This window comes from Rhyacophila brunnea, unplaced genomic scaffold (genome assembly GCF_057557595.1).
Source record: "Rhyacophila brunnea isolate RB1 unplaced genomic scaffold, BYU_Rbru_1.0 scaffold_8, whole genome shotgun sequence".
Lineage (NCBI taxonomy): Eukaryota > Metazoa > Arthropoda > Insecta > Trichoptera > Rhyacophilidae > Rhyacophila > Rhyacophila brunnea.
In genome coordinates this window covers 31,960,504-32,526,762 of record NW_028233350.1, presented here as the reverse complement: position 1 = coordinate 32,526,762, position 566,259 = coordinate 31,960,504, and the positions used below count along the sequence as shown (strand labels likewise).

Sequence of the window (566,259 nt, the reverse complement as noted above, 5' to 3'; positions counted from 1 at the left end):
TTTGTTTTATTAAAATTAATGGTTCATGATATGTAACAATGTACAATACAAACACGCCCTCCAAACCAAACCCACCCCGCACCACACTCGGTCGTAATCGAGCGTATCACAAGGCACTACGTTTGATTTGAAACATCTGTACAGTTGTTTACGCTGGGAGCCTACCCGAGACTGAGGTCGCGACGTTCTCAAGTGAGCTTTGACTGAGTTTACTGATTTAACTCGAATGGAAAGTGCCGGGGAGAGAAAGGGCACAAGGAAATTAACAAAAAAGAAATGAATTTAATAAATATAAAAAAAATGTAGAGTAACAATGTACAGTAAATATTTTATCCGTAAGTAATACTCTTAAAAGGTGGACTATGAAAAATGCATAATGCTAGTAGTTATCAGTGTGTGCCTTCATCATAGAAAATAGTAATCAACACGCACAGTGAATTAAAAAATGTCTTTGAATAATCGTTAATTAAATAAATTCAAAATTGTTTTTTACATTTAATCCTACCCTACCATCTCTAAAAAATAAGTTTCCTAAATATAAGGTGCATTTTATAATTAATTTGAATTGTTTTCATGCATTTTAAATCCTCGCAGAGATATACTGTACGACAACATTATTTAGGCGACAACAGGAAGTCGCCCTTGTCGCGCATAGAATATTTCTCAGTGTTGTCATTTTTTGAGAAAACAAATCGCGTGAAATTAGGTTTTTAATTTATATCAATCAGTAAGTTCTCAGTAAGTAATTAATTTAGGAGTCCAATTATTGTTTGATAAGTATCAATAGAAAAACTATTTTAAATAATTTCACCTCTTAATTATTACTATTATATTAGGATAATTAATACAGCGTAATTATTGAATTTGGAAGGAAATATATCATTGAACCCACATTAACTGATAATATTGCTGCAGGTATTTATTAATTAAATAATTAGGAGAACACAAATTATGACTAAATAAGTAGAAGTGAAAGATATAACATATTCAATATTATTTTGATGACCCAATCACATTTTTTTATAATTTACAAATGATGTCTTTTATATCGTATTTTTAGTAAAATTGTTGTCGAAACACATACCTACTGTGAAAATAATTTTCTATAAATTAAATTATATCCACCTAACATTATAAATTTTAAAACAATATGTACCTACTTATCGGTTTCAAAATACAAGGACAATTAATTAACTAACCGTACATACAAATAAAATTAAAATAATTGATAACGTCATAAGGTCATCAACACAACTTTTAAAAGTACATTTCCAAGGACACAACATTAAAAATTGATTAAACCAATCATCATGTGAGGTATTCTACACCAGACATATTGGTTTCATCATCATCATCACTCGATACTAATTCACTTTCACTACTGCTGTCAAAATCGACACTAGAAACTAAACTTTGGTCACTCATAGTCTCACAACATCTATCTTTTACCATATAATCCTCTTCCAAATGTATTGTGTGTTCACATTGTTTTTTCCAATCGTCCGGTGTTATCGTTCCAAAAGCATCTTCTGTTAGCCTCTGCGTGTCAGCTGCTCGGCAATCAACATTATTACCTGCAATTCTTCTTTTCACAAGTGACCAGATAAATTCTTTTGGGTTAAGATCACAGGTGACGATCATAGACGTGATCATGATCATGATCATGATCATAGACGAACTACTGTTGAGCCTTTTTCTTTAATCAGCTTGTCGAATAAATACTTTGGTGGTGGTTTATTTCTATGAATTATTTCTTTTAATTTAGTTTTAACCATATTTTCTTCGAATATAATATTATTGTCTTTCAGCCATTCTTGCATAACGCTTTTTTTATTGGCCATAGTTGGCGGTTTATTTATTTTAATGCTATGTTAAGGGACAATATTCATAACTATTATAGAATTTGTGGGAATGTTTCCACGCAACTATGTCGTGTCTCTCTATGATAACATTTCTTTTAAAAAGGCTTTTTTTAAATTTAAACCCTAGCTTATGTAACCATCGCCGTAAAAATTCTTTGCTTCCTTGAAAATTCATGCACTCTCCTAAGGAAACCAGTAAGTTTTGCAGCGTCGGAACTTGTTTGTGGACAGTATAAAACTCCTGCACTTTTTGACGTATGGTACACAAGTCCATACTGTCCAATGCAATCTTATTTTTTCCAGGCGTTACGATTTTTGAAGAGGAGGCACTCATCAGGTAGTCATTTCTTTCATGATTCTAGAAACTGTCTTTGGGATATTCTTGTAAATTAATGATACACTACGTATAAGTATCTAGATAATTTTAAGCATTTTTGTAAATTTTACATCTCCGTAATAATTGATTTAATGACAATAATGTTTATTCTTGAAAATATTCTTCTTGCCAATTTATTATTACACTGCCAGTGTACTTAAATGATCATTTATACTTAATTATTATACGTCAAAAATATTAATAAAATAGATTACAATACACACAACTATATAATATACAAACATAATTCCCAGTTTTTGGGCAAATATTTCTAGTACTATAACACTGAATTTTGACATACCTGACAATGACAGCAACCCGTGATATGGTATTGTATAGGCTCGCCTTTTAAATGCGACTCTTTTTCTTCTTCACAATAAATCAAAAGTTTACTAATAATAATTCGAACATGACTTCGTATTGTTTAAGACATCTTTTGAATATAAAAAGCTTCAAATTACGTAAATTGATAGATGCGTCCAATACGACTGTCAAAAATTTAATGAATAATTTGGGGGCGTTCCTTATTTGAAACCGGAAGTTCGATTGTAGTTCACAGTTTTGCCACGTAGCCAAGATGAAGTTGCCGGATAATAAATAGTTGAAAAATTAAAAATTCTCCAGAATTTTCCAAGAAGGCGGCTTTATCATAGCATGTACGAGTGTTGATTTATTATTGCGTACTAAAACTATGCATATTCGAAGTTTCCCATTTAGAAGAATTATTTCTAGATAAAACCTTCATATGAATGGACTATTATCTCGATAGTTAGATTGTCGAACTGATTGTGATAGCATTATACAATTCAAATACAGCAACTTCTCGACTTACGACCATTCGCACTTACAACGAGAAAAAATCAGGCCAGGCTACCCTCCACACTTAGGAGAGTCCCATCCAAACAAAAAATATTTATTACCTCCTAAATACTACAAGCATACTACAGCCGATGGGGAACAATTTTATGGGAACAAAACAAGATCAGACTTTGAGGAATTTCGGAAAAATTACAACATTTTTTTTATGTAATAAAGAATATATTATCCAAAGTAACGACGAAATGTATGAACCATGGCCTGAACAAAATTTACCTAATGGTTGCATTTTGACCGCTTTAAAATACTATATAACGTAAAAAAATATAAAATTATATTTTAATTCTGAGCGTATAGTGCGAGCACTTTGGGCGAACACCAGCGAAGTGGTCTATGGTCTCAAACATTTGTATACGAATGCGTTCGCTCGCCCACAAACCAAACGCACGGCACGCAGCTTCATTTAGCAATGCAATGGGTGGTGTCTAGATGTATATATAGTCTAAGGCAGTGGTCGGCAAACTCATTAGTCAACAGAGCCAAATATCAAAAGTACAACGATTGAGATTTCTTTTGAGAGCCAAATTTCTTAAACTGAAATAATATAATATTATGTACACTGTTTATTAAGTTAATAAACTTTAGGTAAAGATTTAAGTCTTAATTAAACTATAGGTACACTGAATAAAACTTGGTATCATACTTAATAACGATCTTATTTATTGATAAAAATTAAATTGTAAGTACGGTATCCATAGAATTAAGTCATGACAATGACTGGCAAACACTTAATGTGCATAATGGCCTTGCATCTCTTTGAAAAGTTTGGGTAAGTCAGGTTTGTATGTTGATATTTTTAATTTTAAGCACGATTCCAGGTTTTCATCAATAAGACGACTTTCCAATTGACTCTTGATTTTATCTCTTAGAAATCTCTTTACTAACAACAAAACATGCAATATTAACATTGTTGAAAGATTGTATTCAGTAATTAAATACAGAACTTGATTATTCCTGACTCTTCTAAAGTTCCTCAACTGCTTTCTTCCTTGCATCACCGACAGGATATTTAGTGCTAAATGACGCATGTTTAGTTGTAAACTGTCCCTCCAAATTTGACTTCGTGTTATGCGCCAATTTTTCCCGACAAATAATACAGATCGATAGGCCATTTAAGTTTTGAATAAACGTGAAAGTCTCGGTCCATTCAACTTTAAATTCACGGTTTTCGTCATCCGTTTTTCTTTGCTTCTTCTTTGTAGCGATGTCAAGTAGGGCAGAGGGCATTTGTGGCAGAGCCACACTCAAGGGGCCAAATAACCACAAGTGGCTCGCGAGCCGCGGTTTGCCGACCACTGGTCTAAGGCATGAACGGTATAGGAAACAATCTCTTTCAAAGATTTTATAATAATATGAAATTTAATAAAGAAGAGGAAATAGTCAATAACGACGATAGATTTTTTAAGATACAACGCAATATTCACCAACCTTGACTGTTATGATTTTTTTTTGTTATTTTTGTATCGACTTTGACCATTTTGATGTACGTCCATAGTTGTGAAACGGGACACCGTCGTATGTTGAGAAGTTACGAGTACTATACCTACATCATAAATTTATTTGTTATACTCGCCTTAGTCGATTGTGGCAAGCGCTAATAGTCAGTGGTGCGTGCAATATTTCTTAAAATATTTATATTCTTAGTTCCATAAAATGTTGGGACCAGTGAAAGTTAGTTTTACTATATTATTTTTTACTAATAATAAAAATAGACGCATTCTTGATATCTTGTGGACATAAAATAATGTTAAAAATAATCTATTAGATTTTTTTTTCATTCTAATAAAATTTTATGTACGTACAGTGACCATAATATTTATTTTGTAAAAATAGTAAACGTTACTCAGATTTTTGAAGTTATACTTCTTTTGGCACGTTTGGGAAATCAGACCAGAATGTATTTTTGGCGTGTGACATGTAACACATAATTTATTTTTTCACACGAAAAAAAACGCACTCGATTGGATTCGAACCACCGATTGTTCGGTTATCAGCCGAACGCACTACCTTTACGCCACAGAATAATACTGCAATCGTGACGATTATATAGTATAATATTATAGTTTAGAATTGTTCCATTGCCTAGGCAGCGAATTTATTATTGTCGGCCATTTGCAATTCCTTACGTAAACAAACGATTAAACGTCAAACTGACAGTTGGTACTTTAAAAATAAAAACAACGAGAAACCATTATATAATTTAGTAACATAAGTTAAAGTGTATAAAAATAAACCAACGGCGTTCCAATAAGCGGTCCTTTTTCTTGAGTGTGTAATTTAACAAGATAATTAAGAGAGCCAGTCAAAGAATCTAGTTTATCACAAGTTTTGTTTTTGTTTGGTTACGCCAAAGAAGTATAAGTGCTCGGCCGTAGTGATTAGGCGGGCGCGGCGTGGCGGCGTCTTGCGAAACTCAAACGTATGACCGCGCCGTACGCGCCGCCCCCGCGCGACCACTACGTTCTTGCACTAACTTCTAACGCGCGTACATAAGTACACACACCGATTTTTTCTGTCGTCGAATACGTCCATTATTTTTATTGAGCTCTGTGCAACCGATTCAACCTTTTTTCTTCGGAATCAAATTGAAGATCGTCTATTCTTAAGGCTACACTTCAGCTGAGGCATGGTCTAAAAAGATCGTGGCTAGACGATGCGCGGATTGTGCAAATGACGCGAGCCGAACGAAATATAATTTGTCATAAAAATTCAACATGCGTCCTTTTAATGTTATGTTTATTATTATATTCGTAATAATAATAGTATATTCATTGATGTTTTTTTTCAAGTACATGCGGAACGCTTTTTAGTCATCTTTACACGATTTAAGATTCCTCCGACGCCATCACAAAACAAATTGACGTGCTCAAAAAACTAGGTTTATCTAAAATCACCGTGCTAGAGTACATTTAAAATAAAGAACGTATGTTCACCGTAACCATGTGGTAAATACTGTTTATAGGTACATTCTGCGTATTTTCAGTCCGTATTGTGGATTAAATTAAAATAAAACAAGTAGATACTATATATTACTTAATTTTACTGGATTAGTGTGATTAGATCAGCTGAAAATGTTCGTCTAAGTAAGAAACCAATCCAGATAGTTATTAACATTTCTCTTACTGTGGCAATAAATTTCGTTCTGTGCTGCCATGTTACATTCTTGTTTCACGAGATGGTAGTATTTTAAACTGAAAAATCCGGTTTTGGTAAGATTTATAATATATGTAGATTTATAAATATTGCTTTCTCGTTATTCAGCATCTTTTGTTTAATCAATCATTCTAGGAATATTGAAAATGCAAAGTAGTGTAATAAGTAGTAATATAAAATAACTAAAAACTTGTTTAATGTGGCTTCACTATAAAATAAAAACAAGGTTAAATTTACGCGGACTGCTTTAAACATTGTGTTAATTTGAGAAATAATGAGAGTTGAAACTCTGTACATTCTTACGACACTAAATGATTTTTCGTTTTTAATATCTTATTAGTTAGTGATCATTGAAAATATGTGGTAGGTACTGTCACCAGACGAAAAAACCCCTGGTCCGCAGTTTCAAATCACAAATCCACAACCTAATCAAACGCCCCCAAATTAGGGTTCACCACCCCTGATTTACGAAATAACACCGTCACGGCGCATTTCGACAGCGACGAAAAGGGAAGTACCTGAGTCCAGCTACCAGGAAATGGTAACATGCCGGGAGACAAACAAAAATTTACCGTAATTTTGTTTCATCCCTTTGCCCCTCCCTCCTGTCTCATCACCCATAGATCCGTCGTAGATAATTGCTGGCAGTACAAATTTTCCCGGGAGAGTGGTAGGTGTCTAGGACCACGCGTTCGGCGTGGCCCGGCCGGCTCTCCTCAACGCGAAGCGCAAAGCCACGTTTGTCTCAATATTATAATTCAGTGAATCTCTTTCCCCCGTTATCGTGTTAATAATAATTCATATAACTACCCTCAAACGAATAGTGTGTCCGATAAAGTGTTTCGGTGTTGATGCCGGCAATGCGCCTAAACATTAACCCGCCTCAGTGGTTGCTCCGAATAAATAAAAAGTGTTGCGGCAATGGCCAGTAATAATAATGTGTCTTCCCTGTTGTAACCTACAACGCAACCACTAATGTAATGTTACCAATGTCTGTATAATTTAGTGTAAATAAATCCAGCCTGCGCCGGCTGTTAAATCAAAAAGATGTGTTTTATAAATTAACGCTTTCGCTGCTGAATAGATAATGAGATTTTAATTGCCCCCTTTAAAATGCACGTTAATTACATCGATCGGCCGCCTGGTCATTACGCACCGTGTGCGTCTTCCGCGTCCAAAGTATTAAACCTCGCGATGTCACACTCTCCCATCGAAATAATACTGGCGAAGGTTCTACCACCGACATACATGTGAGTCCCTCTTCGTATTCCTGGTATTAGTACTTATTTTTTTAGTGAAAAGACAATATTTTATATCAATTAAAACAAAATAAATACACAGCATTTAGGTACATACATCTTAAATCATAGAATTTTTAAACGATCTGGATCATAATTTGCCTGACAAAGTCATTTTAATCGGACGAAAACCATCTTAATCGTTATTAAATTATTATGTGTATTGATTCCCTAACTTATATTTAATATTAAACAAGTTTCCCATTATTTAATTTTTTTTAAACATGTCCGATCCTAATAAGATCATATTATGGGCCTCCATAGAGTGAAAGTTTGTATTAACAGATTTTTGTAATTACGAGAAATGCTACGCGAAGAGCCATTTACTCAACCTATTAGGGCCATACTCTGACTTAAAACATAAATTGAAAAACAATATTTGTGTCTATTCGAACCTGGGACCCACGACATTATAAGCCGATGCGTATGTCGCTCGGCATCGTGAGCGTATATTTTAATAATTAATTGATACAAAATGTTAAGTTTGATTGAATAATATTTAACCAGTATACGTATATGACGTTTAAAGGCGGAATCCCTCGACTAGGGATTGCAATACCGGATGAAAATGTCAATACCGGTTTTAAGTAGGATCAATAAATATAGCTATTAAAATCTTTTAAAAATGTTATTTTATAGCAAAAACCTACATACCTACATTTATTATGTTGACATTTTAAAATATGGCATAATTGACACATTGATCATAATTGTAGAACTAGTGATTTTTTACAAATAATTTGAATATATTGATAATTTTAACTAAAGCCCTCAAAAGTTCATCAAGTGCAAATAAGTCGGGCTGCAGGAAAAGCTTCATACGCGGTGCTTGCTTAGTATATTGCCTTTTACTTTTAGATGGAGTCCCGGGCTAGGCCCCCTATCTCCTTCATCTTCATACGCGGTGTTTACATTTCCGTTTATAAGTAGCTGGAATAAGTGACATGTGAGACACACGCAAAATAAGTGGTTGATACAAATATAATTACTGTTTATACTACATACACACTATAAAATATGATAATATGAGAAAGAAATTTTATTTTAAGTTATTATTATTTATACTAGAAAAATTACCAGGTGGCAGTTCCACTTGTCAATGCGCAGACAGGTGTGTGTATGTGTGCTGTATTGTGCTGCTTTACATACAGATAAATCAAGACAAATATATACAGTAATTATGTAGGTTGATGGATTTAATCTGAATGTTTATTAATATGTTTGTATATTTTAGGTGTGTTATGGAATGTTCATATAATTCCTGGAGCGAAAGAAGTTATCGCCAAACTAAAAAAGATGGGAAAGAAAATTCATTTTCTTACAAATAACAGTGGGAAATCTAAGGAAGAAACTAAATCGGATTTTAACAGCATAGGCATAGATCTGGATCCAGTAAGGCTTTATTTTTGAAATATATACATAATTAATTATTTAAATTTTCATTAGGTAGCGCAATAAAGTTAGCTTAAATTTGAGCCAGAAACCAGGTGTCTCACTTTTTTATTATAAATGAGATATAAATAATGGTCATTGTTTTAATAGAATAGTCAAATAAAAATATCATGTCATAATAGTGATTTTACAATATACAGACTCACCAAATAGTATTTCATGAATAAATGTGATCAAAATTATTAATGTTCCTCAAAATTCAGAGTTTTAACCATTTTGATAATTATGGTGATTACATACAATCCGGCGTCATCAAAATAATCAAACGAACTGAGCACGTTTGTATAAAAGCATGAACTTTTGCATAATAATATATCATATGTGTAATTTTTAAGCTGTTTCAAAATTAACCCAGGAGCCCTTAAATTCTAACATGGCGGATAAAAAAACAATTCTCTTACCGTCTACTTTTGTTGATTTTCAATTTGGACGTATTTTATGGCGTAAAAATAAATGTCTAAAACCAAATTTGAAGTTCATAAAATACCAAGATAGTGGCCAAACTTTCTATTAAAAATAATAACGGTCTATTTTGATTTATGGTGCTGAATACTAATTCAAAGTTAAAGTAGGCGGTCAAAAAAATGATTTTTTTTCAATTTATTTTGGGATTTGAATTATTATTTTTTATACAATTATATTTAGTGTACAACAAGGTTTTTTACCCTCTAAAACATATAAACTGCTAACCAAAAATGTTATCTCATCAACGGCACTCAGTTCCAAGTGCTCCAACAGATGAAGAACTATATCGACTGTTGGAAGGTAAAAGAATTTAATCCTCAGTTTTTTCAAAAAGGACACATTCATACACGACTAAATACACATTGTGTTCAAATGATATATTCTGCAAATGCTGAGATAATATTATATATCGAGCTTGATTTTTTTTAAAGAATGATGTTAAGTCAAAAAAAGACTTCTAAAAAAGAAACTACTCGTATCATCTTGTATCTGTTTGGAAAAATAAAAACACCAATTTTTTGATCATCACGCACTTCAAGTTTATGCATATTTTATGTTTTGACTTTGGCCGAAAATCATAACAAAAACATTTTTGTGTCTCCTGTAAAATTTGATTTATATGGATTAAATCCGTTTGCTTTTAATAGTCGATATCTACCTGGGAATATAGTGGAAGGAGGTACGTGACAACGCAAATTACAGAATCGAGAATATAAACATTTTGGAGTTTTTTGATGATGGCTGGTACTGATGATGAACATAACAATGTACATACATAAATGTATTATATATATACACCATCAGTCTATTCATAACAGAAACCCAAAATTATTAAAAGAATAACGCTGTAATTACATAATGTTATTTAATAATAAGTGTGTTTTTGGAAATAAGGTACCTAGTTTGGCATTTTGGTACAGATAATATGTGATATTTTAACATTTGTTATTAAGATGCGACATATATTTCAGGTTGATTTGATTTATCCATCACAGGAGATTATTAAATTTTTGAAAAATCAAAATTTTATAAAACAGGCTTACATTGTCGGGATGCCCAATTTTGTTCAGCAGTTTGATGACGCTGGAATTTCATACATTACTGAAGTAAGATATTTTTGTATAATACGTAACATGCTTATTTACCATTTCCTAGTCACTGCACTATACATAAAACGAAATAATAAAGGTAACTAAGTTCATATCGTCAATAATTTTCTTCGTTGTTGATATATTTATCATGTCAATCTATTATATGCTCAAGATTATCTACACGCCCATATGATCCTATTAGGATCGGACATGGTCAAAGAAGAAGAAGAATGCATTTATTTTTTCTTTTTGAAAGACTGCGATTTGGAATATGCAAATGACGCAGTCGTGTTTGACTCGTTGATCGAACAGTTGGAGGTAACCGTGAACAGGCTCGCCACGAACTCGAAATGTGTGGGTCTTCAACCCAAAGACCAAATCCATCTGCAGTACTGCATGCATTGACGTCGACACTCCTCTGCGGGTTTCCGGTCTGCCCGTTGAGCTGGTGACCAGGTTCAAATACTACGGTACCACAGTTTTTGATGATGGTAGTATTTCCAGTGTGCTTGGAATCCGCATGGGCATGGCGGGGTCTGCATTCAGCCAACTTGGAGTCGCATAGGGATCTTGCTGTATTCTGTGAGGACCAAATGTCGTTTGTTCAACGCGTGCGTGCTACCTGTTATCCTGTATGGCTGTAAGACATGGCATCTTATTAAGCTTCAAAGGTCTCGGCTTTTGAGTTTTGAGAATCGATGTCTCCGCCGAATATTAGTGGTACATTGGTACGACCGCGTTAAAAACACTCGAGTTCGTGAGCGGACACAGCAGCCCTCGGTGATTGAAGTATTTACGAAGAAACGCTTTACGTGACTGGGACGTAACGAGTTCCGGATGCCACCAGAGAGTGCGACACTCCGTACCCTTGTGGTGCAGCTTCAAGGGTTCCGTCGCCGTGGCCGGCCCTCCCTCACCATGCAGCGGTGCTATAAATGTAATCTACGATCTGCAGGTCTGACATGGCGGGAGGCACGAAAGTTGGAGATGGATCGAGGGAAGTGAGGGGAACTTGTGCTTGTCCTATGCCCCAAAGCTGGGGCGTGACAGGGTGAAAATTGTCACTGCATTAACACATGAGATAATGAATAATGTCAAATATTAAAAGGTCACATTCGTTTATTAATAATCTAAAATGCTCTTTATGTTTTCAAATCTACAAATAATAAAAATCTTGCGAGCAAGAAAAATAGCGTACCTACCTAAATTAGCAACAAACACTCATTCGATTATAAAATACTATATCAAATATAAAATTATGTATTATGTACATTCCTTATTTAAAAGGAAAAAGCTTTTTTCACTTGTTGATCTCTTTTTTTAATAGGTAGGTATATTTTATTTATCAACACTAAATATAATGTGATTTTGATATTTTGACGCCATGAGAGCTAAATAAACGCAAGCGCAATCCATAATTCGAGAAACATGTTGTAAAATTAAATGGCATTTGTGATAAATTTATCCTCGATAGACAATTTTAGTTTCAAATTCGACCGGCTGCCAATTTACGATGGTAGATCTATAGTATGTATCTATTTCGATAAAGCTCCGTGTAGTTTCATTAGTTAAGAAGCGTGTGAGCGAAATACTTATACGTGAGTAAGCAATTAAGTGCAGCGCGCATGAGAGGGATGCAACGTGGGTGTTACGTTTATGCGATCACGCAACAAAGACGCATACTTTTTCGTTTGAAAATTTAAGTGCATTAGAGAGAGACAGCTTATGCATTACAGACATAGTGAGAGACAGATAAGCTGAAAATTAAAGACAGATATAATATGTATTAAAAATAATTCACATGGTTCATATTATTAGATGCAAAATTATACAATAATATACCTACCAACAATTTATTTCCAGGCTCGAACAAGACATGGGGTTTGCTTCGGTGAGCGGATTTCAAACGCTGTTCGTTCTATCGGGAAGCGATTCTCTGAAAGATTTAGCTGACTCTATTAATCCAGGGCATATTCCTGACTACTATATTTATTCTCTTGGTCATCTAAAGAGTATTCTGGTCTGAACGAAGAGAGCACAGTGCTTTTTTTTACAATATAAATATAATATAATTTATTCAATTGAGCTGCTGAAGATAAAATGAGTAGGTACAAATTACATACTTAAATAAATATTAGCAAAAAAACTGTGTTTTCAGCCGTTTTCATACCATCTCACACGAATGGGTAAAACATGAATTCAAAGTGCCAACATAGTACCTACGCCTATGAAATGTTATATACACCTATGTATGAAAAGTTATAAATACATTAGATTACACACCATGAAGTTATGACGTGTCTAAAATGTTGTTCTTTTTTTCATAGACCTACGTAGGTATCTCGTTTGAACATTTTGGCATAACTTTTCAAATATCTATAGTGTAAGGTAAGTCATTTAAGTGGGTACATGCTCAGCGTAGGTCAAAATGGAGCTTTTATTCTATTTTCAAAGCATGATCCTGGACATTCCTTAAACGTTGTAGATAATCTATTTACATAATTTTGAAGCCTTATTATCCTTTATATTTATTTTAAACATTTGATGACTGCAGAAAGTATTTTTATTTCATAAAATAGTATTCTTTTAAACCTCTCGCTCTAATGTTTAAGAATATAGTCATATTTCAGTACATGCATGTGCAGTGGTGTTAAGATTTTTTACATTTATTAATTTTTAAACGCATTTGGATACATCACGAAAATGCAAAACATGTAAGGATTCGAGACAACTTTTTGGATAGCAAACGTTTAAATAATAAAACATAATAATATGAATCTTTTGAATGTAAGCTATTTCTGTGAATAGAAAAATATTTTTTTGTCTACTTATAAAATGTCCAACGTTTAAATACATTAGGTGAATTTTTGAAACTATGAGTTTTAACAAGAAATAAATGCATATTTCCTCACTAATTACTACGAAAATATAATCTAAAACCACTTCACTGCCACTTATCTGTCAAACTGAAATAAATGATTGATTTTCAATTGTTTTCTTTCGCGAACCGCCTATAACAAGTTCATTTGACGTGTTAGAATTTTTAGAATTTGCAGGAATAATCGAAAAATGTGCCATTTCTATTAGCACCCATAAATAATCAATTTCAATCAAGACATTTATTGTAAGATGAAGATAATTTTAATACTGCTATCAATAAATTGAATAATTTCAAACTTACGAGTAATATAAGAAACTACATTATATTATACATATTACGTTCTTCTCAATATTATCTCTGTTTTTACTTTTCGGTAGGTAAATAATAATAAATCATATTACGTTTAATACAAAGTAATTAAACATTAATGATGTTTAGGTATATATTTTATAATAATAATTATATATAAAATTACAGTAACATTTCTTCTTCTTTTATATCATTAGTAACTATTAATACACAATAAAAATAAAATTTTAATAATGTTTCTTTTAACAATGATATTATGGATGTTGTTTGCTATTTTATCATGTGAAATAATATTTACTTATAGTCAAATAATTAGTCGATTATGACCTTTTTACGACACAATTAGATACAATAAGTAAGTATCTGCTACTTTTCCATTTTTGTACATGATAAAATAATATTTTTTTATATCCCCACCCAGATAATTTGTTGAATAATTTTAGCATGTTAGAATTTATTCATTAATATATTAAGTACCTCAGGGTGGTAATTACGAGTATCTTAAAAGACATTATGAGAAATAGTTTTTAATTTTTTTCAATCTAATGGGATCTTCCCCATTGAATTAATAGAACGTATTGTAACGCAACAATCTAAATGTATGAAAAATTAGACTATCCTGCTGTGGCGATGGGTGGAGGTAGGGTGGATCCACCATAGACAGTACAGACTAAGCTTTGTCAGTTATACGTATTTGTTTACATTGAAATAATACTACAATTTACAGTGTTGGCTATTTTTTGAAATTCAATTAAACCATAGGAAAACCAAGCCATAATACGCATCTCTCTATAAATATAAATATTTAAATCATTTTGGATATTTATATGTTTGGTTTAGACAGGGTTTAATGAATTATAAATAACTTATTTATTCTTAATTCAACGAAAACAAATAAGTATGAATGAAAAAGTGCAATATATAAACATATTCAATTAAAATGTCAGTGGTAGCAATCGGCGATTGCCAGCTGTTCTGCTAGACCTATCAGCCTGAGGTGGTGTCAGACGATATTGTAAAGGCCAGACTCCAGAATAGACTACGCATATGACCCCAAATTTATATTGGCAGTGACGACTTGCAAATCGTAAAACTGACAAATCAGCGAAATGTCAAACTGTCTGAGGCGAATGAAAATCCATCCCGAAGGGAAAACTATGGCGCCGTCTATGCATACTTCACAATTATATTAATATCCAACACCGCCAAGCCGTCTGCAAGACCTAGCGAGACAGGCTGGCGACCGCCAGCTGGCTCTGCTAGTCTAGAAGATTAGTACAAGTTATACTGATAAAACCGATCAGGTAGTTCAGGATTCAAATCATTATATTCTGTTGTGGTTGAGTGTAAGTGCACACTTATACTTATGGACTCGGGACATTCATTTCAGTTAAAAGTTATTTAATAGTTAGTGCCACTGATGCGTTCTTAAATATATAGTGTTTTTTTTTATACTTATAATAAAATTCCAAAAGATGGAGATATACTTACTCATAAGTCCGCCTATCATAGAACTATTATAGGTGCCAAATTTCTTGATAATATAATCGATTCAAGCTATATCGCCGGTGTAAATAAATTGAAGCCAAAGTCTAAAATAGTCAACAAAATAGTGTTTACTCGTTATTCGCGTCTGTTTTTTAAAACGTTTTACGGTAAAAATATGTAAATGACAGTATTCACCATTGTAGTATCAATAATATTATTAGAACATCATTACATTATTTTTCAATATTGATAATGATTAGAAATTAATTGGCTAATATATAAAATAAATGTAGATATTGTTATATGTGTATATAATTACTTAGTTGAATATATTCACTGCCACAAGATAATTCAAGATATTATTTATCATAATGTAAAAACGTTATTTTTAACACAATATGAATTAGCATCTAATAAAATAAGATAAATGAAACAAGTAAGATATCATTATTATATTCTATCTCTGTCTTTTCCATAAATTAAATATTGTAAATTTTCCACAGTCTGTCGATTACATTTGTATAATAATTGATGACACAATACGTACAAAGAAATCATTGAGCTATAATGTTAAATTTATAATTGAAAAGATATAATCACTAGTGCAGTGATTCTCAACCACGTTCTCTGGAATTCCGGGATTTTGTAAGTCATGCCAGGAATTCCACAATATAAATATGCGTCATTGTTAAGATGACTTATTTATCCTTAGATGTGTAACAGAATGTTATATTTTCCCCCAGAGTTGTTACTTATAATTTATTAACCCTACTGTTAGTGAAGTGTCCTGTAAGTACGTTACGTAGGGTTGGAAAATTAATGAAGAAAGTAAATTTTTGGTATTATATTTAGTGCAAAAGATTAAAAAAAAATGCCTGCTGTGCCAACTGTGTGTGGGTATATCAATTTGTTAAAGATTTTTGTTGCACATATCCGTTAAAGTGACAATCTTGGCGTAATTCTTGAAGATAAGTTATTTTTATCGAAGACTCGAAGGCTAACATAGCCTATCAGAAGATGGTCAGAATTTTGAAAGAAAATTTGGGACAGGCAGACCCTTTAGGTTGCATACGTTGCAATATTTATGGAAATTTTAGGTTACTCCTCCAATGTAATAGCAACTTGGAATAAAATAATTATATCTATAGTAAGAAGCGCTTTAATTAGCAGACAGCTACTCTTGCTGATCTTGTTGACAAAAGTCTACATGACGGCTTCATCAGATGTGCGTCTTGTCTTAACAGGGGTTCTGCTCCTCGATCTGCTCGTCTATGTACGAAAATGTAATAACCTCATCTTGATATGGATCAACACGACTGGCGAGGGCGTCCTTCCGACGCCCTCGCCGAGATCTGAAGACGTTCCTTACAGATAGACGTTAGCACGTTAATCTACCTACTATTTGCACTCGATAGAAGATAACTAGTCGAAAAGGTAGGGCTCCACTAAGCAAACGTATCTATTTTTTTTAGATGTGTCTTGCAGGCTTCATATGAGACAATTAAGGCCAACACACTAGGTAAGTTAGTTCTCGACCAGCCATGATGAGTTCGCGGCTAACCTACATGGTTTTAGTTTGATATAATTGATGACTATCATGATTCTAAATACGTCTTCAGAGACTGCCCGCTGATGAGATCCGACCGAGCGGAGCTGTTTGCCAAGGTCAACGCCGGCTTGGTAATATCAATCAAGCCCAACTTTGAGGCATATGAAAAGTTTCCTACATCACAAGAAAGGTGACAGGGCTCTAGGGTCCCGGGCTCAGGGAGGGTCGGTTTGGCGGGTCGACCAGATAAATGAGACAAACACACATCTTAAATTTCCCCTAACAGTAAAAAAGTCGTTATTTTACTTCAGGGTCATTACAATTTTAAAGTATATGATTGTGCGATGCAATGTTTGGTTGTTATGTAAAAAATCGCTAAAAATACACTTAATTTAAACTCGAACACCATTTGCAAAACGTCACTGTAGAGTGGCAGACCGCCTTTAAACTTAACTATATGTAGGGGGCATAAGATATCCTGGCCTGGGGGCCGCTTCAGGATGAGGGAGCTAACTAACATCAGAAACTAACATCAGCCCATCAGGGGTTCTCCAAGATTTTACAAAACGCTTGACGCGTTTCGCCTGATAAAAAAAGTTGGGATCACTTCTTCGACCTTCTTATAAAATGAATAAATAAAAAAATAATTTTATTAAACTACTTCTTTTATTCAGAGAATAATTCACAAGATTTGAGAGTGTAACATTATATACTATATTAAACATATCTAGATAACTTGAAAACACTCACTAGAAAAAATCACATTTGAAAAAAAAATCCATATGGTTTGCAGCAACCGTTCGGCCAGTATTCAAATTTTAATATTAAAGAGCTGATGTAATTGCAAACATGATATATTTTTAATTAACTAGTTTTTTAATATTTTCTGTAAGTGAGGTTGTGTTGTAATCTTTTAGTATTTACATTATTTTAATAATAATTTTAGGCATAAAAATCAACATGGATACAAAGGTAAAGTCCTTACATAAAACATACCTTTTTTATTATTACAATATATACCTACGTATAATATATAAATAAGAAAAATTCGTTAATAATTTTTGTAAACTATACTATCTTATTACACAGTTTTACAGCTGTTATATTTATTAGTTTTGTTACTAGTATGTTTTAGCTAAAAGATATAACAGGACAATAAATTATTATTATCATGTTCATAACTATGTTATATAATATATAAACGAAGGCCGATTTCATCATACGACATTCCCGATCGATAACATTGTAAGACAAAACCGCGATTGGTTTATTATAAAATGTTAAAAAGTATTATTTCTTTAAATATTCATGATATAATTAACATTATTGTCTTTTATTTAGATTGTCATGCATTTGCAAGAATATTATACACTTAATACAAAATTAATGCAGTTTCCATTTATTTGACATTAAATAATATTTGGAAACAGTTTATGTATTAAACCTACAACCAGTGGTGGGCTTAGAGATAGGGAGGTTCGAGCAACTGACTGATTTTGAGGCACCCCACGATAAATAATAAAATAAAAACCATAAATTCTAACTACCAATGTGCATAGTAAACATATTAATGGATCTCTTTTCTAGAATCACATCATGTAACTAGACATAATTATTAATATTTTACATATCCGTGATGGCACATAATATAAATGGTTTATTTTTTGTGTATAAGTGCATATTAATTCGGGTGTTTACATTATGTTATGCGCCTGTGATGTTAGATGCAGAAATTTTGTTATTACTTTGAGTAATATCGTATACCTACTCAATTTTTGAGAAATACGCACCTTTTAAAGACTTTTTTGAACTGTGTCGAGGCCTCTTTTTAAATATTTTTACGAATTAATTCCGTCATCGGCGTCAAAGAAAATACTGTCTGTAATATACCAAATATTAGTTTACTACACTAAATCGGTCGAAACTAGATAAATCACAATATTACGTGTGGTATAAATTATCCGTGTTTTGTTTTTCAGAGGTTACCAACCGTTATGGTATTGATATTTTTAATGACGTCTGGCAGTGACGGCTCATCATCAAAGACTATAACTAGTTTGGCAACGTTGTCAGCGGCCGAGGCGAAATTATTTTTCGACTCTTTTGACACGATTGTTTCTGATTGCGATGGCAAGTTTAAATGACATATAAGTTAAAACTATAATCAAGTATAAATAATTAACTCCAGCTAATAGATGTAGGTATTTATACCAGTAGCCTGTGATTTACAATACTGCACGGCCTCCACAAAGGGGGGCTGACAGGACTCTAGCCTGGGGGCCCGGCGTGACGAGTTGACCAGATAAGTGAGATAAACACACATCACAAATTCTCTCTAATAGTAAAAAAGTCGCCTGCGAGTTTTCTTCAATAATGTTAATATTTAAAATTATGTGGGTGTAGGTACAATACAATTTTAATTGTGTATCGATACTCGACAACTCCATATATAATTCAAATGCAGTCAAAAACACTAAATTTAATATAGGTACACATTCATTTTACCGCGTACGCCATTTGGGAAACGCTCTGTAGAGTGTCACACTGTCTTTATCCTTGGCGATGGGTAGGGAGGCCGCTTCAGGATATGGGGGCCATGCAATACAGCAGTGCTCCGCAACCTTTTCTCACCCACGGCACACAAAAGGTCTTCCCAAAATTCCGCGGCACACCAAACGTAAAACAATTTACACATCAAAGCATGAACCCCAGGCCAGAATCTTCGGCGCACCCCTATCTATCGCTAAGGTTAAAGACAGTGTGATACTTTAAAATAGCGTTTTTCAAATGATGTTCGAATTAAAATAAATCGTATTGATTCTGTTTAGCGTTTTTTTTGTATTTATTAATTCATCCACTTGAACTACGGTTAGTTGTCGGTGAACAATGATTATTTGTCGAGTATTGACACAATAATAATAAATTGTATCCCACAATCGTATGTGTTAAAATATGTATGTCAGCGAAGTAAAATAGCGCCGCAGCCGACTTTTTTTGCAATTAGAGCATATCTGCTTGACCTGCCACGCCAACCCTCCTGAGATTGGGCCCCCAGGGCACCAAAATTACATTACATACCTACTTATTTAATAAATAATTAAATAAACATAACACTCGACGAAGAACCAAATGTACTTACATCATTATTCCCATGTATTGGTTATATCAATAAATAGCTTGTTTCAATGATCGTACAAGTTTTTAGCCTTACTTAGTTAGTTTGGTAGCCATGTCAGAAATACGAGGAGATTCTTTACTAACCGAAATCCATAAAATACCATATGAGGTTCTATAGAATTTTTGACATTGGTTGCAAAAGGGTTTCGAATCCAGTCGTATTGATTGTATGAAAGTAATGATGAAATTTCTTTTGAAGCAAAGTTAAATGTTTTTGAGACGGATCCAAAATTAATTGCTTGTTTTCATTGGTGGTCTGGTAGGTCCTTTGGTACATTTGTAGAGATCCTTGTCTTAAATCTTTCTAATTTATCAGATCACGTGAATATATTTTATTCTGACCTTGCATTGTTTTATTAAGTTTATGCAGGTGCTCAAATGTATTTATTACCAGCCACGTACGCAAATTTAGCTATTAAGTAAGTATTGTATAATATACAAAATTATTTGTGTTTTTTTTTTGAAGCAATGCTCCGCGGCACACCTAGCATCGTCTCGTGGCACACCAGTGTGCCGCGGTACACCGGTTGCGGAGCACTGCAATACAGTATCAAATACCATATATTCCATTATCATTCTTCAACTTAAACAAACGTAGATATCATATTTGAGCATACATAATTTGAAAATACCTCAGATATTATATACCTACTAAAAAAATCTCTTGTTGAAAAAAGTACATCGTTCCTCAACGGAGGCCCCGAATATTTTTTTAACTTTTATCTCATTCATACATCGGTCCTCCAGCCCAATAGTGGCGGCCCTTCATACGTTTGGACAATTGTGAATTTTTTTTTGAAACTAATATTTCTTATTGCGAGTGTTAATGTACTTTATCGTTTGACGGATGACCGTATACTGTGCTTCGAACAATTATGTGAATAATATTAAATTTCTGAACAATAATAATTATAATATAATGAACCATTGTGAACTTTTGTGAACTTTTGTGAACGTGAACAATATATGGACCTTTCTGATTCCGACTATGAGTTTTTATTCTGGTTACCAACCACCTGAAGACCTTGGCCCGCGACTCCCCTTGCATGGCAACCTTCCACTTCCAAACCCTTGGAACTAGCCGTGGCAGTGGAGGGCCCGTCATGTCCTATTTATCGCAAAAAGTCTTTTAATTCAACATTCACAGTGTGACTTATGTGTTATTCTCCGAATATTATGATAATTTTTTTTTTATTTCAGGTGTGCTTTGGAATCGACAACCAATACCGGGTGTACCCGAAGCAATTGCGAGATTAAAAGCGATGGGAAAGAAATTATATTTTCTCTCCAATAACAGCGCTAAAACGATGGAGTTAACAAAATCTCAGTTTAAAAACATTGGCATTGATTTGGATGAAGTAATAAACCATACTTTTATACGTAAATTATAAAAATTGTAGTGTAGAAGTTATTATCATGTGTTAAAATTAGATAATTAAACTAATAAATATCATTGTAGGTATATTATATCTTAATCATCATTTTCAGAGAGATTTGGTGCATCCAGCTATAGTTATGGTAGACTATCTAAAAAACAAAAATTTCACTAAAAAGGTTTACCTTATCGGCAAAAAACCTATCGTAGACCTATTGGCGGATGCCGGGGTTGATTGTGTTCAAGGCGTAAGTACAAACACCCCTATGTCAAAACATATATTTTTTTTATAATTAACTATTTCTTTTATTCAACGAATAATTCACAAGATTTAAGAATGTACCATTCTAATTATTGAACATACATAATTTTGAAAAACACTTTCTGAGAAAATATATTATCACCAATAGAAAAAATCTTTTTGAAAAAAGTAAGCCACCCCGGCAGGGAATCGGACCCTGCATCTCCCGGGTTTACGTCCCATCCGCGCATTAGCATTGAAGTAATAGGTCTACTTTGATTTAATAAACAAAAATCGATTACCAAAGTAGCTTGATTTAGAAGAGCGCTGATGAGAGGGTATTAAAAGTGGCCAATAGTTAATGTTTGTCACAATTAGTATGTCACTGCGTAGCATAGAGGTAATGCGCGGATCGGACGTCAAACCGGGAGATGCAGGGTTCGATTCCCTGCCAGGGTGGCTTACTTTTTTCAAAAAGAAATTTTCTATTGGTTATAATATAATATTTTCTCAGAAAGTGTTTTTCAAAATTATGTATGTTCAATATATTTTTTCTTGTTTTTTCTAAATACTGTTAGATGTATAGACATACTCGTATGATATGCAATTTTTACTTATGTTTTTTTACATAGGTATATAAAATCGCAAATAATGATGAATCTTTTTTAGATTATTGTATGTTATCAAAATAAGCTATCCTTCTATTGGATAGAAAATAAGATATTGTAAATCTTGTACGGTAGGTAATATAAATAATGTTCAGGCTTTTAAGTGCTGTGATTTATCTGGTATACATAAAATTAATAAACCATAACGAGGATGCTGAGGAAATGCAAAGTCGAAAGTATGTTTGTAATGGCGAGAAGCACCAGGAATATTTTATGACCAATGAAGGTCTATGATTTGAGTTACCCCATCTTCACCTGCCATGTATAAGTATTATGTAGCCGCGATTTATGCACGGTCGCATTCCATGACACTATGGACATGTCAGAATGAAAAGATTTTAGTGCCACGCTTCCTTGTCCCGAAACGAAGTTGCACAGGACTGATGTAGAAACCATGCACCATGGTGCTTAAAGAAAGAGTTTCGAGAAAAAAAAAAGAATCTTGACCTGCTCTGCTGTCATTTTATCTCTAATGGCATGAAATAACCTCTGTACCCGTATACTAAAACTCTGCCAAACAGAGGAGTCAGGAGTTGAGAGTGATGAATCTAGAGGAATCAGATTATTCCGTCTTCCATATTATGACGTAGCAATTTGCCCCAAAGTTGGTCTTGATTGATATCAAGTCGACCAATAAAAGACTATCAACATTTAGATTCGACGAGCGTGAATAAGATAAACTATTTTCTGTTGTGGATGTCTGACTAAATATATCGGCCAGACGACGCGAACGACATACTAACCTAGAAACTAGAAAAAATAAGATAAGCTAAAAATAGTAAAAATATTAATAATACTTGTTATAATTCTACTAACCAAACTTTATTGTCATACTAGTACATCCGACTAAATTTAAATACGAGTACATATAATAATATACGATACTTATACCTACCTGTACATTATATCTTCTTCTAATATATCGACGTAGAATGTGTTTGCCAATATGATGACAAATATGTACCAACCAATCTTTAATAAAAATAACTAACTTTTACTAAAATAAAGTGAATCCTCTGGTTATCCAAGGAAATAAAATATTTATATTTTTCACTTATGTACCTACTCAAGAAATGAAATCTTGTGCTCATTAAGAAATATTTTTTTTTTATTTGACGTAATGTTGGACCTTGCATCGTCGGCGTCCCCAGTATCTGGTTTTTATTTTATTATTGTGGTTCGATTTTTTGACAAGATACGTTTTTAGTAAACGAAATTATTTTTTTCAGGAAATAGTTTAATTTGATCTTATGATTAGCCCGGTCACACATTGAAAATCGTCTCGACTGGGATAAGGTCATCACTCAAAACTGGGCGCCATGTTGCAACTATTTTCCGTGCGCACAGGCGTAAACATGCCGGGACCGTGACGTCACGCAGTTAGCTGAAGCAAATAAAACAGCTTCTGCACATGCGCTAATGCAAAATTTCGTTATTCTGCCTGCACCCCATGTTGAGATAAATTTGTTACATGCGATAAGCATTTTTTCTACCAACAATGTCCCACCGTTATGTGTGACGGTACATTAAATAAGACTTTTTTTTGTGAATGATAACAAAATCACAAATTTATCGAGTTGAAGTCGAGATGATTTTCAATGTGCGACCTGACTAAGACTTATAAAAGCACAGTTCAGTTTTAGAAAAATAATATAACAGCGGATTTTTCTTTCCTGCACAGTTCATTGTATTATTTATTAGATTCTCTACTCTTCTCTAATTAAAATTTATTTACGCAGATCGATGACTATCCTGACAATATGGAAAATTTTGTACAAAATATCACAATGTCCGATGAAGACATCGGCGCTGTTGTTGTCAGTGTGGATTTCAAAACTAATTACTACAAAATGAGTAGAGCTATTTCTCTACTTAGAAATCCAGACATTATGTACATCATTACGGGAGAAGACAAAATCTATAAACCAATTGATGGATTGACGTTGCCAGGTAAATTTAACTACACATCTATCATTATTAAGGTTGTACACAAAGTGGTCTTTCGATGCAAACAGGTGGCCGTAAAATACAGGATTTTATATGATTTCTTAAATCTTTATAATATGACTATAATATATAAAACATCTATTGTGGATTTCTATTATTACTTTTGTACTTAAATAAATATTCAATTTTTAAATTTCTATCTCATTTTGTATGTCGCGAAATCAACATCATATCGTTTAACCTAATTTCGGTATAATCAAGTTTGAAAGATCTACACCTTCAGCCTCTACATAACATTCAGAATAGAATAAGCATTCCATATTCAGGGTTTTAAACGAGATGGACCAGAGATGTTCATCATAAAATTATGACACCAAGCACCCGTTTACATAACGCAGTGATGTGGATTTTAGAATGATTTTAGTCAAGATACCAAAACTTACTAAATAAACAAAACTACGTACCTAGAAGTACAACATGTGGATGTTATTACCAGATCTTAACACTAATTTAACCATTTCCATAATATAACATTATCTTTTGCATACAGGCGTTGGTTATTTCACCAAAATGATATCTGAAGTTTCCGGCAGAGAACCGATGTTATTTGGTAAACCATCACCATATTTGAAGCCAATTATCCTCAAGCAATTCAACATAACCGATCCTCAGCAGACTATTTTCTTTGGAGACTTGTAAGCAGTATTGATTTGATTTACATACATTTATTTTATGTTATTCATTGTAATGGTATCCAATTGGTGTGGACATCGCCTAAATATCTAAATAATTAATTAAGACAATGATATATTTAAATAAATTAATAAGTCACTGATCAATTAGTAGTACGAGGGTGGGTCAATAATTCCTTAGAAAAAAGCATTAAAACAGTTTTTATTTTTGTATTTTTTTTTATTTCTCAACATAATCTCCTTGGAGCTCAATACACTTGGTTAGACGTTTCTCAATTTTTTTTAAACCGTCAGAAAAATAAGTTTTCGGAAGGTCCTCAAAATAAGCATTTGTCCGATCGATGACTTCTTCATTTGAAAAAAAACGTTGTCCACTTAGCCATTTTTTTAAGTTTGGGAAAAGGAAAAAGTCACTGGGGGCTAAATCTGGCGAATACGGTGGGTGGTCGACCAATTCGAACTTCAATTCTTCAATTTTAGCCATTGATCGTAAACATGTGTGAACACGGGCATTGTCCTGATGAAAGAGGATTTTTTTCCTGTTTAAATGAGGCCGTTTTTCTTCAATTTTGTTTTTTAGCTGGTCCAATAAAGATGCATAATAATCCCCTGTTATTGTTTTTCCTTTTTCCAAATAGTCAACGAAAATGATTCCACGTGCATCCCAAAATACAGTAGCCATAACCTTACCAGCTGATTTTACGGTTTTCGCCTTCTTTGGACATGGTTCGCCTTTATTAGAAGATAAAAAGAAATTTTTTATATACAATTCTGTTGAACCATATAAACTTGACTTGACTAGCTTAATTATTAAACGATCAAAAAAATTTGTACTTGACATATCATATTGATTTCTATAGTAACGCACGTATATATTCTAGCAACCAATAATAGTGTCGAAATAATTTTTTATACAAGACAGAATTAACTGAAAATGAATTCAATTCTACTTAAAGATGGCTAAAAGTATTAAAAAAATGCATTGGCATCGTGTTCTGATATATTCTAAAAGTTTAAAATGTGTAGCTAGTCGGGAAGTTAGTTAAAAATCGATTGCAAGATTTGTACTGGACAAAGAACCACCGGACAAATAAGAATACGAGCTAAGAAAAACGTTGTAAAAATAAATGGATACACGCAGGACCATAACAATAAGACGGTAGTCAACAATGACGTCCCATGAAGATAGGCAAGCCATGCAGTGCTTGGGGGCAGCACATTCTAAAGGGTAGGAAATGTAAGAACGAATACGAATATTACAAGTATTGTCAGCAGATTTCGTGTAAATGAGCTATTTTGCCTACCACGCTGACACGTTTTGCATACTATTTGTTAAACGACAATATAATATGACGTGTGGGTACACACATAATATAATATATATTTAAATAATTTATTGGATTTCTCCGTACAAGATAGCATAAAAGAAAATAATAAATTATATAATCTTTTCCACAAACACGTATCTTATTCGTTGTCAATTTTGAGTTACTTGGTCAAAAAATGCAGAATATTAATACGTACCTACATATTCCACTAATACGTAGGTATCTCAAAATATACTTAAAAATATAATAAATTTAAGCTATTACAAAAAACTCGTATCACAATAAAAGATTTTTACAGATATTATAAACTAGCATCTTGAGATACGTGTTTGTGAGTACAAAGAATACAGAGCTCAGCCCAATGATTATACTAGACTCCCAAACTAGGTTCCGCAGAACACTGGTGTTATTAAATAGGTATTCTGCAAATACTAAAAGAGTACCGTAGTGTGTAAAACTAGCTATTATTGTTTTACTTCCGTTAATTACGACATATTTATGCGAAGCAGAATTTTCTTATTATGATGCAACGAAGTCAAAGTTTAGAAACAGGCTTCATGCGACACCAGATTTAAGAATTCAACTTTCTAATATTGTGCCTGATATCAAGAAGATTTGCAATTCAAGGACCTAAAATCATCGAAGTCATTGAGAACTTCAATCGTTTATATTCTTATATGTTAAAAATAATATAAATATAATTAACTATTTCTTTTATTCAACGAATAATTCGCAAGATTTAAGAATGTACCATTCTAATTATTGAACATACATAATTTTGAAAAACATATTCTGTGAGAATATATTATAACCAATAGATTTTTTTTTTTAAAAGTAAGCCCTCTTTCAGACGGGATTCCGGTGTCGAGCCACCGGCGTGGCTCGATTCCGCATTTACATATAAATAAATGGGAGCGTTCAGACGGAAGACACCCGTATCGCACTTTTTTAAGCCACCTGTGTGGCGGAGATTCCGCATTTACACATAACTAAATGGGAGCGTTCAGACGGAAGATACTCGTGTTTACGAGAATCGCACACTTTTTCTTTGCCCGCCACAATGTCAAGCCGCTCGAACTCATTATTATTTGCGAGCGCGGTTTTTATTACCTTTTTTTATTCATTGCCTCGGCCGAAACTCCGGTGATCGTAATAATAATAATAATTAATACAAAGACCGCTTTGATGCGGCGACACGTGTGCTATTATTATTATTGAAATTGAATTTATCATTGAAACATAATTAATATTAATAGGCATGTTTTTTAGCTAAATAGGAATTTCTTCAAAATAAAATGCATAAATGAAAACAGTGTTTCATACTGATCCAGATTCTGAAAAAAAAATTAATATTATTCTGTTTTCAATAAAAAAGACAATTTACAGATGGTGGTATTGGTGAGAAAATTTCTTACGATCGATTTGATGAAATTCATTATTGACAATAGTTTATAATCAAATAGATCAGTTTGGTCGAGCATCTTCAAAATACCTACTAAAGTAGGTATGTAAAGAAATAAATACTAACAAGTTTTTCTCTCAATGTATTTGCCATACTTTGTCGTGTAATTATTTTTATTGCTGAAGCCAGGTCTAATTACCTATTGTCTTTTCATTGAACTCCTTGGTGCTATTTATTTTGTAAATTTTAATTTATCATTGACGCATAATTAATATTATTAGGCATCTAAAATATCTAAAATTATGCAATTAAACCATACATAACTTTGAATATTTTAAAGATAGAATAAATTTATTTTAATCTTTTATAGTTTGGTTTAGACAAGGCTTAATGAATTAAAAAAAACAACCAACAAAATGTGTAATGATATTTATTCTTAATCCAACGGAAACAAATAAGTATGAATGAAAAGGTATGCACAATTTTGTCGTAACGCCCAAAATATACCAAAATTAGTATGGTTTGGTTTAGGCAGGGTTTAATTGATTTTAAAAATCTAACCAATAATATCTGTAAATTGTTCAATAAAAACAAATACGTATGACTAAAAAAGTTTAATGTGCACTAATTATGGCGGATCTTAACAGCCTACCTTCACCCTTCGCTCCTGTAATACCTAAATACATGATTGAATGGAACGGGCGTGTGTTCTTTTAGAAATGAACGTTAGCCTGCATTTTATCTACTTAAGGTCTTATAACTAATTTAATCACGGTAAGTGGTATAGTGTGACATTTCGGATTAGTAGATATAAAATATTCTAAATCTAAATAAATTAACGTTTAGTATATCTTAGTTAGTCATAGTATTACTTTAGGTATATATTAGTTGCAAATAAAAATTTCATATTTTGACATTCAATTTCCACTGGAAAAGTAGTCATAAATCTTCCAAGATGTTTATCTCCGTTTTTATTTTTTATTTCTATTTAAAAAATGCCTTCTTTAAGTTCTTCCATTCATTTTCACAGCTAAAACTGCTTGATTTATTTTCATTGTATCCCATGTCTCTTACAGAGTTTTACGTAGGTAATTTCGGAACATAATCTTTCAGAAACAATAAAATCATAAATCACATAATATGTCGTTTTAGCCTACCATAATGTATGCCATTTTATCCCAATCAAATGAATTTGGCAAATTCGTTAAAAAAAAATGCAGTTTACACTTCAGTAATTATGATAAATTTACATCGTACATGAACACTAATAACGGCTACTTAAGCTGGTTTATATATATATATATATATATATATATAGATTAAATAATATAAAATACATGTAATATTACCTTTTGTCGACAAGCTGCAAAAATATTCGTTTGGTTCACAAATCTTTCCACTGTATATTCTTGTACGGCTGTTTTGAGTAAACTCAATATGGCTGAATATTTAAAAGAAGGGTCATGCATTGTTCCTAAGCTAGTTGCATCATGTTAGACTGCATCATTTCGCCAGTAGAGCAAAAGTTTATTTTTCCCCACTGTGCCATTTTGAACACATTTCCCCTACTATGAATGATAGACTATTAATCCTTACAGCGCTGACAGCACAGCTGTTGTATCCTCATTTGGTGGCCATTATATGTAATTAGCATGTTATTTAAACGTGGTATTTAAATAGTAATTAAATGTTCCGCGGTGAAGCGATTAAACGTAATAATTAACTCAAATCATATAATTTTGTACTTGTGGCGGTTTAGTTGTGATGGTGCGATATGAATTCAGTGGCTACCATAGCCACTGCAGTGTAGAGTGGCTGGATTCTTCGGTGGCTCAACACCGGAATCCCGTCTGTGAGAGCTCTAAGCCACCCCGGCAGGGAATCGAACTCTGCATTTCTTGGGCATACGCTCCATCCATGCATTACCTCTATGCTACAAGGTGACGTACTAATTGCGACACATTTTAACTATTGGCCTTTCTAATTTTAATTTTATTTTTTAATTTAAATATAATGAGTGGGTCATCAGCATTCTTCTAAATCAAGCTACTTTGGCAATCGGTTTTTGTTTTATTAAATCAAAGTAGATACCTGTCACTTCAATTACTAACCGACGTCGTGGATTTCTCCAATATTTTTTATGATGTAACTTACTTGAACTTGCTAATAATTTATAATTAACTATTTATTTTATTCAACGAATAATTCACAAGATTTAAGAATGTACCATTCTAATTATTGAACATACATAATTTTGAAAAACACTTTCTGGTAGCATAGAGGTAATGCACGGACGGGGCGGGGCGTAAACCCAGGAGATGCAGGATTCGATTCCCTGATGGGTGGCTTACTTTTTTCAAAAAGATTTTTTCTATTAGTTATAATATTATATTCTCTCAGAAAGTATTTTTCAAAATTATGTATGTTCAATTACTAAATAATTAAACATTGTTTTTTTTCATTTTTCTTAAAATTGTATTTTTATTTACCTACACTACAAAATAAACAAGGTATTCCGTTAAAATTTCCGTATTTGCGAAGTATTTTATCGCAGGAAAAGTTTGGGAAATACTTAACTAAATACTAGATTGCAAGTCAAGATACGCGTTTACTGCAGTAATGTTCATCGTACAGTTGCAACGCATTATCGTATCTTTGACAACATGACTGATTTGTTAAAAGTGTGGTGCAACAGATTGAAGAAAAATAACATTTTTTCATGAAATTATGTGTAACTATACTAAATGTATATTTCATAACAGAAAACTTATTCTGAAAAAAAACCGAGAGAATAAAGTTGTTTTTGCCTTTCCTGAAAAGTTGTTTTTTGAAATAGGTACGTGGTTGTAGAAGAGTCCCGACGATATACAGGCAGAGGCGGCTTTACCTAAAGGGTTCGTAGGGACCATCCCCACATCGTTTTGTCAAAAATACACGTTCGATATTTTTTATCACTGTCACAATATACCTACTTAATTACTTGATTAAATGAACTATTTAATTTATTTTATCATACTGGGGAGCGAATAGAATGACCCCGTGGTGAGTAAAAACGCTCGCTGCATGTCGTTGTTCAAAATTGAAAAATGGTTGAAGACTTTAATAATTATTAATACGTATTACATAATTAAGTTAATATTTTTAAGCGTGCTTTTTAGATGTAGTTAAGTGACGACTCTGATAATCATATTATTTATTCTGAAAAATTACTGATTTCCTCAATAATAACATCATTATTATTATAAGTATCTTGGTATATAATGTATTATATGAGAAAATAGGTACATGGGTGTGTATATTTAATAATTAATGGCTAAACCCCACCACCTAGAAAGTCGTCGAGCCGCCACTGTATACAGGCACATAAATCTAATGATTCCTTCTTAAGTGTACATGTAATAACCACCTTGTACGAACAAGCAATACATAGTATGATTCATAATAATTTATATATATATTATATTAGCATTGTTATTAAACTAATCGATATAAAAGTCACTGTGAGTATACAACAACAATATTAAGGCTATACCTCAGTTGAGGCATGGTCTAAAAAGCGCGGATTGTGCAAATGACGTGTGCCGAACGAAATATAATTTGTCATATAAATCCAACATGCGTCCACTTAATGTTCTGTTTATTGTTATATTAGTAACAATAATAATATATTCATTGACATGTTTTCTTTTTTAAGTAAGTGGGTAACGTTTTTTAGTCATCTATACACGATTTAAGAATTAATACACCCGTCGCCATCACGAAACAAATTGACGTGTTCACAGCTCGACGTTCGCTCTCCGATTGCCAGCGAGTCCAAAATTCCGTCGCACCTATAGTTAAAAATTATTTGCCGTTTCACTGAAGTACCGTCTTAAGTAAACGCAAAGCGTGTCAGTAATTTCGATGTTTTTTAATCGATTCTTTCGATATTGTGATAGCGACCATAAATAATAATGTATTATAATGTATGGTCTGGTAGCTCTCGTAAATCTTACTACCTTGATACCAGACGGGAAAGTCTAGATTTAATCATTATATTATGATAGCTTCTAAAACAGGTTTTTTTAATTTCAGGCTAAAGCAGGACATGGGAATCGCTACAGTGTGCGGTTTTCAAAAGATGCTCGTTCTTTCTGGCAGCGATACTCTTGAAATGGCAGAAAATACAGTCGACCCTGCGTACAAACCTGACTATTGGATTAAATCTGTTGGTCATCTTAAGAGTGTTATTGATTTAGCTGAACAACAATCGTTGTGATTTCGCAGTATAAAGAACAATGCAGACAGTTTCAGACACATCAAATTGACTTGTAATAATATTGCATTTAAAAAAGAACGTAACGAAGAGATACGTTTTCAAGATAATATGGACGGTATTCTGCAACAAGGAACCAACCCTCAATAATGGTTCCCATAGAAGTAAATTCGTTCGGAAAAAAATGCTACGCGTAAGTGAACGTTACTGCCATCTATTTTTGTAAGAACCAACCAACATTCATCGGTGTACTGTTTCAATTTTGCAACAAAGAACCAATCAACATTTTTTGTTCAAAAATGCATTAATTTTCTCAAATAAAGCAAAATTTAAGTTTAATTCAATATATTTGAACTCCCAAAATATGTATTCATGAATATCACATTGTTTACCAACATATTATAATCCCGTCCATATTATGGAAAAATGACTAATTCTGATTCGTGTTCATCCTCATCGAACATAAATGGTAGTCAGCACATATAACAACATTTCACATAATTTCAACATATCACCATTTTTATTGACAATGCAAAATATTTTTTAAAGCTTATTTTGAAACAAATATATAATTCATTATATCTAATATCATAATAATATAATATATATACATATACTTACTGTGAAATTATTTGTGAGTTCTTATATAGGTACCTAACCAGTTTAACTTCATATTATGAACTTCCTTTTAGTGCACAAAATCCTTAATACAAATATTTATATCCATTTTAACAAATTATACTAAGCGACATGATATCTTTCAGAATTCGATATCTCATTTTTAATTTGTTTTGAACAATTTATAGCGAAATAGAAAAGTCTATAATTATTCTTATCGAGAATTACTTCGATTAAGAATCGATTATCGAGAATACTCTTTGTCATGATGACATTATAATAACAAATTACTATTAAACTGTCGTTAGGGACTTGAATCATTATTTGAATGGACCTAGTAAAAAATAGTTTGAAACAAAAATATAATAAATACGGAAAAATACTACAATTAAAAAATATTTAGGATTTTATTTTTATTTTTTTCAATGCCTTCAACCAGCCCACGGTGTTGATTAGTGACAGAGAGCAAATACCCAATTAATTTCGTGAATGGCAAACAACCAATAATTGTAAAATATGTTAAATTAATCTATACAACATGGACGTCCACGTGCTTCGAATAAAAGCCAACGTAGAAAAGATAATATATTATATTTTGCAACCTCTGTAGCTTAAAATATCTTGGAGATTATGTAGCTACCTACAATTATTTTTGTATTCATTTTTAATACATAAAATAAATAAAAAATATTTAAAACACACCTAGGTATTATCGGTGACATTATTATTATTATGAAATAATAAAACATGACATACATTAAATTTATAAAATTTGTAGAAATATTTTAATTGGAAACATTATTATTATAATGCGCTTATCAGTTATCACTAACCAGTAATAATAAAATTATTACATAAATATGCAGAGGTTTTCATTATTTTTATGCTATTATATAATAATATGTTATCTTGTGTTTTTTTCTTGTATGGTTTGTATGTGAAAAGCTTGAAAGTATATTCTCGAAATCACGAAAAAAAATTCTAGAGAATTCGAGATTAGTTTTATGATTTCTCGAGAATTTTCGAGATTTTATATTTTTTTTTGTCAAAAAAATACCGACAAATTTAAGCCATTGTAATCATCGGTTTAAAAGCACTATGAAGTATAATCTCTTCCTTTGTTTTGTAAATTCGTAACTTTGTGCCAATTAACTATTTTCTTACATATCCCAGTGATTCCTAATTTCCGGTTATTCTGAGATCGTTATCGTAATCGTACTTATAAAATTCAATGTACAAGGATTTCTCCTTGCTCCTTGCTTATTCAATAGCTCTATTTTTGGATACTTAGGTTTGTTTGTTTTAATTATTTTCAAGAATTGAATTAAGGCAACATTGAAATTTCACCATCAGTCGGACCACGCTATGCATAAATCTACCAACCTTTTCTCAAAAACAACTCAAAAACTGGCTATAAACTTTTTAAATACAATAATAAAATCGGAACAATGTCGCTTACTTAAAATCTCCCGAAGGAATACGGTTCTATACCATTTGGCTGTTGATTTGGTTTATTTAATTAAATGATTTATCGTTAGTTATCATTCATATAACTTATATTTCTTTTTTAATATTTCACCCAAACTAAAGATTAATCTATAAATGAGCATTTAATGCGGTCCAATTTTTGAAGTTTTTTCAAATAAATTTCAATGTCACTTGCTTAATATATTTACATATTGGACTAATCATATTACTAATGAGGTGGTTTTAAAACGAGGCAATCACTAACAGTGGCGCACCCAGGATTTAATTTTAATTTCAAGGAGGAGAAAGTAAATTAGTCCCATAGGCTCTTTTTCTTCTTCATATACTTATTTTTACATATTTTCACAATACACGGCTGCATATTTGTACAGTTTCTCCTAGTTTTTACTAAATTGGAGGCATAGTGGCGGTAACCGTTGAGCGTGTCATCAGCGACTGGCGGATTGGAAGTGACTAACAGCGACCATGATGGACATGTGCGCCTAGTATGCTAAAACATTACTCAAATAATATCGGCTGTGCTACCCGCTTGGTCTAGAGAGCTACAATAAATGTATGCCGAATTCCACTGAAAAGATGTTCTTTTGATTTACACTACCACCGACTGTAGTGGGTGTAGTCGTTCTTTTCGCCGAATGTTTATCGTCAATTTTTGGTTTTTTAATATTGAGGTTCCAAAATATTAATTGAAAATGGACAAAAAAAAGTATTATTGCATTGAACTTATACACAAACCTACGCAACACAACACAGCTTAATTTCTTTTTTATCGGTCTTTTGTCTATTGCATTCGGTGTACCATGGCCCCCACATCCTGAAACGGGCCCTCTGGCTAGGATATTTGACTGGCCCCCTACCTACCGCCAAGATTAAAGGCAGTGTGAAACACTACATTAACATTTTTCAAATTGTGTTTTAGTTCAAATTAAGGGTACTTATACAGTGAATTATTAGCGATTTTAATAAATTTACTTTAATAATGGAGCTGTCGAGTATCGACACATAATAATCAGAAAATATATTGCACAATTATATAATTTTAAATGTTCATGGCCATGAAGTATAATAGCTTTTTTTTTACTATTAAAGCCAATTTATGATGTGTGTTTATCTCACTTATCTGGTCAACCTGATACGCCGGGCTCCCAAGCTAGAGCCCTGTCAGCCCTCTACAGCCATGACCTACACCATTTTGGAATTCGGATGGACACCGAGAATTTTTTGACAGTTCCATTAGGGATTGGGTTTATTAATGTTTCGAAATTTTTGTGTTAGAAATTAAAATCTAAGAATTTTTTCTAAAATGGGTGCTGAAAAATTACAAATCATTTTTTGCCGTGCTTTTATTTGTCTAAGCCTAAGGTATAGTTTATTGGCTTTCAATTTCAATGTTTAAAATCATTCTGATATTTTTTATCTTTGGTGGGTGCCAGGGCCCCTTGCCCCCCCCCCCTGGGTGCGCCACTGATCACTAACAATAAAAGTAACTAAATAATTAATTGTTATAACTACAATAAAGGCGGAAAGGCTGCATATTTCAGACATATTTCTCACAATGAGAAGTATGATTTACTCTCTTAATCAGAATGTAGAGAAAACTAGAGAGAAACAAAGATGTGGAAGAAAATTCTCTTTTATAGGTACGTACACGTTCGATGATAGGGAGATGCATCGCAATTTGTTCACCAACCTTCAATAGAAGAATGTACCAGAAAGAAGAAGAAGGCTGTGTTAAAAAAAAACTAATATAATGGAAGGTTAAGCAGCTACGGAATAGGATACTCTAACTTACTCGTTTATCCTGGGTGATATAAACATGGCCCCCACAAGGTGGGGCTGACAGGGCTCTAATATGAGGGCCCATGTTCAGATGTGGAAAGTCGACCAGTGGGTCTATTCTATACTTATCGAACACTAAATTGATAAATAATATCAAACTTAGGGTAGGTTTGTATCAAAATATTAGCACTTATTGTAACAATTACACGAAGCTGGTTTTTATTGTTGCAATAGGTGCGATATGTTAACAGCAGCAAGATATGTGCTGTTAAAATATAGCACTTATTGCAACAATAAAAACCAACTTCGTGTAATTGTTACAATAAGTGCTAATATTTTGATAGAAACCTACCCTCAGTTTGATATTATTTATCACTTTATCACTTTAGCGGTCGATAAGCATAGAATAGACCCACAGATAAGTGTCAAATTGACTCTAAAAGTTAAAAAAAAAAGTCGCTTGCAGCGTCATTTTATTTCAATAATTATAATACTTATTTAAAAATATGTCGTTGTACGATGTATTTTTTAATTATTTGCCGTTACTCGACAACTCCATAATTCAAATGAGTTTAGGTACATATTAAAAAAAAAACAAGAAATCGCTAAAAATACACCTTAATTTTACCGCCTAAGTACACCATTTGGAAAACGCTACTGCAGAGGGTCACAATGTCTTTAGGTCCGTTTCAGACACCGGTGTCGCGCTCGATATAATATAGGAGGCCCTTGTATTCGTGCATAATTTTGCGTTATAAATGAGAACATAAAACTGGCTACGATAATGAATACAAGTGTATCGGTGGCTTGAGAATGTAGCGGCTGACGGAAACGTGTACCGGACACGCGTTGACTCATTATCTCTGGGGCGTTTATAAACATAATACAAAGGCTCCTTTATTCGAATAAAAAGGCATCCTTATTATATACGAGCGCGACACCGGTGTCCCGTCTGAAACGGGCCTTACTCTTAGTAATATGTAGAGGGGCCGCTAAACATCCTTGCCTGGGGCCCCGCTCGGGTGTGGAAGCTATGGGTATCAATTATCAATATGATAGTAAAATAACGAACACGCACTTAATAAAAGTATCTCCTAGCTTTTCTTTATCGTGAATTATATATTAAGTATATAAAGGTTTTATTGCCCGTCATTTCCATCATATTTTTTTATAATATAATATATTGATGAAACATGTGGGTATAATTTACCGGTGTTTATATATAATATGCTATACATACTGTTTCAATTGTTTCAATATTTTTCAACTGTACACACAACTGTCTAAACATACTATTATTAGTATTTCCACGTTACAAAATGTATAAAATAAAACTAAATCTTGACAAACACTGTCACCGATACGGTTTGCACCAAGGATTACAATCCCGGGCGGAATTTTTGATTCCGGGATTTCGGTGTTAGTCTCTGAATATCCACAATCCTAAACATGCCAATTTTACGATGTACATTATTCAGTATTTGCACCAAAAATAAATAGATATCTTGGCGTATCAGAAAAAATGGGTAGGTACTTATATATAAATAAAATGAAGTTATGAAAATGGAGAAAATACCTATAAGTTATGTAAATAAAATACATAGTAATGGATATTAGTTGAAAAAGTGCTCTTACGGTGAAGTAAAAACTAATTAATTGACTCTTAATATCAGTAATGAGGGTGCCAAGTGTAATCTAAATAATATATACATAAAGAAATAATGCAGATTTTAAAGAAAACACTGTAATTGAGGTAGGTAGTTAATTAACATTTATTACACGATAAAAAATATAAATCTAATCAAAATAATTTAAAAAAGAAAAAAGAAAAAAGATGATGTATTTTAAACAATTGAGACTTGTGGTCTCGGTTCGTAGCTACAGTGGATTAAAACAAATTTTAAATATACCTACGTATTTACTTATCTGAACTCATTCGTCCTTTACGAACTGACTCGCACACAAACTCGTCTCGTCTGTAACATGTCGAATACGTCGATGTGAGGTCATCGTTTCACAAAATACACGTTGCCAAATGGAGCTCCGCACAATGATGGAATACGGCTTTTTAGTTTGAAAAAAAACATCTAGTGCTGCTCGGGCGGTGAGTCGAAGCCGCCAGTATACATACTGAATACGCACACGCTACGAATTGATCATTCCGACACAGGCTCGCCGGTCGCCGCATCCCATACATATCCACGTTTCGAGAGGTTACGCGCGACTGTCGCTAGGTGCCTATGTGTGCGGTATTCAAATGCAACATCGGAGCGACGTTCCCAGACGGTTTTATTTATGGCTGTACGGCAGTCGAGACGAGTTTAGGTATGCGAACCAGCTATACTACTCGATGCTAAAAATCGGAACTGAAAGTTGAAGATGAAACCGCACAAGTGTGGATTATTGTGTCATATGCGCCATTTAATCTTTATTTTTGGTTCCATATTGGTCGAAAAAAAATTCTTTCAAATAATATTCATAGATATCTATTGAAATATATATATATATATATATATATTATCACTTCATATAAGTTATATTTATTTGGTTAACGAAACTAATCTGTGGAATCCCGGAACATCTGTATCGAGAAATCGATTAAGATCACTTGCCAACCCTAACCTTGCACTGACAGCTTGTCCAATATTCAAATTTTTATAATAAGGAACTCAAATTTTACGAAATATATTTTTAGTTGTAACACGTCATCTTCTCTAAGTGAGGTTGTGTGTTGTAATTTTTAGTATTTTAGGCATTATTTAAGACAATAGTTTATAATATAGCGTAAAAATCAACATGGAGATCAAGGTAACATCTAATAATAACATAATAACACGTGTACTAATTTTATTATGATAATAAATGCAGAAACTCATGGCTGTATATATTATAACATAATAGGAAGACACTATCTTTCTAGGAAGTTATATTCTTGTTATCACAATATGTTCATGTATTTTTATTGCACCTACCTAGATTATGTGGTTGCAACTTGCAATCATAATAATATCTACCGTAAAATTGATTTACGTCTAATATTATCATATATTTATTGAAAAAAATAGTTCGGAAATAGTTTATTAAACACATAACATATCCCAGTATTACTATTAAATATCGGTTTAAAAAACAGGTAAATATTGTAAATGTTTATACAATATTATATTGAACTTAAGTATGAAAAAAACATGATTTAAAAGTGTAACTTATTTACTGATTATAATCTGTTTTACACAGTGAAGTGGATCATTGTAAACTTAATAATCTGTGGCGTGCGATACTTGTATATTATAGATAGCAAATACTTTGCAGATGTGGATAGTGGATCTAAAATGTATTAATTATTAGTATTCTTTTGTGGTGTTAACCGTCAATATTCATGATGGAAAAGCATTGAATTAATAATTGAATAAAACTCAGTTTTTAGTAAGTACTAATAAATTCTACTAGGTATTTTATTTAAATATAAATAGAAACCGGTTTAGTCCGCTTGATAATGTCAATTTTAAAAAGGGAAAATATGTTGTAACCACTAAAAACTGCATTTTATTTAATTATTGATTAATTAATTACATTTATAATTTCAACACTTACTCCGATGAGTAATGACGACCATTATTTTAATAATGAAAGCAGCTTCTGAAGAATAATAATAGTAATTGCATTGTAAACTTATGAATTCGGATGAATATTGTTGAAAAATGTACGTTAGGTACAGTATTGTAGGAAGGGTGTATGTTAATATAAATTCACGGTCGTTTATTTAAAAAAAGCATTGGTGTACAAACGATTGTCCAGGACTCGAAATGGACCGGAAAGCACCAGAGCGCCGTTCCGGTTCTCGAAATCAGCAAAGTTATCGCTCCGTCTCGTGGAAATATTAATTTGACCGTCTGAGATAGATAAGCCACAATAACAAAATTTCTAACACACTTATTTTATAAAATATACATACAATTAGATAACTATGTTAATATTTTCGAAAAATTATGTAGCACTCGGTTCGTAAAATTTTATATTTCGAGCGCTGCGATTGTCACATAAAAACATAGTGCAATGTGTGCTTGAGAAAAATGAATTATACCTATATAAGTAAGTACATTGCAATAAGGGTGCATATGGCAAATTTACGCTCATGTCATGCGAACGTGTCCACTTTATTATTTAGAATATTGTTGAAAGCAGTGTCCGCTAGTAACTCAATGGGAAAATCACATCACCGTGAGATTTAATAGTTTTTGCATAAAACAAGACATAGTTGGAGGGGCGCCAAACGAGAGAAAGCGATGCAAGTACAATAGTCGACAATTAATAGCAGTTGTAGGCAATAATGATTAAATTAGCCCTGCCTAATTTCTGCGCATGAGAAAAAATCGTATATGCGCATATTCATAGTTAAATAGTTCCACTATCGAAGTAGGACACAACAGCGTGAAAATACTTATATATTAATAATTTTTTTACTAGGTATTTAAGTGGGTACCTACTTAATTTTTTATTTACTATAATACATATTATATACGTGATTGTGATTTGTGATAATTTTATATTTTATTTTCAGGGGTTGTTAACCGTTGTGGCGTTGTGGTTTTCAACGATTTCTGTCAGCGATGGCGCGTCTCCAAAGACTATGACTAGTTTGGCAACATTGTCGGCGGCCGAGGCGAAATTATTTTTCGACTCTTTTGATACGATTGTTTCAGATTGCGATGGTAAGCTATATTCAATAATAGTTACAAAATATAATAACGGTTTTTTGTCTGTAAATTTTTTTCGTAAAAATACATAATACTGTGCATGTATAATAAATACGTTATTCTACGTTTTCTATATATATATTTACTGATTGAATTCAATTGAATGAAAACCTAGCTATTAACGTAATATAACCAGCGCTTGAAATGGACCGGAACGCACCGGAGCGCAGCTCCTATTCGTGAAATCCTCGAAATTATCTTGTTATTAATACAATTAATTGAATTGCCTACGAAACTTGTTTGAAGTAAACTGAAAAAATGTTCTGAATAAACGAAAATGTGTATGATATTAAGTAAATCTTGATTTTTGTCTGTTGTGCCGACAATATTATGTCTTAATCTTGCATGCTATGACTTCAAAGGGCTATCCTATTTGACCATCTGAGCTTGGCAGGTATATTTTTATATAATACATAATAATAATAAATGGTTACATGTAAGTTGTACGTATGCAGTTCATCGTGGGACACTTATTCGTGCGCCGCAGTACGTGAAACATGAGTTCGTTTAACATTATATCAAATGACGAGTTCTTCGTTGAACATTTCACCGTGTAATACATTTGTACGTATCTTACATAATGCGGCGATAGTTTGCAAATAGTATTGTTCCAATTAGATTAACCCTAACCTAACCTAACCTAGTAAAGACATCTCCACATGTTGTAGCATACGTACAAATATACTCCACAGTGAAATGTTCAACGAAGAACTCGCCATTTGATTAAATGTTAGACGAACTCATGTTTCACGTACTGCGGCACACGAATAAGTGTCCTGCGGTGAATTGTTTATGTACAAATTTCCGGATGTGAATATTTTCGGAAAATTGTTGAGTGAGAAAATTGTTAAGTCTTCCATTTCGAGAGCTGAATATAACTGTATCATTGCGTAAGAAAACTATTGACCATTGTAATAATCTTATTATATAATTTAATATATTAGTAAGTTATACTCCACTCTTCATGCTTATTTCAACAATTATTATATTATGTACAAGACCGGTTTCGTACATTCATGTGGCTAATAGGTACCCCATCTCGATTTTTATCTTTCACTTATAAAGCGATTTCCTCTAGTGCAGTCGTATTAAACGTTAGATTTCACTGACTTATATTTTAATTGAATGTTTCGAAATTTCATCACTGGATGTCTAAAATAATGCATACCTATCACATTGTCCAGTGACGTCCCTAGGCAAAGTGCTGCCCTTAAACAGACTTAAAATGCTGTCCCATTTCATTTTTAGTTTCAAATTGTCTGCAAATTCATTAGGTACCTACTTACCAATCTTATTATTTATTACACACACAATTACACCAAAAAGTCTTTAGAGAATTTCCACGAAACCTACAGTCAAAAATCGATGGTTTTAGCTATGTGAAGCTCTTTTTGGCGCTGACAGGTTCGGCGGCACTCTTCTGATTTTTTTTTTGCCTGGAAGATAAATCACCATTGTATATATATGTACAATATGTAGTACTTAAGTACAATACAACAATAATTATGTTGTCAGGATTTTTTATGCTTCGATTATTTTTTAAACTAAGATGTCGATATGCACTTTATAATGAAGCGATGGCATCGTTTCCTACATGGAAAACCGCCACTGTTCTTAAAAGTAATCATATTTCACCCTTATATGCCACTCTTTATATTGTTCCACCCCGAAGCAACGCATGACCTATGTACCCCCACGGGACGTCACTGATATTGCCACTATGTAAGAGTTATTCAAAACTTTCGCCTTTGCGCCTTGGAGTACCGTGATTATTTCCAGGGTACACCACCAGATATTCAAAAAATTTCATGATTCCAAGTTATCCTACATGAATGTACCTAATAGGATTTTAGGTACCTACCTATCTGGAACCTCGAGGCATTACATGGTTTGGACGCCTCCTTCCTAAAATGATACCTATACGATAAACTAACATTGAGTGTTACAAATACAGCAACAGTTATATGTATTGTTAAAATGCTTTGATTGATTTTTACACACACATATTGTCAAAAATATTTTAAAGATCTTCATACTTTCTGATCTAGCGAATGCCTCACCTGCTTCATGGAAACCAGCTACTGCTTCAAGTCGCTGATTCAGGATCACAGTGGTAGATTCATATTCTTCGTTGGCTGTTTAACACAATTTCAACACACAATAATGCTCTTCTCATAATAGCTGTGTGTAGTTTGTTTACAAAATTCAACTAGCTACTCATAATTTTTGTTTTTTTTTTCAGGTGTATTGTGGAATCGACAACCAATACCGGATGTACCCGAAGTAATAGCAAAATTAAAAGCGATGGGAAAGAAATTTCATTTTCTTTCAAATAACAGTGCCAAATCAATGGCGTTTGCGAAATCTCAATTTAAAAACATTGGCATTGATTTAGATGAAGTAATAAAACATATTATATTATATCTTATATAAATGTATAATCCTTTTTTATGTTATATACTTACTGCGATTTTAACATCACATATACATATAATTATTATTGTTACATTATAGTTATACTTTACATATGTGAATCGTGCTACTGACTTCTGCGGCTGCTCATTTTCATTTGTCTTTATGCAATGTGTTTGGGTCCATAGCATCACGCCAATGGGCTTTTTTTTAGAACTATTAATAACCATGTCCTTGCTTTTTCGTACAAGGTGGTTGTTAGTAATTTTGAACAATCACAAACACCCAGGCTTTGAGAAAAACACATAAATATTGTGTGTTCTGACCGGGAATCGAACCCAGAAACTTTCTGGTGGAAGGCAAGCGCCTTACGCACTGCACCACGAGAGCCGCCCAAGCCAATGGGTTGAACCAGGGAACACAATAATTAATATTCTGTGGGTTGAACGAATAGCTGATAGCTATTGTTTGTAACAAGTGTGTAAATACACTACCTATCAAATGCAATCTCAAAATTACAAGTTCTAAGTGGACAGTAACAGTTGGTGGAATTTTATCTCGACCTAATAAATTTAATGTACGAGTATCACCATAATATTATTATGTATATTATAGTATCGTCATTACTTTCAGAAAGATTTGGTGCATCCAGTATTGGTCATGATTGACTATTTAAAGAACAATAATTTCAATAAGAAGGTTTACCTTATTGGTACACAACCTATTGTAGACCAATTCGAGGCTGCCGGTATTGAATGTGTTCAAGGGGTAAGTGCAAATAACCATAATATAATATTTTTTCTTGTCAATAAATGGAAAATATGCCAAGTAACTAAAAAGCTTCTAGTTTCACGGGAGTGTTTGCTACTTTACAAATTATTAAGGGCCCACATGCACCACGTAGGTCAAAATGGAGATTTTATGGTATTTTCAGAGCATATGCCTGGACATTCCTTAAGCGTTGTAGATAATCTATTTATATAATTTTAAAGCCTTATTATCCTTTATATTTATTTTAAACATTTGATGACTTCATAAAGTATTTTTATTGCATAAAATAGTATTCTTTTAAACCTCTCGATCCAATGTTTTAGAATATAGTCATATTTAAGTACATCCATGTGCAGTGGTGTTAAGTTTTTTTATATTTATTAATTTTTAAACGCATTTATAAAACCATTAGTAAAATTGTTTACTATTTAAATAATAGAAATATTTACGATAAAAATTATATCTGTGATCCCAAATTTGACAAGAATTAGGCATTTTATTATTCAAAAAATGGGCACGAATAACACATTTGAAGATAATTATAAAGACACTGATTATAAGCTATATCTTTGACCATTCAAATGTGATAAAATATCCTACGAATAATGATTGTTTTATTTTGACCTAAGAATAAGGTAGTATTTTTTTGAAATACGCCATTTATATTGGTTTTAATATATCGACTTTTGAAAGAATGATTGCAAGATAAAAAGAACTTTTTATATACAACGTTTTTTAAATTTTCTGTTGAATCATATAAATTGACTTGACTAGCTTAAACGAACAAAAAAAATTGTACTTGATAGAAAAAATACTGAAATGTCATATTGATTTCCATAGTAACGCACGTATATATTAATATCATAATTTAGTTGCTAGGAACCACTTAGCAACTCTCCGAAATAACTTTTCATACAAAACAGAATTAACTGAAAATGAAATCAAATCTACTTAAAGATGACTAAAAGTATTAAAAATGCATTGGCATCGTGTTCTGATATATTATTCTAAAAGTTTCAAATGTCTAGCTAGTCGGGAAGTTAGTTTAAAATCGATTGAAAGATTTGTACCGGACAAACAACCACCGGAAAAATATGAATACGAGCTAAGAAAAACGTTGTAAAAAAGGACGTTTCACACAAATCAAATTTTACAGGAGGCACACAAACGTTTTTGTTATGGTTTTCGGTCAAAGTAAAAATACAAAATTTGCATAACTTTGAAGTGCATGATAATTAATATTTTTGGTTTTTTTATCCCTAATCTGATATTGAGTTAATTAAAAAAACAACATGATGGTTAAGTTGTTTTTCCCACGTCAAGTCCTTCTTTTTTTAATTACTAGCTAAATTTAGATAATAAATCGGCATTTGCAGCTTACATCCTTTGGATACGTGTATGTAAACGACAATCGTGTACCTACAACATTATTGTGCAATAAAACCTATTTTGAAAAGAGGGTTACACCCTTTTTCCTTTCTACAGTACTTAACCAACGTGGCGTTGTAAGAAATAATGAGTAATATAATTTTCCCACTAACTGAATAAAAACCAAATTCATAATTTTTGGCAAGCTATTCAACATGGTTGTTTTTTTTAATAATAATAAATATTTTTTTCACACAGATCAATGACCACTCTTACAATATGGAAGACTTTGTTAAGAACGTCACCATGTCTGATGAAGATATCGGTGCTGTTGTCGTCGATGTGGACTTAAAAGTTAATTACTATAAATTGAGTAGAGCTATATCTCTTCTCAAGAATCCTGATATTATGTACATGATTACCGGAGAGGATAGAATCTTTAAACCAATTGATGAGTTGACATTACCAGGTAATCTTCATGTAATATCTAGGTGCCACTAACAATGTAATGACCCTGAAAAAATTAATTCAATTAGAAGTTTTTGATAACTGTCAATACCTAACGCTTTACTTAGGCCCTCCCTATTCAATTGCATGCATTTTGATAATAGAAGGAAGATATTGTGATGAACACAGCATTTTTAATTTAAATACTTTTGTAATGTCATGAAGCGTAAATTTGACCTACTACTTAACGAATGTATTTATTCAATTGTTTGGATACCTATTATGTTGGCACACATATATGTTTTTTTCTAAAATTCAAATGGTGAATAGAGATAACCGCATTGACTCCATTGAATTCTTGACTGGACAAGGTGGCTTCGCTGGCAGGCTCTTTGGACTTAGTCTTGTTACCCGTTCAACATGTCCATGTGGCGGAGAAATAGGTACAAGATGCAACCACATACTCTGGGAATATTCTAAAATGTGTACGGAAAGGGTAGAGCTACTCAAGTCGGTTCAACCAGCTGTTGGGCCCATCGGACCGTCCGACCTGATAGCCACAAAGTTCAATTTTGTTGCATTTTGAAAATTTACGGCGTCGTACTGCCAACGTGAAGATCGGCAGTTTTGTATTATCATTTGTTACTTACTACAATTTTTAATATTGCCTCTACATGCTTATCTCTCCCATGGGTACTCTTAACAAGACATGTAAATTCAGTCAAAGCACATCTGTGTGTAAGGCGACCTCAGTCTTGGGTAACAGCTCCTAATATATTCCCAGTCATAAAAAAATGATGATTCACATCAAAACGTAGGGTCCCGTGATATGCCCGATTAAGACCGGGTGTGGTTTGGTCAGTGACGTCCCGTGGGGGTAGGCAGATTGAGCGTCGCTTGGGTCGGCAGTTACTCGAAGAGCGGCAGATCGAAGAAAATCATTTGGAATATATAGAAATAGCTACCTTAACTTAGTACCTAATAATGAAAATATCTTTCCATTAAAAAAAAATCATCTCACTGGTTTTACCGGGTTCGCGATATCTAGTTTAATTCCGTTGCCCTTCGACGTCCTTGGTGATCAGAAACGACATGTGCAATTTGCGAATAATTAATCTAATATCTTGTTAGTAATGTATTCATACATCACATTTCTTAGGATATTGGACTCATGATTGAGCATTGACAAGCGCTGCTTCCCTTCTCCTTCCATCTGGAGTAATCTTTCGCTGATCGTGTTGCTCAGTTACCTATTGTTAATTCAGTCGCTTTTTTGATAGTATCTCTCTATATGGAAGGCCTTCGCATCCTCCTACCTTCGACGCCATCAAACATCACTCTTCTCAGGCTTCTCGGAGGAAGAATTGAAGAATGCGTCTTTTTCAGTTGGTCAAGAAGAGTTTTTGATGCCAAGGTCTTCCAGTACAGATGTATTTGTGCCAAGCCATCCTTGGAATGTGGAGCATCCTCCGCCAGCGCCACATCTTAAACGCGTTAATCCTCTTCCTATCGGATTCTCTTAACGTAACATTTTCATTTAATTACAGGTGTGGGATATTTCGTGAAAATGATAACTGAAATATCCGGCAGAGAACCGATGTTGTTTGGAAAACCTTCGCCACATTTGAAGCCAATTATATTCAAGCAGTTCAACATAACCGACCCCCAACGGACTATTTTCTTTGGAGACTTGTAAGCAACATTAAAGATTTTTATCCTTCCTATAATTCAGTGGTTAACTTTCAAAACTGGACATGTCCCATATATGCCGAAAATGAGTTATTATCGGAATATCATTCTATAACCTCATACACACTTTGTTGACTTTCAAAAATAGCCACAAAACACCAATTTCATATTGAAAAGAGGTTTCAAAAAGTAGGTTGACGTTCATATAGGGACACGTCCAACGTTGCTGACATTCGAAATGAGACATGTCACTTTCAGCTAATGGCGGGACTGTATTGAGTCACCTGACCAAGTATGTTGTCATACAATCTGACAGTTTGGTTTTTGTCGCGTGCATGTTTTCGCTCTGTGTTTTTATTTGAAAAGTTCATTTATCTCTGACGAGTGAATAGTGGACATATCCAGTTTTGAAAAATAACCACTGAATTATTTATAGTGACTAAGTCGACATTCCACCGAGGATTATTAACAGTCAATTAAAATTGTATGCAATATTACTACCTACATAAAACTAAGTGTACCTACCTACAACCAAACTAACCTAACAAACAAACAAACCCTATATACTCGTAACTTTAAATACTTATAAGCTATCAGTTTCAAAACATAAAAAGAGAATATACTTACCTATTTATAGGTACTGCGTCCTTCTTTAGAACAGCGTATTATTATATTATGTTAACTCTAACAGAATACTCATCACCATCAAGGTCACTGAGCATAGCATCTAGATTCTAGGTGTAGATTTTGGCATTGTGGATGTATTATTTTTCAACAAAATAACAATAATATTCCTGAAGTGAATGCAAAACCATGTCAGTGTTTTCATTGTCTCCTTTTCGCCATTCGTTGTCTTCACTGGAATGAAGCAATAGAAGAGATCCGGGAACTCTGGGGAATCCATCCAGTAAATTGGTAGCGTCTCATAACAACAAGAGCAGATATTGAAGTACTACCTAGGTACATGAACTGTACACCCGACTGACTGAACCAGATGGGCAAACATCTCGAATAAAATGTATACTAATTATATATGTTACGAATTGGGGTGAAATTTTAGAGCTCACTAGTCCAATGTCATTTTCTAAGAGCGCGATGCAAAACCATACTTAGGCGCGTAAGGTCTTAAGATACGCGCTTAATTTTAAGGGGCCGATTTAGACGACTTAAGTTCAGTGAGAAACACATATTATATTCTTATTAGAACGCATAAGTGGAAGAGAAAAAGAAAATGTGACGTGTTTTCCTTGTCAAAACGGCTGCTTAACGTCAACGGTTCTGCATCGCGCTCTAAGTTCAGTGAGAAAAACATAATATATTAGAACGCTTAAGCAGTGGCGTCCCGGGGTAGGCAGATTGAACATTGCTTGGGGGCGGCAATTACTCGAAGGGCGGCAAATCGAGGAGAATCATTAGGTGTATATAAAAATAGGTACCTTAACTTAGTAATAACGGGCATATATTTCTATTAAAAGATTGAGCTCACTGATTGGAAACAAAATGTATTAATTAACATAAAAGGTTTAACAGGCCTGATTTTTTTTGTCGGTTTCGCGATGTCTAGTTTACCTATTTTGTTCTTGAACGTCACATCTTTGATGACTAGCAATGACACGTACATATTTGCGAATTATATTTGAATTATAGGTATGTACATACTGACCTAATTAATTTATCCAAATATGTTTGCCAGTTATTCGCGAGTTTTGAAAGTTGTCAGGTGTATATTTAAATGTATCTGAAACCATGAACATGCAATATTGTCTGTTGAAGTAGAGATGGCATTTAAATTAGATTTAGTGGTAGGTATATATATTGTTAGTAATGTATCCATATAACACATTTCTTAGATATTGGAGTCATGAAAGGATGATAAAAAAATACTGTATAAAAAATGGTGCGGCATTTTGTCTAGGGACGTCACTGCGCTTAAGTGGAAGAGAGATAGAACATTTAACCTATTTCTTAATATTATTCATGTTAGAACTGCTACCTAACGTCGACAACTCTGCATTACGCTCTGAAATACGTTGGTACCTATTTTATGTTCCAGGCTAATACAAGACATGGGTATCGGGTCTGTGTGCGGATTTCAGAAGATGTTTGTTCTTTCTGGGAGCGATACTTTAAAGATGGCAGAGATTGTAGTCGACCCAGCGTACAAACCTGACTATTGGATTAAATCCCTCGGTCACCTCAAGGGTGTTATCGAGTTAGCCGAACAACAATCATAGTGAATTAATACTCTAGTCTAGAACAATTTTTTAAAAAATGTATACCAAATGCCATGTAACTATATAGTAATATTTATTATTTTGACTTATCAGTGAATTACATAATAATTATATCTGCCCTTTGGAGCACAAAGTAATTTGTCCAGTTTATTTCTGTAGTCCACCATTTTTACGGAAAAATTACTTTCAGATTAAATGATGAATTTCTATTTAATAAAAATCACTATATAATATAATTGCATACACAGAGATAGGCATATGAAACTGCTCTCAGGACAGGAGAATAATACAATTAATGACTTCCTTGAAAATCTTGAGATGAAAAATACTGAGATGAATGGAAAGACAGGATGACATCCTTTCATTTGAATTTGGTCTAGGCCAGTGGTCGACAAACCGCGGCTCTCGAGCCAAATGCGGCTCTTTGGCCTCTTGAATGCGGCTCTGCCACAAATGCCAAAGCAAAATGAAGCAAAGAAAAACGGATGACGAAAACCGTTAATTTAAAGTTTAATGGACCGAGACTTTCGCGTTTATTCGAAGCTTAAATGGCCTATCAACCTATATTATTTGTCGGAAAAAATTGGCGCATAACACGAAATCAAATTTGGAGCGACACTTTAACTAAACATGCGTCATTTAGCACTAAATATGCGATGCAAGGAAGAAAGCAGTTGAGGAACTTTAGAAGAGTCAAGAAAAATCAAGTTTTGTATTTAATTACAGAATACAATCTTCCAACAATGTTAACGTTGCATTTTTTTGTGGTTAGTAAAGAGATTTCTAAGAGAGGAAATCAAGAGTACCTACATTGAGAAGTCGTCTTATTGATGAGAACCTGGAACCGTGCTTAAAATTAAAAACATTAACATACAACCTGACTTACCCAAACTCTTCAAGGATATGCAAGGCCGTTATTCACATTGAGAGTCAGTTATTGTTATGATTTAATTATATGGATACCTTACTGACAATTTCATTTGTATCAATAAATAAGATCATTATTAAGTGTGATATCAAGTTTTATTCAGTGTACCTATAGTTTAATTATTAAGACTTAAATCTTTAACTAAAGTTTATTAAGTTAATAAACAGTATAAGTACATAATATATAATTTCAGTTGAATAAATTTGGCTCTCAAAAGAAATCTCGATCGTTGTATTGTTGATATTTGGCTATGTTAATGAGTTTGCCGACCGCTGGTCTAGGCCAATGATGCACATACCGCGGCCCAAAATAACAAGTAGGTACTTCATCACCAATATATAACTATTAAAATTAAAATAATAAAATGTAGGTAAGTACATATTTCTCGTCTTCCTAGTACTTATAATATTATATCATTATTTTTCGACTTTACCCACTGCGGCCCGTGATTATTTAGAAAATGGATAAGTTGGCCCGCCCTTCTTTCAAATATGTTAGGCACCACTGGTCTAGGGATTAGGGTCTCCAATAATACATACCTAGTTAATTATATTTTTCAAAATTAGGCACCCTCTCCAATTTGGCTCTTCGGGCACTATCATACGATAATATGTCTGGATCGTAAGTGCTAGCTAGAAACAGTGGTCGAGCGGGCGGCGGGGCGGCATCCCTGCACCGCGATTTCCTAACTATCGACTCGTGTGGCACCAGACGACATGACGTAATTGTGACGTCAGCCCAATACACGCTCTAGGCATGCCGCCCGCGCGCAGTGCCCACCGTAGATATTATTACGATGAAACACTTATATGTGTATGGTGACAATGAATAGCGCAGCTGTCGGAGTAGCGTTATATTCTCGAGCGCTATTATCACTCCGGTAGTACGTCACAATGACGTCATGTCGACCGGGCAGCTAGCACTCGCAAGTTCTAACATCGGGCCCCTGTGCGCAATTCAAACGTATAAACGTGTGTGGAATCTTCGTAGACAATGTCTTTTTTAGGACATTTCACACACGGTTTTACGTTTGAGTTTCACGCGCCGCTACCGCCCCGCTGCCCGCGCGTTCATTCTGTCAATTTATTGATTGCTGTAAAACTATTTGACTTATAATATTAGTGATATTAGTTAAAATGTATTTTGCTAAGACATTATTTTTTGATTATCCAGATCGTCGATTATCCAGCTTGCACTATAATAATAATATTATTAATTATTATGACGTGTAAAGAGGTGTCCCCTCACCGGTATGTGAAAAATATTCGAAATTTGCAATTCGGTTGAAAAATAGGTTTACTTACAAAGAGGAGTCCAATCTCTTTGTTTACTTACTATTTTTTAACTTAACTATCCGAATTTGTCATACCGAGTAGGTACCTAGTTTCATTACAAATTAGTCCGGATAATAATTGAGGTAAATTAGTAACTTTACGGCTAGAATACTGTTGCATGAATAAGGATAATATAGCCAGAAATCATATTTTTTAATGTCCTTACTCTCAGCTTCTAAGATTCAATAAAAAATATTTGAATATAAATTTGAAACCTTCTTGGTGTGAACATTTTAATCTATTGAATAAAAAATACTTATTTTTTGAGGAATCGTGATTTTCTCATCATAGATAATATATTTTCATATGGCAGCACTGCAATCTACTCTCTCATGTCATAACCTAGCTAGACTCAATTAGTCTATGGCTAGACTTTTAAACTGTCAAAACAAAACAAATCATCAATAAAAACAACATATTTTCTCAAGTCAATATGATCATGCCAAACACCGGCATCCATTATTCCACAGTGCAGATCTTCGTTTTGGTAATGTTATCGTTCTTCCCACTATTCTATTCTATTTTTGTAGTTTACTATAATATTATCAAAATCCTCATTTGGAGACCGGTCAACTTTTTGGTTTTCGCAGCGTAGTAGTCCCATATATCATATAATATATATGTTAGCCTTAGGGCATTCATGGAGATATAATTATATAAGTATCAAAGGTATTTAAATTATTAATAATGCAATAATTCTAAGCAATGTGACAATTACATATTGAGGTTATGTAAATAATTTTAATCTTTTGAGAGCTACTGATAATAATATGTAAGTTGTTAAATTTAATATGACGTAATATTTTTATCATTACTATGATATTATTTGTATCGATAATAAGTAAGATTATGGAATAGCTTATGATATTATGTTATTATTAGTCTTAGCTTAAAGAATTTAGTGAAGGTAAATCGATATCTAGGTAAGTAAAAATGGAGTGTACTTAACAACTAGGTATATTAAACACAGTAAAGTATACACTTAAATGGTTACAATACGGATAATAATGTATATAAATATACGATTCCACATATTGTCTAAGATATTTTATGTCTGTAAGGAGACTATGCTTGAAGCAATGGTGATTATTATCTGTCGATTATTTGTTTATAAATTTAAATTTAAACCATTGTTGTAAGTATACAACTATAGTATAATATCATACGTTTACCCTGATAAATTTCCATAGTTGAATGCATATAGTTAGCACAACTAAGGCTTCCCATAAACTAAGATGGTTAGCTGGTGGGACATGTTGCAATGGCTGGTGAGTGACCACATAACCACCGATAGTTTTAGTCGCAATCCGCATAGACTGTCTGGTATAAAGAAAGCAAGCGGTGAAAAGCAAAGATCCTGCTGCAGGAATTGACTCTTTTTTTTGTTTTAGTATTTTTGCCAAAATATTTTTTTCCATTCAAAACCAAAAGTTTCTTAAAAATTTTCAGACATTCTGCAGTGTTTGAAGTTTCATTTTACATGGTTCTAAATTTTTTTCATGTGCCAGCAATTTTTATTAACAGGTTACTTAAAAATTACGATGTGTCATACCGGCTGACCATCCAAATTTGCAGGAAGCCAATAATAAAATAAAATGAAAAATAATAATTAAATAACTAAAATTTTTAACACTTACGTTTGATTATTAATTTATTTTCAGGGACTGCCAATAGTTGTAGCAGCATTAGTATTTTTAATGATGCCCGTCAGTGAGAGCACTTCAACAAAGACCATGACGAATCTGGCAACATTGTCAGCAGCCGAGGCAAAATTATTTTTCGACTCTTTTGACACGATTGTTTCAGATTGTGATGGTAGGTTAAATAATAGTTAGAAATTTTAAAATACCGAGCTCCGGTGATTGACTAGTCTGAGTAAAATTATTAAATCTACTTAATGCTCGCATTATGTATGCAGATGGGTTAAATACATTATTCATTCTATAAATGGGTCAACTGGTCAAAGTAATCTCTTCGGAAATAAAGGATTTGTTGTCTGGCCAAGAGAACGTTTTGGAGGCGCCGACTGTTGCAAAGGGAGGCGCGAAAAGTTTAACACAAATATAGCCACAAGTTTGCAGTTTGAAAATGCATAGTTTATAAAGAGCCTGGCGGCCCGGGTATAACTGACATCACAAATTTACTCTAATAATTAAAAAAAGTCGCCCACGCGATTGCTATAGGTACTTAAATGATAAATGATGATGAATGATGAAAAAAATGATAGAATTATCATGCGATAATTTATTGAAACAAAAACCCTAGTTCAATTTTGATTGAATCGAAGTGAAGAATAATATCATACAAGTTGTAAGTAAAGTACTGTTAGTAAAGTACTGTTACCTACCATTCGTAACATCGTATGTATGCGAAACGGGATTTTCTGCATTAGCTGCAATGAAATCCAAATATCGACCCCATTTAGTAGAAAAAGAGCACTTTGTGCTAATAAACAAGCACATTCATCGCATGAAAAACAAATTAACTTAAAAATGAATATAATAAAAGTAGTAAAATCTTATAAAAAAAATTTATAATTTTGTTTTTTTCATTGTTGTTTTAAGTAGTACATTTTTGGCTATTTAAAAAGGTGTATTGTTTAATGAAATAAGGGGGTGGAGGCGCCAAGATTAGTTTTTTTTAAAAGGGAGGCGTAGTAACGTAAAGTTTGGAAACCACTGATCTAAGGTGTTTTCAAATTAAATATATTCAACAAAGAAGGTTCTCAAATATTGTGAATTATTTGTCAAATTAAAAAAACAGTATGTTCAATGGATGGAGTTTTTTTTATAAGAAATAGGTCTTGCCTACTTAAGTTATTATTTATTTCTAAATCTTGAATAAATTTCCAGGAGTGCTTTGGAATCCAGAACCAATACCGGGAGTACCTGAAGTAATTGCAAAATTAAAAGCGATGGGAAAAAAATTACGTTATCTTTCCAATAACAGTGCCAAAACGATGGCGTATACAAAATCTGAATTTAAAAACATTGGCATAGACTTGGATGAAGTAAGACATCATATTTTTATACCATATCTAATAGAATCACTATCGTTTACCAGTCGTCTTTTGTCTTGTTACATCAAGTCAATATCTCATAACTCTGGTATATTTAGTTATTACTGGCTTTTCAGGATGCCAGAATCTGTTAGGCTTGAAGAAAGGGCAGACATTGTAATCGAGCCAAGTTCAATATCACATCTTAACCTTAGATGGGATGAAAGGTTACATGGGTCACAATTATTCAGAAAAAGCCTCGCATACCCAGTATCTGTTCACGAAGCACAGTATACTATTACTCCGAATCTACATAAATTAAAAAAATTGCAGACAGTATGATTAAATTGAGTGCTTCACCAAGTAATATAATTATTAAATATTACAATGTATCAATAGCTCTCAGTAGCAAAGGGTGGAGGTAAGCTGGATCCGACATAAATAATGCACACTAAACCTTGTCAACCATTTGTTTTTGTTTTCATTGAACTAAGAGCGCGATGCTCAATTCGTACTTACCATAAAATAACAGTAAAAATTGTAAGTAGCCGAAATCCATCTGTTAACTATAGATTATAGAGATAAGGAATCCTTAACCATAGATTACTTTTGTTATGAACTCGCCCCCTTGCCCCCCTTCCGTATTGCCATTTACCACTGACAGCTGCTGTCAAAATAAATTGATGTGTCTTTAAAACGGCCAATACACTCAAATTCATTTAACAATTGATCTCAATATGGGTATTGAACAACTATTAAATATCCGTGACATTTAATACAACATATTTTCCTTTACTTTCTTGATTCTGTACATGTCTTAATTTAGTATAACCGATTATCGAATTGAAATGTCAGTGTCAATGAATTATGAATTAACTTTTCTTATTCAGATTTAGATATTTATGTAATATTAAACCAATAGATAGGTAGTTGAAATATATAAGTACTTAGTTACCTACACACCAACGTGGTAATATAAGTTTTAATCACTCTATATAATTATTCACATCATGGCATATATTTGTAATAATTGTATGACAAAATCTGACATTTCAACGGCAAGTGTTACCGTATCGGGAAAAACATGGTCAAAAAATAACATATATTATTCACTAATTGCGGAGACATTTAATCATTTTTATTAAATATTAATTGTGTATTTATAGTTATTGAATTTATTTTGTATATTTTTCATATTTTTGTCATCGTTTAACAATTTACCTAAATTATGAAAAAGAGAATTTTTATATATGGTAATATTTTCAATAGAAAAACAGAACGAAGCTATTGCAGATTTGGTGGACCATAGACAACTTGATCATAACTATGAAAGGCTTTCTGGATAGTGTTTTGTTGTAATTTTGTTGTAATTATGACAGACGATTGTGCATAGGGCTCTAAGACTACATATTGCAAATTATGTTAATTAGTTTTCAAAATTCAATTAAACCCTATGTAAACCATTGATATACTACTAGATGAGCAGTTCCCATACAAGTGTATATTTTAAAAATGTACCACAAAAGATATAACGAATATCGTCTTATAATATTTCCTTGTAGGTATAATGCGTTAAGACCGCTAACATGGATTCCCGAATTTCACCCGTATTGCCCTGGCTGTAAAACTAAATTTGCGTTCTTGGAATAGTGAACCTAAGGGTGGCTGCAACGCAAAACAGACAGAGCAAGTCGTCATGCGCTGACTATTAGTTAGAGTAAGATGCAAGCTAGACCGGGCTTACTCAGTAAGTTTTAACAAAGGCCGACTCGCTGAAAATCGGGCGTCATTTTAAGAAGCATATGATTCATCCAGTAGTATATCAATGATGTAAACCATGCCACAATAGATAACAGTCAAAAAATAGTCATTGTTTATAAAATATCCTAAATTATGTCATTCAATCATACATAGTTTAAGATATTTTATAGATATAAGAATATTTTTGATTACTATGGTTTGGTTATTTTTTGCCATGTCCGATACTAATAAGATCATTATGAGCCTCCACAGAGTGGAGGTTTGTATTAACATATTATTTTTACGAGAAATGGATGTCACACTTGCTCAACCTATTAGGTCCATAATCTGACTCAAACACAAATTGAAAAACAATGTGTGTATTTGCCAGACCCAGGAACTCGAACCGGTCGGTCATCATGGCTTATTGAAATTTAAAAAACTAACCAACGCCATCTGTAGTATGTATTTTTAATTCAACGAAAACAAATAAGTATGACAAGTTGTATCGTTGTATGCCTGACATGCTTTACCACATCTCCATGCAACTGTTAACATGAATGTCCGCTTGTGACCAAAAAAACTGATTGTCGACTTCATCAATCTATATAATATTATGTTGTATCCAAGTTTATAGAAAGCACAAGCGAAAGAACTTTAATCAATTTTAGCGGCAAGTTTTAATTATGCACGATTACTTGCCTGGTCTTTACCTCATGAAAGCCCACACTCTCTTAGATGTGCGGGAAAGCGCCTACATATAATGGCCACTAATATATAGCAGATTGTAGGTATGTATATACAGTAGGCGCTCGGTATTCCGGCGTTCACTAATCTGGCATGTCCAATAGTCCGGCATATTGCAACTCAGCTCTCCTGCCCTATAATCCGGCAGGTTTCACATTAAACTGCCGGATTACAGAGCCAATTACCAATTTTTTGTGTATGTTTACATAAACTAATAAAGATTTTTACTGTGAAAATCTGTGATAGAATTATTTCCTATAGAAATCCGGTATTTCCGACAATCCGGCGTAGGTGAAAAAATATGGCCGTGTTATCGAGCGCCTACTGTATATTATATGATTTTTTTTAACAGATCCCTACAAGTAAAAGTCCCCGTACGCCACTGACCTGTAACTATAATTATTATTTTTAGAATGATTTGGTCCATCCAGTTTCAGTCATGATCGACTATCTAAAGAGCAATAATTTCAATAAGAAGATTTACCTTATTGGTACAAAACCTATTGTAGACCAATTCGAGGCTGCCGGTATTGAATGTGTTCTAGGCGTAAGTACAAAAAATACATAACCACATTATAATATTTTGTCATTTGATTAAATGGGATTGAATTGGGATTAATTATCATAAACTCAATGCACGTTATTGGTATTATGAGCAATATATAGGATTTTAGTTTTTCAACCCATGGATACGTATGAAGACTAATTTTTGTACATTCACAGTTACAGATATAAGTAAGTATATGAAGTGTCTATTACAAAAACCTATAAGTCCACTATTCAATATTAATTGTTTTTTATTTGGTTTACACATTTTTGGGCACGTCTTGAAAAAAATAATGTCAAGTACAAAAAAGTAGTGTATTGTGACAACCTACCATGCGCACACCTATAATCAATGTAAATATGTATTGTTATCCCTCTAGGCGGCAGCACTGCTGGTTGCGCCAAATGTGTGCAATTTTAAACACTTCTGAAGTAAATTAAATTGCTTGTTCAAATATACATCAACTAACGATAAAATGCAGAACTGAATACGTGGACGCACGGAAAAATGCATTACCCAACACGATTATTTATTTTTTATATCACCCAAAATTCAATGAAAATGGTTATTTTAAGTTAACAAAGTTAACAGTATCAGTAATTGATGTATCAATAAGCCATTTTTACTACACAAAATGTATGCATCAACATGATAGTCTCTAATGGTACGTTTACATCTGACACTTATACCGTTATACTTATTTTATGTGTCTGACATAAAATTTCACTTACTGTTTACACCTGCATGGATCTGACATAAAATTCTGGTATACTTCTCGTTGAAATAAAGTCTCGACACTTTATTCAATGGCAACATTGGAATAAATATATGCGGTGTTTACATATGATATTGTAATTTATTCGGACACTTATTTTGTATACTTCTCAAAAACGTTATGTCAGTTGTCAATATGGGAATGTTAAAAAAGAAAGCAGCGAGTGCTATTATTTTAGGTCTTTTGGCAACAAAAAGGAGGAAAAAATGGTCTAGATGGGTGCGGGAATGGATTCAGCGACGAGAAGAACTAGGTGCCTTCCGTTTAATGTCAGAGTTTAAAATCGAAGATCCAACTCAATTTGTGAACTTTAGTTTGCAAGATTGGACCTTTTGCCAAAAAACAAGACACAATTTAGAAATGCCATAAGTGTAGAAGAACGATTAACAGTAACATTGCGATATCTAGCACTTGATCGTCATTGCATATTCAATATAATATTATCGTATTATGAGTGCAGGTGTGGGCCAAAATGAATTAGGTAAAGCGCATTTTTTCTTCACAGAGTGCATCAGAATTAATCGTATGTGCCGAGAACAAGCGATATTTTATTTTCGAACAAAATCCATAGAACACGGCACATCCGATTTATTTCTCACTGTCTATGATTTTTGACAGATCGCTACAGTAGGTACATTTATTAACGTAAACGTTGGGCATACATTCATGGTGTACCTATGATAATTGATTGTCCGTTGTTTTAGAAATATACCTATGCAATTCACTAGGTACCTGTCAAACTACGAATAATGTGTCAGGTACTTGATATAAAAGTAGACGGTGGTCCAACTTCGGTGATATATCGCGGCAAGTTCGGAATTGTCGAATACGCGGTGTTTACATTTGCGTATATAAGTAGATTGAATAAGTGACAGGTGAGTGTCGACACACGCAAAATAAGTGGCTGGTACAAATATAATTAATGTTTACACTTGGTGAATATGGTGTCATACATAAATATGACAATATAAATGTCAAATGTAAACGTACCATAATAGTACATAGTTTTTTATTCATACACCAATAAATTAAATGTTAAATTAAAATTAGTCTCAGGTTTCAATAACAATATTACCTATAGAGAACTGTGAGAAAAAGTAAGAGAAAGTTTAGTGGCACCATTGAATTCAATTTTTTTTCAAGTTTTATCATTTCCTTATACAGATAAATGATTACCTGGATGACATGGGAGAATTTGTGAAAAACATGTCCAAGAGTGATGATGGCATCAGCGCTGTTATCGTCGATGTGGACTTACAGGTTAATTACTACAAACTGAGCAGAGCTGTATCTCTGCTTAAGAATCCAGATATTATGTATTTTATCACCGGAGAAGATAGAATCTTTAAACCAATTGCGGAGTTAACATTACCGGGTAATTTTCATTGAATACCTATGATTAAACTTAAATTAAATGTAAGTAAATAAGTCTGAAAGATGTAAAATAACTAATGGTTAAAATATTTTTACATTTTGGCTGGTTAATCAACCCTTAATCGAAGCATCTAAAAAGAAAGGATTGAAACTTGGCTACACGTCACACATCACTCATGTCGCAACAGCTCTGGGTGAGCTCTGTCCTCTTCAAGTCATCGTTTCCAGTCCGGTTTATCCTCTGCAATCTCACTCCGATCCGGAATACCGATCGCTCACGCATCCTAAGCCACGCCATCCAATCACTGCAATTTTCGACTTCCGACACTTTCCAGAATGTTCGGCAGAAGTCTATTTGTTGAACATGACTGGCCCATTTTAGTTGCGAAATTTTGATAGTTTGGTAGGTTCTCCAAATTCCTCATCGACTTTGTGATTGTGACGTATCCACCACACTCCATCTTCATTCTTGGTTCCAAATATTGCTGCTGTCAGTATCTCACTTTCGAATATCAGACTTGTTACTAATGACAGATCCAGCGCATCTATTCTATACACAAGGCTGCTATCGGTAGATATAGGCGCCTATCCAGGGTAGTTTATCATATTTTATGTATTGAGGTATTATAATTACTACAATAAGTTAGCCGAATAAACTGTCAAAACTGTCTTATCTCGCTCTAAAAGTTAACACAGCCAAGAGAGGTGCTGTTAAAACATAGCACTTATTGTAACAGTAATAATTATAATACCTCAATACATAAATATGATTAACTAACCTCGACAGCCGCCGATAGCAGCCTTGTGTATAGAATAAATGCACTGATGTAAGAACTGACCTCATCAGTAAACTGAAACTTGGGTAAAATAACTCATAATAGTAATTAAAAACATGATAATACAAAATTTGTCAGGGTGTGAACCAAGTACCTACCTTACGAATGTACTACATATCTCTTAATAATGACTTCCCACAGAATGAACAACACTTGCCATTAGTATCTAACAATTTATTTTCAATGCAGGGCTTTACTATTTCACCAGAATGATTACTGAAATATCTGGCAGAGAACCGATGTTGTTTGGAAAACCTTCACCATATTTGAAGCCAATTATCTTCAAGCAATTTGATATAACCGAACCGCAACGGGCAATTTTCTTTGGAGACTTGTAAGTTATATTGCTCTTTAAATATTTTGCCTCATGTATTTAATACTTAATATTCACCACATATCAAAAATATTTTACCACATATGTTTCACTCACACATTAGCTTTTTCAAGTATAAGTAAGTAACAAAATTTACATTTGAATTTATGTACTTATGTAATATTATGATTTTTGTCAATACTTTAGTGGGGGTGGAAAAAGAACTATGCAATGCCGGAAAAAAACAGTTCAAACAAAAATCAAACATTATATCGAGGGTATACTGACAGAAAGCATTAAGTCATTAAAACAAGTTCTGAGATAATCGCAAAAAGGACTTTAATTTTTTTTTCAAAGCATTCTCCCACATAGATTTTTTTATGATTTAAAAACATTTTTTCTACATTATAAAGACTAACCTTTATGGCAAACACAATATACGACATGTTACAAGTCCTGTATTTTGTATACGCAGAACGCATTAGATCATTATCATGCTTTCTATCAGAATAAAAAAATAACAATATGATTTAATAATGTTTCTATTTTCTCACCATTATATCCTATGCCTTTGTGCGTTTTACCAGGACATAGAGCGTAAAATTGTATACATTTTGGCATTTAAAACAGCAAAAACTGAGATAATGCATTCTGTCAGTATACCCTCGATATTGAGGTGGTGGGAATTTTCAATAAGGAAATCATGAGAAGTGGGAAGCGATTTGGGTTTAAAATGTTTTTAATGTCTCTATTAATATTTATTTAGAGGAATTCTATACTATTCATTTGACCACTTTATTCCTATTTAAACTATGAACAATTATTTTAAAATCACCATCTGAAAATACCTACACAAGTTTTAAGATTATAGGATTTTTTATTCTAGAAGAAATATGATGTGAGTCCCACGATTCAACTGTTTTTCTAGGAATGTTTTTGATGTTTTTCAAATTTTATTTTATTCTATAATAAAGAATCCAGCATTGTGTGTTTTCAGTATTGAATTAAAATAAAAAATAATTGAGTTATTTTTATTTTTGATTAGGCAGTACTAGATTCTGAAAAATTATTATTTATTAGACGTCTAACTTGTTTTTTAACCGTAATACTAGAGGACTGATGGGTCTTTCCGATGTAGACCCGATCACAGTCATTGCATTTTAACTCATACATGTTGCTGTTATCCGAAGGTTTTATTTTTCCCTTGGCTATTTGGACATAATAATTAAAGTATAAAGTAAAAAGTTGTAGCAATTAGCAATTAGCAATCAGTATTACAGGTGTGACACACTTCGGTGTTAATGTTTTGTTTTCAAAACAAATCGGTGTAGCGATGGGCAGTTGTCAGTAGATTTCTCAATCATAACCTAGACTATCAATGACTATTATGATTTATTAAATTACAACATGGAGAAATGATGACTCTTGTAACGTACTAAATATTCAGTTGTATATATAGTGAAGGACGATGATGGAAACAGTCACTTGGCACTCGATCATCACATCTCGGTACATCGCAGTCCCTTCGATATAGTTAGTAATACCAGTATACCAGTACCCTTCCTCATAACTTTGTCCCTGCCATTTTAACCATTGTATTCTTTTATTATTGTGTCGGTAAATATATTCTTTCCTTGATTCATCCGAGGAACTCCGAACAGACTTTCTCTCTACACTCATCATCTCCTCAGGTCTTAGAAATAAACATTGCCAATTTCTAATTAAAATTACTTTGAATTAATTATGACTATTATTTTAGTGTGTGCTTATCGGGGTCTGTGTATATTATGTAATATTAAGTAACGTTGCTAATACAGTACACTTTGGTAACAGCGTGTAAATCTCTTCTCTGTTTCAGACTTGTACAAGATATGGGAATAGCAACAGTCTGTGGCTTTCAAAAGATGTTCGTTCTTTCTGGGAGTGATACTCTAGAGAAGGCGGAGAAAATGGTCAACCCTGCTTACAAACCTGACTATTGGATTAAATCTGTAGGTCATCTCAAGAGTGTTATTGAATTAGCTGAGCAACAGCCCTAGCGAATCAATATATTTGAACAAATTTTAAAATTGACTGGCTGAAATTTGTATAAAATCAAGAATCGAAACATATTGATTTGAATAATACAAATAAAGAAACTTTCTTTATAGAATACTATATATAAGCTATACCAAGTCGTTGCTGACATGAATGAAAAAAAAAATGTTTATAAACTTAAAACTGTATGTGTGCCACAAGCGCGTTTACGCACTCTACAAATCCATGCATGCAAGGCCGGCAATAGAAAATGAGCCTGTATACATGCTGTACTTTACACTCACTACACTAGCGCCAGTCGGTTGTTTTAAATAAATTAATATATTAATATAATAATAATAAATAAATATAATAATAATACACTATACTGCCGTCTCTTGCAATCATGGTGACATTCTTAACCGATATATTATGTACTAGTCTTTATGATACACTTTTAATATATTTCTAAATAATGATGTTTCTAAGGTTTTATTTTTCACAGAAATTTGTGGCCCAATGGGTATCACCATTCTAATACCTCCCGGCATCTAAAGGGTAAACGCGTACCTACCTAATTAGGTAATAAGATTTATATATCAATATATAACAACACAGATGAGACGGGTTTATTTTGGAAACCTCTCCTTCGTAAAACGTATGTTCATCGCGAAGAATAACTTACTTAGCCAAATGTCACATATGAAAAGGATTGGGAGAAGGTGGGTATTGAAGGTGGGTAGGAAGGGAATTGGATGGGAAGTATGTATGTAGGCAGGTGCGCCTGAGTATGGAGCGTGGAGATGAGATAGGAGTGCGGCAGAACATGAGACTGGGGGAATGCAGGGCCATGGGTGGTTTGACAATACCTCTAAAACCTCAGTTACCCGTCCGGTTACTTTACTCACTCGTATCTCTGTAATAATAAAATACATATAAATGCAATTATAAATATCTCGGTTTTGAGCGCCACTCTATGAAATGCATAGAGACAATAGTGATAAAAGGTAAGTAATATACCAGGGAGGAAAATGCCCAAGGACCGCATCACATTTATGACGTGCTCCAATGCAACAGGACACAAACTAAAGCTTTTGCTTATAGAGAAAGCCAGGAATCCTAAGTCATTCAAGAATATCTGCCTCACTGAACAATTGGTTGTATCAAGTGATTCACTGTTAAATATTTATTTAATAAACTTAGTTTATAAATATGTATAATTTAGTAATTTTTATTATAAATAAAACCGTAATTTGCTAGTACTTCTCAAAAAAACTATTTTTACGAAATACCTGTTTTAATTTTTACCATATTTTGTATGTATGCACTATTACCGCCAGTTTCACTAATTGGACACTTGTCTGGTTTTTGGGGTGGCGGATTACGGAGAGAGTACTGTATTACAATGTTTGATAATCGCTACTTTCTTCAATATTGATTCCTCTTGGCCTTTCATTTCAATTGATGATTATTTGTGTAAAAATTTGATAATAAACATTTCTAACAGTTTAAAAAATCATATCTAGGTAATTATTTTACATGCTTGTGCCTTCCCAATACGAAGTATTTTATTTTTAGATTTTTAGTCATTGAATATAAAAAAAAATGTGATATTTGTATTTATCAGCAGTGATAAAATATGTTAAAATAACATAAGTGTTTCTCAAATGATATGTAAATACCTATATATTTTCTTAATTAAAACCACCTTAAAATAAAATTCAATGTGTTATTATTTTTAAATTATGTAGGTATCTAGATCAGTAGTTCTCACGTGAAATTCAACTGTGGCCGTACAATTGACGTTGACAATTCTATGGAAACGTCTGGTGGCCGCACCAAATTTCACTTTTGTTGTGATTGAAAAAATTAAAGCTAAATTTTATTTACTAAAAAAAATTTAAAGGAAGTGTGGCACTAAAAACTTTTCATTCTGACACGTTTGTAGCATCATGGAAGGTGGCTGTGCACAAACCACGGCTGCATATACATGGTGGGTGGAGATGGGGCAACTCAAATCAAATCCATTTCCATGTCCACGGTTTCTATTGTTTACTTTTTTTTAGTTGTTTATTTATCGAACTAATTCGTGGCAAAAAATCTTTTAGGAATAAAGTTGACCCTTTTATATAATCACTTTGAAGTTTTTCACTTAAATATTATTCTGTACAGCGCTGGTGGCTGCAGCAAAATGGTGGCCGCACATGAAAATCACTGATCTAGATATATCTTTAATCTTCTTACATATCCTTACATAAAACTATTGTCTTTTATAAAAGCCACAAGCACTGTGCTTCGTCATATTTACATAGTTCTATATGATGTGCCCCGTATACATACTTCACAAAAAAGTGGCATCACCGTTCAAAGCTCAGGCATATGCCGGCGTTTGTGGCAATATAAAAAGACTTACGTACAAATCAATAGACAACAAACAAACAAAATCAACAGACACGATTGAGTCACAGTTATTTCAATAATTTATATTGGACACAACAGAAGCATAAAATCATATTATATTCTTAACATTCTCAGACAATTTTAATTTCAAGTTTTTGAAAATGGCAGCATTGCATAATGAATTGCCGAACATTTTGTGTAAGGGGTTAATACGCTTTTTAAGTTTGAACACCACTGCCAAAAATTGGAAATAAAAATAATAACCAGATTATTATAAAATATCAAATTTCTTGGCCAATTCAATCAATTAAAAGAGAATTATTTAAAAACAAAAAGAGAATTAGTTACATCTCTGCCTGCATAAATGTGGTTGTGTATTTTGTGTTATGCATAAAAACAAAATTATGACAATAAAGGTACCTAGTTTAATACATAATATTATTTTATTTTTACAGTAGGTACTAAAACACACATTAGCCACATCATAAACAATTATTACAAGATAAAAAGAACTTTTTATATAAGTCATTTTTTAATTTTCTGTTTAAAAAAAATATGATGGAAATAATACTGAAATGTCATTTTGACACTCATTGATTTCCATAGTAACACACGTATATATTAATAATTTAGTTGTTAGGACCCTAGCAACCAATAATAGTGGATTGGATTACGGATTTCTTCCGAAATAACTTTTCATACAAAACAGAGTTAACTGGAAATGAATTTAATTCTATTTAAAAATGCCTAAAAGTGCATTGGCATCGTGTTCTGATATATTCTAAAAGTTTCAAATGTCTAGCTAGTCGGGAAGTTAGTTAAAAATCGATTGCAAGATTTGTACCGGACAAATGTGATACAGATGAATCTGTGAAGTTTCGAGGGGTGTATTATTTTCTGCTTAATAATTTCACTAGGAAGTGTTTCTTTACAAAGTTGTTCATGTTCGTTAATCAAAGGATTCAGAGCTCGGGCTAATGCACTACATTTCTTACCAATGAGTGACAAGTTCAAATCTCGTTGAATGGTGGTATCTATTATCTATACTTATTAATAAATTTTTCCTTTTTGCGACTGATTTTAGGCAGTTCCTTTTCAGGGGTTAACATTGGTGGGACGGGACTATTATTAAGTTTTTTTCCCAGGAGCCCGAAAAATAAATTGACTAAATTCGTGAGCTACCCAGGTACCTAGTGAATGAGTTTATGCAATGTTATGAGTTAATTCAAGAGGATATCGAACTGTCAAATTTAATATTGCGCAAATGTGAGAACTTCTATAAGTACCTAACCAAACGTTGAAATCATTTTGAGAATTTTTCTATGTATATTATCATCAAACAATATTATCATGGTTGTGGTCCAGATTGTTACAAATTATTTGTGTCTTGCTAATTCAATATGCAACATATGTACATTTCCTGACATTTAGTTGGATCATCCTGGGTCCTAGGACATAGACCCTAATAATTTTGTCCAGCGCACTTCCAAGATCGACGTAGTAGACCATTATTTTGGTTTTATAATGAATTTATATTATTTACAGGAGATTCAGATATCCGTGGCGCTAATATGTTTAATGACAGCAGGAATCTGTTATGCTTCACCAAGCGCCATCACTGATCTGTCAATATTGTCATCGGACGAGGCAAAGATATTTTTGGATTCCTTTGATACAATTGTTTCAGATTGTGACGGTAAGCCTAGCATTTTTTTCTTGCAGTCGCCATGTATTTTTCCTTTGCCTTAAGTCTCATGCACGTCGTAAAGGTAACTTACATGAGAACTCGGTGTAGTCTAATCTTAGATGTATGAGTACGAACGCCGCCCTAAGAAATGTGTGTGTCGCAAAAAGAAATATTTAGCTGACAGAAAACGCTGCTCAAAGTAATGAAAAAGTGTGACCAGAGATGCCAAGTCGAACATTGGATTTTCAGAAGAGAAGCACATGAAACCATGATATCTTCAAACATAGCCCACCATCTACATTAATATTGTTGGGGTTCTGTTATTTATATATTTATAATTTTACCAAGACTTTGACTGCGACACACTTTCTCTTCTCCTTGCGCCTCTTCTCCTCTAACTGAGGATCCATTATTCAGACTTTCTCTCCAATTCTCTTAAATAATATATAATCTTACTAAGCTCTACGATCTTCCCCAATGCCATGGTTCGTTTATGCTCTTCGGTATTCTTACGTAGGTACATCTGCATGTCGCCGCTCTACTATGTGTCGTTCAAATTAAGGGGATTGTAATTGTAACACTATACCTCCTGAACACCACATTCATCGCTGTGTTGTGAATAGCTTATCCCCAGGAGGGCATCAAATCTCTTACCGATGGTGTGGCGTGAACTTAATCTCAAAATCAGCTTGAGTTCAATTGATACCTTTAGTAAGCATCGAAAACCCTTTATCATCAAAACAGTAATTTCTCAATAACTCAAAGTGTTTGAAGTCACTGAATTGTAGGTATAATGTTTTTCCCACTTGGTAAGGGTAGGTTTCAGCATAGCATATTTTCATATAAATTAAATATTTATGCTAAACTTATTAGATAGGTATATATCACATAAGTGTTTCAAAAAATTTTAATTAAATTTAATAATGTTGCCACATGTAAATAAATGTATTCGAAAATTTTTTTAATAATCGTATATTTTTGTAATAATTACATTTTATTGTAAATTCAAAAAATAGTATTGGGGTCCATTTCGAAAAAATTACCTATAATAATTTAATATTGATTTTTAAGGGGGTTAGTGTCCGTTTTGTCTTGTCTTTTAGACATGCTGTGTCAGAATACTAAGGGAAACATTGTATGTCCCAAATGATTGCATCAATTCTCATGGTCTTTCACTGACACAGGCCTTGTGCGTCGTAGAATACCGAGAGGAGTGGGGCCAACCGTTTAAAAAGTTCAAATCATTCGGGTCACGATCCGAAATCATGAGGTCCTGGCGAAGAAGATGAAATATTCCATTCACTTAAATTTGTTAACTCCTGGGGGGGGTCCGGACCCGAAACGCCCCCTTCCCAACTTAGTGGAAGTCTCCACATATAATATCTACAATATAATATTCGTGAGATTAGAATTATTTTGATTTTCCATTAAGTCGAAAAGTAGTTTTGATATTTTTCAGGAGTACTTTGGTCATTGCAGAATCATCAACCAATACCTGGCATAAGAGAAGTGGTAACAACATTAAAATCAATTGGAAAAAAGCTACATTTTCTCACCAACTCGAGTGCAAAAACAAAGAAATATACTAGACAACAATTTACAGACATCGGCATTGACTTGGATCCAGTAAGAAAATGATTATTAAAAATATTAGTACCTCATAATATATAAATATATGAGCATACATAAGTGAAACGGCAAATAATTTTCACCGATAGGTGGGACGAAAGTTCACATCGTCGCCAATCGCCGAGCGGCATTCGAGGTGGGAGCACGTCGATTTTTTTGTGATGGCGTCGTAAGAATATATTCTTATATTGTGTAAAGATGACTAAAAACGTTATTCCTGTACTCGAAAAAGCAAAAATGTCAATGAATAGGTATATAATTTTTATGACAAATTATGTTCCGTTCGGCACGCGTCATTAGCACAATCCGGGCGTCAAATAGTTACGATCTTTTTAGACCATGCCTCAGCTAAGGTATAGCCTTAACGTAATAGCCATATATAAAGGAAATCATGGTGGAGAAAACAACTGGACCCTAAATACCTGAGCAGATCTCGCAAATATGGATACGTTGCAGCTGTTTAGAAAGTCCATGGAGCTAGGCAATATGTACCTAAAACTGGCCGACCGTTGAAAATATATGTGGCAGCAAAGATGGCAACACCGGCGACAGGCGGAAAATAGGAGAAGAAACCATAGCAACCAAAACAATAGAACACGAAGGAAAAATACCGGCATTTTTCGCCAGATATTTTACCCATTATTACTTAATTAAGTACAGTATAATTGATAAGTAAAACGTTAAATTATTATTCTAAAGATAATAGACTATAAAAACATTAACATTTAAAGAAACCAACACGTCAGAAAATTCGAAAAGTAATAATTAATCATTCATTGCTCATTGAATCCATAAAAATGATTAAGATCAGATAATTTGTTTGATAAAAAATAGGGTAGGTACTTATATTCAAAATGTAAACCCATCACTAATACGTCGTCGTCATATTATTATCTTTTCTTTACGCATTACATCAATGTATATTTATTTTAGTCTAACAACTATGATGTTATACCCAACATTATATTATTCAAATAATATTCTTGAATAAATAGTTAGTCCTGTAATACAGAGTTCGATAGGGTCCGTCTTTATGAGTCCAAATTATTGAGAAGAACGATAATTTATTTGGATAAGTACCTAATCTATATAGATAAAAGAAAGAAACCAAAGAAAGAAATGAGGAAACAACGAGTCCTATCTAAGAAAATGACGTCTAGAATTTATTTTGCAGTCGATAAATGAGTTTGAAAGGAAAATGCAGCTTAGCAAAACGCGTAAAAATGAGTATACGTTGATTTATGAAGACATACAAATTAATATGATTCTGGACGCCATTTATTAAAATTCACATCTGTGAAAAAACCTTGGCATGCCACCCATTGTTACAAATATACATATTACAGATACTCCTAAGGTAGGACAATGCCCAAAGATGTTAAAGAAAACCTTCAACTTTCCTTTTCTTTTGATGACACTACATTTTATTTCAAGTTCTGGCCTCTTCCACAGCCTTCTTCCTTACCAACCACCTTCTAAGTAGTCAAAATTCTTTTGTCATTGTCATTCGCTGGATGAAGACTAATCTTCAATGTTGTCTATTACATTATTAAATTGTTTTATTTTACAGAAAAATTTGATTCATCCAATTTTGACCATAATTGACTATCTGAAAAGCATTAATTTCACAAAAAAGATTTTTCTTATTGGATCTGATACAGTTCGAACCCAATTTGAGGCTGCTGGAATCCAATGTGTCAAAGGTGTAAGTAGTCTAAATTATTATAATAATACATACCTAGGTGCTTACTTTTTTAAGTATCTACCTACCCATTATCTAATATATACAAAAAATACATATTTCGGGTATTTTAATACACAATGCGTTTGATTAGTAGGTGCTAATTATTGACACTTTTTATTAGGCACGGTGAAATAGTAATGTAGCATCTGTCTCTAAAGTAGTGTACACACATAGCAATGGTTAATTATCATTCCTGTATACCTAGAGTTGGGTATTTCCCGAGAAAATCTCGAGAATTCTCGAGATATCGGGAGATTAAAAAAAACCTCTAAAAGTCCTAAAATCAGTGTAAAAACAGACAAATTCCAAAAAAATATGATTTTTTTATTAATGTAAGAAGACAAACAAAATAGAAGTAGGGAACAAAAATAATTGAAACATTACTTATTAAAATAGAATTTCAAAAAATTTTCAATCGCTGCGTCTGACAATTGCGTACGCTTTTGAGACACAAAATTCCCTGATGTTGTAAAAATTGCGCTCGTTTTGAGTCGACGTTGGATTAATTGTGTTAAATGCCCCGATCAGTCTTTGAACGTTTTGTGTTTTATGTCCACTTCTTTCATATAGAAAATCGTTTTTCAATTAATATTAAATTTGATAATAAATAAATGTTAAAAATTTCAATTCTCGAGATTCTGGATGGGAAATCTCGAAAATTTCTCGAGAATTCCCATCGGAAAATTCCCGAAACCCAACTCTATGTATACCTGTCCTGATCCAGATTTCCTTCTGATTAGCGACGGACAAAACATCGAGAGCATCGACAGTTTCAAGTACCCGGGGTTACACACCACGGGAGATGACATTTAGTAGAAAGAGCTCGCTATCCGAAAGGGCATGGCTGGAACAACATTCAACACAATGCGGAGTGCCTGGGACTCACGATTGTACTCTGTCAAAACCAAATGCCGCCTATTCGACCCTTGCATTCTGACGGTGCTGCTTTACGGTAGCGAATCATGGCACCTTACGAAGACTCAGAGCAACCGTATACTTCGAAAACAGATGTTTGCGACGGATACAACACTGTCATTCACTCTCATCACGCTGAGAGTGAATGACAGTGTTGACACATTAAAGTATTACTTAGTGGTTTTTTTTTGTGTAAAAATACGTACCTATCTGTTTAAATGGTTATCTTTTAGATCCTATTTACGTTAGAGGGATTTCGTTAAGCTTTTGTTACGCAATTTGTGACAAATACGCATATTTTCAAGATTTAATTATATGACTAGTTTGAGCTGTGTAGAGGCCCCTTTATAAATGTCATTAAGAATCGATTGTGCTATCTGTAAAGAATTAATTGTATGAACAGACCTGAATGTACGTGAGCAGGATCGTTTACTTTTATTATTTATAGGCTCAATGACTGTAAGACATAATTTTTTTTATTTAAAACATATTAAATTTTTTGAAAACATATGTGCATTGATTTGATTTACAGATAAATGATTACCCAGATGATATGGATGAGTTTGTTGAAAATGTAACCAATACTGCTGATGATGTTGGTGGTGTTGTGTTGGACATGGATACGACGATCAACTATTTCAAAATAAGCAAAGCCATAGCACTCCTTAGGAATCCTGATATTTTATATATGACATGTAACAAAGAAAAACATTACAAACTACCTAACAATTTGACGATACCTGGTAAGATTTAAAATTATCGCCATTTTCAATCGGCAATAATTGATCGTATAAAGCCGGGTACTGAGTAAGCGACCCGTAACTGTGACCGTCCCAGATAGTAGTAGAAGTAGAGAGAGAGTCTACGAACCTACGTGATAGTCAACATTACCTTCGATCAGTCACAGAAAGTCACAATCGCGCTTTAATGTGATTAAGAAATTCACCAATAGAATTATATCATGCCAGAGAAGCAAAGCGAGGCCTTTTCGATATGATATAGGTACATAATGTCCAAATCTATCATGATATTACCTTGTATTACAAAAATAAATCTTATACCTCAAATTGGACACCTTTTATTTTGATCAAATATTGGTTGTGTGTTATATAGGATTGAGTTTGCCTTCGGCCATATTGTTCCCTCGAGTCGCCTAGGAGTCATAACTCACATTTTTCAATTTTGTCATTTTATAGTGAAATACACCAAGTGATTCTAAAGGCATTAATCTATATAAAGAAAAATAGTTGGCTATCAAAAGTCACTTTAAACCATGTGTAAATCGTTGACAAAGTTGACTGTTCGTGTCATAACTCACATTATTAATTTACTACATCATTATGTACTATCATTTACACTAAAGCCTTTCTAATCAATCAGGGAGTTCTATTTCTCATAGTGTGCTCTGTGCCGGTAGCGTTAGGAGTATTATATACATGGCCCTCACACGTGAGATAAAATCACATTAAATATTTGCTCTAACATTTAAAAAAGTATCGATACACGACAACTCCATAATTCAAGTAAGTACATAGATGTTTTCAAAAATACAAAAAAATGCTAAAATTACACTTAATAGGTACCTATAATATTTGACCTCGAACACCATTTGGAAAAATGCTTGTATAGCGTCATATTCCGTTTAACCTTAGCAATAGGTAGGGGGCCAAAGATTTTAGCCTGGGGGCCCGTTTCAGGATGTGGGGGCCATGATTATATATATATATTTAAATACTTAATGTAAATCGACCCACTCACTCATTTATATTCAAGGGAGTTCAATACTGTTCTTCCAATTACAAAATACAGTGCTCTAGTGGTTTTTTGCGATTATTTCAAAACTCGATTTTTTGAATACCTATGTGAGTTATGACTCTAGGCAACTCGTTTATTCGAAGTTCTCTAATAATAAGTCTGTATTTTAAAGGTACTGGATACTTTGTTACGACGATATCTGAATTGTCTGGAAGAGAACCCATGTTGTTTGGAAAACCATCCACATATTTGAAGCAAATCATATTCAAGCAATTTAATATAACCGATCCACGGCGGACAATTTTTTTTGGAGACACGTAAGTGCGATTTAAAAATCTTTTTAGTGGTAAAGGTAAGCATTCTGAAGAGCAGTATCCACAAGAATGCAGAACTAGACTGCGGCTCTATAATATAGAAGAAAAATATATAATATAAAAGGGCGTAACCCTCATAGAACAAATTTTACAGGAGTACCAAAAAAGGTTTTTTGAATGATTTTGGTTCAATATTAAAAAAAATAAGCACGTACATTGGGTGCATGATGATTGATGATTTGGTGTAATATCTTTTCGATCTAACAATAATTAAAGAATTTATTACATAAAAATCATTAAAATTGAGGGTAAATGCTTTTTTCTTTAAAATAAAACTTAATATAAGCTCAATTAAAACCTAAATTTAGATAGTAATTTAGCATTTGCGCTTTATTTCCTTTTTACAGAACGTGTATTTAGTTGTATAGATTATTAATATCTAATAAAAGCACTTTTCGAAAAATCGAGGGTTACACCGTTTTTTTCCTAAACACAGTCGATATCGAGACATACCTACATGTCACCGCGGTCTTTTTTGGAAACAGTTGCAATACCGCCAGCATGCAAAAAGCGCGTGGCGTAATACTGTAATCACATACAGTGCCATGACGAAGTCAATATTTATTATATAAGCACACAGTAAGTATATCTTTCGACTGTCTGACGTTTAGTATTTTGCAAACTGGTTTATATTTTGAATATTTGGTAATAAATCACTGTTGCAATACAATTACAATTAATAAATTTCGCAATGGCAGTAAATCGATGCATCAAGTTAGATTTGGTAACAAAATTATCATTTTTGTTCAAAAGCCAGTGGAGGTTATCCTTATCTTTACAGTTGTGTTATTGGAATATTAATTGTTATCTTTAAGCTAAATGCGTCGCCTAGAGTCATAACTAGAGTTGGTTTTCGGGAATTTCCCGACGGGAATTTTCGAGATTTTCAATCCCGAATCTCAAGAATTGAAATTTTTAACATTTCGGAAAATCCCGGATCTCGAGAATCGGGATTTCTTTATTATCAAATATTAATTGAAAAAACGATTTTTCTATATGAAAAAAGTAGGCAGAAAACATAAAACGTTCAAAGACTGATCGGGGCATTTCACACAACTAAGCCAACTTCGACTCAAAATGAGCGCAATTTTTGAACATCAAGGAATTTTGTGTCTCAAAAACGTATGCGATTGTCAGACGCAGTGTTTTTTGAAATTCTAGTTGTTTGTTTTCTTACATAAATAAAAAAAGACGTATTTTTTTGGAATTTGTCTGTTTTTACATTGATTTTAGGATTTTTTTACTGATTTCTATTAAATTTCCCGATATCTCGAGAATTCTCGAGATTTTTTTCTGGAAATCCCGAATCTCGAGAATTCAAAATTTCGTCATTTCGGGAAATCCCGAATCTCGAGATTGAGATTTTCTCGGGAAATACCCACCTCTAGTAATAACTCACATTTTGCAATTTGGTCATTATTTTTTAGTTAAACAGACCGAGTGATTTTAAAGGCATTAATCTATATAAAGAAAAATAGTTGGGTATGAAAAATCATTTTAAACCATCTGAAAATCGTTGACAAAGTTGACTGTTGGTGTCATAACTCACATTTTTCAATGAATAATGTGAGTTCTGTCACCAAGGCCTCTAACCAATCAGGGAGCTCTATTTCTTATAGTGTTCTGTGTGTAAATATAAAACGACTCACTCACTCATTAATATTCAAGGGAGTTCAATACCTTTCTTCTTTTCAGGCTTGAGTCGGATATGGGAATGGCATCAGTGTGTGGTTTCCAGAAGATGTTTGTCCTTTCTGGAGTCGATTCTCTGAAAGCGGCGGAAAATACAGTGAATCCTGCATACAGGCCTGATTATTGGATTGAATCCATTGGGCATCTGAAACACGTTATCGACAAGTCTAGACAACAATCTTAGACTAATCTCGTCAATGAACGACTAATGTGCTCAACCGGAAACTACGAATAACAAATTAATTTAAAACGATATTTTACAAATATTTTTTTAATTAATTTTATTTAAAAAAAATTATGCGTTGAATATTTTATATATTATATACTGATACCAATTAACGTAATAAATGCCTAAACCCACATTCAAAAGTCCCGTAATCGACAGAACTATTAGGGAGATAAGTAAGGGAGGTATTTAACTAGTAATAATATTTTTTAAATAATTCTAGCAGCCAATCGCGCGACCAGACCAAATATGTGTGCAGCTTACCACACCTTCGAAGATATTCTATGTACAAGGCGGCTATCGACGGTAGTCAATAATATTTATGTATTGAGGCGGCTAATTGTTACAATAAATTAACTGTCAAAAAGTGCTATGTTTTAACTGCCCTTCTCTTGGCTGTGTTAACTTTTAGAGCGAGATAGACAGTTTTGACAGCTTAGACGGTTAACTTATTGTAACAATAATTAACCCCTCAATACATAAATATTTATCACTTTAGCCGTCGATAGCCGCCTTGCGTATACAATAGCTTGGCTGGTTGCCTTGTGATCAATTTAGTCGTGGCGGCCAGTGAAATCGCGCTCTTGCGTTCGGTCTGGTTGCACGATCACTCTGGTCGGGCGATTGGTTGCGATGAATGAAAATATATAGCTATGTATTAATTGAGCACCGCCACACTCAGAGACCAGTCACCGGCAGCCGCATTTCGGAGAGAACGCGTAGTTTAAGAATCTTCTCTAGTCATTATAGAACGTGATAAACACTCCATACAGAAAGCAAGCTGCGACGAAAGGTACATATACTTTTTTCTTCTTCTTTTCTAAAAATCTTTTACGCCACAAATATAGCATGAGTAGAACCTCTTAGACGTCCATTTTGAAAGTGAGCAGATTCTTGGGTGTCTGGAAGCACGATGCTTGTTTCAAAAATTGGGCTCCTGGTTGCCTTCAACTCACCCGAAAGACCACGGTCGCACAACCACTGGCTGCGCGATCGGAGTTGCCCGGTGTGGTCTGGCTCTAAACCAGTGTTTCCCAACCTTATTTGTGCTATGTCCCACTTCAAAGCATCAAAAATCTCCATGCCCCCTCTTAAAATATCATGGTTAACTAACAAATTCTGTAAAAATGAATTGTTTCGAATAAAAAAATGCACATAAGCAATACTATTTTTAACATAATTATCACAAGAAAGTACCTATGTATATTATATTAGATGTACAATTATTCGAAGAAAATTAATGCGATCCTTATGCTTGATTTGAGCAGCAAAGGGTTTTTATGAGGTACTAATTTGGTCAATTTTAATCTTAAATCTCCACAGTTTGTCAACAGTGATTTTCTCAGTAAGTCATCGTTGCAATGTTTCGAAAATGCGTTTTTAACAAAAAAAAAATTACCAAATATTAAGGCCATGCATTAGTTGAGGCACGGTCTAAAAAGATCGTCGCTAGGCGATGCGCGGATTGCGGGTGGCGGGTGAAAATGACGCCTGTCAAACGAAATATTAATTGTCATATAAATCCAACATACGTCCATTTTATGTTCTGTTTATTGTTCTATTAGTAACAATAATAATATATTCATTGACATGTTTTCTTTTTAAAGTAAATGGGTAACGTTTTTAGTCATCTTTACACGATTTTAGAATTAATTGACCCGTCGCCATCACGCAGCAAAGTGACGTGTGCCCGGGTCAACATTCTCTCAGTGAATGGCAGCGAGTCCAAAATTTCGTCGCGCGTACAGTTGAAAATTATTTGGCGTTTCACTGATGCGTCACCTTAATGATTTGCACATTGCCCCCCTTGCCCATTGGTGGGGTATACGTCCCACGTTGGGAAACACTGCTCTAATCCTAAATACACCACCTTTCAGTAAAGTACGCGTAGGTACCCACCAATATTATAATAATATTTTTTAACCCAGACGTCACTTAAAATCAGTGCATAAAGTAAATAAATAGTGTTTTACCAGCAAAAGTGTCATCTTGACAATAATTATTACACATATTTTCACATATGTACGTTTTTGTTACTTCCATAAACATTATAATATCCTATACTTACTTAATATTGAATTGCCTTGAAACCGTGATTTTAATGTTACACCTCTCCTGTTGGCTCTGTTAGCCTACTTATTTGAAAACCTGAATACAATATTTATTTTGGTTTTAGTCAAATTAAATTTATTTATTATTCCCATATCATGGGATTACAAAATAATTAGTAATATACGAGTAAGTTATCGAATTAAGAAATTGTGAAACAACTCCATCCAAATTAACGATAATGTAAATCAAAACCGCTTTCGTGTGCTTAGTCGATAATTATCATGTTTATAATCGACGAAGAAAACAATCAATTCCCAACTATATATTTTTAAGTTAACCCGAGTTTTGAATTTAAAAATTCTCATCTACCTAACCGGTTATTGAAAATGTATGTATTTACATTGTAGTTACCGTCAACTTAAGATTATATATTTAAGTAAACATTGTTTTTACTCGTAAATAACCATACGTAAACATAATAATTATTGACGGTCGTGCAAAAATCACTACCAGCATAAATAGAAGTTTTAAATTAATTATGCAAATTACTTCTGAAAATATACGGACAAAGGTTACATACTGATCGGGACAAAATATAAAATACCAATAAAGATTTTTTTTTAAAACTTTTTTACATTTTAAAGTGCATGAAAACAATAAAAAAAACATTACAAGACAATTTTAAATGCCTAGGTACCTTAATCGGTAACAAAATCGATAATATTGGTAGTAATTGCTTTAATGCCTAATGGATGTATTAACCATGACAACAGTCGAACTATTAAATAGAAAAAATACTTACACACATAATATATTGTATATCTTTCAGGCAGAGTAACAAATATTTTAGAACTTAATAGTAGTTTCAGCGAAATAATGTTATGCGTGAAAAATGGGATTTTTTTTTTAATTTGTAAAATAGGAACCGTTTTTTTGGATATTACATATTATATACTTTTATTTAAAATAAGTATACAAATAAACTCATCTAAGTATAGGGTTTTAAAAATACAGTGGCTAATGATAATATAATATATTTGTTTTAACAATGCTTGGAAACGTTTGGAAATGAAAATGTTAGATTTATAAAAATCAAAATAAAATTGGTATTTTTTTTCAAATGGAGCACAAAACTATATTATATATAATATTATGAGATAGCAAAATAATCTAATATTATTACATTGATAGCGACCAATGACCATGTTATTTATAATGACGTGTTATCAATGTTTTATTTTTCTACGCCATTGAACTCTGTCCGCACCTTGGTTGAAGAAACTCTTTTTGTTGTTAAATCTAAAATCCGCGAAGGAGTTGTTTTTATTTCCGAGAGATAAAAATGTGCACGAAAAGGTCAACCAATGCATTAAATACACACGATAAATTTAATCATATTATAAAAAATGCTTATATATATATATTTTTTTTAAATGCGAAATCAAGTGAAAATATGTCCAAGAAACAACAGATTCCCTATCTTTTTTATCTTTTGATGATTACTATATGAAGAAATTCATGAGGTTTGTTAATTTTTTTAGTATATTATAAATGCATGAGTAGCCTGATGCTGAGTACCTCCGCTACACAGAAGTACATTGGAACATGTATATGTCTGAATAACTTTTTACATCTTTACATCATCGAACTTATTTCAATAAATTATCAAAATATTGATTAAAAATTACAAGCTAAAAAGAACTTTTTATATACCTACCACGTTTTTAAATTCTGTTGAATCATATAAACTTGTCAATTCTATGTATTAAAAATGAAGTAAAAAACTTCTAACTAATTCTTTTTTCAAAATCGTCGAACGCCGTTACGCAGAAGTGCAAGCATTGAATTCGATCGAAGCGCCACCTTGCGGATTTTTTCCGAACTAACTTTCCATACAAAACAGAATTAACTGAAAATGAATTCAATTCTGCTTAAAGATGGCTAAAAGTATTAAAATAATGCATTAGCATCGTGTTCTGATATATTCTAAAAGTTTCAAATGTCTAGCTAGTCGGGAAGTTAGTTAAAAATCGATTGCAAGATTTGTACCGGACAAACAAGAATATGAGCTAATAAAAATGTGGTAAAATACGTAACAATAATATGAAACTTTCTTGTTTTTACCTACGAATTGAATGGTTAAAATACTGTTTAATTTAAATATTTTGTATATCGTATTAAATTCCTTGTTTCGAAGATCCGTCACTATTTATACTAGCTCTAGCTGCCAGCACTATACTCCACCTTAATATCACACATTCATAGGAAAGATTTTTTTTTAATAAACCATATTAAAAAAAAAAACAGTGAGGGATCGTGCCCCAGTGTTTAACAAGCACAGCGCTGCACGGTTGCTTGTTTTGTATTCAAGTAATATTATACATAATATGAATCCACAAATATTTTTCAGTAATCAAGTGGTTTCAGCTCGGCATCGAATAGTATTTATTGTCTTGTCAGCAGTGTGTGTTTAAGTGAAATCAGATAAGAGCAATATGGACTCCAAGGTAAAGAGTTTCATAATATTTCATCTTAATAGTTTTTAGAGCACTTGTCATTAATCCTTCCGTATACCTATCACACGATCAGAACTTGTAAATTATAGTTTCCGCTTCATAACTTTGCACTCCGGCTGTAGGATGACAATTATGCAATATACTCTAAAAATATTTTTTTTTACATATTATATTATATCCATTGATTTATTTATTACTAGATACATAATATATTAATACAAGTGAATATCATTTTGATCTAATTGTATGCGAGGTAATCAGGCAAAGAGGTGTATCAGTGTAGTAAAAAGTGCAAAGCTATAAAATATACTCTACTTATTTTTCGCATACATATACAACTTTTTCTCAATTAAAAACTCGCATTCACTATATTATATTCAATTGATACATGGAAATTTTATCAGTTGTCACTTTTTCACATTACTCACTTTCTATCCCCACCTCATCTGTATGTTATGTATAGGACTCTTAGGCAGACTTTCATTTTTAGTCTCAAATTATATGCAAATTTGTCAGGTAGGTATCTACCGAATTATTTTTGAAATTTGCTTTTGGCTATCTTAAACAAACCAGTACTTACATCAAAGGCCTTTAAAAATACATAAGTAGGTACACACCATCATCTACCTACTGATGAAAATGAAAATACTCTCAAACAGCTATGCTTTAAGGTACTTTGATGTCTGAGACACTGAAGGGTTTGGCGGCCCCCTTGTGAAAGTATTACAATACAAAATAGTATAGATTGCCAAAATTTTGTATGCTTCCATTATTCTTTTCTAATATTTCGGCACCTTTTTACGAAGCGACCGTAACATTTGCTTCGTGGAAAACAACCGCTGCTCTCAAAAGTTGTAATGTTCGTATTCGCTACTCCATTTGCCGCCCTTTATAATCTGCCACCCCTAAACAACGCATCACTTGTCTACCCTCACGGGACGTCACTGAATATTATCCTTCAGTTTTTACCAAACATATATCTAATAATTGCGCTTATTTGTGGCTGACTATTTTTTTAATTTTTTTTATTAATTAGTTATTAGTGATATAAAATAATAATATTACACTAATAATATTACCTATTCTTTACGGTTGGTTACCAATTGAATGTTAATTACAATTATTTATTATTTATTTATTTATTTAAAAAACACATTGAACTCATAACAAATTATTAATTCAAGACGCTCACAACATGACATTTAGAATAAAAGGTTCAAGTAAATCAACTAGAGAAAAAAAATATATCAAAAAATAATTTTACAGAAAAGAAAAGAAATAAAATAAAAAAAAACCAAAAATTATTTTTTAAAAAAAATACAAATTAAACAATAAAATAGAATTTAAAAAACAGAATACATAATGCATCGCTAAAAATGTCAACATCTCTAGGGAGTGCATTGATGACCAGGCGTACAGCCCTCGCTATTGGTGCCTGGTGAGCCTGACATGAGGAAACAGCTTTCACCCAAAATATGTCATAGCTGCTGCGACCACGCATGTAATTAACGGGTGCATAAAAATTCAAATTTTCCAGAATATCGGGATTGAAAACTGTACCACGTGAGAGCAGGGAAAATGCTTTAAGAGCAGAAGTGACCTACGAGCTTCAAGACAATGAAAGGCGATGATGCCTTGAAGAAATTTAGTTAGTTGGAAAATACGGTCATGTGAATTTTTAAAATGTATTTTCTGTCTACTCTTGATAAAATTATTCAGTTTTTCCAAGCTCAGTTATATCTAAGAATTATTATCGAAATTGCAAGTGGAGTCGACAAGGTAAACTAGCTGGTTAAAATAATTTCAAATACACTACAGCAGCATATTAATATGCAATTATATCGAAGTGATTGGACATACCTGCTGTCATGACGTGATGGTAGTAATGGTTCAGCAAATTACTGATATCAGAATTTTTAAAATGTATTTTCTCTGTCAATTTATGATTCATTTTTATTCAGTTGTTTCGCCAAGAATTGCATCTGGGGGAAGCTATACGTCGTCTCTGTTCTGGCAGAACACACTAACTGGAGAATACTAGTTTTGAGTATTTTGACTTTGATGTTGTTAAAATGTTTGAAATGGTCTTCTATCATGTGAGTTTATTAAGTAATCGTAAAAAGGATGACTTTAAAATAAAGACTGTTTATTTATTAAGAAGGTTTTCAGACGGTAAAGTTTGAAATATGGAACATTTTGGTATGACTAACTCAATGTGTCATTTTTTCGAATTAGTGTCTTCTGCCAGAACAGTGACGACGTTATTAACATAAATAAAAATTATTTTGTAAAGTATATCTATATATTATTTCTCTTTTATGTAATATTAAAACCAAACTTGAAATTTTCACTATTACAATCTTATTTTTCATTAGCAAATTGCAAATCTCACACCACATCGCATTTGCTTTCCATTTAAACGGTTTACTTTACATTTTACATCCACTTTCTACTTTCCAGATATTGCCAATAGTGGCCGGACTATGTATACTAATGTTGTTCATAGATGACTCCGGTTCATCAAATACTATCACAAATTTGGAAACATTGTCACCGGCCGAGGCAAAGAGTTTTTTCGATTCTTTTGATACAATCGTATCCGATTGCGACGGTTAGTGTGATTTTGTCTAAAATAAGATACAAATTTAATAACATATCCGGCGTTTATAGTATAGTATTTATTTTATATATTTTTTCAGGAGTGTTGTGGAATCGTGAACCAATACCCGGAATAAAAGAAGTTGTTACAAAATTAAAATCGATGGGGAAAAAACTACATTTCTTGACTAATTTCAGTGGAAAATCAACGGAATTAATAAAATCTAAATTTGATGAAGTCGGCATTGATTTAGATCAAGTAAGAAATTATTAGCAGATAAATAAATAGTAAATGTTTATATAAACATTAAAAAAAAAACAGGTGGCAGTAGGTACTAATTGTCAACATTCTTGGATGCGGCTCGAACTCGTCATTTCATCATTCCATCAAGCGGTAACGCTTAGCTGACGGTTCTTTCTCATTTATAATGTTTCTATTTTTTTTGATGGATTATAATATATTGGAAAACATACTATTTTATTATATAAACGCCAATTGTTGATTTTTTAACATTTTCACTTCGGTTTATCGACTCCCGAAAAATCTTTAATTTAAATCGTGTATATTCATGTAGAAATTTACATTTTCAGAGATATACAATTTTAAAAATCATATTTCTTTTCCGAAACCATACTTCTTTATATTCTTTCGCCAATCTGTCACAAATGAATTGTAATGTCATTTAATACTACTTTATATATACTTGATAGTATTGCACTATAATCATCTGTCAAACTATTATGAGAGTATCATATATTTTGTTTTCTTTCACGATACGATTAAAAAACGATTCCTTTATTTTTGAGTGTCATTTTATTTTACAACGTTTTTATTAGCTCGTATTCTTGTTTGTCCGGTGGTTGTTTGTCCAGTACAAATCTTGCAATCGATTTTTAACTAACTTCCCAACTAGCTAGACATTTGAAACTTTTATAATATATCAGAACACGATGCCAATGCATTATTTTAATACTTTTAGCCATCTTTAAGCAGAATTGAATTCACTTTCAGTTAATTCTGTTTTTTTATGGAAAGTTATTTCAAAAATATCCGTAAAAAGTAAAATACTATTATGGGTGGTCCTAGCAACTAAATTATTAATATATACGTGTGGAAACTATGGAAATCAAAATGATATGTCAAAATGACATTTCAGTATTCTATATTTGTTTGTTTGTTTATTTACTTCATATCAAGTACAAGTTTGAGCATAATAATTCAACAGAAAATTTGAAAACGTTGTATATAAAAAGTTCTTTTTATCTTATAATAATTTCAAATTTAGTTTTACGGCATGTTTTTTTGGTATGATATTTCACTTTACTTATAGTAAATAAAGTATTATATTTTTTTCTTTCAGAAAGATTTCATTTATCCAGTTTTGGTCATAATCGACTATCTGAAAAGTAGTAACTTCACAAAAAAGATTTTTCTTATTGGGTCAGATTCTGTTGAAGCCATGTTCAGGGCTGCTGGATTTGAATGTATTCAGGGTGTAAGTATAACAACATAATACCTATTGACCCACCTCTTTTCAATTAAGCAGTTATAATGGTTTTGAATATATATATATATTTTTAAATTCAGACTATATTTGAGTTAGCTAGTATTTATATTGAATGCTGAACAACATGATCGTAAAACAACTGACTTACAATTGTTGTGTATCGCTTCATTATAAATAATAATATGTTAATTTTTCTTCACAGATTAATGATTATCCAGACGATATAGACGAGTTAATAAAAAATATAACCAAGACTGATGATGATATTGGCGCTGTAGTTGTTGATTTAGATATTAAAATAAATTACCACAAAGTAAATAGAGCTATTATTCTCCTTCGTGATCCGAAAGTTTTGTTCCTGGCAACTGCATTAGAAAAACTGTATAAACCACTGATCGATTTGACTTTGGCGGGTAAGACGTGCCATATAATAAATTAATAATTACATGCATTATATATTACATATATATATTCTTTTTTAATACTGTAACAGGCCACGTGATTCAATGAATTTACCTACTGTAGTAATAAAACTGAAACCATCACAATCACACGAACGTTTGAGAAAACATCACATAAATTCATACCTAGGTATGTACCAGAGCCGTGCGGTGACTTTTAGATTTAGGAATCCTATTGAAAAAATACATATTATATACCCACTACGATATAACCATTATAATAATTATAGTTAAGCCAAATTAAGTTGTAGAAATGCATAATAAATATACAATATTATTGCACAGCATTTTGTCTATTATTCTTCATCATTTACAACATCTATGGATCGCACGCCACTGGTAGGCAAATATGATTGATTTAGGTATCGAATTAATCTAAATGTCTGCTTCTGATGCCGGGGGACGCAATTGGATAAAGACCTGCATTTTGGAAAATTCACACGTTATTTTTTCAATCTTCAAGCAAGGCTGCCCAAATAGCCAACATACTATTTTGGTAGAAAAGAAGATCCACACTGGAGTGTAGAACTAATTTAAAAAAGACATCAATTTGTTACTTACTTCATACTGATTGAATTAAATTCTAATTTATTTGACTTAAGTACATATCCATGAAGATCGGTTGATGAAAATACCTATTATACAACATGTTTTCGTGTTTTCCCGATCAGATTGGAACGGGTGGCCTATCAAAATACAATGATAACATTACTAATCTTATCTAATGTCACTCTTTATTAATTAAAGGCGCCGGATTCTTGGCCACTGCACCGATTTCTGAAGTAACTGGAAGAGAACCGATGGTTTTTGGAAAACCTTCTCCCATTTTGAAACCATTCATATTCAAGCAATTCAACATAACCAATCCACAGAGGACCATTTTCTTCGGAGATACGTAAATAGCTCATTAAATTGTATTCATAGTTTTAATGATTATGTTTAAATGTATGGTTTTTGCCTACAAGTAATGGTAAGCTGGAATTTAAGAATAAAGTGTCTATTATATTTTAATAAGGTGGATAATTTGTGACAGTGTTTAAAAAAAACAGTTTGGGACATTGTTGATATTAAAAAATGATTATCAGACTGTCGTCCACTGTTGAATGTTCAATCAAAAAATCAACATCGTTCACATTAATATCAACTGTTGTTGGAATATACCTAGCATGGCCACCGCATGGAGGGGGCTAACAGGGCTCTGGGGGGGGGGGGGCGGCGTGGCGGGTTGACCAGATAACCGAGATAAACACACATCACAAATTTGCTTTGATAGAAAAAAAGTCGATTTAAAATTATATATTTATTGAACGATGCAATTTTTGATTATTGTGTGTCGATACTCGACAACTCCATGATTAAAGTAGATGTATTAAAAAAATTAAAAAAAGTTAATAATACACTGAATAGGTACCCTTAATTTGACCTGAAACACAATTTGAAAAATGTTAATGTAGTGTGTCACACTACCTTTAACCTTAGCGATAGATAGGGGGCCCGCCTTATGATGTGGGGGCCGTGTTACCTGGTACTATTTTTATTATCTAAAATAAAAGACACTATATAGTACATTATCTACATAATTTAATAAATACAGATAGATATTGTGAAAATTTGGGAGCTCGCACATGATATTTATAAAATGTTCTGGATTAAAACAGTTAATTTGTCTAGTGGGAAAAATTAATTAAAGTTTGCTGAATAAAGGAATAAAATGTTTGTTAAACGTTTTTGTTTTTTTTAGTCTAATTCCAGACATGGGAATAGGATCAGTGTGCGGCTTTCAGAAGATGTTTGTCCTTTCCGGTACTGATACTCTAGAAACAGCAGAAAACATAGTCGACCCAGCACACTCGCCTGACTATTGGATCACATCACTTGGGCATCTTAAAGGCGTCATTGAGAAATCTGAACAGACAGTTCAAACCACTGAAGCTAATTAATAATTTGCCGTTTTACTTATTTAAGTCATTGGCGCATGCTAAATGATATTTATTTACTTATTTATAAAAATATGAAGACTGTACGTATGCATCGAGAATTGTTCATTTTACGTCGATTACAATATATTATACGTCAAGAAAGGCTCTCAGCGTTCAATCATGGCGCCGCAATCAGTAGATTATTAAGTGACAATAAAATAATAAATAATGTTATATAACACGAGCGATCACTGACATCAACCATCGTCGTTCACGATCACGCGATCGGCGATCAGTCGTGTAATTTCGCCATTACCAAATCAATACATTAGAAATAAATAAAACACTTTCATTACTTCGAAGTTTTTTTTAATAATGCATTTTGATAGACTTATATATATGTATATGTATATAAAGAAGAGAGAGTGTAGAACATGCTTTAATGTTATTAATAAGAATATAATAAATAGCAGCTCTCACACAGTTTGATTTTTATTAGATATACTATTCTACTTTACACAGTAAAGGAGAAGTAATCTCATACGAATATGCATTGTAATAATTTTATTATAATAAAAATAGTTTTTTTTAAATTAAAATGTTTATTTTTATTATAAAAAATGCACGACAGGTTTACAAGGAAAAAAAGAGATAAGTAGATGAATACAATTAATGTCTACTTGCTTTACATTATTCATAATAACAATTAACATAAAAAGAAACTAAAAATACCACATCAAATAAACCAAATTATTATTAATGTATGGAACAACCAGCTATTCTGCTAGGACTTGCATGTAGTGTGTATAAAATTCTATAGATATGTAATAATATTAGATTTAATGTTAGCTGATATCCGTAGATTGGATAAAGAGTTGTATATTATGTTTATTGAAGAATTATTGTCAAAATCGTGGCTAAGCATTAGTAAATTAAAAAGGCTTCTGCATACTTCACTTCGTTTAAAAAAAACTTGACAATTTGGTCATGTCTTTAGAAATCTCGCGCGTATAGGAAAGCATTTTATATAATTATACCGTCTCCATTATCTTCAGTCGTTCCTAAAAATAGTATTAATTTTATTATTTACATATAAAAATATTTACAAATTATTTATATTATGATTGAAGTAAAAATACGAAATAACATGCTTTTCGTTTTAATACTAATTAATGGTGTTAATTATAAAATAAGTATAATTACATCTAATTGACAATTTAATACCACTATAGTTATGTATTAATACAAAGGGGTTTTAGATCTTACTATTCGTAAAACTATTGGGAAGGTTACGCGTATATTAGGTACCAAAACAATTAGAAATTAAAACTGTGACATAGATTTTATGTTAATTCACAAAGTTATCAGAACATGCCAAATGGTTAGTAATATATGGATCCGAGGGGTTAATTTAAATATTTCGGTACTGTGATGGCAGACGGTTATAACTGCAGTTTTTTTCACTTTGTAAGTTTTCTTCCATAATATGTTCCAAATTGTACCATTCTCTGATGTACAAAAATATTAGAGCTGCAAATTTATTGATCACTCCGTACTTTTAAAAGATATCTGCATCTGACCAAATTTGAAAAAAAAAATAATACGGCAAAAATATACCTACATCTGTTTAAAATGCAAGATAAAAATAAAACTTTTTTAAAGAAATTATTAAAATTTTGTGTTGGGATGCTAATTCTGCTTATTGTGATATAAAATACTTTAAACTATCTTATAAACTAAATTATCAAGACTGATTTCAAAAATTTGTTTTTGCTCTAATGTAAAATTGTGTAAACATCCATCACAGTACCGATTTTTTAGTCGAGTCAAAAACGAAATTATCTTCAGAAAGAAACGTAACAAATTACTACATAAACGGATGGTAAATGAAAACAATAAGACAATATTGTTTTTTGCATCGACTTATAAAATACGTTTTTTTTTATATAACTCACTTTACATTGTTATTCCAGTAATATAATTCAAGTAGGTACGTACGATTTATGTACATGCGACACCATCTTTTACAATAATTGTACATGCTTGTATATAAAATAAATTAATACAAAAAAATAATTATTTCATCACGAAATGTAGTAAGTATCGAAGATAAAGAATATTTTCATAATTATTTCACAACCCATGCACTTCAGTATTTACCAGACTCATTTTTCAAAAAAATTGACACTAGGTGACAATTTAATAATACCAAATTAAATAAGTATTATGGGATAACTCCAACGATGGTTTAACATGCAATGCAGATATAGTTTTGTAATATTATGGTTGCCACATTATCAACAATCAACCTTCATTCTGAAATCAAGATAGTTTTTTTAAGTACATTGACTAGTGATTAATTAATAATACTAACAAATTTTAATACTTAGTAATGTTGTTATAATATTTCGAAACTGTTGAATGTGGTTAGACTATGACATGCACCACACGAACCAAATTTTACAGAAATTATTATCGACCACAAATAATTCACTGATATGTTCCTATACAATTCAACTGACGTTAAGCTAACACCTGTATTTGTGCACAAAGAAGAATATAATATGCTGATCACAATATTTGCTGAAAACTGACTGCATTTTGGGATCGATACTGACCAGAGAAATACGAATGTGTATTTTGAAATATATATGTATTGTATAATATGGTAGTCTGCAGCAGCACTCGTGTGTTTTTGACTGTATAAAGTATTAACATCTTTACGCAACTGATGTGTCTAAAACTTTATGCCGACTATATTCAGACCGTGGCACAGAATTGCGAATTACGCTGATAGTGCTAGTTATTGATCATCTTCGAATGCAATGCGGTAACCTGTTCGCAATAAATGAAGATTTTAAATTGCACATTTCGTTCAAAGTATCACCATTTATTTCATAATCATTTTCTACGAATAAACATTGACCCCTCCAAACGCACCTGCCTTGCACAACACTCAGTCTTAATTGAGCGTATCACGTTTGGATGTGAAGCATAAGCAATTTTTTACGCCTGAGAGTGATTCAGGAGCAGATATACAAGTCGCCATGCACTTAAGTGTGCTTTGATTTAGTTTACAGAGACTTTCTAATACAAAGTGCCCACGGGAGAGAGCAACACGGTGAACTAAAATCAATAAATGATTCTAATTAATTAATGATACATAGTACAAAAACAAATCTAAAATAATACGGGCATACAAAAATATATGACGAGAATTTCACGTTTACAATAGGATGCCACATTTTTTTAACGCAACAAAATTAGCCTTTGTGGCGACCAGGTCGGACGGCCCAAACATCTGATTGGACTGATTTGAGTATCTTCCCTTGTGGAACACATTCTTGGATATTCCCAGTGAAACAGTTTACCATATTGCATTTGAAGTATAAGTAATAACTAGCACTACCATCGAAGTTTACAGTTCCGTATCACTGCCGTTTTATCAACTTAGTTTACTTTGTTCGTGTGCCCATTTTTAAAGACTATCGTGTGTAGGTGTTTAATAAGACACAATTTTGATTAACGGCAGTAAAGAAGTTTAGTTTTTTTTTTCATTAATTACCTATGCTTTCAGCTCTAACTTCCTCTTCCTTTAAATATGTCTTTATCTTCAAACTGCTCAACTCGTCTTGCTACACTAACTTCAGATGCCATCGCAGCATCTCTAGTTCTGCTCCGACGTCTCTCTTGTCTATGACCTGTCGAAAAGGTCCTAAACAAAATCCCTGGCCCATCCCTAGAGAAAGACGCCGTGGTAAATGCCCTATGATAACAATAATTTCTACGCAGTGTGGCAACCGCTACAATCAAGATGGCGACAATGAAAACGACACATAACACCACGAATGATATAATGGCAGAATGCGAAAAAGAATCAAATATACTTTTGATAGTAACGTCATCCTGCCAGTTGGTCCACAAGTTGTTGTGTTTAGTAGGATTTGCCGCTTGATCGATTGGCACATTACTTGGTGGAATGATTGATTCTTCATACTTAGCAACCATTTTTTCCATACTTGCCAAGATAATTGGTCTTACAACTGCAAGGTTGACAGTTTCACAGGGATCGTCTTTCATATTGAAAAGACATGGAGATTCTAATGGATTACATGGAAGCTTAGCTCCATCATTTGTTACATTATTAGGATTGCAATTAATTTTAGCTTCTTGGCGTAAATTATCAATCATATTTGTTGACAATGTTTTTAATGTATAATTTATAGCTGTTCCGTTACTGTTTCTTTTTTCCTTCATCTGTTTTTCAGCAGTATATCCTGCTAATACTGATCCCGCTTTTGAGAGCATAACAGATTTTAAATCATAATCAATTGAATTTTCTCCAGATTCTCCTATATTACCATCAAATCTTCCTTGACTTGTGGTGCCGTTGACATATTTCCATTCACCATGCCTGATGGATACGTATGGTACTAAACTATCCATGTTGTAAACCAAACCGACTCGTGGTGAAGGCTTATTATCTTTAAGTGCATCCCACATACTTATACCATCTATGTTTCCTAGATCTTTAGGGTCACGACCTGCAATACAAAAAGACAGTATTCGATATAAATAATATTTATTTACCAGTCTTTTTTAAAAAAAAATCCATTCTTGATTTCTGAGAACAACAACTAAAATTATGACTCACTTACAGTATGAAAGGGTCGAAAAAAGTCAAATATGTTTAAACCAGGGAACACAAAAATAATAGTGTATCCATAGAAAGTACATTGACCCTGCAAGCTTTTTTTGACCATGTCCGATCCTAATAAAATCGTATGGGCCTTAACAGAGTAGAGATTTGAATTAATAGATTTTTATTTTTACGAGAAATGGATGTTAGCCACTAATTGCTCAACCTCTTAGGTCCATACTCTGACTCCAAACACAAATTAAAAATCAATATATTGTGTATTTGCCAGACCCAGGATTCAAACCCGGGACCCACGATATTATAAACCGACGTATTGGCCGCTCGGCAATCGTTCACGTAAACGAAACGCGCATTCAATATTGATAATATTTGAGGATACTTGGAGCGCTTGGTGTTTCTTATGTTCTATGGCATGTCCTTCATAAACTAATAAACTGAACCTAGCTTCAATACATTGATTCATGGCGACTGGTTTTCATATTTATATTTTGTTAATCTATTCTGTAGTTTATACACTCGTATTAGGCCCGAAATTCTGGTAACATGTAAATAATTGTACGTAAAACATTTCACCGTGGCACAGTTTACTGTGTGCTTGCTTATCGGAAAGAGATGACCATATATTATATCGTCACTGTTCTGGCAGAAGACACTAATTCGAAAAAAATGACATATTGAGTTAGTTATACCAAAATGTTCCTTATTTCGAACTTTACCGTCTGGAAACCTGCTTAATAAATAAACAGTCTTTATTTCAAAGTCATCCTTTTTACGATTACTTAATAAACTCACATGATAAACCATTTCAAACATTTTAAAAGCTTCAAAGTCAAATTACTCAAAACTAGTATTCTCCAGTTAGTGTGTTCTGCCAGAACAGAGACGATATAGTCTCTAATTTTATTAGATTCGATATGAACATTAATTCAATTTACATATCTGATTTTGGCAAACTTCATGAATACAAGAATGAAAACCTAACCAAACCTTACCTAACCTAACAAATTAACCAGTATATCGGCTATTTTCAAAATTTGTTTGCTGCTGGCTTCCTGTAAAGTGTAAACCGACAAGAACCGTGTTTTATTTAGACATAAATTTTATGTCAGTACTATACGACCCAAAGACGTAGGACGGTCTTTAATATACGGCCATATATTATTTCCGATACGATATTTCACGGTGAAGTGTTATACGGCGAACTGCATATGTACAAGTTTCCGGACACAGAAATTCTAGAATCTCGAATCCCGTGAACATAGGAGCTACAAAAAATATACTTGGTAACTCAGTACCGCAATTTCTGAGTGGTGTGTCTTGGCCCTTAGATGTAAATATGTCGAAAAATTTGAGATTTTACCTGCGGCACTCCAGAAGGTTGGTAGCCAATCGGTCACATGCATAAGTTGATTAGACACTCGGTTCAGATTGTTGAATAATGGACTCCATATTGCAGCCACGCCACGGCATCCACCATCCCATGGCGAATCTTTTTGCTGAAAATTTCGGTTCGAGAATTATTATTATCTACACAAACGACACTACAATAATCGTGATATAGTGAAAAAAATAAAAGTTATTTAACAAAATATCTGGAAAATGTTCAATATTATTGATTTGATAATTTAAATTGCCATATTATATTATTATCTCCCAGCGGCGAAAGGTGGAGGTAGGTTGTTTAGATGTGCCATAAATAGTGCACATTAATCTTTGTCAGTCATACTTCATTTTTCATTGAAATAATACTACAATTTACAGACGGTGTTGGTTAAAATTTAAAATTCAATTAAACCTTGCGAAAACCAAGCGATTAGAAAATAGTAAAAAAATACTCGTATATCAATAAAATATCTTAAATTATGCAATTAAATCATACATAACTTTTGATATTTTATAGATAGAATAATATATTATAGTTTGGTTTAGGCAGGGCTTAATGACTTTAAAAAAATGAACCAACAATATGTGTAATAATATGTATTCCTAACTCAACTAAAACAAAAAGGTATGAATGAAAAAGTATGTACAATTTTGTCGGATCGCCTAAAGTATACCAAAACTATTATGATTTGGTTTAGGTAGGGTTTAATTGATTTTTAAAAACTAACCAACACCATCTATAAATTGTAGTCTTAGTTCAATGCAAACAAATACGTATGACTAATAAAGTTTAACGTGCACTATTTATGTCAGATCTTAACAGCCTACCTCTACCCTTCGCCACTGTTATCTACTAATCTAAAGGTCGGTTCGGATTATTCGAGTAGTTTAGTCGAGTGGCGAGTGATTTAGTGACTGATAAGTGTCCGAACACAGTACCCAGGGAACTCAGTATGTCTATTCTATACACAAGGCTGATTATCGACCGCTAAATGATTTATAACTTTATCATATTTATGTATTGAGGTATTATAATTATTACAATAAGTTAGCCGTCTAAACAGCCAAAACTGTCTATCTAAAGCTCTATCGTTCTAAAGTTAACACAGCCAAAAGAATTGCTATGTTAAAACATAGCATTTATTGTAACAATTACTTGTAACTAATTTATTGCACTTGTTACAATAAGTGTTAATAAAACCTACCCTAGATAGCTGCCGCAGGGGCCATAGAATAGACGCGCAGGGATCTTTTCTGTGACAGTAGGTACGTTAGTGAGTGGCGTGTTAAAATGAACAGAGCACAACGTAGCAAAGCAAAAAAAAATAATTAACTTATTTTTATTCAACGAATAATTCAAAAGATTTAAGAATTTAACATTCTTTTTATTGAATATACATAATTTAAAAACACCTCTGAGAAATATATAACCAATAGAGAAAAAAATCTTAAAAATACGACACCCAGCAGGTTTGAATCTGCGTGATGAACCTGATTCGAAGTGTTTTCAAATTACGTATGTACAAAAAATAAATACGTTAATAATTTCATTTATAATGGCTATATTAGAAGATTGAAGGAAGAAATTCTACGACAATCAATGAACTCGACTAAAGATCACGTGTTCAGACTTGTCTCGTGGCTTGTTTAGTATTTAGTGAGATGTGATGGGGGTTGCTACTCGACCGAAAAATTAGAACAAAATGGATTGACTCGACTAAATGATTTTACTAAATTACTCGACTAAATTTGTCTGTTCGTACACGTTTAGTTACTAAATTACTCGCAACTCGACTAAATGTCTCGACTAAACCGAATCGGCATAAAGCGTAAGTAATTTTCCTAACTCACTATAATAATATTCTTGCTAAAGATCAAATAATTAACTATGAAAAAACAACATAACAATATTATGATTTCCAAACCAGCATATTATTACACAGCTTCAAATACGTGCGCTCTGCCACTATTGCACTGTAATACTGCCGTACTAAGCACAGAGGCCGTATCTGCATTTTAGGCAAGTGGGAGATCTGAGCTCCCATATTATTTTACTTTTCCTGCTAATAATACTGGGAAACTTTTTGTTTATTTTATTTGCCTATAATACCTACTTAATTTTGGTTTAAAATTTGTGTACATACATTGAAAATTTGATTTATGTTATTTTTCGTACAAAAAATGTACTTACGGCTTCCTCCATACAAAGCTTTTCTTAGACCGTACTAAGGTAATTTGGGCGTATCTATATTTTTTTTCTTTAACACCAATTATCTCTTTTTCGAATACAAATTGAGAATTAAATGATATTTAGAATTTGTTTATCTATGTCAGATACGGCTAATATCCTTTAGTAAATGATAGTTACAACCGAATCGCTTAGTATTTATCGAGGTTTTTTCTCAAACTCCGTAGATACAGCTATTAAAAACCTTGATTTCTCCGTAACTACAACAGTTACGGCTTGGATTTATTTACTGATCTTATACAAAAAATCTGCAGAATCCAAATATTATCTAAAAACATGAAAATACCTAAATATGACAGTTACGGCCACTGTGCTTAGTACGGCAGAATAATCAGTTTGTGAATCAATAATATTAAACATTTTTCTTAGTTTTTTAAAAAAATAATCTAACAGCATTAAATAAGTATTAAAAATAATATATTATATTTATATGAAAGGATATTTTTCAGTAGAGAATAAATTAAGTTGTTCAAATATAATAAATTTATACTCAGATAATTATGCATGGCCTCAAACCATCGATTTGTGAATTTTTCTTTATACACCTTTAACTAATTGTCAAGGCAAAAGGTTAGGAATCATGGTGAAAGACTGTCACAATTATTAACACCATTGAACAACATCGATTAAGTTAATTTATTCTATGGCAATAAACACTGAAATGATAATGTTTTTTTTTCGACCATGTTCGATCTTAACAAGATCATATGGGCCTCCACAAAGTGGAGGTTTTTATTAAGAGATTTTGTTTTTATGAGAAATGGATGTCAGCCATTTGCTCAACCTATTAGGGCCATACCCTGACTCAAACAGAAATTGAAAAACACTATGAGACCCAGAATTCGAACCTAGGACCCACGACGCTATAGGCCGACGCCCAAGGTCATTTGAAGTATAAATCTGGCCTTGTGTGTGAATGGCTGTACCAGTAATGGAGTAGATTAGTTTACTAAACTCCTACATCTAAATCCATCCTGCAACTGGATCATATTCCCATCCCCATATTTCTTCAATAAATATTGAATGAAAATATTACTTGTTTTGCTCTAGACTAGCAATAACCAAAGGACTCTGCCAAATAGCTAATATGCTTTTCATCGATAATAATATGTATATTTATACACCTCCATAAGATTTTGTTACAATATCAACATCGACATGTACTACAAATGAGGAAAATGGAAATTGGAATACTATACAGTTTAGATAAAACATAAAAGTAAATATTTTTTATATTACCCCTTTGAGCGGATAGTTAGAGCCTCTGTTTGAATGGACACCAGTTGTCGGAGCTCCATTGTCACTCATGAAGAGGATGATGGAGTTATCCAGCATTCCTTTCATCCTTAGAGCTTTCATCACGTGTCCAACACTCTGGTCCAAAACGGACACCATAGCTGAAATTAATCGAATTAATAATATATTATTATCATCTATAGCACCGGCGAAGACTCCATACTAGGTGATTATTTAAAGCCCACCTTTTTAAGATAAATATTTTTTAATTGCATATTGACGTACTTATTTAAATAATCACTTATATTCTATAAAAATAATTTAATTTGCCAACGACATCTGTCGTACATGTAGGAATGTTTTATAAATAAATACAACACCACCTGTTCAAAAAGGTTTAAAAAAATATATGCCACAGTGCGCCATCTGTCTTTAACGTATTTATCGATAGGCTCTGAGGCGTAAGACTTGTCTGATTGCAGCTTTGTCCAAAATAATTAATAATAAGATAATTTAAGCAAATAATGTATATGATATTCAATCACATACTTATAAATAATTGATAAAGATTGTTTTTAAAAATAAAAAAATATTTTATCTAATGATTTTTGATATTGTGTATACATATTTAGGAAAATACATAATTTATACTTATCGCTCAATTTTATGTAGTCAGTGAGCTGTTGAAATTTCATCGAATTAGTGTGTCGTTATCATTAGTGTGTACCTATTAATAATTCGTCAGTAGTAATATTGTATTATCTTCTTATTTCCCGTAATTATACCTGAAAAGAGTGTTCTTTTTCTCTGATCATCACAGTCTACCTCATTCTAAAAGTTACCCTTCGCCACTGACTTATAGATATGTATGCCTTAGTACCTTTGGACCCGGGAACTCCCCCGATTGTGTGCACGCTTGCTAACATCAGAATCATACACAGAGATTTTTTATTTTTTGCCCAATTTCGAAGGTGGATAGATAAAAGATGGCTTACATTTAATGTTAACGGCGTAAATGAAGTTGTTTAATACAATGTTATACACCATTATATTATAAATGATTAGTTTGTAAGTAACGAAGCAAAGACGAACGTTAACAAGCAGCCTGCTTTAATTATGATAGGTACTTACTTAAGTTGCCGACATAGTAAAAAGTCTTCATTTACTAGGTACCGAATATTACATTAAAATTTCACACAGAAGGAAGACATAAATGCAGATGCAGGTCAACAAAACATAACTAAAAGCAGTTCACCGTATTTAAGAGTATAAAAAATAAAATAAAAAGTAGAATAGCTACCAGCATAAACTCTTCTGTCTGGGTCAGCTATGTAGTCAAACTTGGCAATCTCTTCATCGGGAGCCTGGAAAGGGTTCGGAATGTTCCCAGTGTGCGGTGCAAGATGCGAGAGAAACAAGAAGAGTGGCTTGGAAATATTGTGACCAGATATTATGGAGACGGCTTCATCAGAGAACAGTTCCGTGGAATATTTTCCTTTGGCACTGTAGTCAACATCCATGTTTCGACGCATATCGTATCCATCCATGTCGGGTTGGAACTGAAATAAATTGTTAATATCAGGTAATTCCCGATATGTATATATATGATATGCCTGACAGCAATTAATTATTTAGAAATTTAAAATAGTATGTCAGATGCGATTAATTGGATATACTAAAATCAATAGCTAGATTGTTAGCCTCATACTCGTACCTTAGTCAACTTTTAATTCATATATTATTTATATTCAAAATATTGATTTGTCTGTAAATTTTTTCCCATTTTTCCTCCACGCTTCCTTTTGAGATTTAAGTTAATTATCATTTAAAAAAAATCTATCAATTTATTGAGCCAATTATTTTTATGCTTTGCTAAACTATTTCTCTATAGTAAATTTGTTTTTTTTTTTATAAAATGTATATGGTTTGATACTCCTAACTTCTCTTATATCAACCAAATATTCGAGTTTTATATTTTGAATCCGTTGGATGTTTCTGTATTATTTATCATCGGTTTTGTCATAACTATATTCATTTTTGACCTTCAACACACAGTATTTTTTTGTAAAAATCATGTTTTAATAATATATTCTATAGTTATTTTTAAATTTACTGCCCTAGTTGTGACAACGATATTTTTAATAACAATTATCATTAACGGCCCACGTGCGCCATGTAGTTGGCATACAATAACGTTTTTTTCGGTTAGGTACATGTTTAAACACGCGCGTTAACATGATCTTACACCATACTTCAGTTATCGTTTGTCAATTTATGGCTACGACTGTATGTTGTAGCTTAACCACTGGGATATGCCAATAGAAATGGCGTATTTCAATAAAAATCTACCTTATTTTTAGGTTCGTAGGAAGTTTTATCACATTTGAATGGTCAAAGACATAGCTTATAATCAATATCTTTAGTATTATCTTCAGATGTGTTAATCGTGCCCAATTTTTGAATAATAAAATGACTAATTCTTGTCAAATTTGGGATCACAGAGATTATAAATATAATTTCTTATCGTAAATATTTCACTATATAATGTTAACAACAATTTTACTAATGGTTTTATAAATACTTTTAAAAAATAATAAATCTAAAAAATCTTAACACCACTGCACATGGATGTACTGAAATATTACTATATTCTAAAACATTAGACCGAGAGGTTTAAAAGAATACCTACTATTTTATGCAATAAAAATACTTTATGGAGTCATCAAATGTTTAAAATAATTATAAAGGATAATAAGGCTTCAAAATTATATAAATAGATACAACGTTTAAGGAATGCCCAGGCTTATGCTCTGATAATACAATAAAAACTCCATTTTGACCTACGTGACGCATGTGGGCCCTTAAGCCGAATTTGTTTTTTCAGTTGTCTCTATGAAATATATTTATTAATTTCAACTTTCGCAGGGGAGATGACAATATTATCGATGAAGAAGTATCCTACATATATCTACAATCTACATAATGAAATTCTACAATAAAAATTTTGTGAAAGTTCATAAATCCCGACGAAACCAACAATAATTATTATAAACAATATAATATACAAATTTTACCGTTGCGATGACATTATGTTGATAGTAATCCTGCAATCCATTCCAGTAGCCGTAATGAGAATCGAATCCTCGGCGTGTTGGAGTGTATTCACTTCGATAATATCCTAAGTGCCACTTTCCCACAATGTGTGTGTCGTAGCCAGCTTTCTTCAAATGTTCAGGCAGAAGGGTTTCATTCAAGGGTAGACCTCGGGGTTCCGGTTCCAATAGTACAATATGCTGCATACCTAGAAATATTTTCAAAATTTGAACGTATTCGCTTCGGGCGTAATTCTAATTTGGAATGCCATAGACCATAGGGCATAGATAACATACTCGTGGCTAGGAATTAAAATACCGGTATTTAAAAGCCGGGATTCCAGTATTTATCGATACCGGTTTTAATTATCGAAAAATAACTATATTTTCTGTATTAAAAAAGCAGACACGTTTACTTTTTCAAAAATAAATTTAACGTTATTTTTTTAATTAGTTTCTACCTTATTGCCAGACCCAGGATTCGAACCTGGGACCCACGACGCTTCGGGTCCAACGCTTAAACCGCGCGGCCATCGTGGGTGTATTGTATTAGTATAAGTATAGCGTGGTGTGCTATTTCCAAATACTTCATATGACAACCAATGGGAGGCGTTTATCCAGTAGTGGATTGGCCTCGGCTCATGCTTAATATTAAAATACTAACTGTACCTACTCACCCGTATGTATTGGATACTTTCCCGTAAGGAAAGCGGCTCTTGATGGAGTACATAGTGGTTGTACATAGTGATTGTTCAATATTATTCCATTATAGGCTAAAGCGTCAATGTTGGGCGTCGGTATTTGATTGGATCCATGAAAGCTCACATCGTTCCACCCCTGAAAGTTAACAAAGAATAATGTCACTAAAATAAATTATCATTTCGATTTAAAAAAAAAAAAAAAAAAACTATAATTCTAGTTAAGCCAATGGTGACATCACTGACGGCTTTGTTATTCGAAAATTAGGTTCGTTCAAAATATATGGATTTATTCTTACAAGGATACAATATGGTGTTAGTATAATATATTATGATTTCTACATATTATTTCAATGCTTGCAAACTGTGGCTAGTTCTGCCCTAAACCTGCGGACATTGTCGAGGATCTGGATTAGTGTAGGTAGCTGGATGTGTTGGCATAATCACTAATTAATTTATTGAATGAAACTCGTTTGATGATAATGTCTGTACATACACGCGCAATGCTCACAAAAACTTATCAAATAACGCGACAGATTACAGCAGACAACCGCAGGTATCCACAGTTTGCTGCAAGAGAATTCTCGAGAAATAATCAGAAAAGGCCAATATCGAGAAATTCATTTTCCGAAATTTTGAGAATTCTCATTTTGATAATTTTAATATTTTTTGGTAATTTCGTAATAATGAAGTTTTCTCAAGAATTCTCGAACAACCGAATTCTTGAGAAAATAAATATTCCTGATGTCGAGTATGCTCGAATTTTGAGGACCGAAAAATGTCTCTCAATCACAAGCTATTACGAGGTATCGGTGGACCAATATCTATAGTCTGGTGAATGACACAAGAAGAATAAAAGAAAGCCATAAAGACACACCATCCGTTCACTCGTATTATACATAATAAGATTATATTATAATATACAAAACTGTAGTTATTTCTCAATTTCTTCTTTCATATAAATATCGCAATATACATAAGTTATGATTTGAATTACATAAAACGTTCTCACCAAATCATCAGCCAGCATAACAATTATGTGGGGTGGAGTCGTTTCCACATTGCTTCCGTTTGAAGAATATAAACCAATGATCAGGATGCATAGCGTCACAAATTTATTCATCTCTGTAGAAACGTTGCATTTAGATGCAAGCAAGTTTTTCCTGAAACAGATGTGCATTATTATAGAAGAATCGAGGTCAATATTGCAGTTAAATGCAGTTATTAAATTAATACACAATATAACTTATATCGAATTAAATTATTTGTAGTAAAATTATCCATGGTGTCATTAAAACTTGTATCATTATAATATCAATAAAATTGCAATAATTCAAAGCGTAATAATTAACAAAATTTTAATAAACCTATGCAATACCAGTGTTGACATGAGTTTCTTATTTGTGTCTATAAACGCACTTAGGTTACATAAGTAGATAAGCATATCAAATAAACCAACACTAGTAAGTAGGTATAGTCGAGGTCGTAATGAACATATCAACGATCTACATACGCGAGTATTTGTTTTGCTTTATGGAACACTATATTACCATACAATTTGTGAGCGTGCTGGCAGATGCTAAATTTCGTGCTAACAGCGACTGCTAAGGGCTACTGGAATGATAGAATAGATCTCACGTGATCTACCGTGAACGGTAACTGTTAATTTTAGAAAGATTTATTTGATTTTAAGTTGTAATAAAATCTTTTATAATATCATATTTACGTATATTTAATACTGTTTTAATAACATTTATGTGTTGTTTCACAGCATGTTGTGAACGTCTTGAATTTGTAATTTGTACATTTCAAAACTTTGCGGTTAATTTTACTGTATTTGGTTTTGTGGCTCTCATTCTTTCCTCGGAGTTTTAGGCCCGTTTCAGACGGGACACCAGAGTCGCACTCCTATATAATAAGGAGTCCTTTGTATTCGAATGAAGGGGCCTTTGTATTATGTTTATGAACGCCCCAGAGCTAATGAGTTTACGCATAATTTCGCGTTATAAATTAAAATATAAAACTGGCTGCGGTAATAAAAACAAATGTACCGGCGGCTTGAGAATGTAGCGGCCGACGGAAAAGTGCACAGGATACGCGTTGACTCATTAGTTCTAGGCGTTCATAAACATAATACAAGGGCCCATTTATTCGAATATAATGGCCTCCTTTATTAATACGAGCGCGATACCGGTGTCCCGTCTGAAACGGGCCTTAGGATCGTTGCAGAGGCGATTCTGAATAAAAAGAGAGATATTTATTATAATTATTCTCTTAAGAATGGCCTCTACAACGAGCTCGAAACGTTGAGGAAAGGAAAAGAAGGATGACATTCCCAGCGCTCAAAATGGAAAATTTTACGAACTGGAGCGCTCAACAGTTTTCTGAAGATACTTACATAGTTATCACATTTTATGTGTATTTCATAAAAAAATAAGTGTGTTAATCGATGGGACGGAGCGATATTTTACCGATTTCACGAACAGGAACAGCGCTCCTGTCCATTTCGATCCCTGAACATTCCAAAAACCAAATACTAAAATAATATATTGTTTTCCGCGACATTTGTGCCTACCTTATGCTACCCGCGACCAATTTGACAATTATTGATAAACTAGCCACTTTGGATAAAAGGTTGTCTATCACTGACTACAGAAGTGTACTTAAAAAGTGTAATATGGCGTTTTGAGATTTTTATATTATACGCATTAGCGATCATCATTGAATGAGCTATTTACAAAAATGTAAATTGAAGTAAAAGTACTGTTGTAAAAATACGTTTCGAAAATTTTCGTGATCACCGAGACCGTACGGTTGGTTGTAAACAAACTACGCTAAAAGTATCGTAGCGGACAATTCACAGTAAATTCATTCAATGATTACTTGCTCTACTTTCGAAGATTAAAATAGATAAATCGTATCTAAAAATCACAGTTACTCTTTTTATTGCATTTCAAATGAGCCTAAAATAGCTTCTTTGGCTTTGAACTATGTTATAAAATAAATTTAACAATCATTGGAATACAAAGAAAACCTCGAGTTCAATAATCGGTCAAGTATAAAAAGCCAAATTTAGTGCTAGTTTATTTATATCAAATTATTTATTATTATTAATCAAACTGGCAAAACTCTATTATAATTCTAAAATTATGTTTTAGGCGCGCTTTGATTTTAGCGATGAACGCTTAGCTTGCAGATATAAGTAAGCTGGCTCACATTCGAGTTATTGCGACTTGTCGCATCCACAAGTGGTTATTATTATTAGAATCTTCAGTGTCCGTTTGTATCGTCCGCGCTGTTTTGTCTTGTGGACATGCCGTGTCAAAATATTAAAGCAAACGTTGGATGCACCAGATGGTTGTATGAATTATTCATGAATGCCACGGACCTTGCGTGTCGTATATTGCGCAAATGAGTGAGGCCAACCATTGAGAAGGCAATTTAACAGCCAAATAACCCCGGTCTCGATCCTCAGTTTTTAACCTCCTAACTTAACTAAGAAGAAGAAGAAAATAATTTATATTTATTCTTTCCTGGGGGATCATAATGCGAATCCCCCCCTTCCCACTTACGTGTGCGTGCCTGATAAGGACGTTATAACAAAATGGTAATATTATTATGTTGACAACAGTTGATTCTTCCTGTTCTCTTTATCATTTAGAATTGAAAATATATACTCGTAATACAAAGAAAAATATTTTCTTTGTAGGTACAATCCAACTGCAGATACAGAATTGCTACATATAAAATGATTGAGATTTTTTCGTAGTGATACAACAGATGTTATTAGAGTCAGCTGTTTATAAATAAAAAACAACGTAACCACTGACTTTAACCCATTCTGATAACTCGTTAAATTTAAAATTAAGACGTTGCGTTGGAGTCTATATTTTGATATAAATCACTGTCTACGACACTAATTAATTAGTATGCATGCACTCATACAAATATATTATCATGAAATCAAAATATACCTTGTTGATATTATAAAAAAGTATGTCAAATATGTTATTTGAATTTCTGATTAGCGAACTTGACCGCTATAACTTTTTATTATGTTTTCATCTTCATAACAATGTCAAATCCAAATCCAGTTCCTATGCAAATGTAATCACGTAATCAGGTTTATGAAAATGTTTGTTTAGACTTTTTTTATCGTGCGATTTATAAATTAAAAAATATTTCTTTTTTTTTTATAGACTATGATGATAATATAAAACCTATAGTATTTATGTATGACTTATATGTTATTTGGGCAAACTAATTGATATCTGGCATGTGAACATGTTTATTCTTTAGATTACAATATAGTTTATATTATATGTAATTCTATACGATTACATAATAATATTATAACGAATGAATATAAAATTGGTCTGACAATCGATAACTTCAAAAAGTGGAAATATATATTTTAATAGTAATTTGAATTTCAAGCATTTTTTTTATTATTTTAAAAATAACCTCCGTTATGAATTATTTATAAATAAATATTTTCAATACCGGAATTTCGTAATAAAGAAATAGAGTGAGATTCGGAATCCTGGTATTGCAAGCCGTAATTATTTATTGTAATTCATCCCATATATGAGTACCTTGGTATCAAAGTGGGACAAACGCCATCTCCCACTAAATTCATGTTTTAATTGATTATGGTAGTGCAAGTGATGCTCTTTTCAAAAAATCCACCAAAAGTATTAAAAACAGTAGTTTTCATAGAGATTTTTGAGTTTAAAGTTGGTATGTTATATGAAAAACAGACACTTTTCACACGTCATGTTTGCGAGTCTCCTGTAAAATTTTGTAAATGGCTTATGTCCCACTTTGATACCAAGGTACTCATATGTATGTGTTTTTTTAAATATCAACAATGTACAACAGGTACTAAATATCTAACAACATTTAAAAAGACGATCATATTATTGTGACAGTATAAAATACTTTGGTGTCAAATCAATTATAGATTATTTGTGTTGTCTGGGTAACTAGATAATACCTAATAGATTTCATCAGTTTTGATTGAGTATTGCAAATGAGATTAATTATGTTTATTTTATCCTCAATTATATCATTATAATAATACGTTTTGTGAGTAAAATGAGTTTTTTTTACACAAATTATTATTAAAATGTTATTTTATTCTAGATATTTTAAATACCTTCATTTTTATTTCAGTTGACAATGCCCTTTTGGGCAAAAAAAAACATGTTTTAATCGTTTTTAACAAAGTATTATATTATTTTATTTTAATAAAATAATATTGACTTCTGTGAAAATGGCAAGCAATAATAACAAATTAAATTTAAATATTAGTTTGTTAATTTAAAATTATCGTGTCAATAAAATATATTATGATGTTTTAACACACACGTCACTTATACACGAAACAATCACTGTATCTTTATAAATAAAAATAATAATTCTATTTATATAGTTGTTATGTATCTGAACGATAGCATATCACTAATATCACCAACTAATAAAATATATATCACTAAGAGTATTCTCCAAATATTTCTAAAATACAACAAAACGTATGTACTAACCGTACGTATCTGTGATACGGAATGGAATACTTTCACTGAAAAATTGAACTCACCGAATTTCACTGTATTTTTTCTAATTTCAATTTCTGCTAATAACCATAAACAAACAACACTAAATAATTGTATTCGTATCTGCCGTACGAAACGCTTGATTTCAACTGACCAATGTTATCTAAAGAAGTACCTCGATTGTAAATATAATGCAGTGATCAGAAACCATTTTGTATAATTAATCGTATAACCATTATAAATTAAGTTCTGCTATGTAGGTACCTACTCAAAGATTTCTAATAAATATTTGGCACGATTGTTTTAACCCATGTTGTATCCTTTTTTCCGTGTTTAATACCAATATATAAATTCTGACAACTTTAATCATGCGACAAAAACTTATTGATATCTTCATACGGGAACTCAGAAATAATGGGAACTGAAATACGTAACTTATGTGAAGTAGCAGGCAGCCAATCTTGAGTGTGGAAGAATATGGATCTTAAACACGTGTAAAGAATTTGCTTGTCCTTCATTCTGACAACGGTTTATGCACTGACGCTCATTCAATTTGAAGGTTGCAACACACACCATTGCACGTCTATAATGTGTGGTTCATTTTCGTAGAACATTCACATTCAAAACACTGCGTCAAAATGTAGTGTATTGGGGGGTATAGCCTATTGGAATTCTATTTATTAATCTGTTCTGTGCTTCATAATTTTTTTTAAGTTATAAATTATAGTCATGCATGATGTCTTATTCTAAGAACACACATTTTGTAAAGTATATCAGCTATACAAACTGGTGATGATTATATGTCATGAGATTAGTATATCTGTTGTGTTCCATTGCACTGTATTATATTGTATACCACTACGAAATATTACGGAGAATTGAGGCTTTCAAGATCCAGCTCTATATACTTAACTCACTGGTTCTTAACCTGGTTCGATCGAACCCCAGGGGTTCGGTGAGTCAGTCTCAGGGGTTCGGCGGAGGTCAAGGCACACACCTTTGAACACAGTGATGTTGATGCACGGTTCATTTTGTGCACCAGTAAAATATATACCTATGTTTTGAATTTGAAAAAAATCATATTTTATTTTTCCAATTAAGAAGGGTTCTGTGAATGCGCATATGAAACTGGTGGTAGTCAGTACCTCCAACAAGGTTAAGAACCACTGCTAAAATAATTTGTTTTATTAGTGTAGTATATTATTATTACTTGAAATTATGCGAAAACCACTGAACCTATTTTGGTCTTTGATTGCTTGAATGAAATATTAAAAAAAAACTATATAATAAATGTGAAAATAAAATCTATTACAACAGTAAAAAAAACTAACAGCGTAGCGAATAATTAATGTCAATATAGGGGTCAAAATAGTGATTTTACTGTGTGAGCCAATGGTTGGTTACCCATCACTATAATAGCAAGAATATAGTGGGGATAAATGGTTGAAATGTTTTGCATTTACTGTTTTTTGTTTTGTTTTACAGCTTTCCAGTTAGGAAGTAATTTTCAAATAAATAAATTGTGTCATTTATGAAAACTTTTAATTACTAAATAGTTATTTTTATCCAATATTTTAGTGACAATAAGGAAATATTGGTAATAAAATTCAACATTTGCAAGCATTTTTCTTTGTATCTACTTGGGACAAAAATCTTCGGATGGACCTGGTGCTCACCATCAGACAGAAGAGTGAAAATGCAGCGTTCATCGTACTAACAACTCTATTCAGGTCCATGGTGCTGTCTAAAAAAAACAAAATTCCTGATAAAACGTCAGATTTCGACACCGTGGTCATACTACTGAATGAACTGTAGAGCCAGCTGAAGTAAGTAAGGAAATGAAACGTGTAATTATACCTCAACTATAATCGAATAAGCAAGACATACTTACTAAAATATGTCACCAAAAATTTACTGCACCCGACAATTAAGCACAGATAAACTAAATAAAATTTTAGACTCGAATGACAAATTGACTGTAAAGTTACTATACTTGACATCTATTACTAAATACACTACTATTATTAAACATCTAGGCCTGTTGTAGTGTTAAAAATAATATATATTTATATACTTATATATTTAAATTATAAAATTATAAAGGTGTATTCGAATCTAGGTCCGCACGGGTAGCACACTGGCGATAGCCTCCGGGCTGCAGTGTGGGACTAAATTATAAATATAATACCGTATTTATTGTTCTGAAAGTATTCGTAAACCACTGAAATAAATTCACTCTTCGATTGAAAATTTAAGTACCTGTTACAAAAAAAAAACTGAAGGCCAAAATAGTACCCCTAGATTGAGGCCATTATTCCAACAGGCCACTAGTTAAAAATAAATAATTGATACCTATTGTAAACATGTCAGTAGTTGCGGATTTAACCCGTAATCCTTGAAAAATAAATTACCTGAAGTATCATAAGAGTGATTTTAATTAAAAAGTAAATAACATAATACCGCCAAGAATTCGCTTGTCATTGTTACAATAATTTAGTTCTGTCATAACATAATAATAAACAAGAAACCTGTTATACCTAGACTTATGTACTTAAACAATTTTAATAATCATATTCACCATAGGTACAATATACCTACGTATTTGAAACACAAGTACATTTATCTCCGAATTGCATTTACCTGTGTATAATTCTGTACCCAAAGGGTAAGATGAGTTAATCGTAAAATGCAACTGTTTTAATTTTTCTTTATTATTGGCGAATATTGGTGTATACTTAATCTGTTATGGCATAGTATGTTAGGATAGTAATTGAAATCGCGTGCGTTTAAAACAAAATAATATCCTTTTTTAGCTTCGAGTGAAAATACGTTTTTCGATTATCACACCTCTAAAATACATAATTTATATCTAGATACCTACTTACATTAGAGTTATCACGCCAAAAAAATATTCGAAGGTTTCCCTTAAATAAATTTGTTACTTAAATCATGTTTATGTCATGTGACAAAAATCAAATCATGTGACAGGTTTTGGCGTTATTTACAGTATGGCGACGTTAAAAGTCACTCGCCAAAATATGCAGCAGTCCAGCCGCGAAAACTCAGGTTCCTTGACAGATAAATATATATTGGCAATATGCATCCGAAATAATATATTTAAAAATGTACGAGATTATTATAACAAGTAACAATTTCGACAATTCAAAACACCTAATACACCTAATATAATTTTAATTTAGTGTAGGTATCCACTTCGAGACTGTTCGTAAATATAATAAAAATAAAATGAAAAACTTGATTGTGTATAAAAAATAAACCAGTTTCTTCGAATCAAACGAACAAACTTATATTATAAGTAGGTATATAAATACGTCTTCTCCATTACTTCTCAAACTGGGGGGTGCGACTCTCTAGGGGGCTCTGGAGCTCCTGCCAGGGAGCCGCGAATAGTTCAGTATTTGAAAAATAAATCATAAAAATATTACTGGACGATACCTGATACAAATCAGTCAAAATCTCGAGGTCGAATTTTCACACGATCACAATAATTATTTATCCGATATGGATAAATAATCTATTTCATATGTATAAATTATTTAGATTTTTTAGTTTAAAAATATTATACAAACTTTATAATTATAGACGTGATAAATTTGAAGATATTTTTTTTTTAAATTTTAGCTCTACAAGCAAGTAAATGAAATGCTCTATATTTTTTTTAATAAAAAGTACCTATAATAATAATTAATGGTAAATAAAGTACTGTTGGCCACTAAAGTTAAAATTATTGGGGAGGGGAGAGCATTGGATTTTTCTGATTTCGGGGACCGTGGTATGAAAAAGTTTGAGAAGCACTGCTTTACATTGTAATTATATTGTAAGTTTTTGTTTGGATATTGATTGGAATATTATTATTCGATGATATTTCGTATAAAGGATAGGCGACTGAATATACCTAATGCATGAAATATAATAATCCAAAAAAAATATTGTGTAGTTAAAACGAAAAACGAATTAAGTATTATTAAATAATAAAAATATAATAGCTATAAAAAATATTAATTGAAAAAGGTGAGTTAGCTATAGTTGCTAGATAGGTATCTAAAATATAGTGAATTGATTCAGGAACATTAAACTGATTTACTTAAATCAATCAGAATAGAGAGATAATAAGTAAGCTGATAATTATAATGATAAGTGAAATGATTGGACTAAATAACAGAACTCAGGATATACCTTGTATATTTTGCACTAAGTATTTTGCACTAAGCTAATTTTATTAATAAATATTTTTTTTTGTTAAATGAATAAGATTTGTGAATGTAAAAATAATTCGTAATCACCCCAGATACAATATACATACTAGAAAAATCTTTTTAAGAAATACGACCCCTGACGGGATTCGAACCCGTATCTACTGGTTTTGCGTCAATGAGCTTTACCAATTGAGGCACGTGCGCCCTATCTAATTACGACAAAATTTAGTAGTTTTTATTATTGATTAATTTAATAAAACGCATATTTTTTAGTACTTATTCCACTTTTATTATCTAATAAATTTGGACCGGTTTTGTCCGCCTCAAAGGGACATTTTTAACCGAATAATATTCATAAAACAGGTATTTACCAAAACAAAATCATAAAGACGATACAAATATTCTACCAATACATAGAATTATCCGTCCAATGGTACTTTTTCACTAACAATTAAATTAAAATTAATCAGATTGGATATGAAATTTTTATTAATTAATTTATTCATTCAAACCTTTATTTATTCAACAAATAATTCACAAGATTTGAAAATGTGACATTATTTATTGAACATACATAATATATAAACACCTTATACTTACTATAAAAAAATCTTTTAAAAAATACGACGCCTTACGGAACTCATACACTTGTCCACTCACTGGATATAATGCGATACGTCGCGAGCGCACGTGAACAGCTCAATGAGGACACCTGTATCTCGACCGCGTGCGAGAAGTGACACGCGGCATCGTGCAATATGGACAAGCCTTAAGAATAAAGGGATTTACTTGATGTTATTAACACTTATTTTATGTCATGTCGTGAACGCTTTGAATTTATAATTTGTTATGTTCATTATATGTAAAATAAATAAATTTGAATTTGATTTGAAAATTTGATGTTTGTATATTTCGCTTTAACTTTTTGATTTGTTTCTCTGTGGAAAGCGCCAACCTTTGGCAGTAAGTAACGTACATATGTATTTCATAATAATATATATCATCTTATGATTAATGTTGTGTAATTTAATAAAATATATTCTTACTAAAATCATTCAAAATATATTAAAATTATTAGTAAATCCTGCCGCCCGGATGTTTCACAACCTCAACACCCCCGTTTGGCGTGTCTCTGATCATCACATATGTTTCTTGTATGACGTATTATCATCTGTAGTCGGCTTTAGGCTGAGATAGATGGATAATTTAAATATAAATGCACGTTTAATTATTGAAATATAACCTAAAAATATATTAATATAAAAGATACTAGGTACAGAGTATATTTTCAAAGGCTAACACGGATGACGTCATCATCCCTCCAACTGGCCCAAACATCGCCGAAGTACTTTGGATGTGCCAATGGGTCTATTCCAGTATTACTTGGTGTTGTGCTGGATTCTTCGTATTGTCTTGATAACTCCTGCATACTTTCCAACACAGTTAAATTTACAGTTGCTAAGTTAATATATTCACAAGGATCTTCTTCCATATTAAAAAGACACGGCGCTTCTAATGGTTTGCATAAAAAGCCTTCAGTAATTGTTTTATGGTTGCAGTTAAGTGTCGCTTGGTCGCGTAGTTTCAAAACATTATCCACTGTCATTTTGTCAGGAACGTCTTTGAATATGTGTGAATTAATTTTTTTTTGATCACCGTAAAATTCTTCAAATGCTTTTGCAGTTGATGATGATAATACGTTCGATATATTATATGAAATAGAACTGTCGTCTGGTTTGGGAAAGTGGAAATCATATTTTCCATCTGAAGTAGTTCCATTGATTAACTTCCATTCTCCCCGCCGAATTGCCAAATATGGAGTCAGTGGATCAATATTTACAACAAATTCAGTTCTATTCGACGGTAGATTATCTTTCAATGTATTCCACAGATTTATACCGTCAATTTGTCCTAATTCACTAATGTTTCCACCTGAAAATATAGATACAAAATACAATAATGTTTACATTTTCAATGTCACTATCTTTCCTTAATTCCTTTATTCTCTCATAGCAAAATTCTCGTTTGTAAATTTTTTATCGACAACGATACTCAAACCTTGACCTCTTATGTGTAACGTGGCCTTCATCCAACCAGACTGTCGATACAAAATTCAAATAGACATTGTAATATCGATCTACCAGATTTGTTTCAGCAAGCATTATGTATAGTCTTTTAATACATGCGCAATGTGCATTTCTGTTTTGAATATACATTATGATATACCTACTGCAAGTCAAATACAAACTAAACCATATTATAATACAATAAAACCTCGAGTATCCGAATTTTCAATTATCCGGATTATGTTCGAATTTGATATAATCGATGCTTTAAAACGCGGTGACTCGGGACGTTATCTATCTAATAAATATGGTGTCGGAACGTCAACTATCTCGGATATAAACAACAAAGTGAAACTATTATGAAGTTTACTAATTGTTTAATGTGAGAAGATGGAAGCTCAGAGCGGAAAGTTATGAAAAAATCAGGAAATAAAGAAGTTGAAGAGTGTATTTTTATGTGGTTCATACAAAGACGAAAGGGTCACATCGGTGATACAACCGATGGATCACGGTGTAATAGAACCATTCAAAAGTTTATATAGAAAATATATGCTTCGACGATTATTGCTAGCAGACGAAAATAATAAAAAAACAGTTATCAGCTTCTACAAGAAAATAAATTTAAAAGATTGTTGCTACATGGCAGCAGATAGTTGGAATTCTTTAGATGTGTCAACTTTGAAAAAATCATGGAACAAAATTTTGAAAAGACAATTATTAAGTTCCAGTAACGCGGTAAACCTGCTTTAAGCAAAAATCGATAACTGATTTTTTTATTAAAAAATAATTTATTATACATACATGTATGTATATGTAAATCTAGACAAATAAAATTTTCACTGTCAATTATGATTTTTTTTCGATTATCCTGATTTTTCCTTATCCGGACTATCTTCATCACAATTAGTCCGGATAATCGAGGTTCTACTGTACTTGTATGAAACTGTCAAATATCGACTATTATATTCTTGAGAGACTAAAAACTGGTTTCAATTTACTAAGAATGTTCCGACAATCAAAGTAACAGGTAATTATGTAGTGTGGGTATCTATAACTAAAAGCAATGGTGCTGTATCAATGATATGATATTAAATCAATACTTTATAGATGCTTGGAATAAAAAAATAGTCGCCCACAATGTGTATTCTACAATCTACATGACCTGAGAAGAGACTAGACGGCTAGACAATTGGCAAGCGACAAAGATCATTGAAATCACCGCGCCGTGTTTTATGCTCACCTATGTATAAAATGTATATATTCACCTGCCGCACTCCAAAATGTAGGGAGCCAATCAGTTATATGGATGAGCTCATTAGAGACATAGTTCAATTTACTGAACAGTGGACTCCATATTACAGCAACCCCTCGAGAACCTCCCTCCCATGGAGAACTCTTTTGCTAAAATCATAATCATTTTTTTTAATACAACAATATCTTGTATAGGTATTTTAATCGCAATGCACACTGTTTAAAGTAGATATTTTTATTCATGGTTTTGTAATTTTATTGGGTTTTCTAGTTGAATTCTCTGAGAAAAATATACAACTTTTCATTTATCCATTAAAAGCTGGATTTTAAATTGGCTTCTTCACAAAGGATGGAACTAAGAAAGAATATTTTTTTTTTATTTACCCCTCTTAATGGATAATTGGAGCCGTGGTTGGGATAGAGACCGTCTTCGGGTGCACCATTGTCAGACATAAATAGAATTATGGAGTTCTCCATCATTCCTTGACTCTTTAAAGCTGCCATAACTTCTCCCACACCTTTATCCAAAATAGAAACCATAGCTGAAAAAATATTCATTAAGTTCAGTATTAGATTGTCGCGTGTTCGTATACTGTGTATAAAGTATTCCCCAATTTTTTTTGTCCTCTAGAAACCACTGTCTCTAAAGTATTAAAGTATTTAAGTTCTTTTATTATAGTCGGAAACAATAACTATATCCGGTAACGGATATGGCACTCAAGTTATACTCGGATTGATCAATATAAACTCAGTTTCTTAGGATCACAGGGAACTAACTACAAAAATGCATGTTTCTAGTTAGCCCCGGTTTCGATTATACAGTAACCATATTTAATGGTGACACAAAGCCTTATGTCGTATATAATATATCCGTTTACACGATATACATACCTACGTACTTTTGCAAAGTGAGCTTTATTTAAAGAATTTCGTAGTAGCAAAATCTTTATTAATTGCGTTGTCTCAAATCTTAAAACTGTGTTACTGTGGGCCCATGTGATCCTAAATCTTTGAAACTATCGCTATATGCCAAAAGTAATACTAAATTTAAAATAGAAAAAAGATAAATTACTACAATATAAGAAATTAAAGATAGGTAGTTTTCTGGGCTATTCTCGTACACTTCCATCACTAATAATTGTACAAGTGTAGTGTTTGTATAAATATTTCAAATATTATGATTTATTTAGCTATGGTGATAAAATATCTGATGTCCAATTTACCTGCATAAATTTTTCTCTTCGGTTCAGCAATGTAAGAAAATTTGGCAATTTCTTCATCGGGTGCCTGCCACATATCTCTGACGTTAGCAGTGTGCACAGCCAGGTGTGCCAAGTGAAGATACATAGGTGTGGAAGCATTATGTGCCGATATTATATCCACAGCTTCTTTTGTGAAAAGTTCAGTTGAGTATTTACCGGCTGCGCTGCGATCCACGTCAAAGTTTCTGCGCATGTCGTATCCAATCATTCCAGGAAACGTCTATAATAGTTACAATTTTAAATTTCCCACGTTTTACAATACGCGTATTCATATATGCCGGAACTATGTTCGTAAAGCTTTTACCTTATTTATCGGTCAACCTTTAGCATTATACTCGTATTATAATATATAAATAAAAAAAAATATATAAGTAATAAATAAAAAAAATAAAAATATAATAAATAAAATTTGAAAATACGAGTACCTAATAAAAAATTTTAACCGCTCGAAAAAATCTTTTTGAAAAAAATATGACACCCATCGGGATTTGAACCTGCACCCTTTCGAATTCGCGCCCACGTACTTCAACCATGTGGTAAGTAGTCGATGTGAGTATGTATCAAGACCTAACCAAGGCAGTGACATGACACTTTGATTATTGCATATTGAAATAAATGGTAATAATTTGAATCAATCGAAAATCTTCATTCACTGTGAAAAGGTTACCGCATTTCATTCGAAGGTAATCAATAACCAGCACGACCATCGTAATTCGCAATTCAGTACTACGGCCTGAATATAGTCGGCTTTGAGAATCAAGTACAATGATGCGTTGTGGGTACCGCATGCAATAAGACACGAAACCCCCCACTTTATTAACAAATTTATCAGAAATTATAGTACATTTCTTGTTCCATACCACTGCTGAAACGGTGTGGTCAAAATAGTCTTGAAAACCATTCCAGTACCCGAAGTGAGAATCAAAACCTCGTCGAGTCGGCGTGTACTCGCTCCGGAAGAATCCTAAATGCCATTTTCCAACAATGTGAGTGCTATATCCAAGCTTTTTGAGGTGCTGAGGAAGCAACGTTTCGTTTAATGGAAGACCGCGAGGTTCCGGTTGTCTTAATCCACTATGCTGCATTCCTATAAAAGATTTTAAATAATATTGTGTAGTCTAATATAGTTACTTATCATTAATTTTCTTACAAACGTTATCCCCTTTCTCGTGAAGTGGTACACCATTACCTGACGTTCACAATCACATTAGTGATGTATTCTCCATACTTCTTGAATAATGTTTTAGTGATTTCCTGCAGCCTCATAAAGGTATATTTATCTATTTTTAACCATCTGGTCTTCGGTTGCTTTACAATGGACGACAGAAAATACGGGTCGGGATTTCATCTCGGGGAGTGGTGTGGTAATTGATAACTGGTATTTCATTGACGGTTGGGATCCCATCGGACGTATTTACTTTTATATTAATTTGAATAGGCACATGTATATAGGTATATTATAATTAATATATGTACGAGGTTATTTGAGTCGCTTAGAATCATAACTCACATATTCCAAAAATCAAGTTTTGAGATAATCGCTAAAAACCAACAGAGCACTATTTTTTGTAATTAGAAGAACAGTATTGAACTCCCTAGAATATTAATGAGTGAGAGAGTCGAATAACTTTTTTTTTTTTTAAATATATATACCTAATACTCCTAACGTTGCAGACATACAGCATACTATGAGAAATAGAGCTCCCCGATTGGTTAGGAAGGCGTTGGTGACAAAACTCTATTCTTTGAAATATACGACATATTACACCAACAATAAACTTTGTCAACGATTTTCACATGGTTTAAATTGACTTTTAATACTCAACTATTTTTCGGTATATAGATTAATTCATTTAGAATCACTTGGCATATTTAACTAAAAAACGACAAAATTGCAATATGTGAGTTATGATTCTAAGCGACTCATTTATGTAATTGATTTTTAAGTTATCTGAAAGGGCTCGAGAGTACAACACGTCCTCCCTTGCCCCACAAAATAAAAAATATGTTTACTAACACAATTGTATAGGTTAGCTATAGCTAACAAGTAAAAAAATGATAATGCTTCACATTGGTATAATGTGCATACAGCTTCTTTTGATCAGAGGCAACATAAAATGCACCAAATATTAAGGTTATAAAAAATAATCGGGCAAGTTTAGGACAAAATATTATTATAATGGTAACACTATTAACTATATTTTATTATACTGTTTTGTAAATAAATATAACGGTTGCAGATATCAGGTATCCAATATTTACCCATGTGATAAGGATATTTTCCTGTGAGGAAGGCAGCTCTGGATGGAGTGCATAGTGGCTGGGCGTAATGATTATTTAAAATTATACCATTGTATGCCAATGCGTCTATATTTGGAGTTGGTATCTGATTAGAACCATGGTAGCTTACATCATTCCAACCCTAGAAAAAAATCATTGTTAATTATTGTAGAACATGTTTGATAAAATATTTTTTATTTGACAATCCTTGGTTTATCTTTACTATCTGTCAATTTTCCACACACACTCTTTCGGACATTTGTCGTCACCAAAGTTGTACAAAGAATACAAAGAGAATTTTAAATAATAGGTACGTACCTGTCTAAACAAGGTTAAAAATAAAAATAAAATTTAATTCAAAGATACCACTACAATTAAAAAAAACGAAATGAGCGTTCATTTAAAATCTGACTTACTATATTAGCACCAAGGTAAATCTGTTAAGATTATTTTTATTATTAAAATATAGTTTGATTAGTATATACTTCTATTTTAGTTATGTCGAATCAATCTTCAGTATTGTGACCACACTGATATCAATGTTTTTTTTTTTTAAATTAAATATAAAATACATTAAAACTATGATTTATTCAAAATTTTTAAAGAACTTTTAAAACTATATTGAATGATAAAATTATAATATTTTATGAGTATTATAATTTAAGGTTACTTATCTTTGAATTTAAAAAAATATTTATTTTTGTTTTCAATGTATTAATATGCATTTTTATTAAATTGGATATTGTGTAGAATAGCAGTAGCGAAGGGTGGAGGTAGGCTGAGAAGATCCGCTATAAATAGTGCACATTAAACTTTGTTAGTCATACGTATTTGTTTTTATTGAAATAAGACTACAATTTAGAGATGGTGTTGATTAGTTTTTAAAAATCAACTAAACCCTGCCTAAACCAAAACATGCTAGTTTTGGTATATTTTGGGCGATTCAACAAAATTGTGCATACTTTTTTTATTCATACTTATTTGTTTTCGTTGGATTAAGAACACATAATACACATATTGTTGGTTCATTTTTTTTAAATTCATTAAGCCCTGCCTAAACCAAACGATAATGGATATAAAATATTTTTCTATCTATGAAATATCCAAAGATATGTATGATATAATTGCATAATTTTAGATATTTTATAGATAGACGAGTATTTTTTTACTATTATCTATTGTGGCTTGGTTTTAGCAGGGTTTAATTGAATTTTAAAAACTAACCAACACCGTCTGTAAATTGTAGTCTTATTTCAATGAAAACAAATACGTATGACTGACAAAGTTTAGTGTGCACTATTTATGGCAGATCTTAACAGCCTACCTCCACCCTTCGCCACTGATACCTAGTTACCTACTTACCAAGTCATCCGCTATTATCACGATTATATGAGGAGGCTGCCTTTCATCACTTGCGTTCGTCAATAAAAACATAAAGAAAACTGTGTAAGTAAAACACCACATATCAATTTTCGTGTTTGCAATTTAATATAACATAAGAGACTATGTATTGTGATTTCACTTGAAAGCGATCAATCAACTATTAACGACACGTCTTGTTCACCTAACAAATGAAAAATACTTTGAAATTGCTGTTATTTGATTGTACTCTATGTTATTTTACGAATTAAGTATACTAATGACTTTACATTTGCTTTCTAATAAATTTAAATATAGCGATTTCATGCAAATACATTTTGTAACACAATCATAATATTGATAATTATCTCTGTGTGATAACTTGAAGACTAATTTAATATTGCGACCGCAATATTCATATCGTATAAGTAGTATAAAAGGTCAACTTATTAATATTATTTATTGTAAAGAGGTTGAACTACTAACTGTCAACCATACGACCGTTTATTTTACAACATATTTTGATAGCGATACCATTTTTTTTTGAAAACTGTAGAAAAAAAAATACTGCACAATTTCATACTTGGATAAAAATGTAAGTAACTATGAGTATGTAGTTATACATACATACATTATAATATTTTTAATGTTTGTTATTTTCATTAATTTGTACCTACGTAATATTAAAAAACATATAACTATTGAACCATAGATGCCACTGGCGCATACATTATTACATTATGTATTATATTTTTATTCCGTGTGTATAGGAAAATGGTTTGCAACCGTGCTATAAATTTGTGCATCGTTATCGAGAGTTTTCATTCTTTTTTCTACCACGGGTTAGTTAGTGCAAATCAAGCTCATTCCGTTAGCAAAATTGGGTTTACACCCTCTAGTTAATTACAAAGTTTTTAACAACAGCAAAAATTTCGTTTTGTAATAATTAGAATTTCTATGTATAAATAGTTTTATGATAATACTACTTAGAAGTGTCATTAAATGTTATGAACATACAAAATTAATATGAATATTATGTTTAAACTTTCTCTCACATTTTCGATTATTATAAAATAAAAACTATATTTAAAAAACTGACATTTACACCGCTTTTCCTAGAGGTTGTGATCAAAAATAGTTCTCAAATAATTTCAATTCGTGTTTTAATATAAATATTATGAAATTTCTATATTTTTATCCTTCTGAGGCGTATAAAACCGGTCCAGATATTAATTTAAAAGTGGAATAAGTACAATAAAATTTTGCGTTTTATTAAATTAAAATAATGCATTTCCACCATGAATTGACACAATAAAATTACATTTAGATGACGAATATTAATGTTTATTTTGTGTTTGTAAAGAACTTACCTCATTTCCTCCAATTTAAAATATCTTCGAATATACATCATGACTGCAGACTGTGACCCAGTGAATTTAACCATTGGTTAGGATTTTTCACATCTCGAGAGAAACCTTGACTTTCTTGATTTGATCAATTATATACCAAGAGTCTTTCTAGGATGCAACATCCCCCCTTGTAGTATGTGTTCCCAAAGGCCAGAAATCGCTGCTCAAGTAAACCTAGAAGAGTTTATCAAAAAACTCTAGTTTTCTGATTGTAAACAAATACAAAAACCATGTGGCCGTAGTACAATTCAATAATAGATGATATGACACGGATATGAAGCGCCTAGATTCAAAAGCCCCTAAAACGATTTTAGGTAGTTCTGGAAAAAATACTCATAGGTATATATTAAATCTCTGAACTTTATGTATTTATTTTTTAATTCGTACATTCTATAGAGTATTTTGGCTTATCCATTTTAGGGGTATTTCAAAACCATACCCAAAATTTTTGCGGGTTTTGAAATTTATCCCAAATTTTGATCATACGTATTGACGGTTTTTTTGGCGTTTTTTAAAGTTCAATCTTTGGCCACCATATACCTAGATAACAAATATATCTATCAAAATACATATTAACTAACTCAAAAACTTTCAAAAACCATCAGGGGGTTTTGAAACTAGGCGCTTCATATATGAGTGATTCACAAGCATAGTTAACCAAGTCCATTCTGGTTATTTTTGGGTAAGCTATGTTCAAACATAATATTTGAGTATTTCTAATTCTGTAAGGGTATGATTGCAATTCTGAAGTGTTACTTTGAGTACGTTTAAGTTATTATGTAAGGGAAATCATACCCTTATAGAATAATAAATACTCAAATATTATGTTTGAACCTAGCTTACTCAAAAATAACCAGAATGGACTTGGTTCACTATGCTTGTGAACTCTAGACAGATTTTAAATAAGTCATAAAACTACAAACCGCTTCTCAACAGATGGTTTTTTTAGTTCAATACGTCATCTAATGATATTCACCGGCAAACAGAATTTACCATAAATATAATGGCTTCCGGTATATCAACAAAAATCACGATCTTTAATGCTACAAAAAATAACAGCTAATTAGATGAACTTTGACAATGTATATCAGTTTGATGGATTGATGGTTGAAAAAATGATACAATTCTTTCAAAAACTGTATGTCATTCCGCCACTTAGGTAATTTTCGACCTTGAGACGTCGGAAGACCTTTAATTGGAATTCACAAGTCCAAATTTAATTGTTATTACACATTGATTGTTATAAAATATTTTTTATGAAACAATACTCATTTTTGAGATTCAGATACCGCTGTCCTTAGTAAATTGTATTTTTTTCATTCCGATACTACAATTACATTAACCATTAATTATGCAAACAATTTTACAACAATTAATACTCTGTAGATATGTAGCCTGCAATTTTATTGTGTCTGTTAACTGATGCTCTGAGAAATAAGTAACAAGAGGCTACCCATGATCAGTGTTGCCAACTGTCATTCACAAAAATATGCCAGATAGAGTAAGAAAATAAGCTAGGATGGCAGAATAAAATGCTGAATTTTTCAAAATTGAAAAATTCTTTGGAAACTAGCATTTCAAAATAATGTGCCACAATATTACAAACATCGTTTTAACAAAAGCAAATATCGAAAAAGAATTTAGTATTTTACAACTAATAGAATAAGTATATGTAACATTTAGTGTATAAATTATAATATATACATTATTCACGTACCTATATCTGTCTTCGAATTGAACATACTGAATGCATTTAGCGCATTGACATGAATCTTGACAGGTGGCACTGCCGCCTGGTATTTTTTCCTAGTAAGATATAATGTGCGTAAGACCAGCATGTTGATTTTAAAGAAAATCTGGTATACTATTTTAGCTTTATTATGGTAAGTTTTAAGCTGTTTGCAAAGTCTAAAAACGCTAGATTTAACGCCGTACGCCAGATTGAAAATTTGCAAGCTTGATGCATATTGAAAAATGCTAGATCTGGCGACGCTAATATGGCAACGCTGCCTATGACATCAGATATCAGCGGTGAATACTCGCTACTAAATAATTATTTCACGTTTGTGTTGATTTTGAAAATAAAACGAGAATTTTCTTAATGTAATCACCACAAAAACATTATTATATTAAATCGGAACTGATGAAATTAGAACGTGGGAATCCATAAATGTATGAAATTATTGGGTTGTTATCCTAAAAATAGTATGGTTATCATTAGCGCCGCTCTTTGGTAGTATAAAAAAGTTTCCATAAAAAAATAATACTTACGTATTTTAAAAAAATCGTTTCATCTAAATAAATAATCAAATTTCTCGTACTTGTTAATATCGACCATATTATATGTATATATACTACGTCGATCAGGTATTGTATGTGTTTTGTTTTATTTCAAATGTTAACATTTTATTATTTACCTTAGGGGGCCCGTACGCCAATAGTCAGTCTTCGTTACTCTATGATGACAGTGGTAGGTAAATCACAATTTTTCTCTAGACCACTGCTCATATGGACACCTAAAACAAAAAAGACTTCACAATGTTTGGTTGATAGCTCGATAGGTTGGCTAAAAATTCTATCAATCCTTCAATAGAGTTTTAAAAATATATCATTATGCCTACAATGTATCTGCATTTGTATGTCCATCGCCTAATTTCATTTTTTATATCAAATCGAGCTAAAAAATTGGGACCATACCTAAATTAGATTTCATATAAATAAAAAGGATTTCAAGTTATACACATTTATATTTTTATGAAAATCGATGTTTTTTAAAATGAATATAAAAAATATTAAAACGATGAATTAGTCAAAAATCTACACGAGAAAAATCAGAAAACTTGATAAACTAAATTTTATTAATAAATATGACCATAAAAATAATGTAATAATAACGTAACTTAAGACATAAATATGTAACAAGTTCACATTTTTTTTATCTTTGACTTAAAAAAAATCTTTTAAATGTTTTCAGATACATATTTATTAATTAATACAGTTGAAATTGTAAATTAGTATCAAAAAAAAAATCTCAAATTCCAAGCTTCGTATTTTCCACTAGGTTCTCTGTTGGCATAAGGATCCCCCTTAAAATAATATTAAAACAAAATCTCTCTAATATATTAGTAGAATTGTCGCTATGAATTGAACGTAGTTATGCAGAATGTAGCCAGTCCACAATAATGTCGAGATAATGGCACTTTAGCAACAACATGATTGATCGATGATTAAAAATGTATGTAAAATGTAAAATTGTAAATAGTATTTAATTTCAAGAATAATTTGTTTGTGGCTTGGCTATTTTCAGCAGAACGTAGAGAAAACCTTCTCGCATCTGATCTATAGCATATCTCATTTTTTTATTTTTTGTGGACTGGCTACTTTCTGCATAACTATGTCCAATTAACATAATTATTTCGAAGACGAAAACATTCGTTGCAAATATTTCCAATTATTCTATAACTATTGATCCAACGTTGATAGTACATCCAAAAAATGTTAAATTTGAGAGAGATTTTCCTGTACTTATAGTATTTGTTAAAATTGGCAGTTCAAAAATATTATGATCTACCTTATCTATACATAATAAGTCAACATAATAAATGTAGATGTGTATTTTAGGTTGCTATAAAATAGTATTTGAAATGAATTTTAATAGTTATATTCATTAATGGATACTTCTTTTTTCTATAATATGTTTTGACGAATACCAGTATTCAATAAGAAAAATCGAAATACCGGTATTGATATATTCATTCGGTATTGCAATCCTTAGCTAAACTGCTTGTGCATATTGTAGACTGTAGAGAGACCACATCTATACATATTAAATTTGTGATAACAAGAACAATTTTAAAAGTAGATTTTTCTTTACATAGAAATAGAAACTGGATGACAACTGATATTAAATATTTTATTGGGGTAGAAAAATCACTTGCAAGAAAAAATAAAATATATACCAGAGGTGTCGAACTTCTTTGTACGATCGCCCTTTTACAGAAATTATTCGCAATCTACCTATTAGCTTTGCGATATTTAATACATTAAAACACGTTTAAAAAGGTTAAATGCCCAATTACGTTAAGATTATTAATGTGTATGAGCGAAATTTACTTCGCTAAATAAGATTGGTAAAATAATAATTATACACACATTTTAATACACTACATTAAATCTGCTAGCAATCGTTTATAGTGGGTGTATGCCGACAAGGATAATCTTAAGAGCGTACTTCAGTGAAACGCCAAATAATTTTCAACAGTAGGTGCAACGAAATTTCTCATTCGTCGCCAATCGGAGACCGATAGTCGAGGTGTGCACATGACGATTTGTTTTGTCATATAAATATAATATGAAAATATTCTTAAATCATGTAAAGATGACTAAAAAACTTAACGTATGTACTCAAAAAAGAAAACATGTCACTGAATATACTATTATTATTAGTAATATAACAATAAACATAACATTAAATGGACGCATGTTGGATTTTTATGACAAATTATATTTCATTCGGCACGCGTCATTTGCACAATCCGCGCATCGCCTAGCCATATTTTTAGACCATGCCTCAACTGAAGTATAGCCTTAATGAATCTTCAGTACACATTGGAATCAGTGAGCATGGAATGATGACGTGTCTCGTTAATTAAATAAGAAAAACCTCCTTCGCATAAGTATGTGGATCCAAAACTAGAATAAATATTAGTATATTATTGATTAAAAAACACATTTATTTCTTTTCCTGACCAACTTATCAGTACATAATATAATATTATGTCTTAAGGCGAAATCTCCATATACCATATAGCAGGAATATAAGAAGCTTGAAATTGGAGACATTTTTTGATAAATTGTATTTTAAAGTGTTTTAAATTAATAAATACGTACATTATATCTAAAAACATTAAAAAGAAAGGTATTTTTTATTTAAGATTTTTTATTCAAGCTTCACTATTGTGATCACACATTAGATTTGATATAATAAAAAGTATTTCAAGTAAGATATAAAAATCGATATTTTTTTTTAAATAAATATAAAAAAAACCCTAAAATTATAAGTTTATCAAAAATATTTTCTTTAAGTTAGAGAAAATTTAATAACTTAAGGTCCGTTTCAAACGGGACACCAGTGTCGCGCTCGTATATAATATAGGAGGCCTTTGTATTCGAATAAAGGGGCCTTTGTATTATGTGTATGAACGCCCCAGAGCTAATGAGTAAACGCGTGACCTGTACACTTTTCCGTCAGCTGCTACATTCTCAAGCCGCTGATACACTTGTTTTTATTACCGCAGCTAGTTTGATGTTCTAATTTATAACGCGAAATTATGCTAAGCTCTGGGGCGTTCATAAACGTAATACAAAGGCCCCTTTATTCGAATACAAAGGCTCCCTATATTGTATACGAGCACGATACCGGTGTCCCATCTGAAACGGCTCTAAGTTTTAATAATAAGCATGACCACAAAATAATATGTAATAACAACACATGATTCTTTAATGAATTCACATTTTGTAACGTTTTTGACACTAAATAAAAAATATTTTTATTTTTAATATTTTTAGATACATACGTAATTATTAATCAACACACTTTAAAATGTAAATTTTCAAAAATAGTCTCAAATTGCAAGATTTTTATTTTCCGCTGGTCCTATTCTTCTTTGAAATTCAGCGATCGGCCTAAAATTGCTTCGCCATTTATCTGTTAGGCATACCTGATAATACATCCTACCAAACCTTATATTTTAAATTTACAAAGTAATATAAAATAATAATTAATAATGTAATACAAATTAACAATAGGTACTACGATAGCTATTATCACATTATTATACGACACGTATAATTAGGTCGTGAACGGTTAAAAGCGTGAGGTGAGCTGCGTTTGTTTTTTTATATCTACTCCTCGACGGAACTTACGCAGTGTACTATTTCGATAATCAGGAAGAAGCTTACTAATATAAATAATTACAAGATAAAAAGAACTTTGTATATACCACGTTTTTAAATTTCCTGTTGAATCATATAAACTTGACAATCCTATGTATTAATAAAAACTTTTTATTGTAGGTACTTGATAGAAATACTGAATAAATATTATATAATACAGAAATGTCATTTTGACATTTCATATTGATTTATATAGTAACGCACGTATATATTAACAATTTAGTTGCTAGGACCCACATAGCAACCAATAATAGTGAGTAGTACATATTACTACGAATTTTTTCCGAAACATACAAAACAGAATTAACTGAAAATGAATTCAATTCTGCTTAAAGATAGCCAAAAGTATTAAAACAATGCATTGTCGTCGTGTTCTGATATATTCTAAAAGTTTCAAATGTCTAGCTAGTCGGGAAGTTAGTTAAAAATCTATTGCAAGATTTATACTGGATAAACAACCACCGGACAAACAAGAATACGAGCTAAGAAAAACGTGGTAAAAAATAAATGCTTCCTTTATTCAGATGTTTTAAAGTCATGTCAAATGAAATATCAAAATTATGCATCGACATATTTAAAAAAAAATATAGGTATGTTGCTAATATAAAACAATAATTTAAGGGTACAGAGTAGAGCCCCAACTTGTAAATGTCTGCGAAGGAACATCGAGATACTGAAATAATCAATGGCAATGGGAAGGGCGGAAGAGCTTGAAAGAATTTTAAGTTTAAATTAGTACATTAGGAATCTTCAGAGAAAATTTAACAACAAATCGAAGTCAGAGATTCGGTAATATAATGTATATAAAATAAATTAAGTGTTACAAAAACGTACCGGCCAAAATTACAAATTATCATGTTTATATAGAACTTCCTGTTATACATATTCTCTTTCTCAAAAGTCGTTTAAATCAATAATCCTGACATTTTAAAACGTTATGGAAGAGTGTATATTTTTTTTTTGTAAAACTCATTATGATAACAGTAGAGAAATTTGAAAATAGAATGACGTGAAAAATGATTAGACTTAATTAAAATTTTATTATGTAGGTATATATATTGTCAAGTGATATATTATTTAATGTTTTTATGTTTGAATTTCTTAGGACACTACCAAACAGTATTTAGATATTTACAGTAAATAAGAAACTATTTTACTGCGATTAGGCATACAAATATAATATTATTTTTTCCTGAATTAGGAATATATTTTCGAATGTCAATATTTGATTATAATTCCGCTTGAAAGCCAAACATGTTAAAAATGTTGGGTAATATTCTTTGATTATATACTCAGGGAACACAAAATTAATGGGAAATGACTCACTCTACTGGGTGTGGTATAGCAGGCTAGAGATCTTTTGTGTAGAAAAATATGGGATAAACAACACGTGCTAAAGAATATGCTATTTTCAATAGTTACATCAGTATCATAATAATATGCATTTCAGTTTGTCACGTTATTGTAACGTGCTTTCAATATTTGGGAACAGTCGACGCGGTTTTTTTTTTTTTAACTTGTAACCATAAACTACTCTGATTCAGAACTTTGGTTCATGCCGATGGCTTTTACATTTATATTTATTGATCTGTTATGTGCGTATACCTAAGAGAAAAAAAATACTAAAACAGCGTTCGCCCTACATAACTCGCGTTTTTTTATGATGGGGTAGTCGTACTTGGGTTTTTTCTCGAGACTTGTTGAAAGATGCCGCAATTAGCAGATCCGTGTGAAATGTGACCCCACCTTAAGGAAAAATGTGCACACAGTTCCGATTGTACTTATGTCGAATATAATTAACTTTAGCGAACCTCATTTTTAAGACACGGTACTACCATATTTCAATTAATTGACCCCGCCAAATATCTTTAGAGGACATTATAATAAAATTAAATTTCTTGTCATACTATTTATATTCACACCATGTAACGAAAACTACACAATTAAAAATATTCTTAAAACCTAGACAATAATTATTATTATTATTGTATTTTTTTTTAGAAAGCAATAATGAATGCATAAAGTGATGGTGTTAAGTACGTTGACAGGTTTAGAAGCATCTTTGTGAAAATATTGCAAATAAACTGAAATCGTGTGATATAATAATAGTTACTTGGTAACGTTGCCAATGGTGCATGGAGATAACCAGATTGACTCCAGACGAATGGACTTCTCAGTTCTTAGCCGAACACGGTGGGTTTTGCCTCTAAGCTCTGTCAGGTTGGGTCTAATAGAATCTCCGTCATGCTTATGTGGCGAATTGCAGGATGAGGATACGGATCACATCCTCTGAAAGTGTCCCCATAAGTCGGTTGAATGGAAAGATCTTCTCAAGTCGGCTCGATCTTCAGTTTGACCGATCGGCCATTGCAATAGATTTTCACATTTTAAAAAGTTTGCGGCATTTTACGGCGAGCGAGATAGTTTTTTTCATCGAGAATTGACCGTTATATATTATATCGACGTTGCTCCACAACTTTTAAGAGCGCCTAACGTGCGTTACGGCACGGTATACGCCTGCATAACGGGTGCGGAGACATGGCGGGAGGTGGAGGGAAAAACAAGTAATATTGCCAAGATGATTTTACATTGTTTTTTTTTATTTTTTTAGATTTAATTTGTGAAAAATCTTTTTTAGATTTTCATCATTTCTAACAAAGCAGCCACCATGCCTTCATGCAAAACCTTCAATGATGGCGTAAGAAAGTGGCCAATTATCATAAATTAAGACTATTAATAATAGTGACAGCCTTGCAGCAATTACCTATCTGCTACTAATCAGTAATATTTTTCTTTAAAAAATCTAATCAACTTTTTGTCACTTTCGTGACTCCGTAATATTATCATATTACATCACAATAGTTATTATTATAAAGTTATATCACGTAATTTCTATGTAAACAATTATGCATGACTTGTTATTACGTAGATACTAACTATATTATGTATATTAACTTCACTTATATATCACCATTTATCTGCCAATGGCATTTTCATAATATGTTTCTCATTCCCAAAGACGTGACAATCGATACTAAAGTGCGAATAGGTACGATGTAAATGCATTATTTTAACATTATAGTATATCGACATGGATGAAGAGTTTTCTTTACTTATTAAATCAGTGTGGACTATATCAAGAATTGAATATTAAAAGATAATCTAAAATCTGATGTGCGTTTGCGTCAAATTTTTCCGATAGGTCAGCGCCATCTTTAGATTAATAAAGCCTGAGCGTATCTTTTTGCACAATCAATGAGTGGTCCACTGTTCAGCTGTCAATATCAGATCCCAGATTGCTTGACATATTGATTCGCCCTTTCTCGTTTCAATTTGAATTATAAAGAATTCTCAAATCAAATATATTAACTATCAGTGTTATTTATAAATAATATACATTCCTGCTATTCATCAGCTGTCAAATTTAGATAAGTCCTTCACACAAAGACCGGTGGTAATATCGATTTCCAAAAAATATGTAGCATTGATCTATGCATTACATTTGTAGAAGGTGTGTTAATGCTAGTGTATTATTTATCATGTAACTCATCTATCCAAATCAAACCATTCCCTGTGTGAACACGACAGACGCGTCAGTGTGAGCACTGTATAGAACAATGACAGGTCATCTATAGACAACAACGGGAGAAGCGGAAAATTAGGACCAGTCTTTGTGAATGTATCGGCTTTCTACTTGAGTCGGCAATGGTTAGGTACGTTTTTCTGACCCACGCAAAAACCTTTTTACCCCTTTACCGTGAACGCGATGACATATTTTTTTTAATTCAGAGAGATGTTCACTACTCCAAACATAATACCTCCATACAAAGCTCTTTAAACCAATCTAAATTTTTGATATATGATCTTATCAATTTGAAACATACACTAATAGATTACTCGTGTAGGATATCCAAATATATAAAAACAAAATTGGTATCGTCGATACTCAACAACCAACCATTCATAATAATATACCTATATAAACCTATTATTATTCTTTATAACACAATAACAGACCATAAAGGCTCAATGACAGTAGTGTAGTGAAACAGTAGTATAATGTTTAGTAATATAAATGAAACAATCACAAACACATAAGGCTTTGAGAAATTCACACACATATAATATTGTGACCTCATCGAGAATCGAGTTCGGACCCTCCCGGTAAAACACCAGCGTCTTAGGCATTTAAAACAAATGAAACATATAATATTCTTCACTATATTTAATCTAAATCTTGGTTATAAGACTGCCAGTTGCTATTTCAGACAAAATCCTCGAAGGATGGTGAATATAGTAAGTATCAGTAGGTCAATCTGTAAATTTATAAATTCTATACAAAAATAAATTATTAATATTGTTATTAGTTGATTGGTTTGATTTTGACTATAGGGAGCATCAAAATCAGTCAGCACCTGAGCCTATCGCCACCGGAACTTAGAAATACTAGAATCGCATCATTTGTACCCAGTCTTAAGTCCCCAAGACACTGATTCAAATTATAATACATATATTTCAAATACTTCTCAGTTAGACAAACACATTGATATAAATTTTTCAAATTGTTTTAAAATCTTACTGTATCAAAACATTAAGGTAGGTGCTTAACATTTACATCAAGGTACCAGTAATACAACTAAACACAATATTTTATTTAAATACCTACCGTTGATATAAATTATTAAATACAGAAATAATTTTAATTTATTATATAATGCAAGTAATATAGGTACCTACTCAAGTTTTTTTCAGAGTTGCGTCAACAGATATGGTAATTATTGACATTTATTAATACTGACAATTAAATTAGAATTGTTCTTTAAAATAGAAACCATTTCAAGTTTAAAATATTTTTTTCCATTTAAAAATGTATGATGTTTAATCAAAAACTATATAATATATAATATTAATTAATAGCTATTTTAAATTGAGGTTCACTATTAGTATAGATACAACTTATTAAACTAAATGCATAATAATATTATCAAATAACTATTCAACGAATGCCAATTTTATAACATTTTTTAAATACTTATAAGTTTACTTCTAAATTTTAAAAATATATAAATATTAATTATCATTATTAAATAGGTACTAATATATTGATTAATAAAAACAATTTTAACAGTTCTTTCAATAAATCTTATTTAGTCTCGTAATTCCGTGGCTAGATGACACTAATACAGCACTACATAGTACTACACTCCCCCTTAAGGGGGAGAGGCATGCCAGCAGATAACCTAGCGGAAAAATATGAAGCTTGCAATTTTAGATTTTTTTTTGATAATTTACAATTTCAACTGTATTAATAAATAAACATTTAAAAGATTTTTTTTAAAAATTCAAAGATAAACTTACAATTGTAAAAAAATGTAATAAAATGTAAATTCGTTGCAGGGTCATATCTTATTATTACATTATTATATTATGGTCATATTTATTATTAAAATTTAGTTTATTAAGTTTTCAATTTTTGACTGTTTAGATTTTTGACTAATTCATTGTTTTAATATTTTTTATTTTATTTATTTAAAAAAAAACGTCAATTTTTATAAAAAATATAAATGTGTATAACTTGAAATCCTTTTTATTTCTATTTTTATTTAATTCATTCTATTTCTATTTTATTTTATTTCTAATAAACTTCAAAAATAATATGTTCACACATGTCTACAACAAGCTGGACAAGTCGTTATCCATAAAAGTAGATATCTACGCACAATATAATCTTATTCAATTGCGTGACTTCAAAGTAACGAGGTTTTTTTAAGCTATTCAGAATATAACTGCCAGATTAACTAGATTAGTGTTAAGTACATACTTGATATCTAATCTAACAATCAGATCCAGTGACGGATTAGCTCGCAGGCACGGGTTATTACAAATACAATAACCGTTTTCACAAATTGAGACACTTTATAAACACAAATAATCTTTCTGTTAATTAATTTTGTTTACTGGTACAATATTTATTTAAATTCGTGTAGAAATACTTATATTTTAAACCAAACTCAAAAAATGTGGCTTGCATTGCAATTACATTTCATGGTATCTATATGTTAAATTGGGTTGGAAAACTTTGTCATTAATGACGTGATGATTCCAAGAAAATGTACGCCTCGAAAAGCGACGCTCTACTGGCCGGTCCGTTCGTTAACTTCCAGGTGTCATCTCAGTAGAATGGGCTGACGTCGTATCACAATGAGTATTTTCCAATATTTATATGTAACCCCTTCCGTTTTTGTTATTCCATTTTTTAAATTCATTATTCGGAAAATCTGATAATCATTTTACGCAAGATTAAAAAAAAACAAATGAACGTGATATCTAATGTCATTCCATACTATCTATGTTTCTATAACAGTTCTCGGTTATAAAATGTTAGGAGTTAAAAATAAATGCATTTTAGCGATATTTATCAAACGATCTTTGTATTTTCATTCACCTCCTGATATTAGATTTAACTACAATGCGAGTTTCTTTTGCAGGCATGTGTTATTTTTGAATAATAAAATACCAACCAACCAATAATAAACCACTGCCAACGACAAAAAAGAACTGCTCATAAAAAGGACTTTTTATATACCACGTTTTTAAATTTTTTGTTGAATCATATAAACTTGACAATTCTATGTATTAATAAATACTTTTTTGTACTTGATAGAAATACTGAATAAATATAGAATACTGAAATGTCATTTTAACATTTCATATTGATTTCCATAGTAACGCACGTATATATTAATAATTTAGTTGCTAGGACCCCCTTAGCAACCAATAATAGTGTCTTACTGTTTACGATTTTTTTCCGAAATAACTTTCCATACAAAGAATGCATTGTCATCGTGTTCTGATATATTCTAAAAGTGTCAAATGTCTAGCTAGTCGGGAAGTTAGTTAAAAATCGATTATTGCAAGATTTGTATTGGACAAACAAGAATACGAGCTAATAAAAACGTGGTAATAAAAATAATGGAACGTAGGTACGTTACGTCGAAAATTCTAGGCCGAAGAAGTTAACTTCTAATATATAAAACAATTATAAGGCCAGTGGTCACTTATGGCTGTGAGACTTGGTGCTTAACTCAAAACGAGGAAAATTAAATTATCTGTCTTCGAGCGCAAAATACTCCGAAAAATCTTTGGACCCACGTTGGAAAATGGGAACTACAGAATAAAAATGAATCACGAGTTTGAAGAACTGATTGAACAACAAGCAATCTATATACTGTAAGTCCCAAAGACTAAGATGGGCGGGACATGTGGAGAGAATGCCTGAAGTTAGAGCGCCAAGGATCATGACGAAGTGGCTAACCCAACGGAAGAGACCCAGAGGCCGACCAAAAAGGAGATGGGCTGACGCCGTAGAAGAGGACTGGCTTCATATATGAAGACCCGGTAACTGGAGAAGTGTGGCGAGAGACCGGAGTGAGTGAAGAGCATTTGTGGAGAAGGCCAAATCCCACCCCGGGGTGTAGCGCCGTGGAAGAAGAAGTAGGTAGTTACCTTCTGGGGCTAGTTGTAAGAAATTACGATTTTCGAGTGTAGGGAAATATTTAATAAACACGTGTAAAAGAATAATATGTTGTTATTTACAATATTTGCATCGTCTTATTATCAAAAAATACGCATTAAAGTTTATCGTAATATAGGTACAACATAAACACATTGCGTATTAAAAATCGAAAATTAATATCATTTTGCTTCAAACATGCTTACGTCAGGTGTGGACAGTTTTAATCAATCTTAGTTTTATACTATTCCATTTGAATCATTTTTACCGGCTCGGGATTCCCCTTTTCGCTTCTTTGGGCACTTTATGCAATAATTGCAATTATGATTGCACGATACTATGGCTTCATAGTCAACTTACGGGTGGATTTACAGTTACTATATTCCCTGCATTGATTGTATGTATAAGTTTGCAGTTTGAGACTTTTTTTAGAATTTTCATTTTAAAGTGTTTTAATAAATAAAAAAACGTATATAAAACATTAAAAAGAAACATATTTTCTATTTAAAGTTAAAGATAACCTTAACAATCAAAAAAAACTTTACAAAAAGTAAATTCGTTAAACGATCCCATCTTAATATTATATATTATTCTGTGGTCATGTTTATTATTAAAATTTAGTTTTCTTTAACGTGCAGAAAAGTATTTTGATAAATACATAGTTTTAAGGTTTTTTGTATTTTATAAAAAAAATTAAATATCTATAACTTGAAATCCTTTTTATTTATATCAAATCTATAAAGTGATATAACCACAATATTGAAGTCCACTTTAAATGAGTCAATTTCCAGGAATATATTGCGGTCGTAAAACGAAGAAGACACAAATTAGTGTATATTATAATAGTATGTAAAGTAAATTGGTGTATCCACAATTTTATTAAGGGCGTAAGACCTAATTAAATTTGCACAAAGTATAAATTTATGTAGTTATTTATTGATTACCTATTGAAAATCTATCCGATACTAACTGCTGAATTATGCTACTGCTGTCAAATTATAAATCAGTTAAGCATCGTTCATGATGTAGTTAGTATGTATGACGTGTAAACTATCAAAGAAAGTTAAACATAACCGGTATGATAAGTAGTAAAAAATCGAAAGATCGTTTCTTATAAACAAATATAAATAACCTTTCAAAAATTTAACCAATGATGAATGCTAGTATGTTATATCATGGTAGCGGCACTCGAAATTGAAAATTTTACAAACCGGAGCGCCCGATATTTTTCCAACATATTCACCTATCTAATTTTATGTATATTTTATAACAATAAGTGTGTTAATTTTTTTCTTATAAATATGGCCTATCTAGCTCTGATGGTCAAATTATTTTTTTTCGAGACTATGCGATAGTCTCGGTGCTTCCATGAACCGAAGCTGCGTTCCGGTCCATTTCGAGGGCCGGCATGGTAGAGATTTTGTGGATACCACTTGTAGTTTATATTAATATATTTTTTTGATCATGTCCGATCCTAATACGATCATATGGGCCTCCACGGAGTGGAGGTTTGTATTAACAGATTTTCTTTTTACGAGAAATGGATGTCAGCCACTTACTCAACCTATTAGCTCCATACTCTGACTCATACATAAATTGAAAAAAAATATGTGTATTTTTCAGACTCAGGATTTGAATCTGGGACCCACGACGCTACAGGCCGACGCTTAAGCCGCGCGGCCATCGTGGGTTAAACAATATTATTTTTAATTAAGTATTATTTCATTTTAATCAGCGTAGCAATCTGGCATTCGATTCGTATGCTAAATCGCTGTAGTTGCGGTAACCGAGCGATGCTTTCGGCCAACGCAAATTTTATTCCACCTTACGGTGGGTGTTGGATGACCCTTATAAATTCTTTTAGAGCGCAATGCAGAACCATACTTCGGCGCGTAAGTCCATAAGATACGCGCCTAGATAACTTTAAGAGGTCGATTTTGACGACCTAAGTTCAGTGAGAAAAACATATATTATTATTCCTAATAATATTAGAATGCCTAAGTGGAAGATTGAAAAAGCATGCGACGTGATATTCTTGTTAGAGCGGCCCTTAACACATTGACTGCTGACTAGATAATTACTTTTTAATTACCAAATTTAAATAGCATGCTAATCATATCGAATGGCCACTTAATCGTTACGCGCTAGGTGCGTCTTTAGCGTCCAATATATTAACACCGACAACTCTGCATTACGCTCTTAATGCTCAAAAATCTAATGAATTCGTTCAACATGTTCTATATTTATAACAGATTACTGTGCACATATTAATGTAAAGTCTTTAAAATTATCATAAAATAATAGTAGGTATTTACCTAAATCGATTATTAATGTAGCAGAAAGAATAAAAAACGTCACAAACATTAGTTGAATTTTGATCTTATTTCGGGGTTAATAACTAGTTTTACATAGCAATCAATAAAAATAACCGGTATAATTTGAAATTTAATGCCGTATTAATTACCGGTTCATCGGTGTTGATAAGCAATACATAGCATGGTTCCCCAACGACGGTTTTTATTTTCTACTTAAATACCTATTAACGAAAAAACTTTTTATATAGGTAATAAAATATAATATTTAACTAATATATTATATAGGTATTTAAGTTGCATTATTTTATTTAGTCCACGCGGGCAGAAAATTACTTATTAAACATACATCATTTGAAAACATCTCATGCATATACCTGCGAGAATCAAGCCTCAATATTGGGACCATACATAAATAAAATTTGATATAAATAAAAAGGATTTCAAATTATACACATTTATATTTTTTTATAAAAATCGATGTTTTTTAAAATAGATATAAAAAATATTAAAACTATGAATTAGTCAAAAATCTCTTAAGCGATGCTTAGAAAACTTAATAAACTAAATTTTAATAATAAATATGACCATAAAATATAATATGTAATAATAAGGTGCGGTCCGATTCAACAAATTCACATTGTATTACATTTTTTACAATTGTAAGTTTATCTTTGACTTTTTAATGTTTTCAGATACATATTTATTAATTAATACAGTTGAAATTGTAAATTATCAAAAAAAATCTCAAATTGCAAGCTTCGTATTTTTCCGCTAGGTGCCTCTTTAAAAAGGCTCAGTAAAGGCTTCACCTTAAGTAGTTCATTTAAAATTTTTGGAGTGGGTACAAAATGAAATTTCTTGTATTGAATTTTCTTCTGAATTTTCTTGAATTTTCGTAAAAATGTCATTCTATTTTCACCGAAATATGGCAAATTCTGAAATATACCCTAATTTTCTCTAACATCTAACACGTCACCTCTCTTTCTTTCACAGGCCTGTGAAATTTTCATGGCTGAAAAACATATATTAATTATTGTTTTTTGTTTTAAAAATTATTGAAGTTTCGTTGCAATAATAATATATGCGTACCAATTTATGCATCATCATAAATTTTCTCCCGAACAATAAACATTTAGAAACTTCTGGATAACAAGCATAATCTTGTGGAGAAGTCGATAAAATAAAATATTTTATATCAGTATAGTGTTTTTTTTATTCATTTATTTTTGAAATGCGACAAAATAAACCAGATCATGGACGTGTTGTGTTTGTTTAGCTGTAACAAGAACTATCTGCCACTGCCAAATATTACAAAGTAAGTTGGTCTTATATTATTCATAAAATGGTTAATTTTGCTTTATTGTTAATTATTCTAACACAGTAACGCACTCAGTGGTCGTAAAGATAGCAGAATTAATAAAAATATACGTTCTTTAATTGCAACAATGCTTTATAATACGTGTGAGAACCAATACAATTCTTAGTACTCGGTTTGGCTGCCCTCGGCGAGAACAAAACAAAGGTCCTCGCAATAAATCATTCTCAAATTGTCCATTGTTGACTATGAATGACGTTTGCCGCACGCTACTGATAATGCTCCTTGCTATCAATGAAGATGGTAGCATGAGGTATGGTGGGAGAATACACGTATATATAAATATTTTGCCATTATTGTGTGAGTAACAGTGCAATTTTTAATATCACACGAGAACTTAGTATGCGGCGTGCTCGTATTTGAATAGTATATGTCGCCATTTCGGAAACGCACGTCAATGGATATTATTTGAAAAAGGAATACTACCAAAATAAGTGTTTCTCTAATGCGCAGTGTATTCTTTATTCTAAATTCAATTTTTTAAAGTAGTTCTACAAAATAGTTCAGTTGTTGTTCTTATTTAACAAAGTGTTTACCGATTAAAAAAATATATATACTATTTCGATAATATCTGTGGTAGTCAACTTATTAAAAAAATGTTTGTTTACATTACCAAAAGTTTTAAAAAGTGACAAAACTGTTTGATAACAATAATAAAAGTGTTATTTTTGGTTATAAGGACAATATATTTAACAAAGGAAATAAATATGATTCCACGGTAAGGATAATTTTATATTTTAATTTAATAAATTATGAAAAGGTTACATAAGTTTAGTATTTTACAATTATTTCATAGAAAGTAAAATGAAGTGTTTTAAAAGTACAAACGAAAGAATGTCAAATAACATTTTGTAGCTGTTTATTTTTGCATTTGTATCGTATACACATCTATCAAAAACTGACATTTATCATAATTTAATTAGCAAAAAAATATTTTATTGGGTTGTTGCTAACTAATAATAGTTGTGTTTGTTTTGCTATATTCAGAGATTTTTAATGTGCAAGTCGAACCGTGTCCCCAATATTTTTAATGTTTCTAACTGAATTGCATACAAACAGTTTTTAAATACACTCACTGACTTAGGTACTACACAACATAATATATTATTTACGTATTTTGTCATAGTTTCGGTGAATATAGATACCATGTATTTAAATAATTTATTAAATAGGTACTACGATTTTTAAAAATATTCGATCGTTCGTCGTTTAAAAAAAGAAGATTAATTTAATTCGAACTATAATGATATAATGAGAAGGTATCTACTTTAATAACAGATATTTTATGGAAAACATCTCACATTATGGTAATGCAATACATAATGAATTCTACATTGACGTGTAAAATGTTGAAATTTATAGTAATTAATAACACCATTTACTCTGATAACATCAGTTTACATAGTCGTGTATAAAAATGCATGCAATACCTAATTGTCAATATTTGAGCATAATATAAATTATTCAACCTGCATGCACTCATTTTAATAAGGTAAAAAAGAGGTCACAGTCGACAAGCGATATGTTGCAATTCCACTTTGACTGAAAAAATGGCCTCCTATATTATTTTTTTCTCTCGGTTATGAAATACGGCAATGTTTTTACGCCGGTTTTTTGCCATTTTTTTAAATTTAAAAGAATTTTTAAATTGTGCTGTGAAATCAATCGTACTTATGAAAGCTCTAGAAACAAAAACGGCAGTTTCCATTTTTGAAAAGTCAATAAAAATGTCTTTTTCTTTTCTTTTATGTCTAATTTGTGAAAGAAATACTTTTAAATTTTATTGCTTATTATAATACAAAAAATCGTTTAATATTATAATATACAACCTATATTTTACGAAAATGGAGGCTGCTGTTTTAGTTTCCAAATCCCGCAAGTGTTTCAAAAAAATTTCAATCCTTTCCCTCTCATACATTTTAGACTTTTTTTAACACTGATACAGTATAATAGTGAAGATAATAATATGTTCTCTGATTCAGAGCACGGACCTAAAAGTTTAAACGACTAGCTAACAACCGTTTCTCTAAAAACAACTCCATCGCTACGCGGCCAAGGTCCTGATCTGATCTGATCTGATCTGATGACTGCCGATAAATAAACCTAAAAATGTATGTTGTGTGCAGTCAGATAACCTTTTTATAATCATTTCTTCCAATAAAACGATGGCTTCTTTACAAGATTTTTTCCGCCCACAACCAATATCGATATTTGGTGTCTGGTTTCTTACTAAAAACAATATGATCGTGCATCAGCACATTGAATTACAATTGTTTTCTTTTAACAGTCTGCGTTATTTATAGAGGTTGCCGCGGTCCATATTCTTAATACCACTTTGCTAACCGGTCAAATGCATTTTCAACACGATGCTATATTACTATATGCCAGTATAATTTACAATTCAATCAATTTTTCCCATATACATTATTAAAAACACAGTATAAAAAAAATTTGCACAGTCAAAAAATATAAAAGAAATTAATAAGGTATTAATTGTAATAGGCGAGTACTTAATAATAAATATATATATTTATGAAATAAATAAAAATACCTACATGTTATGTATATAAGTAATTATTTGGAATACTTTATAAAAGTATTTCACACGGGACACAGTTGTCTCGAGAGGCTGTATTTACACATAAATGAATAAGCGCGTTCACGTGCGTCGCGTTTATTTATATTATGTATATGCAGTGTCCAGAGATGCCAGACACCAGTGTCTCGTGTGAAACGGCTCTAAGTAAATAAAAAAAAATCCGACACTTAAAATATGTGGATAATTAATAAATAAAAAAAGTAAATTACCACGCTCGCTTCTAATCGGATCATATTATGTTCCTCCACAATGAGGACATTAAGTAATTAACAGACTGTTTTACGAATAACAGTTTCGAATCTCAATCTGATTGGCATGAAGAAATTGTTAACCATTCCCACAACAATTGAAATAAAATCCACGTTTAAAAAACAACACGCATTTTTTGAACAGCCACAGTTTTAAAGCCACCACCCACGGCTATGTATTTACACAGAGACAGCCGCTCTACGAATTAGGCTAATATGGTTGCAATTAATAAATGTAATGATAGTTCAATGATTGTATTTAATTATATAATAATGTTAGATCATTTATTTGAAAAACAAGTTATTTCTTATGCACTGTTATAAAAAAAAGCACTTTCTCTAACATTTCTGACATATTATGTGTTGTCAATCTACAGTAAAAAAATCCTTTCTCTATACCTACTTTGTAAATAAAAAATTGTCTTTTAATAATTATCATAATTAGTTTTTTTTAAATAGTGTTACTTAATAAATATTTCCATCGAGTCAATGAACCATAATAAAAATCTCGGCTCATTCTGATAACGTTCATATATTATTTAACTAGAAAATATTCATAATTTAAATATTTATGCATTTCATTAAACAACATGGCAATAGTTGTGTATTACTTAGATATGTATCTTGACATCATTGACTTACTAACGGACGCAGCATGTGAAGAATAAAGTAAATTAAAGTACCATGTTCGCTTCTAAGCGGAGCATATTCGCCCATTGGGTCCTAGAACAGTTTTTATGACACCAAATGCTGTGAAGTTAGCCTTTGTGATAATCAGGTTGGATTGAACCCGACATACAATACAATAAAGATATGTTTATAATTAATCTGAATTTATGTCTTTACAACGAAATTGTACTTCTATACTATCAGCATCTTTTATCTACATTGTAATATAGACGGTAATTGCAAATTTTCATTAATGTCATTGGCATATTACGTTAATATTGATACATCAATTGTTTTTAACACAAAATTGCATATAATATAGTGCTGCATATATATACCGTTTGTTTGTATTGTAAATACTGCCACAAAAGGTGCTACAATGGCCTTAAATATCCATACAAATGGCGCAAGGTGATTAATTAAAAACTCCTCAATGGACGAATCAATACTCCGCCATTGTATATAAAATTAATTTGAATATTCAATGGCAGTTGGCATTCATAACTCAAATTTTCTTGGAAACTCCCTTGATCAGTGCATTCACATTATTGTTTATTATAACAAAATGTAAAATTAACCTGCCACCGGTGGTCACACCAAACGAGAAGACAATGTCTATGATCAACTAAATAAATTAATTTGGATATTGATATATTACACTTACATGAAATTGAGTTTTTATATTTAGTGAGTTGTCTTTTAAATAATGTTTAATCAATTCGGTAGTAGACGAAATTTATTATATCATAATATTATATAATTATGAAAAATTTACATTAATAGTTGTCCAGAAGTATGTAATACAGTGGAAGCAATTGAGTTGAAATATATTTATATTCTGTCTTAGTGTCACTTGACTAATATTAAAATCATTACCTTTATCATCACTCTCATTAAAAATAGTTTCAAAACTACTTTTTTGTTTTATACGATATCTTTTATCTTAAGTTGTTTCATGTTGGTGATAATAATATGTTCGTATAACGCACTGTGACTCAGAACAAGGATAACATTCAAATATGCTATTTTTTTTAAATTTCATACTCTTGAATATTAATGCGTTTATTGGCTCATCTGTTTTTTTAAATCAGAATTTTTTAAATTTATTTATATGGTTACGGTTAGAATACTTGTGTTTCCAACGTTTTTTTGTAACTTGTTTGAACTCTTATGGATGGTCATTAACATCTTATATCGACATCGTAATAAAAGTCAGTAATAATTAATCTTTAATTTACTGACCAATATTTTTTTAACATTATGATTTTTCATTATATGCTTGTTATAAATGAAAGATTTCATATTCTATCTATATAGTGGTTATATGTGCGATTACCTCATATCAATCTAAAAAATTGGGAGTATTAGTTATTATTTTATTAACCATGGTGTAAAACAAAATTACCATTGGTGATGCCAATTAGGAAAACGATTAATTTGTATAACCAAATCTCTTCGTATATCGATATATTCCATGCCCGTGATGTGAGGTTAGATGGACGTCGACTTATAAACTCTTATAATCGGGTATATTTAGCTCACACATTGTATTTTCTTGTACTTATAAAATATATTAAAAATTGTTCAAAATTTCTTTAACACACTGTTTTCTGTATGATTTTATTTATTCATTTTATCTCATTGTATTTTAATGATGTCACTGTGTTGTCTTATAAATTGTATTATGAAATTTTTGCTTATATTAATAAATCAGTTTGATTTTTAATAGTATAATAAAGTACCTACTTAGTTTATAACGTAAGTCAGAATATATATATATATTTACATTTGCATGAGTTTGTACGGTATTTGTTTTAATAATAATGCCATGATAATCTAAGTGTGCATTATAATATTATTTAATTAATACTTTTATCTTGAAGTTTTAATAAAGGTAAATGACATCTAGTAAGTATTAGCCGAGGTAGACCCATTATCCAATGAAAAGTGTTCTGACGATGTTTTTTCGTGATATCCTGGTTTAATTTCTCAGCAATCTCACTTACGGACCTAATATTTTTTTAATTGGTAGCACAGTGCCAAAGGCTGTAGTCTCCAAATCCGGATCTAGCCGAGGTCGAAACTGGTTTCTGGGGATTCCTTTTCTCACAGGCTTTTTAATGGGTACATGGCGTTTACAATAATTGTTATTATATTAACTATGAATATTCATCAAAAGTTGCGTTCACATATAATTAAGACAATGGCAATCTCTATAGTCTTATAATATTAAATGACAGGCATAATAAAATTGTTATTAACACGAAATTTGTATTATTTAATATATGATCAAATGTCACGTTTAATTTATAGGCAATAAAACTATCTGCAATCATAAACTGTCATAAATCAAGATAGAGTTTTTTAAATACTCCAATTGTAATTTGTACATATACGTATAATGGAATGAAGGCAATTAAAAATTATGTATGATAGGTATGATTGGTTACGAAGGTAATAAAACGCATCCCATGATACAAATATACGGCTTAAAGTTTAGGTTTAAATACAAGATATATTTTCTATTATAGTCGGATTTTACTTTATGCGATGGACGCATAAACAAAAACACCACTTTATTTTATACAATTGAAATGTAAATCCGTTCGAGCTACGCAATAAACATCTGCAAATTTTATTTAAATTATTTAACTTTGAACTAACGTTCTATTTATTGAATTTTCAAAACGGAAACAGTACAACAAAGTACAATTATTACACAGAAAAACCCAGGCATAAAAAAAGTATTATATTTTATGTATTATGCACCTGTGTATCTATTCTATACACAAGACTGCTTTCGGCCGCTATCTAATGTAGGAAAGTATCCAAGTATTAGCACTTATTGTAACAATTACAATAAGTTAGTTGTGATAATTGTTACAATAAGTGCTATGTTTTAACAGCATCTTTGGCTCTATTCTATACTTATCGACCACTAAAGTGATAAAGTGATAAATAGTATCAAACTTAGGGTAGGTTTGTATCAAAGTATTAGCCTTTCAAAGTATTAGTTTTTAACAGCAGCCAGATAGGTGCTGTTAAAATATAGCAATTATTGCAACAATAAAAACCAAATTATTGTGATTGTTACAATAAGTGCTAATAATTTGATACAAACCTACCTTAAGTATGATAATATTTATCACTTTGGCGGTCGATAAGTATAGAATAGACCCACTTAACAGCTCTTGGCTGTGATAAATTTTATAGTGAGATAGACAGTTTTGACACTTCAGACGGCTAACTTATTGTAATTGTTACAATAAGTGTTAATATTTCGATACTTTCCTATCCAATTTAGCTGCCATAAAGGACATAAGCAGTCTTGTGTATAGAATATATGCGCTGGAATCGAATCCGAAACTTCTAAAAACTTCGGAAAAGTACATAATCCATTGGTAAATGAATCGATGAAATCAAAATATTTTTATTACGCATAATTATGGACAGGTCTAAAAATGCGGTACCTATCTAATCTTACAGTATTTTTTTATGAAACTATTTCAATATTTTTTCATTGCTCTATTAACGGATTTAGTACTAAATATTATGACAGCATGTATACTTCACAATCACTCTGTATCATCATGCCTAGTAGTACGTATTACTAATCAATACCCACTGGGATAAAGATCTAGAGTTTTTATGATTATTTTAACCAAAAATTATACGAAATCCTAACAAAATCATCATACGAGGTAGATATATAAATATTCTTAATTACAGTTTTATACGATTTTTTTTTATATTGCAACCGCAATATCACTATTTATCTTATATCTAGGTTAGACCAACATACATTGTGACATCTTGATAATACATGTAGAATTTTATCTCAAATCGTTTGTATTCGTACCACAATATAAGTATTTAATAATTGTAATAAACTATTTTTGTTATATTCAACGAATAATTCACAAGATTTAATAATGTATCATTCTTCCATTGAACATACCTACATAATTTGAAAATACTTCTGAGAAATAGAATATATCCACTATAAAACCCAGCAATCAAACCTGCGCCCTCCAGAACTCGCGTCTAAGTGCTCTGATCACTGCGTCATACCTACGTGTAATATCTATGAATTACACGACAAAGTTAACTAGTATTGTTAGTAGCAATTTTTGCTAAAAAAAAGATTTCTCAGAAGGGTTTTCAAAGTATGTAAGTATATAAAGTATTGTTGAAGTTATACTTCATTTGGCGCGTTTGGGAAATCAGATCAGAGTGTATTTTTGGCGTGTGACATGTAACACATAATTTATTTTTTCACACGAAAAAAAACGCACTCGATTCGATTCGATTCGAACTACCGTTTGTTCAGTTATCAGCCGAACGCACTACCTTTACGCCACAGTATGATACTGCAATCGTGACGATTATACAGTATAATATTATAGTTTAGAATTGTTCCGTTGCCTAGGCAGCGAATTTATTATTGTCAGCCATTTGCAATTCATTACGTAAACAAACTATTAAACGTCATGTGGCAGTTGTTACTTTAAAAATAAAAACAACGATAAATAATTATGTAATTTAGTAATATAAGTTAAAATTTATAGATGTAAACCAACGGCGCTTCAATAAGCGGCCCGTTTTCTTACGTGTCTAATTTAACAAGATACTCAAGAGCTAGTCGAAGAATCTAGATTATCACAAGTTTTGTTTTTGTTTTGTTACGCCAAAGAAGTATTGCTTCTAACGCGCATATAGTATAAGTATAAGTATACACTCCGATTTTTTGTTTTTTTTTGTTTTAATTATTATTTCATTTCTTCTCTGACTGCGACTTTTATTGCTGTCTCAATAACTTTTGAAAATCCGTTTTGCATAAAAATAGTCACGGTCACTCCTAAATGAAGGCCTCTGCTTGCTGGCTGTATCCACTCGTTCACTTTCTTAATCTCATGTTTCTCCATGCCTAACATAGCTATCCTATTGACTCACCTGGCTCTTGGTCGTCGTTCATGTATTTTAATATCTCTTGGTTACCACAGGATGATTCGGTTTGTCTTCTCATTCCCGGCCATCAGAACTTTGTGATAATAGCATTACTATTTTTTTTTTTAATATTACCCTTTGTCACCTTGTGTAAAATATATAATAACTGCCTGGTGAACACACTATAATAAATTATTTTGTTTAATCGTTGTCAGTTGTATACCCCTATAAATTTCCAACTGTCTTAGTTGATTGGTTTATTAAATTGATACGGGTAAATTGGTTGTCATGACAACTGAAAGCGAATGCCATCGATAATACCAAAGATAAGTAGTTGTATACCAACACGGTTCATCAGATGCAATCTTCCTTGTTCTTGGATTGTCAAATATCAGTTTATAGTTTATGGGTAGAATAGAATAGTTTTAAGCTATTTCATAAACAACATTTTCTTAAATCAAATTTATAATAAACATAAAAATTATTGGTTACAGGTAAATTATTGTATGTATATATTACAATTCACCGTAGCACAGTTTATCGTGGGCTGTCTTACTCGAAAGATATGGCCATATAGCATTGATATCAAAAAATAATGCGCTGTTATTAATGCATTGCAAACAGTAATGTACAAATTTTAATAAATTCAATATTAATTTTATATTAATTAGTATCAAATATCTGAAAATAACACCGCCATTATTATCATATATTTGATTAGTACGGCTTGATACTTAACACCTACCATAATTTTATATAAATATATACGATGTGATTGTATTTATTATGTTTTGCCCTTGTGTTCCGGTGGTTACATACAATGACTCACAGTGAACTGTGATACGGCCAACTGCATACGTACGAATTTCAGAACATGCTCTCAAGCATGTCGACATCTCAGGCCGATGCGTAAACTAAAACCTCCAGTGATCTTTTGTGAATAGGGTACCTTATGTATTTAATTTCATAATATAATGGAGACAATAAAATATGAATATGAGCAGATGCGCATGAATTAGACAGGGGTAATCTGATTGCTTTTACAGTTGCAATTGCAGATTTTTTTATACAAAGCTTATAGCAACGCTTTCTCTTGCTCAATGTCCCTCCATGTATATATTGTTTCGGGCGAAAACTATCAAAAATCACGCTAATGTGTTATGTTTATAATGCTCAGCATTCGCAAACTCTTCTATAGAAATTTGACGTACATTATTATGATAGTTTTTCAAATTTTATTTTCAATCAACACACTTATAATAATGTCCTCCATTGGCCTTGCTACATTGTTATAGACGTAATATTATAATACATCAGTAAGTAGTAGGTACATGTATTTGATTAATTAAAAAATACCGCATGTCAATAATGTCAATAGGCGCTAAAAACTCTTATTTAATCATGCTGTCTGTGTTCAGATTTTGTGAATATTGTTAATTTGATAGTTTTGACAGCAGAGCCTCTTCAACTTTCTCCATACGCGAGAATACTCAAAAAATTGACATTTATGACATTTCGAGTAGGTAATTTATTTATAGTTATGTAAAACTTACTGCAGCATGCATTATGTATTATCTATCATTATTATAAAGATTACGAAGAAAAAAGTATATGAAGATATAACAACGTACCAACCTAAATTAATAAAGAGCATACTTCAGTGAAACGGCAAATAATTTTCAACTACAGGTGCGACGAAATTTTGTACTCGCTGGCAATCAGAAATCGAAAGTCGAACTGTGAACACGTCGATTTGTTTCGTGATGGCGATTGGGGTATTATTTTTTAAATCGTGTAAAGATGACTAAACAACGTTACCCATTTATTTGAAAAAGAAAACAATGTCAATGAATATGTTATTATTGTTACTAATAGAACAATAAACTGAACATTAAATGGACGCATGTTGGATTTATATGACAAATTATATTTCGTTCGGCACGCGTCATTTGCACAATCCGCGCATCGCCTAGCCACGATCTTTTTAGACCATGCCTCAACTGAGGTACAGCCTTAAATGAAAACAAAGATAATTATCAAAATTAAGTTGAAAAGGTTATGTTAACGATTAAAATAGCAACAAATCTTTCTTGCATTTACACGTATATTTTGATTTATATTATATTCGTTATAGTCACAATAAAAACGTCGTCACAAGAGTTTATTTTATATAGGTACAAAAAAGAACCATGATTATTTAGATGAAAATTCATGTAAAATCGCTAATGTAAGTAAACAAACCAAAGTTTCACCATTGGCCACCATTTTCTTTTCATACATTGTTGCTAACTCACAAGTTACTATATTTCTTTACTTATACTTATTGGTGAAAAAACATATCATTTGAAAGAAATAACACAATTATTAACATATTTATGTGTTCTACCATACCGGGTTTGTATAGACGATATTTGCAATAGAATGTATAAAATCTATCTAAATCACTTACGTCTCAAGCAATAAAATCGTCAAAAACTCTCACATAAATGTCTTATTCTAAGTTTTCATCAAATTTTTGGTGAAAGTGTGAAAATTGATGACTCACCGTCTTAATGCATTTCGCGGTTTTTTATCGGCTCTAATTCAATTTATAACATGTGGTCCCAGTCATATCTGAGGGATTTGGTTATATTTTGTTATTGTTTCCATAAGATAACAGTTTAATTTTATTTACCACTTCATTGATATATCAATACTTACCTGCTTCAGTATCAAAAAGTGTATATTATTGACAGTAAATAATTATTATAGCTAAAAAAATAATACCTAAAGTTAAGTACCTAGTAATTAATTAACAATATAACAATGACCACGACAAGTACCTACTTTATATTATGTTCATATTTAATTATATAAGTACATTATTCTTTTTTCCCTCCAAAATTTGACAACACTTATTCCCGCAATGCGTCGATCATAAGCGTCTCTGAATTCGGAATGCGTTTTATAATCGATGGCGTATTAAAATAAATATAACATGGAGTTGATACTCCACCAGGAAATGCTGTATCACTACCCTTGGTGCAAATTAATTAATTAATTAATTTAAGAAAACAAAACATTGTGGACATAACAAATCTAAATTCAAGACGTACACAACATGATATTTACATTATAACAAATATTACCTTCACAAGAAAGAAGAAGAGAATATAACATACTATACAATTTTATACAGAAAAATAAAATTTCGAATACAAAATACATAGCATGTCACCGAAAATATCTACGTCTTTGGGGAGTGCATTGACTAGTTTTGCACCCCTCGCTAAAGAAGTTTCAGATTTTGGTGAAATTGTGATGTGATTTTGGTGACGAAATGACATCTAAATAATTTACTGTTTTATATTGACATTGTAAGGCCTTTATCATCGTAAAGTGTCTGTATTAATTTATTTTCATTTTATTAATGGTAGGTACCTATTTAAAATAGGAATGTGTCTTGTAATTGGGGTCATATTTTTTTAAATAATAATTATGAATAATTTAAGATCAAGACCTTATTTACACAATATTGACAACAGTTATTAGTTTAGAATTTATAAACGTTCGATTAACTGAATTTATACACATGCTCTATTTGGGGGGAAATCATTAAGAAAAATGAGTTTGATTGTCTAATCCAGTGGTCGGCAAACCGCGGCTCGCGAGCCACATGTGGCTGTTTGGGTATTATTGGCGTGCGGCTCTTTTTTGCCAAACTCCGAATTCACAATTTTTATAAAAACTTTTGCAAAATTCACAATTTTTTATTTTTTGCCATTGATGTGTATACTTATTATATTTATTATATAATGACATTATCGCGATCCTAATTATTCCTCCGTGATGTTTGATGCAAAAAGGTATGATTGTTTGTTTACTTTGTGTCGTTTCTTGGAATGCAAAAGGGTCACGTACAACACATACAGTGCAAAACATTCCTAAACAATATAAATTTTTTATAAACAAACAAAACAGAAAAATATAAATAGAGTTTGAAAATACTCTTAATACTCGATAATAATAATGCCTTTATTAGCACTGATTTTTTTATTTTTTTATTTTAGGACAGATATATTAAATATGAGGGAATATATTATTATTATGCAGAGATTCCAACAATTTATAAATAGTAAACAAACCCTAGGATTTGTTTTAAATCAGCCAATTGCAAAAGTCGATAAATTAAATTTTTCTCCATTTGATATTGACAAGAGCACTTTTGAAATACAATTGTATTGGTGGATATAACGAGCAAAGAGTTATGGAGTTCTAAATGTGTAGGTCTTGCCACCAAAATTGAAGATTCGGATAGAGAAAATGCTATTTAATTTTACAACACAATTGGTGCGCTCTAAAAGATCTACATAAGATAGATACTGTGATTTTTTAATACATGGAATAACTTTTCGAACTCATATGACCAGTTGAAACAAATTTATTGCATTATTTGCTATTTTTACTATATTCGAGTCTACATAGTATGTATGTGAATAATCATTTTCAAACATGAACAATATAAATAATATTTAGAGAAACCAAATAACCGATGAGAATTTGGAGTCGCGCCTGAAATAAAAACTACAAGTTACAAACATACCAAACATACAGAAACTCTCAAAAGAAATGCAAGGAAGGTCATTGTTCACATTAGTTTTAAAGAATGCGTGAAAATTGTTTGTAATTCATATTCTGTAAAAATTATATTTATAATTTCATCAATAAAAAACATATTTATTTAAGTATGTTAGTTTTTTTTGGAAAATCTTCTTCACTTAAAAAATAAACAATTATAAAATGTAATTAATTCATTTAAATAAATTATATTTTTAAAAATATACGTATGGCTCTCGATTTTTTTTTAACTGTTGTGCTACTCATATTTGGCTCTTTTGGTTCAAGAGTTTGCCGACCCCTGGTCTAATCCAATGATTTTTTTATTATTCTCAGGTACGAAATGAAGCTGCAAGTTTTTGTAGGGAGTGTCATCATTGCCGCATTGACTGCAACTCTTGGCGATGCGATACCGACACTGACCGGCCAGCCGCACATAGTTCTCATCATGGCAGATGACATGGTAAGAACAGCATATTATGTAGCTATTCAATTTATTTATCGTTTTTATTAATTTATGTGGAACGTGGTATACAGTGGCAACCACCTCTAGGCACGTTTTAGGATGAGTGTTATAACTTAACTTAATATTTTATATCCGGAATGGTTTGACAGAGCGAAGCAACGATGAATATATACACATTTATAACATGAAAAATGCGTGATTTATGTAATTGAGTCACCTAGAGTCATAACTTACATTTTGCATTTATGTTATTTTTCTGTTAAATATACCAAGTGATTCTAAAGGCATTAATCTATGTAAAGAAAAATAGTTGGCTATCAAAAATCACTTTAAACTTTAAACCATGTGAAAGTCGTTGACAAATACACATTTTTTAATGAATAATGTGAGTTCTGTCATCGAGGCCTTTCTAAGCAATCAGGGAGCTTTATTTCTCATAGTGTGCTGTATGCCTGCAGCCTTAGGAGTAGGTTTTATATATATATATTTTTTAAATAATGTAAATCGACTCACTCACTCATAAATATTCAAGGGAGCTCAATACTTTTCTTCTAATTACAAAAAATAGTGCTCTAATGATTTTTTGCGATTATCTCAAAACTCGATTTTTAAAACATGTAAGTTATGACTCTATGCAACTAAATTTATCTTGTTAATCTAATAGCTAAACTAGTTAAAATAATGCGTAGATAAACAATCTCCACATAATATTTCGATGGTGCATTCATTATTGGCACATTAATCATCGGCTTGTGCATACTTAAACTGTCAATTGAATCAAATAATTGTATTCATTAAATGACCCAAAAATAAAGAATTTCACACTCTTAGTCCCTTCATAAAACTTGTCTTTAGTATGTGTCTGATTTCATGGCAGTAATCAGTCAAAAAATCAACTATTAAGATAGGTTATTGCAGAAAATTTATGCAAAAAATATATTTATATTTGAACGATTATTTTTTGACAAAATTTTTTTTATTCTTATGACAATACAAAAACAGCTTAAAAATTATTGAAGGTGGTTTCAATGCATGACCACGTTTTGTATGAATTTCCATTTTTAAGTAAAAAATATTATTTTGGGCACATACATTTTTATTGCCCTCTAAATTAATCTGTCGTAACAATTGATGTGTTTCCGCAGTTTTTTCATACTGACACCCATCTCAGTGAAGTTATGCAATGCTAATTTAATATGACTTAGCGCCTCTCTACACAAGAATAAATTTACTTGCTGTTTACAGAGGGCACATAGGTCATTGTATCTCAATAACGAAAATTAGTATCAAGCTCGGGTTCCGTATGATTAATTGAAAAGTAAAAGTAAAAAGAAATTAAGTAACAGTCGTTTTCCGAGGTTTTATTTTTAAGTCAAGAAAAAAGTTAAATACTGACCATATTTGGTTATATATCTGCTCGTCCAATATTTTGACAGTTAAAATGAAAATTTGACCGCCGGTGATTTTTTGGCATCGTGGACAATAGAAAACGGATAATGGTGGAATACGTTTAGGTATTCTAATCTACTGATAATTTATATTATCATATTGTATAAAAACATTCACACACTGAAGCTTGATTCCATATAAATATATAATATTACAAATCACCCGTATTTTAATTTTCTAAAAAAAAAATTGTAATTATATAAATATAAAATACATTAAAACATATTATAAACCATTCAAAAATCTGTTTTACACATACGAAAGAATTATACAATTACAATTTAATAATAAACATAAAATATTATTTAATAATATGAGAAGACCATTAATAAACATTATAATAGTAACATGTTTGTTTATTATACGTTTATTTTTTAACTAAACTAAAAGAATATTTATTATTCTTTTTAATATTTTAGATAAATATTTCTTTAATTAAAACACTTGCAAAATGCAAACCACCAGTAAATTAAATTAAACTGAATACTTTGTATTCTGTTACCCTAGTAAAATTGTCGTAACACAATCCATCTACATCTTAAAATATGCAGTTATAAATTTTTAGGAAACTATTGCGTTGGTACTTTGTCGGTATATGTTTTTGCCACTCTAGCAATACAATACTATATCATTCTTAAATTTAATTGCAGTACATTAATAATATGCTAATTGATTTAAATCTGTGATGAATTGTGCAATTGTTTTATATGAATTATAATCAAGTATTTATATATCAGACAATCATTCATCAGTTTGTAACTTCTGAATAATTCGGCGCGTTGAAAAAAAATGCATTCATTTTCAATACAATCTGAGCGAGGAATGTTTCTATGGCCATATTACAGACAGATCATAATTAAGTATTACAATAGGTATCCGTAAATTGTTATTCAGTCAGTCTGGGCTGGTCTAGTCGATATGAACACGAATCCCAACTAAAAACAAATGCCGCTAATTACATCAGCCGGAAATATTTCATTCATTTTTTTAACCTCGAGCAGAAAAATGCCAATGACTGTTTCGTTAATATCCGCTAAGATTATGTACAATCGGTATGGAGATGAGATATACATTTGATACATACCTACACTACGGTTCAAAACTATTTACATAATATGAAACAAAATATATAAAATATAATAGTAAAATAAACAAATATTACAGTCATGTACAATTTATACAACAACTGCAAAATACAATTTAAAGTTAAATTTTAAATAAAATAGAATAACATAAAATCAGAATATCAAATTATTGATTTGAAGTAGAAATTGAGTAAGTAGACACCAGAAAAAAATATTCAATGCTTAGAAGAACTACTATTAGAAAGTGAATAAACATTGGTATTGAAGAATAAACAGATAAACCAACGTGAAAATGGGTCGGAATTTTTTGGGATACGAAACTTGATCATACTCAACAGTTCGATGCAGTTGAAAGTTAAATAATTTACGGTTTTAAATATAACCAAAACGTCAGCTATTACCATCTCGATTGTGGTGTGGACATACTAGTTATCTCTAACTAATTACTATTCAGCTGGGATACCAAGTCCAAATTTAATAAAACGCAGAAAGTTACAGTAAACACAAAACAATGATTCGGTTGGTCGATGGTGTGCATGCGGATTTTTACCCCTACTATTGCTTCTAATTACCTGGCAGCCAATGTACTCTTAGCACTGACGACGGTATACGTATCGTAGTAGGAGGCAGAGGCAGAAGGCCATTATCAAGAAATGATATATAACATAACATATCATCTCTTGATAATGGCCTCTGCAACGAGCCCGAAACGTCGAGTAAAGAAGGAAGAAGGACACATGGTGGAAACCCAAAAATCTACTACGATAAAAAACAAAACCGTGAAAGCCTCAAATATTATATAACGGTATACGTATTCATACGCATACAATCCACGAACCGAATCATTGTTTTGTTTTTACAAGCATATTATCCAAAATCCTTTGGAGTCTGGGAATTCATACCATTGCGGATGAATTTCATCTAAAGGTAAGTGCACGAATCGACACCCTGAGAAAGTGTCCATCTGAGCTATCCTTAAATAGAATTATGTGATTTTCTAATTATATAATGAGTAAAAGTTCTTTTCTTTACATTGGCATTTTGGATGTAAACTATATAATAGGGGGATCATATTATAGAAATGTATTCAAGAAGTGGGCGTATAAAAAATATATAAGAATCTAATATGTTATTAAACTCACTCGTGATAAAACCAAGCATTTTATAAGCTTTTGAAGAAGTAAAATTAATGTGTAATTATTTAAAAGATAGCTTATGATCGAAAAACATATCTACGTCACAAGCTTCAGTAACTAATGCTAGACGGATATCATTTACCTTTATGATATCACTAAAATAATTATTGAATATACTTCGAAGTAAATTATTCGGTGCCATCTTAGTTTTACTATAATATTATTATATTTTAATGCAGTTTATTTATATATATATATATATATATATATATATATATCTTGAATCACTTGTAATATAATTTTATCTATAGTATTTATATACTTACTTTCTAAAATAGTATACATTACTGAATTTGCAATACAAAGTATTGATGTTTATTAATTAATAACAACTGATTGCATGCTTACAATTATTATTATTATCCTATCAACTTTCTCTATTTTCTAAATTTGTCAACCATTAAATCAAAATCGTTTAACCAAGATTATTAAAATAAGAAACAATTTAATTATCTAGAAACATACAATTAACTACATATTTTGGATTTGTATACATTATTTTGGAACAGACGCTAGTATGATTGGCTTCTGTGGTCCCGTTTCCTGCAAATCAGTTTTTTTTCATTCAATATTATATCGTAAGTTGCACGAATGTCTAAGCACCGATCGATATATATATATATATATCGACAGTGGAAGTCAATATTTTTCTATAAGGATATTTTTCTAATAATTATTGTTTTGTATTTTTTTTGTACTTGTGGATGAAATATATTTAGCGATACGTCAAAAAATATTTATTAAGTAAATATATTTTTTTTATTTGAATATATTTAATTCAATACTGAATACTTCATTGTAAATACTTACATACATTGAAAATTCCTCATAATAGACATATTAGACTTTAATAGTTATTTACATATTGACATTAAAAAACACTTATTTTAAGTAATAGTTATTTCTTTTGAGCCCCACAGTGGAATAGTTGGTAGAGTGCCTGTTTCCCCGAATCCGCGCCTGTCAAAAAATATGTGGTATTTTTTTGCAATAATCCAAAGAAAACACACAATGAGTTGGGAGAGTCTTCTATTAGGACGGAAAATGGTATTACGAAGAATGGAAAACTTCACGTCTATTGTATCAAACAATTATAACAAAAGCATCCAGGGTCGACTATATTCAGGCCATGGTACTGAATTACGAATTACGGTGGTAGTGTTAGTTCAATTCAATTAATACAATACAGTAACTTGATATCTGAATATTTCATTTAAATTATTACCATTTATTTCAATAAGTAAAAATCATTAATTTCTACAAACAGTCCACAATATTACTGTGATTTTTGCCTATAACTATCACTATCATCGTTGTTTACAGTTTCGTATCACAGCCTGACTATAATGGACCTTGAAAAGCATCTAACTATGCAATTTATAACGAATATTATTTTTAAATCACCGTTTTTTAGCAAATTTAGCGTAGTTCTATTGTTACAGCGATGGAAGAATTTCTATACAACTGTCCAAAGCAAGAGTGCCCTGCAATTATTACACGACTTTATTTCTATTTTGTTTGCATTGGCTCGCATAATCCCATCCCTTGTATTGTTTGGTCGTTGATTTCTTATACGAAATATACGGTTTAATTGTATAATTAACAATTGCTACGCCATTGCCATGGGATCATAATCGGACTTAAAATACTGTCTACAAGGCTGTTTATCATTTTAGCCATTGCTTAGGTTACACTTACTTATGTAGACATGGTTTTCAACTAGAGTCAATTATTTTATTTCATTGTTTATTTATTTATACAACCAATTTAATAATCGTCATCGACAGCTTGGGGGAATCTACTGCTTAATGAAGGCCTCCCCTAGTTCCTAGCACCCTTACAATAGATACCTTAGTTCTTCGCTACCACGTACTAACGTCAAACTTGATAAGTTCGTTGGTCCGCTGGATAAATACAGTCATTTTAATGTAGGTATATTTTATATATTTAAATTCAAATAGGTTTGATTTTTCACATTTAAAAAAATGCTGGGACCTATATATACATGTATTATGTAAGGTAACGCACTAAAAAACCGTGATATTAGTAATAAAAAATAATAATATTCCAAAATATCTTTATATTACTTCCTAATTCCGATTTAATGATAATTTCATTCAATATTAACATCACTAATCTACAATAAGCTAGAACCTTTATAGATTATGTGTCATTTTTCACATATTTTCCATTTCATTACAAACTCACTATTGTTCATTTAAATTTATAAGTAGTGAAAGTCTTCATAATGGTGTGACCATTTAAATAACTGTCGACTAAAATACCAATTTATATAATTTAATATATGTAGTAATACTTTATAAAATATATTGTACCTAATCCTCATTTTAATAATAATGAAGGCCGGTTTCTTTGGCTTAGAGACACATTGTTTACTGATATCATTGGTAGCCAGTGAACCCTTTAATCGGATGATACATGTCCTGATCGCTAATAAAAGTATGTAGATTTATTATAAAATATTTTGTTTTATTTGAATATTAAGGCCATGCATTAGTTGAGGCACGGTCTAAAAAGATCGTTGCTAGGCGATGTGCGGATTGCGGGTCGCGGGTGAAAATGACGCCTGTCAAACGAAATATTATTTCTCATATAAATCCAACATACGTCCATTTTATGTTCTGTTTATTATTCTATTAGTATCAATAATAATATATTCATTGACATGTTTGCTTTTTAAAGTAAATGGGTAAAGTTTTTAGTCATCTTTACACGATTTTAGAATTAATTGGCCCGTCGCCATCACGCAGCAAAGTGACGTGCGTCCGACTCCACGTTTTCTCAATGAATGCGAAGCAAGTACAAATTTTCGTCGCGCGTACAGTTGAACATTATTTGGCGTTTCACTGATGCGTCACCTTAATACAATCATAATGCCTTTTATAAACGAAAAACTATTTTTTATTAAAGACAGAATAGATAACCAATAATTACATTTTATATATTAACAGATTAACAATAATTATATTTTATAACAATATATTATATATATACACGCCCACTGTGGCCGCGCGGCATAAGCGTTGGACTACAAAGCCGTGGGTCCCAGGTTCGAATCCTGGGTCTGGCAAGTACACATATTGTTTTTCAATTTGTGTGTGTCAGGGTATGGACCTAATAGGTTGAGCAAGTGGCTGACATCCATTTCTCGTAAAAAAAACAAAATCTGTCAATACAAACCTCCACTCTGTGGAGGCCCATATGATCCTATCAGGATCGGACATGGTCAAAAAAAAAAAAACAATATTATATTGACCTATTATCAACCCACGATGCCCGCGCGATTTAAGCGTCGTGGCTTCTGGGTTCAAATCCTGGGCTGGCGAACACTCATATTGTTTTTCAATTTGTGTTTGAGTCAGGGGGTATGGACCTAATAGGTTGAGCTGACATCCATTTCTCGTAAAAAAAACTGTTAATACAAATCTACATTCTGTGGAGACTCATATTATTTTATTAGGATCGGACATGGTCGAATATTCAATAATTTTAATATACTTCGCCATCAATTATTATATTTTTTCACTACCAACTGATTCTTTTCGTCAAACGTCAGTTCAAACAAATTACGTCTTATCAACGCAATTCACCGCCTGGAGATGTAGTTATATCCAATGATACATTTTGTTTTTGATCACAAAATATTTTTGGTTGTATAATTACTGCATTATGACATTATGCTGCATACTATAAAGTTACTAGCTGACCAGGCAAACGTTGTTCTGCCATATAAATTATTTCTAGTGAATATTTTGGTTGTTAAATAAAAGGTAACGAATGTATCGTAAGTGTGTGGGGATGGGATCTATGACAGAAAGAGGAATAGAGCACTGTAGACGATGACCGCCGATAAAAACAAAAAAACATCAACCATTCATTTTCTCAATTCAAAATGAGTAATGATGTTCATAATGAATGAATTACCTGTGACAGGATCTCGTTGTTTAATGTTTATGCAATATCCGTCTTGTCCCTTCCAGAAAATTAGCGGATATTGGAGAGCATCGTATGAACGGTGTGTGTCAGCGATGAACTCCAGATTATTGTTTCTTCTTCGAATCACGATTTCTCGCGTCGATGTGCGGTCGCCAACCATGATTCTAGCAATGTCGTCAACAACAGTCGCATTGAATCGACATACGTGCTCTCCAGCTGGTGTTTTATCAGGATTGATGACAATAGCGTGATTGTCACTTTGCGATTCGTGCATGTGTGCTTTGAAGAATTTCAATAATTCATTGTGCTCATTCAACAGGGCGTCCAGTTCGCCGACGATGCGCCTGGCATTAAGCGAATTGAGGCTATTGTAGCCGCGAAGTAGATTTGTAAAAATGTATGTGGTTCGTTTGGCATTAGCAGCAATGAGCCTACTTTGTGGTATAGTTGACCTTTGATTTTGAACGTAGAATGGAATTGTTGACCATTTGCCGCAGTATTGTGAACTATTTCCGTTGCTCCGGACGAAGTCATTTGGAAGCATGAATTGAATGTGCGAATGGACTTCAGGAACAGGTTTGAATCTGGAACCGTGCCAATGAGCAAGCTGTTCAATGGTTCTGGTGGTATCTCAATTTCTGGTAGTTGCACTTTTCCTGATGCGCAACACATCCCGGCTGACTCATGTTTGAATTTGAGCGCATGAAAATGGGGACATTCTTTGTCCATAGCACCAATCAGCACTTTCGGATGAGCGGAATATTCAGTATCTGGCTCGTACTCGAATGCGAGACGAAGGAACGAAGCGGATGTAAATGTTCGATGTACTTGTTGGCGTTGTCGGTCATTTGCTCTGCGTGTGTTAACTACGAACCGGCGCGCTTGGCTCCGTTCCAATTGTCGTTGTTGATTTCGTTCTGCTCGTGCCTCTTGTGATTGAGATGCACGCAATTGCAACATGCTTACACGCACGTTTTTGTTATCTTGTTGGATTTGTTCGTCTGTTCTTTCTACTCTACTATTTCGCATGTTTGTTGCTTTATTCGTTCGACGGCCCAAATGCCCCCCCTTGCGTCTTGCTGTCATTGTGCACTGTAATACACGCACATTAAAAAAGATAAATTAAAATAAATCGTACAAAATTTTGCACGCACTGCGTTGTGATTTGCTGAATGAAATGTCAAAATGACGCGACGCTTCTCTTGAATTCTTCTCGGACGTAGTGCCATCTGTCATTCAACAACATAAATAATTTCGTTCTGTTTGAAATACGAACGACGGTTAAATTTGTTCATACAAAAATAATATAATCGCGATTAAAAAATGGGAGGATGGGGGTAGAAAAGTAAAAATTTGAGGTTATAGGTATTTTTTTATGCCAAATAATAAAAAAAATACTTACAAAAAAAAATTGTCAAAAAAATAAAAGAAAATTTTTTCTGGATAGAGATACCCTAATCACCTAGCGGTATGAAATATACTTGTTGACCTATTCTCATACCTAACAAATATACATAAAAAAAAATCATAAAAATCGGTCGAGCCATTTCGGAGGAGTTCGACCACAAACATCGTGACACGAGATTTTTATATATATAGAGATATATTATAACCTAATATATATTTTTAGAATAAAGAAAATTGAATTGAATAATTATAAAAAAAGCCTGTAGAATATCTCTATTTACATTAAATTATTTCGTATTGTTTAAGTTGTGTGAATCATTTCGTTATACCATAAGTTATTAGTCAATCAATTAATGATTCTTATATGTATTGAAAATTCGTTCATTATTTTACATTTAAAAAAACGTTGTTGCCAAAAAAAATACACCAATACAATATCTCACATTTCGTTCAAATTAATATTTATGTCATTGGTATTTTTATTTTAATTAATTACCTATGTATGAAAATGAGTTTCAGTAAAATAATACAATGAAATAAAATATCATTGAATGCGTATTGATTTATTATTGTTTAATTACGTTTGATGTTTCGGCAACCCTGAAACTTCCGTTTGCGATTATGACCCTATGTAAGATTATGATTTGATTTCTACGGACAATAGAAATTATGATCGTATCACTTGATAATAATCAAGACCTGTTTGAATATTTAAAATCACAACAATTTACTGTGGTCTCTACTTATTTATTGTTGGTGCTCGCATCTCGGCTTCTGGGTTTAACCTTAAATGGCGAATTATTACTTGCCTTGACTCATTCGGAAGTCTTTTTCTTTGTTTTAAATATGATCGAGGACTCTTCATTCATATTTAATAAAAGGGGTAATAAAATACTAATTAAACAATAAGAACACAGATATAATTAATTGACTTGTTAATTAGTGAAATTATTGTTATTTTTTAATATAAATACTGTAATTTTTTATTAATCAGTTATAAAATAATTAATATTATTAATTATCTTTCAATTTGTGACATAAACGTGTTTATATTATTTATAATAAATATTTACACTTATATAATACAGTGGCGAAGGGTCTTAAGAGGCTCTTAAGATCCGACATAAACAGTGCACATTACGCTTTATCAGTCAAACGTATTATTTTTATTAAACTAAGACAATTATGTAGATAGTATTTGTTAGTTTTTTTAAATTCAATTAAAGCCTGCCTAATCCAAGCCATAGTGTAGATAATAGTAAAAAATATTCGTTTATTTATAAAATATCCCAAATTATGTCACGAAATCAAACATCGTTTTAGGTATTTTATAGATAGAAGAATATTTTTTATGAATTATGATTTGGGTAGCCAGGGCTTAATGTTTATTATTTAAAATGTAAATTATATTCTTAGTTCAATGACAACAACTAAGCGTGACTGATAAAGTTTAGTGTGCACTCTTTATATCGTATCTTAACAACCTACCTCCATCCCAGTTTTTAAAATCAAATAAACCCTGCCTCAACCAAACTATAATAGATTAGTAAGCTATGAGCGATTCGACAAAAATAGTGAACACTTTTTCAGACATACTTATTTGTTTTCTTTGAATTAAGAACGCTTATTACGGATGATGTTGATTAGCTATTTTAAAATTCATTAGACATGCCTAACCAAACCATAATATATAATAGTCAAAAAAACTTTTAATATATATAAATTACCTAAAAATATGTAAGTTTTAATGTCACAATTTTTGATATTTTATAGATAGACGAATATTTTTTGAATATTATCAGTTATGGCTTGGTTTACGCAGGGTTTGATTGGGTTTTAAAATCTAACCAGAACTGTCTACAATTTGTAGAGCTAGTTAGTTCATTAAAAAAATACGTTGAGAATTAATGAGAATAGCCTCTGCAACGAGCCCTAAACGTCGAGGAAAGAAGGAAGAAGTTCACACGGTGAAAATCCAGAAATCTATAAATATGATAACAAAAACCGTAAAAGTCTCAAACATTATTTATAACGCTACAGTCTGTTGTCTAATTTGTTTGTGTCTAATTTTTCATATTAGTCACTCACTCGTAAGTATTTGATATTACTATTTTGTTGTTTATTCTAAACGCTCATTAATTTATTGTTGTGTATTACAGGGATGGAACGACGTCGGTTTCCACGGCTCCAGTCAAATACCGACGCCGAACATCGACGCCCTCTGCTACAATGGCGTCATCTTAAACAATTATTATACCCAGCCTATTTGCACGCCATCTCGCGCTGCACTTATGACGGGGAAATATCCTATAAAAACAGGTAAACGACAAATTTATTATTTTTTACTACATCTTCTACTACATTCTAACTAAACTAATAATGATTATCATTGTTTTAATCTCCGCCGTATTCATTGCGTTTTTGTACTTTGGTAGAACTTCTTCACTTCAAGATATACGTTTTATTCATAATTGTATTTTGTGACTTATTTTCACCAGTGGCGGGTTTAGGCTCTCGGAGGCCTGACTGATTTTGAGTTACCCAAGATAAAAAATAAAATAATAATAAATTCCAACTATCAACTATGACACCTGTACTCGTTTGATCATCGGTACCTCGTTTGTCACTTTAGACAATGTTTTTAAATAATTGTTTATAACACTCTTTGTATATATACTTATAGCTTATAAAACAATATCTCTTAAACAAGTCATATTATTATGCTTAAATAATTCTATACGAACTTACTTAATTGCTGTTATCATTTAAATAGGTATCAAGTAACAATCCTACTGTGTAATATGTAGATTTTCAAATATATATGACGAATAAAAATGTTTATATCTTTCCTCGTATTATAATATGTTAGTTTGCTTTATTCCGCATAACTATAATTATATTCTAGTATCAAAAAATGTTCAATTATCATATTATTTTACATCTGGCAATCCTTCCTGATCTTAATTAAGCATTCTCGAAACTAATATCGTTAGTGTTAAGAGCTGTTTATGTTTATAACAAAATAGCCGTATAATAGCATTGTTAATTATTACATTATTGTAAATCATAAAAATTCCCCATTCTGGATTTTAGTGGAATGCTATTGTTTAAAAAAAATACTAGTAATATTATTCTTTTACAGTCAAGATTTCAGTTTTTTCAACGTATATTTGTTTAAACTAATTCCGACAATGGTATTAAAGAAAATCTTCTCTAGAACACAATTATTATTCCTAAATATAATATGAAAAAAGCTGAAACAACGACTATTAAAACTTATAATTAAATTGGCAGCTTTACAGTGTAGATTCATTTATATCAAATTTCACACTAGTATCGTCCGCATCTGTCAAAAATCGTAACCATTTCAACACAATTTTAAATCACGCAAACTAGATGTGCAGATGTTAGCTACTAAGATAATCTCTGAAATTTAGTTTTGTTATAATTTGGGCGTCTAAATAGTATCTTCAAAAGTGAGCTCGCATTGTATGTTAAGCGTAAACCGATGGGTGCCACAATGCTCATGTATGCATGTAAAACATGGACCCTTAATGTAAGAAAAATTCAAAAGTTTTGAATGGCGCAATATGACATGGAAAAGTGCATGTTAGGTATAACGCGGAAAGACCACATAAAAACCAACGGATAGTGAGGCAGACTATACGATGTGATATAAGTCATCAATTAGATGAACTACATGTTCGACTCATTGCTGAATGAGCCGGATAAGTTGCTCGGCGAGCAGACAACCGCTGGCTAAATATAATGGTACCTAATGGGCACTAAGTGACCTCAGAGATAACCTGAAACCCGCTGGATCGATGTCGTCATTAAGTTTAGTGCTTTGGAATTTATATTCTTTTTAAAACTACACAGACCATGAGGCCCAATGATAGTAATATAATTAAACAGTAGTGTAGTCACCAATAAAAGGGAATCAATCACAAACACCCAGTTTTCCAGACGAGAAAATCACATAAATATATTGTGACTTCACTGGGTATCAAACCTAGAGACCCTGGATGAAAGGCCAGCGCCTCACACACTGGACTATAATATTATGACTGGAAGAACGTAGAGTAGGCTTTCATTTGAGGGAATGACCCCGGCTGAATGTGATAATTATTTTGTTAGTAAAATACTCATCAGTACTCAGTACTAAATGCTTCGACCATGAACTTAATATGATCGACTTGTACCAAAACAAAACATTCACATTATTTTACAACGTTTTTATTAGGTCGTATTCTTATTTGTCTGGTGGTTGTTTGTCCGGTACAAATCTTGCAATAGATTTTTAATTAACTTCCCGATTAGCTAGACATTTGAAACTTTTAAATATATATCAGAACACGATGCCAATGCATTTTTTTAATACTTTTAGCCATCTTTAAGTAGAATTAAATTCATTTTCAGTTAATTCTATTTTGTATGAAAAGTTATTTCGGAAGAAATCCGTAATCCAATCCACTATTAAATGTTGCTAGGAAATTATTAATATATACGTGCGTTACTATGGAAATCAATATGAGTGTCTAAATAACATTTCAGTAGTATTTCTATCAAATACAATTTTTTTTGATCGTTTAAGCTAGTCAAGTCAAGTTTATATGATTCAACAGAAATTTTCAAAACGTTATATATAAAAAGTTCTTTTTATCTTGTAATTATTTTTATAATATTTACAGAACAATTACAAAAATCGAAAATTTTAACCATACTATTTATTACTGAAACAATTTCCAAAGATAGAAGACAAAAAAATAGACTGTAACCGATGTGTTTCAATGACCAAAATACATAATTTCGAATACCTCATAAACATAACTACCTGCTATAAAAAATATTTTTGAAAAATACTCGCACTAAGCGAAACTTGAACATGCATTTTATCGGACTCCCAAATCTGTACAATACTGATCACGATGACATTCTATATGCTAAACAACTATTATTGTGTCCAAAGTATTATCTCAAATTTTGTTCATATTATATTGACAACGATCTTTTGTGATTTTCAATTAACGTATAACCTTGTTTCCACATTAACTTAACGTGTTTCCTAATGCATTTAACGTACCTATGCACTTTATAATATTATTCGATTAAAATATTTTTATTCAATGATTAGTACAAAAGATTTAAGAATGTACGTTGTCTAATCGGTCCGTAGATCAAATGGTACCGGGCCGCCCAAGGAACATTAAATTACTTCCATAGTTTTGGATATCAGTGGAAGATGAATATCCAGCTTTAATCTGTAAAGCTATAAATCTATTAATGTAAAGCAAAGATGCAACAGCAGGTTTCGCATTAGTTTGTTGAAAAAAACCCATTTTTTTTATTAAATTTTAATTTTATCAGACTTTTATATGTATATTTGTTAGTTATAGTTATGCCCATCCGTCACAATATAAGATCAAAAAATTATTACGTAAAAAAATATTTTTATTTCAGTATTAGTGGTCCGCGAAAACTTTTCCTTTTTTTACCGGTCCGCAAGTATAAAAAGGTTGGGGAGCACTGATTAGTAATCAACATGTTTCTAACTTGGTCCAAATGATGTATATTGGATAACGAATTTTATATTTGTATTAAATTTTCTATGGTTACCAATTCAACACGACAAAGCTCTGCCATTCCGTTGTAATAAGTACTAAAAGGTAATGAGACTTCTTATAGTCCAAACACTTTGATTGAACAAGTCAATAAAACAAAATGATTGATTACTTATTTTACTTGCACATCAAACCATTATTAATAATTTCATATTGTGCTGTCATTTGGAATTAAGGACAATAGGGTGATAAAAGTTGGAGACATATGTCGTAGTAATAAACATACTTTGTTAGTAAAAGATCTCGTAACGTTACTCGTTATTATTTCTCGTATAAAAGAAAATTGTGATGTTGCAATTTTTATAATATAACTAGTTAATAAAGTAAAAAAAAATATCATATTATCATCATATAAACGCGATAACCCCCATTTTTGACACGAAGTACACTAGCAAATGAAGTTAATAATAATATAATATAATGAAAACAAAAGTTTCAATATTTACACAAGTAAATAACTATTTAAACATAAATTTTCCGCGTCAAGTATAATTCCAGTAAATATATATATATATATGTCTTAAATGCATTAAATCGACTTAATTGGCATCATTTTGACTGTTTGTTCAAAGTATTTTTTTTATATTTTTGTAAACACATTAAGTATATCTCAAATCTAAATCTATCTAGTCTCAAATCAGCCTATTCAATTTTTTCGAGTGAGTTAAATGAATCGCGTGTATTTCCAAGGAGAGAAAAATTAAGAAACAGATTGAAGGCTCTCTTCCACCTAAACATAGTAAAAAAAAATACATACACAAATAAACACGCATCTGCCAGTTGGGCAAGGCGGAAAAACGGTCGACGTAAAAGTAATTTGAATATGCTAATATTGAAAATACGAACCGGTTATACCGATAGAGATGCTACCTGCATAAAAATTGAATTATGTGAATCTGTTTTATATTTTGTAACTGCATTGAATTGCATTTGTAACTCATGAACTGTGTCATGAGAAGAATATTTGGGGTAGTTAAAGAAAATGATTTTTTTAGATTATTAGGACGCCTCATACATATTATTATAATAGCGGAATAGATACAAATAATACATCCTTTGAAACCAAAAGAAGTCCAGCGATTCTATTCTAACATCACTTAACATCCAAAGAGCTAAATGTGATAAAAAATATAATATCACATTTACCACTTTATGTATCCAGGCAGTTAACTACTAAGTTAACTGTCTGAACTGTCAAAAAAGTGGTATCTTTTAATAGCGCCTCTCTTAGCTGTGTTAAGTTTTAGAGCGAGATAGTGTTCATCATTATATTGAGAATTTAGATGCAAGATGATGCTACTTCAAAAAATAATTACGTCACGGCCGCCGCCTTAATTTATAGATCCCCGCGAGCTGTCAAATATCGAACGACAAGTAGTAACATAATATTTGTTTTATTACATTCTACAATGACATGTGCAAATGAAACGTGCTAAAGTACTAACTGTTAAGAATAACTGCGCTGGACGACAAAGAATTTGATTTGAAGACAGTTGAATTTCCTTACAAAAAATTCCCAGGCAAAATAAAGAAAATGTGGTGGCGCTGAATTGACTGATATGTAGAAAGATTATAGGAGAGACACCAAAGATTATATAGTAATAATGATATTATGAATGAAGTATTGACACTGTATAAAAGTGTAGGTATATAATATAATATAATGATAGAATAATAGAGTAATAAAAGAAATAATGAGCTTTTTTACTCAATAGTATATGGCGTATTAGTTTTGTATCGTAAATTGCTATTTTAAATGTAAACTAAAGGCACAGCATATGCGCATTTTATACAACATTTTAACTTTGCTAACTTATTTTTATAAAGAGGTTACACCACGGTCGACACAAAGTTATCTTGCTACATAATATTATATTATTTTATTTATATATTAAAACACATATGAATAATAACTATCGGTGTAATATAATTACGCCAGTATTATAGAGTCAAATTCAACCAGATCGATTTTGTATTTAGTCTCTCTCAGAACTGATTGCCCGAAATTCAACCATACATAATATTATCATTTTATATTATAACTTTTTCCATAAATATAACGATAGCATTATACTTTTGAAAAACCTTAGAAACATATCATTTAATCTAGATAAAATATAGGGTCCTTTTGGGTCCAATCTATACTTTTCTAATATTTACGAATCTTTTAAAAAGTATTTATCGGCATTGTAAGAAAGTATTGCTATCAGTATACCGATATGAACTTTAGAACGCACCCCTAGTCGTGCAGATAGATTCCTGCAAGCCCGTGGAAAATAAATATGGCGTCGCTCATGTCTCTCTTTTGGACTCATTTCAGTTCGTACTTTTAATTATTAGCACACATGTCACGTAACCAATCTGGATGTATAAGCCACTGCAAACATAACGTATGAATATTCTTCACTGGAGAACACAATAATAATAATATGATAATAATTATTATTGACATGGCACAGAATAATGAAGTCTTGTAACTTGAAAATATTATACTTTTTTTTATTAAAAACCTTCGTGTCTTCGACTTATATTTTAATATAATAAATATAATATGTGATGCGCGCGGCTTAAGCATCGGCCTATCACGTCGTGGGTCCCAAGTTCGAATCATGGGTCTGGCAAATACACGTCATATTGTTTTTCAATTCGTGTATGAGTCAGAGTATGGACCTAATAGGTTGAGCAAGTGGCTGACATCCATTTCTCGTAAAAACAACATATTATGCTAATACAAACTTCCACTCTATGGAGGCCCATATTATCTTATTAGGATCAAATATGGTCGAGATATAGGTACCAGTGTACCTATATTATAGTGGTACCACACGCTAGCTTAACTAGATGATAGGGCGCTTGTCTTTGAAGGCGTGTGTTGCAAATTCGGTCCCACTGCTGGAAATAAATGCATGCTGTTTTATTTGTGTATGTTTAATCCAGTACAAGGACTCAATGAGTTGGGCAAATGACTATTTTATGTTAATACATCTATATACCAATAATATTAATAGTACCCACCCTTATATAATATAATAAGGTATAATAAGTTGTTTCATAATAAGGAGTAGGTATCGTGTTGTTCTCATTTTTTTTCTTCTGAAATAATATATTTATCTTTAATTATCTCAGAAAGTAGATCAAGAGCACGTATATAATATATTTTCATCACTAACAAACTACTTTTTGAATATACGGAAATAGGCGAAAAAATCATTGTCAGTTATAGTACAAATAATATAAGAAAATATATTAGTACCTATGTACTATGTATGCACATAGACCATTAATGAAGTTAATTTTAAGTTACTCTTAGTAAAAGTTAACTATTACAAACATCATACTATCTAAGGTTAATAGGTTAGCAAAATTAGGATAATTATGTTTCACAAATAATTATAAAATAAGTTTACTGTATAATTAATGATTTATATCATAATATTATATTAATCGATGCATGATAATTAATCAGAAATCAAAAACAAGTCAATTATTTTCTATCAAATATTTGTGAAATCGTTCCAAATTTTATTTTTGGTATACGTTACTTGTAAATATTTTTTATTATAATTATTTAATTATGGGATGGATTTCGGAATCGGACCCCTCCCCCCAAAAATGGAAATATTAACAATTATTTATTTAAATGGCATATTAGTTGTTCTTCTTCGTCGTTAGAACCTCATGACTGACCTGGGTGATTTTGATGTCAAATAGCCTTCTCAACGAGTTGGGTAATACGCAAGGTCTGTGGCCACTGGTAGACCCGTGGTACCTACTCATAAATTGATGCAATGATCGTAATAATTGTGACGCTAGGTTACGTGCATTCGATAACCACTTGAGGATGATAGGTCACAGTAACTCATAGGTAAACAATCTTAGTTATACCCGCAGCTCAGGTATTCATCGCCAAAATCACAGCGTGGAATGTCTGGGTATGGAGAATATACCCGTAAACATACGTTATTCCGCGGTTGGCGCGATGAGAAACTATAAGTAGTAGGCAGAGTAAATGTAGAAACCCGTTGCACATGCATTTTTTTTACCCCGACCCTTAAAATAATATGTATATTTTTCAAAATGGACCCCCCCCAAAACTGTTTTTCTGTGTGCTCGCTTGCTAAAAATATATCAATAAAATAAAGTAGTCAAATATTACAATGCCCTCATAAGGAAAAAGGCAGCTTTTCTACAAACATCACAAATTGAGTTAGTGTACAGATAATGCTCTACGTGAAATTCTGAACCATTTGACATAAAGTCAAAAGCGGTATAAAATTTATTTCAGTATAATATCGACATATTGTTTTTCGTTTCTTTTTACGAAAACGGTAGTTATTCTAAACAAAAATATATTATAACGAGTTTCATAAGCAAAAACACAGCATCGATTGAACATATAATATATACTGGTTTTTGCTTATACCATAATATATCAAATGATTCCTCCACATTATTTAAAAAGAAATATTAAGAAAAGTTGCCTTAAAATGTGACTTTGGCAAATAGCTGCCTTTTTGCTTATGGGGGCAGTATATTATAACATGTTCAATAAAATCTTCTTTATGATTTAAATGAAAATTTTAAGTTAAAAATGGACAAAACGTCGTTATAATAAAATTGTTGTATAGTAATAATATGTAGTTAATATTATATTATAAAAATACTTAGTTAGCTTTTTATTTAGTTTCTTATCGTTTTTAAGAAATTGAAACATTTTTTTGGTACTTACGTAGGTATCTGTATTTATCTTAATATTATATTATTATGTAGAGTTTAAAACTTTTTAAATGTCTATTGTTTCCCATTAAAAATAATAGTGTTTTTAATTTTTCTTGAATTAATAAATGCAAGATACTATCAAGCATTTACTTAAATTTAGTATAAATTTCTACAACATTCTGGTAGCATCGCGTTATGTTTGTATATAATATATATGCAAAAGCTAACTAACGGGCGTTATAACATTACAATGATAAATTTTAAAAAAAAGAGATTCAACTTCAAAGCATATCCTTGTGTAAGAAAAAATCTTCTTAATAACTAATTTTCAACCATTCATCATCTCTTACATAATCTCCAGACATTGACATTGTATCTGTACGTATTCGGTAAGTTCATACCGTTGTATTAGTTCATTCATTGTTGTATTGGTAATCTAATTTTATTACTCATTGTCGTTAAATAATCTCACGGATTTAAGGTATTTCTTAATTTTTAATTTACCAAAGTTCACGGATATGAAACATCGTATCAAAGATTTCATAACACAGAGTACCTAAGTTTTAATTTACCTTGTTCTTTGTTCGAATGTTACGTTTATTCGTCTATCCATAGGATTGTGCCCAAATCAGAAAATTATCTAAAAAAGTAAATTATGTGAAATTTGAACATTTTATGTCAGATTAAAAAGTTATGATAGTTCTTTTCAAGACCTTAATTACTTAAAAATTGACTCCATACACGGATGTCTGTGCAGGGTTATTTATGAGAACCTTTTTATTTTTCATACACTTCGTCCATTAGTAAGTCAAGTAAGTCAATGTTTATATCGTTCTATCGTTAAGATATTGTTTTGATTGAGATTGAAGAATGTAACATCAATATTGTAAACACAGCATTTTGAAATAACTAGAAAAAAAGTAAACAGAGAAGTGTTGCCAATACTGTTGTTAATAAAAATATGCCAGACGGGATAAAAAAAAACAAACTATTTGGCAGATAAAACCCTAGATTTTGTGAAAATAAAATTGCAAGTAAATTTACTTATTCTAGTAAGAACGAAGTCATTACCTTTCCTTCGGCGTATCAAAAAAATGTCTATACGTGTAAAAATACATATTTTAACAGAAATATGCCTATATTGTGTTAACGGCGTATGTTGTTTTATTTCGCACGCTACAAAAATAGGTACCGATCTACCTGCATTAAGTAGGTATCTGATAGTCAGATATTTGATGCGTTTTTTGCAAGCTAGATGCCTATCGAAAAATGCTAGATCTGACAAGGAAAACGCTAAATTGGCAACGCTGATAAACAGTTTTTAATTTTTCCATTGGGTGTTTTCCAATGTGATCCAAATATTTTTCTTGCGTATAATTAATTCCCAATAAACGCCAATTTACGTATTATATGATTTAATAGAGTATGGCATATACGAGTAAATATTTGATACCGAACGTTATTTGATACACAAAAATAGTAAAGAGTGAGAAAATATGTATTGTCGATCAAAAGTCATCATATATTTATATTTAATGTTAGTTTTAATTTAATCATACGAGGTCTATAATGCGATAAACAAAAAATAGAAGGAAAAAATATTATACTTTGACAATCTTTGAGTACAATTATTATATTACAAATTTGATAAATCTCAGGTATCTTACACGACGTGGTTTTAATGAAAAATGTTTGTTCCGGAAGCTACCTGTATCCTGTCATTTCTCGAGAGGCGGGATATTAAAATCGCGTCTAGAAAAATGCACTTCAAAGCACAAAGGAAAGGCGAATTTTCAAAAGCTTTATAAAAATTCAATTGGAGATGCTTATCCGAATACCTACAACGAGAACATTCGGAAAACTTTGTTTATTTTAGCATAAAATATGATAATTCTTGTATTGTATTGTCTTTATGTTTTAAGTTTGTCATCAAATATGTATTGTTAATTTGAATATTTATTTGAATAATGCTGAAAAAACTGCCTTTTAAAGTTATTTATAAATTAATGAGATGTTAAGAAATATAAAGACAAGGAAATGCATGACATTATATTAATAATAGGATATAAGTATACTAAAATCAAAATTGGAAGCTATCAAAGGAGTAGTATTTACGCTCCAGTGACATATTATATTAATGAAAATATGAGACGTACAATTAAGTACAATTTGATGAAAAGTATTTGTCCAGTCATTCGAGAAATATATCTTACATATCGCTAAACAAATGCAATCACTCGGTGGTATCTAAGAGGTTGAAACATCCAAAACATGTAATTGACGATATAATTGATCGGAAACGATAGAAATAGCTTCTAAATACTCTCATTTAGCAGTGTTCAAACTGACAATGATTGAAAAATTACTATTTACCATCGAGTACCCTCTGTCGATAGTATTAACACTTTTTTAATGTTTTAATTAATCAATACGTATATAATATACTGTAGCAATGCAATATCAAATTAAATTAAATTAACCATTAAGGTGATGTCTTTACTCATCCTTTCTACCAGAGGCACCTAGCGGAGAAATATGAAGCTTGCAATTTGAGACATTCTTTTGATAATTTACAATGTCAACTGTATTAATTAATCTCTGTCTAATTAATCTAAGTCTGAAAACATTAAAAAGATATTTGTTTTATTTTAAGTCAAAGATAAACCTACGATTTTAGAAAAATGTTATAAAATGTGAATTTTGTTAACGTCCCCATCTTATAATAACATATATTGGTCATATCTATTATTAAAATTTAGTTTATTAAGATTTCTAAGCATCGTCTAAGAGATTTTTGACTAACTTATAGTTTTAATATTTTTTATAATAATTTTAAAAAACATCGATTTTTATAAGAAATATAAATTTGAATAACTTAAAATTCTTATTATTTATATCAAATCTTATTTAGGTATGGTTACAATATGGTGTGCGTAGGTACTGCACATACGAGAAGTCGACTACTATTACCAGTATTGATCTATGTAAGTCAATACTCAACAAATACCTCAAGAATGATTCCCATATATTTGGAAACATTTGGAAATTGATATAGGTATTCCCATTTTATGACAGTGAGTTTGAATGATCTTTTATAAATTCATTTAAAAATGCTTGTTTGCACATTCTGAAGAAATAGTTGTATTATACATTTTTCAATTGACTATATCATATTTTTTCAGGGATGCAAGGTTACCCCTTGAATAACATAGAGGCGAGAGGGCTACCCCTGTCAGAGAAGATATTACCGGAGTACATGAGAGAGTTAGGATACTCAACACACGCCGTGGGCAAGTGGCACTTGGGGATGGCGAGGACAGTGCAGACTCCAACTCTTCGAGGGTTTGACTCCCACTACGGGTACCGGGGAGGCTTTCACGGATATTACGATTATATCCTTCAGCAACATGTAAGAATCTATTCCTTTCAACACTGTTTTAATGGTTTATGTTTATTAATATAGATAGAGTTAACCCCTGACTGCTTATTTTCTTATTACTGCATTAAATAAAGTGAGATAATTTGGTGATGCCATTGGTATGACAGAACAGTTCGATAATAGCCAACTTGGTGCCGGTAAATATTAATGAAATGCGTGAACAAATATGAGATGCTTCCTTCATTACATATCTCCAGGGATTTGTGACCGAATAACTGGATAAGTCTCGGAATATATATTTTTAAATGACGGTTCTTCACCTTTATTTTTTCTAATACGGAAACATTGTTTGTCTTTTTTACCGTTCAATCAATTTTGAATGTATTGTGCCTCCAGCATCATCACCGATATTATTTGAGAAATCATTTTCTTTGCCTCAATATAATATAATTTCGAATCGATTTTTTACAATTATTTAATCGATTTTCTGTGAAAATTAACAATATCAGCTTGATGTAAGCAATCGTTTTTTTAATATCTCTTACAGAGCCTTTTTAGAATTTTCCCAAATGGTGATAATTTTCATTATTGTTTTCGACAAGTTTAATATTCAAAATTAGTAAATTATTTTTATTGAAAAATCTTTTTTGTAAATTTGCACACAATTATTATGTAGGTACCCATATTATCTGAATAAATGTGCTTTGTCATAAAAGTTTAAGACTCTATTTTTTCTTTACTTACTGATAACCTATATCTAATATAATAGGTACGTTTAATTCAATGAAACTCATTGAACCTATAAATTCAATGACAACCTTCCTTTTCTTACAATTGGTTGTTTATTTTAATAATAAATGAAATAATTCATTCACAGACAATGTCGAACTACAGTGCGTTAAACACTCAAAATTTATTTCAATGTGAATTCAATTAGCATCATCTCAGAATGATAGTGATTGCTACTCGCTATGTGAAGTAGTTTTAGGTCAGATGTTGTTACACAATATACTATATAATATGTAATAAACAAAATATTTCACACATATATTGTATAGCACCACAACAATTCTAATATGTCGTAAACGTTTTATTGATTTTGGATTAAATAAGTTTGAACAATTCATGTACTTAAATTGTGCTTTACTAGACAATTATAATTCCGGGTAACAAAATCTTGAGCCGATTGATAAAAATGATATCGTAATGCCTACTGAAGAGAGACTAAAACTACATACATTTCTAATAATTAAGGCAATTCAAAAAAGTTATCAGTATGCTAGTAATAAACAGGTAACAACATAAGCAATCAGCGAATCTATTCTATACACAAGGCTACTATAGGCGGATATTGAAGGTAGGTATTTTATCAAATTTAGGTTTTGAGGCGGTTAATTGTTACAATAAATTAACCGTCTGAACTGTCAAAAATTGCTATGTTTTAACATCACCTCTCTTGGCTGTGCTAACTTTTAGAGCAAGATAGACAGTTTTGACAGTTTAGACGTATTGTAAAAATTATAATACGTCAATACATAAATATAATAAACTACCCTCAATGGCGGCCTATAGAAGCCTTGTGTATATAATAGATGCGCAGAGCGTTGTATCAAGAAACATTGAGAGAATTAGCTGTAATGCTAAACGTCCTCTATTCATAGAATTAGTAATATAAATAGTAGTTAAATATAGTAGGTAGGTATTAAGATTTTTGTTTTTTACGTATTTTCTACTATATTGTCTTGCGAACTAACAATCAAATACAGTCATTCTCGCTAAGTTGGTTGCAACGTCGGTAACATTCATCAATCAATATAAATAAATTACTAACCTTATTATATTAAATAAATTAGTATATCAATTAACCAACAGAAAATTTTGGAATTTTAAGAAACATTAACGCTATACCTCAGTTGAGGCATGGTCTAAAAATATCGTGGCTAGGCGTTGCGCGGATTGTGCAAATGACGCGTGCCGAACGAAATATAATTTGTCATATAAATCCAACATGCGTCTATTTAATGTTATATTTACTGTTCATTAGTAACAATAATAATATATTCATTGACATGTTTTCTTTTTCAAGTAAATGGGTAACGTTTTTAGTCATCTTTACACGATTTAAGAATTAATACCCCCGTCGCCATCACGAAACAAATTGACGTGTTCACACCTCGACGTTTGCTCTCCGATTGCCAGCGAGTCCAAAATTTCGTCGCACCTATGGTTGAAAATTATTTGCCGTTTCACTGAAGTATCGTCTTAATTTGTTTTAGGTCATTCTATTTCGCTATATTCATTTATGATTATTTAAAAATAATACGCTTGTCTAAAAGTATATTAATATTACTCTAATTGAAATCGATAGTAGTATTGTGTCACCCAGTTGATTTGTGAATATCTCAGAATAAAAGTTTATTGTAGTACCTAAGTATCAATAAGTAAATATGCATAATGCACTTTCCTTTATATGTTTAATGTAGTTCACCGATATAATAATCAAATGATTCTAATTCCAGATGAAGGACGAGTTTCTATTTGGGTTCGACCTCTACAGAAACCTCACCCCTTCGTGGGATGACGTAGGAACTTACGCCACCGACCTCTATACCAGGGAAGCTGTGAATGGTAAGATTTATTTTAATCTAAATTATTCTCAAAAAAAGTGTTCTGCTGTGAGTGTCTGTAAAATTCTCGATGTCTTCTTCTTCTTCTCAATGGATCCATATGCCGCTAGTCATGGCCCCCACATTCCCCAGGCCAGGATCTTTGGTGCTGCTCCTCCTCCCTCCTCCCTTACCGATCGCTAATATTAAAGAGAGTATGACGCTCTACTGTAGAGTTCTCCAAATGATGCACGAGGAAAAATTAAGGGTATTCAGTGAATTTTCAGAGATATTTTGTATTTCTTAATAGGTACATCACTTGAATTATGGACTTGTCGAGTATCGACACATAATAATGACATATTGAATCACACAACCATATATTTTTTAATGTTAGTATCCATGAGGTAAAATAGCGCGGCAGGCGACTTTAAATATTAGAGCAAAATTGTGATGTGTTTATCTCACTTATCTGGTCAATCCACTCCACTCTTCTAAGCCTGGACCTTCAGGCTAGAGCCCTACCAGCCCCCCTTTGTGGGAACCATGCCGCTAATGGTTAAAATAAAAATAGTATCAACATTTTGAAACGCATTTTTTTAAAACTATATTGCGCCTCTCTTCTACTCATAACACGTAGGTACACTTTTCCTTGGTTTATGTACACCTTTTGATGATTCTTTTATCGTGTAATAACATGTATTATTCATTTTTAATGAGATATATTTCAAATAATACATACCGTAATGTCAGATAATGTAACCACAAACTTTGCGATAAGCCGATCGTCGTGCGGATCAAATCCGGCGCACTCATCAATTACGTCGTAGAAAGGATATGTGAATTTTTCAATAGATCGATTGCGTGGAAACATTGAACAAACCCTAAATGGTCTACCTATATCATGCAGAAGCCCTCTTTAATGCGCCTTTTCACGCTGGTGGTCTGTCGTTGCATATGTAAACGTATGTTACTTAATTATTATGCTATGTTATTGACTCCTCAAGAAGTTATGGGCTATCCTTAGAAATGTTCTGAAAATTCATTATTCTTTATTGATAGATTTATTTTTTTGAAAATTAAACGAGGCGTAAAATAACTTGACATTACCCAAACAATCCCACATTTACTAATTGTGATTATATCATAATTACACCAGAATCTTAATTGTCATCAAAAAAATAATTACATTACATCACCATGTTCAACTCTAAGAGGATCATATCCTCCACAGCGTACCAGTCTTTGGTTTTACGAGAAATATATGTCAGCCACTTACTCAACCTATCAAGTTTATACACTAAACCACACATTGAAAAACATGTAACTTTTCCAGAACCGAGACCCACAACGTTACAAGCCAATACGTTACTGCTGGGCTATCATTACCTATGATTGACTTAACCCGATACTAAATAAATAAATTCTCAATCTGGAGATATGTAATTTTTATACTACGAGTATTTAACACAGCGTAAAATTAAAATCTCTTTGATATTATAATATATTATACCTTTTTTCAGTCATCAACCAATACGACATTATAAAAATCAATTTTTTCTTCCTTACACATGAACTGTAGGTACACCAGTTGTGAAGGGCATATATTGAATGTTGGTAGTCTGAAAGAAAATCCTAGCCGCGATTTGTGCATGTGTCAGAATGAAAAGATTTTAGAGTAACATTTTCGGTAACATGTAAGTTGCACGTATGCAGTTCATCGAGGGACACTTATTCGTGCGCCACAGTACGTGAAACATGAGTTCGTATAACATTTTATCAAATGACGAGTTCTTTGTTGAACATTTCACCGTGAAATACGTACGTATCTTACAAAATGCGGCGATAGTTTGCAAATAGTACTGTTCCAATTAGATTAACCTTAACCTAACGTAACCTAACCTAGTAAAGACATCTCAGAAAATTTGCGACATGTTGTGGCATACGTAAAAATATACTCCACGGTGAAATGTTCAACGAAGAACTCGTCATTTGATTAAATGTTTCACGTACTGCGGCGCACGAATAAGTGTCCTGCGGTGAACTGTTTACGTACAAATTTCCGGATACGCACATTTTCTTGTCCCGAAACGAAGCTGTACGGGACTATTGTAGCAATCATGCACCTTGGTGCTTAAAGAAAGAGCTTAGAAAATAAAATAGAGTCTTAACCTACTCTGCCATCATTTATCTTTAATGACATGAAGTGTCTTCTGTACCCGTGTACTGAAACTGAAAAACGTCACTGGAAATAAAAGAAACGTTTTGCGGACCACTAACACAGAATTAACATAAATGAACGCGGTTGATTTCGTCACGTAAAACCATTAATCTAGTTTAAGAACAAAAATACTTGCATGTGTAATTGCACGGGTTTTGAAGATGTCTGCCGATCACCAGTTGAGAAACACTGCTTTAGAGGATGCCAACCACTTCGACTTCCATGTACACGGGCAATATTTACATCTAACCATGACTAGTACTAAATAATATTAGATATCTTTGAGAATTTTCTTATTTACTTAGCCATTGGGCCGCAATAAGCGGCATGGCGGGTTAAAGGCTCATTTTTTTTAGTTCTTAAAGGTTTTAATGATGATAGTATTATTTAATGAAACGTGATAAAGATTAAAATAAATTCCCATTCATAAAAAAATGTAATACGTTTTTTTTAATATAATTAGAATTATTGCATTTTTCCGCGATCGACAATAAAACTGTGAGTATTCTTCGAAAATAATTCATGCAGATAATGTGCAAGGTTTATTCATCAGACCAAGACCTCTAAACTCGATCATTAAAAATAGCTTACAACCGAATCATGGCAGATCACTAAAAACAAACATGAATAATAATGAGACTCAGTTCATTATGATTTGAATGGGCGAAGTAAGTAGCTTTAATTTATTTGGTCGATGAATTATCTCGTGATTGAAAATTGCACGCTCGCTGTGAGATTATTTTATTCTCTCCTTCACGTGTAAATTCACCACAACAATCAATAACAGAGAGGAATTGGGCAAAATAAATTATCAAAAAAGAGGTTTAAATAAAATTAGAACATTCTGCTGTGAATCAACGTGAATATCATTCGAGTTTCAATACTTCATATAAAATAAGTTCGTATTGTTGTTTTTATTTAATAAAACGCAATTTTTTTTGTAGTACTTATTCCACTTTTAATCAATAGATTAGGACCGGTTTCGTTCGCCTCAGAGGGACATTTTCAACTATTGAAATCAGTCAGTCCGGTCAACCGATCCTTATCTATAGATTAAAATTGGAATAAGTAATTTAATTTAATTTAATTAGGTAAATGTTTTAAATTATCAATTCAACAAATATGAGCGCTTGTAAGTCAAACATTCATTCATAAAGAAAGATATACAAATAATATAGTGATGTATTTTAATACAATAAATGAAGCCGAGTTTTTTCGCAGTACCAACAACCATTGTTAAGTCAAACAGTAATAATTTATTGTTTAATTAACATTAATCCAAGCCAAATAATATATATATTTTATGGAGGACATACTTTCGTATTCAAATTTAGTTATCTAGCCCTCCCCTCCATACATTCATTATTCTGTATTATTAATTGATATTCCGGAATCGCCCGGTGGTTCGTTGGCTTGGTCCGCTCCTGACCTCAGGCAGCTCCACAGGTGGGCATAATTACCTGAACTTTTCGCAGCCTTGGCGTCAGCTCACCTCACCTGAGTCGAAGCCATTGTAGACTCAGATTAGAACAGGTGATAATGAGATCTCACCGGAGAGAACAAAAGATCAAGAGGGGCGTTCGTTGTATTGATAACCCCGTGAGGTATTAACGATGAATTTTATTAAGAAACTAAAAGTATTACACTGCTAATTATAATTTTAATAATATACTCAACATGTATTTATTGCTAAACTAATACGTAGAAATATAAACAGACACGCCTCGTAGTCAATCTGTTTGTTTCTTTATTGTTTAATGCTAGGATCTTAGTAGGTCATTATCTTTCTTTGTTTGATTTGATTATTTTTAACGTATTCTGTTATTTATACAAAAACACTTGCCAGGTAACAATATATCGAAACCATCATACCAATATACAAAAAACTTGATAAAATGTGCATTCATTAAACGATCATATCTTATTATAACATTTTATTTTATGGACATGTGTATCAATAAAATTTAGTTTATTAAGTTTTCTCTAATATAGCGAAGATACTTTTGAATATTTTTTAGTTTTAGTGTATTTTATAATTAATTTATAAAACTTGGATTTTTCAAGTTGATAACTAATCATTTTTTATATTAATAATGATAACAACATTGAAGCTTCATTTTGTACCAACAGTTCACAGTTTTTTTTTCAATCACAAGTAAATTATCATTATATAATATATTATATAGATAGATTGTACAACATTGCAAGCTTCTTATTCTGCCGATATGTATCTCTAGTAAACGGAGCATTCGCCTCGATTGAAATGTTTAAACACGTCTTTCACATCCCTAACTATATTTCACACTTTTGTTCTCTTCTAACCAGCTCAGTTGAAATCATGATTTAAATTTGAGCACACTGTATATATTATTCTCACCTCGTGGAAACATAAATACACATTTTTTTTCATAAAAAAACATGAAATTGACTGATGTATATATATAATTTTAAATATCTACATATTATTATTGTTAACGTAAATTATGTTCCTTCGTCGTAAATTTATATTTTTTTTATTGAATTGAATCTTCGAAATTAATACATTGCCTGTCATAATATTTTTTATATACATATTTTCTTTTTATATGTGTAAAATAATAAAAGAAAAACACTATACGTCATACGCATTGTTGACAAATTGTGTTTTCCATTAGATCTATGAAAACTTTGACAGTTTATTCAAACATTATAATAATATAACATATATTATTTTCCCTTCTACCTTATAAGTGAGAATACCCATCTTGACAAATTGGTGTTAAATAATGAGAAATTTCGAGACTCTCGTTCTTGATACCTATGTCATCAATGAGAATTTCCGGAAAACCTAAAAAAGCTCACGTTGACAGATTTTGTTCTAAAGGAATTCATTAAATAAATTTCTCTGTAATAGGTACTTTAATTTTTTCTCGAGAACTCTTGAGATCTCGAGAAAGCAATAAACCATTCTCGAGTTGTTGAGAATTAAATATTCTTGAATTCTCTAAATTCCGTAAACTCTAGTTTCCATATACTTGAAGGTATTTAATTAGCTAATTAATGATATGAATATTGCGTGTCCTGGCTGAGATATATCGATTCATAAAGAGATGCACATGTTATATTATTACTATTCAAAATTTGTATTGAAACTATTTCAAAGCATTTCTATACAAAGAATTACATACCTATATGTATATATTATTCTGACACAAATGTCTATAATACATTGCTATATTCCGACGAGGAGAGAAAACATTTTTATAAGCTGGATTGATCTGCTCATAATCATGATTGGTCTAGACTAGGCTATGGCCGCGCGGCTTATCCGTCGGCCTATAGCGTCGTGGGTCCCAGGTTCGAATCCTGGGTCTGACAAGTACACATATTGTTTTTCAATTTGTGTATGAGTCAGAGTATGGACCTAATAGGTTGAGCAAGTGGCTGAAATCCATTTCTCGTAAAAACAAAATCTGTTAATACAAACCTCTTCTCTTGAGGCCCATACGATCTTATTAGGGTTAGACATGGTTGGAAAAAAGGCTTTACGGACAATTGCATGTCCTAACAAATTTAAAACTTATAAAAAAATATTATGTACTTACTCAGGGGTATTGAAAGAATTTAATAATCACGTTATAAAACAATAATTATTGTGCATTGGCCACTTTTTTCCACCACTTAATATATCGTTTAATAATACAATACAGATTGAAAGGCCTCCTTAATAATTCTGAATAAAATAATTAAAAATTATTCTTTCTCTCCATCCATGAATAAATACAGTAAACATAAAAAATTGGCGAAAATTAAAATATTCCTTAGACTTTGTCCGTGAGTTGAATAATTTAATTAAAAAAATGCTTTAAATAAACCGATCAAATTACTTTTTCTCTTCAGACATCTTACTAACATGGTTAAAACTTTATTTAATACGCCTCATAATACATAAATTGCGAATTGTAATTTGTCTTCCGCCGAGATCTTCAATTTACGATTAACAACTCTATGACGAGATATTCACACCGTTTATGTTATCAAATAAGGGAAATCCCTTTTGTTACATGCGTCATTTTATTACACAATTATCTACAGATTAATTCCTACTTATAAGTATAGTGCCAAAGACAATAAACTGCATATAATCATAACTAAATTATTGCGAATTTCTTTGCATTAATTATTGGACCTTATATAATAATATAAACAGCTTTTTACTGGACATCAGACATGAAAAAACTGATATAAATAAATTTAAAAAATAGTTTCTAATTAATTCCTGATCCTAATAATAAATAAGTTTACATTTATTGCCAATCACTAGTAAAGTGCTAAATAAAAAAAGTTCCGATTCGGTGTTTTTAAAAATCCTGATCATTTTTCTAAAGCACATTTATCAATATTTCGAATAAATACGTACCGTAAATTTTTTAACACCAATGATAAAGAGCTGCATTTAAAAAAACATTTTCACTTCGGAACTGAACTGACTAATCGCTTATTTCGTATTTTTACGCCCAGTTAGCTGGGTATAATCATTTATATTCTCGATTTTTTCTAAGTTAAAAAAATTATAACGATATATTTTTCAATAGGATCATCAATATGATTAAAAATTATTGCTTGTTACATAATATTGATGATAATTTTCTGGAGAAGTATCGGAGCACGCTCGTCTTGGAATAATAGTCTCGTGTCACCAACCCAGCACGCTCCGGCCCACTCCACCACTGCTGCAAATTTTATATTTTTCATTCAACATTCAATTCAATATGTTTATGTTTTCAGTGATCAACTACCATGATTCAAGGAGTCCGCTCTTTTTATACTTATCCCATTTGGCACCTCACGCTGGAAATGAGGGACGGCTCCTTGAAGCGCCGATAGAAGCTGTAAATAGAATGAACCACATCGTTGATATCAACAGACGAACATACGCAGGTAATTTTATAGCTTAATTGAAATGTTATTCTTGTCAATTCTAATGTAAGCATCTCAGTTGACTCATATGACCACCCTGGGTAGCCTCCCAGGCCATGCTAGCATGGCGTAGCTCAGCCGCATACCTCCCAGGATACTAGGATCCGCTTGGCTTCAAAAAAGAGCAGGTCAAATCAATACTGTCTTGAAGCATCCTTGGCATGTCGCATTTTCACCATTGATGTAACAAGAGGCTGCATGGTCAAGTTTACTAATTTTTCTTTACTCCTAAAGTCATACCCACAGGCAAGGATTTGTTTTTACGGATTGACGCCCTCTCGGGGAACACTTTTGCATCCACAAGATGCGCCTCTTCATTGCCACACCTGTCAGACGTGTCAACTCATTAACTATATTACGTACTGTACCAGTTTACTCACAATATTCGTAGAAGACATTGTCGGAAATGTTTTGTACGAAGTAAATGGATTTCATACCTATTCGCTCTTTGTCAACAACGCCTGTGATGAGTAAACCTTAGTGGCAGAACACACTGTAAGCAGCCGGGGGATGCGTGCATGGTACGTGTTTTTTGTGCCTCAGAAGCCACGCGCGCACCGCCCAGCTTCCTTGTGTATGTTTGACCCTTAGAGCTAAAGCACACTGGAAACGGCGCGCGTGGCGTGGGTTTTCGGTAGCCGGTATGCATATACCGCTGTGATTGTGGATGGCAGTAATTACACTTATTCTTTTACATAGAAATGAGATTGTTAGTGTCAAATGCATGATACCTATTCGATATTTTGCTATTTTAAAATAATCTCAAAAACCCAGCAAACGCATTTGGGACTGCAAATATAATATTTTCTTTTTGGAAACATATTATTAACCAATTATAAAAATCGCTTAGCAAAATAAAATGTACTTAACGCCATTAAAAGTAATACAAAAAATCATGTTTAAAGTTAGTCGTAAAATATACAAAATGATGACAGATGAATATAAACGACTTTGCAATCAACCTTCGATTTAATTATTATATTTATCTAACAAGCTGGGCATATTTGATATTTTAACAATATACATAATTTGATTGAAGAGTACGAACAGAATCAGAATCAATAAAAATATCAAACGAAGAAAAATGGTGGTTACCGGCTTTGAAACTAATAGCCTCAAATAATAATAATAAAATTATATTTCTACCTAGGTACTCATAGTAAGCGACATGATAAAATAAGTGTTATTTTCAAAAAATATTCATTTCGTTACAGCCATGGTGTCAAAGCTGGATGACAGTGTTGGTGAAGTCGTCAGAACCCTCAAAGAGAACAGCATGCTCGATAGTTCCATCATCGTATTCTTGTCCGACAATGGAGCTCCATCCGTAGGAGAATATAAGAATTGGGGATCTAATTGGCCACTAAGAGGGGTAAGTCATAGCCTGTATTATCTAAATAATAAATACAAATCTGCCCAGGACCAAATGAAAAAGAAGCGCTCAAGAGTTGTTGTATATACTCTGTCGTGTTGTGTTCCTGGCAAGAAAGATGAACATCCTCTTCCAAGGCCAAAAAAGTATATTTGCATTTTCTGAAATATAAAATAATGCCTAGAGATAACCGGATTAACTCCAGACCACTGAAGCTCTCAGTTATTCAACGAACACGGTGGTTTTGCCTCCAATCTCTACCAGCTTGGTGTAATAGATTCTCCGGTTTGCTTATATGGCGAATTGCATGATGCCGATCACATCCTCTGGAAGCGTCCCCTCCCCGTAAGTCGTTTGAACAATAAAATTATACGGTGAATATAATGATACAACAATTAAAAACCCTGTTTATTTTTATTATGTGTATCACAGTCAACCTGTAGTCAAAATTAAAAGTGTTTCATTACCTAGCTATATGATTAAGGGTGGGAATTGATCACACATTACGCAAGTTAAAATTCGTAGCAATAAAGATATTTTGAGATTAAGAAAACAGTTTTCATATAAACTAACTTAATAATACCAAATGAATAAAAATATAAGAAAACTTAATTTTAACAGTTATTAGTGACATTGGTAAAACCGTTCTCAGTTATTAAAAATATTTTGCATCATAGAAATGGGACTATAGTCACAGAGTCCTTAGTCTGCAACCAACGCCACGTTATTACGCTAGATGTAGTAATATTTAATATCTGTCAAATGAACTATGACAATAATGCAGAAATTGTCTTTTAATATCCTCATATCAATAAAAATCTACTCCTTATAAGACAATATGAATTAACAATAACAATCATTAAATCTTATTTCCTCATTTGACATTATTTATATATAAAAATTATATAAGTGATGTCATCCATTATAATGTTTTATATCCATAATAACTTCACCTGAATTATCATATCAGAATATGACAAATGTACATACATTACTATTATGCTCATGTTAAAAAAATATTTTAATTAATTTAACGCTAACAGGGAAAAAATTTCTTTCCTTCAACAGCTGCACATAGGGATTTCAGTACCGGTATTCACGTAGGTATTTATTGATAGGAAAATACCGGTTTCAAAAATTCAAAAATACCGGTATTTTCGGTACAAAGAAAGCATACAATGTTATTTTTTCATTACTACTATATTGTATATTAAATTTATTGTATAAGTTTTATGATGCCAAAATGCAAATATATTGTCTAAATCTAAAACGAACGACAATTAAATAATAATAAATAAAATCCCTCAAATATAGCTGTCAAAATATTCGTGGCAAATATTTCCAATTATTCTATAACTATTAATCCACGTTGATAGTACATCCAACAAGAATTGAATTTGAGAGAGATTTTCTTGCACTCGAATTGTTAAATTTAGTGGTAGTAATAGTATTTGTAAAAACCATCAGATCTACAATATTATGAATATACATCATATTTATAAAGGTTAACATAATAAATCTAGTTAGGTACTTAAGGTTGCTATAAAATAATGTTTTAAATAGATTTTAATAGCTATATTTATTGTTAGGTACTTCATTTTTCTATATGTTTTAACGAATACCGGTATTGAATAAGAAATACCGAATTACCGGTATTGATATATTCATTTGGTATTGCAATCCCTAGCTATACATATTCGTGGTCGAGTGTTATGGGTAATTAGTTAAAATAATCTATTGACAAATTAGAACTATTTCTTTCTATAATGAAAATCTACAATTCGACTCCTTAATCAGACAAACTAGTTAACTCCACTTTTGACCAAAAATGAGATTTTAACGGTATTTTGTTATAAAGCATGTTTTCTATGCTCACACAGAATTTCAAACTCCTAAACTTATAAATAAATGCGTTATCGTCTTTCACACAAAACAGCCATATGCAGGTGCCAAATTTCCAATATCGTAAATGGAACAACTCCGCACTTTATATATTTTTTCTTTATATATAATAGGGAAGCTAAAATAGTGCATAAATTTGTAGTGCAGCTTATTTGTAAAAAAAAATCTAAGTGTAATTTTGGAATTATTAAATTCCACTCAACAGTTAAAATTTAAAATTTTTGTTGGAGTTAGCCGGTTTGCAGATTAAGATGTCGCATTGTGTTTATTTATTTAGTCAAGTTTATTATGCGAATATAATTAATATTTTCATCCGAAAAATTGCAATTTTATAAGGGGTAGCGCGGTAAACTAATTTGAATTTAGACCGCATGTTTTTAAATTCAAGATGATCCAATATTGCCCACTTAAGTTTCTTTAACATTTTTCAATTTACCCTTTTTGCGCGTTAACCCTCGCTAATGGAACAAGGAGCGAGATATTCTCATCACAAAATCTTCTTAGATAGACGAGAGAGAGGAAAAAAACTCAAGTTTGCGTTACAATTTTTTTTCTTTTTTTTTCTCCACTACGCAGTGGATTCGATGCCCTTCGTAATGAGGTTACTTCGTTTAGAAATGTTTATAAAATGCTGACATTTTAAAATATTCAGATTATAATAATAATAAAGTCTTTTTTACGTCTCAAGAATCAGCTTGAGACTTCTGCTTTTTAATTTATTTAATCTTTTTAAAACAGTTTTTTTATTCAAAATTATATCGAACATCAAACTTCTACAAATTCTATTTTTTCTTGTGGGGTAGATTAGGAATGGTCTCACAGGAAAATCTTTCGATATAATATACAGCAGTCTGCAATTTAGAAGAGATCTTTATTTGGCTACGTATTTTTTTGACTTATACGATGTATAAATGAGAACTCTGCCATTCCGGGCAGTGTTGACCTGTGTGTCCTTGATAACTATCTTAGAAAATAGAGAGCATCAGTTGTTTATTCTCCCAAGGTGCAGAACCAACCTGCCACTGGTAATGCCAATTGGAAGGGCGATAACTATGTTCAACCAAATTGCTTCGAGTGTTGATATATTCCACTTTCGTGAGGTTTAGGTGGACGCTATTTCATAAATTCTTAAAATAGGGTCTTATTAGCACACTTGGTGTTATTTCTTTGAACTTCTATAGATGTATAATAATTATTGTATTGGCTCTGCTTTTGCATTTTTATATTATGCTCTCTTTTTATATTTTAATTTTTATCGCTTTTATTACTTTTTTTCCTCTTTTTAATAAGGTTTCATGTAATGTTGTTAAACTTATAATTTGTAATGTCTACAATATGTTTAAAAAAATAATTGAATTAAATTGAAAATTCCCTCTATCAATTAATCCAAATATCGATATTTTCTTCCGATAAGTACCAGTAGGTATCAATATATCGATTCGATATTGATACCACGTATCAATTTTTTTTTTTTGGCAAGACTCTGATATCGAGTATTAATATTTTCATTTCAATATGACTATAAAAAGTCGCACCATCAAATTCTCTCACTACAATACTGGCAGGATTTTTTTTCCATTCGATAACAAATCCTTTTATGATAAATGACATCCCTCATATTACATAAATATGAAAACTCTCGGTATCAAACAATGCACATACGTACTTATAGCTACAGCAGTTTCAAACAAATATAGGTATTTGCCTACAAATGCTTTTCAATGTAATATACCTAAATACAATAATACGAAGCATCCAATATCGTTCTCAATAAATACTCTGAACAAATAATAAAGTCAGTTATCTCCACAAACTTTTGTTTCAAACTATTCACAAAATATTGACTGTCACAAAAGATAGAAATTATAATATTTTTATTTAAACATATTATTATCAATACGTTACTAAACAATTGGGAAATGTAAATAATGAAATATAATGACCATTTCGCATGTTTTGATATTGATCCAATATAATATATTAATATCGGATGATAGACATTACCGAATTTACAACTAAAATATATATTTTAATAAACCATTTATTTTATTCAACGAATAATTCTCAAGATTTGAGAAACTAACATTCTATATTTTGAACATACATAACTTGAAAACATTTGAAAAAATTCGATGCCCTACGGCATTTGAATCCGTATATCCACTGGTACCGCGCCAATAAGTGAGTCAAAAATATCGCAATTTCCGGTTAACTGCCGAAAGCGCGTTTACACGCCGTAATTACACCAATTCTTACGCTAATACTGCCAATTAACTAATTGCGGCATAGCTAGTTTAAATTATCGTAATTAAGTAGGAGGCCCGTAGCTTAATTGGTTTAAAGTATATTGGCGCGATACCAGTGGATATATAGAATGTAACATTCTCAAATCTTGTGAATTATTCGTTGAATAAAAGTAATGATTTATTAAAAATTGTTAGCAAATTCAAGTAGACGTTATAACAACTAAAATATATGTTAGAAATAAATAATAATTATTAATGAAATAAAAAATTAGGGAAAACTAAGTTTGCTATTAATACCCTAAGTAATTAATTTTCATACTTTTTCGTTATATACCTTTTTTAGACGATCGCCGTATTATGAGTATAAGAAATCGTGGAGCAGTAGTTATCATCGCGGATAGTTCATCGTGGTTAGCATATTTAACTTCTGAAAATATTACGGGTTAGATTCGACAAGTGTTGGTTAAACTCAGATACTTTTCTTTATTACACTATGTGTGTTTGGATATAAATATGACATTACCGCAGCTGTTATATTGAAAGAATGAGTGGTAAGTAGTCTCTGTAAAAGAGATAGATAAATTTATATTCGCTTCTCTATATGGAGGTATCTCCTCAGATCTAAAGATTAATGTGAATGGAACGGAAGTGGCAATTTACCTGTCTACTAAATAATTATTGGTCATATTGCCTCTTCCGGATATTTCGAAATATAACTACCGATTCAAGGTTAAATATTTATCATCATCAAGCTCCACTTAAATTTCCGAGAAAGAAATACCATTAATGTGCAAGTCATTCTGCAATTAATCGGTCCAACAATTTCGCTTTATTGTAATCACTTACAAATCGTCCAGTTAGCTGCTCGATCAAGTGTAACTTGGACTATATTTTGATAAAATTTAAATTTTAAACAATGTTCTAAAGCTTCTAAGTAAAAAAAAATATTAATCGACTTTACGGTCAGTCTTTTCAATTAACTGTATTATTTATTATTTAAAATATGATTCTAGAATGTATGTATTATGAACTTATTTCCTAGAAAAAACAATATTTTAAAGGCTTTGCATGAATTTTTACCTTTCTTACTCTTTGCGGAATCATGCAATTCATATACTTGATACGAAGGAGTTTCAGACATACAACAAGTTGAACCGAAGAAGATTGCGTGAATTGATACTTTTACCGGTTCCGCTGTGAATTGTTACATGACTAGTTTTGTGATTTTATTTTTCTGATCTTCACCCATTTCTATCTTACTATTTATACTTACTATAATTCAGTGGCGAATGATGGACTTGGGCTGTTAATATCAAATTAATCCAAACCATAGTAGATAATAGTAAAAAAATATTTGTTTATCTATAAAATATCTAAAATTATGCCATTAAACTTCTTTTAGATATTTTATATATAGAAGAATATTTATTTTACGATTGTGGTTTGGTTTAGGCAGGGCTTAATGAATATAACAGACCAAACCAACACCATATGTAATATATGTATTCTTAATTCAATGAAAATAAATAATTATTTTCATCGGATCGCCCATATCATACCAAAACTATTATGATATGGCTATGGCAGAGTTTAATTGATATTTAAAACTAACTAGCATCGTCAGCAATTTGTTTTCATAGTTCAATGAAATCAAATAAAAATGACTGATAAAGTTTAGTGTGCACTATTTATGTCAGATATTTACAGCCTCCCTCCATCTTTCGAGACTGGTATAATTATAGTACAATATATACCCTTCTTCTAAATAATCTAAATCAGTGTTCCCCAACCTTTTTACACCTGCGGACCGGTAAAAAAAGGAAAAAATTTTCGCGGACCACTAATACTGAAATAAAAATGGTTTTTTACGTAATATTTTTTAATCTTATATAGTGACAGATGAACATAACTATAATTAACAAATATAAATATTATAACAGTCTGATATAATTAAAATTTAACAAAAACAATGGGTTTTTTTCAACAAACTAATGCGAAACCTGCTGTTGCATCTTTGCTTTACATTAATAGATTTATAACTCTACAGATTAAAGATGGATATTCATCTTCCACTGATATCCAAAACTATGGAAATAATTTAATGTTCCTTAGGAGGCCCGGTACAATTTGATCCGTAGACCGGGGGTTGGGGACCACTGATCTAAATCATAGAATGTAAGTTAAAATGTAAATTACCAATTTCGCTCTTAGGTGATTGAGTGGTTATTATATAAACAGACTTTGTACGAGGAATAGTCGTTTTTTTTTAATTCGAATTTACCATTAGCATTAGATCCCTGCTCTTTATGATACACACATTATAAAAAAAAAAAAAATGTGTGAATTTTTTCCACACGCTTATATTCGAATAAGAAGTGACCATTGGCTTCAGAAGCGGAAACTTTGTCACATGTCAACCGTTGGAATCACTCCTAATTATTTTATTTCATTATTTACATTTTGGTTTATACATAAATAATTTTTAATTTTCTTATATGTTGCAAATAACAAAATCGATATTAACATAGTCACCTCAATACTACGACTAGATAACTTGATTTTCACTGTTTTTGAGATAGCTATTGAATTTGATTCTACATAACTCCTTCTCTACAAAATGATAAAACTAGGTAAGTCAGAAGTTAATGAGATCTGTATTCATTTTGTGTTTGAAAATATTAGGTGCGTAACTTTAAAACCATATGCATTAAATAAATAAAATACTATATCTACAATATGTTTTCATACAATTAAACATTATTTAATTGTTCCATTTAAGCACAATTTCCAAATCATAATAATTATAGCCTAGATTTATGTTAATCAAATAAAGTTTTAATTTCATTTTCCCAACAATGACCAAATCAGCGTTATCCAGTTGAAGTATTGAGGTGACGATATGGAGAAAATCGCTTTGACTCCAGATCATTACACCAGTCAATTCTCGACTGGACATGGTGGCTTCGCTGGTAGGCTCTTTGAGCTTGGTCTTGTTACCCGTTTAACATGTCTATGTGGCGGAGAAAATATGATGCAAACCACATCATCTGGGAATGTCCTAAAATGTGTACGGAAAGGGAAGATCTGCTCAAGTCGGTTCAACGAGCTGTTGGGCCCATCTGATCGTCCGACCTGGTCGCCACAAAGGCCAATGTAATGCATTTAGAAAATTTGCGGCGTCGTACTGCCAACGTGAAGATCTCTTCACTTAGAATGTTCGGGAGATTTGTATTAGCTTTAATTTGTTACTTACTACAATTTTTAATATTGCCTCTACGTGCTTATGTCTTCCACGGGTATCTTAACCTAGTCATGTAAATTCAGTCAAGGCACATTTGAGTGCATGGCGACTTTAGTCTTAGGTAACTGCTCCTGAGACATTCCCAGTCATAAAAATAAAAATCATCCTTTACACCAAACGTAGGATTCCGTGATACGCCCGATTAAGCATTGGACTATAACGCCGTGGGTCCCAGGCTCGAATCCTGGGTCTGGCAAGAACACATATTGTTCTTCAATTTGTGTGTGTCAGGGTATGGACCTAATAGGTTGAGCAAGTGGCTGACATCCATTTCTCGTAAAAAACAAAATTTGTCAACACAAACCTCTACTCTGTGGAGGCTCATATGATCCTATTAGGATCGGATATGGTCGAAAGAAGAAGACCGGGCGTGGTGTGGGGCAGGTGTGATTTGGTGGGGCCATTAACTTCGATGACAATATTAATAAAAGTAAATTTCTATCTCGGAAAAATATTGATATTTTACGTCAAAAATTATGTAAAATCATGTTTAAACTATGTTGCAAATACTAATAATAAGTATTACTGTATCTCTTTATCTTTCCCCATTCATCTTAGTTACACGCATAATTTTTACTTACGGTTTATCATAATTAATGAATCTAAAAGTGTTTGTTTTTAACTCTTTGTTTAATATTATATCTAATTTAATTGTTCATAATTGTCCGCGTGGTGCGTTGTGCATAATTTCAGATTGCGACTCGTTTAACATTGACCAACTTTTCATGATGTTAAATTCACTTTTGTTCCGAATGACCTGCCGCAACGATATTATTGTTTTCTCATGCTTTTCAAAATATTGTTTTTTTTCTTTACAATTATATTAATAATCATTACGAGGTAATTACATTCAACTTCGATGAGATTCATTCACAGATGTGATTCTGAATGAAAAAAATATGTTGCTGTAATCCGTGTTTTTGTGTTTTACTTGTTCACCGAGAATTATTCCCACAACCGATAACGTTACGTTGCAACGACGTCATAACGACTATATAAAAGTTTTATATTATTTATTGATTTGATACATAGTTTTTTTTTAATTGTCTCTACAATTCGATGTGATCCAAGGCTTTGAAGTCAATTTTGGTTAATTATTTAATGACGACATGGCTATAAAGCGCAAGAAATAAAACGTCCAATGAGTGTCCTCAGATATTACCAATATTGAATGCGCATTTCATTAACATGACAAATTCTAATGCATATAATGTTACTGATATAACTATTGAAAACAGCATGACGCTCTGTAATACTAGTGTATTTAGTTTATCCTATATTTCCACATATTGGGAAATTATACTTTTCACCCATTTTCCTTTGTTTGTTGTCTTTTAAAATGTATATGCAACCAATTATGATCATAAACTGTACGTCATATTGATTAAACGCGCAATGTTTACTCTTAGTTTACATGTTCTGATGTTTTGGTATCTTTTTACAACGTTTTTTCTTAGCTCGTATACTTATTTGTCCTGTGGTTCTTTGTCCGGTACAAATCTTGCAATCAATTTTTAACTAACTTCATGACTAGCTAGACATTTGAAACTTTTAGAATATATCAGAACACGATGCCAATGCATTTTTTAATACTTTTAGCCATCTTTAAGTAGAATTGAATTCATTTTCAGTTAATTCTGTTTTGTATGAAAAGTTATTTCGACACCATTATTGGTTGCTTGGGTATAGGGTCCTAGCAATTAAATTATAATATATACGTGCGTTACTATGGAAATCAATATGACATGTCAAGTACAATTTTTTTTGATCGTTTAAGCTAGTCAAGTCAAGTTTATATGGTTCAACAGAATTTATCTTGTATTTATTATAAGGTTAGTTATTCTGAATATTGGACGAAACTTGTTTTTGTTCCAATATTAAATTCTAGATTTTATGATTCATGGTTTTTATTACTGTATGTGTCAGTAAAGTTGTGGAAAATCCGTGAATTCCTTTTTTAATTGAATCCTGTTCGCTCTAAAAATGCAATGCCATCGCATCCGGCTACCGTTGTATAACATATTTAATTATTTTTTTATAATTGCTAAATCTCGTAATCTCTATTTATTTATTCTTGTCATAAAACGTTGTGATTACTAACTAGTATCCATAAATGAAATTGGCCCACGGTGGCGTAGTTGGTAGGTATAACACTTGTCTACGAAGCCGCAGCCGGGGTCAATCCGCATCTGGATTTATGTTTCATTGTGTGTTGAACATATAACCTTCACGCTGTGGAGGTCAATACACCTGGGAGTGAAAATAGTAATTAAAAAATATACTCCCATAGGTGTGTATCATAAGAGAATCTGTCCTAGTTTATAACAAGTGCATATTCTTCTAGATTGTGTACTATTCATATGAATCAGTTTTAGCGTCCCGGGATTTATTTTTCTGTATCACAAGATTCTAAAAACAAAACTCGGTTCGTTAAAACCGGTGTAAAAACCGATTTTGATTTCTAAGCGCCGAGCTTCAATTGATGGGTGTTTTGAATTCTTCCATAAATTTTATTTCAAATTAAATCAAGTACCCTCAGTGAGTTGATGGTATTAATTTTAGCAAAAAAAAGCATTTTCTTTTTACGAGTAGTCTGTTTTTGATGGTGCGAGCATAGCTAAATAAAATTAAGCTTAATCTATTCATTCATCAGTGATATAAAGATATTGTATTAATTAAAAAAAAAACGGTATAAAACATAATAACTGATCAGTCGAGTCCGAAACAAAACCAGTCCTCATCTTATGATAAATATAACGTATTATTTTATAGTCAGTTCAATTTTGACTTATTAATAAATACCATTACTTTTAATTAGGTTTTAAAAATATTATAGAGATTATTCGCTTTCATTAAAATAATATAAACGGTAGCTAAAATATAGTCTTAAAAGATCGACAAATAGAAATCTTTACAATGCGAATTTTAAGTATTTGAATAGAAAATATATTATAAGTATAATAATATACCTAACCACTAATTAATATTTAACCTGTTAAATCATAGTAGAAACATTTCAATAAATGTGAAGTATATATTTATATTTTGTTTTCACAGTTAAATAATTTAAATTCAAGTTAAAAATAGTTACTGTTTTTACTGTACGGTACTGTACTTACCTATTTTATTAGCTCGTATTCTTGTTTGTCCGGTGGTTGTTTTTCCAGTACAAATCTTGCAATCGATTTTTAACTAACTTCCCGACTAGATAGACATTTTAAACTTTTAGAATATTTCAGAACACGATGCCAATGCATTCTTTTAATACTTTTAGCCATCTTTAAGCAGAATTGAATTCATTTTCAGTTAATTCTGTTTTGTATGGAAAGTTATTTCAGAAAAATCCGTAACAGGTAAAAGACTATTATGGTTGCTAAGGGAGTGGTCCTTGCAACTAAATTATTAATATATACGTGCGTTACTATGGAAATCAAAATGAAATGTCAAAATGACATTTCAGTATTCTAAATTTGTTTGTTTTTTATTTACTTCATATCAAGTACAAGTTTAAGCATATTGAGCATAAAAATTCAACAGAAAATTTAAAAAAAATCTTTTTATCTTGTAATTATTTTTACAAAATTTCATATTTTACTCATCCGTAAATATTATGTTTCTGTTTTTTTATATATAAGTGAAGATGTTATAGCATGGGGAAGATGGGTTTCTTCTACTCACTTATTGACTGTCATAATTTTAAGGAGTGATACGTAGTTTTAAACATAAAAAAAAATAGTTGTCACTAAGCATTGTAAAGACTTAACTATAAAAATTGAATAAATTAAACTGACGTTTACATGGCAGCCATATTAACAACTGTAAGTCACATATATCATATATATACGAAAATATTTGTCAACTTAGTCTCATGGAGAAAAAAATACTCAAAGATTCTAGTGATCATTTAATTAATGTAAATATTAAACTAGTTTACAGTCCTCTATTAAAACTGTCTAATACTTTTAAGTCCGTAAAATAAAACTTTTCGGTATCGCAAACCATTGTAACGTTTCTATACCTCTGGTAAAGTGTGTGTAGCTTATCATAAGTGCTTCTAGTAAAGATATGAAAGTAGTAATTAGTCACATATTTCTATTAAAATTAGGTTATATTATCTACACCAGTTTGGCAATATTATGAATATGCCAGCTATTTGGTAGTAAATAATTTACTTATTATTTTCTATATTAATATTTCATCATACTGTCATATTTCACATAAAACATTCGTTCCAAATTTAGCGTTTATGAATATATAATATTATTAAATAGGTAATATTCGAGGTTAATTATGATCAAATCAATTAAAATTATCAAAAAGTGACGAGGTCAATAAATTTGGTGTACAAATAGAAAATATTGGGTAAATTTTCGAGAGATAATTTCGGCATTATTACTTTGTTCATGACCACTTACTGCATTATATTATCTTCAATAAATATTTCAACAATCTTTATCAAACACTAAGAAAATTATTATTTGCCCGTTCGTGAGAATCAACAGTAGGTACATAGTAAATAATCACTCAGAAATAGCCTCTTGAAAATCAAAATAACTGACATTATAAAATTGGTTATCATTATTATACAAATACTGCTATTAAGGTGAGCTTTTTCAAAAATAAACAAGAACCGAAATTTATATTTGAGTTGAGCAAAATACGTACTGTAAAAACAACATGTATATGTGGTGAATACCAAGTGATAACCCAGTTTGTAAATGATCATGAATTTCCACCGACTAATCTCTGAATTTCTTGGAAATATTAACTGTTTTTTAATATTCACTGTGCACATTATTTCCATTGCATGAATATTCGTAAAAAAGGTGTTTAGTAAAAATCTTACAACTACACAAATCCTGTTACGTTATAATTATGTATTTACACTTTGGAGGCCTAAGCCAGGTTGAGACTTTCTTGAGGCATGCTTTCGATGTGAAGAGATGCTGCATGATCCGACGTCATATTTTCGCGTTTCTGATAAAATCCATTCACTGTCTGCAGCAATTGTTTATTATCTAAGATCAGCATATCATTGCTCTGATACCTAATAATATGGCACCATCCCTCGTTACTATCATAATGAAAGCGTTAAACATGTAGAATTATGCAGAGCATAACTGTGATTTAGTTCATTTAAAATATTTAAAATAAAACGCTTTAGCATACAAATTGTTCCAAAATATTTACAAATATGTATATGTTTTCGTTTGCAGGTCAAAGAGACTTTATGGGAAGGTGGTATAAGGGCACCAGCTTGTATTTACAGCCAGTCACTGAGAGACACTCCTCGCGTCTCCAACGAGATGATGCATATTACAGATTGGCTCCCGACTTTCATTTCTGCAGCTGGTGAGTGATATAAAAAATAAGATTCTTGATACGTATGATGAAAATGAAAATCAAGGTGACCTTTCGTGGAGAAAACAGAATATTCATAATAATTGTAGACAAAGTTATATGGAAAAAAACTGTGGCCCATGGGTTTAAATCCCACGTCTTAAAAAATCATTTATTGTTTTTTCGGTGTGGTTTTTTTTATCTAGAATCTAATAGATCAGACGAATCGGTAGAAAATAATCGTCGTAAAAAATAAGATAAGATAGTCTCTACTTTGGAGTAAAAATTGTATTTTTCTGTTGATATATACTCGTATATCCATATCCCGTATATTATAGGTACGTACTATATCGTGTTGCATTTTCTAAATCAAATTAATTCTTTTAATCACTGTAAACTTCAAATATCTTTTAATGCTAGGTGGATTCCCGTCAACTCTTCCCTACAACAACGACGGCCTTGACCAGTGGCTCTCAATCTTAGACAACAGACGCTCGCCGCGCGTCGAAATGCTCCATAACATCGACGAGCTGGGAAGAGTGGCTGCGTATCGCCGAGGGAATTGGAAGTTGGTCCTTGGCCAATACAGAGGAGGGCGATACGATTCGTATTATGGTGAGGAGGGGGTGCGGAATACGAGGTTCACACCTTACGACGTGAACGCAATCCTGAACAGTGACGCTTCCAGGTCGCTGGAGACAGTAACGAGGGTCAGTTCACCGACTGAGATAAACTTGCTTAGGGACCAGGCGACGGTCAACTGCCCAGCTTGGAGGAATTCTTCGACGTGTGTTTCAAAAGCAGGTAATAATTTCAAACTTTCCATTAATACACTGGGCTTACTGTTATGACTTGGTTAAAGAAAGTGAGATGATTTATAATCCACATGTATTTTTTATGTCATGATGTGTTTCTTTAAAAATGTGATGAAGGCTCGCAGGTTATTTGGCTATAATAAAATGGGGTCGCAACTCTACAAAGTTTAAGAACCTTTACTAGTGAACAAGGCTTATTTAAACGTTTTGATACATTTTATTTCAAAGTAATATTCAAAAAAATCTTATAAATGTCGTCAGGACGTCCAGGGTTGCTATTATTTTTTTTAATAAACGAAAAAATCATAAAAGCTTAGTAGACAGATAGATTTTATTAATTTTCGAACGAAAAACGAAAGCTTCGTTTCAAGTAAAATATTACTTTGACTGTAAAAAAATGATTGAATGTTTCTTTATCACGTGACATATTTAAAAAAAAATTTTGAAATATCTGGAAATATTGGATATTATAAAATTACTATTTCTTCTTTAATTTTACTAGACATCATCTCTTCATTATTTGCCGACTGCCATCTTCTATCTATACGAACATATACTAATATTCTCTTTATGAATTTCGGATCTGAAAAACCCCTGACACATATCCTTTAATCAATAAATCTATATTTTGCCCTTTATCATCCCCTGTATGATTAACTGTGCATATTTTACTTTTCTTTTCCTTACAATCAATAATATTCCCGGCCTATTAAATTTCAGAGTACTCCATCGTTATGACGTAACAATTCTTTGTTTACATTATCAAAAAGATTTTTTAATAAATCAACTTATTGAAACCATTTAGGTACTGACGTATTACTAAACTTAGAATCAATGACTTCAAAAGCGAATACATAGAGAAACCTAAAAACTTCAACCTACTAATTCTTCCCTATTCAATCCGGCATCTTTTATCCGTGTTTGGTTTCAGTTTACATTAAATATTATGCAATCCAATTACCAAACTCTACGTTTATACTTTATGTCTATAGTATCACATTAACAGAAGATTGACCTCATGACCTCAATAATTGAGAGTAAATGTTTAACCGGAGTCTTTTCGTGATTATTAATAATTTTAATTCACATAAAACTGATCAATTGTTTTTATTTTAATGAGTAAAATGTTATCGTGCGACTTTGGGCAAACAATAAATGGATGACGTCAGACAATCATTATTTTTACGGCAATGTCAGGTAAGCAATGTCAGCTTCCGACTACGCAACTATACACTCGCGGTTAATTTGAAGGATTGATCCCCTACAATTAATACGATAAACTGAATATGTTTAACATACATAATTTTGAAAACACTCTTGAGAAAATATATTATAACCAATAGAAAAAATCTTATTGATAAAAGTAACACACCCGGCGAGAAACGAACCTATATATATATCTTGGGTTTACGCCCCATCCGCGCATAATCCACTATGCTACGATGTGACATACTAATTACGACAAATTTTAACTATTTGTCTTTTAATACCTGTTCATCAGCGCTCTTCCAAACCAAGCTACTATTGGCATAAACCCAAGAGATGCAGGTCCGATTCCTGCCGGGTGTCTTCCTATTTTCAAAAAGAATTTTTCTATTGGTTAAATATATTTTCTCAGAAGTGTTTTTCAAAATTATGTATGTTCAATAATTAGAATGGTACATTCTTAAATCTTATGAATTATTCGTTGAATAAAAGAAGTAGTTAATGAATATGTTTAGTTAATTTAAATATTTTTTGGTATGGAAACTAATCTTGCTTATTATATTTCTCGGTATTGATCAAAAATAATCCTTGTCCGAGAGGGATTTATTTCTGAAAAAAATCGAAACCGATATCGGTGTCTATATTATATAGATCGTTTTTTACACACCTCCACAGAGTGGAGGCTGTATTAGCCGATGTATGTTTTTACGAGTAATGGATGTCAGCCACTTGCTCAAGCTATTAGATCCATACTCTGGGTCCTAACACACATTGAAAAACAACATGTGAATTTTTTAGACCCAGGATTCAAACCTAGGACCCATCACACTATGAGCCGACGCCATGGTCGCTCGTGCCATCGTGGGTAATAACTCTGTTACTCTACTATCTTTTAAAACGCATTTTATTACGAGCATATGTCTAAACCATTTAGTCTTCCTGCATATGATGATAATAATTATCAGTCCGTTTGATCTGTTTGCTTGCTCTATCACCTTAGCATTTGGTGACAAGTTATTTGGATATATTTGAAGTGTTTTAATTTAATCAAATTTTGATACGGTCATTGGATGCTTGATTGGATAATGTGATCCACAATCAATTCATTGATGCTCGATACTAATGGAACTTAATACTAATTGTACTACCGAACTGAACCCAATATAAGTATAATGTAATGTCACCGTATTATCATGGCCATGGGAATATTTTCTAATATAAGGTGACAACCCTTTTGACAGTTTAAATACACACATAATATACATTTAGATCACGGGTATTAAAACAACGATTGTGAATATATCACCCACGATGAATAAATAGTGGTATCGGATTTTAATCCCAGGTCTTGCATTCACACACTGCTTTTTTAAAACAATATCATGCTTGAACCTAGAGAATTGACCTAATAGGTTGAACAAGTAGCGAACATCTATATCTAGTTTTAAAAAATCTGTTAAGAAACCTGTTTATTAGGCGGCCAAGATATATCGGATTGTAGAACCAATTAAAGAAATAAAATAAATGTGCACATATTTTCTTACTAATAAAGAAATATTAGTGTTCAAAGTTTTATTCTGGAAGATCGCTCGAATGCTTGTGTGGATGGCACCACCATTAAAAACGATGAGAGTGTGTGCAGATTTTTCGGTAGGAATACTCCAGGTTCCTTAGAGCGTGAAAGCCGACTTCAGAGAAGTGGAACGACCAAGATCGCGGATTGGCCGTCCTCGCATTGTGAGACTAAATTAATAATAATATTACATTTCAATAGTGTGACGTAACGAGTCCTTTCGACTTACTGCCACGTTTCTGCTCCCTTGAATGAATTAGTCAGCTTTGAAGCAGGGTAAATCTACGACAGGTAGGATATTTAAAACACCAGTTTTGGTCTCTATTGCTCATGACGTCATGAGGGCTAATACTGTGACTGATTACATTATGATGCACGTCGCGTACTGTCACAGTAAGCTGGAAAAATGTTTAATATCGTTTTTGTCGGTGTTTTAAATGTTATCAACCTGATGCTCCCATCCCGTAGCACATTTTGAACTTTGTCAGTTAGCAAAATCTGCCGAAATCACCAGAACAACAATGAGGTCGCCGCACGTACCGCACTGCATCGACACCCGCATGACTCAATGAACGTTTTTTTATCATTTTTACATGCCTACATATTTTCGACGCATGTCAAAATCGCATGTTTTTTGGTTTTAGCGGTTGGCACTATGTATTTTCCATAAGATCGTTTATTATCTATGGTCTGCAGATTAGGTTTGCAAGTAATTTTAACGTACGTACACGTAGAAATTATTAAAAAGAATTGAAATTGGCATGAATAATAATTCAAAATACTAATACATTAAAGTTGGCACTCTCCATCATTGAATTTATATAGATAGCGATCGTTCAAATATTCTGCAGAATGACAAAACCATTGACTAAATTTGTCACCGTGACAGCATGACAGTACGCGACGTGCATCATAATGTATTTGAACCTTAACTGTGACATGACTATGTCCTGCTAGTGATGTCATGGTAGGTACCTAAATCGTCTATCAATTTGTAATAATCTTAGCGGTTTACTACTTGTAGCAGATAGAACCCTTAGCTCTAAAGAGTTTTTAGTATGTGTTGCATCTTGTCATAATTATACCTTCAAATACTACATTGTTTCATTTTATTGAAGGTTGTTTTATATTATTGATACTTTACCGATATTTGTAAGTATAATTAATCAAAATCATTAGGTACATGAACATTGCAAAATACAAGTCCGATAAATTCATAAGTAATAAGTTCAATAAGTTCTTGAGGAAGGTCAACATTACTCAATTGCAAGTTTTATGCAGAAACCGCAATTTAAGCAGGTACTATATTTTAATGTAACATTCATAATGAAAAGAACTTTCTCAGAATGAATGTTTTTTTTTTTAATCAAACGATTTCAATATAAATAGTTTATTCGACTTATTAATGAGAAAACATTGTAAAACGTAACAAAATACTGTGTAACTAGTGAATCCAATCCCGAGCCAAATTCTTGATCCCGGGATTTCGGGATTACGATTTGACGATTCCGGGATCCCGGGACTGGTCCCGGGATTGATATTTTTTTCAATAGTTAATATAAAATTTCTATATATACAAATAACGTTGATAAAATCGGTGAAAAATAAATTTAGTATAAGTTATACTATTTAAGACATTTATTGTTAATATTGTGTACTTTCAATCTTGGAAATACATAGGTTTAATGGAGTAAATAATATTGTTATATGTATAAATAATAATGTGGAAGTAAAACAGTTTTATTTATTTATGAAAAGATAACAATACAAGTTCAATTAAAATTTAAAAAATGACAAATGCGTTAAAAAAAACATGGTGGAATCACTTTGTTAAAAGTGGTAAGCATTGTTTTTTCCAATCTTTCTCATTTTTATTAATTTATATGAAAAAATAAAATGAATTGGCAACACATGGGTAATAGGTATTTTTTCTGTTATATATTCGTTTTTATTTTATTTTCCATAAAAATTGGTAAAAAAAACTCAATCCCGAAAATTTCGGGATTATGTTTACCAATCCCGGGATTCATAGGTATCGAAAATAGTTCGGGATTCCGGGATTGGAATCCTTATGTGTAACTTAACTGGATACATTATAGGAAAATATGAAATGATATTATGAAGTCTTTCGAAGATATCTCAAAAACAACGTGTCACCTGCAGCAATTTAAATTTACATTTTGAATGTGATATATTGCTCCTTCCTGTTACCTTTAACCCGACCAGCCTCTTGTTATAAAGAATGCATTAAGTAGGGATAACGAATAATTTAGTTCAATTTGTCAGTATCTATTTACTATAGAGAAAAGGATCGTTGAGACTTTTATACGTAAAAAATTTTGCTATCACATTCATCGGTTTTATCCACGAAAACAATTCAAATGTGCAATTTAATCCAGTATCTGTGAATAAGTATGCGAATCACTAGTTAGTGCATACTGCAGACGCTTCTTCAAACAAATTCAAAACTGTTGTCAGAAGTGCTTAAGACAGTAGAGTACTTCTCTGCATCATGTTCTAAGTGTTTTCCATCACTTGATTATCAATTAATGTATGAGCGGGTCAATAATCTTTCCACAAGATATGACATTATACATTTGACATTAATAGTGGAAGAAAATTGAATAAACTTGAAAAATGACAATGTGCACATAACCTCATTTTCTGAATGAGAGTTGTCAGCATGGCACCCACATCCTGAAGCGGGCCCCCAGGTTAGGATCTATGGTGGGTCCCCTACCTATCGCTAAGGATAATGGCAGTGTGACGCTCCACAGTAGCGTTTTCCAAATGGTGTACTAAATTAATATTATTAATATTATATTAAATTAATATTATTAGTACTAATGAATATGTGTATATTTTTTGTGTTTTTTTTTATATTTTAATATAACCATTTGAATGGAATTATCGAGTAATCGATACACAAATAAAAATTGTATTGTACAAACACATACTTTTAAATAATAACATTATCTATTGAAGGAAAATTGCCCCGCAGGCGACTTATTTTACTATTAGAGAGAATTTGTGATGTGTATTTATATCACTTATCTGGTCGGTTCGTCACGCCGGGCCCTTCCTGAGCCCGGGCCCCCAGGCTAGAGCCCTGTCAGCCCCCCTTTTGTGGGGGCCATGGTTGTCAGTATTTTGGTTTTCGGTTTGCAGTCAATATTCTTGTTTACCCACTACTAAAACTTGTCGTTGGGATCGTTGTATCTTTGTGAATTAGGTTTCTCTAAAGGCGCCCATGGAAATTAAATTAAAAATAGAACGATTTCAGATGGTAAATGAGAGGTGACGAGCTTATTTATCTAATTTAGAGCCTAACTCTACATGATGCTTTCACATAATAAATTGCATCCTTCTCAAAAATAAAATTATTGGGTAGGTATCTATATTTTGATTTTTATTTTTGTGCCAAGTAACTAATTATCTTTACTTGTGTCTTGTCAGGTAAAAAAGTTTGGCAGACACTGCTTTAACCAGTTGCTCTATCATGACCAAGCTTGGGCGCAGGTTGTCTGAATCCCTAACATCAGTTACCGTAGACAGTTCTAAAGATGAGCTTATCATCTCAAATACCTATTGTAGAATTCAATATCTATCAAAAGAACATTTTTTTTATCCAGTAGTGTTCAAACTGAACTAAATGACTCAACTATAATTTTATTTTCGTTTCTATTTTCAGGCAGGGCATGTTTGTTCGACATCACCAGCGACCCCTGCGAACAGCGAGACCTCTCGGCCATCTACCCCCACATCGTGAGGCAGCTCAAGCAGACCCTGGTCTACTACAAGAACTTCCTCATTCCTCAACCGCCCATCATCAGCGACCCAAGAGCCGATCCAGCTAGGTTCAACTTCACATTCACCCCTTGGTTGGATGGCTGTATAGTGGACTGTGAATTGTAGGGTTAATTGGCATAATATAATGTAGGACGTAAGTGTATCACGCTTTTGTTGAGATACCAGACTAATGATTATCTTTACGCGGTGTCATATTTGATCCAATAAATAAACATAATACCATTTAGTTCAGACATATTAAGTGAACATAACCCCCTATCTTTAAAATATTCCCCTAAAGGTAAGACTTTGCATCTGCATAGTACCGGTGCCCACTTAGTAATAACATGAAAATCAATATTTGTAGATATTCTTGTGCTACGGTCGCTATCTTGAAAAAAGGCAGACGAATTTTTTTTAAGCAATATCCCATCAAAGCCCGAAAATATCGATTATATTAAATTACATTATTAAAAAAATTTAAAACAAAAGAAATACATATTTTATCACGTTTTTCTTAGCTCGTATTCTTGTTCGTCCGGTGGTTGTTTATATAGTACAAATCTTTCAATCGATTTTTAACTAACTTCCCGACTAGCTAGACATTTGAAACTTTTAGAATATATCAAAACACGATGCCAATGCATTCTTTTAATACTTTTAGCCATCTTAAAATAGAATTGAATTCATTTTCAGTTAATTCTGTTTTGTATGAAAAGTTATTTCGGAAGAAATCCGTAATCCAATCCACTATTATTAGGGTGGTCCTAGCAACTAAATTATTAAATATACGTGAGTTACTATGGAAATCAAAATGACATTTCTGTATTCTATATTTGTTTGTTGCAAAATAGCAAAAAAAAGATTTGTTGACAATTGCCTTATTTGTCCTATCCTACCTACTTATTTGTACCTACCTACTTATTATAAAAATCAACATTTCACAAAACTTTATTTTTAATAAAAACAAAAAAAATCCTAGAAATACAACGGATAAAATTTACATTCAATCAGTCATAGAGTTTACCATCTTCCAAGATAGCGACCATAGCATAACACGTAGATAAAGATAAATCATTCTACAGGGGCACCATAGGTGTTTCGCAGTGTAGTATTTGCAATATTTGCTAGAATGTTTATTTCAATGCTGGACAACAATACCACTACAACTGCAGAATGCTTTTACGGTATCCACGCAGGGGTTAATTCAATTTTAAAAACATCATCTGTAAATAAACTGTAGTCTTATTTTGATGAAAACAAATACGTATGATTGACAAAGCCACTATTTATGTCGGATCTTTACAGCATACCTCCACCCTCCGTTACTGGATGCCACTGTACAATAATTTACTTATACGAAGTTGATTTTAGGTATGTTATTACTGGATACTAGTCCTATGCATAGTATGCATGTTGCGTATTATATAAAGCCTCCTCTTAAAGAAAATTATTCTCATGTAAAATCCCAATATGACTGGACTAATTATTATTCAAGTACATTGAATTGTTCGCCATATTTACAGTGACGCGTTTCTTTGACTAACTTACACTACCAATTCGTCATACAATTTAACCCTTTACTGTATGACTTTTTTTGTGTCAAAATGCTTTGTAAATGAAGGAAAAATAATAAAAAAAAAAATCGAATATTCCGTTAAATTTTGTATGTTACTGCGTGGTGTCGCAGATTTACGACATTAGGAAATCTTACATTTTAGTATGACAAAATACAAAACCAAATGATAACAATTATAAAAAACTGATGTACATACCTTATTTGATGAGTAGATATTTTTATTCAACCAATTTCAATCTTCTGTACATTTTTTTTTTATTTATTTACAATTGCGGATTTTTGCGTACATACGAATTCGTCAACTGTCAAAGCAGAAATGCATAGACTATAATGCAGAAATGCTTTATTTCTTGAAATATCCAGATTAAATCCGTAAAGTAGGATGTTTAAGGTAAAACAGTTTTCTATGCATCGAAAGAGGATATTATTTGATAATTTACACAGATGGCATTGGCTATATCGAAATTGTTTGAAATGTCGCAAATTTGCGACACTATGCAGTAAAGGGTTAAAAGAGGGCCTCCGAAGAGTAAACCAGGCACGCAGTTATTAAAACTGGGCATCTACGTCACTAAATGCGTCACTGTATATTTAGAAAAGTATCATTGCGTAAAAACAATCGTCAGTCTGGCCACTCTTTACATTGTCTGTCCACCAACTAAGTGCGCACACTTGCAGTGCATCGGGTCATCCATATATAACATTCGGTATATATCTAAATGTATTGTGTTAATAAACATTTCAATTATTAGTCGATATTCCTTCAACATTATAAAACAATGATTTCAATCGAGAAGACCTTTTTATAAGACTTACACCTAAGTAGGTACTCTTAATACCTAACCTAAAATAATAATAATACATAAAGAAGTGTGCGCACTTGGGAGATAGGTTGTGTTATTGTGACACGAAATCTAATAAGCCTACATAACTTTGATTGACCCGCTAGATTTCGTTCATCTCATTATAGTGCACTGGACCGTACTAGTGCATGAACATAATATCGTTTTGTACACAGCCAATGTACGAGGTTCATATAACTGGCTGAGGCTTTCATCAGACATCCATCACAAGTTCATGTAATTTCTAATAATGTTCCTCATCATGTTTCAAATATTTTAAATTATTTTTGGGACTTAAATGGTTTTCAATCACTATTACTATGATATAGTGATGTGAATGTCATCCTTAATATTGTAATTATTTATAACTGCCAATAAATTGATCTATGTACCTACCCGCATATAGATACTTGTGTGTAATATTATTTTTTTTTTGACTGGCATTGCAGATATAAATTACAAACTATATAATATATCAAAAATATAATTTAAAATGCTGACAACTGTGAATCGTGTTGTTTATTAACAAATCAAAATATCAGAAAACATAAAAAATATTGAATAATTTTCTAGTAAAATAAAGTCAAATACGAAATAAATATACATCCAAAAATATTGATCTGTCTGCTTTAACTCGCCAAAGCATGTATGTCGCGTCAGGCCACGGACGAATTAACTCGCGGGTACTTGTAAACGTCATAACTTCTGAATGAACTGTTTGTGTATATTTTCTAAACAATATTTATCATTTTCATTCACTCACGATAAACTCGATAAACATGTTGATTTGGTAAATTTTCACAAATATTTAGCATTGTGTTCCTATTTCATATTTTTTAAGGGATTTATTTTATTCCAAAAAGGATTCCCTGGCCTACAAGACCTAGTAAAAATTACCTGGCAGTGATAAGGTTAAATTCCATTATCCCATTGCTTACATATATGTACGTCGGTAAGTACATACAATTTTAGAAATACATACATACCTTTATTCAAATTAATGATCTCATTGGACGTCTGTTTATTACATGAAAATACACAATTTTTTCCCTAAGTATATATAATGTAAAGTTCTAATGAAAATCTTATATTCTTGGGTGCCTCATTTTTAATCAGTGAGTTTTTTCTGAACAGCCAATTCAATGCTCCGTACTCTATGACGTTTTCAGAAGTAATAATTTCAGACTACACTTTTTTCTGGATAAGTTTTTCGAAATGCAGTTGTCAGTTATTTTAAAACCCCGCGTAACTTTTAAAAGTCTTCCCATAAATTAATATTTTTTAGTCATGTTTTTCACTCTTCACATATTTTTGTAATCTTAAAAATGCAATTGTAGAAAAAAAAATCTAATAAATTGCCTTATAAATAAAATGCGTATATTAAAAATAATTTAACACACACGAGTACATTATTTCCGTAATTAATATACTATAATAGACAAAGAAAAATATATTTTGATCTTTCTCTAATCGATATTATATAATACCTATTATATAAGTGAGAGCGAGAGAAAAAATAAATACAATGTCTGCTATGAAAAAGAAGCTATTAAAACTATATAAAAATCATTCGTATAATTCATATAATACAAAGAAACCTACCAAAGAAACTTTTTATAAAGTGTTCATAAAAAAATAAACCATTTCCTCTAAAACTAGTGTAACCAACGAGCTATTAACTATATGGATACCGTATTTTTGTTTGAGTAAGACACATCTCTCAGACTATACCTACGGACTCCTGTGTGTACCTAGCTCAACATAACTTTGTAAAATATTTTTAAGAGAACTATTTAATTTAAAAAATATAAATATACATATATATATATTACTAAATTGTGTCTTTTTTAATATTAAAGAAACTAATATTCTTTTTTTCTGTAACTAATAAATTGTATTTTTGTTCAACTGATATTTTTAAGTGTACCTATGTACGTTCAATGTCATATTATTAATATAATAAAATTGTAAAAATAAATAAATTTTTAAATAGTTCATTGATTTATTTACAATAATCTACAGCAGAAAAGACAATATTATGCGGAAATGATGCACTATTGCATTCAGACAGTATCAACGTCTAATATACACCATGATAGTTGGATAGGGTATGTCACTAAAAGTTGGATAATCCTCGAATAACCCTAATTTTATTATCAGGTATTTTAATGAATTAGACCTAATTATGTAGGTACTTTGCTTATTAGTTTGTAAACTATATTGGCGAAAACATAATGTCATTGGCGAAAACCGATAAAACGCGTATCTTGGAATAAACGAATAGCGCCTATACACGTCCATGGATTTATTGGCACCATTATGCGTCAATTACATTGAGCTACTTTACAAGCTGTTTGTTGGCGAATTTAAAAGCGGGCGATTCAGCTACTCCGATTATGATGATGACACACAAAACTTTCCAATCGCTGAGAAGCCAACAAGCTAGAGACTATTTTGACAGAACGTAGTTCGTTTTTACCGGGAGGTCGGTACTACGCTAGACGCCGGCGTGTAGCGTGTAAAGTTCACGCGGCTTTCAACTTTTCTCGGTAGATTGTTTACAATCTGCTTGTTAGCTTGTTCGATTATGACACTGAGCGACTTTACAGGCAGATTGTAAATTCGCCAACAAGCAGCTCGTAAAGTAGCTCAATGTCATTGACGCATTAGTGTGTAAATTCAACTATCACGATAATAACTGTTTACACGTACCAACCTTAAAAAATGCTAAGACTGTCTCGCCAATCTCATTCTTCAAGCGTAAGCGAGATGCGTTGATGTAATTTTTGGTGCTATTTGACTGATTGTGAAAAATTGTAAACGTCAAAATGCTTTTCGAGGTGTAGTTCGCATTTTTTCCGACAGATTCGCCACTACCGTTTGCGCAGGAGCAAATATCGCAAAAAATCGCAAAAAAACTGAACACAGAAGCTTGTGATTTTTTTAACCCATGCATGCAATCTTGCAACTTGCACAATAATTTGTGTTTACACGTCATGTTCGAGTTATGGCCGCGATAATACGTACTGTCAGAAATAAATCCATGCACGTGTGAACGGGGTAATATGTTAAATCATAATAATCCAAGAATCAATTTGTTTGTCTTGACTACAAACAAGAGAGAGAGAAAAATCACCAAACTAATAAAATGTGTGATAGTTTATTATCCAATAAATTGATTTAATGATTTGATGAGATAAGTTGACGACTTTTCTGTTGCCAACTCTTCCAACTCCACTGGAATAAATGGCAATGAATTCATTTGTATATTTTTTTCAACAGTGAACCATGTTTCTAATTGTATTATTTCGTCAATATTGCCAATCTAATGATATTACCAGTATTGATTCCCCAGTCAGGCCACTAATTTAGATCTCAGGTTGAGAATATTATAATGTTGCCATAAGTAGGCACCATTACAAAAATATGCGAAAGAAAATATTTGCAGAGAAGACAAGCGCAGAAGTAATCTGTTAAAAAAATATCTCCACTAAATTTGAAAAAGGCTTGAAATATAAAGGTTTGTTTATATTGGCGTTATAATAGACTTATCCCAAAACAAGAGAGCGCACCATATCCTCTGTACAAATCCAACGTTATGCGAGATTAATAAAAAGCAATTTCGGTTTTATAATAATATATTGTTTTGAGGCCGGATTAAGTGTCTACTTCGTGAATGTTATTGTAGAATTTGCATACAGTAAGCATTGCAGCGACATATTTGTTATATAACGTGGCATTCGGTTGGTAGAATTTCATTATAACTAACGACCACATAACAAATTAATAAATATAATTCCGAAAGGCTACACCCCAATACACTACATTTTGAAGCAGGGTTTTGAATGTGTGAGTGTCGTACAAAAATTTAACAAACATTATAGACGTGCAATAGTGTGTTCTGCAATCTTCAAATACACCAAAATTAAATGAGCGTCAGTGCATAAACCGAGAGCAGTTGTCAGAACGAAGGACAAGCCTATAGTGACGTATTCTTCTATATTCTATCGCATATTCTTTCACACCCGAAATCGGCTGCCTGTTACTCCACACCCATTAGGTATTTCAGTTCCTATGAATTATGTGTTCCCTGATAACAAGTTCACCGAGGCGTTACAAAAATTGTAGATTTCAAAATAAACATCATATTATGAATATAACAAAATATTATTCATTCAAAAGATAGATAAGTAGGATGTTTATTTTTGTATATAATTATGCTAATTTATTCAAACTTCATAAATTATTTTATCACCCACTGCAAACAAAATATTAAAATTTTACCTCAAAATATCAAAGAAATAAAAGCGAAAAACGTGTAGTTTTTTTTTATATTGTAATGTTATTTAACTATTCTAAAGTAGGCTATTTTTTATTCGCTTTCAAAATATTGCATTATTCTCATTCTATAAACGTGGAATCGGGGTAGCCCCTCCAATTTTCGGCCTTTCGGCAGCGGCGTGTTTCTTTAACTCATTCGTCAAAAATTTTAAAAGAGTGCCTCCGAAGAGTTAAAACCAGTCACAAAAAGTCATTAAATTATCTGTATTTAAATTTAAAAAAAAAAAGTGTATTTCTCACAAAGTAAGTGTATTTATTATTTGAAAAAAATACATTTGACAATGTATGACTTATAAGGAAATGACTTATGTATCGTGTGTATATTCGGGCTACGACGTTCGACAGGGCATAAGCTGCGGCTTCAAATGCACCAAATTATTCTACCCGTTTAATTTTAATTGTAAAAATAATATCTCAAAAACATGACATAAATTCTATCCTCGGAATTGAAACAGATACCATTCTAAAAAATATTCTCCCAGCACGAAAATAATGAACAAAATATTGATAACTTTAAATGTATTACACAAAAATTAACATTTAATGGTACTGTTGTGTACACTAATAAGACATCACACCTATTTCATTTACAATGCTATTTGATTATAGCATCATACAAACTTTAAGCTTTTAAAGTAAACAATATAATATAACATAAACATTTATGCACCCACTTGACTGTGTCAACTTAAGAAATGTTCAAAGGGATCTCACAGCATTCAAGTCACCATCTAAAAGCAGTAAATTAACTAAAATAACGTCTTGAACCAAAATGCACACCTGCAGTAATAAATAAGATGATATATGTATCTTTTTATACAAATAGCACTTTACCCTCTTTTAAAATACTGACACGAGTTAAGAAATACATTTAAGTGATAATTAATAATATTATTTACGAGCTCGTGCAATCTGTTCTCACCCTTTTGGAGTGAACACCTGCACGTCATATCCTGCACTTAACTATGTTGATTTAAACAAATGCATCATTATGAAATTGCTCTCACGCTTTTGCAAGCGTAGAAATAAACCAGAAAAAGCACTTAACTGGTAAACATCAATATTATTTACGAGCTTATGTTTTATACTCGAAGTAGAGCAATCCGTTATCTACATTAATTGCACAAATGTGCATCCTTTTTGGATTAGTTTAGACACTTATGAACACTTGCATAGTCAAATAATGTTATAAATGTTATTCCTTGTTAATGTAAAGCATATATCATAACGAACACGTGCAGTCTGTTCAAGTCAAAAACCCATTAAAGAGAATAGTATAAAACCTCAGGGAATGTCACTCCTGTTGTCTTTAGTCTCCAACCATTGTACTGTACGTAACTTATGTCTGTCAAACACTTTGTACTAAAATTATTACTAAAATAAATAGTAATGTTTTACTTTACGTAAAACACTATTTGCTCCGCTGTGTTCACAATCAATTACAAACGCCCACCGCTCAAGCATCCTAGAAGGTAAATCTCCTGACAAATTACCTTCAAAGACGTACAGTCTATAAATGTACAAGAAAACTGTGAAGAATTATATCAAGGAGTTTCACAGAGTGTCCCAATTCTGGTAAGAACTTAAGGAAGGTTAATACCATCAAACCATATAGGTTACCTGCCAACCCAGATCTCCTACTTCCTCAAGCTACTCATCACTAGGACATAACAGTACGTTTACATTTGACACTTATATCGTCATATTTATGTATGACACCATATTCACTAAGTGTAAACAGTAATAATTATATGTGTACCAGCCACTTATTTCGCGTGTGTCGACACTCACCTGTCACTTATTCAATCTACTTATATATGCAAATGTAAACACCGCGTATACGACAAGTCAGAACTTCCAGCGACATATCACCGAAGTTGAGCCACCGTCTACTTTTATGTCAAGTACCTGACACATTATTCGTAGTTTGACAGGTAGTGAAGTGCATAGGTATATTTCGAAAACAACGGATAATAATTAATTATCATACATCATGAATGTTAAAAAAGAGTGGTTGAAAGCGGATATATTCGACTTAATTGACCAGTACCAGACCAAACCCAGAATTATGGGATGTGAACACGAAGGAATATAAGAATAGAACAAAGAAAAGTGATGCGATATTAGAACTAGCAAACAAATTTGATACAACAATAGTGGATATAAACCGAAAATTACACAACTTACGGAATCAATTCAATAATGAACAAAAAAAATAAACGGAAGGCACCTAGTTCTTCTCGTCGCTGAATCCATTCCCGCACCCATTTAGACCGTTTTTTCCTCCTCTTTGTTGCCAAAAGACTTAAAATAATAACACTAGCTGCTATTTTCTTTTTTTTTGACATTTCCATATTGACAACTGATAACTGACATAACGTTTTTGAGAAGTATACGAAATAAGTGTCCGAATAAGTTACAATGCCATATGTAAATACCGCATATTTATTCCAAATGTTTCCATTGAATAAAGTGAAGAAAGTTTATTTCAACGAGAAGTATACGAGAATTTTATGTCAGATCCATACAAGAGTAAACAGTAAGTGAAATTGTATGTCAGACACATAAAATAACTATAACGGTATAAGTGCCAGATGTAAACGTACCATAAGAAGCCATAGAATTAAATTGTGCATTTGGTGGCAATCTATTTAGTCACTTCAGAGGAATTCTGAAAATTTCGCCACTATAGCATAGTCTTAATATATATTTATAATTAAATATTTCCTGATACGTGTACCAACTAATCCATTCTTTAAAAGCTTAAGATAGCAGAATATTTTATTGTATACCTACACGAAAGCTCTCGACCATCTCCAGTTCTTTGGCCATGCAGCACGGAGAAGCATGATTTGCAGTGACGTCCCGTGAGGGTAGGCATATTGAGCGTCGCTTGGGGGCGGCAGCTACTCGAAGGGCGGTAAACCGAGGAGAATCATTGGGTATATGTAGAAATAACTACCTAAACTTAGTAATAACAAAAATATCTTTCAATTAAAAAATCAGCTCACTGGTTGGAAACAAAATGTATTAATTAACATAAAAGGTTTAACAGGACTGTATTTTTTTTGTCGGGTTCGCAATATCTAGTTTATTTCCGTTGCATATCGGCATCCTTGGTGACACGTGCAGATTTGCGAATAATTACAGTCTGTAGTGATAGGTTTATAATATGTTGTTTTGCTAGTAATGTATCCATACAATTTTTTTCTTAGTTATTGGAGTCATGAAAGGATGATAAAAATACTATATAAAAAAAATGGGCTGGCATTTTGGCGCTGCCTAGGGGCGGCAATTTGTCTAGGGACGTCACTGATGATTTGAATTAATGGACGAAGAAAAAAAACACCAGCACACTGGATTAATCAAATAAAAATATATCTTCACTGTTATCGACAATCTGTTCAGCCAAGTCTAAGGACAGCAGAAAGAGAATCACGTATAGAATTTGGAACTGATTATGACAACCTTTATCATCAGTAAAGAGGCAGGCAGAATTAATTACAAATGTAAATAGGTATAAATGCTTCGTTTATCTATATACTTTTGCATTCCGCAACTTTTAAGTCTGAAAATATGCCCACGGGTCTTCTTTCACAGTTCCAATTTCAAACACATTATTTCGAAGTCAAATGTTATCGATTAAATTATACTTGAACGTTATATTATTTTGTGGTAAAACTTTTTTATTTAAGGGGGGACATGCTCAGCGTAGGTCAAAATAGAGCTTTTGTTATATTTTCAAAGCATGATCCTGGACATACCTTTAACGTTTCAGATAATCTATTTATATAATGTTGAAGCCTTATTATTTTTTATATTTATTTTAAGCATTTGATGACTGCATAAAGTATTTTTATTACATAAAATAGTATTCTTTTAAACCATATTTCAGTACATAAATGTGCAGTGGTGTTAAGTTTTTTTACATTTATTAATTTTTAAACGCATTTATAAAACCATCAGTATAATTTATATTGACATTATTGTAGTGAAATATTTACGATAAAAAATTATATTGATAATCTCTGTGATCCCAAATTTGACAAGAATTGGGCATTTTATTATTCAAAAAATGGGCAAGATTAACACATTTGAAGATAATTCTAAAGATACTCATTATAAGCTATATCTTTGACCATTCAAGTGTGATAAACATCCTACGAATAATGATTGCTTTATAATAATTATTGACCTGAAATCTGACAAAAAAAAATATATTCTTCTTGGCGCTACAACCCTGTGTAGGTCTTGGCCTCCTGCAGTATCCAGGTTTGTCCAAAGCCGCTTTTCTCCAGTTAACGACGCCTATGGTCTTTAAATCCAATCCGACACTACCCCTATAACCTATACGAGGTCGACCAGGTTTTTCAAATGTATTTTTTTGTCATGCGTGACTCAAAGCGTACAGCTCATAATTGTATATTCGTCTCTATCCTAACTGTGTCTGCTCAAATGAGCCCAACACTCTTTCCATGTTTTTGGTTATACAACAGATCTCTGATCATTTATGACAACTGGTTCAAATACCAACAACGTTAAACCAAAACCAACCGATTTGCAAAAGTAAAAATATTACAAAAGGGACTACTAAGGTTTCTATATTTCCAATGTGTATTATGTCTCTGAGACTAGGGCGATGAGGGCAAGAGAAAGACACAAACGAGACACATATTGTGATGTAAGGTGCTGCTGATAAATGAGTCCATAATCATATAGCGCGTAGGGATAATGACAACCGCGAAAAACTTATGTTTGGTCATATTGAAGATCAGAGAAAACGATGAAGAGCTCCTCGTAGATGAATGGACTAAACAAAAAGTAAACTGATTCTTTCACTTACATAATATATTCCACAAATCTATGACTGATAAGAGAGATCTGGAGCCTAATCATGAAGTAGACAGCTACCCTACAACCACAAAATTATTTGGGTAACGATCTTAATTTTGACCCGAAAAATAATAAAACATATGAAGCTATTATTGTTTTACTCAACTCTGCTTTAATTGTAACGTTAATGCACAAAGCGGATTCAATCCAAAATTACTTCACTATTGTATTAGAAAACGATTTAAAAGTTTAGCAATGTAAGATGTGGATTTCAAAAATTAGACGCAAGCTTTATAATCGAATTTCCTCGACAAGACAGTGAGTGTCCTAAACGTCATTTCTTCCGCTAATCCCAAGGCTTTATTGTACGGTGGGCGTATTTCACGTCAACGCAATTACGGAAAGCTCGCCCTGTAGCTCACGAGCTTTATGTATGAGCTTAGCCTTGCATGAGCCAGAACCGGTTGCACACCTTTATTCATTGCTTTCATTTAAAATGTAAAGGTATATATTATATACTATAGTTTACGTCATTCACTAGCGAACACAAGAATTATCTACGCCCTTTCGCACAAAGAAACTCGCCAGGATAGTAATCACGTTTAATTTGTCAAGGTGATTTTCTTGTCATTCACAAAACACATGTAACTTAATGTACTGCTGCAGATACCATCGTGCATTATTTTTGGTAGAAAAAACATTCGCATGTAACAAATTTCATTTGACATAGGCCTCAGGTACAATAGCAAAATGTGTATGTCCGATCCTGATAGGATCATATGGGCCTCCACAGAGTGGAGGTTTGTATTGACAGATTTTGTTTTTTACGAGAAATGGATGTCAGCCACTTGCTCAACATATTAGGTCCATACCCTGACACACACAAATTGAAAAACAATATGTGTACTTGCCAGACCCAGGATTCGAACCTGGGACCCACGGCTTTATAGTCCAACGCTTATGCCGCGCGGCCACCGTGGGCGTTAAAATGTGTATAAGCTGTTTTTTTTTCATTTGTTTCGGCTAGCCCAGTGGTCGGCAAACACCGGCTCGCGAGCCACGTGTGGCTCTTTGGTCCCTTGTGTGCGGCTCTGCCACAAATGCCCTCTGCTCGATTTGACATGGCTACGGAAGACGAAAACCGTGAATTTAAAGTTGAATGGACCGAGACTTTCGTGTTTTTTCAAAACTTAAATGGCCTACCGACCTGTATTATTTGTCGGGAAAAATTGGCGTATAACAAGAAGTCAAATTTGGAGAGATACTTTACAACTTAACATGCCCTATCGCGTCATTTAGCACTAAACATCCTGTCGGTGTCAACTTTAGAATAGTCAAGAAAAATCAAGTTCTGTATTTAATTACTGAATACGACCTTCCAACAATGTTAATATTGAAAGTTTTGTGGTTAGTAAAGAGTTTTTTAAGAGAGGATATAAAGGGTAAATTGAGACGTCGTCTTATTGATGAGAACCTGGAATCGTGCTTAAAATTAAAAACAACAACATACAAACCTGACGTCCACAAATTTTCTAAGGATATGCAAAGCTATTATTTACATTGAGTGTTTGTCATTCATTATTATGATTTAAATTTAATTTTTATCAATAAATAAGATCATTATTACGTATGATATCAAGTTTTATTCAGTGTACCTATAGTTTAATGAAGACAAAACTTTAACTAAAGTTTATTAACTTAATAAACAGTGTATGTACCTACGTTTAGTATGTACCAAAGTTTAGTTTAAGACATTTGGCTCTCAAAAGGAATCTCAATCGTTGTGCTGTTGATATTTGGCTCTGTTGACAAACGAGTTTGCCGACCACTGGGCTAGCCGCATGCACTTTCCACTGTCTAGGTATGGTCTAGTCATGGTGCGGAAAAGAGTTGCAACATTGCCGGCTATTTATGTATGACCATGTTCTAATCAAGACGAATTTCTACGTGCGACCGGGATACAGTCAACACAACCCACAAATCTATTTTAATTCATTCTACTCGTTTATAAATTTAAAAAAAATAGTAAACGAATTAATAAAATAATAAAATTGTAGTTAAGAATGAAATTAAACACTATTTGATTTTATAGTCCTTTATAATATTGACTACAATAAACTTTGGATACCCCACATATCACATGAACAACCCACAAATCTATTTTAATGTAATCTACTCATTTAAAAATTAAAAAAAAATAGTAAACGAATTATTTTTAAACATCTACAGTTAAAATGGTAGTTAAGAATGAAATAAAACACCATATGATTTTATAGTCCTTTATAATATTGACCATAATAAACTTTGGATACCCCACATATAACATGAACGACCCACAAATCTATTTTAATGCAATCTAGTCATTTACAAATTTAAAAAAAAAAATAGTAAACGAATTATTTAAAAAAAATCTACAGTTAAAATTGTAGTTAAGAATGAAATAAAACACAATATGATTATATAGTCCTTTATAATATTGACCACAATAAACTTTGGATACCCCACATATCACATGAAATTATTGTTTTAATCTTAGGCAATCTATCTGTAGGCAATACCTACGCATTAATTTACGTAGTAAAATTTTATAGTCAAGTATCTATATATAAGATAATAATTAGTAAATCAAGTGTTTACAAGAAGGAGGGTCGTATTCAATTAATTGTACCGTTAATAATTTAATTAGAATTCAGTAATTTGATGTATACGGTTGGTTTATCCATATACTTAATACAGATTCTAACATTGATAGTATTTGTAGATTACGCCCAATTCTCTATTATTATAGATTGCTATTTAATAGTCTCTTAATTGTCAATGTTATTACGCCGACCCTGAAAAGCTATTACGAATATCTTCTTAGTTCGTCACTGTATTTCATCACAAGTCTGCACGTTAGTAGATTAAAGCTAAGGGTCTTACATGCATCTAATAAGGCTTAACAAAAATCGTACTCGTTATAATTTGTAATGCATACTTAAATAAATAAATATTATTTTAATATTAATACTATCGAATGAAGGTACTTTATGGAATCTGAATTTAAATTCTAATGGATTTAAGTTTTGTACTATTCCATTTGAGTCGTGTTTGTGACCCGGGTAGATATTGTTATATTTAAAAAAAAAAGAGAAAAGTGTAATGTAGTATTATCGTTAGAATGATAATAGAAATGAGTTTAACAATTATAATGAACAATTGTTAAACATGAAGTGCCAACTAATTCAATCGATAAAACATAAAATATTTAGTACTATTAATCTCAAGCATATAAGTTCGGCTTTATGTTAACTTAAATAATGTTTTATACCTTTATCTACCTCGAATAAAATGTAATTTGTAAACTCGTTTGAAATATGAAATTATAATTTTTGGGCGCCTTGAAGGTGTGTATTTTACAAATTAAATATAACAATATAAAAATAAGAACACAGCTTAATTTGTTAAAAGTGTTATTTAATTACACAAAATCAATTTCGTACGACAAGCGTACTACATTGAAATTTAAAATTGATACAAAAAAACAAATATAAATTTTAATACAAATTCGAGATGCGTTCGTTTGGTATGGGTCATAGAGCATTTTTAAATGGTTTTGATTACTTAGCTTTTATATTTTAAATGATGGCTGCTATTTCAGCTTGGCTGGAACTGTATATCTTCCAGTCCGAAAGGGAGCACAAATGGCGTTGAAACTGTTTTTATATGTTAACCGGTGACGTCCGAACTGCACTGAATCTAATCCCGGAGTGAGATCTTGTGGGCGGAAATGAGTTGTTTGTTTACATCATGCTTTCAAAAAAGCGGGAAGAATCCTCATTGGTTCATTTTTTAACGGTCATTGTTTTAGAAACAAGGTTGACACACACTGTTAACAAGGTTGTGCCAAATTTTGTTGTTAATTAATTAACATTATTTATTTAAGTCTGCGTTTGAAATGTAGACATGTCACGTGAAATGTAACATGACAATATATCTTATTAGTTGTCAACTCCATTAATTTCCAATACGTTACCATTATTCCCAGAATAGACGTTTTTACACCTATTGAGTGTCGTATTTTTATTGTTTATGATTGTATTACTAATGATCTATTATTCCGTTTTGACGATTTATATACGCTTATCGAGTGTATTATTATTGATCAGGAAGGGGGTGTTTTACAAACACTTCAACTATTAATAATTTGTTTGTTATATTATATTTGTATTGTGACCCTTGACGTCATAGGTAGGTGATAAAGTTTTTATCTACTTTATTGTATTGATTTGTTAAATAAGTTAGATTTAATTATTATTGTATTCGTTGTCAATGAGTAAGTACTTGCCTTTTGGTGAGTGTACATAGTGCCTAAAGATACCGAAAGGTGAAACCCGGGTCGCAAAAAACGACTCAAATGGAATAGTATAAAACTTAAATTCATTAAAATTTAAATATTATTTTATTATATTTTTTGTGTAATTAACAATATAAACGTAATTGTAAAACATTAAATTATTTTTAATTCAAGTGTCCGATTGAAAATACTTATTTCAAAGTAGATATTACGAAACAATAAGTATTTTCCTATTAATTATAATACTTTTATTGTATGTAATAACATCCTAAATAAATAATAAAACAATAATAATAACTTATCACAGACCAAAAATAATCAAGAACATATATTATAAATTAGTTACGATCAAGTAACTTAACTTTTTCAGCCCAAGGGTTAATTTTATTTCAAGTCAAAAATAAACATTTTATAGCGACAATTTCTGCTATGAGCTTATTATGGCGGAAAACTTTTCAAACTTTTACAATTCAATTTCCCGTTTCCAAAAACTTTCAACAGATGGCATTAGCACTCATTTCTTTTTTTATATGTAGATACTAAGCTAATCTGTAATAATTATATATATATAATGAATTATTTTTCTTGTGCCTACCTATCTATATAGATTGAAAATTCATATACTTTTGAATTCTTATATTATATCATATATTATACTGGGGGGCAAAAGGTTTTCTTGAAAATCATTTGAAGACGAAGCATAGCACAAGTATCGCACTAATTTTCTTCCGAATTGTATATGTAACGTAATATACATATTTACTTACGAAAGTTAAATTAAAAATAGTATAACCTAATATATGTGCATTTTTTATAGGTATATAGAGGTAACTATAAAATTTTGTTAGGGAGGGCATGGAGATTTTTGAAGCGTTTAAGTGGGGCTTGGCAGAAATAAGGTTGGGAAACACTGCAGGTAGATATCAACTGCATACCAATGGCGAAGGGTAGAGGTAGGCTGTTAAGATCCGACATAAATTGTGCACAACAAACTTTATCATTCAAACGTATTTGTTTTCATTGAAGTAAGACTACAATGATGTGTAGATAACGTGTTAAAATTCAATTAAACGATTCAAATTAATCCAAACCATAGCAGATATTAATCAAAAATTATCGTTTATCTGTAAAATATCTTTATAGTTAATATATAGTTAATTCAACGAAAAAAATAAGTATTATCTACTAATTCCTCCTTCTCTTTTTCTTTTTTCATATCTTTTAAATTGGTGTTAAGAGGATGGCTAACAATACTTCTTTTCAAAAATGTGCGATATAAGCCAAGTAGCAAATGGATCAAACTTATACTGGAGTAAGACCACGTAAAAACAAAAAAGCTTTGAATTCATAGACAAATAAGATAAATAGCCGGCATCAGTTGTTTTGTGTATAAATTATATTCCACACTGATGACAGCAGGATACGACAGGAAGGAGTCGGCGAGACAAGCAAGGGGAGGTTTATTTCCTGCGGTGAACGAAAGACTAAGCTTAAATTATACTGATGATGATATTTGATAGAGTAAAATAGTGCTTCCCAAACAGTAGTATGCGGTTGATTTTTTTCACATCGAATAATAATTGACGCGCAGAACCCATTTCCAATTGAAGACTACAAAAAGCTCTGCACTAACGTAAGATGATTGCAATGAGTTTTATTTATCTCTGTCGCTAAACATTTTTATTTATATTCTTTATTTAAAAGAAGTGATATTACTGTGTATCAATTACATCCCACTAGAGTATATGCTTCATAACTTTGCACACCGGCTCTAGGATGAAAATGACGTAATATATTCTAAAAATATTTATTTACATATTATATCATCTGTCGATTAATTTAGTACTACATAACATATTCTTTCTTTTCTTTCGAACGTGTCTGATCCTAATAGGATCATATGGGCCTCCACAGAGTGGAGGTTTGTATTAACAGATTTTGTTTTTACGAGAAATGGATGTCAGCCACTTGCTCAACCTATTAGGTCCATACTATGGCTCATACACAAATTGAAAAAACATTGTGTGTACTTGCCAGACATAGGATTCAAACCAGGGACCCACGACGCTGATCTAATAATTTTATACGAGATAATCAGGTAAAGAGGCGTATTAGTATTATAGTAGAGTCCAAAAAAGTGCAAAAAACGTGCAAACTTATAAAACATATACTCTAACAACCTTCATACATAATGTAATATCGTCTTTGTTCTGGTAGAACACACTAACTGGAGAATACTAGTTTTCTGTAATTTGACTTTGAAGTTGTTAAAATGTTTGAAATGGTATATCGTGTGAGTTTATTAAGTAATCGTAAAAAGGATGACTTTAAAATAAAGACTGTTTATTTATTAAGAAGGTTTACAGACGGTAAAGTTTGAAATAAGGAACATTTTGGTATAACTAACTCAATATGTCATTTTTTTTGAATTAGTGTCTCCTGCCAGAACAGTGACGATATATTATCCACAATTATTTTTATTATAAGTGAGAAACGCCGGTAAATATCTAGTCTAGACTCTAGAGTTTAGAGAGCGTACTATACAGCAGTGCTCTGCGAACGGTGGTCCGCGGACCTAAGAGGTTCTGTAGACTTTGCCTAGGGGCCAGCAAGTCGCCTAGTCAAATTATACAAATGTGGAATAAAAACGGTTGAAATAAATATTTTTTTAATCATACATATACAAAGAAATTCAATCAATGTATTTTTGTTATTGTTCCTACAAGGAATTCTCACAATTTCGCAACAATTGCTACGAAGCCTGACTCATGTTTTTCAAAGAACAAATGTTTACCATTGAAATCAATGTAGGTAAGTATATCACCCCGCATCAGTTGAAACATGACCTTATGGTGGAGCGAGCTCAAAAGAAATTTTTGAGACTCCTTTATTTGAGGTTATATGGATACTATCCGTGGCTTTATGCAACTGACTTTCTCTTGGGTATGCTCATATACTGTAGTTTAAATATTAGAAGATATCAATATTTGGCCACGTATTTTTTTCGACTTATACGTGGCGTAAATGAGAACTATTCTTGGTAGTATTGACTTGTGTCTCCCTGATAACTATCTTAGAAATCGGGAAGCGTCAGTTGTTTGTTCTCCCGAGAAGCAGAACTAAACTGCCATCGGTGATGCCAATTGGGAGAGCAATAACTCTGTTCAACCAAATCGCTTCGGATGTTGATATATTCCACCTACATGAGGATGAGTATAGGTGAACGTTGTTTAATAAATTCTTAAAATAAGGTCCACTTAGCTCATTCGGTGTGCTTTATAATTTATATATATTTTTTTATATTTTTTTACCTTTACTATACTGATACAATTGATACTTCACGATACTGCACATATTTACTTCTTCTTTACACTGTTTCTTCCTTTTTAAATGGCATGTTGTGAACAGCTTAAATTTATAATTTTTAATGTTCACGGTATGTAAAAAAAAAAAATTTAAAAACAAATTTGAATGCCCATGGGACTGTGAATTTAAAAAAAACGTTTAAAAAGGTGTGTTTCTCTGTTACCCAGTGTGCGACAAGTAATCTGCAACATTATTTTTTTTATTTACTTAAATACTTAAATAATTTATAACAATATGCGCGTAAATTGTTCGGCAGACGGTTTATTATCGGAGCCAAATATTTTTTATATTTTATATTATAACCCGAGATTTGAAAAGTTATTAGTTTGTTATTATTTGGTGATATAATTTTTAATTAAAATATTTTAAATTCCTCATTGTATATAGTGGTGGTAAATTAAAAATTATTCGAGTTAAAAATGTCCCTTTTATAAATTTCGATTTTTAATATTTACATATTTTTATTACACGGCATGCAACCAATGAAGTATTGTCCCATTAGTAAGAAGCGGCTTGTAGCCAGTGTAGTGTAAATGTATTTAAATTACCTGTATATCCGATAGTATGATATGGAGAAAACTGAAAAATAAAAATAATTCAAACAATCTTATTATGCATTGCAAGTTTACTTCATTCCTTTGCAGTATTTTGATTCTGAAATAAATGCACCATTATAGATTTGAGATAAAACGAAAATGTCGTTTGTCGTCGAACTTTTCTTTAGTGTTAAGTTTAATAATATAATTAAAAGTTTCACCTCTCTGCTCGATCACGTAACAATAGATTAATCTTTAAAGTTTAAATTGGTAGGATCGCAGAAACATTTCACAGCCTCTCAGGACATGGTGCAAGATAACCGAGAGTCTTATCGATACTTCACTTTCATCTTAAGACAAGAAAATCGCGCCTATTCGATATTATTTTGATTAACAGTGAACAAATATTTGATCAGCGTTCTATACTAGATATTTGTATTCAAAATAATCAACGTTATGTTTCCAAGCAATAGCTCGTGAGCGTGAACTCTCGCTAAAATAATATGAAGAAACGCTCACAGAAATGTTTAAATTTATGGTAGTTTATTATGATTGTAAATTCAGAATCTCTCGTGGCTTCTTGGAGACATTATGTAGTAGTCATACAATTCCATTTGACAAATTAGATGGAGAGAAAAAAGTGAAGATTTCTCTCATTTTAGAAACAAATTGATACATGAGCTAATTATAAATGATTTGTTCAAAATCAACAAACAGAACGATTTAATATTAGTATCTGTATAAATTTAGCACATTATAATTAGTAATGTTCAATAGTTTTGAGGCAAGGGATGGTGTGATGAGGGGTAGGTAATGAATAGAATCAGAAGGTTTTGATGCGTATTAAAGTAGCCCCAAATTTATTATCCCTTAACACAAATTACAAATTCAAATTACAGTTTGTTACAATGCGAAGTTTATAAAATAAATTATACTGATTGTAAAATATCTATATTGTTGTAATTTTTAGGTTTGCAATGCACTTTACGATTATTTATTAAGATGTACTTATTTCTAGGTTTTCTTGACTGTAACTTAACCACTATTGACACATTGCACTTGTCTGCGGACTTCCTTCCACCCTCAGTTTGAACGGGTAAAAATAATGATAAATAGGAGGTGGCTGATCGAGACAAAGCGGTGTAAATACTGTCAGTGATAGCAACCAACAATATAAAAATTATTCCCGCCTACTTCTTGTGCACGAAAAGAAATGGTATTTCGTTTTTTTGCTTCTTTGTCTTCTATGCAAGCTGGAGGTCACGAGCTCCACTAACTATAGATATCCTACCCATCTCATCGGATCTAGACTATCGTAAACAACCTGTATCCTTCAGTTTTATGACTAATATATGGTTAGACTCAGGATTTTTTATTTTCTCTTCATCATTTTCTTCAACGGTTTTGGTGATCACCAGTATCCAATGTCTTACTCACTGTACTACGAGGGCCTCCTCAATTATCTATCATCGCCTACTATGGTATTGCGGATCTTTAAATGTCTATCAACATTATCGAACTTTTGACAATTATGACCTATATAAGATCTTCGTCAGACTAATCTCGTCAGATTTATCAAACCCCAATGCCAGCAATGGGCTGGCCACGTGATGGTCACATATATGATTAAGCACTGATAAAGCGACTTACGTTTAGTGAACCATAATAAAGCTCAAATTACACCAGCAGTCAATCGTTTACCCCGATTGTGCCGCCAATTGTCTGCACCGATTGCTCCCGATATGAAATATCATTCTGCATCACTCCCCAGAATCATTCGCAGACTAGAATAATTCTTATTTTTGCGCATAACTTGAGCAGTAGCAGTTGGATCTACGATTACCGAGATCGACCCAACTGTCACCAACCTGTGATAGAGTCGGGAGTAAAAAATAGGAAATATTGTACTTTGACCACGAACCCAGTTAACAATTCAAGGTGACATTTCATTATCGGAGACTGATGATAATAATGATCGTGGCAGACGATCGGCGAGAGAATCTTGCAATGTAATTTGCGCCATATAATAACTTCGGTGGTTTGTGTTTATGCCACACAAAAAGACTTGGACCACCGGGAAGAGTATAAGAGTCTGTTTGATGTGCCAACTTCCACTCCGATATAGATCGTTAAAAAGAAAATACAGGAAAGATAGTGTATTTATACAAGTGTTTTAGTAGTAATTTTAATCCAGATAATTTGGCCATTCGACAGTTTTCCACCACTCGGTTCAATACCTCTCAGTATTCAGCGGTACGCAGAGCTTGTGTCCATGGGAAACCCATGATTTTTTAATTTGTTCCGTCTTTCCAGATTTTCATCATTTGGATTTCTATGATTATATTATTATAGTTGGTTTTTAGCCATTAACGAGACTCTCAGCATCGGCCTCTAGCATCAACCCTCTGCCTAACCTATATATTTATATACATAACAAACTATTTGAAACCATTAGTTTTATTTTTATTATATTCTTTTATGTGACATTTGATTAATTAATTACACTGTAAAATAGTGCATCTGAGTCTACGAAATTTAATAATTTACGATGGGCGGGTTATCTAGCAAGAATGGATAAAACCCAACCGCAGAGAGGCATCTTGGATATCAGACCTGACGGTCGGAGATCGACTGGCCGGCCCAGACTCTGTTGTTATATACACTATGACTTACTCAGACCCACTAACTGGAGAATACTAGTTTTGAGTAATTTGAATTTGAAGTTGTTAAAAAGATTGAAATGGTCTATCATGTGAGTTTATTAAGTAATCGTAAAAAGGATGACTTTAAAATAAAGACTGTTTATTAATTAAGAAAGTTTCCAGACGGTAAAGTTTGAAATAATGAAAATTTTGGTATAACTAACTCAATATGTCATTTTTTCGAATTAGTGTCTTCTGCCAGAATAGTGACGATATATAAGTATCCAATTTTGTTGAAAGACAACTATTATAAAAATATTATCTTACAATCTTTTTATTGTTAAAAAATCGTCCACTTTAACGAATCTTCAGATATTTGAAGGAAAAACAGTCAGTAAGACGTACAGATTGTCAAATGATAATTTTATTTGTCTGTGACGTTTATTAGATTTTCCTCTTTCAAAAAAAATGAACCCTGAAATAACTGTCGCTGGAATGTTATCATTATTGAATTCAGTGACCCAATAAAATTCCTGCCTATAAACAATATTGAGAATAAATATAACAGACTCACCTGTTCTCATCCTTGCGAGTATTATTTTTCAAGTGCATAAAAAATATTCAAGTCTCTAACCTTATTTACATTTTGTAAAAGGTAATATAACGGAAAGCACTTTAAGTTGTTAGTGAAAACACAATTATAAGAAAAGATGAAAAGGCTTTGAAAAAAGCTGCAGACCGATTTTGGAAAGCATCCTCTGAGACAGGTTTATCTACTGTAAAAATATTTTTGAATTTAATATAGTTTTTTCGCCAGAAATAATATGTCATAATGTCAACAGACGTCATTTTCAATCTATAGAATACAAGACGCTGTGTATAGAAGAAAATATTTTTATTATTAAAAACATTGCTTTGAATATTTTCTATTGTAATCATAAAATAGCGGTAAATACAAATTTTATATTGAAAATATAATGTAACTCGAAAAGGCCTTATAAACATAACTATTATACAATAATTCTTGGAAAATGTCTTGCGCTGAGTGAAATTCGAATACAATATTATGCATTTCAATTGAAGGGCGAGATTTTTGATCATATACCGCTATTCCAACAAATAGTACCTAATAACTGTACATGATTAATATATCATTATTCCAGGTTAAAACAGACAATAAATAAAACATAAACGTTGTGTAGGCCCATTTGCTTCACTTAAAGCGAATCATCTACCTAGCAGAAGCACTTAGCGGAAAAATACGAAGCATGCAATTTGAAAATATTTTTCTTTCTAATGTTTTCAGATACATATTAAATTAATTAATACAGTTTAAATTGTAAATTATCAAAAAAAGTCTCAAATTGTAAGCTTCATATTTTTCCGCTAGGTACCTCTGGTCATGGCCCCCGCATCCTGAAGCGGGCCCTCAGGAGGCTAGGATCTTCGGCGGGCCCATTACCTATCGCTAAGGTTAAAAGCAGCGTGACGCACTACATTAACGTTTTTCAAATTGTGTTTTAGGTGAAATTAAGGGTACTTATACAGTTATTATTAGCGATTTTTAATACATCTACTTTAATTATGGAGTTGTCGAATATCGATACACAATAATCAAAAATTACATCGCACAATCGTATCATTTAAAATGTTAATAGTCATGAAGAATAACCGTCTTTTTTAACTATTAAAACTAATTTATGATGGGTGTTTATTTCATGTATCTGGTCAACCTCCCACTCCGGGCCCCTTGTGGGGGCGATGCCACTGGTAGGTAGAGGATTCGCCTTAATAATGAAAATAGTAATTTATAAAATCAAGTAAATCTCAATAATCATAGACACAAAGGGTTTAAAGGTTCCTTTTACTTGTATTATTTTCAGTGTACTGGTATTCATTTATATTAATGGTGATATTGACTCTCATCACAATATTTATTAAATGGACATTGAGAGTAAGCGAAAACACAATATTTCTCTCATTTCTAATAAATATTATATAGCAGGGGTGGCGAAACTATGGCACGCGAGATGATTTTGCATGCCACGCGTTTGAAGAGAAAAAATACCTATAATAATAATAAATGACAGATCACATTGTATAAAAAAGAGCAGGAAAATACTCTTCAAGAATTAGCATTAGGTATAATGTAAATATATAGTTGCTTAGTTCAGTCCTTAGACTTTGTGCGACACATATCATTATCACACAGACCTCATCAGGCGGCGGAGGATGCCGCGCCGCGAACCTCTAATTTTGATCGATTTACGATGCTTGAGATCACTGTAGCAAGAGAATGACTCATCTAATCGGAGCAATTCTCATGCCAATTTATGCGATAAGAACCAAACTAATTGATACATAAACAAACAATTTCCCACAAAAAATTACTGCACCAAATAAGAAACAAAAACTTGGTGAAGCTAGGTAGTAGTAATTTTGGCAGACGGTTTCAAAATTGGTGGACCGAAAAGTACGGCGTAATTCAAAAAAATGGTAAAGCTATTACTTGTGCTATATTCTGTGAGTGGTATCTAGAACACCATCAATTTTTTAATAGATTTTTTTTAAATATTTTTTCCTTATGAAAAACTGCTCGGCACGTCAGACAGTTACATAAAAAGGTTCGCCAACCCTTTCAAAGTTTTTTTTTTATATTTCTTCTGTAACTTTGATCCTATGGGTCATTTTCAGTACCTCATTTTGGAAATAGTATTATACCTTTTTAACAGTATCCATGGCTGCGATACATCCAACAAAATTTTGGATTTGGGGTTTAAATTTGACCGGGCAAACTTTGCTTTAAAATATTTATAATAGAGTAAAATATTATATATTACAGCCGAACATAATTATAATTTAAATTTAAATAATATAATAAACAGTAAAATATCTAAAAACAAAGCAATAAAATTATAATATACCTACGCTATAAAATATTTTGTAATATAAACATCAAAATATGATCCTATGCACACAGCGCGAAAAAGGTTTGTTATTATTTTCCTGCAAATAAATATAAAATTTATTATACAAGTTAGCTCTAAAAGAATATAGTCAAAACACTTTCTACACGATATATTATGGAATAAAGATATAACATTATAATATAATGGATATATTATGTATTATAACTGAGGTAAGTTATGTACCTAATAAATAACGGTAATTACAAAACATCTAAATCTCAATTCCGAAGATAATTTATAATTAATTATATGGGAACAGATACTGAATGTTACTCCAGGCGGAGACTTCTGTAGTTTCCTTATAAAAATAGCACATGCAAATTTCAGTTTGACCTAAGTGCCATTATTGTATGCAAAAACTATAAAAGTTGGTATCTCATTTGAGTGTTTGTATGAAAAGTTCCAGTGCTCTTGTTTTGCCTCATTTTAATATGTTTAGGTTCCATCATCTCTATAGAAGAAGATTTTTCACACATCTTTTATTACGACAGACTTATAGGGTAGTAAATAAAATTTGTTGTAAGAAAAATTTAATGCACCAGTAAGTCTTCTTTACAATATAATATTATATTATTTGCCTTAAAAATGGCTTTGCAGTAGAAAAATGTTCTATCAACTGAAATAAATCAAACAATTAAAATAAAAACAAAATATATATTACATACTCCACATTATTTAATAGAGACTAGAACCGGTTTCAACAACTTAACTATCACAACTATTTATTTAATATAATATGAAAACTAACTATTTAATTATTGTAGGTATTTACAATATTCACAATATTTACAAGAAAACTGTTTGATAAAAAATACCTCAATTACTCGTAAATTTACCTCGCTTTGCAAAATAATATAATATTAATGAAATAGGTAGCTACTTCACTATACAATAAATGCCGATAGCTAAACCTAAAAATAGTGTTATACCACTAAATACACTCAAATCTTATGAGAACATAAGCATTGAAGATTTATAGTTTTCCGAATTAACGTAAAAAATCTGGCATTTTTTGAAAATTTTGCTATATTATTTTTTGATTATAATATAAGTAAAAACGTCGTACATTCTCTCTATTACTGTTTAATCTCTCTCAAATTTTATAAATTATCACTTGTCTTAAAACTGGGAAACGAACACTGCAAGCAGATTGGCGTAGAGTGCAAAGGTAAAGCCAAGGCTTGATGCATTGCACGAGGGTGGAAAGGGCCGTCGACAGCCGAGGGATGGCCGCCGCAGCCTCCGCGATGGAAGAGGCTCTTTTTTGGCACAGTTTGTCGCCAACCGTGACTGCGATCGCAGCTCGCCAGATAGCGTGATATTAACGCGCGAAAAGTTTGCGATAACCACGTAAAATATTCTTAAAATAACTTCTCTTTTATCACAACACAAAATCTATCATTTTATTTTCATTAATAAACACTTTTTTCACCGGAGAAATTCTTTTTTTTAAATTTTGATATCTACTTATTTAAAACTTCTGTCATCAATCACGAAAAATTTTAAGGAAACTTTTTTGAAGTAGATTATTATTTATCTTTATAAACTCTGTTTCCTTTTTTACGCTGATTTAGATAAATTACTTTCACTATCGAAAAAATAACAATTTCACTACGATACCTATATTTCTTTACATTATATTATAGTTATGTACCTATAAACATTAAAAATAATACATATTGTTTAGACATCACCATTTTTTTAACTTTATACAACCTATTTAATAAATTGTTTCATTTGAAATAAGTACCTACATTATATATCTTATTATAAAATTAATACATGTACAAATATTACAACAAATAGAATACCTATGTATTTAGAATATATTTTTACAACAAATTTTTACAATAAAAGTTTTTCATAATCACATTACATTAATTACATATTTCATAATATAATCATTTCGGTATTACTAATTATTTCAATTTAACCTGCATCCTCAATATTTTTAGACTTTTTGAAGAGCAGTACCTAATCATTAATTACGTTGTTTATTTATTTTTATATTTAAAAAATAGATTATTCGCCTAAAAGTTTGGCGGAAGTTTTTATTTGAACTAAGTTACTTAAAGTTTTGTAATGGTTAAACGCTGAAATCTCCGATCGCGGCGTCTTCAGGTGAGTAAGTTATTTTATTAAATAACTTTTTTAAATTCTACACGTTGCTTTACAAGCTCTACGTCGCAGTGAAGAAACTTTTTAGTTCTGTAAGCATTCTTTCGCCAGCTTAATTTTGAATTAAATTCGCAGGTTTAATGGCACTTGGTCAAATCTTCCAAAGTGCTGTACAGAGCTTTTTATGACCCAACAAAAGTTATTTTATCGCTTTTAATATTGAAAGTTCGTGACTCTTAGCCGTCACTCTGAAGGACAAGATATTGCTAAAATTAATACAGATACTCTATTTTATGATTGGTGGTACCGTAAATGCTGGGTTAATTAACATAGTTTTATATTAATTTAGTAATAAAGATAATGCCTTTCTTTACACAATTTCAGATAAAATTACTAGTAGACTAAACCTAAGTTTTATATTAATTTATTAATACAAACTAAATTCTTTCAATCCATAATCTAATTTTTATTAACGATTAACCAACTTCAAATAAAAAAGAAAATTTAACAATGTTTTAATCTATCAATCTGTAATTGGTAATATAAAAAAAACTTTTTAAAATGACAACCATTTGAATCATGTACACAACCATATTACCAGATATACAAATATTGAAAACCCAAATCACATAAATTATAATCCTAACATTTTTTTCTAAACAGTGGTGCATTTAGTGACGTAGGAAATTAAAATTTTCAAACATGCTTTAATTGCATTTAATTAAAATTATTCGTTTAAGAAGATTTTTTTAATCACAATACATACATAATATATCACTATACCTAAAAATTTGGTATTATTTTGCAAATGCCTTATACTAAATTTATATTTAAAAACGAATAGTGGATGATTTTCAATAATAAAGGCACATTAAAAATCCACGTCTACGGAATCTATGTAGTACTCGTACTATAGTATATAATGTTGGCAATTTATGCTTTTATTAAATGTCTCTAAGCAACGCATGACTTGCTTACTACCATCACTGACATCATCACCGGATTTTAACATTGTTGAAAAATTATTTACAATGTTTTGTTCTGTAAAATCCAAATCGATATTACTGGAAGAAAAAAACTAATTGCAGGGTTACTAGGTAAAATCAAAAAAATAATTACTTACCTACCTATGTTTACTTGTAATGAGTGCTGTTTAAACCCCTTTATGAAGAAAAAATCAACTTTTTTTTAAATTGTTATATAATTTTAAAACGTTCTGTAATATTTGCTATTTAAGGGATCTCTTTTAAATTTTCTAACGAATATGTTGCGTCATTTCGGTCAAAGAAAATCGCCGCTGGTTGAAAATTTTTAGCTTAGCTTTTATAATCAACCAAAATAAAAATATGCCTTCAAAAAACTAACATTATAGAACATATTATAAACTTTGCAAAAATAAAAACGTTACAAAAAGCTTTCCTCTTTGTATTAATAGCTACAATTTATTCGTGAAGGTACTTACAGAGAAAAAAGTTCTCTCACACGGTTGAGAGTACTGTGACTGACAATATTATTCATTTTTTAATTGAAGACTGAAAAATATGAAGAAAATGTCTTAATTACCTACTTTTAATTGTTAAACTATTTTTTTTTTTAAATATTTTATTAATATTTATAGTCATGGCCCTCACATCCAGAAGAGGGCCCCCAAGCTAAGATCTTTGGCAGGCCCGCCTACCTATCGCCAAGGTTAATTAAATGCAGTGTGACGATATACAGTTGCTTATTCGAAATGATGTTCGAGATAATCAAGGGTATTCAGTGTAATTTTTAGCGATTCTCTTTTGTATTTTTGAATGCACCCACTTGAATAATTATGGAGTTAAAATAGCGCTGCAGGCGACATTTTTTTTGCTATCAGTGCAATTTTTGATTATTGTGTGTCAATACTACGTCATTCAAGTGGATGTATTAGAATATACAAAAAGATGCTAAAAATACACTAAATACCCTTAAACCTCGAACACCGCAGCAGTATATCTTCAATATGTTGTTTCATACTGCGATTACCCGTCCCATTATGACATTTATGACATATGCTGCCCCCCTCTGGGGCGGGGCTATGCTAATCCTACAAAACATTTTAAAACGCTACAGACTATACAAAACAAATCTCTTAGAACAATCACAGATGCCCCATGGTTTGTACGCAATACCACTTTTCATAGTGACTTTCTAAAAAACTTTAGAGCTCCATGACAGTAGACTTCCCGAATCAGTCGATCAAAGATCTAAACAATTACGATCAAGCCATCCCCACTGAATTTTGGAGACCGCGATCAATACTGCTCTTAAAATCTTCTTAGTTAATTTTTTTCCGTACAATAGGAGACAAAAAAGAGGTTCCCTCTCCATCTCTACAGATGTAAAAAATTTAATATTTCGCAGTGTTGACTCCGTCAATTCAAAGGAGAAACCACTGTATAACCCCTATTTTCCCAGTTCTTTTTCCATCAGACCCACGACGAAGGGCCATGCGCTCTTCGTTAATAGGTATACAAACGAGGGTACTATTATAGGTATAGATGACTAACATAAATGGCCGTTTGGCCTTTTGCCTCGTATTATATCTATATATAATTGAATTGAATTGATACGTTATTTCTTAAGAGCATACTTCAGTGAAACGGCAAATAATTTTCAACTATAAGTGCGACGAAATTTTGGACTCACTGGCAATCGGAGAACGAACGTGGAGCTGTGAACACGTCAATTTGTTTCGTGATGGCGACGGGGGTATTTATTCTTAAATCCTCTAAAGATGACTAAAAAACGTTACCCATTTACTTGAAAAAGAAAACATGTCAATGAATATATTATTATAGTTACTAATAAAACAATAAACAGAACATTAAATGGACGCATGTTGGATTTATATGACAAATTATGTTTTGTTCTGCACGCGTCGTTTGCACATTCTTTGCGTCGCGCAGTCACGATCGTTTTAGACCATGCCCCAGCTGAAGTATAGCCTTAATAATGACCTCCACAGTGAGCTCAAAACGTCGAGGAAAGACGGAAGAAATACACACGAGGTGACAACACAACATTATAAAAAATAATGTAATCATAAATTTCAACTATTGTTAATATTATTTTGTGAGTTATTATTATATTAATATGTATGTCTGTTTTTGACTGTTTCCAAACAAGAGTGACAAATTGCGCGGGATACAAAGATTTTGCGGTGAATCCCCGCAAAGACGAAGACAAAATATTGTTTTGCGATAGAACCCTTATAGCGTTACTTGTCATTCGTGTGGGAATCGTATTCGGATTGTTTCCTTTGTAAACGTTTGATTGATAAGACGTATTTTAACCATTTATATAATAAATTAACTATACTATACGTACGCATGTTCCCAATGATGTAGACGCGCATACAGAAAAAAATGTATCGTGAGAGCATTACTTTCAAAAAAATATGCGTTGTAAACATACCTATTAGAAAAAAATATTTTGAACTAAGCATCCATCGTATACTGCGAAATAAGCTTAAGTAAAAGGTGCAATATCAATCAAGTTAATATTTTCCAACAATAATTGTCCGAAATATTATTATCTCAAAAATTATTTTGTACAAAATTATATATTTTCAATAACGAATGCATGATTTCTAAATCTTGCATATTATTCATTAAATAAGAAATAATAATTTATTAAGTTCATATTATATTTTTCATGAGGGTGTCATTATTTAATTTTGATTATAACATGATTTTAATATAAATAAATGCCCACGATGGCTGAGTGTTAGCATGTCGGCTTATATAGACGTGTGTCCCGGGTTGAAATCCCGGGTCTGTCAAATCCAACGTGTGTTTGGACCCAGAGTATGGACCTATTGCTTTAAGCAAGTATCCAACATTCATTTAGCCTTCAAAAAAATCTGTTAAAATATCCTCCACTCTGTGCAGGCCCATATTATGATATAACATCGTGACGTATTGTAATGTAATAAATAAGTAATAAAGTGATGTTTAATTTAATTGTACATACTTATCATTAAATATGTACACTTATTAATATGCAATCCATTTGGGTCCTTTTCTGGATCAAAAATACAATGAAAACCAACATTTGATTTTTTCCAGACGACGGATTTGAACCCGCACGAAAGAAAGACTCTAGAACTAGGGATTCCAATCCCGGGATCCCGAGCTATTTTTGATACCTATGAATCCCGGGATTGATAAACATAATCCCGGGATTTCGGGATTGATTTTTTTATCAATTTTTATGGAAAATAAAATAAAAGCGAAAATAAAACAGAAAAAATACTTTTAATAAAAAATAACTACATTAGAAATAAACTGAGTTTGAATGAAGTTTGATTTATACCCATGTCTAGGTTGCCGATTCATTTTATTTTTTTCACATGAATTATTAATCTAAATGAGAAATATTGGAAAAAAACAATGCTTCGCACTTTTAACAAAGTAATTCTACCATGATATCATACGTTTTACAGTTACGTTTTGCAGTTTCATATTTGGCTGACTAATTATTAGATTTATGAAGTAGAAAGGCCATAAGTACGCCATGATTAGTTGCTTTTCCATTTTAAATCTCGCTAATCCATTCATTATGTCCTTACTATCAGAAACAACAATCTCATATTAAATTCACATTATTATTTATATTAAAATATTATTTACTCCATTAAACTTGTGTATTTCCAAGATTGAACGTATACAATATTAACAATAAATGTCTTAAATAGTATAAATTATACTAGATTTATTTTTGACCGATTTTATCAATGTTATTATTTGTAAATATAAAATTTTTATATTAACAATGGACAAAAAATGCCAATCCCGGGATTGTCAAATTGTATTCCCGAAATCCCGGGATCAGAATTTTGGCTCGGGATTGGTTTCCCTATCTAGAACTACACCACCGTGAGAATTTAAAAAAATAAAACAATATTAAAAATTATAGCACCTACTCTTCCCAGAATATGACCGGTTTCGTCGTAAAGATATCGTCAGCTGTTAGTTATGTATATTATGCTTCTTAGATATATTCCTACATACTACATAATATTCTGTTGTATTATATATTATTTATCTAATTGTCCACCAAATAAATTTATAGATTGGTGGCTCTCGTGGTGCAGTGCGTAAGAAGGCGCTGACCTTCCACTCGAGAGTTCTGGGTTTGATTCCCGGTGAGGACACAATAATATTGTGTGTTTTTCTCAAAGCCTGGGTGTTTGTGATTGTTCAAAATTACTAACAGCCACCTTGTACGAAAAAGCAAGAACATGGTCATTAATAATTTAAAAAAAATATATAGATTTATTTTAACATGAACCATGTAATAATCTATTTCTTTTATTCAACCAATAATTCACAAGCTTTGACAATATAACATTCTTTATATTGAATATACATAGTTTTAAAAGACGTACGCCCGTATCTTAATTGATAAAGCACATTAGCGTTAGTGCTTACGGGTTCAAGTCCCGTCGGACGTCGTATTTTTCAAAAAAGTTTTTTTTCTAGTAGGTAAATAATATATATCTGAGGTGTTTTCAAATTCTGTATATGTAAGTATGTATTAAAGGGCATTGTAAATGAAAGTTCTAATACTTTCGTTAAATTCGTATCTATCCTCATCAAACAATGAAATTACTAATCAAATTAGGAATTACCATATCTTTAAAATAATTTCTTATAACTTTGATTTAAATAATATTTTTCGGCGTATTATGGATGTTACAAATAATAAATTCAATTTATTTAGTCTTATGAAAATAGTAAGATAAATTAATTGTCTAATATATTTCAAAAAATACCCTGATATAGTGGGTATTTAGTAGAACAACAAAGAAATCCACTGAGTGAGTGGCACACACCCTTAAAAGCTATGTCATGAAATGCTAAGCTAAGCTATTTATTAGAATGGTGTAACACAAGAGAAAATGACGCGCTGGCAACACTGTTTAATATTTAGCGTCAGTACCAACCTACTAATATGATTGTTTATCACTGTATATTATAATTCAATTATATTCAAGTTAGTAAGTGTATTAGCATGAGCGAATAAAACAAATTACAAGGCTATTAATAATACTTTCACAACGTGATATAAAAAGTATAAATTATACTTAGCATTAATAAAATACATACTTTATAAAAATAAACACCAAGTGAGTTAAATTGATCATAATATTATCTTAAAAATCCATAATACTACCTCCAACTAAACTCATCTCACGTAAGTGGAATATATCGATATCCGAAGCAATTTAGTTTTACAGTGTGATACTGGCTTGTGGTCATTTAAAGGGAATGAATTTATTCACGATTCGAGGGGTAGGTATACGGCAATGGGCACTTTTCTTGCAGTAGGGTTTGACCAAACACGTTTGCTTTGATACAAGTTTACATAATCATACAGAATATGACATTGATTTTTTTTAACTTATTGGTCGAGATCGCGACATGCTCTCTCGTGAAGATAATATATTTTACCACGTTTTTCTTAGCTCGTAATCTTGTTTGTCCGGTGGTTGTTTATCCAGTACAAATCTTGCAATCGATTTTTAACTAACTTCCCGACTAGATAAACATTTGAAACTTTTATAATATATCATAACACGATGTCAATACATTCTTTTAATACTTTTTGCCATCTTTAAGTAGAATTGAATTCATTTTCAGTTAATTCTGTTTTGTATGAAAAAATATTTCGGAAGAAATCCGTAATCCAATCCACTATTATTGGTTGCTAAAGGGGTGGTCCTAGCAACTAAAATATTAATATATACGTGCGTTACTATGAAAATCAAAATGACATTTCAGTTTTCTATATTTGTTTGTTTGTTGCAAAATAGCAAAAAAATGATTTGTTGACAATTGCCTTATTTATCCTAAATTATTAATACATAGAATTGTCAAGTTTATATGATTCAACAGAAAATTTAAAAACGTGGTATATAAAAAGTTCTTTTTATCTTGTAATTATTTAAATCAAGTACATGTCAATACAGGCGAATGGCTGGTAACTAATCTTTTTTCAGATGCCGAAGTCGAAGCGTTTATGTTAGGTACAGCTATCGCAAGAAGAAAGCGCAACTTGCTAAAAAAGACGCCAATTTCAAATAAAACCAAACTGGGTCTACTTTGGTCAATCACTCACAATTACAATAATCGACCGATATTATTATTACGATGCAAAAAACGGTTATTTCCCTCCCAATTGGCAGGTTGGTGTGTATGCCATTCATGAGATTCTCAGTATCCGCCTCCTCCGTCTTCTACACTACATTTCAAAAGTGTCTAGCATCTACCTTTCTTTGTGCACACTGTGCAAGTCTCAGATGCATATACACAAATTGAGAAGACAAGAAATATTACTATTTGCGTTTTAGTCGTTTTCGTATTGCCTTTACTCTTTCAAATCGGTTTCAGTATCAACACAACACTTTTTTCAATTACTATTTCTCAATGTCATTCAACAACAGACTGAATAACGGTATAATATTATTACGATCTATGACCATCAATTTCATCTTGGATATGTTTATCTTTAGGCCCATTGATAAAATAAAGGTGAGTCTAGTTGTGTCTCAGATATTTTCGACTAAGGGTCCACTGAAATGGCATTGGCCCCATTGTCATTATAATAATATGTACTGTTACACCCCCGAATGGTCCCCATTTGGGGATGTCTCTGTGTATCTGGAGATGCCCGAGTCGGTATCAAATCCAACAAATAGTAAGGGCTGATTACGAAAATAAATAATAATAGAGCCGGCAATGCCGTAAATTACGAACGTTGAAAAATATTTACAACGTCGCCGTTTTTCGACAACGCTCTCATTGAAAGCGAAACACAAGATGGCGGGTAATACGCTGCAAACAGCCAAACAGTAAACACGCACATTTCGTCCTCCGTAAAATAATTTATTAAAAATGTAACTAGTATATAATATTAACTTAAATAAACCTCGCCGCTTCCATCACAATTCCGGTGTGTTAATTTGTCCACCTCCACATCCCGAACCCAGACGAAAAACTAAACAAAAATAAAAGTGACAGCGTGCCTTTCACTTTCGAAAATGGAGGGAAATGACAGTACGTACATGTTTTTTTGATAATTTTCAAAATTTAAAATTCTCATATTGATATGTACAGCTGATTTTAATTATAAGCGGCCTTGCAGTCAATGAACAGGTGATATACACTAATATTTATTAGTCCGTCTCCTCAAGAATTTGCCTAAGTGGGAATATTTGTGTGACATATGATGTTAGAACTGTCTAGTAATGAATAATAATACAGTATTGTGACTATGCGCACCGATTAATATGACGTATATCACTATCTTTTCATACTGTCTCACTAATAATAATAGATTAACTTGGAAAATTAGTATATATTTTAACGATAGCTCGCACGAATTAGTGCTGTACGATACACAGGGTTTATATTAACATTTAATAGCAGTGACGTCCCTAGACAAAATGCCGCCCCTAGGCAGCGCCAGAATACCACCTTCTTTTGCTATACAGTATTTTTTATCATCCTTTCATGACTCCAATATCTGAGAAAGGTGTTGTATGGATACATTTGAGCTGAATTTTAGCTAAGCTTAGGTACCTACCAAGGCCTGAACAAAAACGATGCATGAGTGCGAGTGAGAAAGTATTCGGCACCCTTATAATCTCTGCGACACGCGCTAGAGTAAGATAAAAGGTCTACATATTTGTGAGTTAGTTTCCAAAAGTATCGCCGGCAAATCGTGGTGAATCGCTTCACGTAGCGTCGATAACCTGCGAGTTCGTGTTGCTAAAATTGCTATTTTTTTGTGTTAAACATAAAGTCAGTGGTAAATATTTTTAGTTAATTAAGTAGGAAAGGTAGTTCAAAGTGTTGTATTAAAATATGGTAGCCATACTGATAAGCAACAAGATGGTATTACGTTTCATAGGTAAGTTGATACATGTTCGTGACAATTTATTTGTATATTATTATATATTTTAATATCAGTGACCTAGTGTTTCTTTAAAATAACTTAAATTATGGATATCTTTACCTAATGGTTGCATTTTGACCGCTTAAAAATACTATATAACGTAAAAAAATAAAAATTATATTTTAATTCTGAGCGTCTAGTGCGAGCACTTTGGGCGAGCACTAGCGAAATGGACTATGGTCTCGAACATTTGTAGACGAATGCGTTCGCTCGCCCACAAACCAAACGCACGTTACGCAGCTTCATTTAGCAATGCAACGGGTGACGTCTAGATGTATCTATAGTCTATGGTACCTACCTATTTCTATATATACCTAATGAATCTCCTCGATTTTCCGCCTTTCGAGTAACTGCCGCCCCCAAGCAACGCTCATTCTGCCTATCCCCACGGGACGTCACTGAGCACAGATCGCGACGCTCGTTTGTGATAGCCAAGTAACATGCGACCCTTCGCCATATTAGATAAATAATCATTTTTATTAAGAAACACACAAAATATAATCGGTGTGTACTTATGTACGCACGTTAGAAGTTATACTTCTTTGGCGTAACAAAAACAAAACTTGTGATAAACTAGATTCTTTGACTAGCTCTTAATTATCTTGTAAATTTACACACTCAAGAAAAATGACCGCTTCTTGGAACGCCGTTGGTTTATTTCTATACACTTTAACTTATATTACTAAATTATTTAATGGTTTCCCGTTGTTTTTATTTTAGTACCAACTGTCACTCTGACGTTTAATAGTTTGTTTACGTAAGGAATTGCAAATGGCCGACAATAATAATTTCGCTGCCTAGGCAACGGGTCACTTCGGTACGGTTCGCTGATAACCGAACAATCGGTGGTTCGAATCCAATCGAGTACGCTTTTTTTTTCGTGTGAAAAAATAAATTATCTGTTACATGTCACACGCCAAAAAATACACTCTGATCTAATTTCCCAAACGCGCCTAAAGAAGTATAACATCAAAAACAACTTTATTCCTTTATTCGGGCTTACAGAACTTTAGCAAGATAATGCAATGTTTAATGCAACCACGATCAAACGATGTATTTGGAGATATATTATTGGATTATATTGTATTGTAGTTGAAAGCCATGCAGTCGATGTGATCTGAATTTCACTTGGCACTCACGAGCAATATCTATAATATTGGGATATGAAAACCATTAAAGAAAGTTTTTAAATTAAAATTTTTAATATTATTCCTCGACCAAAGAGTTGCAAATATGATATTGAAATCTCCCCATAGTTATTTGAAAATGGAAAACGATTTTGACAGCCGCTCCGAGAAAAATCGAAAACAAAAGACATTCTATGAAAAAAAATGGTCGCCCAAAAAATTCGCGCATGAGCATTTCCTCACTATAAAATATCGTAGGGGTATAAACCCCCCCCCCTCGCCAGCGGATCCGGCTCATTTAAATTTGCACGTCGAAGTCACCGGAACTCTGACAACTGTTTTGATTTTCTTTTGAAATAATTTGCTAGAAAAGTAGAATTTCCCTCACAATACGTACAGTATAGTAACTATTATTTGGGTATTTTTTTACTCAAAAAAAAATTTTTCCTCGATAATTACAGCATTTCGTTCACGTACCTTTAATATCTTAGTATTCCGTAACAAAATTTATAAAAAGCAATAATAAAATTACTACTTCTCTTATAGGCGGAGCATATAGGCACAACAATAAGCATAGTTTTTCCACAACGAATAATTTTCTTATATATTAGATAGAATTGACGTTTTAATAGCCCCATATCAATAAAAACTAGAATAAAGGAGGGCCGCTTATTGGAATGCCAGTGGTTTATTCTAGACACTTTAACTTATATCACTATCTCGTTGTTTTTATTTTATTTTGGCCAACAATAATAAATTCGTTTCTTAGGCAACGGAACAATTCTTCGTACATGTAATAATAAATTCGTAAATACTCGTAATTAATGTAAAAGTGGGGATTTGGTTATTCTTATATGTCATTTTTGAAATACATTAATTTACTCTGTCTTGAGGAATTAAGGGCGATCCTTGTCGCTGTTGGTCTTAAACTTGGAAACATTTGTAATGATATTAGTTTTTAGCCTGAGATAGCAAAGGTTTAAGATATAATAGCGGGGCGACACTTCGATATAGACTCAAATCGTTGACATCTTTAGTTTTGAGGGCCAACGGAACTTTCATGCGCCATGGTTAATTAGTCAGACTGTAATTATTCGCAAATCTGTTCGTGTCGTTTCTGGACGTCGAAGGGCAACGGAAGTAAACTAGACATTGCGAACCCGACAAAAAACCACAGTCACATTAAACCTTTTGTGTTAATAAATAAATTTTGTTTCCAACCAGTGAGCTGATTTTTTTAATGGGTAGATATTTTCGTTTTTACTAAGTTTGGTAGCTATTTCTATATAATATACCAAATGATTCTCTTTGATTCTACCTGCCCCCACGGGACGTCACTGTTTAATAGTGCTCTGAGCTAATACAGAAAACCGCTAATTAAAACGACATTTTTAATATTTCTCTTACTGTTTTAAAATATGATGTTGCAAGTCTTTCAATCACAAATATTTTATTTAGATGCGTAAAAAAATAATAGTATTTGTGGGTCGAAACGTCTGAAAGGGTTGATTTTGACACAATTTTGTACATAATAAACATTTCTTCTGGTGGCATAGTGGTGGACCATATGCTATATCCCTTTAACTTTGTCGTAAATACGGCCCTGCTTATGAAACTGAATAATCAACGTAAATTACCCCATTAAGGTAGAATTAACAAAAATAATTTTGTAAACTATGTTACTATGAGTTAAACAGTGATTTTAGTATCACAACAAACATGAAAAATATACCACCAATTTCTTCAACAAAAATAAACAAGAAAATAAGAAAGAAAAAAAGATTGCCTTTTTCTTACCTACTGTGAAGTAAAATCATTTCGAAAAAACTAGCGATTAACATCTTTTGTAAATAACCACCTTCAAATAATTAATGAATAAATTCGGCTCGAAAACCACGTAGATATCTAGTTTTTATATTTTCTGTGGGAGGTGGTGGACGATAAATAAACCGCCCCCTTTTTACTCCACTGCTGATTACTAACCTTGCTTTTACAGTGAAAACCTATTTATTTCACCAGCCAGTATCATTTACGGGTGAAGTGACTAAAAAATCTGACTATCTTATAAAGAGGAATAGAGTCGAAAAAATATAAGCATACGCTAGGCGATCCGCACATAGACAATCAACGCAAGCTCAACCTAATCTGGACTCAGAAAAGACAAGAAAGTTTATTTCTCCATTTCGCATATATTTAGATACGTTGGTTCATGGCAGGGAACACAGAATTAATGTAAACTGAAATACGTAACGGATATGAAATAACAGGCAACCAATCTCGGATGTGGAAGAATATGGGATAAACTTAAACACGTGTCAATAATACGTCATTCTAAGCTTGTCCTTCATTCTGATAACTGCTCTCGGTTTAAGGACTGACGCTCATTCAATATTTGTGTATTTGAAGGTCGCAATGCACACTATTGCACGTCTATAGTGTGTGTTTCATTTTCGTAGGACACTCACAAATTCAAAACCCTGCTTAAAAATATAGTGTATGGGGTCACATAGTCTATCGGAATTCTAATTAATAACCTGTTATGTAGTTCATAGAGTCATAACGTAAACTAATAATTATTAAGAGTCAACTATAAAATACTCAAACCAACTTAATCTAATTAAACAAAATTTAATCTTACGAGGAAACAGTGATATTCTGGTAATTCTAATAAATTATAAGACGTTTGTAATTGGTATTCCACAGAACAGGTTAATAATATAGAAATTTGAATTCCAGTCGCTATGGATGAAGGTTTTGAAGCCGGGTTATCTTTATTATTTTTTTGCGACCAAGTAATAAAACGCAAGAAACACAAACCACGCCGACTGTATTTTTGTAAATTTTGAATGTCCGTTTTGTTTACTTGAGAAACTTTAATGCATATTATGCATATATACGAACGTAACTATTAAAAATAACATATTCTTTAACATCTGTTTAAGCTTAGCCCATATTTTTTCACCACGCTCGCGATCTGTACCCTGTTCTACCACCATTGATTTCGGCATATTCTTACTATTAAAATTTAAAGTGTGTTACTATTTATATTCTTAATTAGCTTGTCTCAAAAAGACATTGTTTATAAATAAGGGTAGGTATCACTCAATCCCGGATTACAAAAACCGATTCCTTTTTAGTTATAAAATAAATATAATTCTATAAACTATTCAATTCTAATTATCGAATTGCGACTTTTTCTATAAACATCACCCTCCGTCTTAATGGTGCAGAATTCCTATCAAACTGAATTTAAATTAAAGTGTGTTCCTATGTGTACTGTCTATGATGAGTAAATTACATGAATGAAGTTGACGAATTGCGCTTGGGTCGAGTGTGTGTGAGCCCGCTTAGATAAAATTAAGGTAAAAACAAGTACTTCAAAAATAATTATTAAAGTTTCCCTGTGTCCTTTTATTTTGCAAACGAACACCTTAATTTAATATGCATAGTATTAGACATCTTTGTTTTTTGTAAAAATCTAATCTTTATGTAAGTAATGAGTGGGCGAAAAATTAAATTCTCGGCACGTAGCGACCCAACGAGACTATTCTAGTCTTTCACTTGTTTAAATAAAGCATACTAATTTTGCAGCCATTTAAATATTATCATAAAAGAGCTATTTTAATAAAGCACACAATGACTGCTTTATAAGGTACAAAATTTTAATTCACATTAATAGATTCATTTAAAAATGTTTTTATTTATATTATTTTCTGTTTATTATTATCAGTCTCGTTATTCCGTCCCCTCAACGATGTCCTTAAGTAAGTCTTTGAAAAAATTGCACGAATATTAGATATTTTCACAGGGTATATGTTACTTTTAAATAATTACAAGATAAAAAGAACTTTTTATGTACAACGTTTTTAAATTTCCTGTTGAATTATTATGCTCAATATGCTGAAACTTGTACTTGATAATATGAAGTAAATAAAAAACAAACAAAACAAATATAGAATACTGAAATGTCATTTTGACATTTCATTTTAATTTCCATAGTACCTAACGCACGTATATATCAATAATTTAGTTGCTAGGACCACCCCCTTAGCAACCAATAATAGTCTTTTACTTTTTACGGACTTTTCTGAAATAACTTTCCATACAAAACAGAATTAACTGAAAATGAATTCAATTCTGCTTAAAGATAGCTAAAAGTATTAAAAGAATGTATTGACATCGTGTTCTGGTATATTATAAAAGTTTTAAATGTCTTGCTAGTCAGGAAGTTAGTTAAAAATCGATTGCAAGATTTATACTGGACAAATAACCACCGGACAAACAAGAATTTGAGCTAATAAAAACGTTGTAAAATATTACACACCGTAATAATATTATCCCAAAGCATTTGGACTATCACTAGAAGAATCATAATAGCGCCTGTGCATGGATTTACTTGCACCAAAAACCCACGATGGCCGTGCGGCTTAAGCGTCGGCTTATAATGTCGTGGGTTACAGGTTCGAATCTTCGTCAACTACACATATTGTTTCTCAATTTGTGTATGAGTGGGAGTATGGACCCAATAGGTTGAGCAAGTGACTGACATCCATTTCTCGTAAAAACATATGATCTTATTAGGATCGGACATGGTCGAATATAATATAATAGTAAATATTTTAAACTATTGCGATAATAACTACTGTAAGAGATTTTTGGGTTTCCACCGCATGTACTTCTTCCTTCTTTCCTCGATAATAACTGTTTACACATAATAGTGCTGACTGTCTCACAAATCTCATTCATCAAGAGTAAGCGGGACGCGATGTTGTAATATTATGGTACTATTTAACAGGTCGTTAAAATCTGTTAACCTCAAAATGAGTCTATGCGTGGTGTAGTTTATTTTTTTACCGGCAAGTTCGCAATCATCATTCTACTGCGCAGGCGCAGATATTCCACAGTCCAATTGTCGCGTGTAAATTTAGAAGATCCTGAACTTTTTTGGTACAAGCATGCAATCATTTTGCACGATAATACGTGATTACACGTGCATTTTTTTGTTATGGCCACGATAATATGTACTGTCAGCAGTAAATCTATGCATGTGTAAAAGTATATTATATTAACAACGCTCAGTTACCGCTTTGATTTCCTCACACAACTGCCAACCTCTAATTTCTTTGAGATTACTTACTCAAGTGCATTTATAAACGGTTTTCCACAAGAATTACATTATTTTTCAACTAAATAATAAAGCCTATACATAGTCTTATTGGCTACCCATTTACTTATCTACTAATTTACTTTTAACGCCCCGTACAAATTGGAAAATAATTTTCACAACAGTAGTATGATGTTCTCTATAAATCAACTTGTAATACAAAGTAGCCATTCCTACCCAATCCATACAGATCATTTAAATTATAACCAAAAGATATACCCGAATACCGTAAAAGTATTCTCATAGTATCATACCAATATAAACAGAAACATGTAAAACTACCGTAATGCATTTATATTAAAAAGATTTTTTTAAATTAAAATGAAAGGTAGAAAAAATATATACCTACTATCAAGGCATATTCCTAATTCCAATTCTGAATAGACTCTTGAAGTAGCGATAATGGGTGCGACCTTGCTAATAACGAATCGGCTTATCTCACAAACTAAACTGACGAGCTCTGACAAGCAAAAGTTCCCCTTCGCCCCATTCAAAACGGCCCATTCAATTTGAAAAGGTCTTTCCCGCCGGAAATCGTTTATCCGCCGTGTTTAGAAAAAACAATCAACCATCAAATGCACGAAATGGACCATACGTTTTATCTGATGTGATAACATAACCCTCCTCCCCATTCACCAAGTTTCACAATAAGCTCCGTAGGTATCAAGAAATCCCATTTTGGCAGATTCATAACAATATAATAATCAACAACCTATCAACGAGAAAAATTGGATATCTTGAAAAGTTTTTTTACTTTCTATTTGAGGCATAAATTGAGCGTGTTTATGCAGAAAGCAACCAGTCCACAATTTGTGCTAAAAATAATAAAACATAATTTTAACATAATCACAACTGACATCAGTTTGACTAGACTGTTTCTTGTTCATTTTAATATAATGTTTTTGGAACAAATAAATCTTCAAATATATTTTTTAATTATGTTATGTCCGTTTTATATGTAGGTATTCTAGGCATATCTCTGAAAAATCATAGTAAAATCCAAGGGCGTACCAAGTGGGGGTGTATTGGAGATGCGAAACGCCCAGGCGGTATATTTCATGGAACGGTAAAAATCCTAAAAACACATTTTTAAATGAATTAATTAAAAATATATGTTTATTCAATTACTTCATCACGCGAAAGGACCGTAAGAGAAACGAATGGGTTAGGAAGCAGACAAGAGTACGCGATGTAATAGACGTTGCCAAACAGCTGAAATGGAGATGGGCGGGGCACATTGCTCGCCGAAAGGACGGCCGCTGGACAAATGCCGTCATCCAATGGTACCCAAGGGGTACGAAACGGCCACAGGGTCGCCCTAAAAGCCGCTGGATTGACGAACTGGTAAAGTTCGGCGGAAATACGTGGCAGCGAACGACACAGGGCCGAGAGAGTTGGAGAAAGCTTGGGGAGGCCTTCATCCAGCAGTGGATTGACCCCGGCTGATGATGATTCAATTACTTACATAATAATAATCTTATGATAAGATATATGAAGTACCTACGTACATCGCGTACTATCAAATGGCACTCACCACAGAGCGGTGAATCAGATATATCAAGCGAAATTATATATTATACAATTATACATAATATATAATTAGTAATTATTACATTATTTTGAGTATATAATCACTGGCCTATAACAAATGCATCACAATTATATGCAAAAATACTGAAAACCATTATTTTAAAGTTTTTTTTGTGATTTTACCGAGGCTTTATAATATGTTCCAATATCGTAGCATAATAAATAAAACGTATCTGCAAACATATAATAATTATTTGTACGACAAAGGGCGCCAGAAAATGAAGTGAGTAATAAAGATTCAATATCTTAAGAGTATTGGGAGGAGGTGTGTGTGAGGATGAGGTAGGTAGATGGACTTCAATGGATCGAAGGTAGATGCGTGTTTGAGTAAATATCAGTTTATTCTCCTCAACAATACTTGAACAATTCTTACAGACGATATATTTAGAATTAAGGGGGGACATGCTCGTCGAAGGTCAAAATTGAGTTTTTATTGTATTTTCAAACCATGATCCTGGACACTGCTTAAACGTTGTAGATAATCTATTTATATAATTTTGAAGCCTTATTATCCTGTATAGTTATTTTAAACATTTCATGACTGCATAAAGTATTTTTGTTACATAAAATAGTATTCTTTTAAACCTCTCGCTCTAATGTTTTAGAATATAGTCATATTTCGGTACAGAACTGTGCAGTGGCGTTAAGATTTTTTACATTTATTAATTTTTAAACGCATTTATAAAACCATTAGTATAATTTATTACGAGATAATTTTTGTAAAATATTCACGATAAAAAATTATTTTGATAATCTCTGTGATCCCAAATTTGACAAGAATTAGGCATTTTATTATTCAAAAAATCGGCAAGATTAACACATTTGAAGATGATTCTAAAGATATTTATTATAAGCTATGTTTTTGACCATTCAAGTGTGATAAACATCTTATGAATAATGATTGCTTTATAATAATTATTGACCTAAGAAGAAGGTAGTGTTTTTTTGAAATACGCCATTTCTTTTGTCATTCCCTAGTGGTTAAGCTACAACATACGGCCGTAGCCATAAAATGACAAACTATAATTAAAGTAGGGAGTAAAATTATGTTAACGCGCGTGTTTGAACATGTATCTAACCGAATTTTTTTTTATTTTTTTTTAAACGGTACATGTTCAAACACGCGCGTCAATATCATTTTACTCCCTACTTTAATTATAGTTTGTCAATTTATGGCTACGGCCGTATGTTGTAGCTTAACTACTGGGGAATGACAAAAGAAATGGCGTATTTCAAAAAAACACTACCTTATTCTTAGGTCAATAATTATTATAAAGCAATCATTATTCATAAGATGTTTATCACACTTAAATGGTCAAAGACATAGCTTATAAAAAATATCTTTAGAATCATCTTGAAATGTGTTAATCTTGCCGATTTTTTGAATAATAAAATGCCTAATTCTTGTCAAATTTGGGATCACAGAGATTATCAATATAATTTTTTATCGTGAATATTTTACAAAAATTATCTCGTAATAAATTATGCTAATGGTTTTATAAATGCGTTTAAAAATTAATAAATGTAAAAAATCTTAACACCACTGCACAGTTATGTACCGAAATATGACTATATTCTAAAACATTAGAGCGAGAGGTTTAAAAGAATACTATTTTATGTAACAAAAATACTTCATGCAGTCATTAAATGTTTAAAATAACTATAAAGGATAATAAGGCTTTAAAATTATATAAATAGATCATCTACAACGTTTAAGGAGTGTCCAGGATCATGGTTTGAATATACAATAAAAACTCAATTTTGACCTTCGACGAGCATGTCCCCCCTTAAAGTTAAATTGATAAGGTTAAATTATAAAGGCGTGTTGCTATGAGAAAAGTTGAACCGAATGCGACGAGCAGAGATTCGACTATGTGTTTCAAAGATTTGACGACGTATGTTATCAGATTCGCCCTGCTTTGAGCTTTTATAGAAATTATAACAAAGAAAGGTTATCTGAGGTCAGGACGTTGACCGGTGACCACATGTCACTTGTTTACTGTGAGTTTACTAAGTGCGAGCAAATCTGATAAGTTGGCACATTTCCTGATTACCTTATAAGGCCACGGAAATGCTGCTAACGCATACTTGTTACAATGTTGCTCAATAATTATTATGAATAATTATAATTTATCAAGAAAGCAAATGTGTTTATGATGAAATTTGATGTCTTGCAAATTGCTGCGAAAGTTGGTTGACCTGACAGCGTGTGCCGTCAGTCAGATTATGAATCATGCCAACACGCCTTTCTTATCAACTAGTTTACATAGTAACAAATATTATTAGATACTTAAATATATTATGATAATTTATATGTAATGGTGAGTTTCCATGCTAGTCCCGACAAGAGAAAGCAATATTTTGTCTTGAAATGAGTTTGTTTCACATTAAATATTTGTTTATAAATTATGCTCGGTTCGACTATTTCTAATCGTTTCACGATATAATTTAGATTGTTATATTATATTATATAGGTAAAATATGACATATTTTTCCACTAAAAATAGGCACCTGGGTGGCAGTCACCCTTGGCACGACCTGGTGAAATTTCTCGACTCTTTTTAGGAGGGCCATTATCACCACTATATAAGATATATTATATCTTTGTGATTTTGTAATATTTACTTTTACAAAGTCCACACCTAGATTGGAGCGGATGACAACCGCGTGGCGTCTCCAAAAACCTTTATAGGGCACCAAATATTTTTTCGTATTATTTTTTTTTAATTTTCATTAAGACAGCTATCGGATAGATAACTGAGTATTTATCAGGCAAAGATTTGGCATATCGTTCCGAAACAATGTTTTTGTGTCGATTTTTAAATACCATCATCCCGCCTTCAAGTGATAACTTCTATCATTAATTGTCTTTATTTTACGACAGAAAGGATGCCTAATAATTAATTGTTTTTGGGGCGAAATAAAAGAAAAATACTTCAATAGATAATCCACAGTAATTTACTCCAATCCGTACGATGGTTCGATAACTTGGCGCATACACAACTGTATTACGTAATATAACCGGTAAATCCTGAACTGAACACAAACTTTGTTAATATAATTACAAGATAAAAAGAACTTTTTATATACCACGTTTTTAAATTTTCTGTTGAACCATATAAACTTGACAATTCTATGTATTAATAATTTAGGACAAATAAAGCAATTGTCAACAAATCATTATTTTGCAACAAACAAACAAATATAGAATACTGAAATGTCATTTTGACATTTCATTTTGATTTCCATAGTAACGCACGTATATATTAATAATTTAGTTGCTAGGACCACCCCCTTAGCTTTTTAGGTTAGGATTTTTCTGAAATAACTTTCCATACAAAACAGAATTAACTGAAAATGAATTCAATTCTACTTAAAGATGGCTAAAAGTATTAAAAGAATGCATTGGCATCGTGTTCTGATATATTCTAAAAGTTTCAAATGTCTAGCTAGTCGGGAAGTTAGTTAAAAATCGATTGCAAGATTTGTACCGGACAAAGAACCACCGGACAAATAAGAATACGAGCTAAGAAAAACGTTGTAAAATGTTGGAAATCCTTCATCATCATCAAAACCTTGTCATGTCAAAATATTTTTCATATATATATTGTGGTCAATATTTATTTTTTTATACATATAAATAAGTAAATTTATGCTGTCAAACGTTTCATCTAGTTCAGGAACCCATTCGGCCATATATTATGAGTACATTATCTTTGCCATATAAATTCACAGAAACGTGTCCTTTTCAAAACGCATTTTGCTAAATTTAATGGCGATGCTCCTTACACGCTTTTTGTTCACAAATGGATTTTTCGTGTTTAACAAACAGTTTTCCGATATCACGAGACGGAAACGATTCTATTAAACGCTCGACAATATCTTTTGTGTCAATGCGGTTGCATAAAAAATGTCAAAAATGTAAAAGCTAATCCCCCGAATACCTCGCCCATAAACTGAAGTGTTCTTCAGGGAACCCGAACGCTAACGTATAATTGAGGCTATAAAGTAGAAATCACCTGTTTCCATAACAACTCAATCGATGTTTTGTTTGGACAAATGAAAACAACCCATTAATTTATTAAGGTATTTCACCCATGTCAACACGTGATACACCCTAGTAAACAAAATCTCGACTTTAAAATCAACACATTTTGCTAAGTCATCTGAAAAAAATCTATCCAAATTAACCCACTCAACCCATCGGGTCCTTGCACTAGATCATGGGTGGCCAACCTTTTCAGCAGCCGGGCCAGATTCTAAAAATGAGACTCCTTACCGGGCCGCACAACCGATTTTTTTTATTATACAAAACAAAAAAGAAATATATAATATATATTATTAAAAAAAACACAATAATATAAAATAAATATAAAAATAAAATAAAAATATTATAAAAATAATAAATTTTAGTGAGAAGTTTGATTTTCTGTGGCAGAACTAAGTGCATCAATATCGATATCGAGTGAGGTTGTTCATACAGGCAAACAGTTTTCCAATTTCACATCAGTGATTCATGTTCTTACTCGGGATTTGATATGCTTCATTCGACTAAAAAGCTGTTCGCACGTGTAGGTGTTTCCAAATAGCGAAGTCATCATTAGAGCATGTTTGTAAAATGCAGGATATTTCTCCTTGTCGAAATATGTTTTGTAAAACTCTTCCAAAACAACCTGATGGAATTTCTCCTTCAGCTGTTCATCGCAACATATTTCACAATGCTCCATTTGTAAATTCCCGGTAATAAATTCACGTCTACGAAGAATGGCGTTGCAAATGCACCAAAAAGCACATGGTGCTTTTTAAAATCTTGAGCCAATATCGAATCTCAATTTGCAAAATTAGCACATAGCATTTGATATTATTTTTATTTTCTCATTGCTCCACGGGCCACAAGTTGACACCCAGTGGGCCGCATGCGGCCCGCGGACCGCGGGTTGGCCACCCATGCACTAGATCAAATACACATTAAAAAATTACATGATTTTTTGACCAGTGTATACAGAGACGGCCACTCCACCAACTAGGCTAACTAAATAGTGGGACATCTCATAGACCACGTGGAAATTACAGATGTAAATATAAAGTTTGGAGTAAAATATCTTTGCACAAAGATTGAATTTAGATAGATTTCATTTTAGCTACATATCATAATTTATGTATTTTTACAATAAAAACTTTAACTAGTTTCACCTATACTTATCTCTGTAAAGTCGCGGTACGTGGTGGGGGGGGGAGAAATAATTATGTATTATGTACAATGTAGTTATATTAAGGACAAGATTAACCCTTTTCACAAAAATTGAAATTTAATATATTTTACTGATAATTATCATTTTAAGCAATCAATATTTTTATTGTTAAAAAAATATATTATATAAAATATGCGTATTTTATAAATATTTTTATCATTAAAATGTAGTTTAGTAAGTTTTTTAGAAGATTGAATAACGATTTTTGAAAAATTAAAACACTATGTTAATCTATTAATAAAATTAATGTGTACATATATCTTTATTTAATGGCCCTTTTGCCTGATTTTAAAATAATATACTGTATTCTTGGTGATAATTGTATCGTCTTTTTCCAGAGTTGTAACACTATCATATCTGCTAAAAGAAAAGCGTTCTGAAAATTCCTCTAAAAACAGCTCCATGTATGGCTTTCTATTAGAAAATTCGTAAAACGATCGAATCGCAGGAACAAAAGCCTCTAAATAGGCCGTCTTAGTTAACTGCTATTCTTATTATGAACGATTCACAAAAGAAACTGTTTTATGTAATATTTTCCTGTCGTGTCTAAACAATGAACTCAGTAATCAACTGTATAAAATATATCCCAAATGACACTGTTTTAACATTAGTTACGCTGTCAACTTTGCAGTCGTTTCTTGACGCTATCCTAGCTTGAATCGCTAGAACATTGACTTACTAGTGGATACAACATGTGAAAAATAAAAGGGCCTTCGTAAAAATCCCCTGCTCATCTGTGGCAGTCAATGACATTAATATGGACGAAGCATCTGGGAAAAAAAATGACACTCACTTTTTTTTGTCGGGTCTGCCGAATGGCATAATCTGTTCTAACGCCATTACAATAAAGGTGATATTGCTATAAATTCCCGATGCTTTTCGTCGGGTCTGCCGAATAGTGCGGTTCGAACGGATTCGCTCAAATGAACATTGACACTATAAACACTGTTCTAACGCCATTACAATAAAGGTGATATTGCTATAAAGTCACTATGCGCGAATTTACTTGCTAGCTACTGTATCGAGTGCGTTGTCCATTAATAATGTCATTGGTGGCAGTTTTCCATGAAACAGATAATACAGTGACTCCATAATTTATATTTAAAAAAATCCATACACAAAACAATGAATATATAATATTGTATTTACTTTTTGATTTGCTGTATGTGTAACACTAATATGCAAAATTATTGAAAGAGGACCTCCAAACCTATAAATGTATCGGGCCTCTATGTACCTTAAACTGCTACGACTACTTATTAACATCTAAGGTTACTCATTGAAATTTCACTATTTCATCAACATATGAATAAGTACCTATACATATAGATCAGAGTATTGCCAATAACAGAGTGGTTCCACGTATGCTACGAAAGAAAAAAAAATATCATTAAAATTACAGCAAATTTAATTTTTTCACCGATTATTTAGAATTGTGTACCATAACAGTTAAAAATTCTCAGCTTGATTGCTTCTCAGGCTTAAACGCTAGAAGTGCGTAAGATGGTAGAAAACCTCACTGCAGCATTTTTTAAAGTATTTTCCATCGCTTAATTAACAAATGTACTAGTGGGTCATCAATCCTTTCTCAAGATATGACGGTACATATTTCACTTTAATAGTGGAAGAAAATTTCAATACCCTCAATTGGCTACTACAGTCAAAATCTTTTTTAACGTTTGAATAGTCATATCTTTGCTAATAAGTTTTCTCAACTCTCATGAAAATGAAATTTTAAAAAACGAAAACGATTACAAATGGTTGATGAGGAATTACTTGTTAATTCTTTCTCAAAATCAAGTGCACCTTTCTCACTAATACAATTACGAGTATTATCTATATTAACAACGTATGTAAATATATAGCTATATGCTGATAAAATAATAATAATTATGGAGTTTTATTTGGAGTACCTTTAACCAAATTACCCTTCCCCGGTGCGTCGTCAAGTAAATCTTGGTAGGTCACTGATGAAGTCGTATAGTATATGGTGTTGCAAATTGGTAGCTCTAAATATTTTAAAAATATTACATAATTTTAATAAATATAATTTTATTAATTATATCTAGGGATGGAGCTTTTAACTATACCACTAATATGTTAACTGAATTAGCATGTACGTAGTAGAACTCTCTGAAAGGAAGCTTTGTAAAATTATGAAAAATTAATAAAAACTTTGCTTCAAATCCGATACACGTATTTTACATTATAGAAACATATCCAATAAATAATATCTTCAGACACTTATTATGAAATATGGAACTTTCATTATTCCTATAAATAATATTTAGCTTTTGTATATAACTGAGAAACATCATATATTATCAAAACAAACAAAATCCACTACACGCAATAAAAACAATAATAACGACAATGGCGAAACATTGTTCCATTATTGTATTACTTCTACACTATTGGCAGCTAGTCCATTGTGTCTCTCGCATCGAATTATTTTCATTTATCTTTCTAGTTACTATTCTCGTGTTTTGTTATGACATCATATAAAATATCAATGTATAATATAATATGTCTACATACATTATATACCGTAATAAAAAATAAATGAGCTATAACTACGACGTATTTCTATTCAATGAAAAATATTCTGACGCTATCACTACTGCGCCACATTAGTAATTAAAAAATATTAAACAAAAATTAGTCGTAAAAACAACTCTTATGCTGGGAGTAAAATCAGAAAGAGAAGAAACTATTATGCTGAAATAATTCTGATAATTGTTGCCTATTGAAGCGATATGTATGATTTAAAAGAGGTAGTTAAAAACGTATAAACAAGTATATCACTGTACAACTTGAATGCTAGAGTCACGGATCTGAGTGGACCAGAGCGCATCAAAAACAAAAAAATATAACGTTCCGGTTCGTGAAATATCAAGAAAATAATGATATTTATTTATTTTGCGTATTTTTTCTTTTGTCGGACGTATGATAAAAAATATATTTAATAAGAAAGTTTTGCCAAAAAAAAAATAAGCTATTTCAGTTTCAATTCAATTTCAGCCATTAACGCGCACTGACTTTGATTTTTATAATGTTTATAATAAGCCTTGTATGCTAACTAAAGCGTTTGCCAAATTTTGACTATATTTAGCATACTTTTCAGTTGCGGCTCTGAAAGCCGTTGCCTATCCAAATTTTTGGTAGGTTTTCGTGTTAAGTATTTAAAGACAGTTACTGTGTTTTACCATTCAAAGTATATATATAACGAACAAATTAATCACACTTTAATATTTAACTATCGAGCTCTCCGGTTTGTAAAATTCTCTATTTTGAGCGCTGGCTTGTGGACATATTAAACATTTTTTCTAGATGAACTATTAGAGAGAATTTTTACTGGTCAAAATTCATGGATATCAAAATTTTATTTAATTGATATTATAACAGCCGTAGCTCTATTTTTGTATTTAAGGTTTTATTATCGTAGTCATTACGTTCGATAAACAGAGAAAGCTTACTGATTAAAGAATACTCCAAAGAGCTTTACAGGAGTCTGTAACGCGATATATTCACGAAATTAAAATAAAAACAATCGTGTATTCGTATTTATTACAAGACACGATAGAATATCAGTGTTTATTCCAATGAAAATACTTGAGATATTTTATTACTTCACGTCTGAAGGTTACAAGCTTCGAATATATTCAATATTATTCACAACATCGAGGATGCTAATCCAAAAGAACGTATGAAATAAAAAAATATTTATTTATTTATTTAAAAATAATTTTGTGCATGTGGTAATGATAAAATAAAATTAAAATATATATAAATACTTATATATAAAAAAGCTTAGCATGTAAGTACGTATGTATGGTGTTAAATGTTCCAAAAATGTGCCAGCAAGAAATAATTCATGACAAAGATAAAATTTTTGATGGAAGAGTAGTTATTGAATTTTTAACAGAATGCTCTCATGTAAAGTTTCAATTTGTCACTTCATTGGTACACTGTTTTTGCATAGCAAATTGAATATTATTGAAGAGCATATTATCGACTGTGAACTTCGAATATCGCCTAACTTTACAGAAGTACATTTTACAGGAGGAAGAACATCTTCTCGCTTTGTGTTTTGAAATATTTTCAATATCGTTTTTTTGTATTTATATTAGCGATAGATTTAAGCTTGTCTTTCAGCGTATCATGCACATATTTCATCAACAGCTTTCTTGGAATCAAATTTCGTAATACGGAATCCAAATCCTTTTATTACATACATTCCAATAAACTCTACAAAAATTACATTGCAAATTCGCTTTCATGATTTAACCAATTCTACGAACTTTTCCAGTTTAACATTGATATTCTACATGTAAGGGTACATGATATAGAATCATAAAACAAAATAATAAACAACACAAAGGTTTCATCTGCAACTAAAGGGCCATTGAATATTTTAATAAAATAAACTGACACTCTACTTTGTACTTTGTATAATTTTTGAAAACTTACTTTAAGCTTTTCATGGTATTTGAACTTTTCTTATTATAAGCGGTAACATAACAATGGTATATTATTTAGAGATTAGACCCTACCATAACAATAGCAATAAAATCTAAACCGTCGCATAAAAGCTGATGAAATATTTTAGAATTCCCAGAGTTTAATAATTCAGGACAGTTGTTCAACATAAATTATGATATCTGTCAAATGACTCATATTCTTGAATAATTCTCAACAAGAAACAGGTGCAATATTGAATATTATCTGATATAACAGATTGACAATAATTGACGATTTTATTGCCATATTTATTTTACAATAGTAAAATGAAAATATTAACTGAGTCTCTAGAGATGATAAAAGCTTGCTTATTTTCTATACGAAAGCCTACTCTCATTTAAAATAAAAATTTGGTGAAAAGCAGTCACTTTTTTGTTAGACACTGAAAATATACACACAGTGTAATCGGTGAATATCAATATTATTCACACAGGATATATAGATTGAAAATGCTGTCTGTGAGATAAATAATTTTGTAATAAACATAGAGAAACGAAGTGATTAAAATAAATAACACTGGAATATTGATTAATTAAGATTTCTTGTATTGACAATACACAATTTTGAAAAACCTCAGAAACACGCATATCCTATAATATCCCATAACCCATGAAAGATAAGTTGAACCAACCGGTATTCTCAACTCACATCGTTCACTATCCGAGTGAGTGTACTTATTTACTAAATTATCGTTTTATATATAATCCATGGTAATTATTGCTAATAACTACGATATGTAAGATATTTCAAATTCTGCCAAAGAAAGGCTATCTACTAACCTTGTAATCGAGTAACATGGCCGATAGCATTATTAGATGAAACTACAATTATACTTTAATAATTATTACATATTATTGATGAATTATTTACTGAATACAATTAGTATTTAGATATTTGAATCCTATGTCACGAATAAAAAAGTAAATACATATAATATGCTAAAACAAAAACTTTGATATAAGCATTCGTATTATAAAATTTATACGAGTAGTGTACTCTTCAGCGCATTGTTATTGCAGGGGGAAAATTTCACTAGAAATACTATTCCTATTCTTCTCATAATCGAGCAAGTATTGCAAATTTAATTGATTTCCATTAAAACAACTCTTCATCTAAAGGAATAGAATATATTATTAGATTATGAAGAAACTTAAAAGTTATACATTTTTATCACTCAGCTCAGCTCAAAGATATTGCATTTAATTTTCAATGTCTTTATTAAACGGTACTAGAAACTAAAGTAAACTTTATTAGTGAATAATTTTATTATACCAATTAAACCACTATTCATTGCTTGCTCTATATTCATATTTCAGAAACGCGTATCTCACTGTATATTTTATAACGTAGATACAATATGGCAATTGGTATAGTTTCTAGTATTAAAACTGTATGTTAATTTCTTAACTTTAAAATTATACTTTCGATAACTAGCAGAAATTTTAAAACTTTTACTAGAGAAACAAGACAGGAATATGAAATTGCCGCTTTACTATTTGAAACTTGAGTAGCTTTAAGAAAATTGTACGTTATGATTGAAGTATTGAAATAAACTTGTTTTATTTCGGTCACAATTTCTTTACATAATTTTCAGATCTTTATATATTTGAATAATTCTATTGTAAAATTCTTCCTGTTAATTATCACAAGTGTGTATATTTTGAGTATTTCTTCACGAGGTAAGTATTGTCATATTTTATCAACTTCGCCTTTGCTACCCAGAATTGCTACTTTGTCTATCTTATGGATTTTACCTCCAAACTAGATTAACTCCAAACAAATAAATCGCTCTAACAATTAAAACTGGAGTAATGAAGTTTTCAAATACTATAATTGAAAACTCATTAATGAACAGACAAATGTAATTATTAAGAATTTCACAACTTAGCATACACAGGAATATGTATCACGCGCAAAGACGAAAAATTAATCGAATGGTTAAAGACTAAATAAGAGTATGTGACATAAATAAATTTGCAAAAACCTTTAAATCAAGATAGGCCGGATATATAAAATAATTCAGTGTTACTCGAAGAATATAGGTAAGATGGCGGAAAGGCCGACCCAGTGTACGTTAGATTGACGAAATATTCAGCGTTCGGCGGAATTGCGTAGCACCAAAGTGCAAGGAACCGAGAAGTCTGATGAGAGCTTGAAGAATACCGCATCCAGCAGTGAATTAAAACATGCTGATTACGATATGAGGGTATATCTGACATAATCGGACCTCGATGAAGTTGATATTTTTAAAGGTGACCCATTATATCCCAAGCGTAAACTGCTATTATAAAAAATATACCACATAATCGTGAAGATATTTAATTTTGACAGAACATATGACGTAGTTAGACCGACACCGAGCAAAAGATTACGACACGGTTTCATGAAAGAGTTAGCAGTCGTAAATAATAATAGTAACGATAATTGAATTTACCCAATATAATTCGTGCGCAGTAGAAGAAATCGCAATCTATATAATTTCATTGTTAAGTTGTTCCATTATAGTACTGGAATGGGCATTGAAAATAGTGGAAAAAAATACTTGGGGAGATCTTAATGTTGATGCTTCGTTATTAAGAATGCAGACACATTTACTCTTCGGAAAACAAATTTAATGTTTGCAATGTTTTTGTAAAAATCAACAGTACCGACTATAATTTATCCCATGTACATATTTACAAACTTCAACAGAATATTATGAAGGTAGGTACTCGGATATATTTCCTCTATATCTAATATCAATGCTTTAAAGAATTTTTATAGCTGTATTTATTGATAGATATTTCCATTTATTCTATATGTTTTAAAGAATACCGATACTCAATAAGAAATACCGGTATTGATCTTTTCATTCCGTATTGAAACCGATCCCTACTTATCATTATATATTTTTTTCTTTTTAGAATTATTCATAACCATGCCCTTGCTTTTTCGTACAAGGTGGTAATTTCGAACAATCACAATCACCCAGGCTTTGAGAAAATCACATAAATATTGTGTCCTCACTGGGAATCGAACCCAGAACTCTCGGGTGGAAAGCCAGCGTCTTACGCACTGCACCACAAGAGCCGCCTACCATAAATATTATAATCTTTTAGATTTTTAATTCAAAAAAAGGTTTTATTAACATTTTTTATATGAAATATGTATTTAATTAAATCAAATAATTATAAACCACGCATGATTGACAGATTACCTATTGAATTTTTGAGTATCAATATAGAGTTTTTAATTTATGTTATGTTGTATGCTTTGGTGAAAGTATATAATATGTATATATCACTTTCAACTGGTATAAACCCCCATTGGAATATAACATAAATAATAATAACATGTAATATTTTTTTACAAAACTCTACATACAAATTCAGAAACACAAATGAGTTAGGTTTGGACACAATAGCACTAATCTATTGACGTAGCTTCTAACCTGATAGATAAACAGATAGCTGGATCGGGACAGACCTTGTTATTAATCCATAATTGATTCGATAGTGCCCTAATAGTAATATTATCTCATAATATTATAATGAGATTCGTGATTATGCAATATAGATTAAGGTCGTTAAGATGTTGGACTATGTTGTAATCAATCAGCATAATAATGCAAACCTATATTAGAGTACATGGATACAATACGATAAGATTAGGGTTTAATCCCGGGATTAAAGGGGTTTTAGCATGGTTTTTATATGATATTTGACAAAAAAGTAGTGTGTCTGATTACTAACGAAGTATGGATAGTTTAAAGATAAAAAACGTTTCAACGGCTTAATAAACTGTTTGATTATTGTAATGTTTTTTATTGAGTATGAATAGTTTACAAAACGTTCAAATCGGTTAAGATCTCACGGAGTTTTTCTCATAAAATGGCCGTCGGAAAACAGTTATCGAGATTTATTTTTCCCCATTTTTTTCTTGAGAGTTGTCATACAGACAGATTGAAACTTAATAATTTGATGTCCTCGTGGGAAAAAGCGATTCGCAGCTCTGCGATGAATATGATGTTTTGGAGGGTATTGTACATATATCAAATGCCCTAAATATTAACGACACAGAGTACAGCTGCGAATTGCGGATATCTTTGAGAATTTCGACGAGTTGAAAGATGCCCTAGCGGTGGGAAAAACGGAAGAGCTTGGCAAAATTGTAAAGTTCTTTCACAGAATTGGAGTGAGGACCTGGTCGGCGTATCCCCTTCTAGAAGAGAAGAGGTGATATGACAGTCACAGTCAAAGCCTCGGTAAAATCAAAAAAAAATATAAACTTTTGAGTGAGTCAATCGTGTCACTAAATATGAGAGTTAGATTAGGTGTATGTTTTGTGTAAACATAAAATCATATCATTATGTTGGTACAAGACAGTAAACTTATCCCCGGGTTCCGAAATCCCGAGATTAAAAATATTAATTCCGTAATACCGGGATATAAAAATCTTCAAGGGGCTGTATGCCTTATAAAATATAGGGGGAAATTACAGCTGTTGTAAACATAAACTATTATGTACAAGTATGAAGATTCAAAAAATATGTAATACCTAATAGAGATTACTTCTTACTGCGATACATGTTATTAAAATATCAGCTATTATACATTTGCTTAAATAATTATACATACATATAGAGTAACTGCAACGTATTAATAATATTTATTATACATTATTTTAATCCTTCACATTTATAGCGGCAGGGTGACCATAATTACAGTTAACGATATTACGGTAAAAAAATATCTACAACCAAAAAGCGTTTATTAGCGTTATTGAACCGATTGCATACATATGTATTTGATAAAACGGCAAAAAATTTACTAAACTTAAACTAAAACTCAACTTAAACTCTAAAAATATCGCACTATGGCCTAGCAGTTTCTGCGTCGGTTTATCTTTCGTGGGTTTCGGGTTTGAATCTTTCTCATGCGCGCTGTACTTAATCGCTTAGTCTCGTATTTGCATTTTGCTCACATTTATTTATTAACGTTTATTAACGCTTTTAGACATGAAAGTGATGTAAATTTCACCGGCTTTATCGAAATAGATACCTTTCAATGTATATTTGTACTCAAATCGTTATCTAGCTATGGATGTTGTTATAATCCACGATGGCCGAGCGCCCATGGCGTCGGCTTATAGTGTCGTGCGTCCCGGGATCGAATCTCAAGTCGTCAAGGCAAATTCATATGTTGTTTTTTCTATGTGTGTTTCGACCAGAGTATGGATCTAATGGGTTGATCTAATGGCTAACATCCATTATCGTAAAAACAAACATCTGTCAATACAACCACCACCCTGTGGAGAACCATTTGTTCTTCTTAAGATTGGACATGGTAAAATAATTACAGTATAACCCCTATTTTACGTTTTTTAATGGACTGGAAAAAAAAATAATTGGAGGGAAAATGTAAAAGGGGGGTATTGAAAAAAAGAACATTAAAATTTTATGTTTCTAAAAAAATAACGTTTTATTAAAAAACAATATTCAATTTAAATTTTTATTGAAAAAATCATGTACATATGTATATTAGTTTGTAGCATTTTTGTTTTTTTGTTATGTAATTCTCTTTCAAGACTATATAAACATTTAAAAGTGTCATCTTGGATATCAGCAAAGTTTGTAAAGTGGGTTTTTAAACGCTCGATGAACCTCATTGCTTCTTCTTTTGTTGGAATATCAACCTCGTCTTCATCAGACAGTTCTTCAGAAGCGCGCGTAACATGTATATTTTGAATATTTTCCGACGTAAATCGCGGGAAAGAAAAACGTAAATGCGGGTATTAAATGTACTGAAATACATCGGGACCGAAAAAATTACACGCAATTGCCGGGAAAACGTGAATACCGGGCACGTAAAAACGAGGTTATACTGTATATCGAATAAAATAAGTACTTTATTTTATTTTGCAACCATCTTAGGACCCATCAAAAGCTTTCATAAGGTTTAGTAATTTTCGAATAATTTCAAGCACAACACTTGTATATCTATATTATATTTGATACCTACAAATGTATAATATAATATATTGTTTAAATTAAAATACATTCACGAAAAACAATCCTTCTTGTAAAACTGTCACAATTTACGAAAATAAATTATTTTCTTAACCGCATTGTGTTTAATATAAAAGCGTTTGCAGCTTTAATGTTAAAACCCTGTCGTTTTGTTGCAATAAAATATTTTGTTTATCGATAAAGTTCTAAAATACATTAATTTCGTTTCAAAGTAACCACAGCTACGGAATTGAAAAGTTCGCGTGCATTCTATGCCTTTTATCAAACAGTAACATATAAGCAAATATTAACTTAAATAGATACATAATATAACAACCAAAGCACGCCCATATATAGGCGATGGGTCACGTGTTTTTTTAATATTTGTGTTTACACCCAGAACACAGTTCTAATAAATTGAGCAAGTGTACAACATCAATTTTTTTTATATACTCGTATTTTCGTTAATCGTATTTCTACCAATAACACTCAAAACTCTGCAGTCTTTATACTCGTACTACCCCATCGCAAGGTAGATGAGGTATTTCATGATGCTGTGTATCGTGCAAATAACCTATTTGGTGGTGCCAAAATGGTTGATATTATATATTATTTGAAGGATTTGTGGACGGGTTAAATAGGTTAAACTTATTGTTGGGCCAATTATGGTCGCCTTCATCCCAATATTTCCCTCCTACCTATAATCTAAGTTACTGTCGCAAGTACATGCGCTCAATGCAATCACGGATCATCAGTCAATAGTGATTGATAAAGTCAGTTATTCATAAACCTGGGACCTGCTCCAGCTAGACAGCCGAACAACATCTAGGTCAGTGCCTGGATCGACTCCCATTTAAACCGCCCTCCCCCAGCATCCACATCCACAATCATCCCAAATTACAGTCCACTATAAAAATCGCCGCCAATTAATAATGGTGTTATTATTATTTTACTTTCATATTACATAAAAACGTACTTCTTCTTTCTTGATTTATATTTGTTGTTATCAGTTTTATAATTAGGTGTTTTTTATTATTTACTTTATGGCTACTGTTTATAATTGTATATCTACTTTGAATTATATATTATAGTGCATTGACCAATAGTTGTAATGCCATTATACTTCTATATCTTATCTAAAGCCTCAATTACATTGAGCTTCTTTACGAGCTGTTTATTGGCGAATTTACAACCTGCCTCTAAAGTCGCCCAGTGTAATCATCGAATAAGCTAATAAGCAGGTTGTAAACACTCTACCGAGAAAATTGAAAGCCGGTCAACTTTACACGATACACGCCGGCGTGTGGGCCTACTGCGTCTGCGCAGTAGAGCGCAGTACCAACCTCCCGGTAAAAAAAACGAACTTCGTTTTGTCAAAATAGTCGCTGGCTTGTGGCTTCTCAGCGAATGGAAAGTTTTGTGTGTAATCATCAAATCACAGTAGCTGATTCGCCCGCTTTTAAATTCGCCAATAAACAGCTCGTAAAGAAGCTCAATGTAATAATTGAGGCTTAACAAATAATACGTTATTATAAATAACATTAATTACACATATCACAAACATTTCAATCACATATAGTGGCACGAACATGGTATAGATTAAAGTATGACAGCACTAAAAATATTTAATTGAAAGATGTCGACAATAGTTTAATATGCCAAAGAAGCCATAATAATGTATTGATTGACATTGTTTTCTCTAGAAATGCAATCGTGGAAATAACACAGCAGTTAAACTTGTTTACCACTATGGGATAAATTTAATTATTCGCACAGGAAATTCTATGAAGACATTTTAAGTTCCTATTCAGAACGTGATCTACAACCCACTATTGCACTACTAAAACCATACATTTACCTATAATACAACAGTGACAATGACTACTGACAGTATTATAGAAAATACAAAATTTTATAGACACACTGTTAATTCGACATTATTGTAAATGGACAAATCATGGATAGCTATATTACAATTAACTAAAATAAAACAATAATTATTTTTTCAACATGACTAGTCACGTTTGCTTTAATAGGACAATCTCGATTAATAAAAAATAAACAAATATCTTGCAGCTTATACATACAAATTTAAAAACAAATATCCCGATGATAGGTACACTATTATTTCATGTAGGTAATACATCCCTTCAACGCTCAATTTTAAATGGGTGGAATTTATATTATTACTGTAAAAGCTATATTTAAACTATATAATTCAACTCCACTTTTTGGTAAAATAAAATTGTAGTAACCATTTTTTATTCAACGAATAATGCACAAGATTAAAGATTGTAACATTCTTTTTATTGAACAAACATAATTTTGAAAACACTTTTGAGAAAATATAATGTAACCAATAAAAAAATCTTTTTTGAAAAAAATACGACATCCAGCAAGAATCGAACCTGCGTCTCTCGGGATTCGCGCCCTCGCACATCGACCGCAATGCTATATGTACCCTACCTAATTGGGACACATCTTAACTAATGGCCGTTAAAATACTCTCAGAAGCGCTTTCCAAATTGAGTTACTATTGACAATCGGCTTTTGTATTTTTAAATCAAAGTAAGTATTAATTAATTTAATTACTTACTATGTGTATATAGTTACTAGTAATTAAATCCTGAGAGACGCAGGTTCGATTCCTGCTGGGAGTCCTATTTTAAAAAAAAAGATGTTTTCTATTGGTTAAATATTTTCTCAGAAGTGTTTTCAAAATTATATACGTTCAATAAAATTTTATTTTATTAATTAAATTGTCGGTTATATTCATCAGTTTCCATTTTATATTTCTAGAATCTAGATCAACTGAAAACATGGTTTATTTTAATAATTTCCAATTGTCTTATTTATGTCATTTTATTTTGCTATTCGCTTTTATAATTATTTACTAATATGTTTGCAAAAAAAGCAATATTCTATTTGCAATTCTAAACGTACTTGATGGTGTTTTCTGATTATCTAAAAATGACGAAATATAAAGGTAACCAACTTTAAATTTAATAACTTTAATAATTTTCAATGAACAATATTAAACTGAATAATTTATTGTGAAGACATAATGGTTGAGCTTTAGAATAATGTACACATGCGCGTATATATTAAGCTTTTATTAACCACGATTTAAATGTCGTTCTAATTCATCATAATCTACTCAGATGTTACCTGTGCGAATCTTTCTTCTATAAATATCGCATTCACGACTGATAAGAAAGGACAGTATCGGTTGACTGCGTCGTTGTGAATGGTATTGTGTAATATCAAGGTGCCATACTCGTACCCACGTACCTTTTTATCCTAATTTCCGCTGTGTCATCTTCTACTATCATTGAGTGACATACTTCAGAACTCGCATTGACAGCGTCATTGAAAAAAACAATCGTCACGAGTTTCCTTGATACAAGATAACGAACTGATTATTCTACTGTTTTTCATAGCACCTAATTTCCACGAGAAATTATATAAATAAAACACAATATGTAGTAGATATTTACGGGGAATAATAGTGGCACAAGTCCAAATTTGTCATTTTTGAGTTAAGTATGCAGAAATGTTCCATGATATCATTTCTATCCGTACAAATAGCGGCATAATTCTTAAAAATATTCTGGTCGGCTTAAAAGCATTTTTGTCATTATCATATTATAACATTTTACTTGAATTCAAGCAGAAATAGTGGCACAGTGATCATTGTGCCATTGTTATTGCGGATAACATTCAAAATGAGATGACTCAAGTGTGCCAACTTCGCGCTATTATAAAGTAAATTAAAAAAACTGATTTAACACACCAAAATAAAATATTCTTAAAAATATAGCTTAATAATGACCAAGATCAGTTTCATCTGATTAAAAAGACATTGTCAACAGCTAGAGGTGGCTCTACCTTAAGGGTTCGTAGGGACCGTCCCTACTTCGTTATCATGTCAAAAATAAACGTCCCATATTTTTATCACTGTCAGCATGTATTTGGCAGTTTTGTATTAGCTTTAATTTGTTACTTACCACAACTTGTAATATTGCCTCTACGTGCTCATCTCTCCCATGGGTACCTTGACTTAAAGTCATGTAAATTCAGTCAAAGCATATTTGAGTGCATGGCGACCTTAGTCTTGGGTAACTGCTTCTGAGATATTCTCAGACATAAAAAAAGATGCTTCACAACCAAACATACAGTCCCGTGAAACGCCCGACTAAGACCGGGTGTGGTTGGTGGGGCCATTAATTTCAATGTCATAATATACCTACTTAATTACATGATTTGAATGAACTATTTAATTTATTTTATCCATCTAAACCCGTCACAATTTTATAGAGATATGTATTATTAGTACACAAATAAATAAAGTATTAATTGTAAATCATTTAACATAATTATGTGTACTTTAAATACGCCCTATTTCATGGTGACACATATATACAAATTAAGTATGGCGTCTATTTTTCGCTGACCGGGGTCACTCAGTCCCATCCCGTTGCCGCGGTAGATACCTCGTTCTACAAAGTATGTAAATTCATGAGCGTTAGTATGCGCATGAGGAGCGAATCAAATGACCCCTAGGTGACTAAAAACACTCGCTGTTTGTCGTTGTTCAATACTGATAATGGTAAGTCTATAATAATTATTATTATTAATTATATTTATATTTTTAAGCACGTTTTTTAGGTGTGATTAAGAAACGATTCAGATAATCATAATACTTATTCTGAAAAAATACTAATTTCTCCATTAATAAAAATCATAATATTATAGCTTGATACATAATGTATGAGAAAGTAGGTAGGTATGTGTATTTAATAATTAATGGCTAAACCCCACCACTTAGAAAGTCATCGAGCCACCACTTTCAACAGCTGTGTAAAAACATGTTTAGTATTCATATTAAAATACAATGAAAACCAACAACTACGAAATTTTTACATAATTATGAGTCAATGCTTATTGTTTTTTTTGAGACCAATTTGGTTATTAATATATGTTTGTATATATTGACAATAATTAATTAAATAAGGCCTTCAAAAATATTTATAGTAATTAGTCGTCATTGTGTAAGCTCAGTAGCTAATAGTAAAATTGTCTTCAAGTGTGAATACGGTCGGCTACGCCGCTACAGCGTAGCAAATGTGCTACGGTAAACGGGCGTATAACTATAAACTGAGACCGTAACAGTTCGAAGCCGTAATCTCATACTTACATTTCAATACTATCGTGTTCGTCACCATTTTCTTTCATTATAGTATTCCCAATATCAAGTCTGACGAGCCTAAAGGATATACATGACAACTTGCAACTTTACAGGAGAGCAAATTAAAAATAAAATGGTTTTGTCACATTATCGTTGTAACTTTGTTATAGAATAACTCTTATTGGCGAACTTTCGAAACACATACTATGATATTCTAATCAATCCGTAAACTATGATATTACAAACCACATATGCTGCGGACATACCCGATATTCGTATAAAATTTATATGTAGGGATTAAACCCCTCTCATTTCTGTGAATGCAAATAAATCCAAACCACTGAGCATATTGTCAATACCAGCCCACTGTATGCCTTCCCTGAAGGACCCTCTGCTATTCAAGCTGATGTGAACTTTACTGGTGCCTCTGTAGCTATGTTACTTTATAATTACAATAATAAAAATACGCAAAAGTTTGTACATCTCAAAAGTAGTTAAATATTTGTAAATATCTCTTTGAAGCACCATGTATTAAGAAACAAGGGCTTGGTTCGTAATAAATTGTTTTTTTCAACAATAACCGTCTCAATATGTCACTTGATATGGCCAATGTATAGCACATTCCATCATCATAATAACAATGTATTTAAGATTTTTAAAAAAAGCGAAAATTACATTTCGGTAAAAATTAATTATTATCGATAAGATTAAATTGTTTAGAATGTCATTTTTAGCTCCCCAAAAGCGCGTGTGCAACAATTATTTCATGAAGTTAGAAACATTTTTTGTAGGTTATTTAATGAGAATTTTTTTTAAATAAAATCAATAAAAAATTTTTTAAGTATTACTCTTAAGGCGATACCTCTACCTACCAGTGGCGAAGAGTGGAGGTAGGCTGTCAATATCCGCCATAAATAGTGCACATTAACCTTTTTCAGTCAAATGTATATGTTTTTATTGAAATAAGACCACAATTTACAGATGGTATTCGCTGGGTTTTAAAAATCAATTAAACTCTGTCTCAACCAAACCATAATAGTATTGGTATATTTTAGGCGATATGACAAAATTGTGCACATTTTTTCATTCTTACTTATTTGTTTTCGTTAGATTAAGAATACGTATTACACATATAGTTAGTTCATTCTTTTAATTCATCAAGCTATGCCTAAACCAAACTATAATAGATAAAAATTATTATTCTATCTATAAAATATCCAAATTTACGTATGATTTAATTGCATAATTTTAGATATTTTATAGATATACGAGTATTTTTTGACTATTATCTATTATGGCTTGGTTTTCGCAGGGTTTGATTGAATTTTAAAAACTAACCAACGCCATCTGTAAAATCTAGCCTTATTTAAATGAAAACAAGTATGTATGACTGACAAAGTTTAGTGTGCAATATTTATGGCAGATCTTAACAGCCTACCTCCACCCTTCGCCACTGCTACCTACCAGAGGCACCTAAATAAAAAGGATTTCAAGTTATATACATTTTTATTTTTATAAAAATTGATAGTCTTTAAAATAAATAAAAATAATAATATAGTCACAAATCTCTTAGATACAACACAGAAAACTTAATAAACTAAATTTTAATAATAAATATGACCATAAAATGACATGTAATAATAAGATGGGATAATTTAACAAATTCATATTTTATAACATTTTTTTTACTTTAATTGTAAGTTTATCTTTGACTTAAAATAATAAAATATTTTTATTTTTAATGTTTTCAGATACATCGCACCCCCAGACCTACACTGACGTAAGTCTAAATTTTTCTGTTTTGAGTTATGAATGCAGTTCAATTACATTCATGTTTCTCTATTTCAGGAGAACACTGGCGTATCTCTACAAAATATTTAACGAGTACCCCAGTGTTATTTTAAATAAATTGAGTCAAATATCGAGAAGAACACTCCTGTAACGATATTCTTAAATGAATGCCTTTAGAAAGATATATTTTTTCCCAATTCTACAAAAAAAATGGACATTATAAAGCCATTAGCCATTAAATCAAGTACCATAAGCATGGTTCAAAAAAGATCGGCTCTCCTGGAAAATGACTGATTTTGACTTATGTCAGTTTAGGTCTGGGGGTGCGACATATTTATTAATTAATACAGTTTAAATTTAATTATCAAAAAAATGTCTCAAATTGCAAGCTTCGTATCGTCCCGCTGGGTGTCTCTGGTAGGTAGAGGTATCGCCTTAAGTATGTCAAATAATTGCAAATTGCCATTTAAGACTTTTTATCTTAATATTCCTGATATTTCCGAAATCGTTAAAAATATTAAAACTAAGTAGCCATACGATTAATGGTGACGTTTAAAAAATCATACATAATATCACTTTAATTAAATATTTCCGACAAGCAATCTGTCATGTATTCAAGAAAGGTGTAAGGCGTATGTTTTAAATAAGGGCACTGATTGTGGCTCGACATGTTCACGACTTTATGTATAGACCTTCCTAATTGGGTTAAATTTACCTGCAAACCCGTTGTTAGAAAATTGGATTGACACCACTATCTGTTACATAATTTGTCTCCAATTACTATGTCATAATAATTATATTGTGTAACATAATACTCTTATAAAATTCCTTATTTTACATTACATTACACACGCACTTCCGTACTTGTTATGGCCTTCGTCCGCTACAACGTATAGCCGTCGCATTTGATCCAGTCACAGTCCGCACATAAAAAATTATGGAAGTCAGTCGGGGGTGGAAGTCTTCCCGAGTTATAGAGGGAAAAAAAATACTACGTATTGTGATTATGTCAATAAGTAACTTAGTAGCGTAGTAGTGAAACCCTCATTTATATTTTATTTTTAAATTTTCCTATGACAATTTATTAATGTTTAATAAACTTGCTATTCCCTCCACCACCCGCCATCTCTACACACCCGTTATGCAAGCGTATAAAGTGGCGTAACGAACGTTAGGCGCTCTTCGAATTTGTGCCGAAAGTATCGCAAGAGCACCTTCCCAAGAAATTTATAATGAAGTACTACAGATATATGATTAGGTACAGGGCTCGAAATGGACAGGAACCCACCGGAGCGCCGTCGCGGTTCATGAAATCCACAAAATTAACGCTCCGTCTCGTGGAAAAAATAATTTGATCATTTGAGCTGGATAGACCGTATAACAAAAAATGTAACACATTTATTTTTATAAAATATTCATAAAGTTATTATATTAATATTTTCTGTAAATTATTGAGCGCTCCGGTTCGTAAAATTTTCCATCTCGAGTTCTGAATAGGTACTAGCTAATTTCATGGTAATTAGGTAGGACGCAGATAGCTAAATTATTGTTAAATCACATTGGCCAGAATCCAACGGTGTTTTAAAATTAGGATGTACAAAACCAGACCGGTTTGATAACATAGATACTTTTTGCAAACAAAAATGGCACATGTCGAGCTGGAACTTGCTTCAACGATTGTTATGTGGAAACTACAAAATATTTCATCTGGATAACTGCTGTGTAAACAAATTTAAAATGTCTTTTTTTAATACAATGAATCCTATAATTTCTCTCTGCACCTTCCATCTCTCCATAACCTGTTGTGCGTACAAGATACCGTAATGGACGAAAAACTAATTTAAAAGTTGTGCTGAGTGTCCCGGAAAAAGCTTCCTAAGAACATGGTAGTGAATGGCGTGCACTAGAGCTGTAGCATTTCTAGTTTGAATAATATCATTATTTCAAATATTTACATCACTATGTGAGTTCAAAACATCAAAGCATGCTGCCATGTTGTTTGTTTACAAGCAATGACTAACAGCGTAATGTTGCCAATAGAAAAAAAAATGTTTTGATATACCACCATACATACGTCAATGAATTTAATATCCATTGCTATTTTAGTGTTGTAATCCTCTCTAAAATTATTTTCCAGTATTTATTGAAATTACGCTGCCTACAATGAATTCGGATATGCATGTTTTGAATGGACTTATCCATATTTAAACATAATGCGATTCGACAAAGTTATATCGTTTCAATAAACAGTATTGTCTCCCATTGAAAACAGTTTTATTCATCATAACCATCATTCCAATCAGTTACTCATGTAACTTAATTTCATGTTCAGTAAATAAATACATTTGCCTTTTATACGTACAGAGGAAATAATAAAGTTTTATTATATTGTATCGTAAAACTTTAAAAATTGTTATCTTCAACTAATTGATTTTGAACCTATTATTTTCTTTCAGTCAATGCATACACGAATCATCTGCAATATTGCTAGAAATCGCTTCCTCAATTTCAAGTTCGGAGTTTTATTGCACAAGTGTCCAATTTATTTTGATCCACTTGCAAGAACCGAGATTGAAAATTACAAGACAGTGAAAATAATATTGCGTTAAAAATGTTTAAATTTTTCCTTGAAGTTATAGACGTACTTCTTTGTTTATTTTTATTTTTTCATATAACCTCAGGGTTCTGCAAAACATTAATTATTAAACGTTGATATATTATGCCATAAACAAGTATTAATAATAATAATATTGTATAACATCATAATATAGACCAGTATGTAGTCAGAAACCGGCGACCCACGGGTGACATGCGGTTGACCTTACTAACAACGTGCAACCCATGCGTTGAATCATTTCGATTTATTACATTTATAAAAATTCTCTTAAAAATATTCCATAAAATATAATTATTTTATTTTATTTTAAATTGTAATAACAATAAAATATACGTAGGTATACAAATAGAAACTGACACATACTACAATGCAGGTAGAATTCATCTGTATTTATCGATTCAATAATAAATAGAAAAATATATGGAACAACTCTTATATGGCAGACTAGAAAATTGTAGTCATTTAATTTTGTACACACATCGTGCATATATGTCAATGATTTTCGGTCACGAGTTTTTGAAAGTACAAATTTCATCCGATAATAATCTGCATATTTCAATTCGAATTTATACCTCAGGTTTTATGGGAAAACTCAAGAAAAACATCCAAAATAGTCACATTTAACAGGAAGACTGGCAGTGACGCATAAACTGTATTAAGTAAATTTTTAATCTAATATTTTATCGTTATGTTTGGTATTTATAATGTCGTACATAAAATATTTCCGTTATTTTTTAGATTTAAATAACAAAATTTCGTTTTTTACATCTCATAAGTTTTAAAATGTTGTTATGTTGTCATAAGTTTGAAGTGGTTTTACATGTTCACCACAAAACAATATTAGACAGTAAAATCCATTGAAAACAGATTTAAAAATTGTATAATGATAACTAGGCTTAGGATTCTTAGGTATTTAAACATTTTTTTTGAGCGGCCCCACAACCAAATATCAAAAATATCTATCTGTTTCAGACAATTTTGAAACATTTCAGCCTTATTTGTTAGCACCTATTTTTAAATATTTTTGGATAATTACATATTTTTACATATTCTAAGTTTAAGCACATATTTTCAAATAAACACATTCCTGGACCAATTAAATAGTGTTTTAAATAAAATGAAAAATACTGGACTTCAAACGCTGCAGAATATTAAAGCTGTTTTGGAGATTCCTCAGATGTTTAAATTTTTTCTACTTCAGAAAAAGTTTCATTTACATACGCAATAATAACATTTGTAGAAGTAGAAAGAAGTTTTTCTGTGTATAAAAATTTGCTAAGATCAAATCCTCAAAGATTCACTTTCGAAAATTTGAAGCATTATTTTATTATTTATTGTAATAAAGCGTTTTCTGTTTGTGAATAAATAATAAATTAAACTGTTGAATTATATATTATGATTTATTGTAATAGGTACTTATTAAAATTTTTAGCACCTATTTTTGTTTTTTAGCACATATTTATGACATTTTAATAAGATATTTTCCACTTATATCTACATATCTTAGGTACCTATTATTCATTTTTAGCACCTAAAAATCTTAAGCCTAGTGATAACTAATTAATTAGTCAACCATTAGCTAATACTCCGTACCTCTCTAGTATGGCGTATGCATTGAATGTCCGAAATATTCCTTGATTTGTGGACAGATTACCGAGTCAGTGAATCTATTGTGGATTGTGGTCGTGCCTGACAATGTTTGGCTTCTCTATGGTTTGGTCGGTTTATCAAAGCCGACCCCAACATCGTACATACATCGACATCACGACTTGGTATCATATTCGCATGCACATCTAACAAAACCTATCGGATACAATCCATACACATGCACATATTAAACAATATCATTTATAGATTTCAGAGTGTTTTATAATAAAATAATATAATAATTGTAGAATGACACAATATACCTAATTTAAGCGGTGAAGAGAAAATTATCCAAGTGCATAGTTAATTACATCGACTTCGTCAAAGACATAGCTTATAATCAGTAGCTTTAGAATTATCTTCGAATGTGTTAATCGTGCCCATTTTTTGAATAATAAGATGCCTTGTCAAATTTAGGATCACAGAGATTATAAATATATTTTTTTATTGTAAATATTTAAGTATATTATAATGTTAACATTGATTTTACTAATGGTTTTATAAATGCGTTTAAAAATTAATAAATCTAAAAAATCTTAACACCACTGCACATGGATGTACTGAAATATGACTATATTCTAAAACATTAGATCGAGAGGTTTACAAAAATACTATTTATGTAATAAAAATACTTTGCAATCATCAAATGTTTGAAATAAATATAAAGCATAATAAGGCTATAAAATCATATAAATAGATTATCTACAACGTTTAAGGAATGTTCAGGTGAATGCTTTTAAAATACCACAAAAACTCCATGTTGACCAACGCTGGGCATGTGGGCCGTTAAAATGCAATATCATCATTCGTAACGCAACAGCCAGAGGTTGTCACTCAACTGGTCTCCATTCCTGTCAATTCATCGCCATCAGATTGAATCTATGCACTGCAGAATAAAGGCCTCTCCAAGATGATTCCACTTCAGTTCTATGTGTTACGTTGCCACGTACTTATGCAGAACTTAACCATTGCATCGATCCAGCGGCCTCTGGGTTTACTCTGCGGACGTTTTTTACCTCGTTGGTACCACTGGATGACTAGATTTGTCCAGCGTTTGTCCGTTCTTCGAGCTATGTGTCCAGCCCATTTCCATTTGAGGTTTTTAGCGAACTCTATTACATCGCAAACTCTCGTCTGTTTCTTTATCCAATCATTCCGCTTTTTTCCTTTCGAGTTATGCCCAACATGCACATCTCCATACCACGCTGTGCTACTCTAAGTTTCTGGATCTCTCTTTAACTTAGCGTCCATGTTTCACATGCATATGTGATTACGGGAATCACACACTGTTTGAAAAGTTTTCGCTTTGGGCACAGTGGGAGGTCATTTTTGAAGACATTATTCAGGCGGCCAAAAGCACTCCCGTCCAGCTTTACTCTGCGAACTATATCATTAAATATATATCCATCTATAGACACTTTTTGTCCCAGATAGATGTAGTATTCACTTGTTCGAGGTGAGTGCAATTGATGAGGATCTTTTTTGACCCGCAACAGACACGTTTTGACACGTTGAACAGTTATATTTATTTTCGATCCTACTTTGTTTCTTACTTCAGTGGGTTCCTGCATTCTACTAGGAAGTCTTCCGAGTCTTTTTTTTTAATTTTCTCCACAAGACTTCTGTCAATTATCCGTTATTATACTTCTCTAATTTGAGATACTACCACACCATATCCACCCACTCACTGCAACATGGGTGCTTCATCAATTCTTCCTTTCTAATTCTCCAATAATCTTTAAAAGTTTGACCACAAATTCGTCATGTGAAAAACGAAATTCGGGTCTCTGAATCATTATAGAAAAAGACTTTGATAGAATACAAAATAATTGCCATAAATTTTATAATGCGATTAACAAAAAAATCTTTAGTTCTATGTTTTATTACAATATCCATGCAACGTGATCAGCGAGGAATATTTTTTTTATTTTTGCTAACAAAGGCAGTTTTTTCTCCTTGACACTTGATTGTCAACGGACACTTCCCTTCTGATCTTCGTTATAACAAGCTCTTTTTGAAACGTTGTCTCAAATCTCAGCTAGGGTCAGTTACGTCATATTTCTTAAAACGCCACGTAATTTTGTTTTTCAAGAAAATTAATTATTGTTATGTCGCTTATTTCAAATCTCTTTGAATTTTTTGTGTTGATAGGCTATTTCCTTTACATTGAAATCTATTTCTAAAGTTGTGTAAAGATGTCACAAAATTTAAATTAAAACCTACAATTCGTAATCAAGTCGATAATTTCTATTCAAACCAGTTTAATATATCTATTTATTTATCACTCCGTGTAGTTTGTCGGGTGATTATTGAGTGAGGGCTATAAATAGTTCCTACCCAATACTTTAGTCAGTAGTAAAAAGTGTCTGTTAGAAAAAAGTAAACAATTATAACAAAATATGCAAAGACTATAACAATACACACAGTGAGCAATATTTTTTAATATACCGACAGTTTTTAACAGATAAAGCCACGCAATGTTCGGTTTAACCCAAAAAATTTGAATAAGTGGAATATATTAATTATCTTTGGTAATGTTGTAGTAAGTATAGACACTTTTGAATTAATCTTATTTCTCGACAGTCCGGATCTAGTTATTTTTATGGAAATTTTACTTACGACTGCAGGCTAATTAGTACCTACATAATTTCATACTATGTGTATATTGCTAGTTGCTTACGTTGGAATTTCATTACTTAGCAATGGCATAAATTTGTGGAAATTACATTAGGTTTTTAATATTCATAATATTCCTGTAATTAAAATATTTATTATATGGAATGCATGGTAACAATGGTTAATTGAAACATTGCAAATTCTTCTCCATTGACATCATGGCTGTGAGGTTACACTAAAACCGTGCTGCCAACAGTAGTATAATAAAATTATAATTGTGATACCACGAAAAATCTAAAGTATTACATTTTTACACTAAATAATATGCCTAATGCATGTATATAATATATATCTTTTTCAGAAATAATATAGTTTTACACCTTTGCACTGCATAGAAAAAATGGCGGTACTGCACAAAAATGATACCTATTCCTAATATTAAAAAATTTACATAACTTTTGAGAGGAATAATTTGCAATCAAACAAACATTGCCAACATAATATGATTACTGAATTGAAAATTAATATTATTGACATATTATAGGAATGTCAGGCGATAAAATGTAGTAATAATTTAGTGGAATGGAAGAAACTTAAAACCCCGAAATCGTCTACCTACGGAATGGCTTATTTTCAAGAATATATTGCATATGGATGATAGCGTCACTTGACCGGTAAGAGTGGATGAGACAAGGGGAAGCATATACTGTTTTGCAGTGAATGAAAACTAGCGTGACATAATGAAGATGACTTATAAATGCATACATCGGTCTGGTCTCGGCGACTGGTCTCGAGACCAGAGTCGCCCGGTGTGGCTCGGCTCTATAGCTTCCACAATCTTGCTAAATTTTGTATTAACCTGTGTGATATAAATACAATGCGTTACATACTGAAAGTCATTTGTCTACATATTATATAATATTATTATTTATATTGAAACTAATAACTAAGATTTACTGCTAAATTACAGATAATAAATTTAAAATTGCCAACACAGTGCTATATTGGTTTTGTTTTACGTTTTTTAAATTAATTGAATTTAGTAAGTACTTACGGAAGTATGAAGTGCTACTAAAGACGTCGAGTACCAAACGTAGTACGAGTCACATTCAATTCAACATAATTGAAAAATAAATGAATAATATATATCATTAAAACTATTTCAATTAATCATTGCGGTGTCTAAATAATATATTATTGTATTTATTTTTCAATATATTGGTATATCTAATTCGAGTAATGATTAATTTTAAAATCCTCCCACAACTTCTTTTGTGTTTTTAAATAATTAAGTACTTACGCAATGAAAGCACTTGTTAAGGTAAATATTTACTAAGTTAAGTGTACATAAATAATTGCACAATATCTCACCACTCAGTTAATACACATCTCTAAGAGCATTACGCTATTCTATTGTGTCTTTTTTTACTCGGAGTTTTTATTTGATTTAATATTATTACATTACCACAAAAAATATTAAATTAGCATACAAATATACCCACATAAGAATTCTACACAATATTATATAATACTGAATTCTTTTTTTTTAATCAAAGTTATACACTGACAGCAATAACATAAAAAATGTCCAGTTTCCACCCACTGGCGTATTCAGAAGTTTTCAACTATTGACACCCTGGGATCCGCAAGATATCTGAAAGTAAAAATAGTTTCGAGCACTCGGTAAAAATGGTATACATGTATTTATATAAAAATTGTTTTTAAAATGCGTCTGTCTCAGTTTTGTAACTAGTTTCAAAAATACTTCATAAAATATAATTTAGAAATGGATTCAAGATATATTCAGGGCTCAATATCCATATAATACTACGACGGCGAAGGAAGACAGCCTGATTGAGCTATCTTGCTAAAGGCACGATCTACCTCTGTGATGATTTAGTTTTTCATTTACATATAATGTTGTTTTATTTCAATATTTGTGAGACTATATTATAGTAAAGAAGATGATATAATTTATATGGCATGTTAATGTTTGTAAGCCACTGACGTATTTTATTCCGTTTTTTTTATATATCATATGGTGAAGTGAAATGTAATAAATATTATATTATGATCGTGTATATTATATAAAATTACAAGATAAAAAGAACTTTTTATATACCACGTTTTTAAATTTTCTGTTGAATCATATAACCTTGACAATTCTGTGTATTAATAATTTAGGACAAATAAGGCAATTGTCAACAAATCATTTTTTGCTATTTTGCAACAAACAAATAAACAAACAAACAAACAAACAAACAAACAAACAAACAAACAAACAAACAAACAAATATAGAATAGAGAAATGTCATTTTGATTTCCATAGTAACGCACGTATATATTAATAATTTAGTTGCTAGGACCATCCGCTTAGCAACCAATAATGGTGTCGAAATAACTTTTCATACAAAACAGAATTAACTGAAAATGAATTCAATTCTACTTAAAGATGGCTAAAAGTATTAAAAGAATGCATTGGCATCGTGTTCTGATATATTCTAAAAGTTTTAAATGTCTAGCTAGTTGGGAAGTTAGATAAAAATCGATTGCAAGATTTGTACTGGATAAACAACCACCGGAAAAACAAGAATAAGAGCTAAGAAAAACGTGGTAATAAAAATAAAAAATAAATCTACTTAAGCCCGCATTATTAACGGTTAAATAGAAACTTTTTTCGAAAATAAAATCTATAAGCAGGCAAGTGAAGCTCGGGGAAAATGTCGGACTTGAGAGGAGATAGTGAACATCGTGGAAGACTTCTCGGAATTTCATGTCAGAGATATGTATGGAAATTTTGCAAGACATCATTGATAAAATTGTCGATGTAAAAATATAAACAGAGATTTATAGAGAGTAAGTATAAAGTATTTAATAAGACTACGCTACATAAGTGAAATGTTACAATACAACGCAGTTCTAGGCGGTATAAAATCATGCTAAGTATATACTTTATATTATAATATAGAATTATAATATAGTGGATTTACTATTTTTATCCCGTCCCAGATAAAAATAAACGACATATTATAGATGGGTGCCTATTTACAAAATAAGCCATTTCTATTTTCAATATAAGCTAAATTAATCAATTTATTCAGAATAATTGTTACTACTAAATAAAAAAAACACCGTAAATTATACATTATAACTAGATACCATGATAACAATTAATTTGTATAATTGGCTATGATTTTCATTCAATTTTATTAAATTTCATTTTATCAGCTAACTATTTCAGGGCTTGAAATGGACCAGACCGCTCCGGAGCCTAGCTCCAGTTCGAGAAATCTCCGAAATTATTTCCGTCTCGTGAAAAAATTAAATACTGCGTTTCGATTTGATAAAATTAAAAAGTAATAAAATTCATTTACTTTATGTATTATTCATTAATTTAATAAAACGCAATTTTTTTGTACTTATTCCAATTTTATTATTTAATGAATCCGGACAGGTTTCGCCCACTTCAGAGGGACATTTTCAACGAGACGGACGAAACCGGTCCAGATGTATTAAATAATAAAAGTGGAATAAGTAGGTGCTTACTAAAATAATAATTAAAATAATTACATAAAATTATATAAATATATTGATATTTTCGTAAAATTTTCGAGCGCTCCGGTTGATAAAATTGTTCATTTCGAGTGCTGCTTTACATATTTTTGATTTTAGTGATTATTTTGGTAATTTTATTAATTTAGTCTTATTGTATGCTAAATCTTTATATGTAATAATATGTAAGAACTTTAATTATTCTGATTTAGAAAATAATGTCTACCTAGATGACAAAGTGAATGTAGATATCGGATTATGACTGTTATCTAAGTATGTCATTCACGCTCACTATAGTAGATACATTCTGTCAGATTAGAGTAAGTTTACACCATAATTCAGTGCATAATGCGCGATATTGAACGAAACCACTGTAGTGCCTGTATAGACTAACCTTTACGATCCTTTTACGTGACATTCTTTTGCATGCGGTCTTATCGCACCAATACCCGGCAAACGATGATGACCCAGCTACATCTTGTATGAATATAATATGGTGCATGACGGCTTTATCATTTTATTAACAACTCATCCATCCGTTTACTCTCCTTCTGGAGAAAGAGCAAGATTGATGCATTGTATTCAAAACATTGTCGTGGCATTTATCAAAATTATTTATCTTTTTTTTTACAATTTTCTAGTTTTCAGAACATTTTTATCGTTGCTAAATGTATATAACTTACTAAAAAACAATAAATCAAGAATGGTTTATAAAAAAAGACTGCGCACCATAGAAGTCTGCGAAGTTGTTATGATGCAAACATGAACAGTTTTATAATTTTTAACTCCTAAGGTGTTTTATTCTTTATACAAATCAAATCAAATTTATTTATAATGAACATAACAAATTATAAATTCAAAGCGTTCACGACATGACATAAAATAAGTGTTGATATTTTTTTTAAATAAAAATACAGAGAAATGTGAGTTAATAATACAATAAGTAATAAAATAAGAAATAAAATAAACTAACAAAAATAAAAGGAGATGGAAGCACACAGAGTGATCTTTGATATACCCTATCTTAAAAACTTATAAAACAACGTCCACCTAAATTTACCCTCACGTAAGTGAAATAGGTATATCAATATCCGAAGTGATTTCATTAAACATGATTATTGCCCTCCCAATTGGCATTACTAATGGCAGGTTAGTTCTGCACCTTGGGAGAACAAATAACGGATGCCCTCAATTCCAAAGGTAATTATCAGAGACACACAAGCCAACACCACCAAGAATGGCAGAGTTCACATTTACGCCGCGTATAAGTCTGAAAAAATATGTAGCTAAATAAAGATCCCTCATTCAAAGTATCCTTATACATTCCGATAAAATACTATCTGTATAAGAACTCTTGATATTTTTTACCACATTACTAAGGATGGTGACGACTGAAATCACAGGCGATGCCAACAATCTTCTTCCATCCGAAGCGATCCTGCTCTTATACGGTTACTTCTCTCTTCTTCTCTTCTTGTTTATTCTCTCACAGCTGAGAATTGTGACCATCTTTGAATTTTGACGTGAGGAACCTTTTTTGTGCAGGGGGATCAAAATTGACTTTTTCTAGTCCTTTGGCTATACACCGCTTTTCCAGATCATGTTGCATAAATGATGTATGGTTTTTTGTTACGTCATCAACACGATTTTTAAGGCTTCTAAAATATATGTCAGGTTCTTGCTCATTGCTACGTATGTCAACCACATCATCGTCCTCTTCTGTATCCTTGTATAGGGCTTTACAATATACTTTCCATATTCCCGTAACCCTATTCAACTCCATAAGAAGTGTGCCGTCCTTATCCTCGACACCCAGTTGATTTTCTTGAAATCTCCTGTGATTTCCTTCATTTTTACGGCTGCTTCAGTCATTATTAATGCCGTCGTTGGTGTCGCTCCATATCATTGTCTCCTCCCTTCAACGCTACCATTAATCATACTCTACATCCAGCTCGAATTTTTTCTAACTATGTGACAGAATAATTGGATAACACGTCTCTAGCGCATAAGAAAATTTTTAGTCAATTGCCATATATCGGAAAAAGTTACATTACTTACTATAAGTAGTTAAAATCGTACTATAATACTATTCATTTATAAAGCTTTGAAAAAATAAAATAGCTAATAGGTATCAGTTTGCTTCAATAATGCTTTTAAAAATGCATATTTTTACCTTCCGCCGATAGCATTCTCTATAAACAAGTCAAATTCTCACCAATATACTGTTCTAACATGGGGAAAATCCAACGAGTATCACGTAAAATAAAAAGAAATAATAATAATTACAAGATAAAAAGATTTTTTTATATACAACGTTTTTAAATTTTCTGTTGAATCATATAAACTGACTAAAACTGACTAGTTTAAACGATCAAAAAAATTTGTACTTGACATAAATTCTGAATAATGAAATGTCATATTGATTTCCATAGAAACGCACATATATTATATTATTTAATAATTTAGTTGCTGGGACCCCCTAACAACCAATAATGGTATCGAAATAACTTTTCATACAAAACAGAATTAACTGAAAATGAATTCAATTTTACTTAAAGATGGCAAAAAGTATTAAAATAATGCATTGGTATCGTGTTCTGATATATTCTAAAAGTTTAAAATGTCTAGCTAGTCGGGAAATCAGTTAAAAATCGATTGCAAGATTTGCACCGGACAAACAACCACCGGACAAATAAGAATACGACCTAAGAAAAACGTTGTTAAATATAAACCCGCCATGCCAATTAATTTTTTTATTAACCAATAAATAGATACATAAGTGATATTTATATTAAATAAAATGTACACATTTATTTTATTTACCTACGTGAAATACCAAGGTTTTTTATTTATTTTATTAAATGAATACTGACATAAATATGTATGCCAAGCATGATGGTAATCCATCGATACGAAACGTTTAGGTAACAAAATCTTACAGTATGTACATAAAATATAATATTAGAATGCTTTCCATATTATGATTCTTACACGGACTACCAAACTTCATTATTTATAGGCCAATCGAAGTCTTCGCGATACTAATTAAATTAATTACGTTTAAACGATATTTATCTTCTAATATATAAAAATCAATATTTGTTTGTTTGTTTGTTCGTATTTTATGCACTGCCATACCGTTCATCCGATTGCGATAAAACTTTGTCAACTTATTGCTTGCACTTGCGCGAAGGTTATAGGCTATAATATTATCTTATATATAAAAATGAATGTCTGTCTGTCTGTCCCGGATGCGTTCCCATACCATTCATCCGATTGCGATGAAAATTTGGTGAGTTGTTGTTGTGTGCACACCCGCGAAGGTTTCTGAATTAGAAAAACCATCTTCTTCTTCTTCTTCAATGTATATTATTTTATTCGTATGGTTCCTATACCATTCATCCGATTGCAATAAAACTTTCGTCAGTAATTGTGCCAACTGCCACGAAGGTTTCTGAATTAGTATAACCACCTTCTTCTTCTTCTTCTATTTTATATTCTTCTATTGGAATGCATTCTTATACCATTCATCCGATTGCGATGAAACTTTTGTCAGTTATTGTGCGCACGCCTGCGAAGGTTTTTAAATTAGTATTATATAAAATACAAAGTTTGTTGTTTGTTTGTTTCATCCAATTATGATTTTTTTTACTACATATTAATACTATTAATAACGTTTGCGTATTTTGGATTTGATTTTAATTTAGTGTTCTTTTGTTTGACCTTTACTCCTATTGGAAATACTTTTATATTGCCATATTGTATAACACAGATATTTTAATATTAAAAAGATAATTACTTATTATTATTTTTTTAAATATCTAAGATAAATGTATCCACGAAGTGACCCTGTGCGAAGCCGGGTACTTCAGCTTGTTATTAATAAAAAATACTTATTAAAGTTTATATTTTCTTAATCTATAGGTAGGTATATTATAAATGTACTGTAACCTTTCGAGTACCGGTTACTTTCCAATGGACGCCAGAAAGACACGTCTTGATTTCATTTCGAGGAATGATGCAGTAATGAAGAAATGATAAGATGTAATTTATTCATACTCAGTCGAGATTCCGCCGATCGCATGTATTTAATCAAGATTTACATTTACACCATACATAATTATATACTGGGATTGAGCAAATGGTTATATAGCTGTTCTCCTAGCCCACAAAAAACCGGACATGTTTAAAGTCAAATGACTCCTGAAAACAATACATTGCCTTACACGCCTTGACGATACACTATTATGTCGGTAACAGTTCGTACCTAAACAGCGTCATGGGTCTACATTCTTACTCGATTTATTTATAGGTTTATAATATATTCAAAAGCATATTGCAAAATATATAACGGCCACTTTCCTAAACTTTAAAATTTAATTATATGATACTATAATGCTAAAACTATCTCTGTATACTATATTAATATAATATTTATGTGGAGAAGATAAAGAAAGAAAATTACCACTTTTCTTGCGACCCAAAAAAAATTGTACAAGTTTTTATTTATTTATTTAAGAAAACAAAACATTGTAAACATAGCAAATCTAAATTCAAGACGTTCACAACATGAGATTTACTTTATAAAAAGATGACCCTCACAAGAGAGAAGAAAATATATACAAAAAAAACATAGGTACATTTTTATAGAGAAAAATAAAAATTTTAAAACAAAAAACATAGAATTTTATATCGCGACATGGAATTTAGTAATTTAGTGACATTAATTCGAGTCACCCATTTGTTATAGACGCATATCAACAATTTAGCATATTTATCTCATTTTTGATTTTTTTTGAGTAGGTAATGTTTTTATTTTGTTTGGCACACAAATTTGTTTTTTACATCCCCATTTTGTTCGGTGCATAACGCAGTCCAATGCGACTAACCTTAAATAATTACAAGATAAAAAGAACTTTTTATATACAACGTTTTTAAATTTTCTGTGTTGAATCATATAAACTTGACTTGACTAGCTTAAACGATCAAAAAAATTTGTACTTGATAGAAATAATACTGAAATGACATTTTGACATGTCATATTGATTTCCATAGTAACGCACGTATATATTAATAATTTAGTTGCTATTACCCAAGACCCCTAGCGACCAATAATGGTGTCGAAATAACTTTTCATACAAAACAGAATTAACTGAAAATGAATTCAATTCTACTTAAAGATGGCTAAAAATATTAAAAAATGCCTTGTTATCGTTTTCTAATATATTTTAAATGTTTCAAATGTCTAGCTAGTCGGAAAGTTAGTTAAAAATGAATTGCAAGATTTGTACCAGACGAATAACCACCGGACAAATAAGAATACGAGCTAAGAAAAACGTTGTAAAATACTGAATATCGTACTATTAATTCCAAACATCATAATTCTCAAATGTAATCTATAAAATCAAAATAAATTTAAATATACTAGAATGTCAATACCAGTCACGTAAGCATGTGATCCGACGTCATTTTTGATCCTACCTGGCCGACGTCTGACTTCCAATATCCGCCATTATAATTCCACCCTTCTACCCACGCTTCATCACAGCACCATTGGCGTACGAATAAAATTTTATTCTAACGCGTAGGCACCTATTAAAGTCTTATACTCGATGCCATACAGTTAGACTCCGTGTTTGAAATTACAGAAAATTTTAGAATTATAAATAAGAACAAGTGAAAAGAGATATCATATTCAAAATTGATAAATTTATGTAAACGTTCTTAAAATTTTGACTATTCTGAAAAGTCGTATTACTCGTATATTCATACCCCGTTAACACGTGTATGGATCTACTGGTAACGTACTATCGCGGCTATAACAAGAAAATGCACGTGTTATCGTGCAAGTTGCAAGATTGCATGCATATATCAAAAAAGTTCAGAAGCTTCTGAATTTTCACGCAATAATTGGTACTTGCATGACGGTGCGTATGCCCAGTAGAATGATAGTGGTGAACTTGGCGGAAGAAATACGAAATACACCACACGCGTCAACCGATTATCGAAGTCAAATAGCACCAATACTATGACAACATCGCGTCTCACTTATAGCGCAAGTACATATGCATGGATTTACTGGCAGCAATAGTGAGTATTTTAAACTATCGTAACAATAACTGTTTACACGTAAAAGTGATGACTGTCTCTAAAATTCATTCTTTAAGAGTGAGCGAGACGCGATGTTGTCATTTTATGGTACTATTTCGTACTATGTGACAGATAGTGAAAATCGGTCAACCTGAAAATTCGTTTGTAGTTTGTTTTTTTGCCGGCAGGTTCGCCACTATCATTCTACTGCGCAGGCGCAGACCCGAAAATTCCTACTGTCGCATGAAAATTCAGAAGCTTTTAGAAGAAGGACTGATGGTCAGTCTTTAAATGGTTCTTCGTTATTTTTAACTTCAGAAACAAATCGATAAAATAAATACGTAATCCATTTTTTTAGTGATTATGGGAAATATTATTATATAGTTTCTAATCCTTCAAGCTCTTTGAACTCTTGCTACTCAATTTGATAATTCACACCAATATTACATTGATGCACTGACCATATGGCTAACATCTGACTAACTTCGTTCTAAAATCATTCTTAAACACAACATTTTAAGAACATTTTTTACATAACATATTATAATTAATCAACGCTCCAGGACTTTTTGGCTAGCATTACATTAGCATTGTTTATACTTGGATTCAAAATTAAAAGAAGGCTGTCAATATTAAAGAATTTGCGATAATACTTTGTACGCATAGTTGTTAGTAAACTTTGGCGTCATTAGTATTGTACAGATTGTTTGATTTATCGAATAATGCACATTGGATAAACTCCGATGGATACTTTTCATTTTCAGATATTTTTCAAGTATGTTTTTTGTATGATGCATTACTTTACTTACATTAACAAACATATTTTGATATACATAACATTGCAATTTAATCAGCAGTGGATATATATTATATGGCATTTACAGGCTGACAGATAAGCCATGTTTGGTTTTCTTTCACTGGTCAAAATATTTGTCGGAGAACTTTGTTTTCAAATACTTAAATGAACTTGTTTTTTCCGTAAGCTTCCGTATCTCGTATCCAAATATAACTATTGGTTTTACAATCACAGTATAAATACATACAAAAATTATGATATACTTAGATTAACTAAAATCTTGGCAAATCTATATCTACACAAAAATATTTAACATATATAACATAATGTATCCACTTTGATTTAATAAAACAAAAACCGATTGCCAATGTAGCTTGATTTAGAAGAACGCTGATGACTAGGTATTAAAAAGGCCAATAGTTAAAATGTGTCGCAATTAGTACGTCGCCTTGTAGCATAGAGGTAAATGCGACGGACGGGGCGTACACCCATGCAGGGTTCGATTCCCTGCCGGGGTGGCTTACTTTTTTCAAAAAGATTTTTTCTCTTGGTTATAATATATTTTCTCAGAAAGTATTTTTCAAAATTATGTATGTTCAATAATCAGAATGGTACATTCTTAAATCTTTGAGAATTAAATTGTGAATTATTCGTTGAATGAAAGAAATATTTATTTTTCATTTAGTTTTACACATAACAGTGTGTACCAAAACCCCTCTACGTAAATTTATGTTTTATGAGTCTTACCTTCTAACTTTTTTACGATTTATCTTATTGAGTTTTTAACTTCGTTGTTGGTTTGCAAAATGTGTAATCAGCAAAAGTTTTTTCCTGAGAATATCCCCCTCCTAACATGTCACTCAATGTGGAAATTTAATCTGTAAGAGATGCGCCTTATCGACATTTCTTAAAACTCCATTAAAAATCAAATAAAGTTGTACCTTTGAACTTAATTTAAACGTCGGTAACACGAGCGGATGGAAAAACCAAATCAAATGTAATACTCAGAATTTTAATCCTTATCCATATTATTACAACACTGTTCGTGACGCAGAAGTTGACACTCTCACCTTTTATACCACGTGCCGAGAGCTAAAATCCAATTGCTGGATCAAAATACTCAAGTCGTTACGTTATAATTTGAACATATCGGTTACAAATTTTATAACCTCCAGCATTGTTATTAAATTTAAAAAATAAGTACTTATATTTAATACATTAACTACCAAATTTATTTTCCTCTCGATAATTTTTCACATGTGTATTTTCCGACTATTTGTCTTCAAGGCATGCTCGTTTTTCACTCTCTTGGAGTTCGTAGGTTACTTCTGCTATTTCATTTACCCATTCTCTCATTTACTCTTCTGCAACATCCTCTTGGCTACGCTTCTAGGCGCTGTTGTCTACTAAATGGGAGGAGCTTGTTAGTTTATAATGGAAGTGCGGTTAAAAATAGGCGGAGCATGTTAGTTCACAGTTTTAACACGTAGCCAATAAGATGTTGTTGATGAGTAATATGGTACCCAATCTTGAAATTTTTCAATTTATGTGCACACCCATCAATTACCGACTTCGTCTGAATCGAACCTAGTGTCGGGCTCATCAGGCACTAATAGCGAGATCTGGTGAATGCACTTTCTTGAGTCGTAAACATTTTAGTGTGTTTTCTTTTATATTTCATATTATCGTTTATATTTTTCTAGGATTATATTATTTCATTATTTATTATTATTCTAAAATATGTGAACATCTCGAATTAATAATTTTGTTACTGTGGAATTAATAGCTGTTTATACTCGATATGCTATTAAATTATTTGATCCACAGCAAATTATAGTTTTCTACTTACTTATGCCACGTTATATGAAGGGCCTAGCCCTAGTGCATTACCAAAGACATGGTAAAAGATCTGGCACCATTTTATCAGAACGTTGTGCGTGGTATCTTCAGAACCTTTAATTAAAACGTTTGTAACCAAACAATTACCATAATTTGATTAAAAATGCAGCATTATTTATCAGCTGATGGTTTACTGACTCCAACTCCGAGTTGGCGATGGACCGAGGGAAGTGGCGCCAACTTGTGCTTGCCCTATGCCCCAATGTTGGGACGTGACAGGGTGAAAGAAAGAAGAAGAAGGTTTACTGACACGACTTTTCAGTAGGCCATAAAGTTTGTGGCGTTTGATTTTAAAGATTATAGTTATATTACACTGTGTTAATTGAAAAACGCGACATTTGAACCTGAATAAGAAAGCTTTCAAATGAACATTTTGTAATATAACAGCATGAAAACAGTAATTTGCTTAGATTTATTAGATAAAATATATTATTTAATACAATATAATAATAGCTTGCGTTCTTAGATTCATAGATTTGTATCGTCGCGGCGGGAAATTGTAGATCATTTCGTTTAAAACGGCTTTTATACATAATATGAAATATGAACAAAATATTCATCAATTTGACAATAAATAAGAACGAATTGAAATCCCCATGCAAGGGCGTGCGACAAGAATCAAAATACTTGTCACCTAATCAATTGAATAGAAAAAATAATAATCAATAGTTATACTTAGGGATTACAATATCGATATTTCAAAACCGGTATTCAATTATTTATCGATACTTACCGAAATACCGGTTTTAAAAATCCGAAATACCGGTATTTTCGATATTAAGAAAGCATACACGTTTATGTTTTCGAAAATGAATCAATGTTATTTTTTCATTATTTACTACTATATTGTAAAATGCAAATATGTTGACTGAAACCACCAAAAGTTACATAATATTAAAACAAAATCTATCAAATATACTTATAGAATTGTCGCAATGAATTAACATATTTCGAAAAAGTAGATATTCGTGAAAAATGTCTCCAATTATTCTATAACTATTGATGCAACGTTGATAGTGTATCCAACAAACGTTGTATTTCAGAGAGATTTTCCTGTACCCGGACTAGTATTTTAAAAATTAACATTTCTAAAATATTATCATCTATACATATTTATAAAGGTCAACATAATAAATGCAGGGAGATTGCAAAAAATAGTATTTTAAATAGATTGTAATAGTTATATTTATTGATAGGTACCTACTTCTTTTTTTCTAGAATAAGTTTTGACGAATACCGGTATTAATACCGGTATTCAATAAGAAATACCGGTAATGATACATTCATTCGGTATTGCAATCCCTAGTTATACTATTTACGCTATTTATTAGATTTTTGGGTACTGTTCGGTTAAAGCGGATACAGCGGAAAACGCATTTTGAAAATAGCCGATAAACTGGATTATTTGTTAGTTTGGGTTAGTTTAGGTTAGGTAAGGTTGGGTTAGATTAGGTTAGGTTAGGTTTGGTTAGGTTAACCTAACAAATAATCCAGTTTATCGGCTATTTTCAAAATGCGTTTTCCGCTGTATCCGCTTTAACCGAACAGTACCGATTTTTCTCTTTTATAGATTTAGTTCTGTAAAATTAACAAATTATCAAATTAACTTCTCCACTTAAAAATATCATATTTAGAAAAATCATCTGCGACGCTTGATATCTTTAGGTATTAGGTTATATTAGGTTACTGAAATTATTTGACAAAATATTCCTTTGATATTAATTTGCATTGAAATCTTAGGTATCATATTAACAAAAAATAAATATTTTAAAAGCTTTTCTGCCGTATTTAGATTCTGAATAAACTGTAGGGATCAGTCTTATTAAATTATAGTCACTAAAAGCTTGCTATATCATTTAGTTTCGAAATGATGTCATTAAAGATTCAATGACATTTATCTGACTTAGTTTTTCGTGGATCAAAGAAAATTGAATTTTGCTCAAACGAAAAAACAAAAGAAAGAATTTTTAATACTTGATAAAATAGTCATTACGTAGTATAACTGTATATTTATCACTCATCTTTCAAGCGACTGTTTAAATATTGTATTGCCAATTAGGAAACATTCAAATATGAATTACGTCTTCTCAACGTAACTGTCAGATGTATTTTTTTTTAATATTAAAATAATGAAAATATAATTAATATTAAATTCTACAGGTTTTTTTTTAAAAGGTTTGTCGATAGCTATTTCGGTTGTAACACCATTAAATCTTGAAAACCTGTAGAATTTAATATTAATTATATTTTAATTTATTTTAAAATGGAATTCTACCAAGTAAATGCTAACTCAATTAATTAAAATAATCTTTTTCCATCTCCGATTTTGATCGGAAGCATATGTATACCAAGCGGTGCCTCCAAGAATCCTTGTCGGTCAGTCTTCCCAGATCATGCCAGCATCCTATAAGTAGGTACCTGCTATATACAGTACCTAAGTAGGTGTATATTATTTAGTGGCTCTCACATCCATCATTTAGCCATCACATCTTTTGACCATTTCCCAGTAAGTTTTTTTATCCAGCCGTCTATTTTTTTGTTCTGTTATAACTTTATAACCTAAAAAATACTTGACCAATTGATGAATTTTGCGCAACTTATAGAATCAGTTTAGTAGATATCCATCTCAATTTCTGAAAAGGTTACAAGATAAAAGTTATCGATATCGCACTTGTAACAATTCATCACGAGTCTGTAAAGTAGTCAGATAGTAGCGATGGAGTGGTGAGGTAGAGGATCAAACCGTTCTCTATAATTTATGTGTGGATAAACTACATTCAAATTGAATCAGTATATTTAATCATAATTGTATATCTCAGTGTCAAATGGTGAAGGAAGGCTGTGGAGATCCACCATAAATAGTGTACACTAAACTTTGACAGTCAGATCTAGCCGAACAAACTATGATGTTACGAGGGTGGGTCAATAATTCCTTAGAAAAAAGCATTAAAACAGTTTTTATTTTTGTATTTTTTTTTTATTTCTCAACATAATCTCCTTGGAGCTCAATACACTTGGTTAGACGTTTCTCAATTTTTTTTAAACCGTCAGAAAAATAAATTTTCGGAAGGTCCTCAAAATAAGCATTTGTCCGATCGATGACTTCTTCATTTGAAAAAAAACGTTGTCCACTTAGCCATTTTTTTAAGTTTGGGAAAAGGAAAAAGTCACTGGGGGGGCTAAATCTGGCGAATACGGTGGGTGGTCGACCAATTCGAACTTCAATTCTTCAATTTTAGCCATTGATCGTAAACATGTGTGAACACGGGCATTGTCCTGATGAAAGAGGATTTTTTTCCTGTTTAAATGAGGCCGTTTTTCTTCAATTTTGTTTTTTAGCTGGTCCAATAAAGATGCATAATAATCCCCTGTTATTGTTTTTCCTTTTTCCAAATAGTCAACGAAAATAATTTCACGTGCATCCCAAAATACAGTAGCCATAACCTTACCAGCTGATTTTACGGTTTTCGCCTTCTTTGGACATGGTTTGCCTTCGCAATCCACTGCTTTGACTGTTCTTTCGTCTCGGGAGTATAGTGGTGTATCCATGTTTCATCTACAGTCACAAAGCGATGAAAAAATTCATCCGGATTGCGTTGCATGAGCGACAACAGGGCTTTAGAGACCACCACCCTATTGCGTTTATTGTCGACTGTGAGCAAACGCGGCACCCATCTTGCAGAAATATTTTTCATGCCCAATTTGTCATGTAAAATAGAAATGACGCTACCTTTTGAGATCCCTGTAACCTCAATTATCTCACTCAACTTTAATCTTCGGTCACTTAACACCATATCGTGGATTTTATTGATCATTTCTGGTGTAGTCACCTCTACAGGACGTCCTGAGCGTGGTTCATCCTTTGTTGATGTACGACCACGTTTAAATTCATTTAACCAGTTATAAATAGTTGCAAGTGAAGGAGCAGATATGCCGTGAACTAAATCCAACTCATTTTTTATTTCCTTTGCTGTTAACCCTTTTATATTAAAATGTTTAATAACAGCTCTAAACTCAATTTTCTCCATTTTCCATTTTTCCATTTTCCACAAGCAAATTTTTTTTTAAATGTACGAGAAACACACAACAACCCGACCAATCTGATTGAAACTTCGCAGCATACTGAATCGGTAGTGCCGCTGCATGAAAACAAACCGCTTACAGTACTAGTCGCGCCACCTGTCGGCTTTTCTAAGGACTTATTGACCCACCCTCGTATCCATTTCGCCAGTTTCATTCTCAGACGGAGCGCATAGGCCTCCTTAGTATAAAGGAATTTCTTCAGATATTTTATGAAAATTTAACTTTCGATCAGCCTATCGATCTTGGGTCCGTATCATATACATATTGGCAGTGAAAAATAAAAAGGGTGTCGAATACTCGACTCACCGATCAAGATCCGAGCAATCTAACCTTTGTTCCGCTAAGGGCGTTTCACGAAGTGAAGAGCAAATTTAATACATTTCTGAATCGTAATGACATCATTATTTTTGACAGACTCTGATGAAACAAAATTAAAAGTTATTGATTGTTTTCAAGATGCTGTGAAATAAATAAATTGAAAAAGTTAAGTGAGGGAAATAAAGTATTATTATAAAAAATATTTTTGTTGAACTTGAAACCAGAAGTCTATAATTTTCTGAATAGTTACTTCGTTTTTTTTTGTACTGTTTAATAAAAAAAACTACCCATATCTATAAAATATTGTAATATTATATATTTATCTACTACTCAGCTATGTCCGCCCCTTAGCTGAAGCATATGGACACCACACGGCGCCTCTAAGGATACTTGTCGTTCGCCAATGTTCTAGTATCAGTGTATTCCAGGTCACACCAGCATCCCGCAGTTACGCCGTATACATTATGTAGATCGTAGATAGTATATAGCGGCCATGGCCTCCACATCCTGAAGCGGGCCCCCGGGCCAGGATGCTTGACGCCTCCCCTACCTATCGATAAGGTTAAGGGCGGTGTGATGCTGTACAGTAGTTTTCCCTAAATGGTATTAAACGGAACCCCAATGGGCTTTCAGTGTATTCTTAGTTTTTTTTTGTATTACAAAATAAATCCACTCGAATTCTTATTCAGTCATCGGCACTGATCACGGCACGCCATATTTGATAAATAGCAGTCGGCAAACACATTGAAATAATTAAAAATAAAACTCTACATATTGTGAATTATCAATTAATTATATTAATCATCATACATATCATATCGAATCCCATCACACAGCTAAATAATGTAAAATGTTGAAATAAAATAGGGCCGCAGACGACTTTTTTTACTATTAGAGCAAATTATTTGTAGTGTGTGTTTATCTTACTTAACTGGTCGACCAACCACACCAGACCCCGCCTAATCCAGGCCCCCCCAGTCTAGAGTCCTGTCTGCCCCCCCCCCCCTTGCTTAAAGAACAAGCAAGCCAGGTTGTTCTCTTCAGGCCTCCGTACCATGTGGCAGAGCCAGGTCCAATGACGATATATGTTCAATAAATAATGCTACATTCTTAAATCCTGTGTGTTATTCAATGAATAAATAAAGTATATTAAAAAAATATATTATAATCATTTAGGAATCAATTGTTGTAATACAAAAAATCATATTATGTTATGTAGTTATAGTAAAATCTTGTTGGTGTTTTGTATACTCAATAGTCAAAACTCATACATATTATCAATAATTTACGATGATCATAATTTATAATAAAACAATAATGTGATAATTTTTGGAATTTAAATATTATAGGAATTAAACAATTTAATCTCACATTTACATTTTAACAGCAATTTTATAATTATTTCGTTGTATTTGACAAATTATTCCACTACTCTTTTGATGTTATAATTTATCTAAATTGGTATAACAATGCAATTATAAAGCGGCCATTAAATTTCCGATCACCGATAATGAACGCGGCGTAGATTTGCATACGAAATTGTATCATAGGAATGCACGCTGACTGTAATCGAATTTCACGTATCAAATTTTCACCAGCAAATCATGTTTTGCCATTAATAATATACATATTGGTAAGGTTCTTTGGGAATAAATAATATAGAAAAATCAATATATTATTTAAAACTACTCACTAGCTGTGACTATTCCCCAATTAATTATCCATATAAATATCAACGGTAAACGAAGCAGAGAATGAAATCGCATTTTGTGAAGGACCTCCGTAAATAGGGCCAAGTGTAGCTCCACCAAACTATTCTAAGTAGAGAATGATAAAACAAAGATTCCTCTGATGACGGCCAACCTCCAATACGGGACGGTACAAGAAGAAGAAGCTGCAAATACTGCAGCTAAAGAATTACATGCATAATCGATACATTAAATTTAAGTTTTCGTCCAAATAATTCGTAAACTTTGAACGATAAATACACATTTTTTTTTAATCGATACTAAATATACATAAGGTTTAAAAATGGTATATTCTTTATTATATAAAAGATACAATCTTGAAAAACCTCGGAAATGAACATATTAGAAAATAAGTTAGATCTAGTTTTACTCGAACCACATTTTTTACTTTCGGTGAGTGATTTCGCCTTAGAAAGAGCTTAGAGGCTATATATAAAATTAAAAAGTAAATGAACTTTTTATTTCGCATTATATACACGTGAATTTTATACTTTACCGAAATATACGTTTAGTATAAAAAGGGAAAAGTGTCAGTGTAACCTCCCTTATGCATTAAATGTTATGAAGTTTGTACGATTTGATAAATTATTATATAATTCATAATCTTTAAGAATATAAAGCTAAAATATATTGTATAAAACATGAATCTTTGTGCATTAGTATTCATTTAAAATTTAATTATTCTTTAGCAACAACAAAAAACTTAGAATATTATATTCACTTAGATTGTTTTAATCATAATTGATCGAATTTCTTAGTCGATAGTATTAATTTTCTAAAAAAACGTGTTTGTTTAAAAAGCTTAGATGGTTAATATTTATATAATATTGCGTTTTGTTTAATTTAATACAAATCATTTCCACTAATAAATTACTAAAATTTATTATTTGATATTATACTATGGATATTCTGTTATTTTAATGAACGCTTTAATAATGGCTTATCACGCATACTTATAAGCCAACTCGATAGCCCGTTAAATTCGCCTTCGTCTGTCACCAATCTCCCCCAGTCCATCGATAGCACGGCCATTAGCGCAACTAAAAATGTGCTTGATCACGTAAAACCGTGAGCATTTCACGTCAACTCGTCGCTGACCCGATAAAGCTCATATTAGCTTTCGAGCTTTTAGCGTAGACTTTTGCGTTGATATCATTAGCATCTTCTCATTTTAAATATTACAATTTTCTGTTATCTTTATCACGATAAATGTTTTACTCACTGTCATAAATTTGTCAATACGGATTCTTTTATAGAATTCACAATGATTTTTTTTACTATCTGTCTTTAGGTAAAACTGCGTAAGTCATCGCCAATTTTTAAGTGGTTAAAAAACAATACTTCATTATTTATTTTGTTACTCATTTCTTCAATTAACTAAATTAAACAATAGCTAGTTCAAAATAGCCTTTAAATAACCGATGTGGATGTTTTAAAATAGTGTTATTTGTGTACGATTACACGTAACAATAACTCATAATAGGCCATTTCTTTTATTCAACGAATAACTCACAAGATTTTGAGAATGTAACATTCCATATATTGAACATACATAACTTGAAAACACCTCATCGTATTTCTTTCAAATATGATGTTTTCTAGTGGGTATACCTGAGGTGTTTTCAAATTATGTATGTTCAATAACTCATAAGTTTTGATTTTTGACATACGTGGTTTCACCAACATACCACACTCTGTATTATTCTAATACATACAAATGGGGAAAATCCACTATTTTTGTTCGCAATTATATTAAATATATATATTTCCTGTATACATTCTCTTTGGTGCTTTTTGCCATCTACCAAACTCACTAAAACGCACCGATATACATATTATGTAGACTATACCGATGTTTTTCTACTTATAATAGTAATTGTTACAACGTGATTATGTGCCAGCGCTTATAATTTTTTTTCTGTGCTTAACTATTTGTTATATTTTACACCGTGTTACAATACAAAATGATCAAAAAATATAAATACTTTGGTATTTAATTATATTATCAAAATAGTATCTGTAATTTACTATCAAGCAACCTTTACACTGGCCATACGTATTGGTAAATACATTTGGGTCATATTGTCTCATGAAATTTTATTTTATACACATACAAAGCAATACATATATGAATGTGTGCTGGCATGTCATGATTTTTGCGGAAGGAAATCGATACTACGAGGCCCCACATTATCTTTAAAAATGCGCGATTCACTGACTCAGAAGACAGACAATGCTGGCAAAAGCTCGCGAGTTGAACATAAAATTTGTTTTAAAAAACTGCAACGTGTGTTTGAAAATGACTCGACCTTCGTCCAGTATTGCCATACTGTGGATTTTCTTTTTGCAAATCTCTTTAATAAAAATATTAAACCTACAATAATAATGATGAATATTTCTAGTGTAGTTTATATTCAATTATTAGTAATAATTTCTTCTTCTTCGAATGATGATACATCCTAAATCAAGCCTCCTATATTCTCATAGGTGTACATCAGTATTAGACGTATAGGCACTTAACGCTAAGGAGCTCAACGTATCCCTTTTCACTATATCAATCCAGCGGTTGCGTTCCAGCGATGTATCTATAGTCTAAGGTTCCGCCAGATTTTTTTTTCAATATCAATAGGTGTTAATTTGGAACACGTGTATTTGTCATAATATGATGGTTTTGTCCTGGAGATTTGAGTCACAACAAAATCCTGGGTCACTCAGGATATTGATAGTTAGTATAAATTACCGCAAGTTATAGCAGGTTACATGATACTGTTTTAGTAGAAATAGGTATAACGTATTTTGGGTCTAGGACGATTTGGCGCCGGGAAAATTGAAAATAAATAGACGTTAGGTACTTATACGTACCTTTAAAAAATATATTTAATATTATTATGTATATATAAAGTATTATATTATGATTTAATAGTAGGTGAGAATTTAAATATGCACTCTTAAATAATGATTTAATCGTCCATATGTTTAAGTTCCAACGAAAAAAGAGTTTTTATTTTTATATAAAGCCTTAGGCATGGTAATTCTCAATCCGCAATAAAAAAAACATTATGTTAATAGTAAATTGAATTAAAACTACGAAGTAGTAGATAGAAACTGATTAAAACTCATCGTCTACGTTCTGTTTACGTGTCTACGACAATGCGGCGTCCAATTTTCCTGGCGTCCAGTTGTCCCAGTCCCCTTATTTTAAGCTATTTTGATGATTTTAAAATTTAAAATGATATGGTTACTTCTATAGTTGTCGGATTAGCGTTGCCAGCTTTGAGTTTTTCTTACAAGATCTAGCATTTTTGCACTAAAATGGACATTAAAAAAATGCCCAACCGTTTTAACCGTAATTCGAACTCGAGGTATAAAATTGTGCTATCACGAGAGTCGCACGCTCGGTCCTCGAAACTACGAGACGAATGTAGAACGCCAAAACGAATATATACATATACAAAACTAAGGGTATGTTAGGTTTTATATGAAAAGCTTCAGGTTACGTGATGAGGCATGACACTGGTTTTGACAGTAAGTATGTGTTTGTTACAATACGTGTATAATAAATACCATCTAACGCGGTAAAATATCAAAATAAATATGGAAAACTCGTAATAATTACTATTTCTGGCAACACTGCGAATAGTAAGTTCACATCCGAGCAGGCAAGTATCGCGGATGCATCTGAGTGTGGTCTAATGGCGCCTTTCAGCGGATGAACTACTGAAATGTGGAGTGAAAATTTATGCACGGGCTATTTATTATGGCACTGATGAACAATCTTAATTATTTATAGTTTTTTCATAATCAAAGTTTTCAATCGTGCCATTGATACGACGAAAGCAATTAGAATAAGCAGTAGGCACAATTATTATACCTATATAAAAAAATATTTTATGTTTTTTAAAAAATGTGTGCGCAGCAGAACATATAGGATTTTCCGGAGAGATTTTTAGTATCAATGGTTGTACGCCGTTCCCCCAATCAGTGCATTTCTACTCTAGATCCAAAAAAAAAAACATGATTTTTGCCCGACAACCTCAAAGGCAGATACTTTTTACTATGGCTACGTAGGTTATTTTTACGTATATTGTAATTCATGAGTGTTTCTTGACACAATAAGATAATATATTTTATATTGTTATTGTGCGCTATGATTTTAGAGCAGCATGCACAATCTAAGATTTCCTTCCTAAGGATCAGTCGCCGAAAAGCATGACTTGACTATAGACAATCCTGAGTATAGAGTTAAGGAATCCTTAACCATAGACTACTTTTGTTATGAACACGCCCCCTTCTGTATTACCATTTACCACTGACAGCTGCTGTCAAAATAAATTCGCATGTCTATAAAACAGTCCATACACTCAAATTCATTTAACATATAGGGTCTGCTTAACTCATCCGGTGTATTTCCATGTACCTATATAATTAATATTTTTGTATGTACATATTTCTACTGTTTAATAACATATTATCTATCTCTTTTTTATGTCATGTTGTGAACGTCTTAAACTTATAATTTGTAATGTCCACAATATGTAAAAATAAATAAATTGAAATTGAAATTGAAATAAATTGAACAATGTATCTCAATATGGATATTGATAGTGTTAATTCGTTTGGCATGTACTTGCAGAATATTATTTTACTTTTATACGCCAGCCCGCAGAAATACAAAATGTCAGGTGAAGAATGACACTTGACGCTAATGTTACCATGTTAAAAAAATATCTTGCGGTGCCTGTGGAATCACGTATAATGACTTATAACGGAAACATAAGAGTATTATAATTAAATATTAATATGTATTTATAGTTATTGCATTTATAAAATGCAGTTGTCATATTTTTGTCATCATTTAACAATTATAAAATAATTTACCTAAACTATAGGAAAGAGAATTTTTAAATATGGTATTATTTTCAATATAAATGATCTTAACTAAGGACAATGTTTCTGCATAGTGTTTTCTGCTAAGGAAATTTTAGTTATGACAAATGTTTCTGCATTCCGCTCTTAGACTAAACAAGGTTTCAATATTATGAGAATAACAGGATACAGGCGTGCACTTAAGAGGTGGGGGATTTCAGGTCTGTACCCCCCCCCCCCCCCGAGAAAAACTACAAATGAATTGGGTAAGTGACCCGGTTAGATCGAACAGCGTATAAACGTGTTGGTACCACACCTCTCGACATTTTACGACATGCAAGACCTGTGACCACTGGAAGATTCGTGGTCCTGATAAATTGTTCCAACTATCCAAAATTTATTTTAATATTCTGATGCGGTATGTTTAAAAGACAACACAAATGGACATTAACAATCCTAATAATTCGATAACCACGTGTGAATGTTACAGCTTGCAATAACTCGTAGGTGAACATCCATAGTTATACATACAGGCCATGTGTTTATCGCTATACTCAAAATACTGAGTGTCTGGTTATGGGGAATGTATCTGCAAGAGTGCGGTATTCTGCGGTTGAAGCAACGAGAAGCTATACGTAGTAAGCGGAGTAAATGTGGAAGTCAGCGGATTTCCTTAAGAGCGTACATAAGTGAAACGGCAAATAATTTTCAACAGTATGTGAAACGAAATTTCGCAGTCTGATAGTCGAGGTGTGAGCACGTCAATTTGTTTTGTGATGGCGTCGGAGGAATATATTCTTAAATCGTGTAAAGATGACTAAAACACTTTCCGCATGTACTTGAAAAAGAAAACATGTCAATGAATATACTATTATTATTACGAATATAATAATAAACATAACATTAAGAGGACGCATGTTGAATTTTTATGACAAATTATATTTCGTTCGGCTCGCGTCATTTGCACAATCCGCGCATCGCCTAGTCACGATCTTTTTAGACCATGCCTCAGCTGAAGTTTAGCCTTAACCTAAATAAAAAAAATCTGTACAAAATTAATTGTAATACTCGTACGTGTATATAATGTCCAAAAAAACTCATCTATTTACAAAAGACAAGCGCATCAGATCCATGGTATCTCAAAAAAAACTTTTTTTAAGTTGTCTATGGGAAAGATTTCACCGTACACCTGTTTGTTTCTCAGCATATCCATTTAAAATTCAAATTTATTACTTCAAACATAATTAAAACACTCTGAAACCTGAAAACTCTGCATCGCCGCGTCTTTTGAGCTAGCCATTACATTTATTCCTTTTTGCCTTTAACATTTTAAGTAACTACCTATCTCCCTACCTCTTCTGTTATCAACAACACCTCAATGTTTTGCATATTTGCTATTTTTATAATGTTCACCTCGTAAGATTTATATTTTCGAGCAAGATCGCCAATAAATTTACATGTGCCTGCCAATTACCTACGTGGTCGCAGCCATGATTTATTCTGGATCGGAACCGTTTCCTCGTGTCAAGCCTATCAGGCACCATTAGATAGGGGTGCAAGATTAGTAAATGCGCTCCCTTAAGATATAGACATTTTCAGTGATGGACTTTGCAATTTGTTTTTGAAACTTTATTAAATAAATATATTAAATTGTATGTTTTTTGTTTTCAAAATTTTATGTTTCTGTATTAAATTGTACTTAAGTATGTTTTGATTTGATTTAATTTGTTTTTTTGTGTCATTATTATTATTATTTTCTATATTGTAATATTTGTTATAATGTAAATCTCATGTTGTGGACGTCTTGAATTTAGATTTGTTATGTCCACAATGTTTTGTATTCTTAAATAAATAAATACTAAATTCGCTACTATATACTATCATTACATACACGTATGTTAAGAAAGAAAAACACCTCTAAAACCTTAATATTAATTGAACATAAATAACTTGAAAACACCTTATATATATACAATAGAAAAAATCATGTTTGAAAAATATACGATGCTCGACGAGATTTCAACCTGTATAAACACCGGTATCGCACCAACTGTGCATTAACCAATTTTGCTATGACCCTCCTATCTAATTACGACAAATTTTTGTTTAATGCACAGTTGGCGTGCTACCAGTGGTTATACGGGTTCAAATCCCGTCGAGCATCGTATTTTTTTCTAGCGTGTATATATCTGAGGTGTTTTTCAGTTATAAGTTTAATAAATGGAATATTACATTCTCAAAATCTTGTGAATTATTCGTTGAATAAAAGAAATGGTTTATTAATAATAATTATTTTCATTAAACCTGTTAATATTTAATACTTTGAATAATTCCACCAAATCTCCAAAAGTCAACCCAAAGTCCAAGTGGTCCAAAGGAATACTTTAGCAATGACATTGTATGTATAATAATAATATATTTTTGATAGTAAAAATATTTTCATTTGTATTCATATAGAAACACCATGCATTAACAAACAGATAATATTGTTATATACCTAAGTATATTTTTTCGCTTTTTTTTTCAGAAAATATACCATGAATCGAAATCTAATAAATGGGGATTCAAATTGTGATATGTGATACATCAGGCTTTGCTTATCAATTTGTAATTTACTCTTAAGAAGACCAATCAATAGATTTTAACTGATGATTATATACGAAAAACAATAACCAAGTATTTTTCTATCCAAAAATATATGAACTTATTGACAAACGGCAGTTAGAATTAAATATATCGTAATACATATATTAATCCTATAAGTACATAATATATAACTAAGTTTGGTGGATATAGAATATGGCAGCGAAGAACTAGGGATCGATAAGAGTAGAGGAAGCTAGCGGACCACCTGATGATGATAAATTATCAATCATTAACTGCATGCATTTTAATGCTTCCGAACCTAACCAAATTTTTTTTTAAACGATACATGTTTAAATACGCGCGTTACCAAGATCTTACTCCCTACTTCATTTATCGTTTGTCAATTTATGGCTACGGCCGTATGTTGTAGCTTAGCCACTGAGAAATGCCAATAGAAAAGGCGAATTTCAAAAAAATACTACCTTATTCTTAGGTCAATAATTATTATAATCACATTCGAATGGTCAAAGACATAGCTTATAATCAGTATCTTTAAAAGTATCTTTAAAATGTGTAAATTTTGCCCATTTTTTGAATAATAAAATGCCTAATTCTTGTCAAATTTGAGATGACAGAAATTATCAATATATTTTTTTATTGTAAATATTTGACTATAATAATGTCGACATAAATTTTACTAATAGTTTTATAAATGCTTTTAAAAATTAATAAATATAAAAAATCTTAACACCACTTCACATGGACGTAGGTACTGAAATATGACTATATTCTAAAACATTAGAGCGAAAGGTTTAAAATAATACTATTTTATGTAATAAAAATACATTATGTAGTCGTCAAATGTTTCAAATAATCATAAAGGATAATAAAGCTGCAAGAGTATGTGTAAATAGATTATCTACAACGTTTAAGTAATGTCCAGGATCATGCTTTGAAAATAGCATAAAAGCTCACATTTGACGTACGCTGACCATGTTCCCTTTTAAGACTTTCATTCAAAGTTCTGTATATACTTGTGGATAATATATTATTACTACAAAATAACGACGAATCAAAAAACGTCAAGAGCATAGAGAAAAATAAACAGCTTGTGACCTCTTGTAGATTCAGTCACACGTGTAAGCTATACAGATTACACATAGGGATGCAACAATCAGCCATGAAAGGTTATTGTCTATGATAATATCATAAATATTTATGACGAGTTTATTTTTATTGTTCTGTTGCTTGAAGTTACCTATGCGATTAATGTTGTTTTAAATAAATAATGTACTATGCTTTCGGTGACCCATAAAGCTGATGTATAATAATGAACTTGGCCAGTACCGTATGGCCAATATTTACAGTGACCTGTTTTAAGATAAAGGTGTCACAGCATTTACAATCAATTTACGTTCAAGAGCGTCAAGCAAACAGCTACAGCGTGTACCGTAATACATACTGTGGGAGCTTTAAGCTTCAGCTCAAACAAAAACTGGAGCGTTTTGTCTTACGTGCTACACGTTGAAATACACCGTTAAACTAAACAACGTATTTTATCTAAGCGTTTACGTTTAAAATGTGTAAAGAAATAGATAAAAATAGCACATTTTGAAACTTCTTACAACTTAATATGCAATACGACGCATCATCAGCTGTCATAAATCTATTAATAAACAAACCTACCCCTAAGCTTGTATACGAATCATACTTGTGTGTATTTTTTCACCAATTCAATAGTTTGGATTTTTTGGTACTGTTCGGTTATACGGAATACAGCGGAAAACGCATTTTGAAAATAGCCGATAAACTGGATTATTTGTTAGTTTAGGTTAGGTTAGGTTTGGTTAGGTTAACCTAACAAATAATCCAGTTTATCGGCTATTTTCAAAATGCGTGTTCCGCTGTATTCCGTATAACCGAACAGAACCGATTTTTTTTTGTTTACCAAATTTTCAAAACTATTTTGGACTATCTACTGTTTCATTCTAGAGCCCCACGTCAAAAATAAGACACTGGAATTTAATATTTCTAATAGAAATCAAGCAAATGTGAAAATCTATGATGCCGTTAATACAATCAATGCAAACGGAATTCCTCACTTCTTAAAAATACATAAAATGACACATACTGGAGAAAAAATCATTTGAATGCGATGTTTGTTACTTTACATGCAAAAAGACGTGTATCTTCAAACTACATAGAATGATTGATGCATATATTAATTTATATTTTTATCCCTTTTGAGAAGTGATAATATTGATTTTTATCGTTTTTAAAGGGAGCGTAATGTGCTTAAAAATCCAGCAAGGTTAACAGAATTTTCAGTACCTAGCTTAACTCTCCATTTATTGAAGAGTAAATGGGTTGTTTTACCATTTAGCATATGGTTTTTAATCACTCAATTTGGTAACCAATGAATGATGAATTTAAAAGTTATTTAAAAAAGTAGCACTGCAAATTTCTATGACGAATAATTATTCATATTAGACCGATATAATACTGTCACACTTTTACTTATTGTGATAAGAGCCTATGCCTTCCTATTTTTTTTTTCATAGAAGTACGTATTTCTTATTTACGGTGACTAGAAGAATGCTTGTTTGGATTTTCAAAATTCTTATACAAATTTACTTACGTAAAATGACGTTATAGACTATTCATATCCATGACTCACTGCACAACTGTAATCCAGGTATCACTATGTCGAATAATCTACCTCTAGTCGGTTCCATTCCTGACGCTGTCCAGTCTAGATGCCGAGTACCAATAATTGACGTTCTTTCATACACCTTCAGGTCTATTAAATACACAAGTCTGCCTGTCCGCTACGGTAGCTAAATAGGGTAGGAACTGTCAAAACTGTCTATCTCGGTCTAAAATTTATCACAAGGAAAAGAGGTGCTGTTAAAATATAGCACTTATTGTAACAATTATAACTAAATTATTGTAATTGTTACAATAAGTGTTAATAATTCGATACTTTCCTACCCTATTTAACTGCCGTAGCTGACCGAAAGCAGCATTGTGTATAGAATAGACCCGCTTATGGAGAGCTCTAGATCCATCGAACAACTAACAACAAAGACCGGCCCCTCAGGGTCTTCACATCCTCAAAATATTAAAAACAATGAGCTTAAATTCATCGCAGGCCTGATTCTTGGTTTCCTTTAATCCTTTAAGATATTATAATTGAGGGATAGCCTTTTCTTATTTTTTGTAAGGCTCCAAGTATCAACATGCTCCTATAGACGGGTTAAGATTCTTAAATGTCATAAAAAATTAGAAGCCTAATAAACTAAATAAAATTCAATTACAAATTAGCTAAAAAAAATATATATTTTGTTTAATATTAATTTACGTAGTATTCCCTACAGGTTTTTTTTAATACAAGCTTTTTCGATAATAATTTAACGAGGAGTTATTAGAATCCATTAGCTTATCTGAATAATATACCCACATACATTTTATTATCTGAAGTATTTTCGCCGTAAAATTTATCAAGAATGTGAAAATATTTAAAGGTCATAAAATTTATCAGTACCTACCGCAGAAATTATTTTTGACTCAAGAATTTATGACACAAAACTCGTCACTTTTTCGTGAGATACATATATACTTTCATTTTCTAGTTCGATTATAATATGCCAATTAGGCATATAAGAAAATTGGATTATGTTCGAATATCTACGCTTTTAAAACGTTATTTACAAATCTATCAAGAATTCCATCACACAGATGCAACGAGAAAAAGTACAACCCTCATCTACGACGATTATGTACTTACGTATAGGAGAAGTATCGGTTTCCCTCGCGATGAACTTGAGGCAGAGCGCTGTTCGGAATAAATGCTGCATCTGGCAAAGATTGATTTTTTAATACATGCTTAATCCAGAGCAAAGACTTACTATGTTAGACCAGTGAATAACAACCATGCCTCGCTTAAAAATTTGTTAAAACTCTTTCACTGCTAAAGACACGCCTGGCGTGTGGCCATTATATACATATACTTTCACTGCTGACCAGTTAATTACCACATTTAATTATCATGTAATTGCTACACGCCAGACGTATTTTTAGCAGTGACCGAGTTGTGGTAATTAACTGGTCAGTAGTACTGGTACCAGTGACGTCCCTAGATAAAATGCCGCCCCTAGGCAGCGCCGAAATGCCGCCTCATTTTTTTATACATTATTTTTATGATCATTTTATGAGTCCAATATCGAATAAATGGGTTGTATGGATACATTACTAACAAAATATCAGACTAATTATTCGCGAATCTGCACGTGTCGTTTCTGGTCACCAAGGATGTCGAAGGGCAACGGAAGTAAACTAGATATCGCGAACCCGACAAAACCAGTGAGCTGATTTTTTTAATGGAAAGATATTTTCGTTATTACTAAGTTTAGGTAGCTATTTCTATATATTATACCAAATGATTTTTTTCGACTTGCGGCCCTTCGAGTAACTGCCGCTCCCAAGCGATGCTCAATCTGCCTACCCCCACGGGACGTCACTAGTTAATACGATATCCACTCTTTGGAGACCCATAAGTTTTGCTTGTAAATTATTTTTTTATTTACTTTAGCTTACATTCAAAATGTTAAACTTATTTAAGGACAGTTTCTCCCATATAAACCTAATTTAGTTGCTATAAGTAGGATTTTGAAATCCTTTTTTTTAATTTCATATCATACGTAAATAAAAAGGTGTTACTCGTAACCTAATGGTTTCAAACATAGTTTTCCAGGGTTTCAGGATTCGATTCTCTATGAGATCGCAATATCTATGTGTATTTCTGTGATTTGTTTCACTGTAGTAATTAGTTTGGTGGTATATTATTATACTTTCAAAAAGATACCCTTACAATGTTGCAAATAAAATATATTTTTTTAAATGTGTTAATAGAAATAAATGAAATGATTTTCCCACGGAAAATTTAACATGTGACGTGAGTCAACAAATTCAATGCAAACACAGGATGGTGTGTATTTATATTTACAATAGGAATAAAAGGTTTCGCTCATTCGCGGTTTCCGCTTTTGGAATTGGACATCGTTAACCATAAACTCAATTGAAAAATATACAGCGAACTGTTCGCGCATACCATCTACCTACGCTACTGGCAGTAATGGCGCATCTACATATGGGTATTCGATTACGTTAGCGATCAATGTAATCCAATTTCATAATAAAACGTCCAGAAATTTACAAAGATTTAGATTACACTTGCGACGTTTTAACCCTTAGTGCAGGTATTCAACTAAAAATTTCTTCCTGCATTCCAGACATGAGTTAATCTGAATGTGTGCAGTATTATAACGTCTTTAGCAATGATGACATCATTTTTGACGTATTATAGATATGTCACAAGAAAAATTTTAACATGTCGTTTTTTTTCAAACTTAATGAATTAATTGAAGAAAACGTGTCAACAAAATTGGCATTGATGTACGAGTTTTTCTAAACCTCTTAGCATACCAATTGGAGTAAATTGTTACTAGAGACAAACTATTAGAAATAAACATATCTATCTGTTTGGTAAAATATATCCCTCCCCCCCCCCCCCCCCCCCAGCTGGTATTTGATTGTGATTTCTTTAGAAATAAACTGACGGGTTTAACAAGGACACAATATTGCGGTTTCATAATAATCGTCGTATATTGAATAAAATAGGATTTAGCTAGTAATAAGTAAAGATAGTTGTATGTTGTTTTAAATAATATAAGAGCACAGAAATTTACGATTGCTCATAAATAAAATTATCTCACATTTAAAGTGATCAACTACATAGGTTCACACCACCATCCGTCATGTACGTACAGCCGTAGATATGCACGGCCGCCTTCCATGACGCTATAAACGTATCTAAATGAAGTGATTTTAAGAGTTCATTCCGTCCCGAGACAGAGCAGCACGGGACTAATGCTGCAACCATGCACCGTAGTGCTTAAAGAAGGAAGTTAAGAAAGAAAAGCAAAATTGGACTGGCTCTGCTGTCCGCTGACGTTAAGCGCCATGTGTATCCGCATATTGTCACGAGTTGAAATGGATGAGTCTACAGAGGAGTCAGGACTATCCCGTTCTGATGCTGAAATGTGTAATTGGTGGAGGTTTGTACTATTCAATTTGAGTCATTAGTAAGTACATGTAAGTAAGTGCCCGAAGACGCTGAAAGACGAAACCCAGATCGCAAAAAACGACTCAAATGGAATAGTATAAACCTCAAATAAAACCACCGAGTACCCTCGATCATAAGTATTGATTTAATGCAAGAAAATGTTTCAGCGTTGACCACTCAATTCACACACATAACAATAGTAAGGACTTACGTATTTCTTGTATTTAACGTAATTTGTTTTTGTTCATTATAATTACAAGCATGCAAGAAGCATAGTACAAAAAGCGAAAGCCTCATATACACGGTATCGCTCTAATCAGATATACTTAGAATCAGAGCGTTGGAGCGGAGCTCGGAGCAGGAGCACGGAGCAGTGGAGCAATGGGTTTTACCCGAAGCAGGAGCAGAGCCGGAGCACAGAAAATTTGTACTGCTCCTGATGTTTTTTTTTTAATATATTTTCGTCCTATAATCAGTATAATCCGATGAAAATATTATATTTGACACTTTGCAACACTGGAATTGTTTTAAATATGGCAACACTGCCGAGTGATAAATAACCTCACTTTTTAACAGAAGATGCAGATAATGAAAGACGATTTGCTGGCGGAAATTTTGTTTGATAGAATGAATAATGAAAAGTACGAATAATAAGCCTTATTTCACAACTACTTATTTTTTTTAAATTAGCATATGTATACATATAACACTTTAAACTTTTAACCCGGAGCGTAGCAGACCCTGGAGCAGAGCTGGAGCAATTATTAGGTCCCGGAACGGAGCTGGAGCCGGAGCAACTCAAAAAAGGGTCAGCTCCAACGCTCTGCTTAGAATATTAAAAATAACGTTCACAATCCCGTACAATATATTTGCAAAACATCGTTTTATATATTGGGCGAACCTACAATGGTCATTTTTTTTCAAGTTTTGTAGATCTAATAAATACACGCCAATTTTAACCAGCCAATATATTTATATAATACACGCGTAGATGCATCTTTATGTTTGTATTATGAACGTTAGTATGTAGCGGCTTGAGGTGAAAATTGGCCCGAAATTTGTTAAATGAATGTTTCCCTTTCTAAGCAAGTTTGAGGCGGTTTTAAAACCTTTCATTACATTCCTTTTGATCTCGATTGGATTTCGTTGTTAGCAATCCCGCTAATGTGTAAGATACAAGGTAATCTTTCTGATAAAATTCAGTACTAATGAGAGAAATATTAATATATACTTTGGTATATATTATGTGAGTAGTGTGAGTACTTACCCACGTGTGAAAACAGGAATCCGATTCAATGATTTAACTAAACTTAGCTAACTTCTATAATATATCTAATACAAATTGATTAATTAATTATTTGTTACATCATTCGCTGATTCAACACTTAGTGTTTTACTAGTCTAGTAAAATTACAGTGGCGAATGGTAGAGGTAGGCTGTTAAGATCCGCCATAAATAGTACACATTAAACTTTTTCAGACATACATATTTGTTTTCATTGAAATAAGACTACAATTTACAGATAGTGTTGGTTAGTTTTTTAAATACAATTAAACCCTGAGAAATCAAGCCATAATAGGTAATAGTCAAAAATACATGTCTATCTATAAAATATCTAATATTATGCAATTAAATTATAAATAACTTTGAATATTTTATAGATAGAATAATATTTTTTATTCATTATAGTGTGGTTTAGGCAGGGCTTAATAAATTTAAATGAACCAACAATATGTGTAATATGTATTTTTAATCCAACGAAAACAAATAACTACGAATGAAAAAGTGTGTACAATTTTATCGTATCGCCCAAATTAGACCAAAACTTTTATGGTTTCGTATAGGCAGGGTTTAATAGATTTTTAAAAACTAACTAACACCATCTGTAAATTGTAGCATTAGTTCAATAAAAATAAATACATATGACTAACAAAGTTTAGTGTGCACTATTTATAGCGAATCTTAATAGCCTACCTCCACCCTTCGCCACTGGTAAAATATGTCAATATGCGAACCAACACTGCGTAGGAACAGCTATCTTCTTTTGACTTCGTGTAAGAGTTTTTATTCTGTGACCTACGTACGTTTTTTTCAAAACCCCAGTTGAGAATTATTGTGCATTGTTTGAAATCAAAAAAGCAAACACCTTTCTTTTCTAGAAATTTTAAAATTGGAATCTGCGTTTGAATATGGAATAATTAAAAGTTTGCCATGTTACTGACAAAGCCATATTTCAGATTCGCTAACACGATAAAAACGTGGTAATTTTATATTTTTTATTAGTAGCATTTAAAAGTTGAAATAAATTTTAATTGAACTTAGTTTTTTATGCTGTTTATATTTTTTTACACTTACGTTTAATAATTACAAGTGTTATATATCCTGGTCAGAATAATTACCAATTCGTTATTAGTACGATCCAAGAACAGAATCCCGAAAACATTGTTTGAACGTATTTAAAGTGTATATAACATTAATTATTTGTCATGTTATTTAGAGATATTTTTAAAATATGATTGAATAGGGAATGAGTTTTATAGTAAAAGATCCTGATTTCTTAATCGGGAGAAAATAAATACATAGGCACTATGCTTGATTCAAGACGAGTAACTGAAAATCTTCTAACTGTAATCCATTGTAGTACATTACCAGGTCGGTACCATTATATTATTTATGTCTGTCAAATTTTACATAAAGAAAAAAACAATGTTTTTTATACTGAAAACTCGTATCTTGAATTATAATAACTTCGGCGATATTTTCCATACATATTAAAAAATAATAACTTTAATTTGAATTTCTAAATAACTATACGTATTAAATTTTTAAAATAACAAATTATATTATTTACGTATATAACAGAGTTTTCTTTAGAATTATTAATAACCATGTACTTGCTTTTTCGTACAATGTGGTTGTTAGTAATTTAGAACGAGCACAAACACCCAGGCTTTGAGAAAATCGCATAAATATTGTGTCCTCACCGGGAATCGAACCCAGAACTCTCGGACGCCTCGGGCGCGTTACGCACTGCACCACGAGAGCCGCCATTAAATAACATAGACCGTCAATTTGACAATTAAAAAATGTTTTTTTTTCTTATTTTCAATTCATTTATCTCAATCTATGTAACAACACAATTAAGATATAATTAATTATTATTGAAACCTCGATTTAACATGTTGTATTTTAATAAAACTGTAATACATCCAACTTACGTAGTACGTATCTAATCATATCGAAGCTTTTACAAATGCTTAGTGATGACTAACCTTTATTACGTGTTATTTAGTCAAGTTGTTCACAGAATTAAGTCTACTTTCATGTCTGTGCTTAAAGAGAATGTTTTTTTATATCTCCTTTAAAATTTCAATTACTAAATCACATCGGGCATCAACTATTTTTCACGATATGAAAATTTCACATTATTTACTGTTACATAAGAAAAATATTTTTTTTTAAATTGTAACTACATTTTATATATTTTTCTCGTTTCTCTTTCCTCATATCATGATAACCTATATGCATGTGTATTTTTTTGCATTATATATACTTAATAAAACATTTTATTTAATTTTTTAAATTAATAATTTATTCATTGGTATGTACTAAAATTATAAATAATAAACAAAACAAACTGTTATTACTAAAAGCTTTTAACATAATATTATTATCCTTATTGAACAGAAAGTGTTGAGATCGTACGGGAAATAACGTACTCCTATGACATTTTTTTTTCAAATTGAACTGAATGAAGGGATGCCAATTTTTAAATTTTCATCGAGGCAAGGATTTACATAGCCACACAGTTTTCTTTTTATCGAATCCCGTATTTTTTCATATGGAAAATATAATGTTTTTATATAAATACAAAAAATATGAATGCTCTTTATATACGAGTATCATTTTGTTACTACTGTTACATAAATAGGTTTTATTTATATAATAAGAAATTAAATTATACCCACATATTTTAAAGACCTGATAACTATACCTTTTAACTCTACACGATATAAAAATACATAGTTTCTAAGATAGCGTGAAGGTAATAATTAAACAATTATATTACTGTTCACCTCCAATTAAAATTATAGATTTACAGAACTCAGTACAATGACGAGTGAAAGCGAGTAATGGGAAATGGCATCGAAAACGTTATCGGTCTTATAATATTAGGTACATCTCTATAATCGTGGCGGTATATTCAAAATCTTTACTTCAACGATGGCACAGGTAGTACACACCAGTGACGTCCCGTGGGGGTAGGCAGATTGAGCGTCGCTTGGGGGCGGCAGATACTCGAAGGGCGGCAAATCGAGTAGAATTATTTGGTATTATATAGAAATAGCTACCTATATTAGTTATATTATAACCAGAGCGTTGGAGATGTTTTTTTCCGGATGTTTTTTTTATCCAGTACTTACTATATTTTAGTATGATGTCACCACGCTTCGCGAGGAATTTTTGTTTTATTTTTGACTGCTCGGTTTCGTATACAAATGACAATAAAAAATATTTTTACTACTCTTGCTACGTAGACACATTATAAATGATAAATGTAAAACACCAAAAAACCATAATAAATCAGTCATAATACTCATAAATAATATAATAATATAATGTCATTTGCTCAGATTAAAGAGTTCCTTTCATAACAGTGATATTATGTAGGTATACGCGCAAAAGCCGTCGCGCCATAGCTGGCGCCGAACAAGCGACGTAGGTAGGTATTGAAACAAAATAATACTACCTATATAGATTTCAACGTTGGTGACGAAACAAGGAACATTATGGTAGAGATTTATAGGTAGGTACATACCTCCGTATTTTTTAATTTATCCAAATAATTTTGCTAGTCACTCCCGAGATTTAAAAGTTGCTGAATGTCTATTGCAAAATAGATATTCATAATGATTATTAATCCATTGACATTTGTCATAACAAGTCATAAGTCATAATCAATTAGTATTCGTGCATACTATATTAAGTACCAGCTAATTGTAATAAAAATGTACACTAGTAGGTACCTATCTAGATTATATCGTATTTATCGTGCTGTGAATAACAATATCTTCTTTAAGTCATTTTTTGTAAACATATTTTGTGTTGATAATAGTGTGGATTTGGGTATTTTATTTCAATCATCAACGGTTGAGTGTTGAGACTATTAATTAATAGTATATTTATGATTAAAATTAGGTTTATATTAAAAAAATAACGAGGAAAATTATTGTGTTTACATATTGTAGGGTACAATAATGGCATAGAAAAAATGGTGTAAAAATATTACGTCTGCGTAGGTATTACTAAATGGTACAGACCAAATGTGTCAGACATAGGTATCAACCAAATGGCATCTCAGACTCTGATGATTTGGGTAAGTGTTTAACTAATATTATATTTATTTGATAATTTATTTATTGATATCTAAGTTTAATTTTTTATGATTCAGCTTAGTGGTAGGTATATATTTTGTTAGTAATGTATCCATCCATACCATGCCCCCCACAAGAGGGGGCTGACAGGGCTCTAGCCTGGGTCCCGGGCTCGATAAGTGAAATAAACACATATCTCAAATTCGCTCTAATAGCAAAAAATTCGCCTGCGGCGCTATTTTCTTCAATGTTATTAATATTTATAATTATGTGGTTGTACGATACAATTTAAAATTGTGTAGCGATACTTAAAAACTCCATAATTCAAATGGGTGTATTAAAATATACAAAAAACACTAAATATACACATCAATTTTAACGCGTACACCATTTGGAAAACATTACTGTAGAGCGTCACACTGCCTTTATCCTTAGCGATAGGTAGGGGGGCTGCCAAAGATCCTAGCCTGGGGGCCCGCTTCAGGATACGGGAGCCATGCTTCATACAACACATTTCTTAGATATTGGAGTAATGAAAGGATGATAAAAAAAAATGGGGCGGCATTTTGACGCTGCCTAGGGGCGGCATTTTGTCTAGGGACGTCACTGGTACACACTCATTGAACAAGCGTCATTTTATCAAAATTTCAAACTCGTCAGATAGATTACCATCAGTAACTGTGGCATTTAAGACTTTTTCCAGATGGCGTGTCCCACCACGCTTTACACTTGATTACCAAAAATGTACTGCGCCCATATAGCGCATTTCATTTAGGAGTGAACAAGCTAGGCGACGTTATTCATTTTTGAATCGTCATAAAAAACAAACGCGAGTAGGAGAAGAAAGGCCAACAATTCAATCATGGCACACGGTTCCTTAAATGTGGCGATAACTGGCAACATGTATTCTTGCCATTGTAGAACGTAGATGACGTAATTTATTTTGAAAAGCTTGAAGCGATCGTGATTCATTTTGGAATGGCCATAAAAACGCCACGTTGTCGAGAGTCCGGCGATCACTTGCGCTTGTCGTGAGATAGACGTCACGCTTCGTGTATATATGGAAGGCTCAATGAGGTCACATATACCTGTAATGCGCGCGAGTTTTTACATGCGTGCCGCAAATCGCGCCATCTGGACAAGGCCTTAGTATTTATTTTAAACTTATACTGCTCCATACTAATATTTTAAAGGTTTAACGCCGTTCATGATGTCGAGAGTTTCAACTTATTAACTAATGTAAAAGTAATGAATTTCATAACGACTATCTCAACTGCAACAAGCCTGACTTAAGAGCTTTCACCCCCGAACTACAAAATTATTGGTACACATGCAATATATGTTTTTGAAACAGTTTGTGCTTTTCATCCGCACGTAAAAGTCTGTTTACGATTAGCTTGTAGGTTAAAAGTGTCATCTCAATGTTTATTGCTTTTAATTTACTAAACACACTCGAATTGAGACCCTATATTAATTAGTTAATTACAAGCAACGACGAATAAACAAGGAGATAATTGCTAGATTGGATTTTGCGCCTACCTAATTACAATCTCAAGTGCCAGTTGATTAAGGGCAGAAAAGCTCTGAATTTCGACACACATTATTATTTTCCATAGAAATGATACAACGCGCATTAATTATTTTATCTCACAATGCTCAGTAGTTAATTCGTAATTATGCCACATGATGGCTCTGCAAACAATGACGTCACGCATCAATGTATTCCATATTTGAAAATAATAAATACTCTGAAAATTTTCAATATAATTATATTATTATATCTAACGAATTTAGTCATTTGAACCGTAGATTATTTTAATATAGTGTAGTGGGCAATTATAATACTGAGAATAAATTAGATATAGGTACAACTTGAGATCAATAATATTTTTTTAAATAGCATTGAATTTATTAGAAATGATATTAATTCGCTTCGGTCTCGTGTCTCGAGTTAACGATCGTGACTAATTTTAAATCTCTTAAGTTATGATGCTTCAGCAATCCCTGCATTCTACCGTTCACTTAAATCATAGATCAGGGATGGCGAACCTATGGCACGCAAGATAATTTTGCATGGCACGCGAATGTTTTATGTTGAAGAGAAAAAAATAGATATAACTTAAAAATTATTTTTTATTACAAAAAAGTTTTACAAATACCTAAATAAATATATTATCAAAAATGCGTATTTTCTTCGGTTTTTAATAATATTTATCAATCGATGCGCAATCGGAAACGACAAAATTCGTGTATAAATGACAGATCGCATTGTATAAAAAAATAACATGCAGATACTCTTCTAAATTGCATAGATCGGTCTTTAGGTTTTATGCGTCACATATAATAATATTATAGCACTGACCTCATCAGGTGGCGGCGGAAGCCGCATCGCGGAGAGGATGCCTCATCTGATCCGAGTAATATTGGCGTCAATTTGTGCGTAAAGAACCTAACTAAGTAGGTATTCTATTAATACGCAAGAACTCAATTACTTATATTTTTTAACTTTTTTAATAGAATTCTAATAACTATTTTTTCATTTTTTTCCCGCTCGAACTACTCGAAAAACTGCTCGGCACGTCAGACAGTCAAAAAATAATATTTGGGAAATTTTGGCACGCATACGTAAAAAGGTTCGCCAACCCTGTCATAGTGAAAGAACAGAGGTATTAAGAGGCGTTCCTAAGTTAGCACAGTGTCTCCAACCTTTTTAGAGTTTACCCTTGTTTCTGATGTTGAGATATTAGTTCTTTTTTCCGTCCATTGAATGAATCCTTGACAAGAAAATTCTAAAGTACACATTTTTATCAACAAAATTTGTAGTTCTAAGATTTAATTTAAAAAAAGAATAGATGAATTATTTATCCATAAAATGTGGTTTGTAATGAATAATACCAAAACATTGCGGCTTCCACATTTTCCCCAACACACGGGGTTAATGCGACTACATAATATAGATATATAATTTTATATTTATAAAACGCTATAAATAATCTAGTTTTTCACTACATACTTATAATCAATAAATCAATATTCTACTATGATTTATTTTATAGTTAAAATGCGTGTAGTTTGTTTACGATTCATATAATTTACGAAATTATATGTCGCTTTTGCTCGATCGTGCTTCACTATTTTGGAATCAAGTTGATCAAAGTGCTTATCCAAAACATGTGCACTTCGTAAATGGATCTTTACTTGTAACCATCGTATTCACGAAGCATGAAGATTCCAAATATACGATGCTCAATTAGCAATCAGTACAATATAGTGTTGGTAAAATACTTTCAGGTGAATACACACATTAAATCCGGTATTGACATAAAAATATTGAGGCGATCAAGACACTGTGCCCTATAAATGAAATTGTTAAAAATCTGTTGGACTATAGCTATACGAACTTAGATTACACCCAATAGAAGCAACCCAACCACATACCCAATAAATTCATCTAAAATTAACCAACAGGTAAAAACGTGATCACAATGATATGGTCAAACTGGTAAGTACCAAAGATACAAAACATTCCTGGAGATGTCTCAAGACAGTTCATTGTACAGACAGACGGTGATGACTGATGATGATTCAAATACGTATTTTTATTTTCTGTTCAAAACAAAACACTTAACAGGTCTGTATTATTACATTCTTGTTGTAAGTAGGGATGTCATATCGAATTAAAAAGTATCTTTACTAATAAATTTATACGTGTAGATGTCAAATCGATATATGAAGAAAAGTATTTATACTGGTATCAATATTGAGAAATAAGTATCAGTGTCGACAACAATAAATGATTACCTACTTAAATCTATTTGAAAAAAAATACGAAATAAAAGTCTCGACATCATATAATTATTACATTGTATAATAAAATATCACAAGAGACACAAACAAATAGGTGGCATTGGTATCGTATCGAAAGAAAAGTATCGACAGGTACCTACTCACATCCCTAGTTGTAGATAAGTGTTAATTAAAATTTACGACGATACATCTGATATAGAATTAGATTAAATAAAAAGAAAATAATTTAAATTTGAACTGTTTTTATCAGATTACACTTTGATTTCACTTTGACACTACTGCATGAGTATTGAGAAAGAAAGTTGTTTATTTTTATGTTATACTCGAATAATTTATTATGTTTATTTGTGAAAATGGATAGGTAAATCTTTAAAATGTACCTCACGTACTGGCGAATTCTATATATTTCTATTGCCTATGGGTTCCATACAGTCTATACACCATATACAAAGTTGGGAGCGGGTTCAGTTCTATAGAATTAGACGATGCCTCAATTTGCATGGCAATACTCACTCACATTGCGAAAAGTGACTTACAACTAGTGAGCGATAAAAAATTCGAATTAGTTTTAACTTCATTTTAAGCTTTATCCACCATTCAATCAAAGCGCTGACGAGCATCATTCTGCAGAATATAACGCCTTCTGAATGATACGCTTGCGAGCTTTCATTCTCGTATGCATACGAAGAAAAAATGTTAAATATCTCTAAACCACAATTAATATTACATCATTATCTAATTGACTTTTGTTCGGCACTATTGTATATTGTAAACAAAAAGCAATGAAAGTTAAATTTTCTCGCCAAAAGCTTTTGAAGCGTCGTTTCACGTCGTAATCACGTCGGTATGAAATAATACTTTAATCAAGATCTGGGGCCCTATGTTAGAACTTGCGAGTCCAAGCCGCCCGGTCGACATGACGTCATATGACATCATTGTGACGTACTACCGGAGTGATAATAGCATTCGAGAAAATAACGCTAGTCAAACAGTGGCGTTATTCATTGTCACCATACACAAATAGGTGTTTCATCATAATAATATCTATGGTGAGCACTGTGTGTTGGGCGGCATGCCTCGAGCGTGTATTGGCTGACGTCACAATTACGTCATGTCGTCGGGTGACACACGAGTCGATAGTTAGGAAATCGCGGTGCTGAACGTAGAAATAAATATCGCGAATAATGTTGCACTGGTGAGATCGATATGTTCAAGAGATTACTATGTCGAGTAAAGGACTCGTGAAAATCGTAGTACCTACGTCTCATGACGGTCTCGATGAGTTGAGTGAGGATTCATAGATTGTCCTTCTTATTTATATATCATGCAGTACATATATTGCAATAGATATTGTCATAATTACCAACAAAACAAACACTATTGATCTAGTTATGATTGAGGAAACACTGACAAGTATTATTGCTATTAATGTTTTGTTTTAGCAACAAAACCTTCATATTAAAGTGTGTCACTAATTTAATGCTGAGTAGTATGATTGCTACAAGCTTATGCAAAGTTTTTTAACTTTCTGATATTTTTATTTGAATAGACATGATATGCAGGCACGAGTGAACTACAACAACTTGAACTACTCTCATTAAACGTGAGTATGTTTAAGTTGATATGATTGCACAATATTTGGACCACACGGGCCTGTCCAGTGGCGCACCCAGGATTTAATATTGGGGGGGGGCCCAAGGAGGAGAATGTAAATTAGTCCTACAGTCTCTTTTTCTTTTTCACATCCTAATTTCTCGTTTATCGGTCGTTTGTCTATTGCACTCGGTGTACCTACACCATGGTCCCCACATCCTGAAACGGGCCCTCAGGCTAGGATATTTGGCGGGCCCCTACCTACCGCTTAGATTAAAGGCAGTGTGAAACACTACATTAACGTTTTTCAAATTGTGTTTTAGTTCAAATTAAGGGTATTTATACAGTGAATTATTGGCGATTTTTAATACATCTACTTTAATAATGGAGCTGTCGACAGATAATAATCGACAGAGAGTAATCGACACATAATAATCAAAAAATATATTACACAATTATATAAGTAAGTAATTGAAAATGTTCATGGCCATGAAGTATAATAGCGCCGCAGGCGACTTTTTTACTATTAAAGCTAATTTATGATGTGTGTTTATCTAACTTATCTGGTCAACCCGAAACGCCGGGCCCCCCACAGCCCGGGCCCCCACCAGGCTAGAGCCCTGTCAGCCCTCCCCAGCCATGACCTACACTACTCCGGAATTCGGGTGGACACCGAGAATTTTTTGATAGTTCCATTAGGGATTGGGTTTCTAAAAAAAACTTATTGTTTCGAAATTTTTGTGTTAGAAATTAAAGATTTTTTTCTAAAAAGGGTGCTGGAGAATTATTACAAATCATTTTTTTGCCGTGTTTTTATTTGTCTAAGCCCAAAGGTATAGTTTATTGGCTTTCAATTTTAATGTTTAAAATCATTCTGTAATTTTCATTTTTGGGGGGTGCCAAGGCCCTGGGTGCGCCACTGGGCCTGTCAATGCCTACTGAATGCAGGGAATTTAAAAGTAGTCACAATCCTGAACATAAATATATTTTTATATTTAGGTGCTGACAATAAATCAAAAATACTTACAGACATTATTGAAATTATTTATTAATGGCCAATTTCTTTATCTACGGTATCAAAAGCTTTATCAATAATTTATTAACCAAAAAGTTTTGTATTAGTCTTCCGTCGTTCAGCTGCCTGAGCTTTTCAGCTGCAACATAAGTGAATGAAGTATAATTTAGTTTATCAGTTGAAATGCGCGCAATAGAAGTGTGGAAACGCCAGTGGAACAGCTGTTTAAAATATCTACTCTACTATCTAGGTTAACTTTATTTTATATTCACCGTACGCATACTAAATATTGCAACATTGAAAATCAACAGAACTCAATTATCATATTAATTATTGATGCCATGATTAAATGTATAGTGGCCTTGTCACAGAAGTTGCGCTCGTGGTGGAGGGATGGTAGGTACAGTATATTGCATTTACTGTTTATTAATTTAAATGTTGTTTATTGTGTGTGTTTGGATACCTATCATAAAAAAATAAGTTAAACAAATGACTTAACATCCATGACTAGTATTTTTTTTAAAACTTCTTCGGAAGGAGGCCAAGATCCACATCGCGTTGTAGAGATAAAAATAAATTGTGGCGTCACCGGCAGTCTACTGTGGATCTCGGCACCGTCCATACGTATACCTACTTACAAAGTTGACATATAGCGTAACTCGTACATTAATTAATTACTATCTAATTAAAAATATCAAGTATCTACACGTAGGGATTTCACTGGTGACAAATACGACACCACAAAGTCACGTAGAGTTAATCTGGATTACAGAAAATATTAATAAGATAAAAATTGCAAAAGCCAATCACTATAATTATAGACCAAAATATTGGCTGCAGTTTTGGTTTGTGATAAGCCATTAAATGCAAGAAACACAGAAATCCCTTAATGTCATATCACACCATACTACTACATCGCCTTAGATTGTTACATCAATACCGAATAGCTTTGTTTCGGGACAAGGAAGTGTGGCACTACTGTCGAGAACAAGAAGTCGCTGTAGTCGCGTATAGAAGACTTCTCAGTGACGTACCTGTCATGGCGGCAACGCGTGCTAGAGGCGTGTTTAAATAATACATCGGATATCTTTTTAGATGCGACTCCTTTTCTTCTTTGCAATAAACCAAAAATTTATTAATAATAATTTTAACATCACTCCTGATCGTTTTAAACATATTTTTATTATAAAAGACTTCAAATTACTTAAATTGATAGATCCGTACACCACGGGAGCGAAAAATGAAATGATAAATTTGAGGGCGTTCCTCATTTGAAAACAGAAATCCGATTAGCTTTACTGGAGACGATTGTTAGTTCACAGTTTTAACACGTGGATAAGAAGTTCTTGTTAGACAGCAAATTCATTCTGCCTCGTTTATAGTGTTATGGAAGGCGGCCGTGCACATATCGCGGCTGCATATACATGATGGGTGGAGATGGGGATTTCATATCATGTTACAAAACCCCAACCAGATAATATGTATCAAATAGCAAGAAGGTAAATATGTTTTATTTCAACGACACCCCTACAAGAGAAAACACCGTAAAGAACATACCCAAAAATTTAAGTCAAGATTTGAATTAATTTGAATCTGCCGCGTATATATATATATATATATATCTAGTGCAATACGTCCATTAAGTTAGTGACAGTAGAGTGTATCCGATAGTTTTTGCCACACCAAAAACATTTCAGCTCGATTTTAAATCAAAATAGTCAAATTGCTTAAGAAGTTCCGCAAGTCGTGCGTCATGTAATTCAATTAATTAGTTGAAACTTTCAGTTTAAACGCGTTTGAAGGCGGCTTGCATAAAAAGTTTATCAGTTTCAAATAGTTTAAGCCAAAGGCAATTAATAACTATTATCGACACTGGCAAAGTAAGATGCAACCGAATAATTTCATCGAATTGCTTTTACGTAACTTCCTGAGAAAATTTGATGTCATATTCTGTAAAATTTTAATGGAAATGAATAATATTTTTTTGATAATAATAAAATTGTGATCAATAATAATAATTCGTATCATAATCAATGATGTTAAAGAGAACTTTCTTCTATTATGGTGCCTAAATATATTAAAATATGAACATTGTAGTCTAATACTCAAGGTACTGACTTCTTATATCAAGAGTTTCATTTTTGATTCCCAATGAAATCAAACTGAATTTATGATATAATAAACAACTGCCCTGCAGGTACCTCTATATTTAAGCGTGTTTACTAACGCGTTATTGCGAGCTGTCGCATCCACAAGTGGTTATCGAATGCGCGTGGCTTTAAGCTAGTAATTATTAGAATCGTTAGTATCCATTTGTATTGCCCACGTTGTCTTGTCTTTTTAACTCATGATGAACACTTTAATACAATATAATAATATGTAGGTGTAATGGTGTCAGATTCTCGTGGCAGTGAAGGCGACTTATTTAGGTGATGGTATCGTTACTTTCAAATGATATTAGCACCGTTCCAGTCGTGGCCTCAACACCAGAAGAATCTGTCCTTCCTCCATATTATATTTTTCGAACATCATCTCTTTCAATAGTTTTACCGACAGATCCGGTATTCAGTTATTCTTTGCAAAAAATATCACCCGACCAATATCACGTCTTATATGTGAATAAAAATCTCCGGTTCGGTAATGACAATTAAAAAATTAGTTTCATTGTCGATCTTTAAAAATTTAATTCAAATAATTTAAAAATAAAATGCTTTTATTATATACCTACTACAATCAGTTTAGACAAAATGATAAATATTATTAGTAACATCTTTCTCATATGCCACTTGATTTTTTTGGGAGGAAGCTAGGACCCAAAATATAGCCCAGGGGGGGGCAAACTGCGGCCCGCCATCATTATTAATTGTACTTCTGATTACGAATAACTTCTTTATATATTTTTTATAAAAATATTGATAATATATTAAAATTTGAAGAATTTGTTGTTTCGTAAATGTATTATCTCAGTACGTCTTCCTAGCGTCTCGTCTCACACTATGTAACCACTATTTTCTACGTTGAACATCGTGACACATTTAAATACTTTTAACTCCGCGTTGCAAGGCAAAAAAATATATGCCCATGATATGGTAAAAAGTTTGAATGGATTTCAATTAAAACTCAAGTTATTCCTTCAACAAATATCGAATAACAACGTGGACCAGTTTGCAACTTTGAAGTTGCTGAATATATCAGAATATAAATTTGAAGAATATGGTAAAATTATTAAATTATGACGACTTTTCACAAAAATTTGGTGACTTCTGAAAAATTGAGACTAGTTTAGCAATAGTACGCGATCCATTTTCAATAGATATTGATAGTGTACCGACAGAGCTACAACTTGAGATTATTGATCTGCAGTGTGACACTGATTTAAGAGAATTGCATCGTCGTGAAGAAATCTCCAAATTTATAATGCCCTTAATTCAGACAAATTCGACCGACTTAAAGATTATGCACGAAAAATGTTCATTATTTTTGGATCAACCTATATATGTAAACAAACATTTTCGATCATGAACCTCAATAAAAATTCTTTACGATCAAATATCTCCGATCCCCATTTACAAGCAGTTTTGAGAATATCAACTACAACATTAACACCTGAATTTAAAAAAATGTACAACAGTTTCATTCTTCTCATTCATTTTTGATTTTGATAATAAATAGTGTATATCTAAAAATGGTATTTTACTTGCGGCCCGCCGCTCATTTTGAATTCTTGAATTTGGCCCTCCATCCAAAAAGTTTGCCCTCCCCTGATATAGCCCGAAAGTGCTGCAATTTTCACTATTTTCAAAGATTCAAGTATAAAATACTTCTTTAAGCTGTGTAAAAGTTACTTTTTATATAAGAAACTGTGTATAATTGCTTATCGACACATAGTGCATAAACTTCCTAGTGCAGTGTTGCACTACTTCGTAAATTATAAGGATGTTGCCATGTGCAAGGTAAACTTTGCGACTATTCGATTAAAAGCCTCCCGTTAGTGCCTCCGCCAAAGTGTCAAGATACTTGCCGTCACCGCTAGATTACTGCCGCCACCGATTTGCCATCACTGTCATCTTATAAAAGTGCAGCGAGGCTCGAATAAATCCCTGAAGGTTCCAATGCTACATAATATATAGACAGGAAAATAGTTGGAGAAATGACGTCATATTATCGACGATACTCTGATTGCTAGTATGTGGGTCTATTATATTCTATTCTATGTGGGCGGCTATCGGTGACTATTGACGGTAGTTTATCATATTTATGTAGGTATAATAATTGTTACAAGAAGTTAGCCGTCTAAACTGTCAAAACTATCTATATTACTCTAAAAGTTAACACAGCTAAGAGATGGGCTGTTAAAACATAGCACTTTTTGACAGGTTGGCGGTTAATTTATTGTAATAATTAATCGTCTCAATACATAAATACGATAAACTATCATCGATAGCCGCCTTGTATATAGAATAGACCCACTGATTCAAACTATCGCATACTTTATAATCCACTATAATTATGTACTTGTACCAATAACTCATCGCATGAATAGTTTTGATGCAGTTATAGATTAATATTTAAGTCTACTTGCCTTTATATATTTTAATTTCATGTTAAACATTTTTTTATGGACCTCTTCTTTTATTCAACGAATAATTCATAATATTTGAGAATGTAACATTCTGTATATTGAACATATATACCTAATTTTAAAACATATCATGCATATAACGACTAGAAAATATCCATTTTAGAAAATAAATATAGAATGTTAATAAAAGAAGCGGTTTATTAAATTATTGGCAAGTGCAAGTACGTATAAAAACTGAATACTTACAGTAATCCGTGACATCGGTTAGTAATTAAGGCATGTAATAATTTATTGAGACATACTTTGATTTAATATACACAAACCGATAGCCAATATTATTAACACAATTTGATAACCATTTCATGTAAGAAGGTCACAAGTTCATGTCTTGTCGAGCGTCGTCTTTTTTTCAAAAAATATTTTTTTCCAGTGGTTATTATAATTTAAAATGAAACTTGTTCAAGTAAATGCTCAATTAATATAGTATGCTAACTTTGGCACGCGTAAGATAGTCAGTTAATGAGGTGATGGGTTCCCAAACTAACCTAACGTGACATAACCGATATTTTAATTGTTGGGTTTTATTCAGTTTTTTTCTTCGGGAGAAATTATTATTGAAAGTTGCAATATAAATATATATCTTAAATTATAATAAAAGTTAACGTTAATAATCAATAGGCAGAAAATCTTCCTTAATAATCTATGGACTTCAGAACTTTTTATTAGTTCATAATGATTGTGAAATTTATTTAAGATTCGATAAAGGAGTATTAAAATAGAGAGTACTTTTAAAACTGTCTTATTTTTAAGATATGCATCTTAATTCGATATCCAAAATTCTTGCTCGTTGAATTACAGTAGAACTTGTACATATAAAACGAACAATCTCAAAAGTTTTTGTGCCTATAACTTCTAAAATAAATTATTTTCAAATAAAACTCTTTTTAATAATAATATTAATTAGCTTATTTAGTTAATATGAATTAAATATTTGGCGACTGGTTTTATAAATATTGTAATATTTTGCCCATGCCCAGGTTAAAGTAATCTAGTATGCGACACTTGTTATAAAATAGCAATCAATGCTCTATTGACTGTTTTCATAACAATTAGGTGGAGTTCCACGTGTGCCAATTATGGAGATTACTGATCCAAGAAATGAGCCGCCTTCTTTTCCATATTTACAGTCGTTCTTTCTTTTAAGATATAATATAGAGAATGCTATATTAGCATGGATACATGCTTTTGTCTTGACCTCCCGGGCCGATTCGTTACGAAAAATCTCACAGTCGTAACGAAAAATAAAGTCACAAAAGTAGCGCGGCTGCGAGAGAATGCAGTCGGCCGCGAACGGCGCTTTGGGAATGACGTGTAAACCCTCGCCCAGAAATTTATTAATTTCCTTTCAAATTTGGACAACCAGCATCAGAGAATCAGTAGGCAAAGCATGTACCATAGTTAATAATTTTAGCCGTCAGAGTTTAAGTATTTTTTCGTGAAGACCTAATTTTTTTATCCTCTCATTATGTGACAGAGATACAATAATTTTCTAGTTATAATATTATACAGAACTTCTTGATTCTTTCGGTCCAATGGATTTTAAGCTGGTATACGTACAGACCATTCTCTGGAGACCCATATGGTCACCTTTGGAGCAAACAAAGTAATTTCCTATTTTGCATTCTTCTATAAGTGTATATCCATATTTCAAACGCCTCAACTCACCGTGATATTTCCTAATTAAGTATTTTCATTTGACATTTCTATGCCATAGAAAATAATCTCTTATAACTGTGAAATATGATTTAATTTCTGAAGACAGGTACCATTATCATTGATCGACGCCATTTTACGTATTATACAACGAACATTTTGCTTATTAGACGACGTTAATAATTAAGGTTATTTGTTTTAATCCAGGATTCATGATGAAGAGATGCGAAAGCCGCGCTGCTGCGTGGGCAGCGGTTGCAGTCCTAACGGGGGCCGCCGCTCTCCCTGCCCCTCTTCCACTGCCGTATCCATCAAAGGTCTTCACGCAAATGAACGACCACAAGAACATCTCGTTGTTGCTCAACGGACTGCTTCGAGGATATGATAACAGTGTACGGCCTGATTATGGAGGTTAGTCTAATCATTAAATACTTGCACATTGTATAAATTAGGATTTAATATAGGTAGGTATCTTAAATGGTGATTTTTTTGTCATACCAGTCCATAGTATGATTTGATACATAATTCTGGCAGATTTTATAGATGTCAAGTTTTATAAATTATAGAACAGTATGTAAATAACAAAATATGTAAATAGGTATATAAAAATATAACACAACAGAGGTATATAATGGTGGACATAGCACAAAAAAATAAAAGGCAAATAATTGGATAAGGGAACAAACAAGTTTGCTAAAAACCTCAATTTGAGTAAGGCTGAATATTTAGGTTGAATAAGGGACAATTGCTGGATCAATCTAGTCATCTAGTAGCACATAGACTTGAAATACACTCAATAAATTTGTAAAATAATTAAGTTAAATAAACTATGTGGCAACGCAATGCATATAACCGAAAATTCTCGTAATCTTCGAAATGAGCATGGATAAGTGGATACATTCCGGCTGATGTTTATGATCCTGACATAAGTATATAAATGTTTGAAGTTTCAAAATTATATATTTTCTATAATAAAGAATCTAGTATAGGTACAAATGTACAAGTGTACCTATTCGGGATTGAGTAAAAAAATCCTTTTCCGAAAGTACTAAAACGTACCGCTAGGTGTCAATTACAATTATTTTAGTAATGTCATTTACCTACCTTAATTAATTACAAAGCCGATCGACTTTCGATTAACGGAATTAGATAAAACGTAGTTATTAGAAATAACTCGCATTAATCTAAGACGGATCAATAGCTTAAATAATAATTAAAGAATATGTAAAGGTATGTGTCTGAGGCTTTTTTTTAATTATGTAATTGTTTATAACAAAAAAATTACATTCTTAAATCTTGTGTTTATTCAGTACCAATAATAAAAAAATACTAAGAAGTAATACAAATTTAATAAATCATTGAATCCTCTTACGAGGCTAAAATTGCGAAAAAGGCGATATTTTCTCGATACTGGCGTTGCTTTTTATGAGCAAAGGGAGTTCATTGAAAAACGAGTAGGTAATTTGAGTAGGTTACCGAACCGCCTAAATTAAATTAAATAGATCTCCACTTTGATTGAAATCTGAGGAAATTCGGATTTGGGGTTCCTTTAATCTACGCATTGATATCATCTTCATATGGACGCAACTGCGTTTTCAATTTGCCAATGAATCTAGACGTCAATGACATATATTTACGTACATGGAAATACATTATAAGCTAAGAGTATTCATATGTCATGACGTAATAAGTATCGCCGTAATCCGCTTTTATAAATTCAATATAATATGAAAACATATCGATACCAGCTACTCCTTATTTTTCCTAATCTTTTTTATGTTTACCTTGTTTTTGAAACAAATTTAATTACGATAATTTGTTTAACAAAATATTTGTACCCGAAAGCCAGTGTCGACTCTAGAAAGGAAAAATTATGTTTTAAAAATAAATAAAATACATTGTACACGACTAAATACACGTTGTGTCCAAAGGATGTATGCTACAAATGCCGATTTATTATCTAAATTTAGCTGACAAAAAAGGAAGTGAAGTCGGAAAAAAGGCTTTACCATCATTTTTGTTGGTTTTTCTTTAATTAACTCTATAATTAATATCAGATAGTGAATATTAAAACTAACTTAATAATTAATATGCACTTCACGGTTAAGTGTATTTTGTATTTTGACTTACCGAACCTTACTAACCGAAAACCACAAAAAAAAACGTTTTAGTGCATCCTGTAAAATTCGATGTATGTAGATTACGTCCTTTTTCCTTTTTATAGTCGATATGTTAACATCATTAATATGAATGGTCAATGGACTATAAATCAAGTTTCTGTTATGTTCTGTTACAAACAGTGATATTATAATTTAGGTACAAAATATGTAAATAATTACTTTTTGGAACCTTTTAGGTACAGAAAATAAATAGGCCACGAATAGTGCAAATTGGTGTATTCTTACATCCGTAGAGGTGTATTGAAAAAATGTAACAATATAGTGAATACATACCTAGTGACATAAATTTATACTAGTGTAATAGTGATATTAGTGACGAATTTATAAAACTATTCTCTAGGAATTCTAGTTCATAAATGTATGAAAACGACTAATGCCTCAATTTGATAATAAGATAATAATAATTTATTATGAGTATATACTCATCGTATCAGGTACTCTTTTCAACTATATTATAAAATACGTAAATTTAATTCATCACTTTTTAAAAATACTGAATTTTCCTAGTGGAAAACTAACTTGCTGTCAATTTGCAAACAACTGATGAAAAGCTTACCAAACGGCTTAAAAACATCCGTTTCCTTCTATAAAAACAAACAAATTTTCAATACTCACAGTTTCTACTTATACATTTTACAATAAAATACAAATAATCCAAAGTACATTTTGGCAATACCTGCGCGTACTTTATCTTTCGGCTCGCAATGCTTTAAGTTTGAAAAGATTTAGGTAAGTACCTACTTGAAAGCTTTCGATGAGACCATATGAGTTCCGGCGTCTTCGTAAAATTCATAAACGGAAATATCTCTAGTATAGTATATTGAGTAATAATTTATTTTATTGCTATTCAGTGGATTCTTCTTCGTTGTACGGTGCTGTCCTTTATCAAAAAAATGGCGAAATCTAATATGTCTTTCTGCCCTGTCCCAATCACATTAAATCACCAACACAGTGACGTCCCTAGACAAAATGCCGCCCCTAGGCAACGTCAAAATGCCGCCCCATTTTTTTATCATCCTTTCATTACTCCAATATCTAAGAAATGTGTTGTATGAAGCATGGCCCCCTCATCCTGAAGCAGGCCTCATGTTAGGATCTTTGGCGCCCCCCTACCTATCGCTAAGAATAAAAGCAATGTGACGCTCTACAATAATGTTTTCTAAATGGTGTACGCGTTAAAATTGATGTGTATATTTAGTGTTTTTTTGTATATTTTAATACATACACTTGAATTATGGAGGTTTTGAGTATCGCTACACAATTATAAAAGTTGTATTGTGTAACCACATAATTTTAAATAATATCATTATTGAAGGAAAATAGCGCCGCAGGCGAATTTTTTGCTATTAGAGCACAATTGTGATATGTGTTTATCTCACTTATCGAGCCCGGGCCCCAGGCTAGAGCCCTGTCAGCCAGTGGCGCACCCAGGATTTAATATTGGGAGGGGCCCAAGGAGGAGAATGTAAATTAGTCCCATAGGCTCTTTTTCTTCTTCACAGCTTAATTTCTCTTTTATCTGTCATTTGTCTATTGCACTCGGTGTACCTATACCATGGTCCCTACATCCTGAAACGGGCCCTCAGGCTAGGATATTTGGCGGGCCCCCTACCTACCGCTAACTGCTACTGAAACACTACATTAACGTTTTTCAAATTGTGTTTTAGTTCAAATTAAGGGTACTTATACAGTGAATTATTGGCGATTTTTAATACATCTACTTTAATAATGGAGCTGTCGAGTATCGATACGTAATAATCAAAAAATATATTGCACAATTATACAAGTAATTAATTGAAAATGTTCATGCCCATGAAGTGTAATAGCGCCGCAGGCGACTTTTTTACTATTAAAGCTAATTTATGATATGTGTTTATCTCACTTATCTGGTCAACCCGAAACGTCGGGCCCCCCACAGCCCGGGCCCCAGGCTAGAGCCCTGTCAGCCCTCCCCAGCCATGACCTACACCACTCCAGAATTCGGGTGGACTTTGACAGTTCCCTTAGGTATTGGGTTTCTAAAAAAACCTGACATAAGTGTTTCGAAATTTTTGTGTTAGAAATTAAAATCTAAGAAATTTTTCTAAAAAAGGTGCGGGAGAATTATTACAAATCATTTTTTGGCCGTGTTTTTATTTGTCTAAGCTCAAAGGTATAGTTTATTGGCTTTCAATGTCAATGTTTAAAATCATTCTGATAATTTTCATGTTTAGGGGTGCCAGGGCTCCTTGCCCCCTCTCCCCCCTGGCTGCGCCACTGGTGTACACCACTCCGGAATTCGGGTGAACACCGAGAATTTTTTGATATTTCCATTAGATATTGAGTTTCAAAAAAAACCCGACATTAGTTTTTCGAAATGTTTGTGTTGAAAGAGGGTGCAGGAGAATTTCAAATCATTTTTTCCGTGTTGTTATTTGTCTAATCTATTGGCTTTCAATTTCAATGTTTTGGGTGCGCCACTGCTGTCAGCCCCCCCTTGTGGGGGCCATGGTATGGATACATTACTAACAAAATATACACCTACCACTAAGCTGAAACATACAAAATTAAATTTAGATATCAATAAATAAATAAGCGAATAAATATAATATTAGTTAGACACTAACCCAAATCACCAGAGTCTGAGATGCCATTTGGTTGATATGTCTGACACATTAGGTTTGTATCATTTAGTAATACCTACGCAGATGTATTATTTTCACACCATTTTTCTATGCTATTATTGTACCCTAAAACATGTAAACAAAATAATTTTCCTCATTATTTTTTTAATATAAACCTAAATTTAATCATAAATACACTATTAATTATAGTCTCAACATTCAACCGTTGATGATTGAAGTAAACTACAAATCCACACTATTATCAGCAAAAAATATGTTTACAAAAAAAAAACGACTTAAAAGAAGTTATTGCACAGTATTGTATTCACAGCACGATAAATATGATATAATCTAGGTAGCTACATACTAGTGTACATTTTTATTACAATTAGCTGGTACTTAACGTAAACACCTATTATATGCACGAATACTAATTGATTATTTCAAATGTCAATGAGGATTAATAAGCATTATGAATAGGTATATATTTGCAATAGGTACATCCGGCAACTTTTAAATCTCGCTAGTGACTGGCAAAAATATTTGGATAAATTTAAAAATACGGTATGTACCTACCTATAAATCTCTACCATAAATTCTCCTTGTTTCGTTACCAACGTTGATATATATAATATTATTTTCTTTTAATAACCATGGCGCGACATAAATTGGCTTTTGCGCAGTATACCTACCACTGTTATGAAAGGAACTCTTAAATCCGAGTAAATGGCATTATATTATTATGACTGATTTATTATTCGTTTGTGGTGTTTAACATTTATAAAAATATCTAGGCGCCAAGTTTATTAGCATTTGTATACGAAACTGAGCAGTCAAAAATAAAATAAAAAAATCACTAGTCGAGCGTGGTGACATCATACTAAAATCGCTGCGAGTACCTACTGGGTAATAATAAAAAAAAGCATCCGGAACAAAACATCTCCAACGCTCTGGTTATAATATAACTAAGTTTAGGTAGCTCTTTCTATATAATACCAAATGATTCTCCTCGATTTGCCGCCCTTCGAGTATCTGCCGCCCCCAAGCGACGCTCAATCTGCCTACCCCCACGGGACGTCACTGCACCAACATCATCAGATTTCCTAGCCATATTGATATATATAGCCATAGCCATATAGATAGCCATATATCCTTTCTCCACATGACGAGTTATCAAAGATAATATTTTTTTATTGCAGTAGATATGTTTAAAATCAAACGATACATATTTATATTTAATATTCTTTGCAACTATTCATTAGTGACATTATGCAAAATCTCAACAGCATCCAGTATCTGATGGTACATTGTTTATGTTCTTTTCTTATATTATTATAAAGCTTCAATCCTAATTTATTAAGCTGATGAGTATCCTCGTTCAGATTATACGAATCGATCCACGAACCATCTGGCTAATCTAAGGTATTTAATATATTTTTATTGTCCTCAAAGGCTTTATCAAAATACACTCTCTTACACAGTACAGTCTCTTACACAGTAACAGGTCACTGCAAAACAGTGGCGCACCCAGGGGGGGCCAAGGGGCCCTGGCACCCCCCAAAAATGAAAATTATCAGAATGATTTTAAACATTCAAATTGAAAGCTAATAAACTATACCTTTGGGCTTAGACAAATAAAAACACGGCAAAAAAATGATTTGTAATAATTCTCCGGCACCCTTTTTAGAAAAATTTCTTAGATTTTAATTTCTAACACAAAAATTTTGAATGACTAATCTCAGGTTTTTTTAGAAACCCAATTCCTAATGGAACTGTCAAAAAATTCTTGGTGTCCACCCGAATTCCGGAGTGGTGTAGGTCATGGCTGGGGAGGGCTGACAGGGCTCTAGCCTGGGCGCCCGGGCTGTGGGGGCCCGGCGTGTCGGGTTGACCAGATAAGTGAGATAAACACACATTATAAATTAGCTTTAATAGTAAAAAAAGTCGCCTGCGGCGCTATTATACGTCATGGCGATGACCATTTTCAATTACTTATATAATTGTGCAATATTTTTTTTGATTATTATGTGTCGATACTCGACAGCTCCATTATTAAAGTAGACGTATTAAAAATCGCCAATAATTCACTGTATAAGTACCCTTAATTTGAACTAAAACACAGTTTGAAAAACGTTAATGTAGTGTTTCACACTGCCTTTAATCTTAGCGGTAGGTAGGGGGGCCGCCAAATATCCTAGCCTGAGGGCCCGTTTCAGGATGTAGGGACCATGGTGTAGGTACACCGAGTGCAATAGACAGAAGATTGATAAACAAGAAATTAGGCTGTGAAGAAGAAAAAGAGCCTATAGGACTAATTTACATTCTCCTCCTTGCCCCCCCCCCCCCCAATATTAAATCCTGGGTGCGCCACTGCTGCAAAACATTCCCAATATAATCGTAATAATACGTTCCACCAACTTGATTTAATGTCTGCGTTTCAAGCAAATATATCTGGTATGTCATGTCATTCGGATGTATGGTGGATATTCCGCATTTTTATGCCATGATTTCCGAACGGATATATTGCTCTATCCGGAATGTGAGACTCGATCCCTGGGGATTCCCTGTGTTTCTCGTTTCACCGTTGCATGCCGTATGGACTTTTTTTTATTTCGCACCTCGCACTTTCCTCTTCACTGCATCGCATTTCCGATGGAAACTATTTCCGATATTATATGACTTTTTATTAAACTCTGAACTCGAAAAAAATTTGTGATATTTAATATAAAGTACTACGACATGTTACGTAATATATCTTTTGTTATAAAAACATCAAATAAAACTTACTTCTATTTTAAATTTAGATCATAAGTAAAAGTATATTAATCTGTCAATTGTGTAGTAGTTTCAATTAATCCTTTTACATAATAATAATACTAGTTGAACATTAAAGCTTATTAAGTTAATAATACCAATTTATTGGGAATTTAACAATTATGTACCTACCTACCACTCTGCCACACTCCAGCCTCGGAGAATATACAAGCAGGAAGGCGCGCTATAATTATCGCCACAGCGCTAAGTTTTTTTACCATGCCCGATCCTAATAATATCATATGGGTTTTCACAAAGTAGAGGTTGTGGTTGTATTAACAGATTTTTTGTTGTTATGATAAATTGTGTTCGCCGATTGCTCAACCCATTAGGTCCATACTCTGGGGTCCAAACACACATTGAAAAATAATATGTGAATCTTTTTTTGCTAGATCCGGAATTCGATTCCGGGACCCATAACATTATAAGTCGACACATTACCCACTCAGTCATCGTAGGCATACTGTCAGTTTTTCTCTTATAGCAACATCGATGCAAAATATGGGGGCTTCTCCTACAACAGAATCCGGGGATGAGATCGGAGTGACGCACTTTCAAGCGGCATTCCGAGCACATGTTTCAGCCATGTGGAGCACCGTCAATAAATAACGTGACATGATTTTCAGCACCTATATACACTGAAACTGTTAATTCATTTTTGAAAAAGCAGTCAAAAAAACTTATTAAACTATATTTTAACAATAAAAATAACCATTAAATAATTTGTTACAATACGATGAATACTTTCAACGAACACGCATTTTTTTAACTCTAACAGCTTTTATTCTATTTTCGTTTCCTAGAGGCATTATGCTTACAAGTAACATACCTACATTATACTGTTATGCTTACCTTGTAAATTTCTTTCTAGGTCCACCTGCTGTAGTAGAAGTTGACATTGTGGTGAGAAGCATGGGGCCTATATCAGAGGTAGATATGGTAAGAAATGAGAATACCCTTATATTAATTATATTTCTTCAAAGTCATGTTAAAATAGCTGTTACTAGTAAGTATATACTTAGGTATAGATATACTTATTTATTTTATTATAATATTTTCAACTATTCTTTACATGGCCGATTTTATGCGTCATTTCCTCAGAAAAAAAGTTTCTTTTTTTCAGGCGATGCGATAAGTGTGTGCTTCAAAATATTTTCCGTCACTCCATATTTGAAAATTGTATTAGGACAAATTTAAAAACCTCACGTTCGGCTTTACATAATAGCGCGCAAACACTTCAGTCTCACCATTTTTTGTGCTCGCAACACCATTCCATCTGTCCTAAAGTTCCTTAAATCGTTTTTATGTTTGTCAACGTGGTGTTCGAAATTTAAATGCAAATTCAAACGTGATTTTCGCCTGAGGTAAATTCAACACTGGAACATATTAATATGTGAAGCTACTTTTAACATAGTCTTAAAATCGTAGCATAAAATTTTCTGAAAGCATAAATTCTGTTAGCACTTCATTACGTAAGAGGTACAGAGATAGGTTTTTTTTTCAATCACGTTCTCGTTACAGAATCAAAAGACTACGGCGTCTTTAGGTGCATGAAAATTCATAATATACAGCCGGTATCGCAGATAAATAAAACTCGTTTACATTCCATAAATCGATGTTTATTACGATTACAATAAAACACTATTTTAAATTAAGTATTAGTTCTTTAGACTGAGAATGGTTGATGGTAATGATAGTACATACTAATTATACAGAAAGCAGTAGGTACACCTCCATATGAGTTGCCTAGAGTCATAACTCGCATACTCCAAAAATCGAGTTTTGAGATAATCGTAAAAAACCATCAGTTTTTGTGAGTTATGGCCAGAGCGTTGGAGCGGAGCTCAAAGCAAGAGCACGGAGCAGTAGAGCAATGGGGTTTTAGCTGGAGCAGGAGTGGAGCCGGAAATTTCTAGTGCTCCACTGCACCAGATGTTTTTTTTATTATTATTAAATTTTCATCCTAAAATTCAATGAAAATATTTTACTTGACACGAATACGAATTCAAGCGGCATGTCGAGTCGTATCCAGTTGCCCACTACCCAAGCGAGTGTCGAGACGATATTTTCAACACTAAAATTAATTTTAAGTGTGAAGAGGCAGATAATAAAAGACGGTTTGCTGCCGGTGATTTTGTTAAATAGAAATAATAATTAGAGTACTTATTTTATTATTTTTTAACATTTGTATACATGTAATACGGAAGCAGAACAGGAGCAGAACCTGGAGCGGAGATGGAGCAAGTATTAGGTCCCGAAGCGGAGCTGGAGCGAAGCAACTCAAAAAAGGGTCCGCTCCTACCCTCTGGTTATGACAAATTTGTCAACGATTTTCACATAGTTTAAAATGACTTTTGATGCCCACCTATTTTTCTTTTTAATAATATATAATGCCTATAGGTATAACACTTGGTATATTTAACTCAAAAATGACAAAATTGTAAATGTATGACTCCAGAGTCTATGCGACTCGTATAGATTATACGACGGTTTGTGATTTTATTCTGAAATTACTTGTAAGTATGTCTGCAAATGCCGAAAGACGAATCTGGCACTCTATATTACAAAAAAGTAATGATTTCAAAGAAGTTTATAAATAATATAATATGTACGTATAAGTAAATGTAAACAAATATAATAGGATAATAAGATTTTACGGTAAAACAACATGTTTTTTGAACAAAAGGTACGTACATCTCTTTGATTTACCACTTTCGTGTTATTTAAATTTTAAATGACTGATATTCCAGCCGTATTCGAGTGCACATATTGCTTGACTATTTTGAAAGCAAACATCGGTATTCGAGTCGCTTTAAATCGAAATAAAAATACCACCCAGCTTTGGAAAATGTCAAAATTGCCAAGATTAATTTTATTGCTGCCTCCGTATCGAAAATGAGTTGCCGATTCCGCCAATAGAGTATATCTCGATCAAATGTGAAATTCTAATTTGTGCATTTCCGTTTGCTTCAAATTCAACGGTAAGCGCACTGCTAACATGTTGCCTTCTGCTAACATGTTAATCGTTCAGGATAAACTCCAAGCATTTTCATGTGTATTTAATAATTTTATCGATAAAATACACGCGAAAACGAACTCTCATGGTAGAAAAGTAAATATTCTAAAAATATAAATAGCTAAGTTTATAATTAACTAAGTTTTCTGTTAAGCGTTGAGTAGGTACCTCATTAATTTCTTCTACTTTTTAATCGATTATTATTAGACACATAAATAAACAGGTAGGTACTTAGATACTGACACGTAAGTACATAATATGCATTTATTGAATATTATTCGTACAAAATTTGAAAATATCTCAGATATATTTGAAAATAATTACAAGATAAAAAGAACTTTTTATATACCACGTTGTTAAATTTTCTGTTGAACAATTCTGTGTATTAATAAATACTTTTTTTGTACTTGATAGAAATACTGGATAAATATAGAATACTGAAATGTCATTTTGACATTTCATATTGATTTCCATAGTGACGCACGTATATATATTAATAATTTAGTTGCTAGGACCCCCTTAGCAACCAATAATAGTGTTTTACTTTTTACGAATATTTTCCGAAATAATTTTCCATACAAAACAGAATTAACTGAAAATGAATTCAATTCTGCTTAAAGATGGCTAAAAGTTTTAAAAGAATGCATTGTCATCGTGTTCTGATATATTCTAAGAGTTTCAAATGTCTAACTAGTCGGGAAGTTAAGTAAAAATCGATTATTGCAAGATTTGTATTGGACAAACAAGAAAAAAATTGTACTGGACAAACAAGAATACGAGCTAATAAAAACGTGGTAAAATACGATGCTCGACGGGATTATTTTTTCTAGTGGGTATATATCTGAGGTGTTTTCAAGTTATGTATGTTCAATAGGTATATGGAATGTTACATTCTCAAAATCTTGTGAATTATTCGGTGAATAAAAAAAATGGTTTATTGCATATTATTCAATTCATTCTTTCGGAGTGCTCATAAACTTTTCACAAATGGCACAAGACAATAATATGAAAATGTTAATTTAATTAAGTAATTAAGAATATATTATAGTAATATTTATACAACTAGGTAATTAATTATGATAAAATTATTTATAATTATAACTAAACTTACATAATATAAGCATAACTTCCTTTATTTTACCAAGTTATAATGTTTTCAAGAAACAAATTGTAGATGATTCCATAAAATTATTAATACCTAGTTATAATTAAGTGTATTTCATGAAAATTGATTTTAATGCTTACATTTACATACCTACAAATACAAACAAAAGTACATAAAAAATGAAGATAAATTTAAGTTATGCAGGAATTATAATTCGATATATTATTTTCACTATACGAGAATGGTTTTGATCCACTGACGCAGTGTGTTTGACAGCTATAAATACAAAACATATCCACGGTGAAAACTAAATCTCGCCAAAGGCCCATATCAAACTCAAATTCAACTATACATGTATCATTAAAAGCAGACAATTCCATATATCAAAAACATTCGAAAACTTTTTGGTGGGCCGTTCGAATTTCGTATATCTAGACAACCTCCTGTCGACACATTCAGAGAAATATCACTTTCGACATAAATACACTTTGATTGATGTTATACAAGTTTATTCGATTGACAATATAATAACTGTGAATAAATTCTTGCCAACTCTTTCTGTATTTGTTTTTTAATTTAATTCAATAGTTTATTCTTTTAAACATACGTGACTTAGTGACACAGGTACATACAGGCAAATACAGATCCCAAAATGTGACAATTTCTCCAAAACTCCAATGAAAATTTTAAATAATATATATTTTTTTAAACCATGTCCGATCCTAAGAAAGTTATAATATGGACCTTCACAGGGTGGGAATTGAATCAATAGATTTTTATTTTTACGAAAAATGGATATTAGCCAATTGCTTAATCTAATAGTTCCATACTCTTTAGTCCAAACACACATTGAAAAACATCGAAAGAAAATAGAATGTAAGATAATAATTAAATTAAACGTATAAACGTTCTATAACCACGAACATCTCATATTATACCTACAACAATATGGCTTTATGACGATATTTATAAAAATACTATTAAGGTAGGTACCGTTGATTTCTAATATGAAAAAAATAGGGTAGCATAATGACCAGTGAACATAAAAATGCTTACTTAATTATTATGTTACGTGATAATGACATAGGTATTAGCACATACAAAAATAGTCAACACAGTCTATAGATTATTCAAGCTTAGCTCTAAAAAATACTCAAAATTATTCAATTTCAACCTTTATACTATACGAAGGCTCTTAAACACTTTTTTATGAATGTTTATTGTGAAACAATAAAAATTAAGTGAAGTAAGGTTTTTAGTCAACGATTTTAATTTTTTTTTCAGAATAAAATAAAATCCAACATTTCTTTAAATACATTTATAAATAACTATTAGCAGAAGCAGTCGGTCTGAAATGTTCATTTAATTTCCCATTATCATTTAAGTCACCACGTCTCATCTTGTTCTCTGAGATATTCATTTAATCTGGTCAGATTTTAATTTGCATACTAATGAAACTCTCGTGCTTCCATTTGCCTAGTTTTCATTTATTCATTGGTCAAAAATAATAAAACTATAGTGAAAACGTTATAGCATATCGCAAATAAAATGAGATGAACACTCCGAACATTTTATATATTTTTCAAGCCTTGTCACAAGATCATTTCACACAATGACGAAGTGGCAAGGCTTGTAGTTGATTATATATTAAATAAAAGACGATTAACTATTATAAATGTTCCAATAGTTATATCTTGTTTATTAAATTTAATATGTGATTAATACTGGTCATATTGAGACTATTAAGCCAAAAGAGTGTAAGTGACAAAAATTTACAAATTTACAAGAGAGCAATATGACATGGGAGGAATTTCGTCACAGAACAACTCTGGCCGATGTATTTTTGGGCCATTCTTAACAATCTAGCCCGATAAATAACTGTTTTCGACAAGACTTCTTTAACGTTCTTTTGGGTTAGTTAGTACCCTCGAATATAAAATCCTGATTCAAAACACGGTCATCATTTATAAATATCAATATGTATAGATTATGGTAGCCATATGCCCCGATCGGGGGATTTTGGTGGTCATTCTGCATTTTAGTGCAAGAATATGTGCCATACTTCCTTTAGGGTGTTGAATGAAACAAAATCCAGTGTCACTTGAAAGGTACGAATAATAAATAAGTAATAAATAATAAAAACCAATGTCCAATGCGCCACCAAAATCGTTAATGACTAAGAAAATTAAAATATAAACCGAACAAGAGTATTATGAATAAAACAATTTAAAACCTAACAGCGTAACTATGTGAGTGTGAAAATGGCGATACGATCGAGTCTTGTAATCGCTTTCCCAAAAGAATGAAAAAATAAGGATTCATAAACTTAAAACTCTATAATATGTATTGCATCGATTTCATCTTTTGGCACTTAGTGCTTTATATTAGTGATAGTCTATTCATTTAAAATATTTTTACAGAGCGATTGTAGCGAAATCTATTTTTTTCTATTTTACTATTATTGTATTAGATTAATTTTCCACATTTAAAAAATCCTGTTGCCTGTTGTAGTCTCAAAAATAATATTAAGAAATTTCGTTTTCCAACAATATAATATTATGTAACTAGTAAATAATAATACTTAATTTGATATTACTGTAACTATTTTTCAGACGTATTCGATGGACTGCTACTTCCGTCAATCCTGGATCGATAGACGCCTCGCCTTCCAAGCGGACACCAATGAGACCCTCGCCCTGAGCATTTCCATGCTGAAGAAGATCTGGAAGCCAGATACATACTTCTACAATGGAAAACAGAGCTACCTTCATACCATTACTACGCCCAATAAATTCGTCAGACTCTATCAAAATGGGAAAGTGCTCTACTCGTCGCGGTAAGTGCCTGCGAGCACCGACAATTCGATTATAATTTGACGTATTTCACATGGGAAGATTAGACGCTTGTTAAGTTTAGTGTAATGAACTAAAGTCGCGGTTTTTTAATATATCTTATAAGATAAACAAAATGCGATAAATTTGAAGGTGATATTATATAATAAATCATTATATACCTACATCGCATCTATTGTTCTCACAAAATTATAATTACGAGTATTTAGATGATTATGTAGGTTCGCAATATAATACTATTTTATAGATGAGAATTTACATAACAGTGTATTAATAAGTATTTAAAAATAGATGTACTTAGTTAATTTTGGAATGAATATTATATCTCTGGTATTTGATCGAATTATGAGTTCATTAAGTGTAAATATAGCAATTTCGAGATAGGTATACGGTTCTACTAAGTTTTCTTATATTTTCCATCTGGCTCATCGAAAATCAGTTAAATAAATGCTCGTGAGGGACGAGTGGTAACGTATCCATTTATAAAATCATGGGTCTTCCATTATTCCACATTCCCTTCCAAAAATGATGGCATTTGATGAAATACCAAAAATACAAGGTTTTGATTGAAATAAGAATAACATTACCAATCTTCTTAATAAACTATTCAATGAATAATTCACAAGCTTTAAGAATGTATCATTCTTTTATTGAACGTAGGTACATAATTTGAAAATACTTCTGAGAAATATATAACCACTGGAAAAAAATCAGCTACGGAGAGTGGGTATTGTAAAAACACTAATTAACTTCGTTGCAATTAGATAGGACATGTATAGCTTCGTAGCCGAAACACATAGACGCGAATCTCTGCATCTGAATCCTGCTGGGTGTCGTATTTTTTCTAATGGTTATATATTTCTCAGATGTATTTTTAAATTGTGCTTGATCTTCTTTTTGTTATAATAAGATTAAGTCAAATTGTTACGTGTCTGTTTGAGAATATATTTTACATTTCCAAGCCACCTAGAAAACTGAACTTCAGCAAACTGATGTCTTGAGGTTTTTAGAATATAACAGAAAATGACACGAACTTGGAATAATAAAACGAGATACTGAATAACTCTGCTCTGATACTCTGGATAGTGACAAGTAGAGAGGGTTGGAGGAAGTCAGAATTCAACTTGGGTTGTCGAGCTCCTGATAATAAAAACATGGCACAGAAATACTTAAAACAAAACATGATATTTCATTATTACATTGCTTAAAACTAAATTTATATAAGTAACACAAAAAATGGGTGATTTATTTGAATTTATACATTTGGCATTACATAGTTAACCGAAGTCAACCTTGTGAAAAACGGGTAGGTATAACCGGTTCATTATTAAAATATAAAAGTGTGAATTATTGGGACACTTTGAAAAGTCCAATCTGTTCACCCCAATACCCATTCACACATAACAATTATGTTGCAATGAATAGGGAAACGTTCATCGATCAAGCATCGGACGTTGTTAGTAATTTGTAAGACACAGATTTGTGTCGCTAAATTTCAAAACCCCTGTAACTTTCTTTTGAAACAATTAAGATATAATTATATCGTTAGATTAATTATTAAAATCTCTACATGAAAATTTTATCGCCTCTTTCAAAATCCACTACGATTAACTGTCATTTATGAAACAAAATCAATGCGTCTATCAATTCCCGCTATAATACTACTGAAACATTCAAAAACCTTTTTAGTTCAAAAAGTTTTTATTGATTTTCTCAGCATAATGAAAAGTGTTATAGCGGGTTTTGAAACTTAGCGACACATTTATATTCGATTTGTACTGCCGGGATCTCATTCAATTTATTGGAAAATATTGAAATTCCAGAATTTTGTAATTAGTTTTTATATGATTTTATGATAAAATCAATATTTTACTTTGGAAAACAATCCATAAAAATAGGACATAATGCTGCCTCATTACAAGGGTACACTATTTGACAAAATGACAGTTTTTACTTATGAATTACAAAATATGGAGAAACATTTAAGGTTTCTGGGCAAGGTTGCACTATTTTTGTAGAAATTTATTTCACCATAATATTTCAGATAAATTTGTATGACATCTACATGCAATGGATTATAATTGTTTTAGTGCAATAAAACACTTAATTACATTTTTTAAATTTAAATATGGGAGAGATTTTAAGGTGGTAATAGATAAAATTTTAATTTTTTAGGATATTTACATAATTATAATAATATATTATTATTACTCTCTTATTGGTATTCAAAAACTTTGAGTCATTTTCTCCTAACAGGTTATTGTCAAATAGTACCCTTGTACTGAGGCAGCGATAATATGTTACCGATTAAAAAAACATATTTAAAATAAAATGCGTTTTTTTAGAAGTCAATGTCGGTCGATTTCTAACGACTTCAGAGTCGGCTTCGTTAAAATCATCATAAATGAGAAGATTTTGTTAAACACCAAAAAAAAAATATTTCTCTAATAAATATAATCTCTAAAATTCATTGGATTACGCCCCGGATTGTGGGATCAGGAAAAAAAACAAAAATATTTTCTAAATAATTCCTAAATTATCAACAAAGAAAATCTGAAGTACTTAATAATATAAAGTATAAAATTCTAATAAAGTATAAAATTAATATAAAGTAAAAAATAAGTATAAAATTTCTTATATATTTTTGTTAGTGCAAATTTATATAGTGTATGTTGGTAATAAAATTAATTTCAAAGCTTTTTATCTAAATAGAGATTTCCCGGGATAAAATAATAATTATTATCCGGATCGTAATCCCGAATTAACCCCTCTTCAAGAAAAGGGGGATTATCGCGAAAACGCTCTTTTCCACGATAAATCAGTCTAAATTACGCGCCATGCATTTATCTACATACCAATCAAAGACTATTATTAATTGATATCGACATGAAATGACGCTCAGCTGGTTTTTGGACCGATTCATCGTGCTTAAACTTTTTTTTTTCTCAAAACAAAGATTTCAAGATAACGCTACTTCATTATCACGGCTTAATCATTATCTCTCCTATATCATTTTCTTGAAACAAATTACTAGATATTATATTAAATGTATTAATGGAATTTTTCACCACTAATGGTCTTAATTACTATTATATTAATAATTCTGATAATACCTTCACCAACCCACTAAAAATACAATAACATTAGACCTGAATAGCGCTACCTGCCAATATGTATGTGTATATTTACAGAACCGCTCCGACAAAATCTACTTACAGATTAATCTCTCAATATTTCAAACAAATGAAAACCGATTCAACGACTCCACTCCTAAAGTTATTGAATCGTAAACAACCCACTAATGATTTCCCGAAGATATTATTTTTTCAATAGAAACGAATCCACTGTTTGGAGAATCAAGAGATATAAATAAGAACACTGAACGGTTCCGATATAAATTTTAAAACACCGTCTATCAATATCTAATCCTTCAACCCCTTGAGGAAGAATTAAGCGCGAGGCTGTTGAAAAAATCTCGAGCGATGTTTCGAGTCAGCAATACGGAACAACCCCCATTGCCGCCTACCTAGTCTCATACCGCTAAGAATATATTGCCCGAGGAAATAATAACAGAGGCGGTTCGAAAAAGATTTTATGGGATGCAGTAATATTTAATTTTATTATCATATACCGATCAATCCACTACCGGATTAACGCCTTTGCAGGCTAATTCCATTCTTTTCGCTTCAATGCATGGCGTTCCACCTTTTCGAAAAACTTAAATATTTCGTCAATTCAGCGGTATCTAAGTCTTTTAAACGTTTTGTACACCTTAAGTACCTACCACTGAATAACCGAGTAAAAAAATAGTGAAATGTATATGTAATATGAATATATATATATATATTCTTTTTAACACCACATCAGGCTATGACAGTGGTCGGCAAACCGCGGCTCGCGAGCCACATGTGGCTCTTTAGCCCCTTGAGTGCGGCTCTGCTACAAACGCTCTCTGCCCTATTTGACATGGCTACAAAGAAGAGGCAAAGAAAACCGGAAGACTAACACCATGAATTTAAAGTTGAAGGACCGAGACTTTCGCGTTTATTCAAAACTTAAATGGCCTATCGACCTGTATTATTTGTCGGGGAAAATTGGCGCATAACAATAAGTCAAATTTGGAGAGACACTTTACAACTAAATACGCCCTGTCACAACATTTAGCAGTAAATATCATGTCGGTGATGTAATGAAGAAAGCGGTTGAGGAACTTTAGAAGAGTCAAGAAAAATCAAGTTTTGTATTTAATTACTGAATACAATCTTCCAACAATTTTAATATTGCAAGTTTTGCATTTGCGAACATTTAAAAATGTGTAATAATTTAATTAAAAGTCACATCTACACAACAAAAATAAATTTTAAAAAAGCTCATTGCTGTCTATTTTAACATCGCCCAGTAGTTCACTGATAAGTCTTAAAGCGATTCCAGCTGACGTTTAAATGCGACGATGCTCAAACTTGTACTTGATATGAAGTAAATAAAAAACAAACAAACAAATATAGAATACTGAAATTTCATTTTGATTTCCATAGTAACGCACGTATATATTAATAATTTAGTTGCTAGGACCACCCACATAGCAACCAATAATAGTGGATTGGATTACAGATTTCTTCCGAAATAACTTTTCATACAAAACAGAATTAACTGAAAATGAATTCAATTCTACTTAAAGATGGCTAAAAGTATTAAAAGAATGCATTGGCATCGTTTTCTGATATATTTTAAAAGTTTCAAATGTCTAGCTAGTCGGAAAAATTAGTTAAAAATCGATTGCAAGATTTGTACCGGACAAATAAGAATATGAGCTAATAAAAACATTGTAAAAAATAGTTCAATCTCCCCATGAGATCTGAAAGTAGCTCGTATCAAACTTAAATGCTCTAAACTCGAGAGTCAATATTGAACGTAGAGAACAACTGTATTTTAAATGACTTGTCTGATGATAAATTTTGAGGTTACTGCTAAAAGCTTACTTGAACATATATCTATAGAAATTATTTACTAGTGATAAGACAAGTTCTTTGTGATCCCACCCGTTGATTAAACATTGGATCTGCTTACGGCACATAGTCTTTTCCACATGGTTTATTGATATTTATATTTTTGTACCTCATTTTTGGTCACTCTTACTCTTTAGATACGTACAACTTTAATCAATTTCTTACATGTCCCCCCCCCCCCCGTTAGAAGCGTAGGGACATGAATTAGTGGAGTTTGGGTTACCACATTTTCGAACTAATAAATGATGTCCCCTTTAACTAAATTTTGAATATCCTACTAAACTAAAAGGGCTAAACTATAATATACACAAAAAAATAACTAAATATTCTGATTCGTTCAAAAAAAAAAATACTATCGCAATTAGTACGGAAGATATAAAAAATCGAATCACTTTATTAAAATGAAAAAAATTGAATTAGCTACTCGGAACAAATAAAAATATTACCTCATAAGAAAAATACTCATAAGAAAAATACTATTTTTTGTACCTGGTAACCCTATGGAAAGAAATATGCGGACTTTTCTTTAAGACCTTGATTTTTGACATGATCATAAACTTTACGCTAAAAATAGTATTAAATAATTTTATTTTAATTTGAAAAATGAAAGATTTGCGTAGGCAATAGGATAGGTATCTTCCACTTTTCCTTAATTATAGCTTAACCTTTGCTACTTTCATAATTTATTTTCGAGATTTTTTTATCGGTTAAAGAAAGATTAATCACATTTCTGAAAAAAAAATGTTCTCTGTGCTCACTTCCAAGAAATATACGTATCGGATGACTACACATCATAATATTAATAAAGCGGAAAAAATAATGAATAGATTATTATGTAGCAAATTTCTCAGTAAAGTCAGAGTAAAGAAATTTATGGATTCACCTTTTTTACAATGCATGTTTAATCATCCGGTAACCAATCATCAATCAACAAGTAAACGTACATCGCTACGTTAAAAAGGGTATGGCTTTATTGAAACCTTTTGTGTTTTATAGAAAATATATCGTTTGAAAAGTGTTGAGTCATTTTTAATAATACAATGAAAACAACTCAATTCACGTATACACCTGTGTGCGAAAGGAAACATTTATATACTCACCTTTATGCCTAGTCCAAACCAAGATACATCTTTTCGCGAATAATATTTTCTAACCGTGGTGGAATACAAGGATATGAAAAAAGGGGGAATGGGACAACTGAGCGCCAGGACAATTGGGCGCCGCACTGTCGAATTAAATAAATAGTCGTACGTTACATTGTTTCATACATTTATATTATTATTTTATACAGAAAGTAGACGAGGAATTTTAATCAGTTTCTATCTAGGTACTATTCAGTAACTTTAATTTTTCTCTTAGCATAACGTTTTTTTATTGTAGATTAAGAATTATCATGCCTGATATAAAAATAAAAGAACTCTCTTCTCGTTGGAACTTAAACATATGCACAATGCAATCATTATTTACGTGTGGATATTAATAAATTCTCAACAAGTATTAAACAACAATATAATAATTTTAATATAAATAATAATATTAAATACTTATATATTTTAAAAGTACCTATAATTCACGAACGTCTATTTATTTTCGAATTTCATTTGATTGCGTGGCGCCCAGTTGTACCGGCACCTAATCGTCCTAGAACAACAAAAAAAATCTTATGTTATCATAATTTTGTGAACAGTTTTCATACAAGATTCAATTATTATTCAAGCCCATGCCTATGTATTTTGGACTGGACTTTATCTGTACATAATAATTATATTCTTATTCGTATTGACATATTTATAGTACCATTATGATAATGCCAAATCCCTTTTTGATATATATAAATGTTTGTCAATTGAAAAAAAAAATATTTTATATGTATGTTTATATACGTATGTTACTTTAATTAGATAATAAAATAATTAAAACTATGAATTATTCAAAAATCTTAACTACAAATTCGAAGTAACTTATTAAACTACGATTTAATGAAAAAAATAGGTACGAAATAATGCATCGTAAGGCATTTCATAGAAAGAGAGCCGCTCGGAATCCGAACGGGATCCATTTTTTGGCGGTTGACTAACAGATTGCTGTTTCGCGCGGATCAGCCCGCACGGTTTGCATCCGCCGTGTCTGAACCGAGCTTAAGTCAGCACATCAAGATTCGATAAGTGCCTGTTTTCCACAACATTTTCACATAAAAAACTCGTAGAATTTTCTTTGCCCAACTTGGAAGAAAATACCGTTTTATAGCGTATGACTTCGGACATCTTTCAATCATGCTTCCCGCGATTTTTGACTTCCGAAAATACTTGTCACGCTACTGGCGATAAACAAGGGAGGGTCAAGTGAATGAAGAGACACTATATCAGGGGTGGGGGCTGGTTTCGAGTGTCAGGGAAGCCGCTGACAATTTTTTGACGCGAAAATTGCATTCTTTATGGTACTGTCTCGTAATTGGAGCGTAAAATACTTCTTAAAAAAATCGCAGTCTTAAGAAATATTGGGGGCTGTAATTAACCAAATTGTATAATGTACCTAATAATTTTCAAAAAAATAAATGCACGAATATTTTAGTACTTCAAAATACCAATAATTTTTAAGAAAAATATTAGAAAATAGGTACTTACATATAAATGGATATTTATCCAATATGGCAAGAGGTCGCATGTTACTTGGTTACCACAAAAGTGCTTCGTATGATGTCGAATGCCAACTAAATAGTTCATTAAAAATTATTAGCAATTACGAGTAAGTTACATCATAAAATATTGGAGAAATCAGTGACGTCGGTTAGTAATTGAAGTAGTAGGTACCTACTTTGATTTAATAAACAAAAACCGATTGCCAATCGTAGTTTGATTTGGAAGAACGCTGATGGGCAGGTATTAAATAGTTAAAGTTTGTCATCATTAGTATGTCACCTCGTAGCATAATGGATAATGCGCGAATTGGGGCGTAAACCCAGGAGATGCAGGTTCGATCCTGCCGGGTGTTCACTTTTTTCAAAGATTTTTTCTATTGGTTATAATATATTTTCTCAGCAGTGGTTTTCAAAATTATATATGTTCATTTTTGTTTTATTTTTTAACAAGTCCATATATTATAACTATATTTAGTTGAAAATTGAACTCAATCGCAATCAAATTACAATAACTCTAACTCTACCTAATTTCCTTATAAAGAACGCTCAGGGAAATTTTATATTAATGTGTCACTTTCATAATAGTATAAAAGCTTTGTACGTGAGAGACTATTATGGTATTAATTATTAATCAAGGGTTTCTGATAATGTTTAAATTTAAATTAATACTCTCAAATTATTATAGATATTATATTCTTCATATTTCGCCTTTCAGCCAAAAATATATAGTGGAAACTATGTGCCTACTTCCAATTATTACAGCCTTTGACATTAGTTACTATTTCCACGAAATGTAATCATTAAATAACATAATATTATATGACATTGATGGCAGTAAATATAGTTTCTTGTTATATATATTTGACTCGTTATAATAACAAAATGTTTTGCGGAAACTGTCAGGCTTTTTTTTCAGTACACCCCCTTATTATTATGTTTCGTTTGAAATATTTTGGATCGGTGCCCATATCACAGAGTATTAATATCTACTAGACACAGCAATTATTTCGTTTTTCAGTTCATTTAGTTACTTGTTTAATGACTCGATTATATTATACATTATTACTGTCATATTAAAATTATATTAAAGGATTTCTACTGAACTGTATTCAATATTTCAATCCGTCTTACAATTAATGGTCGATAAAATATTATAAATGCGTTGTATTTACGCACCCACACACCTTAATCATGGTCTAGGGTCGGAACATAGTGCAAGCACTGGGTCTCTCCATTTTCCATGATCTAGCGTAGTAAATGACCGAATTTGGATCCTAGAATGAGTATACCTATAGGCCTCTATAGGTATATTGACAGCAGTTGCGAAGTGTGGAGGTAGACTGCTAAGATCCGACATAAATAGTACACACTAAACTTTTTCGGACAAACGTGTTTGTTTTCACTGAACTGAGACTACAGTATGTAGATAGTTTTTGTTATTTTTTTTAACCTAACCGAAAAAAAAATCTTTTTTTTTAAACGGTACATGTTCAAACATGCGCGTCAACATAATTTTACTCCCTACTTTAATTATAGTTTGTCAATTTATGGCTACGGCCGTATGTTGTAGCTTAACCACTGGGGAATGCCAAAAGAAATGGCGTATTTAAAAAAAACACTACCTTATTCTTAGGTCAATAATTATTATAAAGCAATCATTATTCGTTAGATGTTTATCACACTTGAATGGTCAAAGACATAGCGTATAATGAGTATCTTTAGAATTATCATCAAATGTGTTAATCTTGCTCATTTTTTGAATAATAAAATGCCTAATTCTTGTCAAATTTTGGATTACAGAGATTATCAATATAATTTTTATCGTAAATATTTTACTAAAATTGTCTCGTCATAAATTATACTAATGGTTTTATAAATGCGTTTAAAAATTAATAAATGTAAAAAAATCCTAACACCACTGCACAGTTATGTACCGAAATATGACTATATTCTAAAACATTAGAGCGAGAGGTTTAAAAGAATACTATTTTATGTAATAAAAATACTTTATGCAGTCATCAAATGTTTAAAATAAATATAAAGGATAAAAAGGCTTCAAAATTATACAAATAAATTATCTACAACGTTTAAGGTATGTCCAGGATAATGCTTTGAAAATAGAAAAAAGCTCCATTTTGACACACGCTTAGCACGTCCGCCCTTAACCCAAGCCTTAGTAGATAAAAAAATCGTTTACCTTAAAATATCACAAATTATGCCATTATACATTTATACATAATTTTAAATATTTTATAGATAGGACATCGATTATGGTTTGGTTTAGACAGGGCTTAATGAATTTAAATAAACTAACCAACACCATCTGTAATACTCGTATGTATTCTTAGTTCAGCGAAAGCAAATAAGTATGACTGAAAAAGTGTGCACTCTTTTCTCGGATCGCCCATAGCATTCCTAAACTATTGTGGCTTGGTTTAATTGAATTTTAAAAACTAACCAGCACCATCTGCAAATTATATTTTTACTTCAATAAAAACAAATAATTATGACCGACAAAGTTTAGTTTGCACTATTTATGTCGAACCTTAAGATTCATTTCCCCAACTCATTAAGTTCTTACTTACTTCTATACACATTGGAAAAAACAAAATGTAATTTTTGCCTAACGCGGGAGTCAAACCCTCGGATCAGAGACGGTTTAATATACTTAAACCAACCAAGTAAATTATATCTCAAATTTCAGATAAATCTTTTATTCAAGAAACTTTAAATAATATGTGAGACGCATCGATTTATTATCAATTCAATATTTGTGGTAAGTAAATGACGTTTTTATATTTCACAGCTAAATGGCTGGTTAACGTTGCTTTCTTTTTTGCATCGAATTTTATTTTCAAATTTCAATAATAAACTTTCTTATCAAATGGTCGACACTTAATTACTGTAAATGTTAGCAAAATAAAATTAGGCAAATCGCACATTTTCAACCGGTTCTATTAAGACTATACTTCAGTTGGGGCACGGCCTAAAACGATCGTGACTACGCGATGCAAAGATTGTGCAAACGATGCGTGCAGAACAAAAGATAATTTGTCAAAAAAATTCAACATACGTCCATTTAATGTTATGTTTATTGTTCTATTAATAATATTAATAATATATTCATTGACATGTTTTCTTTTTCAAGTAAATGGGTAACGTTTTTAGTCATCTTTACACAATTTAAGAATTAATTCCCCCATCGCCATCACAAAACAAAATGACGTGTTCACACCTCGACTTTCGCTCTCCGATTACCAGCGAGTCCGAAATTTCGTTGCACCTATAGTTGAAAATTATTTGCCGTTTCACTGAAGTATGCTCTTAACGTCTAACTATTCTAACTAACTATAAACATAAAATGTAGGCATTTTTGTATACATACAACCATCTCAGTAAACTAAAAGCACACTTGTAAAGCCTGTGCCCATTTACACCTCGGAAACCTTCACATTAACTAAAAAAAAAATAATGACCACTAAACAATTACGAAAGAAAAATCTTCTGCCATATTTATTGGCCAATCCGTGACGGCAATGCTGAGCTCTATGAAGATAGCAATTTAGTTTACTCAATTAAGATTGTGAGACTGCGCTAGCAAAATCATGAACACTGTATGTGCTAAAAGTAAAGCTATTGATATCTACGAATCCAATACGGCGCCGGGAAAGAGGAAGGTCAAACATTAGCCGGATAGAGGAACTATCGATGATTTCCGACTATGCTTTGAGTAGGTAGCGAATTGTAAAACGGCCGCTTTGGATAGCGACAAGATGAAGAGAGAATTTCTGATGGAGGCCAGGACCTACACTGGGTTGTCGCGCTTCTAATGATGATGATAAAAAAAAAATTTTGAATATACTTTTATTATTATTTATCGGCGATAAATATTTGGCAACACTATCAGTTATAGTCAGCAAGACACAGTGCAATAAAAATAAACACAACACATTTGCCAAAAGCGTTTATGGTTCTAATATTAGATTGTGCTTTATAATATGAAAGAATATAGAGTTTACGACATTATTTCTAATAAATTTAATACTTTCGCTGTATCGAAAAAATGCTCAAGAAGCACTTGTGATTTTCGATAGACTTGTCTTATTTACATAAAACTTATGTTGCCGATTTCAAGTGCGGCTCGAGGCTTCGTCATAGTACCTACCTATGTGTAGACACTCAAGTACTGTTTTATATTTTTGAAGTTTTACCATTTAATAATAATACCTACGTTTTATATTTTCCAATAAGTAACCGATGTCAAATCTGTTCGTACGGCTTGGACATTTTTTCGTTTCATTAACAGAATTTTCGTTTCGAAAAGTGACAAAAAATGTATTGAATAAATACGAGAAAGATGGCTAAACCAAGTCTTCATAATATTACGGAAGTTGGTGTAATTTTCTCGGCAGACCTAATTATTTTTTTAACCGTAATAATTAATGGATTCATGACAACTGACCCAATATTTATATTTGTAGCTGTATAAAAAAAGGCTAAAAAGAATTACTGTACCTACTGGAAATAATACAAACGTTTATTCAGTAGCAGTTTAGTGGAGTTCCGGGGCGCTGACAGGTTTGGAGCTCCCCTTGCGATTGCTTCGCTTGTACTATAAACCACCATTGATCGCTGAAAATAAAGTACCTAACAGTTATTTTTCCAGAATTTATACAAGTTAATTCTTTACACTCAGATTATGAAAAACGTACCTTTTAAAGATCGTGGCACTTTTTGACGAAGCGACCGTCTTATCTTTTTCATGGAAACCCTCTACTCGGTTTAATACCTAGTCAAAAAATTTAAAATTGCCGACATTATATTTCAACGCATTCTTTGTCAACGAAAAAGAAAATTGCAGCTTCATGTTGAGGTTTTGCTTTTGTTACTTGGCAAGCCATTTTAGATTTTATTTGATGGTTCATCTAAATAATGACGAATCATTGTAAACGAAATGAGAAATTGTCTTGTAACACTTAGCACGCCGTTTTTATCTCAATGCAGATCTGTCAAATAAGTCGCTTGTTATATTTCTACATATTCATAATTCAAAATCTATGTATAAAAGGTGCAAATGGATTTATTCTTTTATTACTGGCAAATTATAGTACTGTTGTGTTACTTACAGGTTTTTGATAATAAAAGATATTATTATATTCTTCTGTATTATAATATAATCCACTGTTAATTATTAACATAATAATAATGTACTTAATACTGATTTATAATTAATAAGTTATGTAGAATAGGTATTATAATTTAACATCGTAGTTGTTATTTGTTCGGAGTCCAACAAAAGAGTGTCGATTTACACGTAAAATTTTCCATGAAACAAAATAAAATCCGTTGCGTTGGGCAAATTCGAATTTGACAAAAAGTAAAACAAATGAATTATATTTTCAATAAGGTGTGACCCGCTCAAGACTGAATTGAAAATAGACAACAATGCAATGGTAACACATCGACTGTATGACTACATGATCATCTCTGGCGCCGCACTGCGATAAAAATAAGAACAATTCAGAAATGTAGGTATATAGTTAGGTACGTAGAATAAACGGAACTTTTTACGTTTTTCTGACATTTCAATAATTATTGTCGATGCTGTGCTTAAGAATAATACCCCGTTTACAAGTGCATGAATTTACTGCTGACAGTACGTATTATTGCGGCCTATAATGGCGTATAATGGCGGCTCTCGTGGTGCAGTGCGTAAAGTGCTGGCCTTCCATCCGGGAGCTCCGGATTCGATTCGCAGTGAGGTCAAAATATATTGACATAATCTAATATGTAAATTCCTCAAGCCTGGGTGTTTTGCCGCTGTTATTGGGCTTCACGGCGTGTTGTGGTGTTTAACAAAGAAACAAATAAAAAAATTTAAAAAAAACACGTATTGTCATGCAAGTTACAAGATTGCATGCATGAATCAAAAAAGTTCGGAAGCTTCTGAATTGTCATGCGACAGTTGGGATTTTTTCGATCTGCGCCTGCGTAGTAGAACGATAGTGGCGAACCTGCCGGCAAAAAAAAACTACACCGCGTAGAGATTCATTTTGAGGTTAAGCGATTTTTATGACTTGTCAAATAGTACCATAAAATGACAACATTGCGTCTCGCTTACTCTTGAAGAATAATATTGGAGAGACAGTCAGCATTTTTACGTGTAAACAGTTATTGTCACGATAGTTTAACTCACTATTGCCTTCGTCACTGATTTTTATTTAGGTGATAACGTCTGGCAAAAACATTTTTTTTGCAATATGTGCTTGTACTAATAAGTTGCGCTAGTGGCAACATGCATTTTTCGTAAATCTGTTAGGAAAAATCTTCGTTAAGCGGCCAAGATGCATACCTGACAGTAGAACCGATTAAAAAAGTAAGAAGAAAGGAAATGGACTTTTTCTTGAGACAAAATCTGTTTTCTTAGCAAAAAGGGCCAGACAGATTTTTTCTTGATTTGGAAGAGAACTAAAAAAAATTTCGACCTGAATGTTGGATAATTTTTTTCGTATTATAGATTTTTTTAACGGAATGAAATATGGGAAAGCTGGTCGTATTTTTTTTTTAGAGAATACTATTATTGAGGTACAAATGAAATAACGAGTTTTTTTGGTAAAAAAGCTAAGAAAGTAAAAAGTTTAAATTCAAATTTCACATATTTCCACCAACTAAATAATGTAATACCTAACCGTAAATATTCCACTAGTTTTATGTGTCCATTTTTCATCTGATTTCATAATAACAAATGTACATTAACCATATTAATAATATTTTATAAACGCCCCAAGAGAAATTCACTTAACTTAATATACCCTATCGAGGTCAAAAGGTTGGACACCTATGCGTTTAAGCCTTTGATTTCAGTCATATATAATACAAGAATAGCCCAGCTGCTATAACACGTACCTATCATCTGAACACATTACCTACCACTTTAACACAATAACAATACATTATATCTTCTGTCAGAAATAAAAAAGAAATAGTTTCACATCTATTCTACAATGATACATAACTCTTAAAGCCGTAACACAGAAATATTACACCATTAGCTTCAATAATCGTAACCCAGATGTGAACCACCCTATACCTACCGTTTTTAAAGTTCAACATTACCAAATGTACCTATTCAGAAATTTTAATATTACGATAAAGGCTTGTATAAAGTACTTTTTTTATAAAAAAGACATATGAAAGTTGTAAAAATGGTAATAACTAATACCCTTGAGAATTGTAAAGCTTTTCTCAGCGACAGTTTATAATATAATATTACACACCGTGGCCATGCGTACGTTTAATATTTTTAGTAGGTACTTAATAACCCTGTTTTAGTTTCACGATTGTTTTACTACCATTCTTTGATAATTGACCCTGCAATGAATACATGGCCTTCACAAGGGGGGCTAACAGGACTCTAGCCTGGGGGTCTGGCGTGGCGGCTCGAGAAGCTAAGTGAGATAAACACATAAGTATCACGTAATTGCACTAATAATAAAAAAGTTTCCTGTGGAGATTTTTTTACTTCATAGATATTACAATTTTAAAGTATATGGTTGTGTGTAAGAGCATGATGTGATATTATGATGATTGATATAATTAAATATTAATTCACGGGTACAATTTTAATACATAATTATTTGAATTGTGTTTTCTAACTAATAAAAATGGCTAGGTATTTATTCAACATGGCGAGAGGTCGCATGTTACTTGGCTACCACTAGGGATTCTAATCCCGGGATCCCGAGCTATTTTCGATACCTATGAATCCCGGGATTGATAAACATAATCCCGAAACTTTCGGGATTCATTTTTTTTATCAATTTTCATGGAAAATAAAATAAAAACGAAAATATAACAAAAAAAATACTTTTAATAACAAATAACTACATTAGAAATAAACTGAGTTTGAATGAAGTTTGATTTATACCCATGTGTAAGTTGCCAATTCATTTTATTTTTTCACATAAATTAATAAAAATGAGAAAGATTGGGAAAAAAAACAATACTTCGCACTTTTAACAAAGTAATTCCACCATGATCTCATACGTTTTACGGCAGTTTCATATTTGGCTGACTAATTAGAAAGGCCATAAGTACACCATGATTATTTGCTTTACTATTTTAAATCTCGCTAACCCATTCATTAAGTCTTTACTATCAGAAACAGAAATCTCATATTAAATTCACATTATTATTTATATAACAGTATTATTTACTCCATTAAACTTAAGTATTTCCAAGATTGAACGTAGATATACAATATTAACAATAAATGTCTTAAATAGTATAAATTATACTCGATTTATTTTTGACCGATTTTATCAATGTTATTTGTAAATATAAATTTTTTATATTAACAATGGAAAAAAATGCCAATCCCGGGGTTGTCAAATTGTAATCCCGCGATCAGAATTTTGGCTCGGGATTGGATTCCCTAGCTACCACAAAAGGTGGTCGCGTTCGCTGCTTCATAATATGATGCTGAGTGCCGAGAATTTAATGAATTAACTGGATGTTTTTTTTAAACGCGGAATGCCCTTAAGTTCCGCATAAAACCGTTTGAGAAACGCTGCTATAGAGCATCACATTGTCCTTAACCTTAATGATAGGTAGAGATGCCCACCAAAGATCGTGGCCTGGGAGCCTGCTTCAGGATGTGGGGGGCATGTTAATGTGACCCCGAGAATAATGGCGAAAAAGACTTATTTCGAGACCAGCGTGCAGTAAATCCATAACAATTTAGAGGTATGTAACCCACGATGGCCGCGTGGCTTAAATGCCGGCCTATAGAGTCGAGGGTCCCAGGTTCGAATCCTGGGTCTGGCAAGTACACATATTGTTTTTCAATTTGTGTATGAGTCAGAGTATGGACCTAATAGGTTGAGCAAGTGGCTGACATCCATTTCTCGTAAAAATAAAATCTGTTAATACAAACCTCCACCCTGTGGAGGCCCATATGATCCTATTAAGATCGGACATGGTCGAATATAATAATAATAACCAATACAGAATTGTGAATACCCAAGATAATGTATATTATTTTATTCCATTTAATTACAATTACAAAACAATCAGTGTACGTTGTTACATACACAGATAATTAAATAAATTCCTCTTCTTTTGGCGTTACAACCCTATAATGTAAAATTTACCCACTAATAAAAGAATATATCAATAATTTGTACTATTATTTGTGGTATTCGGCACAGTAGCTTACAGGTCTTGGGCGATTTGTCATTTCGATAAAAATCAATGAGGGTCACAAAAAATAAGCAGCAAAGAAAAGTTTTGAATTTAAACAATAGTTTGATTGTAAATAATGAAAAAGCCAGCCAACTTAATCAGTGGAATCATAGAATTCTTGGTAAAATTGAACTCCAATTTGATATTCAAAAACGGTAATTAAGTGACGTCTTGTTACACTGAAAGCACTAAACTAAAAAAGGGTTTCTTATTTGGTCAACAGCATGTCAACATAATAATAATATTATCAACTGAGAATAAAATAAATTCATTTGATGAAAAAATAAATTAAGCAACAACGCTGCCTGTCTCCATCAAAAATAAAGAAACGAGGATTACACGTGGACAACTCAATTTCGAATGCAAAGTGTTGTACATCAGAAGGCATAATGAATTCAGAAAGGGGATTTCCAGCGGCTATTTTGATTGAAGGACATTCCGGAAAATTCCGACGCAGGATTAGCGTCCGAGATTCAGGCGTTTGCCCCCCTTCAGCTGTTCTGTGATCCTATTTGGGCTTGAGCGATCACGTCCGACGCGGAATGACCACTCTAACTGTTTCACATTATGCCGAGAAATTGCTAGTTTTCTAGTTTTAGCGCAAATATGAATTCAGGCCCATTGAGAGAATTGTACAAACTAAAAATGTTGGACTACTCCAATAGTGTGTAGTAATAGAAACTATTTCAGTTCAATCATTGGCACCGATTCCATAAATAGAGGTATCTGATAGTGGTCGCCAAGCATATCGACCATAGAAAGGAAAAATGGCGTAACCCTCAGTTTTTTCAAAATAGGTTTTATTGTATAATAACGTTGTACCTAAACGACTAAATACACGTTGTATCCAAATAGTCCAGTCAATCTGTACTTTTTGGTTGCAAAAGGTGGGGTAGAAGATTTTTTCCTACTTGTCTATAATGATAATGAGTACGAAAAAAAACGATTTTCCCAATTTGGATGACTTCGGCACAACTTTTGGCGGGCAAAAAACCGCAAATTTCTGGGATTTTTTTTGGTTTTTCGCTTATATCTCAAAAATGGTAGGTCGTAGCAAAAATATAGTTATACAAATTTTAAATCTTATTAAATTCCCTAAAGTTGTTGTATTTACATTTTTTTCTATCTCTGACCGTTTATGAGATATTTGCTGTTTTTACGATACGCAAATACGCATTTTGCGATACGTAACGTATCGTAAAATATCCTCTGCTAGTGAACTCTTCAAATTCAGCAGCGTCCATTTCTCTTTCAGTTGTTGCATATCCTGAAGATACAAATGAGTACTTTTGGCGTAAAGAAAATGGCCTGCTGCATGAAAGAATGGAAACATTTTTTCAATACTTTTCAAATGAAGTTCCAATCACCAGTTCGTTCGGCCTGAATAAAGTGTTTGATGAGCATTGTCCTGTAACCATAGTTTTGCAGTAGGACCATTATTTTCTAGCGAACACATGGCTTTTTCAAATTTATTTATGACCATTTTGAGGACATTATCATTGGAACGAGCGAACTTCGTTCGATCAATACTACTAGTAAGGTGATGGAGTGCACCTACTTCTTCGGTAAGTTCAATTATTGTATCCCAACACAATACACATGTAAAGAATAAACATAACTGCGCGCGCGATGGAGACTAAACTAAAGCAAAAGTGGTACTGATTCGTATCGTGGCACCAGCGGTACTGGTGGGGAGTATTGGAATATGGCCCTTTCTACCACTCCCACTACCCTCCCCCCACCCCCACGCACCATCTGGAACATTGGGCCCATTGACCATAAAGTCTAGTTTGTAACCCCAAACTGTTTATTTGTAAGATCTTAAGTTTAAAATGGTATTTCTTCTCATTAAAGTTTGATTTTTACTAAAATGCGTGTTTTCGAATTCATATATACTGTTTTCAACAGCAAATATCTCATAAACGGTCAGAGATAGAAAAAAACGTATGATATAAAAATTTTAGGAAATTTAATAAGCTTTAAAATTATATATATAACAATATTTTGCTACGATCGACCGTTTTTGAGATATAAGCGAAAAACCAACAAAAATTCCAAAATTTTACGGTTTTTTGCCCGCCAAAAGTTGTGCCGAAGTCATTCGAATTGGCAAAATCGTTTTTTTCGTACGCATTATCATTATATACAAGTAGGGGAAAAAATCTTCTACCCCACCTTTTGCAACCATAACATATTTTTCAGTCTAATTTGACTGGACTAAAAGGATGTAAGCTGCAAATGCCGAATTGTTATCTAAATTTAGCTAGCAATTAAAAAGAAGAAGGAAGTGACGCGGGAAAAACGACTTAACCATAATTTTTGTTGTTGTTTTTTTTTAATTAACTCAATAATTAATATCAGATTAAAGATATAAAAACCAAATTAATAATCATCATGCACTTGAAGGTTATGTCTATTTTGTATTTTAATTTTGACCAAAAACATAACAAAAACGTTTTTGTGCCTCCTGTAAAATTTGATTTGTGTGGATTACGCCCTTTTTTACTTTCCACAGTCGTTAAAGTTCCCACCACCACCCGTCATATATGCACAGCCGCTTTCTATGACGCTTTCCACAGTCGATATGAAATGTCAGTGGGCAGGAATGTCGCTCGGCAAGTGGAAAACCTCTGGACAAATCTTGTCATACAATAGTACCAACCGGGCGCTAAAACCCCCGCTGTATAATTAAAACGAAGAATTATAGACCGAGAAGAGTAGAAGAAACTAGGTGCCCTTCATCCAGCAGTGGACCGATCCTGGCTGATGATGATGATACGATGGAGTTACAAAATGCTGACATGACGTGGGGAATACTGGAAAAGCAACAAGTATTCTTGGATGTGTTGCATGGTGCTTATATTCTCCACCCAGGAAGCGGACGGAAAAAGGATTTTATTTTGAAGACGTTCTGTTTATACGTGAACTTTTAACCTTTCAATTGTTTATATTGATCTGTCCTCGTCTCAATTATTTTATTTTGTAAAAAATAATATGAAGGACCAACTTGATAATTTTGTTTTTTTTTTATATTTATTTAATTATAAATAATTTATACAACAGTTGGTCGATAGCCCCAAAGCTATTAATAAATAATTAACGGAAATTCCACAATGAGGTCAAGAGCGTGAGGTTATCGTAATAATTTAATTATGTGTAATTTGATTGATCCGAGTTATCTTTATTTTTAAATCACCTTTTCCTTATAATCTATATTATGATAGTGTCATGTAATTTATAATAATTATAGATTTTGGCTGTATTGGAAAATACGTCGAAGTTTCCCTATCTTTACGGAAAATATCAAACAAGCAATAACTACAAAATTAATATTACACAGCATAATGATATTAACACATTTAATAAGTTTATTAGCTACCCGATACTGCTACCGATGTGAGAAAATATGGTATGGTATGAGACATTTGAAAGTGAATTTAATATCACATAAAAGTGGATTATTATTATATTATACTAAAAGGAACGCACATCCAGGGATGTTCGAAAAATATTCCAATTCTTGTTAAGGGGGGACATGCTCGTCGTAGGTCAAAATTGAGTTTTTATTGTATTTTCAAACCATGATCCTGGACACTTCTTAAACGTTGTAGATAATCTATTTATATAATTTTGAAGCCTTATTATCCTTTATAGTTATTTTAAACATTTGATGACTGCATAAAGTATTTTTGTTACATAAAATAGTATTCTTTTAAACCTCTCGCTCTAATGTTTTAGAATATAGTCATATTTCGGTACATAACTGTGCAGTGGTGTTAAGATTTCTTACGTTTATTAATTTTTAAACGCATTTATGAAACCATTAGTATAATTTATTACGAGTTAATTTTTGTAAAATATTTACGATAAAAAATTATATTGATAATCTCTGTGATCCCAAATTTTACAAGAATTAGGCATTTTATTATTCAAAAAATCGGCAAGATTAACACATTTGAAGATGATTCTAAAGATACTTATTATAAGCTATGTCTTTAACCATTCAAGTGTGATAAACATCTTATGAATAATGATTGCTTTATAATAATTATTGACCTAAGAATAAGGTAGTGTTTTTTTGAAATACGCCATTTCTTTTGGCATTCCCCAGTGGTTAAGCTACAACATACGGCCGTAGCCATAAATTGAAAAACTATAATTGAGGACAAAACAGAACATGACAAAACAGAGCAGTGACAAAACAGAACAGCTAAGAGAAAAATAAAACATTCATTTTTGTGGAATCTATTTATTAATTAACGAAATATATATAAATATTTCATAGTTTAAAAATTTTCAATTTTAAGTGAAGTCATCAACTGTTTATTAGGTATACATAATATACATTTTTTTCAAAACATATAAATTAATAGAAAAAGATTGTCGAAAGTTGGCAACTTTCTATCGTCGTTTTTTTTATCACTGCCTAGGATATGTAATGCAAAGGATTGCGTATGAAAAAGTAATTTTTTGACAATAATTATTAATACGTAATCAATTCATTCATATTTATGTGGCCTTGTATTCACCGCCGCGCCAGCTTCTGGTTCGATGAGTCCAGGGTTCGAATTTTGCGACTGGGTCGCGTGTATTTAAAATAAATTGTATATATTTTTTATGTTTTGAAAAACTTTGATGCCCAAATTAACCTCCTCGAAGGAGAACTTACTGATAGATATTGTAGATCCGGATAACCACAATAATATGTACATATAGACATGAGATACAATGTAATACCAAATCATGCCCCCCATATCCTGAAGCGGGCCCTCAGGCCATGATCTTTGGCGAACCCCCTCCCCCTTACCCATCGCTAGGCTTAAAGGTAATGTGATGCTCTACAGATGCGTTTTCTTAATGGTGTTTCAGGTAAAATTAAAGCTGTTTTTTAGCGATTATTTTGTATTGAATAAATTCACTAAAGTTTTGTCAAATATCAACATACCTACAATAATCAAAAATTGTATCACATTATGTTAAAATGTGAAAACTTTTCAGGTAGCGCCGCAGGCCACTTTTTTCCCATTAGAATAAATTTGTGATGAGTGTTTACCTCACTTATAAGGACGACCTGCCACACCGGACCCCCAGGCTAGAGCCCTGTCAGCCCCCCCTTGTGAGTGCCATGTACCAAATACCCACAAGTATAGAATTGCTCGGTGTAAATCTAGCAGTAATAAAATATATTATATATAATAATATATTATATTACATTATAACAGTATCAGACTAACAGAGGCATCGATACGTAATGCTTACAGATGCGTTGGATGATACATTTACCATCAATACTCATGCGTTCAAAAACTGTAATAATCCGTACGTAAATGTTTTTGTATACAATATCGTGACATCTTGACAGATCGAAAAATTGCACTGAAGTTGAAGACTTGTCGTTAACAGCTTTCTATCAAATAATTAAAAATTAGATTAAGTATATATTATATATTAACTAAATAAATAAACTCACTATCGTCGTCTATTTTGTTATTTCTACGATTTGTACTAACATCAGTAGTAATATATTTGTTATTATCTTCACAAGCCCCCTATGCACTATGATCCCTACAGCCTATATTAAGAACTTTTGAAACTGCAATAATAATATCGACGTATATTATTTATTATTTTAAAACGACTAAATACAAATGCTAACTAAGAAGTGAAGGAGTGAAAATTGAAAATATTCGCGTCGTGACGTCATTGAAAAAATCTGGGGAAAAAACGAACAATCGCTCGCTCACGGCGGGGAAGCGAAAGGGAAAATGAAAAAGAATAATGGTGGAAATTTTAATTAATGCACTGCCACCTAGCGTAGAAATCAAGAGTTTTGAACAGTAGGGGAGGGGGTAGGTAAGGTGAGAAGCTGGATAATTAGGTTTTAAACAAAACATAATGAAGGCAGTGACGGGTAAATGAATGATCAAACTAAATCATAAATAATAATGGCATTCGTACGAACATATTTTTATATACCTAATATAAATATGGTATTTGGCTAAATAATATCGTACATATAACAGTGTTGCCATCTTTTTCTATGCTGATTATAGTACAAAGGCGTAAAAATTATAGTATTTCATAATTTAATTTCAAATTTATAATATTTCATAATTATAGTATTTCATTACAGGAACATTTTTCGTCTTGAATCTTTTAAAATTATAGTATTTTTGTATATTTGGCGTAAAATTATAGTATTTTACATTTCTCTCGGATAGTATTGTACTATAATTATAGTACGGTTGGCATCACTGTACATATTCCCACCTCATAAAGCGTAATAACGCCTGTAAACGTGCATGGATTTACTGGCACGAATAGTGTACCTTCAGGTCTTGCGCTTGGTGCGCTCGAAAAGTTATTGTACCTACGCGACCTGGCGAAATGACACCGCTCTGCGTGCATGGCAAGGGCGATGGACCACCACTTCCAAGGGCAGACAAACCCATTTGTTTTTTCCTAATATAAATTGGTATATAGAGATAACCAGATTTACTCCAGACCATTGGACTTCTCAGTTCTAAACCGGACACGGTGGTTTTGCCTCCAAGCTATGTCTGCTTAGCCTAATAGAATCTCCGACTTGCTTATGTGGCGAATTGCAGGATGCCGATCACATCGTCTGGGAGTATGCCCATATGTCGGTTGAAAGGGAAAAGCTTCTCAAGTCGGTCCGACCCTCGGTTGGACTGGTCGGCCATTGCGGCTTGGTATCTACGATGGAAAATTTCTCAGCTTTTAAAAAGTTTGCGGCATTTTACGGCGAGCAAGGTCTTTTTTCTTCGCGAATAGACCTTCATACATTATATCGAAGTAGGAATAACGCACACTCTAGTGCACGCCAACCAAGGTTTTGAGAAGTTGGTTGAAGAAGGTTTTTTTTTTCAAATAAACCGTAAAAGTCGAGTTTCTGAAGAATCCAAAGGAAACCACGATTAAAGGACTTCCCTCTAACATGAAATACTAATGGTTACCGTATCGATATACTAGGTATTGCAAAACCGGTATCCCAGTATTTTTCGATGCCGAAATACCGGTTTAAAAAAATCAGACAATACCGCTATATTCGGTATTAAAAATTGAAACAATATGTTTTAATTAACATAAAAGGCTTAACAGGACTGTAAATTTTTCTCGGGTTACGCGATGTCTGGTTTACTTCCGTGGCTCTTCATCATTCTTGGTGACGAGCAATGACACGTGCTATAAAATATTAATATTTTAAAAAGATTTTTACATAGGTACCTATATACGTATTTATTGGTAGATACTTATGTTTTTTTTTCAATTATTTTACGAATAGGTACCGGTATTCAAAAGGAAATATCGAAATACTGGTATTGCAATCCCTACAATATACAAAGTTTTATCATTGTGCATATTTTTTCCGATCTCGTAATGGTATTTTCTAATGTGTCTAGAAACTAGCCGTTTTCTTTAAATAATGTTCATGTCATTGCATTTACTAGAACTAGACGAAAGCATTTTTTTGAATTCATAACTGGTGTCAAAAACGAACGAGATTTCGGGATTTAAGCCCCTAGTAAATAGGTACCCATTATGAACTAGTACTACTTGCGGATAGCACCGAATACAATTAGTTGATTTTCAACATAATAATTAATTACAATAAAAAAAATATTTATAAAACAATATAAATACAAATATGTAGACATACACATACAATAATTTTCTTATTTAGCAAAATAATTTATTTTTTAATTTAATAATTTTATTAATTTATGTATATACCACTGAATATAAGGGTTGTAATTATATTATAGGGTGACGATGCACACATTGCATAAACCAATTAACTTCAACAAACTTCAAAGTTTTAAGAAACCAAAATACCTATAACTTTTAATTGAAATACCTACGTAAGTAACCAACTAAAACTGTTTCGAAACTTCTTTATAAGTTAGGTAGTTAAGGATGGTATGAAAACTATGTCGGAAAGTTAAGTGCGAATATTTTTAATTAAACCATTTTTCTACATAGTAGATATTTTTAATTTTCAGGTTAACAATCAAAGCAGGGTGCCCCATGAATCTTGAAGACTTCCCTATGGATACTCAAAGATGTCCATTGAAATTTGGGTCATGTAAGTTATAACGTATGCTACTCAGAACGTCATCATATTAATTAAATTTTGTTAATATAATTTATTTATTACATAGTAACCACCTCACAAAACAGGTATTAAACACATTTCGATCACACAATACGCTATATTCAGAGGTGTTTGTTATCCACTATATTATTAAATACTTGATAGTGTTGACTATATGAACAAAACACGTGCCGTATTCAATAACTTTAATATCCAGTGGTTTTAGATGCATGGAGGCTCGAGTCACTGACAAGTTGGAAGGCCCTCCATAAGATACTGACGGATTTAAATATCATATAGCAAAAATATTGCATACTTGTTAAAGTTGAAATACATGAATAGTTATGTTGACAGGATTTGTTATGCTTTCATTGATCTTTTACACTCAAATTTTGATTGTTAGTTCGATGATTTGAATTTCCTTGCAGTCGGATACACGTCAATGGATGTGATCTATCGCTGGAACAAGAAATATCAAGTGGCTATCGCTGAAGATATGAAACTTTCCCAGTTCGACCTGATAGCCACCCCCGCAGCCAACCACACCAACACTGTCCTGAAATCGTATCCAAAAGACGAAAGGGATCCTTCAATCATCTGTAAGTTATCTTATAATAGTAAATATTCTCCGTAACAAAACAATAATTATTATTGTGCATACAAATATTATATTCTCTACTTTATTCAACAATCATTATTTCATTGCAAACAATAAAATATTTTTAATTAACTATTTCTTTTATTCAACGAATTCACAAGATTTATAAATGTAAATTCTATATTATTGAACACACATAATTCTGAAAACACTCATGAGAAAATATAGCCAATAGAAAAAATCTTTTTCGAAAAAAGTAAGTAAGACACGCGACAGGAAACAAACCTGCGTCTCTTGGGTATCGCGCCCTGTGCATTACCACTATGCTACGACTGCCATGCTTAATTGCGACAAACTTTAACTATTGGCTTTTATTAATAACTGCTCATTAGTGCTCTCCAAATTGAGTTACGGTAAGCCGGGTAAGCGATCGATTTTTGTATTTTAAATTAAAGTATTTATTACTAAATTAAAGTATTTATTACTTTAATTACTAACCGACGTCACGGATCTCTCCAATATTTTCTGTTGCAACTTACTTGAACTGAAGAATGTTAATTCCAATTATTGAACATAAACAATTCTGAAAACACTCGGGTGTTTTTGAAAAAAATTTCTATTGTCTATACCTATTTTCTCACGAGTGTTTTCAGAATTATGTATGTTCAACAAAGTATTTGCATATTGACGACTACTTCGTTTCATACAGATTGGAGTGTGCTCTTTAGAAGTATGATTTCCTAATTGGAGTTTACATACAGCAATTTAATGAATTACGTCTTTTTCTTATAATCAATTTCTGGGCAATGCAGCAACTATTCTCAAATAAATTCTAAAAAATATGGACTTAACACAATATTATTATACTTACCTAGTTTGGGCTTTTGTTTCCGCTCAATTATAAATTGCCAGAAGCAAACATTTTTCCGTAAACTAATGGTGTCTTATGCCGCGTGTCTTTAGGCATAAAGTCCACTAAAGCGGGCTTGCGGGGCGCTCGCGCATATTCTATGTGAATCATCGAAAATACAACGTAATCAAATACGCCAGCGGACACTGGATTTGACGACGCATTGTGCTCGACCGCCCCATGAGTCATCGTTGTGTGGCTTCTCAGCGGCACGAATTAACGAAAATACAACGTAGTCCATTCATTGAACACGGCAAACAAAATCACGCTCCTGGAAGCGTCGTCGATAGACGGGCGAGAAGGCATTATTTAATAACAGTGAACTCTTTGTTTAGTTATTGCGTGTCCGATATTTCGCTGGTAGAATGATGTCATCGTGAATATTAATTACAAGCCCCGAGAAATTTAATAATATTTTTATTGCTTTGTTATGAGAGACGCTGATAATAATAATTATTTTGTGCTCCTTGAGCCCCTTATTACATAGGTGAAGGGTAATGCGCGGGTGGGAGGGGGCCTACTTCGTAGAGAGCGCACCGAGCGCCGCTTTGGTGGACTTTATGCCTTAAAGACACATATAGCTAAGACTTATTTTTCGGAAAACATAAACAACGCCTATATGTTGTGCTGATAAATAAATAATACGATCTTTATTATCTGTAAACATCAATACTATTATACTACTTATTATTTAAACAGGTGTAAAATATTTGTCAAATACCGACTAATCCTTTAAGTTTTTCATCCTCAAAAGAGACTAAGCACTGTTCTGACCAAATCATCATTCGATTTCTATACAGGTGAGTACTCAATGCTGCTGGTGAGTTTCCATCTTCAACGTCACATGGGAAACTTCCTAATCCAAGTATATGGCCCATGCATCCTGTTGGTCGTACTGTCATGGGTATCCTTCTGGCTGAATAGAGAGGCCACAGCAGACAGGGTATCCCTCGGAATCACCACTGTTTTAACTATGACATTCCTGGGCTTGGAAGCGAGGACAGACCTACCGAAGGTGTCTTACCCGACAGCCTTAGACTTTTTTGTCTTTTTATCATTCGGGTTTATATTTGCTACCATCATACAGGTGAGAGGATCAGCTTATAAAAATAATTGCATTATGTTTTATTGATTTTTGTCTACCTAATGCCTAAATTAGCGAAAGAGCGTCGGCCTTCGAATTCAACTCGCAATCAATCCAAATCCATTCATTATATCAATAAATTTATCAATACTAGCAATCGAGCCAAAACATCAATTAATTCTTCATTAAATCTACTCAATATTACGTATTCATTCATAGAATACTATGAATCCATTCTTATCAATAATTTATAATATTATTAAATACACGATTTCTACCGATTTGGGGAATAAACGTTTCGGGGCATTGCCTACATTAATTAGGAATATCCGGTTCCAAAATAATATATACATTATTTACACACATTATACCTACATTCATAATTATTAATGTTAATTTTAATAATGAATATTCTGGTTAATTGTTTCGATAAACTTACACTACCTATTATAGTGTTAAAACGAGATATGTTTATCCTAAACAAACTATAAAAACGAAGACCATTTGGAAAATTATCGAGAGATCCGCTTCGTGAATTTTTCTATGTCTAACACTACTATGTACCTCTATATTCATAATATTATGTTTTTGTGGAAAGTTTGCAGTTGTACATTACTTTACAAAGTACGGCTCGGGAGAGTGTTACTTCAGTGCTGATCTAAGTTCAGATTCCAGTAGTGATGAGGACGAAATAAAGAACCAAAGACAAAATTGCAGACTACACATGGACAGGCCATCTTGTGAAGCGAGAACTTCTAGAAAGAATAGTGTCATCGAAAGCAGCTCCGATGGCCATAGCTGTGCGGATAAGAAGAATGGGAGAGATGTTTTCTTATTAGAAGTAAGGATCCAATAGAGTTTTATCAATGTATTCAATTATTACATGTACAATTTTTAAATTATGTATCAATCAGTGACGTCCCGTGGGGGTAGGCAGATTGAGCGTCGCTTGGGGGCGGCAGTTACTCGAAGGGCGGCAAATCGAGGAGAATCATTTGGTATATATAGAAATAGCTAAAAATATTTTGTTTACGTATTCTACAATAATAACATTGTAAAAATAGTGTGAAAACAATAAATCTGTGTATTGTTAGGTCAATGGTACAAACCAAATGTGTCAGAAATATTAACCAAATAAGATTTCAGCTCTCGTGATTTGGGTACCCAAATAATTAATATCTATATACATATTAACATAATTGTTTATTCGCTTTTTATATTTTTTCATTTTGTATGTTTTAGTGGTAAATATTTTGTTAGAAATGTATCCATACAACACATTTCTTAGAATTCTGATATTGGAGTCATGAAATGATGAGATAAAACATACTGTAAAATAAATGGGGCGGCATTTTGTCTAGGGACGTCACTGGTATCAATTATTGTCTTACGGCATATTTGCATTCGCAAATTGAGTTCTAGTGACTAACCTATGGAAGTGAGTCATGGACGCTAACTGTGAAAGATGCTAGACTTTGATAGAAAAGCTCTGCAGCGGATAAACGGACTCGTGAGTAGGGAATCCAATCCCGAGCTAAAATTCTGATCCCGGGATTTCGGGATTACAATTTGACAATCCCGGGATCCCGGGACTGGTCCCGGGATTGGGATTTTTTTCCATTGTTAATATAAAATTTTTATATTTACAAATAACATTGATAAAATCGGTCAAAAATAAATCTAGTATAATTTATACTATTTAAGACATTTATTGTTAATATTGTATACGTTAAATCTTGGAAATACACAAGTTTAATTGAGTAAATAATATTGTAATATAAATATAATGTGAATTTAATATGAGATTGCTATTTCTGATAGTAAAGACATAATGAATAGATCAGCGAGATTTAAAATAGTAAAGCAAATAATCATGGCGTACTTATGGCCTTTCCGCTTCATAAATCTAATTAGTCAGCCAAATATGAAACTGCCGTAAAACGTATGATATCATGGTGGAATTACTTTGTTAAAAGTGCGAAGCATTGTTTTTTTACCAATCTTTCTCATTTTTAATAATCTATGTGAAAAAATAAAATGAATCGGCAACCTACATATCAAACTTCATTCAAACTCAGTTTATTTCTAATGTAGTTATTTTGAATTAAAAGTATTTTTTCTGTTATATTTTCCATAAAAATTGATAAAAAAATCAATCCCGAAATCCCGGGATTATGTTTATCAATCCCGGGATTCATAGGTATCGAAAATAGCTCGGGATCCCGGGATCCCGGGATTCGGGATCCCGGGATTGGATTCCCTACTCGTGAGTGAGGGTGGGGTACAAAGATTTAAAGCTCTCCACGTTTATAAAACTTCTCTGACATGCCCACTCCTTAATTTGAGCATATGGATACCAGACGGCACCGTCAAGAATCCCTGTCATTCGTTAGTCTTCTGGTGTCTTCTGCTTACCTAGTATTCATAAAACCACTGATGCTGGACCGCGGGTAGGTATCAAAAATATTCCTCGTTTAGTGGAAGAAGAAAGATTGAAAAAATATGAATGATTTCGCTTTCAGGTAATCCCATTGAGGGAATGTACAATGCCGTCACCTTCGAACCGAAGGTCGTCCCTGTCGTGGGCTGGACTTCCTTGTCTTGGAAGACAGCAACCTTCGCCAGATCTGTACGCTCCCAATGTAGCTCCAACCACAGGTATCTGTATAATAATTATTATCTATTGTTAGATCCATTTTCGAGTAATCAAGGATTAATATTAGATAGATTTAAATGAAATCAGCTTGAATTAAGCAGCGTAATCTAATCATTTCTAGAATTGATAGTCTAGTATCTAGTATAGGAATGGTAAATAGGTAGGTATCGATACTTCGCTACGTTGGTATCCATAATTTTGTCCTGATAAAACCTAATAAAAGTTTTGCGTACAAATTCTTTCGACACCTTTCAATAGGATAATTATTGCAAGTACTCGCACGAGTAAGGGGAAAAAGCTATACTTTTTAAGGAGAGCACCAAACTTGACACACAGTGTCCACACCTTAGACTATAGATACATCTAGACCCCATCCGTTGCATTGCTAAATAAAGCTGCGTGCCGTGCGTTTGGTTTGTGGGCGAGCGAACGCATTCGTACACAAACGTTTGAGACCATAGACCATTTCGCTAGTGCTCGCCCAAAGTACTCGCACTAGACGCTCAGAATTAAAATATAATTTTCTATTTTTTTTACGAAATGCAACCATTAGGTAAAGATATCCATAATTTAAGTTATTTTAAAGAAACACTAGGTCACTGATATTAAAATATATAATAATATGCAAATAAATTATCACGAACATGTATCAACTTACCTATGAAACATAATACCATCTTCTTGCTTATCAGTACGGCTACCATATTTTAATACAACACACAGAACCATCTTTTCTACTTAATTAACTAAAAATATTTACCACTGACTTTATGTTTAGTACAAAAAATAGCAATTTTAGCAACACGGTTATCGACGCTTAGTTAAGCAATAAGCTAAGATTTGTCGGCTACACCGTAGCAAACCATCTCCCACATCTGTAAACCTTTTATCAGCGCGTGTCGCAGAGATTATAAGGGTGCCGAATACTTTCTCACTCGCAATTATGCATCGTTTTTGTTCAGGCTTTCACACCCATCGTGGGGGAGCCCCCTGAAATTTATCCCCCAACAAAATGGCAGCCATGGTTTCCAAATCGCCCCCCATTCACTTTAAATTACTTTAATATTAGTGTTAAAATATATGTTTTTGGAGATGCAGAATTAAAAAAGGGCTCTTAAATGTAGTTGAAAGCCCATAGGACGAGATATTCAAAATGGTGACCAAAATGGTTGCCGTGTACAAATTATAATGAAATAGTGTTTTTATTATTTTTCGGCTACATAGTTTACGACAATCATGCAATCTTTTTTCGTATTTTGTACTTAAGTGTAAGGATGTTATAAACCATGATTCGGTCGATATGTATGAATAAAATCATGGATTTTTTAATATTATCAAGGCACTAAAATAGCACGGGTAGAGAAATTACTATTTTTTTTCCACATTATTTACATTATTTTTAGAACATGCTTATATTCATTCAAAAAAATTTCATGGTACCTGCCTACATTGAAGTTGATGGTACCATCAAACCTGTTGTAAATGAGATGGCAGCCATTTTTAAAGAAACGCTACATTTTTTTTAATGGTCATTTAAAGAATTAATAATATAATCAAAATAGCTTTAGTAATCCTTTTTTCCTCTCCACTTTCATGTATAGAAGGTTATTTTTCAACATCTTTAACTAATATTTATTATCTCATTTCATCAGCCTGAATCTATCCACTACTAGATAAAGCCCTCTCCAAACTCCTGCCATAGACTTTGACAGACCTTAACTATTTCGTCGAACCAGTGGCCTCTAGATCTCTTGGTATTACCAACCGTACTATAATCATAGTACACTGCAAAAATACTATAATTCTGAAGGATTCGAAACGAAAAATGTTCCTATACTATAGTTTATTCAAAAATACTATAGATTTTACACTTTTGTACTATAATTGGCGTAGAAAAAGATGGCAACACTACTAGGGCACCACTAAAATGTGCAGCTCATTTATATTTATTAAAGTTTTTAGCACACATCATGTTACCGAATCCAATCATCCCGTTTTTTTCCATTCACAGTATGCTTTGTGTAATTAACGATAAAATTTATTTTATCACTTATGTTTGTTTTACAGGTCACAGACTATCATTTCAAAGTTGTACAAATACAAAGAAGAAGAAGAAAAGAACACCGCGATATAATTCAGTTTCCAAAATAGACCGAGCGTCCAGAGTGGTTTTTCCATTATTGTTTTTAACAATTAATGTCTTTTATTGGTATTCTTATCTTTCTAGAAGCCAAAGAATCAAGTCCACTTATAAATCATAAAAACATTAATTATTATGACTATATAACGTAGTCTAACTAATTTAATAGTGAAACAAATCTGTTACATAGGTATCTATACTTATTTATTTTCCATAGAATATCAAAAGTAAAGAATGGCTAAAATTACCGTAGTTTTATGACACTTCTGAAGCCAGCTAATTTGTATTAACTTATTTACCAATTAGTATAATTAATAATAATATTTGACTTTTATGTAATATTAAATTCACCACCAAATAGACCCACATTTACTTCCATAGGGGGCAGTACCGAACAGCTAGAATAATATATAAGACAAGTAGAATCTCATAACCACCATCCTTATACAGTACATACTGTGGAATTGCTTCACAACCACATCCAACAATAAAATTATTGCCATTCTACTCTTTTGTCATTTTATGGTATGAATAATTTCAATGTAATTAAACAATATCCTCAAATGTTCATGATTTATACCCTGTTTACACGTGCATGGATTTACTGCTGACAGTACATATTATCACGGCCATAACAAAAAAAAATGGCACGTGTAAACACATATTGTCGTGCATATTGCAAGATTGCATGCATGTATCAAAAAAGTTCAGAAACTTCTGAATGTTCATGCAAAAATTGGTACCTACTTGCATGGCGGTGCGCGTGCACAGTAGAACGATAATGGCGAACCTGTCAGAGGAAATATGAACTACAGCACACAGAATATTTCGATGTCTACCTATTAACTACAAACTTGTCCGAACCTGTCTGAATCTGCCAAATAGCGCCATACAATGACAACATAGCGTCTCACGCTTGAAGAATGAGATTGGAGAGACAGTCAGCACTTGTACATGTAAACAGTTATCACGATAGTTTACAATACACACTATCGGTGCAAGTAAATCCATGCACGTGCACAGGCGCGATTATTTTATTATAAAGGTGATTTTACAAATAGTGAAAACTTTGGCAGTGGAAGACCATTAATGATATTGTAGTCTTCATTAGCCACTTAATGACATGTAGAAAAAGATGTTGAATATTTGAAGGGGTTATTGCAAGACAATGATATGCTACAGAAACATAGTTTGGAGATATGAGCAATTTAATGTTCTTGTTCGTTCACTATTGTAACGGGAAAAATTACTATCCTCATTAAAATGTTCAATATATCTCACATCTAATTATTCTGTTTGGAGCAGAAGGCGTGGATGACTGACCAATATCAATTTTGACTGGCATGGCATATCATATTGTTGTTATAATCATGTTATCCCTTCATTTGTAATATTTTGAGTATTTATTCATTATTAATTTCATTGATTTGCTAGTGGGATTATATAAAAAAAAAACAGTACTCTCACTTTAATATCCAGAATTAAAAATTCTTGGGTTTTTTCGAAAATTACATATTTATTTTTAAAACTGTAAATTTAAAAATATGCTTGTAGAATGAATATCTAATTATTGTATGTTATAAAAAATCGAAAACGATTCAAACTCAAAGAGCTTTTAAATATAAGGCATAGAAAAGACAGGATCAAATTATGAGAAATAAAAAATATATATTTAGAAAAAAACTGAAATTCTTTATTGACTATAAGAAATTTTATAAAATATCCATCCACTAAAACCTCACCAGCTTTAATAAACCTTATAATCACAGAAAGTATTATGCTATATTACACTCAGAGTAAAATTCTTAAAGCTCTTCATAGATTGTTAAGTATTTAGTGTAATATGAATTAGAGACATCTGATGACATAATTACAAAACATGTAATTAAATAAAATTTAACTTTAACCTTTCAGCTGCCCGGCCGATATACAGAGTTTATACTACCAGGGCCCAAGAATTATATATTTCAATAAAATAAAAAATTCTACATAAAAATAAAAAAATATAGCGCTCACATTGATATGATGTCGTGACAAACTCCAAAAACAAATTATTCATACGAAATCTCATAAATCTGTCATCACATTTGCACAAGAATTAAGGTTGCCACAAATTGTTTCACTTTAAAAAAAATTGTTTCACGAATAAAAAAACTTCACCAAACAGACAACGATGAATATTTACAATAAAGAAATTTTATAAATATATTTACTACACTATATTTTTACTATATTTAAACACATAAAAAAAAAAAACACTAAAAATTTTCTTCCCTATGGAAAATTTCAAAACAAGGCTCGAAACATAGAGCAATGTCACATTGTTTAAGTAAATATCTAGTTTCTTTACGTTTTTTATCAGTCTTAGAATTGAAACACACATAACATCGTCGAATAGCAATGGTTTCTTTTGTTGTCGGCGGAATTTTACCCAAAAAGTGGCGTTCAGTAAGCCTAGCTGGCAATGGAGCCTTTCGTTTCAAATTCTGCCGTGGTTCAGTCTTATGATCTTCGATCAACTGTTCCAGGACATGTATTTGAAAATCTCCCAAGGGTTGCATCTTGCCAGTTTTTTCTTGGTGGATGACGTGGGCATTCAGTAGACACAAATCAATAAGGTGAAAAAATACCTTTTTGTACCACTTGATCGTTTTTCTGGCACATGTGACGGAAGAAATGACCATGTCACCATGATCCACTGCACCCATGTTTTTGTTATACTCTACTATGCACTCGGGTTTCACAATCAGTTCTTTCAATTTGTAATCGACTTTTCCTGTCGGCTTAGTAACATTGGTATGCAGAGTGGTCAACATTGTCACATCTTTTTTATCTTTCCAAGAAAGAGCCATCATATCGTCCATGTGGAACGATTCGGTTTCACCTTTTTTTAATTTGGTGGTGAAATTTGGCATCCCGAATCTATTCCGCCTTACTGTTCCGCAAGCATTTGTGCCATTTGCATGCAAATATTTGAACAGTGTTGGACTACTATACCAGTTATCGATATATAACGTGTGGCCCATGTTCAAATAAGCCTTCAGTAAAGTGGCCACAACATTTCCAGATATGCCAATATAGTTTCGGCTGTCGATTTCCGTTTGTTTTCCCGTATATATAATTATATCTAAAACAAATCCAGTATGGCAATCGGCCATTACAAATATTTTTATCCCAAATCGACTAGCCTTTGTTATTAACCTTTGAATAAAAGAAGACTTTTGTCAATACATATATTTTGATAAGGGTACAATAGATTTTGAAAAGTATTTTTCAATGAAGTTAAAACCTGTTGAATTTTAAATAAACAATCTCCTGAAACCTGTGCTTCGTTATCGCAAAAGTGGAGCATACGAAGCAACATTTCAAAACGATTTCTTGACATAGACTCCGAAAAATATGGTGAAAAGAAGCATCTTTTTGTTGACCAGTGTTCTGTTATTTTATTTCGAGAATTCCACGACATCAATAAACAAATTCCCAAAAAGGTATAAAAATCATCGGTGGTACAGTCTACCCATCGCTTCAAACGGTCACTCAGTACACGCATGTTTTTGGTGGCAAACACAAATTGTCTATTTGTTTCACAAACTATCATCTCCACAAATGATACACTAACAAATAATTTGAAATAATCCGATTCACGAGCATTAGCAGGCAAATCTGATTTGCCTCCCGAAATATTTGTATCAAATGAAAAGATACGAGGATCAAATGGGTCCTATTGCCATGAAAACGATGGTCTTTCGATACCATTTAAAATGTCTGCAGGAATATTGTCATCATAATCTTCAATATCGTTTTCGTCGTCACTCGGTTCGTCTTCAGATTTGATTGTTTCCACAAGCACTTCAATCAAATCATCATCCGAATGCTGCATCAAATGCTCATCCATTTTGATTACAAATCGTCAAAAAACATGTGTAAAATAACTTGAAATCACAAAAACACTAAGAATACACTAATATTCAATGAAATGTTGTATATTTATAACAAACCTAAATACACCGAAGCAATCACACAAAGTTCTACTAAAATATCACGTAAAAAACTTCGTTACACATTAAAATAACACTAAAGTATATAATAACTGTCAGATTTTTTGATAAAACGTGGTTATAGAACTTGTATGTTGAAAACATAATTAAAATAACCGAAAAATGATCATTTGCAAGTGAAATAATACACAACAATGAAATGTTTCGAGCGCGCGCGTTCAACGCTAAAAATATGGGCAGAAATGGCGGCCGATAGTTTGGGATCTCTGTTTTACCCAAGATTTGAATCAATTTTCGTTTCGAATTATTTTAATAGATGTCACTAGCAACACCAAAATTGAGAAAGTCAATTTGACATTTAAAAAGGCGCGAAAATATGAAAACTTATTTCGTACGTCACGGGCGTGTGTCGCGCGATCTACTATGACGCAAGTCGTACGTCACGGGCCGCTATAAGGTTAAATAAATTAACCAAAACACTAGATGTCTCTAGTAAGTATACACTAACCCTTAAATAAATAACATATATATTCTACTCATTGTTTAACATAGATAATAATATAAAACAAGAAGTAAAAAATTTTATAAAACATAAATATAAATTGTCACATAAATTACAATAAAATTATAAAGAAAATATTTTATATTTGATTGTGCTATATTGGCTTAAATTAAACAAGATACGGCAGTAAATCTCCAATACTTTGAGTATAGACATCGGGTATGAGCTGCTTTTCTTCATCTGTACCGGATTGCTGCCATTTTCTGACATCCTCTAACGTTGTGACACCGGATAAAACAAGAAGTGTTTGAAACCCACAACGGGTTCCTAATAAAATGTCAGTGTTGCACCTAAAAATTAAAATATTATAAGAAATTTAAACTTTGCGCCGTTATACAAATCATACTTAACAATAAGACTGTTATAAATTCTAATAGATTTAAGCAAAATATAGATTTTAGCCCGTGATATGGTCTATAATATTCATGACATTGTCAATAAATCGGATTGTCAACCATGATAATTTATAATAAATTAAATATTTGAAATAAAAACTGAATTGAAATCATATCTTATCACTGTTCGCACAAACTAAATGTTTATTCTAATTGATAAGTTTCGCACTATTTATTCCTCAGCGAAAGTAAATACACAATCAACTGCATGACAATATACCTAAGTCTTGATTAAATTGTACCTGAGAGATTCCCAGGTCTAAAACCAGGTGACATCTTTCATCGCCAATAATTACACCTTGTAATAAAACCAATTATTACCAGTACAGTAAAACCTCAATTCGAAATTCGCCGTAATTCGAAATTTTCGGAAAAAAAAGTCCCTTGAACATTATTTTCATATAAAACCATACCTATAATTCGAATTTCGTAATTATTTCAGTGTCCTGGGATATAAAAATATTTAATAAATCATAATAATGTACACTATTTCATGAGCCAGTCATTGAAAATTGTGACAGACTTTTTTTAAAACATCATAAATTGCTTATTTTATGAAGGTAATAAAAATAATTCTGACATTTTATGACCCAATTTGGTAGGCACATCTATGATCGGAAACAAAATTAATGAAAATCAAAAAAAAAAAATATATATTTTTCTCCCATACATTTTATAATTCGTAATTCGAATTTTTTTTGATTTTCGGTCCCATGAAATTCGTATTAACGAGGTTTTACTGTAGTATTATTTATATTGTTCCATAAAGATTGATTTTAGCAACCTAGATTCAGCATTTTGGCATACGTTAATATAGTGACAAAAATTATTCTTTCTCAGATGTGTACATACTTTGGGGCTCGATGATGGAGAGGTCGAAGATGCATGCAGGAGCGAATTTTATTAGACGTAACGGTTGGTACAATAATATGTTACAGCAGTTATGTTACAATACTAAACTTATGATAGGTACGGATCTGATGAGGTCCGCATCTCGGTACAATCAGATGTTGGGTGAAGCGATATAGAGACTGCGATGGTAACAGACTGGAAACGTATATTCGAGTGACATTTTGATAAATCAGTATTCGTAATTTATACAGTCGAAAATAATACCTAAACATTACATTCTAGTACAAAATTAAATACGAGTAGCTGTGAATTTTATTTATTATTACAGTCATAATATAATATGATACTATGGGAATGGATATCAGACTAATTTTCCATTGCGATACCGTATTTAATATCGCTAATCAATCTGCTGACACAGGTAAACAGTTGTTTACCGGTATATGAGTCGCTGGAAATTTATTATTGCGGTCGAATAATTTGATACATTAAAAATAGATATTTGATCAATAATATACTGACAGCTACAATACCATAGGACACAGGTAGATAGATATAATTAAAGCATGAAGCCGATATACAAATCAGGGCTGCTAAAACCGATCTCTATGGAATAGTATGAAACTCTTAACACTTAGAAATTAAATTAAATTTCCATCAAAAAAAACCCTCAGTCGAATTAACTAGAAATGATAAAAAGTAAATTACTATTTTCGTTTTTAAGCTGTGCATATGACGTGCCTCTATAGAGTAAGGGTGATTTTAACAGACCTTTTTTATTATGATCGTTAGCCATTTGTTTAGCTAATCAAACCAAAATGTACACTGTGGAAGATGCAGGATTGGAACTTATGACCCACGGCATCAGAGAAAGACACTCTGGCACTACTCTAACGCAAGCACAGAATATACCTACCTTTATACATAAGAATAAAAAATAGAATAATTTACCTATCGCCTATCATCAACGTTCTCTTAGGCTCGACTTTAAACTTTTGACCGATCGCTTCAGAGATATATTTATCAGGCTTTCCCATGATCACAGCTTTTCTCTCCGCGCATGTCTCCACAGCTCGAACCATGGTCCCAGTACCGGGCACTACGTAACCAGACTTCATGGGAAACCTCTCATCGGTGTTTGTGCCAATGAAGATACACTCAGGATCACTTAAGTATGTCGCTGCCTTAAATAATTTTGGGTAGCTTATGTGCTCATCAAATCCGACTATCACGGCGCCAACATCTTTCTCCAAATTTAAATCCCCCTTAATGAATGTGGCCACGTTCGTGTCAAGTATGTCAGGCTGAAATAAAATGATATAGGTAATAAGAAATATTATTTATAATAAAAAAAGCTTTGTTTTGGTTTTCACAAGTTTTAACTTGGCATATGTAAGATATTATATTCTCCCATGAAACGATTATCTTCTTAGTCTATCTTTAGTAAACATATGTACCTTTAGTACTATGACGAAAATATGAAAACGTATTTTGTACGTCATGGGCGTGTATCGCGCGATCTACTATGACGCGAATCGTACGTCACGGGCCGCTGTAAGGTTAAAGACATTATAAGTTACTGCTATTTATCATCTGATAGTGCACATAAAATGAAATTTGAACATGGTAATAACTCAATTTTACCGTAATTTACTTCTCTCATACAGATATATGAAAATCCATGACACCACCTACTGGACAATTATCAAAGGAAATCTATAGAAACTGCAAGCGGAATTCACCAAGTAGCTCTTGGTTGTCATTGAAAAACCGAATAAATAATTAGGTACAAACTCGATTGTCCATACAAAAGTATATTATCATATTATTATCTATGAAACAAAAACAGTGACGCCATTGTCATTGATGTGTACCTATTCATCAATACTAATATATTGTCATTTATAACAGATTCTATCAAGTATAACTGTCCAGCAATGCACTAGTCATATTATATACGGCCCTGGTACTTGTCTTTCTTTTGTAAAACTGATTATATCCAACAATGAAGTCATTATGGTTTCATTCCGTGTATTTGATTGAAAGCTATAGAAAATACTCACCCCAATTCCAAAATGTCTGATTCCAACATTATCCAGTTCCTTTGTTATGCCTGTAGACCCAATAACATAAACTTTCTTTTTGAAACCCAGTTTTTTTAAATAATTTGCAGCCAGATACGCAGTAGACAGTATATCATCCTACAATAAATTGAGATTAATATTATTAAACATAATGATAATAGTGTTTATATCGAAAGGCGCAATATAATTTATTTTATTAGACGATCGATAGGAATAAACAAACGACAGATGTTTGAAAACATCAAACTATTTATTTATTATGTCAAGACAGGTGACAGGCACAAAATGAGACCATTATACCTGCAGATTTTGTATGAAACATTATACGTAAGGGCCCACGTAGGTCAAAATGTTATAAAGCAAACATTATTCGTAGGATATTTATCACATTTGAATGGTCAAAGACATAGCTTATAATCAGTATCTTTAGAATTATCTTCAAATGTGTTAATTGTGCCCATTTTTTGAACAATAAAATACCTAATTCTCGTCTAATTTGGTATCACAGAAATTATAAAATATAATTTTTTATCGTAAATATTTCACTATATAATGTTAACATTAATTTTACTAATGGTTTTATAAATGCGTTTAAAAATTAATAAAACTAAAAAACCCCACTACACATGGATGTACTGAAATATGTCTAGGTATATTCTAAAACATTAGATCGAGAGGTTTAAAAGAATACTATTTTTTGTAAAAAAAATACTTTATGCAGTCATCAAATGTTAAAATAAATATAAAGGATAATAAGGCTTCAAAATTATATAAATAGATTATCTACAACGTTTAAGGAATGTCCAGGATCACTTTGACCTACGTGGCGCATGTGGACCGTTAAGCGTAGCCGTTACTGGTCATGTGGAAGAGGTTTCTTAACAGATTTGTGTTTAACGACAAATGGGTGTTAGCCACTTACTCAATTTATTTACTCCATGCTCTGGGTCTGTTGAACATTGAAAAATAACATGTAATTTTGCCAGATCCAGGATTCGAACATGAGACCGAAGACTTATAAGCCGACACGTTACCGCTCAGCCATTGCAGACGGTATTGTGTCGGCTAAATAAAAAGGATTTCAATTTATACACAAATATTTTTTTTAGAAAAATCTATATTTTTAGTCGGTAAACTTAACAAACTAAATTTGAATCATAAATATAACCATCATAAAATAATATGTATTAATAAGATGGGATCCTTTAACGAATTCACATTTTTTAATTATAAATAATTTATCCTCGACTTTAATAAAAAGTTTTATTCATTTCAATGTGTCAATAGATTGTCTCCAATTGCAAGCTTCGTATTTTTCTGCTATGTGCATATTAATTTAAACATTATAAATAATATGCCCTTGAGGCCAAAAATAATATTTATCTTATAAATGGCAATATGTCGATATAAAAATTAATGCTATTCCAAAACTATTAACATTAATAAAACCTAAAACAGATAAATCGCAACACATTTCTATGCCAATCAAAATAAAGACAGCTGTCAGATAAAATTTTAGACAACATGATTGGTGATAAAATTATATTTATCATTATACGAGGGTGGGTCAATAATTCCTTAGAAAAAAGCATTAAAACAGTTTTTATTTTTGTACTTTTTTTTTATTTCTCAACATAATCTCCTTGGAGCTCAATACACTTGGTTAGACGTTTCTTAATTTTTTTTAAACCGTCAGAAAAATAAGTTTTCGGAAGGTCCTCAAAATAAGCATTTGTCCGATCGATGACTTCTTCATTTGAAAAAAAACGTTGTCCACTTAGCCATTTTTTTAAGTTTGGGAAAAGGAAAAAGTCACTGGGGGCTAAATCTGGCGAATACGGTGGGTTGTCGACCAATTCGAACTTCAATTCTTCAATTTTAGCCATTGATCGTAAACATGTGTGAACACGGGCATTGTCCTGATGAAAGAGGATTTTTTTCCTGTTTAAATGAGGCCGTTTTTCTTAAATTTTGTTTTTTAGCTTGTCCAATAAAGATGCATAATAATCCCCTGTTATTGTTTTTCCTTTTTCCAAATAGTCAACGAAAATAATTCCACGTGCATCCCAAAATACAGTAGCCATAACCTTACCAGCTGATTTTACGGTTTTCGCCTTCTTTGGACATGGTTTGCCTTTCGCAATCCACTGCTTTGACTGTTCTTTCGTCTCGGGAGTATAGTGGTGTATCCATGTTTCATCTACAGTCACAAAGCGACGAAAAAATTCATCCGGATTGCGTTGCATGAGCGACAACAGGGCTTTAGAGGCCACCACCCTATTGCGTTTATTGTCGACTGTGAGCAAACGCGGCACCCATCTTGCAGAAATTTTTTTCATGCCCAATTTGTTATGTAAAATAGAAATGACGCTACTTTTTGAGATCCCTGTAACCTCAATTATCTCACTCAACTTTAATCTTCGGTCACATAACACCATATAGTGGATTTTATTGATCATTTCTGGTGTAGTCACCTCTACAGGACGTCCTGAGCGTGGTTCATCCTTTGTTGATGTACGACCACATTTAAATTCATTTAACCAGTTATAAATAGTTGCAAGTGAAGGAGCAGATGTGCCGTGAACTAAATCCAACTCATTTTTTATTTCCTTTGCTGTTAACCCTTTTATATTAAAATGTTTAATAACAGCTCTAAACTCAATTTTCTCCATTTTTTGTAAACAAGCAAATTTTTTTTTTAAATGTACGAGAAACACACAACAACCCGACCAATCTGATTGAAACTTCGCAGCATACTTAATCGGTAGTGCCGCTGCATGAAAACAAACCGCTTACAGTACTAGTCGCGCCACCTGTCGGCTTTTCTAAGGACTTATTGACCCACCCTCGTAACATAAATATAATATAATTAATTGAGGAAATTATTGCTTACAGTTGTGGCAATGAAACCCATACTATTGGCCTTGAGGACAAAGTCTTCTCTGACTTTCGTCGAGTTATTTGTGATAAAGAAAACTTTCTTCCCTAATGCACGAAATGCGTTAAACACTTTCGACGCACCTGAAATTTCTACATTGTCCATCCACAAAACACCTGAAAATATAACAATATGTATTTATTATTACATAGTTCATGGAAAATTAATTAAATACAATGTTTGAATATTCCTATTTTCAAAAAAATTCACAAATTATAAATGAAGACGTTCACAACGTGACATAAGGAAAGAACAAAGAAATGTGTAACAGTATTAACAATATTTATACAAAAAACAGAGTACTTAATTTTAAAAAAAACAACATAAAAAAGTACATGGCAGTACTACACCAAAGCTAATAGACCCTATTTTAAAAAAATTATAAAATATCGTCCACCTAAACTCATCCTAGGTGTAACATATTAATATACGAAGCCATTTGGTTGAACATAGTTATTGCCCTCCCAATTGGCATTAAGGATAGTTCTTGAGATATCCAGGGTTCCAGCGGCTAGCTCAGGTGTCCATCGAACCCCGGATTCACAAAAAAAGGAAAGGAGATATTTATGTTTGTTAAATTCAATAAAACACTAAGTCTTTCTTGTGCGGGTCTTAGCATTATATATTTTAATATTTAGTTGGACAACGTTATTTTGTAGTCTTTCATATATTTTGTTTTTACAATAAGTTTCACAGGTCCGTACATAGTTTACAAGGGACGCTTACTGACTTTTTTTCTTCTTTTCCAATTCCTCGTACCCACGCCGACCAGTAAAAAGGACTCTCGTGTTTGGCCAAATCTGATCGCATGACCCTTTTTGATTTGACGAATCACGAGGACCACCTCGGCGCAGGCGCGCGGAGATTTTAACATTGCGCAATGCGCGGCAAAATTTATTAGATTTAAATACTTATATTTTATACATTATATTTAGTCTTAAAATTATCTCTTTCATCCATCATCATTTATACTTTAAAATCTATCTTAATTACACCTCCGCCCAATAAGTGATTTTCACACACCGAACGAAGGCCTTTACTCATAAATAAAATATTAACGTAGTTGAGCAGGGAACCAGATCAGGTGTTTTATTCAATTGTTTATAGAGATCAGGGTTGCGGTTCGGCCCGTTTTTTATTTACTATTTACGGAAACCAACAAAAGCCTGTTGACAACAGGTATGTGTCATTCTGCACCTTGAGAGAACAAACAACTGATGCCAGAGCTCTCACTTACAATGCGTATAAGTTGGAAAAAATACATGGCCAAATAAGATATCTTCTTGCGGTTAGACTACAGCAGTGATGCACAACCTGCGGCCTGTGGACCGCAAGCGGCCCAAAATCGGTATTCGATATGTAAGTGTAGTATAATATATAATTATTTTTCAAAACTTGCACCCACTGCGGCCCTTCTGTCAAATAGGTTGTGTACGACTGGACTACAGTATACAAGCACACCTAAGAAAAAATCAGTTAGATAAAGCCATGTATAGTATCCATACAGCCTCATGTAAAAAAGTCTCAAAAAACTCAAAACCATTTTTATTTTTATTTATCTGTTGATTACGAAATAATAAAATTTGTCCAAGCAGATTCTGGTGGATTAAAATGTATGCAGATTAGATTGTTGGCATTTTATTTTTCACATACTTAACGGCCCACGGCCACGTGCCCACGTAGGTCAAAATGGAGGTTTTATGGTATTTTCAAAGCATGATCCTGGATATTCCTTAAACTTTGTAGATAACCTATTTATATAATTTTGAAGCCTTATTATCCTTTATATTTATTTTAAGCATTTGATGACTGCATAAAGTATTTTTATTACATAAAATAGTATTCTTTTAAACCACTCGATCTAATGTTTTAGAATATAGTCATATTTCAGTACATCCATGTGCAGTGGTGTTAAGATTTTTTAGATTTATTAATTTTTAAATGCATTTATAAAACCATTAGTAAAATTTATGTTGACATTATTACAGTGAAATATTTACGATAAAAAATTATATTGATAATCTCTGTGATCCCAAATTTGACAAGAATTAGGAATTTTATTATTCAAAAGATGGGCAAGATTAACACATTTGAAGATAATTCTAAAGACACTGTTTATAAGCTATGTCTTTGACCATTCAAGTGTGATAAACATCCGACGAATAATGATTATTTTATAATAATTATTAAACTAAGAATAAGGTAATATTTTTTTGAAATACGCCATTTCTTTTGGCATTTCTCAATGGTTAAGCTACAACATACGGCTGTAGCCATAAATTGACAAACTATAACTGAAGTTGGGAGTAAAATCATGCTAACGCGCGTGTTTGAACATGTACCTAACCGAAAAAAAATCTTTTTTTTTAAACAGTGGTAACGGTAGTAACAATAGTAACTACTTGTCATTTTTAAACTACTCTGATGTCAAATTAGGTTTTCACATATGCACTAGAACATAATATAATAATATAGTATGTCGATGGATAATATCTTTGAGTTGAATCTTTAGAGTTTTTAAATAAAATAGCATATGGAGGCCAAGGTACAATGAGAGAGAAAATGCAGACTGCACCGGAGCAGTTACCAGCAAGGCATGCTATGTACACATCTCGAAATGGTAAGAGAAGATCTGCACAACCAAAACTGATATGGCAGGATTGCACCAATTTAATGATGCTCGACCTAGCAGCTGGAAACAGGCGCCACTAAATCATGCAGGATGATGAAAGTGTTATTGTGCCAGCCCATGTGATTTTTTGACGATTGAGGGGTAACATTTCGGGAATTCGCTCGAGAGCCGCAGTCCCTTGGGGTGGGTCTGATAATTTTATAATTAATAATGATTTCAGTTCAATTGAAAAAATAATAACTTACCATCACAATCCGTGAGGACTGTGTCAAATGAATCGAGAAACGTTTTCACCACATCGTTGGAACAAGCTGTTATCTGAGTGGCAGAGGAATGGAACATCTTCTGAAATATTTACGATTTTCTTAGCGTAAGTTTTAACTTTCGAATCAATATTCAAGCTACTTATGAAAAATGTCGGACCGCTTCTAGAGATATTCGCCGAACAAAGTTACAAACTCTACCAACAGACATAGTATTATGTCAAATAGTCAGCTCTGCAGACACTTTTATATTAATTTTCGTCCCCGAAGGCCGAAAGTTTGAATGTCAAAATCATAGATAATATACGTCAAATCAGTGTTGCCAAGTCAAAATATAAAATTTCAGTAGAATGTGACAAAAAAAATCAGTAGATTTGACAAAATATCAGTAGATTTCAGATTCTGAATACCTACTCATTGAATGACCAATTCTTTTCTGCATTTTCAAAAAATTACACGTAAAGTGATTAACGTCTCGTTTTTTAGAGTAAAATACCGCGTAAAGTAATTAACGTCTCGTTTTTTTTAGAAAAAATTCAGAAAGTTCAAAAATAATTAGCGAGGGCTTTTTGAAGAAATATTCTATTGCAAACTTATTTTCCAAATTTTCATTGCATTTCATTTCATTTCAGTGCATTAATCATGTCAAGTTTACTATTAACATAATCATGAATTTGCTCACAAATATTATGGAAAACACAAATATTAGTAGATTTTAGAAAATGCAATAAGTATATCAGATAGCTATGATTTAAAAATAAGGAAAGAACTCACCTTGTGCAGATAACAAATGACCTTGATGCACTTTAGAATAATATGGTCTTGTAATAATAATTATGAAATAAAATAACAATAATAAAACTATTCATCACCATCTATTTATTGTTTTATTTATTGTTTGTTTTCGTTATTGTTTTCGACACAAAATAATGTTAGTTAAATAATACGATTTAACACTAAACTTAAGTAGGCACCTAGTTATTTTTATATCACTGGTTTCACGATTACTACTAAGAACAATTTAAAATGTTTTCTGAATAACAAACGAATCAGGAAAAATATTTTAAGAAGTTCAAAAATAATAGGTATCAATATTAACGAACTTGTATTAATAATTTTAATATCGCTATAACTGCTGCTATCGGAGAATGTTAGAATAAAACTGATGAAAATTAAGGGCACAGTAGAAACCATTTTTGACTGTCTAAACTCTAAACAATCTGATGAAAACAAAACTATAAAAAGTAGGTACTAGGTAGGTACCCAGTTGTTCCTTGTTCGAGTTTCCAGATCCCATTGTTTGGTGTAATTAAAATAATACTTGATTATAGAAAGGAAATCTCTCCATTCGCGATGTTTTATTCAGTTTTATTTTCATTATAAATAATGAGAAAGTTTAAGTTATAGATATGCCACCATAAATTGTCCGGTTTTCGAATTTAGTACTAAGCTCACGACAGTATAAAAAATATTGAATGATATATCAAAATCAGCATGTGGCGCTCTCACTAATCGGAAGACTTATAAATTGTTATATCATATAATTATGTACATTCACCTTTACTTGCTGAAAGGTTCTTGAGACACCTGACCTAAAATTTAGAATTGCTATTCAGTAATCAATACCTAACCAAAATAAATGTTCAAATTTACTTTATGTATCGTGAGCCGGATCCAAAAAGTATCATTCATTCGAACTTACGTGCATAAGAAAAATATTTGAAACCAGAAGAAAAGAGTTTTTTTGCGTTCTAAAAAAAATATTTGTGGACAAAAACCCTTTGTACTAATAGTGATTGAAATGTTTGAATAATGTCTCTTGTTCTTCGGTTTCCTTCTTATCAGCTTATCACTTAACAATGATGCAATTGTTCATCCCCGTTAAATTTTATTTTTGCTGGTCACACATAGCATAGCATTAAAATATAATGATTATTGAGTCATGTTATGTACGTTATGGTGTGATGTTTAAGGTAATAAATAATAATAGGTAGGTATTATTTTTTATTTTCTAAGCAATGATGATGTCAGTAGGTTAAAATGCCGGTATTGGGTAGGGTAACAATGCGTCCTTTGTTAATTTAGAAGCGTGTATCCAAATCAACAAAGGCGTGCGTAAATCTTTTCAACTTTATTAATAAATTCACCATCAGTTGACTTAAAAATATGGGAAATAGCCAAATATCAGTAGATTTCATGAATTTCGAAAAAAAATCAAAAATTCAGTATACTGGCAAAAAATATCAGTAGATCTACTGAAATTTCAGTAGACATGGCAACGCTGCGTCAAATGTCAAGACGTCAAATATTAAATGTTACCAGTTACAAAAATAAATCCAAACTGTCATAAAAAAGTCACCTAGGTACCTACTTCATGAAATATTAAAACGATAAAAAAAAACGACGAAAATAAATAGGAAAAAACAACCCTTCAGAATACTTAAATAAAAGAGATATGTGGAGCATTAAACTATTCAATTGAATTTTGATGCACATATTATAAATAAAATTAGGTATGAATTTATAAAATAGGTAGGTATATATTAATAATATTAATATTGGATAGGTATAGATTGGAGACGCCCCTTTAAAAATGTTTTGAACCTACATAAACCACTTGTTTTATTTTAATAAATAATAAGCATTCAACGAGATTGAATCCAATCTCTTTGACTGCACCACAAGTGTATTTGTGAGAAAAATGAGGTCTCAGCGATTTATAAATAATTTTGCAACCAATTTAACTTAGGTACCTACTTTAAAAACCATACCTGTCTGTTATGGCCACCATGCGACTCCTCAATGAATCTTTGTTGCTCGCCAGGCTCGCTAGTTTTCATTTGTCTTCCCAGCATCCCGTAGCTTCGTCATATTGTCACTGTTCTGGCAGAAGACACTAATTCGAAAAAATGTCATATTGAGTTAGTTATACCAAAATCTTCCTTATTTCAAACTTTACCGTTTGGAAACCTTCTTAATAAATAAACAGTCTTTATTTTAAAGTCATCCTTTTTACGATTACTTAATAAACTCACATGGTAGACCATTTCAAACATTTTAACAACTTCAAAGTCAAATTACTCAAAACTAGTATTCTCCAGTTAGTGTGTTCTGCCAGAACAGAGACGATGTACACCCTGTGGTGTGGATGGTATTTGAAGGGTACCTACACGGCAAAGACAAGCTCATCGCATTTTTTTCATTTTTGAGATTTAAATGCCAATTTGTTCAACAAAGGAAGTGCTCAAGAATGTATCATTAAAACTACCAAAATCAATTACATTGCTTTATAAATGAAGTGAGAAGAAAGTGTAGACAAGGCAAAAATCACCTCATTGTGTATAAAACTGCACAAAAACGTAGGATATTTTATGTTTTATTACTCTGTTTCACTTTTATTATATTTCAAAATAAATGAGAAATCAATACAATAAGATCTTTTACTTAAGGGCCCACATGCTCAGCGTAGGTCAAAATGGAACTTTTACAGTATTTTCAGAGCATAACCCTGGACATTCCTTAAACGTTGTAAGTAGATAATCTATTTATATAATTTTGAAGCCATATTATCATTTATATTTATTTTAAACATTTGACGACTGCATTAAGTATTTTTATTGCATAAAATAGTATTCTTTTAAACCTCCCGCTCTAATGTTTTAGAATATACATAGTCATATTTCAGTACATCCATGTGCAGTGGTGTTAAGATTTTTTAGTTTTATTAATTTTTAAACGCATTTACAAAACTATTAGTAAAATTAATGTTAACATTATATAGTGACATATTTACGATAAAAAATTATATTTTATAATCTTTGTGATCCCAAATTTGACAAGAATTAGGCATTTTATTATTCAAAAAATGGGCACGATTAACACATTTGAAGATAATTCTAAAGATACTGATTATAAGCTATGCTTTTGACCATTCAAATGTGATAAATATCCTACGAATAATGTTTGCTTTATAATAATTATTTATCTATGAATAAGGTAGTATTTTTTTGAAATACGCCATTTCTACTGGCATTTCCTAGTGGTTAAGCTACAATTTACAGCCGTAGCCATAAATTGACAAACGATAAATGAAGTAGGGAGTAATATCATGTTAACGCGCGTGTTTGAACATGTAGGTACCATTTAAAAAAAAAAAAAACAGTTAGGTGATGCTCCCATCCCGTAGCACATTTTGAACCTTTAAACGAACATTGTCATTTGGCAAAATCTTTCGAAATAACTAAAACAACAACGAGGTCACCTCACGTTGAACTGCCTTGCATCGACACCTGCATGACATTTTGAACGTTTTTATCATATTCCACATGCCTACACTTTTCGAATGTCATGTCAAAATCACGTTTTTTTGTTTTTAGCGGTTGGCACTATGTATTTTCGATAAGAATGTTGTCTATTATCTATGGTCTGCAGGTTGGGTTCTGTTCAAAATATTATCTATATTATGGATGTCATGTTGCAAGTAATTTTAACGTACGCACATGTAGAAACTGTTAAAATTAATTGAAATTAGCATGAATAATAATTCAAATTACTAAATACGTTATAGTAGGCACTCTTCATCGAATTTACAGAGATGGTGATGGTTCAAAATATTCTGCAAAATGACGAAACCATAGACTAAATTTGTCGCCGTGACAGTAGGCGACAGGCAACTCAATTTGATTCGCGCTTTTCTGACTTGCCATTTGAAAACTGCCATGTCTGAAACAAGCAAACAAGATCGCTTTGGTCCAGATTATTAACAAGCAAAAGTTACCAAACGCACTTTTTGGCCGCCTTGCCTCCTTCAAAACCTTCCAGGTATTAATTAGCATCAAAAAGTAAAAGTAACCTAAAGAATTTATTAATAAGACATGAGAAAATTATGTATGTAGATAAAACTTTAATAACATTAAATTCAGATTTTTCCTTGATCTCAAAACTTTCAAACTGCGATATGTCAAAATGATGTTTTTTGGGTCGGTTTATCGCCCTTTTCCTTTCGCTCACAGAATTAATAGGCAGTAGTTGTTATGAGATTCGTCTTGTTAGACAGAAACCACAAACTGACAGATCAATAGTCTCTTCGTTCCGATTCGGAGAAATCACTGAAACTCCCCAGCGAATCTCTTCTCTCTCAGCTACTGATTAACTTTTGGCAAATAGGTGATTATGCGATATGAGGATGAGGATGAAAATAAATAAAACAAAATTATTTTGATGCATTGCTAATATAATTTTTGAGATTCCAACATATTATTTAAAATAAGTGTTTCAAACAACAAATTTTACGCGATGCATTCAATCGATACAAAAATATTTTTCAATCTTTAGTTTTCCAACAATATACTTTCTTATCTTGCCAATAGTACAAAGGCATAAACTTTTACAAATAGGTATATATAAAATATCATTATAATAACATATAGTTTAAATTTATAAGGATGATAGACAAACATTGTTCATAGTGAATTATTAAAATATCACCATATTAAGATTATGTTCAAATTTGCAGAGAATAAAACCATTGGCAAAAATTGTTTATAGTGTATTAATTTATTCTTAATATTATAGCCGTTCCAATTTGAATCATGATAGTGAAATACTTGTATTGATACTTGCAGAAATAGAACAGATTTGTTCTAGTCATGCATTACAAAGTAATCAGATCACGATGAAAATTAAGTATATTTGCGATATTCACAGTGACCACTGACAAAAAAGGCTGTTTTTTGGACAGGAAATATTTGTTGTGTATTATACAAATCAACAAGTATTTATTATATTATGATGTAAAGACTCAACACCAATGAAGTTTTCATAATAAATTTGTACACCGTCCTGATCAGTGCCAAACTATCTAAAATAAGCTAAGCTGGTAAGAAGGCAAACATTGTTCATATCAAATTAAAATATCACCATAATTATGATTGTGTTCAAATTTGTAGAGAAAAAACCATTGACAAAAATTGTTCATAGTGTATTCTTATATAGCCGTCCATATCTGTATCGTGATAGCGAAATGCCTGTGTCAACGCCTGCAAAGATATCACACATTTGTTATATAATAATATAGTACAAAATAATTTGGTCACAATGGAGATGAAAAATTCACAAGAACCACTGACAGAAGGAAGAACGGACTGTTTCTGGACATAAAATACTGTGTATTATGAAAATCAACCACTTCATAAAATATATTCATTATATTTTAAGACTGAAAACCATGCCGAGGAATTGTTCGTAATGAATTGTTATTACACCGTCCTGATCGGTGTCGAACTGTCTAAAAGAAGCTGTTAAGGTCTGAAAAATAAAAAAAAAACATATATGCACAAAATATTTACATTATAATGTTAATTATTAACACAAGAGAAAATAGTGCATGCAAAGTATTGTAGCAACATTAGAAAATCATTGACATGCAATTTACATTTACAACGGTTTGGATTTATTTTAAACAGCATAGATATTCTTCCGGGTATAACTCATGACGAGAAATTTTAATCACTGTAAACAATCACCATTTCAACTCCCTACTGTGTAGGGAGATATCTGAACGGCCTTCTTACGAAAACTACTGGTTAGTTATTTTCTTAGCCTGTTGGCTTGGGTTGACGCTCTGGATTCAAAATCACACATCAATTGAAAAAATAACACGTGAAGTTGACTCAGCAACCAAAGGGTTCGAACATGTATCAGTACCTTTATCCCATTGCACCACCGCCTATGGAATGTATTGCGCCGAGATTGACAAATTGTTATTACCTTGGTTACTCTAGACCAGGGATTCCCAACCCACGAAATCATTTGTGCATTATTTTCAACAATGAGCATAATAAAATCTAAATACAGTTCGCAGCTCACTGATGCGAATTTAAATGACTTGTTAAGAATAGGAATATCCACATACATTCCTAACTATGAAAAATTGATTGAACAAATCCAATTCCAAAGATCCCACTAATTAAAATGTCATTCTGTTTTCTTACGTATTCTTTACATACAATGTTCATAATATATTATGTATATTTTATTAATAAAAACATAATATTTATAAATAATCGGTTCCGTTATAGTTAACGTTTTTATATCATAATTAAAACTTTATTAATACTGGCTTATTGACTGTCAAATTATTCTCTGTTTAACGGCCCACATGCCCAATATAGGTCAAAATGGAGATTTTATGGTATTTTCAGAGCATAAGCCTGGACATTCCTTAAACGTTGTAGATAATCTATTTATATAATTTTGAAGCTTATTATCCTTTATATTTATTTTAAACATTTGATGACTGCATAAAGTTTATTTTTATTAAATTATTAATAAAAATATATTTGAACGTTGTATGCAAAATATATTGATCAACAAAGAATGAAAATTGAATTATTATAAGCATTTCACATAAGTGTGAAGTTCGATAGTTTTGACAGAAAATATTACGTAGTTGGAGTGATACCGAGTGAAAGAAAACGATACAATAGGTTTCATGTAAGAGCAGTCAAAAATAGCACCCGTAACTGTGTAATTCGAGCACACTAGAAGAAATCGCATTAAATTGATCCTCTATAGGTCAAGAGCATTGGATTTGTTTGCTCAATTTTTTGGAGTTAGAAATGTATATGGATATTACTATTCTTAAACATTCATTTAGATTCGCACCATTGAGTCACAATCTATATTTGACAAATGAGTCCATGAACACACGCAAAAGTAGGCATAAGTGCGCCCTCAGGCACAGGGTTGGGAATCTTTAAGCCCTAGCTAGAGTAACCAATAATTTTATAATCATACATTCCACTCGCGGTGGGTACATTGGAATAAAGGCGCTGGGGGCAGCAAGCTGACCTCATTTATATGGTGGGGGTAAAGGACTGAATGTGAAAGACAACATCAGTTTATAACAATCATGAAAAACTCAACATAAAAACACTGATTCATATAATAGAAAAAATAGTGCGATAATATAAAAAAATTAATGATAATAATAATTGGTGGAACATTTTAATGGAATTCCATAGTTTTGGCTTAGTTTTGAAAAATCATTAAGACATTTGAAATAAAAATTAGTTAGTTTAAACATTCACAATGATAAAAATTTCCAGTCTTGATTAAACTTCAAGATATTTGAATTAGGTCATAAATAAGATTATTACAAAAGTAAACATACATAATTGCATTCAGTATACTTACATAAAGAATAATGCAGCATTGTATGAAGTCATCAAAAAGAATTGTGCCTTTTCCATATCTATCAAACTTCCTGACCAAAAGATGTACAATGTTATCTGACAAGCGATAACCGAAAGCTACCAGTGCATTTTTGAGCTCCTCTTTGTCTATATTTCCAGAGTTGTCTCTGTCGAATGAGCGAAAGCAGCTTTGCCAATCTGTGACGTATTTCCATAGTGCACCAAAGTCCTCAAAATTCACAGCTCCTCTATTTTGTTTGTCAAACATTCCTGGAATTAAAGGTATGATTGATAAAATTAGCAATCTACAGTATATAGAGCAGACCATATTGAATGAAAAATTTTGGGCAATCAGTTTCACCAAATGAGTCGCCTAGAGTCATAACTCACATTTTGCAATTTTGTCATTTTTGAATTAAATATACCAAGTGATTCTAAAGGCATTAATACATATAAATAAAAATAGTTGGCTATCAAAAGTCACTTTAAACCATGTGAAAATCGTTGACAAATTTGACTGTTGGTGTCATAACTCAAATTTTTCAATGAATAATGTGAGTTCTGTCATCAAGGCCTTTCTAACCAATCAGGGAGCTCTATTTTTCTTAGTGTGTTGTGTCTGCAGCCTTAGGAATATTATATATATTTTTAAAAAATAATGTAAATCAACTCACTCTCTCATTAATATTCAAGGGAGTTCAACACTTTTCTTCTAATTACAAAAAAACAGTACTCTGGTGGTTTTTACGATTATCTCAAAATTCGATTTTTGGAATATGTAAGCTATGGACTAAGGTTGCCAACTGTCCCGGATTGGTCGGGATTGTCCCGGAATTGGAATAGCTGTCCCGAGTCCCGGATGAATCGGAGTTTACCATGGAGAAAAATAACTATTTTCTGAATTATAAAATCTCACTTAAGGGTGACCCCGCAATGAATCTGTGAGTGTATTTGAAAACTTCAATTTAATACATGTTATTGATGATTTTCATTCAAATAATCATGGCTTCCAAAGAATGCATATTTTATACAGTTTTTTTATTAATTAGTAGGTTAATTTTTTTAACTAAAGAAAGTTTCTAGATGCATATTGATTATTTGTATGTATCAAATTGCAGGTTTAGCTAAAAATGTTACTCTCCACATTTAGTTCCAAAAGTCACTTATTATTTCATGACAGAAAAATATAATATTTTGTAGACATGACAAATTTCTGTAGATATATAGCTAATGGCTTAATAAATTAAGAATGGTATTCTTTAAGCACATTGCATTAATTTCATCAATAAGTATAAGTTGTACCTACATTCCGAGATACTCTTTGTTTGTTTAGCAAAGCATTATCAAAGTCTTTGACAATGTCAATTTGATAAAAGTAAGCCGCAATTATTATTGCTTAAGCATATATATGCAGCATTATTTCCCTGCATTACTTAGAAATAGCTCTCACCTATCATTAATCGGACTGTCTCCGGATTGAAAGGGTTCCATGTGCCGTTCGACAATGCTGTTTGTAGTTCGTCAGCCGAAATATATCCACTCCTATCCTTGTCCACTCTGAAAATATAAATTTAACATAAATTTTAGATATCTATATACAGTATAACCCCTATTTTACGTTTTTTAAGGGACTGAAAAAAAAAACCCAATTGGAGGGAAAATGTAAAAGGGGGGTATTGAAAAAAAGAACATTTAAATTATATGTTTCTAAAAAAATAACATTTTATTAAAAAACAACATTCAATTTAAATTTTTTTATTTTTTATTGAAAAAATCATGTATATTCGTTTGTTGCATTTTTGTTATGTAATTCTCTTTCAAGACTATATAAACATTTAAAAGTGTCATCTTAAATATCAGCAAAGCATGTAAAGTAGGTTTTTAAACTCTCGATGAACCTCATTGCTTCTTCTTTTCGCTACCTTAGTATTGGTTTGTGACACAGACCACTTTTATCAAAAAAAACTTTTTTACGTAAAACGATCATTGAGTATTGCTATGTTACATATCCAGTGACAAAAGACCGAAAAATATTGAAATAAACTAGTTTTAAGTATATTTTTGTTCCAAATCCATAAAAATAATACAAAAGATTGGATTGGTTTGTTCCATATCCGGATATAGAACAAACCAATAGTATTAATTCGCTACGCTATATTATAAGTTGTATTGGTTTGTTCCATATCCTTTTCAACCAATGGCATTGCGCATTTTATCTGGAAGAATGTGGACAAAGAACAAAACAATACGTAATTTAGTGAGTTTTTTTAGTCATAGTTACATTTAGTTACGTCATGCATAACGTTTGACTGGCTTTAATTTGTTTGTGATTCGTCTTGTATTGTTATAAATAGATATTTTATTATTATATTATAAGTAAATAATGGATTTTACTCCATCTCCCCGTAGAATTTCTGATAACATTTGATTTGGAAAATGTTTTTTTCTCTTCCGAAGGCAAACGTATAATTTTTTTTATAAGTCTTAACTACAGCTTATTGCAATATAAATAAAATTGTATACGATTGTATTTGGCACGAATTTCTGAATGGCAGATCTGGAAATATTTTGAAAATACTGCCGCAGATCATTCGTGACATTCCAATCGTAAATCATATAGGTACTTAATAATTTTGTGGCCGGATAAAAATGTGTAGGTACCTCAAAATAAAAATTTCGTTATGTCAACTGCTCTCCTTGATATAGATTTTCTAATATTAACGTAATTGAACAAAAGTTTTCTGAACCTGGGCATGGAACATTACAAGAGGTATATACTGCTCATAGCATAATTGAACGTTTCCTAAGAAATTGGGAGGTTTATTCTCCATTTTCATTGATTCGGTAGGTACTAAGGTATATTGAAAATATTATCGAAAAAAAATGTTTTTTTTTTAATTTTACAGATGTTAGAGGCTGATTTTTTCGACTACCTCCCAAGCCATTGCAGCCTCTTATGCTTTTACCAATATGCAATTCACAAAATTAAAGCATTTAAAATACGAAAAACAATCTATTCTGTCAAATGTGAAATGGAAGATGGATTTCAATGATGACTTGTCGATTGATTGATTGATTTGTCATAATATAATTATCCCTCCCAGTAGCTCTAGAAAAAAATGGGTTCCTCTTCCTATACAAAATAGTAATTGCAATATTTTACCTCAAATTCCTATTTTTAAAAAATATGTTCCAACAGAAAACAAGAAAATCGTTGACATTGATTAGTCACAAAATGATAAGGATTTCTTCAAAGCATTATACCTATGCAATAAAAATTAAATTAATTTTTTTTTCTGGAAACGTTCAATTGCCTTATTTCCCTTTATATTTCTTATTTTTTCAATGATATTGTATTATAATTTACATTATGTCCTTTTTCAATCACTTACGAAGATTAAGTATTTTAATATTCTTATTGTAACAATTTTTCTTATCGCAATTAATGATAAATATAATGACCTATAATGTGTCTATTATTATTGACGAAAACACAGTAACAATGAAATATTACGCGCATAGGAAAAAATATTATCTTGGTTTGTTCCATATCCATAATTTGTGCCATATCCACAAAAACGAAAAACATTTTGCATTTTGTGGATATGGAACATAACAAAAACGTAAAATAAAGCATTACGGTGTATAAGTGCCATGTAAAATCACTATTTATAAGATATATAGCAGAATATAATAATATCCCAACAGAAAGTTTGTTTCTAAACCAAACGCAATCGTAGTAGTAAGCATGTGTACATGTAGTGCTCGTTTCTCGCTGATTATTGAAGTTATTTGAATTGGTCTGTGTCACAAACCAATAGTAGGCTAGCGTTTTGTTGGAATATCAACCTCTTCTTCATCAGACAGTTCTTCAGCAGACAAGTCTGCTGGTGTTAAATGACTGTCAACAATGTCATCAACTTCCACCAAGTCTGATGTCATAACATTGGAGTCAAGGTTTACATAATCCTCCAGGGGTTGGTCTGAAATCCTTTCCCAGCCTTCTATAACATCACACTTCTATAACAAACACCTTACGCCGTTCGAATGTCACGAACCAATCATTGTCAAGCGCGCGTAACTCGCATATTTTGAATATTTCTGACGTAAATCGCGGGAAAGAAAAACGTAAATGCGGGTATTAAATGTACTGAAATACATTGGGACTGAAAAAATTACACACAATTGCCGGGAAAACGTGAATTCCGGGCACGTAAAAACGAGGTTATACTGTATTTCAGAACTCAGTGTAAGTCCGATAGTAATCCTGGTATATTAATGTGGTATGGGGTACCGACATAGTCGTTAGCACACAAACAGTGCATAAGGTTTGTGCATAATCTGTACCACATCTATACTATGAAATATATCCGTTGAGACTTTTACAAACGGTTGTTACAATTTTGTTATCATTCTTACCTCGATGTTTCCCATTATACATAAAAAGGCTACCGAAGCCATAGTGAGAATACTGAGGAAGCACAAAGTTGAAATTGGTTTTTTGAGATCAAGTGTTGCAGGTGGTTGAAGAAGTATATTGGCCAGAGCTTGTGGACAATTAAAAAGCATGTGAGTGAACACGAGAAGGCATATCGGTTAAAACATTACACAATGTCAGCGATTGCCAAACACTCCACGGATACAGGCCACAAAGTTGACTTCAAGACGAAGATACTCGGGCGGAAAAAGAGACATTTTCGTGCTTGGTAAAGAAAACAATCAAAATGCATTAAGTTACTTTTAAAAATATCATGACTTCCTCTCTATCAGCAAAATCTAATATTCAATCAAGCATTCGTAGTCACAACTAACACAGTAAATTCTCACCACTTTTATACTACATACTTTATGACACATTTAGAGCAGTGTTTGCATTCATATACATAACAGTACAATTTACTATGTTATCTCTTGAAAGTGGCCTCTGCAGCAAGCCCAGAATACCCATATAAAACACTGTTGAGACCATTAATGTGAAAAAACTCTGCTGCTTTCGAAAAAGAAATCATTATAATCAACAGTTATCCCAAAACCAAATTCACGATAAAAAAATATTTTTATTTTAGATATACTTACTAACTACAACAATAATGAATGGTGTAACTGTAAATAATGATTATTTGAAACACCTTTTGCTTTAAATCTATTAAGTACTTAAGTTCCTGTGCCAACTCTTCACGTTGGGCCAAGCATCATAAAAGTTGGCACCCTTTGATACGTGTAGAAACACCGACAGGGCATCTTAGTATGGCCAAAACTTTCCAGTTATGGGTTACACAACATGTATGTTACTCTCTACAGTCTACACCAGGGGTAGTCAACCATTTTATACCTACCGCCCACTTTTGCATCTCTGTTAGTGGTAAAATTTTCTAACTGCCCACCGGTTCCACAGTAATGGTGATTTATAAAGTAGGGAAGTAACTTTAGTTTATAAAATTTATAAAGCAAGTTAAAGCATAATATAATAATAATTACTTACCAAATACTTTATGTCAGACTTTCGTTAAGTTTGGCAGAATAAATCTTTATAACGACAACTTACTGTAGTTAAATCTTAAATCTATCGTTTTATTTATACTTTGCATACATAGAAGCATGAAGTGTGATGAAATTTAATTTAATTAATCAAATTATTGTGTGGTATTTAATGTTTTTAAAACCCCGGGCGGTAGGGACCAGGTTGACTACCCCTGGTCTACACGATAGTGACCGTGTACCTTCGCCTTACATGGGCCATTGTGATGGGGAGAATAACAGTTGTGTATTTTACAACTAAGACTACAATGTAGTCTTATGCTTTTTGTAACAATAATATATTTTTATGTCCCAGTATTTCAATGTCTAATGCTGCCCTTCACAATGGCCAAAATAAGGTGACGGTATATGGTCTCGTGGCAATGACATTAATATGGACGAAGCATCTAGAAAATAAAATGACACTCACTTTGTGTCGGGTCTGCCGGATGGCGAAATTCATATTTTAATATCGGTATCCTACGCTCAAATGAACATTCTGCTTGCAAGCGGTCTGGCGACACCGCTGGGTCTGCCGATACAAAATTTCTGACTGTCAGGTTTCGACTCCACCGTTATTATTGTGTTACAAAATGACAATGTGCCTAGTTAAAAATTGTAAAAAAATCTACTAAACACTCCAAGAAAGATGGGATATCACTTTGCATGTGTTAGTATTATTTATTATTTATAAAATACCATTTTAAGATATTGATGAATGTTTATTCAATGCAATTGAATGACAGGAACCATTGGACAGTCAGTCGCCTGTGATTCGCTGGGATCACTTGCGTCTAATCTCCGAGAAGTCGTAAGTAACCGAGAATCTGTTTCTAACGCAATGAGTCATGACACTAATACGCCATTACAATAAAGGTTATATTACTATAAATTCTCGAAGCTTGTATCGCATAATGGAAACGGATATGTCAATGGTCACGTGACATCTACCTATACATCTGTGAATGACTTTCATGCACAATTTCTCGTGCGCGCCGGGTATGAAGTGAGTCGTCCATTTAATATGTCATTGTCTCGTGGTGGTCACCGTTGTTAAGAGGACGACATACGTGTTGGGTGTCCCATGGCCTGCAAGTTGTTGCTGTCTATCAACACAGTGTCGGTGTTTCAAGACACATCAAGGGTTATTATGAAGGGAGCATTATACTACACATTATGATATCATATTGTTTTCCTACACATTTTTGACCCTAAAATATGCACTATTATCAAATATATTATGTTTATTTTTTTCTGAATTAACAACCGACATATGGAAAATTTGTCAGATAGTAAAGTTATCATTGTGCAATAAAGCAAAGATAAATAGTGAATCATACATACCTAGTGCATAAATCTATAGTTAACTGACGTGGTTTATTGACAACCGGTTTGTTAAAACTTTTATTATCGTGCTATAATATTATCGATAGTTTATATTATGATATCCTAAATGAGAACAATGATTACTCTCGTATTATAGTATTATGTCGATCTAACTTACCGTTGAAAAACATCCCACAAAAACTCACGGCTAGGCATAGGTGAAGTAAACTGAGACATTATTTACACAGTAATTCACCAACAAATTGAAGGTCGAAATATGGCTGCGGTGTAATTACACTCAAATACAGAATTACGGTTTGACTTATGTTATGTGAAATAACCAACGATCGACCACTCCCAGAAACGTTTATTATGAATGGAAAGTATAACAGAACAGGTAAATTTGACGTTTATCACGTTTACGATTAGTCTATGCGTGAATGCGTCTATGGTTGCGTGTTGCGTGTCAAGCAGGCAACAGAAAATTATTTATGAAGACCGATAAAACCAGTCCGATAAAATGTTAAAAATACTCTATGCTCCAGATTTTTACTCACCTCAGTGCTATCATCTTTTTTCATATAGTTATAGTACATTTAGAAAAGGATGATAAAAACTAAAGAGATTGGACTGGGCGAATATCTTTGATGTTATAAAATGATCCACACAAGATCATAATCTCAATCCGAACACCCCGCTAAAGGATGAACTTTATGTTTGTTGGACCCATAAGGACAATATTCGGAAGAGGGTTTTTCTTAACTGTTTTCCCTCGAAAGAATATTCAACAGCTCAATACTTAGCCAGATTACATGCGGGAAAGGGCATTAATGTACTCACAAGACCCAACCCTAGAAATAATAGTCAGGAAACCGAGGTCTGCTCCTCAGACCTCACAAGGTCTCAGTTAAAAGCAGCGCTCGAAATGGACCAGAACGCACCGGAGCCCAGCTCCGGTTCGTGGATTCTTCAAAGACACCGTTCCGGCTCGTTGAATCCTTGAGGATACCGTTCCTTCTCGTGGAATCCTCGAGGACAGCGTGCCTTCTAAAATTCTCGAACCTTATCAGAATATTTAATATGGCATTCCGGTTCAGATTGTGTTGAAATTGAGGAATATGAATTGGTATATTAAAATATTAAAAAAAAAAATCAAAAAAAAAATAAATAAAAGTTTAAACAACAATTTTACAGATTGAGGATCCCTGCATTTTTGAATGGGCCATACACAATAATATGTTGATACAAATACGTGCAAGGCAAGTTTGTTCTTAGAAATGCATCTAGGTATATTTTTTCCATCAATGCATTTCTATTGTTTTTTTTTTAAAGAAAGCACCCTTTAGAAGGTTAGATTTATGGCTCTATTCGGTCTTCTGAATAAAACAATATTACATAATAGCATTTTATTGTATTCCCTAAGACAGTCTAACTAAGATAATAGTGTCTCTGCTGTTCAACACGGTTTTTTTTACTTGCAGAAAAAATCACAAAAGAATTCATTTATGAAGGGTACTTTAAATAACGTACAATAATCCATACTGTCAGGATTGCTTTTTCAATTAAAGCACATGTAATAATATGTAATTACATTGACATACTGTAAAAAATAATTCATTTGTTTGTTATACAAAAATAGTAAAATATGAATAGTATTATAATATAAGTGAATACTTAATTTACCTACGTATAGGTATCTACCAAGGTTTGGAATCACGACTCTTTGGTGTCAATCATATAACTCAGCTGACTTGCGTAGGAGTGTAAATCGGGGGATCCCAACCAGTTTTGATCTTGAGCACACTTGTAATCAATACGTGATGGAAAGTGGTCACAATATTTTTTTGAATGAAATGAGAGAAATTAATGAGACAGACAAATCCATAACTATCCGATTAACTTAGCATAAATTAATATAGGATAGCTTTTTATCAGATAAATTTACATAGGTAGGCTTGACGTGTTCATAGTTTTGACTTTAGGTATATTAGAAAATCGAGGCCACTCATTGGTCAACCTTATTTCGTTATTAGGTGGTATGCAAAAAATAACGTTTCGCCCCATTGGTATGGAGTGGTATGCATACAAGGAGGTTTATAATCGTGTAGTGCAAGTAAATTAAAATATCAATGGCCTCTGTACGATTTTTTCGTATATCGTCGCTTAAGAAACAACACCGCGGAAGTCAATTAATTAAAATTTTCAGGGGCAAACAAAAACCGTCTCAAAAAATTGAAAATTGATAGGTACCTTTTAACTTATTTTCAATTTTTTGAGACGGTTTTTGTTTGCCCCTGAAAATTTTAATTAATTGACTTCCGCGGTGTTGTTTCTTAAGCGACGATATGGGCGTCTTCTTTAGAGACATCGAGCAAATTTTAACTTCAATAGTGTCACTCATATCAAGCTGAGCTACTCTTATTTTTTTATTTTGCTTTCATTACATATGAATTGATTGGCGGAAATACTTTGCAGTGAAAAAATAAGTAGGTACTTAGGTACCTAAATTTGAGAGGGATGGAAGGAACCAAGAGAGACCTTTATCCAGCACTTGTTATTGATAATGTATTAATATTTTTAAATTGTCGAAAAATCAATGACACCTTGTCAATACCATTAACCGGTGTTTTGCTAACATCTTCTCGTGTTCCGTGACGGAGATTACAGGTATATTTCTCATAATATTCTCTATTAATTGCATTTCATACAATCTCATAAAATATATATCTAGGTACCTATCCATATATTATTACATTGAGCAAATAATACATTGCAAAACTTCATGCTAGAAATGTTGACGAAATAAAAATAGGTATATAGGTACATGGAAAAAAATTAAATAAAATCAATGAAGAATTCAAATAACAATTTCAACATCAGAAACCTATTAGAATAAGTTATCTCACATGCCCACATGGTGTAAATATTTTTTTCTAATATGTATCTACACTTCTGAGATTGTTTAAATTCATGCATATTTAATAAATAATGCTACATTCGTAAATCTTGAGTATAACCAACTTTTCTAAAATTAATTTATTACAAAACATGCCCTTGCTTTTACACGTGCTTGTACACGATGGATTTTGATTTGATTAAAAAATAGTTTAATTAACCAAAATTTTCCAATTTACGAAAAATCAGAGCTTTGAATAAAACAGCATGTACCGAAGGTATCACGACTCGTGTTTTCATCTACACTTAGTTACATTGACGAAACTAATGAGAAATTGCATTGGTTTGTCCATTACTTATATATTTTTATGTTTTCTACTCCAATTAGATTCATATAGGTATTTATATTAAATTTGTATAATTATTAATGTTAATATGAATAGTTTATATTTTAGTAAATGACTTCGTAAACTTTACCACTGATTGTTATAGATATAGCCGATAGCGTATTGGGCGAAGATGATGATGAAATTGTTTTATAAAGTAGGTAGATTATGTAAAACTAAGAGATATTTTTTATATTACAGATAATTTAACAGTACACATTTTTTTAATTATCGAGCGTTCCTGTTCGTGAAATTTTCTATTTCGAGCACTGGTTAAAAGAATATGTAGGAAAAAAACGATGCACTAGTGTTGGTATATTTTACGTTATAACATTGTAGGTACCTAGTACAATTAACTTTCAATCTCAAAATCACTGTCTTTATCTTCCGTTCATAAGTTACCAAAATTTATTTAATCCATTTGAATATTGTGATGGTACCTAGGTTCCTAGGTATAAAAACAAATTGTTGCCGTTTGCTTCCGATCTCACAAGGTGTGTTTTTTATTGATAAGTACGGTCGGTACGAACACCAACACTATTTAAATCATTCACGCAATACCTACCTTTTATCTCCATGATTGAAATACATTTGGTGCTTTTGACTGGTCCTCCGCCGTCTTTATCTGTCAGTCGCCATTTTGGAATTCAGCTATCTTTTTGTCATAGAATTATAGTACGCGGTCCAAGAAATGATAGTATTTCGGCAAAAATTATAGGACGTGTTGAAAATGTAAGTTTATGTTTGTCATATAAACATAACGGAGAATTCGAGAAATTCCGATGCCTTGGTTTATTTAAACACCTCCTACGACCGAAAAATGCTAATCGGCGAATTCAATTAAATCCATTTTTCAAAATTGTGGTATTTTTGACTTACTATACTTTTTAATAATATGCGGACGAAAATGTTACTTTTTAAATAGTACGCGGACCAAAATGTACTATAATTATAGTTTGGTTGGCAACACTGCGCTCACTGACAGATGGCAGTGAGCGATGGCGGAGAACCAGTCACTAGACGCGTACATTTTTTTAAATACCTACCACAATTAAAATAAGATTGTAAAATTTCAGTATTTTAGTTTTATTTCCCGATTCTACTTTATTAAAAAATGAAAGGAGTTTTACCTACCAATAAAACTCTTATTATTCATGTTGACTTTGAAGTCCTTGAGAGAGGGTTTGCTCTTTCTTCTCCGCGTGAGGTTATATTCTACTAATTTATTTTCCTTTTTCTTGTCGTTGGTCATTCCTCCGTTTTTATTTACTGGTCATACCCGCGCGTCCATTTTTTATGTATGGAGTTTGGGACCCCTTTGTCTTCATTATGATATGGCTCAAGGAACCAGGTAGAAGTTACCTGGAGTTCAAAGTCAACATGAATAATAAGAGTTTTATTGGTAGGTAAAACTCCTTTCATTATTCGAATTTGACTTTGAAGTCCTTGAGATATCTGTTTGTTATCACCTGGTGTTGGGTATGCCAAATTCCTGTATGTGACAATGATTCATTGACGAGGTATAGACCATCGTGACTTTCAATGTATATGGTTGAATAGAGAAGTTAATGGGTTCTTTTCCCCTTCTGATGGTGGTGTATTTATCGTTCTCTGATAGTTGTCGTGACATGTCGACTCACTACGCCAGTTACCTCTCTTTAAGATATCATCTATTGGGTATATTTACAGTTTAAGGAAGCCACCACTGAGCGGATACTGCCTGGTGGATCTTATACTCCTGCTTCCAACAGTACTGACCTTATCCAATACCCTATAACTGTCCTGGTGGCTGGTTTTGGTGGTCCTCTTGAAGATATAAATAATTCCGAAATATCCCCACCTTCCTCTCTCCTTGGGTTTGACATGCAGACGAGTTTCCGTAACCAGAATACTGGGTCGATGTTTTGACACGTGGAAGCGCTTAGCTTCCATTCCGATTGACGATGCTTGGCGGTACCTGTATTTGCGCCAAACATTGGCCATACAATTATGTGGTCACTTTTATCCACTAATCCATTGTCTACTATTACTGAGTAGTGTGAGGTCATGAACCCTCATCAACCCGATGCGAGAAGCAGCTGTGTAGGTAGCTGTCCTGCGAGACGTTTCGAATAGGTGTTGTTTTCCTAAGATGATCTACTACTCGTCCTGGATCCCACACCGGTGGTTTGACGGGTTTCGTTTTATGTACCGAAATTGACTGTAACATATTGTGTTGTACTACCACGTTGATGCTGATATCTACAATGATAATCGGTTTGCAAAATGTGGCTATGGCTGACTTATGCACCAGGATGGTGTTGTACGACAAACCCTCCATGTTGTGCAAGTAGCCTAGGTATCTGGCCAATTCCATTAGTTGAGGGCTATTATGATCCATTAAGTTCATGCTTACACCATGTCATTGTCTTCCATTTGTTCCAAGCTGGTTTGTAAGTTTTTAGAGTCGAAGGCCGCCATCTGGAAGTAAGGAGTGCCCTTTTTTCCACCATTCAATTTGATGTTATTTCACCCCACCCGAAATTATCCATAGTTAAAGGGACAGGTCCTGGGTCCTTGGAGGTGGACGGTTGGTCTCCATACCTACTAGTGTCGTATGTAGGTGAGGCATTGTATAAGGAGGTACTATCGCCGTTTTTCGTAAGTCCACTCCCAAAAAGCATTGTTTCCAGCTCAGTGCCATTAGTAATTACTTCCCTTTTGCCGAGTTCAGGTGCGCTAGGACTCGTGAAAGTATGTTTGGTGGGGGAAATATCCACACCAGTCTGAAGTCCTACACTCGGCTGAAGGTGTCGTGAAACAGCGCGCCACTGTCTGTAACGTCTCGTGACACATACGTTGCAATGACTTGTGCTGTTTCGCTTGCGAATAAATCGACCTCGGGAACACCCCATCTTTGAAACAGGGGGGTGGTTGCGGTGTTGATGAGGTGCCATTCGGGAATGAGTTGTCTGCGGGAGAGATGATCTGCCACGCAGTTGTAATTTCTGCTGAAGTATTGTGCAGTAAACGTGATGTTGGCTCGACTGGTAAATACTAGTATCTGTCGGCATAGGTTTAGGAGGGTGACAGATTTTGTGCCGCCCTCGTTGTTGATGTATGCCACCACTGTTTTGTTGTCTGTCTGCAGAAGCAGATCTGATCCTATGATTGATTGTACCCGAGATTGAATTGCAAACATTTCCTTCCTGTTGGAATGCCATGCCATGCTAACTGGTCTTGTTCCCACGTACCTGATAGGTGGTGTTCATTCAGTTGGGCTCCCTAGCCTGTGTCGGCTGCGTCTGTCGTCAGGAAGTGATTGAATGTCGTTCTGTGTGTCAACTCTGAGGAGCCTATCACATGGAGCCACCACATGATGTCCTGTTAGGCTTGTGGTGGGATTGTCGCCTATTGGCGAGAATGGGACCTCGACAATATTGATGACTGGAGCTTTGTAGCCGTCGGCAATGCAACCTTCCTCGTGGAGGTAGGATGCGAAGTTAAGTCGCCCCAGAAGGGATTGAACATGTGCCTGCCTGAGGGACCAACTGCTTTTTTGTTCCTGCGTTGTGTCAAATCTGAGGATCCTATCGCCTAGGGCCACCACATGATGTCCTGTTGGGCCTGTGGTGGGATTGTCATCAATTAGCGAGGATGGTACCTCGGCCATATTGATGACTGGAGCGTTGTAGCCGTCGGCAATACAACCTTCCTCGTGGAGGTAGGCTGCGAAGTTAAGTCGCCCCAGAAGGGATTGAACATGTGCCTGCCTGAGGGACCGACTGCCTTTTTGTTCCTGTGTTGTGTCAAATCTGAGGATCCTATCGCCTAGGGCCACCACATGATGTCCTGTTGGGCCTGTGGTGGGATTGTCATCAATTAGCGAGGATGGTACCTCGGCCATATTCATGACTGGAGCGTTGTAGCCGTCGGCAATACAACCTTCCTCGTGGAGGTAGGATGTGAAGTTGAGTCGCCCCAGAAGGGATTGGATATGTGCCTGTCTGAGGGACCAACTGCCTTTTTGTACCTGCATTAGCAGATAGTGACGGAGTGCTACACACTTCTCCGGCGACAGAAACCTCCGCTTGTTGTGTGTGTCACACGTGATGTCCAGGAACCCTCATTGTTGGCTTGGGTTCAGACAGGATCTTTTAATATTTATTAACCACCCTAAAGACTGTAGGAAGGTTATCCTGTATTCCACCTGAACCGATACTGTTTCTCGGATTGGTTGGCTACTAAGAAGTCGTCTAGGTAAGTGAATATTCTCAGCCATTCTTTCGTAGGCGTTCGGCGATCCAATTGGTCAGGGATGCCAACATAATCGGAGTGGCTGACAGCACGAACGGGAGACACGTGAATTGTAGGAGCTCTCCTTGGTAGGCTAGTCGAACGAATCGGTGATGTTGAGAAGCCATGGGTACCTGGAGGTACGCCTGGCATAGATCTATTATCAATAGCAAGTCTTCTGTTTGTAAGACGGCTGGAACCTCGTAATGGTGAATTAGTTTGAATGGCTTTGGGTGTAGGAACGCATTCAAACGCTTTCGGTTGAAAACAGGGCATAGAGTCCCGTCTTCTTTCTTGATCAGAAACAGGGTTGAGAGAAAACTGGAGGTTGGACCCGCTTCTTCTAGAACCCCTGAGTTCTTTAAGTCTTACGCGGGGTCTTAAAGACTTACGCGGGCTACGGCTATTATTTTTACCAATGTTGGAGGGGGAGGGGTACACTACGCCAACCAGACTCCCCGAAAGTCTCTAAGGCGGCCCCCAATGTTGTTGGTTGTCCAGATGCGGTCACCTCCGCTTAGAGTACGGATCCCTGGTGGAGCCCGTACCTCCGATGGAGAACTTCCTTCCCACAAGATGTCGCCCCTTGGGAGTACCCCGGCCATAATGTGAGTGTTCCGGGACTCTCAGCTCGGAGGAATCTTTGATAGTGCCTCCCGAGTGATTTTATCCTTCCGGTAAGGATCTGAGTCATGTTCTCGCAAATTTTATAATGCCTTGTCCCCAAAACCCTCTTCGATTTTTTGGTACAGGCTCATCGCTGTTATGATGTTTTGAGGATTGGTTGCCCAATCCACTAACCCTTACATACCCTTCCAGAAGCTGTCCCGGTGGGAAAACATCGCATTCTGGAGGGCCGCGATGGTCCGTCAGATGGTTAGCTGATGACGTGTGGTCGCACCGACGCAACTTGTCATTTAGACCTAACTCTGTGACCATAGGGGCCGTCAAGAATTGTTTTTTGGGCGTTGTGCCACTCCTTGCCGGTCCTCCTGCTGAAATAAGGTACGTAACCTCAAACATCAGCATCTTAATCGACGCTCGTACGTTGAACTTTTTTCCTGTAGCAGTTCTGCTTCGCCGTTTGGTGTCCGTTGCTTTTATGCCAGCGCTCCATTGGCGAGCCAAAAGTCCGAGGACAATAAATCGTCCGATTTGTCTATGCTCTGCTACTGATCAACGAACGAATAAAAAAGTCGAGCTGTCAAAAGTGAAAAGTTATGATTCTCGTAATGTCTTCCGATAATCCTATAATTTTGTGTTATTTATATGTAGACTTGCATAAAATAATATAGCAGTGAAAACAACACAAGTTTTACGATTTATTTTATGAATTTCATAAATACAAATAAAAAAATTAATTGTAAATCTCTCATTTTATAATGTGTAAATTAACAAATTAATCAATGAAAATGTTTAAAACAATTACAGATTTTTTTCCGGTCCGAATGATTGCGTATTAATGACAAATCGAATTCGCATAGTGATCGACTGACGAAGTCTGGCAAAAATATCAAACATGTTTGAAATCCAGCGAGCCTGGTCTGCGGATTAAAAAGTCTGCAGATCTGGGGTGCTCCACGCGAAAAAAAAGTCCGAAGACTGTAAATCGTCTGACTTGCGTGCCAATGGAGCGCTGGCATTAGAATATCCTCCTCACGGTCATTCAGATGTTGCGCCATAATCACTTATCACTTAACGTTCGTCCAAGATAATTTTTTTGATAATTAGAATGAACTGTCAAACGCAACATGTAAACAATAAGAAAGCCAAATCCAGAATGAAGACAAAGGGGTCCCAAACTCCATACATAAAAAATGGACGCGCGGGTATGACCAGTAAATAAAAACGGAGGAATGACCAACGACAAGAAAAAGGAAAATAAATTAGTAGAATATAACCTCACGCGGAGAAGAAAGAGCAAACCCTCTCTCAAGGACTTCAAAGTCAAATTCGAATAATATATAATAAACAAAGAGAATCTAGGTTGTCAACCACTGTTTCTAAATGAATTATTTTTTCGTAAAGTAACACAAATGCATTTTTTATTATGGCAATATTGCATGTCTCGAGCGGCAAACTGTCAAATTGACATTTCATAACTTAAATATTAAAATATAATATACAAAATACAAAATACAGATAACAAATAAAAGCAATGGAAGAACTAAATAATATCGACTGGTAAGAACTACCCCAAAATTACTTAAACCAAAATAATTATCAAATATAATATTCCTATGTCACCGTGTGCTTATTCTCTACCTCGATAATATTATTATCTTGAGAATGAAAAAGTCGAGGAAAAAAAGAAACACATGCTGACGACCCAAAAACCAAATTTTTTATAGTTATTCATACATCATAATAATATGAACATGCTACCTACATGGTAGGAACATTTTCCTATTTCAAGAGAGTGTATGGGGCTTATACATATTATTATTTAAAGTATAATATAACACCCACGATGGCCGCGTGGTTTAAGTATAACGACGTGAATCGTGGGTTCGGATCCCGGGTTTGGCAAGTACACATATTGTTTTCAATTTGTGTATGAGTCAGAGTATGGACCTGATGGGTTGAGCATGTGGTTGACATCAATTTTTTGTAAACACAAAATCTGTTAATACAAACCTCCACTCTATGGAGGCCCATATGATCTTATTAGGATCGGACATGGTAGGGATACCATCTTATTGAATATCATTTACTATAAGTAGTTAGGTATCATTTTACCCATCTTACACTACTGTCTTTATTTTGTTCAGGACCTATGATATACCGGACAACAAATATTTTATCAACGATGAATCAAATTTTGAAAAATCTGCAACATTTCGAATAATTAAAGGCACTTTCCGAAATCCATTTCTAAGTTCCGATTCAGAGGAAGAAAGTGTTCCAAAAGCATTTTCAATGACATTTATGAAGAAGAAAAACAAAACGAAACACGTTCCCGTAAGCTCTAATTTTTTTACTAAACTTCTGCTCTACTCTGACTAAAACAAAGGTAACTTCATTATCTTTCGTCAATTTTAAAATTACATTTATCTGTTCATAGAATTCTTCTATAACGTCGTCATCTTTATCGGCAGTTGGAGCGTACACCTGTATTATATTAAGGCTAAACCTCAGTTGAGGAACGGACTAAAAGGATCGTGGCTAGGCGATGCGCGGATTGCGGGTCGCGGGTGCAAATGACGCATGCCGACCGAAATATAATTTGTCATATAAATCCAACATGCGTCCATTTAATGTTCTGTTTATTGTTCTATTAGTAACAATAATAATATATTCATTGACATGTTTTCTTTTTCAAGTAAATGGGTAACGTTTTTAGTCATTTTTACATGATTTAAGAATTAATACCCCCGTCGCCATCGCGAAACAAATTGATTTTTTTCCAACTCGACGTTCTCCCTCCGAATGCCAGCGAGTCCAAAATTTCGTCGCGCCTATAGTTGAAAATTATTTGCCGTTTCACTGATGTATCGCCTTAACATTACCCATCTACAATTTTAGTTGTAATAACATTACTATGTCAGAGTAGGGAACAAAACTATTGACTGATCTGTTAATTTTATCGGTCACTATGATACCCTCTCCATTTCGATGGTGATTATCATCATTTCCCGAGTAATACAAGGCGCCGTTGTCAGTTTTAAATCTGCCGTTTCCTTTCCACTTCACTTCGCTGATGTCAAGGATATCTAATTTTAACCTATTCATTTCCATAATGACCTTTTGCAATTTTCCACTTTTAAACATTGATCGCACATTCCAGGTCGCAATCTTTATAGCCGGCCCGGGGATCCTTAGCACCCTCTGACCATTTAAGGCCTGCCGGGGCTAAGGGCCATACAATTTGATTTTCCAGCCATGATGATTACTAGGGACATAGTTAACGTGGTAGTTTCCCGTTGCTTTCCACATTGCGGTGTCAAAGCCATTAAAGCCGTTGCGACCATGCCTTCAGTTATCTAAGTGTAAGCTGTAGCGAAAGTCTATCCTCTCCACCTTACATCAGTACTGGTAATTGCTGCTGCCCAATACCAGGGATATTTATTGACTTTCCAGTCTAGATTCGCTGTGTTCTGCGATACCAGGGTCACCTCTAGGAGGATGTGGTGCTGGCACCATACACAAATGGTCTCGGTAAGGGAGAGGCTAATGATCTGTTTTAATATTAATAAAGAACCGTGATTAATAAAATTCTAATTATTATTATTACAATATTCTATATCATGTTCAATATTCTGCGCTTTGGAAAACACTTGAGATGGTTTTATCTAGTATAGTTTAAGTTTGATATAATAAATGAATGAATATAATAATTAATCTTTATTGATTTTCTCCTTTTCAGAAGTATACCCTCCAAGAGTATATACCAGGCCTAAAAAAGCTTCCGTTATATCCCCAAGTCTCGAAACTCACACCGGAACAACATAAAATATGCATCAACGTCTTACGGTTCTTCAACACCAACTGCTTTTCTATGCCCAGAACGGAAGTCAATCAAAGTGAATTGAAAATCTTTAATGTATGTACGACCTAGCCATGTCCTAGTTCAGTGATTTTCAAACTTTTTCACTCATTTCACTCAACTCATTTCACGGTGCCCATAGTGTATAAACGTCTTTCATGTCGCCAAAACACATGTACTTAATGTTCTGTTAATTTTCTGTCAGAATCAGATTCAAGACTGTAACTTTTTGGAACTGCCAATCGAGAGTGTCCCTATCATATTTTTCAAACAGTCACTTTGGATAGCCACTGCCCTAGTTCAATACAAAAACAAGTCAAAAAAACTTATTCCATGATAATAGCACCAGAGCACTACTTTCAATTGAAAAACTTTGATTTTTTATGGTTAGTTCGATATAGAATTAAGTGATGCAATGGTACATACAATTTAGAAATGCCTCAGAAACATACCTGTTAGAAAATATCTTGAAATATTATGTAGTGCCGGACAGTATTCGAACCTACATCCATCCGAGTGAGGCCAATGTGCTTTACAGATTTAGCCACCTGCACCGTACCTAATTATGATGAAATTAACTAATAGTCATGCAACTGAAGCGCTTCTCAAATTTCGTTAATATTGGTTATCAGCTTTTGTGGTTTGAATCAAGGTACTAACAATAGGTACCTACCTTAATTCCTACCCAACATCTACAAATTTTAGTCTTCATGTACTTGCACTTAATAAAGCACTTTTTTTATTCGACAAATGATTCACAAGATTTGAAAATGCAACAGTTTTTATTGATCATACATAATTTGGAAAGGCCTCAGAAACATATCTATTCTGACGCCATATTTTTTTTGTGTTATTCTAAGGTGTTTCCAAATTATATATGTTCAATAAAGACTGTTGCACTTTTAAATTTTGTTATTTATTTTATTCATTGAATATAAAAAGTAAGTTATTTATCAATACTATTAAATTTTATGGTTCTATAAGGAAACAACACAAAAATGTAGAACTAAAACTGGGATTAATGCCAGAAAGAGTCAACAATTTTTAATTTACGAGGTCTGTTCAAAAATAATCCGACATTTGTTTTTTTTTTCCATGGAAACAAATGAAGCACTGGAAGTTTCCTCCGTTGAAGAGATGGGGTGATTTAGACAGGGTTTAATTTAATTTTAAAAACTAACCACCACCATTTTCAAATTGTTCAATGAAAACAAATACGTTTGACTGACAAAGTTTAGTGTACACTATTTATGTTAGATCTTAAAAACCTACCTCCACCCTTCGGCAATGGAACAAGTACTATCTGGAAGGCATCCATTACCTTCAGATGCCAGAGACTGGATCTTGTGGTGTCAGGCTCCCTACTATACCGACTTGGCTCCTAGTGATTTTTGCTGTCCGCTAAGCTGAAAATGCCATTGAAAAGGACCCAATTTGTGGCACAAAAAACATTATGGAGAACACGATGATCTAATTATACTCCATTCTTAATCCAGAAATGCCTCCAACGATGACGGGACTACTTGGAGAAATGTTTTGATGCCATTAGGGTTTCAAACCTCCTTGTGAGTAATTGTATTTTTCCCGGCCAAAGGTCAAATAATTTTTGAACAGACCTCGTACATGTTTATTAAATAAAATTGGCACAAAGTACTTTATCTATACTTTCTCCTATAAAATAATTTATTTGCATATAAAGTACCTACTTTACGTAGGTCGTGTCGAGATATTTGTGTGAATAAAGTATACACTGCATGTAAAATAATAATCTCATTCTTTTCGTAGGAACTAAAGCCAACTATACAATCAGAACAGAAACTCTTCAGTGATCATGTCAAAGATTGCTGGACAACAAAAATTTGTGGGCGACACTTGCAAATGGTTTTATCACATGAGAAGTTCATCGAGTCGGTGTGGCAAGATCGTTTAACGAGAGTAAAGAAATATCCACAGTTCTATCAGATGGCTGCCATGTTACCGCTTGTCTATACTAATGAAAACCCAATCGGAATATCGCTATTAGATTCTCTAAAAAATGAGGTAATTTATTTTGGCATATCTATTATCTTAATCTGACCGTATCATACATTAACACCTCGCTATAAATATACTTTATTTTTATTAAATTTTATCACTAAAAAATATCTGTCCAAAACTGAGTGGTTTTTTTAAGCTGTTCCTGCCAGAAAACAATTTTTCATCCGAATTGAACATTCCATGCAGAATTCAAGTCAAGTTTTAGACCTTTATTGAAAATTTTGCTTCCGAAAACATATATAATGTATCATAATATGCTATTTATTATCTCAAAAATTGTTGAAAATATTCCACGACACAATACATATGCCAAACGACCTATTTTTTTTTATCACGATACGTTATAAAAACTCCTGCCTTAAAACTAGTTTTTTACGTAATATTGGCTTTTTTTTACCATGTTTGATCCTTAAAAAACCATATGGGAGTGGAGGTTGTATCAACAAGTTTTTATTTATTTTCCGAGAAATGGATGTTTGGCAGTTGCTCAATCTATTAGGTCCATTCTCTGGGTCCAAATACACATTAATAAACAGGATGTGAATTTTCCAGACCGAGAGCCCACGACATTAAACCAACGCGGTAACCATCATGGGTGTCTTTGGTATATTAGCTTAGTAAAGTATATTTAACATAAATTAATATAATTTTATATTTTAGGGTAACCCGCCTCTTTTTGATTTGCCAGTATTAAATAATGGAGCAATATATTTAACAAAATCACAAGATGACATAAACTCAAGCCTAGCAACGATTAAAGACTCTTCAAATAAACATGTCTCTGGTAAGTAATTTGTTTCTCAATAATCAAAAATTTAAATCAATTCTTAGGGGCCAACTCCAGACGATTTATAGATTTGTACAAATATCCAATGAGTCTGAGCTGACGAACGTAACGGGAATATAGTCTGCATAGTATTGACTGCATTAAAGGGACGCTCTACAGAATCGGCCTTGAGAATTGAAAATATGATTTTTTTACATGTGGTCCATAATAACTGGTCTACTAGTTAATATAAAAAGGTTGCCGCCAATGTTTGTCTCAATAAACTCCCTCCAAGTGAAGCTTGTGAAGTGAAGCTATGGGGTGACCAAAAAATAGTACTTTCTAATAAATGTTACTAAATTCAATATGTTTATCAGTTCTTTGGTGGGAAGTATTGCAACTGATATGATGGATATGATAACTTTTTTGATCATGTGTTAGCCACAATATAAACTTAATAATATATTAATAACTTTTTAACCTGAAATTGTCCGAGAACTAAACATACGAAGGATGTTGAAATACATATCTACCTACATTTTTATTTCATGTGCTATCCAAAAAACATTACTAATGAATAGTGTTTATTTGTAATGTTTAGGACCTACGTATTAAAAATAATAGGTATTGTTTAATTCTAATGCATATTTTTTTAAACGTAGAATTTAGTGTCTGCCTATTATAAAAAGAAAGTGACTTTTTGTTGCCTGCGCAACTTCACTTTTATACTAGTGAAACAAGTGGTAGGTAGTACCATTATTATATGTAAAGCCAATGGGCTCAATAATTTATATCATGAGTGCCTAAAAATAATTATTAACATACAGTCACCATACACATTATTTTTTTATTTGCCCATCCGACTGGCGGGCAAATAAAAAATGACACCAGGGCTGTCGACGCAATTAATTATTTTGTACTTTTTAAATTTTATTTATAATATATTTTATTTAAGTTTTGTGCATCTAATGCTGGGTCCACACTGGCAACATGTCGCGCAACAACCTCAATAAATTTTACGATAATTATCATACTTATCGTAAAATTTAACGAGGTTGCCGGTGACATGTTGCCAATGTGGACCCGGCATAATATCCACTGTGGTTCACGTAGTGGAATGGACCTGTTGTTTCTGGGGTCAACTAATTCAAGAAGTAAACACCCATGATAGAATTTTTCCAGCTTTAGTTGCATTATATTCCAAAACTCATTTCCGATTTTATAAATGGAAATTTCTTGGTGTACATAGTAAACAAACCTACGAATAAAAAAAGACAGGAAAGAACATAAAAACTGGCAACCAAATTCGCCATTTTGGAAAGTGATGACTTTGCGTAAACAAATATCGTGTGGTCTGCACGTGTGCGGTAAACTTAAATAGGTAATTTTGTGTATTTTATGTTTGTGTATCATGCATTGTTGGCCATATTTTCCGGCCTTTCTTGATTGCCGTGACACAATAATATGTTCCTTCCAGTCTTTTTTATATATAGAAAAAAACAGTATGTTCTATTAGTTATATAATGTATTATGATTCTGTAATAAAATAATACACAATTAAAATATTTTCAAATGGAAATAAAAACACATTTTCCAAGCTTTGAGCCGTGCTCACTCATGGATGTCATTCTTCATTTAGGTAAGTATATACAAATTTTGATGTTATCTTGCAAATTAAACAGGTATTTGACCTTTTCACTATATTATACATGTACCTACATGCAAATGTAATGTTTTCAAATAATTGATATGGATTATATACCATTGTATTATTTTCTCGAAATCATAAACATACTATAATAGTATTTGAGTATCAACCTATGCTCAATTTAAATTAGGTAATAATAATAAAATACCCGTAAATATATCAATAGTATGTTTGCTACGATATCCACCCAAGTTATCAGTATGTACTTGCACGGGTTTGATTAAAAACTATGATGAAATTAACATTTTAAAAATATTAATTCAAGTATTATTTTGACAGCCCTGTTTTCTGATCGGCGAACACTTGCAGGTGTTTATCAAATAATAATTTGTAATATGGCCGACAATACCAATAACAATTTTTTTTTTTTTAAATAAAATCTCCGATGATTAGTGATTTTTGCGAAAATATCGATTTAAATTAATGTCCTAACGATGCCGATGTCCTTTTTATACTAAATTATATTTCAATCTCCTTCTCTTGAGCCCCCTCTTAAAAGCCATAAATATTCATTTCCACGAAACAGTGTCTGAAGTTGTATAATAATTTCTTTTATCATTTGGCTATTACATATTATGACTAATTAATATATATTCCATCAAGGAATGGCAAGTCGTGAGTCGAGAACTAGCAGGTTCTAAGTGTTTGTCCTTGGCGAAACAAAAGTAACAATGAGGCAGCATAGAATAGTACTTCATTGTTGGGTTTGTTTTCTCAAGGACGAACACTTAGAACCTTGTAGTAGTAGGCTCGCGAAGTGTTAAAAATTATAAATGGAAAGTAGCAATAATACTTACCATTCAATGTAAATACTTGCCGTGCCATATTTACAGCATATCCATAGACTCAGTAGAAGCAATTCAAAGATTGCTCACAGGATTTCAAACATTCTGTCATACAACAAATATATCCTTCCAAGTGTCATTATATCAGTATTGGCAGTTGGCTAATTGATACATCTCAATGTAATTATTGATTATTTTCAGTGTGTGATGATGAAAAGTGTGAACAATTGGCAATCCAGCACAGAGCCAATATAGTCATATCTTCGAGCGGTTTAAAAACACTCGCTGACAATCACGCACCATTCGGGAGATCATGGGATTTACCGGTGTTGATAAAGGACTATAAATTAACTGGTAAATAAAAAAATATTAAATATATGAAAGTTTAAATGTATGAAAGTGAAGCTGAGAAAAAGACTTCTAATACTAATGATTAAATCCGCTTAAAGTCATTCCGCATACATCTCTAGCTATCTTCACAGTACATATTATTGCTCGCGTCTGTCAAAAACCACAAGCATTTCAACCCAATTTAGAATACAAGGCCCGATTGGTCCAATCACTCTAAGACTGGGCCTGGGCATCAAGTATTATAATACTTAAAGGTGATAAGACTCGCTACAGTCAGTCAGTAGTCAAACTCCAAATCTTTGAAACAGATCTCATAATGAAATATTTTTTAATGATTTGTTAAAATAAAATCTGTTGTATCTGCAGATGCTCATGGTAAATTGACCACCCACACGGTGGCTTATGTGGACCGCTCACTGCCACCTCGCCACCTCACCGGTCAGCAGAAGTCTGCGTGGTGTAGTAAACTTTTGTTGAAATCTGCACTCTTACAAAATGATAAAAAGGATACCAACAATGAGAGTATCTGGTAAGTGTTGTGTATTTATTTTCATTTTAAAACTAACTTTTACGGGGTAGTTAGAAAAGTTTGTTAAAGTTCTATGAAATGACGCCACAGTTAATAAAGTAAAATCACTGGTGGCAAATATCATTTTTCAAAGGACGTCTCAAATTTTCAGTCAGATCCGACGCATTGACAGTTATTCAAAATAATTTTAAATATTCTAACTACTAAATTTCTATATTATATTATTTTATTTTAGTGAGGTCCCAAAGATAGAATACTGCGCGAATTGCAGGCAGTACGCCATATCCATCAGTGCCAAAAGTATCACGAGTGAAATTGAGGTTTCGGGAAAAGATGAAGCCTGTGACATATCGAGTGACAGTGAATCAGAGGACTTGGTCATTGATGCTCCCAACATTCCAGTACGAAGTACGTAATACAATATAGTACAATATACATTCAGATCCATTGCAGTACAAAAGATTCATTCATCATACACGCGTCTTACGAGCGGAGTGTGACCCGGTTGGCAGAGTGGCCGATAATGAAGCCATGGGTCGCAGGCTCGATCCGCGACTACATAAATACAGATGCATGTTGACTTTTTTAGTTTAGAAAAGTAAAATACATTCGATTCTGCTTAATTGAGACACATCGGGACTAGGGCATTTTCCACATGAAATTAAACAATGAACATTTTTCTTTTAAAAAAATTTGAAATGTCTCTTTGCAATAGCTAGGAGCATAGTAAATTCTAAAATAAAATAATAAGTAGGTACCTACACACAAGTTAATTCTGCAAAAATGCATCAAGTGTAATCTGTCTTTTGTTTTTGTAAGTTTGCACTTCTACAAAAGCAGCAATTTAATTTTAATATTTGCATTTTTTGAATGGGAAAGAATGGACCTTCAGGTAATGGGTGATGATAATTATATAAAACTGTCATAAAATATAAATACATATGTGTCAGTAGCGAAGGCTCTATATTAGGCGATTATTTAAAGCCTACCTACTAAGAAAAATAGATCTTCAAGCAAATAATTTAAATTAAAAAAAATAAATACACTGAAAAATCCAAGATAATTGATAATCATCTATCGTCAAAATTCAGAAGTACATAGCTTTATTTTATAAATTAGTAAGGTTTATAACCATAACTACTGCCGCATGGATTCAACTATGTTATGAAATATTCGATGGGAATTTAAGATGTGGTTTGTATGCGTTTTTAGTCACGTGACGCCACTGACACCAGTCTCTGTCTGGCTTTTTATTCCGAAATCATAGGCTGTTTAGTTAGCGCTTACATCCACACATTTATTCAAAATAATTAATAAGAAGATGATTTAAAAAATAATTTCTATGGGATTCAATCACATATAAATATTGATTGTTGTTAAAAATATAAAATAATTTATCTCGCCATTTTTATTTATCAGTTATTTATACCTAAGTCTGTCTTTTAAATATAGAAGTATTTTAAAATGTCTAGTTTTACAGGTTAAAATATAAATTGTTATGGAACATATTATACACAACAACGGATATTTTCAAAGATGATAGATAATATATTTTGAGCATATGTTACGTTTATACGAAAATACATAATTCAATCTAATTGCTTATTTATAAAATAATTATATCAAACTAATTGAGATTTTGAAATTTCATCGATTTAGTGTACCTATTCATCAGTAGTAATATAGGGTTATCTTCTTATTTCCTGTAAATATATCTGACCAACTCGGTTACTCCACAGCCTACCTCTTTCCAAAAGTCACCCTTCGCCACTGATATGGAACAAGGCAAATATGGAACTATAAATATTATATTAGCTCCAAAATTATGAGTCGATTTTCTAGTCGAAACTCCATTGAATAATTTACTGAATATATTTGACTATACAGGCGGCCCTCGACTTTCAAACGTTCTACTTTCGCACAATTCGCTATTTCGTACATTTCTTAAAATTTTAATTTATGTTGATGATGCAAATACTGTGCGCTTTAATGCAGTCGCTCCTCTCTTCTCCGCTTCCCGTCACCTTTTCAAATACGTAAAAGGGTGTTATTCAACTATCTCTTATTACAAATTTATAAAGTAAACACCTGATTGCTAATAAACCTCGTTAACTTTATTATACCCATAAATAAATATTTTCAACACTTTTTTACACTTTTTGATGTTTTTTTTTACATCCCTCTATTTTCGATTTTCAGGAACCAATTACGTGCGAAAATCGAGGGCCGTCTGTGTTATTTAATCTGTTAAATTTTAAGATATAATGCTATACATAATTTGAAAAAGTACTATGGCCACAGACATCTTATGTACCATTTATATGGCTTTATTCTCAATTGATGAAACATGACGATGTTTACAACAATACTCTTTTATGGTATTAATATATTTCATATATGGTCATTAAATATTAATTTCTAAAATTAGAAATGACGATGTATCATAATGCCATGTTTACAAATTATCTAGGCTAATAGCACCGTACACGTGCATGGATTTACTGGCAGCAATAGTGCGTATTTTACACTATCGTAAGAATAACTGTTTAAACGTAAAAGTGCTGACTGTCTCTCTAATCTCTTTTTTCAAGAGTAAGCGAAACACGATGTTGTCATTTTATGTCCCTACTTGACAGGTCGTAAAATTCGGTTAACCTCAAAATGAGTCTCTCCGCAGTGTAGTTGGTTTTTTTGCCGGCAGGTTCGCCACTATCATTCGAATGCGCAGGCGCAGATCAAAAAAATCCCAACTGTCGCATGAAAATTCAGAAGTAAATCCGTGCACATGTAAACGGGGTATAAGCTCGGATTGATATCCCAAATTCTCCATTCTCAACTTTACACAGCACTCCGGCCTTAATGAGATATGGATGAAAGTATTTTTGTCTTTCTATAAAATAAATATGAATATTATATGTGCATTATTGTAGGGATGACAACAAGAGGAATGGCACGAAAGTGTGTCAAACCGAACGATATCCCTGAGTCACCGCTTCAAGATATTGCAGACACAGAGCAACCATTAGGAAGTCCAACTGAAGATAATAAAAATGAAGAGTGTCTATGTGGCACCAATGTGAAACAGAAATCTGTAAATGAGGATGTTTCGAAAATTATTTCTGATATATTGAATCCTAAAGCTGAATTCGAACTACAACATCAGAGTAAGTAATTATACAATTTCTTTTAGTCAAAAGTTCATGAGACTTGAAATGTGTTTGATAAGCAATGACATATTAAATGGACAACTCACTTCATACCCGGCGCGCACGAGAAATTGTACATGAAAGTCATTCACAGATGTATAGGTAGATGTCACGTGACCATATGACGTATCCGTTTCCATTATGCGATACAAGCTTCGAGAATTTATAGTAATATAACCTTTATTGTAATGGCGTATTAGTGTCATGACTCATTGCGTTAGAAACAGATTCTCGGTTACTTACGACTTCTCGGAGATTAGACGCAAGTGAGCTCAGCGAATCACAGGCGACTGACTGTCCAATGGTTCCTGTCATTCAATTGCATTGAATAAACATTCATCAATATCTTAAAATGGCATTTTATAAATAATAAATAATACTAACACATGAAAAGTGATATCCCATCTTTCTTGGAGTGTTTAGTAGATTTTTTTACAATTTTTAACTAGGCACATTGGCATTTTGTAACACAATAATAACGGTAGAGTCGAAACCTGACAGTCAGAAATTTTGTATGGGCAGACCCAGCGGTGTCGCTAGACCGCTTACAACCAGAATGCTCATTTGAGTGTAGGATACCGATATTAAAATATGAATTTCGCCATCCGGCAGACCCTACACAAAGTGAGTGTCATTTTATTTTCTAGATGCTTCGTCCATATTAATGTCATTGTTGATAAGACAGTTTCGTACTATTATGTATCCATAAGTCCCCTGTATATCTCTCCAATGACAATAAATTGTCTTTTGTTTAATTCATCGACACCCCAAGTAACTAATTAATTAGGTACCTATTTTTATGAATATTTGATTGGTGTGATTTCGACTATTGCGATGTACCTACTCAATATTAAGGTATTGATCAACCCCAATTTATCCACACTATCTAGCTGTGTTACTACACACATACAGTAAAACCTCGTTAATACAAATTCCACGGGACTGAAAATCCAAAAAAAATTTGAATTACAAATTATGAAATGTATGGGGGGGAAATATTAAAATTATTTTTTATTTATTTTAATCAATATTGTTTACGATTATAGATGTGCCTACCAAATTTCCGGTTCCGTGTGTGTTAATGGGTCATAAAATGTCAGGATTATTTTTATTACTTTCTTAAAATAAGTAATTTATGATGTTTTAAGAAAAGTCTGTTACAATAATTGTCAATGACTGGCTCATGAAATAGTGTACATTTTACGATTTATTCAATATTTTTATATGCCAGGACTCTAAAATAATTTCGAATTACAAAATTCGAATTAAAGGTATGGTTTTATATGAAAATAATGTTGAAGGGATTTTTTTTTCACGAAAATTTCGAATTATGGCGAATTTTGAATTATCCGTGTTCTTATTAAAGAGGTTCTACTGTATAAACTTTTGTACATGGACTAAGTAGAGTCACTAATATTACTTACATGCTTTTTCATTACATTACATTGTAAATGATTCTAATGTACCATTCAACTCGGACCATTGAACTTAACTTAACTTAACTGAAGATCGAATTCTCCTGAGTTCTTTCCTTTTTATATACACCATGTAACTATATTTAATACTAATTGACGAATAAACAACACTGAAGATTAACATCCACCGAGTGCTGTAACCGACATACACCTTCCACTGGACCACGTTTACGATCAGGGCTCGTTGGTAAGGATTTCTGTTGCCGAACACGACAATACATATTATTCATTCTTGTACTGATTATATCTAATTCTTAATAATACGACTTCTCTACTTTATTGTTATAGATAATTCAAAATCAGATGGTAAAAATGTCACTTATAAACTGTGGAAGATCGGACCATCACAACAAGAGAGTCAACTTTTGAAAACGCTCGAGAAAGATATAATTGTTTTGGTGAGATGCAAATTAGATGGATCACAGGTAAACTACCATGTTTTTTTGTTCAGAATAAAATAATTCAATACTATACAATTAACCTCAAAAGCGGACAGTGATTTTTCTAGTCATATAAATGTTATAAAGTAAGTTAAGTACCATTTTCACCGCATGGTGTATGCCGGCTCTCACATCAAAACTCGTCTCGTTTGCCGCACAGCCATAAATCAAACCTTCCAAGAACGTCAATCCGGTGTCGCATACGAAGACCGCACAGATCTACCTAGCGACAGTCGCACATAACCTTCGAAACAGTCGCACATGCAACATGGCTATAAATAAAAGCTGCCAGCAATGTGGTAACTATCTATCTGCGCGCACAGCCAGAAAAATGACAGTGACTGAATTCCTATGGGTCTATCATGATCAACGTATTTGACATGCTTGCACAGGTGTATTGCTCTGAACTCACATTCTAAAAACATACAAATTTAATTCGACGGTAGGATTTGAAACCATGAACAGATCTGCCCTGCTAAGTAAAAAGACAGTGTTTTTTGTCTTGTTGAAATGAGAACCCAAGTTTTAAACTCTACCTATTCTCTTATATTATGTAAAATTGTTGGATTGTTTTGACATAATCTCTAAATAGACAGTGTATATAAGAGAAAAGATAGTTTAAAACATGGGTTCTCATTTCACTAAAACCAAAAACACTCGTTTTGCTCAACAGGGTAGAGATTTAGATGCCGGCTTTCAGGGCGTGCAATCACAATCATTTATAATTATATCGATTGCCTAATGTTAATACCCGGTATCTGACCTATATGACGAAAATGACTTTGATGTAGGTAATAACAAAAATATTGCCGATCGGCTGTGAAATTCCAAACAATAAAATACAGCCATAATAGTAATTTCCCATATCTAGCCAGTGTAGTAAACAGTTTAGCATGTTGCGATGTAGCAAATTCAAATTGTCACTTTCAAATTATTTAAAATAGAAAAACAGCAAGTATAATGACAATACAAATTTATTCAGTTTTTTTGGCTTCCTGTACAATTCATAAAAAGTCGCTTATGCGATATTAACATTAGGCAATCGATGTATTGATTATTTGATTCTTTATAACACTTCCATCCAAATCCGAAATTTAATGTAGGTACTCACCATATAATTTTCATCTCGTGATGGCGTACATCAGGGATTAATGACTTGCTTTTCACTAATTTTGTAGATGGATAATGACGGAAATATGCAAGCCTTAATGGTGGCACCGAAACTGGAGTATCAAATAGAATTTGGTGCGGAATGTGTCACTCGTGCAGAGACTGCACGTAACTGGACTTCACTACAATTTAGACCTGATTCCAAACTCCTGAGAGGTAAGTGATACTGATTGACACCAAACATTATCATTCAATATTAAAGTGGCACCATTCTATTCCCACTGCTAGTTTGCTTCCTATTTATTATCATAATAAAGTAATAATTCCCAGTGTTACAAATTTGTTGTGATTGTATTTCTGATAGACTGCAGAACTATGTATGAATCATCATAGTGATCAACTGTTTTGTTCTCTTGCCTCTTTCAAAATAAGTTACTTCAAAGTTACATAGATATTTAAATTATTATATACTTAACACGTTGATCGCCATGGGGGTTACCGGTGACCGGCATTGGATTAGTTTAAGGGGGCCATGGTGGTCTCCGGTGACCGGCAAAGACGACCTACCTTAGAGTTGTTCTACAGTGAATTTTTTGATACGCGGTGACCGGCATGGCCCTTCTGTATATTACTGCCACTTGGCCTGAAAATATTTCTTCCCAGTCACAAAATATAGGCTCACTAATGTAAAGAATGTACATAATGAAAAAAAAAGTTTTCCTTTTAAATTGTAAATGTATTTGTAAATAATAAAAAAATAGAATTACAAAAATGATTATAATGTATGTATACGTATATTTCCAGTTTATGTGTATCCAGGTATTATACTACTGAGATCCCCGGGGTTCCAGCGGCTAGCTCAAGAGTCCATCGAACCCCGGATTCACAAAAAAAATAAATTTCAACGGTCGGAGTATAAATAAAACTCGGTCTTTCGTGCTCGTAACGTGGTCTTCTTATATTTTCTTAATTTTTTGGTTCTACAAATTATATTTGGGATTTTTACAGTTGTAGTCGTCAGGTCCGTACCTATCGGAAAGGGGACGCTTACTGCCTTTTCTTTTCTTTTTTCAAATCTCGCGTACCTACGCCGTCCAACAAAAAGGACTCTCGTGATTGGCCAAATTTTATCGCCTGATTTTGATTTGACGAATCACGAGGACCACCTCGGCGCAGGCGCGCAGGGATTTTTATGTTGCCGGCAAGCGCGGCAAAATTTATTATATTTAAATACTTATATTTAGTCTTAAAATTATCTCTTTCATACATCATCATTTATACATTTTAAATTAAAAAAATTACTTACGTGGTTGAGCAAGGAATCAGATTAGATGTTTTATGAAGCCGTTTCTAGAGGTCAGGGTTACGTTTCGACTTAAGCTACTAAATGATTATTTTACACCGGGAGAAGCCCGCCTGTAACAGGGGTGTATCATTCGCCCCATCTGGATTAAAGTCGAAAGGTACGCCCTGATCTCATCGGCCACCCATCCAATTCCTTGTTCATCCGTTAAGTACATGGCATGATAAACAGTTTATAAAAGAATTCAACTACAATCTAACTATTCTAACATAAAACTCTATACTTTAGCTCTATTTTTATTATTTTCTATATTTATTTTGGATTATTATTTTCAGCTCAAAGCAATGCTTTCGCGATACTTTTGAATAGGTCAGAGTTTGATTTAATTTCAGTGTAGTACATTTATTTTGTGTTACTTTGTTTTAATTAGGTTTTCTTGTTATTTTATTCGTTTTTATTAGTCAGCGGAGGGGTCGCGAAGCTGCAGTCTTTGACTCTCGCGCTTTCCAATCTTTCTTTTGTATTCCTAGGGGCTACATTTGTAGACGTTTGGCCCTCGTTCGGAATTATTATTTCGTGTTATGTTTTTCTTCTTCTGGTGCAATAGGAGCGTACCTCGTTTGGCGTCGTCTGCCTTTGCAACCAGGGCGTGGTAGTGGCGTTACTATTGAGCCAGGCTCGTTCCGAGCAGCGGATATCTTCCTGTGGAAAGTTTTCCACTGATCTGCTGGTCTCTGGAGTATCACCTCATAGATGGACACTGTGCTTGCATTCATTCCTACCGCTGTGGGCAAAGCGTCATTTAGCGGTACAACGGCCAGGCTCGTTGACGGCATGGCTTTCCCACCGGTAGTAGGATGGTTTTTAGCCGCAAGTATTCTCTTCCACTTCCTCTCCTTGGATGGCAACACTTCGAGAGTACCTCCCGTTGTGCCACGACTTCTTTCAGGCGTCACGTCCCTAGCCTCCTCATGAACCTGCGACGAGAAAGGAGAGTGCGCACTCTCCACACCATCAAGCTCTGGTATCATAAGTTGCCCGGTTACGCTGCCTTCAGATTCGCTCACTTCGAGAGGAGACCCCCTTAGTGCTTCCAAATTATCTTCCTCGTCATCTCCTATATCGTCTTCCGCTTCCGTCTCAGCGGGAGGGTAATGTTTACGGATTTGATCTACATGAAATTTATAAGGTCGGCCACGCCGAGCTACGTAATACGTCACTTTGCCAACTTTCCAGATAATTTTATGAGGTCCTGTCCATCTAGGTTCAAGTCCCGCACTTGCTCCTGGTCTTGTTTTGGGATATTCCTTCGTGTATACCGATTCCCCAACTTGGTAAGCCGGTGGTTCAGCCACACGATCTTGTCTTCGACGTTGGAAATACCTTTCTTGATTTGCAAAGACAGCCTCATTCATACCTTCACGGTTCCGCTCAACTCCATTACTCTCTCTCGACCTTAGCGGGTTGGACCAATATCCAGGCCTACACATTTTCGCTCCCCAAAGTACTTCAGCAGGGGTGAATCCCGTGGCTGCATTGCGCCGGCATCGTAAATCACCCAGTACGTCTGTGAGATGGGCATCCCACGTACTTTGGTCCAAGCCTGCTAAACGAATACGCAACCCTTTCTTAATCTCCTGGTTACGGCGTTCAGTCGGATTCTGTCTGGGATTGTAGATGGCAGTTGTCCATTGTAAACAATCCCATTCTTCCAAGGCTGCGAGCCATGCCGGGTGACTAAATTGCGTTCCGTTATCCGTTAAAAGCGCCCGTGGACTTCCATAACGCAGGATGATCTGATCGCGAACTAACTGGATGATATTTGATACAACCGCTGATCGCAACGGAAAGGCTTCAACCCACCGTGAAAACAAGTCGGTGATTACCAGAATGAATCTATTTTTTAAGCGTGTGGTAGTATAAGGTCCCATCAGGTCTAATGCCAGGATCTCCCATGGCCGCTTAGCTTCCATATGAGAAGTTTCCGCTGCCCTAAGCTGCAACGCACCACGCTTCCGGGTGGCACATATGCCACAGGCCCGTACGTAAGCTTCCACTTCGCGTCTACGCCTGCGCCACACGAACTCATCGCGGATAGCGTAGTCCGTTTCCAACGATCCTGGGTGACCATTTTCGTCGTGAAAAACTTTCATCACCTCCTTCCTTAATGAGGCCGGCACTACTATTTGTGGTGTCTGACTTCCACTCAACCGTACCAGCAACCCGTTTTTCACAATCAAGCCGGCGGGTTCTCTACTCGGTCCAGCATTCGAATTTATGCGCCGTATTAATCCTTGTATCGTAGTATCCGTTCGTTGTTTATCCATAATCTTCTGTCGTAATGTGACCGTTGTTAGTAACATAGCGGTATGGGGCTCAGGTTTTCGCGCGGGCGCTTCCATCCGCTTGTTTATCTCCTCAGCATCCTTAGCGTTGGTCGCGTGTTCTTGAGGGAACCTTGAAAGGTGATCGGCCAGGTGGTTTTCAATACCGGGGCAATGTTCCGTATCAAAACGAAACTCGCTCAAGAGCATCGCCCACCTTGCCAATTTACCCTTCTGATTTTTCGCTGTATTTAGCCACGTGAGTGCCCGGTTATCGGTAATCAGCGTGAACTTTCGATCCTCAAGGTAACCTCGGTATTTTGTAATACCGAAGACTGCCGCCAGGGTTTCAAGTTCATTACTGTGATACCTACTCTCAACTTCATTCACGCGTCTACTTGCATAGGCTATGACATCGCGTCCACCGTCTTGTTTACGTTGAAACAGCACGGCCGCAATTCCATGTCCTGAAGCATCGGTTTGTAAGCAGAAGGGCCTTTCGAAATCCGGTCTGGCCAGCTTTAAAGGTTGTTTCATAGCTTCTTTTATTTGTCTGAAAGCATTTGTAGCTTCATTGGTCCAGTGAAATTTTACAGTGGTTCGAAGTAATTTCGTCAGAGGTATTGCTATTTCTGCAAACCTAGGTATATACTCCCGTAACCAATTGCATAAACCTAAGAAGCTACGCACATCTTTCCTGGTCGTTGGTTGAGCGGCCGCTTCTACCTCTCGCAGATGGTGTAACTGCGGCTCGTTTCCAGTAGCCGTAATGCGGTGTCCAAGGTAGTCGACCTCTCTGAGACCAATTTGACACTTATTTGGTGCCACTCTCAGTTCATGGTATTGTAGTCTTTCAAATACCATTCGTAAATGGTTCACGTGGTCCTCCCACGACCGACTATATACAATAATGTCGTCCAAATAGACTAAGCATATATTGTTTATGAGTCCGACCAGCACCTCTTGGCTCATGAGCCTCTGAAATGCGCCGCAGGCGCCTTGCAAACCAAATGGTAAAACGTTGAAGTGATAGCAGCTACCATCAGCCGTAGCGAAAGCCGTCAGTGGTCGAGTATTTTTATCAAGTTTTACTTGCCAGTAACCGCTACGCAAATCTAGGCTGCTAAAAATAGTGGCAGTGCCTAGGTCCTTGAGTGTCTCTAAAATAAGAGGCAGGGTAGTAGCCTCCTCTTTAGTGAGGGCGTTAAGTTTTCGGTAATCCACACAAAACCGGGTGGTACCATCGCGTTTGGGTACTAAGTGTACAGGAGAGCAGTACGGAGAGTTGCTAGGCTCTATTACACCGTCCGCAAGCATCTGCTGCACGCTTTCTTGAATTTGTCTTCGCTTATTTTCGGATTGTCTAAAAGGTCCCAACCTGAAGGGTGTAGTATCCTTTAAATGAATCCGAAATTCCGTGGTTCTACTCGGTGGTCCGTGTTCGGCAAACCGGTCGCTAAAGTCCGTCATAACTTTAGTTAAAGCAACGCGCGCCCTTTCAGGGATGTCAGGTGACAGTTCTGCCAAGGTAATTTGTTCGCTAGGCAATGGCGGTCTCGTCGTTTGACAGTGAACAGTTTGTCGTATGTGGTTTCCAAAGTGTACACAGCGACGCTTCATGTCAATGACCGCTTCTTGTTTGTCCAGCCAATCCATGCCGATGAGAAGATCTACCTGCAAATTGTTCAAGGCGAGAGCATCGAATTCCACGGGGCTGTCACGTAAATATCCGCTGAGTAAAACGTCCCCGCTTGTGCTCAAAGCTTCGCCACTCGCGGTAACGAGCATTTGAGGAGCGCCCTTAACTTTGTATGGCGGGCATACCAATGCCTTCCGTACGAGAGTTCTCGTGGCTCCAGTATCGACGACGGCCTCGTAACGTCCGGTTACTCCGTGGATGCTCAAAGGCAGTTTGAGAAGGGGCGCACCTCCGTTATATGAGCTGACCCCATACCCAGACACACATACCCCAGCAGCGGCTACGTCGTCTTGTACCCCGTATTTTAAATTATTTACACTATTAAAACTATTTCTACGCAGTGTATTTAAATATATTTTATCACTATTGTCATTATCCACACTCTTATTACTATTATCAGTATGTGATTGAACACTATTACCGTTCACTTTTTTATTTAACACTAAATTTTCGTAATCATATTTCACACTTTTATCCAGTAAACCTTTATTTAAAACATCTAATTTATCAGCTACAACATTATTATTATTCACTAAGGCGTCACTAAAACTATTGGCAATAGCGACCTTCTTTGGTAGTACGTTTTCGCACGCCATAATGTAAGTTGACCCGGTACTGCCAATTTCATTATTATTAAATTTCTTATCAAGACTTTCCTTATAACTAACATTTTTATTATTACTTATTTTACGTTTCTTATTATTTATCTTATTTATTACAGCTAGAATATTTATTCCCCCTCGATTGGATGAAGACATTCGTTTATTTAGTTTCTCGCGAGCATCGTCTGACGTTTGCGGCGACGCGAGTTTGCTAGCTGATCCTGACCTAGGCAATCTGCGGTAGGTCATGGTTTCGCTGAACGTTTTCGTGCTCACTACTTTATTTTTAGAACTCCCGTGCGAGTTTTGTATCGATTTATTCCCGATAATATTATTCGTTGCGTTTGAAACGTTTATACACCTAATATCGTCTTGAGCCGACGTAGTTTTTGCAAATACATCTTTATATGTATCAGATTCGATTCGCATACAATTAAAAGGGCCAGTGGCGGCATATTTAAGATTAAATTTATTATCAATATTTTCAGTGTTTTTCAAAGTCAAATTATTTATTCGTAATTTACCGATGTTGTTTTTGTCAACATTTACAGATTCGAATGTTGAGTTTACGGTTAATGTTGGCGCGTCACGCATTCTTTGTTCATCCGTCATCTTTCTTACCTTTTTAATCCTAGTACAGTTTGTATCTTCGACGAGCAACACCAGCTGATTTTCATTCTCTCTTTGCGGAATATCGTTAAGGCCAGGATTCAAATTAATTGCTCCGCTATCGTACGGCGTACTATTAAATCCTATGCCATCAACTTTATTTTTAGAGCGAAATACTCTCGTTTTATGGTTAACCGGAAAGTTTACTTCGGAAAATTGTCCTGAATGAAAATCGGTGTTGCTTGACGACACATTTTTACAATTATTATCTAACTTAACACTAGCAACAATAGGCTTTATAAGAAAGTCACTATCTATAAACTTATCACTAGATTTAACGGGCACTTTAAGAGGGTCCCGATTAAAGCACTTGTCACTATTTTCTTCATTTTTTCGTATGCCATTGTAGGTGGCATCCGCAGGATCACGAGGTCTCCTCGAGAGCCCAAGTCGACTTCTCGGTTCTGCGGCGCCCCATCAATGTCCCTGCTCCGTTTCCAGTGGACTCCATTCTTGGTTGCGTCTCCATGCAGGGTAGTTCGGGCATGTATGGTTCTGGTGGTAACCGAACTCGCAGTACTGACACTTGCGAACGCCGTTTGCGTCATAAAGTGGCGTACGGTTTCCGCCATGGAAAGCACCTCTGCGTTGTTGGCCTCCTCGAGCCAGAAAGGCTCCGTTTGGGGTTCTGGCCTGATTATTATTTGTCGATTCCCACGGTTGCGGAGGCGGTTCAGGGCGTGTCTCAGCCTTAAATATTTGTTGACGTGGTTTCGGGCGTGCGCTCGACTGTTCTAAATTTTGATTACAGTCGCATAGGCAGCCGCATTCTTTTCGTCCCGATCGTTGCGTGGCTATCGCTACGGGAGGTCTAATCGTAGTTGGTATAAGGCGTTGAGCCACCACCAGTAGTTCGTCCAGGTTGGACCAGCCTGCTTGGCCCACTCGCAGTTGATCCCTTTCACTTAGCAGGTCGAAAAATAACTCGCCAAGTTCTTTCCCGGGGATATATGGTAGCAATATGGTCGCCAGATCCTTCTTATTCAACAGAAACCCGAAGACATCTTCATCCGGTCGTTGTACCAAGTTTTGTAGTTCCGTCCGTTGTTGGCGACGTTTGAGGGACGATTCGAATTGCTGGCGCAGCAGGTGAATAAATGACTGCCAGCAGGTATTCGAAGATATCGTCTTCCCCCATATTTTTGCCTCATCTCTTAATCTATTTAGTGCGAGTCCTGTCCAACTTTCGGGCGGGCTCTTAGCTGCGGCGAAGTACGCCTCACACCCTTTGATAAAATCTGACACCTGATATAGTGGGTGTCCCGTGTAGAAGACTTCAAGCTCCGGCTTCAAGCCCCAAGGTTGATACAATTGTGGTATGACCGGCACTGCTTCTGACGTAGGCTTCAGGGCTGTTGATGACGCTACAGTCGGCAAATTCACGTCCTCGTGCGGCCTCATTTCGAACACCAGAGGAGGGCTCTCCCGGTTTGATGTTGGAGACAGCACTTCTTCTTCGATGAGGGTCACGTCGGAATCCGTTTTTTCGTTAGCCATTTCTTGGTTGTTCCGGCTCCTGGATCTCGTTAACATTTAATACACAGTATGTGATCTCAAACTTTTATTTAGCGTTCGCGGGTTCGGAAGAATTAATGCGATTCTTCACGCCTCATGTTGCTTGGGCGCCATTGAGATCCCCGGGGTTCCAGCGGCTAGCTCAAGAGTCCATCGAACCCCGGATTCACAAAAAAAATAAATTTCAACGGTCGGAGTATAAATAAAACTCGGTCTTTCGTGCTCGTAACGTGGTCTTCTTATATTTTCTTAATTTTTTGGTTCTACAAATTATATTTGGGATTTTTACAGTTGTAGTCGTCAGGTCCGTACCTATCGGAAAGGGGACGCTTACTGCCTTTTCTTTTCTTTTTTCAAATCTCGCGTACCTACGCCGTCCAACAAAAAGGACTCTCGTGATTGGCCAAATTTTATCGCCTGATTTTGATTTGACGAATCACGAGGACCACCTCGGCGCAGGCGCGCAGGGATTTTTATGTTGCCGGCAAGCGCGGCAAAATTTATTATATTTAAATACTTATATTTAGTCTTAAAATTATCTCTTTCATACATCATCATTTATACATTTTAAATTAAAAAAATTACTTACGTGGTTGAGCAAAAGGAATCAGATTAGATGTTTTATGAAGCCGTTTCTAGAGGTCAGGGTTACGTTTCGACTTAAGCTACTAAATGATTATTTTACACCGGGAGAAGCCCGCCTGTAACAGGGGTGTATCACTACCCAATTTGAAAACTTTTATTCCGTATTTGTGCCTTTTTTTTTATTTTTTTTTGTTATACTATCTAAATATAATTCAACCTCGAAATGGCTACATGCTCTCGTCAACACATATGGACAGGTGACCGGCGAAATGGCCGGCCCGGCGCAATATAATAAATTAACTTATTGGCGCCGCGACGGACACATGAGGCCGACACATCATAAATACCAATATTTATATAAAAAATTCATCAAAATGAAAAATAACATATTCTTTCATAACCTATCAAATAATACCTTAGAAACAAATAATCATTTTTTAACTATTTTATGTAACACTACTTGGCGATCAATGTGTTAGAGTATTGTTAATTGTATTATTTTTTGTAAGCATTTTTAATTTCTACCTCTAATATAATTATTCTTAATAACTGTAACTCTTTAGCAACAGCTCCCGCCATTGTGGCGTCCTGTCTCAGCCAAACGCAAAGCACCGTGTGTTGTTTTAGAGACGTGTAAACTTTGCCATACAAAATAAATTCAATATGCGATTTTAACCTTAAAAAATTTATCAACAGATGGTTGAACATACACTCGAAATATGAATACACTATAAATTAATTACATGTTTCGTATTCGCATAAATTTCATACACACACATACATATTTTTATTAGTCGCAGACACACAGAGCAGTGTTTATGTCATATTTTTTAGTACAGTCGTAGTCATTTCTTCCATGAATAAGCTGAGTTTTGAAATCTTTTGATGTTTTTCTTTTAACTCATTTAGTGCTGACACAGCGACTGGCGCGTTTGCGTTACCTGGCCATTCGATATAATTAGCATGCTATTTAAATGTGGTAATTAAAAATTAATTAAGAGCTCAGCAGTGATTGTGTTAATGTCCTGCCTATATACGCGGGACGGGTGTGAATGCAACTTTGTTGGCCATTTCTGAATTCAGATTACATCGGTATAGAATCAAAATGTCTGTGTGCAAGGCCGCCTTATACATATTGTTTTCTTATTAAATTCACATACTACTTTCTCATTTATTTTACAGTTCGACTAATTCCTCAAACTGGAGAAATCATTATGTTGGAAAAGCTTACTCTGCCTTCGTTATCGGTTGAAGCGTTGAAGCACAATTCGTGGAAACCTCAAATAGCTTTGGGATGTTTTTTCAATATATTTACATCTCTGTCTCACCTGAATCCCGCACAGTATTTACTGAGACACGAACCGACACACCACTCGTTCGCAATGATTTGCATATCAACGCCATCTAGGTATAAACTTTATAATCAATATTATTTTACTGGTAAATTATTGAAGTAGACAACATGAAAGTCATCAATGTATTTTATTGTTTTGTTTAGATCTGAAAACGGTATCGATCTGCACACAAGTTATGACTTGGACCCGACCAATATTCAGGTGAACCAAACAGCTCAGTGGAATCCAATAGATCCTGCACTGGTTACGCCCAATCTGGCTCGACATTGCATAGTGCCTTGTATGTTTACTCCCGGATCATGTAAAACATTGAAAAAGCAAAAGGTTGCCATTCCCAAGAAAAGTAAGTACAGGATTGGATATCTTAAAAAATAAATACAGTATAAATATTTTTTTATTCTTTTATTTATAGCCTTTTAAATATTAAAGCGTTTGTATTTTAATACTATATAATTAGTATTTATCATTACACTTTCAAAATAAATCTCTTTATACACTGGACTTTGAAATTTTTAGATAATTGAATTCATTTAGGTCATTGAAAAATTTAGATTTTCTTTTTTTATATTAATAATCACAGATTTTATTTTGCAATATTTTGTTTCTATTAATTTGACTACAAATAACCTTTTAAACCTTTATTCTTTGTTTTAATGTTTTATATCCCTTTTATTGTTTCAGATTTTAAATCAAAAGGAAAAAAAAAACATTGCAAAAATAAACGTGAAAATAAAGGCAATACTGGTATCTAATGTGACTTATTTCATTAAATTTGATTATAAAACGATATAATATATTTTTTTTAAATACCTACCTACTAAATAATTTCTTATCATTTACTTGATAAATGACCTATGCGGCTACATCAAAGAATCTATCCAACAAAGCCGCCACCTGTGCAGAATTGTATTTGACATATTTTTCAGGATTTTTAGAAAAAGGTACCGTTGCGTAGGTTTCATAGAAGAAATTATACTTGGGCAAAAGCGCCTCTTTGTTGTCCCTTTTGAGAGATTCTCGAAGTTCCAAATCGGGAATCGAATAACTTCTTTGTACTTTTGCCGACTCCTCCATCTCTTTGTTGAAGCCCTGAAAAGTTATAACAGTAACATTAAAAACAGACATTTATTTACTTGTCGTAAATCATCGAACTCTTAATCAAATTTTGAGTTTTAAGAATCCCGTCCCTGCACAAAAATATTTTGCTTCGAAGTTAACATCTATCGTGGTAATGAACCTATAGCACGCAAAATAATTGTAGCAATATGCATATAAGACAATAGTGAAGGGTGGAGGTAAGCTGTTAAGATCCAACATAAATAGTGCATACTACACTTTGTCAGTCAAACGTATTTGTTTTCATTGATCTAAGACTGCAATATGTAGAGAGTGTTTAGTAGTTTTTTTTTTTTTATTAGTATTATTTCTACTGCGATAACTAGATTGCTACATTCTCTAAGTACATATTATACAACTTAGTTACTAAAGAATATATTGATTGATTCAGTTGTCTATTTTATTGTTTCAAAAATTTCTACAAAATATTAAACTTTGAGTGCCTTCTCTCCAATCACTGTCCACAAGCAATACTTTTCAGTTTCAAATCAAATCTTCGGCCATATCCGCCCCTTAGTCGGAGCATATGGACACCACTAGGCACCTCCAAGAATCCCTGCCGCTCGCAAGTCTTCTTGCATCGTTTCATGTCAAACCAGCATCCTGTAGTTCCGCCGTATACACTCTATAGATAGTATTTAGCGGCCTTCCAGGACGCCGGAATCTGGTTAGCTTGAAGAACAGGCAAGCCAGGTTAAAACTCTTCTGGCATCCGCAGCACGTGGCCGAACCAGGTTAAACGTCGCCTCTTCACTCTCAGCGTGATGAGAGGCTGCTTGGTGCGCTCTCTTATCTTATCTCCTCGTTGCTCCTAAAGTCATACCACCCGCACACCCAAATCAAATACTTACTGAAAACTTTTCCTTGATTGCTGCTCTGTCTTTATCTTTTAACTTTGAAGTTGATATCTCTTCATCTCCGATCGCTATAAAAGACAATAACTTGCTCCAACTGAGAAAGAAGACAAATACCAATTTAAATAGAGAAAAATAATATAGAATCTGACAAAAAATAACATAATATTAGAAAAGGAAAAGAGAAAATCATTGAATTACCTTTGCAAATAGCTGGCTCTGTGTTCTTGGATCATCTCTCTGTAGTTTTGTTCGCAGTTTGGCTCCGATAAGCTCAACACCTCTAACAGTTGAGTTCTTTGGAGACCCTTTAAATACAATATTTAAATTTCAGATTAATATTGCCGGCATTGTGAATTTAATGTTTTTAAGCCAAACTGTATGCTTATGTTACCAATTTATTTTGTTTGTTTAATTGTTTCATAAATTTTACATACAAATAGAGGAATTCGAAATTACCATGACTATTTATTTATGCTAAGGAAAATATACTGTTTACTCCAAACTTACCATTAGTAGATAATGATTATTATTGAGTCGAAACAGAGCTTTGAGTGCGGAATCTCCATACTGTTCACTTTTACTTCTTAGAGTTAAATTCAACTGGACTAAAACCTTTCCTAAACAACAATAATGTAATGTTAATATCATTCAATATTTACTAGATATATCATAATTTAAACGAGACCAAGTCGGATTCAGATGCACAATAAATCTTAAACAGTCTTGTCAGGGAAGTTATAGAATGACATCAAGAATATAGACTACCATTCTACTTGTAGTACTAATTCTACTAATTGTAGACGCCTTGTACAACCAAGGAATCTTTCTCTTCTCTTCTTGGTCGTGACTCCATCCTTCTCGATCTTCCGCTTTTCTCAGGGCAGAATGGATGGTGCCCCCAGTCAGCTCTTTCACTTGGTCACTCCATCGCGGAGACGCTCTTCCTCTGCTTCGCTTTCCCTGGAGGCTACCCAAGACTACCAGTCTCTCCAGGTTGTCCTTCTTTTTTGTCCAATCTTTAAGTGCTATATAAACATCCTGAATGACATATACACTTATGCAACAGCCACTGTAAAGTTTCATTAGCCGTCTTGCAGGTTTCCTATTAGCAAGGGTGCCCGACATGGTGACACGATCTCACCCAAATTATTCACCGCTACTCTGGAAGATCTATTCAGGCTACTTGACAGGGGAACACTGGAATCGCCATAAACAGCAATTACCTCAGTCACCTGAGCTTTGCAGACGACATTTTCGTCTTTGCGAACGATCCAGAAGACCTTCAGAACAAGATGCAGGAGCTTGCAAATGAAAGCTGCAAAGTACATTTACAGATAAATGTCTCGATGACAAAGATAATGATAAACTATATTGTTGAACCAAAAGCGATCCTTATTCATGACACTCAAATTGAGTGGGTCAACAACTACGTCTATCTCAGACAACAAATGCCTACCAAATGTACTACCAACATTCACATATGCGTGTGAAATGTGGTCTCTTAATCTAAAAGAAATCCAAAAATTACGAGTAGCATAGCAGTAAATATAGCATAATGCGGAAAGATCACAGAATAAACCAATAGATAAGGAATTAGACAAAAGTATGCGATGTGATAGAGGTTGCTAAGCAGATGAAATGGCAATGAGCTAGACATGTCGCTTGATGAGTGTACAACCGCTAGACAAATGCCGTCATACAGTAGAACCCAAGGAGCATTAAACGTCCACAAGGATGCTCTAAAACTCGCTGGATAGACAAACTCATAAAGTTTGGTGGATATACGTGGCAGCAAAGAACTAGGGACCGAGAAGAGTGGAGGGAGCTACGGGAGGCCTTCATCCAGCAGTGGATCAACCCCAGCTGATGATTATAATTTATAACCTGCAGATACTTTAAAGATAACTTCATTAATGCCTTTGTATTATTCCAATTAACCAATAGGTATATAAATACTTCGTTCAATTATGAAACCTCCAAAAAATGTAGCTCGACAATTATACTGCGGAATAATTAAAGTCCGCAGATCCGATTTCTTCTCATGTAGAGGATGAAAGCAGGGTTATTGTGTTTATTGTCTATGGTCGCCATCACCATATTGTCTGTTGTACTGTCTTATCTCTCTATGCGCTCCTCCCACTCTTTCTTGTTTCTTGACAAAACTATCGAATCCTACTTGTAATGTGTTACATTTTTAACTATACTATAACTTACTAGCGTATATTGCGAGCAGAGCTCTGGCTTTCGCCTCTTTGTTGGCTGCTATCTGTGTATAGCATGGCAATAACGCCAAACTGTTGACATAAACATTTTCTTGTGACAATACTCCACCTGTAAAAGAACAAAACATTTGTCTTCAATATATTTCAGAACACTACTAATGGGAATCTCATATTTGAGACAATATAAGATTACAATGTTTAAATTATTATTATTCTCTTCTGGCAGACATTACGTGCGGAGTCCAAGTCAGGTATGACTTCCAAATATCCAATCAATATTGTCTTAATCGGACATATTATGGGACCCTACGTTTAATATGAAGCATCAAGAACTTTTTATGACTGGGAATATCTCGTGAGCAGTTACCCAAGACTGTAATAGAAACGTAATCTAGTGGACTTTACCTGAAAGTATTTAGTATTTAAGTTGTAGTACCCATGGGAGATATGAGCATGTAGAAAAAAAAATAAAAAATTGTAATAAGTAACAAAAGCTAATACAAAACTGCCGAATAATCTTATTATGTGAAGAGTTAATTAACGATAAAATTAGCCAATCGTCAATAAAAAATCTTGAATGTTATTTTGAATTTTCAATATCTTTTATTAAGGCGCCATGGAATGAAAAGGTTTCAAAACCACTAGCGTATAGTAGAAATACGATATTATACATTTATAATGTAGGTATCATTGCGTGAAATTTATAGTGAGCTGATTTTATGTGATGACTTCACACCTCTGCTCTAATCACAAATGTATCAAATTAATCTAATAGTTACCAATTGTATCAGCGTAATCCGTTAGCTGTTCGAGGAAAACAATGACGTTTGTGGTCAACTCATGAACAGTTCCATCCACTGGCAACACCCCACTGTCAGATTTGACACCCTCTATAAAATCCTCTAGTGCTTTGACACCCTATAAATAAACAATTAAGTTAAAAATACTTTTTTACGCTTGAAAATATAACGGATGCCAGGTTAGTTCTGGGAGAAGAATGAAGTGATAATAAGTTGAATATAAATAAAGGGGCGGTGGAAACAAAATGAAAGATTTTGGAAAACTATTTAAACATGATGCATGGGTGTTGTATGACATATACTAAATTCATACTGATTAATATATTTTCAAAATAAACACACAAAATGCAAATGATACCGATATGCGCCTGTGTCCGCCGACAGGTCTTATGGTACGTTTACATCTGACACTTATACCGTTATACTTATTTTATGTGTCGGACATAAAATTTCATTTACTGTTTACACCTGCATGGATCTGACATAAAATTCTGGTATACTTCTCGTTGAAATAAAGTCTCGACACTTTATTCAATGGCAACATTGGAATAAATATATGCGGTGTTTACATATGATATTGTAATTTATTCGGACACTTATTTTGTATACTTCTCAAAAACGGTATGTCAGTTGTCAATATGGGAATGTTAAAAAAGAAAGCAGCGAGTGTTATTATTTTAAGTCTTTTGGCAACAAAAAGGAGGAAAAAATGGTCTAGATGGGTGCGGGAATGGATTCAGCGACGAGAAGAACTAGGTGCCTTCCGTTTAATGTCAGAGTTTAAAATCGAAGATCCAACTCAATTTGTGAACTTTAGTTTGCAAGATTGGACCTTTTGCCAAAAAACAAGACACACAATTCAGAAATGCGTAGAAGAACGATTAACAGTAACATTGCGATATCTAGCACTTGATCGTCATTGCATATTCAATATAATATTATCGTACCTAATACGAGTGCAGGTGTGGGCCAAAATGAATTAGGTAATACCATTTGAAGCGCATTTTTTCTTCATAGAGTGCATCAGAATTAATCGTATGTGCCGAGAACAAGCGATATTTTATTTTCGAACAAAATCCATACAACACGGCACATCCGATTTATTTCTCATTGTCTATGATTTTTGACAGATCGCTACAGTACATTTATTAACGTAAACGTTGGGCATACATTCATGGTTTACCTATGATTATTGATTGTCCGTTGTTTTAGAAATATACATATGCAATTCACTAGGTACCTGTCAAACTACGAATATTGTGTCAGGTACTTGATATAAAAGTAGACGGTGGTCCAACTTCGGTGATATATCGCTCCAAGTTCGAACTTGTCGAATACGCGGTGTTTACATTTGCGTATATAAGTAGATTGAATAAGTGGTAGGTGAGAGTCGACACACGCAAAATAAGTGGCAGATACAAATATACTTACTGTTTACACTTAAGTGAATATGGTGTCATACATAAATATGACGATATTAGTGTCAAATATAAACGTACCATTAGTGTTAAAGACAAGCAAGTGTTGGAAAGCAAACGTATCAGCAGAGATTATGTGGTGCTGACAAAAATAGAACCCAACATTAATAAATTGGTAGCAGAGAACATATGCACCAGGTTCATAATTTAAGTATCACGGTACATTATTTACAGATAGGTACATTTTTCTTTACTATGTTCCAAAGAAATAAGGATTTATAAAATAGTGCAAATTTGTCATTGCATCTTTATGTTTGTTCATGTAAAAAAGTGGATTTCAAGGAGCATTGAATATTATTTTTTCCGAAAAGAGGCAGTGGTCTAAATATGTTTGGGAAGGTAAGGGAAGTCGGCAAGTTGGATCCGTAACTTCGGGATAAGGATTGGCTCTGAGGGCCGTGGCGGTCCGGGCCTGATCCCCCTAGGATCGTCCTTGCTGCGTGGTGTCGGTGTGTTCGAGAGCGCTCGGTCGCCTGTACGACCGATAAGTGGTGCACATCTTATTTCAAAGAATGGCTAATTAATCCATTTTCTAATTTTTCACAGGCCGCAGTGGGTAAAAGTGTTGAAAAATAATGATATATAAATTAATAGTTACATATTGGTGATGAAGCACTTGTTAGTTTGGACCGCAACAGATGCCATTTTGGGCCGCGGTTTGTGCATCACTGGCTTAGATTAACCAAACGAAAAAGCTCACAAAACTTAGTACTACGTATACTGTCTAGAATTTTTAAATTTGGCACTTTTTGCATAAAAATTAACTAGAAGTCACAGACTATGTCAGAATGTAACCAAATCTAATTATTTATTGAAAAAATAAACCACATGTAATAATTTATCATCATAATTTCTTTTGTGACTCACAGTTGTATGTAATGTTGTCAGAATTGATGTGAACTTCGACTTTACATTAATATCACAATGCTCCACTGTGCGTTCAAACTCAGGCTTCAGAGCAAGCAGCTGTTTGAGTATGGTGAATACAATTAGAACCGATCCAAACTCATGACGGCTCATGCATTTCTTCGCTCTGGATGCTATATTCTGAAACCAAGAAATGTGATTGACTTATAGACTAATTTAGCCTTCTTTGATGGAAACCAGTGATCCAATGATGAAACCAATGATGATGAACAGGCCAGAATATCTGTTAATGCCTACATTGAAAATTTCACTCCAGTGTATTTAAACTTGCAAAATAGGATATGGTTATAACGTCATGAATATTATGTGTTGATAATGTAAAGTACACCCGCAATGTATTAGTGGCAGTGTCCGCTTCTAAAGTCGTGGGTTACCGGTTCTAATCTTGCATCTAGAAAAAATCATATGGTATTTTTTTTTCAATGTGAGTCTCATCCAAAGGACCCATCAGGTTTGAAGAATGGCTAACAATCACTCTCCATCAAGAAGTCTGTTAATATAACATCCACCCTGCGAAGAGTCATATATGCAAGATTCGCTTATTTTTTAATAATAAAACTTTTCTTTTGATGCTGTCTTCTATCGAAGGTTGATGATCAAATCGCACTACATCTCCCTATTCAGGGCCAGTCATATCATATCACCAACACATTATATATTGAGTCACTTACTTATTCATTAGGTAGGTTGAAACACAGCTTAAAAAACCCCAGAAATATACTGTTTTATAGACAGTAGACATCTGTTGACAGAATTTTGCATTTTTTTTAGTACCTACCTAATTAAATCATTGCTTCTGAAATTTTATTCCAATGGAAATACTTTGCACTCATATACAGGATTTTATATAGAATATTATTCTATACACTAAATAATTCAAAATTTAGCACACTATTTGAATTCTGGATTTCGCCTTTTGGCATCTTTGAAACCCAAGTAACAGCAACAAACGATCATGCGCATCTATATATCAAAGTAGCTAAGTTCATACCTCTCCATCCTGGACAACCAAATCCAGAGCTTCTCGCACGATACTCTCGAATACAGTATGCTGCTGGGCCAATGGCACCAATCCGACCAGAAGCATCTGTTCGGCCTTCATCAGTCGATGTAGACCCATTACCACTTCTAGATATTGCTCCATATCTTGTTCCGCTCCCCCGGTCCAGTCGTCTCCTTCTGCACACCAGATTTCAACAAACATTATAAGCCGCCTATATTCAAGGCATTGAACTATAAAGTAGATTAACAAATAATGTTCAAGATAAATCTTCTATATATTATATAAGATGGACTCTCTATAATATATGAAAATGAAGTTAATTAGGTTACTAAGGCTAATGATTGTCTTCTTTTTCGATTTCTTTTTATCTTAGTGCAACTGCTCAAAAGTAAATCTATTTATGTACCTACGGTTTTTACAATTTCACATTCATCTAAAAAATAACGGTTCAGCATTCATTCATAATTGATGGAATTGAATGTTAAAATTATGTTTAAATGCTTGGGGTTTTTGACGGATGCACCAACAGTGTGAAGTTTGGTATCAATCATTAGCCTCAGTAGCCTTTTCTTCTGCTTCACTTTCACATATTTAGAATATGTTTACATATCGTCACTGTTCTGGCAGAAGACACTAATTCGAAAAAATGACATATTGAGTTATTACCAAAATTTTCCTTATTTCAAACTTTACCGTGTGGAAACCTTCTTAATAAATGAACAGTCTTTATTTTAAAGTCATCCTTTTTACGATTACTCAATAAACTCATGTGATAGACCATTATTTCAAACTTTTTAACTTCAAAGTCAAACTACTCAAAACTAGTATTCTCCAGTTAGTGTGTTCTGCCAGAACAGAGATGATATTATGTAGAGCAGGTTTCCTTCAACGGTTTTGTATTACATTATTAAGGAGTCATGGAAATTACCTGTGTGTGATGTACTTCTACGAGGTCCCAGCGAAAGACCTGTAGAATGCTCTAAGGTCTGCGACGCCTTCAAAAACATTTTGTTTGCTCGCTTTTCCAGTCTAAAAATACCAAATGTAGATAAAGTAAACAAAATGTAGATAACGTGACAACAAACAATGGTAATTTTCATAAATATCAAAAAGAGATCTTACGCTTTATGAATTCGACTAGATGTCTTTCGCGCGGTACTTTCGGTTCTATGAATCAATTTGGTTTTCTGAAAAAAAATCAATAAAATATTACTATATTATTTTTACTTCGATGATCTGTTGAAACCTCTGATGCGATAAAATTTAAATTTTACTGGAGAAACAAAAAACTGCTTGGATAAAAACGAAGGTAGACTTTCAATTCAAGTCTGAGTAACTTGATGTATCTAAATACATAACAAGCTGTTAAGGACTAATCATCATTGTTTGTAATAAACAGCTCTGATTTGATGACTGGATTCGAGGAATAATTACGGTCTTTGACTTATGGTTCTTAAAACATACGTAACTTGACATACAACCTTTTATGTACTAACCTATCGATATATTGATTCCGCAATCAAATAATGCCGAGAGTTGATTGCAAGGATCATCAACTGTGTAACTGTAAGTTGCCAAATCTGTGCAGGTTCAAATGGCACACGAGGATACATTGCCAACTTTACTAAGTATTATGTCATTCATCAGAACGTTAATTAATCAGACTCACAGTATGCTGATAAACCTATACAGTGAATACTCGACTTACGTGATTAATTTGTTCCAAAAATCTTCGTGTAAGTCGAATAAAATTTAAAATCATGCAATTTTTTAAAATAATGTTTTAGTTTCAAAGGATAAGTGAAAATAAAGTGGCTGACATCCATTTCTCGTAAAAAACAAAATCTGTTAATACAAACCTCCACTTCGTGGAGGCCCATATGATCCTATTAGGATCGGACATGGTCGAAGAAGAAGACATACATTTAAGAAAACATTATTGATTGATGAAGTTTGATTTTGCATGTTTGATTTTGGAATCCCCAGCAGCATTTCCATCAAGTAAAAGGGTTAGCCTATCTTTAGACACATTGAAACCTGGCATAGATTTTTCTAGTTGGGATATAATATTATCTGTCAGATCTGGCATTTTTTTCCAATAAGCCCAGTTTCGTCCACATTAAAAATTTGTTGTCGCAAGTAATCCTCATTTTTATGATTTCTGCTAGACTCTTGATGAAATTCATAGCTTCCTCTGTATCTGCACAACTCGGCAGCCTCACCTGTTATTTTGATGTTGTGTAGCTTTTAAATTTTTGAAACCATCCGTGGCTTGCAGTGAATGTATTAGTATTAACACTATCATCATTTTTACACTTTGTCTTCAAAACGACTCAAGGCTTTATCCTGTATGAATATAAGGCTTATTGGAATTGGTTGTCGATGTATATCTTCCACCCATATAACCAATATTTCCATTTCTTCTATTAATATTCCTCTTCTCTTGGTAATTATCGTAGATTTCATTACTACTAATTTTTTTAAATGATCCATAATATATAACATAATATTCTATATAAATACAAGCGCAGAGAAACGACTGCAGCAAAAAAGGCATATTTAAAAAAATCGTTTAAGTACGAATTCACGTAAGTCGAGGACTTTCTATAATGTTGTATATCCAATGTCAGGTGGGATTGAAGAGATATATGATGAGAAAGATGTGAAATGATTGGGTGAGTAATCGAATATTTTTGCAATATGAAATCGAATTGTAATTATTCACGTATCTGGCAGAAAAGTTATATTTAATCTTACCGGCATAGGAGAATGAGCCAAATATGTTCTCTGCATACTGCTTCCGCTGCTGGTCCTCTGGTGTTCTTTTAACGCCATGAGAGATTTATAGACGACCGCACCCCGCACTGATCCCAACAGTGAAGTGTAAGTATTTCTATTAGCATTATTCAGCCACTGACACATTGATCGTAAATCCTCTAATGCGGCAATCGGCATTCCCAAGCTTGGCGGAGCACTCTCAATGCTAGAATCTGCATCAGAAAATCGTCAAATATTGATAGGTTTTCAATAAAGTAATAGTTCTGCAAAGACTCAGAGCAACCGTATACTGGGCTTCTAGAACAGATGTTTGCGACGGGTACTGACAAATTTAGGAGTAACGAGGAGATAAGAGAGCGAACCGAGCAACCTCTTATCATGAGTGAAGAGGCGATGTTGGTACTCATTCGGCCACGTGCTGCGAATGTCGAAAGAGAACTTCAACCTAACTTGCGTGTTCTTCAAGCCAACCGGAATCCGGCGTCCTGAAAGGCCACTAAACGCTATCTATAGAGTATATACGGTAGAGCTACGGGATGCTGGTATGACCTGGAATAATGCAAAAAGACTGGCGAGCGACAGGGATTCTTGGAGGCGTAATGTAGTGTCCATATGCTCCAGCTAATGGGCAGACGTGGCCGAAGAAGAATAGTTCTGCATTCTAATCATGAAATACATTTTTTAATGGAGTTACATTGGTGGCACATTTTATGTGTTGTTAAATTGTTCCAGCTATCAATAACAGATCAAAGACAACTTTGTTTCATGAAAGAAAGAAAAATCTTGAATGAATGAGTGCTTCTCTGCGGAAATGATTACAATTAGGTTTATGTATGGTACTCATTAAAATATAATAAAAAAAATATTAGACACACCTTCTTCAATTGCAATGAGATCGAGTAAAATAATCGGTAAAACAGGCTTGCTGTGCTTAATCAAAAGGTCTTTTAGTTCTCCCTCTAATTTTGAGGCACCGGTAAAATATAGTGTATTCTGGAAGTAAATTTATTTATGTAAAATAGTTGATTATTGATAACCAAATTAATGAAATATTATTTGAAATAAATCTCAAATATTCAAATCGAGTGCCTATCAATACTTACAACATTTTCGAGTTCTACACTTTGGGGATTATTTTTATTGAAATAGATCTGTGCTTCAGAGAGTTTATTCATTGCCTGAAAATATAAAAAATTTGGTAAAAAAAAGTCAAAGATATTGTTTTAACAATTACTATAATGTTTGGCTGTCTATAATTATTATAGGTTTTATTTTATTGGTGGAAATTTACAAGTACCTGCAAAAAATTGGCCAGCCCTTCTCCAGAAGGTCCTGCATTTACAATATCCGATACTTCGTGAGCTACAAAATAATAACTGATTACGTGATCCAATGATTGTAAGGTACGCTCCATATCTGATATCTATAGCTAAGGAATGCATATTCATTATAATACTACTGACCACTGAGTATTTAATAACAGAGTATCTAATATGCTAAGCCAAAAGAACGTCAGTGACAATTTCCAACTTCAGAATTTGCTAAAAATTAATGTGGTGACTCCTCACATACTTATGTGTATTACTGTCCGGCGACACTGTCAGATGGCGCTTCTGTATTTTCAATAGATTTTAACTATTACAAAAACCAAATTGCGAGATGATCCAAAGTGCCGCCTAACTAATATAACACTGATATTTGATGAGCGTTGTAAAAATATGCAAACCCAATGTTGTTATCAATATAAGTATGTACTTTCTAGATTTTATATCTTTGTAAAATATTAAATTTATTTAATTGTTATTTGGATGTAATATTACCCCAACCATTAGGTACACTAATCAAGATTGCGACTGTAAAATATTAAGAAACCCAGATCTAACCATATATGTAATAACTCATTTTCGCTATAAAGTCCCTAACATCCTTTTGGTCTACCACTTTCGATATACCAGTATTTACTTCATATTAGTATGCCTTTTCTCAGAAATCTTACATACCCTAATTCAAATCGTGTCCGGAAATTTGTACATATGCAGTTCGCCGTATCACACTTTACCGTGAAATGTTGTATAGGAAATAATGGTTCTATATTAACCGGATAGCTGCCAATGACATCTTAAGATGAGAAATTTTCCATGAACGGAACGCCGCCCATACAAAAATGACGTCTTTGGACGTCCCACTTTAAACGGGATTTTACTAACGTAAATCAATTATTTTAAACTTACAAATATGTTGAACACACAATGAATATCGTCACATACTGAATTGAAACAGAATTCGTTTTTACCACTTGAAACGTAAAATGATTTTATTTTTTTATTTTTGCAATAAAATTTGCGGCGTGCAAGGTACCGCCATACATACACCTACCAGCTGTAAAAAGGTTAAGACCGTCCAACCTCTTTGGTTCGTATAGTGCCGAGATAAAATTCATGTCTAAAGGAAACACGGTTCTTGTCAGTTTATAGGAAGCCCGTGGCAAACAAATTTTGAAAATAGCCGATATACAGGATTATTTGTTAGGTTAGGTTTTCATACTTGAATTCATGAATTTTGCCAAAATCGGCTAAGAAAATTGAATTAATGTTCATATTGAATCTGATAAAATTGGATACCGTATAGTATACGGTCGTCTCTTTCCGATAGAAAGCTCACGGCAAACTGTGCTACAGTGAAATGTTTTACGTACAATGTACATGTAAACAATTAAAACAACTATCAATTATTGAAATGAAGAATCGGTTACATAAAATAAATCAACGCAAAAAGGATACTCTGTTGTTTCCTCTGCAAGTGGGCTGTGTCATTGTAGACGGGGAGAATCGTTTGCTCCAATTTAGCAAGCCGGTGTTCAAATGAATCCAAGATTCCAACAATTGCGCCTGTCAATTGCGAACTCTTGTTGACGCGTTCTTTATGGAGATTTATGTTTGCTATTTCCTAAAATAAAGTTATTGGTTGGTTAAATAAATTAAATGGTAAGTACTTTAGGATATAAATCACAGGAGATAGAGTTATCAAATCGAGACATGCAGGCTTGAGCTATACAAAGTTTATTCTCCCAGTATATCTTACACCATTTACATAATTATATCAAATAAGTTAATTAAGTGGACATGGAAATTATCCAGCACATTGTAGGTAATAAAAACTAAATGAAGAACAAAACCAGACCGTCTGAGCTAACGATATGCAATCTAAGCATTGTTTTGTTGCTGCCACTAGAAAAAGGGATGACTTGACGGAAAATATTATTTCCCAACATGCCACAGTACTTTCAGCTTGATGCAGCGGAGAAGATTCAGTACTAAGTGGTTATTTACTTGACTCGTAATAAATAATTTAAACACAAGAATCTGCTAAGTACAATAAATATAATACAATTACCACAAATATGTAGTTTGAATTGATTGATATATTCAGAAGAAGATAAAATAGTGAAATAATGAACAAGATACAATTCTCAGTTAAATCGCCTATAATATTAGCCTATATTGGAGGACATAAGATGAGATGATTCGACTTTTGTCACACAGGAAAGGCAGACGTGGAGAGATATCCCGGACGGAGAATCGATTTATTAATAACTCCATAAGTAATGAAAGTACAATGTGGGAAACTAGCAATGCCTGAAGACTAAAAAATTATTGTTCTGTAATCATAACTAATATTTGAATGAACATAACTAGCGCCGTACTTAAGGAGAAATAATGAAGATTCAGAAGTTTCTGTAAAACAAGAATATTAAAAATACCAAACTATTCTATATTATAGTAGGTACATATATATTTATGATATTGCTCAATTTTCTGACACTATAGCATGCCTACCAGCAGAACAAGACCAAAGTATCTAGCTAACTAAGAATGCAAGCGAGCTTCATTGATGAAAAAACGCATTACATACATACCTAGATCATTTAAAATTAACAAAGTACATCATATACAGAATTATCCAATACCAACTTAGGTAGAAACGCCTATCAAAGTTCAAAGTTAATTCAGCTCTGTATCACACCTACAAACACATTCTCAAAACTAAAATGATTAAATCTATTGTACAAATATATACTATTATTTGACCACAAACCTTTTCGAGTCTTGCTTCTAATTCGGATTTACTCTCCATAGTGATAAATCTAATACATTTAATTCGAGGGAAATGTTTGACAACAACCCGAGAGTTTCTTACAGCGTCGAATGTCAAATTGACATTTCTGTTCTTCTGGGTTCAGTGTTGCCATCTTTTTCTATGCTGATTATAGTACAAAGGCGTAAAAATTATAGTATTTCTAAAAAATATATAGTACAGGAACATTTTTCATCTTGAATCCTTTAAAATTATAGTATTTTGGTATATTTGGCGTAAAATCATTGTATTTTACATTTTTTGCGGAATTAAAATTATAGTATTGTACTATAATTATAGTACGGTTGGCATCACTGTCTGGGTTACGTATATTATCTATGGTTCTGGGTATTTTTACTCGAACTTTTTTTATGCTATTCAATTATTGTAACTTTATAGTCTCTCATAAACAAAGATTTCAGAAAAAAATTAAGATTTAAAATTTGTTTAGAAACAACATTATGGGGACAATTATTTTGTAAATAATGAAAGGAGTTTTACCTACCAATAAAACTCTTATTATTTATGTTGACTTTGAAGTCCTTGAGATAGGGTCTGCTCTTTCTTCTTCGCGTGAGGTTATATTCTACTAATTTATTTTCCTTTTTCTTTTCGTTGGTCATTCCTCCCTTTTTATTAACTGGTCATACCCGCGCGCCTTTTTTTTATGTAGAGAGTTTGGCATTCCTTTGTTTTCATTATGATATGGCTCAAAGAACCAGGAGAAGTTACCTGGACTTCAAAGTCAACATGAATAATAAGAGTTTTATTGGTAGGTAAAACTCCTTTCATTATTCGAATTTGACTTTGAAGTCCTTGAGATATCTGTTTGTTATCACATGGTGTTGGGTATGCCAAATTCCTGTATGTGACTGTTCCTGTAAAGACCATCGTGACTTTCAATGTATATGGTTGAATAGAGAAGTTAATGGGTTCTTTTCCCCTTCTGATAGTGGTGTGTCCATCGTTCTCTGGTAGTTGTCGTGAAATGTCGACTCACTACGCCAGTTACCTCTCTTTAAGATATCATCTATTGGGTATATTTACAGTTTAAGGAAGCCACCACTGAGCGGACACTGCCTGGTGGTTCTTGTACGCCTGCTTCCAACAGTACTGACCTTATCCAATTCCCTATAACTGTCCTGGTGGCTGGTTTTGGTGGTCCTCTTGAAGATATAAATAATTCCGAAATATCCCCACCTTCCTCTCTCCTTGGGATTTGACATGCAGACGAGTTTCCGTAACCAGAATACTGGGTCGATGTTTTGACACGTGGAAGCGCTTAGCTTCCATTCCGATTGACGATGCTTGGCGGTATCTGTATTTGCGCAAAACATTGGCCATACAATTATGTGGTCACCTTTATCCACTAATCCATTGTCTACTATTACTGAGTAGTGTGAGGTCATGAACCCTTCGTTCCGATGCGAGAAGCAGCCGAGTAGGTAGCGGTCCTACGAGACGTTTCGAATAGGTTGTACTCCACCGGTGTTGTTTTCCTAAGATGATCTACCACTCGTCCTGGATGCTAAACTGTACTACCACGTCGATGCTGATATCTACAATGATAATCGGTTTGCAAAATGAGGCTATGTCTGACTTATGCACCAGGATGGTGTTGTACGACAAACCCTCCATGATGTGCAAGTAGCCTAGGTATCTGGTCAATTCCATTGGTTGAGGGCTATTATGATCCATTAGGTTCATGTTACACCATGTCATTGTCTTCCATTTGTTCCAAGCTGGTTGTAAGTTGTTAGAGTCGAATGCCGCCATTTGGAAGTAAGGAGTGCCCTTTCTTCCACCATTCAATTTGATGTTATTTCACCCCACCCGAAATTAACCATAGTTAAAGGGACAGGTCCTGGGTCCTTGGAGGTCGATGGTTGGTCTCCATACCTACTAGTGTCGTATGTAGGTGAGGCATTGTATAAGGAGGTACTACCCTTTTTTCACTTCCCAAAAGCATTGTTTCCAGCTCTGTGTCACTAGTAAGTACTTCCCTTTTGCTGAGTTCAGGTGCGCTAGGACTCGTGAAAGTAAGTTTGGTGGGGGAAATATCCACGCAAGTCCTATACTCGGCTGAAGGCGTAGTGAAACAGCGCGCCACTGTCTGTAACATCTCGTGACATATACGTTGCAACGACATGTGCTGTTTCGGATTTTCTTCATTCTGGATTTGGCTTTCTTATTGTTTACATGTTGCGTTTGACAGTTCATTCTAACTATCAATCTTGGACGAACGTTAAGTGTAAGTGAACGTTAAGTGATCAGTGATTATGGCGCAACATCTGAATGGCCGTGAGGAGGATATTCTAAAAGCAACGGACACCAAACGGCGGAGCAGAACTGCTACAGGAAGAAAAGTTCAACGTACGAGCGTCGATTAAGATGCTGATGTTTGAGGTTACGTACCTCATTTCAGCAGGAGGACCGGCAAGAAGTGGCACAACGCCCAAAAAACAATTCTTGGCGGCCCCTACGGTCGTAGAGTTAGGTCTAAATGACAACTTGCGTCGGTACGACCACTCGTCATCAGCTAACCATCTGACGGACCATCGCGGCCCTCCAGAATGCGATGTTTTCCCAACGGGACAGCTTCTGGAAGGGTATGCAAGGGTTAGTGGATTGGGAAACCAATCCTCAAAACATCATAACAGCGATGAGCCTGTACCAAAAAATCGAAGAGGGTTTTGGGGACAAGGCATAATAAAATTTGCGAGAACATGACTCAGATCCTTACCGGAAGGATACCTTCACTCGGGAGGCTTTATCAAGGATTCCTCCGAGCTGAGAGTCCCGGAACACTCACATTATGGCTGAGGTACTCCCAAGGGGCGACGTCTTGTGGGAAGGAAGTTCTCCATCGGAGATACGGACTCCACCAGGGATCCGTACTCTAAGCGGAGGTGACCGCATCTGGACAACCAACAACATTGGGGGCCGCCTAAGAGTCTTTCGGGGAGTCTGGATGGCGTAGTGTCCCCCCCCCCCAACATTGGTAAAAATAATAGCCGTAGCCCTTCTTTACTTTTACGGAAAGAATTTCAAACGCAACAATCAGCAGAGGTCACTCTCGTGATCGTGGACTTAAAGAACTCAGGGGTTCTAGAAGAAGCGGGTCCAACCTCCAGTTTTCTCTCAACCCTGTTTCTGATCAAGAAAGAAGACGGGACCCTATGCCCTGTTTTCAACCGAAAGCGTTTGAATGCGTTCCTACAGCCAAAGCCATTCAAACTAATTCACCATTACGAGGTTCCAGCTGTCTTACAAACAGAAGACTGGCTAGTAATAATAGATCTAAGCCAGGCGTACCTCCAGGTACCCATGGCTTCTCAACATCGTCGATTCGTTCGACTAGCCTACCAAGGAGAGCTCCTACAATTCACGTGTCTCCCGTTCGTGCTGTCAGCCACTCCGATTATGTTGGCATCCCTGACCAATTGGGTCGCCGAACGCCTACGAAAGAATGGCTGAGAATATTCACTTACCTAGACGACTTCTTAGTAGCCAACCAATCCGAGAAATAGTCTCGGTTATAGTGGAATACAAGATAACCTTCCTACAGTCTTTAGGGTGATTAATAAATATTAAAAGATCCTGTCTGAACCCAAGCCAACAATGAGGGTTCCTGGACATCACGTGGGACACACACAACAAGCGGAGGTTTCTGTCGCCGGAGAAGTGTGTAGCACTCCGTCACTATCTGCTAATGCAGGTACAAAAAGGCAGTTGGTCCCTCAGACAGGCACATATCCAATCCCTTCCGGGGCGACTCAACTTCACATCCTACCTACACGAGGAAGGTTGCATTGCCGACGGCTACAACGCTCCAGTCATCAATATGGCCGTGGTCACATCCTCGCCAATTGATGACAATCCCACCACAGGCCCAACAGGACATCATGTGGTGGCTCTAGGCGATAGGATCCTCAGAGTTGACACAACGCAGGTACAAAAAGGCAGTTGGTCCCTCAGACAGGCACACATCCAATCCCTTCTGGGGCGACTCAATTTCACATCCTACCTCTACGAGGAAAGTTGTATTGCCGACGGCTACAACGCTCCAGTCATCAATATGGCCGAGGTACCATCCTCGCTAATTGGTGACAATCCCACCACAGGCCCAACAGGACATCACGTGGTGGCCTTAGGCGATAGGATCCTCAGATTTGACACAACGCAGGAACAAAAAGGCAGTTGGTCCCTCAGGCAGGCACATATTCAATCCCTTCTGGGGCGATTTAACTTCGCATCCTACCTCCACGAGGAAGGTTGCATTGCCGACGGCTACAAAGCTCCAGTCATCAATATTGTCGAGGTCCCATTCTCGCTAATGGGCGACAATCCCACCACAGGCCTAACAGGACATCATGTGGTGGCTCCAGGTGATAGGCTTCTCAGAGTTGACACACAGAACGACATTCAATCATTTCCTGACGACAGACGCAGCCGACACAGGCTAGGGAGCCCAACTGAATGAACACCACCTATCAGGTACGTGGGAACAAGACCAGTTAGCATGGCATGGCATTCCAACAGGAAGGAAATGTTTGCAATTCAATCTCGAGTACAATCAATCATAGGATCAGATCTGCGTCTGCAGACAAACAACAAAACAGTGGTGGCAGACATAAACAACGAGGGCGGCACAAAATCTGTCAACCTCCTAAACCTATGCCGACAGATACTAGTATTTACCAGTCGAGCCAACATCACGTTTACTGCACAATACTTCAGCAGAAATTACAACTGCGTGGCAGATCATCTCTCCCGCAGACAACTCATTCCCGAATGGCACCTCATCAATACCACAACCACCCCCCTGTTTCAAAGATGGGGTGTTCCCGAGGTCGATTTATTTGCTAGCGAAACAGCACATGTCATTGCAACGTGTGTGTCACGAGACGTTACAGACAGTGGCGCGCTGTTTCACGACGCCTTCAGCCGAGTGTAGGACTTCAGACTGGCGTGGATATTTCCCCCACCAAACATACTTTCATGAGTCCTAACGCACCTGAACTCAGCAAAAGGGAAGTACTTACTAGTGGCACCGAGCTGGGAACAATGCTTTTTGAGAGTGGACTTACGAAAAAAGGCAATAGTACCTCCCTATACAATGCCTCACCTACATACGACACTAGTAGGTATGGAGGCCAACCGTCCACCTCCAAGGACCCAGGACCTGTCCCTTTAACTATGGATAATTTCGGGTGGGGTGAAATAACATCAAATTGAATGGTGGAAAAAAGGGCACTCCTTACTTCCAGATGGCAGCCTTCGACTCTAAAAACTTACAAACCAGCTTGGAACAAATGGAAAACAATGACATGGTGTAAGCATGAACCTAATGGATCATAATAGCCCTTAACCAATGGAATTGGCCAGATACCTAGGCTACTTGCACAACATGGAAGGTTTGTCGTACAACACCATCCTGGTGCATAAGTCAGCCATAGCCACATTTTGCAAACCGATTATCATTGTAGATATCAGCATCAACGTGGTAGTACAACACAATATGTTACAGGCAATTTCGGTACATAAAACGAAACCCGTCAAACCACCGGTTTGGGATCCAGGACGAGTGGTAGATCATCTTAGGAAAACAACACCTATTCGAAACGTCTCGCAGGACAGCTACCTACTCAGCTGCTTCTCGCATCGGGACGAAGGGTTCATGACCTTACACTACTCAGTAATAGTAGACAATGGATTAGTGGATAAAAGTGACCACATAATTGTATGGCCAATGTTTGGCGCAAATACAGATACCGCCAAGCATCGTCAATCGGAATGGAAGCTAAGCGCTTCCACGTGTCAAAACATCGACCCAGTATTCTGGTTACGGAAACTCGTCTGCATGTCAAATCCCAAGGAGAGAGGAAGGTGGGGATATTTCGGAATTATTTATATCTTCAAGAGGACCACCAAAACCAGCCACCAGGACAGTTATAGGGAATTGGATAAGGTCAGTACTGTTGGAAGCAGGTGTACAAGAACCACCAGGCAGTGTCCGCTCAGTGGTGGCTTCCTTAAACTGTAAATATACCCAATAGATGATATCTTAAAGAGAGGTAACTGGCGTAGTGAGTCGACATTTCACGACAACTATCAGAGAACGATGAACACACCACCACCAGAAGGGGAAAAGAACCCATTAACTTCTCTATTCAACCATATACATTGAAAGTCACGATGGTCTATACCTCGTCAATGAATCATTGTCACATACAGGAATTTGGCATACCCAACACCAGGTGATAACAAACAGATATCTCAAGGAATTCAAAGTAAAATTCGAATAATGAAAGGAGTTTTACCTACCAATAAAACTCTTATTATTCATGTTGACTTTGAAGTCCAGGTAACTTCTACCTGGTTCCTTGAGCCATATCATAATGAAGACAAAGGGGTCCCAAACTCCATACATAAAAAATGGACGCGCGGGTATGACCAGTAAATAAAAACGGAGGAATGATCAATGACAAGAAAAAGGAAAATAAATTAGTAGAATATAACCTCACGCGGAGAAGAAAGAGCAAACCCTCTCTCAAGGACTTCAAAGTCAACATGAATAATAAGAGTTTTATTGGTAGGTAAAACTCCTTTCATTTTTTCGCTTTAATTTGGAGGTAGTGCAAAAAGAGATTACACCGTCCGTAGTGCATTATTTGCCAAACCGCTTTCGTTCGTTATCTACTCTGTAAACACTGTCTATATTATCTATGGTATATATGTGTCAAAGTCAACCCAAAAGTCAAAATAATTCAAAATGCATTCAATTTGATTGTATTTTTCTTTACCGAGGATGTCTCGGATTTGTGTAAAATTATGTTAAAATAAACTTTCTAAAATATATATTTACATGTATTCAAATCTTCACATATGGATATTACTGTTTTATAATAATCACAAATAATCATAATTTTGTTTTTGCGAGAGAGAAAGTAATTTAGAAAGTTGACAAAATTCTTTCTTTATTTACCATTCTGTTAATTATTCAACTGTGTTCTTAGTAGTGTGAAACATCGAAGTGGAAACAATGTGGCCTTTACTGAATGTCCTGTTTTTAAACATGGCATTTTCAATGCTACTTGTTGGATTTCTTATGAATTTTTTCGAAAAATATCTCCCGTTATTTATTAGACAAAACTTTCGGTATGGAAAATTCGCATACAGTGGCTCATCGGACAGTATTTTAAAATTGTTTGCATTACCCAAATCGTACTTCAGACATTTTTATTTGGTGTCTACCATACTCTCTGTGCTGACTTTATTCACTGTTATAAACACTTATTTAGTTTCTTTCTCTGCTCCCTCATGGATTATCGCATACTTGGATTTTTTCTGCGGCGAAGACCGTGTACCGACAAGTAAGAATACAATTATTATACCTACTACTTTGGGAGAAAATTATTTCAATAAATCCACTCAGGATAGTATCCATACAGACTGAAATAGAGACAAATTCTTGTGCACCCTCCACCATAAGACCGTACTTCACTGATACAGTGTCCAAAAACCAACCCACTCCCAAATCTGCTTCAAACTAATGAATTATTACTGAATTGTGTTTGATCTACTTTATTTCAGGTAGTCCTGCATCTACTATAATCGCAGTCGCTTTGATAACCATTCAATGTTTCAGACGGTTTTATGAAACATTTTTTGTACAAGTATTCGCCAGCACAAGCAAAATCAACATCAGCCATTACATAGTAGGACATCTTCATTATTTTGGATGCATAACAGCAATCTTAGCACAATCTGTTGGATTTACGGATACAACTGGTGAGAAAATGCATTGGCAACCATATCAATACTTAAAGCGGACTCATTTTCCAAAGTTAATCAATATTTTCTCTGGTACCCTATAAGCATTATCAAAAAAACTTAAAAACACCCCGATATTCACATTTTTATATGTAGAAAACAAAATAAATGTATGTCTGACAAATTTATGTATTTAATCTAATACAATTTAAAATTGTGTTTCATTACTTACCAATAATAAACACAACTCAAATCGGCATATCGATTATAATAGATGCCATTACTTTTCAGTTTGTAAACTTAAAAACAAACCAAACCTACTTATTCCTTTGTTACAGTAGATTGAGTCAGGTTTTAGCTTGTTTTTAAGTCTCAAAAGACTACCACAAATATCAAGCCACTATTATGGAAGTTCCACTTTATAAACCCATCTTTAAAATAATATAATGATGACATAATCAACGGTTGTTATCGATAACTTGAAAATTCTAGAAATAAAATGTTTCCCAACGATTGATTCTACATGATAAACAATCGATATTTTACGTGTCCTTTGTTAGATGTTTTATTAACTAATGATAAATAAATTTTGAATTACAATCAAGTAGATGCTAGATCACTTGAAAAGAAAACATTCCTTATTCCAATTCAATGAATTAGCTTGATAAGTTGTAGTATACCTACAAAATTATGGAATGTTTTTATTAGCACACCTGTGTTACCATATTAAATTATTAATTATGACTGTCGATGACCTCTAAGACACCTGTATTACGTAATAGTGAGTACATAAACTTACTGTAAATTTTAAATATATAATAAAATTATGTCAATTAATTTTTTTTTTATTTCAGAGAATATTTCAAATGTACCGTTTGTGGACAACTTCACAATGTTAATGACTCTTCCAACGCTGTCCCTTTTTGCGTTTGCGTGGTTCAATCAATATCACACTAACATCATCCTCGCGGATCTCAGGAAAGATGAAGAGTCAAACGAATGTTTTTATTAGCACACCTGTGTTACCATATTAAATTATTAATTATGACTGTCGATGACCTCTAAGACACATGTATTACGTAATAGTGGGTACATAAACTTACTGTAAATTTTAAATATATAATAAAATTATGTCAATTAATTTTTTTTTATTTCAGAGAATATTTCAAATGTACCGTTTGTGGACAACTTCACAATGTTAATGACTCTTCCAACGCTGTCCCTTTTTGCGTTTGCGTGGTTCAATCAATATCACACTAACATCATCCTCGCGGATCTCAGGAAAGATGAAGAGTCAAACGAAGTCGTATCGCAGAAATATTTCCTTCCCAAAAGAGGCTGGTTCCAATATGTATCCAGTCCACACTTATTGTGTGAAATATTGATCTATCTTTCACTCACAATACTATTGTTCAATAACTCATATTGGCTCTGCATAGTGGCGTGGGTTTTGAGCAATCAGGTATGTTGACTCTATCATAATAATTTTATTTAAATAATTTGATGTGACAGTCTCATTATGGTGTTTAAATATCGCAATTATTATACATGATCAATAAATCTCTACAAAGGTGATGCACAATCAGGGAACTCAGAAATAATGGGAACTGAAATACACAACGGGTAAGGCGATAGCAGGTAACCGACTCGAGTAAGGAAGAATCCGGGTGAAACTTACACACGTGTTAAGAATACGTTTTACGTCGATACTAAAAACTGCTCCCGGTTTATGCATTTACGCTCATTTAATGTTTTGGGGAGGCCTTCATCCAGCAGTGGATTGACCCCGGCTGATGATGATGAATGTTGGTGTATTACACACACTATTGCACTTGCATAATGCGTGCTTCATTTTCGTAGGACACTCACATATTCAAAAGCCTGCTTCACCATGCGGCGTATTGAATATTGCCTATCGGTATTCTATTTATTATCTGTTCTGTGTGCACAACCTTTTCATCGGTAGGGAGAATTTATCCATTTTCTAATTATATTTTGTTCACAGACTGCATAGGTTACAGGTATGAAGGATAATGATGTTATTATTATCCCCTGTGTCTAGACATAATATTATTATTAATTAAATACCAGAATTTAGCATATCAGGTCAATCAGTGCCAGTAAAATTGTTGACACATCATACAGGCAGCAAGCGTGTAGAAGTTAGGTTCAATGTTTATGGTATGTAACTGATGTTATCATTGGGGCGGTCCTTATAGTCCATTGCATAAGATAAGGCAATGGCTTCCAGTGGTGAAGGGTGGAGGTAGGCTGTTAAGATCTGCCATAAATAATGCGCACTAAACTTTGTCAGTCCTATGTATTTGTTTTCATTAAAATAAGACTACAATTTACAGCTGATGGTGTTAGTTAGTTTTTAAAAATTAATTAAACCCTGTGAAACCAAGCCATAATAAATAATAGTCAAAAATACTTGTCTATCTATAAAATATTTATAATTATTTAATTACAATAAGAACAAACAAGTATGAATGAAAAAGTGTGCACAATTTTGTACTATCGCCCAAAATATACCAAAACTATTATGGTTTGGGTAGACAGGGATTGATTGATTTTTTTAAAACTAACCAAAACTGTATTGAGACTTGTTTAATTTCATTAGCCTGCTTGCAAATTAAGTACCCCCGAAAAGACTTGCAAACAACGCAGGTCAGGAAACTACTCTTCCAGAAGATCTTTTATAGATATAGATACTACGATCTCAAATGGTTGTTCTAATCGATCAATTTCATAAAATTATTGGTCCATAATAACCGGCATAGCGGGTTGTGCATCACTGCTCCATACTGATAAGTCGAGGTGATGTCTTGTCGAAAATAAACCACACTGGCTTGAACAATGTTACAATAACCTGTCAGTTGTGGTTATCTCTTGCTAATGTATCCTGTTAACCAAATCATTTTTGCTGAAATGAGGTTGGTAGTGTCATAAGATTGGCATCTGATAGGTAGAGATTCCTAAATACAAACTTGTCTCATCAATAAGAGTGTGTATGTTGCCATTAGACGTGTTAATGATAGCCTACCCTCTCTCTTAAGCTAGCCATTCTAACTCGGCAACGGACACATAAACATGATTGTATAAAGACGTAGTGTCGCGTTCCAACAGATGATCTGTCGCCAGGTTAAAATGGCTAGTTTTATCCATCTTTGGAGATATGTAATTGAATGATGAATAATATTCCTGGATTACTCTTTATCTTAAAATGATTCAAAAATACGGTGTAAAAAAAATAATGATAATACGAGGGTGGGTCAATAATTCCTTAGAAAAAAGCATTAAAACAGGTTTTATTTTTGTATTTTTTTTTTATTTCTCAACATAATTTCCTTGGAGCTCAATACACTTGGTTAGACGTTTCTCAATTTTTTTTAAACCGTCAGAAAAATAAGTTTTCGGAAGGTCCTCAAAATAAGCATTTGTCCGATCGATGACTTCTTCATTTGAAAAAAACGTTGTCCACTTAGCCATTTTTTTAAGTTTGGGAAAAGGAAAAAGTCACTGGGGGCTAAATCTGGCGAATACGGTGGGTGGTCGACCAATTCAAACTTCAATTCTTCAATTTTAGCCATTGATCGTAAACATGTGTGAACACGGGCATTGTCCTGATGAAAGAGGATTTTTTTCCTGTTTAAATGAGGCCGTTTTTCTTCAATTTTGTTTTTTAGCTGGTCCAATAAAGATGCATAATAATCCCCTGTTATTGTTTTTCCTTTTTCCAAATAGTCAACGAAAATAATTTCACGTGCATCCCAAAATACAGTAGCCATAACCTTACCAGCTGATTTTACGGTTTTCGCCTTCTTTGGACATGGTTTGCCTTCGCAATCTACTGCTTTGACTGTTCTTTCGTCTCGGGAGTATAGTGGTGTATCCATGTTTCATCTACAGTCACAAAGCGACGAAAAAATTCATCCGGATTGCGTTGCATGAGCGACAACAGGGCTTTAGAGGCCACCACCCTACTGCGTTTATTGTCGACTGTGAGCAAACGCGGCACCCATCTTGCAGAAATATTTTTCATGCCCAATTTGTCATGTAAAATAGAAATGACGCTACCTTTTGAGATCCCTGTAACCTCAATTATCTCACTCAACTTTAATCTTCGGTCACTTAACACCATATCGTGGATTTTATTGATCATTTCTGGTGTAGTCACCTCTACAGGACGTCCTGAGCGTGGTTCATCCTTTATTGATGTACGACCACGTTTAAATTCATTTAACCAGTTATAAATAGTTGCAAGTGAAGGAGCAGATATGCCGTGAACTAAATCCAACTCATTTTTTATTTCCTTTGCTGTTAACCCTTTTATATTAAAATGTTTAATAACAACTCTAAACTCAATTTTCTCCATTTTCCATTTTCCACAAGCAAATTTTTTTTTTAAATGTACGAGAAACACACAACAACCCGACCAATCTGATTGAAACTTCGCAGCATACTGAATCGGTAGTGCCGCTGCATGAAAACAAACCGCTTGCAGTACTAGTCGCGCCACCTGTCGGCTTTTCTAAGGACTTATTGACCCACCCTCGTAATTTGCATTGAAACTATTACTATTTTATTAGATTATAACTTTTCCTTAGATTTTAGAATTAAAATTTCATCAAGTAGGTACCTTCAGTCGATAGTATTAATTTATTTTTCATATTTCAGATTGAAACAGCTCTTCTTTCACATTGGTGGTACAAAAAGACGTTTCCCAATTATCCGAAGAGAAGAAAAGCTTTAATTCCTTACATGTTTTAATGAATATACACGAACGGAAGGAAACCCAGAATATTTATAAATAATTTGTTATTTAGTCATAAGCTATTTAAGTAGTACTAATCATGTATAAGCCGTGTTAGATATTTGTAAAATAAAGAATATTTAATTTATGTTAACACTTTATTGCATTTATAGTACAAACATTTACAACACGTGCATTTTTTTTTTCAAAACATCCCTTTTCACTATAAACACCAGCACACACAAAAGATGTCATCTTCATTTTTGGACGCAGCATCACTCTATTTAGTCTATTTGAATAGGAAACTGCAATAGAGAAAAAGGAATACATGAAAATACATTTATAATTTATAATGGTTTCGCAGCAGATAAATGAATGACAATGCTGCATAAATTACCCAATTAATTTAATCACGTTGAATAGTACACATGAACTTTACCTGTATGGATATCCTTGAGCCTTTGCTCTGAAGACTGAGAGAAGCAGGGAGAAGAATACGCACACCAGAACTAATCCAATAACAGCAAGCAAACGCTTTTTACGAATATCGTTATTGCCATTTGATCTATCTCTTGAGTTATCTGTTTTCCCATCGACGTGGAAACCACCTCCGGATTCCGCCAACAGTATCATACCGGCGACAATTGCTGCATCTAAATATTATCTTAAGGAATATATTGTAACAGAGGGCTATGTATATTGTGGATGCATTATAGTTGGATAAAGCGTTCCATAAAAAAGCAATGGAAAACCTGTAATAATTACTCATGAAACGCGAATACAGCCCAAATTTTGTGTGAAAAATTCATTAGTACTGCTTGAACTGGTATTAACGTGTAGAATTCCATTACTTTAATGATTTTGATATAAAATATGTTGTTAATTCTACAAGGTTATGAAGTGAAGTTGACCGCTGTTTTTGGGTTACAAACTTGCGGAGCAAAAATGTAAATATACAGTTGAGTTTCCATATACCAGGGTAGGTGGAAAGATGTCATTCGTAAAAATATAATAATAATATTGAATCACTTGGTTATAGTTCTTCCACTATCTAATTCTTCCAAGTTCCAAGAAAATGATAATTAAGATGATGAAAGATTATGTCACAGTTATTTTGTTGCCCAGTTAATACGACCCTGATAAATTGAGATTCAACTGCCATGTTATGAAATGAATGAATGTGAAAAATATATGAAGGAAATCAATATATGAAGCGCCTAGTTTCAAATCCCCCTAAAACGGTTTTTGAAAATTTTTGAGTTAGATGGATATTTTTGTTACCTATATGATGGCCAAAGATTGAACTTTAAAAACCGTCAATACGTATGATCAAAAAATAGGGTAAATTTCAAAACCCGCTAAAATGCTTGGGTGTGCTTTTCAAATACCCCTAAAATGGAAAGCCAAAATACACAACTTAGAATGTAACGAATTAAAAAATAAATACATAAAGTTCACAGATTTAATAGAAATGAGTTTTTCTCATTTTCTCAAAACTACCTAAAATCATTTTTCTCAGAACTACCTAAAATCATTTTAGGGGCCTTTGAAACTAGGCGTTTCAAACAATGGTTGCAAATTTGATCTGGAGGGTGGGAGGGAAGGTCATCAAACATTATTTTTAAGAATTCCAAATATACTTTGTCATACTTTTGTTTTGGCAGCATTGCAATTAAATAAACCTGTGATGTGTAATCAAAAAAATATATCTGGTTATCCAGTACCAGTGTTCAATAGAATATGATGTGTAAAACATGGGGTAAGTGGTAATTATTCAACTATCTTGTATTGCAACATTTTAAATAAAAACATACCCCCATCAAATCATGATAATAAACATTAAAAAAGGATACTCAGTCCTAGGATGATGTAGGTTTCCAGAACAAATTGGCCTTGAGAAGAGCCATGAATATATGAGACTCCTCCATTCTGTCCTCTATGGACGAAGGGAGGTCCTCGAATCTGGTTCCACATCTGTCCCGAAACCATAGTAAAGCAGAAGAATACTGCACCGACCGCCCACATTTGTTTGTTGTACAAGAAGTCCAGATTATTACGTCTCACATAGAGGAATCCACCACACAATAATATTAACATCACAATTGCTACTGTTCCAGAATAGTTTGGAGGACGGAATACTCGAATCTGAAAAAGATGTTTGATTTCAAAATGCATGATTATTTAACGGTAATCAGTTACTTGGGGGTTTATTTTAAAGTTAAAACAAATGTCCTTATGTTACGGGAAGACATATTTCCTATACAAAGTTATACTGCTGTTTCTTTTTTTGGTCAGCAAATGAGACATGCTTACATACCAAGAGATATTCCTAATTTAAGGTTAATTGTAAAGATGTAAATTTTTGACAGCCTCACCAACTGAAAATGATAATTCATACCTAAAGTTATCTGTCAAAATATTTTTACTACACACTTATAGATGTATTAACAAGAGTTGAGGCGAAGCAATACTCACGCAGACGCATTGTTTACAAACAGGTGTTTAAAATTTTTAAATCGACATCAACATGTACGCATGTTGTCCTCTTTTCGCAATAAGTAGGCGTAAGTAAGACAAACGGCTATTTCTCGTAGACATTGTGCAATGCCCGTTGCTTGCCTCAGAATTACACCAATACACACAATCTTTCGTATCTGTGTTCGTCTCAACTTCCATTGCGCAACCTATACCATCACGCATTACTCCAATTAATTTGAATCCTACTTTCCCTCCACTGTTATTTCACTTAATTACCTACCTAGATAGGTACATATAATTCTTTCACTTTATGACTCCACTCCGCTAAGCAGGATGTGCAGTAGCAAAACTCCATGGAAATATCATTTATAATATTGCTCTATTATGTATTTGGTAAAAAATTGTATCATAATAAAATTTCACATTATGATTATTGTAGGTACATTAAAATAATGCTTATTAACCTGTATATCAGTTCTCTCCTGAATCCATTTGGCAATAGCTTCTGCTGAAATGCCAACTCTCTGGAAGTCGATCGTGTCAGCGGGTTTTGGTTTGCCCTTTGAAGGGAAATGCATAATCACAGGGGCAGTGTTTAGACGAAGCTAAAAGAAATTATTATGAAAATTATGTATATTTTTTAAATGACTAAATTTGAATACATTAAGAGTAAATTAATACACGGTCAGACTATTTTGACATTATTAATAATCTGTTAATACAAACCTCCACTCTGTGGAGGCCCATAATATGATCCCATTAGGATCGGACATGGTCAAAAGAACAAAGAAGGAAAACTAATGGAGTCAAAATGTTATTTTTCATAATAGAGGTAGTGTTCCACAGCATAATCGATGATTTATTAAATTCCAATGAATCCTAATTCAATGCACGATCGCAATGACATAATATTCTAGTTAATCTGTGGCTGTTTTCTTCAGACGATTTATGAGACACAAAATTTCAACTCGGCATACAGCTGTTCCCTTATCAGGGATAATAATAAAATACAGTCGAAAATGTGTATGACTGTCTGTCTGCCAATTTTCCAATCACAGATGGACATGTTTCACTACTCCAACTCAGAAAACAATGGTATTTTGAAATAACACTACCATTGAATTTTTTTAGAGCTCCATACTAAGGAGGCTGTAGAATGATAAAAACCACTGACAGTCGAATTTTACTTGTTCTATTATTATAGCATTTACATTTGTAAATGCACAACAAACAAACTTCACATATCGATGGTGCAGATCACAAACCTTCTTAGTCAAAAAATACGATTTTACAGGGGAAGGTTAAAACTGATTTATTTGCAGCATTATACAATGAATATGACATAGGAGTTTTAATTAAAAGATCAATAAACTCGGCTTTTTTTCTCTTTGACATAGGAGGTAAAGTTTAACAGATCCGTTAATTTTTTGTTGATTTTTTGATACCATAAAGTCAAAATCATATAATTTGACATAGAAGGTTTGTGATCTGCATCATCGATATAAAGATAATGAAGAAATCTTGACTTTTTTGATGTTCCATTTCAGAGAACACTGCTATAGATAGTGTCTGTCATACTTAGTTGACATTCTAAAAATATTTGGAATTCTTTTCAAATACCCTATCTTCTAACCACTACAACAGTACACGTCCCATTTAACTATATTGTGGATTCTATTCACTTCACTGATGAAGAAATAACTGTTTGCAGAGTAGGTAGATTTACTAAAATTGTGATGAATCAAACGCTTCTCTCAATTCGCTTACACAGCTGCACGAGATGTTTTCCTGTTTTCGGCAGCATAAATAAGTAATAATACAACCATAGTGAAACAATTAAACCATGAATATGGGCAGACATAGTGCCCAGAAATTAGGCAGGGTAATATGATTATTCTAATGGTTGCTGATGCTGGCTGTACTACCAATATTGCATCATACAATTACATCATGGCTGCGGACGCTTAACAATGATCGGTGGAACTACAAAGTCCCCGCTCTTTCACCTATATACAGCACTATTATTAGCACAGAACAGATAATAAATAGAATACCAATAGGCTATATTCAATACGCTGCATGGTGAAGCAGGCTTTTGAATGTGTGAGTGTCCTACGAAAATGAAGCACGCATTATGTATGTGCAATAGTGTATGTAATACACCGACATTAAAGGAGCGTAAATGCATAAACAGAGAGCAGTTTTAAGTATTCGACGTTAAACGTATTCTAGACACGTGTGTAAGTTTAACCCGGATTCATCCTTACTCGAGTCGGTTACCTGCTATCGCCTTACCCGTTGTGTATTTCAGTTCCCATTATTTCTGAGTTCCCTGATTATTAGTCATAGAATAGATGCATGCATTTTCCTAGATTCATCATGTTCAATTTATAACTTACCATTTGGAAGACATCGGTACCTTCATCGAAATCAACCATAGCAAAGAATATTTGGTTGGAATATGATTGGGAATACCGGAATGAATTTGCCACAATGCTAAATTCGTCGTGGACATGCCGACAGATAGAGCACTGCCTGGATGGAGCCATCGCAGTGAAAATTACAACTACTGAATAATTCCTCGGAACTGATTTAACGTAGTCACGGAATTTGTTCCCATTGAACCGCAGAATCGGTTTCTTGTTGGCCATCTCAGTCAATTGCTGCACTTTGACTTCCATGTTGGTTGCCTGCAAAATGAAATTAAAAATATAGTACATAAAATAGACTGTGCTTGTGCATGTACGTAGCTCAAAAATAGTATAATCATTTGGGTTTAATTCATAAGAAGTGTGTATCGCGACCCCATCATCAAAATCATAGGAATCAAATGAAATACTGACCACTTTGGCTCTGGCTTGGCCGTGAGATTCATTGCAATAAAGAAGTGCAATGAAAATTATAAATAAACTAAATGTGCATTTCATGATTGAACTCTTTGGTATTTCCTATGGTGGTGGGTGTTGTTTTCAATTCAATGGATTTTTGTTGAAACCCACGATCTGTCAAGAGTGTCAAGAAAAGTGACGTTCCACGCACGCAGAGACAACACCGGCAATTTCTGCAGCGATCTCAAACATTTTGTCTTCGTAGTTTGTTTCGGTGCTTATACAAGAACAACATGCATGTTTAATTAAATAAATTATTGTACATAACAAATAAAATAAAATTACTTAATTTACAGATCCTGACGTAAAATTTTTCTCTAATCCTCGTTGTCTTTATATGGTTGGTGCCACAATTTCGTTGTGTATTAGGTAGGGATGTATTTCAAATTGATTTCTAATATTTATGAATTTTACAAGATTGTATTTTATTACAAAAATTCTATACTATAAATTTATACGAATTACGCCATCGCCGTATCGCCACGGTGGCTGCGCGGCATAAGCGTTGGACTATCATGCCGTGGGTCCCAGGTTCGAATCCTGTCTGGCAAGTACACATATTGTTTTTCAATATGTGTGTGGGTCAGGGTATGGACCTAATAGGTTGAGCAAATGGCTGACATCCATTTATCGTAAAAACAAAATCTGTTAATACAAACCCCTACTCTGTGGAGGCCCATATGATCCTATTAGGATCGGACATGGTCGAAGAAGTTATCGTTAATTAATTATAAATTGTGTAAATGTGAATTTGAGTTTATTGTAAGGAAATATATTTTTATTTTACTAGCAATCTTTCAGTTGTGCAAGTATCCGTATGTAATAAAAAATGAATTTTTACTGCCATAAAATTGTCAAACGAATAAAAGTGTAACGGGCAACGGCTGCATTTTCAAATTTGCATAACCGTTGAAACTTGAAAGTTGCAAGTCGCAATTGCGGCAATTGCATTGCGCGAATCGTCGACGTCGTAGGAATAGGAATAATCGGGTTAGGGTAGCTTTGTAGGGAAATTAAAATTAAGTAGGGTGATTATTAATTTATTATATTAGGAACATAAGTAACTTAATAACAAAATGTTTGCGAAATCTAAAAGATTTGAAGACAAACCAGGTGTGTGTTTTGTAATTGTTTAAGTTCTTTGCTAGAATCTTGCCATCAATAATTGCGACTAATAGTATTTATATTTTTAGTGGGCTGCGGGGCTGATGCAGCTTATGACCCAAAAGATGGAACTAAGCTAATCGGCGGTGTGATACCAACAGTTGATCGCTTCATAGAATTGAAGTCTCCGAGTTCTGTGAAATCAGACACCGAGTCTATACACAGTGAGAAATCGTCTCAAGTCTTTCGTACTGTAAGTATTAACTAACTACTCGCTTCAAATTCCAACTGCAATTCTTTGTGTGTAACTTTCCATAAATAAAGTATAATATTATAGGCAATTGTGCCGCAGAGGTGGACACGAGCTTTTATATTTTTTTTTACGAAAACAGTTTATTCCATGTACTTTGACAATTATAATAAATACCTTTTTCTGTCGGCGCATCGGCTTTTCGATCCAATAATCGTTAATTGAAAATTTGAAATTTTCATACATTTTGATACACCATTATCACAAACTAAGATTATGTGAGGTAATATTAGGTTGGGGTAGGTTAGGTTAGATTTAGGTTTTGGTTTGGTCTAAAACGAAAGTTTTCAAATCTCATGTCCACCGCTGCGGCACATTTACCTTATTATAATAATATGTACCTATTATCGCCGATGTCTTGAGACCAAAAACCTAACACAACCTACTCATTTTGGGGGGTAGGTTATGGTTGTATCATGCTATGGTTTGGTTTTTGCCCTCATAAGACCTCAATCACAAAAACTATATGGAGTACTTATAATAGCTTCACCAAATAAAGATGTGCTTTCAATTATATTATAACCCTTGGTTGTCTTTCATTTATGAGGACATTTACCAATCATGATTGTGCATTATAATTAATTGATATATTTTGACTCATGAGTCAAATAACTTGTTGCACGTTATAGTGCTGACTGTCTCGACAATCTCATTCTTCAAGCGTAAGCTAGAAACGTTGTCATTGTATGGTGCTATTTGATAGCTTGTGATAATTGGTAAACGTCAAAATGTGCTGTGCGGTGTAATACGTGTTTTTTCTGGCAGGTTCACCACTATCATTCTACTGCACATACATCATGCAAGTTCCAACTATCATGTGAAAATTCAGAAGCTTCTGAATTTTTTTGATCAATGCATGCAATCTTCCAACTTGCACGATAATATGATTATATGTACTTTCAGCAGTAAATCCATGCATGTGTAAACGGGTATTATGTAGTCATGGTTGATGATCCACTATAAATAAAATTTCTTTGTAAAGTATCAATCATTGGATTATTTTTGATAATTCATAATTATATTTTATTATCTAGCCGAAAGCAGTGAGACGTTTTCCCATCACATCAAAGAATGCAACTGATTCCAAACCCGGCATTAGAAATAGATCGCAGTCTTCTGATTCCTTCATGAAAGAGTTGCTAGAAGCGAAATGCGTCGAGCTAAGGTGTGCTTATTATTAATAATTGATTCTATTTAAGTTGGTACATTTTCAGATGGATGCCATACAATAATTAATATAATCATAATTTCATTTAAAATAATATTAGCCCTCTAATTGTTCTTGTCATTTATTATGTATGATAATACTGAACTTAAAGACATAAAATTTGTATATTTTTTCAAATAATTCATATTATATTGAACAGATACTTTTATTTATTTCTTAGACACAAAGATGCCACAATCGCTGAGTATGAAACACAAATCCAGCAAATGAAAAAGCAATTAATCAGTTTGGAGGATGATGTCGTCCACTTTAGGCAGCTCACCTTTATCCATGAAACAGCAAAAGACTCTCACGCTGATAGTCCAGCAACAAATGCATGCAATCACACCGACTGCCTGGCAACTGAAGAAATTAACAAACTCAATGAAAGTATTAGCATTCTAAAGAAAGACAATGAAGCCCTCTTGAAACAGGTTGAATCCCTTAAAAGTGCTGGAGACATTGAATTTTTACGCAAGCAGTTAATTGATCTCAACCGTGAAAAGGAATCCGTGAAAACAATGCTATTTGACTTCAACGCAGAAATCAATAAAGAAAATTGTGATGAAGAAATTACCGACAGTAATCTGCCTGATGTTTTACTTGCTTTTATCGATGCGTATCATTTTGAAGTTAACACCATAACCACTCTTCAATCCGCTCTGTCTACTTCTGAGAAAGAAATTTCCAATTTAAAACAAGCCAACGCCGAACAGTTTGAACAGTTATCGAGTGAGAATGAATTAAAGGAAAAGATAGCGCAATTAGAAATTCGCATAGCAGAGTTAAACGACTATGATGAGAAGAGGAGTTTGGATATTCTAGGAATGTCTGATATCATCAATACCAAAGATATACTATGCAATAATCTCCTCGAGCAGTTGAGTGATGGCGGTGCTCAAATTATTGAGCTCAAAGAAAATTTGGCACTTGTGAAAGGGCATCATTCATTGGCGCTGGAAGCTAATGAAAGCATCCGGCACGAGTATAAAGTGGAAACCGACGCACTCAAGTCTAAACACGAAGAAGAACTCATCTCTCTTCACGAGCGTTACAATAATCAAATTGAACTATCTAAGCGGCAGTATTTCGATGAGTTCGATAAGACACAAACAGAATGTTCTCAAAAAATCAAATCTATTGAGGAGAATTTTAACGCACAGTACAGGCAACTCGAAGAAAATTCATTGGAAAAATTGCGCATTTGCGAAATACAGTATGAAGAACGTTATCAGGATTTGCAGAACTATGCCGAATCTCGCATCGATCAGGAAAAAAATGTTTGGCAGAGTAATCTTCAAGAGTGCCAAAAAATAGCAGAAAATGAAATCGTCTCGTCAGAATTGCAAATTATTCAACTTAAAGGTCTTTTAGAAAACAGTGACAGCACAAATGAAGCTCTTCAACGAAATATTGCAACGGTAAAAAGTGAAACTGACGAATTAAAAGTGACATTGCAGGCCGTTTGCGAAGAAAATCATAAATATTCGACAGAAATCGCCAATCTTAATACTGAAATTGAATGTATCAATAATGAGAAAAGGAGATTTATGGTGACCCTGGAGACCACACGACAGACTGTCGAAGCACTGGGTTCGCGGTTGAGAAATTCCGATGAGGATGTGGAGAAATTAAAAATATCTCTTGAAGAAATTACGCTGGCAAAATTAGCGACAGAAAATAGTCTCAAGAAAACTGAAGAAGATATGCATAAACTACAAAGTGAATATAATCAGGTTCTAATTCAAATTATCGACTCCAAAGCAGCATTAGATCAAAGTCACATCGATATCCTCGGGAAAAATGCTCAGCTCATTAATTCTGTAACTGAAATAGAAACTGAATCCACGTCTGCAATAAACAACCTGAAATCCACCCTTCTCAATGATATTGACACATTTAAACAGCTGTGTGCCCAACGCATAGAGGAACTCGTCAATAAACTTTCGTATGAACATAAATTGTGTAAAGACATGAAATCGCAGTGCGATGACGCCTATCGGATGATTCACGATTGTCAAAATACCCTCTTCCAAGTGGAGTGCCAGCTGGAAACCAAAGACCAAGAATTGAACGAATTAGCCACAGAAAATGATAAACTCACCGGAACATTGGCGGCCGTCGATCAGGAAAAGAATGAACTGCAACTTCTCTTGACTGAATTTAGAAAGATGGCTTGCGAGAAAGATCGCCGACTCCACGATCTGGCCAGACAGTTGGACGATAAGGATCAAGAAGTGTTTGAATTTGAAAACCGTATCAAAAAAATGTCAGAATTCCTGGAAGCGACCGAGTTCATAATCAAAGAAAAAGATACTGAAATTTCCAAACTCAGAGATGCCATAAATGATTTTAACGGTAATGAATGCCTCGTCAGTTCCTTGCATGAAGAAATCAACAAATACATTGCCCAAAACCAGCTCATTGAATTTGAAAAGAATCAAATTTTGGAAAATTACAACGAATTGGAATTGAAATTGAAATTTGATAAAATGGTAGAAGAAGAGAACATACTTAAAGACCAAAAGATTATGGAGTACATTGAAAAGAATTCAATTCTAGAAAGAGATGTGAGTAGACTGCTTAATTTTATGTGTCTTCATATGTATATATATATTTCCAATAATGTTCAAATATGTAATATCATTTAAAATTAATTTCAATATAATAAAATTGTAAGAAACATGTTTATAAAACGCAAAACTAATTTAATGTAGGTTCATAGTGTTATTTTGTAATCCATTTACTGTCATTTTTATTTCAGATATTAGATGCTAATTTGCACATGACATCTTGCCAAGAAGATCTTCTCAAGTTGCAGTGCTCCAATTTGGAAAGGGATTTAGAAGAAATGACCACCAAGTACACTAATTTGCTCAGCCACCAGAACAATAAGCAGAAAATTAAACACGTCATCGATTTGAAGGCATTAAATAATAATTTGAAAGAGGTAAACAAATCATGCTATTCAACGATAGACAACATGAGGCTTTAACAAAAATGCAGCCACATATATGGAATTTTCTATATTATATAAATACTGTAGCATATTTTTATTATCCAAACCAAACAGGGATGAAGATTGTCAGGATATTCGTGAGGAACTGGAATCTGGAACTTACTGACGGAACCCTTTCAAAAATTTGTTTTATGATTTTTTTCAGTTTGATACACTCCAGATAATCAATGTTATACTGTAATACAAAATACTTTTAATAGTTACTGCTTTCATTTTTTACATCTACAGCTCCAAACGTACATATATTTTTGTTATTTTATTTGACAGAATATCAATAATGAAAATGTATCAAATCTTATACATAAGATGATGAATTTTTTTTTTCATCTTTTATATCCATATTCCCAAATATCGTAATAGGAGATAGTAAATATCTTACATAATCCAATGTACAGCAGGTTTTGTTTGTATTGTCAGTGAAAGTTTCTTTGTCGTTAAAAACATTCATTTTGGCTAAATATCAGACATTCACAGCTAGATTTCGTCACCGGTCCGAAAGCAATATTGATTTTTCATTTGTTTTAGGATAACGACAAATTGACCCACACAATTCACAAGCAAGCAGCTGTAATTGAAAAGATGCGAAAAGATTTTGCCGAGTCAAACAAAATGAAGTCTCCGCTTACGGCGAGGAAGCAGATGTTCTGCCTGTCCACTCCCATGGGAAAAGAAAACACCACCAGCCCGCTAGGAAAATCCCCGAAAACCTTGGCCGGAAGCCCAAAACTCAACGAAAGACCTCTCACTCCGCTCAGAGAGTCCAATCGTTAATAAATTATACTTTCAAATATTATAAATAGATTAATTTATTTATTGTGAGTTTTGCATCCCAAGAACTACTTACACCTCTAATTATCTCCATGTACGGTCCACTTAATTTTTTTACTGTTGTAATCGATTAATGTATTCAACAAAAACTTTGAAATTACAAAGTCATCGATGAAGACTTCATGATTACGTATTGTCCACTAATTCCAAATAGTTTGGTACATAGTTATTAACTGCCAATCTTGCACCCTCTGTGAGACAGGAACGGTATTTTGACATATTACGGTGCATTGCCTATTGTAAATCAACCCTCCAAAAACAACTACAAAGTACACTTATGAGGCATACATTTGAGACCAGTGTTAATTTTTGTTAGTGCCAAATTTATTCAAGGTAGCAAGAATGAGCCATAACAAATTGAACTATAGCTTAATCACTAAAAAACTACTAAACTGACTGATAATAAATAGCCCGGGGCTGTTGTATGTAGATTTCGTTAATAATCGGTTGCTATTTACGTATTTATTTTGAACACATTTAGCTAAGTTGAATTTAGATATTAATTAGAATAGTGTATTTATCTCACGAAGCCTCACTCCCACTATGCTGGTTACATGTAAATTGTATCTATTACATTTCACGGTAGCACAGTTCACCGTGAGCTATCTTATCAGAAAGATTTTGGCAAAATTCACGAATGTAAACCGAACCTAACAAATAACCCAGTATATCGGCTATTTTCAAAATTTATTTGCTGCTGGCGTCCTATAAACCGACAAGAACTGTCTTTTATTTAGGCGTGATTTTATCTCAGTACTCTACGACCGAAAGAGGTTAGACGATCTTTAACATACGACCGATCATATATTTCTGATACAACATTTTACGGTGAAGTATGATATGGTGAACTGCGTATGTACAAATTTCCGGACCCACAGCAGCACAATTCAAATGAAAGTCTTGTCTGCACTCGCGTGGGGATGCGCTTTCGTGATATAACTATACTATAAATACACATGTGCTGTCATCGATTAGTTTAAATGTATCTGTAACTGTACTTACTGTTTGTGTGTTAATTGGATTATTATTGTTTTATGTTATTTAATTAGCTTAGTTAGGTCATGTGTCTTATTTTATATTTAATGTTAAAACCCATTTCGAAATATTTATTACTGGTCCCGTATTTATTCTGCATATTACGCATTCGTAATTTTATTAAACAGTATTGAATTAGTGATTAATATTTTTTTTAAAGATTCAGCATATGCTCAGTAGTAAAATGAATCTTATAAGACAATATTCACTACTCTGTTATATTATAACTACATATTCCCAATTACGGTACAAATTTTTATCCATTTACAAATTTATGATTGTTTACTTTTACCTGATTATTATATTTATATTAGTTTTTACATCGATAAGTATTTGTTGTAGGTTTTTTTTATCATAGTTGACTTTCAACCAGTATTCCTTGTGATTAATAATTTATTGAATGTTGGTTTCCTGTAATAAGTAATTCTAATAAAACAGGAATTAAAGAAAAAAATCTGTTATATTATTAACCTAACTCTGAAATATTCCCTCCCATTATGTTGTGCATAACAAGGTGAAGCATACCACCTGTCTCTGAAGCTGTGAGTGTGGGTTCAAATCCCACAACAAAAATGACATGTTTCTTGATCCACAGAATGGATTAATAAAATGAAAATGTGCAAGCATGTTTCGTTCACATAACAAACTTTAGATACAGATGTAACTGTAGATTTAAACCAAGGCCTGAACAAAAACGAACCAGAAGTGCGAGTGAGTAAGCATTCGGCACGCTTATATCTCCACTATATGCGTTAGAGTAAGATAGAATTTCTACGGCTGAATTTGAAAACGTCGCTGGAAAAAATTGATTTGGCTGATTACATGCATTTGAAAACTACAAGCACGTGTTGCTGAAGTTTATTGTCAGGGAACTGAAATACGCAACGGGTAAGGCGATAGCAGGTAACCGACTCGAGTAAGGATGAATCCGGGTTAAACTTATACACGTGTCTAGAATACGTTTAACGTCGAATACTGAAAACTGCTCTCGGTTTATGCATTTACGCTCCTTTAATGTTGGTGTATTACACACACTATTGCACGTGCATAATGCGTGCTTCATTTTCATAGGACACTCACACATTCAAAAGCCTGCTTCACCATGCGGCGTATTTCTGAATATAGCCTATTGGTATTCTATTTATTATCTGTTCTGTGTTTATTGTTTTTGTGTTAAATATGAAGTTAGTGGTAATTATTTTAAATATTAATATGGTTGACTATGTTGTATTTAAATTTGGTAGTCGTACTGAGAAGCAACACGATGGTATGACATTTCTTAGTCAAGTTGATAATAATAAAATCATTGTTCTACTGTGCGTTATACGCCAGAAAAACGGCTTCATTTTGCCGAAAAATAGGCATTCTATATATCATTAGTCTGAGATTTAATCATTGTTACAGCCTCACCTAGAAGGCAACCAATTTTGCTATTTCTGTGTTCCCTGATCCAGACCAAGTTTTGAGTAAATGGTTAACAACCGTTCCTGTGTTTCTACAACTTCCACTCTGTGGAAATTCATATATTATGTACCTTTGACGGGTCTAGTCCTCCAGAAACTTTCTCCGCCCTAGCTTCTAGTGCTGCCGGCATCCTTCCAATTCTTCTGACTGAGCATCTTCAGATTTCCTGTGGCGCCGTCCAGGTCTTCTTTCCTCCTCAAGAGAATGCATAACTTATTTTATACCCAAATTATTTTTGTCAAAAAAACCATGATAATAATAATGTAATGTTTAGTTTTAAATAACAGTATCGCCGCATTCCTCTATGAAAGCTGGTTCAAATACATTTGTTGTTTTTCAATCCAGTGCATGGATCCAATAGGCCACGAGACGGAAAATCGTGGCTCGTGAGACATGTGGCTCTTTGGGACACTTGCAGGGATGTTCAGATATTTTTTTTTACCATGCCCAAGATCATATGGGCCTCCACGAAGTGAACAGATATTAGTCTGTATGAGAAATGGATGTTAGCCATTTCGTCAACCAATTAGGGCGGACACAATGAAAAACATGTGAATTTTTTCCAGACCCACGACATTATAAGCTGACACAAAACCGCTCGACGACCATGGAATATATTTTCAGAAATGCTGGATGTGAAAATAAAACGACCATGTTATTTTAGGTTCGAGGGAATCTTTTTATTAAGAATTCATGAAAAGTGAAGTGATCCTAGCTTTTGTTATAAACTGTCAGTTATCAGTCAATAGCCAATTATTTTTTTCCATTTGATAGACGCTATTGAAATGTTATCTCTGCTCCAAATTTGCAAGTCTTCATGCCGAATATGAAAATCTGGACATACAAAAATGCAATCCAATTGAACATGCTTTTTAGCTAATAAAACATCTGCAGAATGCATATTATGCAATTTCAATATGCGGATGCCCTTTCTACCGTTTATGCTGGCCAGTCTCTCGAAGCTGTCACGAATCTATATTGATGTGCTACTTATATTAAATTTGGTAGTTCTGTCTAGTTTTCCGACCCTTGCAATAGACAAGCAAATGAATAATAAATCCTAAAAAGTCTAGAGAAACCATTATACTTCCAAAACGCTGTTTTTAAACTAAACTTAAATCAATTCTATCAACACAGAAATGCTGATTTTCTTATTGTAAGAACCAAAATACTGTAAAACCTCGTTAATACGAATTCCATGGGACCGAAAGTCGAAAAAAAATTCGAATTACGAAATATATGAAGGAAAAATATTAAAATTTTGATTTTCATTAATTTCATTTCTGATCATAGATGAGTCTACCAAATTTCCGAAACAATTCTTTCAAATTAGAATTTGTGCAAATACCACGTATCATTAATTCATAACTTGAAGTTACCAAGTAGCTAGAATTATTATAGAAATATACAAAATATTTTTTATTTTTCCATTTGTCAACACAATTGTTTGGCATTGGTTCTCTAGTAAAACTATGTGAAAATCCAATAAACAAATACCTACAGCCCTGAAACATGAGTTATTGTTTTTCCTTTGAGTGGAATGCAGCTGTCCCTCTGATTATTTTTTATTACTTTCATAAAATAAGTAATTTTTGGTGTTTTAAGAAAAATCTGTCACAATTTTCAATGACTGGCTCATGAAATAGTGTACTTTATTACAATTTATTGAATATTTTTATATGCCAGGACTCTGCAATCATTTGGAATTACGAAATTCGAATTAAAGGTATGGTTTTATATGAAAATGATGTTCAAGGGACTTTTCGCGAAAACTTCGAATTATCAGTGTTCTTACTAACGAGGTTGTACTGTATTACACCAAACAGATTAAAATAGAAACAAATCAGCAAAAGCTACATCAAATGACTGCAAACTTCTACATAGGCTACATATTTCGTTAAACCCAGATTCAATAAGTTGTTGAATAAAATTTTCTTCTAGAAATGGAACCTAGAATTATTTTATTCTCATACAAATAAAAACTCCTCATTTTCTGTTCTACGAATGTACATAAAATTGGAACTTGATTCTGCGAATTTTAAGGTTGCTTCAGCAGTTAGCCCAACCATGGCTCAACCCACTGAAGCCTTGCTTTGGACCAAATACACATACCAAAAATCCCCTGTCTTCAGATATTGACACTATCCTAACTTCAACAACATTATTAGATTTGAAATATTACCAATTTTCTCCAAAATACCCTGTTTAAAATGCAAATATCGCAATATATTTTATATTATAGAGGATCTTTCCAATATAATTAAATAACTAATTTGGACTATTTTTCATATTATTCAAAGTACGCAGTAAATAATAAAAGTTTCAGTGTTTGTCTTAGCTTAGTTGCACATTCAGTAATCTCGATCTTGATTCAGAGCGATTGGGTTGCTTGCGTGTATAGTAGTGTGAAGTTTGCTACTAATGAATCAATGCGAAATGACTTACAGCTTATTTAAATGTTAGTGTATTAGTCGTTTTTTCAGCGTCACTTCCATATTACTTTATGCTCCGTCTAGTAGAGAAAGTTTTCTTCAACATTCGATTGGACAAGTGTTTAATATGGAACTGAGAGCTTATTTTAACAGGCACATCTACCGGTAATTATAAAAGTACCACTTTAATAGGAAATAAAACTGTTAAGACTAAACTACTTGGTATTTGGGATGGGCCAATAAAAGACAATGTTACACGATTGAATATTTATTACAAACAGATTTTAAAAGAGCAGGGGAAAAAACTTCCCTTAGGTTGTACAAGCTGTGGAACAATGGATGTTTTACAAGTATTCGGTGTGGGTTTAAATGGATAACCCTATGTGTGAACGAATGTACTTATTATACAAAAAATGAACACATCGATTATAAGATATAAATTCAGTTATACGCAGTACATAAACATTCCCTTTATCAAATATTCGTTTTATAAAAAATTGTTTCACGAAAGAAGATTTACGGCGTTGTAAAAAATAGTATCAAATTGTTTACGTACAAAATACTATTTGATATCAATAAATAAAATTTACGTACTAAATATCACTTTTAAATCTCTATTCGGCAATATTGACATTCAAAGATACACTTCCTGAGATCTGATGTAACCCCGACCCTATTCAATATTTAATACGCATACACATTAAACTTATGTAAGCATTTGGCCTTAAAACGAGTCTAGCAATCTATACCGTCATCATTGCAAAAATATCATATAGGTATACGGACAAAACTAATAAAATAATTCTTAATCCTGCTTTTTGGTAAAAATAAAATATAATAGAATATATATTAAAAAAGAATCCTTACAAACAGTAACACAGCAAAACATTTCAATGTAAATTCCCTCACTAATAAAATTTTTATATACAATCCTCTGACACACATTTAGTGGATAATATGTAATCGACACATACTGCATTATCTTTACACATTTACTGTTTGAATGAACATTATATTTCCCAGTCAGCTTATAAATGATTTGTATATTATTTATTAGTAAGAGGGTTACCGTGTATATCCTCGTATTCGATTTACGAGTTATAAAGAATGTTAAAAGTCTTAAAAAGGGGGATGAGTCTAGTAAAAATAAGAAAAATCAGTCTTAGAATCAGATTTGGTATGCTATTCAATAAAATAATATACTTCACATGAAGGCATGCTGTTTTTGTCCTCTTTTGATTAGTTGCAATTTTCTGATTAAGATGTTACGTAAATATTATATGACATGCAACCTACTCTATTTATTTATAGGATTCACACTGTGTACATACGATAAGGATAATAGTTATAATTATATTTTTCATTTCCACGTTGGCAACGCAAGCTAAAATTCAACCACCTTCAAAAGTCAACGACAATATTCGTGTAAATTGGACTAACCTTTCAAAGCGAACGTTCGCAAGGTACAATTCTTAATAATCATTATGGAAACGCGCGGCATTAATATATATTTACGGGGGATAAAAGAATTTGTACTAACTTTACATAAAAAACAAAACATTGATACAAATACAATATGATTTGAGAATAATTAATCCTGCCTGGCATACCGCGGCACCACGTCCTTGGATATCCAGAAATCGCAGTTTGGATACTCACGTTCAGGTAGCACGTCCTGCCCCACCGTCAGCACTGAGAAGTTGTGCTTCATATCAGCCTGCGGCACTTCACCGTGCCACACATAGTGGTAGAACAACTGTTGCATGGCAGCCACATACCTTCTCTGCTCGGGAGTTTTAGGTTCATACCTTCCTAAAATGGCCGATATATCGGAATCAACATCGGCGATATTGTGTTCGTTATTCGGTTGTGTGACTATGTAAAATGGAATAGAGGGTCTCAGCCTTGCGAGAGTCAACAGGGGGCAGACTGTTCTGATATCAGAAATCATGGCGGCCAATCCTTGGTATGTCGCGTTGTATCTGTTAAGAGCTTCCTCTGCCAGGCCCAGCTGGCCTATTTTGCTCTCTTTGACATGTTTGGCGACCAGTTCGGGGGTCCAGGTGGTGTGCTTCAGGAACAGCTTCTCGGAAGCACTCTCATGAGCTGTGGTACCGATGACTATAGGAATTGGCGTATCGGCAGAAATCCGGGAAGCAGAGAGAGCCTCGACCAGGTGAGTATTAAGAATGGCACCGTCCAATACCATCCAACTGTGCCTCTGGTCAGGCTCTTCTGAGACGGAAGGCAAATCAGGAGAATCACCTCTCCACGTGTCGGGAACGGAACGGACTACATCTTCGACTTTAGCCTCGCGCAGGCATTTGGCGTCCTCGCAATTCACCGCTTCCAAATATGGCTCATTGATTTTTTGACTGTCCTCCAGAGGTTTACCTGGGTACAGCGCGGACCCTGAAGAAACCCAAACTCTCGCGAACAGATTTTTGGCTTTCTTGTGAGCGGCAAGTGCCGTGACAAGTGTCGCTCCGGCCCTGTGCCCGAATAGTGTCACCGATTTAGGATCACCACCGAAGTTTTTGATGTTCAGCTGGACCCAATTGAGTGCGGCGATTATATCTGAGAGGCCGTAGTTGCCCGATGTGGGGGGGTGAGTTGTCTTGGAGAGCGAGTTCAGCGCCAGAAATCCTAAGGCACCGACTCGAAAATTGGGTCTTACAAAGAGGACGTCTTTGGATCTGGCGTACCGGGTAGATGGCCTCATTTTTCCCGGAGATCCTCCGGTAAGTGATTCACTTCCGATGAGAACAATGACGGGCAGCGGAGTGTCGTAACGGACATGAGGCGTGACCACATCCAGAGTGAGGCAATCTTCGATTCCATCCTGCCTCCCGTCGGCGTATATTTGCCAGCATTCGGGCGTGGCATTGTGCGCTTTCAGAGTCCCGTTCCAGCATTGATCGATCTTGTTCAACGGTTGAGCTGGACGCCATCGGTTGTCACCGATCGCCGGATTAGCGTAAGGAATTCCCCTGAATGCGAAAGCCCCATCTTCCAACACCCTATGATAAAAAATCATACATGAAATATCAACTAATACAAGCATAAAAAGATTACTGTAAAGAAGTAAATGTACCACATTGTAAGTAAAGTTTGTTAGTTTGAGTGGATAACAAGAAAAATCAATTCAACAGAAGCGAAATAATCACCATCAGTGATAGTGACCATAGACAAATATCAAATAGCCCCGCCCCGCCCAATTATTGTGATGGACTTCGATGGTGTCAAATCACCAAAAAAAATCAACCAAGTACTCTTCCCCAATTCAGAATACAGCTTGAAATCTTTTATTTAGCCTTTTTAGCATTTTTTTAGATGTTTAAGGTCTCTTGCTGGATAAAAAAATCCCTAAAGAATTAATGTCGAAAGTTTTCCTTTTTCAGCAAAAATAAATATGCATCCAAAATCCTACATGGTTTTTTCACTTTTGTAAAGTGCTACGTATCGCCATTGTGATATGCCATTGCGTATCCCGGAAAATTTCAACATCTCATTTGAGGTTCTAGAATTCCTTTATGTGGAAACTGAATTTTCAAATGTAGCACATGTGCCTTAGATTCTCCACTGCTGGACTATCAATTGAGTATGTATACAAGTTTTTTTTAATTTTACGATAGATTATTGAAATTATCATTTAGTTTAGATATAGATTACATTGAATAGATCGGCATGACATTACTAAAACATTCAATGTCTGAAATAAGTAGCTGTTATCATGTATCGCCAATGAAGGTAACTAAGAATTAAGAACTGTGGAGATAGATTGCCAATCATATCATTCCAACCCTGATCATCACCAAATAGTGTCAAGGACGATACTCAGAAGAAGATGGAAGATTACTATCAATTCAATATTTTAGAGTTATTACCCGTTTCCTTTGGCACGCAGTATTCTACTATGATTAACATTATAATTACCCTTCAACATATCCGCATGAGGTGACAGCATCAACAAATCGTCCGTCTTTTATTGGCGCCGCAACCAGTCCGCTGCCAGATGTGGTCACCACAATAATAATAATCACCAGAATAATGAACACAAATATTCCACCAGCAATAGCCAGATCGTCTGAAAATAATTGTAATAAACCAATTAATCACGAGAATAGATTGTCTAATTATGAACCCAGAAGAAATTCACAATATGTCTAATAGGTCGTATAAATACAATGCAGTGACACCGCCTGCCGAGTTTGACAGATAAAAATAGGTATTCGGAAGTAAAACCGAATTCTAAAATCTATGAAAAAAATGCGAAACATATCTCTTGATAAATCTTCAAAGCAAATATCGCATATTGAATTTATTTTGAATGACAAAGTTGCAAGTGTCTAAAAATGTTATGCTACTGTGGTGTGTGCGATTGACATTAAAATAATAAGAATTGCTAATTATATTGCACTTGTTTACGCTGCACTCTAGTAAAAATGGCACAAATGTATAGAATAAAAAGTTGCATTTCAAATAAATTAAATAAAACATACCAATAATAAATTTATGTTGCCGAATTCGTTCCCTCCAATTGAGCTTCTCCTTATCTGCTGGAGCATCAACCTTATCCTAAAAAAAAAAAATAAGACTGATGAATATTTGGGTCAATGTTACAAGACTTAAAATGTATGTATCAGTGGCGAAGGGTGGAGGTAGGCTGTTAAGATCCGCCATAAACAGTGCACATTAAACTTTTTCAGACATGCATATTTGTTTTCATTGAAATAAGACTACATTTTACAGATAGTGTTGGTTAGTTTTTAAAATTTAATTAAACCCTGAGAAACCAAGCCATAATAGATAATAGTCAAAAAATACATGTCTATCTATAAAATATCTAACATTATACAATTAAATCATACATAACTTTGAATATTTTATAAATAGAATATTTTTTATTTATTATAGTTTAGTTTAGGCAGGGCTTAATGAATTAAAAAAAATAACCAACAATATGTGTAATATGTATTTTTAATCCAACGAAAACAAATAACTATGAATGAAAAAGTGTGCACAATTTTGTCTTATTGCCCAAATTAGACCAAACTATTATGGTTTCGTTTATGCATGGTTTAATTGATTTTTAAAAACTAACTAACACCGTCTGTAAATTGTAGTCTTAGTTCAATAAAAACAAATACATATGACTAAAAAAGTTTAGTGTGCACTTTTTATAGCGAATCTTAACAGCCTACCTCCACCCTTCGCCACTGGTATGTATGTACTGGTAAACTAATGCTGCGAATAAAATATTATTATGATCACGTCATGCTGGCACAGTGACAAATTTAGTCTATGGCTTCATCATTCTGCACAATATTTTGAATGATCACTGTCTCTATAAATTCAATGATAGAGAGTGCCAACTCTAATGTATTAGTATTTTGAATTATTATTCATTATTCATGCTAATTTCAATTAATTTTAACAGTTTCAACGTGTGTGTACGTTAAAATTACTTGCGATATTGCATCCATAGATAATATTTTGAACAGACCAAACCAGCAGACATAGATAATAATTTATAGAAAATCCAGATAAAACCACTAAAAACAAAAAACACGCGATTTTGATGTGAGCCGAAAATGTGTAGGCCTGCGGTAAATATTAAAAAACATTAACTGACTAGTGCGGTTCATGATGTAGCGCGATACGCATGAGGTGACCTCATTGTTGTTCTGACGATTTCGGCAGATTTTGCTAACTGAGAATGTTCAAAATGTGTTACAGGATGGGAGCATCAGTCTGGTAACATTTTAAATTTAAATACCAAGAAAAACAACATTACACACTTTTTTCCCGTAGCGGCAGCTTGCTCTGACAGCATGTGACAGCACATAACATGATAATAATATTTGAGGCATAAGGCTACTTGATGGTATAGCAGTCAATACCGGTCATAGTGATTTAAGATAAATCCTACAAAATTTTGTTTTGAATATAATCAGAAACACACTCTGTATGTAATTTTAACAAATGCTAAGAAAATGTTTGTATAATATGTAGGTACTTATGGTTTGATGTGAGTAGACAGATTTGTATTGGTAGGTAACAGATATTCATAGCTAAAATCATATTAAAATGTAAAATGGACTTACAATAATAATATATCAATATTCCTTCCGACATTTACTTACCTCTATATCTAATTTAACATTTTCCATGCCGTCTTCATTTTTGATATCAACCTTTTCGGCGTCCTTGTTATCATCAAGCGTCTCCATGGAGGCGAGCTCTGCAGTCTTGGCATTGTCCAGACCGGCTTCAGTATCCGTAGTGCCACCGCTGTGGCTTCTCAGCTTGCGAGGAATCATGTTTACCAATGGCAGACGGATGGCATTCAAAAGACCTTTTTTCTGTGGGGGTGCCTCAGTGTTTGCTGCATCTGTAGGAAAAAATCAGATGTTCAATCTCAGTCGACTACTATTAAATATTATTACATAGGTATTCAGTTATTTTTTTCTCCCTATACCCCTGATATATTGACACAGAAACCCACAGTATTTTGAGATCGTTAGTATTTTTTGATCACCTCGAGTTTGCAGTATAAAATCTCAATGAGCTGAGTTTGTTTCAAACATGTCTGATATTTTACTCGCCGAACCGTAAACATTTATTCATAAACCGATACCGCTTGAACTAATGTTGTCATTGAAACCAAAAAGACGTGCACGTGCAACACTTCTAGAATATTTGGGGTTGATTATTTTACAAATTAAAAAATGGGAGTTTAAATATCTCTAAAAATCTCTTAATCGGCTTTATAAATAAACCTGCTGAAGAAATAATTTAAGTTCATGTCAAAATAACATAAAATTTCAGAGAAAACACATTATATAAATGTTCAAGAACGATAACTGTTCTCCTAAAAACTCAACTATTTGTTCGTTGATCATTGTCGGTCAGGAACAAAAACAAATCTGTCAACAAACCTCCTCGGGAAGTGGCCAAATCAATTAATACAAACTCCCATGTGTGCACAAACAATTTCATTAACACATTAGTCATAATTATCATTACATTAACATTTGAGGGTACTTGACACATATTAAATTTAAATTCTAATTGAATCCAAACGATTCTGAATCTGACTTCCATATTACGATGGATTTTTTCTCGATATCGTCATGACTCACAGTATACTCCATTCCTAACGGTTTAGTGCTTTTTTAAGAGTATTGTTCCAAGCACTGTAGTGTGATTTACAGATTTGATAGTGGTTACCAATAATTCAATATTTTATCCAGAGAATAGTGTGAAATTTTTTTTAAATTACAGTATGACAAAAAGATTGTCACATCAAACATGACATGTGATTTTATATTCAGTGTCATAGTATTCTTTCACCAGTGTTTCTGTTTTTATCTCCAATGACAAACTATCATACGTGAATACACAATTTAAATTGGGTGAATATGTATAAAAGAGTGCAATATTTGAAGTAACAGTTAACAGAACACAGATGTATGCCACTACGCCACAGCACATTTTTAGTGCTGCTTAACTGTGGGTGGTAGTATTGCTACTAGTATGGCGAAAGATCTTCAAACTCCCCCATGTAATTGCCTGTAATCGTAATATCAATGTCCCATGTTTATAAACTATTTGTAGAGAAGACTGTGATTGAATTTAAAAAATGGAAAGAATACCACTTATGCATACCTGGCTCTTTGATAATGTCGTCGCCAACTTCAGTAGGTTTGGGTTTCTTGGCAAACGGGTTAGTGATTTTTATGGAAGACAGCCTACTCTTCAGCGATGGCTGTTCAGCGGCCACCTTCTCTTCAACATTCTCTTTGGCATCCTTGGCAGCGTCCTCTGCAGGCTTTTCTAACAACTCTCCTTGAGCACCATCATCCGTATCCTGTAGAAACAATTTTACGTAAATCAAATATATTTTTTGTCAATATGGAACTATTATGAATTGCATTTCAAACTTCAAAAACAAAAGTGCGCTTGCCACAATTCCAGTAGACATGCAAAACTGTCAGGCTAAGTTATTCCTCGACCATGTCCGATCCTAGTTATATTTATATAAGTTATATTTGGTAATTAATTTGGAATTAATTATACATAATTTGAAAACATTATTAAATTAAATTAATTCGGTTTGCCATAGACATCAACGGCCGACTTTGATAATTATCTGCTAGGTGGGTCATGAATTTTCATACAAGCTTTAAAAATTCAATTACAGCACGATTATCTCATACAATCGACAGAAACATCGTATCAGCTGATTAGCGACATTGATAATATAATATTAATGTTATTGTGGTGATTTAAGACACATAATATAAAACACAATTTTCTTCTCCTTCCTGGTATTAGAACCTAATGTGGGTCTTGGCCTCCTCCATTTGTTAAGTATTCCCTCTTATTGTTAAGTAATCCTTTTTAGGTATACTTGAGCAATCTCAAGTTGATTGTTCCATTAAATCGCTTCCAATATTCAAAAGAACAAAAGAAAGTCCATAAATGTCAAATATTGAGCTTCATGCAGTTAATTAAATTCCACACAAAAAAGGGGAAAAGTGTGGAAACCAAACCATCCAAGATGAAATGAAATTGATTTATGGTACTCTTTGTTGTGGTAAACCATGATTTACAAATGGTCACATTTATTTAAACAAGGTAGAGAGCCATTAGAAGATGCATGAAATGGTATTAAAAATCGAAGATGCGGAAAATGGTCGGCTAAAACTAACCGAAATCGCAGGTTCGCAAGGTTCAATCTATCCAGAACAACAAATTCCAGAATTATAAACAAAAATCTTGGTATGTCTAAGGTAAGCGCAAGACGGGTGCCACAAACGCTTATGCCACATCAAAAAAGTTACCGTGTGGAATGTTCTAAGCAGTTTTTAAAGCAGTCTGGCGTCAATCAAGAGGAACTTATCAAAAAAATTGTTACAGGAGATGAAAAGTGGGTTCATCGTTATGACCCTGACTCAAAACAGGAGTCCATGCAGTGGTATAAAAAGGGTGATTCAGCCACCAAGAAGTTCAAGGTCGTACCATTAGCTGGGAAGGTGATGGCAACAGTATTCACAAGTAATCCTGTTAATAGATTATAATCCAAAAAGCACCAACATCATAGGACAGTACTATACTAATGTTCTAAGTCGCTTAAAAGAATCTATTAAAGTAAAAAGGAGGGGCAAATTCACTAAAGGCGTGTTCTTACTCCATGACAATGCACCTGTTCACAAGGCTCAAATTGCAATGGCTGCTATGAGAAAATGCGGCTTCCAGGAATTGCCTCATCCACATAACAGGCCTGATCTGGCACCTAGTGATTATTACTTGTTTCCAAATTTGATGAAAGACTTACGTGGGAAACATTTATATAATGATGAGTCCCTACAGGTAGCCGTAAACGAACATTTTGAAGGCAAATCGGAAAATTATTTTTATGAAGGTTGAGAAAAATAAAATTAATCGATAGATCTAAGAAGTGTATTAATGTCGGAGGAGACTTTTATTTAAGAAAAAAAAGCATTGTGGACATAACAAATCTAAATTCAAAACGTACACAACATGAGATTTACATTATAACAAATATTACCCTCACATGAGAGAAGAAGAGAATATATAAAATAATAATAAATAAATAAAAATTTTAAAACAAAAAATATACAATTATTATTACATTGACATATTATCAGTGGCGAAGGGTGGAGGTAGGCTGTTAAGATCCGCCATAAACGGTGCACATTTAACTTTTTCAGACATACGTATTTGTTTTCATTGAAATAATACTACAATTTACAGATAGTGTTGGTTAGTTTTTTTTAAATTCAATTAAACCATGAGAAACCAAGCCATAATAGATAATAGTCAAAATAAACATGTCTATCTTTAAAATATCTAAAATTATGCAATTAAATCATACATAACTTTGAATATTTTATAAATAGAATAATATTTATTATTTATTATAGTTTGGTTTAGGCAGGGCTTAATGAATTAAAAAATTAACTAACAATGTGTGTAATATGTATTTTTAATCCAACGAAAACACATAACGATGAATGAAAAAGTGTGCACAATTTTGTCGTATTGCCCAAATTAGACCAAAACTATTATGGTTTCGTTTAGGCAGGGTTTAATTGATTTTTAAAAACTAACTAACACCATCTGTAAATTGTAGTCTTAGTTCAATAAAAACAAAAAAATATGACTAAAAAAGTTTAGTGTGCACTATTTATAGCGAATCTTAACAGCCTACCTCCACCCTTCGCCACTGCATATTATCAAATGTCTACGTCTTTGGGGAGCGCATTGACTAGTCTTGCACCCCTCGCTAATGGTGCCTGATAGGCTTGATACGAGGAAACGGTTCCGATCCAGATCCGATCCATGGCTGCGACCACGAAGGTAATTGACATTATATTGAAGAATAAAAATTTAAAACATATATATTATATTCTTTTCTTTCTGTCCCATTCTGTGAACTTATGGAACTCCCCTCGTATGCAAATGTAAGCTGTTTGTAAAATGATGATTATTTAATATGGAATAAAATAATATTAAGTTAATTATTATGAATGAAAATCTTTACCACGTTTCTTTCGAAGTTAAACAATAACAAGCACTACCATCGGAAATGGTAGGTAATTTAGTACTGCGGCATAAGTGACATCGATATCTGATTATAAATATCAATAAATTTAATCAACGAAAGAAGGCAGTGATAACCTTTTAGTCATACAATAAAATATTATCAAGTAAATTTACTTTGCACTTTTCCTTGGACTTGCTCCGTGTGAAGAACCCGGGCATTTTGATACCACCGATAGGTATATACTTGGGTTTGACTTCTCTCCCTTCCTCTGTGACAGCTTCGATGGTGGGCTTGATGATGTCGCCCATGTCGGAGTCAACCTTGTGGACCTCGTCGATGGTTTTGTTTTCGGCGTTCAGCATCTTCTCGCGCTCTTCGTCCTCGATTTCCTTCTTGTCTAAACTTTTTGTCTCATCTTGAACAATGATCGTGTCATTCTCACTCATTTTATTTCAGCTGATGTTTTCGCCTGCAACAAAATAAAAGAGTATTTTAATTTGAATTTATCACGCAGAGGATGCAAATTAATTTCATATAATTATAGCCTAAGGATGCGTTTCATCAATATGGCTGCGTAACCTGGCGAACAATGGGTGAGGGAGGCAAAGGCAAAAAGAGATCATCTTAGCTACGCTCCATTCATATGTGGCTCAATGACAAAGGTGTTAACGATTAAAGTGTTGCAATTTGTTCGCCAACCTTTGACAGAAGACGGCGCTGAGACAAGAACTTGGGAGTAGAGGATACAGGGAATGGTTGAATTTATGTTCTATTATTGAATCTATGTTCTGAATAAATACAAATTGAAAAATCTGTCAATCTGATTCGCTACCAATTTAGATGAGGGCTTTTCTCCACTACTCCACTGCCCACACTCAATGCGGAGGGTGGACACCAGTGGCGAAGGGTGGAGGTAGGTTGTTAAGATCCAACCTAAATAGTGCACACTAAACTCTTGTCAGTCATACGTATTTTTTGTTTAATTTAATTTTAAAAACTAACCAACACCAACTACAATTCGAATTCTTTGAAAACGAATAAGTATGAATGACAAAGTTTAGTGTCCAGTCCCACAAGCTTATCTGAAGAATGGACAAAAATTTAACTACTGTGACGCCATATTTAATAAGTCATTCCACTATCAGATTCTGTCCAGTTGCAAGTCTTGATTGGGTAGTTTATGACTGTGGCTCCCCTATCAATTCTTCAGATAAATTTGTGTTCATATCCGATCTTGACTGCCGACCTCCAACCCCTCTCGCCACTGGTGGACACAAAAACACTGGAGCTCCATTTCTAGAGAGAATACAATATTGTTTTCCAAGTTAACAGAAGGAATAATCAAGTACCAGGCGCCATGGATAAGAAAATTATTTATAATATTCGTACTACAGCAATAATCGTTATGGCTCATCGATTTTTCACCACACCTTGTTAAAGTATAATAATATATTTTATGCCTACTGATGAATGTAGTTCCACAAATACTTCGAAAACCTTTGAATATTGGCTGTTATCAAGTAGGTACCCCCACCCCCAAGAGTGATGAATATATCAACCATAAATGATGGGTGTGGTCGAAAAACTAGATAACCCACAGCATGTGATATTTGAGTTAATTACTTTATCAACTAAAGTAGATTTTTCTTTAAATATTTCAATCATTTTAGTTAAAAAATATACATATTAAAGATCTACCATCGTAAGTTGGCAGCCGGTCGAATTTGAAACTAAAATTGTCTATCGAGGATAAATTTGTTACAAATGCCATTTAATTTTACAACATGTTTCTCGAATTATGGATTGCATAATATTTGTACAGAAATCTACTACCAATAAAAAATTATAAATTACCATTTTTTTGTTAGTTATGGTAATATTCTCAATGTCATACTAGCGCCCTCGCTGAAATGCCAATTTATGATGGTAGATCTATAGTAAATGGCAGAATCAAAAAAAAGACATTTCACATTTACCCACATTACCGTTGAAAAACAAGATAAACCAGAATAAGATGGCCGCTGTTAAAGATTCTTAAGAGCATCACAAGAATACAAACTTCAATATTGTAGAAATCCAAGTGATTTTTGTAGAGGAAATAGTGACAATCCAATCTGGTGAACTTCAAGCTTATGTTGAACCTATTGATCAATATGAAAATAACGTCCTATTGTAGGGTTGGCGAACCTTTTTTACGTACGCTTGCCAAAATTTCCCAAATAATATTTTTCGACTGTCTGACGTGTCAAGCAGGTTTTCATAGCGAAATTTTTTTTTTAAAGTTTTCTAAAAAAATATATTTCAATAATTCTATTAAAATAGCTTAAAAAATACAATTGAGTTCTTGATATTCTATCTTTCATTGTATTTATAGCCGAAGGCATATCTTTTATTATTTAAATATTTTGTTCCTTGTTTTCAAAATTCTCAAAGAGATCGTGGAAGCATTTAAACCACTCTTCTTTAATATTATATTCTCCATCACTGAACGGTTTTCCATTTTTAGAGATTATGTTTGAGACAAAATAACAAGCAGTTATTGTATTTGAATGACTGCCGATGCAATGCGCTTTGTCATTGATGTATGAATTTCGTAGTTTCCGTTTGCGCATCGATTTGTAAACATAATATAAAAAAAACGAAGAAAATACGCATGGCTGTCATCATTATTTTTTAATATTATATATATCGTCACCGTTTTAGCAAAACCATCTATGTGCACTTTCTCAAATTGTGCAGGAGAAGGATAAAACTGAATAAAAAAATAATGTTACATTTAAACATTAAAATTATGAAGAATGCTTTATTATAATCAGAAAATGGTCTAAGATTATTATTTTGTTTACAAAAATCTTTTATTTTTAATACAAAAATAATAAAAATACAGTTTGTGATGTCACATAAGTTGTTTTGACCGTTTTGTAAATACACATAGTTTAATTTATTCATCAAAATGTGAATAATAATAAATTCATGAAAAACTGTTACATAAATAATAGGTGAAATATACATAGTGCGTTAGTGATAAATTGCAATATCATTTTATTAATTATTAATGCAATAGTGAGATGATATTATATTTATAAGTTCGTTTACTTTCTATTAGCAGGTTTAAATGTTAGGTTATCGTAGAAATAGTGGTGATCTTTCTCTATTACACTTTTTAATTCCTGAAGATGTATGTATTTCGACTGCGATATTGGCAATGATTCATTATATATTATATATTACAAAGGCAGTCAAACGGTTGCACTGATAAAGTTGAGTTTGTAAAAGATTGTTCCATCTGGTAGATACTGTAACATTTTAATATCATATACAACAGGATCTCCGATTCGTTTTCCTGGTCTGATTGAACTTAATCCAGATTTAATCTTATCCATAATTCTTAAAAATTTAAAATCAATGACATTAATTTTATAAGGTTGTTTTGGTCTTGCTAGCCGCATACGTGCTATATAATCAGATGGTGAATATATTGGAGGCTTAAAATACTTTTCTTAGGTGGCATGTGCACTATCGGCCTCTATCATGGTGTGGCCTTTTCCAGAAAAAGCTGTTGAATCTCGATGTTTTTTCTCTCTAAAGATATAACTTAGAGCAGTAGCGAATAATTTATTTCGGTTTTGATATCCACACCCATCCGATATTAGAATTATTTCATTGTATTGTCCTGCTTTCGATGAGATGAGACAAATTCATTAGAAGATACATTATGAAGAATGTATATGGAGAAATTGTGTAGTTGCAGCTTTTGTTTATAATACATTTGTGCCTGTGTTTTGGACATAGCAGCACACTTTGGAGATCCATTGTGATTACTAACCGTCCAGTAATACTTCTGGTACTCTCTTTCATTTCATTTTTGGTCTTCTAGCATCTTTTTTTTTTTTTTTTTAATAATGTGGCTATTGTATTTCATTTCTGAAACATTCTTCATTTTATAACTACAGCAGATGGCAGTGATGGCACACTGATCTTTACGTGGTTGGTGGATACTGATTTTTTTGTGGTAAATATACTGGAGTATATTCTGCTGCTTTATGACCATTTTCCAGAGACCATTTTTTATATTCATCATGCATTTGTATTTTGGATCGGAAACACGATTCCAAATACACCCTGGAGGTATTTTCTCTGCAATAATGGCTGGGAACTTTGGAATTAGATCCAACCATAATGTAACATTTTTCCACAAATCTCTCCGTTTTGATTTTTGGTTGCACTACCAATTATTTATCTTCAGTCAGATTCTTATTACCTGTCATTGTTGCTTTCAATTGGCCACTGTCATCGAGACGTTTGTAATTGTTTATCCAACTTTTAAATTAATTCTCGCCTATACCCTATTGACCATGTAGGCATCTTCCAGAAATTATTGAATATTTCCTGTCTCTCTTTTTGAGAAAGCATCTTTCAAACCGTCGTGCAAGACCATAATGCATAGCATATAACATAGAAACAAACTATGTGTAGCCAAACTGTAAAAAAACATAACACTCTCGATATCAAAATACCATCTATATGTTACTATAATATACACATAGTTGTTTTTGTGAACCGTGGTTTTTGAACCTTACACATAGCTGTTTTTTATTTTTTGAAATAACTTCGGAGCGAGTTTACCCAACACATAGATCATTTTACTGGCCTATAGAGAAAAAAATAAGGAATGACTTGGTATTTAAAAGTCATTTTTGATAAAAGTGACACATAGATGGTTTTGCTAAAACGGTGACGATATTATGTATGTACTCATATATTTATTTGTAAAACTTTTTAAATATTAAAATAGTAATTTCTTTTTCCTTCAAAATGAAACATTCGCGTGCCATGCAAAACCATCTCGCGTGCGACTAGTGGCACGCGTGCCATAGGTTCGCCATCCCTGTCCTATTGGATAAATACACTGATGAAGCAAGTAGTCCCTTGAACTTTTATGTTGATTATCCAGTTTTCACTTTTAGGTATGCTTGATTTTTGATGCGAATTTTTAAAAGCCGAAAACTTTCAAAAAAATTACACCACTCAATGAATTTTAGATGATACTATTGATCACTGAGCATAAATAAATTATGCAAAACCACCCTGCGTAAAGTGTAAAATAATAATATTGCAATACTATCTCAATCCAAACATTTTCATAAACGTATTGAAAACTGGTCAAGCCACATTTCTCTAATTTTCTGTAATTTGTAATAAAAATGTACAAACATTTAATAGAAAGTGTGTTATGTATATAAAAACCCCATACACCTTTGATTGTAGCAAAATTTTACAATTTTTTCAAACTTTGATGATATCTCCATCATGGCCTCCGCAAGGGGGGCTGACAGGGCTTTAGCTTGGGGACCCGAGCATAGAAGGGGCCTGGCGTGGCGTGGCGTGTCGACCAGCTAAGTGAGATTAACACACATCACAAATTTACTCTTATAGTACTAAAAAATAGTCGCCTGCGGCATATTTTAAATATGTGGCTGTGTGTTGCAATTCGATATGATTTGATAATTGATATATTTGGGAAACACTACTGTAGACCAGTGATGCCAACCGTACTATAATTATAGTACAATACGATAATTTTAATTCTGCGAAAAATGTAAAATACTATAATTTTACGCCAAATATACCAAAATACTATAATTTTAAAGGATTCAAAACGAAAAATGTTCCTGTACTATATATTTTTCAGAAATACTATAATTTTTACGCCTTTGTACTATAATCAGCATAAAAAAAGATGGCAACACTGCGTGTAGACCATCACACTGCCCTTAACTTTCGCGATAGGTAGGTGGACCCGCCAAAGATCCTGGCCTGGGGGGCCGAATCAAGATGTCGGTGCCATGATCTCCATAACATAACACACTTTTGTGGATTATCAAGTTTTTCGACCACACCCCTCAAATCTCAAAGTAATGACTAATGATGTATAAAATAACAATGACCATATCATGATAACTGATAACTGAACTTTAATCTCGCCCAGACATCCTGTGATAATTTGATTCCAATGAATAATAAATTAATTCAACTTATAAATCAGAATATAAAAGATTTGTGCTTTGTGCTGCTCCGTCACATCCCATTGTCAGAGTTAGAATACGGGTGAAATAATTTTAAAACAGGGGACGATGTTGTGGTGCGATCAAAGAGAATTGAATGATGACTGCAAAAAATATATGCAGTTAAAGTAAAAGTGACACCGATATGCTTGAGTTTGACGAACCTAACCCAAATAATAATGAATTCTGGTTTATTTAAGGCTATACTATACCTCAGTTGAGGCATAGTCTAAAAAGATCGTGGCTAGGCGATGCGCGGATTGCGGGTCGCGGGTGCAAATGACGCATGCTGAACGAAATATAATTTGTCATATAAATCCAACATGCGTCCATTTACTGTTCTATAAGTAAACATTTTCTTTCTTAACTTTCTTCTTTAAGCACTACGGTGCATGGTTGCAGCATCAGTCCCGTGCGGCTCCGTCTCGGGACGGAATGAGCACTTAAAATCACTTCTTTCAGACACGTTTAAAGCGTCATAGAAAGCGGCCGTGCATATCCACGGTTGTGCATATCCACGGTTGTGCATATATGACGGGTGGTGGTAGGCACTTTAACGTATGTTCTATTAGTAACACTAATAATATACTCATTGACATGTTTTCTTTTTCAAGTAAATGGGTAACGTTTTTAGTCATCTTTACACGATTTAAGAATTAATACCCCCGTTGCCATCACTTAACAAATTGACGTATTCACACCTCTACGTTCGCTCTCGGAATGCCAGCGAGTCTAAAATTTTGTCGCGACTATAGTTGAAAATTATTTGCCGTTTCACTGATGTATCGTCTTAAGTTTTGTTCTATTCCATTTGAGTCCATATTACCTTAATTTCATAGTACAAAATTTAAATCGATTAGAAGTGCCCACGGTTCATAGTATTAATTTTCTAAATACGTTTATTGTGGAATTTTATGAAAATATTTTGTTATGCAGGTACCTAGAACAGCGATGGGCAACATTTTCCGATAAGTGTATCAAAATAGACCACACCTTTTTCAAAGTTATCTTGCTAATTATTAATACCAGCTAATTTTAAAAATCTTTTTGAAATTTAGTATTTAGTAATATTTAGTTGCCTTCTATTAATTAGGAATACATTTTATAAAAGTATCATTGTCGTTGTGTTAATAATTATAATATGTCATGATGACATATTTTTCCAATAGATTTCCAATCTAGAAAATATCCAACTATAGCAGGCAGGTAAATCAAATTTTAAAAGCACCTATAAGTAGGTATGGTTGAATCAATTTTATTTTTTCATGAAATGAATGAATGTATTGTTTATTGCAATTATAAAATGTGTAGATACAACAAGGTTTCGCCGCATGCAATTATTTTTGCGTAAAAAACTTTAACTTGCGCAATTAAAAATGTTGATTTTTAAACATTTCCAACTTTGCCTGCATATATACAAAAAAAATCAACAGCGTGTTATAAGGTCCACCAAGGGTTCACCATCTTTTGCTTTTGAAGCATGCCATAATATAGTATCAACATTTCGAAGCAAACTGAAAAATCATCTTAATCATATTTACTTTTTAATCAACAAAATGACAATAGATATTAATAAAGTCAACATCCTTGACCCGAAAGATAGCAAAATAAAACTGTAATACAGAAAAATCGCTCGACTTCCGCGAGTTACAGTGTAAAATCGCATGCTAACATGAAAGCTGCTTACAAAGTTTGCCGAGTGAAAATACTACATAATCATGATTTCGTATCACAGCAAGAAAATATTTATTTTGTATAAAACCCAACCCCACGTCCACACCTTTTCTTAATTGACTAATTGGTTGAAAAGTCAATAAACCTACACTATGAAAACTTCACTCTAATCAGATTTAATTTACAAAGGTAGGTAAGTATTATCAATTTACCATATAGGTTAGGTCTTTAGAATTCACATAGATTTGATGCGTACATAATTTTTGGAACTTCGTAAAGCATTCGAGGCCATTCAATGGTAGGCGTATATAACGTTTTACAGTCTATAAAATGTTATATTATTATGACGCAGTTGGCCAAACTGGAGGTGGGGAATGTACGATCTTATTTTATAAGGGTGTCTCCGTGAGCGTAGCGAAAAAATTAAACCTCATCGGTAAGTAGGTACCTACTTAAATAAATCACGTAAAACAAAAGGTTAGATAAATATTTTTCAAAGCTGACTGACCAAGCCCCGCCCTATTTGTCATCTTTCACAAAACAGGGGAATTTTAATACATACATATATGTAATTTTTTTAAATGCGTATACTTTCGACGTTGTATATTAATAATATATACACCCACGATGGCCGAGTGGTTACGCGTCAACCTTATAATGTGTGTCCCGTATTGTTTTACAGCGTTTGTGTACCTAGATTGAGCAAGAGACTGACATCGATTTCTCGTAAAAACAACAATCTGGAAACCTCATCGTGAGGCAGCCCAGTTCCACATAGGATTGTAGAACCAGTTAAATCTATATACCTATACATATACAAAATAATATGCATATCCATCGGAGCTTTGTGTTAATTATTAGGTTTTACAAATTTACCTTTCAGAAAAAAAATATGGATATATTATTATGAGTTAAGGTGATACATCAGTGAAACGGCAAATAATTTTCAACCATAGGCGCGACGAAATTTTGCACTCGCTCCCATTCGGAGAGAGAATGTAGAGCTGGAAACACGTCATTTTGCTTCGTGATGGCGACGGCCGTAATAATTCTTAAATCGTGTAAAGATGACTTAAAACGTTACCCATTTACTTTAAAAAGAAAACATGTCAATGAATATATTATTATTGTTACTGATAAAACAATAAACAGAACATTAAATGGACGCATGTTGGATTTATAAGACAATTTATATTTGGTTTGACATGCCTCATTTGCACCCGCGACCCGCAATCCGCGCATCGCCTAGCGACGATCTTCTTAGACCGTGTCTCAACCGAGGTATGGCCTTAACCAAGAAGTACAATATTACATTCAGTACGTAACTATAATATGGCAAATTACTACTTTTGATAATATTTAAATTGGAACAATAACATTAATATTTAGATTGTATCAAATTATTTAGACATTCAATGGCGTTGGTTTTATGAATATAAGTATCAACAAAACATAGCAAAAGATTACCAGCGGAAACATACATACTCGTACCAATGATAAATAGGCACATATTATTTTTACGCTTGGCCGAGAAAATTTTGTAGGTAACGAAAATAAACATTACTTGTAATGAAATGCACAACAAAATAATATTTACAGTAAATACATGATATTATTATGTACCCTTAATATAAATAAAACTAAATCGATTGAATTGTGTACGTAGAAAGGAACCAAACCACACACTGTCTCAATGAGTGAAATAATGCAGAAAGTTTTTAAAAAATATACCCAAATAGTATATTATTATGAATGGAAAATGGGTTAAATTTTTAAACGACTTAATATCTCTATGTTCCTTTCGCATACAGAAATATCACTGCATGTTTCGTGTCTCAATACGAATGATTCCATCACGTAGGTAATCAATATTACGGAGGAACACATTCCACAAATTGTATAAAATACAACATGATTGGTTTTGACATGCATGATTGTTGAAAAAAGAGATCACATCCACGTACAAATCGAAAGAGGTCACCGACCGAGATTTCACATTATATGAACATCTAAACATGACTTGTGGATCTTACCACAGCTTCACAATGTTGCGGTAAAGAGAATAATATGCGTCTGCTGCTCATCATCAAAGTCTAATCTCGTAGTTTTTACTAAGAACTGCCCAGATACTGCAGGAAATAATATATTATGAATAGTACTAATATAGAAATTAACATAATAATAATATGAGTGCCGCTATATAATAATAATAAATGTGGGCGAAAGGAAATTGAAAGATAAAAACATTTAAAAAATTAGTTGCATATCAACTGTTTAATCTGCAAACCAGCTAACTGCAATTTTGATCAAAAATTAGATTTTGATTGCATTTTGTTATAATATAAAGCATGTTTTCTATGCTCACACTAAAGTTATACTTCTACACTAAACTTCTAAACCTATAAATAAATGCGTTATCGTTCTTTACACAAAATCGCATAATTTATATTAATTTTCTTTATATTATAAAATGGAAGCTAAAATAGTGTGTTAATTAATTCATAGTGCAGATTATTTATAAAAAAATCTAAGACAATGTATTTTTGGAATCGTTTAATTCTGCTCGATAGTTAAATTATTATTAAGTTTTCTTCCCTCCCTGAATAATTTTCCCAAATGGAGTTAGCCGGTTTGCAGATTAGGCAGTCGATATGCTAAATTTATCATAACATAAATAGATTAGGCAGTCGATATGCTAAATTTATCATAACATAAATGCGTACAAGACGACTAAATTTATAAAAAGGATGAGTCGAATCGAAGCCAGTGAATTGGTGAATTTCACACAAAAATATTGATGTTAAAGTTACCCGAAAATCTCTCCTGGGAATAATGAGCTTTGATCACAGAACAGATTAATAAATATAAAGTAAAATCCATTGCCTTGGACGAATGTTCTGAAGCAGGATAGTTTATGGCCTGACCGCCATAAAATTTAAGTAAAGAAAACCGCGTCGACTGTTCCCAAAGATTGAAAGCACGTTACAAACGCGACAAACTAGAATACCTACATATCGACACCTCCTACGTATAATATTGTAACTAACAAAATGACGTTTTTCACTTTTTTTCATTTTTCGTATCCATAGTATGTATTACATATGATGCCATTTACAGAATTTCAAAATTCGTATTATAAGTGCGATTTTCAAGCATTGCATATTATTGTATCTCAAATTTCTTGAAATTATTCCGACGTGAAGTATGGTAACGTATTTAGCAATACTATACGCGGGAAACGCGTGGAGATCTTGCCGCGCGGGTGTATTGTTACTGCTAATTACGATACTTTACTTCGGACGGGAGGTGACACACCGCTACCACTGTGAACTTTCGGTTATATTGTATTTTTGTATGGTTTGGTAAATATTAAATACCATAATGAAGAGATCTAGACAATGTCAATTATGATTGCGCAATATACCCGCCCCTACTGGACTTTAGTGACAAGAATACAACAATTGATAGAAAATCTATGCGTGCACAAAAATGTGTAATTAGGCCAGATGGGACAATTAATAATACAGCGTATAATATTATAGAAACGGATAATAATAGTATAACAACAATGGACGAAATAAATTCTACCCAGGGAAACTGTGACTTTAGGATTCAAGGTAAGTTAATATTTTTAATCTTTTTCTCGTACGACAACAAAAAGTATCGTAAGTTATACTTACCATTGTCTACGTCGTTTCTTTGCATGTAACTATTATTGTATGTAATATTTACCATATTTTACGTCGGAAAAAACTGAAAAAAAATATTGTATCTATCACTTATGGTAATTTACGTCGTGCTTATTTTAGTAAAATAAATTGTATGTAGTACTTATCATATTATACGGCGACATACCATTTTAGTTGCAACATTATACGCGTGATAACTTTTATAGATACATGTTTATTTTGTTGTTTTGCTTTTTATAGAGTCATCAGTGCCTCCAGGTGCTGATTAAAATATGATAATGGAGCTTTTAGACATTATTTGTGACGATGATGAGACTAGTGCCAGCGTTGCTGATACAAACAGACTACATTCTCTCGAAAAGATTAACAGTAAAAGTAATTGGATATATTATAAAATATAGAGCTATTTTTGTAAAAAATCATCTCAAGAGGTACTGTTATCATAAGCTATGAGATTTATAATGCTTTATAATCATTTTTTTTTTAAAAACCTCAATTATAATGGTTAAGGTTTCGGGTGATCGAAATAAAAGTGGTAATATGTTGCTAAATTAGCGATATCATCTGACGAAATATCAAAATGAAAATAACATGGAGCTGGTTAAGGTCTGCAAAAAAAGTGTCTAGCTACATTCTCTATTTGTGACCAATTCGTATTCACAGCTTTGGACACGGTGGATAATGAAACTGGCGTTTTAACACCTGATCAATGAAATCGACACAACAATTACAATTATGTATTAACTGATAATATGAATACCAGTATTTCCGACCATGTTAAGTCCATCCAACCGGTCGAATCAAATTATGTTCGACAGCGATCAAGCAAACTTTACATAGATGGCGACCTGGATTTTACCCATTTATTTAAACTATATAATGAATGGTATAAACCCATAATATACACACATAAAGCTCAAACAGAAAGGCAGTATCAATTATTATGTATAATCAATGAAAATTTTAAATTGTGTTGTGTCACTATGTCCCTAAAAAGGACCAGTGTGACCAATGTCACATTTTCAAAAACTTACAAGTACAAGTAGCATCCACGGAGCAACTTCCAGTCAAGGCAAGAACCTTGCTCATTAGTTAAGATTATTTGATAAACATGATGTTCAATCATTACACGGCAAAATTGTATTTGCGAATTTTGACTTCCAAAAAATTTTGAATGCCCTTCACGGAAATTTGAGTAAGTATATTTTATTATAAACGTAAATTATCAGTTTGCAATTTCACAGTTTTTCAATTTACACAAAAGGTAGCTACATGATACATATAGCAGGAAGCTGAAGGCAAACGAGGTGCAAATGAGGACTCAAGTTGCTTACTTATTGTGGTTTATAAGCAAAAGAATTCAGGTTTTGCTCTAACAATATAGGCCAGAACAGAAATCGCATTTTTTATGACTTTAACATGACTGTATTTGGTCCATAAATACAATGTTAATGTAAAGCACACATTTTTGGAAAGGGGACATACGCAAAATGAAGAGGACTGTGTTCAAACCCTGATTGAAAAATGTTCGAAAAACAAACAAATTTTTGCACTTCCAGAATGGTACTGTTTAGTTGGATGGACAAAACAAGAAGGAGAAAACCTGATAATGTAGTAGAGATCAATCACGTAGACATGTTTGATTTCAGAGCTCTATTAAATTATCATATGTGGACTAATACAAATTAATATAAATCACAATGGTCCGTTTAAGATTAATTACAATTGCGACTTGTCCAGCACTGTCTACTCGACCATGGTCGTGAAAAGTAACACATAGCACACGCAACGAGAAACTTCATTTTCGGTAAAGGTTCTTTATTCACAAATATTGCCAATTCCAAAAGCTAAGACAGATGATTTACTGCATGTGCAACAATGGAATCATTCCTGAGCGTTATCTTGAGTTTTTCGGTAATTTTATACCTGTTAATACCTACCACTGAAATTCCACCAGCAGTTTCTGAGGGAGATTGATTTTATTATTTGTAAATACGAACACCTATAGCAAATTGTGTTTTTGTAGGATGAAAATAAAATCAGCTTAATAATTAATATGTCAGGGTAAAAAATCTCTTTTCGGTTGTATGTTTTAAATTGTGCATGTTTCTTTTTTCGCATCATATAATTGAAAATTAATTCCAAACTAAAAATATAGTTGCAGAATGATTTCTTTTTCAGTTTCACTTATATTTTAACCTGAAGTGCACCCTTTCACTTAATCACCCATTGTTATTCTCTTGTCTGATTTTCCTTTGATATTTGATATATTATTTAACCGAAAACGTTAGTTTGAAGTGATTGTAATTTTTCTTTTTTGCTTTTATTTTTATTTCAATATTTACATACTTCCTTGAATTGGATTTTTGATTGAAATTATTTCTTCTCTATTGTTTTCTGTATGTTTAACTTTTATCATGTCATGAAAGTCTTAAATTTATTTAATGTTTTATTAAATGACAATAAAAGCAATTTTATATAGAGTATTTTTTCCAACCTACCTATCTGACGACCCATACCATAACTTTTAATTATTGTTATTACCGAATTATGATTTTAAATACGCAAAAATTCCTAGGTGAAGGATTGTATCTAACATATACAATATATTTCACCAAAACCATGACGACGTAAATTATAATAAGTATCACATACAACTAAATGCATGTAAGAGGTTCCGCCGTAAACTATTGTATGTGCTTTATACAATATTTTGAACAAATTCTTTTCCGCACTATAATGTTGTAACTGCATTTTCTGATTAACCACAGAAAATATTAGATATCCTTTAATGCAAAACAAATCTATTTATATTTTACAATTGACATCCCAAATTTGGTGCAAAACATTCAAAAGGTCGACTTACACCAAGCTTTTATATCTTTAAACCGTTCTCCTGTAAAGTTGCGATTTTGAAGTTACAATACTCTACGTAGGAGGTGTAGATATGATTAACTATGTATTTAAAATAATTAATACGTGTTTAAGTTTATCCCTTCCACACTCGAGATATTTATTTAGCCCGCCCATACAATACCACATCCAGTAAGGTAAGCTAGTTCCCATTAATTTTGTGTTCCCTGGCTTATACAGATTTCCATTTTCCCTTTGCACATAGATATCTTACAATCTTACATTATAAAAAAATAGAAACCAACCATAGACTATAGATACAAACGACATATAGATATAACCAACCCAATAAAGAAAAAACATTAATCCTGTTCGACAAATCCGAGACGCACGATGGGCTGGCTATTAAGATGGGTAAGTAGGTTTAGTTTACTGCTCGTTTCAGTTAATGGTTGGTTAATTTTCTTTCTTTTAAGACACTATCCAGTTCTATGATATTGATAATAATTAATTTTCCCAAAAAAGTTTTCTCGGCGATACGATAAACACGACATTTCAGGGAAAACGCAAAAGAAAGCACTAAAGCGGCATGGGGTTTTTTAGTGACTCGCGTCATAAAATGTACAATTTCCTTTTTATTCGCGTGCCAACAAATAGCTACGTGCCGTATACTACAATATTTTACTGCTATTGGATTTTTTAGTGGAAATATAGATACGATATTGAAAAGGCATGTTTTTTATTAATTTTTTTTCAAATCTTTTACACATTCAAATGCCTGGTCTAAATTTCTAATTAACACGATCACACTTCAGAGACGAATTTTAGCCAATCATTTATATTTTAATAAATTTTATTATGACTAGGTATTTCAGGCGAATCCTCTACCTACCAGAGGCAGAGTTTTTTGATAATTTAATATTTAAACTGTTAATTATTAATACATAAATTATGTTATGTATCTGAAAATATTATTAAAAAGAAAAATGTTTTTTTTATTTTAAGTTAAAGATAAACTTACCAATTAAAAAAACGTATATTTAATATTAAAATTTAGTTTATTAAGTTGTATATAATGTCATGAAGAGATTTTTGACTAATTCATAATCTTTATATTTATTTTCAAAAACATCGATTTTTATAAAAAAAAAAATGTGTACAACTTGAAATCTTTTTTATTTATATCAAATCGAACTTCAATATTGGGACCACGCCTAAATAAGATTTGATACAAATAAATTATAAATTACTGGTATTAGCTCCCCAAACATACACAATTATATTTTAATTATTTCGAATGACATATAATATGTAAAAGTTATAATATGGTGTTTATTTAATTCGATATACATTCGTTTTGACAACTGCTCTCGGTTTATGCACTGACGCTCATTCAATATTGGTGTATTTGAAGGTTGCAACACACACTATTGCACGTCTATAATGTGTGGGTTATTTTCGTAGGACACTCACACATTCAAAACCCTGCGTCAAAATGTAATATATTGGGGTATAGCCTATCAGAATATATTTATTGACAGACAGTGGACACACAAGAACGCTGAACTTGAAGCTATTGAAATGTGGATGTACAAACGCATGCTTCGTATAAGCTGAAAAGACAACGTTACGAATGACGAGGATGTCGATGATCAAAAAGACCAAAAATATAAGAAGAGATAAGTCAAACTTAGAAAGTTGACATACTAGATTACGTTGGCCCCATCATTCGGCATTCTGAGAGATATCAACTGCTGCATCTTAGCATTCGAATGTAGGATTATCCTGTAAGAAGAATGACAGAAGGAGAATGTCCTTGCTCAAAACTGGCAGACACTGGAATTAATGAGCGTAATAGCGCCTGTACACATGTATGGAATTACTGTCGGCAATTATGCTTATTTTAAACTGTCATGACAATAACTGTTTACACGTAAAAGTGCCGACTGTCTCCAATCTTATTCTTCAAGAGTAAGCGAGACGCGAGGTTGTCATTTTATACTACTACCTGACAGATCGTCAGATATCAGGTATCTCCCTATCGCTCTACTGCGCAGGCGCAGATCGAAAATAATCTTACTGTCGCTTTGAATTTGGAATCTTCCAAACTTGTTTGATTTCAGCACGCAATCTTGCCAACTGCAGAATAATACATGTTTCCCCATACATTTCATTACTGTGCACAGTAGATCTATGCACGTGTAAACGGGGTATAACACTCCACCACTACTCAGAGTAGCGACAAACGGGGAAAAGCTCGATGACGTCCAATAATGGATAAAGTACAAAAAGAAGAAGGGAGAGGAAATGAATAATAATATTATGTACTTACTAATAGAACAGTTAAGCATTTCGTACAACAAATTTGAAATTTGTTAGATCTACTAATATTTCACTAAAATAATACAAAAAACACCACAATATCCATAACACCTAAATAGATTTGAAAACCTTTTAAATTCTACAACATTATTTTTAAGCGGCATCGATTTTCTATTAGCCACAAGTAAGTGATAAGCTGCCTATTCACTTACTACGTCATTTCATTAGGGGTGTGACTGACATTAATATATTATTATTTGCAAATGAATAAACATCCATTAGCACATTAGCATAATCTGTCGATGTGAGTCGAACGAAAGAAAAATCCATATCGCGCACCACTTTGCAAATTGGTTGGCGGAATTACAGCGGAAATACTACGTGTTGTCAGCTAAGTGCATCGGTTTTCGTCACAGACGTAGGTATAGCCCAGGGATGGCGAACCTATGGCACGCGAGATGATTGTTCATGGCACACGAATGTTTCATGTTGAAGAGATAACAAATTAGATAAGTACATACAATAATTTTTAAAATATTGTTTTTTACAAAATACAGTTTTACAATTAATAAATACATAATTATTATATAATATTAAAAAATAATGACAACATAGCCATGGGTATTTTCTTCGGTTTTTAATAATATTTTTACCAATAATATTTACGAATCGATGCGCAAACGGAAACAACGAAATTCGTGCATAAATAACAGATCGCATTGTATAAAAAATAGCAGGCGGATAGACTTCAAAGAAGCATAAGCATTTCGTTTAATTTAAATTGAACGGGTCGATCCTTTGGTTTTATGTGTCACAGATAATATTATCGCATTGACCTCACCAGGCGGCGTCGGATGCCACGCCGCCAACCTCTGATTTTGATCGATTTACAATCATTTTACAATGCTTGAGACCACTGTAGCGAGAGAATGTCAATTGAAGCTGTCAGCTGTCAATGTCAGCTGAATGCAGACTATTCTAACTCACAATTGAAATATTTGTGTTTTTGGAAACATCATATTTAAGTTATTTCTTATTTATATATACACATTATGCATCATTATTTTCGTCAATGGTCCTACTAAAATATGATCTATACAATTATATATACAAGTAATAAATAATTGAAGTAGGTTGTTTCAAAGAACTCCCTTCTAAAATAATATGTCAATGTGAGTTAGAATAGTTCTGCATTCAGCTGACGGTCTGATCTTATCGGAGCAATTCTCAATTTGTGCGTACAGAACCAAACTGAGTAATACAGAAATACTTATGAACTCTATTATAGTTTTTGAACTTTTTAAATAGAATTCTTATAACTATTTTTCCCAATGAAAAACTGTTCAAAAAAATATATACTTATGGAAAATTTTGGTACGCATACGTAAAAAGGTTCAACAACCCTGGTATAGCCAATTACACGAGTAGAGTCGCAAACTCAACGACAGCCACTGACCGTCTGGCCTCGTCGAGATAATATCACTTTGAATCTTTTCGTCGAGTAAAGAACGAAATAGAAGCATGCTGTATCTATAGCAGTAGCGCACCCAGGGGGGGGCCAGGGGGCCTTGGCCCCCCCCAAAATATGAAAATCATCAGAATGATTTTACATATTGAAATCGAAAGCCAATAAACTATACCTTGGGCTTAGACAAACAACACGGCAAAAAATGATTTGTAATTCTCCAGTACCCTTTTTAGTAATATTTCTTAGATTTTAATTTCTAATACAAAAATTTCGAAACACTAATGTCAGGTTTTTTTAGAAACCCGTTCCCTAATGAAATTCTCGGTGTCCACCCGAATTCCGGAGTGGTATAGGTCATGGCTGGGGAGGGTTGACAGGTCTAGCCTGGGGGCCCGGGCTGTGGGGGGCCCGGCGTGTCGGGTTGACCAGATAAGTGAGATAAGCACATATCATAAATTAGCTTTAATAGTAAAAAAAGTCGCCTGCGGCGCTATTATACTTCATGACTATCAACATTTTAATTTATATAAATGTCCAATATATTTTCTGATTATTATGTGTCGACAGCTCCATTATTAAAGTATATGACGTACTGAAAATCGCCAATAATTCACTGTATAAGTACCCTCAATTTGAACTAAAACACAATTCGAAAAACGTTAATGTAGTGTTTCCCACTGCCTTTAATCTAAGCGGTGGATAGGGGGCCCGTCAAATACCCTAGCCCAGTGGTCGGCAAACTCATTAGTCAATAGAGCCAAATATCAACAGTACAACGATTGAGATTTCTTTTGAGAGCCAAATTTCTTAAACTTAAATTATATACGTAGGTAGTTTAGTTAAAGTCCTAATTAAATTATAGGTAGGTACACTGAATAAAACTGAATATCATACGTAATAATGATCTTATTTATTAATAAAAATTAAATTGTAAGTAAGGTATCCATACAATTGAATCATGACAATGACTGACAATTTCAATGTGAATAATGGCCTTGCATCTCCTTGTAAAGTTTGGGTAAGTCAGGTTCGTATGTTGTTGATTTAATTTTAAGCACGATTCCAGGTTCTCATCAATAAATCGATTTCTCAATTTACTCTTGATTTCCTCTCTTGGAAATCTTTTTACTAACCACAAAACTTGCAATATTAACATTGTTGAAAGATTTTATTCAGTACCTAATTAAATACAGAACTTTATTTTTCTTGACTCTTCTCCTCAGCTGCTTTCTTCTTTGCATCATCGACAGAATATTTAGCGCAAAATTACTAGTTTTTAGTTGTAGTATCTCTCTAAATTTGAATGCGTCAATTTTTCCCGACACATAAATACAGGTCGGGAAGCCATTTAAGTTTTGAATAAACGCGAAGTCTCGGTCTACTCAACATTACATTTACGGTTATCCTCTTCCATTTTCTTTGCTTCTTCTTTGTAGTCATGTCAAATATGACAGAGAGCATCTGTGGCAGAGTCGCACTCAAAGGGCCAAAGAGCCGCAGTTTGCCGACCACTGCCCTAGCCTGAGGGCCCGTTTCAGGATGTGGGGGCCATGGTGTAGGTACACCGAGTGCAATAGACAAAAGACCGATAAACGAGATATAAGGCTGTGTTGTATTGAGTAGGTTGTGTATAATTTAAAGGCAATAATACTTTTTTTGTCCATTTTCAATTAATATGTTGGATATACTGGTGAATACTAAAGATAGATTAGATAAACTTAACCAAAGTGGAATTTATCTATTAAGTTGTGACTCTTGTGATGCCAAATATGTTGGACAAACGGGACGATCCTTTAATACTAGGATCAAAGAACATTTAGCCTGTGCCAAAAATGGTAATGAATCTTCAGCTTTTGGAAATCATTTAAGTTTAAATAATCACTCTTTTAATATCAGTAAAAATTTTAAAATCCTGCATTTGAATGAGAAATCTATAAAATTGGATAAACAGGAAATCCTAGAAATTAATAGGTATAAATTTTTGCCAAATTCTAATTTGTTAAATGATCAATTATATTTTGTGTCTTCTCCATTATTGTACCATATTTAATATTTGGGATTGTCATAACATAACTTTATATATTGTACATTATTTATTATTTTTATTGAATTCTGACTCATATTTTGGTTGTATTTGTTTTTTATTTCATCTCACTTCAATTGATAATTTTATTTAATTTTTTATATAAAAAAAAAATTTATTGCTAATTTTGACTAATTAGAATTATTTGTTGATATTAATTTTATTGTAAGTGTAGATTGTTTCATATTTTGTGGTTTGTTAATATTTAAAATAATTTGTTTAATGCCTCTGACGTAGTATGAAATATTAATGTCCAACCTCATTAGTTTTAAATTAGTCTGTTATTGGGAAGGTACGAGTATTATTGGACGGATAATTATTATGTACCTATTGTTATATTATTTCTATCGCTTTGAATTTTGTTTGATAAATATTGTTTTAAAATAAAAAAAAAATGTATTCAGTTGAAAATGTCCCACTGAGGCGGACGAAACCGGTCCTAGTATATTAATTAAAAGTGGAATAAGTACTATAAAAAATTGCGTTTTATTAACTAAACCTAAATATTAAAATACCAAAAATCTGCAACATTCTGCGAAAAGAACGACTACACCCACTACGGTGGTGGTGTAAATCAAAAGAACATTTTTTTCGGTGGAATTCGGAATAAATATTGTATTGTTGTTTTAATTTAATAAAACGTAATTTTTTTTAGTACTTATTCCACTTTTATTAAATAGATTAGGACCGGTTTCGTCCGCCTCAGAGGGACATTTTCAACTAGTTGAAAATGTCCCTATGTATATCGCCATGTATTGTGAAAATATGTAAAAATATTTATATGAAGAAGAAAAAGAGCCTATGGGACTAATTTACATTCTCCTTCTTGGGCCCCCCCCAATAATAATTCCTGGGTGCGCCACTGATCTATAGTCTATGAAGCATTTATAGATTCGCTTGAAGACGGGAGGTTGCCCAACCGGTAACAATCTCCAATAATGTGTGGTGAAATTGAAAAGAAGAATGGAAACAACGAGGTTTGGTTTTTTTCGCTGTGCTCGTGGAGACGCCTGTACAAACGAACATTATTATACATTGCCCACCTTCAATTTGGGCCGACTTCTGAAACCGCCCCATACTAATCATTCGATACCTCATTAGGTGTATAGGTACCGTTAAATACCAATACGCCGACCAATGAACCAGCACTGAATGCTTTACGACGTATCAGAAATTGTGTAAGCATGAAATCTATGAGGATATAACTTAAGCCTATCCTATTTAGCAAATCAATGAACGGAAGACTGTTTAGCCACCAAGTTAACCAATGTCATATTGTTTGTTATTTACTTATAATTTGTAATGTTAGGTAGGTACGAGGGTGGGTCAATAATTCCTTAGAAAAAAGCATTAAAACAGTTTTTTTTTTTTTTTTTTTTCTCTCAACATAATCTCCTTGGAGCTCAATACACTTGGTTAGACGTTTCTCATTTTTTTTAAACCGTCAGAAAAATAAGTTTTCGGAAGGTCCTCAAAATAAGCATTTGTCCGATCGATGACTTCTTCATTTGAAAAAAAACGTTGTCCACTTAGCCATTTTTTTAAGTTTGGGAAAAGGAAAAAGTCACTGGGGGCTAAATCTGGCGAATACGGTGGGTGGTCGACCAATTCGAACTTCAATTCTTCAATTTTAGCCATTGATCGTAAACATGTGTGAACACGGGCATTGTCCTGATGAAAGAGGATTTTTTTCCTGTTTAAATGAGGCCGTTTTTCTTCAATTTTGTTTTTTAGCTGGTCCAATAAAGATGCATAATAATCCCCTGTTATTGTTTTTCCTTTTTCCAAATAGTCAACGAAAATAATTCCACGTGCATCCCAAAATACAGTAGCCATAACCTTACCAGCTGATTTTACGGTTTTCGCCTTCTTTGGACATGGTTCGCCTTTCGCAATCCACTGCTTTGACTGTTCTTTCGTCTCGGGAGTATAGTGGTGTATCCATGTTTCATCTACAGTCACAAAGCGACGAAAAAATTCATCCGGATTGCGTTGCATGAGCGACAACAGGGCTTTAGAGGCCACCACCCTATTGCGTTTATTGTCGACTGTGAGCAAACGCGGCACCCATCTTGCAGAAATTTTTTTCATGCCCAATTTGTCATGTAAAATAAAAATGACGCTACCTTTTGAGATCCCTGTAACCTCAATTATCTCACTCAACTTTAATCTTCGGTCACTTAACACCATATCGTGGATTTTATTGATCATTTCTGGTGTAGTCACCTCTACAGGACGTCCTGAGCGTGGTTCATCCTTTGTTGATGTACGACCACGTTTAAATTCATTTAACCAGTTATAAATAGTTGCAAGTGAAGGAGCAGATGTGCCGTGAACTAAATCCAACTCATTTTTTATTTCCTTTGCTGTTAACCCTTTTATATTAAAATGTTTAATAACAGCTCTAAACTCAATTTTCTCCATTTTTTGTAAACAAGCAATTTTTTTTTAAATGTACGAGAAACACAACAACCCGACCAATCTGATTGAAACTTCGCAGCATACTGAATCGGTAGTGCCGCTGCATGAAAACAAACCGCTTACAGTACTAGTCGCGCCACCTGTCGGCTTTTCTAAGGACTTATTGACCCACCCTCGTATATTACGAACCAATAAAAACAAGCGTTGAAACAATCGAATAGGTACCTGAATCATCGGGTGTTATAATTATTATAAGGCAAACATTTTGCTCACGACGATCGTCGTAAGTGGTCAAGTCTGCTCTTGTAAAAGAGCATTACAAAATCAATGATCACGATCGTGGTCTGTTGACCATCGCTGAGCGATTTTCTGTTGATTGAACTGAAAAATCGAATGGAACAAACAATAACATTTTGACCCGACATAATATTTTTCAAAACATCTACAATCTACCTACATCATCACCAACCGCCTGTTTCAAACCACTGCAGGATAAAGAGCGCCTCAAGCTATATCCACTGTTCTCGGTCCCTTGTTATTCGCTGCTAAATAATGCCGCCGAACGCTGATATTTCATTAGTCCAGCGTACCTTCGGGAGGGGGGGGGGGCTATCATTCGTTATATAATAATCATTCGTCCAGCAGCCGTCCTGTTTACGACCTGTGTCCAGCTCATCTCCATTTACTCTGGCAATAATGATATCGTATATTCTCGTATGTTATTTAGAGTTACCTGGACTTCATAATAATATTATCTATTATTATCGTTGTCATATAAAAGAAAATTAACAACTAGCATTTGATGAAAATAGGATAAATGACTAGTTGGCACGAGAGATGATCTCCAATTGATTTTCCGTTCAAAATTTGTACTTGAATTAATGCAACAATTTTTACCAACCAAAATTAACAAATACCCATGGCCACTTCATATCAATGGTCTGAGTGTGATACATTCATCTCAAAATATAAGTAGGTATATACAAGACAATGTGACCAACTCCAAAATTGTAAATGTTCAGTGGAACTATTTGTATGTTTGTAATACCTACCTAATTGATCCGATATTGTTTATACCTACAATATATTAGTATGTGTTATTTTAATTGTATGTGTAAATAAATTGGAATAAAAATAGTTTCATATTAATCATTAAAACCCGTGATGTACGTGTAGATACGCTTATGAAGTCGTAGGTCTGGAAAATCTCATGATTTTCAATGCGTGTTTGAACCCATATGCACGTCCGTAAAAGTTGAGTAAGTAGCTAATATCCATTTCTCATAGAAACCTCTTCGTAAGACGGTCAATCAGATTGTAGAGCCAATTAAAAAGAGAACTACCAAACTTTAAACTTACTTAAATTAACTTAAACACGTGTAATGAATACGCTTGTCTTTAGTTCTGACAATAGGTAGGTACTGCTCCCGTTTTATGCACTGACGCACATTCAATATTGGTGTATTTGAAAGTTGCAACACACACTATTTGACGTCTATAATGTGTGGTTTATTTTCTTAGGACACTCACACATTCAAAACCCTGCGTCAAAATGTAGTGTATTGGGGAATAGCCTATCGGAATTATATTTATTAATATGTTCTGTGGCACCGATCATGAATGAATATACTTATAGATTGCGTGTAGATTTATATTATAACATAGATAAGTCATAATTATACATTATAAGCGAATGATAAAATGTGACAAAATTGTAGTTTGTATGTACCTAACTACTACATAATAAATAATAATATAGACCTGTATGACTAAAATTATAATTTCATTGTCACTGGCGTTATGGAATTCACAACATACTGTGGCTAACCTCCGCTACTAAGTACCTGCTGCTACTTCTTCTGTTTGACTGTTTATTGTGTGGTTTGGTGGCCAGCGCATTTTCTGGTAATGGCCACTCCGTCCGCCAGTCCGTTACGCACAGTTAAACGCCGATAGGGACATGCGTTTTTTTTTCAACGTCAACTAAAGCACCACCAGACTTAATTAAATCCGAAAACGTATAAGGGCATTTTCGCCAAAGTTTGTACATGTTTGAAATTTGGGTAATATTATTTTTTCACTCAAATTAACCATTTTTATATAGCTAGCAGATTCCTTGTTCTATTGCTGAATTGGTGATAGCAATTTTTCAGCAAAATATTGATTAATACAATATTTATATCATTTTTATTATGAAATTGGGCATAATAAGTTTCCGTTCCGTGACTACGAAACTTAGCTTTTAAAACATGAATGAAACACTTTTTATCACTTAAAAGAGCTCTATTAGATTAAAAAAACCATACACTTCAAAATAAAACTACAAATAGTCAAAAAATATTATTGAATTTTAATTCTTGGGCACATTTCGTTCCCCTCCGTTACCCTATGTCTATAATGGCAGAGCATTTTTCCTTTAGTATTTGAAAAAACCAATCAATGTTCGTTCTGCTATTTTTTTAAAGACAATAATCACTTTTACTAAATTTTATTGGAAAAATAAATAAGTTTCGTTATTTAATAATCAAATGAAAAATAGTTAACGTTCAACTTTTTTGGGGACATTTTCGGAATGGAACGAAATGGTAACGGAGTGTAATTTGTAAAGCTTAAGTTACATGTTACCATAAAAACAAATTTTTGTTTTATGAAATTTATTTGAATTTTTTGATAGACAGATAAATATTCAACGTGCGTCAAAATAACAAAACAAATCAAACTTAATCACTAAAATAGACATATTTTATAATAAATTTCACAATACTTGTAAAATAAGGTAGGTAATAATTTTGACACACTATACATTACCATAACTTTATTTGGCATTTATATTATTTGTAACTCAGATAAAAAATATTTTTAAGCAAATTAACAATATATGAAAAAAAAAATCAGCAAGGGATTCAGACGCGAGTTCCTAGCGCGGCACGGAGTATATAACTTTTACGAAAATAATTATAGTCAAACTCGGTTATTACGATCTCTGACATAGCGAGATCTCGGATGTAATAACGAAACATTTGTTGACAATTGGTTTATGATTTTCGCCATACATTTAATTCTTTCACTGTTATAACGAGCAACTTATCGGATATACCGAGCTAAAATACTGTTAATGTGTCGACCGTTTTAAAACATTTCGACCCTAAGCAATAAAATCCGATTGGACAGGATGCCGCCGGGGTCGGATTACGTTTATGACACTAGTAAAGTGTCTAAGTACCTACCTTATTGGTGTTTCACCGACAATAATAAAAAAGTATCCACGCATATGGTTGAAAAATCCAAGGTTTGTGAAGTCCGTAGGTACCTACCAGCGTTAATTACAATAAACAACTTCTTTTGTAGTTTATGAATGCCATGCTCGTTTCGGGGATTTTTACGATGGTTTCCAAATTTTTTATTTTCGGCTTTTTGTGTAATGTGACATGCTCATTTAAAAATACCTATTCTCTGATATAACGAGTAACGCTTATAACAAGCAAATTCAGTCGGTCCCATCTTCCTCGTAATAACCAAGTTCGACTTTATGTTGTCTTGAAATTTAATTGTATTCATCAACATAAAATGTAGCTATACAGGTTGATTGTAATCAAGACGTACTTTTCTGACATTTCGTGAATACCTACAGTTCTAGGTATTAAATCTAATCGAGTACACATTTCTGTTAAACGTGACAAAAAAATACTTTTTCATACATTTTTATAAATTTCTATGCCTAAAATGTATGGAGAAGTTTTAAAATTTTGGTGGCGTATAACAGAAAGAGTATGACAGAGCCAGTGCCTGTCTCGCAATTATTTCAGTCTGGTGTTTTTTCTTTTCCTTCTGTTGTTTTTTTTTATCTCCATACTTTTATGTGCGCTATTTTTGCGTATTCAGACATATCACATACTTTTTTAATCTTTATTATATTATTATATTATAGTCAGGTTATTTTTTATATTTTTTAATGAAAATATTTTTGTTTTTCATACGAACAGACAAAATAATTTTTTTTATAATCTATGAAGAACTAAACACACACTGTAAACCCAACTTTATGCATGCCATTTCGTTACTTTTACATTCCACATATACGTTACCACCAATATAGTTTCGGAGTGGAAGTAACGGATTCTGTTTCAGAAGTGTTTGAAGCCAAAATTTAGCTTAGTTTTATTGTTAAACCTGCGATATGTTTTATTATATCTGTAGTATGAAAGATAAGCTCCATATGTGTAGTATGTGAAATAGAAATATGTGTTTTCTTACCTTATAAATCGTGGTAACAGTAGTGGAACTTCTTAAATGACCAACCCAGAAAGCAACCTGTTCCGATAGCGATACCGACACACACCAACAATTTAAAGTGTACATGGCGATCAGTGTTATACAAAAATGTTGCTACATTAAAAAAAAGCATATTTATAGTGAAAATTTTTCGCCTTCATGCTAAAATCGTGGTAACGGAATGTGGAGTTCCACTTTTTCAAATATCCTGGGACACACTTTAAACGTGATTTTTTTTCAATATTGGTACAAATTTACGAAAAAACTATATATTTTCCAAAAATATATAATGTAAGCTGTTGAAAACACTACGAATTTAATTTTACACACTCAAAATTAATGACGAAATCAGACTTTGTTTATTTGAATTTATGGGTGGGACATGGTAAAAACGCACTACCTTTCGATCTAAATAATCAATTAAAAATATATACAGGTCAGATAGTTGTATTTAACTGATTGAATAGAGTAAATTAATAAATTTGCATGTTAAAAGTACATAACTTTCCAACATTTTATAATATAATAACTATGAAAAAATCAATCAAAGTCATGGGACATGCCAAAAACGCAATGTACAAACTTTGGCGAAAATGCCCATAACACTCCGACCTTATTATTGTGAGACATTATTTATGGATCCAATACACAATTTATTATTGTTTGCAGTGGCATGGTTCCCGTAATTTTTCTTCATTGTCACAGGTTAGTTACGTTAGTAGGTACTTAATAGTGTTCTTAATAAGCTCGTGAATATGACCGTGTGGACAATAAAATTATCGTGCGAATATGCCGAAAAATTGAAATGTACATAGGTAAGCGTTTTTAAACCACCAAGCTGCGCATCTATTCTTTACATAAGACTACTATCGAGGGTAGTTTATCATATTATATCTTGAGGTTGTTAATTGTTACAATAAGTTAACCGTCTGAACTGTCAAAAAAGTGCTATGTTTTAACAGCAACTCTCTTGGCTGTGTTAACTTTTAGAGCGAGATAGACAGTTTTGACAGATGTAACATAGATCAGCGTTACCAATTTAGCGTTTTTCTTGACAGATCTAGCATTTTTCGATAGGCGTTTTTACTAACATTTTTTGATGTCTTCAGCAACTTCTAAGGCGTAAAACCCACTTAACGCAGCGAGTGGGGCACTCGCGCAAAATTTCACAAGTGGCGCGTAAATCATCGAAAATACAACGTAATCAAATACGCCAGCGCACACTGGATTTGACGACGCATTGTGCCCGCCCGCCCCATGATTCACCGTTGTGTGGCTTCTCAGCGGCACGAATTAACGAAAATACAATGTAGTCCATTCATTGAACACGGCAAGCAAAATCACGCTTCTGGAAGCGTCGTCGATAGACGGGCGAGAAGGCATTATTTAATAACAGTGAACTCATTGTTTAGTTATTGCGTGTCCGATATTTCGCTGGTAGAATGAATCGTGAATATTAATTACAAGCCCCGAGAAATTTAATAATATTTTTATTGCTTTGTTATGAGAGACGCTGATAATGATAATTATTTTGTGCTTCTTGTGCCCCTTATTACATTGGTGAAGGGTAATGCGCGGGTGGGAGGGGGCCTACTTCGTAGTGAGCGCACCGAGCGCCGCTTTGGTGGGCTTTATGCCTAAGTGTGCTGAAAATACGCTAGATATTTAGTTCATTGATGTCCATGCGCATCACATTTCTAAGTATCATATACCCACTTAATGCAGGTAAGTCGCTAACTATTATAGTATGTAGCGTGAGAAATAAAACAACACATTAACACTTGAAACAATACGAGCATTCATAGCCTTATAGTGAAATGGAATCCTATAATTTGATGTGCGCTTAGGTATGTGACATCCACATCAGTTTGACGATTATCGGAATGACATGAAACGAAACACGCCGTTGACACAATATAGACATTTGTTGTCAATTTTGAAATATATTTCTGTCAAAATGTGTGATTATTACCCTATAGACATTTTTTTCAATTATTGCACTTTTTTTCGATACGCGAAAGGAAGACAAGTATTTACTTCGTTCTTAGTAGAATAAGTCATTATCACAAAATCAAGCGCTTTTTCTGCCAAGTGGCTTGTTTTCGTACCCCGTCTGGCATGTTTTTGTCAACGACGGCAACACTGCCCACGATAGCCGCCGATAGCAGTCTTGTGTATAGAATAGATGCGCTGGATTCCATAATTATATTACATAATATAATTTATATAGTACCTACATTGGCGCATCCCTTGATTTTAAGATATCGTCTATATTGTAATGTAATTTAATAACCATTTATCTATTAATAACAAACGTTCCGATGTACCTACTGTGAAATGAAAACATTACAAATGAATAACAAGATTTCATACAATATAAGTACATCTTGTTAAGTTAAACGTTAAACAATTGTTTGATAGTGTGTCCAGTGTCCACGAAGAGGTTAACAAATTACATATAATGAGGATTATGAACTATAGAATAGCTTGTATTATAATTTATAAATAATTATTATAGTATATAATGACGTAATATCCGTTGATCCGTTTTTCAACTGGACATTGTTTGCGTGCCTTATATATATAATAGTATACAATATAACAAGTATAATATTTTTTTTAAATAATCTCAAAATTAGTAATCTAAAATGTTCACACCATTCGCATCTAGGTACATGTTTTATAAACAATAATGATTATTTTATTAATTAATCCTTCAATATCGATTTCATGATAATATCAACGAATGAGTGTTGTCAACAATAATAAATGACTTCTTCATATTCTTCCTGGCGCAACAACATATGTGGGTATTGGCCTACTCCAGCATCTGCCTCCATCCAGGTCTGTCCAGAGCCTCTTCCCTCCAGTTTAGGACGCCCGGTCTTTAAATCCAACTCGACACCATCTTCTGCATATATTACTATTACTACAACTAAAAACTGCACTAATATCATTCGAATTCAATATATTTTGTTAATTAACCATAAGTAGCTACATCAGTGTTGCCATCTTATAAAAGTGGAATTATAGTACAGAGCCTCCAAAATTATAGTATTTAGGGTAAAAGTATAGTACGCGTTGTCATCTGTTGAAAATGCATAGGTTTTTTGTTTCTCAGAAAAAAAATAGCGGAGAATTTGAGAAACTCCGAGACCCCTTTTTATTTAGGTACCTTTTCCGACCAGAAATGCTTACCGAAGAATTCAAGAAATTTCATTTTAAACCAAAGTCAAGGGATTTTTTTACGTTTTTTCGAGCATTTTTTTTCTAAGTTCTCCAAATCTTCTTATATTGCGGAATTATAGTACTTTCCACCAATTTATCGAATGAAACTATCGAAATTTTAGTACTTTTTACATATTTTTCCGATATTCAAAATTATAGTATTTTGGGCGTACTATACCTGTTTTACATCGTACATAGTACGCGGACCAAAATTATAGTACAAATACTATAATTATAGTACGGTTGGCAACACTGAGCTACATACTAAAAAAAATGTGTAGTAAACGCAAACAGGTTGGTATACTTTACCAAAGGATTACGTAAAAAAATATCAAAACGATTCGGGTCAAACATGTGTGTCAAAAGTTGGAAACCATTTATTTTACGGTGAAGTTTAGAAATAATGTTGGTAAACAAATCGATTATGGTCTGACTGCGAGTAAGGTACGGAAAATTGCTTTCCAACTTGTGGAGTCGGAAAATATCCCCAATCCCTTCAATAAAACGAATCGTTCAGCTGGAAAACCAATTTGACCATGCGAACACCAGAAAATCCCTAGATACAGAGAGTTTGTACGGCAAACAGGGAGCAACTCAACGACTTTTATGAAAAGCTTCAGCACTTGGTTAAAAAGTGCAAAATATCGGAAAATCCAGAGCAATTTTGGAATGTGGATGAGACTGATCTCACCTATGTATTGAAGGCAGGAAAAGTGGTTTCCAGACTAGGGTCGAAATATGTCTATAAACAAGCATAACATGGAGAAAGAGGTGTGACAACTACCATGTTGGGTTGCATTTTCGCAAATGGATTGAGCATTCCACCGATGGTAATTTTTAAGAGAAAGCGATTGACCGATCACTTTAAAGAATCTCCATACCCCGGCTCTTATTAAATTATCCCCTAAGGCAGGGTTTCCCAAACTATGTTCCGTAGAACGTGAATAGGTGTTCCGCGGAAACCTGGAATGGTTTTATAAGCTACAACGGCTGCAACAAATTCAAACATGTTTGAGTTCATTTTGGCAGGTGAAGCAAGATTTTTTTTAATATGCTGCAACGAAGTGAAAGTCCAGGAACGGGTTCGATGCCACACCAAATATTTAATATAAGAATAATTCAACTTTCTAATACTGTACCTGATATCAAGAAGATTTGCAATTCAAGGACTCAAAATCATCGAAGTCATTAAAAACTTCATTCAATTATATTTGTATGCATGGCCCCCAAAAGCCTGGGGACCTGGGCTTAGTAGAGACCCGGCGTGACAGGTCGATCAGTTAAGTGAAATAAACACACACACAACAAACTTACTCTAATAGTAAAAAAACGCCTGCGGCGCTATTTTACAAATAGAATTTTAGTTTAGTGTCAATCATTTTAGTGTCTTTTCCGACTAATAAAAATGACTATTTATTTTATCCAATATGGCGAAGGGTCGCATGTTACTTGACTATCACAAACGGGGGTCGCGATCAGTGCTTAATAATATGATTCCGAGTGCCGACAATTCTAGTGGGTTTATTTAAAAATACTTTAAATCACTAATAAAATCACAGGATATTCATTATTTAGCACGGAACCCTGGAGTTTCACGGAATACCATTTGGGGAACACTATTGTAGAACATTACACTGCCATTAACTTTACCGATGTTGGGGGCCCGCCAAACATCGTGACCTGGGGGCCCGCTTCAAGGTGTGGGGTCCATGTTTGTATGTGTTAACTTTTAAAAATAATTACTAAATAAATAATTAATATTATTTTTTCTCATTATTTAAAATCCAATTGATTATGTACCTACTATTTACTTACTTTACAAAATAAACAAGGTGTTCCGTTAAAATTTCAGAATTTGGAAAGTGTTCCATCGCAGCAAAAGTTTGGGAAAGCCTGCCCTAAGGCCTAAAGGATAGATAAATAATGAATTATTTTTAGAATGGTTCAAACGCTTCATAAATAACATCCCACCAGCCCGGCCAATCATATTGTTGTTGGACTCGCATTATAGCCATATTACCTACACCCCAAATTCTCTATCTTGCTGAAACCAATAAAATCAATCAAATGACTTTCTTGCCCATATGACACATCGTTTACAACCGTTGGATGTCGGCGATTATAAGCCGTTAAAAGATGCTCGGCGGAAAGAATTAAATAAATTTTTAAACATGAATCCTGGAGAAAAGCCTGACCGCTGTGCCTTCACTTCCTTTTTAGCAGGAGCCTTTCGCTCAGCTTTTCAACCGTCTATTATAACACCAAGTTTTTCGAAATGCGGAATTTTCCCATTAAACAAAAATGCTATCACTGATGATGCCATACCTCCCATCTACAGTTTTGAGTCATCCGGCACCACATTTTCGGAATCCTCCCCTGTACCTTCGACGCCATCTTCTCATACCACTCGGGAAATATTGACTATATCGCATTCAAACAAAAGGAAGACCCCAAGAGCTGATTCTTCAGCAAACGTGTTGGCATCGAAAAAGTGCGCAAAAAATGTGTGAAAAAAGTTTTTAAAAAAAAGTGGTTCAAGTTCGAAGTGTAATTCCATAGAGGTATTATTATAGAGGTGTAATTCCAACATATGTGGACAGTGTAAGGGTTCGTTTCAGGAAGATTATTTTGAAAAAGAATATGGCAGAATGGATACAATGTCCATTTTGTAAAATTTGGTAGGTATCATATAAATTGCCAAAATGTTGTAAATAGAGTCTGTCTTCTATAAGCTGGCGTGCGGTTTCCGCCCGCTTCAGTATCTTAACACTGCATTCCCTCTCGTTCCTTCACATTGAAAACTTGCAACAGTCGAACGCGATGACACAATGCTTTCAATGCTTTCCACGAGTGAACGCCAGCTTATAGAAGACAGACTCTAGTCATTAGTGACTAGTCATAGTTAAGTTCAGTCACTGTGAAGAATCAGATTGATTTTTTTCTTGTGTAACCTGTTTTTTGTAAATTCATTTTATTTTATCAATATAATTAAGTACTAATGTGACAAGTTATATTTTTTTTGTGCCATATTTTTGCTGATTTTGTATTGAAATAAATATTCAATATAAACTTTATCACGGAGTAAAGGTCATGGTATCAAGGAGTAAACTCGAAATCAATAACTATTTTTAATTTCTAATTAAGTACTTATCTCTCAAATGGTTAATTTTAATAATTTTGCTTTTTCTGTATTGTAAATCAATCAAATTGTAATAAAAAATTGAATAATTTAGGCGTCTAATTAAAAAAAGCGACAAGTCCACAATTCAATATTTTCGGGAAACAAGTTTTTATGTTTCAAGCTTCAATTATTTGTTTTAATGTGAGATTATTTTTCCGTTGTACTTTATGTCGAAATTAGAACCAAATGGCAATTTGTTTCAGCCGATAAACTCTTAAATGTAATAAATATAGGCAAAATAAAATTGGACGTAGCGCTATTTGTAGCTCACTTTTTAATTTACTCCGCATAAGGCACATATTTCCGTGGCACTATCATGAGTTTACCAGATGCTACAGCATGGGAGACGCCCTTGTCAATATTGAACGTTCCCTTATTGGTTGACTTAAACACGCGCGAAATCAACCAAGCTTTAAATAATATGAAACACGGACTTTTTTTGTAATAAATCGAGACTTAAAATATTTTTTTTCGTAGAGTTATGTCACGTTTTGGAATATATAAATCAATACATATTGTGTAAAATTATACAAAAAATACATGCGTATTTTTTTCTCGATTTTGACCAAATGTGGACTTATCGCTTTTTGGAATTAGACGCCTCAATCATCCGTTTTTTGCTTGCACGGAATAAGTACCTACCCCTAGCTATCGTTAGGTTACTGTTACTACCACCGCACTGGCGTCATTCAAAAAAACATGTTTCGCTGAATTGCAGGCATTTAATAATAAGGGTGTTTGACACGAAAATGGGCTTAGGCACAATGGGTAAGTGAACTGTACTTCTAGCAGGTATAATAGTGTAAAACCGGGGGGATTCGCGGCAGTCAAATGTAAAGCAACAATGGGGGGGCGAGTTACGCTCCACTCGGCATGGCTTATAGCCCCCCTTGTGATCGCTGAATAATGAAATGCATTGGTCGCGAACATAATAATATTGAAAATAATAACTAGCATGGCGATGTGGGATAATCTCAAATATATCTTATATAATGTATTTTCATCACTGTACTATATCACTGTATATATTAATTGTATGTACAATTTGACTGTACAATAATTGTTATTCGGCAAAAATCAAATGAATACTAGCAGCCGGCAATTATCATATCTAGTCTAGCTAGACCAAAACAATAGTGCGTTAATAAAAAGTACAACATGTTCTGTAAATATCTGTCCCAACACTAATGTCCATTGTACAGTCCACTGGTTGAAAGTTATGCGAATCAACGCACGTCCATATCTGCTAATATTTCTATCAAATTAAATGTAGTTTGGACAGTTTACGAAGTACAAATTGCATAGCAATATTAGAGACAACGGATCGCTACTTCTGATAAAACACTACAAAAGATGTAGGACTTGTACGTAAACATTTGGTTTGAAACTTCGGTGTAATTATTTAAAATTCAAAATTAATCTAGAAGGTACCGAAATAAATATGCCTAATTAAAACAATTAAATTGTAATTATGTAACATAAACATAGTGTAAATAACATATGTAACATAACAAATGTCTCAAAGACAAAAGTGATGAGGAACTGTATTTCGGACCCTGCGATTATCTGTATTTCTGGCACCCAACTCGAGCAAGTCAGCAGCTACGTCTATCTCGGACAGCAGGTGTCCATAGACGGAAGCATGCACGATGAAATTGCTCGAAGAACAAAGCTCGGATGGAGTGCTTTCGGACGTCTGAATATTATCTTCAAGAGTGACCTACCATTATGTCTTAAGCGTAAGGTGTTCAACTAATGTGTGCTACCCGTGCTCACGTATGGCTGCGAGACGTGGACCCTCAACACGAGAGATGTCCAAATGCTAAGAGTCACACAGCGAGGCATGGAGAGGTGCATGTTGGGCATCACGCGAAAGGACCGTAAGAGGAACGAATGGGTTAGGAAGCAGACAAGAGTACGCGATGTAATAGACGTTGCCAAACAGCTGAAATGGAGATGGGCGGGACACATTGCTCGCCTAAAGGACGGCCGCTGGACAAATGCCGTCATCCAGTGGTACCCAAAGGGTACGAAACGGCCACAGGGTCGCCCTAAAAGCCGCTGGATTGACGAACTGGTAAAGTTCGGCGGAAATACGTGGCAGCGAACGACACAGGACCGAGAGAGTTGGAGAAAGCTTGGGGAGGCCTTCATCCAGCAGTGGATTGACCCCGGCTGATGATGATGATGATGAAATAAAAATACTACATTTTACATTAATGTATTGATATGTTAATTAGTAAAATACAGAAAACAAAACAAAATTCAACTTCAAGTCACTGACGTATGACTTTTATAATAGATGCTCTTTGTCAGTTACCCATCGCTTACTTCCCTCCAGCTAGTATTAATTCTTTGCCACTGCTATGTATTATAAAATTATAATATATTCTTTATGGTTGTGAACACCAATACTCGTACTGAGTGGTGACGTTTATACGCAAATGAGGGCTTATGTAGGTTAGGAAAAGTACACCGTTAGGACACGGGTACGTATCCACGTCAATTATTATAAAGTAACTATAAAAACAAAAATTAAATTTTAATCTTTTACGTCAAAATAATTGATTCACTAATAAAAATGCAGGTACCTAAAGCGGCGCTTTTCTTTGACGTAGATGACGCGATCGATTCGTCAAAAGATTTAAAAGGGGGCCTCGAAACAGTTCAACCCAGTCATATAATGATTATAAAAATATTACCAAAAGCATAACAACATCCCTGCAATTAACTCCAAAGGGGCCGATAACAAAAAGTTTAAAGTAAAAAGATTAGTAGGTAGTAGGTACTTACACAAAAACAGACTACTCATTTTAATATGTCTCATCAGTGATAAGATAAGTGTGATCACTGATCAGTGATCAGTCATCACATCACTGTCGTATTAAATGATAATTATATTGCGTTAAGAGGGCATGATTATAGGAAAGAGATTGGTACATTGATATTTGTATGAGATTTTAGTTTAAAAAAACATCTAGTGCTGCTATCAACAAATCACATGCATCTCGAGTAGCGAGTCGAAGACGCCAGAACGCATGTGCGACTGTCGCTAGGTAGATGTGCACGTCTTCATATGCAACATCGGATCGACGTTCCTAGAAGGTTTGATTTATGGCTGTACGGCAGACGAGGGGAGTTTAGATGTGACAGCCGGTTTAGCCCGTCTACAACTTATATTATAGAGTGTAGTAGACTACCGAGAGGAAATAGACTAACCCGTTTAGAGGCTGTTCGACAGTCAAATCATCCGTATCACGACCTTCAGTTATGAAGTCCTGACGAAGAAGAAGTAATATTCCATTCCTGGGGGGGGCGCGCCTGGTAGTTACACGAATTTCTGTTCTGTTAACAATGTTCAACATACGATAGTTTTCAAAACAACATTGTTTTACCAGTTGTTCAAAACAGTGCCCATGTTCTGTCAGTCTATTCTTACACCAAAACATTAAACAAAAATGTCTGTTCTTTATTTGTACTTTTAGTTTGTACGATGTAACGATTCCATGTTTGTTTTATTAATGAAACTCGTGCACGCGAGGAATATATTTGAAAATCACACCTCTGTATTATTAATCACTTGGATGCCTGCCTTGCGTAGGTACTAAGTACACAGCGAACTGACGGGCAGAGTAAATTGGTAATGATAGTAAACACACGCATCTACATTCTACTGCTACTATTCTACTAGCAGATGAAATCAAAATAAATAGCTGATTTGAGGACACAATTACTCGAGGTGACCTAAGACGAAGAGTTGCGAGTTATTTATTGGTCGTCTGAATATATCGCGTAAAAACTAGCGGAGCTGTGTGTCCTAGCGACGAGGAGCATGTATTATTATAATAGAAAGCACATGCGAGACCAAATTTGGATCGGTACATGATAACTCCCTCATAGCAAACAATCCCTCTTCATATCCTTTGTATCATTACTGAAAACGATGACCATTCAAAATAATTATTTATACAAGTCGCGATCATTGTTAATTGAGTCGATTTTTAGATTATAGACCTCCTCCGTTCGACACCAATAGTGATCAACACCCTACCTCTCCAGGCTGTTCGAATCTCTTCAAACAATGTGCCCAAAGAATTAAATAGTTTGTCTCCTGAAGGAGGCCGAGAGACATTCTTTGGTGCCAAGCTCTTCCAGTAATGTATATAGACCAGTGGTTCTCATGTGCGGGCCTGATGGCCGAATGCGGCCGACAGCGCTTTACAGAATAATAATTCAAATAAATATTTATAAAATTGGTTGAATACACATGACTTGTCGTAAATTTCTTTCCACGCTCAAGTGATCCATGTGTTCTTGTGATGAGACCATGTGTGAAATAGTCCGTTTCTGACTTAACTAAATTAACGGCCACCAGACATTTCCATAGAACTGTCAATGTCAATTGTGCGGCCACAGTTAAATTTCACGTGAGAACCACTGATATGGACACATGAGCTCATAGATTCATATAATGCGGAGACTCTTCCGTCAAAACCTCGGACGCGTTGATTATCTAGAAGTCGACGTTTCAACAACGTATATGAAGATCGAAAATATAAGCTTTTTTGTGGGTCTGTGATGCTGCATACTCAACCGCCGAAATTTCGATTGGGTTAAATAGGCAGCCCAGCATGTCTATTCTTAACGGTTATCACTTTGGCTTAGCACGTTTCCATTATTTTCATTGGTCCAAATTAACACGGAAGGTGTTCTCTAATTCATAATACAGCGAAAATTTAGATTGGTAGACAAGTTCGTCAAATTCGGATATGTTCGTGCTGCCGAACCCAAGCGGATACGATCGAAGACAGGTGGATAAAGCTGAACCAGCGCCATCTACTGTTCGACAAGAAGATCTAGGCGATAACCGGAAGTCGCTGTAGTCGAAGTGCGATTAACTAAATAGGAGGGGCAGTTTTAACACGTGGACAACTCGTCGATAACCGGAAGTCGTTGCAGACCTTTTGTCAGTTCAGCCGGTTAACTTTTTTACATAGTTAACCGCTAGAATACGTAAAGTGATAAATGTGATATATTTATCACAATTAGCTCTTTTCGGGTATTAAGTGATATGATAGAATAGGCCTGCAGGGCCCCCAAATTCGTAAAGGCCCCGCGGTCCGAAAAATTAAGAAGATTATTACAAATATTTTGTAAAATGCCGTTTCAATAATTTATTTCCTGAGCCCCCAATATCCTTCAAGCATAGTTAGACGCTATCTACGAAAACGCTATGATTCGCATCACCAAGATATCAAACAATATTTTGGATGTAAATAATTAAATAAGCAAGTTCGTCGTACACTTTAGCACTTTAGGGCGAATGTGAAGAAAACAAATTCAAAATTAGCACAGAGTTCGTTACAGAAAATGGCAAACGGAGAAAATAGTGTCTCTGTGAACTCGTGAATACTGTAATTTTAATTAGGTATAAATTAATTAGAACATTTCTACTGAATTATGTCATCTGCGATATAAAAAAAGATATTTCATCTGGGATACTGGAGGTTTAATTATGTCAATTATTAAATGTTTACGGCCTATTCTACACGCCCCAACATTGTTTATATTATATTCAAGTACCTACTTCAACTCCACATCCTCTGCGCCAATGTTTTCCGGTCATTTTTTTATTTAATAAACTGAAATAGTACATCACCATAATTAATGTTATATTGTAAGGCACAGCTTACAACATTTTCTCTTCGGCCCTATGCTATTTCCATACAAATGGGTACCTATACTATTTCATTACCTACTAGTAAAGTTAGCTTGTGAAATTAAAAATAGGTGTAACAATATGACCAAATGGCAATCATCCATAGACTACATTTGAAATTTAAAATCTTTATTAATTTATTAGACATCAATTCGTTAAAAAATAAAAAAAATGTGAGAAGATTTCCAACGCAACTTTAACCAACCCCATTGGTAGGCCCATGACCATCACAAGGGGGAAGGCGACAGGGCTCTTGTCTGGGGACCTAACGTGGCGGGTCGACCAGTTAAGTGAGATAAACTACAAATTTACTCTAATAATTTGATGTGATATGATTGATTGATATAATTAAATGATAATTCACGTTTAGACTTTTATTTTCTAGTTATTTTAGTGTATTTTTTTAAACTATTTATCTAATATTACGTAATAAGAGTCGCATATTACTTGGCTACCGCAAAAGGCAGTCTCAATTAGTGCTTTATACTAAATACCCACTGCAGATACTAGAGATAGACTACTTATTAGATACCTAATGCAGACAGCTATATAATCGAAGTGGATTAATTTGAAAATACAAAAAAACGCTCAAATACACGAAATACCCGTAATGATACCTATACCAGGTATTGATACTTTTTCTTCGGTATGACAACCCTACGCTTAGGTACGGTACGCACGAAGAAAGGTTTTTCGTTTTTCTAGGAATGTAATAAATAGTTTGGTCATTGACTCGGGTGACAACTGACAATTGCATGGCGAATTCCTCTCCGTTCGCAGCGACACCGGCCCTAATCCTGTAGATCGAGATGCGCGCACGCACGAAATGGAACGTGGCCACTACAAAGAGAACAGGATCTGAGAAACTAGACTCAACGTCCGGATATAATATCCACACACCGGCAACCGACGGTGGACGTACGCGGCCAAGTCGAAACCATAGATCGGTTGAAAATGAAGTAACTTTAGTAGGTATGCCATAGACATCATTTTAAAAATACTACAATTATATTTTACAACATTTTGCCGGATAGCTGTAAAAAGACCGGATTTATCAGGTGGTTAAAGTAAATTGAAAAATCCATGATGTTCCATTATTGAAATTAATTCGGCACTAAATGAAATATTTACAAAGAGTATAAATATATCATAATATGCTGCCCTTGTTAAAATATCCCTCGTAACTATTGCATTTGAGTTGTTATTTTTACAACTTGAGAATGAGCAGGAAATTAAAATAACAATAATCGCATAATAAAAATAGTTTTCAGTACTTAACTTAAGCAGATACAACATAATTAATATTGTGAAACCAGAGAATACACAATTAATGAGAACTGGCGTAACCTAAGGGCGGCAGGCAAGTATGGTGAGGCAGGCTGGTAATCAATTTGCGGCAAAATTTCCACGTTAACATTATATTATATGGGTACGTTATAATGATCAAAGTAAATTCTCCGTGATGTCGTGCATTTTTTTATCGCGTCGCTATTTTTCGCAAGTTGTCTGCTATTGTTGGCCTGCTTCATTAAGTTGTATGAGAAAGCCGTAAAGGTACAGGTTTCGAGTGTGAAAAAATATGAGATAAACTTAAACGCTTGTTAAAGTTCAGGAGTTACGTCTGTCTTATAATATGTGAATCACGTAAATATAACGCGCATTCAATGATGGCAGTCGGCACTTTGAATCCCTTGGTTTTATGGCCTGCCCTAAAATAACAAAGCGAACCCTGCTTCAAAACTGCCACCATACCTATTAACCTTGTGTTCCCTGTATGAAACATTTTTTAATACACTTCTTTAATTAGTTGGGTGTTGTGCCCCCCCATGCCCTGGCTGTAGATACGTTATCGTATTAGGAAAACAATACTGTCAATACATGAAAGCAGATTGGCAGTAATGGCTTTGTTGCAAACAGTTAATAGTTAATTACTTTACCATATCAAATTTATCTGTTCATGAAAGAATGTTTTTTTTATGAGCAGACATCGACAGACCTAGATGCCTATGTCATTTACTTGATCCAGTAGTTATGTGTATGATAAAATGTATATGTTGGAAGTGTCTTTACGAAAACAGATGCCCCACACCCTTCTTGATCAGAAATTTACTCCCGGTTAAAACCGCTTAAGGGGGGACATGCTCGTCGAAGGTCAAAATTGAGTTTTTATTGTATTTTCAAACCATGATCCTGGACACTCCTTAAACGTTGTAGATAATCTATTTAGATAATTTTGAAGCCTTATTATCCTTTATAGTTATTTTAAACATTTGATGACTGCATGAAGTATTTTTGTTACATAAAATAGTATTCTTTTAAACCTCTCGCTCTAATGTTTTAGAATATAGTCATATTTTGGTACATAACTGTGCAGTGGTGTTAAGATTTTTTACATTTATTAATTTTTAAACGCATTTATAAAACTATTAGCATAATTTATTACGAGATAATTTTTGTAAAATATTCACGATAAAAAATTATATTGATAATCTCTGTGATCCCAAATTTGACAAGAATTAGGCATTTTATTATTCAAAAAATCGGCAAGATTAACACATTTGAAGATGATTCTAAAGATACTTATTATAAGCTATGTCTTTGACCATTCAAGTGTGATAAACATCTTATGAATAATGATTGCTTTATAATAATTATTGACCTAAGAATAAGGTAGTGTTTTTTTTAAATACGCCATTTCTTTTGTCATTCCCCAGTGGTTAAGCTACAACATACGGCCGTAGCCATAAATTGACAAACTATAATTAAAGTAAGGAGTAAAATGATATTGACGCGCGTGTTTGAACATGTACCGTTTAAAAAAAAAATTTAAAAAAAATCAGTTAGGTTCATGTTCAAACACGCGCGTTAACATAATTTTACTCCCTACTTTAATTAGAGTTTGTCAATTTATGGCTACGGCCGTATGTTGTAGCTTAACTACTAGGGAATGACAAAAAAAATGGCGTATTTCAAAAAAACACTACCTTATTCTTAGGTCAATAATTATTATAAAGCAATCATTGTTCATAAGATGTTTATCACACTTGAATGGTCAAAGACATAGCTTATAATAAGTATCTTTAGAATCATCTTCAAATGTGTTAATATTGCCGATTTTTTGAATAATAAAATGTCTAATTCTTGTCAAATTTGGGATCACAGAGATTATCAATATAATTTTTTATCGTGAATATTTTACAAAAATTATCTCGTAATAAATTATGCTATTAGTTTTATAAATGCGTTTAAAAATTAATAAATGTAAAAAATCTTAACACCACTGCACAGTTATGTACCGAAATATGACTATATTCTAAAACATTAGAGCGAGAGGTTTAAAAGAATACTATTTTATGTAACAAAAATACTTCTTACAGTCATTAAATGTTTAAAATAACTATAAAGGATAATAAGGCTTCAAAATTATATAAATAGATTATCTACAACGTTTAAGGAGTGTCCAGGATCATGGTTTGAAAATACAATAAAAACTCAATTTTGACCTTCGACGAGCATGTCCCCCCTTAAAAATCCTTGCTCTGGATTCAATATTAAGTTATTCTTAATTTAAAAAAAAACTGAGATTTAAAATTTTAAACTTGCTTTGTTTACCAATATGGTAATCTCCCCACTAGGTATTGTGGCCGATTTGATTTGAACTGACATCTTATTGTTATGGTACGGGATGATGATTAATCCTGCTCTTGTGATACCAGATTAATATTTGGAGACAAGTCACAATGTATAAGGTCACGCTTGATAACGTCATTTATATTGTAGAGTTTTGTAGTCTATTACAGCGTGTTACCATTCAATATTGAGTAAGTGCGTACACTTTATTATAATTGCAAGATTTATTTTAAAGGTTGGCACTGGCCTGCCGCAAATCTCTGGACATAAAATGAATACGTGTATTAATTAAGGCGCTAAGTACAAAAAATATAAAAACTGACATTTTTATAGAAAAATGTTCTACATACCAACGCCAATAACTTCAACTATAGTCTAAGTGCCTCAAGCGAGTCAAAAAAATACAGCAAAATAATTAAACCTGTCGACGTTGTAAGTCCGTTGGCGTGTTTTATTTATAATGGTGTAAGTAGCACTGCAGTGGTCAACGGCATTCAATGTAAAACTGACGATGGTGTGTTGACACTTGCGAGTTCTTAATACCTAAAATTATAGAAGCTGCCGTGATTGCTTCACACTATAAAACTACATTTTTCAAAAGGTCTGCTTCATGAAATTTTACTGCAATGACTCGGTATTTTGTAACTACAGGCAATACTATTTTTTGGTACTTAGAGCCTTATTTAATACACGTATTCAAATGAGGAAGACAACTCATAGGAAATAAACATTACCAAAAAGATATAGGCAGTGACGTCGCTAGACAAAATGCCGCCCCTAGGCAGCGCCAAAATGCCCCCACATTTTTTTTTACAATATTTTTATCATCCTTTCATGACTCCAATATCTAAGAAATGTGTTGTATGAATAGATTACTAACAAAATGTATACCACTAAACGCCATCCCTGCTTCAATAGACAATTAATAGGTATTGCGAGTCCACGGTTTCAGATACATTTAAAAATACGCCTGACAACTTCCAAAACTCGCGAGTGACTGGCAAACATTTTACACAAAATTGAGTAGTTATGTACCTAGATACCTATAATTCGCAAATCTGCACGTGGTATTGCTGTTCATCAAGGACGTGATGTCCAAGGGAAGCGGAAGTAAACTAGACATCGCGAACCCAACAAAACATTATAGTCCTATTACAACTTTTATAGTAATTATTACATTTTGTTTCCAACCAGTGAGATGAACTTTTTAATGGAAAGATATTTCCGTTACTACTTCGTTTAGATGGCTATTTCTATATATACCTAATGATTCTCCTCGATTTGCCGCCCTTCAGGTAACTGCCGCCCCCAAGCGACGCTCAATCTGCCTACCCCCACGGGACGGCACTGGATATAGGTATAACACGATGAAATCGGAAATTAATATTATTTTAACTTTCCCGTCTTTGTAAAGTACAAACGACCAGTACCAACGGTTTGTGATTCCTGTCCTCGCAGAATAATAATGCAATGACCTCGAGAGCTCTATCAATTTCATTTACAAGATCCCAGTCAGTGAGAAGACGGGTTATCTTCCCAACCCTTCGTGTCGATAACATTATGTCAGGAAATTGAAATGTTGTAGAAATTATTTAAAGTTGGTTCTAATTACTAATGTATAGTCCAGGTCAAGATAGGTACATAATATCATGTATAAATACAATTAAAATCTTTGTTTTATAAATTATAATTCGCCTGGGACAGAAAATATGTGCAAGTGTATTGACACATTAGGAAACGTGGCAATATTTGGAAGAAAAATGTTATAATAATCGAAAATAACGGTGCATGATTTTGTGGAATGTTACATGATGTGGACTGTCCAAACTACCTACATTTATAGCGTATTTTGCATGTGGACATAATAATATAATATTGGACTCCAAGAATCCTTGTCAATATAATTAATATATACCAATGACATTTTATTCGTGGACAACGCACTCAGTACAGTAGCTAACAAGTAAATTCGCGCATAGTGACATTCGCACATGTATATACGTCACGCAATTTATGCGATATCACGCATCGGAGATTTATAGCAATATCACCTTTATTGTAATGGCGTTAGAACAGTGCTTCTAGTGTCAATGTTAATTTGAGAGAATCCGTTCGAACCGAACCATTCGGCAGACCGACAAAAAGCATAGGGAATTTATAGCAATATCACCTCTATTGTAATGGCGTTAGAACAGATTATGCCATTCGGCAGACCCGACAAAAAAGTGAGTGTCATTTTTTTTCCAGATGCTTCGACCATATTAATGTCATTGATATATAATATATACCCACTGACAGATTTCCTGCCAGCAAATACCTATGTACGACAAAATGGTGCCATTCTCCACAAAATATTCTATAGCTATAATAATAATTCTTGTATGTAGGTATGTTAGGCTCGACACGGATGGACAACAAAAAATATCCTCGTTTAACGAAGCAGATACGAGCACGCAATGTCGCCAAAGGGTTTGTCGATGTGGGTGGATAAGGATAATCCATGGACGAATGCTGCCAAACAGTGGTATTCAAGAGGCACTAAACACCCGCCCAAAACCCACTATTTAGTAGATCGATGAACTGAATTTATAAATCAATACAACTAATACAAGACAGTAAAACACGAAGGACGGAAACAAGTCGAATGAGCTGGCGGAGAACTTCGAACAGGGGCCCGATTTCCTAACTATCGTCTCGTGTGGCACCAGACGATAGTTAGGAAATCGGGCTGCAGGCCGTGAATCGACCTCGAATGATAGTTTAGTAAAGTAGGTACTAATAAATTTGTGCAATGCAATAAACACAGTTATAAATAATAATAAGATTAATAAGGCATACAGGCGTTCTTCGGTTAGTAATCCTAAATGACTAAATTCCCCAGTTCGAAATATGAGTAAGATACCCATCCCTTGACCCGAGGTCAAGTACCTACATACTTGACAATGATTGTACAAATAAACATTCTCACAGTTTTTCGAAGTATATGAGTCAACGATAATAAATTTTCATAAAAATCTTTTGATGTGTTTCGGCCGAGAAATTTCTACCTCACTCCCTCCCTCCTCCTTAGCATCAGATGAATATGAATTCGAATCTGAACGAATGCTTAACTATCAATCCTGGTAAAAATAAAACTGACACAAACACCGACGAATCACTCACGTTTGTTGATGAGTGCAGATGGGAGCGGCCGAAAGCCACTTCGGGCCGTACCACCACAAAATAAAAAAAATACCCTTAATAGTGTCAGTTCTGCATTTCTAAAACCATGCCTACATAATTCACCGTCAATCGTATAAAAATTCACAAGGTCAGCACTTATTACCGTAAATCAGTGAAGAGGTGAAGAAGGCGTTGACCTCTTTGCAATATAGAAAGACTTTTATCAAATGGGTTAAAATCGTTGTCAAAATGCATTGAACTGTCCATGTGACATAATATATTGGAAAACAAGAAATAAATCGTTTTAATCCGTCATCATTTTCCTGCTTCATCGTCATTTATGGCACTACAACCCCGGTGGATCTTGGCTTCCGTCAAAAACTTCCTCCACCATGGACGCCCAGCGCCAACACCCTCGAACCACGTTTTGCTTCAAAGCCTCTACCCTCAGTTGCTTTGACCGAGCATTCTTAAATCTCTTATGGCGCGGCCCCAGCCGTCTAGGTCTCCTCTTGCCCTCGGGTGTTGCGTATATAGCCCGCCTTGGTGGTATATCCTCCGGCATTCTATTCACGTGACACATTTGCATAATATGCTTCGTGATCTTTTCGCACGCACAGAGTAGCACAGCTCCTCATTATACCTTTACATCCAAATCCCATCTTTCTGAATAGCCCCAAAGATTCTTCTCAATACTCCCATCTCAAAGATATCCATATTTATCTCATCCTGTTTGGCGAGTGCATGGACGCCACAAGGGGGGGGGGGGGCTGACAGGGGCTGATAATGATGACGGATTAAAACGATTTATTTCGTCGCTTGAGTTATTTATTACTTTTATTAGTGTCCGTGACAAGAGGAACCGAAGTAGCTTGATGAACGATCCTCGTAGTATGTATTTTTTTTTAAATTCGAAATCACACCCATAATTTTCATTTGAATCGATATTATAAAAATGTAAAAGCTCTAAAGAAAGCAAGACGCGAGTTTGGTGAAATTAATTATGATACAATAAAATCGATTTGGCATGATAGGATAAAATTCTTTAACTTGATGCTATTGTAGACTTTTTTCAATGACAAGTGACGTGTTCTCCGGAATTCGCAATTGGGCGTCTTTCTTCGCAGGAATGTGGGGGTAATCTACTTAAAGTGGCTGACGTGACATGAATCAAAGAGTGTAAATAATATGTACCTAAATTATGTTATACAATAAAATATAAAACCATGTAAAGTATATAGTAGGCAAATTATTGAGCATGTACGTATTTCCATTTATACGACTACCAAAATGTTATTTAGAATTGTGATTCCTACATGCACGGTGAATGGACAATGATGATTTCCATCTGTCCGTTTTAGGCTGGACATACCTACCTAATTTAATAAAGTGTACATTTTACATAGAATTGCATAATACAATAATAATAATTGTAAATGGCGCCACTGTCATGATTGTGACTGTATGTACATATACCTACAATATTATTATTATTTAGCTGTTAGCAGAAAGGTATAAAATGCAATAGATGGTAATCAGGTTTTTACCAAAGTTGGGTTAAAATGTTAAATTATACTAAACTTTGGTGGCCACATTCAGTTGGATAATCGAATCGTATTTTATTAGTAAGTATCTTGTATACAATTTCAAAATCTGGCGGTAAATTGATTCAAATATGGAAATCTCACACTCAATAGGCAACAATAATTTATTGTACCTATCAATTAGAAACGTAATATGCACATACTTATTTAAATTTTCGCAATATAAGTACAACATAGATCATTTCTTACCTTAGTAATTTTTAGTTACACCTATCGAGAAAAATAATTATCAACCAAATTAACAATTAATTAATTTGTAAAAACCCCTAAATCCCCATTATAAGTATTCTTGACCTAAGTAAACGACGTGATATTGCTTTTAAAATAATAATATTGTGCACTGCGAATATTTTTAACCCCTAGCCGTGAATAAGAGGGTAGGTACCTAGGTAGTGGGTTGTTAGGTACAAGGACAAGGGCTAGACAAAATCGATGCATAGAAATGACGCGCGATGGCGTCCGGCGACTTTTCTCCATGGCGGAATATTTTGCTAGATTGTAATAAATTTAAAAAAAAAATACCAACACCCTAACTAAATACGGCATATTTAAATTATAACGCGTTAAAGATGTATATCAGAATTCCCGATAGGGTCGTTTAAACAATCAAAACATTTAAAAAGGAGTGCTATGTTATTACAATTTTCTATGGTTTTAATAAAAAGCAACGAAGAAAACGTTCAATAGTGTCCAAATAAAGAAAATAATACGATTTAGAAAATATTTCTGTTTTCATCGATATTAAGAATATTCTCTTTAATATAAAATCGTGTTAAATCAGTTGAGTAGTCACAGTAAAGCTCTAAAACCGGTGTAAACATAATAAAATACTTACAATGTACGGGAAGAATAGTCCAAAAAGACCCCAGGAAAATTTTCTAATCCAACTATTAAGTCATACTAAGTAATACACTTTGTTGAACTTAACTATTAAAATATAAACACTAAATTCGTCAATAGGACGCCGAACACAAAGCAAAAGCTACCGCTGCACCGAACAACAAAAGCTTAAACGTGCTAATGTTGCCACTCTTTTAAAACATTCATTCGTCATCGAGTTTGCTGTTTATAAATTTTCAATTTCCCATTTTAATTTTAAAACCTTTATGAAAGGTCATAAAACTTCACGCCATGGTCATAATATTTTCGTTACTGTTAAAAAACCAGCATGCTATGTTCCTACTTTTGAATGGCAATCTATTATTTACTCAGATTTTTTGTATTATTATTAAAACATGACGTTGACATGACAAGCTGCTAGGCAGAAAATCGATTATAAAAGTTAGTTAATTTTCAATTCGTAAATGTACATACGTTACCATGGGAACTTGGTGGGAACCAAAGAGATTGAAAGAGGAGTCCAATCTCTTTGGTGGGAACATAGTATTCTATAATAATTTTATTTTATTTTATTATTATACTGTTGTTTATACTGATACTTACATAAAAAATAATAATTAAGTAGGTAGGTAGAGGTGAATTTAATATTTAAGACGGCCAATAACACCAACATAATATTTTGTTATCCGATAGAATTTGCTTTATATCGCTACCCATTGGCCGATATAAATAATCAGTATTGTCAGTTATTTTAATTAAATTTTATTGTATATAATCTTTTAGTTTAAACTATTATTTTTGAGCACAAAAAGCGACCCAAAACTGTCTTATAAATTTTATTGCTGTGACGACACTTCCTTGGATCACATTTGTGTCATGTAGATGCTACAATAGACGGCTTTCAAAAGATTCAATTTCGTTGCCGTCCAACGACACCATCATAATATGTTGTGCAATGACTTAAGAGGTGTGGTGTCACTGATGTCAGGTCCATTATTTGTTCAAAGATGGATCCCCAGGTAAATAATTGACTATAATGGTGCCACCGGATGTTTGAGCTATCCGACTGTCTGACGAGACAACCAAATCGAAACGTTCGTAACGTTGTCGGCTTATTTCCCATCACAAGCATAAACATTGCTGACCTTGCTGACGGTGGGATAATAAGACGTAATCGCGGCCGTAATTACAGAATGCGAAGTTGATGTCTATAGACTTTCCGACGTGCTTTTTGGATACTATAAGCACTAAAAATGTCCTTACGTGTTGGTTTTTTGAAAGCGCACGGTTATACTGTCCAACAAGAAGATTTAGGCACTAGTTAGAAGGCGCTGTCGTCAACTAAATGAGAGGAGCTTGTTAGTTCACAGTTTTAACATGTAGCCAAAAAGTTCTTGTCGGACAGTACGTTTGAGTTGCACGCGCCGCTACGGCCCCGCTGCCCGCGCGTTCACTCTGGCCAAGAACTAATCACCATAATATTATTAATTAAACATTCAAACAAGTGCGGCAATCTTTTTGTCATTACAGTATCGTACGCGGTCTAAGAAATTATAGGTACCTAGTTTTTCGCGGTATTTCGGCAAAACTCATAGGTAGGACCACGCTGTTATTGTTGAAAATGTTAGGTTTTGGTTTATCACAAAAAACAGTGAATTTTATTTATGAAATTCCGAGGCTCTTTTTTAATTGGTATGTACCGCTTCCGACCAAAATACTTAAGCCCCGTTAACACGGTCCAAGTACGATCCAAGTATAGACGGAGCGCCATCCAAGCGCACTCGTACGGGACATCTTTATACAAATTACTCCTATCCAAGCTACTTGGACTGCATCCTACTCATCCAAGCTAGTTTGGATTCAGCGCTCGAATTGGAAAATTTTACGAACCGGAGCGCGTGATAAGTTTACAAAAATATCAGCATAGTTATCTAATTTTATATGTATTTTATAAAAATAAGTTTGTTTGATTTTCGTTATATGGCCTATCTAGCTCAGACGGTCAATTTATTTTTGACACGAGCGATAATTTTGAGGATTTTATGAACCGGAACGGCGCTCCGGTGCGCTCCTGTCCATTTAGAATGCTGTTTGGATTGGAATAATTAGTATGAAGATGTCTCATACGAATGCGCTCGGTCCAAGTCAACTTGGATCGTACTTGGACCGTGTAAAACCGTCTTTAAGAAATTTTATTTCAAATTAAAGTCAACGGCTTTTTTTACCTCTTTCGAGAAACTTTTTTTTCTCAGCTCAGCAAATTTTCTTCTATTACGAATTTATAGTACTTTGCACGAATAATTATTTAAAGTCTGGAAATATCAACATTTTAGTACCTACTTTTGGCGTCTTTTCGAATGTCGAAATTAAATCTTTAACATAAAGATACATTTTTCTCCTATATTCAAAATTACATATAGTATTTGGAGAGCACCTCAGTCACCTGCGCTTTGCAGATGATATTGTTATACTCTCACAAGACCCGAAAGACCGCCAAGGTAGAATGCAAGAACTCGCGGATGTCAGTCAAACGGTCAGTCTAAAGATAAATGTCTCAAAGACAAAAGTGATGAGGAACTGTTTTTCGGATCCTGCGATTATCTGTATTTCTGGCACCCAACTCAAGCAAGTCAACAGCAACGTCTATCTCGGACAGCAGGTGTCCATAGACGGAAGCATGCACGATGAAATTGCTCGAAGAACAAAGCTGGGATGGAGTGCTTTCGGACGTCTGAATAGTATCTTCAAGAGTGTCCTACCATTATGTCTTAAGCGTAGGGTGTTCAACCAATGTGTGCTACCCGTGCTCACGTATGGCTGCGAGACGTGGACCCTCAACACGAGAGATGTTCAAAGGCTAAGAGTCACACAGCGAGGCATGGAGAGGTGCATGTTGGGCATCACGCGAAAGGACCGTAAGAGAAACGAATGGGTTAGGAAGCAGACAAGAGTACGTGATGTAATAGACGTTGCCAAACAGCTGAAATGGAGATGGGCGGGGCACATTGCTCGCCGAAAGGACGGCCGCTGGACAAATGCCGTCATCCAATGGTACCCAAGGGTTACGAAACGGCCACAGGGTCGCCCTAAAAGCCGCTGGATTGACGAACTGGTAAAGTTCGGCGGAAATACGTGGCAGCGAACGACACGGGACCGAGAGAGTTGGAGAAAGCTTGGGGAGGCCTTCATCCAGCAATGGATTGACCCGGCTGATGATGATGATGACATATAGTATTTTGGGCGTACTATACCATAGTATAATTATAATAGTACAAATAATACTATAATTATAGTACGGTTGGCAACACTTTACACTACATTTTTGAACCGACATCATCAGTTACTACCATAGACTATATATGTATATTATCTATGCCATAATTTATTTATATTATAAATTTATTAGTCTATGGACACTACTGACAGCCAACTTCATTGTTGTTAAATCATCTGCATTTTTCAATGGGGCGAGCAATAATTTATTTTTGTTCATAATATTTTTCCTGTCATAATTGAGAATCGCAATCCTTCGTATAGTGTTTATGCGATTGATTTGAACTAGTTGCTTATCAAAATGGCAAATAATGTGCTTGGTGTAATAATTTCTGGGAGATTGGTAAGTAGGACCAGCGTTTTCATTTTGTGCAACGATATCTAAGTATTCGCCGATAGTTTCCCGTGTAGGTAATATTAAATTTAGAATACGTGTGTAAGTCGCAAAAATATTTAGATTACGCTATGTATCCTGAATAGATAAAGAAAATTGTCTTTGCCAATTTAAAACTATTTATCCACGCATTTTCTTTCAATATAATGCCGGTTTTACAAAACATTTAAGTAACAAATTAATTTACTATAAATATCTATTTGAAAGACGCTGAATCTCGAAATAATATGCACACAAGAAGATATCGAACGTTTTATGTGACTATCAGATACTTTTAGTAATGGGATAGAAACTTGGAAAAAAAAACCGAAATGTACTATTATACCCTAGTATAGTCCTTATTATTTTACTTGGTGATGACCGAAGATGAATAGGTAGTTAAAGGGATACCATAAGTCCTCTACAATTTCTATTATTTTGCTAGGCGAATGGGCCGATTTGATCAGATTTGACACAATATCAAGTCACATGTAAGTCTGTCATCTAACTCTTGGGTGATTTCAGGTGGCTGCTCTATAAGATTGCCTAGTGATCCGTCGGACGTAAACGTTACCCATTTTTTTCCCACATTTATTTTTCTTCAATTTAATAGCTAACATCGTAACTGGAATAATTTAAAAGTTTTGGTGTTTCAGGAAGCAAAAACATCTGACCGGAAAGTCAAACCGTATTAGGTAATACCTGATTTGATCAGGCTGTTAATCAGATTATAATCCTCCCATTAGTTATTCTGGGCCTGGAATTTAAAAAGGGACAGAGTGCCTAAATATAATGTTATATTTTTGATTGGTCTGCTATATAATATAATTTCAATACAGAGATGTAAAGTGCTATTGGAAATTGATACTGTTACTTCAAGCAATTAATTTCGACACACTTAGAGCGGTGTCTGCAATGACCTCTCCAACGAGCCAGAAACGCCAAGGAAAGAGGGCGAAAAAATAACAAACAACCGTGAAAGTCCCAAACATTATACCTATATTATAATTAATCTATATCCTATTCTCTTAATTTCTTTTAGGTACAGACCGATTTCTCACAAGTTGGCGAAACCCAATTTCTTACTACAATAATGGACGCCGACAACATTAATCATGTTGTAGTTTTTTTAACGGGTTTGATTCCGCTTCCTGAGGGCACTGTAGGAATGGGTAAGCCTTGCTTATTTAAAACTTCTTCCAATGCTCTGCGGCTCATTCCATATTAACGCTGTACGGGGTAGATGTCTCTTGTTGCAATATTGTAGTATAAGGGACTGTTGGTCATTTGCTCTTAATACAACCTGATCTATTAAGACTATATTGTATTAGTCACGAAGTGGTTCGACGATACAAATGTATGGTTGGAAAAATACACGTTATTATAACATAGTACGTCATATTAAGATATCATTTCATACTTTTTATACTGAGATGAACTTTGTTCTAAATTTGAACACTTGACGATTTATGATGGTATATCTATACCTTCTTTAAAAAGAAGTTAGCTTAGGTGTAAAATGACTGAAACGTCTAACTTGCTCAGATAATGAATTAAATCTTTCTTGGTATATTTATTCTATTTCTCAAAAAAAATTAGATTAGATAAACATTTTGCGGATGTTACCTGAATCTTCCATATTAAATTATAATAATCCATATAATGTACATAAATAAACACATGTATGAGATTGATGTCTCTGATAGTAAAGGATAAATTTAATGATAAAATGTAATGAAAAATACATAAATCATGGAATATGGTATCTATGCTTCATAAATGCAATTAGTCAGCCAAATATGAAACCATCGTAAAACCATTAAGGTCATAATGAAATCACTTTGTTATAAGTGCAAAGCAGTATTTTTTTACCATCTTTCTCATTTTTATTAATTTATATGAAAATATTAAAATGAATAAGTGTGAAGTGAGGGTAATATTTATATTGTAAGCAAGAAGAGTCTGGCTAGCGACAGGGATTCTTGAAGGCGCCGCGTGGTGTCCATATGCTTCAACTAAGGGGCGGATATGGCCGAAGAAGAAGAGAAGAAATCAAAATTTAATCAAATTCAGTTTATTTATAATGAATTTATATGTGATTAAAAATATTTTTCCTGTTATATTTTTGTTCTTATTTAATTTTCAGCTACGGTCTGCTTACCTGTATTCCAGTTGTGTTATTTTATTATGTCGAATGTATTTTAAGGATTTAGAAACAAAAATGACAGTTTCCATTTTCATAAAACGTTAAAATCGTCTTTAAGTCGGAATCGCTCTGCGCACGTATGACAGACAATAATTCTACATGTTCTACCTCGCGAAGTGAGTGATGCACATATGAATAACAATGACAAGTTGAGTGTTGTCTGAAAAAGTGTTGGCAGTGTGTTGTACTAGCATAGTAATAGTAATAGAGGAGCCACTGACCAGTATTATCAATCGTCTAATTTCAAAGTGAATCAAAAATCACAATAGCTTATCAATAAATAATTAAATATTATTACGATATAGGTATTAAAACGAGGCGATTTCTTTAAAATCAACACAAATTTTGATCTTTACTTTACATTTGGATATAAATTATTCTATAAAAAAGTTTATATTCACATATTATCATGTATATTTATTCATCTTTCGCAAGAACTTTAATAGATTGTTTTATTCATAATATGTTTGTTATGAAAACGAATACCAAGAAAACTTGCAAATTTTTGTGTTTCACATATAGAAACATTGACTAGATAGTTAAATTTATAAAATACCTTGCCTCTGCAATTAATTAGTCTCAATGGCTGCACAAACCTTTTCTTAATAAAAAGATATACAGATTGTAATTATTTATTTGATAGTTATCATTATTTACTGTAAAATTGCATCTATAATTTACTATCCTAATTAATATGTACAACATGAATTGAAATAATACCAGATCAGCAGTTTATTGTTTTACGTATATTGTGTTTTCTCATGATGAGTGTTTTATATTTAATATTATTCTTTGTAGTCTACTTCAGTTGGCCGGATCCAAATGCACCTCCTAATTGGCAATTGTTAGGACACATTTCAAATCTGAAGCCGTCAGCAATATATAAGATATCTTCACTGAAAAAGCTTAGCGAAATGGCCGGTAAGTTATACCAACTTTTCTACATCGTAAGTTTATTATGTACTGTGGTATTTATATTATCAATAATTGAAAGTAATCAATCATTCTTTATTTGATGCATTTACGGTTGAATACATCAAGAATTTTCGTCAGCAAATCAACATTATTGTGTGAGCAAGAGCTGATGAATCTTCAAGATAGAATGCAAGAACTCACAAAAGACAGCCACGAAATAGAATTAAAAATAAATTTCGCCAAAGTCGAAAGTAATGATAAACTGCTTGACTAACCCAAAAATGATCCTCAGTGATGGCATTAGATTAACAATGACATCTATCTTGAACACTGTGCCATCCCTAAAGTTCCGCCCTTATGCAGTCTCAAATAACCGTCCTCAAGCATTTATTATCTCAGTAATTATATAACCCCGATCCCACGATGGCCGCGCGGCTTATGCGTTCCAGGTTCGAATCATGGGTCTGGCAAGTACACATATTATTTCGGTCAGAGTATAGACCTAATAGGTTGAGCAAGTAGCCAACATCCATTTCTTGTAAAAAAAAAATCTGTTAATACAAACCTCCGCTCTGTGGAAGCCCATATGATCTTATTAGGATCGGACATGGTTTAAAAAAAAAAATGTTTAAATTGACTTATTTTCTTATTTATTTGTGATTATTTTAAATGTAGATAAATTCAATGACAATCTGATGTACATCCCTTTAAAAATTGGAGTGGGTTGCAGTTGATAGAGGTAGAAAATTCTCGTCTTCGTGGAATCTACTCTAAAAAGATGGATCATTCACATGATTTACTTAGTTTGCCGCTCTTTAGGATTTGCCGTCCCTAAACAACACACGACCTACCTACCCCCACGGGACATCACTGTTTGAAAATCTCTATATTATAATATTATGTTGTATGGATTGCATAATATAATTTGCAATGGCTAATTTTGAATCATTGCCTTTTCAGGTGGCGATAATGGATTTGTGGGGACGTTCGGCCAGCAAAAAATATGTCATAATGCACAAATCGGAGTATCCATTGAACCAGAAATCAATGCACAACTTCAAATTCCTACTACTGTAAGGAAATATTTTACACTCATATTGCAAAATTTAACCTTTCAGGAGACTATAAAAAATTATGTACTAAACAATCAACATTTTTTTTTAAATTTAGAATTTATCAAAAATGCCACAACCTAGTATATTATATTAACCTTCATCTATGATTATGACGTGTTTACGAGAGTTATTCATTAGTTTACATTCAAAATGTAATTTAATCTATAGAGATAACTCATTCTGTAATTATAATCGTTACTATCAATACAAAGTATTTAATAGATTTTTTCTCCTAGGTCAGTCTTTAAGTTTTCGGAGCTTTTATCGTTATAAAAGGTTTCTTTTTATTATTTAATTTCCAGGTGACTACAAATTCCTACCTCACTTTTGGTCAAAAAATGCTAGAAAATTTTTTCAATTACGCCGCTAGCTTTGCCATCACACAAGCGGAAATGCAGCCCTCCCCCGGAATAAGTTTCGTCCCTCTCAACACTCTGCAATCTTGGTACCAAAACTTTGAGAGAAGACTACAACAGAATCCCAACTTCTGGAAGTCATGAAAGCTATAAAATAATATGTTATTTATATATTATAATCACTGTTAATACTTTGGGAAATGCCATCAGAATTGAATAACACAATTATTTTTTACTGCGAAACTGTACCGATATTAGATTGAAAGGAATACTAAAAAAAGATAAATTATTTTGTATTTTATTTAATAAAAGCTTTTGCCATTATTTTTAATATCATCTTTTTAACTCCTAATTTGTAAAACTATTCTTCTACATCGGGTCCTTGTGGCTGGGGATCGTGACCCGGATAATTTATCCATCTGACCGCCTTCTCCATGGCTCGATTCCATCTCTTTCAGCATTCAGCAGCACACGTGTCAGTGAGAAACTCACGGCTTAGCTGCTCATCCGCCCTTTCTTTTGTGATCTTTAGTTATAAGTTCACTTCATTTTTGCAACTTTAATTTTTTTTCAACCTTATATTGTGCTTGAAACTAAACTAAATAACATTTACTAGTTAGCCTATATTAATTATATGAATTTATGTACAGTCTAACTTGGTTACTATGAGAATTTGCTCGTTATAAGCATTACTCGTTGTAAAACATTTTTCGCGCCACGTTCTATCTAAGTAGAACATAAAAATCTGAAAATCATCGTAAAAATCCCCGAAACAAGAATGGCATTCATAAACTACAAAAGAAGTTAATTATTGTAATGAAGTGCTGAGCCGCCGGCGTTGGTAGGTACCTACTGACTTCACAAAGCTTGGATTTTTTTTTTCAACCATATGCGTGGATACTTTTTCAATGTTATCGGCGAAAACACCAATTAGGCACTTAACTAATGACATAAACGTAATCCGATCCCGGCAGCATCAGTCTAGTTAACTGTTGGTCGGATTTTATTGCTTAGGGTCGAAAATGTTGTTTTTAAACGATCGACACATTAACAGTTTTGCTCGGTATACCTGAGAAGTAACTCGTTATAAAAGTGAATAAATGTATCGAGAAAATCATAAACTAAAATGTCAACGAATGTTTCCTCATTACAGCCGAGATCTCGCTATTTCCGTGATCGTAATAACCAAGTTCGACTGTATTTTATAAAATTATCATGAATTATCACCAACTTAACTCTGAATGTTTTGAAAAAATCAAATGGGAAACTGAAGATTAAAGGGCGCAAGTGACCAAGTTGAGAAAATTGGCTTCACTTTAACTGAGAATAGTTTCTGAGAATAGTTTTTATACATGCTAATAAATTTTCATAATATACAGCAGTTACATGTGTGAATGTTTATCGAGCATAAATTGGCATGCGGTGCTGTGACCCCATGTTTTTACTTATATATCGCTTCAATCCTCAATTATTTATTCAAATTGCGGGTTATTAAATAAGACAAAATATTTTTTTTGTTTTAATTTGAAATATTATATTAATAAATATATAAGTATATAAATTTTAGATAATAAACAATTAGGTAGGCCAAGTTTGTACCATAAAGCTTAGAATCGATCATTCATGAATATAAATTCTTGATCATTTCCGTACTATATTATAATTATAATAGGTTTATATCTGATCGATATTTTTATGTTTTTCTAACTAATGAAGTGTTTATTATGAATGATTTTATTTCTCTTTTTATGTGTGAAATGTATGAATATCTTCGATACACCATTATTACATTGTGTTACACTGATTGAACAGTAAAAACTCAATATTTTAATTTTATCTTTGAAGTGTCGAGTCATAAAATGGATGTGTATTGAATAATATTGTCCCGAATATTTTTTAAGTACTTCCTGTTTTTTTTTAATAATAGATTTATTTTTCAGATTAAAGATTTTTCTATAATAAGAGATTGTTTTTTATTTATCGCACATCCCAAGATAAAATGCTCCACAATAATTCACCGAGTGTAGGATAATAAATTAATATTCTATCAAAATGACAACAATCACATGATTCTAACTGTTATTCAAACACATTACAATGAATAAATAATAATCGATACTTACGCAACATCTACATATTATTTCAAACCTATGAACCATGAAGTAATCATAATCTCAAGAATTATTTTATTTATTTTCCAATATTTTAATTCATGAGACTGGTGAGAGGGTGAGACCATAGGAATACTGGTTGGATTCCTATTCAATCCAATTTCATAGTGATTATGGACGAAAAAAATTGTTTTTACCTACACGCGCATTTTACGTATATTATCTATGACGCGCATACGACAACAACTAGACATTGTGACAAATCACATTGCAGTAATGTTTTAGACTTAATGTTCATAAATTCAGCAGAGAGGGATGCATAGGGAATGGGTAGTATAGCGTATCGCAAGTTGTGTGGAATATGGAGCATGCAACATGATATGATCGTTGTCATTCTGTCAAGCTGACCATCGACATGTATTTATTAAAAACTGCGGGGTGATAAGGAATTTAAAAAAAAACAGCGACCCAGCACTTTTTTATTTAGCACTACACCACTGATCCCAAAACCCTCACTTCTTTCACAGTACACATCTGCATACAGCGCTCTGACCTGTCGACCATAACATTAAAGTCACTATCATAGAATGCTGATGACCTCAAAGGAACATCCATACTATTATGATTATTATGGAAAGAATCGTCTTATCCTATGATTTCGAACCTATCTACTATGCATGAGTATGTAGGTATTTATGTAAAACTAAAATAATAGCGCCTGTACACGTGCATGGATTTACTGGCGGCAATAGTGCTTATTTTAAACTATCATGACAATAACTGTTTACATGTAAAAGTGCTGACTGTCTCTCCAATTCATTCTTTAAGAGTGAGCGAGACGCGATGTTGTCATTTTATGGTACTATTTGACTGCAGTGAAAATTGGTCAACCTGAAAGTTCATTTTTTTGCCCGCAGGTTTGCCACTATCATTCTCCTGCGCAGGCGCAGATCGAAAAAATCTTACTGTCACATGAAAATTCAGAAGTTTCCAAACTTGTTTGATTCATGCATGCAATCTTGCCAACTGCAGGATAATACATGTTTACCCGTATATTTTCTTACTGTCAACAGTAAATCCATGCACGTGTACACAAACTTATTTAAAGAATGGATGGGGGAGCCACTGTCGAAAACTACCTAATCAAGACTTGCAACTGGACAAAATCTGACATTCGAATGACGTTTTTAAAATGACATCCATATTATGGTATTTCGTAGTTCCATTTTTGGCCGTTCTTTAGATAAGTTTCTAGGTCTGTAAACGGGGCGTAAATAATTCCAATCCTTCCCAAACTTCAAAAATACTTTATGCTGTCATCTATTATGTGCCATTCAAATTACGTACCTATAGTGAGTCAACATTCCAGTAGCTTCGACTGGCTGGAAACAATGAGTTCATTATTTTACATGTTAAATCATGTTTCATTTTTGGTTTGTTGCATCATCAATATTATTCCTGCCTAGTAGTTATCCAGTAATATAAAAAACACTCTTCAGTTGGCCCAGTTGGCCTTCTAACCAGAAACACATATTGTAGTAATATTCAAACTTTATATTAGTATATCTACCAGTAAAAGTGTTATGTGATTTTATGTCATAAAATGGAAAATAAAGGACAACATTAATTTTAATTAATAATATCTTTTAATAACTCCAACCCATAACACATCAAATGTTTAAAATAAATATAAAAGATAATAAGGCTTCAAAATTATATAAATAGATTATCTACAACGTTTATAATTTATTATTATTTATTTTTTATTAATGCTCTGAAAATACCATAAAAACTCCATTTTGACCTACGTGGGGCATGTGGGCCCTTAAGGAGTATCATCAAGTCCGATTTCCACCGTCTGATAATATATGTAGCCAGTGAAGTGCTCGGCTGTGGTTCGTTTGATGAGAGAGAGAGGGTCCGGTGAATTCCAATACTCAGGGTCAGCGTCAGTATCTAGTTCATTTTCGAACTGACCAAATAATGTTGCAATTTCAACGTAGTTTGGGTTCTACGTGGAAATTTTTTAAAAGTTTAAGCGTAACTCAAAAAGAACAGATCTACATCATCCATTTTTGTTTTCTGTTCTTTTTTTTTTTGACAAATATTGCAGTACTTTATCTGTCGGGTCTGCACGCTTTGTTCTCTTCCTTTTTCTATTTTCGGAATTATCATTTCGTTGAACCTCCTGGATAGAGACTTCCGATGCATCAAAAGGCTCTAAATTTTCTACATTGGAAGCTTGATTTAAAATATTGCTTTCAGTAGTCCTATTATCAAAGTCATCCAAAAACCTCATCTGTTTAGCCCATGGCCGATTTTTGTATTTTTTATAGACTTGGCCTGAGGCAGTTTCGGTGGTTTTCTTATACTTATTGTAATTGTCCCTCAAGCTCTTCCACTTGGAACTCCAATCATTACCTGTAAAAATAATTTTGTTTCAGATACCTCGCTACAGGAGATACATATAAAACAATCAGTCATTCATATCATATTGGATTTACAACGGTTGGTGTAATAGTAAAAGAAGTAAGTCAAGCGATTTGGAAAGTATTACAACCAATAGGTATATTGATTCGCCCTTTCTCGTTTCAAATTGGATTATAAAAAAATTCTCAAATCAAATATATTAATTATAAATAGTACACATTCCTGTTATTCATCAGCGTTCAAAGTCAGACTAATCCTTCACACAGACTTGCTTCCTAGCGCTCGGACCGAACACACGTATCCGCAAATCGCTCCGACCCGAGTTTTATTTCTCTACCTGAATTCGCTCTCTAGCCGATAACCATTTGAATTCAGCCGCTTTGTTCTGAGTTGAAAAGTTTGTTTTAAAATATTCGACTATTGTGTTCGGCTTTCGCTTCATTTATATTGCCGCGAATACCGTGCATCTTGACGAACGTTCTCGTGAGATCGCTGCGAGCCCAGGAGCGGCTCCCGGATAAGTCTGAAATAAGGAGACGCGCTCATCGTGTAAATAATATATGACAGAGCATTCTATAATTTCCGGCTTGCCCGTGCAAATTGCCCCAGCTCTCGCAGAGTCTCCAGAGATCGCCTCCCAGGATACACGGGATCGAAAGCTAAGCATTTCATTACAATTAGTATACTAATTATCTCCGTAAAACCACTTAATTGACCTAACATCAAAAATTAATTAAAAACAAACAGGCTCGCGTGTCAGGCTGCAGAGCTGCAAAAACGCGAGCTTGAGAGCGCCCTCATCAAATCGAAGACGCGTGCTGAGGCGACCAGAGATTTGCTCAATCAAGAAAAGCGTCACACAACGCAGCTCTCAATTGGTCGCTGGCCTGTCACATGAATCTTTAGCAAAGCACCTGCGCACATGGAGAGTGAGCTGCCGCCGCAAATCCTTACCCCTAAAAATTCGCGTAGTGCTAGCAATATTTCGCTGCGGCCAGCAGAGCCACCACCAGACCTTTCCACCAGACCCGAAACTGTCATTCCCAATAGACCCATACCGGCAAAGCGTTCCTTTGCTGAAGTTTCCGGAGCTGCACGATCTTCTGGGAAGCCGGAGATCACACCTGTCTTTGTTTCCGGCTTCGACTGCAGCTGCATCGGGGAAAGTCCGTTCACGTCATGCTGTGATTTTAACAAGCAAAGACAATAATAAGACGAGCGAGGAGGTTGAGAAATGTATCAGAGAAACGTTGGACGTCTCCGGTCTAGGGATCGCTGTCGTGTCATTGGCGAGGGCGACTCACAACAAGTGCATCGTCAAAGTCATGAGCACGGACGACTCCCGGAGACTGGTGGATGCTGTCAGCGGCTCGGAGGTTCTCACCGCATCGGTCAGCTCACTGAAAAGGCAGAGGGTTGTCCTAAAGGGTATTGAGGAAAATTTTGATGGGGGACAATTATTGATAACTGCACTACGTTATCAAAATGCTTTCATCAGAACGTCCGCGAACGATTCCTTCAGGGTTGTGTTCAAAACAAAAGGTCGCATCCAGGGCAAATCCAATTACATTCTGGAGGTGGAATCCTCCTTGTATTATCAGATGGTGGAAGTTGGCGGCCTGAACGTTGGTTTCCAGCGGGTTCGAGTGCAGCCATGCTCTAGTGTTGTGCTTTGCACGAAATGCCTGGGGTATGGGCATACTTGTGAGGAAGCCTTTGCGTGTCGGGGATGTGGGGGGGACCACAAAATTGCGGAATGTCCCAAAAAGAGAAAGTTGACATGCGTCAACTGCGTCCGGAAAAATAGGCGGCTCCGATGGGTCACAGTCCTCTATCGCGCGCATGCATATTGCACCGCCAACAAGAAGCCAAGTCTACTTCCGCAACTGACTTCGGAAACCAATAATGGCTATACACCTAAAAATTGCACAAACGAATCTTGCACGGTGCGAGGTCAGGTGCAGTCTCTGTCATCAGGTATATGGAATCTAATAACGTGGACCTGGCTTTAATCCAGGAATCGTACACTGGCAACTCGGGTCAAATCCGTTCGTCACTTTTTTTAGGTATCATTTTTCAGAAGCCCAGCAGTCAGTATCCAGTGAAGGCAGCTATTCTTGTGCGTCGAACGTCATCTCTAACCCACTGCATTTTACTTTCCGAGATTAGCTCATATAGTTGCGCTGTTGTAGAACTCGACTACTTAGGAGAAACGCTACTGGTCGGATCACTGTACTGCGCGCTGTCGGTGCACATCGATGAATCGCTGACCGGCATGAGCAGGCTAATGAACACTTCAAAGGGTCACAGGCTGTTGCTCGGAGGTGACGTAATCGCAAAGAGCATCTGGTGGGGAATTCGACATACTGATAGCAAAGGCACAGCCGTGTCAGATTTTTTAGCACAGCACGACCTAAACGTATTAAACGAGGGTTCTGTCCCAACGTTTGGAACGATCAGAGGAACTCGTAAGCTGGAAAGCTATATTGATATTACTGCGTGTTCCAACGCTTTGCTCACCAGAGTTGAAAATTGGTGAGTATGTCGTGATGCAGTGTTGGGATCCGACCATAATGCGATTGTTTTATTCATTACAGGCCGCAGATAGCTATACTGCAAACAAAAGTTCAAATGTCAATCAACAGCGACCAGGTTTGTTTAAGACGTCCAAGGCTAACTGGATAGATTTTGGGCTTGCACTTATTTCCCAGATTCAGGATCGCGGTATCACTGTACATAGGTTGGATAGCGTCACAAACGCACATGAGCTCGAAGACATTGTCAAAGAATGGTCATTGGCGAACGAGTCGGCATGCGAGAGCACGATGGTGCGCTCTTCGGGCGAAGGATTCCAAAGAAAAAGTAATCCATGGTGGAGTACGAAACTGGATATACTGAAGACTGATTTTAGAGTAGCAAGGACAAAATTTCGCAATTCAGGCGTGGTTCGACAGCCGTTCACTCGACACATTTTTGAAACCGCAAAGAATAAGTATGAAACTGCGATTGCGGAAGCAAAATTAGAAAGCTGGAAGAGCCATTGCTCGGCTCAGGGAAAAGAGAATGTATGGTCCAGTCTTCAGAGAATGCTCAAAAGTAAGGCGTTCAAACTGCCTGAAACTCTGACAATCAACGGTCGCATGACCTCTTCGGCTCTCGAATCTGCAGAGGCTCTTCTTGCGTATTTTTTTCCAGACGACAATATTGCAAACGAAACGGAGCAACAGACATTGATCCGGAATGCCGCCTCGATTCTTTCAAAGGAAGATGACGACGAGAACTTCACTCTCGAGGAGGTCGAAAGAACAATGAGGCTGTTCAATGACACGACAGCTTCACGGCGGATATCTGTCTCAATTCATTCTTAACTGTTCCTAGCATAGTTGTCGCTCTTTATAATGCTTGTTTGCGAATTGGTCATTTTCCAAAAATCTGAAAGGTAGCTAGAGTGGTGGTCACTCCCAAACCGGGAAAGGACGACTACGCTAACGTCTCGTCATATTGGCCCATCGGATTGCTGCCCGTGTTCGGCAAAGTACTCGAAAAATATTTATTAATCGAGTTTCCTGGAAACTTCAGACTAAACACCTGCTCAGCGAATACCAGTACGGTTTCACCCCTCAAAAGAGTACTGAAGACGCGCTTCATGCAGCAATTGATAGAATCAGGTGGGCTAACCGCGATGGTCAGCTCGTAGTGGCGGTATCTCTTGATATCAAAGGCGCGTTTGACAACGCATGGTGGCCATATCTTCTTCAACAGTTGAAATCTAAAAATTGTCCCGCTAACATTTTCAGGCTCATCAAAAACTATCTTTCCGACCGAGAAGTCTTCGTCAAATATGCTGGATCATCTGCTACCAAAGAGACATCAAAGGAATGCATACAAGGTTCGTCTTGCGGCCCTGTCCTGTGGAACATAGTTCTCGACGATCTTCTCTCTATGCCGTTTCCTGAAGGTGTACACGCACAGGCCTTTGCTGATGATGTATTGCTGATTGTGGAATCCAAAGAACTTGGTTCTCTAGAAACCATGACTAACAGCGTGTTGGAGAGCGTCGAGGCCTGGGGAAGGAAGGTCAAACTGTCTTTCTCCGCGGAAAAAACGAAGGCCTTATTCTTCACTAGGAGGCGCGTCTCTTCGCCTTCGCTGGTGATGAATGGGCAACCTCTATCTTTTTCTAGGGATTTTAAACTTTTAGGGGTAGTAATCGATGACAAACTAAATTGGTTAAAGCACGCGGACAGCATCTGCAAAAGAGCAGTGGTGACTTCGCTCAAACTAGCAAGAATGGCCAAACCCACATGGGGTGTATCTTCTAAAGCTCTTCGAATTCTCTACACTTGTGCTATTGGGCCTATGATCACGTATGCGGCCAGCAGATGGTATGAAGCTGCCAAACAAAAAAACTCAATACGGTTCAGCGAGCACTAGCGATATGAATATGCAGGGCTTACCGCACGGCTTCGCTAAATTCAACGCAAGCTCTAGCAGGACTTATGCCTCTAGATTTACGTTTAAAACAAATCGCTCTCACTTACAAAGCTAAGAAGGGCGAGGAGGGCCTGGTAGGTTTTCTGCCTGACGATAGGCTTTACGAAAAACCGGTGGACTATAGAAAGCTGCCACATCCGGCTAGACTATTTTCTGGAGTGGTTTCTTATCCTGCAACGTTGGAAAGCAACGAATGCAATAACATGCCGATTTTCAAGGATGAGAGCAAAATTGATGGCGGTACTGGTGCAGGGTTTGTGGCATACATTAATGGCGGTGAGATAGCGGCTCGTAAGTACCGCCTTGCCAGCTATTGTACGGTAATGCAGGCCGAACTCTATGCCATCCAATGCGCACTGGAGTGGGCAGGCTCAGATCCAATCCAACGAAAGCTCACCGAAAACCATAGTATTTGTATTTATTCGGACTCCAAAAGCTCAATCCAAGCAATTGGAGATCCCTTATCTACTAATCCGATTGTCTTTTCTATTCACAGCGAGTCCGCAATACTGAGACGGCGCCACCCCGAGGTGCACTTCAAGTGGATAAGGGGACACACCGGGATAGAAGGAAATGAAAGAGCCGACAAATTGGCTCGGCATGGTGCCTCTGAACCCAAGACCGCGATAGCTTATGACAAATTTCCTCTGAGCTACGCGAAAATTACAATTTCAGATATAACGAATGGAACTCACGATACATAAACTCATCGACAGGGGAGTTGACCAGAAAGTTTTTACCTTCGATTTCAGCAGCACGAGACGTCAGGGTGCATAAGGGGCTGTGTTTTGAGATGACTCAGATTCTTACAGGTAACGGAGTCATGCGAGCATATCTGCACCGGTTTAAAATAACATCTGTTGGAAAGTGTCCATGCGACGACGGAAGCGACCAGGACGTCCTACATTTACTCCTAGATTATCAAATCTTTAGCAAGGAGTGGCACAACCTGAACTTTTTATTACAGATGGCTGATGCGGACATTCGAGACCTTCCGGGGACCATGGCAAACGAGGCCGGAAGAGATGCACTTTTTAATTTCTGTATTGATGTAATAAAAAGAATAAAAATAATAAATGGTGACATGTAATGATGATTCATGCCTTTCAGATCCAGTGACTGCAATCATATAAGATAGGATAAGTATATGCTCAGAATATCAGAATATCTATGCGACATTTCTTTTACCACGGGAGAAAACTCGACTACAAATCACAGTCCTCAGTTTCCAATGAATACGACAAAATATTCATCAGAATCATCACCGCCTTGCGCTACAAAGAATTTTCCAGGGTTTTTGCAAGGCGGTTTCATAAGCCCTGGCCGAATTCAAATTAGCAATACCCGATGCGGGTAGAAGAATAGTTTTCAATAAGGCATATTCTCTCAGCCGGCACAATTTTAATTTGACTAGCATCAAGTAGAGTAGTTTGCGTGCCAAAGTCCTTAAGAAACCTCGATAGTAAATGCGAGGTATCCATAAAGGCATCTAGAAAAAAAAAAATCCCACAAAAACCGGTGGTAATATCGATTTCCAAAAAATTGTAGCATTGATCTATGCATTACATTTGTAGAAGGTGTGTTAATGCTAGTGTATTATTTATCATATTGTAATTTATCTATTCAAATCAAACCATTTCCTATGTGAACACGACAGACGCGTTAGTATGAGCACTCCATAGAACAATGACAGTTCATACATATACAACAACGAGAGGGGCGGAAAAAGAAGGACCAGTCGTTGTGAATGTATCGGTTTTCTACTTGTGTCGGCAATGGCTGATTCCAAAGATGTTCGACGATTTTCAATCTCTATAAAATATTAAGTATTATTTTTTGTTTTCATTACCTTCAGTGTTGCCAACCGTACTATAATTATAGTATTTGTACTATAATTTTGGTCCGCGTACTATGTAGATATAAAACTGGTATAGCACGCCCAAAATACTATAATTTTTAATATCGGAAAAAATATCTAAAAAGTACTAAAATTTAGATATTTCCGTTCTATAAATTTGTGCAAAGTACTGTAATTTTGCAATATAAGAAGATTTGGAGAACTTGGAAAAAAAATCTTGAAAAACGTAAAAAAATCTCTTGACTTTGGTAAAACGAAATTTCTTGAATTCGTCGGTAAGCATCTTTGGTCGGAAGAGGTACCTAAATAAAAGGGGTGTCGGAGTTTCTCAAATTCTCCGTTATTTTTTTCTGAGAAACAAAAAACCTATACATCTTCGACAGAATATGACAACGCGTACTATATTTTTTTCCCAAATACTATAATTTTGAAGGCTCTGTACTATAATTCCAATTTGAAAAGATAGCAACACTGATTTTAATGTGATTTTTGGGGTTATGTAGAACAATAATTTAAGAAATAAGAAAAGCTATCTGTCAGATTTCGTTTGAATACTGTGTTACAAAATATAATAATCGCTAATATTCCTTTAAAATGTCGACGAGATGGTAATTTTGTTTTATTCAATGATAAAACCACCCGAACCTCAGCTTTTAATACATAAATATTAACTAATATCAATATTCTTCGTTATAATGTTAGGTTATAATCCAAAGAACCGCTATATAAAATAGATTATTGGGCTGTGTGGTAGATAAGTTTTATTGCGAAAGCTGATATTAATTAAATCAATTTCTATATGAGGGTGTGAACTCTGGGTGTCTAATAATTTTGTTGAAAAATCTTCGTTTACATAGAAATAACATCATTAAGTATTTTAGAAAATAAAAATGGCTATAGATTCAACTATCCAATTTTTAAGATCACCAATAAGCCTGTATTATTTAATCGGTAAAAAATACACACTTTTTTAAAAGAAATTGTAGAAAAATATGATTAAGTATTTATAATATTATATAATATATATTTATAACAATAATTTCGGTAATTCATTGGGTAGATTGAGATATTTTACTGTTTACTATAACCCATTTTACCTATTTTTTCAAAACAAATATTTTTAGATGTAAAAGATTTTATAAAAGATATCGTACAGGTCAGATTCTACCACCCAAATTTATAATTAATTATTGGCACCTAAAGTCCATTTACTGAAAGCCAGGCGGGAACAGTAGCAGTTTTCATAACCGATTTCGGCAAAATTCATAAATTCACGGATCATAACCTAACCTAACAAATAATAATAGTCCAGTATATCGGCTATTTTCAAAATTTGTTTGCCGCTGGCTTCCACTAAACAGACAAAAACCAAAAAAATATAAGTTTGTATCCTTGAATGCAATATTCATGATAATTCTCTTATCTCATCAATGGTTTCAAAATTTGACGTTTTTTTATGGATGAAACAATATTATCTCAGCTATTTATCGCTATAAACTTTTCTTTTCTGAATTGCATGCAATTGGTACAGTTATTAAAACTTTCTCTAAAAAACATTGTCATTATATTCTTGTTTTGTCTGAAGTTTTGCTTTTATTTTAAATGTCACCTAATTTTTTAAAAGAAAACACAAAAAATCGTAGGGTATCGAGACATCTCATCTCGACATTTCATCTCATGAATGAAAAAATTTTATGAATAAAACAAAATATTATGTATGTAATCTTGATAGATTGATATATTATTATTAATGTGAATATTAATTGTAATTTTCTTCTACTACACTACTAGTCTTCAAAGGATATTTTATAACCGATCACAAACAAAATATCAAAAGTTTGCATTTCAATACCAAAGAAATAAAAGGGAGAATTGTATTTTTTTATACCTATTACACGGTATTGATATTTAACTATTCATATAGGTAGCTATTTTTTTGATTCATTTCTAAATTAGATCAATAGTACAAAAATTATTGAAATATTCTGGGACAAACAATTCGGTTTTGATTGGGAAAAACATCACTTAAAAAGCATTTCTCCAAAAATAATGATAAAACAACTTTAAATTTAGTCCACACAATTTTTTATTTGAAACTTTATTATGCAATATGTACGTAGGTACATAGTGCATTTTGGTTGCCGTATTAGATTTTAGATCATGCCTTATTGCAAACATAAACTATTGTTTTTATAGGTATCCCCTTTATCAAAGGGGCAACCCGCAACTAAGAGTATTCCTCCCAAACTTCTGGATGAAATTGATACGGCCGGTTCAGAAGCAACCTGATAATGTAGTCGTATTCGAGTGCTCAATGGAAATGACGAGGTATGATGTCAAATCATATCTAGAGAAGATCTATAATATACCAGTTTGCCATGTACGCACCCGAATCGGGATGGGTAAAACTTCAACCGACCGAGGGAAAGGATACGTTGTCAAAGCCGATGATTCAAAAATAGCCTATGTCAGCATGGTAAGTGTGTTCAATAAACTATAACTCTAGTCGTTGTCTCTTCAATGTCTCTTTGATCCCGAGCAAAAAATGTCAGGGTCCCGACAAAACCGGCCGGACAAAACCGCCAAAATAATTTAGAAATGAGACAATTTTTATTTTTACATATTATATAGGTACACAAAAAAAAAACATAGGAATGAAGATATAAAAAAAAATATATATAGATTAATTTCATTCCATATTTGTATGTAAGTAGACTTTATGACTCATCAGCATTTCTCGCAAGATTTTGTAAATTTTCCATTAGGGAACTCAGGTATAAGCTTTGTAGCTGCATCGGATTAACGGCTTCACCGCGGAACATTTAATTACCACATCACGTATTATCGGCGCGTTAAACGCTGATGATTTAAAGTTATTACTCTACTAACAGCTGCAACGGATTAAGTCTCAAATTACATTGATTATCGTAAGTATGTAAATTTATATCCATACGCAATTTGTAAAACCAAAAAAGCACTTGTTTTACATATTTTTTGCGGGCGGTTTTGTCTGGGTGGATTTGTCCGGGCAGTATTGACGAGCACTGGTACGGGCGCATTTGTCTGGATACCAAAAATGTCCTTTAAGATTATGTTCACACTGCGGGGGCCATATTGACTGCCAAGTAAAAATATTGTAAACGCCGATCAAAGCTGGAACCCCCTGACTGCCTTGAGAACCCGTTCATTTTTTTGGAAATGGAACCGACTCAGAATTTTTAGAACCCCAAACTGAAACCCCTTTAATATCAGGGTTCCATTATTTTTTTTATTCTGTAATATTTTTACTCTTATTTATTATTATCGACTATGGCTAGAGAGCCAGTTATTCCACAAAATATGTAAACTAATATTATATTATACAGTTATACACAGTAATGTTTTACTAGGTCTAGCAAATTCACATGTTTTTCAGGATGTGCTACTTTTTTAGGGACTTTGTACTATTAAAGTAAAAAACTTACAAATGATGACATCCGTATGCTGCACCTGGTAAAAATATCTTGAAAAAAATACTGTAAACACCTACTTACTTTTTCAAATAAATATAAAATATTCATCTGCAACTAGATAAGTGTATAAGTTCCAATGTTTATTTAGATGGAACCAAACCACATTAGACTTTCCCAATGGCGACATACTTTAAAAAGAATTGGAGGTTCTAACAGCTCTGATGCCAACAGGTAAAATCGTCAGAAAATGGAACAACTAAACTAAATGTATGTCCATCTATGTGGTCCAGTGTTTCACTACATACTAAACTGGGTTCTGGGCCAACATTGAAATTCAAACTCTGTCCAATTCATATGGTAGGTGCCTAAACTGTATATATCTGTTTATATTTGGGACAGTCAATGTGCTCTGCTTCGGAACAAAAATGGTGATTTACCCCCTTTTACAGATATTAGAATATACCATCAACAGTATATTTTATATCTGTGTTCTTTATGTCTTCACTTAATAAAGTGAATAATTCTTTTTATGCGTGAACTATTTTTTCAGCCGAGAAGTGAAAAATTTGTATTCCCCGAGTTATACTTTGATGATCCTAAACAAGATGAAGAGATGAAGAGTCTCGATGATATGAAAAGAGGCTTTAGAGATTATCTTGAGAAAAGTAAAGATAGGCGTGGTTTACCTGCGTGGTTTACTATGTAACCTAATGTGTTATATCAATAAAATGATGTAGGTTTTATATGTAATTTGTTCAAAATGTATTTTGTTAATATAGTTTTTTAATGATTTTTTTTCTTTTATTTGTTAACCTTCCATAGTTGCCTTAACTTTTATATAAAGGATAATAAGGCAATATTTACACTATAGAGAAATGTACACTCCTTGTGCCTGATTTATGTAATATTATTACGAGACAATCCAAGCTCATAATGTAGGTAAAACCTTGCTTCATCTATGTTATATCATTTATGTTCTCTTCAATATCTTCAAAGTATAGTATTGGATAGGGTTGCAATAAAACTCCAGCACTAGTTTTTTGTTTTTATTTAAAGTACAATATTGTAACACAGTCAGGAGCCGATTATATTTTGGCACATAATATTATTGTTTTGTTATCGACATTATCCAGTTATGGTGGAGTGTTGAAATGGCATTGAATATTGAATGGCCAATATTTGTCATAAGTTTTAGGTTGACAACAATTTATACATACCATCCTGATGATGTTTCAATTACATATTGACGTTACTTTACAACAAATTTTATTTTTACCTGACCTTGTCAGATGTATTATATAGACAGGTACATAACTTCACATAAATGGCAGGTATGAGAAGCCACACGGGCGCTGCGTCCGCGTTTGCGTCGCGAGACCGCTGTATTCCGACTGCGAGTGGGGTTGAGGACGCATCAGCGGTGTATCCACGCTTCCGCTCGCAGTCAGAATACAGCGGTCTCGCGATGCAACGCGGACACAGCGCCCGTGTGGCTTCGCTCTAAACAGGAACATTCAAAAATGTATATCTAGGATTTTACGTTTCATTATGAACGCGATAATTAAACTTATCACAATATAATGCGTATTTATTTTATAGGTGGTACATGTATAATGTAATTGGTCGTTGGGTTAAAATGGTTCTTACATAAAAAGTAGTTCTGACAATATTATCGGTGTACAGTGGATTGACTGATTGTCTTGGTAAACTCTCTCCTCCAAGAACACATAATATACCCTGGCAATGCTCTGAAGATATACGTAGTCAGTTTGCTGAGAAAAGT

At 33.1% G+C, this 566,259-nt stretch overlaps 19 protein-coding genes across 25 annotated transcripts; 12 read left to right on the top strand and 7 right to left on the bottom strand.

The window, feature by feature from the left end:
* The first annotated feature begins 7,496 nt into the window (after positions 1-7,496).
* LOC147064157 (uncharacterized) lies at positions 7,497-12,656 on the top strand. The gene is made up of 4 exons (XM_085958647.1): positions 7,497-7,517; positions 8,800-8,957; positions 10,454-10,588; positions 12,437-12,656. Exons 2-4 carry the CDS (start codon positions 8,862-8,864, stop codon positions 12,524-12,526), a joined length of 321 nt encoding a protein of 106 aa, XP_085814773.1. The 5' UTR covers positions 7,497-7,517; positions 8,800-8,861; the 3' UTR covers positions 12,527-12,656.
* Positions 12,657-17,670: 5,014 nt separating this feature from the next.
* On the top strand, positions 17,671-32,307 carry LOC147064156 (uncharacterized). 2 transcript variants are annotated; one of them, XR_015071976.1, is made up of 8 exons: positions 17,671-17,772; positions 18,780-18,930; positions 21,178-21,335; positions 21,466-21,600; positions 24,001-24,211; positions 24,759-24,903; positions 31,705-32,003; positions 32,048-32,241. XR_015071976.1 is itself a non-coding variant. In XM_085958645.1 (7 exons), exons 1-7 carry the CDS (start codon positions 17,761-17,763, stop codon positions 31,886-31,888), a joined length of 996 nt encoding a protein of 331 aa, XP_085814771.1. In that variant the 5' UTR covers positions 17,671-17,760; the 3' UTR covers positions 31,889-32,307. The 2 variants fall into 2 exon arrangements, 1 of the variants encoding a protein (XP_085814771.1); XM_085958645.1 differs by having other exon boundaries at positions 31,705-32,307.
* A 6,156-nt stretch (positions 32,308-38,463) lies between these two features.
* Positions 38,464-49,585, top strand: LOC147064155 (uncharacterized). Its single transcript, XM_085958646.1, has 7 exons — positions 38,464-38,578; positions 40,332-40,482; positions 42,770-42,927; positions 43,573-43,707; positions 45,337-45,547; positions 47,073-47,217; positions 49,268-49,585. The coding sequence occupies exons 1-7, from the start codon at positions 38,567-38,569 to the stop codon at positions 49,446-49,448; spliced, it is 993 nt and encodes a 330-aa protein (XP_085814772.1). The 5' UTR covers positions 38,464-38,566; the 3' UTR covers positions 49,449-49,585.
* A 2,483-nt stretch (positions 49,586-52,068) lies between these two features.
* Positions 52,069-75,572, top strand: LOC147064154 (uncharacterized). Its single transcript, XM_085958641.1, has 13 exons — positions 52,069-52,197; positions 53,372-53,525; positions 54,563-54,720; positions 57,608-57,742; positions 59,682-59,892; positions 60,917-61,061; positions 62,899-63,031; positions 67,002-67,152; positions 68,603-68,769; positions 70,343-70,477; positions 71,964-72,174; positions 73,359-73,503; positions 75,256-75,572. Exons 1-13 carry the CDS (start codon positions 52,144-52,146, stop codon positions 75,434-75,436), a joined length of 1,980 nt encoding a protein of 659 aa, XP_085814767.1. The 5' UTR covers positions 52,069-52,143; the 3' UTR covers positions 75,437-75,572.
* A 475-nt stretch (positions 75,573-76,047) lies between these two features.
* On the top strand, positions 76,048-86,890 carry LOC147064153 (uncharacterized). Of its 2 annotated transcripts, none has more exons than XM_085958644.1 (7): positions 76,048-76,271; positions 82,507-82,657; positions 82,746-82,903; positions 84,006-84,140; positions 84,355-84,565; positions 85,361-85,508; positions 86,355-86,890. In XM_085958644.1, exons 2-7 carry the CDS (start codon positions 82,540-82,542, stop codon positions 86,551-86,553), a joined length of 969 nt encoding a protein of 322 aa, XP_085814770.1. In that variant the 5' UTR covers positions 76,048-76,271; positions 82,507-82,539; the 3' UTR covers positions 86,554-86,890. The 2 variants fall into 2 exon arrangements, with proteins under 2 accessions (XP_085814770.1, XP_085814769.1); XM_085958643.1 differs by lacking the exon at positions 76,048-76,271 and adding an exon at positions 79,939-80,037.
* A 232-nt stretch (positions 86,891-87,122) lies between these two features.
* LOC147064152 (arylsulfatase B-like) lies at positions 87,123-105,555 on the bottom strand. 2 transcript variants are annotated; one of them, XM_085958639.1, is made up of 9 exons: positions 105,396-105,555; positions 100,862-101,012; positions 99,829-99,988; positions 99,134-99,360; positions 97,360-97,618; positions 96,063-96,220; positions 92,553-92,688; positions 90,420-91,076; positions 87,123-87,593 (listed from the first exon to the last, which is right to left on the bottom strand). In XM_085958639.1, exons 2-9 carry the CDS (start codon positions 100,970-100,972, stop codon positions 87,556-87,558), a joined length of 1,746 nt encoding a protein of 581 aa, XP_085814765.1. In that variant the 5' UTR covers positions 100,973-101,012; positions 105,396-105,555; the 3' UTR covers positions 87,123-87,555. The 2 variants fall into 2 exon arrangements, with proteins under 2 accessions (XP_085814765.1, XP_085814764.1); XM_085958638.1 differs by lacking the exon at positions 87,123-87,593 and having other exon boundaries at positions 88,012-91,076.
* A 5,228-nt stretch (positions 105,556-110,783) lies between these two features.
* Positions 110,784-118,230, bottom strand: LOC147064151 (arylsulfatase B-like). Its single transcript, XM_085958642.1, has 7 exons — positions 117,843-118,230; positions 116,463-116,622; positions 115,061-115,287; positions 114,162-114,420; positions 113,323-113,480; positions 112,953-113,088; positions 110,784-111,553 (listed from the first exon to the last, which is right to left on the bottom strand). The coding sequence occupies exons 1-7, from the start codon at positions 117,942-117,944 to the stop codon at positions 110,910-110,912; spliced, it is 1,686 nt and encodes a 561-aa protein (XP_085814768.1). The 5' UTR covers positions 117,945-118,230; the 3' UTR covers positions 110,784-110,909.
* An 18,476-nt stretch (positions 118,231-136,706) lies between these two features.
* On the top strand, positions 136,707-205,699 carry LOC147064150 (arylsulfatase B-like). The gene is made up of 10 exons (XM_085958631.1): positions 136,707-137,124; positions 149,802-149,928; positions 161,185-161,344; positions 172,548-172,774; positions 175,264-175,372; positions 182,339-182,491; positions 183,745-183,902; positions 196,568-196,703; positions 197,112-197,495; positions 203,977-205,699. Exons 1-10 carry the CDS (start codon positions 137,114-137,116, stop codon positions 204,198-204,200), a joined length of 1,689 nt encoding a protein of 562 aa, XP_085814757.1. The 5' UTR covers positions 136,707-137,113; the 3' UTR covers positions 204,201-205,699.
* Positions 205,700-231,599: 25,900 nt separating this feature from the next.
* Grd (gamma-aminobutyric acid type A receptor subunit Grd) lies at positions 231,600-374,085 on the top strand. The gene is made up of 10 exons (XM_085958664.1): positions 231,600-231,639; positions 328,478-328,681; positions 336,739-336,806; positions 342,601-342,824; positions 367,752-367,834; positions 368,272-368,404; positions 370,150-370,438; positions 371,034-371,276; positions 372,958-373,093; positions 374,054-374,085. The coding sequence occupies exons 2-10, from the start codon at positions 328,483-328,485 to the stop codon at positions 374,083-374,085; spliced, it is 1,407 nt and encodes a 468-aa protein (XP_085814790.1). The 5' UTR covers positions 231,600-231,639; positions 328,478-328,482.
* Positions 374,086-376,902: 2,817 nt separating this feature from the next.
* LOC147064148 (phosphoglycolate phosphatase-like) lies at positions 376,903-389,227 on the bottom strand. 2 transcript variants are annotated; one of them, XM_085958626.1, is made up of 6 exons: positions 389,116-389,222; positions 388,938-389,037; positions 386,016-386,176; positions 383,102-383,239; positions 381,990-382,342; positions 376,903-380,081 (listed from the first exon to the last, which is right to left on the bottom strand). In XM_085958626.1, exons 1-6 carry the CDS (start codon positions 389,164-389,166, stop codon positions 379,901-379,903), a joined length of 984 nt encoding a protein of 327 aa, XP_085814752.1. In that variant the 5' UTR covers positions 389,167-389,222; the 3' UTR covers positions 376,903-379,900. The 2 variants fall into 2 exon arrangements, with proteins under 2 accessions (XP_085814752.1, XP_085814753.1); XM_085958627.1 differs by having other exon boundaries at positions 388,938-389,227.
* A 4,940-nt stretch (positions 389,228-394,167) lies between these two features.
* On the bottom strand, positions 394,168-404,461 carry Alg-2 (Apoptosis-linked gene-2). 2 transcript variants are annotated; one of them, XM_085958628.1, is made up of 4 exons: positions 404,172-404,461; positions 398,601-398,707; positions 397,152-397,420; positions 394,168-395,261 (listed from the first exon to the last, which is right to left on the bottom strand). In XM_085958628.1, the coding sequence occupies exons 1-4, from the start codon at positions 404,228-404,230 to the stop codon at positions 395,160-395,162; spliced, it is 537 nt and encodes a 178-aa protein (XP_085814754.1). In that variant the 5' UTR covers positions 404,231-404,461; the 3' UTR covers positions 394,168-395,159. The 2 variants fall into 2 exon arrangements, with proteins under 2 accessions (XP_085814754.1, XP_085814755.1); XM_085958629.1 differs by having other exon boundaries at positions 394,168-394,993.
* Positions 404,462-413,610: 9,149 nt separating this feature from the next.
* LOC147064146 (uncharacterized) lies at positions 413,611-439,286 on the top strand. The gene is made up of 14 exons (XM_085958624.1): positions 413,611-413,733; positions 414,321-414,510; positions 415,916-416,092; positions 417,821-418,075; positions 418,733-418,856; positions 421,533-421,685; positions 422,049-422,211; positions 422,447-422,619; positions 425,142-425,375; positions 427,181-427,317; positions 428,511-428,658; positions 438,322-438,547; positions 438,638-438,837; positions 439,176-439,286. Exons 1-14 carry the CDS (start codon positions 413,708-413,710, stop codon positions 439,244-439,246), a joined length of 2,277 nt encoding a protein of 758 aa, XP_085814750.1. The 5' UTR covers positions 413,611-413,707; the 3' UTR covers positions 439,247-439,286.
* Exo70 (exocyst complex component 7) lies at positions 438,903-453,934 on the bottom strand. The gene is made up of 16 exons (XM_085958625.1): positions 453,771-453,934; positions 452,456-452,621; positions 450,973-451,091; positions 450,779-450,853; positions 450,551-450,668; positions 449,655-449,887; positions 448,020-448,084; positions 447,826-447,926; positions 446,886-447,073; positions 445,835-446,014; positions 443,469-443,607; positions 442,682-442,798; positions 440,975-441,084; positions 440,666-440,772; positions 440,462-440,561; positions 438,903-439,583 (listed from the first exon to the last, which is right to left on the bottom strand). The coding sequence occupies exons 1-16, from the start codon at positions 453,807-453,809 to the stop codon at positions 439,347-439,349; spliced, it is 2,094 nt and encodes a 697-aa protein (XP_085814751.1). The 5' UTR covers positions 453,810-453,934; the 3' UTR covers positions 438,903-439,346.
* Positions 453,935-460,562: 6,628 nt separating this feature from the next.
* On the top strand, positions 460,563-466,535 carry LOC147064144 (polyprenal reductase). Its single transcript, XM_085959000.1, has 4 exons — positions 460,563-461,185; positions 461,406-461,603; positions 462,743-463,047; positions 466,266-466,535. The coding sequence occupies exons 1-4, from the start codon at positions 460,855-460,857 to the stop codon at positions 466,356-466,358; spliced, it is 927 nt and encodes a 308-aa protein (XP_085815126.1). The 5' UTR covers positions 460,563-460,854; the 3' UTR covers positions 466,359-466,535.
* Positions 466,481-471,860, bottom strand: Ostgamma (oligosaccharide transferase gamma subunit). 2 transcript variants are annotated; one of them, XM_085958998.1, is made up of 6 exons: positions 471,663-471,860; positions 471,219-471,509; positions 469,284-469,424; positions 468,195-468,486; positions 466,781-466,994; positions 466,481-466,646 (listed from the first exon to the last, which is right to left on the bottom strand). In XM_085958998.1, the coding sequence occupies exons 1-6, from the start codon at positions 471,744-471,746 to the stop codon at positions 466,631-466,633; spliced, it is 1,038 nt and encodes a 345-aa protein (XP_085815124.1). In that variant the 5' UTR covers positions 471,747-471,860; the 3' UTR covers positions 466,481-466,630. The 2 variants fall into 2 exon arrangements, with proteins under 2 accessions (XP_085815124.1, XP_085815125.1); XM_085958999.1 differs by lacking the exon at positions 466,481-466,646 and having other exon boundaries at positions 466,777-466,994.
* A 749-nt stretch (positions 471,861-472,609) lies between these two features.
* Positions 472,610-479,652, top strand: LOC147064142 (uncharacterized). The gene is made up of 6 exons (XM_085958792.1): positions 472,610-472,820; positions 472,901-473,064; positions 474,156-474,286; positions 474,510-476,898; positions 477,093-477,278; positions 477,873-479,652. Exons 1-6 carry the CDS (start codon positions 472,784-472,786, stop codon positions 478,116-478,118), a joined length of 3,153 nt encoding a protein of 1,050 aa, XP_085814918.1. The 5' UTR covers positions 472,610-472,783; the 3' UTR covers positions 478,119-479,652.
* Positions 479,653-483,425: 3,773 nt separating this feature from the next.
* On the bottom strand, positions 483,426-542,046 carry Nrt (Neurotactin). The gene is made up of 7 exons (XM_085958623.1): positions 541,889-542,046; positions 493,856-494,151; positions 490,778-490,979; positions 489,253-489,500; positions 487,609-487,684; positions 487,043-487,193; positions 483,426-486,126 (listed from the first exon to the last, which is right to left on the bottom strand). Exons 2-7 carry the CDS (start codon positions 494,126-494,128, stop codon positions 484,698-484,700), a joined length of 2,379 nt encoding a protein of 792 aa, XP_085814749.1. The 5' UTR covers positions 494,129-494,151; positions 541,889-542,046; the 3' UTR covers positions 483,426-484,697.
* Positions 542,047-545,314: 3,268 nt separating this feature from the next.
* LOC147064140 (protein OPI10 homolog) lies at positions 545,315-550,427 on the top strand. The gene is made up of 5 exons (XM_085958702.1): positions 545,315-545,509; positions 546,582-546,711; positions 548,544-548,666; positions 549,621-549,733; positions 550,078-550,427. Exons 1-5 carry the CDS (start codon positions 545,468-545,470, stop codon positions 550,273-550,275), a joined length of 606 nt encoding a protein of 201 aa, XP_085814828.1. The 5' UTR covers positions 545,315-545,467; the 3' UTR covers positions 550,276-550,427.
* Positions 550,428-561,525: 11,098 nt separating this feature from the next.
* On the top strand, positions 561,526-565,267 carry mRpL23 (mitochondrial ribosomal protein L23). The gene is made up of 3 exons (XM_085958583.1): positions 561,526-561,632; positions 563,221-563,500; positions 565,027-565,267. Exons 1-3 carry the CDS (start codon positions 561,619-561,621, stop codon positions 565,180-565,182), a joined length of 450 nt encoding a protein of 149 aa, XP_085814709.1. The 5' UTR covers positions 561,526-561,618; the 3' UTR covers positions 565,183-565,267.
* The last annotated feature ends 992 nt before the right edge of the window (positions 565,268-566,259 follow it).

Bases quoted from the DNA above. Each gene is read 5' to 3' on its own strand.
- LOC147064157 (XM_085958647.1), top strand. From the start codon at position 8,862: ATGGGAAAGAAAATTCATTTTCTTACAAATAACAGTGGGAAATCTAAG. The intron at 8,958-10,453 runs GTAAGGCTTTAT...CATATATTTCAG, and splicing joins TAGGCATAGATCTGGATCCA to GTTGATTTGATTTATCCATC. The intron at 10,589-12,436 runs GTAAGATATTTT...ATTTATTTCCAG, and splicing joins GAATTTCATACATTACTGAA to GCTCGAACAAGACATGGGGT.
- LOC147064156 (XM_085958645.1), top strand. The intron at 21,336-21,465 runs GTAATAAACCAT...CATCATTTTCAG, and splicing joins TTGGCATTGATTTGGATGAA to AGAGATTTGGTGCATCCAGC. The intron at 21,601-24,000 runs GTAAGTACAAAC...TTATTTACGCAG, and splicing joins GGGTTGATTGTGTTCAAGGC to ATCGATGACTATCCTGACAA.
- LOC147064155 (XM_085958646.1), top strand. The intron at 40,483-42,769 runs GTAAGCTATATT...TTTTTTTTTCAG, and splicing joins GATTGTTTCAGATTGCGATG to GTGTATTGTGGAATCGACAA. The intron at 43,708-45,336 runs GTAAGTGCAAAT...TTTTTCACACAG, and splicing joins GTATTGAATGTGTTCAAGGG to ATCAATGACCACTCTTACAA.
- LOC147064154 (XM_085958641.1), top strand. From the start codon at position 52,144: ATGATCATGCCAAACACCGGCATCCATTATTCCACAGTGCAGATCTTC. The intron at 52,198-53,371 runs GTAATGTTATCG...ATTTATTTTCAG, and splicing joins CAGTGCAGATCTTCGTTTTG to GGACTGCCAATAGTTGTAGC. The intron at 70,478-71,963 runs GTAAGTAGTCTA...TTTGATTTACAG, and splicing joins GAATCCAATGTGTCAAAGGT to ATAAATGATTACCCAGATGA.
- LOC147064153 (XM_085958643.1), top strand. The intron at 82,904-84,005 runs GTAAGAAATTAT...TTTTTCTTTCAG, and splicing joins TCGGCATTGATTTAGATCAA to AAAGATTTCATTTATCCAGT. The intron at 84,141-84,354 runs GTAAGTATAACA...TTTTCTTCACAG, and splicing joins GATTTGAATGTATTCAGGGT to ATTAATGATTATCCAGACGA.
- LOC147064152 (XM_085958638.1), bottom strand. From the start codon at position 100,972: ATGAATAAATTTGTGACGCTATGCATCCTGATCATTGGTTTATATTCT. The intron at 99,361-99,828 runs GTGAGTAGGTAC...AAATATTTCTAG, and splicing joins AAAGTATCCAATACATACGG to GTATGCAGCATATTGTACTA. The intron at 91,077-92,552 runs GTAAAATCTCAA...TTTGTATTGCAG, and splicing joins AACCTTCTGGAGTGCCGCAG to GTCGTGACCCTAAAGATCTA.
- LOC147064151 (XM_085958642.1), bottom strand. From the start codon at position 117,944: ATGTGGTGTTTTACTTACACAGTTTTCTTTATGTTTTTATTGACGAAC. The intron at 115,288-116,462 runs GTAAATATTGGA...AATCTTTTATAG, and splicing joins AAAATATCCTTATCACATGG to GAATGCAGCATAGTGGATTA. The intron at 113,481-114,161 runs GTAAATTGGACA...ATATTTTTTCAG, and splicing joins GAAGAGAAAAATTTATGCAG to CTATGGTTTCTATTTTGGAT.
- LOC147064150 (XM_085958631.1), top strand. The intron at 175,373-182,338 runs GTAAGATTTATT...TTATGTTTTCAG, and splicing joins TACCAGGGAAGCTGTGAATG to TGATCAACTACCATGATTCA. The intron at 196,704-197,111 runs GTGAGTGATATA...TTTTAATGCTAG, and splicing joins GACTTTCATTTCTGCAGCTG to GTGGATTCCCGTCAACTCTT.
- Grd (XM_085958664.1), top strand. From the start codon at position 328,483: ATGATGAAGAGATGCGAAAGCCGCGCTGCTGCGTGGGCAGCGGTTGCA. The intron at 367,835-368,271 runs GTAAGTTATAAC...ATTTCCTTGCAG, and splicing joins TCCATTGAAATTTGGGTCAT to TCGGATACACGTCAATGGAT. The intron at 368,405-370,149 runs ATCGTATCCAAA...CGATTTCTATAC, and splicing joins CACACCAACACTGTCCTGAA to AGGTGAGTACTCAATGCTGC.
- LOC147064148 (XM_085958626.1), bottom strand. From the start codon at position 389,166: ATGTCTGTTGGTAGAGTTTGTAACTTTGTTCGGCGAATATCTCTAGAA. The intron at 383,240-386,015 runs GTAAGCAATAAT...AATTTATTGTAG, and splicing joins TGGGTTTCATTGCCACAACT to GATGATATACTGTCTACTGC. The intron at 382,343-383,101 runs GTGAGTATTTTC...ATTTTATTTCAG, and splicing joins TCAGACATTTTGGAATTGGG to CCTGACATACTTGACACGAA.
- Alg-2 (XM_085958628.1), bottom strand. From the start codon at position 404,230: ATGTCTCAGTTTACTTCACCTATGCCTAGCCGTGAGTTTTTGTGGGAT. The intron at 398,708-404,171 runs GTAAGTTAGATC...TTATATTTTCAG, and splicing joins TTGTGGGATGTTTTTCAACG to AGTGGACAAGGATAGGAGTG. The intron at 397,421-398,600 runs GTGAGAGCTATT...CTTTAATTCCAG, and splicing joins GACAGTCCGATTAATGATAG to GAATGTTTGACAAACAAAAT.
- LOC147064146 (XM_085958624.1), top strand. From the start codon at position 413,708: ATGGAAGAACTAAATAATATCGACTG. The intron at 414,511-415,915 runs GTAAGCTCTAAT...TCTCCTTTTCAG, and splicing joins ACAAAACGAAACACGTTCCC to AAGTATACCCTCCAAGAGTA. The intron at 428,659-438,321 runs GTAAGTGATACT...TTTATTTTACAG, and splicing joins TGATTCCAAACTCCTGAGAG to TTCGACTAATTCCTCAAACT.
- Exo70 (XM_085958625.1), bottom strand. From the start codon at position 453,809: ATGGAGAGTAAATCCGAATTAGAAGCAAGACTCGAAAAG. The intron at 450,669-450,778 runs GTAAGTATTGAT...ATTTACTTCCAG, and splicing joins GTGTAGAACTCGAAAATGTT to AATACACTATATTTTACCGG. The intron at 440,773-440,974 runs GTAAGTTTGGAG...TTGTATTTAAAG, and splicing joins ATAATCATTATCTACTAATG to GGTCTCCAAAGAACTCAACT.
- LOC147064144 (XM_085959000.1), top strand. From the start codon at position 460,855: ATGTGGCCTTTACTGAATGTCCTGTTTTTAAACATGGCATTTTCAATG. The intron at 461,604-462,742 runs GTGAGAAAATGC...TTTTTATTTCAG, and splicing joins TGGATTTACGGATACAACTG to AGAATATTTCAAATGTACCG. The intron at 463,048-466,265 runs GTATGTTGACTC...TTCATATTTCAG, and splicing joins CGTGGGTTTTGAGCAATCAG to ATTGAAACAGCTCTTCTTTC.
- Ostgamma (XM_085958998.1), bottom strand. From the start codon at position 471,746: ATGAAATGCACATTTAGTTTATTTATAATTTTCATTGCACTTCTTTAT. The intron at 471,510-471,662 runs GTCAGTATTTCA...TTCATTTTGCAG, and splicing joins GCCAAGCCAGAGCCAAAGTG to GCAACCAACATGGAAGTCAA. The intron at 466,995-468,194 runs GTATCCTTTTTT...GATAATATTTAG, and splicing joins CTACATCATCCTAGGACTGA to ATGCAGCAATTGTCGCCGGT.
- LOC147064142 (XM_085958792.1), top strand. From the start codon at position 472,784: ATGTTTGCGAAATCTAAAAGATTTGAAGACAAACCAG. The intron at 476,899-477,092 runs GTGAGTAGACTG...TTTTTATTTCAG, and splicing joins ATTCAATTCTAGAAAGAGAT to ATATTAGATGCTAATTTGCA. The intron at 477,279-477,872 runs GTAAACAAATCA...CATTTGTTTTAG, and splicing joins TAAATAATAATTTGAAAGAG to GATAACGACAAATTGACCCA.
- Nrt (XM_085958623.1), bottom strand. From the start codon at position 494,128: ATGAGTGAGAATGACACGATCATTGTTCAAGATGAGACAAAAAGTTTA. The intron at 489,501-490,777 runs GTATGCATAAGT...TTTTTCCTACAG, and splicing joins CGACATTATCAAAGAGCCAG to ATGCAGCAAACACTGAGGCA. The intron at 487,194-487,608 runs GTATGTTTTATT...AATTATTTTCAG, and splicing joins GCAACATAAATTTATTATTG to ACGATCTGGCTATTGCTGGT.
- LOC147064140 (XM_085958702.1), top strand. From the start codon at position 545,468: ATGGCAAATAATGTGCTTGGTGTAATAATTTCTGGGAGATTG. The intron at 545,510-546,581 runs GTAAGTAGGACC...AATTTCTTTTAG, and splicing joins TAATAATTTCTGGGAGATTG to GTACAGACCGATTTCTCACA. The intron at 546,712-548,543 runs GTAAGCCTTGCT...TATTCTTTGTAG, and splicing joins TGAGGGCACTGTAGGAATGG to TCTACTTCAGTTGGCCGGAT.
- mRpL23 (XM_085958583.1), top strand. The intron at 563,501-565,026 runs GTAAGTGTGTTC...CTATTTTTTCAG, and splicing joins AAATAGCCTATGTCAGCATG to CCGAGAAGTGAAAAATTTGT.